This window comes from Ptiloglossa arizonensis, chromosome 5 (assembly GCF_051014685.1).
Source record: "Ptiloglossa arizonensis isolate GNS036 chromosome 5, iyPtiAriz1_principal, whole genome shotgun sequence".
Taxonomy (NCBI): Eukaryota; Metazoa; Arthropoda; class Insecta; order Hymenoptera; family Colletidae; genus Ptiloglossa; species Ptiloglossa arizonensis.
In genome coordinates this window covers 368,850-945,565 of record NC_135052.1, presented here as the reverse complement: position 1 = coordinate 945,565, position 576,716 = coordinate 368,850, and the positions used below count along the sequence as shown (strand labels likewise).

Below are 576,716 nucleotides of genomic sequence, written 5' to 3'. Positions count from 1 at the left end.
AAAGAAAACGAAATGACTTTCCGAACAACCCAATACAACGAAAGAATCGATTACTCCAGCTCCCAGAAGATGACTCCTGATGGTTAGATACCACAATTCTACTTACTTAAGACTTACTTCCAGACTTACTAAGAAACTTACTTCCAGACTTACCCGCGAAAGCAATAAACGATACCAACGCTACCGACGAAAAGCAACAAACGATGCAACAATTGGTAACGAATCCTCCGCTAATGTTTACGAATCGTCGTTGAACAATCTCGACACGGTCCCGTTCGGTGAATTGGCCCCGAATTATCCATCGATATCGCGTCCCGAGTTACTTCGTCCTGAATCACGATTTCTCCAAACAGTGAACGCTTATCGGTTTCACGCGTCGAGTCTCGAGTGTCGAAGGGCGAGTTCCTTTCAAAGACCCAATTGTTTCAACCGGGCGAGGTTTCTCGGAAGTAGCTTCCGTGTGGTCGTAGCAGTACGCGCAGATCGATCGAGCTCGTTCCATTGTCCAGGTTCCTGGAGCCACCGGTTGTCTCGAATTGAAATCACCACGGCTTCTCGTGTTCTGGCGTCGAGCTCCGTCGTCCGCCACCGGCCATATTGAAACGAGTCTCGACCCACCTGGGGGCTCGATTTTCACTCTGTTATCCCGTCGAAACGTTTGCGTACGATTATTTCACAAGAGAGCGTAATCATCGTATTTCTTCCGTCCTTGAAACGAACGTCGATTGTAATATATCGGGCGAAGTAAAAAGTTCTGAGCGTTTCTTCTCTACATTTAGACGACGAAATTAACAAAGTTGGAACAGATATCGTGCTTGATTAAAAATATGTGGGACGTACGCCAATAACGAATATTGAATAAGGTATTATGGAAATGAGACGTTACGATCGTTACGGGAGGAGACAAGACGCATTAAATAGGGAATTGTGAGATGTTCGAGCGATTGAAATAACAATAAAGCGATAATACGCGACGTGTTTCCCGCTTTTTCTTCTTGGTCGTTGTGGTGCAAGAGAATGTTAGATTTTACCTCCATTTTGGAACGTTTTAACGTATAGCTGGATCCACTGAACGCAAAACTGTCAGAGAACTTTTTTTAAAGCGCTTTGTCGCTTTTAAGTCGCAGTATATAATGACAAGATGCAATGTATATGTACATCGTGAGATATGGGACACTAATGCTATTTAACGAAAAACGCACGAAACTTTTTACTTCGCCAATTATTAACAGTAGAAATACCGATAGATTTCGGTGTATCGAGGTGTTATTCGTACCTATCTCGGGGAAATGGCTGAAAGAAGAGGAATTTATGAAATCGATCGTATCTATATCTAAATTTCTTTGTAAGAGAAGTTGAAACCAGTCATCTCGACCGGTTGGTTAATCTGGTGTTAATTGCGCGATTGTAATTAGAATTCTGAGTATTCCAGTGAAACGAGTAGGGAGCAGAAACCGGCCTCGTATTGTTTCATCTTTGAAACGAACATAATTATATTAACCGCGTAATTGTAAACGAGTAGGAAGCAGAAACACTTAATTTTGAAATGAAAATGGAAATTGGAACAATAGTAAAGATAATGATAAAAATTGTTAAATGTAATTCGAATACGTGGATCGATAGTACCCGAATTCTACGAGTTTGTATAATTAACAGAATTATAAACGAATAGTGTACGCTTACAGCAATACGCCTTTAAGAATAGCGAGATGTCCGGAGTTATTCCAGAACCGCGTCTTATGGTTAATTTTATATTTTTTAACCGGATTTAGATTCTCACGTTGCGTAATTCTATTCGAAAAAAAACTTCGTTCGATTTCCTATTTCGGATCAACGCAAAAAAATACCAGACTGCACGCCCATCGATAAGAGGCTCCATGGGAGAATAATATTTATCGCTTCGCAAAAAGTGGATGAAGCGTGACGAGAAAAAAAAAATTTACATCTTGAGATGTCAAAGAACATATATGAAAAGTGACGAGAAGTTTCGCCGTGGTTTTACGTTACGAAAAAATTACCGAAAATCACTTTTTTTAAATCTTGTACCGAGTCTTCCTTTCGATACAGTACCTTATTTCTGCATTTGTTCGAACGATCTTTCACTCGAGTCTTCCTTTCGATACAGTATCTTATTTTTGCATTTGTTCGAACGATCTTTCACTCGAGTCTTCCTTTCGATACAGTATCTTATTTTTGCATTTGTTCGAACGATCTTTCACTCGAGTCTTCCTTTCGATAGAGTAACATATTTTTGCATTTGTTCGAACGATCTTTCACTCGAGTCTTCCTTTCGATACAATATCTTATTTTTGCATTTGTTCGAACGATCTTTCACTCGAGTCTTCCTTTCGATACAGTATCTTATTTTTGCATTTGTTCGAACGATCTTTCACTCGAGTCTTCCTTTCGATACAGTATCTTATTTTTGCATTTGTTCGAACGATCTTTCACTCGAGTCTTCCTTTCGATACAGTATCTTATTTTTGCATTTGTTCGAACGATCTTTCACTCGAGTCTTCCTTTCGATACAGTATCTTATGTTTGCATTTGTTCGAACGATCTTTCACTCGAGTCTTCCTTTCGATACAGTAACATATTTTTGCATTTGTTCGAGCGATCGCTCCGTATGCGCGTAACAAACGAGTTGTTCGACGGAACATCGTCTCTGAACATCGACGAACGAACGTTTCAGTGAGCAGTTTCGTGTCCGAGATGCAAAACGGCTGCATGGGACCAGCAACGAAGGAACTGGACGCCTCGGTTAGGCTCGCGAGGAATCTGACGTCTCATCACGCCCCTCGTAGCCATCATCACTCCCATCACAGCCTCCACAGTCCCAATTCCGGGGTGTCGATGCACACGACGAGCGCAGCTCATCATCACCTGGACGAGAAGGGATCGTCGCCCACCGGTGCCCTCCACAGCACCACAAATAGCAATCCTTCGACACCGTTGTCACCGTCTACGCCCACAGCAGCCGCGGAGAGGTCTGCCACGGGCTCCGGAACCGGAAACGACACCGCCAGCGCAAACGATTCCGCCATTAAGAAGCCACCGTTCAGTTACGTGGCCCTCATCACAATGGCGATCCAGGACAACGCACAGAAAAGAGCAACGCTCAGCGAGATCTACGCCTATATCACTGACAGGTTTCCATATTATCAAAGGAACAAGAAGGGCTGGCAGAACTCCATCAGGCATAATCTCTCGCTGAACGAGTGTTTCGTCAAGGTCCCTCGCGAAGGAGGCGGCGAAAGGAAGGGAAACTTCTGGACCCTCGGTTGGTGATATTGATTTTTCTACTTTTGAAAAATATTTGAAATTTACAGTAATTATTCCCTTGGTAAAATTCATTTTTCTACCCCGAGAAATATTTGAAATTTACAGTAATTATCCGGTTGGTGAAATTGATTTTTCTATTTTTGAAAAATATTTGAAATTTACAGTAATTATCCGGTTGGTGAAATTGATTTTTCTATTTTTGGAAAATATTTGAAATTTACAGTAATTATTCCTTTGGTAAAATTGATTTTTCTATTTTTGAAAAATATTTGAAATTTACAGTAATTATTCCCTTGGTAAAATTCATTTTTCTACCCCCGAGAAATATTTGAAATTTAGAGTAATTATTCGGTTGGTGAAATTGATTTTTCTACTTTTGAAAAATATTTGAAATTTACAGTAATTATTCCCTTGGTAAAATTCATTTTTCAACCACGAGAAATATTTGAAATTTACAGTAATTATCCGGTTGGTGAAATTGATTTTTCTATTTTTGAAAAATATTTGAAATTTACAGTAATTATCCGGTTGGTGAAATTGATTTTTCTATTTTTGAAAAATATTTGAAATTTACAGTAATTATCCGGTTGGTGAAATTGATTTTTCTATTTTTGGAAAATATTTGAAATTTACAGTAATTATTCCTTTGGTAAAATTGATTTTTCTATTTTTGAAAAATATTTGAAATTTACAGTAATTATTCCTTTGGTAAAATTGATTTTTCTATTTTTAAAAAATATTTGAAATTTACAGTAATTATCCGGTTGATGAAATTGATTTTTCTATTTTTGAAAAATATTTGAAATTTACAGTAATTATCCGGTTGGTGAAATTGATTTTTCTACTTTTGAAAAGTATTTCAAATTTACAGTAATTATCCGGTTGGTGAAATTGATTTTTTTACTTTTGAAAAATATTTGAAATTTACAGTAATTATTCCCTTGGTAAAATTCATTTTTCAACCCCCGAGAAATATTTGAAATTTAGAGTAATTATCCGGTTGGTGAAATTGATTTTTCTACTTTTGAAAAATATTTAAAATTTACAGTAATTATCCGGTTGGTGAAATTGATTTTTCTATTTTTGAAAAATATTTGAAATTTACAGTAATTATCCGGTTGATAAAATTTTTCTACCCTCGAGAGACATTTGAAATGTATAGTAATTATTCGGTTGATAAAATTCATTTTTCCTATCCTCGAGAGACATTTGAAATTTACAGTAATTATTCCGTTGGTAAAATTGTCGTTCGTAATCAATAGGTTGAGGATCTCGTGCCTTCGTGGTAGTTATATTGCGTGAATAATCGTGTACGAGAGTATTTGGATACGATAGGCATCACTGTACGGTATATTATCCGTATCTATGAGTGATCCGTATTATCTACTTACAGATCCTCAGTCCGCGAACATGTTCGAGAACGGCAACTACAGGAGGCGTAGGCGCATGAAACGACCATACAGGAATGCCCCGTACCAGAAACCTCTGTTTGGCGATCCCTTCTCCACTACGCACGTTCACTTGAGCCCTAGGAACTTGTTTGCTCATTCGCCACCGTCCTACGCCCCGCCTCCGTACACGAGATACGACACCAGGTACGTTCGTGCGACAATTTTCCCTTTCCAGTGACAATTTTTCACAATTGTACAAACAGCGTCTCTCAAAGTACTGTGCGTGAGTGGAAAGATCTTTAACGGAACGTCACAGAGGCAAGAGGGGTACCTCGTTGACTCCGCCCAACCCCCACCTTTTACTTTCCCGTAGCCCCTATTCTCGCACCTCTTTCTTCGTAATAGATTGCTCGATAAGTTTTGTCGTTCGATAAGAAATGAAACTATCAAGTTCGTCGTTTTATTTTTCTAAAGACGGTACTACTGTTTTATGAACGTGTGTGAAGTTTCGCATAGATCTGTCGACTCGTTCGTATATTTACAGTTATTCAAAGTTGTAGTATCATAGTATTCTTTTACAATGGAAAAAAACGACAAAACTTATCGAACAACCTAGTATTATTTCGCTTCGTCGCGACAAATTGCTGCAACAAAATTCGAAACGATGATCTTTTTCAAAAAAGATTATAATTTATTCGAAATAAAGAAATTATTAAAAATAATCCAATAATGCCCGAGACATCAATCGTCTCGCGAAGAAGCTACCGTTACCCTTGCTGTCGTCAATGGGTTAAGAATACCTACAGGTCTGGCTAGTCCACTTGGACCAATCGTACCCGGATTCCTTTCGTGTAAAACGATTGTCGCTAAATAATTTTAATTCTCGAATCGTCTCGCTCACCCATCGCGGTTAGATTTTACCGAGTTATTTCGATCCAATCATCCCTGATAAATTCGCCAGCAAAACTTAAGAGATCGTTGATCGTCTTCGATTCCAGTCCCTGGAGTATCCAGCAGTCCCAGCTATCGTACGGTCACTGTCAATCGGTAAGTTCATCGACCACTCGCGTCTGTAAAATAGAAACTAACCGACTTTCTAGAAGGTGTGATCATCGACTGTCTATTGCAGCTTCAACCGCAGTTGCAACCGATGCAGTCAATGCAGATTCCAACCATGAACGGATACGGTCAGTTGGGCACCTCCTTAAGTGAGTCTCCATTCTAACACGATCCTTCTTTGATCCATGCTCTTTTGACATGCTCGACGACCCGGCAAAGCGTTTCAAGGCAATTACCTGGATGTTCCAGGTGGAACGACGAGTTCACCGAGTTCCATGGGCAGTGGCTCTTTCGGTAGCAGCTTCACCGCATGTGCCAGGAGACACGACACCGCGATGTCCACGGAGACCATGCCCGCTAGATGCTATTGGCCCGAAAGTGAGTCTTATTTCTAATCGGTTCCCGAAAACTACGCAAGATAGATCGTGAACGTAATAAATTCAACTGCCTTTTCCGAACTTCTTTCATCGAATCGAACTTAATTCTCCATTTTCGTAACTTAATTCTAAGCGACTTAATTCTCCATTTTCGTAACTTAATTCTAAGCAACATAATTCTACCATTTTCAAACTGTCAGCATTGTTGCATTGGACGAAACACGAACTCACTTTGAGAGAAAGGGTTCGAAACAGTTTGCATTTGCGTTTACGTTTAAAGAGATCCGTAGTGCATTGTAAAACAGAGTTTGGATAGTATTGAGGGTACTCTGATAATCGGTGACGATAAACGTGATACCGTGAGTATCCTTTGGGAAAGTTCGAAAGGAACGATGGTTCTGCTAACTCGGTTTACCGAAACATCTGACTCTGTCTAAAGCGATCTCAGCTCGGAAACACAAGTCAATTATTTGTCCAGCTTGTTTCCAAACTGGTAACTATAACCAATAGTGTTTACAAAGTACGAAGAGTACTTCGATGGTCAGAGATGACGCGATATAGCGAGTATCCATTGCAAAGTATCGAACGTAGCTATAGTTCTACCGACTAGCTTTACCAGAAAGATCTCTAACAACTCTCTCCAAAGTCTTCCGTTATCGTTTTCAAACTGGTAACTGTAACCACTGATTTCAAGATCGTGTAAATGTCACCACTTGTTCTCGAGCTCTCGAGAGCTAAGAATCGACGAGTAAAGCTGGATATCGGTTTTTTACGCCTTAGTGGTGACCGTGAAGGAGGAACCAGGTACCGTGGCGGTGTCGAGCACCGGTGTGGGTGTCTCCTCTGGCATGATGGGGTCCACCGGGTCGGCAGGTGTCTCTACAACAGGCTTCGCTCCCATGGAGTTCCAGCCGCGGTCCAAATGTTTCATGTGAATTGGTCCACCGTCCATGTGACTGCCAACCCGCAACAGTCTCGTCAAAAGCCACCGGGCGTCGTTTCTCGTCCAATCCGGCTGATCCACGAGCGGTAAGCCTCAGCTCGAAATCCAGAACAGCTTCCAGCGGAAACTGAATTCGAAAGAGTCTCACGCGCGTACCTTGCTTGTTGGTCGTCTTCTCTTCGTTTGAGAGCTCTCAGGCACCGGCAGTTAAGACTCTCGAAGAGTTTCGAACAGGCGTGATCAACGAGAACTGTACCGCGGTCTCCGCCATTTATGATAACAGACGGCCGCGCCTCTGTCTTCGCGTGTTTTCGACTGCTACACAGTATTTATGCGAGATGCAAGGGACGAATTCGTTCCCCCGAGGGAACGGGTCACGAGAACACTTCACGAGTTAGTTACGAGTTAGCGATAGTATCTAGTTTAAGATGCATTTGTGAGATAGGAAGACCCGATCCTCCCTTTTATATGCAGGGTCGATCGCTGATGCTCGGAACCTCGAACTACCTCTTTCTGTTTTATATTGCGAGGTAACGCGAAGCTTCAAGGATCGTGTCGTCGAATATTTGGAAATAATTATTTCGTAAAGTTAAATTCGAAATTTTAAGTAACCTCGAGACTAATCGACGGAACAGTTCTCGAGAGACGTCCTCGAACCTCCGTGTTCACGAAAATACGATGACTCCTCGTTAAAGGTTTAACTTTTTACCTCGATAAAAGTTTCGAGCTTCCCCATCTCTCGTACCGATCGTTATTCTCGTCGTGCGCGAAGGAATTTCATTCGATCGTGAATTTTACAATGTTTACACCCGTTGTTGTATCTTTGTGAGAGGGTTATCAATGAACTCGCTCGCTGTTGCTCTCTCTTTATCATTCTTGGTTAACGTTTGCTCCCCTTGAGTAATACACGTGATGTTCAACGCGGCCTAAAGTGAAATCGTCTACCGTACCTCGTTAGAAGTCTTTGTGCGGTCTCGAGCTTGTTACTTTTATCGAGGAGTTGCGGTATACGGTTTCACGAATTCCTATTCGCAGATGGAAAATAGAAATGTTTGACCGCGTGTACACTTTCGACGTTTATACCGAGGTTCAAGGACATACGATGACTCACAGTCATTGTTTCATAATCGTTTGAATTCATCTTTGCAGAAAATGTAACGCTGCGCGATAATTTCGTTTAAAAATAACACAATCGTACTCTTTCCTCGTTATTTTCTTGCAATAACAAAAATAGAAGAGTGATTCGAGATGTCGAGCTGCAGTGGCTCACCCTGTATACATATCTAGGTCTATAGAAGCGAACACATCAATGTATATCTAAACGTATTTTTAAGATCTGTTTCGAAGACTCGATGTACATAATCTAACCGACGGTCCAAGTGCACCGGCACTTCGATTATGCCAGAGGTTAAACTTCAAGTTAATCTGTAAACCAATTACTAATTGCCTACCGAAATTCTCACCGTTTAAAGAACTCCGAAAACGCGGCAGCTAATGCTCCTGTAATTACACCAGAAAAGCAAATAAATCTCAATTATTTATCGTCTATTGAAACAAGAGTAGCATCATTTACCTTCCATCGCGATGCAACGATCGTTTTGTCTTTCTTCCAAGAGAACACTACTACCGTATGATCTTTTTATAATTTTTGCACGATTTTTTATAAGTTACTTACAGATTCATCGTGCCTTGGTGGTTATATTTTTTAGTATAATTTTCGTATACTACAGTGTCCATTTTAAATTGTAAATATATTTCTTTCGTACAATGCCAATCCTAGATGACAATCTTCGTTCAGCCGAATCTGACGAACTAAAAAATTCTGCTCTTCAAGTTTTTTTATCGACTCGACTACAAAATCGGTACACTTTCGGATTGAAAATTCCTGAACGTTTCAGGAGGCAAGAAAAAAATAAAATTCTGAGACCCAGTTTCTCGTTGGCAGGCTGACAAACTGAACAATTCTGCTCTCCAAGTTTTTCATCGGCTCGACTATAAAATCGGTACAGTTTCGATCGGATTGAAAATTCCTGAACACTCTACGAGGCAAGAAAAAAAGAAAATTCTGAGACCCAGTTTCTCGTTGGCAGGCTGACAAACTGAACAATTCTGCTCTCCAAGTTTTTCATCGGCTCGACTCACAAAATCGGTACACTTTCGATCGGATTGAAAATTCCTGAACGTTTCACGAGGTAAGAAAAAAAAGAAAATTCTGAGACCCACTAGGCTGGTTAACCGTAGAGGAGACTCTGACTCAGAGAGTATCCGGTGAAAAAAGACGGTGTAGAGCGACGTGCAGAGGGAAAAGTGGCCATTGGCTCGGCCAACCGGCCAGCAACGGCAATGTTTGCGAAAACGTCGATGTTTTACAAACACGTTCCGCGCCAGCGAGCTTTAATATTCCCCGTAAAAGAGAGGCAGACCGTGCACCGCGTCAACACCGTACGTGCATCGGTGCAAGAACAGCACGTGCACTTTATTTTTCGCCTGGAAATCGATCGCGCGAGCACGTCCCTTCCCGTCGGGCTCGAAATAAATGTTGCGTCGTCGATAGGCCTGGAAAAGAGTTTACCGGGCACCAGACGAAATGGACAACTGCGATTAAAGGGCTCTTCTGATTTTTGAGACGAAAAAGGGATCTCTGAATTTGGAAGTTCACTTCTTTAATCATTTCTGTTGAAATTCTGAAGTTCCGAGAGTACTGGACATTTTTTTCTGATAAAAATAACAACTGTAAAAATTACCGAAACACATCTACCCTAATGATTCTTTCTTTTGCCTTTGTTTTAATGAATTTTCAACGGCCTTGAATATCAGTTATTCAAAATAATTCCATTTTTTCTTTAATATTTCCTTACCCTAATTATCGATTAATAAAGCGTAAAAGTGTAAATGTTCGAGTTTTATAACCACTGTATATTAGACTACTCTGCGTAGATCGTACACCTTTTCAATCGATTTAATTTGGACACAATTTTCAAAAGTTTTATCCAAGTCGTTTTTTGAGCATTTTAATATCCTCTTTTCTTCCGTCGTATTGTTACGAAGGACACCATAGTCGATCAGTAGAATTTTCCGTACACCTAACCGTGGAGAGAGTCGTCGTTTTGTAATGGTAGTATCACCGTATTCTCATTGGTCGTTGGAGGTAGGTGAAAGTAACGGCTTCCCCTTGAAGATGAACGTCCGTAGCGACAGATAGCCAGGAGAACCTCGTGTCGTCATTGGTCGAGCGGTACAGGTGAGACTGCCATTCGTGGGGAAAGAAGGGAGGATTCGACTCCTATAGGACGGTTCTTCGCGACCCTTCTTTTTATCGATACCACCACCAGCGACTATTCCACAACCTGGAACCTATCGAGCTCTTTGTTCATGAACATTGATCTACAAAAAAGAAGAGCATCGTGACTTCGAAGATATAAAACTGTCCATCTCTATGGATCGATAGATGTACAATATAAAGGGTGCAACTCGATTGGCAGGATAAAATACTCGTTACACGATTAACAAAACGCAGTCAATTAACCCTTGTGTGCACACTCAAGTGTAAAAATTTGTATATTTTGTTCTAATTATTAACCGTGTTCTTGTCAAAGTATCGCAAAATCGTCCCAGATTACTATTTTTGGACATTTTTACGTTGATCGATATTTTGGAAAAAAAAACACTATGTTCATGACTTCGAGGGATATTGTACCACGTCTCTTCTGAAAAAATCAAACTTGGAAAATTGTTATCTCACTTTGTGGTCAAGAATCCCAATGATTCGCAAATAAAATCAGGTTTGAGGTTAGGTTCTGAAACAACGTCTCAACTGCGCCATGTTTCTTTTCAAACAATCGAATTTGGTAAATTGTTACCTTCCTCCGTGGTCAGGAATCCCGATGATTCGCAAATGCGATCAAGTTTGAGGTTAGGTTCTGAAACAACATCTCAGTTGCACTACGTCTCTTTTCAAAATCTCGAACTTGGATTATTGGTATCTCATTTTGCGATCAAGAATCCCGATAATTCGCAAATGAGATCAAGTTTGAAGTTAAGTTCGGCACCAGCGTCTCGGCTGCACTACATCTCTTTTAAAAGAATCGAAATTGGACCATTCTTATCTCACTTTGCGGTAAAGAGATCCCAATGATTCGCAAATTAGATCAAATTTGAGGTTAAGTTCGGCACCAGCATCTCAGCTACGCCACGCCTTTTTGCATATTTATCTTTACCGTGTCTCGCCTCTCACGGTAAACGAACCTTTACCCCCCTTGTGTACCGCGTGTTTGCGCAATATAGACGTTAAATAAATAAATAAAGCAGATAAATCGAGAGAAGAGTGCATCATTCGTTCTTCGAGGGTTCGCGCTAGAAACTTGCAACGCGAAGTGGCGCGAGCCGATACTCCAAACATAAACGTCAGATACTGGTCGTTTTATGCAAACAGCCTCGATAGGCAAACACGGGCGTTAATCATCGGGTGCGGGACCCTCTTTGTGGAACGAATTCACTGAAAGTCAGGTAAATCATTCGGCGTTTCGCCTCGCAGCGTTACGTGGCTCGAGTTACAAAGATGTAGATGCAATATTTTACAACGTAACCCGACCGTTATCCCACTATTGTTGTGTTACGTTTTTTGGTAAACAGAGCTGCTCCCACTGTCACGTGGACCTAACAATAAGAGAATCCGAGTCGTTTGATTGGGCTCGATTTTAAATTTAAACAATTTTTGTACCATGGAAAAATAATACAAAAAAAGTTGCCGATATCTTTATTGTTCTCGGGAGATGCTGAGAATCTTGGGTCTTTTCATAATTTACACTCCGAATACATTTATTTTGAGCAATTAAATTAAAAGTTACGCGTTCGAATGTGGTATCTTAAGTGAACATTTTTGGAATTTTACAACACGAAATCTATTCGAGACGTTACTTTTAAACATTGCACCGTTGTTTATACATGTCTCATAAAATTACATAATTTTTTTCCATACGAAAATACACAATCGTTTCAAAGATACACATCGTCTGTGCAATTATCCTACGAAGAAACTATCCTCGACACCACCTTTTTCATTCTTACCTGTGCACCGATGAGAAATATTCCAATCTTTAAATTTCCTTCCGAGAATATATTATTGATACTTCGAACAACCTCCCTATAAAAATTCCACTCTTCCAGAAAAAAAAAGAACTATGTTTTCGAGTCTCGAAAATGCAAATAACCTTTCAAGATACGACAATTATCGTATTTCAAGCATCGAATTCGAATCCAATGAAAACAAAACGGGTCTCGAGTGACCCCAAGGATTCAATTCGGCGTAAGTCGATACAAGGTCTAAGCCCGAAATTCTAACTAAGAAAACAAGGTCAAACCGGTCGCTGTTTATACGTTTATACTCGTTTCATTGTTCTCGAGTCTCTGGGATCACCGAAACGTTGTCCACATATTAAGTTACACCCCGTATAGATGAGATGGTTCGTCATTTCCCACCTTCTTGCCACTCGGTGGCGGGAAGACAACGGATTTAGAACAAGAGGAGTGTTGAACGACGCGCGACAGCTGTCCACGATCGCTTTACGATTGATAGAACGTTTTATCTTATTGTCGGTACTTTTAGCAAGTTTATTTCATTTTTAGCAACTCGTCTTGGTCCCTCTCCTCCCATTGGCTTCGTCCCTCGAGTGTTTCGTATTTTTCCGTTACCGTTGTTCTCCACGACTCGATAAGTGTGAACTCGTTGTACGATAATTGTCGCCGATAACGAATTCACGAAGGGTGGAGAACGTAAGTATTTCCTCTCCTATCACAAGCTTCGTCCATCGAGTGTTTCGTATCTTTTCATTACCGTTGTTCTCCACGACTCGATAAGTGTGAACTCGTTGTACGATAATTGTCGCCGATAACGAATTCACGAAGGGTGGAGAACGTAAGTATTTCCTCTCCTCTCACTGGCTTCGTCCATCGAGTGTTTCGTATCTTTTCATTACCGTTGTTCTCGACGACTCGTTAAGTGTGAAATCATTGTATGATAATTGTCGCCGAATTCACAAAGAGTGGAGAAAGTAAGTATTTCTTCTCCCACTAGCTTCGTCCTTCGAGTGTTTCGTATCTTTTCATTACCGCTGTTCTCGACTACTCGATAAGTGTGAACTCGTTGTACGATAATTGTCGCCGATAACAAATTCACGAAGGGTGGAAAACGTAAGTATTTCCTCTCCTATCACAGGCTTCGTCCCTCGAGTATTTCGTATCTTTCCGTTACCGTTGTTCTCGACGACTCGATAAGTGTGAACTCATTGTACGATAATTGTCACCGATATCGAATTCACGAAGAGTGGAGAACGTAAGTGTTTCTTCTCCCACTAGCTTCGTCCTTCGAGTGTTTCGTATCTTTTCATTACCGTCGTTCTCGACGACTCGATAAATGTGAACTCGTACGATAATTGTCACCGATATCGAATTCACGAAGAGTGGAAAACGTAAGTATTTCTTCGGTTGTTGCATATTTCGAGGTGTCGGCTCGAAAGTAACGTACGTGGCGGCTGGAGACGCCGGGGAATTCCTTCGTTTCCGTCGCGACGAGATTCACACGCACGTGCATCGTCCGTGGCGTGTAAATAGAGGGCGGAGGTGACATATAGCGACAGCCAGAGCAAGCGTGTCGACCATTTAGGCGACTATTAGCAGCTTCACGGGGTCTTCCACGCACGTGCGTCTTGGGGACGCCTCTCGCGGTGACTGAATTGCTCGATTCACTAGCGTTTTTCTAATACTCGTCAGCTATTGAGTAACAAGCAGTATGTGGGTAATCTGTACAGTTGAAACGATCAAACTCGTCGAGGTGGTGTAACGAAACACCGAAGTAATAGAAAGTGACGATTTCGATTTTTGTTACAAACGAATGAAAAAAAGAAGGAGCTCAACGCTCGAGAAAATTACCAAAAGTGTTGCTATATTTGGAACGGAGTTGGGACAACTTTCTATTTGAAGAGAAAATAAGAAATAACTATTTGAAAAACGTTTTAGTTTTTCATTTTCAATAGTTATACTATTTCTTGTTCCCATCGTATTGTAATGCGTATATTCTAACGACGCGAGACAAATATTCGTTATTTCTGAAAGTATTTTATTATCTCGAATACGCAATTATTATTTTTAAAATTAGTTTCTACGATTAAATAACAAGATTATATTTAAAGAATGAAACAATCGATGTCAACCAGACATCATTCTGTTTCATAGTTAATAAAATTTGAAATGGTACTCTAAATAACGTTATTTCAAAAAGAATTCTTGTAATCCGAACACGACCTTCAAAACTGATTCAAAGTGAAATTCATCTAAAATTCCCTAGAGAATTCCCTTCTTTCCTTTTAGAAACGAATGAATCTTATAAAATTTGGATCAGCCAAACCTAACTTGTTCAAAAACGTAATAGAAAACTCAACTAAGTAGCTACTATATTTGCAAGAGTCGATGATATCACTTTAGGTTAGAACACCACTATCAAAAGAAATTAAGTATTGAGGAATCCCTTTCTTCTTTTTAGAAACGAATGAATCTTATAAAATTTGGGTCATCCAAACCTAACTTGTTCAAAAACGTAATAGAAAACTCAACTAAGTAGCTACTATATTTGCAAGTGTCGATGACATCACTTTAGGTTAGAACACCATCATCAAAAGAAGTAAAGTATTGAGGAATCCCTTTCTTCTTTTTAGAAAGGAATGAATCTTCTAAAATTTGGGTCATCCAAACCTAACTTGTTCAAAAACGTAATAGAAAACTCAACTAAGTAGCTACTATATTTGCAAGTGTCGATGACATCACTTTAGGTTAGAACACCATCATCAAAAGAAGTAAGGTATTGAGGAATCCCTTTCTTCTTTTTAGAAAGGAATGAATCTTATAGAATTTGGGTCATCCAAACCTAACTTGTTCAAAAACGTAATAGAAAACTCAACTAAGTAACTACTATATTTGCAAGTGTCGATGACATCACTTTAGGTTAGAACACCACTATCAAAAGGAGTAAGGTATTAAGGAATCCCTTTCCTTCCAAAACCGAACGAATTTTATGAAATTCGGATTATTCAAAGCCAACTTGCTCGAAAATGAATAGATTCGAAAAGAATCTCAATAGAGATAGGTACGTAGGCTACCCAGCCACTGTATTAACAAATGTCGATGATACTCTCGTTTAAAGTCCGGAAATGTTGCAACTCGGGAGGAAATATCCAATAGGACGAACGACTCGAATCGCATTGGAATCACTTTTGTCGTCTAAATTTGGCCCCGCCTTAAAAATTACTCGGCTCGTTTGCGCGGTCGTTAGAGTGGATTTAACTGGACGAAACGAGGGAGAGTGTGTCAGATATCGTTCGACCGAGTTCTGGTAATCCTCACGCGGAACGGACGGCAATAAATTCTCAGAGACGCTGTGTCGAGAGGAACCAGTGTTACGTTGCCCGCCTCGGTCCATTTACTTCTGGGGACGTCACCTAAAATCGGTTAATTATACTCTAGACCCGACCAGTTGGCTCAGCTGGATATTGATTCGAAGATATCGGTTCAACCTTTTATGCTGGAAATTAAAGAAAAAAAAAAATCAACTGCCTTGATTTTTTTATTTTCAATCGTTCGGTTGTTCTCTTCGCTGAAACTTACAGTTGTGGATGAACGGCCCTTTACAGAGATCTATTCGATAATTTCGAAGCAATATTAGTGGAAAGAACATTCGTTGTGTATTTTTCTCGCAAGTGGTTACCCATTTTTCATTGGTAATTTTTTCCGAGCAATCTATGCACACGTAAGAAAAAGATACGAGTTTGTAAGAGAACTACTCCACTTTTGGGGTACACCCTCAGGAGATGATAAATCAGGAAAATCACTCTGTTGATAGTATTTCCCCCAAACATTTGTACAGGAGAGTCTATAGTTTACAAAACCGTAAACGTTTCTTCTCTGTGTTTTGAACTCTTCTTTGAGTCTTCGGTTTCAATATCCCCGCACTCTATCCTATCTTTTCCAACGTTTTCGCGCATACAGATTTTCTCTTTTCGTAATTTATTCATTCATTTACCAAGTATACGATAAATACGTTAGGTACGGATTACACGTAATAAATCAAAATTACATTGTCGAACACGTGGACGGAAAATGATATTAAATCTTAATTAAAGGATTTTAATGTAAATTTAAATAGATAAACCTGCAGAGGAATCTACACACGAGCAGTGTGTTGCACCGATTATTGGTATAAAAGAGAGGCACAGAATTCTGTCCCGTGTAGATTCTCCGAAGAAATATATACAAAAAAAGAAACACAATTAAGGTGAACAAACCATAGCCGATAATCGTTTACAGAAACATCGGAAATCCGACATAGACTATCGAAGTACAATTTACATTCGCTCTCAGAAATTTCTGTCGAGTTCCCTTACCGTAGATCCGATAATTCTTTCAACAAAGATAACAAATAATCGCGCGTGTTCCAGGTACAAATAATTATTCCTCGAAGGAACAATGCACCTATTCGTTTGTACGTTGATCCAGAACGGAAATACGTTTTTTCTCGCTAGTGCATCGTGTCTCGAAAATTCCACACCGTCCATCTTCTACGAGTTGGAGCTTGTGCGTAACGCGGGCACGCATCTCGTAATTATCAATGAGAAAAGCTGATGGTCTTCGATCTACGTTGGTCGTACCAGAGCGTGAAAATCGCAAAGTATTCGCGGCGGCTCCTCCCCGGCGGGAATAAAGAGCGTTGGCTTTTACAAAGAGCATAACGACGCGGACAATTTGTAGCGGAGTGTCAACGAAACCGTTTCTATTTTCGAGACGACACGCACGGCTATCTTTTCACCTCCTCCCTCGTCGCCTCCCTCGGCTGTCTTTCTCTGTCTCCACCTACTCCTCCCGTTCCGTCGTTTTTCAGCCGACGGACGCGCGGGTGCACCGATTCCACCGACGTAAATTTACACGCGATTAATCCGTCCTCGTCCCCCGTTGTCTCTTGTTATCGTGGCACGCGATTCCTCAATCTGTTCCGCACGGCTCCTTCTTGATGTACTGCGAAAAGAGAGGAAAATTGAGAGACGAGTCGATGCGACGGACGGCGTACAGGCCGATTCAGAAATATTGGGTCGCTCGGAAAGTCGTTTCGTTTTTTTTTTTTTTTTTTTTTTTTTTCGGTGAGAATGAAACACGACTTTTTTCAGAGTGTGTGAACGTTTTATTAAATTATGTGTTCTCCATTTTGGAAAACGAATTGACTTTCCGAGCAACCAGATGTGTGTTCGTACTTCGGGAGAGGGTGAATCTATGCACCGAGACGAGTGAAAACACGTCGTATGTACGCGTATACGTTCCGTAGAGGGTGATTCGAAAGTACGCGTTCATAATTCGGGGCTCGTGCCGTATCTAGGCGATACGATGAGTAAACGATGCGAACTAACGTGGTTTAACGATTGAAATCAGTAAGAAACGATTTATCTACAGATTGCACTTTGTAATGCAATCTGCAGATAATCTACAGATTGAGGTAAGTAAAAAACGTAATCTAGGATCTCTGTAGTAAGATGAGTAAGATATGTAATCGATCCATTACGATGAGTAAAATATGTAATCTACGCAGTAAGATGAGTAAAATATGTAATCTGAAGTGATCTACGCGCTAAAGAAAATGTAATGTAGAGTAATCTACGCACTGAGGTGGGTAAGAAATGTAATCTAGAGTAATATACGCACTAAGGTGAGTATGAAATGTAATGTAGAGTAATATAAGCACTAAAATGAGTAAGATATGTAATCTACGCACAAAGATGAGTAAGATATGTAAATCTACGCACTAAGATGAGTAAAATATGTAATCTAAAGTGATCCACGTACTAAAAGAAATGTAACGTAGAGTAATCTACGCACTAAGGTGAGTAAGAAAATGTAATCTAGCGTAATCTGCGCACTATGTAACGCGAGTAAAAAATGTCCTACGAACGTATCTCCTAAATACCTTAACTTTCGAATTTTGGTCGTTCGAAAAAAATGTACAAAGAGTCCCCCTAATCCTTCAACATTTTCATCTCGGGCCCGTTTAACGTCTATCGTGTATTCAACAATTGTACAGCGCGTGGTTGAAAAGTTGACGTCTGAAAGAAATCGAGAATCGTGTCTCAAAAGTGTGAAACATTTCGGTTGGCCCTCGAAGATCTACAACGAGAAAAATTGCTCGACGATGTTCATATTGCTCTACAACACGTTGCTACGTTCACCGGTAATTCAAGAGTCATCTTTCCAGTTCCCAACTGTATACGCGGAGTACGTGGTACACGGTGTACGTTTCTTCGATCGTTCGTAACTCGAAAACCAAGGTATGTAGAACGTATACACTCGTAGGACACATTTTACTCATCTTACTGGGTAGATACGTCCCCTGAACTACGAACGTGTATCTCCGAATCTCTCCGTATAAATATAACAATCGCACCGAGAAGATACCTTCTTCGAGACACTAACTGGTGAACCTTCCAGATTCTTCAGGGACAGATATGATGTTTCTTGCTCCGGCGGTGATATCGTTCGCGTTCTGGATCTGCAAACGGTGCGTTTCTATTAATGAAGCATCAGCAAGGTCAAAGTACCCTGTATGTCGAAAACAGAGACGGAAACGAAGGAACTCGATAGTTCGCGCCTCCATCGAGCGTATTTCGCTCGGGGGGACCAACGATCACGTACCAGGCGTGCTAACTGCACGTATTTCTCTTTCTAGGTTTTGGTTCCCAATGACACGTACGCGCGCAGGGAAATCGAGGACTATTCGGGTTTCAAACGACCAAAGAGCTCGATGTGTAAGCGGCTTATCAAGCGTTTTGGTTATTTCGAGATCCTCGAGAGACGTTTCTTTTTTCTTTTCTTTTTTGTCTTTATAGTTTATAACAGTTTCCACGATTCCGTTACGAAAAAATGTTTCTCGGAAATCGAGACAATGAGACTTTCTTATTCCTTGTGATTTTAAAAGTTCGAGTAACCAGCGATTAATAATTATTGATACCGATACATTCGGAAGTAACGTAATATTTGTTGCAGGATATTCGTATTCTTGTTTTTTTTCGATACCAATTGTTGAACAAGAGTAACTCGGTAGAGTTGTATTTAGGTCGATTCATTGAAATTTTAAATTTTGTATTTAATCCTTTGTATTATTAATCCAAGACTTGTATTTAGATCCATTGAAACGAAAAATTTTGTATTTAATTCTTCGACTATTATCGGTGACCATAAGCAATGGATCGATGTATATGTACATATACTCAATATACAAAAAGATTTTAAAGATTTAAAAGATTTTGTGGTCAAAGAATCAATAAGGAATTTTTCCATTCGAGAAGTTTCTATTCAAAATAAGTAAAAACTATTTACAATTCATCGGTACTTCACTTTGACCGTCATTTTTCTTTTTTTTTTTTTCGTTTCACATAAACGTAACTAAAATTTAAAAAATTCCTCACTGTACGATTACAGTGACCAGGGAATTATCTATTCAACCGAGTACATCGGTTATTCGGAAAATCGATAATTTAACTCATTTGCATCATTAGCGTATATATGCGCACAATTTACCTGGCAATTACCACCAGAGGGTACATATACGCGCATTTGCAAAAAATTGAGAAAATTGTTAAATTTACTTTTTTTAATTTTCCATTCGGTATTTCAAAAATTACCCTAATTTCTTGTTGAAATACACTGACCGTACGCGTTAATCGTATTTTCTAATCAAAAAGGAAAACATATTCCGTTTGTTCGACAACCGGTAGCACAAGTGGCAATATGGTCGTTCTAAGTTAGAAAATGAATCGAAATTGTAGAACCGAATTTCTTTTGTTTCGAGTTATGGTTTTCGAAAATAAATGACAATCAAGATTCAATGGATCGGTTACTTGTTCAACGTCTGTCCATTTCTGGTTATTTCTACTTGCGTTGGTGTTTGTAATTTATAAACATCGACGATGATACGGTATTATCCGTCTCAACTGGTTCTATCTAGTTAGAAAACAGCAAGGTCACCGCAAAATAGATAATACCGTACCACGATCAACGTTTAAGAACATCAACACAAATAGAAATAATAAGCAACAGATAGACGCATCGGCCAAGTCGTACGTAATCGCACGCGTGCCCGATGAATTTTCAAAATCGATTTTCTGCTAAACAAAGCCTCGTTTGAAACAACTTTAGTCGATATTTTCGATATACTTTCTCACGTACTATTACCATATTGCCATTTATACTAGTCACCGTGTATATATATAATACATATGTACATACGAACGTTCTTTACCGTAATCCTTCAAAAATCACTAGAATATCGAATTTTTATTAATTCCCCAAATATTTCTACTTAGATTTAATGTGAAAAAAATAGTTTGTTAAGAAAACTTCTCATTCTTTCGTACGATGCAAATGAATCGAAGATTCTCAATATCCTGTACATACATATATATTTCTTTTTCTTTGTCATCATCTTTCAAAAATCACTCGAATGTTAAATTTGTAATAATTTTTAAAATATTTGAACTTGAATTTGATAAAAAAAAAAAAAAATGATCGATAAGCACGTATCTTTCATTCTTTCGTACGATGCAAATGAGTTTAAGAGTTCCAAGAGTGCCATGTAAGATGAACGTTTGCACGATCTGTACTTATATTAGTATATAAGTACTATTTAAGTACTATTTAAGTACTATAAGTACTATTTAAGTACTATTTAAGTACTATTTAAGTACTATTTAAGTACTATTCAAGTACTATTTAAGTACTATTCAAGTACTATAAGTACTATTCAAGTACTATAAGTACTATTCAAGTACTATAAGTACTATTCAAGTACTATAAGTACTATTCAAGTACTATAAGTACTATTCAAGTACTATAAGTACTATTTAAGTACTATAAGTACTATTTAAGTACTATAAGTACTATATGAGTACTAATATGTATACAATTTTGTATCATATTTTAACACCGATATACCTCTTCCTTATCTTCTCCACTGTCGTGATGTGTGGCGAATGTATGCGGCGGTTATATCGTCGTTGCGTTTCGTTCTAAAATAGAAAAAGGAGGTTCAGGTACGGGCCAAAGAAGACTAGTTCAGTTCAGTGCAGAGGATTCGTTGTTCTCGTTAAAACCAGATCGGTGAAGGATAAGGATGGAATTCTGAAAAAGGAACAAGTAGAGATTTAAGAAACGTCTCTGTTCTCTTATGCAAATAATCTATTCAACAATCGTGGACGAGTTCCGCGTGTACAAGTTATATTAATATTTTGTTCGAATGACAGTGTTTTTACCAAACACTGATGTAAGAGTCCTTTTGGCTCAGGATCTGGATTGGAAAAATATAATACTTGTACCGTTCTGTTGTGTCGATATTATACTACATCGAATCCTCGATACAAGAATCAGCTGCACGTATTCAAATTGCATTCCATTCGTGGTTAAACAACTCCGTAATCTCGACACCAGAGAACTGAACTTTAACAAAGGATCTGGCTGTAGAAGGAATTGATAACGATTAAAACTTGTTCTCGTCGCTTCTATTGTATCAACAATATATTTCCTTTGACTCAGAAACTGGATACAAAGAATATCAAAATTTGCACCGTTCTGTTCTCTCAATATTTACAATACATCGAATCCTCGATAACACTAATCGGTTGTGTGTGTATTCAAATTGTGTTTCCTTTCGTGATTGAACTCCGTAATCTTGATACTAGGAACTGAATCTTAACAGAGGATCTGGCTGTAGAAGGATGTGAGTAATTAAAACTTGTTCTCGTCGCTTCTATTATATTAACAATATATTTAACCTTCATCGTAAGAGTAAACTCCGCGTGTACATGTTGTGTTACTTTCATAGTCAGACGTGTTCGTGAAAATCCTAACGCGGATACGTTGGTGTCCACTGACGCAGGATCTGGCTGTGAAAGGGATTGTCGGAGATTAAAACTTGCCGTACCGTTCTGTTATATTAACAATATATTTAATCTTCGGTACACGGGTAAAGTCCGCGTGTACAGGTTGCGCAATAATTCTTAATTGGATGATGCGTTGATAAAAACACTCGCGCACAAAAATGTCCTTCAGCGGTAATACTTGATTCTAAACGACTCCGATCGACTCGCGGGGAATGACTGACGGAAGGAGAATGGAAATTGCACGTCCGACGGACACACTGCTCGCCTTCCAATCAAAGGGCTAATCTTCCTCGAGGAGGTCGTCGTCGAGATTCACACCCTGGAACAGGAATTATTCCAACGCTTGATAATCGTTCCGACAACAAACAATTCTTACCGAATCCCCGCCACGGACGTTCTTCGCCGTTGTACGATAATACAACCCTAACGGCGATCACTGCGATCTCGTGTTCGAAAACACGTTTGCAGCCTGAAAACGGAAAGCGTGATGTAACCTGGAGAAATGATGGAAAATACATAGAGGTTCGAGCTCGGGTGTTACGGCAATGAGATTATAAAGAAAACGAACCGTGACCGGTGCGAAGTCAACGTGCCTTAATGGGGTTAGGTCGCGATAAATGTGAAACCGAGGTTCACGATAAATGTGAAAACTGGGTACACGATAAATGTGGGAAAAAACCAGGGGTACACGATAAATGTGAAAGAAAAAAAACTAGGGATACACGATAAATGTGAAAAGCCGAGGTGCACGATAAATGTGAAAATCAAAATTTTATCCTCTTTGCGAAGAGGTTCTCCCTTGGAATCGTTCGAGTGATTAATGTGAAACGATACTCTTCGATTGACCACAATGTTACCACTAACCAATAAGTGAATTTCGATACCCAAGGCTTTCACATTTATCGCGATAATATCGTATTCTCATTCGGAGCTGTTTTTGGAGCAATCTTTCGTACAAAATATTTGTTTACAATTATAGAGCGATAGTCTTAAAATTTTGCACGCGAGTTTGATCGTATTTCAAGGTAACGCGATTAAATTTTTGTACTAGTATCTTTATTATTACACCGCGGAAGGGTACTTCAAACAGATACCACTATTTGCGTCGTTGTGATTCATCCGAAATAAGAAATTTGAAAACAGTTTCGATCGGTAACTATCGCCTGAAACAATTCACCGATCCATTATTGAGGCATCGCGGCAGACAATTTGAAAAACAAAGTTTTGAGAAAAATGCATTTATATGTTCGATCGAACCGACGAATTGCAACGTCGTTAGGTCTGGGTTAGGTCGAATATAAAATTCTGGGAATAGATACTCGGAATGTACTTTAAACATATGCAAACAAAATTTAATTTTTCAACCCTTCAGAATGGAGATACCCCTTTAAAGATCCTTAACCCTCGCATAGTGTTATTTCGATAACCGACGACTCTCGAAAGAATAATATTATATTTGCAAAAATTCGCTCCGAACGAAACAAATATCAAGTACCTGCCTCCAAACCTAACGCTACCGGAAAGATTCTTTACACGAGATACTCGAAAGAATTGAAAATCTACGAGTGATCGGAAAAATACAAATTTTTCAATTAAATTTCTTTTATCGTCGTTTATGGTGCACGAATCGTTCCACTATCGTTCGATAAATCGGGTCACTATTTTCTAGTTCCCGAAACTTAATATTCCCAATTCGAGAATATTGTAAAAATTTTTTTTTTGATAGTATCGATCGCTGTCGCAAAACAAACAGCCTCAGCGCTTGAAATTCTTCAGCTCGCGTACCTGCCACTGTTTCTTTCTTTGTTTTATTTCCGCTGGAGTGTTTCACCTTTCTCCGGTTTATTTAACGGACCGTTTGTTCTGCTCGATAGGTGAAACGTGTTCACATACATCGGTCAGGATCGATACACGTCGTGCACACGCGCGACGGACACGCGTGTGCGTGATACACTCTGCTTCAGACTGTTTTGGTAATGTAATACCCTTCTAGAGTTACGCGTCCGTATTTAAGGGTATTAAGCCATCGTCTAGTTACGCTCCTCTTACTTGCTCCCCTTCTCTTTCCCTTCCGTTTGACCTTGATTCATTTATCTCGTAATTTCGATATTATCCCAATAGACGTAGAACAGAACTGCTAAAGAGAAATAGCGACAAAAGTAAACGAATTAAATTTTTTTTCATAATTAAGCAATAAATAAATATTACGTGCCGAAACACGCGAGGAAATTTTATCTCGCGATTTCGATATTACCCCGATAGATAAACGTAGACTAGAACTACTAAATAGCGACAAATGTAGACGATAAAAATTTTGTTCGTAATTGAACAATAAATAAATATTACGTGCCAATACACGCGAGGAAATTTTATCTCGCGATTTCGATATTACCCCGATAGATAAACGTAGACTAGAATTACTAAATAGCGACAAAAGTAGACGAATGAAATTTTTGTTCATAATTAAACAATAAATATATATTACGGTCTGTGCGCCTAAATCTATCTCTGCTGTTTCGAACAATACACGAAAATGTTAGTTACGAATATTGTAGGGTGTAAAGAAGTACGTAATATAGTATAAAAATGTTTGTTTAAAAATAGAGGCGTAGAGAGGATACAGAGGTCAATTTTGTTTTTTCTAAATGGAACGTCCAATTTTTACGCTCAATTTCGATCAGACGACGTGTTTCGAGTATAAATCAGTAGGATATATGTTGCCTGAAACTTACCGTTTTCGAGATATTTTACTTTGTTTATGTTTAAACACGCTTCGTGGACAAAGTCGAATATCTCGAAAACTAATCGTTTTAGGCCAAATGTACCTTTTATAAATCATATTAAATACGTCATTCTATCGAAATCGAGTATAAGAAATAGGATATTCCATTAAAATTAAAAAAAAAAAAAAAAAAAAATAAACCTCTGTATCTTTTCTGCGCCACCGCTTATAAAAAGTAAACTATTCATACCATATTGTGTACTTTCTTAAACCCTACAATTTTTGTATATTACATTTTCGCGCATTGTTTGAAACAACGAAGACAGATACGGATAAACAAGTTACGTGTGATACATTGTGTGAATAATATCGCAAGAAAATTCTCGACACATTGCTTTTCTTCACGATTATCGACAATGGCACCTAGTACTCGTACGAGAAAAGAATCATAATTTATCTAATCTTGGCAGTTGTGTACAATTGTGATTCCCGAAATTATTATCAGACGCTACCTCGAGTGGTGCAATTCGATCTTTTGTAATTCTAGAAGGTGACGTAGAACTTGTTCGTTTTCCACATCATTTCGTTACGTACTGTGATACTTCGCATAATATCCGAAACGGAGACCGTAATGGAGATAGTGTTCCAGGAATTGACCGCTGTTATCAATCTCCGACTCGTTCGCCTTTGTATACATAGGGGAAGAGGGTAAGGACGTTGAGAGAGTGATACACGGTTAAAGAGTAAGAACAACGAGAGCGAGTGAGATACAGTTACAGAGTAAGAACAACGAGAACGAGTGAGATACAGTTGCAGAGTAAGAACAACAAGAGCGAGTGAGATACACACTTAAGCGGTGGGGATAACTAAGGGACAATATGCGAGGTATTGTTACCGTATCTGCTAGCTTTTCAATCACATTTTCATAAAAATCCTTTTCTTTTGTCCGAATACTATTAGCTTTCGTTTTTCTACCATTTAAATAACAGTGCATACTTCTAAAATAAGTATAATGATAATGATATCTTTGCAATCTTTCGATACAACGTCCAACGTGTATTCCAGTCAAATTCTTGCAGTTTCTACAATGTCAGTTTTGCCGCTCATGGTTATGTATTGTCATAGTGAAACTCGTTTTATAGAATAAAGCTGCTTTGTATCGAATCCAAACAATATAATTACGTGTAACGATAATTAGTTTGGATCCTGGTAGCTCTCTTTGTGTTCCATCATCATCTTGCAGGATTTTTTATTTTTTTTTGGCTGCAATTTTGATTCTTGCAATGTGTGGTTCTTCCAAATTTGACGACTTTTTTCTACGTTTGATGTTACCTATCTTCCAATTTACACACTGTTTCAAAGTTCGTTAGTTCCCAATAAATGATGGAGCTACTTGAATCGAATGCTGTATCTGTAAGATGATCCAATAATCTCATTATCAATATGAAGTAAAAGATGGGTCCTGCTACAAGACGAAGCAATTGATCGCAAACTGATTGTTCAATGGGTCTTCGTGATACAAACAATAATGATACCTATGTTATACTTTTTGAGCGTCAGAGGAAAAATTTCGGATCGGTTATGGTATTATTTCGTTAGAATTTCTGTGCAAGTAGCTACTTCTGGCGTTCTTACTTACAACCATTATTTACCTTCTCGTGAATCACACGAATAAGATGTTCAAGGTTCACGATCTGATCTGTGTAGAAGAAATTTTCGAACGAATGAATTTCACCCAACTTTTTCGTTTACATGCTAAACAAACTTTCACTGCTAGACACCATGCACACGCGCACACTTACTTTGTTAATCAGAAGTACTTATGGGTAACGTCGGCATGCACAAAAAATGGTTACATTAAGAAACAAAATATGATCCCAGACAAGGTGGCCAAAACATTGCAAATACAATGATTTAAATATAAGAGACACGTTAACGATAAAAGTACCGATATAATAAGACTTACAGTGGTGTCAATGGTATCGTCAATTTCGAGATCGAGGTCCAAATCATCATCGTCCAACGTGAGCGGTCTAGAGCTGCTGACGGTGGACTTTGTTGTTTTTTCAGGAGCGGTCGGATTTTCGGCCGATGGGGGAATTGTCTTACCGATGTAGAGATCTAGTAACCTGTTTGTCACGACTTCGGTAGATGCTGTCGGCACTTCCGGCTCGCTCTTACTGCTCTCGCCTTTGTAAGTGAATTGATTCGCCTGCTCAGCTGCCAACATTTCTTCCAATGGCTTCCGGTCTGTGTTAGGCTGCAACGAATAAAAAAGTTTATGTTATATATTACACTCAAAGAAATACTCGACTCTTACTAGATTAATCCATAGAAAATGTTATCTTTTCGCAGTTTAAACATTACAATATTCTTGGCCTACTACTTAAAAGTTTATTTACGTTCTATTAGTAACACGAACGAACAACAATTGGATCGTTTTTGTATGTTAGAAATGTTATGTGGCCTTGAAGATTGTAACTTACTTGCACCGTTGGGAATGCTGATGCAAGAATCTTCTTGTTGCCTGTTTCTCTCAGGAACTGTTCGATTATCAAAGCTTCGCTGTAGCCAGGGAAAAGGTTTTCGTATTGTTCAGGATCGGCCAGACTTTGTCCAGCCTTCTCGCTTACTGTCGAAAGTTTTTCTTTCCATAATTTGACGATCGATGAAATTTTACTAGGCGCGTACGTTCTCGCGAAGAATGCAGCCTCAGGAATTCTGTCCGTCTTAATGAGAATGTCTAAGCATTTATCGAGATCTCCGAGAATGAAGTACGACAAGAACGAAATGTTGTTTTTGCCGGTATCGTCCGCGTCTGTGCCGAGTTTCTCGATCATATTCGCGTTTCCTGTGCTGGTGGCGAGCAACAAAAGTCCACCGAAGTCTTGTGCTTGATGCAAGCACTCCTGTGCAAGACACAGTTTACCCTTCTGTGTCGCGAGAGACGCCAATTGCCGCCATTTTAGCTGACTATTGGCTTCTTTGGCAAGTGTATGCGCTGTGACGAGATCCCCTAATGCTAAAGCCAATTCAAACCTGTGCTCCGGATCCGTTGAAACTGCTAACGCTTGTTCTTTGAAACCCTGCAACGTTTCGAGTCAAGTATCGATCTTTTTGAGTAATAGATAGTTATGAATCGTTTGAAGATACAAACCTGTTTTTCTAGAAAATGTGCGACTCTGGTTCGATGTTCCTTTGGAACTGTAGGCAGAACTCTGTCTGCTGTTTCAAAATCCTTTCTCATAACAGCTGTTTGATATTCCAGTATGGACAGTAATAAAGAATAAGATACAACCGAAAGTTCCTTGTCGCATAAGTACAATCTGTTATCCCTGGGTACATATCCAAGCAGATACATCGGTCTGTCCAAATGTGATACAGTTACCACTTCTCCACCGACAAAGTAGTTCACTCGATTAACACTGTTTGTGTAAATGAAACAGTCACCGACCCAAAGGCCAGTTTTCACCACTTCACTCATTTCGGCCACCATCTGCAATATTGAAAACGTATTGTAAAAACTTATTTTCATTATGGCACTAGCAATGTAAATAACGTGCCTCAAACGCGTCTTCGATGTCTTCTGAATTTTCAGCAACATTCGCGACAGCATCAGCGTGATACTTCAAAATAAAATATTGATCGGATGTGGTTAACGCTACGAGAGATGCGTTTTCCGCCCAATAAACGTGCGTTGGTTGAATATCTATGCGACGAATTAGCTTTAACGTGTCCCAATCGAAGAAAGATAGGCCAGATATGGAAGATACTCCCAATAAAAAGCCGCCAAAAATACCTGTAAAGGATGATGTAATACAGAAAGAGGACATTTAGGATTTAAGAATATATTTACAATCCCTATACTAACCGTCAGCGCCAAACTCCGGTTTAAAACTTTTCTTCTCTTTGAAATTCTTGAAAACTTTTACAGTGGTATTACTTTCTCTAACAGCATATTGACTTGAATCAGCAGCCCACGCAAATTCCGATGCCTGACCAAAGGCTTTATTTCTTAGTGCCATGGATGTATAAATTATATATTCTCCATCTCCACAAACCACTAAAAATCTTCCATTCGGATTGTGCTGGATAGTTTGTGGATAAATTTCACAGGCACCCATATCTTTTACTGCCAATGGCAGCCGTTCTCCATCTTGTGCTTCCTCTCCTAGAGCCTTCAAATTTACTTGCTGTATTTCACTATGCTTGGCCCATACAATCTTGCCACCCAATGAATCCATTGAAACTGCTGGCTCCTCTCTGCCAACTTTTACCATGACACTACCCTCGTCGTAACCAATCGCAACATTATTTGAACCACGCATACAGGCAATTGTCCATACTCTTTCAAAACCATAGTTCAGTGAAGATTCTAATCTATATGTTCCAGCATGCCATATTCTAACAGTTCCATCTTCCGAGCCAGTAAGAATGATAGGTAATTCTGGATGGAAACAGACAGCTGAAATATTCTGTGTGTGCCCTTCCAGTGTCTGTACACAAGTTTTATTTTGATAATCCCATATTTTAACGTATTTATCATCAGCACCAGATATCAAATATGGTTTATCACCACCATGGTAATAATCGACACAATTAACACCTTTTTCGTGACCCTCTAACGTGAAATTGGCAGTGGAAGATCCAAGTTGCCATACCTTTACCGTTCTGTCCAACGAAGCACTAGCAAATGTATTGTTATCTTTTGGATTAAAAACAATCTGCATGACATAGTGAGTGTGCCCTTCAAAAACTTGTTGCCCTATCCAAGACTTCTCCCAATTCCACAATTTGATAAACATGTCATCTGAGCAAAAAGTTTAAAGAATTAAAAATTCTAGTAGAATAACAGAAAGGCAACAATGTGTGTACTACATACCGCTACTAGTTAATATAAATGGTTGTGTTGGATGTACTGCTATACATCTGACATAATCACTGTGTGCTTCGAAAGAATGCACACGCTCGAGAGTATTATAATTGAATACTCTGATCTGCATGTCATCGGAACCAGTGACAACCCAATTTTTACGTGGTACAAACTTGGCTGTACGAACTGGTAGATCACACACTTCAAACGACTTGACCAACAATTGAGTTTCATGATTCCAAATGTTAACATTTCCCTGATACAGCGAACACAGCATCCATGCTTCTGTCGGGTGAAGGTCAACACTCTTCACTCTGTCCGACCGAGCAGTCAGCTTTCGCTTGATGTCTAACCTGAGTGGCTAGAAGAAAGTAATATATAAAATGATAGATATTTATAACAAAACTGTTGTCATTCTATGATCTATTAAGTATGCAAAAACCCAGTTTTTAATTTGTATATTTTAATATATATTATCATTTTATTCAAAGATTTAGTCATGATAAAAAATGTAATAAACTTTTTAAAAATAATGTCGGCGTTGAAAGCAAAGCAAAAAGTTTTTTTTGGCAACTGCAAGAGGAGATTATCATATTGCAAAGAATATGTATTTTAATGCATGAAAATGGATATTTTGATGTGTCAAACGAAACAGGCGGAGATACAATGTCAATACAAAGTGTCCACAGGTGTTTACCGGTGACATAGATTTTAAGTGTGTATCAGCGTCATCTTCGAAATACATACCATTTTTCACTGTTCAGCTTGGTTTTCTTTCAGGTGGTATTCAATAACTTAGAGCTCGATGATGGCAATACATAAACGAATCCAAATCTCCTGCCATCAAGTTAGGACGTGGCCGATGCCAGCAGCAAAAATGGCGTCCGCATGAACCAGATGCTTATTGCTGAAGTACTAATAAATAAACACTTTTCCAGTAACCTCCCATTGATATTATTAAAGATTAAGTTAATAGAGTTCTAATCTATATAATAACTTGATCACTAAATTGTAAAATGTATGCGTACGTATTTACATCAAATTGGTTAGGACTGTTTTGTCGATAATATCGATAACGTAATGTATATCGGAGATCGTGGCGGCCTTTTTAAATTAATATCCTTATGTCAATTCAAATTGAACATTATGTAATGCCAACTGACTTTTTTACATTAAAGTGTACATAGCAGATCAATATACGTTTCTTTGTCCTTTAATATTGTACAGTGTTTAATAATGTATGATGTTAAAAATTAAGTCAGTAACAAACTGCTGCATAGACAAACTACGAAATAAACCTAACATTACAGGTCGCAGAATGTACAGTTGACTCATAGTACTAAATCCGGCATTGACTATGCAGCGAATCATAGATTTCCCTCCCATTACACGCTCTATACAAGAGTTGTGGTTCGTGAGCTCAGTCTATCAGTTTCAAAGATACAGCTTTCAACTAGGCAAATTATGAAAGAAATGTGAGGTTTTCTCTCTCGTTCTCGAAAGATCTGAATCCGTAAATAGAACATTAGCCTTGTTCATATAACCAAAAGTATTGTAATGAAGATAAATTCTTTTTTCAGGTTTTGGCCATTAAACAAAAATTTGTTTGAATGTGTTGACACGATTGTATCTAAACGATGTTTCTTCACTGCCCTCTGTCCCATTCCCATGGTACCACAATTACAGACAAGATAAAGAATAGATATTTCATGTGTAAAAGTGGTGTCCCAGGAACTAAAATACCGACCTCGTAAAAATTAATGGTTTTCAAGCGACATCTTTCTTTTCGAATGGCGATTCTAGGAACTATATTTAATTGAACCATCAAAGTCGGTAATGGTAGTGAATGTAGAAAACTCGTCCCTGCATATCATATGAAATTTTATCAAACCTGTCAGGTTCAGAAACTATTCTAACAATAAGTTCCATTGATTTCCATAAATGGATAAAACATTGAAATATTTTAATAACATTAAACTAAGAATGTTTTAAAAATTTTAGCTAGCCTTACAGCATAATAAAATTTTCCAAGTCTTATCTATTCTCAAATCCTATCTTGAATACTAATAAATATTCTAAGGAAGAAATAATCGAACACATGAAACATTCATATCCTTTTCAATTGCTTATAATTTAAGATTACATAAAGGAAGTGGAAACAAAACAGGCACAGAAAGAACGCTACTCGTGTTAAACGAAATAAAATTGTTGAAATGTATTAGTTACATCGATGTTCTTACGTTTCATTAGAATACTCAATCAATTATAAGTGTAACAGAAGTTCTATATCGGAATTACTAAAAACCTACAAATGGTGATCACTATTATATAGACTAATAATACGAGCGAATTGATTACGATTTTCTTCTTAGGGTTTATCATAACTCCAACTTGATTGTAAGGCGTACAGAGTAGGTTAGGTTTAATCACCCTGTTGACTCTATAAGCAAAATCACTACCGGACATAATAAAAGCACGGGCGTTCACGTATATAATCTTAGGTAGGTAATCTTATCGTTAAACTAACAAATAAATATTTTTTTGACCATGTAAGAAATTCATACAAGATTATTATCACCATCTGTACATTGCAACAACGAGCGGAAAAATTGAATTATTATTGCGTTGCCAGAATACATTGTTAATTAATATCACAAAAACAGCAATACTTCTGTTTCTCTTCTAATTTTGTTATTATTTAATTTAAAGCAACATTTAACGTGTAGAAATTCAAACATATCGTAACACAATATCGATAAAAATCAATGCGTCTTGGACCTTTAAAATTTTTTATTTTTTCGTCCAGAAGAGAAATAAATTCAAATTCAATGATCTATACTTAAACGATAGAGTAATAAATAATTTTCGTAGCAATATTTAATGTTTATTAAACCAGAAAGTATTTTGTTCTTTTTTTAATCATCAGAGGGGAAAATAAAAGAATACAAATTTGACATTTCGCGTATCGTGCAAGGTAAATTATAAACTCGTTTCGTTAAAAGTGGAGTAATAACTCGTCTCTCTATTCAATAGAGTATTAATAAAATTGCGGCAATCCGTATTTCGCGCGAATTAAATGATTCAGTTTATTATACATATCGGGCTCGTTACGCACCGTTTAACGTAATTTCATTCACTTTTTTCCGGAACTGAAAAAAAAAGTCACCGCGCTCAGATTTCAATCTTTTACGGTTCTCGAGCGAATGATATACATATATGATATATATGTGTATATATATCATCATATCATGTATCATTTGTAACCTCGTGTTTTACATACACTTCCTAGAATTATACACGACACAAACAAACAACATCCTGTCCTCAAGCAAAAGAAATCACACGAAGAACCGGTTGAAATCATCGATTCCTCGTTGACAGTCATTACGCGATAATGAACGCAGAAAAAGATAATAAGGCACTGCTTTAAGGAATCCGTGGGGAGAAGCGTTCTCTCGCACGCATCCACGTAACGTTACAAGTTCTCGATAAATTGTACACGTTTTTCGAACGTAAATATCGTCGTTCGTTTCCCAATTCGTGTGCTTAATGTTCGTTACGAGCCACGTCTTGCACGTAGGTGTCCCATTTCTTCTCCCAAAGAGCGATCGCGGCCTTCTTCTCGGGATCGTTCAAGCTACTGTAAAGAAGGGAATTCATGGCCAATTGTTTGAGTCCTTTGAGGTCCGAGTGCTTCGACATCAGCGCCATGAAAGCTTCGTAGAAGTCATAACTGAGGGCTCTCGCGTTCCAAAATCCAGGATCGTCGTTCGAAACAACCACCGGATAACCCTCGGCGAATAATCGTCTCGCGGAGTGATTTCTCAAATCACCGACGAGCTTCAACACCTGATTGGAGATCGGGTTCACCTCTATAGCGATGTTCATTTTTTTTGTCATTTCCATGAGAAATGGATGATACATCAGTGCGTACCTGTGGGACAATTTTTTGAACAAATACGAAAATTATCGTTAACCACAAATTTTATCGTCAACTTTGAAGTCTTGTATCTTTTAAACAAACTAAAAATCAGTAAAATGGTGACTTGTAACCTCTTTTCCTCTAATGTCATATGGACTTACATCGTATTATAATTTGATCAAACATCTTGACACCGGATGACAAGATGCCATTCTTTTAATTATTTTATTTCTTTCTTTTTTTTTTTAATACACGCGCTTAATAGTTTCGTTAAAGTTATTTAACAATTTCGTTTTGCTTACCCGTGACCAATGCGTCGTGTATTCAACAAAATAGCATCGACAAGGTTCTCGTCTGTCAAGGTGCCGTACCAATTCGTTTCTCCCGCGTGAAAGAAGAACTTCGTGTTCGATTCCATGTTCATTAATATGTCCGCGAAATGTTTCAGAATGTAACCTTTGTCTTCTTGGCCGACTAGATCGAATCCAAGTATCGAGTTCGGAAACAGTCGTTGCACCTCCTTGAAGATCTTCACGTGGTCTTTGAACAGCATGTTATTGAAGATGCGATGAGTCGCGTAAATCAGTTTAACGCCAATGAAGTCCGGATGGTTCTTCTTGAATCTGCACACGTGTTTCGTTAGTTCGATAGATTTATCGGCCGCTCTCACGTCCGCGTGAGGTCACCTAATCCAGTCGCGATCGATCTTTTTGCGTCCGAAGAGTCGAAGATAAGAATTCGAAGCACCTTCGTTATCGTTTCCTCGAGATATCACTCGTTACAAACAATGTGGGTTCAGAGTTCCACAGGGTGAACTTTGAAGCGACACGAGCTATTATTTTCTCTGGAAGTATCGAAAATAGTAAACTAATTTCTTTTATCGGTAGCACGTGGAGATACGTTTTACATGACGCGAAAAGAACTGTTGTCGAGCTCACCCCTCTCTCTTCCCAAGGAGCAAGAAAGGAATGGAAGGGTCCCCTTTAATTTATTCAATGGAACGATATTCTATGTGCAGTTTGAAATAGTTCTTATTGTTTCTAAAATCATTTAACCAAAATAGTTATTCTACTAATAATATTAGTAATTGGTTGTTCTACTAATAATATTAGTAGTTAGTTATTCTATTAGTAATATTAATAGAATAACTAACTTTTGTCGACTATTATGTTTGCCAAGTGTACATCGATTAGCTTTGTCGAAGCGTAAATTGAACGGTGCAACGAAAAGTGTTAAAAGACAAAGAGTAATTGCACATCAGAACTGCACGTATATCAGTTCGTAATAGGAATACAGGATCTGAGGACATTTAATTTTGTCGTACGACTGTTTACTTTGTTGCTAATTGTGCTAACGGTACAGTCTGACCTAGTTCCCCGGAACAACTTCTGGAATGCAGAGAATTCACCTTGATAAAGAACGAATAGTACAAAGTTCGACGTTTAAAAAAAGAAAAAGAAAAAAAAAGACAGTTCTGTCAAGTGTTCTTTATTGCGAATTTTCGATCGACCTGGTTCGTTATACTCTGAAATAGAACGCGAAATGCTGATTAACATTTCTCAAACCCGTTCGCGATTATGTATCGGGGACAAATGAATGTATCGATTGAAAATTTTACACACATACACAATAAATATCCCTCGATCGCCCGAAGCAAACTTAACCAGTGTCTTGATATTTCTTCTCCATTGACAAAAGTCACGAAATTTTATGTAAAACTCGAACTTTTTGGGGCACTGCCATATCTTTGAATTTCATGTTTTTTATTTACATTGAAACAGACGACAGTTTGTCACTTTTTCAATACAACTTTTTCTCCGACTTTCTTCAGAGTAGAACGATAGGTGGCTAAAAACTGAACAATTTTTGCAAGTAAATTTTCACTCCACCGAAATTACAAGGAAAATGAAGGTCGTTGCAGGCTATTTAATCGTATAAACGCTACATTTGCAGCGTGTATTTACAGTGCTATTTTCCCTTCTAGTTTTCAAGTGCAACTTCGTAATGGTGGTCAAAATAGATCGAAACGTTTCATACGAAAATTATTTAGCTCCTAGTACTTTATCATTCTCTTGTAAACAGGGCCCTAAGAAAAGTTGCATTAAAAAAAAACAAAAAAAAAAAAAAAGATTGAAACCTTCGAGACACGATTTCACCTTTTTAAAGAAAATTTTCTACGCACGAAAAGAATTCTCCATATATACCTCCACTATTATGCTTTACACGCGCGCAAACTTTCGTTAACATCAGACTTACAAATTAAAAAAATTTCCTTGTAATAGAGCGTGCGAATACTTTCGCGACTAATTGCATTAGGTTATACGGAGAGTCATTTCGTTTTTTTTTTTTGATTAAACATTTGATTAAATTATATATTCTTCATTTTGGAGAACGAACAACCGATTAAAATTAACGATTAAAATCTATTAATATTGCCAGTAGAATAACCGACTACTAATATTATTAGCAGAATAACTAATTACTAATATTATTAGTAGAATAACTGTTTCGACTTTCCAAACAACCCAATACCTATAAGCAGAGCTCTGCAAATAAATACTAGCCTTTCGGTGAGATTCTTGTAAATGGCGACCACGTCTCGCGGTTTGTACTGGGTACCGTTGAAATCGTACAGAATCGGCAACCCGGTTCGTAACTCCAGATACATCACGTTGTCCTCGTACAGTTCCTCGAGTGTCTTCAAGAAATGGTCCTCCCACACCGGCCTGTAAGTGATTATCGGGGAGACAAAGTCGAAAATCGAGGCGAATTTCATCCACGCTTTATCGATGTCCGTGTAAACCTCGTTGGGATCGTTGCAGTACATCGACAATTTCTCCAGAATCCTCTCGTTGACCTTCGATGCTCTCGTTGGATCCTGGCGCACGGTCCTCAGTAGCTCCCAACCGCATTTCTCGTCCGGCTCCTGGAAGAAGCGCAGCTGGATGTCGTCTTCGCGGTGACAAATGTACAGATCATCGCGAAACGTGATGTTGCGATACATGTAGTCGACAGTGACTGTCGCCGAGTCGTGAGCGTGGAGCACAGCACCTTTTGGCATACGTCGTAGCAGCTTGAAGACATCCGAACGCTCGATGTCGTTCTTCGCGGTGAGAAAGTTTCGACTCGGGGGGAACATCAAGGGGTTCTCGAAGGCTGCAAAATTCGTGAAAAGCTACGTGTAACAAAAAGAAACGACCCCCCCCCCCCCCAACACACACCTCCCCCCGATGTTTCGGTGAATCGAGTAGTAACACTGTCCGACACGAATTTTGCCCACGTTTTTTTTTACTTGGAGCAATATGAATCTTTCTTGAGACTGTTTTGCACTTCATCGCGTGGACGAACGTATTATCTGGACGGTATTAATGTTTGAACGAGTAATTATTAGCTAGTATATTATTGAACGAGTAAACGGCACTACAGATCCTTTCTGTGGATTTACAAAGTGACTGTACGACGTTGTACGCCAATGGGAGGCAATCAGGTCTGTTTGTGTAATTTCCCAACGAGGGTGGTTCTTTGTTTTTTAAATAAGGGGCTTTGTCACGATACATGGTCTCTTGTATTCACGTTGGTATTAATTAGGTTCGTTTTTATGCCTATTCGAGCGAGAGAGAAGAGAAGATTGTAACGGCCCGATCTACATTTAGAATTTTGCTTTTCGAGAAACATTCTACCACCTTTGTAGAACCTCGCTCCCCGAGCAATTATCCGGGAACAGAATCGTTGCATCGCTCCCAATTTACGAAAACACGAGTTTTCGCGAATATCCAAGATTTTCAGCGAAAATGAGGTATTGCACGAAAAGTAAAAATATTGGAAGGTTCCGGTTGATCTTAAAAGATAGAGAGTCTAAAGAGGCTTAATTATTAGCTACTGATTTATTTTACGTAATTTTCAACAGTAGTTTGGTTGCTTTTAAAAACTTGCCGAGGTTTTCTATCTTTTCTTCGTGGAAATTTTCTTTCGATACTGATACAATTTTGAAGAGGTTTTGATGAATCGTGTACTTCCGGCATTATTTTCTATTTCAGATGTTATTACGTCCTATCGATACGGTCCATGCGGTGAACGCCTATGGGCGTTACACAACACGTTCAACACACGCCACTCGGTGATTTCCGCATGCGACGTGTATCGGGCGTTCAAATCTTTTCGCTGTACGGAGTATACGGTATCGAAGCAGCGGTGACAGATTCCACTACTCTGCGTACTAATTATTCATTTCGGACGACCACGGAGATTCGAGAACGAAAAAGAATTCCTTTTCTCTCGTTTTTGAAACAACCGAGAACTCGTCGCGTCGACGATTGTCCAGATACGTTCAGTACTGCGACGAAGACGAATTATTAAAGAATTTCGTTCACGAAAGAACACGTTTCAAGCATACACGTTCTATCTAAAATGCGAAATATCAGTTCCAAGGTGCGTACGCGGTACTTGGCACGCGAACGATGCAGTCGGGTAAGCCTCTCGCTGATAAATCGGACCTCGGCTCTTTCGGGAGCGAGAGAGAAAACTTCTGGTTCGCTTACTTTTTCGATTACCCGAAGTCCTCCGAAGCAATGTCGAATCTATATACCGAAGGGGTCAATGGGAACAAAGAAAGACAAAAGGAAGTATCGCTCTAGTTAACGGAGGGGCGTTCGTAAACAATGCCGAACAAGGCAAAATTCACGCGGTCGTGAGAAAGAAACGGTCATTATCTCGAGCGTGTGTCGTTTAATTGTAATCGTTTTGTTATATCCGACGACTCGCTTAGGCGCGACCGTATATAAAGTGTCGAACAGGTTTTTCCGTTTACGTAAAATTATGTGCCGCGTGGATTGTTGTGTTTGCGGTGAGATTGCCGAATTAAAACGAACCAGCGTCCAGTTCTTTCCTCTTCGCGTTCATCAGGATCTCGTTGGCGGCTAATTCGACATCGTTCAAGGTTAAATTGGCGCCTATAGCCAGTTGTTGTTCGTACCTCAGTATCTGATCCCGAAGGGACGAGTAATTTATTCGCGGCAACGCGACATTTACAGTCGCCTGGTCGATTATTATTATTAGTAAAAAAATGAATTCCTTCATGGTCGATGATCGGTATCACACCGTCCGATGTTATCGTTTACTCTGTCAGGCCGAATCGCGGCGCTATTTATAAGTCTGTGATCCGATCGTCTTGACAGTCCGCGCTAAACTGAACGAACGTTTCTGCCAAGCAATCGTGTAGCTTCTCGTAGATACGCCGAACAAATAAGAGTAATGCTTATTCGGCTATGAACGTTTCGTCGGTGGTGAAGGTTCTTTCGTCGTCTTGGTTTCTTCCGTACCGAAACGGGGATGAATCAACTGGTCAGATAGAGATCGTGAATCAATTTTTGTGTAAACAGAGGAAGCGAACTCGTAACACTGAACGGTCTAGCATCGTGCTTCTCGGGCATCAACGTTTCAAGAGTGGCAGGGGCTTTTTTGTCTTCTTGGTTTCCTCTGTTCCGAACGTGAATTCGTCAAATCGAACTCGGAACTGAAACACAGGTGAAGCAAACTTTGAGTCCTGATCGAGTTAACTTACCTTGTTCTTCGACTATAGTATTCCACGATATTTCTCTTTTATTGTTGCGAGAATCTAACGGTTTTCCAATAAAATAGCTGGTTTTAATCTATTTTGAACAAATATGGAACTTATTATGGGTACGTTGCTGAATGTTAGTGCCTTTTTTATCAATTTTAGCAGTCAAATCTTACATTCTTTGGTTCAACGTTGGAACAATACAAAAGCAATCGATCTGTGTTAAATTACATATGCACAAATTGTTAAGTACAAGTTTGAGAGAAATCTTATAAACAAATCGTCGCTTATTTTTTTTTTTTTTTGCATCATTGAAAACTGACTTTCAAATGTATGCAGCAATTTACAAAGAATGCATAATTAATTCTTCATAAATCTGCGATCAGAATGGTTAATTTATACGTACATGATTATTACGAGTAACTATTGCGTTTATTTTGTATTCACCGTCATTCCGGATATGCATAATCGTGACATTCGTTTAACCGCGCTAATACGCCAATAAAACTGTTGAGAACTGAATCTTTTAAAAATAGAATTTTTGATTAACTTTCGAATATCGTAAGGGATATAACTATAAAACGTGCTCAATATTACCCGAATTGACTGTATTTTCACAAAGCCCTAGTGATCGACCGGTGTCAAATTTTGTAAAGGAGAGTAGGAGGAGTAGATTCTAAATATTATATAAAATTTTAACTGCAGATATGTCACAGTTTTCGTCTTTGTGTCAAATATCGAATAACCGATAACGCAAAGCGATATTGAATAAAAAAAATTTACACAAGCACTCTACAGATACTAGTACTCGGCTGTCCAACAGTTAACGATACTAGACAGAGAATGACAGTTATTTAGTGACACCTGTGTAACGTATGTATAGGTACAATACAATGTATTGTATGAAATGTTTTTAATTAATATTTTGAAAACTATTAAATATCCGAAGTTAAAATTTTGTATTTAGGATTTACTCTTCCTCTCCTCTCCTCTCCCTCTCTCAAATTTGGTACCAATTGGCCACTGAGGCTTTTCGAAAGGACACCCGGTGAATGTTCTAATAAATAGAGAGTATAATCATAATTGAACGTTGTAAGGCCACAGTTTGACCAGTAAAAATAAAACAGTATGAAACAAATTGAATAACAACGAAATAACCGATTGCTTTTGAGGTAAATAATTAACGAATAAGATTTACAGAATTCATGAAAAAAATTTATTTTCGGTGCAGACAAAATTATTTGTTACAAAATGAAATTACTCGGAAGTAACAAATTTCGATTGATCAGACGGAATACAAAACGCCCCTGACGATCCTATTAAATTATTTAAACAGACAATCTCTATAGTTAATCTATTGATAAGTTATAATGTGTTAATTTAACGGAAAGTATTCTTGGTAGATCTTATCGAAACTTTTGCGATTTGTATGCCGAAGAGGAAACTTTGCAAACACAACTGCTCGATTTCAAGCAAAATTATGTTGGCAGAACTTAACCTAAGGCACTTTTTGTAATAAGCACCTCGTGTTTCTATAACTGTGTACTGTCAGTTTTCGAATACACGTAAATGCGATCACTTAGTCGCTGATTAATACTTATTCAATGCTCGATTATTTAGAGACATTAAAGCAATCTACCGATCAATAGCACAGTATCTATAATGATCAGCATAATAATGAGCATGTCTCGTACTACTTAAGCGTACATATTAATTAAAATCGTGAGAGTATGACAAATAAATTATAATATTTCAATGAATTACCTAAATTCACGACTGTGCGCGTGTATTCAATTCTGCGGTTGATCGCAATAATTTTTTTTATCTTATTTATTCCTTAACACTTTACGGTCCAGTTTCGCGCAGAAACGGTCTGCAATAGTGGATTAATGGTGAAATTTGCGTAACCTAATCTACGTTCCAAATTGTACTTACAGTATGCTAGTATCGGTTCATCGACGAACATATACCGATACATTTGATCATATTTTATGTTAGAGAGGTTTTGCTGATAATTCATTAACGTGATCCTATCCTGCGCTGAAGCTTTCGGTCCTTAATATGTTAAGCCATACATATCACAAGTATCTCAAAGTACCACGCATACAATTTCTGTGACTTTATGGGTATTAATATACACAATGATGAATATAGCTTCAAAATTATAATTCACATACATATTGATAATATTAAGTGTTAGCATTAACTAATAAAATTAAGTTGTTAAGATTTAACAATTATTAGCTGCACCCATTGCATTAACGCTAAGAATAAATAATTTAAACTCAGAAATTATCTTTAACATACTTAAGTAATTGTGTACTTATCTTTTTGCTGCGCAAAGGTCTGTCTGTAATATTATTGTCTTATGTTATTTTATGAAGATGATCATGTGTACCATGAGTGATATTTGTAGAAAGTCGGAGAATATTAAACGATTTCTGATATTTTTTGATATTGCAATGCTTTGCTTAGTATCAAAGTTTAAGTTACATTGATCATTTGTAAGACCGATGAATGTTTTTTATTTGCTTAATAGTATTATAATTGGACCATGATTTTCTGTATGAAATTAAAGTCTTAGTTCTTATTTTCGAAAATATGAACAATTTTTCCAGTCTACATTTACATGAATAATTTATTTAAATCAATTATTGAATATATTTTACATTACTCAATGAAACACCCCTTAAGTCGGTTTAAAAAGAAAACACTTTTAAAGAAAAGTAAAGTGTTGAAGTTCTACGAAAAAAATATTTTCTTTTCAATTATAAATACGATGCTTCGTGTAAAATTTGTTGTACATTACATTTGACATATGAACTTCATTAACAGGAAAATATAGTGAATTAATACTTTGTTGAAACTAACAAATGAAAAACTGTGAACATCTTATTAGATAAGTGAACTACTTCACTAAGGATACACAGTCATAGAAAAAATATACTTTTTAACATATTTTCCATATTAACAAAGTTGATAATCTGTCGGTATAATACGTTACATACAAATTAGCGTTTGTTCCATATTATTGAACACAGGATATGTAAACATAACTTTTGTGGAGTGAACGAGACCGATAGTTTCTGGCTTTCGTTACTCTTACGTTAAATCTGACACATATTCAACGATTATGTATTTTTGCGTGATTCGCACAAAACTATACAAACTATTTTTTACTTAAAATATATATTTTACTAATTCCAGAAATTTCATAGCTATGATCATAATGGTCTTTATCAAATATAATCAAACTTGTAATTTTTTTTTTGAGTTTATAGAAAATGGATTTACTATTTTGCATGGGCCTCATAAACTTAGTTTGATATAGACATCGGGGTTTCTACTTTTCGCATTGAACTATTATATTAATTCTCCTCACGTGATGATACTCGCGTTCGAGCACTTCTACAATCAATCTTTTCTACCGTACCATTTTCATTAACATTTCCTTATCAAGTCGCCCTGTCAAAGATCCCTGAGTATGAAGCGTCAATGATTAAGACACCGAGAAAAACATAAATCACTATCTAGAGTGTTGTGCTACAGTTTTAGAAAGTTCGTGCATAAAATCCACTCCGATGAAAACAATGAATTTCTTAAGGCGACTTTCCTCAGAAATACAATATACATACACCGTTTGTCTCTTAACCAAATTTCATCGCTTAAACCCGCGATTACAAAAAATAATATCTCATAAACAATGAGACCGTATTATTCTCGATATTTCATGTTTAGCGTCTAGCCAGTTCCTCCATTTGAGCTCCAAGCAAGGTCGAACACGAGATCATCGAGCAAAGTTCACGAGTATGAGCTGCATCAGTTCACGGCATGATGGTTTACTTACAAAACGATCGCGACAATGATATTAAATTAGGTTAAGAGGTTTTTAGAGATCTGTCCGCATGTGCTAATGTAAGGGAACCTACGAGGGATACCAGTGTACGATCCAACCATGTTATTGGATTTGGATATAGAAGACCGCCTTCGTAGAATCCCAAATGACCACCGTGAGCCAGCTCTATGTACAAGGTGTTGGGGTGCTTTTCTGAAACGAAAAAATGATATTCAAAATACAAAATAATTAAAAAAAAACAATTGAATACTTTTAACAATTTATTGCTTACGAGTGATCTTTGGAGAGAACCGGGTATAAAATACAGAGAATGACGCGTATAAACAAATCTTAGTTTATACGCGTAAGTTTAGATAAAAAAAACATTAAACATTCAAATTTTAGTGTTATTCTTTTTATAAATTGTCGATTTGGATGATAAGAGTAAAAAATATGTTACGTATTGTTGCTTTGGCATTAATAGTTTAGCTAAAAAATTTGATTTTGTTGCCGTGTGTATAAGCTGCCATACAAGTTTTCACAGCAGATAAAAATCATTTAAAATTTAAATTTTGTCAACATCAAGTATATATATTACAACGAAAAATTCTATTTTTTAGCTAAACTATTAATTTTACAATAACGATAAGTAAAACATTTTTACTTTTTTTATCGCAATCTACAGTTTAAAGAAAAAACGACCTTTCAAACTTTAGCGTTAAAAGCCATTTTTTGTAGAAATTTGTAACCAATATTCCAAAATTTATTTACCCTCGTTCTCCGCTACATTTTGTATCCGGTTCCATAATACTCTTTATTTCGAACATCGACTCTTTCCGCTATTCAGCAATCGTATTCATTATGGAGTTTAATAGTCCAGAGAACTAATCGAAATCAGATTTTTCACAAATTGGTTTAGTCTATGTTTTCATATAAAACGTGATTAATGAATAATGAATTTCTGAAGATATTTAATTTTGTTTTCGATTGTGTGCATAAATGTTTAACATTTTAAATTGAATATAAATGCCGGAGTATACGATTTTAATCGATCCGTGTAAATATCACCGCAATTATTAGTCGTATCGAAAAATGTTTTGCACGAAAGTAATTTTATTTTGCGAGGCACATTAAACGGACAACGTGATTCGCTTATAAAGTTTAAAGGTGTTCCCTTATTGTAGCTTCTGGAAACTGAACGACAATGACCTGGTTTAATACAGGTTATTCAAGGTTGTTTTGGCAATTAATGTAATGGACACCGAATATATTGTTGTTAACATTGCTGCTCAATGAAATGTCTTACAGCTCCGATAAAGATTCGCTCGTATCACTTTAATTTCAGTGTTAAACACTTTCCTACTAAGACTAGGTTTCGTGACAGTAATTAATGCTGAACCTAGCCCACTTTTCCATCTTGGCCAGTGTTTCTCATCAGGTGGTACACGTGCCATTGGTGACACTTGAAAGAAGACCTAGTGATACCTGAATGACAGATGGATGATTTTTTTAATTTATGAAATTACGAAAAATAGAAACATGAAAATTTCCATATTCAAATGGAAATTGTTTTACTGATCTTATTGCATCGATTATTCGACTGAAGACTATACAAAATCACAAGGTGTATTCTTCTATGTTATTTATTTAAAAAACAAATATAGAGTTCAATTTGAAATTATGTAACAGAGACATTGAGCAACTAATTTCTGTCAAATAAGTCCAGGTTACAGATAAAATAACCATGTTCGTAAGGTATTTTATAGTTAATTTTATTTAATATTTTCAACACAAATACGTATTAGTGAATAATCGACATTGACATTTTTGAATTTCAGTTTTGCGAATAGTATCTTTTGAATGGTTGAGAATTCCTAGTCAAGGTCACTTCTCCATGGATATTATTACTGTGTAATTGATATTAATTCGATCGTAATGTAAGAACACGTCGGCATTGCACGGAAGAAATTTACGATTTTATTTAAACAAGGTACAACGCGAAATCTTCGCTCGCAAAGATTCACTTCGTTTGTGTCCTTTATACGATAGCGCTTGCAAAAGTTTGCACCTCTTATCTCGGTCATTTTTTTATACGACTGATAGTATCAATGATATTTGTTCGAATCGATTGAAGTGTAGCACATTGTGTATAGACATGTTGCATTCATAATCGCAGAAAAATGTTATCGAGTTGTCGTACGATACTCGGATCAAGGCTTACAACAGTTTCAATTAATTTTCGTCTACCGTGACAATTCCCTATTAGTATTAATTTCATGAAATTGAATCCAGTGATATTACAATACAATCCACAACGACAATACACCGAAAGTGTTGGTAATCGTGCATTAAAAAAAAAAACAAAAAAAAAAACGAAACTATTTATACTTACTAGCATGTTCCTTGATGGGATCCAGTAACATGTCAGGTACAATGGGATCATCTAGTGCATTGATAAATACCATAGGTGTTGTAATGTTGTCAAGGTAAAACATAGAACTACTCCATTTGTACATCTCCTTTACAGATCTAAAGTTGTGCACCTAAACGATCGATAAATATTTAGAATTCTACACACGTACTTCCAACATTCAAATTTAAATTAAAATCTTCGGGTCTCTTTCGACCCGTTGCGTCCCCACAATACATATACATTTCTTTTCCACGAGAAAACCTATTACGATAGATCGAACCGGTTGCTCTTATATGTTCTCGGTTCTCTCGCATTATAAAATCAAACACGCGAGTTCTATAAATACGGGACATTTTTTATCCAAATAACTTGAAGATACAATCGAACGGAAGAACGTATCAAGGTTAAGGTGTATCTATCCAAGGTATATCTCACCTTTCTCGTGTACGCCTCGTCGAGTTCCGGCAACGTTGCTGCGGAAATGATGTCCCGTTCGTTTAAATTATGCCTCTGCTTAATTTCCTCGGATAGTAATATACTCTTATGCTGTAGAATAAGATTCTTCACCGACTCCGACATTATGTAGAGGTAGAAACGTCGGAAATTTTGCCAGTTAAGTAGGAACTTCGTACCTCTGAAGCGTAACGGCGACAAATGGGACTTAAATAAACACTATCCACCAGAGATGGCCGAAAACTATGTTAAAATGATGTCTACTTACTCGAGTGCATTGTATCCTTGACAAATCGATATACCACCGATAATATTGGATAATTTATTCGAGCCTCGTTCACCCAAATACTTGGTCACTAAGTTACCACCTAAGCTAAACCCGATGCAAATGATTTTTGTACTGGGATGCTTCTCTATCAGGCTCTGTAGCATCACGTTATAGTCGTCGGTGTGCCCTGTGAAGTTTAGGTCAGACAGGAAATTAATCACAAATTCAATTAACGCTTCGCCTACAAAGCTGGCACGAGATCCTTGAGATTTTAATGCCATTCAAGGTTTCTAGATGTAAACTGTGCTTTTTGTTCAGAAATTATTCCTGGCTACTAATTAACGGGGCCATTGATTTGTTTATTCGAGCTCAAAGATATTCCGGATAAAACGTAAATTAGTCTGATAAGTTACTCATGACCGTTTCGTAACATCAGATACGATCCAAGTGTACTAGGTATAGTTGAATAGTCATAATATTCGAGGTGTGTTCTACAATCGTAATTCTTTTAAATGGTGAGTCTCACAAGCGAATAATATATCTCTTAACCGAACCAAATGAGATATCTGATACCACCGCACAATATCGGGTTCTCGAGTACTTTCGTATCGTGAATGTAGATAATACGTACGGGAAAAAAATTAGTCTAAGGGAATTAAATTCTTTTCGTAGATGTCTAGAATTACCTTAATCACGATCAATCGTAATTTATGGAACGCGAGATCATTTGTTTCGTACGCGATGGAATTCTAAATAAAATTCGTTCTACGTTAAAAATGTACAAAACACCCAAGCATCGCAATGCGTTTTATCGAATTTCAGAAATACTTTTTTCGAAAATTTCAAGACGTAAACATGGTATTGAAGATGTTTAAAAAGAGTTTTTTTTTTTTTTCTTTAACGAAAATCTTTTCTCTCGATCGATCTCGATACCAGATATCTAATGGCAAAAAATGTTTAACCAAGGTTTCAAAATTAAAAGAAACTATTCTCAGCCAAAGTTGGATATTATTCGAGTAACATTTCGAGTAAATTCTTCGAATAAATTTTGATTCGATTAACACTTGAAATTTCGAAGAAAATCGTTATTCGTTGTTCAATGAAACAAATCCTTCAAATTATTCGTTATCCGGGTAAAATATACTCAACCCTGTTCTCAACGGACCACGCTACTGCACGTAGCAGTTCAAAGAAAATCAACTGGTCGCTCAGGGTCACTGAGAAGCTATCTTGGTCGTATCGAGGGTACCAGGCTTGGTCGCCGAATATATTAATCGAACGGTCAATTAAATATTATCCAACTGTAATCTGCATTCACGTACCGTAAGTAAATATTCTCGGTGCAGTGACTTTTACGCTGGAAAGAACGCCGACATGATTAAGTACAGCACACCGATACCCATGGCACTGCACAAAGTGCACAAAAGTTCTGATATAAACGCTCTCGGAACTGTTGCAGATCCCGGGACAAATGGCAATCGTGACGTCATCTGTGATGAAATAAGAAAAGAAAAAAAAAAGAAAAGAAAAATGAAAACATTGTACGCAAAACCTGATTATTTCTAAAATGTTCGTGAATGTACCTAAACAGTCTCGCCGTAAATTTTATCGATACACTCGAAACGCTCGTTAACGGGTGAATTTCGCGCTCAAGTACGTGGCTTCGGTACACACGTGCAGTTGCATCGATGCAGCAGTGCAACTATAGTGCAATTTTGGAGAATCAGCTGGTCACGGACAGAAAAAGAAACGAAAAGAAAGAAAATCTCAAAATAACGTTAATGATTCGATGAATGGTTGAAATTTCACTTTACAATATATTCTGCGGGATAATTAATTTAAAGATGTAAGAGTCCCTCGATTGTTCGACCGCGTAATTATAAAACGAGGAACGTTATCGCGAAACTTCGACGATGAAAGTGTCTTCGTTATCGAAGTAACTTTCAATAAACAAAATAATCGTGTCAACCAAGTTCTCCGTAAGCGTAGACTATATAAACTCTGGATTCGTTTTAGAGCAGATGGTGTGCGAGAAATGTCATCTAAGCTGAGACTCGCTCGAACAGTCAGCCTATTGTGTCATCGGAGACGGAGATTAGCATTTGGAACGAACAAGATAAAGTTGTGTTGCGTTTTTTTTTCGCGTTCGACATAAACGTATAGAGGGTGTCTCGTTATAATCGATTCACGCATTATCTTTGAAACCAATGATGCTTAAAAAAAAAAAGAAAACGTTTCGTTCGAAAAGTTCATTCGAATCACCTAAATATTTTTCTTATGAATACGTATCAACTGTGAAACTATCTGGTCCCGTTAGAAGGAACTGAGAAGATAGAATGTAAAAGCTCCGTTCAATTACGTATCAGAACGTATCAAAAACGTCACTTTGTAACTTAGACCTCGTAACTTCTTGTGTAAAAATATATATTACATTACGTTCATCGTAACATGTGCCCCTGGAAACAGAGTAACTTTCATACTGTTATACCGCAAACTCGATCTCGATCACGAGTCAAGGATGAACGCGATGAGAATAATTGAAAATTTCAAGGTGCATAAAGATATTATGTTTGAAATATATGTGTATATATATTATACACGTGTATATATATATATTTGTTCGTTCTTAACTCTCGATCGAGATCGAGCTTGCGCGACAACAGTACGAAAGTTACCAAGTTTCTAGGGACACATCTTACGACGAACGTGTAACTTTGTTTCAGGCGAAGGAGGCTCTTCAAGAATTTCTAGGTCACCTTTGCGTTTTCGAACGGAACCAATTATTTTTTCTTTTTTTCATTGAGCACGTAGCTTCCGGAAAATATCTATAATAAACGTTTCACACATAATCGCATGGATCGATTCGAATCGAGCAACTTGTACATTGTGACGGGTCTGTCTATTCATTTTTCTTGTATGCGATAGAACGACCGACAGAATTTATGGCGAAACTACGTATTATGGTAAACGAATGTAAATTAGAGACTGTCTTGTTATTTATAATTTTACTGGCAATCGTTTCTCTTCTATATCAACGAACCATCAGTCTCGGTATTATTATACTTATAAGCAATATTCGTTTAACAAAGTTTCAGATGTATAGTAACGTATAAATTATTCATTATATCGTACAAAGCATCTGCGGTTTGGAAGTCTCGGTATATTTCCATGCTACGGAATACATTCATCAACGCTTCTTTAACTTTCTACAGATAGGACGTGACGATACTGTTCTTTCAATGCATCGCATCTGATCGATTATAGAATTTTAATCCGTTCTTCCCTCGTAATTTGCTCACAGGCGATAAGGAAAGTATTCGAGCGTTTCCAAACCAAATGCCTAAAAGAACAATGAAATTACATTACGATTTTCAGAACACCGTTACGGTAGCATTAACGCACAAGCGACGGAATCGTGCGATTAAATTTTCGTTGTTAAGTTTTTCATTCTTATGATCGACAATACTGATTTTTTATTGTAAAAAAGTACTGTTATCGTAACATCGACACACGAGTGGTGGAATTATACGATCGAGTTTCGAAGTTTTCAGTTGTTGCCATTAAGAATAATGATTTTCAGAAATTATGCGGTCAAGTTTAAAGCTTTTAATTCTTATAATTGACAATACTAATTTTCCGAACGCTGTTATCGTAACATCACACACGAGTGATAAAGTCATACGGTCGAGTTTGAAGTTTTCAATTTCTTATAATTAACAATAATAATTATCAGAATGCTGTTATCGTAGCATTAACATACTAGTGACGGAATCGTGCGATTAAATATAAAGTTAAGTTTTTAATTGAAGTTAGTTTTAACTTTCAGAAACAATACTAATTTTCGGAATACTGTTATCGTATTAATTGTGCAGTTAAATTTGAAATGTATTCGTCTACGTGCACCGTAAATCTCGAAAATAGAAAAACTCGAGCGGATGAGAATGGACCCTAAGCTTACCCGTTATGCAAGAAGCAATTTGTGCTAACAGTCGAGGGTTAATTGTGACGAGGAAATAAACCGGGAGAACCGAAGATTACATCGTTTCTTTTTTTTTTTTTTTCCAGTACCTAACTCTGTAATTACGCATGAAAAAACTAACCCGATTAACATGATTATCCTCGTGATCATTGATCGGAGATTTGCGAGGATCGCGAGGAAACGAAGACAGGAAAGCGAGCATCCTTTTCCGTATTTCTTTCGTAACGAATCGTTCTAACGTTACAGTTATGAACGAAAGAACTGACCTTCGTAATCGTTGGACAGTGGTTGATAAAGATCGTAGGTTAGAGTTGTATCATCCGGAAGTCCGATGTATACTCGTTCCCCAATCGGCCAAGGGCAACGGACGCGCCCAATAATACTATGAATGATGGTCTGTACATGACCACTGAAACCCCATAACCTTGTCGGTTTGTATCTGAAATACGTAAACAATACGATGTAATATTCGAATAATTTATCGACGGTACACAATCCGAGCTAACAATTTGTATTATCATCCGAACGATTACGTCCTGTACGTGTTACTATATTATTATTTATTTTATTAATTTATTTATAAATAGTCGCTATTTTTTCTTACAACTAACGAATGAAATATACAGTGAAGTGAAATAAGATTTCTTTCTCGAAATTTTGTAATACATTTCAAGACGTGCGAACAATTCGAATTCTTCGTTGGTAAAAAGCTGCATAAATATTCATAAAGTTGCTACCAAGGTTCGACACGAGTTACAAACGATAAAGATAATTTATAAAACTTTATCAACGTTGTATTTACCATTAATAACGATTGTATTGCAATTAATAACGACCGAAAGCTGTTCAAAGTGTTCGCCACGAGTTTGATTTTTAAGAAAATATTATTTAGTCTTTACAATTACATTCCTACGAGTATATAAAATTTTTCCTTTAAATTATGTTCGTTTCTCGAAATTGAAATCCAAATACTCCGTAAAAAATGCACCTTGCCTTTCACTGCTTATTGAAACATTGTATAATATAATGATATTATACAATGCCTTCTAATAGCACAATTATCGCGTGACTTTCTCTAAGAGTGTAGTAGTATCTATTTCCAAGGCAAACAAACAGTGAATAAGGTGAACAATCAGTTTCTATACTTTCCACACCAACATAGAGTGAGTCATATTGAACACTATATCCTTATCTATTATAAACGGCGTTCCTTTCGTGCCTGACCTTGTGTGACCTCGAATATTATCGTATAGTATCTCACTGAACCGACACTGTATGTTTCGGAAAAAGAAGGAAAAAGAAAAGAAACACTTAAAGTCACCTTCATAGTTTGAAATACAAGACGAGTGTTACGAATCGATTCGATCCATTGTATTGCAAATGACTTCTTTTCATTTCGAGTAAACATCCTGTACAAATCTGTATGCACGAATTCCTAGAGCATTTTCCTGAACTTTTAATTCCACAACACCAACTTACATTCTTGTTTTACCATATACTTTATCCCGAATGAAACTACAATGTTCCAACAGCTTTTTCATAGTACACGATTATCTCAATGGGAATTAACCCTTTGATTTCTACAATAAAAAGCAAACACACATTTACACATTCAGAATTGGAGAAATAAAATATCCGAGTAAAAATTTTGTCATTTCTCTTCTATTTTTACGACGTTACAGCAATGAAATAGAAAGTAAACGATAAATTCAATTTTTCTAAATCTTTTATTCAGACCATACTTATAATTCCCATTACAGATGTTACTTCCTGTTGGTTTTGTAGAAACTACGCCAAAGTATGTTTTCATACGCGGTGAGAAACTCGACAAAACAGAATGCATTTTTATCGGTCGTTTAGATCCCGTTACGGTTAAAAAAAATGACACACGAAGGTAGATATTTTTCAAAGAAATGTACTAAACATTGGCACGTGTTTTCCAGAGAAAAAGAATATGGCGTTCGAAAGCCACGGTCGCGAAACGATCTTAAATTTTTGGCTCGTGAACTAGTTTAACGGTTATGTGTAGATTTCGCCTGCATCGGGTTAACGCATTGTATCGAGAAACAGTTGTTAACCGCGTGAAAGTGTGTCTCTTCTTTTACGGAAACCCCATGATTTACGCAGCACTAAAATATCCCCATTTGTGAAAAGCAACATCGAACGCCGACAACAGATTATTAAACCTCTGTTTATTGCAGTGCGCAGAATCAGGAGTGGATCAGTGGAGCATACGAAATGACGACGAATCACTGGTATTAAATTCGCGGGAAACGCACTTTTACGTCAGCCAAACGCTTCGACGGTTCAGCTTCTACGTGAAAAGATTTCTTTGGTGCGTGTGGATCGGTTCTACTCTCCTTTTTACGACCGTTAAATAAACTGTGTTAGGAGACTGTGCTAAAACGAGAACAATGAATTTCAAGAAAGGGCAATATTCTATTTTGCCACACGCAAAGTAGACCGGCTGTAAAATTTTACGATTTCTAGCCGGTGCAGCGTGCCTCGTTCAGTAACAGACGCCACGTAATTTGCGAGTTTTCTCTGCGCATCGAGCTATCACTGTTCCCGCGCATTTTATGCGTCGCAATCCCTTCTCTTCGCGTTCCACACACGAAACGAATAAGTAATCGCTGCACGAGTCGATCGAGTATAAACTGTCGTTCGAAATAATTTCTTGTTCCATTGATCATAAGAATAAAATGTTTCGGACGAAATACAATTTATCCGATCGAATATGTCTCGAAACAAAAATAAAACATCTGTTGGAAACATTCACACCCGATTAAAATCCCCCGTATAAATGTTAATTGGCCCTTATTTTTAACAAATATTCTAGTCTTGTTATTTTATCAGAAAAAAAAAAACACAATTATCATACCGTAGTAGTTATTTTCGTAGTAAATATTTCTCCTCGTGTAAAATGTCAGTAGGAAAGAAAGCTAAGTAAAATCAATGAAGATTTAAAGAAATTGAACCCAAAAAAAAATTCTTGCGTCAAAGATTCTCTCGTTCTTGAAAGCATAAGCTTACTGCAGTTTATTATGAAAGCGTAAGCTTACAGCAGAGATGAGAAAAATTTTGATCTAGATAAACATATAAAACAACGAATAAAAGATGAACAATTTCAAATGTAACTTTAAAGGCAAAAATAAATAAATGTTTTGCTTGGAAAAACTCGTTGAATTTTCATGGCATGGTATTCTACAATATTTATATCGGAGATGAGAAAAATTTTATTCAGACAATATACAACGTTTTTACTCGATTAGATACATAAATTTTCTTACGTTATAAAATATTTCATTCGAATTCTAATTTTTCTTCAACAAGTAACGAATAAAAAGTTACTTATCTTTTGCACGTTGCACAACATTTTTATGTAAAATTATTTAATAAAAATTGTTCCTATACATGCGTTTAATATGATATTTTAGTCGATGAATAGACGAACTCAACGATACTCTACAATGCAATCTGGACGTGATCTTCCGAGCATAGAAAACATTTAACACGTCCGACACCGTTGTATTGTATAACGGTACGATTGATCGTCCGGAAATTTCCTCGCGTACAAAATTTGCGCTTTACATTGCATATCTTCTGATACTCGTTGCACAGTGATAATCATGTCAAGTTTCTCCTATGCTTGCGTATCGTATTTCATACAACTGTGATCAATCCGGGTTCAAAGATGCGAAAAATTCCCCGTCGAAATGAAATATACATACATCATTCGTTCAACACTCGTGACGCGTGGAGGTACGATGAAAGACAGATCGATGGCGATCGTAAATCGTTTCCTACTTAACTACGTAAGAAAGTAAACAATAAATCGATACGAAACGTTCACAGTGTCCTCTGACCTTTGAATATATATAACAAAACACATTTGTTACGAGCGATATTGTTTCTCTCTTGTAATTTTCAATTTTCGTTATTTAATAAAAAAAAAAAAATTAATTTTTAACTTATAAAAAAGTCCACCGGAACGATGTGTAGAATTAAACGCTGCACTAAGTTCACGGCGTACGAGGAACAAATGGTCATAATTAAGGTTACGTCAATGTCACATTTCCGATAAGAGAAATGAATACGAAAAACTCGAAAGGGAAACGAAAATCTACCGAAGTCTTATTTGTTACACGAATTTACCGTACTTTATTTTAATATTGTAATGTTAATTTTCGTTCGATTATTATCGATCAAAAAGAATTGTACAGTTTAGACTAAAAGTAATTACCTTTTGCTTTCCTGACAAACTCAAAGAATACTAGTGATAAGAATACAAGTACCAACAATCGTACAAGTATCGATAAAAATTAATTAGTAAAATTTTGTTCTAGAAACACTGCTGCGTTAATACTGAAAATGAGCAAGAACCCACGGTGAAAAGCATTAAATAAAATACTTATCTCGACCAACGAAGATTGTTTATATTCGTCCGTTTATGAAATCGATGTATAGTATACGATGTCTTTTGGAAAAGTTCATGGTCAGTTTGGTATCTCGATAAACACGAGGCATGCAAAAAATAAATGCTTGCTTCCAAACGAAATCTTTGGAAAAATCCACGAGGCAGGATGTTATTTTTAATAACGCGGTATTCCCGCGCATAGAAAGTACGCGATAAAAGAAAAAGTAGTACATAACACAAAACATTTGTTCACTTAGAAATCTAAAATTACTTATAACGTGGAAGAAGCGAGGTTGAATTATATAAAATTTATAAAGTCGCGCACCCAGTGAAATTCGACATTGTGCGCGGCTAATTGCATAAAAAGGGTAACATTTGGTGACATTGTTCGTTACAAATTGACAATTTACGATGGGTTTGTCAAGCTTTTGGAGATGCTCAAAAATTAATGGAAAAATTAGTTACGATAGGTTCCTGTGCAGTTTAACGAATTTGCCATTAAGAAATTCTTCTACGTACACGTGATTGCTTCGTGAAATAATTGTTACAGTTATTCCGAGAGGAAAAATCGTGGCGCATACGTAATCAGATCGGTCATGGTAGTCTTTAATTATGAATCGTATCGACATTATCGATCTGGGCAAGGTTCTTTCGCTTGATTCAAGCTCGATGCAAACGTAGAGTTTTATGTTTTTCATATGTTCTTACGGAACCTATTGTCATCCACAGTCATGGCCAGGGCATAATCAATCAAATATGAACATTTAGCTCGGTTTTCCTTTTGAGGTGTATTAAGGTAAAATAAATCGTGTAATGTTTCCATTACATTTCATAACTGCAGGCTGGAAAAACTGTTGAATAGAATTCTAAGAAAAATGAATAACGACACCAGAAATAATTATTACGTTTTTATTGTACCGAAATGATTTACATCGAAAAGAAAGAAATAATACATTTTCGAGTCGGAAAAGAAAAGAAGAGAATGAAAATAAAAAGGCTGGTGTATGAAAGTGAAATTAAGTATACGTTCAGTGAAAAAAAAAGACACGCTTGAAAATACTACACTGAAAATATAATAAAACAGTAAAAAACGAGAGAAAAAAAGTTCAAAAAGAAAGAAAAATAGAAAATAAGAATGAATATATAAGGCGATAATTATGTTGCTAAGAAAAAGAAACAAGGAAAAATAAAATAAAATAAACAACAAAATAACGTGATATTGAAAATTAAATGCAAATAACATTTTTGTTTTTAATGTAAATAAAAAAGTACTAAAAGAACGTGGACTTTATTCTACTATACGGACTGAGTGCATAATCGTAAAAATAAACAATTTGTATGCTTGAAAAAAATAAAAATAAAATACCAGATTACTACGATTGTTTGAAATTCTTGTATCACGTTTGTTTGATAAAGTTTTTTTTTATCTTCGCAATGGTTCTCCATGGTCGCAAGATGGTAAGATGCGCGATAACGACTGGCTCAATGGTTTTACTGCAACACGTGCAATTACGAAAAGGGATTTCATTCTTCGTGCGGAAGTAAAAGCGAAAGTATCGAGATTGCTAGGAAACACGGTCACTCGATAAAGTTCAGGAAGTCTCTTAATGGAAAAGCACTAACTCAATAGTATACATCAGTATACCGATTCGCAAACCATAAACAAAAGCGTGAAATAAGTATGCACTAAAAAAATCCTGAACACGTGCTGAAATAAAAATTTCGAGCGATCTCGATGAGGGAACAACGAATCTAAAATTTTAAGTTTTTAAATGAAATTCTTCAAAGAATCACTCGGGAAAAATATTAAAAAGACTCGAGAGTCGGTGCAAACTCATCGAAATAAAATTTTCAACGTAACCTAATGATTATACACGAAACAACGTATTTTTAATTATACACTTCGAGACACCTACCAGTAGGAAATAATATATTGAATAATTCATGAAAACTTTTTACATGCATTACCGAGTAGAGTTTTTCTTGTAATTTCTAAAATTAAATTTTTTTAGACGAGCAAATTCACTTTAATAAGTATAGTTAGGAAACTTCCAATCGTGTAACTGCTGGCAATATTGCACGATTACTGGGTTAGCGTCAAACGAATGAAAACGAGTGATGTTCAAGCTTATGTTTACGAACCGCTTTTGTTTATTTTGCTCAGCACTTGTGTCTATGAAGTCTGTCAATCCTGATTTTTTCACGCCTCGTGTGAACTAAACATTCCGATAAAAATATTGCCTTATTAGATTCGCAGCATTTCTGTAACCGCAAGTTGTGCAAGCATAGTGTTCTAATTGTTTTGAATAACTGACAAACTCTTTGAGAATTAGTATTAACCTATAAGTGACTCAGACGCTTTACGATACATTTGCCACGTTGAAAGATACTAACTGTCGAATTAGTCACTATCTTCCGATAACTGTGATGCAGGCTTGTTCAGTGAGATCATAGCCAAGAACAGGATAAGTTATTATGCAATACCCGAAATGGAAGAACAATGCCAATGATTACACTGTCTCCATTCTCCAGACTGTATCATCTGTTGATTGCGCAAGATGATACGAAAAATATGTCTTTTTAAACCAGAACCATTCGGAATGAAAATATAATCCATCGAATAATAAAATTGTAATCGGCAAGCGAGTGTGATTGTGAACCAACTTAAACTAGTACGAACGAGTGCGACTAATTAAGTTCTACCTTAATCACAGAAGCCTATTTTTAAGTCACGATTTTTCTCGAAGGAACGCGCTAATTTAAACTTGAAAAAGAGACCAATGTGAATTGTTTTTATTTTCTATTTCACAATAAAAATTCTTTGAAAATTGTTTAAAAAATTTTGTTTACGAATTATCTACCATTAACATTCTTAAAAGTAACTCATTACTTACAAAATCCGAAAGAGATATGTTATAATTTACGTTACATTTACAATACATTTTAAATACACAGAGTATAAATATTCTCGGTAAGAGAAAGAATATGTAAATAAATTTATAATCGTAATGAGTTCAAGTCAACGTAAACATTACGTTTGCATTATAATTTTCGTTGTACGGTATATCGCGTTCACAATTACATTTTTCCTGACGCGTATCTCGTGATAGAATTACAAAGATTGATAGGGTCACTGTCTATTAGTGAAAACTAGATCACACCCATGCCGAACGATCATTATACGCCGTTACTTTTTGATCGTTCCTGACAGCTTTCGCGAATTTTCGATACTATCAATTGACGAAACATTTTACAAAACAGTTCTTTCATAGAAAACAAAATTACACGATATACACGAGTTATTTGTCAATGAAATTCTACTGCGTTTACATGCTGTAAAAAAAAGGATCTATCTATACGTACAAAAAATATCCGGCGTCCTACAGTGACCTAACCTCACTTTCGTTCTCTCGATATAACGCGAAGAAAAGCGAATTTACGCGTGGCTACCAGACGTTGTACATTTCAGCAAATTAATCAGAAACAAGCGGAAAACTTACGGTTCTACGATGACTGGTGCAATCTTAAGAATTGTTGTCAGAAATGTCTGATCCTGACACACAATTAACGGCTTCTGTGGTGCACTGTTTACGTTCAATATCCTGAACAGGATACATAGGATCACGGCAAACACGGCGAGAAGCGCCGTGGACATTTTTCCTTACGCCACGTGTGTCGCGACAAATTCTATTCTACTAGTATGTCTTTCACGTCCCAAGATCTCAATATCGATGTGCAAAAGGAAGCACAGAACTACACGGAGTGCACTCGAGAATCACGAAGGGGCCCGGTTACCTCTCGCCGAGACTCGGAAACACGATACTCGTGACTAGAACAGTGCGCGACTGTTTCGCGTTTGTTTTACCGGCACTTCTTGACGGTCGATTTGCGCGTGCCTATCAATAGTTAAGTTTGCGGAACCTCCATCTGGCCGTGCCGCTCGAAATTTCAATACAAATGGAGAGAGAGAAAAAGACAGTGAGTGTAATGTGTGAGAAAGAGAGGACAAAGACGTGAGCACACTATTAGAGGTGAAATTTTTAGATGACTCTGTTGAATATAGGCTCTTCGCCAACGGCCGAGTCTCGAATGCAGGCCATGAAACAGCCCCTAGGGCAATAGACACGTTACTCGCACTTACTAGTATTCAGAATCCTCTAATATTCTTCGAGTGCATATAGCTTTTCTTTCTTTCGCACACATTCTTTCTCCCATTCTCTCTCCTTTTTTATCCCTCGCCTGTCACTTATAATATGTAATGCCGTATGTTCACCTTATTTCGAGAGTACCGATTCCGCTATTACATACAGTCGAAAAAATGGTTAATGAGTAAACGACTTCTTATTTATATTTGTTCCATTTCTTAATACCTTCTTTCTTATTTAGGTTATTAAGTGAAACGAAGGACGGAAATGTGGTTTGACGGAAATCGATCGTAATTTCGAGGTGAAGGTATTTGTACGCGATTTTCGAATTCTGATTATTCGAAGCTGCGGCCGTTTCGAGAAAGAAATCAAAAATATGTACATCGTGTCCTCGTGTCAGCAACCTGCATTTCCACGCGAGTATTCGAAGAGAATTTTAAGGACACTGTTAAGATCAAGGTCATACGATCTATTTACGCGATCGATATTTCGATAATTGTATAATACGAGAGATTTAAAAAATTACAGAATTATATGTACGTCAATGTCGTTAGCCACGTTATGTTTATATTTTATAATCAAAAACACGATACATGTATTTTATAGTACTACACAAAAATAAGATTGTTTTTACAGTTTCCTACACATTTATAAACGATTACAATACAACAAACGATTCGTGTTTCCATTTATGACACGTATAGTATTTTCAGTGAAATCGATGTTTGATCGTTTCAATCAACAACGAACACTTTATCGTAATTGAATTACGCCCTAGTAATGGAAGGGTTCGTAGGAAAACCGGGACTTCGAACTTTAATTTAATTCCAACGAAAGTATACCATGTATCGTAGAAACAATTGCGTGTATATTTATTTCCTAATATCCTATTACTTAATTTCCTTTATTTCTTGCGAAGAATGAAATTGAAATTATCGACGTAACTTCAAAACATGGCAACCATTATTGAAATAACCGACTATGGTAACAACCGTTTGAATATAAGTGGGATGATGTAAGAATTTTGTCATTCTTCTCATTCTGAGACGATATTTAATAAATCGTAAACTATACGTTTGTGTATCACAAAATTAAAGCACGTAATAATTGATTTTCTTTAAAAATCAATTCGTGATAATCTTATTGTAATTAATAACAAAAGAATGCGGGGAAAGAGTAAAAAGAAATATACAAAAAATAACGGTAAAAATAGTAAAAATGGAAAAAATAATAACAATGGTAAAAGCAAAAGTTCAAAGAGATCAAGAAAAAGTGGTGGTAGGACAAAATTTTCTATGGACATATTCAATGAAGAAGTCATGGAAAATGCTTACTATACTTGTCACAACATCATGGATGTATTGAAGTGCAGAGGTTTTCCTTGGCCAGAAGCTCAAAAAAAGAAAAAAAAGAAGGGAAGAAAATGAATCAATTGCTTAAAATAATCCAGGTACTACTGTAACAAGGTAGAGGTAAAATATATATTTTCATGAAACTAGTTGCATTTCAAACATCTTATAAAACTAAATGAACTATATTCTGCATAACTGTGTAACTTTGCAGTACACATTTCAGCATTGTGTAATATTTAGATATAATAAACGTCTTTAACAGTTAATCGTCATCTACATTTTCCTTTTCCTTCGTTTTGATAACATGCTGACAGTATTCTTCCATATCAAATGCATTATGGCTAATCATAAATGGGCCGTTAAATACACAATGCACTGTTACAGTTTCAGAATATTGTAGGCCAGGTAGCAGCTAAATAAAAATAAATTTGATTTATTAATTGTAATTATATCTACATAAAAAAAGTATTAATTATATACTAACTTTGGGTGTAAGCAAGAAATATTGAGGGCTGTTTGATTTTCCAGTCATTTGTACAAGTAAATTAAATACACGTCTTTCATTCACTGCATCCATACCCTGAAAAAGAATAAGTTATTGAAAAAGAGCAATTGTAATTACTTACGGTACAAACTACCTGATTAATTTCATCAACACATCGAAAAGGTACTCTTGATAGTTCTTGCAGCGAAATCATGTAAATTGCAGTGGTTACAGCTCTTTCTCCACCACTTTGATGATGCCGCGTTAGTTCTTGTAATTGATCAGTATCTCTGAATTTCACCCTGATTTTTAGGCCATATTGATCAAAGTCCATCTACAAATATGCATTAATATCTATGCAACTTCTTAAATAATGAGAATGTCACCCAGTTTTATTTAAAAGTAACTCACATTATTTTCTGCTTGGTTTAATATAACTTCACCAGCACAACCCATTGCCGCAAAGTACAAGCTAAAATTTGAATTTATTTTTTCAACGATTTCCGATAAAGATTTTAACCATTCTTCTCGCAACGCTTCTATATGTTGCGACGTTGTTTCTACTTCGTATGTCTTTTTCTGAATAAATTCTTTAGAATGACGAATTTCTCTTTCCAATTCTTCATATTTGCTCAATATCTGGAATAAAAGTACATAATTAATCATCTAATTAGCTATTTATTAAATTCATATTTAACTCAAATATTTATAATACTAACATTTTCACCGTCTATATTATTACCCATACAAAAAACTTTTGCTTGTGCAATGTTCAATTCGTTATTAATTTCTTCGATAGTTGGTGGTAATTTATTAAAAGCTTTGTTTATTGGCGCAAACGCTTTCTCGGATGGGTTAATGCCATTGGTAGTTTCTAATGCTTCATTGTACATTTTCTGCACTTCATTTTTCATAGATTGCAATTCTGAGGTAAGTTGCTTTACTGTGTCTTCTGCTTCTTTAAGTTTGTCTCTTAAATCTTGAGATTGATTTATTTTTCTTCTTAAAAATCGGTTATGCAATTTTAATGCCAAATCGGTTTGTTCATTAGCTATAATATGTTTAAAATATTCCTCTTGTTCAGTATTATATGTTTCATAAACTTTTAATTGTTTATTTAAAATTACCTGAAAAATTTATATCTAATTATTACTATCTTTAAAAGAAATCAAACATATGTTTAATATTTTATTTTACATAACAAAGTAAATAAAACCTTTATTTCATTAGTACTAGTTTCTCTTATTTTATTAATACTGGTTCGTTCATTTTGTAAATTAACGATTTTTTTCTCAATCATAGATATTCTAGACTTTAAAGCTTGTACTTGTTGGAGATTCTGATGATCTTTATTCCTATTAGCCCTATATTTATCTAATTCCTTGTTATGTTCACGTATCTGCTCTTGAATTTGTTCTATATTCTTAAAAATGCTATTATTTGTTTCTCGTAATATTTTCAACCTGAAAATACGATTATATTATATTATGAGTTTCTTGTCAATGTAACACTATTGTGTAGAAATATTAACAAACTTTTCTTCAATCTTTAATAGTTTGGATTTATCTAACACAATAGATAACATTCCTGTACTTGATACTGGTTGCATTTTAATTGACTTCTGTCCTGTGTATTTAGACTTACTGACTACATATTTATTCGTACCTAAAAAAATAATGAAAAAACATGCTAGTAAATTTAATTAATTAGTAAATTAATATATGAATATATATTTATTTTACTTACGACTAAAATAGTAATGAATATTGGAAGGTACATGATCAATATTGTCATCGACAAGATTAGTTCCTATTGGTATGTGATTTAATTTATACATTGTTACTAAATATTTTATAATAGTAGTTGGTGCTTCGATAAGAGACACTAAATAATGAGTAAAACCGAGGTCTTTAATATTTTCCAAAGGAATAGTTGGTGCCATGGAAACGAGTTGTGTAGGATCAGTATGCACAGCATTTACTTGTAGTTTCTGTTGATCTCTTAAATAATGTAATAATAAGTTCATGTCTTGCTTGTTTTCACAAACAAAGGCAATTAAATCACGAAACGCGAGAATATTTTCCAAATATTTCGCGTATGAAACATCTTTTACATTTATGTTAAGTAATATTGGTTCGTGCACTATTCCAGAGAATTTACCATGGTTTTCTCTTAACCATTGTACTGCTTTATATGTATCAAAACTTTTTTCTCGTAGAAGTTGTAATCGCTTAGCTTCGATATTAACAACTTTTCGTTCTGTTTCCTGAGCTAAAAATTTAGTATTATTATGTAATTTAGACTTTTTAACATTTTACGGGTCGATTCCACGCGAGATTGATCAGTATTAATTAATTAGCGACGAAACTTTTTTAATTTAATCCTTAAACAACATTGTAATCACAATATACTATCAATTTGTTCATAGGTATGTACAGATACATTTTATAATAGTTTATATATTAGGAAGGTTTTGTTAATAAACTAATAAGATTCAATTCTGTATTAACGTGAACCAGTCCATGTAATGTTAATATTAATTATATGTTGCATTAAAAGTAAAAAATATACCTCTGATTTCAAGATTTATGCACTCCTCTTCTTGTTTTAATGCAGAGTTTTTATTTGTTAATGTACTAATAATACTTCTCTCTTTTTCTATGTTGGTTAACATTTCTTGTTGTTTTCTTTTTAAAGTTTCCTCTATAAAATATATTTTTTTCAAAAAGTTCCATATAATTTTAAAGTACTACAATGAAAATGAAAAGTAAAACTAACCACATCCAATATCTTTCAGCGTTAAAGACAAATCATTTTCAAGTTTGTGTTTTTGTTGTTCAGCAACATCAATATCATGGTCTCGGGCTTCTTCCGTTTGAATCCTCTGTTTGCATGTGTTTTCACAATCTCTAATAATGTTTTCACAATCCAAAATTTCATCTAATATCCTTTTGAGTCTTATAGTTTTTGCGTTAACTTTATTATTCTAAAATTATACAGCATTTTAGGATACTTATTGATAAGTTATAATTTTTTAATCTAAAAAATGAAAACTCACATTATCTGTTGTAGAGTTTGTCAGTACTTTAATTTTTGAATTTGTTTTTTCTATTAAGTCATTAGTAGGTTTCATTTCTGCTTCTAAGGATATACTTTTTTCTTTCGCAGTTTGCTTTTTTTCTTTTAGCTATAAGTATATGTGATTATGGGAAGATTGTATACTTAAGAATAGTATGTAAGTTTTTAAAATTTGTATTAACTTTGTACTTTTACCTTAAGTAACTCTCTGCGTTTCTGATCGTACAGTATCCATGCTTTTTTCTGTTTCAAAGCCACAATTTTCTTTTTTATTAAATTTGTTTCTTTTATACTGCTAACACTTTCTTTTAATCCTTCGTATATTTGAGTTTTCGATTCTAATAATTTTTGTGTGTTTGCTATCTGCACCTCTAACTCTTTATGTTCTACTCTGTATTTTATTAATTGTTTGTGATGTTCAATAATTATAGGATCACCGACTGATCTTTCTGTATTTTGTAACAACTCTTGTGCATTCATTTTTGCAAAGTCTTGCACTTTGTCTTGAGGAAGAAATTGACAAAGATTATCTACCTAACAATAAAAATAAATTATAACAAACTTAAACCAAGATTGATATAAATTAAGTTTAAATACCTGAATATCAAAACTTTTTGTTATTTCTTGAATTTCTTTAATACTTGAGTAATTTTCATTGAGCAACCACGATGATTTTCCATGATTATTAAATATTCTAGTAATAGCAATATCTTGGTTTTTGCCATTCTTAAGATGAATTTTAATTTTTGCCTCCCGACAACCAGCTTTTACGTAATCCCCGATTTGAGTTGCACGTCCAATGGTAGTAGGTTTACCTCCCAATCCAAGAATGATTGCACAAACAATTGTTGATTTTCCAGTGCCATTGGGTCCAATAATTACATTTAAATTTCTCCCAGGTTTCACAACAACTTCGCTGAATGTTCTGAAATAAAGTATACATATTTGGTATGATCAATTATTTATCAATTATTTTAATGTTGTTACAGAAATTAATAAAAATACTACAATGTAATACTAACACAAAATTTTCTAAAAAAATATAAGTAATTATTCCTTTGTCTATCAAGCAATTGCTCATATTGCAGTTTCATACAATGACTTTGAATGCAATGTATTGTTTCTAAAACAAACATATGTTTTATACAAATGGTATTCGAAATAACATAATTACTACATTGGCCCACTGTCACTTCATTGCTTTCTTTTCACTTCAGATTATACGAAAACTTGGTGGCGGCATGTTAACATAACCTGTGTGAACAAGTATATATCAATAAATCGATTTATTCTGAATTGGTTATAATTATTACACAATTATTAATTTATTACCATGTTTTAAGTGCTTCTGGCCTATGTATTAAAACTATGGAAATATGCGATTTCCTGTGAAAAATAAAAAATCTCAATGACAAACTATGATATCGCGGGGAAAAAAACGTTATATCTAGTAATAACACAGTAAGCAACAGGAAGTTGATAAAATAACTTACGCATGGTGTACACTGACGTCATATTCAACGATCTTAATTGAGAACATAACAGCAATGTATTAAAGCTTAGATATGAATGTTTTGTAACACTGTAGGATTTTTTGTAAACAGAGATTATTGTTACTAAATTCGTAGACGCGATTTGTTCGTTGGTAATAAAGAATTTTTATAACAAGATACGAAAATACTACCGTATTCGATACAAACCGAACGATAACCGAAATAATTATTCTGGATTATTTAATAGTGATCCGTATTACATAGGCGTGATACCAGATTTTAAAACATAATGTTCAGCGCGGTGCCCGTTGATGCGAACACGAGATAAGTATAGATAAAATCGATAAAATAGTTTACGTACTTGGAATTAACACCACCGATTAATTTTAATCGAGTTAATGTAGTCATTATCGGATCGTCTGTCAATTTTTAATAATACGTTCGTTGCAACAACCGCACAAGATCTTTACAATCAAATTATGTTAACGGAGAAATGCTTTTTCATCATCGGGCGGTGTTTTTCCTCGTTTTAGATAATCAAATTAGATCACGTAAAAACGATTAAATATCATTACTTTCCATTCTAGAACGCTAAAACGATCGTACTTCGTCGCCGATAAGTTATTCCGCGTTCCATGTTCAATTTCTTCACAGTCTTGAACTTTCGGTCCTCGGAACCATTCAGTGCGACAGGAAGTCCCTACATGGAACACAAACTTTTCGTATAAAATCGAGTTCCTTCCGCATCGAAATTACAAATTTTCATTTGCGAATAATATCTCAAATTTGCGTGACATTATTCCGAAGAAAATAATCTTCAGATGTCCGGTTCGTCGAGGAAACCAAAAATCTATAGATTATTTGCGATCAAAGATTTCAAATCATTGATACACATCAGTATCGTCGTTACTCGTATCCTTGGATACTTACCTTACAAGATCCAGTCGTCCAAGTATGTATTCTCCAGAATACAGTTCGTTTGGTCCACGTTCGTCGTCTTTCTGCACGCGATTCTGATGTTCTTGAGCATTTATCAGATCAATTTCTCCGACGAGAAAATCGAGTTCATGTCCACGACGATGCATTGCAACATCATCCTAGGTCTGGGTCTCATGAACATATGTTCGAGTTACATTTCAAGTCCAACGAAAATCCAAGTGCTCCAAAGGGTCTCGGATCTGTCACGAAAATTACCATTGGGAATGTTCCGCTCTACGATTAAATGGGCACTGATAAACGACTTGCTGAAATTTTGCCCGCTGATCACTTGCTTACCGAACATTTTCAAAGGGAAAGTCGTGTCCAATTGTATTCTCTGGTACACGTTCTTCCTGACCGTGTTATTGAATTTATTGTACCAGAACGTCGTACGCGTGCTGTACGCGCGTTTTTGGAAGATAAACGAGTCGCTGGTCAATGTGAGAGAGACTCTGATGAACGACGAGCCCCATCTTCTGAGGAGGGTGTACCACACGCAGAACAATCCCGTGTTACTCACGGAACTGAGAACGCTGAAGAGGCATCACTTAGAGATCAGCGACGTTGTCCAGTTATTGAACGACAAGTTCAGTAACGAGGTCATCGGCATGATAGCGTTGACGTTGGTCGATATCACGTTCAATCTGTATTTCTACATAGCGACCTATACCGACAAGGGTGGAGTCGAAATGTGGTTGTCCTTCCAGTTAGCGTGTGGGTTTCTTTATTCGTGGAACTTGGTTTCGATGGTCTGGGCCTGCGAGTGCGTCACGGACCAAGCGAAAGATATCGGTTCCAATATTCACCGAATCGTCGTGATCACCACCGACGAACAAATAATCGCGGAAGTAAGGGTGAATACAAACTTTACACTCTGGATGTGCATCGTATCAAATGATTCGTCTACGGTGAACGCAAAAGGTGGTAGTTAGAGCGTACAATTTTCGCTTTCGATTGCTTTTCTTTTTCTTTTTTTTTTTTTGATAAAAACAATATTTACACTTTTCATTGCGGACAAATCATCCGCGATACGCATCCAAAATGTAAAGTCTGACTTCGATTTAATCCTTCGACGATCGAATTTGGGTCAGTTTTGACCCACGCTTGCAAAAACCTCGTCGATCCTTTCGACTCGCAATTCGAGTCGAGAATCGTTTATTTGAGAATCGATAAGGCAATCGATAGAACGGTGAAATAGAAAAGAAATGATTGGGCTGGGTCTGTACTGACCCAGATACGGTTAAGAAATCGAAATGAAAATCGGTTGGCAGTTTAATATTGTCCGCGTGCGGTAGTTATTTCTTCCACTGTTCGTTCGTTCGTGAATGAAAATTAAAATTTTTGCACTCGACATTCTATCTTCGTAAGAATATTATCAATGGATCGTCGAGGGTATCCCGTTGAAAATAAGTCGAAACACAACTTTATTCGGATTATTTTTAATTGCGCGCGATCGAATGTTCTTCAATGATGATTTGCATAACGTGTAAGTAAACAGAGTCCGAATATGGTCGTGTTTACTCTTATTTTCATCGAGCAAATCTGTCAATCCATTGATAGTACTCTCAATGGAGCATTTAGATTGCATCAGTGCCTGTAACGCGAGACTCGCGTCGCAGTTGCGTTCATTCTTTTTACGTCTCGTTCGTTCTGTTCGTTGGACGGTTCAAACTTGTTTGGATTTCGGTTCGAGATTAGAGAAGATCGATTCCGGGAATAAAATCGCTACTGTCTCTCGTTAACGCGTTAAATGCCACGATGAACTTGCGTTTCTTTAACCTTCGTTGGTAGCGCGATGAACTTACGTTTCTTTAACCTTCGTTGTGCCAAGCGTGGGTCTTCTCTGACCCAGAGAGACCCTTTCATCGTACAATTGCATCGCTGGAACAACTTCTCTTATAAATTGAAACGGGTACGATAAAATGATATTTTATATCGAAAGTATAAATATAAGTTTAAGTTATTACATTTATATTTATATTTATAAATATAAGTATAAATATTTATTAATACTTATACTTATACTTAAGTGTAAGTATAAGTATATTTTAATTTAATAAATATAATACTTAAAATCTGCTGCAGATTTTAAGTAATATTTTTATTAATAACTATTTATTTATATTTATACTTATAAGTATATATATAACTTTTATTAATAATAATTTATTTATATTTATACTTATAAGTATAAATATCGGAAAGTCATTTCGTTTTCGAAAAATGGAGAATATATAATTTAATAAAATGTTTGTACACTCTAAAAAAATCGTGTTTCATTTTCACCAAAAAAAAAAAAAACCAAATGACTTTCCGAACACCCCAATAGAATCTTTGTTCGAAAATATTTCTGCGAGCAAAGTCAAGTTACGGGTCCGTTTGGACCCAGGGAGTGGTCTCATAAGTGGTTAAAGCGGAATCGACCCCTAACGTTTGTAATCTTTTAAAGAACGTTACTGTCGTTGTTGTAAAAAAACAAGTACAACTGACAAACTATTGAATATTTTCACTCATCGTGTTACAGCTCAAAATACAGCAGTTCTTAATTACGTTATCGTGGCATTTAACGTGCTACAAGAGATCATACGGTGAAAGTAGCAGCCAATCGACTCTGATCCGATTACAGAGCGTTTGAAAAGAGTAGGTTATTTATTTCATAGTCAATTACAGCGCAATTATTAGAAATGGTGAAAAGTATAAATAGGATTCTCTCAGAGATTACAGAAATTAAAAAATACATTAAGTAGGAATTTTTCACATTATCATCTAGTTTGACTATGGACCGTACAATTACGATTGTCATAATTTCTATTATAAATTATTGCTCAATAACGTAAACAAGTGAAACGTTGTTCAATCGTTTTAAAATAAACTTTCTTCTATCCTCGAATTACTTAGCTGGAATTGTTCTCCGTGCAAGTTTTGCAACAGGACAACACGTTCTCGGCGAAGGGGCTCGCGATAGACGCAACCCTTCTCACGAAGGTAAATCATTCACTCGACTGTTCAAGATGTAAGGTCGTTATCGCATTATTTTCGTATGGTAACTTTGTTTCCAGGTAGCTGGCACGATCACGACCTACCTGTTAATATTGATACAGTTTCTGCTCGTGAAATCTTGTTGAAGAAGAAGTAGCGATCACCGTACCGGAAAACGTATCATTTGGTCTCGATAATTGTCGACTCTGTTGTCACGAGAAATTGATCAACGACTCGGTAAGTGTACCTATACGAAATAAATTACAAACGAGTAACCTGGTGGAATTTTCATCGCGGTTAAAAGCACTCTCATCGTTTTCACATCGCGGTTCTTCCTCCAATGTGACGCGTGTTTTCCTATTATTTATTCAACGTACATTCTCGAATTGCATTTTCCTCCTAGACTCGTAGATCATCGCGACGATCGCTCCAACTGCACCGTATCGATGCTAGGTCATCATTACGTTAAGTGGTACGTTGAAGAAACACCAGCTGCCCGCGAATAAACGAAAACACGATCGGTTGATACGGACATTCGTTAACGAGTTGTATCGCGGTTAAATTGCGTAAGCAGTCGGTGGAGATCAGTCTAGATCCTCGATGGTAACACGATTTTCGTAGACAGAACAATGATCAGGGATTCGAGGAGGATCGAAAATTCGCGAAAACGTAAAAAATGGATCCCGTGGCGCGCCACGGACCTCGAGTCGCTCATGTATCCTAATTTCTTCATCGGTCTGGTGTACGGATGTTATCCGTACAAGTTCGAATCGAACAAGTACGTATTCTCGGGGACACGATTCGTTTACTGCACGTTCGTGATGATCAATTGTATGTGTTTCATATTCGTTGAAATTTACAAAATAAATGCCGAGGACGTAAACAATTACTACCTGACCGGTAAGATACATTCGTATCTCTTTCTGCTATCGGGCGGATGTACCATCGTGGCTATGTACGTTCTCAGTCGGTCGAGGCTGCGTCTTCTTCAGAGTCTCTCGGAGATGTCCCGGATGTTGTCGCCGAAGGATTTCAACGATCTAGCGAAATTCATTCACACGACGGACATTTTCAGTTTCCTAGTTTTGGTCGTTCATTTACCGAACTGCTTCGAGAAGGACCACATCATGCAACACCTCGTTGTATTCTATATCACGCAGGTGTCGCTTTCGTTGGACATGTTCTACATGAATTGCGTCTGTATACTGAAAGCTTGCTTCAGAAAACTAAGGAAGAACCTCGAGCAATTGAAAGAAACACCGAGAAACGACCAATGGTTTACGAAAACACCATGGAGGGAGAAGTCTCAGTTCAACGGGCAAAGAAGCATCCTGTCGGTGATGAGATTGAAACGTTTCGAGGAGGAACACCTGAGGATCAGTAACGTTGTTCAATTGTTGAATAAAACGTTTCTGGTGCACATCGCCACCTTGACGATTATGACCTTCGTCAACGACACCTTCAACCTATACTTCTACTTGATATGGTTCAACGGGGGGGAATTTTTGTACGCGTCCGGTCAATTCTGGTACACGAAATTCCTACCGAGCGTGATCTATCAAATGGCGAAATTCTCGATAATAATTTGGGCCTGTCAAACAGCGAAAACCGAGGTGTTGAAAATCGATATGACCGTTCACGATGTTCTCAGCAGCACTACTGACGCTTCGTTGAAACACGAGGTAACTATTTCACTCGCGAAACGAGACAGATGTTACGTATATATGCGTTGGAAATGATAATAAATAGAAACGTGAACGCGCCAAAAGCACGTATGCACGGTATATTATGTATTTGAGACTCGTTTTATGGTGCGTGCATTGCAGTAAGTATATTTTATTTTTCGCGTTTTACATGAAAATTTTATTTTATTTTCATTTTCTTCCAAATTAATGGAGATGAGTATTCTGTTAGATTTAGTCGAATGAAAAAGAATATTATTAAAATAAAAGAAGAAGAAAGGCGTTAACTTATCGGGTTAACAGCTTTTACCGTAACAAGTTGACAAATTTTTTATAAGTTTGTATTTTATTCGTGTATTGTATTTTTTTTTTTTTTTGGATTGTAAGAAGCATAATAGAAATTTCAATGTTGTAATTTTAAAATAACAAAAGAATTACGAGTGATAAAAATAGAAGAAAGAGCCGGGTCTATACTGACCCACACGTAGCGGCTGGCGGCTACCAGAAGCGTCGCTCGACGGAGATCTACAACAATAACAATAGAGATCGGAATGTTAGTGCCGCTAGGACCGATTGATACATTTACAATTTATTATATTTATAATCTATTTACGAAATTGCAGTTGATGCTATTTGCTCTGCAATTGCTGCACCGAGAGAACACATTCTCTGCGAGAGTAGTCACGATGAACGCAACACTTCTTATGGAGGTAAGGGAAACACGTTTCTAAAGTAGCTGGAAATCGTTTACGAGGGAACCACATGTACGTACCGAAGCGTTCGAAATTTAACGAGACTACCTATGTAGACGAATAAAGAATCGAGAAATATTTAATTATAATCGATTATAAGCGTGGATGGTCGAAAGTCTATGAGAAAGTAAATAGAAATAGAGGTATAACAACGAATATTGTAATCGTCCGCTGGTACGAGAAGAACGTTTGGTTCAACCCGTTCTTTCATGCCAGATGGCAGTCTAGTGGCTACGGTTGTAGTTTCGTGAGCGTGTAACTTAGGATTCGAGTCCTTGGAATTTCTTTTCTTTCCACTTTGTTTCAATTCGTACGAAGAATAAGAATTCATAATTATTTCTTGCGCGTTAAGATTCATTCCTCGTCTACGAAATTTAGTTAAATATCGAACGTTACGTTTCGTGTGATTCCTTCGTTAGTATCGTGAAGATTGATCGTAACCACTGAAATGACATTTGTTTGTAGATATTAGGAGGCGTTGTGATGTACCTCTTGATATTGATCCAATTTTTGTTGAACAACGTAGTCTGTTTGATAAAAAGTATGTTGAAAGTTGAATGACTTTTTGCGACGACTGTGCGTGTGGTTCGTTTTTTTGTCAATTTACGAAAGGCAACGCGATACGCAGATACTTGTAATAAGTCTTAGGCACATTTACGAGACTACATGTAAGCAACGCGTGTGTGCAAGTGTGATCAATAAACAGTAAGAGTTAAACGACATTAGCAATTGTATTACCTTAAACCAGCTACATGTTGCAGGTTATCGAAGCATCGGTACCTCCTTGCCTCCTCGTTGCGTTCGAGGATTCGGCTTTTCGAGCGACATCTCGTGTTGCTCGATAATATTCGATCTGTCGAGCAATATATGTAGCTGGAACAGTTCGATAACTTCGTTCGAAACTAGTGACGAATTATCGCACAAGCGGCGAGGGCGTATACCTTGGATTTTCCCGACACGGGTCTCAAAATAAATAAAAAAGTATTATTCCATTTCAAACCATTAACTCGTTGAAAGTAGTGATATCATGGTTTTGAACGCGTATTAAAAAGACACGTGTACGTCTGTACTAAAAGTATTTCTACTTTAATCCGTGTCATCTTTAGTACACGTGTACTAAATATACATTTCACGTATGTGTATTTAAATACACGTGTTTTATTTCACACGAGTATTGGAATATTTTTGTATCGATAGATGTTAATTATACTTTAAGGTTTTCACAGAAAATTCGACATAATTGCACATCGCAGACCTGGTAAATTTTTAACCAGGTAAGATGATAAGTAGACAATGTGTTATAAATTTAATACGATCGTTCCATAAGTATTAAAAAAGACAAGTTTCCGTAACATTTTTCTCTTACGCGGTCAACAACCGGTACATTTAACTTGTACAAAATATAGTACAGCTAAAACAAGAAAAATGAATTGGCTTCGCTGAGGATGAGCGAGATAGAACAACAACGAGCGAGTCTCGGATTACCTGTGTTCGGTGTCTCTCAACCGACAGTGATAACGCACGCATTTGGGATGATACGTCTACCGACGAGCAATTAAAATTTTTATATTTTTATCAAACGTATCCGGACGCAAACAACGAAGATAACTTCGTTTCAGTTTTATTTATTTTATTATTATCTATTCTCCCAATCCACATCTTTCGGTATAGAATGACTTCCGGTATACAGATTTTGTACGCTTTAACCACCAACTATAACCTACTTAACAAGTTCATTCGATATACATACATAGTGATTGACTTTCTGTCAATTTTTGTAACAAATCAATTATCGCTTTCATTGCACTTTTCTTTGTTACTTACTCGATTTCGTTTCAGTCGTTCGAAGAAAAATCCTTTCAGTTATCCGGAGAAATATCGTTTCGGTCGTTCGGTGAAAAATCATTTCAGTTATCCGGTAAAAAATTGTTTCAGTTATCCGAAGAAAGATCGTTTCAGTTATCCGGAGAAAGATCGTTTCAGTTATCCGGAGAAATATTGTTTCGGTCGTTCGGTGAAAAATCGTTTCAGTTATCCGGGTGCGAAATCGTTTCAGTAATCCGGTGAAAAGTCGTTTCAGTTATCCGGGTGCTCGGTTCGTTTTCTCGGTGTCTTCGTCCATCTCGACAGCGACGATCGGCGGCCCGATCGGACGAGTTTCGAGAATGCAATTTCGGCGCGTAATCTGACCGAAAATGATAAACACTTTTCGGAATATTAAAGTGTCAAAGATAGCCGGCGAAACGCTTAGCGATAAACGGGCTCAATCTAAATGCTATATATATTTATCTTTGACGGTGCGTTCTTCGACAACGAGCTATTTTAACGGACGATATCCCCGGGTTCTCGAGCGAGCGCGGGCTCCAAGCCATTCAAAACTGCGACGCAATTTTTAGACACGATGCCCGTTATCACTGCAATAGCAAGACGTCGCGATAAAGGAGCACATGACCCTTGTGAACGACGACGTCTTTTAATTTTCCTTGGCGGACGCCGCAGTTGTCGCGACGTCTCACGTAATAAATTATTGCTACGTGCCCGCGTTGTTTTTCAATGGTGGATCGACCATAATAACCGTGGCACACGTACGTGGCCACCACGTCGTAAAATATCTTGTTTTCGTGACCGGGGTTCACGCACTCGAAGAGATGAATTGAATTTTAATCTAGTTTTATTATACCCTAGGAGAGCAACCCGAGGTGATCTTCGAACAGAATTGTCGGTTTCATTCGGTATGTGGCGCATTTACACGAGGTGGAGCCGAGTCGATCCATTCACCTCAAGGTTAATGTCGCGAACAGAGATAATGCGTAGATGTAGCGTTATTTTCAGCCTTCGGCTAAATACTATCACGCGTCGGGAGCGTTAATACCGTAACACGCGCGAACGATCCGCGGCGACAATTCAGTGTTGTTGTTATTCTGTACTTACTGTCACTCCGTAGGATTGGTCATCAGGAATGGGATATCAAATTATCTCGTTCGCGAGAGATACGAGCAAATACTTGACTTAAACGTCGATTTCTCGCACAGGGTGAAAGTCTTTCTTTTTTTTTTTTCGAAACGGTCAAAGGTCGTGTTTTTTTTTTCTTTTTCTTTTTTTTCGAACGAAATAAAGGATCGAGGATTTTTATTCGGCTACCTTGGTTAAGCTACAGCGGTGTTCGTACGCGAATGGGTGTCTGGCTTATAATTTTTGAACGTACCAAATTCCAAAGTGTGAAATCATTGATCTAAAATATCGTACGCGGTGTCAAAGTGGGGACAATTGTGACAAAACATGATACTTCGGAGAAATTTTTCTAACATTAGTCAACGTGTTAAATAATTGATTGGATGTTATTATGTTTCAATGATAATGTACACGCGGTCCGAGCGAAGGAAGTCCATCGAATATCGGCAGTTTGGACAGTGATTCTAAAATACGATAAAGTTGAATAATAAGTCGCAAACGAACGATACGAACAATTTGTGTAAACTTTCGCGTACCTGTGATATTTGTACGTACATTTATAAGAGCGTTGAACGTTTCTCGCGAATGAGTTTAATAAATGGCTATTATCTCAATGTACACGTGTATTTCTCACTTTAACCAGTTATTGTGTTCATAATGTTTAGATTGGAATATTATATATGAAAATTTACGAAAATTTTGTTAGGTAGAGAGTGATAAAAGAATTCGAGAGATATACTCGAATTATTTCTTATTTTTATTTTTAATAATAGAGTTAGCGGAGTATTTAAAACATAAATTCGTGTTGAAAAATAGAAGATACGATTGTAAAATGAAAACCTGCACGAAATAAATAAATATCATCTCTGTCTTTGTTTAGACATAAAGCGACATAAATGTACGTACATTACATTTATTAGTCACCCGAGTAACTTGTTTACTTTTAGCGATAAACAAAAATGTTTGAGATATATTTTACTCTGTTTCACGAAGGATTTGAGTTTACGACAGTAGTCTTTTCGTATGCGAAGGTGCAAAGAAGATACGAAGGTCAATTTCGTTTGTTTAAATCAAGCTTGTCCAACGTAAATGTTCTCACGAACCTCTTTTGGTAATCAAAACCTTGCAAGGGCAATTCGTAAATTGAAAAAAAAAGAACGAAACGGAGCAATCGAAGAGAAAAGAAAAGTTAAACTGTGCGAACAAAATTGGACAGCTGTTTTTTGAATATTCGTAATAAGCACGGAACATGTACAATTTAAAAAACTGATTGGGAAAGCAGAAATAAGATTTAAACATAGAATGTTTTATTATTTACCAGTTGTATTTACGTTTAGCGTATTTTACATGAAATTCAAGTTTACTCGACAAAACTTTGTCGCGAGTCGCAGGATTACTTGTATAAATCCTTTGGTTTATGAGCAGTACGGAAATAGTTTATTTAAATTCTTAAGTTGAACGTTCGTTTCTTTTTTATTCCTCCTCGAAGAATTTTTTTGCTGGATTTATGTCATCCATGATTTCTGTGGGTTACAACTTATGAATGATCAAATAATACTACATACTTCTACATCGATATGGTTTCTGAATAACTAAAGAGTTTATGTTATCCTCCCATCCTATTATCCTTAATTTGTAAATGTGTGTTATGGTTTTGAGTTATTCTATGTAACTGCTCCTTAGTCTGATTATCCTGTACATCTTACCATTTGTGTATACGATGGTAGTATTAATTTGTCTTAATAATTTTCAATTTTATTTACCACATGTAAGAAATCTTTTCAGAGAATTTAAATACTATCTGCTTCGGAGGACCTTCAACGTAAGTCGAAACGATAAAAATTTGAATAAATGCTTTCGTTACTGTTGAAAATAAGAAACTAAAAAAATCTATATTCTCCAATTTCTTCAAAATGTGCACAATAGGGAACTCAGCTCCAATGATCTCGGTCTTCCTACATGTTGTGAAGAAAGTAAGTATATAATGGAATTTTATTACATACACATTGTCGAACAATTACGTTCAATTCGTTAAATTAGTTTCGGTTCGTAACAATTTAATAAATAACGAGCGACAATTTAAAACCTTATCGATTTTTACTCGAGACTACCATTTTTATGGAAAAATACAAATATTTACCAAAATTCTTCACTAGAATTATCTAAACATTCATATTTTCTATAATGCGGCTAACGTACAGAGTAAACACACTCTTACAACCGACCGTACCTCGATAATCATTGAGAATCGGATGTACGTTGATGCCTCACATTTCACGTAAAATTACCACCGGTGTGCAAAGTACTTGTATCCTCGTCCGTTTTAAGTTAACAAAAAAAAAAAAAAAAAACACCGAACCGTCCCTTTTGATTTATCTGCGCGCGAAACTGTCTTCCGGGAACAATCGATCATCTTCCGTGGACAACCGATCGCATCTATGTCGCGGTCGGTGGAAAAAAGAAAAGAAACAAAATTCGGCACACGTCGAACGACGGTTAATATGCAACGGGGACGACGAGATGCACGACCCCACGAAATTGAACCTTTGTTAACGTAATCACGTTTTTAAATGACGGGAGCTCGTCTCTTTTGTCTAATTCTGGCGGTAAACAGGCGGCCGATCCGCCGTGTAGGCGATCACGCGACTGCGCCGAGTCATCGCGCGCGCCGGGGCGCCGTTAGTTATGACCGATACGCAGTCCGACAGTGTTGCGCCAACAGCCGCGCTGTGAACGTGTATATGGTTGGTGGGTCGTCTCGGCGATTCACGGCGGTATTGTTGCTGTTTATCACTTAACCGTGCAGTCGAAATTGGTCGCGAGGTTGGCGGTAAAGCGGTACGGATCTGTGCGATCGATCGACGGTCGAATAATCGTCGTGAACTATCGTATATCGAGAGAGAATCGTTTCGCGCGAGAATCGAACGCTTCTAGCCTTCCACTGGTAAGACGAAAACATTTCGCGCGTCGACACCAGTGTGAACAAGGGGGAGTTTCAACCAGTAACGGTCTCACGAGTTTTCGTCGAGTGTATCGGCTCAAAAGTAAAAGTGACCGATCGTTCGGAAGCGCTGGAGCGATTATATAAACAGGTTGGCGAATCCTGGAAGCCGGTGGCGCGTAAAATTTCGTGGAAGAACGATGCGTGGAAATCGAACGTTTCACCGATGCTCGGCCGGCCATTGGTGATGCTTCTGTTTGCACGACGCGGACAAAGCCACACACGTATGACTATATACGTACAGTGAATCGCGGTATGCCGCGCGGGCTGTTCTCAACTTATCGATGGGCTTCCTAGTTCGAGAATAAACGTGGTGGATGCATCGGCAGATCAAGAGGTTCAGTTACACGTGATGAAGTAAGTAAACTCTTGAATTACACATTGACGAAAATAACGATTTTCGGACGCGAGTCGGGCGATAGGTTAGCTTTATTTTTTCGTGCAACGATACGTTACAAAAGTGTCGTCGTTCGAGCGAAGAGCACGTTGCGAGGAGAATTTATGCGACGGTGTCCTTAAACCGATCGAACGGACGGATATCGTTCGTTTGTTTCGGCCAGTGTGTCGATTTATAAACAGCGGTTCCGCGAGCTCGGCGTATAATGCAAAACAATCGTGTTATCGAGCTGGTTTCGCCGATGATCGATAAGATTCCGCGTTTTGAACGAATGCCGCGGGGTAAATAAGCCGCAGAACACAGATGTTTTGAAAGCTAGCCGGCTGTATCTCCCGCGCGAACAAATATTTTCGTCTGATAGCCGTGACGCGTGGCGCGTTCCGCGACATGCCTTTCGAAACGTTTTGTTCACCGAGATCAGTTTCTGTCTACGCGCACGGATTTGTGCGCATCGGAAGCACTGTTTTCGCGAAACGCGGACACTGGAATTTATCTCCGGGGAGCGGGCAACGTGATTCCTGACTCCTGCGGAATGTATCGAAAAAACGCAGCGGGAGCGTCAAAATAAATAATGATTGAACCGGTGAAGAAAACGTCGCGGCGAGATGTTTGTTTGTTTGTTTTTCGTACATTTCTTCCTCTCTCGGTATATTTCGTTACTTGCAGCCTTGTCTAGCCCCACGAGGAATCGTGTTGTCCAATCGAAACGATATTTCAGAACTCTAACTAAAATAAAAGCCTAGTTGGTGCGAAAAGATCACGGGGGTTAGGAGCGCTTCGATCTTCGGTTAACTCGTTAGCGCGTTAATTTATTCCGTTTGTGAAATATTTTTAGCGAAGCTGTCCAAGTCGTTCCTGTTCGTGGGTTTTGTTCGTTTTTAAATATGTCGTAGAAATCAATATTTCGGACAACTTTTTCCTACATATTATAGGCGGTCGGCCTTAGTTTCCGAGATATTTGCAAAAAAAAAACTTTCGATAGTATTGCATTGAACTCTGTATACACGTACACGTCCGTGTCGTGCGCGTAGGAACGTAGGACCGTCTCTGGTCTAGTGTTTCTACAAACACATGGCGGTGGCTGGCGGTCAAAATGTAGATATAACGGGTGAACTTCAAAACTTCGATTTCCATGGCCGGGGAAAATTACAATATTTTCAAGTACAGGTTTTTAAAAATATAGTTTTAAAAAAATATCAGAGAAACAGAAAAGTCCGTAGGTGCAACGATAATGTTATTGCGTATGTAGAGTTAAAATTTCAAACCGATCGTATAAATGGTTTCTAAGAAATGCACGTGGTTAGTTTGATAAAAATCTATTTAAAATGAATCACGTTTCAAATGTAAGAATCGATTATCTACGAATAATTATAAAATTTACGAATACATATCGTGTCTCACCTGCTCCAGAATTATTCGATAAATTTTCCGCCAATATGTACAACTTCGTTACTTGTAATTCACATTATTTCAACAATCTTCAAGCACGTATCGATATTTCCACCTTGAGGTCAGCCAAAGTAACAAGGTGGGGATCCTCAATCTCGTATTATTGTGCAGCGATTCGACCAATTTTAATATCTAATGTTTGCATAATAAATAGCAATGGCCTTCCTTCATTAATAAATATGCAAGTAGCGAGATAAGTCGCGGTTTCTGTCACGAGGGCACTGCTTGATGTTGTTTTCGGAGTGGATTTTTATAGAAGACCGTTAAAATTTTCATTGTTATTCCGCGCGAGACAGTCTAAACAACGATTCGGTAACATCTCCTCGATCAAATCGTCGTAAATTGGGGTTACTGCATCAATGATCGCTAAAGAGCTCGCTCGTGTTTACAGTACGCTAAATTCTCCAGCAACAAATTCTCTTTATCGAATCCACCGCAAATTTTCAAAGGATGCGAAAATCATTTTGGTACTTGGAATGTAATTGATATTTCCACGAATTGTAAATTCGAAAATTCGTACGTGAATTATCGATTAATTTTTCCAGCGAATCGAACCGTTTTCGAACATTCTTGGAGCATTTGTTTTTTACTCCATACATTTTCCCTACATGGCATCGATTCAATGACCATGATCTCGTTCCACGGGAAACGTTACACGATCGTTATTACTTCGAATTTCGTCTGGAATATTTTGGGAAGGTATTTTCGAAACGTTAAGTTTTCAGAAAATGCACGAAAAGAGAATTCAATTATACAGAAACGAGATGGTGTTCTCGCTTAAGATTACCAGATGATGTTTTGTTCGAATTTACTATATCGTCCCGGTTCGAGATGAAATCTATTATACTTTAATTATAAAGTCACGCTTTATCTAGACCCTTGCGACTATTATTTTACGTAATTCTTTTCGATCGACTGGTTTTATTTATTTCAACATTACTTCGTTTCTCTCCATACTTCAACATAAGTTTAACAATTATTTTGTATATTAACACTGCGAGTCTTAGAGCCTTTCGTCCATTAACTTTGCAGTAGATACACATGTATTTGGGTGTACGATAACACGATATAAATATTATTATTTCTTTACGATTAAAACTATTAAAGACACTATTGTATATAGAGATCAGTCCTCTCATTGTACTAGAAACTTGAAAACACGAGTTTCACGCCCAAGGAAACCTTTACGAGTGAAAAACAAAAATTAATTCACAGTAACGTAATACAGATATATTATTTCTCCATAATTACGAGCACGATGTATAACTTTCATCTGTCCTTTATCGCGTTGATGTTTTCTCGGTGTAATAATTGTATCGTGTACACCGGGTCGTTCCGCGTTAAAAATTCGTTATTTAAATTTATTTCGGGATCGTTCCGCGATTATACTTTCTCGCGGGTCGTGATTTTCCCAAAGGAGAATGCGAATTCTTCGTGCTCGGAATAATGTTCAACAGTTGTGAAAGAATCGGTTACTTTTTCCTGCTCCATCGGCCTTGTCGTGGCCTCTTTTCTCGCGTCCTCTCTCTCTCTCTCTTTCCCTCACCCGGTCTCTCGTTCTGTCTCTCCGCTTCAATCGGCCGACCTTGACTACGATAGTCACTGTCATGGCACTGCGCTAGATAGGAGTGAATTGCGACCGTGCAGTCAATGATTTGCGTTTGGAAAAAAAGAAAAAAAAAAGAAAAAAGGAACTTGTTTGCCGGTGAACTGGTCTTGACTCGCGACGCCAGGTCTTGTTTGCGATTTCCATGGAAACCTGGTCTGTCGTTGACATAGCGTCTCTCGTTTTTTCGAGCGTAAAATTTTTTTTGAATTTCTATCTCGGTGGAACCGGCCGTGCGTCGCTCTCTTCGAGCGTCTCGGTCGATCCATTATCATTAGTGCACAGCGTCTGGGAATTTTCAATTTTGTGGGGAAGTTTTTTTTAATTTTTTTCTTTTTGAATACGTTAGAACCATTTCGTGTTCTTGAAAGACCGGAGAACACTTCGGAAAGTACACTTTGTATGTTTTTCTTTTAATCGGGCCGAAAATGGGTAATTGTAATTTTTAGAGAGAAATACAAAATATTTTAATCGATCATTTTTCTCGTATATTTACAAGATAAATATAACCTGTAAGGATGTTTACACATCTTTGTGGAAGATGTAGGCATTTTTGTGTGAAACAAATATCAATGTTTACAATGTTATTGTAAGTCCTATTGAGTCAGCGACCTTGCAATTTGTACTCTTTTGTTTATCGTGGGGAAATTGATAAAACAGTAAGTACAAATTGCAAGGTCGTTGATAGGGTTCAGGTTTCAGCTTGTAACTTTGTAAATAGCAATTTGTACTTAGCATACATTGATAAATAACTTTTTTTCTCCGATACCGTTTTCACGTTTCAAAGCGAGCGTACCGGGTGCTATATTTATTTAAAACAAATCGTGAAACACGTGGAAAAAAAATTTATGCATTAATAGGTCAAGGTGTGCTACTTTTCTTTATCGATTCTTAACCCTTTCTCTCGTGGTGTATTTAATTTAGATAACACTTGGAGCAATGGCTGGTTTGTAAACAGTTATGCAAACTCATTGTAGTTTAGACAAGCTTGAATTTTATTGAAACGTTTTCAACCATGGTTTAGTTCCTCTTTGGGAAATTAATAGACTATAAAACATAAATGTCAAGAATTGTAAGAGGAATTATAAAAAGAAGATAAATTTTTGTGTTCATTTACCGAAATAGCTCCGTAATAACTAATAACATAGATCGTACATATTCAAGAAAAGAAAATCATTTAATTTATAGACATAATTGTATCTTCATATTTCGTAATTACTTTTATAATTTAAATAATTTTCTTTTTTTTTTTGTACCTTCTTTCTCTGCAACCCGCGACAAGTCATCACCGACACTTACAAGTAACGATAAATATTCTCAAACGTGTATTTTTCTCAATTAGAACTTTTCTTACTTGTTTTTACAGTTTCTCGAGAAAGTGCACAATTTGGATCCATTAACCGTAGTATGTGTGTGCATACACCGCCATAATTCTGAGCTCTGTGAAAATTCTATTCACAGAGGCACCGCTACTCCTCTGTTCGTTATCGAGTTAATTTAATCTCCTAACGGTTAGTTAGATAAGATTTGTTTTACAGTTGTGTAACCAGTTTTGTGTATTTACAAACAGGTCGTCGGTATCATTGTTTCGCTACGAACGTTCCTGCAGGTGGTTCGTGTGTCCACCTGTGCTCGTGCTCGAGGATTATTTCGTTGCGAACGAGCTCGAATAGAACCTGCGTTCGAGATCCTTGAAGATCTTGCGTGACCCAGATTTTTGCACTTGAGACTGTTTTAAAGGCATCCAACGTGGATTCTTCGCGGGGAACTATACCGACGTTGTGTCAATTGTACCGATTATGGTATAAGTCTTTAAACCGACGAAGATGATCCAATTTAGACAATCAACGATGTTACCTCTAATATTGGCGAGTTCGTTCGTAACAATCTTGATCGAATATTGAAATCGTTTTTGGAAGGTACGCAAAATACGTGGCTGAAAATCTTCTAATGGTTTTCTTGTCTGTGAAAATGTTGCTTTTCCGAATTTTTCAACGAGGGTTGTGCAGCTTGCCGAGCGATAACATACTACGCAGACCGTGAGGTATAATGGTCTGCAAAAGTTTCCAAACGGTTACCTAATTTATACTAATAACTTCGTATTACAAATACGTCGAGTCATGTGCAAGACAATTAACGATATTTGTCGATTTTTCGTCAATTTTTCAGACATAACATAAAGTATATTTCTCCAATTATCGGTATTGTTCGCGACAACCGTCATTTTCAGCGATAGTAGAAAATTATGGATATTATTTTCTGCGTTCTAATATGAGAAAAAAAGAATTTTACGAGATACAAACAGTACTGTTTACTTTTTCGCGATAACAATTATTTATTTTATATTTTAATTCTTGGTTATCCATGATCGAGGATTCGAAGGAAACTATAGTAACCGCTTTCTCTGCATTTATTTACGAAATTAAAATAGGAATTGTTATAACTTTTCGAAAATTCGATCACTGGGACCTCTACGTTGATTTCGCGTCTAAATTTTTCATTTTCGTCGCGAACACTACCGTCATTTGTTTGCAACTTTATTGCATCGTCATTCTTCAAAAGATTAGTTATATTGATAAAATAAATTAAAAGTATCAATGGTTGGGCTATTGTTGAAATTAGATACATGCTCTGCAATGAGAATCGATATTTGTTTAATTTACAAATTCTCGAAGAATTAAACACAATTCTTTGCAGCGTGTTTTTTTGTATTTTTAGCGTCATTTTTTAAGCAACAGAAGATCATAAAAAATCTGAAAAATTACGCACGATGGATAAAGTATAGCGAAGAAGACCAAACGTACAAGAGAAATTTATTTTATTTTTCAATGGAATATTTTTCTCGACACAATGTGGCTGAAAAAGCAATTTTCGCAGGCGGGAAACTTTTGCACGTTACTGTATATCCAGATGTATTACGACAGGGAAAATTTGAAACGTTCCAAGAATTATCTAGGGGTTGGGAAACAGCCTGCGAACGTTTAGGGTAAGGATTCTCAATGGGGGCCAGCTGAACTACATAAGTATACGTGCCAAGAATCCTCACTTTTGTGATGGTGTTTCGTAACGAAGCAGTTTCCGGCGGTCAAGGTCCCTCGATACCTCGAATCGGGGAAATATACTTCAGCAAATAGAAATACGATGAAATTAAAAAAATTCAAACGTTACTTCGGCGAATAGAAGTGAAGTAATGTTTAAAAAATTCAAATATACATTAGCGAACAGAAGTGAAGTAAAATTAAAAAAATTCAAATGTACTTTAGCAAACAGAAGCGAAGTAAAATTTAAACAATTCAAATGTACTTTAGCGAATAGAAGTGGAGTAAAATATTAAAAATTCAAGCGTGCGTTAGCAAATAGAAGTGAAGTAAAATTAAAACAATTCAAATGTACTTTAGCAAATAAAAGTGGAGTAAAATATTAAAAATTCAAACGTGCGTTAGCAAATAGAAGTGAAGTAAAATTTAAAAAATTCAAATGTACTTTAGCAAACAGAAGGAAAATAAAATTTAAACAATTCAAATGTACTTTAGCAAATAAAAGTGGAGTCAAATATTAAAAATTCAAACGTGCGTTAGCAAATAGAAGTGAAGTAAAATTAAAAAAATTCAAATGTACTTTAGCAAACAGAAGAGAAGTAAAATTTAAACAATTCAAATGCACTTTAGCAAATAGAAGTCGAGTAAAATATTAAAAATTCAAACGTATGTTAGCAAATAGTAGTGAAGTAAAATTTAAAAAATTCAAATGTACTTTAGCAAACAGAAGCGAAGTAAAATTTAAACAATTCAAATGTACTTTAACGAATAGAAGTGAAGTAAAATTTCAGAAATTGCACACAGAATGGTTAACGTTTAGCGAAGAAAACGACCGAGAGATATTTCTTTTATTTTAAACCTATTCAGTCCTAACTACGATTTGAATGCATATACTCGATCATATTCTCATCTTCAACGACAAATGGACGTTCTGGACACGGCTCGTTGTCTAACGATTCATTTCCTTTCTTGAACCGTTTAAACCATTTTTGTGTCGTCCTTTTGTTAACAGTACCTTCTCCACAGACGTTACAAATGCGTCTATCTGCATTTGATTCTCTACTTCCAAGTTTAAACTCGTAAAGTACGAATAACTCTCAGTGTAGTCTCAAACACCTCTTCTTTATATAAAAGTACAGTTTTAGTACAAGTACATACTTGTCTTTCAATTAAAAGTACAGTTCTGGTACAAGACGTATAATAGATTGTTCAATAAGTTTCGTCGTTTGATAAAACTTGTTAAGCAACTTAGTACTCTACCGTTCGATAAGTTTTGTCGTTCGATAAAACTTATCGTACAACCTAGTATGTACTTTCAATGTTCACTCGCAAAATTGGGTGCGTAAGGACACGTAACGTCTTCAACAATTGCGTATTGCACCGATATGCATCGAGCGGAAAATATTACCATCAGGATTGTAATATTGTTCTCATCTTGCGAACATTAAAGTAAAAAATCGCCGATACCGTGCAATTCGTCCACGCGAAGCCCGGAATACCTGAATAAATGAAAGAAAAGATTTATTTTATCACGGTGTGGCTGACAAAACAATTTCTGTTGGCGAAAAACTTTTGCCCGCTACTGTATGTTCAGATGTGTTACGACAGGGAAAATTTGAACGGTTCTAAGAATTATCTAGGGGTTGGGAGCCAGCCTGCGACCACTTGGGGATTAAGGACCCCCGATCGAACCCAACCGAACTGTGCAAATATACAAGGTGGTGCGAAAATCGTGTTACAGCCGGCCAGGATGTAATTCTACGCGAGAAAACGCAAAACACATTTGGTACAACATTTTTTCACCCGGGTCTTTGTTCTCGAGAAAATCGATTTTGAAGTTTGTTCAACAACCCAAGCGATTGAACACGATTCGCTTATCATGTATTCTATTACCTGTTGCCTCGTGGTTTTCTGTGTATAAACATGGATAACGGTTGAACGAAAAAAAACGTCGAAGAATTGGAAAAGTTAAAACACATACTCCGATTACACATTACTCCGTTTGGACATTATCGACTCGACAAGCAGTTATCTCGAGGCAACGAGGACACTTCTAGGAATACAATGTTGCCGCGATAAATGTGAAATCGATGTCCACGATAAATGTGAAAAGTTTATCCTCGTTACTGAAGGGATTCTTGAAACCTGTTAAACGATTAATACGATACTTCACGGTACTCGTTTGTTGATTGCAATGTAACATTAACTGATAAAAGAAATATTCGTGTTGGGAAAACAATATCTTAATGCAAAGACGAACTTTCTTAATTATTGGTTTTTCTTTTTTTTTTTTTTTTTTTTTTTAATGAAAATGTTATAGTTGTAATTGTCAAATGTTTTCGATTAAACTGAGAACAAACACGATATAATTTAGATCATTTTTACGTATTTATTAAACGACAATTGCGAAAGAAATCAGGTTTTCCGATTCTGTAATAATATCGAGCCACGATAAGTGTAAATAGAACTTCGATGACTGTCCCAAAGCTCAGTCCCTTTTTTTTTCGCTTCCTGTTCTTTTCTATGGCCGTTGCTGTCGACGAAATGCCAACAGGGGTGTAGAGTTTCATGGATGGTACTCTATAAATGTGAATTTCGGTCCCGAAACTTTCACATTTATCGAGAAAATACTCTACCAGTAAATTAAAAAGAAACAAAGAGCGAACAATCGGTAGAAACACTTCGTCTTTATAAATGTAAATTTCGGTTTCGAGACTTTCACATTTATCGAGAAAACACTATACCAGTAAATTAAAAAGAAACAAAGAGCGAACAATCGGTAGAAACACTTCGTCTTTATAAATGTGAATTTCGGTTTCGAGACTTTCACATTTATCGAGAAAATACTCTACCAGTAAATTAAAAAGAAACAAAGAGCGAACAATCGGTAGAAACACTTCGTCTTTATAAATGTGAATTTCGGTTCCGAGACTTTCACATTTATCGAGAAAATACTCTCCCAGTAAATTAAAAAGAAACAAAGAGCGAACAATCGGTAGAAACACTTCGTCTTTATAAATGTGAATTTCGGTTTCGAGACTTTCACATTTATCGAGAAAATACTCTACCAGTAAATTAAAAAGAAACAAAGAGCGAACAATCGGTAGAAACACTTCGTCTTTATAAATGTGAATTTCGGTTTCGAGACTTTCACATTTATCGAGAAAATACTCTACCAGTAAATTAAAAAGAAACAAAGAGCGAACAATCGGTAGAAACACTTCGTCTTTATAAATGTGAATTTCGGTTCCGAGACTTTCACATTTATCGAGAAAATACTCTCCCAGTAAATTAAAAAGAAACAAAGAGCGAACAATCGGTAGAAACACTTCGTTTTACTTCAACCACACCGTCATCGATGTTTGTAAATGGAAATAGACGGACGCGTAGATGAATAAACTTCGAAGACTCTTCTCTCGAAAAGGAAACCTCGGACGAGAAAATATTCGATCAGTATTTGCTCTTATTTCTTCGCGTGGAATCACACCACGCACGGGTGTATTACTATTATTTCCGCTACACCCTGTATATGTCAGGAATTCCGACTTTTGCAGCGGAGCTTCGTAACAAAGCAGTTTCCGGCGGTCAAGGTCCTAGATTCCTCGAATCGGGGGAGTACCCGTATTCGTCCGCAAACAGCGCGACAAATGGTTTCCCACGATGCAGGATCCGGCTGCTTTTGGTTTTCCCCGCTGCGGAAACTGGCGTCTGGTAGCTTCGTTTCGTCGTCGCTCCATTGCACCGCGAAGATAAAATCGGATCTGGGTTGAGAGATGCTGGATGACTCAGACCATCGCGACTGGAAGCGTTTTCCCGCTTTCGAGTCGCAGCGTCACGGTTCCATTCTAGGAAATCGGCCGTTTCGTTCAATGCGAGGTTCCGTTTAAGTGTCGGCACGTATCGCGGCTGGATTTTCCAGAGTGACAGTTATTTTTATTCGCGCGTTCCGTGGGAAGTGGATACTGTAATGACAAACATATTCGGACAGATGCTTCGTGACATTCGCAACTGTTATTCGATTTGCATCGAATCGATGAAACTGTGTACAGAAAAGGTAACGATTCGAATCGAAGGTAACAGTACGAATGATAAATAAATACGTTGCTCTTGTAGATTTCGATCTGAATGCAGATTTTTCTATCGATAGAAAATTTTTTTGATTCGCAAAAATTGTATAATTCACAAAAGGTTTATATTTCGTACAAATTTTGTAAGTTATCCAAATTTTATACTTTACAAAAATTTGATAATTCGCAAAAATTGTACGCTTTACAAAAATTCGATGTGTCGCCAAAATTTTTATGCTTCGCAAAAATTTGATAACTTATCAAAATTTTATACTTTAGAAGAATTTTATACTTCTTCAAAATTTTGATAATTCGCAAAAATTGTACGCTTTACAAAAATTCGATGCGTCGCCAAAATTTTTATGCTTCGCAAAAATTTGATAACTTATCAAAATTTTATACTTTAGAAGAATTTTATACTTCTTCAAAATTTTGATAATTCGCAAAAATTGTACGCTTTACAAAAATTCGATGCGTCGCCAAAATTTTTATGCTTCGCAAAAATTTGATAACTTATCAAAATTTTATACTTTGGAAAAATTTTATTCTTCTTCAAAATTTTGTAATTCGAAAATATACTCTTTTATCGAAGACATTTGTCCGGTACTGTACATGTACCGAGGTGCAGTACCGCCCTTAGCATCGGGCAAACTTGTCCCGGTCATTTAAAGGACCTCGTACTTATTGTTAGTTACTTCCATATTTTATAAAAAATTTCTAAAATAACGTAATTCTACCAGTCGAGGCATCCGATTTCTTTTAACGTTAAATTGTCGAACAACGCGGGTATTACATTCAATTAACCGTGTAATTGAACATTCTAACCGATTAATTCTCCAACTAATGTAAATACGTATCGATATTAATATTCTCTGAAAAGATTTTCAACGTGTACATTTTTTCATTGGAATTCCTTATAGATTCCATTACGTACTTCGCGTAGAAAAAAATCATGCGGTCGTTCAAGGATTAAATTCGACATGGTCGATTTCGCAGGTATTTCCTCGAACCACAAACTGCGTAAAAAAATACGACAGCCTCGCGGTATAAACGTTTCGTTGGATCTTACATCGGAGAACAAGATAGGAAGTAAACATTGTATTTGGCTTGTGAAAAGTAATCGGTTGCTCGTTTGTAAATATTTCCACGCCGTGGTGCAATTACGAAATTTATTCCACGCTTTCGTCCAACCGAAAGTGTTTTCACAGTCATTGAAGTATCGAGGTTACGTGTTTCGACCGACCTACTGTGGATACTTTGGTTTCGTCAACTTCAATAACAGCCGAGTGGCACGATTGAGAAAGTTCTCCGAACATTGACGTCGTTTCCATTTCTACGAATACGTTAGCTTTTTGCACTATGGATGATCAAAGCCTTGTCGAGAATTTGAATAGGATTTACGAGACGAGGCAGGAATTGTTTTCGATGAAATTCTTACATAAATGTTCCATCGGTCTAACCCTAAAAACTATATCCTACTTGATCGCTGCTAGGTTTCACTTAACGCGTCACCTATTTTATTTACATTTATGTAATTACAACAGATATTGAAAAATTTTTCGTATAAAAGTTGCACTATTTTTGGAGATTTGGTAAATGAGTAGCAAAGAAATATTTAACGACGTTTCAATGTATCGATAGAAATCGATGTTTCGGTTATCCATATTTTTCGATGAAATTCTTACATAAATGTTCCATCTGTCCAACCCTAAAAACTATATCCTACTTGATCGCTGCTAGGTTTCACTTAACGCGTCACCTATTTTATTTACATTTATGTAATTACAACAGATATTGAAAAATTTGTCCTATAAAAGTTGCACTATTTTTGGAGATTTGGTAAATGAATAGCAAAGAAATATATAACCACGTTTCAATGTATCGATAGAAATCGATGTTTCGGTTATCCATATTTTTCGATGAAATTCTTACATAAATGTTCCATCTGTCCAACCCTAAAAACTATATCCTACTTGATCGCTGCTAGGTTTCACTTAACGCGTCACCTATTTTATTTACATTTATGTAATTACAACAGATATTGAAAAATGTTTCGTATAAAAGTTGCACTATTTTTGGAGATTTGGTAAATGAATAGCAAAGAAATATATAACCACGTTTCAATGTATCGATAGAAATCGATGTTTCGGTTATCCATACTTTTCTACGTCAATCGTTCTCTTTTACACTCTTCTATCTTAGAAAAGTCTCCAGTAGCAACGAACCTTGAAAAAGAAGAGATATTTACAAGTGTTCGAATCGTATCTAAAGTGGAAAACAAAACATTTACGAGTCCTCGAATCGTATCTAAAGTTTGGCGATTTGATCCGGGAACACCCTAAAATATAGATACATATTCAACCTATGAATTTTGATTCTTTCAACCCACCCTTATTACATCGTCCTACTGGACTTTTATTCCCTCGTGATCCTCTCGAATCGTATGCTCCGTATAAAGTTCCAAGCGTCTTTCGCTTGGAAGAGCTCCGATGCAGAAGCATCTGGCTTTCTCACACCGATCTGGTGCATTACCTACACCTTATCTACATCGAGTGTACGTTACTTTCGATCGTTGTTCGAACGAGTTGTAGATTTTCCGCAACAGTGGGTGGTTCTGTGCAACACGCACGAACGCGCGTGATTATTGCGGAATCGTAGTGACGTCGGTGCCTATACCGCCTACTGCATTTATCTAGGCTGGTAAACAAGCCGGAAGCTGCAAGTCATTCTTCCCGAGGAGCTGATCCGTTTCTCGGGAAGTCGGTTTCGCGCGTTCGAAATTTCAAAGTGAACGAACGTGTTGGTAAAATGCAAACAATCTGACGCAAGGGCACCGTGGAAAAACGAAAAATCATCCGGCAAACAAGTCGCACGCTTGGAAAACATCACGAGTCTCGGAAAAATACGTAGAAACGTACACGATGCCGGAGATAATTTACGAAGCCCGTTGTCAAAGTTATGGTCGCGGTCGGTAACGAAAATAAAAGAATGAAAAGAAACCACGGAACGAGTTTCTTTTTTTTTTTTTTTTTTCTCGCGTTTCTTTTTCATCGACGATGTAACGCTAAGATAACTGTTGTACGGCCCGATAACGCTTTTATCTCTGGTCTGAAGTTGGTCTAGGTCCTTATCGTTTCGGGTTTTTTTCGCGAAAGATCATCATTGTTGCACGATGTAGCGTAAGAACGCGAAATTTTGCGAAGCAACAACAACAGCACATTTGTCAGCGACTATTCGCGCCCACTGGCACGCATTCAAAATCATACGGTATCCTTGTCTTTCTAGTGTTACTCGTAAAATATAATAATACCATTGGGATGCTTAAATGTAGAAATTGACATATAGTATATTTGGTAAATTATTAACGAAGTGGGTGTATCTAATAGCGCGTAGAAGAATAATTTCCCCGTTGAAATGCATCAATTTGTAAACCCTGTAAATCTCGGGAACCAAAGTATCGTTACCGTTATTAAATTATTTTCGACAATTGTTTCGAACACCGTTCCACGATATCAGAAGTAAAGAAATTTAATTAAAATTAACCCTGAGTCACGTTTCGAGACCGTACAAACGCGATAAATGGCGCCTCTTCTCTCTCTCTCCCCAGAAAGCATCGATTGTAATTTATATCCAAAAATTTGTCACTATTTTCCAAACGACGACTTTCGAAATAATTCTACAAACTCAACTTGACTCGACTGATGTAAAATGCGTATAAATAAGTATTAATCCGTCGTTATAAATTTTCGTAAAATAATTCGCAAAAAAAAAAAAATAATAATCAAACCCTACGGAAATTACAAAATTAAAAGAATTTTCAATACGAGACGCGTTCAAATCTCGCGAAACTCGTATTGAAATTTTACTTAAATTCCGAACCGTTATACCGAGAAAATGTCCGATTTTGGCAACGAAATGACCCAATTCCGCGATAAACGCTGTCACCCGCACGCGTCAAACAGCGTCGTCATTCCGATTAGATTAGAGAGACGCGAGAGAATTTACGGATTGTTGGTGCGCATCGGTAGCAGTTCGCAGCAGCATCGTGCCGAGGTCAACTTGGTTTCCGCCAACCCCTAAACTTATCTCGAAAAGAGAGCAGAGTGAGCGACGATGACACGAAGTTCAATCGCCGCGCGCGTCGTCGTTTCGGGACGACGAAATCGCAAGCCGTTGCCTCGATGATGCAACGCGAACGACTGTGGGTCGTTTACACGGCATCTAACTCCGACGTAGTAACGGTGATGTTATAACTCCTACACAACCGAGTACGCGCTTACGTCGCTCGGGCCTATCTCGTTCCCGGCGAGTTGCAAACGTCGTGCAACTTTCGAGCAACTGACCTCCTCGGAACACTCGAGAGGTAACTTCTGCCTTACTCGCACCCGCAATTCTACGTTACTTGTGGTTTTCGGTAACGCGGATTCGGTTCCACGCGATTTTCTCGCGGACTGTTGTTCGCGACGATGTACAATAACGTTTCAAATTAATCACATTCGTTTAAAAACAACGTTAACATTCGGTTTTGAACGACGACTGTTCTATCTTTTGTTTAAATTTTTAAACTTACTTTAGCGTAATTCGAATCTCAACGATTTTACGAGACGTATGTATTTTACAACGTTCGTGACTGGTTAAAGAATATATCTATGGGTAAAGTATGCGATTTCTCTTTTCTTTTGTATTTCTTTTAGGGTTCTGTTAGAATTTGACAAAAGTTACAATTAAAAATAATTATTGCTCTCGTTAACCATTCTTTCCGGTTAGATAATTCAAGTATCGTTCGCGTTCGTTCACATTTCTTAACAATAGTTAGTTAACGCCACGTTTTGTAAAGAATAAATTAAGGTAACTACTTTTGTTAGTTTCTTTCACATTTTGTAAGAAATAAACGAATGCAATTATACGTTGGTTAGTTACTTCCACGTTTAATAAAAAATAAACGAACGTAACTACTTTTGTTAGTTACTTTCACATTTTGTAAGAAATAAACGAATGTGATTATACGTTAGTTAGTTACTTCCACGTTTAATAAAGAATATACGAACATAACTACTTTTGTTAGTTACTTCCACATTTTGTCAAAAATAAACGAATGCAATTATAAATTAATTAGTTACTTCCACATTTAATCAAGAATAAACGAACGTAACTACTTTTGTTGGTTACTTCCACATTTTGTCAGAAATAAACGAATGCAATTATAAATTAGTTAGTTACTTTTACGTTTAATAAAGAATAAACTAAGGTAACTACTTTTCTCAGTTAATTTCACATTTTGTAAGAAATAAACGAATGCAATTATACGTCGGTTACTTACTTCCACGTTTAATAAAAAGAAAAAAAAAAATGAAAAAAGCGTAACTGTACTCTTGTAACGCCGGAAATGTTCGTTTTCGTTGTTGTTTGTTCGCGTTCGTGTTCTTTCACATTCGTTCGTCTTCGTATTCAGTCCGATCAAAGATTAATGCGAACGCGACGCCACTTTTCGTCGTTGATCGTCGGCTCGCGTGTCAGGGACAACGCGCACGTTTTCGCTGGCTGATTACAACCACGCCGAAGAAATACGCAACTTTTTATAGCCACGCGTCGTTACTATAGTTGGCACGGACGCACGCCGTAATTATTCGTTAACACGAGGCGACCAGCCGCAAGACGACGATCGTTAAATTACCGCGACCGTAACATTTTTCTCTCGTTCGCGATAATATAGTAGTCGTCGTTTGGCACTCGGTTTCAAGCTCGATCGTGATTAAGTATCGAAAGTCATTTCGTTCTCCAAAACGGAGAATATATAATTCAATAAAATGTTCATACGCTCTAAAAGAAATCGTGTTTCATTTTCACCAAAAAAAAAAAAAAAAAAAAAAAAAAAAAAAAAAAAAAAAAAAAAAACGAAATGACTCTCCGAACAACCCGATACATCGAGACGAGATTAATCGTGTCCTAAGGGCTTCTTCGTTCGAAAACGATCGATCGAAAAATCGAAGGAGAGGAACCGAGAAGGTAACGAGTTTCGTATTCCTCGTTGTCAATTGAAACAGTTTGGACCAAACGTTAGTTGCGTAATTCATTACAAGAGGGTGAAATACAATCACGTGGAATTGTATAACAATTTATCCCTCTATTGATTCGAGAATTACGAAAAAGTTTCTAACTTTAAGGGAGAAACTACTCTTTATATCGGAGCCACTCGTATTATTTATGCTTGTGTGACTGAGACTTAAATTATAAAAAATATTGAAAATAAAAGTGACGATTAAGTTGTTCATATTTTTCTACGTTAACAATTTTTGTTTGAGTACCCCTTGGATCGCAAGGTGCCCTCTATGGAGAACAAGTCTTCCATTTTAGGAAAGTATTCAGAAGTAACGGTCTTTTAAAGAGAAGAAAGGAAAAACAAGAATCTTAACCTTTTTATTTAGAATTTTACGCATACCACTCTCTGCTTGGATCGTAAGACGCCCTATATAGGGGTCGTAACCTTTATTTTAGAATATTCCGATTTACCTTGGAAAAAAAATCCGAGAAATGTACAAAAATATTCGTTCTATCTAGACTTTTGTCGGTTATCACTGTACTTGGGTGAACTTTCGTTCTTCCGTGTTCTTTTCTTCTTAGATTATAAGACGTCACAAATAAGAATCGTGTCCTGTACTTTAGAAAAATCTACAAAAGTAATCGTATTTTAAAAAAAAATATCAAAAATTGCCACCCTTCGAAAACGGTGCGTCTCAAACTGTTCTATTTACGGTTATCGTCGCTTCGATGGACTCGCGTTCCCTCGTGAGCCTCAACCCTTCGATTATAAGAGGTTACAAACAAGGATTGCGTTCTCCATTTTAGAAAAATCTACAAAAGTAACTTGTTTAAAATTTCCAAGAAAGAAAAATTTCTTTTAAAAAGAAATATCAAAAATTGCCACCCTTCGAAAACGGTGCGTTTCAAAGTGCTGTGTTTGCGGTTATTACCGCTCCGATAGACTCGCGTTCCCTCGTGAGCCTCGACCCTTCGATTACAAGACGTTACGAACAAAGATTGCGTTCTCCATTTTAGAAAAGATATCCAGAGGCAAGCGTCTTTTGAAACGAAATATCAAAAAATGCCACCTTTCGAAAACAATCCACTTGAAATCGCTCTGTATAAATTTTAATAGTTATCACTGTCCCCGGATGGACATTCGTTGGCCAGCGCGAGCGTCACCGCCGCGCCGGGAGAGAGACGTCCACGGCCTTCGTTCCACCGATCTCTTCGACGCAAATGTCTCGGCGCGTGCAGTCGCGGTGGCGCGGCGCGACGACGCGCGCTCTTTGTATCTATTCCGTTGCCGCTCCGCGTCGGTGCGACGCCGTGCGCAGAGGTTGTTTCCACGTCGTGTGCCAAATATTTCTTCTGGCCGGGCGATTGCGTCACACCGGTTTCGAGTGCGGTCGATTCGCCATAATCGTGCACGCAGCGCGTGGAACGGACGTTTACCTCGTTCGGCGACGTGGTCGCTGGCTCCTCGATCGTGCGACGATACTAACGCAGCACCGAGACGTCGACGGCAACACAACCCGATGCGCGACGCGAACGACATTCCACGCGCCGCGGTCGCACGTACAATGCAGGTCGATGACACCCACCCACCTGCACCGCGAGAATCGTGCGCAGCGCTGATTGGCCTTGACACCCCGCGAACGGCCACGCGTGTGCGCGCGCATCTCAATTTACGCGGCGTGACACGGTTCTGGTCCTGCTACGATGGTAATTCGGTGAGATCGTGAAACGAATCTCGTAACCACCGCTCTCGTGAATAGAGTGGCGGCGCACGTTACGCGCCGGAGAAGAATGCCGCTGGTGTTTCATTAATTCTTTCCGCGTGAGTAAAAAGTCTAGCTCTGGCGCCAGGCAAGGTGACCGCCCTGGAAGGCTCTCTTCGTTCGATTCAGAGAAAGGATCAATGGGACTCGGCGACATTCTTCTCGCGAGTCAACGATACCCCGGGAAGCTCGTTAACCGTGGCTTCTCAACCCTTTACCGACCACCTCTGTTTCCAGAGTCGCCCGGGGTTCGCATAAGGATCTAATGTTTCTTTGTTTATACAGGGTGGCCATTGAAAGATCGAAGGGTATAAGAAGTCGTAACTTGTTCGTTTTCAAGAAATCAACGATGGTAAATAGTTTTTCTCGCAAATTTAACGAGAATTGAAAATCTTACGGAATGCGAGACAATTTAGTTACCGAGAGATCGGGTTAATTTGTCGGTTGACGTTCTCGAGAGGAGAAACGTTGCTCGAAATTCGATAAAGAACGAGAATATTTAGTCTCTCGGTGGCTATCCCGTATAAACAACGATTTCGTAATGGGAACTCAGCTCGTGAGGATATACATGCGCGATACGTACGCGATAATACATAAAATATCGCATTTTGGTAAAATTATTATTTCGGAGATTACCGAATGCAGCGTCGAACAGTTTTGTTATTTATCGCTGTAATGTGTAGGAATATCCGTAAGAAAATCGCAATTTAGAATTACGTTAACGGAAGAAACATTCCTCGAGTTTTGTGAAACAAATACCAAGCAAAGAACCAGTGATACGTATCCGTGTAATAACTCGTTCGACGGAACGAGATTTTATTCGAAAAATTCGTCCGATGGGGAAAAAATCAAACAGCGAAAAGAAAGACTCGAGATGTTGATTGTGAAAAGCGTGACGTTCGACCGTGTATAGACGACTGCTTTAAAACTTATCGTACACTAACGCAACTGCGAAAACTATGACACGAGAGTGAATCTTCGAACAATTGGAAGCTGTATTCAAGGATCCATCGTGCTCGTTCTCGATGATTCGAACGTGATAACGTTAATAATATCGGTGACCTTTGAGAAAGATGTCTCCGTCTCGGCAACGAGACCCATTAATTTGTTTCGATCGAGCAGCAAATCACCGGTTACGGTGTTAACCGTGACTTCTTCTCTCGATTCGGAGAAAGAATCACGCCATTCTTCTCGGTGGTCAACAGTATTATTAACATCGACGACTAAGAAGAACGTGTCGTCATCGTAACTGGTTAATTCTTTCCGTTTGAGTAAGAGTCATGCGTCCGATGGAATTGCGTTAAATTCCAGCAGGAAAAATGACTCATTGGTAAACATCTTCGCGACTACTGAAGGCATTGGGGTCCTGAGATCGTAGGATTCTCTGTAACCGTCGATGTCTCGATCACGACGAGGAGATTTGTTCTTTAAAGTGAAACCCTCTTGGTCGGTTACTTAGGGGTTGGATACATTTAGTTGGCGATCATCGGTCGATGAAGTTACAGGCTGAGTAGCCTAGGTATTCGCGAGTTCAATAACGTGGAACTCGCACGCGTAAACAAAATACGTTTTGTTGGAATACAACGACTTGGACCGATGCAGCCCTTGAGAAGTCAAGGCACGGGGGAGGGGGTTGTTACCGACTTTGGTATTTTTCGGTCGGTGTCCTAACGTGACCGTTACGTCAGTCGTTCATCGCCATGTCCTGCCGCACGACTGTGTTACCTTCTACTATAATATTTAAATAAACGTTCTATTTATCTTTTTTCTCGTGTTTAACTATTCCATTATTCCACACGTTTAATTTACCAAGTTTCGTTACTATTGTATCTACAGTTTAACGTTGCTTGATATTGTTATTTAACCCTTTGCGGTCGTATTAAATTTGAACATGGGTGTCGTGATTAATTTCCCTTGAAAAATCAGTGACAGACGACACGTAAGATTACGAAGAGTAAACAAGATTTATCGATTGTTTCGCGATCTTTGGATGTATATTCGTACAACAGTGTGTTTTAACGTAACGTTTTTATGTAAAAATTAAATTTTATAATTCTCCATCGTGCGGTATCTCTCAAAACAGTCTCCAATACCCAATCTTGTTTTTCGAGTACACGTATCGCAGCGATAATTAGTTTGGTGTCTTCCGTCCTTAATCTTTCCCTTTAAACATATAGAACGATCTTTACTTTTTACATCTTCGTAGTGCCCCAATATATGCAGTTTTCCATTAAGCCTTTCCTCTTTACTGGATTCCGTTATCTCTTAGGAGCACCGTGTTGGTTCGTGAACAGATTCTTTAGACATTCAGGTTCGTTCGGAGAAAGTGTAAACTGATACATAATTGAATAAAGTACGAGATTGGTATGCTTCCTTGCCGTGGTGGCCGAGAGCAGACATACGACCGTGAAGGGTTGATATTGTTATTTAATAATATCGCGTTTGGAATCCAAGGGCGAAATATTAGCCGGAAAATCGAGTATCGTCGCACCGGAGCATCCATAGTAACCGCTCGTGTCTTGAATCCGGGGAAAATGATTCATCTCGAAACCGACTGTCCGCGCACCGTGTCGTTTGCTCGTTTACTCGCGGTAAGAACAACGCACGGGGAAATTGCGTACACCGGGGACGAGTTTAGAATAAGTCAAGTGTCGCGGTGCTTCGCAATAATCTTTCTAATTTTATTTACACACTTGAAATTAGCGACGCGGCGGTCCGGTGGAAGTCAAGGACGCTACTTTTCGCGAACGATCGGAAATACACCCCACGTATACCAGGCGTCGCGTTTGGCGAGGTTGCGTGGAACCATTGTGCCACGCCGCCGTGATTTTCGTTTGTTTATCACCGTGCACGAAGCGAGAACCGCTCGTGTTTTCGCCGTTCCTGGCAACCGTGTGGGCAAAAACGAGCTATGCGCGCAACGTAGATACGTACGTCGCGTAGGGGACAACCACGTGACCAGGGCATGAGTATGAAACTTGTTTACAGGAACGGCTCGCGATCGTTGTTGTAATTCCGTAGCACAAGTTGCAGTTATTCGAGAGGACCTTGACTTCGTTACCGCGGTCACTAGCACGCACGGTGTTTTCCACTCGTGTGTTCGTGATTGCGGACATCGAGCGCACGAGAATTCGCTAATTGGCGGGAGAATTCAACGGACTTGATTTTTCATCGCACCTCGTTGTTTGCTGCCGGTCGCGCGAAATCGAGAATGGAATTTTATCGGCACTTGGGCCAAAGTGCACCACGTTGCGCAATTCTCTCGGCTTACGTGGCTTATGGCAAAAACAAAAAAAAAAAAAAAATAAATAAGTATACAAGTAAATAACAAACGGTTCGTTAAGATATCAGATCGTAAGCGACGTGTTTTTTTCTCGTTTCGAAAAGAGTGAAATAAAACGATCTATTCGAGATAATTGAGCCTCGATTTGTATATTTTTCTTCGGTTAATGCGACAATTTTCCGGCTTGGGCTTCCGACATCTTGGAATGGTTTATTACATTCGTAAACGGAGAATAAAATATTCTGTCTTTGTTTGTAAATTGTTCGAATTTACCGGTTATGGGTGTAATTAAATCAAATTTTAATATTTCGTTTCTATCGAGTTGTTGGCCAACAAGCGACGAACTTGATAATGGGAACAAATAATTGTTCTTATGGTTCGGATACGATTTCAGCGGTTTATTTGGGTGTCAAAGTTTAACTATTTTGTTATTTAGTATTAAGCTTTCTTCCTAGAAAGTAACGATTATTGCCTTGGAAGTTATTTATTCGTTTTCTCTTGACCAACATTATCCACCCAACCGTTACATTCATCCACGCGATTTGATTTTATCGTTACGAGGTAAACAATAACCCAGAAAATATAATATTGGATCGCTCGGAAAGTGATTTCATTTTCCAAAATGAAGAATATATAATTTAATTAAATGTTTATACACTCGAAAAAATCGTGTTTCATTTTCACCAAAAAAAAAAAACGAAATTACTTTCCGAACAACCTAATACGATTTTGCATGCACGGTTTGTCGTCGCTATCGAAGTTACGGTGAGAAAGTATTATTGTCAAAGTCAATCGTGTCTTTGAAAAATTTGTCGAGTGCACTTGAGTGTATTCTATTCATCTGAATGAACGCGAATCTGATTGGTCAGGATCGTTTACTTCATCTTCGTGATATACACGCCCATGCGAGTCCAACAAAAAGAGTCATTCATTGACCCGTGTCGAGAGTGGGATCGATTCGAAAGAAAAACGACTACTTACCCCGCTTTCTAGCAAAGTGGCCATTTTGTTTCTTAAAAGCGGGAATTACTGTATCAACAAAGGGAACCTACGACCCGGAGAAACGATTTTTGAACGGTACCTAACTCAAATTGTAACAACCGATTGGTACGAACAAATTATAGAACATTAACTGCGTCGGAGTCAGTGATTTTTATAAAACATGTTTACGATTTAACCAATCGAAAATTCTTAGCGATAAACGATCGATAGTTCTCTAAACTGTTCGTATAAATAGTATTTAATTTTTATCAGATAACGGAATTTCTGGTTCGTGAATTCTGTTGTAAAGAAAAACACGATTAAAGTAACAATATAAATTGTAACGTTACACGAATGGTAACAGTTTACCCCGCAAAAAAAACAAGCAAACTGTAACCATACGCGATCGAATTGCACGAAGGGATACCGATAATTAAATGTGATAGAAATAATATTTGTAAACATCTATTCAATTATACCGCGCGAGGCGAAAAAAGAGAAAAACGGGTACGAAAGGGTTAATGGCAATGTCATAATAACATATTATTCGCCGCAGATATTTACGATTCGGAGAGCAACAAGATAAAGTCGCAAAACGTACAAAACACCGTTTCCAACTTGATTCTACGCGTCTTATCTATCGCGTGGGTGGCGCAGATCAATACGTTGGAGCACAAATATTAACGTACCGGTGTATTTTGCAACAGTGTCCCTTTGCAAACAGCAATCTACAGATAAAGGGCACGCGCGCACGGATGTATGAGGTCAGATGGGACTCGTTTATCGCGGGAACGCTTCGGAGAAATAATCGCGTCACCGATAGACCGTCGCCTCGTTCGTTTCTACATTATAAATCGAAGTACGTGCCTCTGAAACGAAATAATAAACCACAGAGGAGAAGCGTGGGTAATTATTTCAATTATCGAGACAGCTCGTCGATTTCGATGATTTGAAAATATATTACGGATAATGAGATTTTAAAGCATTATTGGGGGTGTTTCCCTAATCTCGATAATCCTCGCGTAATCGATCTCGATGATTTCGAAATATATTACACAGAACGAGATTTTAAATCATTTTCGAGGCACCTTTCCAATCTAAATAATTGCTCAAATTCGTATCCCGGATTTATGATCGTAATCATAAATATGTAAATTTTCTTCTTAACTTGGTACGGGTAGATTTTCGTTGTACGGCCCACTTACACTGACAGTTTGAATTTTGCGACGCGATTAAACGAAATCTTGATTTTTCCATATTGGAGAATCCCTCGTTAAAAGGTCGCGTTTCCCCCTCGAAAAAATGTACCGAATCATCGTCGATGCTGTTTACGTTTTTCGACTCGAACGACCGACGACTTGTCGGGTTAGCCTTGCTCATTGATGTAGATTAAATTGTTTATATTTCTCATTGTATCTTCGCGAGTGTATTATCAAAATTGATTGGCGAGGTTGGCTTGTCGAAAATAATTCCAAACGCGTCCATATTCGGACTATTTTTAATTACACGCGATAAAAAGAAATTGATCGCCGGTACTCTCGCGAAGGCAAATACGAGAATTATACAAATTTTTATTAGACTCTTCTCGCCCTCTTCGAACAGTTAACACGTGTTCGGATCGAAGATACGAAAATTCGCTACCGTTCCTCTTTGAAGCGTTTCGAGCTAACCCGAAACTGTACGTTTCAACGTGTTTGTACTCGATAAGAGTAGATTTGTTTTTCGCGGTATAACTTTCACGAACAGTTTGAATTTTGCAACACGATTGAACGAAATCTTGATTTTTCCATATTGGAGAATCCCTCGTTAAAAGGTCGCGTTTACCCCTCGATAAAATGTACCGAATCATCGTCGATACTGTTTACGTTTTTCGATTACCGGTATTCCACCAACGAGTACGTAATTCGTCAAAACGAATGTTTTCGCCCGAACGAAAGATTATCTCGATAACGAACATTTGGTTGTACGTTTGCGTTACTCGTTACCGACAAATTAAACCACCGTTCCTCTTTGAAACGTTTCGAGCAGACCCGAAAGTTTACCTTTCAACGTATGGTTACCGGTATTCCACCAACGAGTACGTAATTCGTCAAAACGAATGTTTTCGCCCGTACGGAAGATTATCTCGATAACGAACATTCGCTCGTTCGTTTGTGTGACTCGTTAACGACGAATAAAACTAACGACGCATTTCTCGTTCGTTGTTCGAATAAAATGATAGCCAACGGTCCATAATACGCATTTTCACGTGGAAGTCTGTCTAGAGACCTAAGAAACAGTCGTAAATGAAACGTACACAAATAGCTTTCTAGCCTTTTGTTTTTCACCTAATACACATATCTATCGTGCTAACCGCGCACTGAATGTGCAATCTATTTTTACATACGTAACTTCGTTCAGGAGTATCGCACACGATCAACAGAATACGAGCGTGTCCTTCGATTTTTTTCCGCTCCTTACCGATACAGTATACACACGTCTGATACGTTTTTTCTTTCTTTTTTTTTTTTTCCTTTTTCACGAAAACGTCGTAAACTGTAGTCTAGACATATACCGGTAAGACATACGCCGGTAAAAGCACGCTGTCGTAAATACGTCGTTCGTCCGGGAAGCGTTAAGTTGTATTCAAACATCGTACGATGCCAATTGTAGAAACAGAAACTCGTGTGCGAGAAGTTGAGAAACAATTACGTCGATTCACAGAACGGAGAAGGTTTCGTTTAACCCACGGATTGGTTAACTTTTTCCGGGAATGGGATACACGGGCTTGAGAGTTTATAAAAAGAAAGACAATTATCCGTGTACTCGTGTCGAACACGGTGAACGGAATTTGTGAGAATTTTTTATAAATAACGCGCGGTGTGTACGCGCGTATAAGACTCTTGGGAAATCAACGAGGTGTATTGAATTCTCCAAGGAGACATCGTGGCGCTTTATCGAAGTTCAAAGTCAATGTTCTCGTAATTAAAGTCGGATGCGAATGCTCGTTAAGAACGACGAGTGCACTCGAGAGAACGTTTCTCGCATGGTGGTCGGAGTTAACGAATCGAATTTTCTTAAGAGATTTTTTTTCCATTGGTCAGGGTTTCGAGAGAGCGTAAACTAACGACCAATGACATCCTTATCGCGGAGACACAATTTATGGGCGAAAATACGGATTTCTCTCGCGTTGTAAACATTCTTTATAGCTGCTCGCAGTAGTGCTAAGTGTTTCGCGTTGATACACAATCGAACGGATACGAGCGTGTCGCATTAATACCGCTCTATAAATATCGAAACAAACATTTCGTGCGATTCTGTCATGAAATTTGTTTAACGCGTTCGCCACCACACGTCACATAATGTGTGACGCACCGATTCTCGTGAGAGATCGACGTCACGCATGGATGACAACGATAATTATTTTATATTCGTATAAACGAATGAAGTGTGAACTGTAGCGTGTCACATTACGCGTGACAGATTACTTTAAATATTCAATCGATGTATTCGATCAAGTTTATTCGTATATGGTTGGAAAATGGTTAATATTATTACAAATGCAGTGGACATGTAGCATCGACTAAAAATTAAACGTCATTCTTAGGGAGGATATTATCCTGACGGCTAATTCTTGGGATTTTTCTTGAACCAAATTTATAATTAGTTAATTAAAGATGAATTATAATTTATCGTTTCTTTTTCCGTTGTACCTCTGACAACTGTAACCAATGGGATCGCATCGACGCGACAAGATAGCATGTCTTGGTAATATTATATAGTATATACAGATATATAAAAATTCATACAGCTACTTGAACCGTGTACAAATGTACCTGCAAAGTTTTATATTTATAGCTCGACTCGTTTTCTCAGAAAAAATTCTTGAAGATTCCACGATGTTCAGCGCTCCGTGACGCAATGCCCGTGTTATGGGGGGCGGTTTGCCCGCGGGCTTGATCATCGTTCTCGCGTGTCATCTCTGCCCGTGGCTGTTATTTGCCGACCCCCCGGTTCATCTTGTATGCGTCGACCTTCCAACGTGGTTCACGCGATCAACGACCGGGAATTTATTGAGCGACTCCGTTACTCGCGTGATTCGTAGCTTTCTCGATTCGCAGGGACGGTCGAGATTAAGCGAACTGGTCGACGAGGTCGCGGGCGATTCTCCAACCTCGTACACGGCCATTCTTTAAACGGTATCGTTCTGTGGGCCGTCCGTTATCGCAGACAGAAACGGAGAGGATGATTCCCTCGTGCGACGTCCCGACGCCCGCGAATCGATTTGTCGTTCTTAACCTTGGACACTCCCGAAGTCGTGTTTTCGAAGTGGATTGGAGCACGAACCACCAGCCGCGGAAATCCAAGATTATTGACAGTCTCGTCTCGTCCGGGTCGAAAACAGATTGAGCAAACTGACGCGTGCGTCGCGCCTTCGAGATCTCGTTGTATCGAATCGATCGACGTAAAATCGTTGGGCGCGTTCGAAAAAGCTCGCGACGTAAAGCCACGGAGAAAACGTAGGAGGGAGGAATCCGTGATCCGCGATGAAAAGAAGAAACGCCACGCAAGCGTATCGGGTCGGACATTGTGGTCAGATTTAGCGATGAGAAATGCCCGGGCGCTGTTCACATTTTATTTACACGCATGTCACTTTATCATTTTCGATGCCACGAGCGTGTATAATCGTGTACGTGTATCGAATTGAGCTCTACGAGCGCTGTGGACGATTATACACGTCTATCGAATTGAGCGCTAGGAACGTTGTGGACGATTATACACGGCTATCGAATTGAACGCTATGAGCGTTGTGGACGTGTATATTCATTTATTGAATTGAGCATTACGAGCGTTGTGGACGATTATACACGTCTATCGAATTGAGCGCTAGGAACGTTGTGGACGATTATACACGTCTATCGAATTGAGCGCTAGGAACGTTGTGGACGATTATACACGGCTATCGAATTAAACGCTATGAGCGTTGTAAACGATTATACGCGTCTATCGAATTGAGCGCTGCGAGCATTGTGGACGTGTATATTCGTTTATTGAATTGAGCATTACGAGCGTTGTGGACGATTATACACATATATCGAATTGAGCGCTAGGAACGTTGTAGACGATTATACACGGCTATCGAATTCAACGCTATGAGCGTTGTAAACGATTATACACGTCTATCGAATTGAGCGCTACGAGCGCTGCGGACGTGTATATACGTTTATTAAATTGAGCATTACGAATGTTGTGGACCATTATACACGTCTATCGAATTGAGCACTACGAGCGCTGTGGACGTGTATCTACGTTTATTAAATTGAGCATTACGAACGTTGTGGACGATTATACACGTCTATCGAATTGAGCGCTAGGAACGTTGTAAACGATTATACACGGCTATCGAATTCAACGCTATGAGCCTTGTAAATGATTATACACGTCTATCGAATTGAGCGCTACGAGCGCTGTAGACGTGAATATACGTTTATTAAATTGAGCATTACGAATGTTGTGGACGATTATACACGTCTATCGAATTGAGCGCTAGGAACGTTGTAAACGATTAAATACGTCTATCAAATTGAGCGTTACGAGCGTTGTAAACGATTATATACGTATACCGAATTGAGCGCTACGAGTGCTGTGGACGTGTATATACGTTCACTGAATTGAGCATTACGAGCGTTGTGGACGTGTTTACACAAAATGTAAAGTATTCAGAACTTATGAAAAAAGAAACGAGAAGACAATTATTAAAATCGAAACTGTTGGCAAAGTATCGCTTTACATTGAAAAAAGAGAACTGCTTTTCTTTTTCTCAGAAAGAAAAGTACCTGAAAACTTTTTGATGTTTCGATCGGAAATTGTATACTATATGTTGTGGACATACTGTATTTGTTTCAAGGCGATTCGAATCTTTAAACTTTTTAAATCACCGCTCGACCTTGTCGACTGCCAAATCCACAATTTTACGATCTTTTTACTGCTCAGTCCCCTCAATCCGAGATCGTTTTTTTCTTTTTCCTCGTGATATATACAATACATACATTGAACGACGCCAGGGAAGGTCTGGGTCAAAATGTTCGTTTTTCTATCAGTCTTCATAATCTATATTCTATCTTCAATCTTACCATTCGTTAATATTAATTCTAGTCCATTGTTATTCAGCTTTTCTCGATAGAGATGGATAAAATTTACTTCAAATAAAAGTGATGTTTATTCGATTCGAGGGATAATTGTTATTTAAAAATTTATGTGTATGTGGAATAGTTCGATTTAGAATACGAGTCGATTCTCCTTCATTTCGAGTGTTAAGTTGCCCAAGCATAATCAATATGATTGAAACACTGAAATGGATGTTTCGCATAGACGACTCGATATTATTGAGTGAATATTTTCAATTTGTTCCCTCGATTCCCTACGAACATTCAGGGAGTAATTGATCTTGCATAATGTCTTCTACTTATTATTTTGACGGTATTTTATCGAAAAAATGGTCGTGTAGTATCCTTTTTATCGCGGTTCGTATAATCTTCGTTCTTAACTTTCCACAGCACGAGCAAGTTTCTGTATAACTTTGTAAACTCGATAAGGAACTTTCTTTCATCTTGTTTTGTACTTTATGATTAAGCCATGTTGTAAAGCCATGTTGTCTGTGATCAGTACAAAAATACACGAGGGATTCAGCTAATATTGCGCAATAAAGCAGGGTTTTGATGATATCAAACGCTTTTTGATTATTTCGGTATATTTCATCAATTTACAATACTGTCCCAAACTGTTGCATCGGTTTACAATATTTTGTTCAAAATGGTATGTGTGTAAAAAGACACGAATTTAATTCTTTCAAATCATAAAATCATGGACTGTTTAAAAAGTTACACTACTTTTTTGGAAATTAAATATTTGGAACGTTTGAAATTTTTTTCACTAGTTTTATTCCAGGAATCGTTCTGTGCCAATACTTACATTCGGTATTGTAGGTGTTATCGCGTCTTGGCAGAATAGGTTGAACGGGTCTAATCGCAGGTCGAAATCGGTAGCCTCGTGCCAGCCTCGAAGTATTAGACATGAAGCTTGAACCGAGACTGAGTGTAGGCCATAGCAGACATATTTGAAATATTTAAATTCGTCGTCTGTTAAGTATCATATTTGAAATACTTCGATCCACCGTCTATCGATTATCATATTTGAATTATTTCAAACTGTTATTTAACATCTATCAACTCTCATATTTGAAATATTTCAACACACACCCACCGTCTCTCAACTATCATATTTGAAATACTTCAACACACACTCGCCATCTCTCAACAATCACATTTGAAATATTTCAATGCACACCCAGCATCTATCGAATTATCATATTTGAAATGTTTCAATACACACCCACCGTCTATCGACTATCATATTGGAAATATTTCATTCCAGCACTCACCACCTATCGATTATCGTACATGAAATATTTCAATCCACCGTCTATCGCTCCTCGCTCCCGCTCCCCGAGTCTAATCGAAAATACAAGCAAAAATGGTGGCTCGAGAATTTCGACGCGGGGGCGTGAAACACGTATCGAGACACCGGTCCGCTGTTGTTTTTTCATTGAGAAATCGTCGTCGGTTATTTTCAGACCGATTCGCTGTTTATCGCTATCGATTCGTGTGGACACTGCTGCCGAAGCAAACAAGTGTCATCGTGACGTCAATCCACGAATGTATGACAACAGGAGCGCCGTTCCGTGCGTACTTTTGTCGACGCGATTGAATGTACTCTGCACACACGTAATGCACATATGCATAGACACACGTGCGCGTGTACGCCACGCGAGCCTTTTCACGGCGGCTACGTCACGCGACGCGATGCGTTTTAACGGTTCGCGGGACTTTGAAATTATCCAGTTAATGCACTGTTGCACGATCGAGGCGACCTGCATCCGGTGCGTTGACTGCGCTCCCGAATCGATCGTAAGTAAAAGACAGACACTCACGGTGATCGATTCTCGTCGATCGTTTCATCCGATTCGCTTGTTTCTCAATCGCGACCGATTTATACGGCTCGAGATATTTGAATACGAAATTGGATCATAAATAATCGCGCGAACGACATGTGTAATTGAAACAAAACGACATCGTGGTATCTCGCGATCGTAATTTATTCGTGTATTAATAAGTTCCTCTGTCTCTGTCTCTCTCTTGTTTTTACATTACGACCAATTAGGAAGGAAATTACGTATTGTAACGAAGAAAAATTACGAAAAACCTTTTTTTTCCGCGCGGAAAAACATGTTTTAAGACTATCCTCGTCAGGTTTTATTTTTTGCAATATTACGCTCGTACGTATGCACGTGTGAATGTTTGTTATCGACAATTGTGTCTAAACGGCTGGATGGATTTTCATAAAATTTTATATTCGAACTCGATTTTCTCTTCTTAAGATCCGATACGATTTGAAGCAAAATCGGTCCATGGACGATCTTGTAGATTTTTTGATTTTCCGATATAAATGCGTTGTTTGTAAAAATGTTTAGAAATTCGCTCAATACCTTTTAAAAAGAATCGAGTTTCGCATAGAAAAAGGTAAATAAACTTCTCCCCTGGTCTCTCTACTGAAGAAAAAATTAAACGAAATTTCATTCGTTGTTTCACTCGAATCACATTTTCATAGATTAAAATATCGGGTATTCGTCCCTGTTAATTTCATTTCAATAGTAGTGTTTGTCCGTACAGGCCGTTCTGCAAAAAATGGGACAATTTCACGCGCAAAAGTAACTCGAAAATGTGGAACACCGGTTTCTTAGAATGTTTACAAGTAACGTCTCCCAAACGTATCGAACTGTAAAAATTCTTTCGGCATCTGCACCCTCGTTCCACAATCTCTGTCCTGTTTGTGCTTACGCCATTGTACGGAACTATATAAAGAACGTCTCTAAACGATGTTCACGGTGCGAGAGAAGTTCGTCTATTTCGTTCATAAAATTGCCTTTACACGATAGCAATGCCGTTTATCGTTTCGTTTGCTCAATGGAAAATCTCGAGCAACGGTTAAGAAACCATTTCGAATAATTCCGAACACGGAATGCGAAGTTCAGCCAGGTGCAGATCGCGGTTAAATTAATCTAAAGTTCATGATCGAAGAAAGCGGAACAAGGTATGAATAATGCATCAATGGGTGGGGTCGATCAAGATCCGAGAAGTCTCCTCGTAGGGTTAAAGTATGCGAGGTATGAGCGAATTAAACCATCCCGTACGAAGACCACGGGGCGATCGTTAATTGGCCGTCCCGGTGGCGTGCAGCACAACTGACGTGACGAAAACCATCTAGTAACGGTCAGACGTAATTGAATTACCGATTAAATGGAAACAGGCTCGTTCCCATGGAAAAGATTGCCATTATCGTGTCATTGTGTCCGACTCGATATCTTCGGTCAATAGAGCGAAATGAGCCGGTGATCTAAACATTTGCGACACTGTACAGAGTGTTCCTGAAAGTACAAACGGACATCTGGTGATTCCTTGTGAAAAATATTAAAAAGATGCAAAATAACTTGTTTTCGCTCAGGGCTCGGGTTACGAGAAAATCGAGGTTGAAAATTGTCTCGCTTGGGACACCAAGGTCGACAATTTCAACGATTTTGTAATTGAGACACTAAAGTATCTTTGGTTAAATATTTTTCTTGTGTTTACTAGCTCGTTAATGTTGCGTAAACATCGTTTACGAACACGATAGGCGATACACTCACGAAAGTGATCGTTTGCTATATTACAAGGAGATTCTCCTAATTTGTATGTCTGATTTTAACGAAAGTTTGCGTAGATGTAGAGCATAATAGTGAGTGTACAGAGCAATTTTGTGTCCAGAGGAAATTTCTTTAAGAAGATGAAATTACTTTTACGTTTTTAAATGTAATTTTACATTTTTAAGTGTAATTTTTCTTGAAACATTTTTCCAGCAGAATGACGGAGCACTGAAGTTAAACATTTTTCGTACGAAAAGTTTTGCTCTATTTTCCGCAAATGCGAAGTTGTGTTTGAAAAATTTGGTTTGTACGATTGAAGAGCTTGCAATTTTCGTTTTCTTTCTGATTTCGCGCAATCGTGCGAGACGAAGCAAAAATTTTCTTACAGAAACGTTCAGTTTTTAGTGCTCTGTCGCTCTACCGTGAAAAAAGGTCTGGAAAAATTGAAAGTACGAAAAAAACGTTGAATATTTGTCACTAGATTTCAACCCCTCGGGAAGTTGAGTTAAACTCGAGTTTTCGAACTGAATTTTCGCGAAAGCTACACCCGCGAAACGAAACAAAATTATTCTGAATTTTCATTCATATTTTTTCACGAGGAATCAACTGATACTCGCTCGTACGTATCTATCAGGGACACTATGTACACGCCGCAGGATAAAAATGGGCCGTCCAATCGAGAATCTCGAAAGTGACGAGCCCCGTCGTCATTGGAATTGTACGCGTACCCTCTCACGTATTCTCGAAACAATTTCGTCACCGATATCGCGCGGTTTATCGGCTGCAACAAACACGCTACGCGCGAGGCGTTGCATTTCCGTGCCGCTCCGGGGAAAAACAATTGATAAGAAGTTCGTTTCGCGCTAACTTTCCCCCGTCCCCCCACCCCTCCTCGTACTCACAGCCCCGCCCACGGTTTCTCGTTTCGCGATACCTACATTTTCCATTTGGCTTATTTCGCTTCTACGCTATTTCGCCGCGATTAGGTGTTTCGAACAACGAGAGCGCGCGCATCGGGTGATAACGAGCACGTTGGATCGCGAATCTGGAAATATTAACGTTCAAGGATTTTTTGCAGCAATAACATGTTTATTTATGGGATCGAGTTTGGTGTATAATGTATCTGTAACAATAATATGTATATCTATGAGATTGAATTTGACGTATAGTGTATCTGTAACAATAATATGTTTATTAATCGGATTCAGTTTGGTGTATAGTATATATTTAATAATAATATGTTTATTTATGGGATTGAATTTTATGTATAGTATATCTGCAACAATAATATGTTTATTAATCGGATTCAGTTTGGTGTATAGTATATATTTAATAATAATATGTTTATTTATGGGATTGAATTTGATGTATAGTATATCTGTAACAGTAATATGTTTATTTATGGGATTGAGTTTGACGTACAATATATCTATTGAAACGAACGCAACGATGTCAGGCGTGTCAGACTTCGTTAGCCAATGGCTGATGCTTGTTTTAAGGACTGCTATTGTATTGATGCCAAAGGATCGATTGTTGCACGGTTTGCCTATTTTCTACTCTGTTTCTTCACTTCCAATATAATACTGAGTTGTGTCTGTTGTACAGTACACACGAGATGGAATATTAAGAGTCTGAAGTTGAATATGAAGTTGTTTTAATTTTTCATGGTGGATTGAAAAATATCTTACCATTTATATTAAAAAAATGAGATATTTCTTAACCCACTATGCCAAAAAAAGTTAATGCAAGGTTCATGCAATTACCTATTCGATAAGACTTGCACTATATAGTCGAACTTGAAATATAAATTTAAAACTTTCGAATAAAAATAATTTTCTTTTAGAAGTATGTACTCAAACCCTTTGTTCGAGAGATATCGACTTCTAAAATTATAATAAAAGAACGAGTAACATCGAAATAATTCATGTTTATCTCCTTTATTGCTTCACAAAAAGAAAAATGTAATTGTTGAATATTTTGTACAAAATGATGTCAAAGGATCCACTTACCTTCGTTGAAACGTTCGAGTACCGATTCATTTGACAATCTTCTCCTTGGAAATTATCGAATAAGTCTATTCACCAACATTTTCATCGTCAAATTCATACAAATATATCATATCGGCTTATTCGCTAATAGAACACACACGAGACGCGATTACGACTAGTTTATTCTATAAAAGTATTTAACGAACTAACAAATATTTCGTACGAATGGAAGGAGTTTTGTGTACACTGGAAAGAAAAACATATCGGTAACCTTCGATCTTCCAAACAAACGAGATATTTCGATGTTATTCGTTCCTATAGTCTTATAATTTTAAAAGTCAATATCTCTCAGACGAAACGTTCGCGAGTATGCTTCCAGAGGGAGATTCTTTTTTTTTTTTTTCTTATTTCGAGATCCTGAATTCATACTTGAAGTTTCCCCATTTAACTCGAGCACAGTATTCCCAATGTGTTTCGAGATAAGTGCCGTTTGAAATAACGCCAAAAGTACCGATTTTGTAGAGTCGTCGGTTCTCGAGTGGCCATTAAATTGAACAGCTTCTTTTGACGCTTAAAAAACTTTTACAAAGCGTGTTTTCGAGAGGAACGTTGAGTAATTTTTGTCCGGGCACTGACCTGACCGAAACGTCCGACCTAATACGATTTTTAATTTTCTCTAGAGATCAATTTTTCAATACCTATTTTTTTCGGAACGAAAATGCGCACCAGTTTGTTCCGAGTCGCTCAAGCACGTTCACGTTCGTTCACGGTGGGATAAAAATAATATTTTTTCCTCCAAGATTATTTCAAGGTCATTTAAATGACTGAAAATACGAATGTTGTATACATTTTTGTTGACATTATCTTACGTAAAAAAAGATTAATTGAACCATACGTGACGCGACATAGATCAAGGTCACGTGACCTTGCCCAAATAACCTCTCGTCTAATCGTCGGTCGTTTACCAACGATTTACTTTTCTCCCAAATGGAAGACATTTGTTGCTAGGCGATCATTCTCTCCATTGGTCGATACGGTACAACTCCATTTTACTACTATGGGGAGCTGGAAAGATGTCGTCTGGCAGGAATTAGGAATCGTATTGGTTTAGACGTTCTGGTCGACCATCGACTAAGCAAAAATTGTCCAACATTGTCCACATTACCTTTGTGCACAGTACTATATCCCATTCGATCCAAGTGACATCTTTCCAGTCCCTCACGGTACAGTAGTCCTCGAAATTCGACTCGATAAATATTTACGTCTGGATATTCTTGAAATTTGCTACTTGAATGTGCAACGTAATAAGTCGCGTATTATACCCTAAAAATAGAACGTGTTTTGCCAATGTATGTATCTACCTATCAGATCTAAGAGAAAAAAATCTCCTCCTGTTAAATTGAATAATTGGGGCACCATCGTAACCCGGGACTTTAATTCGTGAAACTCCCTTTTTGTTTCGCGTTACCAAGGGAACCTCGGCTTCTTTATCGTTGAACGCTACGCTCCGGTTACGGGTTGCTTCGTCCTCGAGAACAAAGCGACGAAGCGCGCGATGTATACGTTTCTTTGCTTCTGAACGTTCTAGTTCATTCCGGGGCCAGTCGATCGCGTTTACGCTCGAGGTGCTGTGTTTAACGGGCTATCGGCGGCGCAGGAAGGCCGAGCGCGATCGCTTTGACCGATGGTTGGCGCTCATTGAAAAACAGAAGGCCAATGGCATCGCGCGCGGTACGTGCGTTTCCACATTCGAGCCTGGCTCGTGGCGGTTCGTGCCACGGCGCAGAAGAATTTCGTGCGCGCGAATCGTTAACCGTTGCTCCGATTTATTGCGCCGTAACGGTTTCTTTTTCTTCGGTTCGCCGGTTTCTCGGTAATCGTCGCAAGGGCAGAGCGCGGCACCGATGCTTTCCGAGAACACACCTCGCTCTCGAAACGGAGTTGCCGCGACCACGCGTACGGTTTCACCGCTTTTTTCCCGGAGTTGTTTTCGAGCGGAGATTCCACGCGCGTCTGCGAACGCGTTATCCCCACCCCTCGTCCGTGCGCATCGTTCGCGCGCAGCAGAAACAGACACCGGTGCGCGTGTTTCGTTTCGACGTGAAACCGTGTGGGTTCGGCTCTTCGCGTTTCTATCTCTCCTTCCCTTCTTTTCTTTGTTCAATTAACACCGCGTATCGGCGTACAGTTGTGCGCTAATCTTAATGAACGCATTTATCTGTTTGCTTGCGTACGCGCGCGTGTCTTTGCACAGCCAGTGGCGCCGGAATGTTTTTCTCTTCCTCTCGGATGTTTTTCACCGCGTAGGAATAGATGGACGACCTCGAGTCGCGAGATTTAACGGATCCCGATGAACGCGTCGGTTCACGCGTGAGGCAGAGATTAGCAGAAATAAAAATATCGTGTTCCAGGAGAGATTCGCGAGACTCGTGGACTCCTTCGTGTGGCCTGTTTACGATGTCCGTTGCTCGGTGAAGTACATATTATCGCGAAATATTTCATAATAAACGTGCGATTTTTCGTATACGATTATTTTTTTTTCGTAGCGAACTTTTCTTCTGGGTAATAATAACAATGTTCGCGCGCCGCGATAATTATTTATAAATTATAAATGGTTAAAGTTCGACCGCGTGGACTATCGATTGTACGCGTATGTGGTATAGTTGATAATTTTAATTATTTACACGCACACACACACAACACAACACACACACACACACACACACGACAAAGTAATAATATGAAGATAACGAAATTAGTATTTTGTTCGTCGACATTTTAGAAAACGAAATAAAAGGAGTATGCACATGGTTTAATAGGCTACTTGGTTACTGGTACGGTCGATATACGATATAGAGGGCAGATATAATATAATAGTATGTGTTTTTTTTTGTAGTTAACTTAAATATTTTGTCCATAATTAAACATTTTCGCACATCGAGTCTTTTTCAACTGCTCGAGAGAGTTGCGGAGACTATTCAAAATGCCATTGTGGATTTTGGTAAATGTTGAAGTTTCACAATATCTTAACTTCTTCAAGGGCTGGTCGGTTTGTACGAAATAAATACAAATTTCATAGACGAATGTGCCAGTATCCCTGAAAAGGGGAATTTATTACAGATAAAGTTACATAGATTGTTAATTTGTTAGAAAAATTTGTCCGAAGATCAATGTTTGATATATTGGACCAGCAAAATATTAATACAACTATAGTAATACTTTTTGTAAGTCTTAATGTATATATATATGTATCTGTGATATTTCTGTTTACATTTTTGTGACGTGTTATACGTTACAAATATTATTAATTTTTCAAAACGATTCGAACTTCGACCGACAAATAATTTAATATTTATAAGATTATTGTACCCTCGTATTGTCAACGATCTTGCAAGTGTCTCGAATGTACGTAAACTTTTGCGATCGGCTGTACCTTCGGCAGAAGATCATGCAATAGCTTCTTGTGATTCTTGAAAGCTTCCGAAGGTCTCACAGTGACTGTAGATTCTTCAATGTAAAGAGAAAGAATCAATCAATCGGTGAACCAGGATGTTCAGACCCGGATCTTTCATTTCCTGAATGAACGTTCCAGCCTATTGAGCCATTTAGGTCGTTAATTCAATCTTCTTAATTCTTCCTAAGTTCGATATCTGAATAGTAGCTGTTACCTGCGATATAAACAATGTATCGCGATATGAAATTCGTAAATTCCTTCGTATAGGTTCTCGATTTATTTCTAGCGATAATAACGTTCAAGTACCTTTGAATTTACCCACGAATCTCATTCGAGTATCGTTTCCAGATAATTGGAAACTCTGGTAAACCATCTTGAAAATTCGAGTTAAATTTGTGTAACGTGTACTGATTTAAAAAAAAAAACTTTAAATTTGGTCGCTGATAAAATTGTTATACTTGAATTCGGTGACCTTAGTAATCTGCTATTCCGAACAGATCAATATTTACTCAATAGACTGCTGATAATTAGATTTAACAACACCACAAAAGTAGCGAGTGTCGCGTCAGGTGTGTCGCTCGTGTCTCGTGTTATTTAACCGATTTATAAACGACGTTTGTAATACTTGCAACAATTGTAAGTTTTTATTGTACACGGCCGATTTAACGTTTTGTTTCGAAAGAAATTGATGCGTGTAACATTCAACGAGACTTGGCGATTTGTTGCAACGCGAGTTACATTATACTCGATGCATCGAAATGCTTCACAACGAATTGCACGTGCGAACATATTTTAATAATTATACACCGGAGTTATTTTCTCATTTAAATTAACATTTGCCGAGCATACAAAGTACAAATTTAACGATGTTTTCGTATTGTCGGGTTTGCTTACGCGTTCAGCTATTCATTTCCGCAATCCAGACATTCCGAAAATGTTATACAATGCTTTTGTGTTACTGCACCTTCAGCGTACCTGATTTATCTGCTATACATGTATTGTTAAATATCAAACGCAACTCGAAGGAATTCGACGTCAGTTTTTAAGATTTGCGTCTTCGTTCTAATAGTCTTCATTCTAAAAATATTCATTCAAATATTCTAATAGTTTTATTCTGATAGTGTTCGTTCTAGTAATCTTTATTTTAGTAGTCTTCATTCTAGAAATCTTCATTCTAGAAATCTTCATTCTAGAAATCTTCATTCTAGAAATTTTCATTCTAGAAATCTTCATTTTAGAAATCTTCATTCTAGTAATTTTCATTATAGTAGTCCTTATTTCAATAATTTTATTTTAATGGCCTTCATTCTATTAGTCTTCATTTTAGTAGTTTTAATTCTAGTAATTTTCATTCTGGAAATCTTCATTCTAATAATCCTTATTCCAATAGTCTTATTTTAGCAGTCTTCTTTCTAGTAGTCTTCCTTTTAGTAGTCTTCATTCTAGTAATTTTTGTTCTGGAAATCTCCATTCTAATAATTCTTATTCCAATAGTTTTATTTTGGCAATCTTCTTTCTAGTAGCTTTCGTTTTAGTAGTCTTCATTCTAATAGTTTCCAATTCTGATGATATTCGTTCCATTGTACTAGTTTTTATTCTAGTAGTCCATTTCAGAAGTTTTCAATTCTGATGGTATTCGTTCCATTCTAATAGTTTTCATTCCAGTAGTCCATTTCAGTAGCCTTTATTCTAGTAGTACCCGTTTCGGTAACACTGTCACGAAGCATCTTGCAATTAGCGAGAAAGAGATACGCATCTCGGATCAAGGGGAGCGCGATGCAGCCAGCCAGTAGAATGTGGCCAGCGACAGACAGACTAAACCGTCTGACCCAATACGACTTGCAATTACTTCCAGGGCTGATCCATTCTTTCTCACTGCACTTCGTAGCTGTCGATGACTCGTGTCCAGTGTATACGAACGGTGGCTGAGATCATTCAACGGTTTCTTGAATCCGGAATAAGAGAATCGATATTTTTCCTTCGATCTCTCGAATATACCAACATTCGTCCCGTTTTGGAACACCCTGTGCGAAAGTTCTACCGGTTTGCAACAACGAGCGAATTGCAGTTGCGTGCGTCTGCTGTACGCGAGTTGTTTGCACGCGTCCATAGGTCTCAATGGAAAATCTAGAGCAAACGTGTTTACGTTTGAAATTACGCGAGCGAGAGATAAGCGCGTGGTATTGCGTTGCGTGACTCGTCGATAGAGGAGCTGTTTCGATAGTTCCTTTTTCCTTGGCGAGTGAACATCGCGCGTGGAAGGGGTGAAAAGTAAAAGAGACGTAAGAAAGAGAGAAGAGAAAAGAGAACAGAAACAAAAGAGGAGCAAGACGCGACCATGAAGGTTGATCGAATTATTATTTCGCACCGAACGACCGACCGCCCGTAATGTATCGTTCGATCAAGATAAAACGTGTCGTAGGTCGGGTCGGTTTAATTCCTCGATGGTAATAAATTGCAACGATTCTACCACGCGTGGAATTCTCATGCGTCATTTGTCGCCCACCTCGGAACACTGAGTCGATACCGTCGGTATTCTTCGTTCGTTCCTTCTTGATGGGTCACGGTCTGGCGCAACATCGATGAAAATATCTGCGCTAGTTCCGATAAATTGCGGTATCGCTGTCAAGTACGTTGAACGGCGCGTAACGTCGAGTATTCGGTGTACTCGCTCGTTCCGGGACGATGTGTCATTCATGGGACGAATCGAGAGACGGCGTAACAGAGTTCGTAAAATTAAATCACCTTGCGAGTTCGGCTCGCATTCCGCGTATCGGGGATTCGTTCCTGAAAGCGAGGTGAACGCGACGCACGCCACCACCGTATTGATTAATAACCCGCGGTCTATAAATATGTGTATGCAATTAAAACTAGGACGCCTCGGATAAAAATATTTAATAATATCGTTAACCTCGAGTTACACGCGTGTCGTGGCTGTGCCGCGGATGCGTACAATGACGGTGGTAATAAAAATAATTGTTCGTTTACGTAGAACGTATAAATAGGGTGCCGATGTGGAAACCTCGAAATAGAAAATCAAAAGGAACAAGTTTATTAATAATTGCACAATTTTTACCCGTGGACCGTTTCTTTTCCATCGACGCGTTTATTTATTTATTTATTTATTTATTTATTTATTGAACGGGTAAACATCCGTCGATACGCAAAATATTTACAAATAATCCCATTTGAGTCGAGAAGGTGAAGTAAGTGTTTCGCGAAGTCTTCGTACGAAGTTAAAGAATTTAAATGGATGCAATAATTATTCGCAATGAATTGCTTTGAATATCGAACAAATTTTCGATAATGCAACTACTGGAATGAAAACTATCACAATGGAACGAATACAATCAGAATTGAAAACTACTAAAATGGACTATTTCGTTTATTGCTTTACGAGCGAAAGAAAGGTCCATTTGGACTCTACGAGGTTACAATGGCACGAGTTTAAGTTTCTGTCGTAATTGTCAGTAACTGAGCTTCAAAATTGTCAATGGAGTGCACGTATGGAGTGCAGCGATCCTTAAGAATTTGTTTTGCATTTTTTCGCTGTGGTGATCAATTCGTAACGATCAATTTTTCATCGATTCCTTTTACAGCGATCATTTTCTCGTTAATCGCGTTTTACGACGATCACTTGCGAAAACTCAGGCTGCTACAAACACTACAATTTTTAGTATGCACGTCAATAACGACCGGTGAATTAATTAAACGAGTTTACCACGGTTTCGTAAAGTGTTCCCGAAGCTTAATGTTGTCTTGCACGTTCACTTCGTGGAATTGGAAGATTTCAATGGGCGCATTGTTGTAATTAGAACGAAATCGTGCGATCGTTCGGAAGAAAGCGACACGTACATCTTGTCACACGAGTGCAAAGCATTCCAAGTACCCGTAAATTAATTCGTTCACTTCAACGAATGCACCATCAATTATTCAAGACGCGTAAACGATTCGATCACCTGAACGATAACGCCGATGAATGACGCACAAAGTGGAATAACCAGCGTCATTCGTGTTTTCGAGTTTACCGTACTACGATAGCATGCTAAACGCCTAAAACAGCTGCGACTCATTTGCTCGTGAGAGATATGCGACTTTATCGGTGCGTTCACGCAACACGTATGTCGCGTTAACAGCGCCCAAAAATAGGACGGGTACCGTTCGTTTCTGTTTTAGTATCTACGCGTTAAAAGTATCGTTGTCGCCAGCTCGAAAAACTTATTTATCGAACAAATTCTTTTCAATACGGTTGAATTAGGATCAGTAGGATCAGTAATTTCCAGTGCGACCGAAACGGGAGCGATCTCTCGATCAAAAATACCACGAAAATGTAAAATACAATTTTATCGTACGAGGCTCCGTTCTTGAGATAATTAATTTTCAAAATTCGCGCGCGCGCGGCAAATTTCAAACAGTGACATCGCGCTTATGTGTTCTCTCTTGTACAGATTCAGGTATACTTTGAATTCTTCGAATTATATCGCTCGATGCGATTAACAATATATAGCTTTCGTTTTCTATCGAGATTACGCAAAATGACAAAAAACCGCACAAACAAATTATGCGAAAAAAGAAGTCGACCTAATTTTCCGTCGCGAGATTCGATCCTTGATCGTTTGACTCGTAGTTCACATTACCCATCGATTATTCTAAGGAGAAATATCGATCCTGAAAAAAATTACGAGTCGTGTTGAAACTGCTCACCGTGGTGCACGTTCAACTTACCAATGGTACTGGTCTTTCTCCAAACAGTACAACAGTAGTTGAAAATCAGTTTCATTCCAACAGTGTGAAACACTTGGAAATTTGGAGTACTTAAAAGTCATTTTTAGACAAATTTCTATGCACCGACATTTATCGTTCTACAAATTATTTATACTCACCGTCCCTTACAATTTGTCCAAATGCAAGTACGTAAGCTACCGAGTATACGAAAATTCGAATATGTTTCAATAACATTCGTTTATCGTATTATTCTCCAAGTATTTCGTTTAGTATTTTCTTCGTTCGACCCTTACGTACACCTCTTCGAATATAGGCGAAGAACACTCTCCTTTCGCAACGTTGTAAAACAAACACGCAATTAAAGCATCGAATGTATCCAATTCTTGCACGTATACGAATACCGAGAACTGCTACGACGTTTGGCGCCGAATGAAACAGCGTGCTAAAATTGACGATCGATAAAACGTACCAAATATCGAAAAGCATCGACGCCCAAGTAGTACGGGAAAACCGGTCGCTTCCAGGAACGACTTGTTCCGGGCGGCCGGTACGCGCAAGATTCCGTTCTCCGTACGAACGCGTTAGTCATGATCGCCGCGGCGTTCACGGGAATCCGCGCGTTTGTCCCAGTTACCGGAACAGCTCGACGAACGCGCGCGTTTCGATCGAAAATAAAAGTGACTCGGAGTCGGCACGACGACGCGTGACCAGCGAGAACAGAAACGGCGCAGTTCATTCGCCCACGTTCGTGCACGGGTTGAAAAGTCAAAGCGCCGCCCGTCGTGTCGTCGTCTCTCGATGCCGCCGCCCATGGCTAATAATAGCACGTGGCGATCGTTGCTTCTTGTCACCTTCGTCGTCGCTGCGTTCGTCGTCGCGGCTCGTGCTCTCCTGTTCGTCGGTGTAAACAAACGTCGTAGCGCGCAGCCATCTACGCGCTTACCGCCTTCCCCCACTCCCTCGCCTCGCTTCGCGGCGACACGCGCCCCACCTGTGCGAGTTGTCGCGCGACCAGTTTCGAGAGCTTCTTTCTTCTCTCTCTCCATCGAGCAAGTTTCTCCGTTTCGCTGTTAAATTTACCAATCGCTGTTTAGCCGCGGATTACCTACGGGGACATTGTTGCTATTTATACACGCGCGCGCATTATTAGCTGGACCGTAACTAGCTAGACCGAGAGGCTCGCCAACCTTAGGATTCTCTGTATTTTTATTTCGAAAGAGTTTCTATCCGGGCGTTCATTGAATCGCGGATCTTCCCTGAAAACCAGCGAGCCCGGTTTGCCAGCCTGTTGGAATTTCCATATTTTTCTCGAGAGTTTACACCCGAGCGTTTATTACTGTTTACTTAACGGGAATGAAACTTTCGAAATATGAACAGAAAAATGGAAATCAATCGTAGCAATTCAATGAACGAAACACCCGATTTCGTTGAATCGAAAAGGTATCGGATCGATTTCATCGTCTTGAACAACAAGTGAACCGCTCGCGAACCTCTTAGGATTCTTTACTTTGTTTCTCTTTGTCGAGAGTTCATATCAGTTGTTCATTGAATCGCAATGATATCGGTACCGATTTCGTCATGCTCCACGACAAGTGGGCTCCTTTCACCAGTCGGAAGCGATATCCGCGAGATGAGTATCAGGATTGTGATGTTGATTTCAATTCGAAGAGTTTGCGGGAGGGCCACGAGGCGACGCGCGATCCTGTGTTTTGATATCGAATCTAAGGTCGTGTGCCTGGACGCTGTTTTTGCATCGTGCGCGCACGCGCGCGTACGTAGAGGGTACGATATCTCCGACGGATTGTTTGGATCATCGAAGCGACGTGACTGGACGCACCGAGTTATATTTCACGTGTTTACTCGGTTCTGTGTTTCATTCGAAACGTGGTCACTGGTGCTCGACGCGACGAATTATTGTTCGTCGATGGTTTTCGTATTCGGTACATTTTTCGGAATACCTCGTAACGTCGTTGTTAATAACAATATTTTAATAATATCGTCGATCAAATAATTCGACAATTTGGTGCCGTGGTTTGGAAATTTTTTACCACGATTGGGATAGCAAAATAATACACATTTCACCGTACACGGTATCATCGAAATCAGTTTTTCTAATAAGGTGCCCCATTAAAATTCATCAGCAGTATTATTTCGGAATTAACACTGTGGCTTCGTGTATTCCTTGCAGGAGAAGAAGATCACGATGTTGAAAGTCGAGTCTATACTGGGCCTTTTGGTCCTGTTAACCATCGCGAGGAACGTTGTTTCTAATCGCTGCCTAACGATGCTCGAAGGTAAAACATTATTATTGTAACCACTTAATCATTTCCTGTGTATACAAAACGCGAGAGGGGAATAATTCCCATTTTCAAGTGACAATTTTTACAACGGATTCGAACAAAGAAACCGTCATCACCGTTATCTACGAGTTAAAGAAAATTAAAATTTTTGTCTTTCGTCGCATTTTCGTGATAATATTAACAATCGATTAGTGAAATTTATTCGGTTTGTTTTGTATTACTTGTTGAACAAATCGCTTTTGAATTTCTTAAATACGTACACCTTCGAGTAAGATTGCGCTTCGACTTCATTTCAATATTCTCATCAATATATAATTAAAGTTATAATTTTGTAATTTTAAGTTATATTAGTTTGTTCGGAAAGTCATTTCGTTTTTTTTTTTTGGTGAAAATGAAACACGATTTTTTTAGAGTGTATAAAAATTTTATTAAATTATGTATTCTCCATTTTGGAAAACGAAATGACTTTCCGAACAACCCAATAATTTTTAATTACAAACTATAATTTTGTATTAACGATCGACAAATCGATTATGGAGCACATGTAATGCGAGACTCGCCCACTGGTATTCTATCTCGCTCACTCTTAGGCACTGTGTAAGTGTCGTTTGAGATAAAAATCGTTACTTATTTCGCGAACTGACGGTCACTATTTTGTCACCTGAAAGCAAGTATTACAACAGTTCCAAAGATATTGTAATAGTACCTAATAACTCCAGAAACGTTATTAGGTACACTCGAAAGGCAGACATTTTCCTCTATTGTAAACATACATATTTAAAAATATACATGTACGTTACAGAAAGTGAAATACAATGTTGATGTCTCCTTGAAGTTTATACGCGCAGTAAAATAAATTTTATTCGAAAAGTGTGCCTTCTAGAAAGATATTTTTGGAAATATTCTTCTGTTATGCTTTACGCATTTCACTGTACGAATAAAAATAACCTGGGAAGTGTATCTAGAATCTAATGAAAAATTGATTTCTTTCGTTTCAACAGAGGTTACTCCAAAGAGAGTGATACATATGGACAATAAGGTGTTGAACATTAACTTCGAGGTCTCCCGTAGAGTCACTCAGAGGTTAGCATCGATGGTTATGAAGATTTTCTTGACAGAGGTGCTAGGATACTCGGGTGTCTCTATCATTGAGAAGGACGATAAGTTCGGGTTGCACGAGACCTTCGAGAGGCTAAACAACGCAACGTATGCTGTCCTGACGCACAACAGTGACAAAATGTACTTCATCGAAGACTACATATTAATTGTACACGGTGTTCCTGAAGTGTTTGGCCAAAGTTTAAAATAACATCTTACAAGCTTAGGTGCAGAAATATATGCAGACATACAGGGCAGATAAACATCCGCAATGAAGTCCATTGAACCGTCTTTTGAACTCGAAACTGACTTAAGTAGACCGCTATATTTGTTCCGCTAACTATACTCCACGCGTCTTCGAAGTCGATTTTCTGGTAGTCGAAGACTGATACGAAGATTCTGTTCCACAACTTCGATCGACTTTCCACACGCTATTCCGACTTTCCGGTTAGAATCCCTTCGAGTTGCAACTTGGCCATTTATTTTAGGACACCCAGTACACAACAACCCTTTGCGCTTGTACAACTAGGTAGATTAGACTCTCTGTAATTTATCACGCCTGTCAAACGTTCGAGTCTTGTAAAACCAGTAGAAAGATGAATGGATTTGAAATTGGCAAACCTTCTATGCTTTTCAACCGATCCTGTTGACAACTTGCGCAAACGGTGAGTGAGTACCGAAGTACACTTTACTCACCGAGTACGATCGTGTTCAACAGAGTTACCCAGCCTATGGTGAACATGGAAGCTTGGATACCGCCTCAACAAGACACAATGCCTCTGTTGAGTACGCACGATGTGAAAGAATGCGGATCGGTAGCTCCGCCAGGTCATTTCGGCTGGTTCGTTCCTCAAGCATTGTTCAGGCTTAGCGACAGCTGGGTAACGTTCTCTAACCAAGAAACAGCGGCTCGTTTTGACGTGGATGAGGTCACGTTACTCAGGATACAGGAATTTACCATAGATCCGAACACCAAGATGTACTACTGTGAGGAGAAGTACTGTCAGCAGGGTATGTACATTCCTGAGCAGTGCCAGGATCAAGAGTACAAGGAGCAACCTTGTGCTCTGTTGCTGACCAGTTATCCAGATGTCACCGACTTCGTGATACCCGACATCATCGAAATGAAGCTCTACGTGAAGGTAGCCTGGGTCGGGCCCAACTTGAAACACCTGACGGATGCTCTGACCAAGCAATACACTCAGCTTGAGAGCAACTCGACCTCACCGGCTGATAACAGGTACAGAGAATATTTTTCAATACATGAATGTTACGTGCAGCTTGAACGAGCGATTCGTATGTAAACTTATGAAATATCGAGGAACAAGTTGCGTAACCTTTGTATTTCGAATAAGAGGCATTCATAGCTTTTGGTTTTGTATTCGTTACAGCTTTTACGGGCGAAAGGTACGTATCTGGATTGCTAGAGATAAACCACACTGATCTTCGTAATTTAAGATTAGATTCTTCTCGTTCCTAGATATTTCACTTGTTGGGAGGATACGATGCTCAGAAGGAACCGCGAACCAATCGTTTTTAATCAAAACTTTGTTAGAGTTCCAACCAATTGCGCGGGACAGCAACCAAAGAGCGATTTCCTCTCATTCGATCTCTGTTATTAGATATATAATTTAATAGTTAATGGTTAGATGGATAACGGTTAATCTATGCAAAGAGCAATCATAATTTTCTTCGATATAGTGCCAGGAGTGCAAGAAAGTTAAAAGAAAGTTTTAACGTAAAAAATAGAGACGTAGAAATAACGTAACGTATTAATGGTGTTCTTCCGTTGTGTGAGGAATCATTGACTTGAAGCTGAGAAATAAATAAGAAAGATTAAGATTTTATATAAAAACAAGTAAACACTCACTTTAATGTAGATTATTACAATGTTGGATAGTAGGGGGTCCAACTGCACGGGTCACGGACGATAAAAACGAGGTCCCCTTCGATGACTAAGTGACTCAAACTTAGACAGATAAAAAAGATTAGAGTATAATTAGCGAATAAAAGTTTCCAAAAATAAAAGTAATGAGAAAAAGCGAAATTAAAAGAAAGTTTCGTTGTCGAAAAAGAACAAATTCTACTGTATAAATTAAATTTTTGCAATTAATCTATTCAAATTTTTAATATTGTGTTCGTTATGACTTATATAGAATAATAGGTTTTTAATTTTGGCACACAGAGCAAAGGTTGTACATCACTGGTGTGAACCATTTGACACCTGGTCTCCGTTACGCGCTATATTGCGTTCGAATCGCGATATCGATGCGCGCGCAGCGACAGGTGACAAAGTGGGGGGAGCGAGTGACACCCGAGAACAACATCGCGTGATGCGATTGGTGGAGTTTTCTCGATCTTTTGTCAGGAAACGGTTCGTTTGCCATAAATGGTTCCTTTTGAATTTCGTATCCTCTTGCTCGACAGAATACGAAGATCCAAAAATTCAATTTGGAGAAAAATTTTGCAGTCATCGCGATACGCGCCAGTTGGTTTCTTTTTTTTTCACAATAAACCTTGACCGTTCCAAATGCGTAGTTTCCACCGTGAAAACTGTGAAAAATATTTACTCGATCAATCGGGCTTGGTAGATTCAAAAATTGACACGTAGGAACTGTCGATTTCATTTTGCTCCCGTTGTTCCACGTTCAGCTCCTCCGTTATTTTTTCTGCACCTTTTTTTTTTTCTTTCTTAACAATAATTACACGACTCTATAAACGTTCGCGGCGAAAACATTCCAGGGCCGTCAAATATTTCACCGGTTATTGCGCTTTTATTATCGTCTCTGCAGCCGTGGCTTCGTGTTTTTCCAGCCTGGACCGAGAAACGGTACGACGTCATTTCTTATTTTCGATCTCGGCAATAAACCTCACGCGTGTCTCCTGATGTGTTCCCCAGGTCACTGGTGATCATGCATTGGACCCCGAGCAGCGTGGTGCCGAACGGGCAGGAGTTCGCGACGATCGATTTCCCGCGATGCAGTACAAGAATAGTCGAAGTCGGTTGCAACTATGAGTCCAACAGATTGACCAAGTTGGTCTGGTCGAGGCTAGAGTTCATCGCTAAACTGGCATTCGAGGCGATCAATCGGGCAACGTTCACCGATGACATGTACGAGGATTTGATCAACCGTTACAACCGATACTCTGGGATAACAGACGAGGAGGATATCGCTTGCGGTTGGCTCAAGGACAACCTGAACTATACTCTCACCAGTTGGATGCCGAACTACTCGAACAAGAATCTTCTCTACGTGGGCGGTATATTCCCCATGAGTGCGAGTTTCTATTCGGGTAAATCGATCGTGGTCGCCGCTACCATGGCTAAGGAGGCTATCAACGTGAACAGCACATTACTGAGGGACTACAATCTGACGATAGTGGTCAGCGACGGCCAGTGCAAGTCGGACATGGTGATGAAGTCGTTCATCGACTACATCGTTCAGAACTTTTATGAGAAGATGGTCGGTGTACTGGGACCGGCTTGCTCGGAAACTGTGGAGCCTTTGGTCGATGTCTCGAAGCACTACAAAACGGTGGTGATCAGCTACAGCGCCGAGGGGTCCAGTTTCAACGATCGCAAGAGATACCCGTACTTCTTCCGCACCATTGGCGAGAACAAGCAGTACAAGCACGTTTATCTGCAACTGCTGAAGAAACTGGGTTGGCGGCGGGTGGCGTCGTTGACGGAGGATGGACAGAAGTACACGGAGTACATATCTTACATGCAGGACATGCTCAGGGATAACGGAATCGTGTTCGTCGCGAACGCCAAGTTCCCGAGGGAACGGGAAGCTGACGTAATGACCAAGGTAAATGTTCCTGAGCAACTGTAAACGTATTTTCAGGACCCCTGACCGTCACAAACGATTGGTAACGTTTCGAAACGCCTCGAGAACCAAGGGTCCCGAACCGTGGTTCTCAAACGGAGGATTTAGATGGTTCATTTTTCTGTGGTTGTTTCGACACTCGTGGAGAAGATCAGAATTCACGGTTCGGCACTCTCCGAAGATACCGGGACTCTTAACGCCTGGTAGACTGGTATTACTCAAGAAAGGTAACTGGTCTAGGTGTTTCGAACACCTCGATGATCGGTAGAGGGTAACGCGAAAGTAGTCCCGACTATTAAGTATTCATCTCGTGTGGCATGTGACACGTGTTGAAATGTTTTACATTGTGAAGTGGAATACGTGGAAATTAGAATACCCGGTCATGTATATTGATAAGTGTATACTGTTAGGGTAATATCGGATGACGTAGGTTTACGTTTCACACGAGTTTAGACGTAACCCAGTCAACCGAATCGTTAAATGTATTAATTCTTTTTTACAAGGAGGGGAGGTATTCTTTTTCTCAGGGTCAATTTTTTAAGATACTCCTTGTAGATAAAAATAGGGGAAATGACCATAGCGGACGTCATGTTTACACGTTTGTGGCCAATTTTTTCTCCCCCGAGGATACTACTCGTGTAAACAGTTTTGCATTTAACCCGAGCCTCGATATTAATGACTTTCAGTATTCTGACGTACGATGTATGCCTTGAAAATAAGTCTCCTACTTTCTAACACGCTATTTATGTACACGCGAGATAATTTGCTGTTTCTACTTGCAGTATCTGCAAGATCTGAAGCAGAAGAAGGCGAAGATCATCATCGCCGACGTTTACGACCAAGTAGCACGGCAAGTGATGTGCGAGGCGTACAGGCTGGAAATGACAGCTGTCCAGGTACTTGTATAAAAAAATACAACGTATCTTTCAAATATCAATTAAACTAATTAGATCCAAGTCTCGTTTCATTGAAAAAATTAACTTTCTCTTTGATCTAGTATTCGATAAATGGCATCGACGGTCTAATATCTGCAACAATTGTCCTCATACGCATACACATGCATACACACTCTTTTCACACTCCACCAACGATCGACAGCGGACAGTCGAATACCTGCAACAATCGTCCTCATACGCGCACACACTCCTTTCACAATCCACCTGTGATCGCAGTGGACAGTCGTATACCTGCAATAATTGTTCTCATACACATACACACGCATACACACTCCTTTCACACTCCACTAGCGATCGACAGCGGACAGTCGAATACCTGCAACAATCGTCTTCATACGTACACACACTCCTTACACAATCCATCTCTGATAGCAGTGGACAGTCGAATACCTGAAACAATTGTCTTCATACGCATACACGTGCAAACACACTTCTTACACAATCCACCTGCGATCGCAGTGGACAGTCGTATACCTGCAATAATTGTTCTCATACACATACACACGCATACACACTCCTTTCACACTCCACTAGCGATCGACAGCGGACAGTCGAATACCTGCAACAATCGTCTTCATACGTACACACATTCCTTACACAATCCATCTCTGATCGCAGTGGACAGTAGAATACCTGAAACAATTGTCCTCGTACTCATACACACACGTACATACTCTATTTACACTCCACATTCATTCTTTGTGTTCAAAGGGTTACGTATGGTTCCTGCCCCTGTGGCTCCGACCTCAATGGTATGACACCGACCGTTACAACCGGGAGGGCGAAAAGGTGCCTTGCACCACCTTGGAGATGAGCAAATCCATAAACGGTCATCTCGGTCTGTCTCACGCGTATTTCGCACCGGACGACGACATCATGCAGGAGGGAATAACGGTGCGACAATGGCGCAATCGTTACGAAGCGAGTTGCAGAAACCACGGCGAACCACCCTCCAATTACGCTGGTTTCGCCTACGACGCGATGTGGACGTACGCTTACGCGATGGATCGACTACTGCGAGAGAACCAGAGCTACGTTTTCGACCTCCACAGCATCCAGACTATCAATCGCTTGACCGACATCATCGGTGAGACAGACTTCTACGGGGTACGTAGAAAACGGAGAGCGAAAAATAAATAAGAATTTAACTGTTCCTGGTCGTGATCTTTATAACAACCATCCTTGAGTTTTAGATCATGTTTGAAGTGTTGACGAATTCTACGCAATCTATCGCTTCGATATCAACCTCCTCTTTTCTAATGGGTCTCCCAATTCCCAGAGGTGACACTGCTCTAGAGTAACATCTATGTTGAACGATGTGTCGCTCCGATTACTGCACTTCGACTTAACGGAGTGTAGTCGAGTTGAGAAGAAGCTTGAATCACGACCAAGTGTTTAACGTAAACTCGGATTTATTTACACGGGGTGCGAGGAAGAGAGTTTTCTTAATGATTCGGTGATTTTGTCGTGACTGTTCGTCTAACGTCGGACTCGATGAAAGTCGGTTCAGTGTTTGTCTATGATTGGTCAATTCTGTCGTTGTCGAGGGCGGATATTTTTTGGTGGATTCGCCAATTGGGAATTATGCAACTTTTCTACAGTGGTGGTTTGCAATATTTAAGTAATAAACTCGGAAATACTACGCGGATGATCGGTTTATGACGTGACCTGCCTCGATTGGCAGGCAAGGTGCCTCCTGTATGCCTCTAAATTTTTGTAATCGAAGGTTTTTCCTTTACGAGGATTAATGGTAATTTGTCCCTCGATATTTACAATGCAACAACCTGTTGTGTACGTATTATCGACGTACCAGGAGTTGACCACTGTCCTACAAACTGATGTCGTAGCCCTTAGGCAGATACATTACCGCTATTGGCCAAGTTGGGCACGTGTAGTTCACCGTGTAACGAGTAACGCGAACGAAACGAAACACGACCAAGTGAGACGCGAAACGTATGCGAGATCCGTTCGCGAACTCTATCGTTTCGTCTCACTTCGTCGCGTTTCATTTCGTTCGCGTTCCTCGTCACGCGATGGACTTCACACTTGCCCAATGTAACCAATAGAAACGGTGTATGCCATCGAGACATCGCTGTCGCGTCAGAAGTGTCACGAGTCACAACTTATGCGAGTGAACGACTCCCCTCTCCCCTGTGACTGTTTAACTTATAGGACCGAGGCGGTATCGCCCCTGGAAAGTGTGGGACCTATCGGTAAAGAAGTGGCTAATATCATAGCGACAGATTGCGTAAAATTTGTTGCTTTCTGCCACGTTGCAATATCCCGAAGATGAGTCACTCAAGGATCGTTATTATACAAATTTTAAATTACAATAATTGTATTTTTTTACCTATGTCTCTCAGGAAACTATTGGGTTGTTCGAAAAGTCATTTCGTTCTTTTTGGTGAAAATGAAACATGACTTTTTTAGAGTGTATAAACATTTCATTAAATTATATATTCTCCATTTTGGAAAACGAAATGACGGTACATTTAAATTCTGTCAATATAGTTTCTAATTTAAATTTACTACAAGAATAATATACTTTTAAAAGTACGTTAAAAAAATTGATTGCCTTAGTCAGTGTACGAAGAGGGTATAACGATAGGAAAAATTGACAGGAAAATCAACGAGAAAGTTTCCGAGTTAGTGGGTGATGACGTGATTATAGTTTCTTTGACTTCTACCCAAGGAAAGATGACGTGCTTTCATTGCTGAAAGGATGCCAATGGAACTATGGCCTGTGTATGTACACAGGCAATAGTTAATCTGGTTAACTATTGGCTGTGTACATACATAGCACAGACGAGATATAAAATTGATATCTTACATTGGTGTCGTAGACACGACACACAATAGATGCAAACAATCGGTGTTATTAAATGAATCGAGTTTCTCTCGTGCATGCGCGACGATGAAACTAATAACATTCGTATCCATCGTGGAGTTCAATTTCGGCAGATTCCATACGAATAAAATTTTTCTTTCGAGTTACATAAAAGTGACGTTCTATTTAACACTCGAATGATGAACCTCGGGTTCGTTCGGATCCCATTTTAGACGCAAAACGTTCGCTTCTTTCGTACTTGATACCAAGCACTCCTTAAAAGATACATTTTTCGACGATATTCGTTGCGACTTTTGAGAGAGAAAAAATTCATCGTGTAGAAAAATTCGTAGAAAGATTCATCGTGTTACAGATTTAGAAAATCGTCACTCGAAAGTTCCGTAACATTTTGCTGTACAGTTTCTAATTATTTCCAATCACAACTTAGCTTTTCACGAGCCAATAGACAATGAAAATAACCGCGAGTAGTTGAAGTCTCGCGCCATGATGTTCACATTGTAAACCGACATTGAGGTAGAATTACATATACTTATTTTATCTTCTATTCTTATTATCGATTATTATCCACGTTATGATTTGTAGAAATAAACAAAAACGAGTAATACGATGCTTACATTAGGGACCGAACGGACCCAACATCGCCGTTTGCGTAATCTCTTAATATTCCAGCATTGAACAGTTATTTCAACATCCTTTCAATCTTTAGCTTCTCTCTCGTGTTCAATATTTTATGCTCAACTTTTCTTTGGTGTTCGAGGACCTGGTCCAGGTCCAATAGTCCGTGCTCTCAAATCGCGAATATTGTTCATCGAACATCGTCTGTTTCAGGTGTCCGGGAGGATCAAATTCTTGGGTGGACCATCGAGGTACTCGGTGGTCAACGTTCTTCAATACGTCAACAACGAGACTCGTTTGATCGGTAACTTCTACCCGAACGTCTCGGAAACGAAGCACGAGGTGGTGGGTGGTAAACTGGACCTAAATATTTCTGCTTTCGTATGGTTGTCGCGCACAATGCCGGACGATGGCTCCGAACCACCCCAACGATGCGTAATAGCCGGTTTTGCCGATTTTTTGAACGTGTCCTGCGAGGTTGCCTTCGTCATAGTCAACTTCCTTGGCATCGGTTTCCTGGGCGTGATACTCATCATCGGGTTCATCATCATCAAGAGAAAGTGAGCAATACTCGTGATCAAATATTTTCTTCGACATTGTATATAATTGTGTTGATGCGAGAGAATGAAACAGATTGCACGTTGTCCGGAGAGAATCCGAAATGTTTGGGACGCACGAGCGAGCGAAGCGTGAAAGAAGAGACGTGTTGAGTGAGAGTGTACCTAATAACGTTTCTCAATATTTTGTAAGCTGTTGTAATACTTGCTTTCGGGTGACAAAATAGTGACCGTCAGTTCGCGAAATAAGTAACGATTTTTATCTCAAACAACACCTACATGGTGCCTGAGAGTGAGCGAGATAGAACACCAGCGAGCGAGTCTCGCATTACACGCGCTCCGTAATCGATTCGTCGATCGTTAATACAAGATTATAGTTCGTAATTAAAAATTATTGAGTTGTTCGGAAAGTCATTTCGTTTTCCAAAATGGAGAATACATAATTTAATAAAATTTGTATACACTCTAAAAAAATCGTGTTTCGGTTTCACCAAAAAAAAAAAAAAAAAAACGAAATGACTTTCCGAACAACCTAATAGAATGAAAGAGAATGAATGCGTGTGAGGATATAAGGTGCGGAAGAAGAGCGTTTGGGGCAGTCAGCGGCAGTCATTGGCAGTCATTGAGAGTCCTTGTTGGAAAATTGTCGAAAAGTGTCGCGTAAAGAAGGAATAGCGTAGTCAGCGTAGTTAGCGTAGTTATTAATTGTGTGATTTGTTAATGTTTTGTTCCTACCACTACATCATTCGATATACGTATATCCTAGAACTTTATTCACCCTTATTTTATAACCACCGTCGGTAATTGAATAAATTCCTACAATATTACTCAATTATTCTGTTCAGGTACGAGGAGAAGGTGAGGCTCCACGAGAAGTACATCAAATCTCTAGGTCTGGACTTCACCCAGACGGACACCTCCGACTTGGACAAATGGGAAATACCACGTGACAGGGTGGTGATCAATCGAAAGTTAGGCGAGGGAGCTTTTGGGACAGTTTACGGTGGCGAGGCGTTCTTCTCTGAGAAAGGTTGGCTGGCCGTTGCCGTGAAAACCTTGAAGGTGGGGAGCACTACCGACGAGAAACTGGACTTCCTCAGCGAAGTGGAAGTGATGAAGAGATTCGAGCACAAGAACATCATCAAACTGTTGGGCGTGTGCATAAAGGGCGAGCCAGTGTTGACGGTGATGGAGTTCATGCTTTACGGCGACCTGAAAACTTATTTACTCGCAAGGAGACACCTGGTGAACGATCGCAACTACGAGGACTCTGACGAGATATCCAATAAAAAGTTGACTGCGATGGCGCTGGACGTGGCTAGGGCGCTCAGCTATTTGGCGCAGTTGAAGTACGTTCACAGGTGAGTATCGCGAGAAGCTACCCTTACAAAGAAGACAGACGAGTGTTTGTATCCCCACTCCGGTCCACTAACTCCCTTAACATCACGGACGTTGCTCGCTATTGGCCTAAGACGGTAACGAGGATCGACGTCGGCTAATAGTGAGCAACGTCTCTGATACTAGGGGAGCTAGTGGACCCAAGTGGGGATACAGATACTCGTTTGCCTTCTTCTCGCGGACGGACGTTACCTTTGCCTCGGTTCCGTCTCGCATGTCCTCGGAGTTTACTTCTGACGTGCATTGATTCTCGTGTTTCTTCTTTTTCAGAGACGTTGCCTCTCGAAACTGCTTAGTGAACGCGCAACGCGTTGTGAAGCTCGGGGACTTTGGTATGACCAGGCCCATGTACGAAAACGATTATTATAAATTTAATCGAAAAGGTATGCATCCAAGCTGGTACGATAACGGACGCAAGTGATCGCTCGTGGCTAGAGAAGTTTACCCTCCTTTAGTCTGTTCTATTTCTCGTCTTTGTGCAAACCTGCAAACAAATTTTGTCCTATAAACTTGGAAGCACGTGTCAATTACCGGTAGAGGATAGTTTTCATGCGTTTCACGGTTGGAAAATTATCATCGAGCGGCCAATTGAGTCCTTGTTCACTGTAAAATCGATCGATTTCTGAAGTAAAAGTCTTCGTTCCAGGAATGTTACCTGTAAGATGGATGGCACCAGAATCCTTGGGTCTCGGAATATTCACTCCAGCCTCGGATGTCTGGTCTTACGGGGTTTTACTTTACGAGATTATCACGTTCGGCAGTTTTCCTTTCCAGGGGATGAGCAACAACGAGGTGTTGACCCACGTCAAAACTGGAAACACACTAATCGTTCCTAAAGGCGTGAAATTACAATTGTAAGCGTTCGTTGGGAGCAAAGACCCCTTTGTCTACTTTCGATTCATCGTTTTGCTGTCGATGTGCTCAAGAATTTGTTTCGTTCGCAGAGAAAATATGATGTACTCCTGTTGGTGTACGGACCATACGAAGAGACCAACTGCTCCGGACATCGTTGACTTCCTGGCGACGAATCCGAGAATTTTGTCGCCCTGCCTGGATGTTCCTTTAGCCAGCGTGCAGATAGAGCACACGGGTCAGATCGAGATGCAGCTCACGGAGAATAACAGAAAGTTCTCCCTTTCCTGGCCGTCTCAGCATCTGACCACCCAATCCTCGACGTCGACGTCGAGCCCGTTGGAGATTCCGAGTCCTCCTCTGCTCGACATCAACTGCCAGGACGATAAGCAGAACGAGGAATCGTTGCTGGGCGATATGGTTTGCGACCTGGAGAGCTCCAGGCCTCTGTTGCTGAACACCGAGGTGTCGCCTTTGGGACCAGTGGTAGATTTTCGAAGCTTTAAACAAAACGAGGAACAAACGCTCAGGTACATGAACATTCGACCAGGAATGGCGACGGAGTATGCTACTAAGAGGAATCACAACGTTGGGACCATTCAGATGGAGGAGAGAACTGCCATGCTGCCGGAGAACAGGAACTCAGAAGACGTCTCGATTCTTTGACAGTATAGGCAGCAGAAGCTTTCGAGGCAAAAATCGATGGTGCATTTCCGTTGGCGCGCCGAAGGCATATTTGGAAAATATGCGAGGAGCTCGTATAGGAAAACCAGCGTTTAGTTGGTCAGCAATCTTAGTAGCTAATGCAAAGGGAGAGAGGGAGAGAGGGAGGGAGGAGAGCGAGAGGGAGAATAGACAAAACACCGAAAATGTATAATTTGATCGAAAACGGAGACATTTTCCTTGTCTCGCTCGTGATGTAAAGACGAATGGAGGTGCACAAGGTGTAGAAAAAATATTTGTCGCGGCTCTCACAAACGACTTTACGTATTTATCCAAGTTGAAGGATTTTCATTTACATTGTAATTATTACTCGCGTTTAAATTCGTTTTGTTTCCACGTACTCGAAACGATAAGAGAGAAAAGAGTTAAAAGAGAACTAAAGAGTTAATTTCGACCAATTAGATCGCGTGACGTAATTTCTGAGAGCAAGATGCTTCTTTCTTCACTTTATCTTCAGTCAATCTGTACTGTCTACAGATGGTGATACAGAGACGTTAATAATGGAAAAGATACGATTAGATATTAACGATATTCAAGCAATACGATACCAAAGTACTCGACGGAAAGTATTTAAATGTCTCGAAATCTCGGATACTTGATACCAATTTCCGATTTCCTTAGAACAAATACTTGATCGGTACCAATATCGTATACAGAGTTGGCAAGACAAAGAGGTACAACTTTGAGTAATTACAAAATTTAATCAATATAAGTAATTACTGGAAATTGGGTTTGTTTTCAATTCTATACAGCGATTAGGGTTTGTTTCTTATTTTGTCGATCAATACTCATTGGAAAAGAATTCGTGAAATTGGTATATGTATATACAAGTATCTATATACACATATAAGTACACATGTACATATTTAAGTACACAGTGGCCTATGATGTTCAAAGCAGTATCGACGAGAAGAATCTGCACCATTGAAACATGAAACAGTGCGATCCTCGAAAATATTATTATAACCCAATACCACATTCTTTGACAACCGTACGCCTTAGTCCTTACATAGTCGTAATGATACTTTTAAGGAAGCACCGAACAAGCAATAGTACTTACTTTTACGAAGCATCAAATATGTACCCATACAATTTGTAGAAGTATCGTATCAAACGTTGTGTTTGTACAGTAGGTCTTTATATAACACGACATCAACGCGAATATAGCAGTGGGTGACAAAGTGGGAGGAGCATTTCGCTCTCAACGACTACTCTGCGCAATCTAATTGGCCAAAACTTAAACAACTCTTCTCGAGAGAACAATTCATTCGACGGATGTGGTTTCTTTCGAATTGCTTATTCTCTTGTCGAGTAACGTATACAGGAAGATAAAAAATTATCTCGAGTTTCAATCTCTATCGATTCAGTTGTTTGGATTCATTTACATACGACGTGACAAATGTTTTTTTTCACACACTGCACAATTAGACCGTTTGTCCACGAGGAGATTAATATCCTGCTGATTTACCGAACGAGGAATAAACCTAGGATAAAATATACACATACCAGCGAAGAGAACGAAATAATATCTGTTGCAATAAGCCAAAACAGTGCGATTTTCCTTAGAAAAGATGAAAATGGAAGAACTGATTTCGTACATTTTCGCTCAATGTACTTTTGAGACTGATACACGTAGGGAAATTAAGTTTTGGATATTTTTATGCGTTGTTGCAAACACAGGTAACTGACTTATCGACGCGACAACGATGGAAATTTCTTGGGAAAATACTAAGCTTCATAATCGATCGGACACTTGGGAAATTTTTGTTGGTTCTAAACAGCGAAAATCTTGTAACCTGTCAAATTATAAAGATCGTGAAAGATTGAGCACATACAAGATGGAGCATTTTGTTTCTTACTATAGAAATGTCTGTATTCGTATCAAGAAGAAAGATAATGGCTGCTTCGGTTAATTCGTGTCCTGTATTTAACAATAACCGACAGGAGAACGACTGATAAACGGATATAATTCTCTGCAAAATTTTCACAAATGGCCCATTTCTGTTCAATACGATTTTGACACATTCTCTGAACGCGTGGAAACAGCAGACAAGACTTTTTCCAGAGAAGCCCGTCGTTTTGAGGAATTTACGCATTTTAAGGCTACACGAAATGTAACAGAGCAATATTATAAGCAAAGGAATAATCGAGCACCGAAGTTCACGTAACCATGACATTTATTAGAAACGTATTTTATGCGAACATTTGGGTCCTCGAGAGTACACCTCGTGAACGTTAAGGTGAAGTCCAAGGGGTCTAACTTGTCGTGAAAACCCCTTCAGTTCCAAATATATTTTTTCTCGCGTCTTTTATGCAATATTTAGTGACTCGATGCAGAAACAGAGCTATAATTGCAGTTTATAGTTGAAACAAAAGCAATTGTTTCTTAAATACGACAGAAGAAGCGAACGCGGAGAGAAGAAACGGGAAACAGAGCGGCAGGATAGCTAAAGAACGTGGTGGGGGTAGCAGCTCGGTGACCTTGAACGGCCAATTGATTTTGTTCCGACTATAGCCACTCGCTAGTTTCGATGAAACTTGATCCTCGCTAGAGTTATGATTAATATCAACAAAACGGTTACTATTATTACATGTGATCACACCTAGCGGCTATTTATTAACTTAATAGAACGAAACTCCGATCGAAACTGTTTTCGTGAAATATTTATACGTATTGCATCTCTCCCGCCACGCGGTCCATCCTCTGGAAACAATTTATTTTTATTTATAGCAAAAGAAAGAAGGAAAAAAGAAAAAAAAATTCATGGCCCGTGGCGGGAGAAATGTTATTTAAGTGCAATAACATTCTACGTCCTGTACAAATAAACTACTGAAAATATATATTAATAAATGTGTGTCGGGGTAGCCAAACAATTTCCAAACGAGTTGAAATTTTAATGTAACTTGTTGGTAGAACGATTATTAGGTAAATCTTATTACAATTATCGTAATTGAGATATTTATATTTTTTAGCTAATGTCTAGAGAAAAAGAAACGTTGAAAAGATCAGCTTAGAAAATTTGTTGATAGTATAGCAGGTGTGTCTAAAAATATCGACATATATGTGTGTGTGTATATATTTTTAACGTATTTCACAAAGTATTAGAATAATTACGCGCAGCGGAGATGATGTTCATAAAAAATTTGTTATATTCGTTGGGAGCTGTTACAGTTTATTGGCACCCCTAGAGCGCACACGTGTCCCACAGATTGCCTGAATTTTAATAACAGTGGCCAAAAGAATGACTGTTTTCCTTCCATTACAATGTATACTGTACTCAGAAGATAATTTTTGTTTGTAATATTTATTGCAATCGTAAACATATTCGATGATACGTCAATCGTATCGTTTCACTCGTTCGATTTTCATATACGTTTATAATTGTAACGAAAGCATTTTTTTTACTCGCTCGAAGTGTAAAGTTCTCCGTCTAAAGTTTGGCCAGATAAAATTTAGCCATCTTGTGTTCCGTATACAGTAAATTATAAATGAAACTGTTATCGTTAAATCGACTCTGTTTGTTATACGAGATGACTGATGAGCACAATTAATTTACCTGTAAGGGGGCAACCGACAGGAAATATTTTTAATTCTCGTATTAATTCCAGATTGTGGTTGCTTCGCGGTCATTCGACCAAATTGCGACAAAATCATGAATCGTTCGTTCATTTTTCTTTCTTACCGATCCAAAACGGAAAGAAAAACCAAAAATCGACCATATTCTGTATATTACATCGCATCGACCAGCGACACGCTTATCGTAGTACTTAGTGGTAAATCCTTTTTTTTTCTACGCCGGGTATAATTAAATAATAACAATCGCTCGAATGACCGTCTAAATACATCGTTTTACATCTTCTATAATTTATGTAAAACGTTAGAAGTATACATTGTATTCGTATAGCGTTGCACCAGTCGCTACAGTACAATCCTTCCTAATAGCTTTAAATACGTGAAACTTTACTATAACAAAATATATCGCGATGTTATTTATTCTCGAATTGTACAGTTGTAATTTTATATTCGTTACGGATGAGACCGATATAATAATGTTACGCGCTGTTCTGTACAGATACTGTTATTCCTTGATAACAATATTTATTATGCTTTCCCCGATTAAATTACATAAAAGAAATCATTTCTCAGCGTTTAATACCTCGTCAATTCACCCATGTAAATTCTTTTATAAAATCAACGAAATTCGATTTAGTCATCGTTTACTTTGTACTTTCGTGTAAACCACGAAAACTTATCTAACGAGTCACCAAAATTTTCGTCGTCGAATGTTGGTCAATTGTATCGCTTGTCTAATTTATTTCGATTAATGTTGTTCATATATTGTTCGATTAATACGATCTCCTTAAATATTTAATACGTTTAAGACAATAATTGTAACCTTTCGGATGAGTATCATGATCCTGTTTAATCTTGTGGAATCGAATTCCTCGTACAACACGAATCTCTATAATTGTATATAGTTAGCTAAGGAGTTATATGAATTCAAGAAATAATTGAAAATTAATCATAGCGAGTAATCGAATAAAATATTTTATTTTAATATGACTAGTTAAACGGTCATTAAATTTCAAGGAATAATTAGGAAATAAAAGTAGCAGACGATTAAATAAAATATGTTGTTATATTGCTATAAATTTTCTTCGTTTGATGTAATACCTAGCTAAGGAGAGAAAAAAACATATATAATTTATAAAATTAAAACGATAACCGATTAAATACTGTTAACATAATGTCTATTGGTTTTTGAAGTGTTCCAAGGTGTACAGATTATGCCAGAATTATCAGAAAATGGATTCAAAATTGAAAGATCCGTCCATCTTGGAAAACTCCATGGAAATTAAATATTTTCGAGTACGGGGAGTTGGTATCTACTGTCAAGAATGTGTAACGTCACAGATTTGCAGTTACTTCGACTGTTTGTTCGATCCAGATGAAAAATTATTTCGCGAATAATTAATATTTCGATAAAATAATAATATCAACCATTATTTACGTAATGGGTGTTGTTTGTAATTACTTCAACCATTGTTTGATGATAGTTGTTAACAATTATTATTAATAGAATTCAAAGTACATAGAGAAATTTATAGAAATTGAAGGTTTAACTCAATTCGTGATTGTTATCAATGTTTACGTATATTCTAAAAATGTCATTATAAGATATGCATGTTATTTATGCATTAGAAATCATTAATTAGTCTATAGAAATAAATTTTGATTGAATTTCAAAGTAAAAGAGATTGTTACTCAAATGTTTTTTTTTAATAATTGAGGTTTCAAAATAAGGAGTACATTAATTATTTGTACATTTATGAAATATTTGTTTAAGTTTTATAATTTGTAGAGTACCCGTAAAAGTTATATTTTTCACAACAAATTTTGTTTTGTTCGTAGAAGTGTCTTCTTTAGATTGATAAATAAATTTCAAGGACTATAAATTTTCTACCCAGAAGGGAGATGAATGAAATTTTCGCTCCAATAGAAGGAATAATTTTTCGTTCAATTTTCGATTTTTATTTATCACTCTATAAGAAAAACGATAGAACGAAATGAAATTCTATGCAAAACGAATGTAAATTTTACGCGTACCATAGAAAACTTTTGTAACGCATAATAATATATAAAAATTTGTATATTTAATATTTGTATGTTTTAATGAAATGTAAGAATCAAATTTTTCAATACTACTCGAAATAGTTAAGAATACCTTTAAGAGAAAAATAATAAAATAAATTTCGAGAGCCGAATAGTCATCGTACCTATGTATTATATTTAAATAAATCGGAGTTGGGCATTAGTCAAATAACATAGAATAAATCTTTATTCGGATAATTTATATGCATAATTATTACTCGTTGCTCGTAGTATTTGTTTGTAGCGAATAAAAAAAACTATCTATATAAAAATTTATTCGAATGACATACATAGGCGAAAAAATATTTATTTATGATATGGTCGTGATTCGCATTGCTTACAATACAATTTTTGTCGTGTTTAGTTTTAATTCCTACACCTAATAGCGCTGAAATTTAATTCTAGTTCGAATCTGATTGAAGTTACACGGAAATGATAAAAGACCCCCTCAATTCTTGTCTTTTTTAATTGTTTTCATTAGAAGACCATAATGATCATCATAGATGATGAACTATAGTTTTGTACAATTTATATACATTTTCTATTCCATTAATATCTCTCAACTCGAAGAGGGCTCGAAGAATGGAACCGAAGCGTTATACTAACACCATTTTTAAACACTGTCAAAATTCATTTTACTTTTGTATAATACTTTGCTCTTCGTGAAAAGACGTTGCGACACCATTTTGTTCGTACAAAAAAAAATACGTACATATACGTGTACTTCTTGTTTTCAATTTCTGGAAGACACTTCATCGAATATATTCCTCTTACACGCGATTCATTTACTTTGTTCGGTATTTAATACTGTGCGAGTAAACGGTACCAAGCGCGAAAACGTTTACGTTTGGATCTACGCGATTCATCCTAATCATCCTAAATCTCTAACGCCATAACGGAGACGATATTGTGCGGAGGAGTATCCTGAAAAATAGCTCGTCCTTCGGGGTCCCTGTACGTCAGGAGATCGACGTCCATGACGCTTTTCAAGCCCAATTTCTCGGCCGACTTTCTCGAGTACAGAGACGTGTACACTCCGAATACGAATCCAACATCCTGGAGATTATTTTTCGCGAACGATATTCCTTTGGCCATTAGTGACCTCGAGATACCCATTCTTCGGTAATTCTTATCCACAGCGACCGCATAAAACTCCACAGCCGCTTTAGAGTTTGGAAACTTACTGTACAGGTCGGCCCTCTCGCTGATCTCGGACAAATAATCGAAATATCGTTTCATTAATCTCGTCGTGGGTGGATTATTGGCGAACGCGGCCGAAACTCCGTCCGCTCTATCGTCGAATTTCGAGTTTCTGCTGACGATCATTAGGTTTGCACCGATTATTTTTCCGGACGATTTCTCCAAGGCCACAAAACAAGGCGAGAATTCGAATATCGCCCGTATCAGTCGTTCGTGATCGATTCTCATCGATTCCACTTCCTCTGTCGTTAACGAGCTATTATCTCGCATACTCTTTAACATAGTCTCCTCCTTATCGAAATTTTCGTGTAGAAACGATAATATCTCGGATAGGTTTGACTGATCCGCCCACACGATAGTATATAAATCGTCGTTTAACTCCATCGTTGAACTAATTTTACGCGTGTGTATTTCGGTTGATCTATTCCGAGTAAACAGAATTTTACTTCGTTATCATTTCTTCCTGCTTCGTCGAGTGGAACGGTCTTTTATCCGAAAGAGAATTACTCATGTACGAATGTATCGCCTCCTTATGTTTTACCACGTGTCACGGTTGATTGGTAACGTCTTTGAGTGTTTAACTTGTTTCGTAGAGACAACGAAAACGTATTGTATCTTCTGCTTGTTACGTTCCATTCAATGGACCCATACTACTCGTGTGTAAACTCTTGGAATCTGGCCTAAGTAGTAGAGCCTTACGCTTGGTCCGTGATTGGTCGACCGCATGTGCGCACGCGACCACGGCACGTTCATTGATGGCCGATGCGATTCATCGGGACGATTCACTCGACGCGTGACCTGCGCTGCAATTGCAACGTAATTCCTTATCGTGGGAGCGCAACGATGGTTTTCTAACCATTACCGTATCCCAAAGTTTAAAAAAAAGAACGAGTTACTCGTTCGAGAATTTCCGAAGCATCGTCCAATATTCCGAGTACCAGAGGAAGGAAAAGTCATCGCGGATATTCCAATGATCAAATGGAAACGAAAAATAGTGTTCCAAAATTACTTGGAGGGATTGTTTTTTGGAATCGCGATTACATTGGTTAAATTTTAATCGCATTTCCAGCAGCCGCATTTCCGAACACGCTTTCTCGGTTTCGCGGCAGAGCGCGCGGCAGCGCGTGCGCAGATCGGCCGCGACAACAAAAATAAGATGGCCGACCAGCGAAACAAATAGAGCGCCGTTGTAAATAACAAACCGTCCAAGCACGTTCCGTGGAGAAGTTTTCGACGCGACATACGCGATGCACGGCGCCTTGTGATCACCTCTCGGTGCTGTCAATTCGTGTATCCACGACGCGAACCGTTCACGCGGCGAGGAACTCACGACCGCGGTCACAGCCACGATTCACCACCGTTGAATGCGTCACGCGCGTGTACGGGTATCGAGGAACGCGGCCAGAGAGGCAACCGAACCGAGGACCACCGTCGCCAGGATGCAATTGCGAAAGCGAGGCTACCTCGCGCCACGTCCTCACTTACGGCTCGCCTAGCTCCTCATGCTAGTCTCGTCTTCCGAACTGCTTGGAGCACAGCATGAAGGAGATGCTTGGAGGGTGCTGCGTGTGTTCTGACGAGAGGGGTTGGACTGAAAATCCGCTGGTGTACTGCGATGGTCAAGGCTGCACCGTTGCCGTACATCAAGGTTTGTTCCCACAAATGTTATACTACTCTCTGTAGAGTAGAATCCCTCTACAAACAAAGTGTGTTTCAATCAGCTGTGCGATACTATGTACAAATTGTTTTTACAGCTTGCTATGGTATCGTTACGGTACCGACTGGACCATGGTATTGTAGAAAATGTGAATCACAGGAAAGAAGTGCACGTGTGGTGAGTTAAATGTTGATCTTACAATCGTCTGTGTTTACATTTATATTTGTAAACACGTGGGTTGAAACATGTACATGCGTAAGCAATCGTTGTAGCATTTGATATTGCGTTAATGTTTGTGTGTATATTGTGATAAATATACGAATGAGAATGTTCTTTTTATGAAAAAAAAGATCTATTAAATGTTAGTACAATATGTAGGTTCAGTTTTTTATAATTGCTTATTATATTCTTACTTAACAGCGTTGCGAGTTGTGTCCAAGTCGAGATGGAGCTCTTAAGAGAACAGATCAGGCTGGATGGGCACATGTCGTTTGTGCGCTCTATATACCAGAGGTACGATTTGGAAACGTGACGACAATGGAGCCAATTATTTTGCAACTCATACCAACGGAAAGATTCAGTAAAGTAAGGAAATTACCGATATAATATTGTTTTACAGTGTATAGCGACTGTAATGAATATTTGGTATTTATTTATGATATTCGCTGTTTCAGACGTGTTATATTTGTGAGGAACAAGGAAGAGGTAGTAGAGCAAATGTAGGAGCCTGTATGCAGTGCAACAAGACAGGCTGCAGGCAGCAATTTCATGTCACGTGTGCTCAGGCTCTTGGCTTGCTCTGTGAAGAAGCTGGCAACTATCTTGATAACGTTAAGTACTGTGGATATTGTCAGCATCACTACTCAAAATTGGTGAGTTTTGTAACTGTTTGATAAATCTTTATTCATCCGCTTTATAGACTTAAGTAACAATTTCATTATCCAATATTCAGAAAAAGGGTGGTAATGTAAAAACTATACCACCTTACAAGCCAATACCTGCTGATAATGGCTCATCAGACTCGTCTCCTGAAAAGGAAGCAGAAACACCAATAAAGTCTTCGTCAAGTGGTAAACGAAAGAGTTCAAGTTCCAAATCCGCTACCAATTCTAAAAACAAATCCAATACTAGTCCAAGTCTAGAAATAAATGGCGTTGCTGACGACAAAAGCAGCAGCGGCCGTAATACACCCAAAGACAACACCACAAATTCCAGTAAATTCACAACTTCCAACTTCGTAGAGACAATCGTCACCCAATCGGAGAGTGTGTTTGGACATGACGGCACTACTTCCACTACTACCGCAGTAGCCGCTGCGACGATTAAATCAGGATCGAACGTGAACTCGGGCCACAAAAACAGTGGCCAAACGAAATCGAATTCGTCATCGTCGAACAAGACCTCGAGCCACAGTAAAAAGAGAAAAACCGGAGCACGTACGCCAACAGTGATAGGGAACGAAAACTCGAACCAATCGGTCAGCTCAGAAGCCAGCGGTTCTGTCGTGGTTGCTGTCAGTTCTATTGTACAGCAAGCGGTTTCAAGCAACAATGTACAGACAACCATAACAGAAGCCACGAGCCTAAGCACAACCACCGAACCAGAAAAATCGAAAAAGGTAAATAAACTTTAAAAAGTTTCACTCTGTAGATCATTATACGAAAATACTTGTAAAATCTGTGTTATTTTTATGTTTCTATAGCTGAAAGTTGAGAGCCCTATTCAGTCACTAGCGAATACCCCAATTAGTACCGAAGCAACTACTACACCTGTGATAATGGCTGTAACACAGTCTCAGTCGTTGGTTGTTACCCAGTCACCAACGACTACGTCGAACAGCATAGTCGTGTCCGTTCCATTGACCGCAACATCACTTCCTAATGCGGTGCAGAGCGTAGTAACAAGCGCTCCTACCCTGTATCAACAACTACAACAGAGCATTATCACCACAGCGGCTACCACTGAACTAAGGACGAGTGCTATCTCAAATTCTGAGAGGTTTACGCCGGAAGAAGCTCCTATTAAGAGATCTCGGTAAGCACGACATACAACTAAACTTCATATCTAAATACTTCCACTTGTATACAAGTATAGTAACGCATTTTTTCAATCATAAATAAAATTTTGCTTTTTATAATATTCGTTACATAATAACATACAACTTTAATTTGATCTGCTTTTCTTTTGAAACAATAATATTGATGTAAATCAAGGTGGTAATTTTAAGCGTTTCACGCTGTATTTCTATCGTAAATAATGCACGCATTTTTCTATAATATAGAGTGAATCTTATTTTACATGGAAACTTAATGAACGAAAAAATTATACTTTCTATTTTATAAACCTTTTTTTTTAAATCTATTTGCAATTCCAAAATCGATAACTAAATTACTGAGATCCACACGAGTATATTCTATTTCAAATACGCGCCAAAACTGAATGCATCAAAATGGCTGACCGTTGGATAAACAAGCCACTTTGTTTCTAACCTCTTCGCGCGTATCGTAAAAATTGTTCAGGTAGAAAAATTTTATGGTCTATGAATTTACGGTACCGTGGTAAATATCGTTCCATCGAGGTGCGACTGTTTTCTTTGAAAATATTGAAATCCATCGTGACAAATGGAAGGTGTTTACGACGACGTCGTGCTACATGAACACGAGAAATAATCTGAAACAATTTTTTTAATTAGTTCATTTTTCTAAGACTTAAGTCGTAAGAAATCTTCGGCCACATGAAATTTTGTGAATGACTAGTGATTCTGTTAGCGTACCTGTGATTCGTCTGTAGCTTTAAGGACACTTTGAGGTTATGTTTGTTTTTTCTACCTCAAGGGGCCTCAAGGGCAACGAACGAAGGAAAGGAGTAACGTGATGTTATAAATGGCACTGCGCAACGGTCCGTTTATATTGGTTCTTATACAGCAATGAATTTCGTAAATGTTTGCATAATCTATTTATATTACCATAAATGTGTAATTAGTTATATAAATTAGAGTCTAAAGTGTATCTTTGTGTAAATCTTTACTATTTTATTATTGTGGTCTGTTATGAACAGTAAAATTTACTTTATGTCTTTTAACTAATACAATAAAGACTTAATTCATAACCATACGTGTGAATGCATGTTTTTGTTGCTATTGTAGCTCTCAATCATCGGATAAACAGGAAAAGACCCGCAAACCAAAGCGAGGATCATCCAATAGTCAACCAGCACTGCCGCAGTCACAATCACAGCAGCAGCAGCAGCAACAACAACAACAGCAGCAGCAACAACAACAACAACAACAACAACAGCAACAACAACCACCTCATCCAACAGCTTCTTCTGTAGTAACATCAGTGTCTAGTAGTGCAGTGGTAACAACATCTAGACGAGGAGGAAGAAATAATCATCAGACTCCTCCACCTGCTGTAACTGTAGCACCTATACCATCCATTATTCAAGGACCCACGTTAAGTAGTGGGCACTTTAGCAGCGTTAATTCTGGTACTGCAAATACAATGGGTCCTACTGTCAAAGAGTCTCCTCCAAGCAGTCCTGGATCTGAGAGTATGAGTAGTAATGGGCCAGGAAGGCGGAAGAGGAAAAGTGCTAGTGCAGCCTCTACAACGCCTACACCTTCTGCATCCAGTACTCCAACACTTACAAACCCTAAAGAAGAGAAAGATGTCAAATTGTAATAATTATTATTAATTGTTGAAATGACACGAGTTTTTCTTTAACACATGTTTTAACTTCAATTATGTAATAGGTTTCAGAATGGAGTCAGTGCACCACATATGTTAGGAAATCAGTTGAATCCAACTTCAACAATGGCGCAAAAGATGTCTGACACCCTGTCACAAGAGCTGGAAGCACATTCTATTTTTACCGAAGCGAATAATTCTACAACGAATTTAGTCGGCCCACAGCTACACAGTCGGGTGATTGCGTCTGTATGTATTTTCAAAAACTCGCGAACATTGAGTTACTTTCCTAAAATAGAACGATAATAAAAACTGCTTTAAGCTTTCTCTGTCTCAATCATGCTTCATTGTTTTACAAGCAGATACGATCCACTCAGACAGGTGCACCACCTACATCATTTTCTTCAGTTTTTAATACAACAAGCAATACCAATCCTAATACTAGCACCAGTGCTATTGGTGCTGGTTCTATCACTGGTTCATTGGGAGGTGGAGCAATACCTCAAACACTGGATCAACTTCTAGAGAGGCAATGGGAACAAGGAAGTCAATTTTTGATGGAGCAAGCCCAGCACTTTGACAGTGAGTGTACGGCAAGGAAAAACACGCTTTTAGTCGCATGGGTTGTGGAAAAAAAATTGGGATCCTCTTTCTTTATTAATTTTGTTTATAAGTGACTTTGCATGAACTTACTTCAAACCATTACACAATTACTTTCTATTATTATTTTGCATTCTTAAATATGATAAAATGCAAAGTAAAGTGCTTTATGGCTAGTTAGGCTTAACAGTTATCCTATGTGTGTAAGAAATAAGATTAATCACACTCTAAAACACTCTTTACAGTCGCTTCCCTACTTTCGTGTCTTCATCAATTAAGAGCAGAAAACCTTAGGCTAGAGGAACATGTAAATAGTCTTTTGCAAAGGAGAGATCACTTATTGGCTGTGAATGCTAGACTTGCTATCCCACTGACAACTCAGCCCAGTACGCACCCAGGTAATTTCTTTTTCCTTATTCAGTTGCTACTTAAATCCTTTGCTATTTAATTTCAAACTTGATATGAGAAATGTTTCAGCAGCGATACCCATGTAAATTTAACGTGTCGGCCCAAATAAAGGTTCAATTCAACAATATCTGTATTTTATTCGAAACGTTTCTTGTATCAAGTTTAGAATTATACTGCTGGATAAAATTGATAATTATTTTTGTTCTTTATTTACTTTTATGAATCAATTGTAGCGAATAATATACATCCGACTGTCAATCCGTCTCATCCCAACGTTCCACACCCTGATGTTCCACCAGGAGCTGCGGCTCCCGTTCCGAGAGTGAACCGAGAACCCCGAGTAAACAACACGTACATGCCTCATTCGAGTTCCAGTAATCATTCGACGACGTTGGAGAACGGTTTACCGCCGGATCCTTCCCCCCCAGCCGCGGCGTCTTTGTCTCAATATCAACATCGGACTTCATTGGTTGCACCTCAACCAAGTCCAACGATCAGGTAAAGTGTCTGTCTTTTGAACAACATCGCAAATAGAGGTATTTTAAAATTCATTTTTTGTTGTGTTTATTACGAACAGACATAGCCCGGCAGGAAGTGCGTATCATCAAGGGCAACCGAGTAACATAGTGTCCCCGGCACCTGCTAGCAATTCTGGAGTTGTCAGAAACTCTTCCGTTACACCGGATCCACTGCGTGGGGTGCCAAGGTGATAAGTTAAAATTTTCTAGCTATGCTTTTTATTGTTATTTCGTTTTTTTCTGTTCTGATTCGTTTTCGATCCCGTTAAAGCTTTATCGATAGCCTATTATCTTTCAGGTCGGTTCCACAATCGTTGAGCAGTTACATGCCTTCAATGTATCAAACCACTATGTCCAGTTTGACAAGTAATCAAGTAGGTAATGTTCATAATCTTCACTCTCATGGACCTTCTCCACCCAGTCATGGGCCACCAGGGAAACCCAGCTGAAGATAGATGCAAACATCAAGTAAACAGAAGCGTGCTGCATCCGTTGACAGACGTGGGAGTGATGGAACTTAATCATCAACCGAGAGACGTATTCTATTATCCGTAAAAGTGGACTGAAAATTTGTCACCTTATTTTCAAAAAACCAATCCGACCCGTGCTTCGTCATTTAAAATTGACTTTGTTTAATCTCGACTTCTGGGGTCTCTGCTCGATTAAACGCGATTGATCAGTAGCCTTACGTTTTTTTAAGACGTTTAGACGAAAGGTAATATTATCGATCGGAAAGAATCTGTTGCATTTATCGTTCGATCGCTGTATAATTCATGACTTTATTAATTTATAAAGGGACGATACCGTAGCTGATTCTAAGTAGACGCATTTCTGTCAATATATAGACACAAATTTTGACAAAGTATCGATTCGAATAATTTGATTACGAATTATAATGATCGAAACGCATGCGAAATGACAAGCACGGCATATAGGGGTAAATTACAAACGAAAAAGGCAGGCATTTTAGAAGTTTGTTTTCTTATTTCGTTTCTCCTTGGTTGTGCGTCGTCGAGCACGTCTGAGACAATCTTTCCATCGTCGGCATCATGATGAAAGAAAAGAATAACGGCAAATCCGGAGATGTACAAATCTTAGATTGTAAGTTAATCTATCGCGACGAGAATAGCAATAATATTTACATGTAGGTGTACATTTTAACGAAAGGTAACCGCGTGTAAGTCTGGTGGTACGACAAAGTTCACCCATCGTTTTATACAGAGGCATTTTTTGCAAAACGTTTCACCACCTACGTACGGCTTCTTTTGTTACGCGGCCCACGATATACAAAGAAAAGTATACAGAACTTAGAGAACGTACAGTATTCGCCAAACTGAGTACAAAATGTTTGATCAACAGGTTGAATAATTCACTCTGTCGGAGCTAGAACCAATTATATACTCGGAAAGGTTGAATAATTCACTCTGTCGGAGCTAGAACCAATTATATACTCGGAAGTGACTGCCCCCGTTACGTCGACTTTTTCCTTTTACTCGGTTTAGTGAATACCAGATACTCTCTAGACTCTGAACTTATTTCTTTTATTTTTAACATCCTGCAAATTCAAATGCCATGCTGTTCACTTTTCTTTTTCGAGGGATCTCTTTAGAGCACCACTGTCGACAAAGGGTACACTTTTAATACGTAGATTGTAATGCAGAATCGATCTGTCTCACAGTTGGACGATGTATATTCTAATCTTATACATAAAACATACTACTTAGACGTACAACACGAGCACTGCCTTCCACCAATAAAATGTCACCGTGAGACAGAACGATCGGGAAGCTCCTCTTCGTAGCAAACGTATAATTGTTTCTACATTAATTTGGTTCTCGATTGACTGATTGAGCTGAACCGTAAGTTGTGGAAACCATATCGGCTCGGAACCTTAACGTTTCATAGGTTTATTCTCGAGCATGCTTGAGAAGTGTTTTGCGATTGTACATTGTAGGTTTCACACGCTTCGTTCGTGAACAGCGGGTTCATTTGCGATTCATCTTTCTTCGTTGCTAGTACCTTACCTTTCTCGATGGCACCGCACATTTCACTCGGATCGAAAGCGACAGTCGCGACCTTTGTCGATCACTGTAACGATAAAATCGTATACTAGACGCGTAATCAAAACTTGTTAGAAGAGTACACGAAGCTGTTGGGAGAGTTAATGGTAGGACTTTTCGCTCAAGAGACTAAGGGCTATTTGTACGATGAAATTCGGCTCGATCGTTTTTAACAATTGTGACGGAGCGGTCGTTTAAAATGAACAGCGTTGTACGTGTGAGAGTATTTGTAAATGGTACGACTAGTTTTTCTCTTTTATCGGTTGGTTCGCGTGCTGTCAAATGGCAGATAACTCTACTGAAAATCCATGGAGTATAAACGGTATGATCATGATGGAAAGGAAACATCGGCAGAAATTCATTTTTCTGATTTTTTTTTTTTTTCGTTTGAGAAGTATTTGAATTTTAAAAGTTAGAGTGTGCAACACGTTCCACACAAATGTGTGAATAATTTCTCTCCTCTTTCTTTTTATATTACTGCCAGGCTATTAGGCCCATTAGGGTCAGGTTTCGTTTCGTTACGGACGATATTGTTTTAACGAAAACGTTTACCGTATTGTGTTCTTTGTTTTAATTAGTACTTTACGGAAAGACGATTTTAGATTGGTGCGTACTGTGTTTGAGGATTACCTGAGAAATCGATTTGCTCTCGGTAAAACGTGTAAATTTTTTAAAACAGCACCGAGAATTTTTAGGCTTATATTGTACGATAACGATAACGCGTATGCAATGATAAGATTGTAGTAGTGGTAGAACACGAGGACACCAAATCTTCAGGATAGCTCGTCACCACTCAGGGAAAATCAATTTATTATACAAAATTCTGTCGAGTTTTCTTCGTGTACGTCGATTGTGTCGAGCACAAAATTCTGGCCCAATTATTGTACATATTTGACAAACAACAAGTAACACTAATGTGAAATATACATTTTATATTGCATACTTGACACGTTCACTGTTCGAGACCTCCGAACCAATCGTACATCGAGTACCTATGAACGTCCCATGGTAATAAGCACACTGCCTTATTTTTTAAACGCTATTTAATTATAACTTTTGTAAATATATTTTTAATTATAAAAACAAAACAAAAAAACTGCGGATCGAGTGGATGATATTTTTATGCATGTGTTCAGAGTTGTGATTTCAGTTTAGGAATTTTATTGTAACGTATTGCAAACACCCGAAATAGAAACCTGCGTAGGATGTTTGAAATCTATTGTTTTTTTTTTTTTTTTTTTTTTTTTTTTTTAATTATAATTTATTATATACAGTCTAGGACAGTGAACACGTAAAGTACTTGCGAGGAGGTAACCAAACTGATGGTCTCGAAGGCAGTAATTTTGTATAAAACTCGTCGAAGTTCTAAGAAACAGTATTAGAATGTTCTACGTGTAAAACATTAATTCGATAATATCCGTATAGGTAAAATGCTCGAAATGATTCTTATCGTACAAATATTGCGTCTTATGAGAAACAATTGTAAAAATTAAAACTTTTTTTTCGATCGATGTTAAACCCGAAACTTCTAAATTGTACGATAAAGGGTGCAGAATTTTAAAGCACGACTCGATGGAGATCAATAATCTAAGATCTTGTAGAAAGTTCGAAAGGGTTTCCAACAAAAAAGAAAAACGAAAAAAAAAAAAAAAGAAAATAAGAAGTGATCGTTGAAAACAACAGTGCGTTTATACCAATGAAGAGTATTTTATGCATTATCAGTGTAGTATTGCTGTACGTTTAAGGTAATATACGGTACGAGAGAAGGATGCGAGAGAGAACGAAGCATGCACGACAGAAAAGTATGAGCGAAGTTACAAAGAACAGTACGATAATATTTTTACACAGCAGACCGTGCCAAATTTTTGCAATCGAATCATTGAACATCTCAATCTCTTAAACGACCGTCCAGGTTGTTTAAGATTTTGAGACTGAAATCGCCTTCGTTCACCTGAGAATAGAATGTGTGATTCAGGGTAAAAGAGGAAACGTGACTCAACGTCGCCCTTAATTTTCTTCATTATCGTTTCAATGGATATGTTCACGCTGCAGTGAGAAAAACACCGACTCTCGTTCTTGTGTTCACTTTCAGTTCGTGTACAAATAAATTATTGTGTTCCTAATCCGCCGTGGATCGACTATCGAAGCTTGTCGCTTAAAAATTTGACTTTTAGTTTCACCAAAGTCTTCTCTAATCGTAGGGAACATTGGGTTTATACGCAACGAACAAGAATAATGCTAACAAGTGTTTTCGAGGCACCAAAAACTAAGTTGCAAACAAACGTTCGAGAGAGAGAGAGACTATTATAAGAAACCGTGGTACGTTATACGAAAAAAAATAAATAAATAAAAATAATAATAATAATAATAATAAAATTCATTAACGGAGGCAAAATTGTATCGTTCTTCGAGAGTAAAGCATATTTCTGTACTTAATCGACTTCCGTTGTAAATTTTGTATAAACCCAGTGACCTCTGTTTATTAGAATGTTCTATTCGTAGATTTATTGTAACTTTTAAATGTTTCGTACGTATATTTATGTACACAGAAATCATGCGTTTACCATAGACGTAGATCGTGTTAAGTACGTAGTAATTCGCGAGAAATATTGAACAAAATACTTGTTCCGAAATCGAGCTATCGGAGTTCGACGCATCATTCGTTCAAATTGTATCGACAATTACAAACTGTTAGAGAATGCATTAAGAGCAGACAAAGTTCCATTTAACATTTTCTCTTGGATGAAACTCGAGCATTTCGGAAGTTCGAACGTTCTTCAACGTATTTAAACCAGGGACTTAGACCGAAATAGAAAACACCGACATTATAACGATATTTTTCGTTCGCATCTGGGAAATTCCTTATAGAAATAGAAGTATGGAACTACACAATTGTTTCTTACGACCCATTTCTTCTGTATGATTTTTATAAATATTATATACGTTGTACTCATAAGCGTATGTATCCGTAATGTTACATCTGTATCGTGTATACAATAATCCCTGTATAATTGAAGCGAAATTATTCCCATCACTGTTTGTATTTCTTCGACGCGAACGACTAGGGCAAGAGTGATAAGATGTGCAAGTTAGGGTTAAATTTAACCCACTAATGAGAATTAAAATTGTTATATTTGTCAACAAGTACGTTTACATTCTAATTTTGACGTGGTACCGTTAATTTTGTAACTCCTACTCGAGCGACCAAGCTTATCTTATTCCCGCCAAAACTGAAATAGTTAAAGGAATTATTTTAGTAGAAGTATAAAATGAATAATTAGACGAATGTTTCTGGTAGGATGTGGTCTGAAATAATATACTAAATAAGACATCAAACGAAATGAACTTATAGGTTATTTTACGAATTTAGAAATTATTTTCTTGTTACGATATTCTTAACAAATGTAAAAAACACGATCTTGCAATTTACATTATACGTTCGAAATATTTGGTTAACCAAGGTCTCTCACAGAAATTATATCACGATACATACGTTTTTAAAAAACTTCCAATTAGATATACTATTGAACTTGGTTATAATGAGCACTAGGGGATTAACAAACTTTCTCGACATAATACATCACAAGCTGTATCAGCGACGAGTTAAATTTATCGTCTACTTTCAAAAATTTTCAAAAACTTGATAAAAAAATAGCTTTAAAAAAGAAGAAAAATGTTTAAAAGAGAATACAGTATATTTATACATTTATATATTATTTGTATTGACATAATTGAACGATTGTAGTTATATAATTACAGCATAGTTTTTCAAATTATTCACAAATAAATTGTGTTTAATATTATTTGTTCGTAATTGAAAACTATGCCGGTTAATAAACACGATTATTGAAGTTGTTAATCTTTTTCTCAATAATTTAATTTTCATATTATTTTAATCTTTCAAAATTTGTATTTACAAAAGTGAGCGATCGTATTGGGATACGATTAAATTAAAATTATGAAATTTTGTTCGTTAGAACCGTGATTTTGTTGTACCTAATCTCGTTATAACCAAATTCGATCGCAGTTGAAACTGATCTGAATAAATTTATATCTGGGTACATTTTTGTCACGAAATCCTCGTATTGGTAATATTCATATGAAGATACAAAAAATAGTAAAATTTTAATTTTCATTAGTGGGTGATACATTCCGCGTCTCACAGTTTTCGATCGCTAGCTGTTGAGTTCAAGTAACGCGAGACTCGCTCGCACATGCTCCATCTCGCTCACTCTTGGTGTATCCGCGTCACACTTTTCGTCGAATACAATCTCCGTGGCCCGATTTGGGTCCGAGATAAAAGGTTTCCCGAAACTTTATCTTCCCTGAATAATTAAATTACCGTGAACTCAATGTTGTTTCAATTATCCGAGGATTACTGTTCTACGAACACGTTTCAGACAGTTACACAAACACAATTTCGTATAAACGATAATTAGAAAAATACCGTTATACTGACCTCGGTACGATTACCAAGACACCTTCGATTTTAATAAGTCCCTGGTTCGAACCAAGACTCTGATTTCTGTAAAAAATCCAGAAAGTCAAAATGCGATTCGCGAATCATTCAATCCGATGCTAGAGAAAGGAACAAAATTTTGTCCAAACTGACCAGCGTCCAGGCGGGGCAGCAATGCTTTGATTGGCCGAAATATTGGCACAGACGTACCCGTAGCATTTTGATACTCGAGTGGTCGCTAAAAGTAGTCACCGTTCACGAAAACAAGTGTGTGTGCAAACGGGACCAAACACGGCACCGTTTGCGAAGCGTGTTTTCATTTTTCTACGAGAAAGCGAGAGTTAGCTTGTCTCTGCGAGAAATCCGCGTCTCTGGACAAAACGAGCATAAAAATTAAGCGGCTCGCTCTAATATAGTCGTGCGAAAGAAAAGGTGGCCTCTGGGAGTTATCGAAGAAAGACGAGCACAGCGGTTTTGTTGTAGGTTGTAGGTTCTTCCGAGTGTCGCGACAACCAGGGTGGGATTTCGTTGCATCGAGTATTGCAAAAAGATCGAACCCGGGTCCCCGTGAACGTTTACCGGGACAGCCTGCAACGCGTCAATCCTTTCGGTGTTGATACGAAACCGAGTCGAACCGGGCGGCGCGCCACGTGCGGTGAACGCCTGTGCGGCGTTCGGTGAATACGCTTAACGAATGTGACTACCGGATTTCCGCACGGGGCATGCGCTCGAGTCAGCACCGAAGAGGTTATGGCGCCAGCAACGCCACGTAGCGAAATGAGAAGCGAAACGAAATGGTGTACCGTCGAAGACGAAGCACAGGACACTTCGAAGATCGCCGATGGTCTTTTGTACATTTTCGAAACGAGCAGCTGACCATCTTCCCGCCGAGCTGCCCGACAAATGTCATCTTCGAACTGCCCTGGCAACGTGTATCTACGATTGTACCCGTTAAGCGAGGAGGGAAAATCACACTATGAGCGAAATACTCTACGTATTCTCGCTCGGGGGAAGATTTTCTAACGAAAAAAGGCTGATTGTTTTTTTATCGCGCCAATGCGACGGTTCATCGACGACCTCGTCCGCCCTTTGGGGAAGATAACCTCGAGCTTTATCGGGGTTGGTGGTTCCCGAAATCTTTGACAACGCGTTCCCTGGTCGAGCTTTTTTTTGAGCGCGTCGCCGAACAGAGCTTCCAAAATTTCCCACTTTTGGATCGAATTTTAATCTTCGAACGAAACCGTTGACTTTTCGGTTGTCAAAGTTTGATCCTATATCTTGTTTATTAACACGTTGATATTAACACGTACAAAGTTTATTTAAAGCGTTTACAAGGAACGAACCCTAATATTTGTAAACTTTTAAAATGACGATACCGTCGTTAGCTGTGCTATAAAATAATAAGTACACTAACAAACTATCGAACAGTTTTACTTTTTACGTTACAGTTGGTATAAATTTCAACGACATCCCTAATCTGGTCTTTAGGCTTTCAAAATACATAGATCTTTCGTATACAAGCCTACCACGGACTCGACGAACACGTGTTACTATCACCGCTAGAGCGCAGCACCGTGGACCCTTATTCATCGTACGTTTTCTAACCTATTTCGAACCCGAGGAATATTCTCGATTTGCTGGAAAATTAACGAACAAACACGTTTTACCCTTACCGCTCGAATGTAGCACCGTGGATCCTTATTTATCGTAGGTTTTCAACTTATGGATAAAAATTGGGAAAATTGTCACTATCGAGTTGACGCGCTCCACGAAGCGAGGGGAATCACCGACCGAACGCAGGGAAACTATTAGAGATTCGTCGAAGCGGGTTGATTGTCTCGATCGGAATGTTTCGTTTTTATATTTACATCCGATAGGATTTACGCGAAAAGAATTGTAGCCGTGTGGGACAGGGGACGGACGAGGGTGAACGTTCACCACTGAACAAAGACGACGCTTCTGACGCAATGCAGTTGAACAACCGCGCGCTGCGAATTCTTCCGAGCTGCTCGGCCCCCACTCCGGGTGGATCAGAACGGAGGAACCGTTATTTGCGCGCGATGGTCTCGGAAACGTTGTCCCGGAGTCGCGCGGATAAGTTTCGGATCCAGGGATGTAAATCACTGTGCGATACGATTTTGTAATGTAACTGTGCATACGGAAGCATGTAATAAAAGAAGACTAAACGACGCCACCGTCGCAAAGGTCCCTCGACCTTTCAGATCCTTTTTTCATCCGTACAAATTCCCGCCATCTTTGACAGTGAATTTATTTCATCTCCTCCACGCAATGGAAAATTGCTCCACGGATTACTCTAAATGTCGAATAACCGCGAGAAACGATGTACGAAGATACGATTATGGATGATCAGATGACGGTGAAAGTCACGATTGTCATGACACTGTACGACGGTATAGCGAACAGTCTTGTCGCGATGGTGATCTGAGAATTTGGATTTCTTTTGGTAACGAACTTTATCGTTTCAAGAATGATTCGAACAGGTGGTAAAATTAATTTTTTATGAAACATTCCAAAGGTAGGATCTCGTATAGTCGAAAAACCATTGCACAGTCGTGACGGTTCTCTGCTACGTGAGAATGTACCTTAACTGTTGCTTATCCCCCGAGTTTCAACGTAAGATAATAATTTACAATGAAACTGATCGAAAGATAATCTAAGAGAACAAACGAAGTTGCAAATAGTTTGGAATCGCATGGCACGATGGTCGATTTTTATTTCTAGATTTATTCGTCTTGGTTAATTCTTACAATGTTGCACAAAACCGTTGAACATCGAGTTGAGTAAATTGTCGATTCAGTTATCGTTGAGTTCTTCTCACGTTAACGAGTTACGATTCTTTACAGGTTCACTATTTTTATTTTCAATATTAAATATTACTAAACACGAACAACTGGTTGTGTTCGCCTGGAAGTTCCACGAAATAAAATATACGAAGCAAAGGATTGTTTTCCTCGATTCGTGGATTACGTATCGGAGAACATTTCTTTCGAGACGGAAGTAGAAAGAGTACTTCCTTGTCTATAGAAGTATGAGTATTTCTAAGAGTGCAGACGAATCCCTGGCGTTTGCCTCAGTAACGGCCAACGATCGTGGGAAGTCTCACCTGCGACCTCGTCTCCAACGAATCAATATTACACGAGAGTGTACGAATACACTGTGTTTCGTGGATAACGCTGAAAAACTCCTATCAAAAAGATACAATTGTTACTTTGTCGCGTGTTTGTAGACCGATCTATGAGAAACGTCACACGGAATTTCTTCAATTTCGATTTTAGAATATACACCTCGAGAAGGAATATGCAAAGTTTCAAGAACCAAAATTGTCCAAAGTTCGGATAACTTTAAACGAAACTGTATTCGTAGAAGAATACAATACAGTGTTTTTTAATTATTATAAGTATTATAATTTCAGAAACCAAATTCGGGCATCGTTCGAATAATTTCAAATGAAACTATATTTTTGCAGAAGAATACAACATATAATTTTTCTGATTGTTATAAACTGTACATCGAAGTTACAATATTAAGTGGAGATCAATTGTGCTGAAAAATGAAAATTTGATTTCAGAATCGATTTTAACGTAATCGAGACTCACACACGTGTCTCTCCTGGCGATTATAGATCCTCCCTCGGGGGAAGAAACTTCACTGTTGCATACAGCTGAACAATGCCCGTTATAAAGCACGAAGTAATAGGATTTCATCGAGCACCTCGAATTTTCATGCTGGATTTCATCGCGGATTTTAGATCCTTATCTACGTTTGCGTCTCGTTTCCCCTAAGATTGATACCATTGATCCACTGTAATTTGCTTATTTAATTACAGTGCCAAGTATGGACATTTAATCAAGTAGGAATAACTCTTTGATAGTTTCAAAAAATTAATTTCTCGCTACTTACTTAAAATTTAACGCTAAAAAAAAGTTATTTCCTAAGATATTGACATTTTCAAGACCGTTGTCGTGATACTCTTCTTTCGATCCTTGGGTCACCATCTACTCTACGTGAGTCCTACGCGATATATTCATTTTGTCGTCCATACAATAAGTAGTTTCTTGTAACAATATTTCTACCGTCCTCTTGTTTCTTATACCGGTCTGTAAATGTTGAATAAATAAAGAAAACATTGGACTGGTAATAATTGATTCGTCTTCTTCAATTAACAGGTTGCGTAGAACGATTGAGGAAAATTTCTAATTGTCCTCCAACGACAATTGAATCAAGCGCTGTTATTGTCTCCCCTGACAGAGCATATTCGGAGTAAATTACAAGCGTAAAAGTGATTCGTCTGGGTCCAGTGGGGGTCGATGATGTCGCTGGAGCTTCAGAAAACATTCTGAGGAAGCAGCTGCCCAGGTATTTGCGTGCCCCAATTTTCACCCTGTGGGGATCGGGCCTAGAGGGGACTGAAGGGTGGCTGAATGCTCTCTTTTGCTCGTAGCACCCCTCAAAATGTAGCCACTGCGGTGTAACGGAGCCCTAAGTTTCTGCCTTTGAATGTAACACCATTAATTCGATTCTCAGGTTTCCACCATGGAACTGTTGTCTACAAATTTTTCTTACCATCAATTAACCACGAGCGTTTTTTATCGAACTTACATCGCGCTGCTACTTTTATCCTCAGATACTGAGAACAAATTGTTTACTTTCTTTCAGGAAGAAGCTACGAGGATTTTTTTAACTACTCGATAGCAAGATTGTACAAGTATCGAGGTTTTCAAACTAGTTAGCAAACTATAGATAGACCTGGTATCTCTGACTAATCAGTCAGTAATTTAAACGTTCACTTTTACTTATCAAACTGTCCAGCTTCAACCAGTGAATTGGAGATGTAATCTCAAGGGACCGATAGTGCTTAATTTTCAGATATCGACCTGAACATCCACTGTTCGGTCATAAATTGGATATACTTGGCAAACTGGATGACTCTGACTTCTAGTTACCAGTCTGAATGATTTGCTCTCAATGGAATATGTACTTTCAAACTGAACATCTTGCTTCGACTAGGAAACCGAAAGTCTACTCTCCAGTCAGAAGACTCTCTCCCAATCAGAAGAGTTAACTCTCTCTACAGTTAACCCTTGACAGGTTGGACGTATCCAATTTTTAACCAGCAACCTGGAAATCTCTTGTCCAATATAAACTGCATGGATCCTAGCTAAAAGTAGTTAAGCTAGAGCTGTCTATTTTTAACTAGCAACCTGAAGACCTATCATTCACAAGCTACGCAGATCGTAGCTAAGAGTGTTCTACATTGCAAAAACTAAATTCTGAACCCTCGTGTTCGAGTTGAACCGATCTCCGCGTACGATCGAACCATCCTCGATTAAGATGAGCTTGCTGAACGCAACGTTCGGGACAGTGCTGCTATTACGACACGAATCGAGAATTAATACTTTATTTGTGCGTCACTCCAGCTGCGAGGATCAACACAAGTGCGACCCTCGTGACAAGAGGGTGCTCTTAATGCGTCTCTGATACGCGAAAGGGGCTCTGTAGGCGCGATTCTATGGTTTGCTAATTTTCACGGGATCACGGTACCGTGACGTTCGAGCCGATTAGGTTCAACATGGGGTACTGAACTTTCGCGCCTCCACCCCTTAACCGCTGGATTTCTCGATAGAGACGAGTACGAAAGGTGAATGGTGATTTGTGCAGACTTCGCGAATTGACGAAATTCAATTTGGACCGTTTTAGGGGTAGGTGTTTTCATTCGAGTTAATTTACGAGAAAGTATGCGACTCAGATATTTGAAATTTGGGGCACGGATAGATTCGTGTGAAAGAAAGTATTCGTCACGAAAGTGTATTTATTGTATCGTTAATTATTTTCCGTAGCCATTTTTTCACAGTGTGCAATTTTTTAAAATTGTAAAAGAAAACTATTGCAGATATCGACCTGTTTCTGGTACGGACGATGGGTAGGTGTCTCTTCGAATATTCATTCCCCGTCGAGACGAATGGACGCTAGGTTTAATTCGTTTTGAAAGTTACGAAAGTAGATAAACTTTGACTACCTTTTTACAGAAATTTCAAGTTAATAAGTCACTCGACGACAGTTACGGAGATTAAAGACTACAATGCAAAGTGTAACACGAGAAGCGATGAGGTGTACATTTTTTCTGGAAAATTCTGTATTAAAAGAGATGCAACGATTATTGATAGTAAAAATGGTCCAAGTGGTAAATATTAGTTGAAATAATCGCGAGAGGATATTGCTGCGATACAATATTCCCGGGTTTAAATCGCCACTCTGATACAAGTGCTGGAAAAACGATACGACACGAAACAGTGGACGAATATGATAAGAGCAGGTGTATAGACACACCTGCGTCAATCGTAGATAAAGTTTGAACCATTTTCGATGACACGATAAGGGCGAATCCCCGTTGATCGCTGAACACTAATCTTATTTACATATTATGTCTCTCTTGTCTCTCTAGTATATATATATATATATATAGTAATATATATAATAACAAAACTCTAAATTAAAACTTTAATTCAATAGTTTTATTAATATCGATATAAATTATTTGGTAGTAAATTACCATTCGTACAAAAATATTTACGTATGTGTATATGTTAATATATAAAAAACACGATTAATAATTAAATTTATTATATTGTATTAAACGAAAGGAGCATGATATTGCAAAGGAATATAATTGCTTTTAAGTCGACGCAAAACGATCATACATACACATATAGTTTGTTTCATTCGATAATTAATCTTTGAGGCTTAATGAACGGTTGTGTAGTTTTTATAATTAGCATGGCTAAATTACCGTTGTTAAAGTACTCTAATGAACTTTCTCGGTGCCAATGGTGACAATAGTACGCAAGATGGTACATTCGAGTATCTCGATTATCACGAAGGAAATATCAGTATCAATCCTCATCGATTTTGGTATTACTCGATAAATTAAAAGTTCGATATATGTAATATTTGTCTCGACTAATAATTACCCCTAGAAATTACCAATTCCAAAGAAACGATCCTCACCAATTTTAACGATATTTGACAAGCCTATACCTCTACCGACTCTATACGTAAGATCATAATGCTCGACATTACTGTTTATCGTAGTTACCGTTAAACGAATTAAAATATATTATGCAATACATGCATGCTAGATATTATTGTTTATCGTACTTACCGTCGAACGAATTGAAATATATTATGTAATACTTTCCGCGACACAGTGACAATTATCAACATCGAAGAAACGATGCAAGAGGAGCGAGATCTAGTGGAAAAGTGGAACTAAGGGAAAAAGATGGATATCGTTCAGAGAAGGCTCGATTCGGTACGAAGGCCACCGTATATCGTCCCTAATTGTCCACAAATCGACGGCCACCCTCGATTTCCGAACCGTTAAGTACAACCACCCCCCTCACGGCACCAGGGGCGTTCCGCTAGCTCCATCGAAAGGGTCCGGATACAACAGGGTAGAATATGGATTCAATTACACATCATTGTGTCGCGGTGTCTATAAACAATGCTGTTTTCACAGCTGATAGCGGCCCCACGTTGCGCTACGGGTCGACGACGTCAGAGGTACACCCGATGGATGTGTTTCTTGCCCAGGGGATGAAGCGATACTTCTTCTCTGTGGAAACGCTGTCCGCGTTGTTTTAATCACTGTTGTTCGTTACAAGTGTTTCGGTACTTCGATAAAATTATTTCAGATTGTTTCGTTTGGAACCGATTCGATGATATTGTTTCAGATTGTTTCGCTTGGAACCAATTCCATGAAATTGTCTCAGATTATTTCGCTTGGAACTGATTCGATGAAATTATCTCAGATTGTTTCGCTTGGAACCGATTCGATGAAATTGTCTCAGATTGTTTCGCTTGGAACCGATTCCATGATATTGCCTCAGATTATTTCGCTTGGAACCGATTTGATGAAATTGTTTCAGATTGTTTCGCTTCGAACCAATTCCATGATATTGTTTTAGATTGTTTCGCTTGGAACCAATTCTATGAAATTGTCTCAGATTATTTCGCTTGGAACCGATTCGATGAAATTGTTTCAGATTGTTTCGCTTCGAACCAATTCCATGATATTGTTTCAGATTATTTCGCTTGGAACCAATTCCATAATATTGTCTCAGATTGTTTCGCTTGGAACCGATTCGATGAAATTGTCTCAGATTGTTTCGTGTGGAACCGATTCGATGCAATTGTTTCAGATTGTTTCGCTTCGAACCAATTCCATGATATTGTTTCAGATTATTTCGCTTGGAACCAATTCCATGATATTGTTTCAGATTATTTCGCTTGGAACCGATTTGATGAAATTGTTTCAGATTGTTTCGCTTCGAACCAATTCCATGATATTGTTTCAGATTGTTTCGCTTCGAACCAATTCCATGATATTGTCTCAAATTATTTCGCTTGGAACCGATTCCATGATATTATTTCAGATTATTTCGCTTGGAACCGATTCGATGAAATTGTTTCAGATTGTTTCGCTTCGAACCAATTCCATGATATTGTTTCAGATTATTTTGCTTGGAACCGATTTGATGAAATTGTTTCAGATTGTTTCGCTTCGAACCGATTCCATGATATTATTTCAGATTATTTCGCTTGGAACCGATTCGATGAAATTGTTTCAGATTGTTTCGCTTCGAACCAATTCCATGATATTGTTTCAGATTATTTCGCTTGGAACCGATTTGATGAAATTGTTTCAGATTGTTTCGCTTCGAACCAATTCCATGATATTGTTTTAGATTGTTTCGCTTGGAACCAATTCCATGAAATTGTCTCATATTATTTCGCTTGGAACCGATTCGATGAAATTGTCTCAGATTGTTTCGCTTGGAACCAATTCCATGAAATTGTCTCAGATTATTTCGCTTGGAACTGATTCGATGAAATTGTCTCAGATCGTTTCGCTTGGAACCGATTCCATGATATTGTTTGAGATTGTTTCGCTTGGAACCGATTCCATGATATTGTTTCAGATTGTTTCGCTTGAAACCGATTCGATGAAATTGTCTCAGATTGTTTCGCTTGGAATCGATTCCATGCAAACATCGATAAAGGAAAAAAGTTGAATTTTCCGAATGGAAAATACACCTTTCGATGGTGTATCGTTTACGTTAGGGTGGGAAATACAGTAGACTCTCGGAGGACACTTTTTTGAAGGCAAACGTGTAGTTTTATCGATACCAGAACTACCAAAGTTGAATTTTCTAACGAGGTCAAACTTTCAATGATGTATCGTTTCGAATGTTCACGTTAGGATGAGAAATAAGGTTGAATTATCAAAGTTGAACGTTGTAACGAGGTTCATCTGTCGATGAAGGGTCGAGGACACTTTTTTGAAGGCAAACAAGTAATTTTATTACTTGTATACGTTTACCGTGTTGGTAGTTCTAGTGTTAATCGTTTTTTCTCCATTAGCCAAATCTATACCCTTAAGCTACATTAGTATTTACATCTACGAACGTACACCTACTAAATTTTTTATGACCGAAAGTTATGGTCAATTACGTGGAATCATTTTGGTCAGACTGGAAAGGAATGTACCCAATCGTTAAATCGTCCGAAATAAAAATAAATTTGCGAGTTTTATAATCCACATCGAGGTCGTTGACATTGAGGGTACAGTTTCTATTTTATCGAAAATCTCGTCGAACGATGGTCGAGAAAATGCCAACGACATGGTGTAAAAAACTTTGCAAATATAAAATATACTACTACATTTAAGAAATACCGTATTACCATCACCGCGAAAGAGAATTCTAAATGTTACCAACCTTCCGTTAATTAATAATTGCGTTTTGCAGTTTCGTACAAAGTACTATATACTAAAATACAGCGTAATTATTCATTGATAGATTACGGATCTCGCGAAAAAATATCAAAAAAGAAGAAAAGGGAAAATTCCACTCGAATCTCCGAAAAGATGTACAAATATTGTATAGCTCGATTCAAAGTATTTCGATGTAAGGTATTCAAACTGAAGGAAAGTATTACACGGACTATATACGGGAGTATTTAACCAACCATAAAATATCGTTAGACTACTACAATATATTACATAAAATATACTACTATATTTAAGAAATACCGTATTACCATCACCGCGAAAGAGAATTCTAAATGTTACCAACCTTCCGTTAATTAATAATTGCATTTTGCAGTTTCGTACAAAGTACTATAGACTAAAATACAGCGTAATTATTCATTGATAAATTACAGATCTCGAGAAAAAATATCAAAAAAAAAGAAACGGGAAAATTCCACTCGAATCTCCGAAAAGATGTACAAATATTGTACAGCTTGATTCAAAGTATTTCGATGTAAGGTATTCAAACTGAAAGAAAGTATTACACGGACTATATACGGGAGTATTTAACCAACCATAAAATATCGTTAGACGTATGCATCTCTAACGAGTACTTAACTGAAAAATCGAAGTTTAAGTGGCTAAGAACTACTAGAAGGTACTCGATTTAAACCAGACAATATTATACCATCGTATTGTAATTTCGGAGCGATAGAGTGTCGCGGGAAACGGGCTCTCCCCATTAACGTAACAACGTGGAGAACCGTGAAAGGTTGAGCGAAGGAAACTCGGGTCGTTCATGTTGGAAAGTAACGAAGAGGGAACGGAGGATCGTGCCGTGGGAAGAGTACCAGCCGTCGCCGCCATTATTCCCGCGTCCCAGAGCGTCGCGACGCCGCAATATCGACGTACCGCCCACGATTCTCTCCCTCTCTCTCTCTGTCTCTCTCTCTCTCTTTCTCTTCCACACTGCTCCCCTTTCCGACGAATTGAACGCTAGAATTTAGCAGAGTTTCTACCCTCTGCTCTTTTTCGGCGATCCGTCCGCCATTTCGTGTTCGTGGACTCTGTACGCGATCTCTGACGAAGTTGAATCGTTTTCGAATCTTCGAACTGGAACTTGGGAAATTCTTGACGTCGGAATATCGAGAAATTTTGCAAATTTTTAAGACGAACGAAATACAGGAGAATTGAAAATTGACGAAATTTTGTACAGTTTGGAAATTCACGAGTTAAGAAAATGTGGACAATGTAGAGATTAAGATCGTGGATAATTTTGGATCGAAAATTGTTAAAAAAACGGAAAGTAGAAGAAAGAGAACGAAAGTCGGGAGAAGCGCGAAACTCGTACAATTTTAATTTTTAAAAGAAGTTTTCGCGTACTATTTAACGTAACGAGTGAAGAATTCGAATCTTCGACTTTCACGGTTTTGTAAATTTGATTTCCATCCAGTATTTATTCGTTCGATGGGCAAGGTCATCCTTGAAATGAATTATTACTCTCCGAATGCAAAAACCTTTGACTTAAACTTCAATAATTACAAAGTAGGTCTTATCGATCCTTGGAGGAACAAACTATGACCAACAGCACGTAATATCGTATTCGACTTGAGAGTTGTCCAATAGAACTGCGTTGCAACAAATTCTTCGATAAGAGGGATCGAAATAAAGAAGCAGGGAAATTACGGTGGAAAATAGAACAAGGATAGCGAAAATTGAAGACAGTAAACTCGAAGAACCTCTTAGTTTATTTGGCTTCAATGGCAATGGTGTTAACAGTCGTTTCGATTCTTCTTCTTCTTCGCTTTTTCACGTACAAACGATATCTACTTACATTATTTACTCGTAACCGTGTTCTATATTTACAAATGTAACACGCATTTTCACGAATTCCGACGGAGAACAATTTCTTCGCGAAAACAAAAAAAAAAAGAAAAAAAAAATTACAAAGAAGAAAAAGCACAATATTTATCGTTGAAAAATGAACGAATATTCCGACAGAATTTCCGTACGTTGTTCTCTTTTTACACAAGCGTAGAATCGCCAGATTTTTGAGGGCTCGTTTCTGGCTCGTCTTTCGTTAAGATACGATAATTAAATAGCATTAACAATAATAATACTGTCGACGTTACCAGGGCTTGACTAGACGTAAAATAATCTGCCCGATTTTCTCGATCGAGAGACAGTCGTGTTTTACATTGATTGCACGCGCAGTACTGATCGATAAGTTAGGTAGACTTTTCGTTCAACTTACTCGATACTGATCGGTAAGATTTGAAGTTTCACAGCACTCCCTGTGCGGGAATTCCGTAGTCACGTTTATCGAGTGTACTCTTCGAACGCCCGATAGGCGTTCAACGCACAGGGAGTACCGATCGAACTTGAGCACCCAAAGAGTTCATTTATTATCAAAGCAATTCGAACTGCGAACGGCGAGAAAAGAAGTGGATATAAATAATCGATCGACGACTAGAGCTATCTGTCCTTAAATACTAAATAACACGGAGCTCGCTGGGACTTAACGTTTTTTATGATCTGACCAGTTTACTCGAACGTCGCGCCATTCTTCGATGCCCGCGGATCTTCCGGCGTCCAGACTTTCGCGTACATCGTCCCATTCGGAGAGATGTCCGACTTCCTGGACCAGGATAGGGAATGGAAAATAAAGGGGTTCCCTTCGCTGCCTGAAATTTGAACGTTAGGAATAATTAGCGCCTCGAGTAGCTCCGTTTTTGTAAGTTCTAGGTAAACAGTCGATACGGTACGTGATTCCAGATTTCGAGTAACAAAATCAAGGACGATCAAATTCGCTAGAAAGGCGAGTCAAATAACGATTTTTACTCCGAGACGAGACCGAGCTTCGCGTGTACCGTTCGACAAGGGAAGCGAGAGAGATGGAGCAACAGCGAGCGAGACTCGCATTACATATCACACGCGTATCAACGTGTCGATCATTTGTACGAAATAACATTTTTACAAATACGAAATACTTTACGAGAATATTATCGATGGATCGATCAGTTTTTCTCGATGGAAATCTGTCCAAATATAAATTTCTTCAAAGTTGTTAATTACGTTCACGATTGAACATATTTCGAATAAGATCGTGTCTGGACTCATTTTTATCGAGAAAACATTACCAGTCTATTAGAGATATTGTCGAGAGAATGTAATGAAAAATATAAAAAATTTAATTTTCATTCATGAATGAAATACTACCTAAATATAGACAAAGATTGAAGAAGGGAGAGGGGGTTATTTTATAACTGAAATAATTTCAGTAATTGAATATTATTGCAGCTAACTTGTTTCAAATTCAATCGGAACTTATACTTTTTGTTAATAAGAATCCATCGAGGGAAAGTAGGTGAATGTTTTTAGAAAAGTTTCGTTTAAAGCGTTTAACTGAAATCAATCGGAAAAGTTTCATAAATGTTTCGTCTCCGGTTCAATCATTGACTCGTCGATACCGAGACTATTCGGTCGAGTAAATTCACCGGGTGCATACCATTAATTTGCTTCTTACCGAGAATCGTTTGGAATTATAGTTTCTGAACTACTAATTTCCTTCCTGGTCAACGTTACTGACCAACGACTTCGATTTCTTTCGCGGAAAGAAAGCGATAGGAAATATTCACTATTGATTCCATCGTATCTTCCAATTCTGCACTTTGAATATTTCTGGAACTTTTGAAAGCTCTCAAGATGTGAACATCGAAATCGATCGATTCTACATTACCACGATCGATCGACGACGCGTTCGTCTTTGATTTTAAATTTCAACCACACTTCGAGAGCTTTCGCAAAGAGAGTGTCAGTATTGATCCTCAGCGATTTTAATGAAATTTTGCAGGCTTATAAATCTACGTGTACAATAATTCATAACCAGAATCATAACTACAAATGACTAACCAATCATGGAAAAAGAAATGTTCGGTGTAAGGGTAAGAGATTGGTAAAGTTTGATCCAAAATGTTCGTTATGTAATATTTTCATTGCTTCTACTACTTTATTAAATAGTTCTCTCAAACTTTACGCTTATTTTCTCCATAACTGTTCACCTGCAGCTATAATTCCGGTTATGATTATTGTACAGTATGCAAATTTTGCAGGCTTATAAATCTACGTGTACAATAATTCATAACCAGAATCATAACCACAGATGACCAACCAATTATAGAAAAAAAAAAGTTCGGTGTAAGAGTAAGAGATTGGTAAAGTTTGACCCAAAATGTTCGTTATGTAACATTTTCATTGCTTCTACTACTTTATTAAATAGTTCTCTCAAACTTTACGCTTATTTTCTCCATAACTGTTCACCTGCAGCTATAATTCCGGTTATGATTATTGTACACGTGGGCCTACAATCGAACCTAAGAAATTTTCTGAAAATCGGTGAGGATCGGTACTCTGTCGGAGTTGTCGAGATCTGGGTTAGGGTTATTCGGTGGAAAAAAGAAGAAAGAAGACGCGAGTGCGATCGGTATTGGCCTCACCACGAACTATGACCTTCTTTGCGTCCTCTCGACCGGAACACCTCGAGTGACCACCGTTTCCCGTCAACGGATCGTTGCCCGTGTCCGCTCTGACCAGTTCGTTCAAGAACTTTATGTAACCGATCGCCAGCTTCAACGTATCCACTTTGGAGAGCCTCTTCTCGTAAGGGAGGGTCGGTATATGTGCCCTCAATCCCTCGAAAGCGTCGTTTATGTTTTGCATACGCCGCCTCTCCCTCATGTTCGCGGCCTGCCTCTGTTGCACCGCCTGTCTCGGGCTCTTCCCCGATGTCCCGTTGCGTCTGTGGCTTTGACTTCTTCTGGAAACGATTATTATACCTTTTTTTTTTTCATCTCCAAGATCTTCTACTACTCGATTACACGACGAGAGGTATTTTCAAACATTTCTGCAGAGAAAATGTATATTCACCGGTATCACGATTAATTTTAACTGTCTCACTGGACTAATTTTAACCCTTTGGACTCGAGAGGAGATCTTCGGTCACCGGTCAATTCACTGCACTTTTTCCGATCTGGGAAAACTTTGTGACTTGGAATTCAAATTGGAATTTAAATATTACGCTCTCGTGAGATGTAAACGTATGCATGTCAGGTATTGAAATGAAAATGTTCCGTTACGGATTAATTTTACGATTTGAAAGATTTTATCGAGGCGCCAGTTTCTTGTAGCAAGAAAGCTTCGAGCGCAAAGGGTTAAAGCTTGTAGAAAACATGGAGGAGATACATTCAGTGGGCTTTGATATTATTGTTTAACGAATATCCTTACTGAACAAATATTGCGAAGTTTGTAGAAAACATATATGTGATAATAGATTGTTCAATAAGTTTCGTCGTTCGATAAAACTTATCGAGCAACCTAGCACTATATTGTTCAATAAGTTTCATCGAACGACAAAAGTTATTGAACAATCTAGTGTATCCACCGGACCACGACGTCACAGTTAACTGGATGCCTTTATTGGACTAATTTTAAAGCTTGTGTTGGAGGAACTCTATCTCAATGTGCATTATCTACTAACGTGATTACAACGCAACGTTTAGGCAATCGATTGATTGTGCCAATTGCTTCGCGATAGTAACTTTATTAGTTGTCTGAGAATTGTGGCGTTAGGTGAGAACAAGTGATAAGATATAAGGGCAAAGAGGAATTATCATTCATGTTGCTATACACGAATGAAACTCGTAAACATTTTTCTTAATATAAATCAAATAAGCAGTATCGTTCTTAATATAAATAAAACATTATTCTTAATAAAAAAATACGACATGTTACTCGGCAACACACTTTCTGTATTTTATGCGTTGTTTGCCAATATATGGTCTCACTTATTCGAGAAACTTAAAGAAAAGCTCTTACACTCTGAGCAAAGATTAAAATTTTAACGAGGTTCTCAATAGCAGCAAAGAATCTATTCACCATTTCCTCTTTTTCGTTTTCTCTTCCCTTATGCATAAATACGTAACTAGCACGACACATCGTAAAGCATAAGAAACATTAACCTCATAAATCTACATATTTTACTACACTAATTAATCGATAACGACAAAATTGAACCAAAAGCTTTGAATTTGTGCACAGAATATTGCAAAAAAATAAAAGTGTCTCTAATAAGAAGACTTCTTCCACGCCGTGCATATATTAGGTTGTTCGAAAAGTCATTTCGTTTTTTTTTGGTGAAAATGAAACACGATTTTTTCAAAGTGTATAAACATTTTATTGAATTATATATTCTCCATTTTGGAAAACGAAATCACTTTCTGAACAACCCAATAGATAAATAGGAAAACATCTATTTACACATAATAGATATTTTCATCCCGAAGAAACGAATTGTGGCCAATGGTAAAAATAGTAGCTTAGAATTTTTAAAGTTCTCAACGAACCTACACAGTTTAAAAAAAAAAAGATGAAAATTATCGTGTTACCGAGCTTATCTTAATATTTCTCAGATATTTGGGACGTTTTTAAAAACGTGGTCAATCTCTCTCAGAATTACTCTACAACGAGTTTCTCTCTCTCTCTCTCTCTCTCTCTCTCTCTCTCTCAGAATTACTCTACAACGTGTTTCTCTCTCTCTCTCTCAGAATTACTCTACAATGTGTTTCTCTCTTTCTCTCTCTCTCTCTCTCACTCAGAATAACTCTACAAAGTGTTTCTCTCTCTCTCTTTCTCTTAGAATTACTCTACAACGTGTTTCTCTCTCTCTCTCAGAATTACTCTACAATGTGTTTCTCTCTTTCTCTCTCTCTCTCACTCAGAATAACTCTACAAAGTGTTTCTCTCTCTCTCTTTCTCTTAGAATTACTCTACAACGTGTTTCTCTCTCTCTCTCTCTCTCTCTCTTAGAATTACTCTACAACGTGTTTCTCTCTCTCTCTTTCTCTTAGAATTACTCTACAACGTGTTTCTCTCTCTCTCTCTCTCTCTCTCTCTCTTTCTCTCTCTCTTAGAATTACTCTACGACGTGTTTTTCTCTCTCTCTCTCTCAGAATTACTCTACAACGTGTTTTTCTCTCTCTCTCTCTTAGAATTACTCTACAACGTGTTTTCTCTCTCTCTTTCTCTCTCTCTCTCTCTCAGAATTACTCTACAGCGTGTTTCTCTCTCTCTCTCAGAATTACTCTACAATGTGTTTCTCTCTCTCTCCCGTTTTAACGCAAAACATTGAAAGATGATACTCACTCTCTGGAGTGATTCTCCTGGTCGCTGCTGTAAGCACTCTCATTATCGCTGCTATTTTCGTCGTATAAATAAATCTCGCTACCGCTGGTGCTCCCGGTGCTACCGGGAGGATGCGAAGCCAACTGCGACGGGATCGGCGGAAGCGTGGCCGCGGTCGGTGGGCCGCAATGCGGCGGCAAAGCGGGAATCGCCGGATTACCCAGGAAACTGTGAGCCTCGTACATGTACTGCCGGTTCATCATGTCCAGCTCGATATTGTCCATGGAATACATCTTCGCGACTTTATTCTCTTACGTTCCTTAACACGAATATATTTACCTACGATATCGTCCCGAACACCCGAAGCTCTGTGACTAGAACAGTTGACTAGACGAAGTACGATGGGAGAAAACACTCTCACGTCATCCCTGTAAAGTTCTACGTTCGATCGTCTCTAATTCGTACATTCCAACAGGCGACGGAACTCGAAACTCGAACTGGCAAAGTCTCTTGGATGGACCTTCGAAAATTGCCAATTTTTTAAAACTACTTCTTCGGGTATAGTCCCACTCCGTATTTCCTTCTTCGAGAGTATCCTCGATCCTTGTCTATTTTTCCGGGAGTTTTTCACTCCTCACTTACTTCGGAGTATCGTCACTCTCTTCTTCGGGAGGATTTTCACTCCCTATTTATATCTCCGGGAGGATTTTCACTCCCTATTTGTATCATCGGGAGGATTTTCGTTCCCTATTCGTATCATCAGGAGTGTATTCACTCCCTGTCTATTTCTACGGGACAATGATCACTCTCTACCTACTTTTTCAGAAATATTCTCACTTCGTACACTCCTTCGATATTCTCACTTCCTATTTCTCAAGTAGTATTCTCGCACCCTATATTCTTCAATATTCTCGCTTCCTATCTTTCTTTAGAAGAATTCTCACTTCCTGTATATTCCTTCGGCAGAATTCTCATTCCTTGTTTACTTCTCCAGAAACGTTCCCAACCCCGTATTTACTTCTCGAAAGTACTCTCGCTCCCCAGCTGCTCCTTCGAGAATGTTCTCACTCCCTATTCATCAATCTCGATCCTTCCCAATCGCTCCTCCGCGTAGATCTCCAGAGCGCTTCGAGACACCGTGTCGTCGGATCGAGTCCCCCAAACTCTCCTCGAAGGTTCAATATTTGTTCGAGCCCCGTACAAATCGGTTCCTTGGGTACAGGTCGATTGAATCGCGCTCGGATTAGCGAACCGTTACCACCGGAATTCCTGTCCGTGCACCCTCGATCACGTCCCGAGGATCTACCGATCGTATCGTCGCCACGTGTCCCCCGATGTGGCGCGTGCCACGAAATACTTCTAAACAGTGACACGTGTCGGCAGGAGGCCAGGACACGTGTACAGATTTATCGAAACACTTAACGGCGCGTACCCGAACCGAGGTGATCCTGGATCCTTCGGGGGAACGACACCAGGTCCAAAGGATTCGGTGTGGCTCGTCCTCATCCTCGATTGTCGTCGCGAACGTTCAACGCCAGGATTCGAGGATTCGTCGACCGGTATCCATTTCGTTTCATCGTCATCCTCGTCGTCGATGAACGAACGCACCGATACGCATCGTTGAACGTTAATTTCGCGGATGAGATTCAATATGGAAGTTGTCCTCTCCGCGAAGACGACCCTCGGAGCGTTTATCTTCGATGGAAAATTGACTCTCGTGGCAGAGAATCGACCATTGAAATCGAATTATCGAAGCACTGTGCAGCTCGGTTGGAATTATCCGAGGAAACTGATCACCGAATCACGATCGTAGTTCGCGCCGAGAGGAGACCCAGGACGAACACTTTGCCTCAGGTGACCTCGCGCAACTGAAAGGGAAAAGCGGGTGGAAGGCGGAAGCCATTCCCGGGGTTGAAAACCCAGCCACCAACCCCATTCGTCGAGCTGCCCGCTGGCGGAGCCTGCCTACCCCCTTGGTTGCCGGGCTGCTGGTTCCGCCTCTTCATCGATCTGATAAGGAAGCCTCGGAGGCTCTCGTTACCGGATAACCGGCGGAAAAGTCGTTGGTAGGTAAATTTCGGTGATTCGAATTTGCACACCGATACCGGTTTCATGGAATCGTCAAAAATCGTGATCGTAGCCTTTGACAAAGTGACGGTAGATTTTTTCACCGTTTTATCTTTCGTCCTTTGACTATAGAATTTTTACTCCTTGCTACTTCTTTCTTGCTCGATTGTCTTTCTTGACTATTTTATTGTTTTTTTTTTATATCATGGGTTAAGTTCGGTTTCTAATTTTATAATTCTGTTTTTCGTCTCGGGGTTATTCAAGTGCCACGATGAAACCTACTCGACGAAGTCCCGTGCCACGTGGAGAAGCGTACCCTACTTCTTCGAGACGAGTAACCTTTGATTTTCTTTCTCCGTTTGTCCAATCCTTTCGCATTTCCCATTCAGCGTTCTCTTTGTTATACATTTCTTTCCTGTATTTATCTTCCTTTTTATCTTCGTTGAACTCATTTTTAGCAAAGTAACGACCACCCTCGAAACTCGTACACGATATTTAGGTGAAATAGTAGCATCTGTGGTACCACATGAACAATACAATAGTAAGATTACGTTTAAAGAATTATTGGGTTGTTCGGAAAGTGATTTCGTTTTCCAAAATGGAGAATATATAATACAATCAAATATTTATACACTCTAAAAAAATCGTGTTTCATTTTCACCAAAAAGAAAACTAAACGACTTTCCGAACAACCTAATACTATATCGTTCGATAAATCTCATCGAACGACAAAACTTATCGAGCAACCTAGTACTATACTGTTCGATAAGTTTTATCGAACGACAAAATTTATCGAACAACCAAGTACTATACTGTTCGATAAGTTTTATCGAACAACAAAGCTCATCGAGCAACCTAGTATTGGGTTGTTAGGAAAGTGATTTTGTTTTCCAAAATGGAGAATGTATAATACAATAAAATATTTATACACTCTAAAAAAGTCGTGCTTCATTTTCACCAAAAAAAAAAAACGAAACGACTTTCCCAACAATTTAATACTATATCGTTCGACCAGTACGATATCGTTCGTTTATTTTTTGTAAAATGTAAAAGTGACTTAAGAACAAGTGCGGAGCCCGTGGCAAGTGTTTCGTTTGGCGGTGTTGCAGGTTCCCATGGTGGTCTCGCTTAATTTCAGCCTCGTGGAGGGCAACTGTATTACAAAGAAATTGTACAGTGCTCGCATTTACAATTGCTGTCCACGTGACGCGCGGTTCCGGTGAACATACTGTCGCGACAGGCCGCGCTATTAAATAATAGAACTCTGCAACACGTAATAACACACCAGAAATCAGATGGAACCTGTTACGTAGCGCATAATTACACGTTACCGCGGTAGGGCCAAATGTCGTCGAAGCGGTTAACCCTCGATGAACCCTTGCGTACCCTGTTTCTGTTGCACGTGCACGGCGCGTGCCCCTAATTTCCTTTTCCGTTGCACCTTTGATTCAAGGATGCTCTTTTCAGACAGTCCCGGCTGGTCGTGAAATCGAAACCGACTTAGAGTTCGTTTTACCTTTGGTTAGAACTTGTAAAAATTACCAAACAAGCTCGGAATTTTTCCAAGCAAGGTTTACTTTTCATCTTTTATGAGAAGTAAAAAGAATTGAACAAAATTTCACGCGAGTTTGAGTAAATGATTTCGTTTCACATAAGTCCTGGTAGACGATCGATACTAAACTATTTAAACTACTCCCAAAGGAATTTCGGTAACTCCTAAAAAAAGTAATTTTTAAATGCAATTTAAATGTTACGAACGAACTAATACTCTGGTAATGAAAATGAACGAACATTTGTATTTAGAGTTAGAAAATATACGAATCTATTTCTTTGACGACTCTCTTTTTAATTTTACAAGTTTGTACGCCTCGTGAAAAATAACGGATAATTTTGTTCGCGGTGTTTTCTTTTTAATCTTCGGGATGAAAATACACGTTAAAATTTAATACGTATTTCCCTGTGTATTTTGATAACCATGGTAAATATAAAAAAATATTCAAAGTACGAATTCAACGACGATTTTATTCTCTTTGAAAGTACGCAACGAAATTGTTAAAGACGAATAATATTCGTATCAATTACGAATATAAAAATGCTTTCTTTGGGGGAGGGGAGGGGCGGTTTCGGAAAGTTCCTTTGAAGCGCCGACCGGACATAAAGTATGGCCCATTATCTATTTCCCATAAAATTTACTAAACGCTTCCGCCGAGTTCGGATAATTAACAGTGGCAATTAAGAGGGTTCCGTGCACCGGGGTGAATTATTCGCTCCATCTGGTGCGCTGTTTCAGAGGAAATCAAGGAAACCGATTTATCTATTTCCCACGCATGTAATATAGGGTGTATTCCGATCTGAAACTCTATTAAAAATTGAACAATCGACTGAAACGTTTCACGGTTACACTTTTACCAATTTACAATGCGCACAATATTGTTACTCAACCGTAGTGCGTAGTTAGACTCTTTCTCGAACTATCGCTTCCTCGTAATATATTCTTTTTCCACGCGAAACGCTATTACGATAAATTGATCCAGACGCATTTGCATTTTCTTAGTTCTCTCATTGTATCATTGAAGTACAAATTCCATACATTCGAATCTTTTTTACATAAACACAAGTTCCATACATTCCAGTCTTTTTTACTTAAACACAAGTTCCATACATTCCAGTCTTTTTTACATAAACACAAGTTCCATACATTCGAGTCTTTTTTACATAAACACAAGTTCCATACATTCGAGTCTTTTTTACTCTTACAAAGTTAAACATTTGAGTTTCATACATTGGGCCCTTTTTTTCAACCTTGAGAGTAAGAAGGTATCAAGGTCGGTTGTTTGTTCGATTTACCACGTCTCGTACAAATGTTAGTTCTTTTGTACCATTATAATGTAAAAAGTTTGAAATCCACACATTCAATGGTACATTTGTACCATTATAATGTAAAAAGTTTGAAATCCACACATTCGGGCCCTTTTTCATCTTTGAAATTATAATCGTGCGAAAGAACGTATTAAGGTTAATCGTTCGTTCGATTCGCAACGTTTCGTATAAATGTCGGTCAAATTTTTTAACTTTATCGAACAAACATATTTATTTAACGAGAATCGGCTCGAACAGAAGATTCTTTAATGTATTCGTAATCCTTCGACGCGCAGGTGCAGAAGTTGCGCGACGTGTCCAGCGCGCAGGCATCGATTCGCGGATCGTAAACCGCAGGCCTGTACGGATCTAATCCGAAACGAAAATACCGGGTCTGGACAGGTCCATTGTACCGTAGGATTTTCGATCCTCGAGATCGAGAGATAACCGAAGGGGATCTGATTTAAATGGTAAATCCCCTCCCTTCGGGGGCACGTGTGCGCGTTTCGACTCAATACAAGAGTGTTAAATGCGGTAAGACTAAAAAAAACTTGTATCGCTGATCTCCATTAAAAAACACTTCACTCCTTTTGCTGAATATTATTTTTTGCTCGTTCTGACGTCACTTTGCAAAGGAAACGCACGTTCGAGTTGGTCTTACGTACAGAATTCTTTCGCTTCGATTATTGATCAATAACGCTGTCCGACAAATTGAAACTTTTTTGTTTGCCTTTCAATTACAAGTGGGTGATACTTGTGGAGCCACACACCTCCAAACTAGAATCCGAATGTCGAATTGTTGCATCAACCACGGTTTACGGAAAACACGAATTTTTATAAAAACCAAGAATTTTCGACAATAATGAGGTCAGTTTGAAGAATCCACGGAATAAAGATACTTTCTTGAGTATCGTGTTCTCCTCGTAACAAAGTCTGAAAATCGAGCGACAATTCTAGAAAATGGCCGATATCGGTACTTTGGTATCGGGAGCACACGATAGCCGAGGAGGTACTCTTATTTCGTCATTCTTCGAAATGACGTCAGTCAATTATTGTTGAAGTAATTCATACAATGCAAGAGAGAGAGAGGAAAGATGTAATTGAAAAGCTCGAGATACATTGCATACGTTTGGTTTATTGAGAATATGATACTCAAGAAGGTATTCTTATTCTGCGGGTTTTTGGAAATGACGTCAAATTTCAAGAATTTCCACGATTGAGATTTTGTAGGATTTTCGAATGAATTTCCATACTTTTGCTAGAATTTTTCGTCGATTTTGGGCTTTGGTAACAGGAGAACACGATAGTCGAGGAGATATTCTTATCCTGTGGATTTTTGGAAATGACGTCAAATTCCAAGAATTTCCGGAAATTGAGATTTTCGAACGAATTTCTGAACATTTGATACAATTTATCATCGATTTCAACACTTTGGTATCAGGAGCACATGATATACAAGGAAGTGGCACGATTTCGCGGATTCTTAGAATTGACGTCAAATTCCAAGAATTTCCGCGAATTGAGACTTTGCAGGATTTTCGAATGAATTTCCGTACTTTTGCTAGAATTTTTCGTCCATTTTGGCCTTTGGTAACAGGAGAACATGATTCTCGAGGACGTATAGTTTTACGCTGTTTTAACAGTCTGATAGGACCGGGTTAAGGTAATGGATACAAATAATGGGCAAAAATAAAGTTCCTTTTGTCAGTCAAATTAATTTTATTTCAATACATCAATTCATCGGAGATACAATGGCATTCCTGCGATCCATTAACATATTCGTACTTTCATACTCGTTACAAAAATATTGTTCTTCAAGGTACTCTACTTGTTCTAATACCGTAAAAATTATTATTCTAACTTCGCAGCCAATTAGCTCGGTACTACCCACGACGAATAATTATTATTCGTCGCAAGTAATACCGATTACCAGGTCTCACCACGTGGAGGTTGCTGCGAGCGCAGAGCCGGAGGGAGATAGATGGAATCAAAGTTCCATCGATCTCCCCCGATACACAATACAAACGAAGTTACTAAACCGAGAAGATGGAAAGAATCGAAATTCTTTCGATCTACTCGTTCAGTCCTGCCAAGGAATTACATCGTCGAACAAAACGAGGCAAAATTGGGAAGAACGCGACGCAAACCGTGGAGTTGGGACTACCAGGTCGGTCCCGTTTCCCCTCTGTGGGCCCGATTGAAGAGGAAATGCGGGACGCCTCCACTCCTCCAGAGGAGGAGTGCCCCGTTTCTTCCAACTCTGCGTCAGGAACACACGCTGAGCGTGGACCTGACTCACGAAGGATGACGAAGAGAGGGTCTTATCCTGGAGACTTCCGCAGAGACCGGCAAGGATACCTACCCCTGTGTTCGCAACACGTTCTCCCTGGAAGCGGACGCATCGAAAGAGACAGCGACTGACCGTTCGGACCAACTACACGGCCGGTCACTTGCTTATGCAACAAGCAGAGGTGGCCGGACTGTGGGACGAGGAAGCGAGCTAAAATAAGCTAAAGATTGGATAATTGCTCGACAAAGCACAGATGTTCGTACATGGCGGCCTTAAAGCTAACTTAGTCTAGGCTTAAAACTAAACTGAAGGTCCCACGGCGGCTGCGATGACGGAGTCCTCTTCATTCTTCATTCTTCGACATTCCTCGATCCCTCGATGTTCCTCGGTTCTGACGTACCTAGCTAAGAGAAACAAATCGAAAAACGATGAGGATTAATTAAGTCAAGACCCGATAGAAAATTTGGATCTGAAAACAATGAAGTACGTGACAAAAATTAGATGACATGCAGTAACAACGAAAATAAACGAGTCAGTGATAAAGACAAATAAACATCGAGAAACAAGTACAAGTAACAATTGAGGAATAAATAGAGATATGTCGGAACAATTGATATAAGATGGAACAAAGAAAAAAGGTGAAAAGAAAAATTAGGGAGTGGTCGCTAGTACTGACCACCGCTTATCAGCGGTCAGTACCGGTTACCAAGAGTCCATGGTCGTCCGCAGAGGGTTCAGGTACCTAAAATGGAGACGTCCATCCACCTCGCAGGCTCCCGGGAGAATGAAATTTTCGGCAACCCGGGGGCTCCTTGTATGCCCATCACAAGGTCACTTACCGTTACTTCGATTGTCTTGGTTCGATCTAATCAAATATTTCAAGAAATTGATGTCTTTTTAGCCATTTTGTATACTAGAACATTGTAAATAATTGTTTAAACTACGGTCCTACGACGGTTCTTAATAACTATGGTAAATAAACATCAAGATATTGCGGAATTTGCGAAGGCAAACGATTTCGGTGAATGTTTGTTCATTTCCGGGATTGTTACTAACATTTATGCATGTTCTCAATATTAATCGGAGAGAGTGCATCTTATTTATGCACTACAAATGATTAAGTAACTTATAGAATTTTCTTTTGATCGAGATTCGAAGTCAAAACGTGTTTCGTAAAGTTTTAAAGCATGGAAAGTAATAATTGTCTATTTGATACATTCATTTAACATTTGTTTAATTCTTATAATTTACACAATAGGCATAGAAGTTCTATTTTTTACTTAAGAGCGCCGAAATTCAATTAATCCCTTTTCTAGATAGAAAAATCATCGCGATGAACACTTGTGAATCGATGATCGATATGTGTAGCCTTGAAAATGTCGGTTGAACCTCAATGACAACAATTCCATCGCGAACGAAGAATACTACAACGAAATGATGTTTTAATCCATTATTTATACTAGGACATTGTTAATAATTGTTTAAACTACGGTTCTACGACGGTTGTTAACAATTATGATAAATAAACGTCAAGATATCTCGAAATTTGCGAAGGTGAAGGGTTTCGACGAATGTTTGTTCATTTACGCGATTATTATTAACATTTTTGCATGTTCCGAATATTAACATTACAACGTACATCTTCTTTCTGCATGATAAATCCTTACTTACTTTGCAAATATTAATTTCGATCGAAAATCAAGAAATATATGAATATTAATTCATATTAAATATATGAATATAGTTTTATTTTAATTTTCGATCACATTTAATTTCTATAGGCAAATCAATCATTTGCAATGCATAAATAAGATGCATTCTGTAACATAAATGTTCGGAATATGAGTAAATGTTAATAACAATCGCAAAAATGAATACACATTCGCCGAAATCGTTCGTCTTCGCAGATTTCGCGATATCTTGATGTTTATTTATCATAATTGTTAACAACCGTCGTAGAACCGTAGTTTAAACAATTATTAACAATGTCCTAGTATAAAGAATGGCTTAAAATGCATCAGTTTCTCGGAATATTCGATTAGATCGAACAAAAACAATCAAAGTAACCGGTATTGACCGCCGATAGGCGGTGGTCAGTACTGGCGACCCCACTCTAATACTTTCTTCTTTCTTTTTTTTCATTTTTCCTTTTTCGTTCAATTTATTTTATTTGTTCTCTGATTTTAATTTGTACTTGTGTTTCCATGTTTATCTTTTTGCCACTGCATCGTTTATTTTCTTTGTCACTGCACGACAGTATTTGATCACTAATCAACTTCATTTCTATTTTTTTTCATGACATGACTTTAAGTCTGGTTCAGGTAGGCACATCCAAACACGAAGAGACTCTCTCGTCGCAACCACCGTGGGATCGTTAGTTGTGCTTAGAATAAGTTAGTTTCAAGATTACCGTGTACAAATATCTGTGATCTGCCAAGTAATTATCCAATCTTTGACTTATTTTAGCTCGCTTCCTCGTCCCACAGTCCGGCCACCTCTGCTTGTTGCATAAGCAAGTGACCGGCCGTGTAGCTGGTCCGAACGGTCAATCGCTGTCTCTTCCGGTGCGTCCGCTTCCAGGGAGAACGTGTTGCGAACACAGGGGCAGGTATCCTTGCCGGTCTCTGCGGAAGTCTCCAGGATAAGACCCTCTCTTCGTCATCCTTCGTGAGTCAGGTCCACGCTCAGCGTGTGCTCCTAACGCGGAGTTGGAAGAAACGGGGCACTCCTCCTCTGGAGGAGTGGAGGCGTTGCGCATTTCTTCTTCAATCGGGCCCACAGAGGGGAAACGGGACCGACCTGGTAGGCCCAACTCCACGGTTCGCGTCGCGTTCTTCCCAATTTTGCCTCGTTTTGTTCGACGATGTGATTCCTTGACAGGACTGAACGAGTAGATCGAAAGAATTTCGATTCTTTCCATCTTCTCGGTTTAGTAACTTCGTTTGTATTGTGTATCGGGGGAGATCGATGGAACTTTGATTCCATCTATCTCCCTCCGGGTCTGCGCTCGCAGCAACCTCCACATGGTGAGACCTGGTAATCGGTATTACTTGCGACGAATAATAATTATTCGTCGTGGGTAGTACCGAGCTAATTGGCTGCAAATTGTTCTCCTCAATTGCGTTCATTTTTATTCGCAGATTGGATAGAACTTCCTTACTTTCAATTCTCTATAAATTTTCACTTATTCTCGCTTTTGCACTCAATTTTTCGATTATTTCCTCTCGTATAATACAATTGATCGAGTATACAGTAAAAGAAAAATCCTCTGCAAAATGTGTCGAGGAAATTTCAGTTGTTATTTAATTCGAGTATTAATCGAATAAGATATTCCGATCTGAATATCCATGAAACGATTTCTATTTGTTATTTTTGAACGCAAAAATGAAATTCATGAAACAGGGGATTACAAGCAGAAAAATGAGCTCGAGAGTCTGTTTATCGATACTCATCCCTCCTGTAAGGGTACCATGGACAGCCCGTGCGTAACCGATTTTTCATGGCACATCCTTGCACCCAGGAACCCGTGTTCAACACCTGGTAGTCGGCACAGCCCCGAGAACATCCTGGTACCCATTCGAAAACGTGGCTCAGCCCCTAAATGTCTATTAATTTATACTCAGCGGGAGTGTGAAATCGATTTACGCCCGGTCTCGATTTCTTTTTAGGTTTCAATGACCCTTACGGAAAACGTTGTCCTTGTAACAGTTGCATCGATCTATGCAGTTCTCAGGAAAATTTCGTATAGATTAAATCGGGTAAAACTGACCGTAAAATGTGCCTAAAAGTTTAAAAATTATAGTCGATCGAAGATTTGAGCAATAGTGCCACTAAACCGAATTGGTCTTTACTATACTTTAATTGTTAGTTCTTTGAAAACACATTTTTTATCTTTAAATTTTTTTATTTTTTATCTTCATTTAGTTCCAATATCTTTATTACACGGTTACCGACAGATAATAACGTGAACAGGAGGTTCGAAATATGGATTTATAATTTTATTTGGTAGTATGTCGGAAAGATCTGAAATGAAATAAAGTTCTTAGATAAAATTTACTAAAAATCATTGCATTAAACAAAATTACTACAGACTATTACCTACGTTAAATACAATGTCCAGAAATAACTTCGCGAAACAAAATCACTACAGGCTATTACTTGGGTTAAATAAAATTACTACAATCCATTGCGTTAAATAAAATTACCACAAATTACTACGTTAAACAAAATTACTACAAATCACTACATTGAATAAAATTTCTACAAACATGGTCGATAGTTTTCCAAACGTGTTCCAGTTCAATTCGATTTAGGAGTATTTTCCACGCGTTGACTATAACCGTTCTCGTGGTTTTCCGTAAACTATAACGGTACACGTCACGCAGCGAAAAATGATACGGTGCAATATTGTGAGCACACCTTGCGCAATGTTTGTTCCAAAACATCCGGTCGGTTATACGATCGAGTAGAGCAGTCCGAATCGTCGGCTAATTTAACCATCAGCCGACGAAATTCCAAGCCACCTGTCTAATATCCACTCCTGCATCCGTTTCCGGTACGCCGGGGATGTTTCGCCCCCTGTGGTGGCCCCGTGGCCAAACCCTCTGCCAGAAGGGCACGATCCCCTGAACGTTCCATGCTTGGGTGCACCACCTTTACCCTTCGATTTGCCGTGTCCGCAGAATCGATTCGTTATCGGTGAACGTCCCACCGACAGCGTATATTCCAGGACAAAGGACAGTCTCCATGGAATCGATTAGGCCAAGAGCATTCGTTCGAGGAGCGAAGATACAGATCGATTTTTATCAGAAGAAAGAAATAATTTTGAGAGAGTCAAAAATATGACACTTCGACAAATATATTGGGTCGATAAATCTACATGAAATTTCACACATGTTCATCGAACAGTAATGTTTTAATTTTGAAACGTTTTTTAAGAACTTGATTCTGGTAAAAAAAAGAAATTTTGAGAAAAGAAATACCAGAGTTCGATAAGTTTTGTCGTTTTTTACATTGTACAAAATATGACACTTTAACAAATATATTGGGTCGATAAATCTACATGAAATTTCACACATGTTCATCGAACAGTAACGTTTCAATTTTGAAACGTTTTTTAAGAACTTGATTCTGGTAAAAAAAGCAATTTTGAGAAAAGAAATACTAGAGTTCGATAAGTTTTGTCGTTTTTTCCATTGTACAAAATATGACACTTCGACAAATATATTTGGTCGATAAATCTACATGAAATTTCACACATGTTCATCGAACAGTAACGTTTCAATTTCGAAACGTTTTTTAAGAACTTGATTCTGGTAAAAAAAAGGAATTTTGAGAAAAGAAACACTAGAGTTCGATAATCGTTTTTTCCATTGTAAAAGGAATACTAGGACACTTCAACTTTGAACAACTGTAAATATACGAACGAGTCGACAGATCTACATGAAATTTCACACATGTTCATCGAACAGTAACGTTTCAATTTTGAAACGTTTTTTAAGAACTTAATTCTGGTAAAAAAAAGAAATTTTGAGAAAAGAAATACCAGAGTTCGATAAGTTTTGTCGTTTTTTCCATTGTACAAAATATGACACTTCGACAAATATATTTGGTCGATAAATCTACATGAAATTTCACACATGTTCATCGAACAGTAACGTTTCAATTTCGAAACGTTTTTTAAGAACTTGATTCTGGTAAAAAAAAGGAATTTTGAGAAAAGAAACACTAGAGTTCGATAATCGTTTTTTCCATTGTAAAAGGAATACTAGGACACTTCAACTTTGAATAACTGTAAATACACGAACGAGTCGACAGATCTACATGAAATTTCACACATGTTCATCGAACAGTAGTACCATCTATAGAGAAATAAAACGACGAACTTACTAGGTTTAGATCTTATCAATTTTGAGAAAAGAAATACTAGGGTTCGATAAGTTTTGTCGTTTGTTTCATTGTACAAATATACTATGACATTTCGACTTTGAACAACTGTAAATATTCGAATAGTTGATAAATCTGCACGAAACTTGACACGTGTTCATCGAATAGTAGTACCATCTTTAGAGAAATAAAACGACGAACTTACTAGGTTTAGATCTTATCAATTTTGAGAGAAGAAATACTAGGGTTCGATAAGTTTTGTCGTTTGTTTCATTGTACAAATATACTATGACATTTCGACTTTGAACAACTGTAAATATTCGAATAGTTGATAAATCTGCACGAAACTTGACACGTGTTCATCGAATAGTAGTACCATCTTTAGAGAAATAAAACGACGAACTTACTAGGTTTAGATCTTATCAATTTTGAGAGAAGAAATACTAGGGTTCGATAAGTTTTGTCGTTTGTTTCATTGTACAAATATACTATGACATTTCGACTTTGAACAACTGTAAATATTCGAATAGTTGATAAATCTGCATGAATCTTGACACGTGTTCATCGAACAGTAGTACCATCTTTAGAGAAATAAAACGACGAACTTACTAGGTTTAGATCTTATCAATTTTGAGAAAAGAAATACTAGGGTTCAATAGGTTTTGTCGTTTTTTCCATTGTACAAATATACTATGACACTTCAACTTTGAACAAATGTAAATACACGAACGAGTCGACAGATCTACATGAAATTTCACACATGTTCATCGAACAGTAGTACCATCTTTAGAGAAATAAAACGACGAACTTACTAGGTTTAGATCTTATCAATTTTGAGAAAAGAAATACTAGGGTTCGATAAGTTTTGTCGTTTGTTTCATTGTACAAATATATTATGACATTTCGACTTTGAACAACTGTAAATATTCGAATAGTTGATAAATCTGCACGAAACTTGACACGTGTTCATCGAACAGTAGTACCATCTTTAGAGAAATAAAACGACAAACCTAATACCTCTATTTCTTCTCGAACGACAAAAATGTATCGACCAACCTATTATTGTACCAAGGGGAACGAATAAGGTTTTGTTTATAGTATTCAATATCGAAACGTTTTTTAAGAACTTGATTCTGGTAGAAAGAAGAAAGCAATTTTGAGAAAAGAAGTACCATACCAAAGGGTATTAACGATAAGTTTTTATTTCTAATATTTGACTTTGTGTAATTTGCAAAAAAATTGTCTTTTCCGCTCGAATATCCGCCGAACAAGATTTCCGATAAAAGTCGGTAGACAAACATTCATGATTTCCTGGAGCCAGTATAAATGCATCGCAATAAGCTGAAAATTATCAACGACACGTGCTAGCTCCAATGCTTCGAATAATCGAGATATTTCTATTGGCCGAGGGAGATAAAGGTATCTCACCGTTGATCGGTGAGTTTTGAATGGAACGTTTAATTCCTAAGTTCTGCGCGCATAGGGTTCCAGTGATCGCTAATCTATAATTCTATAAATTATTCTCCCCTGTATTGCGATCTAATAAGATTTCCGCCTCCATCGAGCTGTTCTTTTCGCATTGTACGAGTATTTCAACATCTGTGAACGTGTTTGCGGATTTTGCGGAAGTTGTATTCGACATTTCGAATTGTTTCATTAATCAGCGAAATTAAAGAGAATTTTTCAAGTAAATACCATTTTTTTTAAATATTTTTTTGTAAACGAAACCTATTTTAAAAATAACTTACAGTTTATTAAGTAGAGCCTACACTAAAAATGACTTACAGTGTTGTAAGTAAAATCTACTTTGAAAACGACTTAAATAATAAGACTTGAAAATAATATTTCTGGAAGATTTACTGTCTTTTTTATCACGAGAATGGATAATACGATTCTAAATTATCTACATAATAAAAGTACTTAAAAATTACCTATAATTCGTTTCTACGTTATTTTCATTTCAACTTAAATCTTACGAGTTGACATTATGGTAATATTTGCTGTCGAATTTAGCGGTGTAAAAATAAATTTGGAACACATGTGATACAAACATTTTAAATGATCGTAAAACCTGTGTGCTTGTCTATCGGGTACAATTACTTTTATTTCGATTGCATATCCGACCAGTTTATCGATCTATCGATTTGAAATGATATACGTCTGCCTTGTTATGACGTTCGATCGCTTTAAAGTACCAATTAATCCTTGATATTAGATTTTATTTAAAATAAATTTATTTACAGACGATTTAAGGGTACAGGAAACGCCAGCGATGGCAAATCGTTCGAGTCTTTAGTGAAATAGTTCCAGTTTATACCGCTAGATTATACATTGCTCGATAAACTAACTTTACGATACTAATCTGTTATGTACATATATTTTCGAAGAAGATTGTGTAGCCATCTGGCGAAAAATGGAGTAAACTAATCTTAACTTTCGATCCATGTCCTCGACCCTAAAAGGCCAAGATTATCTCGAAATACTTCATAGTTCGTGCTTGCAAGGCATAAAATGACCATAAGAAAAGAAAGAAAATAATTCGATTCCTTTATAGGGAGATTAACAAATTTCAAAGACGGTAAAATTCCAAGAAGTGATTAATCCGTGGCACCATCTACTCGCAGAAAACAAATTAACCATTTTACCATCGACAGCGCTGATCAAACTTGATGATTAATTCTATCGGTTCTCTGTTAGATGGAGCCACAAATTTCTGTATACCAACGTTGCAAAGTACACACTTTCGCAGCAATCATCAATCCTGGTATAAGAACAGACTATAAATATACTGGTTAGACGTTTCATTTTACGAGAGTCGTGTCACATCTTTTAAAATACTGAGTTTTGTTAGTTCTAATGCGGCCTCTTTGTTTGGAAACGGTGATTCTGGGAACTATATTCAATTGTACTACCAAAGTCGATAAAAGTAGTAAACGTAGAGAACTCGTATTTCGATCGAATTTACAAAGCTTGGTACATATTGTAAGATTAATTATTCCTTCTCATATATATGGAACTTGAAACATTTTAATAAGAAATTAAGAATACTTTCATAAATTCAACTATCCCAAAACCTTACAAAAATTTTCAAAGTCCCCTATTCTCTGGTACGTATAGAATATTCTACGAGAAAATTTCGAGGAATCGTATAGGTTAAAGAATTAAGCAAAGAAAGAAACAAGGAGAGCTTGGAATGGTTTCTTAAGATATAAAAGTAAATGTAATGCTACTACGTAGAAAATGTTTGTAACGTCTAAGAATCTAGAAAAGTTTACATATTGTAACGGCATATAAAAATCTAATCTTTAATATCCCGAATGAATGTGAATAAATCGTAGAAATAATTTCTCTTATCCAGTTGCGGGTAGAAGTTAATAACTGCTTGTGCAAATACGTGACAATAAATACATAAAAATTTGTTTGCACTTTCTTGGAATATATACGTCTCGTCATTTTTTTTTTTTTATATATTTCATATTGTAAATATTATCCAGAATACGGCTTAGACTTTAATAAATAAAAAACGACACGAGTTATTCTTTCGAACAACGTGGAACAACTCTCGAAAAGAGGATTGGTCTTCGAAATAACAATGCTTCAATTAATGGGGATCTAATTTAAACATTTACGCTTACGTGCGAAAGTACAATAACGTAAGGGTGGTAACGGAGGACGAGTATGCGATTATTGTCTCTTTTGACATATTAATTACCAACGGAGATAATAACGAACATATTTACAAATATCTTCCGTGGCGTAGATACGTAGAAAGATAAGGAGACGAGATAAGAAAATTTACCAGCAACCGATTATTTGTTGAAAGATTTATTCTAGTATTGGAACATATCATCCATACATAGCACGGTCAATACCGGTCTCGCTTTTGTTTTATTTGTAAAAAAGGTGGAAATAAAAATAATATACAACAGACAGAGGGCTCTCCCTTTCTCTCTTTCTTTCGCTTCCGCTCTGCGTACTTCATTGCAAAATATCTTAATCAGTAACGCGCCGATTCGCCTCTAACATTTACACGAAATGATAAATTAACTAAAAGTCTGTACATACTGCACAATTCGTTATAAAGTCGTCCATAATAACATCAATAATAATTACATTAATTGTGATAATAAAAACGAACGCTTAAAAAATAATAATTAATAATTAACATAACCATTACCGCTATCGGTAAATAATCGTCGATAAATCATTATTTAATAACAATTACAGCTAATCTTAAGGAAAGTTAAATCTAACAATTTCTATCTGAAGCAAGAAATATGCAATTACAATTAACAATCGAAGGGGGAAATAAAGCAATTTACAAAATGAGGAAATTTCACAATTTGCATACGAAATGCTGTCTCTGTTCAGCGAGAGAAAGGAAAGGAGAGAAAGGACATCAGTCGACTCGACAAAGTCATCCTATTAATCGCGAATAACAATATGGCTACCAGCGGTCTTCCGGTCTATGTACATACAGCGAGTGATTTTTAATTCTTTCGTGGAATGATCGACTTGGGAAGAGAACTGAAAACGTTCGTTCTGTTTTTCTTTTTTTTTTTTTTTTCATCGATTTGCGATCAATTTTTTCCCAAAAAAAAAAGAGAAACTTTTCATCACCTCAGAAGCGAAAGAATCGTTCGATTCTTTTGAAATAAAATTACTTGAGATCGAGCAGTCCCATTAAGAGAAAAAATAATATTAATATTTCCAATTTACGTTTTCGTTGGTGTTACTTTCCCAACGATAAGATCGACCGTTTTTTTTTTCAATTTTTATTTTTTTTTTTACTTTTGACTTTCACGATTTTGTGGAAATTATCTTTCATGGGACACAATTGTTGAAAATTATCTGAGAAATTTTGTCGTATCGTTCTATAATATTCTCATGAATTATATTGACCCATAATAAATATTACATACAGTTGATACAATCATTACTATGTCGTTAATTTAATATAAATAATTATGAATTTAATTTCGTATATAATTCATGAAGATTTACTTTTTTCTACGAGAAAACTTTCATATACGTACTTCGACGCGCGGGCAGAGTAATGTAATAAATTTAATAAATAAAAAATAAAAAAAAAAAACAACGGATAAGGTTGAATAAATTCGACCTGGACCAAAAATCAAAATCAATTCACTTTTCATCGGATGTTTCGAAAGAAAGAAGCTCCCGTTCTTGCTCCACCATCGTGTTTTGTTTAAAAAAAATAGTCATCTCTTTATAATGTCTCTCACTCTCTCTATTACACTACACCCTGATGCCCATTGCATAATCGATTATATGAATTTTTATTGCGTCCACGAGGTCGGATACGTCATTGTAGTTACTTTTTATCCCAGAAAAATATATGTTTATATATGTATGTATATACGTATATGTATATTTATTTATATACATAACAGAGCCTCAAAATGGAAACATCGACGATAGATAAAATTTTGTTTAAAAGTCTGTAAAAATGTTAAATAAAATGTTTAAAAGCTTTGTAAATCTAATATCCTCTTTAATAATTTTATAGAAAAGTATTCTGCGAGCGATGGAACGTGTTTAAAAAGGAAAAAAATTGAACAAACTCGTTTAGAATTTTCAACAATTTTCGTTCATAAACTGTGACACGATAAGAATATCTTTAAAACGATCTACGAATATTCGAATTTACGAAATAAAAAATTCAAGATGAAACCTGGACAACGAAATTAAAATATTCGGTGCCCCATTCTTTTTTTTCTTTTTTTTTTTACAAAACTCTACTTTCTCGAAAGCTTCGACGGCGAATCAGTAGAAAATAAAAATCTTCAAGTGTTCGTTTCACATTCGCCTGATTATCCTTTATTAAAATTATTTTTCCTCTGCCCACGAGTTCTCAATTTGTAATAATAATTTTCGTTGAAAGCTTCGAACGGTAAGCAACGCGCACAGACCTCTTCCCTGGTCCATCGAGCAACAATATAACGGAAAAAAGAAAAAGAAAAAAAAAAAAACAGGAGGGATAATGTACAAAGCTAATTTACAAAGGTGTCGTTCGGTTACCCTCTGTATTTCACGGTTTTCTATTACGTTTCTTCGTCCCTGCTCCCTTTTCCCTGCGTTATTATGTACACAATGCACTCTCTTTGAACTGTTTGCTTTTGTGTTTTTCTCCGTTTCACTCCTTCCAGCGCACGCACCACTCGCATTCCGCGTTCTCTGCTCAATATCCCTACACACTTATACCAGGGACCAGATTTATCGCATTCAAGGTCACTACCCCCTCCAATCTTCCCGGAAGCGCGTGGCCAGCCCCCAGTCAGTTACCGCCTCTCAATCAGAAGAGGAATATTGAGATCAAAAGACTGTGAGATGGCACCATAGGAAAGAGTGTAGCTAATGGTGGGATAACGCGGTTGACCTTGGAGACAATATTTCTGCTGTCTAGTACAATGTATATCTATGTCTACCCGTTTCCTCGAATCTTATTTTCCCTCGAACTTATCTCGTATTTCGGCATACAGTGAATCTTTGTCACTCGCCACTCCTACCATCTGCAATCCCCTCCCACCAAATCCTTAATCAAAAGGCTTGCAATACTGTGTAAGAAAAATAAATACTCTTTTCGTTTGGTTGTTATTAATATAAACTTTGAACGTCTCTTGGATTCTCAGGAAAATAAATTCTTTAACGATTCTTCTTAGACTTTGCTGGTGCACTTTAAGTTGAAATTATTTAACACACCCACGTTTCTTGTTTCTTATGTTTTTTTTTTTTTTTTTTGTTTAACTTGTACTTGATAGCAGGGTTCCGATCACCTTCGATCTCATCAAGGGCGATTTCGAATAATGTTCAGCTTTTATTATGAAATAATCGAAATACGTATTTGAAATTTCCATGATTCGTGAATCATAGCGTATTTTTTTTTCTTTTTTTTTTTGTCAATAATTTTCGAATTTTTCGATTTGGCTACAACTTTAAGAAAAATGCATTGCAATCGCCCTGGAAGAGTTGTTTAATTTTCCCCAAAACACAGAGCGAAGGGGCGAAGGATACCTCCCTCGTTCATCATGGTTCACAGTATTGCATTTACTCAACGAAAGACGATAAATTACATTTAGAATAAAATGGACTCAATTTTCGATTCTTTGGAAACAGTGAATTTGCACAAATTTATATCAATTTTGAACACTAAAATGGAAAATTGAGCTTGAGAATCGTTTCTTTATCTTAAATAATTTGCACAAATTTTGGATAACAGAGCAATCCCCTAAAGTAACCTTGAAAATGTTTGATCTTTTCGAAATGTTCGACAGAAATCATTCTTCTACGTATCGAAACATTTAAAAAGAAAAAAAAAAAAAAAAGAAAAAAAAAATAAGATTGTTTTCAAAGTAATTACAATTTTAAAGGATCAAAATTCTTTGCAATCTAAACTTCAAAGAATTTCGATTGAATATCGCAAATTAAAATTGCACAGAAAATTTTCGAAAGACTCCAAGATGTAAAACTACGAACGAATTGTTAATCGAAAGACTAACCTAAAGAGTTTCGCAAACTCGACTCGCTAAAAGTTCTTTCGATCGTTGAAAAAAAAAAAGAAAGAAAAAACTAACGTAAAGGGTTCCAAAGAACTCGACGTGAATTATTCGCAATTCGCGAAAAAGGAGTCAGCCCCGTGAAACACAAACCGGCAACAACGATCTTCGTCCTTTCCCCAATATATTTCTCGCCTCGTTTCTCCGCAAAAAATACACATTGATTTTAAAAGACAAATACATATCTCGTAGCTTCCGTCCGGTTTAGCTCTCTATCTTCGTTTAACTGTACATTCAGGATTCGTTTCGTCGCTATCTCACTCTCTCCCACTCTCTCACACCGTCTCGCACATCTTCCTCCTTCTATCGTGCAACACTGTTATATGCATAAAGACTTCATCGTCCAGCAATCGTTAAAATTATTGTACATTATTAATTAGTAATCGTTAGAATATAATATTGTTGATGTATATATGGCTCCTCGCATGCCCATTGCGGAGAACACGTGAGTTACTAGGCACGCGTGAATACATGGGAATCCCCCCACATTCGTCGCTTCTAGCGAGCAAAGAACACCCGAATTAGCTTTCCAAGAATCTGTTCGTTTCCTGAGATTCCCGGAAGATCCGCCGACTTGTTTCAGCTAGCAGATTTTCAGCAACTCGTTGCTTTTTTTTTTCTTTTTTTTTTATTTTATTAGCGTAGTTTTGTTCTTTCGTTCTTTTTACTTATAAATTTATTGGGTATGTATTTTTCGGGCATTCGAGGAGGTTTCTTGGCGCCACAGTCGACGTATAAATTCACAGTTACGTTGATTGGGGAGGTTTTGGTTAGGAATCCATTTTAGCATCGACACGGCGGGATCGCAAAATCGTTTCGACGGGATTCAATAATTTACCAATGAATCGAGATGCGCGAACCAGACGCTCGTTAAATCTACGAAATCTCGTTTACGAGTACGTGATTCGTGAATTTTCGAATTTTGAAACGCCGCGAGTTTCAAAATTATTCAACTATCACCGATGATAATCGGGGCACAGCTTCTTTCACCGTGGTTGCCGTCACGTGCGAGATTTTACGATTTGAATGTTTATCGAATTTTGAATTTCGTATGTCGCGAAAATTTCTCTCTGGTATACCTTCAATTTTTCATACCCTCGATCGCGATTTTGCAATTCCGCGTGTCATCGGCTATACTACTCGTAAGAAGTACACCATCGAAGGCGTTCACAAATTTCCGATATTCCCGATTTTGCGAATGTTCTGGGTCGCCAATTTTTGCAGCTTTTGAAACCGAATCGACTGGGACACTATTCGCGCGTGCCTAACGAATATCTACGTCATGTAACTTCTATTAAACGCACACAGGCGAATTAAGTCGAAACGCACCGCCGCATTGCCAATTTGCAAAAGTCTCCCTGCACCTGCGCGACGAAGTTTTCACCTTTTTTTCCCCCACATTCTGGGCGGAGTGCACGCCGAGTCTTTCTCTCTCTCTCACCCACACGTTCAGTCACACGCACACGCACACGCCCACGCACACACTACACACGCACACACACAGACACAAAACACTCTCGCTCTCAGTTTCGTTCAAACAGAACCACTAATTGTTGTACATACAAAGTATCTGTTGCCATCGTTAAAATTCGCGCGCTTGCGCGTTTATGTTTGTATACACACGTGTGAATTTAGTGTTGGGAATCGCAACGCGACTTATCCCTCCCCAAAAAATTTCATATTTCTTTTCCCCCTCGTGTTCTTCAGCTACGAACGAATGAATAATCGAAATTCTATTAAATTCGCAAACAAATCGTTAATGCTAACGTCGCCGTGATTGTTGCAAATTTTTTATGCACTTTCCGAACGCTCGATCGTAACGTTCCTTTCTTTCTTTCTTTCTTTTTTTTTCTCTCTCTCTCTCTTTCTCGAGCTACGCGAATAGCACGTAGAATATTGCAACGATACGAAAATTTCGAAATAGAAGTCTTCGTGACATTTATCTAATAAACCAGTGGTTCTCACTGATAATCTGCAAAATTTTTTGCGAACACATGTTTACGGAAATGTGTTCCGAATATATATATATATATATATATATATATATATATATATATATATATAGGAAGGTTTTGCGACAACTGACCCGCTAAAAGTTTACACGATCGAACTTGCCGTTTATTTCCACAGAGAGTTGAGAACCACTGGCACAATTAATCTTCCCGCATTAATTATTCAAATATTCGAGACCAAGTCAGAAAAACGACTCTCGAGCGATAACAAAGAGAAACAACGCCACGAGTAGTTGAATCGAATTCAACGAATACCCCTAAAGAATTTAATTTTGAGTATCGAAATACAATCGAATTTAACAAATCTAATTTACTAGAATCACAAGTGTTACCGCAGAATTTTTGAGAATTCGAACGACCCTAATTTTGCTTATCGATGCGAAGGTGTCCGTTGTTTTCGTTTTTCTTTTTCTTTTTCTTTTTATCGAAAAAAAACGAACGCCCTCGGAACCTCGTTGTCCGCAAATGTCTTATTATCGGTCGGTTCGGAATAAATTGACCGCTCAAGGTCATTCGGGAGTTACGACCACCGTACAGTTTGTATTCTTTCCTCTCTCTCTCTCTCTCTCTCTCTCTCTCTCTCTCTCTCTCTCTCTCTCTCTCTCTCTCTCTCTCTCTCTCTCTCTCTCCCCCTCCCGCCTCTTCGCGCAATATGGCGTGTACACGCGTTCTCTTTTATCTCCAACTCGATCGCAAACCGAGATGGCGTAAAAATAGACTGGTTAAACATGATTCATAGCGAGAGGAGTGTCCGCGAGGGATCAATTGATTCCTATCCGACCGTTCGGGCAACGAGTTATCGATAACTTCTTAAAACAACTTTCTTAGAAATAACATTCCGATCACAAAGGCGATTTGATTCCCATCACTGTACGCAAAATACCGTGTACGTGTACGTGTACATGTGTATGTGTAAGTGTGCAACCTAGCGAATATAGTATAATATATTGTATATATAAAACGCTCCAAATAGAAATAATATTTACCAATTATTAATCGAATGCGGGGCAAAAACTCCCAAGTTTGTTTTACGATTTCTTCGTATTTGTTTTCTTTTTCGTTTTCGTCTAAAACGTACAACAATAATTCAGTCTAATACATTCCAAAGCACCAATTCGTTATAGTTCATCCTTCCAATACGGTCGAGTCTTGGGCTCGACGTTAATTTTACGAGAAATTCTTATGTTTCGTGATGAAAAATCCAATTCACGCGCTTACGCCTAAAAAAAGAGCCGAAATTCTACGCCCGTTTCATCTAATTTTCACACCGACTTCTTGTTTAACAATAATTTCGAATATTTTACAATTAATATGTATAGTATTATGTATATAGATTCTAGTAGAAGATACAAGACGCATTTTAGGTTTGCTTTTCATGTTCTTCGAACAAACGTACGCTATGTATATACCGTGCGCGAGCGATCGGAAGAGTGTGGGGCGGTATAGTTGTGCTCACGTGAGAGGTTCTCGGTTCGTTTTCTTTAATTCTTGGCTCTAGTCTTTGAAAAATGTAATTTGTCTTCCTTCGTTGGTCGACAACCATTCGTTTTCGTAGAACGGTTGTTCCTACGAACGTCGATACAGGTATTGATTCTAGTTAATCGCAAACGACGAGTTAAATTAGAAGCTATTGACTTCAATTAATTCTACATTGTTGTTGGGAGACGACCTACTGTTAATATCAAACAGTGTTTATATAAAAAATAATCAATTAAAGTTTCAGTTCAATTGAAGTTCAACGACGATTAATTTTAAATTCCAGTTAACTATACTATGTTCTACGTTATTAGCGTAAAGATAATTAGTTATAGTTAACGCTACACTTCGATTCGGAATCCACTGTAGACAAACTTGACTCAACTATAGTCCGACTATATTTAAAAATTGAACATCGGTTACCATCGATCACCAAAATTACAAACCGTATAACGCAATGCAACAACTACTGTATCCTCTCTCGACCGATCGCACAAGTGTGTTTATGTTTGCGCGTGTGTGTATGTGTGTACGCGTGTCAACGATTTACACCAGTGTGTCGTCGGTTTCTTTTTCCGTGTGTGTCTCTGTGTGCGTACGTGCGTTCCCTGTGTGGCAAGTACAAACGTGTGTGTTATGTATTAGTAGTAGTAATAGCAGCAGTAACAGTAGCAGTAATAGTAATAATAGTAGTAATAGTAGTAGTAGTAGTAAGTCGACCGGGTGCACATCCGACGAGGGCAGGTCCTAAAGTGACAAACAACGACGGTCGCATTTCTTCTCCTGGTTAAAAACCAAGGGGACAATTTGTACGATTATCGGTACTATAGTATAGCAATTCTAGCTTTTCGCTTCTTACTTTGCCACTTCTTTCTCTCCTCTTCTCGTCCATTCTCAGCATTTTTTCGTTAGCATTAGATTTATCGTTTTTCTTCAGACTTATTCGTATGCCTAGCAGCGACGTTAAGTTTTAATATTTTACGTTGGTATAATAAATCAACATTCAATGTTTCATCCGTTAAAAATTTTGTACGTTTTGTTCACGAACGTTGTAGTACTTTGGTGTGTTAGTATTAGCAGCCCCGAAAATTTTATTAGTTCGTTAGGTTAGTAACGCTCTCTCCCGGCGTTGTTGGCATTTCAATAAATTAATACACTTTTACTCGAATAGTCATTTCAATAAATGGAAACGGTACTTAATAATGATTGCACAATTTTTTAACGATCGAGTACCGCTATAACTTATTGCTGTGTTTCACTTCCTCTATAATTTTACATTTTACTTCTAAAATCTAACGTTAACAAATGTAGAAAAATCAAACGAATCCCCCCCCCCAACAATTTAAAATAAGGTAAATACTGGCAATTGAAATCGTGCCCTCTTAACATACTAAACATTAGTACGGTAACTATGACCAGAAGGTGCCAACAAAAAAAAATTGCTCAGGGTTTTGCTCGTAAGGTGTTCGTATTATTATACTCATAGCCCGAACGAAACAAGTACCGAATTTTTAATGAAATTGTTAACCAGAGATTAATAAATAGACCAGTCTCGCGAAGAATCTTAATCCGTTCGAACAATGATACACGTTGGAATTCGACTTTGTTAAAATGCCTCGCGACGCTGGCCCAAAGAGAAAGTCAGCTTCTATATTCGCAAGAATGATCCGGACAGGGGGGGCAAGAACACCAGTTATTAATTTCGCGTCGATAAAAAATTCTCAGGGCTCCTTACATTTTTCTCGTTACAAATATTATATACAATATAATTTTGATCCGCGGACGAGAAAAAAGCAAAAGATGAAATAACCGTTCCGTTCGTGTATAACCCAGAAAAATAACATATAAACTACTATAACAAAGTATAATCATTTAACTTTATTTATAATAATCTTCAGCTTATAAGCTTCCTCCGTTTTTTTTCTTTTTCTACAGCTTCCAATAAATTAAACGACTTCCTCCATCTCGTGATTAATAACAAGAACCTTCCTCTCACTCACTCACTCACTCTTTCTTTCTTTCTTTCTTTCTTCCTTTCTCTTGCTCTCTCTCTCTCTCTCTCTCTCTCTTGCTCACTCGCTCTCGCAGGGCCGACGTTGCCTCCAATAAGAAAATATCGTATCTCAACCGTCTATCGGCTAATTACGAACACGGACCGAATAATTGTTTTCCTTCTCGTTTCTACGCACGACAAAAGTATCGGGTTGCGTTCACGGTGACCGACTGCTGCATCGAACACTCGCAAGCCTACAACGTCCAGGGTTTACAATAAAAGCGAGAAGAGGACGCAAGAATATTTCACCAGACACCGTCCTTTCGACTGTCCCTGATGGGACTCTGTTTATATTTACGATACGCTGACTGTCGAGGTACGAACGCTCGAGAAGCTTTGGAACAATAAAAAGCTATCTATACGAACCGTAAAAAAATTTTCTTCATCGAACTCCTTTCAAGGATTTTCTTTTGCTCCGTTTTAATTCCCCGGAGGAAATTCTATTCCGAGAGATTTAATTCCCCAAGTTCGAATACACAAACCGCGAAAAAACGAATCAGAGGCAATCATTTTTGAAATCTTTGGAAGTGAAATTTTCATCGAGAGCTGTTCAAATTGCACGTACACGTCTCTCGAAAATGGTGGACGATTAATCGAGAAGGATCGGTGAAAATACATCCCGAGAACTACGTCGTGATTCGACGATCGTTCAATTTCGTCGGTTTCGTACGACATCGTCTTCTTGTCCACTTTTTATCGCATATTTCGAAACGAGCAATCGTCACCGTGATCGTGCAAACCCGATCCCAAATATTTACACATACATCTGCGTGTCTAGTAGTTTTTTTTTTTTTGTGTACATACAGGCAAAGGAGACACCTAGGAGAAACGGACAGATCAGGGTACCTGGGCGGACAAACAGACAGACAAGAGAGATTGCGGCACGATGCGCATATGTATGATACATAATCAGCGTGCGTACGTGTATGATGAGTTAGATCGAGTGTACGGTGTCCGTTTACGTATGTGTGTATGCATGTATGTGTGTGCGTGTATGTACGATGTGTGTGTGCGCGCGCGTGTGATTGTGTATAACGTGTGGCTCGACACATTTAAAAGGAGTATTATAGTTGTTCCTTAAAAAACACAGAAACTCGAGTCTACGCTTGGCAGTATCATGAACAAATCGCTCGCTCGTCCTTGTCAAACGACAAATCGAAATCGAGCGGGCGCACGTGTGTGTAAATATATGTATGTATATACACGCGCATATGTATGCGCGTGTGTGTGTATACATACATATATATATATTTATTTTTTTTACTCTTTTATATTTCGTTTTCGTTATTCTTAATATCTCTATGTCGTCTGTGACGCGCATGGTAGTGTCTTCTTTTGTATATAATCGTTTGCGGTAGCTTCGCTCATCGGCTTGAATCACGAGGAAAAACGACTACGACATTTAGACAATGAGAAATCGACGGTTAACGCCATTGGCAGTGATCGTAGAATTGCATGTTTTATTATTATTTTTTTTTTTGTTTGTTTCATTTCGTGTACTCTGCGTGTCGCGGTATGTATGCATGCGTGTGCGTATGAGTGTGTATCCGTGAGTGTGCACCGTGTCCGTGTACAGCTTCCCCTTTCCCCTATTGGTTCACTCAACCCTACCTCGCTCCTTCCACTCCCCCACCCATTTGTTCCTCTCTTTCTCCCACTCGCGCAGTTCTCTGCTCTTTGTGTCTTTTTTTTTAAATTATTTTTTCTTTCTTTTATTTTTTACTTTTTCTCTCCCGATCTCTCGCGGAGTAACGTATGACCGGTTTCTGATTTGCCGAAGGATGCGGTTCACCTTGATTCCCGAGCGTCTCCCGAAGAATCTCTCTCGACGTGAAACCTGCCGGGGGAGAAAACGTTGCTTCGGGCGGTTCGGCCATGGCGCGCGATTCCGCTTTTTCAGCGGTCTCGTCGCCGCCGATGCATTCAGGTAAATCGTCGCCAGCATCGGGAATCACGGTGGCCGACGACGATTCGCTCGTCCTTCGTTCAACGGGGAAGCTTGCCCCCTTTCCTCCCAATAGACGAGGGAGAACGGTTCTAAACTCTACGAAACGAAACAGTGTCGATGATGACCTGCCGTCGACGGTCCGTGCCGATTTTTTCTGCGTTTGATGATAAGGGGGAGTGGGGAGAGGGGAGAGTAATCCCTCCCCTTTCGGGAGTGTCGTTTCTCGCCGACCCGTTTCGGGCTGCTCTCATGCCCGCGTGCGAGCGCGACCGACGTTTCCAGAACCGTATTCGTATCCACGCTGGAACTCTATTGCACAAACGTTTTCGTTTCGAAAGCATCGAAAAATGATAACCGTTCCCTTCGTTCGAAAGAGTCGAACCCTGTAAAAAGAATCTCATTCCCGTTCATCGATCGTTCTCCGATTCAATTTCAACGAAATAATTTCCTCGATCGAAAAATCTCGTCAAATATCCGGTCGAAACCGAAGTTACGCTAGACGCGTGTCCAAGATGACCACCGAATACAAGCAGCGTGCAGCTCCGGTCCGAACGAAGTCGTAGAGGGAGAAAGCACGCTAGCCGTGCCGGTTGGAGGGGTCGATCGAACGATCCGACGCGTCGCGACACGCTTCCGAGAAAGAACGAAGGAGCTCGTCGGCTGGAACCGAAGACCGAGTCGAATCTCGACGAAACGTCGGCCGCCGTCTCGGCGGGAACAATTCTACGAGGTGTCGACGAACTCGCGACGATTGTATCCCCCTTAAACGAATCAACGTATCTAGACAGTGATTTTTGTCTAAAGCGAATCGAAAGGAAGTTTCGTGCGCGATTGGACGATTTTGCAAGCTGTCCTCGCGCGCGGTACCCTTAAACGTTACTCGTTAAGAATTACAGTGTCCCGAACGAACGTGTTTCTTTTTTTTTTCTTTTTTCTTTTTCTTCGATGTCGCTGATCCGCGAAGCCCGACCGACGCCTGCCGTCGCGGATCGACGACACGCGCAACTACTTCAGAGGTGTATATAATAGGCAATGTCGTCACAGTGCGTGCTGTGTCTTTAAGAAAACTTCTTCCCTGCTCCTCTTGCATTCACATTTCCATTCTCTCATTCTCTCTTTTTCTCACTGTTTCTCTCGCAAAAAATGGCGATGTCTGAAAGCACTCAATGTGGTGGATGCACGAGTGTGTGGTACAACAATGCGGAGTACAGGTGCGTGCAAGTGTTTTTTTGTGTGTTGTTTCTGCTGTACAGGTTCCCTCCCTCTGTCTCGATGCGTTGCCGACGAGCCAGGAATTCTCCGCGTTATCGAGAGACCCTGGGATCATCGCGTCGGTGTCTCTTTGCCCGTTTGAACAGTTGACTATCTATATAATTTCGCGTCTACCGGTTTTGTTCCGTTCGGGTGTCGTTTTTTGAATTTTGCCGATAGCGAGGCGCGAGGAGGAATACGTTTTCAACATATCGACCCGTACCGGACGATTACTTCGCGAGAAACGGTGGTATCATTGTTACCGGGATTTCGGTTGCTTCGGTCGCGAAGCTTCCAGACGTTATTGAAAATCAACGGCAAAATGGTACCTCGAGGACTCGGCTCGACGATCCTCGCACTCCGGAAAACGTGCGATGGAATATCGTCCACAGCTGCCAGCAACGCTTCGAGACTGTGTCCGAGTCCCTAAAGAGTATCTTCTTCTCGTCGAGTCCGGAGAACAATGGCGCGTCGCGTTGAAATGGAAGCGACGCGCGGGTATCGATGGGAGATGGCGGTAATGGTTCGCGCGTGACGTTTTGTTTTGTTTTCTTTTCTTTTCTTTTCTTTCTTTCCTCGTGCGTCCCCTCTCTCTCCTCCCGCGGTTCTCTTTCCGTTGTAGCTCCGCTCCGTGCTTCTTGCAACGTTCGTTTCACGGTGTTTTACGCGTACACTCTGCGGTGTGGCAGTGTCTGCCTTGCGGCGTTTTACCTAGTGTACAGTTCTTTTAATCTTGTTCGTCGGTCTTCCGCGCGGGGCGTATTATTACATCGTTTGTCCCCGGCTCGAGCCAGGTCGCTCCGAGGGCGTCGAAGGTGCGTTTCAAAATGATTGTTCTTCTGCTTTTCGCGCATTCGAACGACGCGAAACACGCGGGGGAGGGGCATATCCCTTCGCGACCTCGGACCGACGCGACCGAAGAGAAACGTTTCTTTTTTTTTTTTATACGGGTGTATAGTGACGTGCTGCGACGCGTGCATGGTTTAATATTCGCTTGCTTTTTTTTTTTTGCTTCGTTTAACGCGTGACAGGTATAACGTTACAATGGTAGAACACGATACGTATATATGTATTATATACGATGTTTTCTAGTCGTCCTAGGCGAAGTATTAGTTAGTCGCTCCCGTCTCGTTCACCGTTCTATGTATGGAACTGTCGCTCTTATCTGACTGTTCGCTTGCTTTAGTTGATTATTCCCTCTAAGTTATTACGCCCGAAACTTCTCGTCGTTGAAAAAAATAAATTGTCCGCGCACCTTTTTTTTTCTTTTTCTTCACACACGCGTTGACGAAACTCTTCATTCTCTCTAATTTTCTCTCTCTCTCGCTCGGTTTCTCCCGTTCGCACGCGTTATACACACGTTTACACGAATTACTTTTTTTTGTTTTTGCTTAACTTGCGTTTTTGGTATTTACTACGGAATACAACTGCGTACAATCAGTTAATAGCATAGAGTTACAGTGTTACAACATCGAGAATTTTAGTGTACATGCATCTGTAGCGACGCGTGCGCAGTATTCCACGTGTATGTTGCGTTTGTACGTGTTTGTCTATCAATTGCGTTCGGATCATGATTCTTTTTTTTCCGCTTGGTTGTTCCATTCTGCGAGCGTCTAGGCGTGTCTAACGTTGTGTTTGTGTTTGTGTACGTGTATGTGTATGTGTGCGCGCGTTTGTATGGTGTGTGTATCTCTTTGCGTGTATGTGTATGTTTGTAGTCTCTGTTCGTATACGAGTCTCTATCTCATGTAGCGGCGGGCTGAAAATCAGTCCCAGAAGCTGCTTGCTGGGCGTCTGCTGTTCTCAATTTTCAGCGCCCCTTTTTGTTTGTTTTCGACGGTCGAGTGTTTTTATGCTAGCATATTACGTCGCAGGGTCTGGCGAGTCTCAGAATCCCAAGTCGTCGAGCAAATAAATAGTCCTCTGAATCCGTGACACTATCTAATTCACCACCCACCCCTGCGTTTCTTTCCTCACATCTTTCGCGACCCTGTTCCGTGTTTCTCCTTAGAAAAGATCTTTGTTCTTGTTTACCGCACGCATCCAGTTCTCGTAAATTTCTCGCGAAACCCATTCTTTTTTCTTCCCTCCTCGATTTTCATTCACTCTTTCTCTTTCTTCCTCTTTTTCACCCTCTACTCTCACCGTCTAAATAATTAACAAACGTTTTCCACGTTTGCTCACCTCTTTCTCTCTCTTTCTCTCTCTGACTCTCACGCTCTCGTTCTCGCTCTCGCTCTGCACAGATTTACGATATTTTACTTGATTTTGTTGATTTTTTTTTTATTAAAAAATTAAAACGGACGGTTAAATTTCTTGGTTTCGTTTGTCGGTGAGCCGATGTCCGCTGCTGAAGGCACAAGGCTTTGCACTTGAACTCGGTCACCTAGCCTAGCTTCACTGACTTACTACGACCTACTACCAACTAGCCTCGCTTACTTACTTTACTTACTTCCTACGTTTCTACTACGTTATTCTCACGTTCCCGCTCTCTTGTCCACGTTCTTTTGCCAGTTCGCAAAAAAGAAAATCCCGGACGCGCGCAAATGCCAAGCCTCGTCTTCGACCTTTTCATCGCGGAAAACTGTTCCCTTTAACATCATTCTCAAACAAACGCAACCTTTCCCTCGAAACCTCTTTCTCTCTCTCTTTCGTTCTCTCACTCTCCCGCTATCTCGCTCTCTCACACTCGCTCTCGCTCTCGCTGCCTCGCTCCCCGTTTCCCTTTCTCGTATAAACAATGTACATGCTAGCAATATATTATTATGCTATGTGTGTGATATAGACTCTATGTATCATTATGTATAATCGTATCATTTGTTATTCTTCTTTTTGTTTGTTACTTCGCACTCGATTCGTGGGTGGCCGGATCCGCTGCTCAACAGCTGTCCCGGCCTTTGTTTCGACCCCTCTCCAACACGCTCCCAGTGCGATAATCTTTTATCATCTTTCGTCTTTCCGTTTCTCATCCGAATTGCACGCATACGGTACACACTCATTCTCTCTCTCCCAATCTCTCCCACGTTTTCTCTTTCTTTCTCTCTCTCTCTCCCACGCTATCTCACGTTCTCTCTCTCTCTCTCTCTCTCTCTCTCTCTCTCTCTCTCTCTCTCTCTCTCTTTTTCTCTTCTCTTTCTCTCTCGTTTCCCAACTCTGCGTCTTAGCTTTTAGTTAGATTCGTACTGCTTAAATCTGCTCGTACAACGCGCCTGCCTTAACCGTACCTTACACATTAGACATTTACATATCGATTCCGGGGGTAGCCAGGTAGAGGATATAGTAATAACATAACTGTAGGTAGCTCCTTATTACAGTCTCTGTACTGTCTCTACGTATCACAGCCTGGGTGCCTCGCCACTGCCTTCGTTTCTTTTTTTTTCTTTTCTGCTTCCTTTTTTTTTCTTTTAATCCCTGTTCCTCGAGCTCGTCCCCCCCTTCCCTGTACCCTGCGTCAGGCTCGATCGCGACGCCGGCTCACCGCCCACTCGTCGTACCTAGCGTCGGAGGGTCTGGCGTAGCCTCGGGAGAAAAGAAGGAGAGAAGCGACGACTCGGGACGACCTGGTGCTTCCTGGGACACGCGGTCGACTCGCGACGCCGAGGCAGTGGCATGGTGGTGCACTAGTACAAGGTCGTCGCGCACGCCGTTTCTCACGTCCACGTTTCGCTCGTCGTCTCTTGCTGCGCTCCAGCGTCGTCTTCGACGTCGCGCGGACTGATAAACACTTGTTAGCCGATCGGCGCGGGCGCCGGTGACCGGCTACGGGGAAACTAGGGCGCCACGTCCCAGATCTCGGCGAGGAAAAGTGGCAGCTTTCTGTTCTTGACCTTCAGACTGAAGCACATCTCGCTGTTCTGGTTGCCGAGGGTCCGTAGCTCCGTCAACACGGACAACAGCTTCGCATATATCGGGCCGCACTTCGGCCTGCGTCGGTTGTCCACGTACGCCTTCAACGCCTCCAAGTAGATCTCCTGGATCTTCTCCACCTTCCAGCCTTCCAGCAGGTTTGGCCTCTCTGAAATCAAACGCGAGGTGTCGTTGAGTCGTTGCTCGCGCCACGTACGATAACGGTGGTAGGTGATCTTTGAAAAAGAAAAATCACCCGAGATCACCGCCTGTGTTTCTCTGACGCGTTCGCGTACAGCATTGTCTCGTTATTGCGAGTAATCTCTCCATCTCCGCCATTGCTTTTCTAGTTGCCGCGACAACTGACAGACTGCGCGTGAGCGAGAGGGCACACGAAAACCGTAAAGTTTGCTCGAGTCTTTCACGGCTCTGACAACTAATCTTATATTCTGACGATCTTTAAATTTCGTTAACAGATCCTTACTGACATTGAACGAAGATGGTATACCAATTTTTCATTTTCAATGCCTTATCCTGCAATAATAAATCCATGAACGAATTTCTCATTGTTCGCTGTTCTAAAAACCATATTTGAAGGCGGTTTTCCAAATCCTTAAGACTGCATGTTCTTTTTTTTTTTTTTTAAACTGCGGACTCCTCACAGATTCTTAATGATCGCTTCGAACTGTTTCTATACAGATTTGATACTGCTCTGCTAAACGGGGGATAGTTCCGTCATGTTTAACTTGTTAACAAGTTGAGACTCTCAATCTTCCTTTCTATCGTTAATGAGCTTCTTTTCCGGCCCATGATAATTTAACAATAATTTAACTATAACGATACATCCAATTGCATGTAATAATTATAATAGCACAATTTATTACAATGTTTTTAAATGTAAATAACCTTTCTTTAAAAGAGAACGATATTTCTTTTTCTGTATCCCTATACACAGTCGAAGCCGCTGAAACTCAAGTGACCCTTTATGGTTTGCCGCCATAATGTATCGCCTCGCTCAATCGCAGTCTGTTGCACTCACCGCGGCAAAGAACAGAAGAACTACAAAATAGAGGATTGTTTCTTTGTAAGTCGTGCCCCTTCCCCAAGTGGACGACCTATAACGAGATATCACTATAGGTACACGCGAGCTGTACGTAAACCATCGACCCTTTGTTACTCGCTCGGAAGATATCTCTCGTAATTAAGCGCGTGATCTCTCGAACAGTGTTTTCCAAAATGGAAGTTACTTTTCTCTATGAAAATATTTGTAAAAATATTATGCATTCCTTTTTGTCAATACATTGGTTCATCGTGGTTCAACTACAGAATTGTTCTGTACCATTTTAAATACACTTCTTATCTGATTCAACGAATGCCCCAATTCTTAAATTTTAGTTCGACAATTGATTTCTCCTTTGTATCGCATTATTTACGATACACGATACAGTAAACATTTATCGGTTTTACAAGCATTTTACCGAAGTGTACGAGCAATTTTTGATACTCGGTGAATAAAAAATTCAATGAATCGCGATCGATAAGAACTTAATTTTGAATCGATTACAAAATGTTGCCGTCTGTACATCTTGAATGATAGAAATTTTCTATTTTGTTCTGGGATGCGCCTTTCGACGAGTTTTGTCGACTATTCTACTATTAGAATAGTTCTACCATTAGAATAGTTTTGTCGACTATTCTAAACCTACTATTCTAGAGAGACCGATGTTTCCAATCCGATCGAGAATTACACAGCTGGGAATGTCGATTGGTCTTTTCCACGCTATGAAAAAAAAAACTTTTAACCTTTCAGCTACTTCGTACGCTACTATAGTGGCTTCTCGTCCGTGCCATCTTTTTAAACGATACGTCACTATAGTGGCATTTTCCCACTTGGTCCTCTTTTTGACAAATTTCGACTACAGCAAATTTCTGTAGTTTCTCTACAACCGAATTTCTGTAGAAAGAAAGTTCGTTTCTTCGCATCGAAGTCTTCGTTCGTTTCGAATCGCAATTATTCAATCCTAGACGCTTTAGCCAACAATATTGAAACATTCAGCCGTGTCGTTAACGCACAGTCCACGGACGAGCCTCTCGGTACAGGTGTACAGATACACGGTAAATCCCTTCGTAGCTAAGACATTAAGAAATTCACCCGGAGCAGGTCCGAGCAGCTGTCCTTGGGATTTTTGCTTTTTCGTACCTGAGAATATGACAATGGCCGTTAACAACGCGTACTCCGCGTTGCTGACTTTCATGGCATACATCTGCCGGCAGAAGTGCAGCAGATCTTCGATCGTTTCGCCCATGCCTGCTACGTTATAGCTGTCTCTCGTGTACGGCTGGTTATTGGCGAATATTATGCTGTCCGTTTGCACGTCGTACTTCCTCGCCATTCGGAGCATCATCACCTCGCTGGAACAGGCTTTCAGCAGAGCGATCTGATCCTCGCGCAGCAGCTCGTCGAAGCCAGGTAACCTCTTCGAGAACTCGACGATCAACTGCACCGTCAGTATCGTGATTTCGGTGATGTGCCTGAACTTGTAATCACTGATATCCTCTCCTTCCGATGGCTGATTCTGGAAAAGGTACGCTACGTTTACCATCCACGATCGCTGCTGGTCCCTCGGGTCTCTTTCGACCCATCGCGAAAAACACATCGTTTCTCTACAATTTGCCTTGAAATGTTTCTTTCGTTCGACCGTGCACTATGGATCTTTTGCAAGGGATGTTCTAAATATATAGAATTTGGGTTTTTAACTTTGCGATGCAATGGAAGGTACGAAGAAATACAAGAGCGTTCAGTTGTTTCTGTAAGCTTCCAGAATCGATAGCTTCGACTCTGATAGAAATATATATTACCAGAACCCAAGGAACACGATAGGGTCGGAACACTATTGTATTGGGTTGTTCGGAAAGTCATTTCATTTTTTTTTTTTGGTGAAAATGAAACACGATATTTTTAGAGTGTATAAACATTTTATTAAATTATATATTCTTCGTTTTGGAAAACGAAATGACTCTCCGAACAAACCAATAATTTCTTACAAAATATTAAACGAAAGTTAATCTCCAACTGAACGATCTTGTATTTTCTTCTCTCGTTGCACCACGATGTTAAAAACACGAGTTCCATACACCTGTGCCAAATTTGAACTTTAAGTCGAACAAAAACACTCTTTGACACTAGCATTACCAGTGGATTCGGTGTACTAGGTTGTTCGATAAGTTTTGTCGTTTCTTCCATTGTAAAGAAAAACTATAACACTTCAACATCGAACGACTGTATATACGAACGAGTCTCGACAGATCTACGTGAAACTTCACACATGTTCATCAAACGGTAGAAACCATCTTTGGAAAAATAAAACGACGAACCTAATAGCTCCACTTCTTACCGAACGACAAAACCTATCGAGCAAAACCCATTATTAAAGTGTTCCTCGTACGTGTCTCGGGAAACTCGATGATCGAGGAAAAGGAGAAACTTACAAAATTGATCGTGTCTATAGTATATTTTCAAAAGTCACATGTTTCGAAAATATTCTATGGAATTTCAAATAAATTTCTTAATAAAAGCAGTTGAAACCAGTCGTTTTGACTATTCGATGAATCTAGTGTTAAATCGCTATCTGAATACACTGATATCGAGCAACGTGCACGTTTCGAGGAAGCTCGGATTTCCACCGAGTAAAAATATGTAACCTGGTGTGTAAAACTCTCCTGTAGGGTAACTTTGCATCGCGCGAAACTGAGATTGGGATCTAACATTGGGGAGGACACTTTCGAAAATTCTCCGCGTGTACTTACTGTGATCCTCTTGAGATCCTCTTCACTGGGTTGCTCGTATTCGTTTTGAAAATATACGAGCCTGTGTATCAGCTCCTCCTGTTCGGGGCTGATCGGCTTCACGTAGCCGTAAGGGCTGACGGGGGTTAAAATACCACTGCTTCCGGACGTGGACAAGGATTCGGCTTCCGCTGGTTCGATCTTCACACCCATTTGATCGCTGCGTATTCCGCTGCCCGGTGAACCGTTCATCGTTGTACTGTTCGGTTTGTCCTTCTCCTGCAATGGAACACGAGACTTGGTAACACGGTCGTCGATGTAAAAAGGCTGACAAGGTACGCGCGCCACTACTACTACTTCGAATGATCGGAGACTCGAGCAGAGACGAGCAACATTTTATTCGAATAGAAGCCAACGAACGAACACAACTCGTTCGCGACGTTCGTGTTCGATTGGACGATTCGATTCTTTAAATATTTTTTTTTTTGCGAAATGTTAGATTCTTTCTAATTTGTATTCAACGAGTAACGGATAGAAGATCGTTTATCTAATACGAATCGGATAGAAATTTTGGCCATTTTTGAAAAGGGAACTTTAACATTAGAAATCTTGGGACAGATTTCGTTGGGAACACCGGTCGAGGAAGTTTTAAAATATGTATTGTTTCTTGCGTGTAGAGTACTCCCCAAGATGTTATTCATCGTTGTTTGCGTCTTTAAGATCGATATTTAACAGGAGGTTTCGATTCAGCGAGAATAGTAATGAAAGATTCCGATCGAGTACGAAGTAAACGATTGAAATGAAATTGCAATGTTTAAATTTTGTACGATATCGTTTCGTAAAATGTATTCGATATGATTGCAAGTTGTCGATGAGTTTGCTAAGAAATATTATTTCGTTCCTACCGTACGGAATTGTTGTCCCTTGTAAGGGGATTTTCGAGAGAAACGATCAAAATGCTCTGATTTTCAAATACTCGAACTTGTCTAAAAATGTCGAACAAAGTATTCGATTTTAACGATCCCGTACTGTGGTTATGCCCCTTTGATTCTTCGAAGCACGGTTGTTAAAACATGTAAAACGATAAAAATGATCGAGACTAAAAAACAGATTAATTAAATACTTAACGAAAAAGTAGGATATTAACTGCCATTTGCGTCATTTTAATTTCTTACCGTAGCTTGAAAAATATCCCCTCGTACGTTCTTCAACTCATTATATTAAAAAAAAAAAAAAAAAACGCACCGTCTCTATGCATACCAAAGTATTCAAAAAGTGGCACTTTAACCTACTATGCTTCGAAGAACGACTCGGTGCATATCAGGGTATTAAAAAGCTGATACATTCCTTAACCCATTTCTCAAAGAATTAACGCGACGACTTCGTGTATATCGGGTTATTAAAACAATGAAGCAATATTTTACCCTAGTACGCCTCAAAGCGTGAACGCGACGGTTAGAGCGCATTAGGGTATCACAAAGTGCAACTCTTTCGACCCACCAGCCGTGCCTATCGCGATATTGAAAAAGTGTCACGTTCTTTGACCCCGTACGCCTCAAAGGGCGACGATTTCGAGCGATGAAAAATATGATTTTTAAACACGTTTCGACTGAACATTATCCCAATGTGTGAACGCTCGGTCTCGACGCTTCGAGGGTTGAATCGTTCGCGGTCGAGTAAACGCGTAAAATCCCTTAAACTCTCTACCTTCTGCGCCTTCTTCTCCTTGCGCTTCACGGCGCACTGATACTCCGGCACAACGCACTCCGGCCTCATGCCGACGGTCAGACACTTCTTCAGCCTGCACTCCTGGCACTTGCGCCGCATGTACATGTCAATCTCGCAATTGTTCCCGTATTTACACTGATAGACCGCGTTCTTCGTGATGCTGCGCCGGAAGAAACCCTTGCAGCCTTCGCAGGTCAGGGCGTTGTAGTGATACCCGGAGGCACGGTCCCCGCAGACCAAGCAGAGCTCTTCCTGCTGCCGTGGCGTGGGTCCTTTCTTCTTCCTGGCGTCGCAGCCGTCGGCGCCGCCGCCACCGCCGCCGCCTCCTCCACCTCCTCCACCTCCGCTTCCATAGCCGTTCAAAGAGCCAGGCTGCGACAGCTCGTCCCTACCTGCGAACACACGGGTTCAAAATCACGTTAGCCAACGATTTGCTTCGGAAATCTGACGCGCGTTAGGCGTCACGGTGATGCATCGTTAACACCGTGTCGCGCGCGATTTAACGCACACGCGACTATTCGACTCGATCGTAACTCCGTGCGCGGGAATTATCGCGAACGAAAATAGAACGGTGTTCAATTCGTTTAAGAGAGGGCGCAAAACATGATGTTTTTTATCGGGTGGATTCGCAAAGGGACGGTGTAAATAAAAAAAAGAATGAAATTCATACTCGTCGATAAACGACAATGTATAGAATAATTTGTAATGGTAAAATTGGATTTGGCACGGTGAAACGAAACCAGATCGTTCGTTTGCAATCGCAGCGATCTCTTTCGTTGTGTCATTTACCAAATGTGGAAAATATTTTGTTCTCGATGGGGTAAATTTACAAAGGGACCGTGTAAATAAACAAAAAATGGAAATTATCCTTGTCGATAAATGACAATGTATAGAATAATTTGTAATGGTAAAATTGAGTTTGGCATGGAAACCCAAACGGATTCGTTCGTTTACAATTACAGCGATTTCTTCCATTGTGTCAATCATTTACCAATATGAAAAATATGTTGTTTTCGATGGGGTAGATTTACAAAGGTACTGTGTAAATAAAAAAACAAAAAAAATGAAAATTATCCTTGTCGATAAATGACAATGTATAGAATAATTTGTAATGGTAAAATTGAGTTTGGCATGGAAACCCAAACGGATTCGTTCGTTTACAATTACAGCGATTTCTTCCATTGTGTCAATCATTTACCAATATGAAAAATATGTTGTTTTCGATGGGGTAGATTTACAAAGGTACTGTGTAAATAAAAAAACAAAAAAAATGAAAATTATCCTTGTCGATAAATGACAATGTATAGAATAATTTGTAATGGTAAAATTGAGTTTGGCATGGAAACCCAAACGGATTCGTTCGTTTACAATTACAGCGATCTCTCATTGTGTCACTGGCTCGTGACATAACCAAAGGGTGGTACACGAAATTTAATCGCTCTTGTCTTCCATTGAAGCGAGTGTACACTGTGTGTACACTAGGAAAAATAACGCGAAACGGTAAGAGCAACCGAGAAAAAGCAAGAGCGAGCGCGAAACTGTCGAGGAGAGCGAGATAGCGATAGAGCGAGTGAGGAACGATCCGAGCGAGTAGGAAACGTTGAGAACGAGTAGGATACAGTTACAGTTGATCATTGGGCGCCTTCTTCCTTGTCCTTTGCCAGTTACATATTTTCTCGTCTAACTTGAAATCGTTCCAATACGTTCGTCTTTGGTATCGTTTTCATCGTAAGAACCTCGTGGATTCGATTACAGCTATTTTACAACGATCGAAGAATAAATACAAAAACTTTTACTTTTCTGCATCGGTAACTCATTAAGTAACTCTAAACTGTTGGTCACGAGTCGGAGATAACGTTGAAGAACTGTGTGAACCGATATATTTCGATACGACGAACGAGAGGAATTATGTACAATTGCAAATGTACAGTATGTAATAAAAAAAAAAATTAGCGTATTCGGTGAACGTATCACGTTCTTGTCTCGAATTGGGACCGAGACTCGCGTGAAATATACTCGGTCAACGTGAAATAAAATTCAACATATTTCTCATTGTGTCTTTGTTAAAGGCCAGTATCCACCGATCGGCGAGATTTATTCAATGAGAACGAGTCCAAACACGATCACGCTCGAAGGCGGTCGTAATTTACGGAATTCAGAAACGATGCGCGTTATGGTTAAAAATAGTCCGGACGAGATCCTATCTGGACTGATTTTCGCTGCAAAAGTTCACCAATCGATCGGTAACCTTATCGCGAAGATTTAACAACAAATATGATAATTTTCGTTAATCTTCTCGGGCACGTACGCGTGCACTTCGCGAAGCTTTAACAACAAATACGATAATTTTCGTTAATCTTCTCGGGGACATGCGCGTGCACTTCGCGAAGCTTTAACAACAAATACGATAATTTTCGTTAATCTTCTCGGGCGTATACGCGTGCACTTAGTTTTCGAGCTATTTTAAATGTTGCAATATCGAAATCCCAACAGCGCGGCAACATAGTTGCAACGACGACAAGATGGATTCGAGCGTGTCATTTTTGCCCCGAGTGTAAATTTGCGCTCTGCTACCGTGTCGTGCTGTGGACGTACAATTGTTCCACAACGGCCAAAAATAATTCCAGACCACTTTTCGACCATTTTTCACCATTATCCGTCATTTCACTGGCGTACTGTGAGCGTAGGGTCGAGAATAATTTTCACAGAAACTCTGCGAGCAAAAGATTACATTTATGTAGTTACGTATATTTGTGTAGTCAATTCGTTGCAAAACTCTTCGTGTGAGTCGATTTTGCGCAAATATATCGCACGGAGAAAGAAAGATCGGTTCAGGGTTAAAAATAATGCGTTACCACGTGTAAAGAGAAACGTGGCCAGTGTTAATGTTTGCTTTGTCACAGATCTTACAAAATCGTCTAAAACGTCCGATCGAATACGATTCCTTCCACGATCGATCTTTCGTTCCATTTGTAATACATTCGTCATTGAATTTCAATTTCAAAAGTCGATGAAGCTCGAGTAAATCCATACGAAGTCCCTCGCGGAAAGAAAAATCGAAGAAATGAAAACTTCGTTTAATATGTAAATATATACACACATACAAAATATGTACAAGGACACAAGTGGGGATATAACCGCGTATGTACGAATCCGCGTAACTCGAGATTGCGTAACTCGAGACCGCGTAACTCGAGGACTTATTGTATTTATAAAAAGGCGTATTTGCGTTAAACAAATAGCTTTTCCTTAAATAACATTATTCCATTTGTTCGAAGAATCGTTTCCATTGTAAATAAATATGTTTTTCTTTATTCTTATCACCTGTGTGCGTTAAAAACTGTGTTCGTTTAATTTTCCTTGTGTCCTGTATCATTGAAACTTTATTACGCCGAGTAAATAATAATCATTATCGGGACGAAGTGGTTCGATATCGGTTATAATTTTGTTCGTTTAAAATGATGTTTTTTTATCGAATGTATTTCAATTTCACGCGCGTTTTTACAGTTATCCGGGTGGTACTATAATTTATAGTTTTACTTGGGGATGATCGTGAAAATTCTAGTTTCATTCGACAAAGAGCTATTCAATTACAGTTACAAGATTCTCTCTCAGTTTCGTCCAAGTATCATCGGTAATTTAATCTTCCAAATATTAGTATATTCGTCAGTTTTGGATTTTTAAAGTCCCGGTTAGAACCTCGACCTATAGGAAGACCTACCCGAAAGTTTCTATTTGTACAATTATCCAAGTAACCGATTCGATAAAAAGAAATCTCTGACAATAATCGTCCACTAACAATCTCGTTTGTTACCGAGCAAACGTGGATCGACGCAACACAAGCGCAATTAGAGATTCCCGCGCAAGTATCGAGGTTCCGTCACGCATAAGCGGATACACTTGTATCGCACGAAGAACCAATCGTTATCAAACCCAGACCAGATACGAGCGATCTATCCGCTTTACATTCGATACGATGTACACTCGGTGTGTCCCTGAAAAATATGCATAACCGAACCACGGCCGATTCCTCGTGGAAAAATATAAAAAAGAAAACTCGAAATAACTTTTCCTCACATTCCGAGCAAATCGAGCGTGAAAATTCTCCGTACACAACAGCATGAAAAATTTCACCAATTCAGCGATCGAAGAGATCGAATATTCCCGACGAAATATTATTTTATATACTACCTCGAATCCATTAACTCGTCAATTTCGCGTAAACATTGTTCACAGACACGATAGACGGTACAATTTTCAAACTCGATTTTCTCGAAACCCAAGCCCCGAATGAAAAACAATTATTCCGCATTTGTTTCGTACATTTTCACGAGGAATACCACCCGATACTCTCTTACGAGTATCTCTTACAAGATACGTACCTTACAAGAACACCTTGTATATTAAATAAATCTGGACGAGCAAAGAGTCAATTACTTCTAGAAGCGCATCTTACCATAACTATACCGCCTCGAGTTTCCTTTGTTCTTCGCGAAATCCGTAAAATCAAAAAAAAAAGAGAGAGAAAGAAAAAAGAAGAAAAGATAATAAGAAAAAAGAACCTCCCTTGAAACCGGAAAAGCTTCTCGATTCACGCGAACGCGCGTCGCGGACGGAACAACACCGCGGCCAAGCGCCGCACAATTTGTCCGCGCGAGTTCCTCGCGGAGTTTCCGGTGATTACGAGACGCGTTACGCCGCGGTGTGCGCGCGCGTGTAACGCCCGTGACTCGTTCGGCCGCGAGGAAACGGGTTCCAGTAACCTACGTGGCGACATCGTCTCTATTACCCTCTTTACCTGTGAAACTCGTCGAAAGGAACGCCGCGCGGTGGAAGTCACGGTCGGTGAAAGTACGCCGCGCTGCACGCGCCTTCTTTCAGCGAAGCGGAATCGAGGAACTCCTCGCGGACGAACGAACGAACGAATCGTGGAACAACGCCAGAGGACGCGACACGACCAGTCGATGAACCATCGCGAAACAACCCTTTAACCCTTTTAAGGACCATTCAATACTTTCACCCTTTAAAGAACCAAGAAGATGACCATTCGTATACGAAGAGCGTGTATATGCGGTCTGGAAAAGTGATCGCTGAGGTACGAAGAGTGGATATACACGCTTTGGAAAAGTGGTCGCTGAGGTACGAAGAGCGTATATACACGCTTTGGAAAAGTGGTCGCTGAGGTACGAAGAGCGTATATACACGCTTTGGAAAAATGGTCGCTGAGGTACCAAGAGCGTATATACACGCTTTGGAAAAGTGGTCGCTGAGGTACTAAGAGCGTATATACACGTTTTGGAAAAGTGGTCGCTAAGGTACTAAGAGCATATATACACGCTCTGGAAAAGTGGTCGCTGAGGTACGAAGAGTAAATATACACTCTTTGGAAAAGTGGTCGCTGAGGTACGAAGAGCGTATATACACGCTTTGGAAAAGTGGTCGCTGAGGTACTAAGAGCGTATATACACGTTTTGGAAAAGTGGTCGCTAAGGTACGAAGAGCGTATATACATGCTTTGGAAAAGTGGTCGCTGAAGTACTAAGAGCGTATATACACGCTTTGGAAAAGTGGTCGCTGAGGTACTAAGAGTATATATATACGCTTTGGAAAAGTGGTCGCTGAGGTACGAACAGCGTATATACACGCTTTGGAAAAGTGGTCACTGAGGTACTAAGAGTGTATATATACGCTTTGGAAAAGTGGTCACTGAGGTACTAAGAGTGTATATATACGCTTTGGAAAAGTGGTCGCTGAGGTACTAAGAGCGTCTATACACGCTTTGGAAAAGTGGTCGCTGAGGTACGAAGAGTGGATATATACGCTTTGGAAAAGTAGTCGCTGAGGTACTAAGAGCGTATATACACTCTTTGGAAAAGTGGTCGCTGAGGTACTAAGAGTGTATATACACGCTTTGGAAAAGTGGTCGCTGAGGTACTAAGAGCGTATACACACGCTTTGGAAAAGTATTCGCTGAGGAGCGTATATACACGCTTTGGAAAAGTGTTCGCTGAGGAGCGTATATACATGCTTTGGAAAAGTGGTCGCTGAGGTACGAAGAGCGTATATACACGCTTTGGAAAAGTGGTCGCTGAGGTACCAAGAGCGTATATACACGCTCTGGAAAAATGGTCGCTGAGGTACCAAGAGCGTATATACACGCTCTGGAAAAATGGTCGCTGAGGTACGAAATGCGTATATATACGTTCATACAATATATACTTTTTTTTCATACTTCACACGAGAAACTTTTGTTAATCGAGTATCTGGCAACTCTGCGCGCCTCAAACAGTTAACTATCGTGAAATAAAACATCACCGACAAGACGAAAAATACTTTTTCCACGTGCTAGACACGGTCGCGTGGAATGCATATTGTTTACACCAATCAGCAAATGCAACAAAATTACCGTTTGCTAATTTCATTTAACTCTTATAAAACAATTATAGCAAAAATATGGGAAACAAAAATCAGATATGAGATGTTTAGTTGCACGAAATAGTAACAATCCTGGAAGTGTTACCGAAAGACATTTTTCCGTCCATATATTCAAACACGAGGCATCGAAAAATAAAAAAAAAAATAAAAAAATCAAGTTCGAAAATGTATCGTCTGTGGTAAATGCGGAAAAAGACGCGAGTCGAGGTACTATTGTTTACAATGTGACGTTGGCTTATGCGTGGTTTCGTCCTTTGAACTTTATCGTACCAAACTTGATTATTAATATTGCAGTTGGCTTTAAATACTTTAGTAATTTCGTTGTATCGTATCAAAAAATATTATACGAGCGTTATAATATAATATATAAGAAAATAAATTATGATTATAAAGTTTTATATTTTATAAAGTAAAACGATATTACCAAATATAATAAATATCGTTGTGAAATTTCGAGAACAAGAAACGACTTCTGCTTACTTCGTAGCATTCCGTAGCTCAGTGTCAACTACTCGGTAATGCGCTCCGTTCACAGCTATCACATTTTCTCACAAGCGCTCCGTAGCGAAAGGGTTAACCCTTTCCACTCGTTAACTTTTTCTTTACCTACCATCGAGTCCTCGATCGATTTAAAGAATGAATGAAAAAAGAGGATCTCGATGTATCGTTGAATCGCAGCGATGCGGACGACGCGACGAGTATATTTTTCATTCGTATTTCATTTTCAAATTGCGTTGTAGATCGTCGAGTCTAGCTCGACACTTTGAAGCGACTCGAGAGACGATCGAGTCCTCGATTGACTTAAAGAATGGATTAAAAAAGAGGGTCTCGATGTAATGTTGCATCCCAGCAATGCAGAGGGCGATGACGAGTATATTTTTCATTCGTATTTCATTTCAGATCGGTCGCCAATTAATGCACCGGAATTTTTCTAATTTTGTTCATTTCCAAGGAAAAGTTTGTAAATCGTGGTGAAAAAAAATGCTTCGTATAATACAGAATGATACAAGAATTGATTAAATCTTCTCAATTTGAAAGATCTCTTCGAGGTGTTCAGTTTCCCGCGTAAAAGAACGAATCGAGCGCAAAGTGTTATTTCGGGCGCGTCGTCTCGGGTCTTTCGTGACCCGTCGCGTCCTTACATTTTCTTTTTCCTTCTTTACAATTGAGGGTATGCGAAAATTCGAGTACAAGTTCGATTAATGTGCGCAAAGCGTGGGTGAAACGCGGGAGAAATAATGTCAGAGAGATTCCACGATTCGAAACAATAGAATACGGAATAACAAAATGGTACCGGTGATTTCGTTCCGAAGATAAGATTCCATTGTTCGGAACAAGAGGAAAATATGAAATAACAAAATTGCATCGGAGATTTAGTTCCAGAGATTCCGTGGTTCGAAGAAAGACGAAATTGTGGAATAGCAAAATTGCATCGGGGATCTCGTTTTTTTTTTTTTTTTTTTTTTTTTTGAGTAAAATGGATTTGGAAATCGATTTGGTACGCGCGCATCTAACTGCATGTGTGTATGTGTATGTGTTTTCATCGTGGACAAAAATTCGTGGTAGAAATTGAATCGGGAAGATTCCACGGTTCGAAGTAAGACAAAATTATGAACATAACGAAATTGCATCGGGGATCTCGTTTTCGAGAAAAATGCGTTTGGAAATCGATCTAGTACGCGCTCACCTAACTGTATATCTGTACACCGTGGACTAAAATTCGTGATGGAAATGGGGCCAGAAAGATTCCACGACTCGATGCGAGACAAAATTATAGAATAACGAAATTGTGTCGGAGATTTTGTTTTGGAGAAAAATGCATTCGAAAATCAATTATTGGGCACACTACAATAGTGCACTATTTTATGTATTAATAATCGATCGACAAAAAGTATCGTAATAGATATAGTATTACAATTGATGCTTCCCTATTTCCTTAATCTTCTTCTTCGACCCTCTTAGAACACGATTTCGATGCAACTCGATACAACAATTACAACAGTTCTCCTGTAACACGGTTTTCGTGCAGTTAGCTTAATAAACTTGGACAACCCTCTGTCACACTATCTGGGTTCCTCTTAACACGATTTCGATACAACACGGAACGAATTAGAATATAGAAGAGTTTAGTGTACTTTTAAGTTAAAAAGACGTGTCCCATATATTCAGGATATTTTTTTATCCAAAGACTTTGAACGTGTAATCTAATGGAAGAACGTATAAAATTCAAAGGTCCATTCCAATGTGAGAGATTCAAAAATCGATTTTCTCCTTTTTTGTTTAATTTTAGGCCCTAATTCTTGGAAACCATGCTCTGGTAAGCCCGATGGGATTCCAAAAGTTATTTGAAAACTATTAAAGGTATCGTCTTGAAACTTTAACGCAGTATCGAGTAGACTTGTCTCCGTAAAGTTGACTGTAATCGATCAGATATAAAAAATAGTTTTCGTTTAATTCGCAGTGACTGAAAAAAATCGTAAGCTTTCTTTACAAGTCCGCCATTTTGTACACACTATAAATAAATTAATGATTGTAGTCTACGCTCTGCGCATGCTCCTGAAGAACATAATCGTTTTATTTTTAACATTTTCCGACCACCATGAAACCAAGAAGGGCTTGCGCAAAGGACCTGTGTTTCCCTGTGACCCAAACTTTGCGACAAAAAATGATACGTTTATAACAATGTTCAAAAATAGGATCAACATAATTTTATACAGCAAAAAATAGTAAATATTTGGCAATAAAAACCATTGCAAAATCTTAAATACGAGCCTGTCTCCCGATCGGCATTACACGAATTTATTTATGCAATTTGCTCGAATAATACGCGAGTTATTAATAATGACCAGATGCTATACCGAAAATGTCATCGTAATCCATAACGATGATTGCAGCTCAACCAGTAATTGCAAACGAATAATACGAACGAATTATTATTCTCTACGAGGCTTTTGTTTGGACTACAACTTGAAAAACGTCAAAACTGAATAACTTACGGCGATTTTTCCTGGATAAATTTTTGCTATTCGATTTTGCATTTTGCATCCAATTGATTTTAATCCGGATACAAACAGAATGCTTATTTTCAATGCAAAATTACGAGTCGATCGATCAATTAATTTTCGAGATATCGTAATCGCTGGTTTAAAAAATATTAATTCGAGAAAAACGCATTTAAAGGTTTGCTTAAACGCAAAAACGCGTATCTTTGTCAATTCTTTCAATGTTGGTTCACTGTCAATGACATACTACTTTAAAGAGATACTTTCAAACCCCTAATCATCAGGAGAACACGATTGGTTGATCTGTTTACCACGAATTAAGGGATGTGCTTAGTTTGGCACGTTATTTGAGATGTTTTGTTGAAAAAATTATTGGACACGTCAGTTTCAAACTTTGTACATCTACTTCGTCAAGTTACCGGAATTTTGTCAAATATAGGTAATTAATTTTGTCAAGATACATAGTGTTTACAAAAAGAACTTATCTCCAACGCACAGTGCGTACAAGACTTTAATACAGATATTCAATCAAAATTCTTAATCAATAAGAGAAACGATAATCAAACACTCCAGTCTCATCATTTCTTTACTAATTTGCTATTTTAAATAATTCTCTCTTTTAATCTACCCAATCCCTTGCTGCAGTTACATGTTTCCAACTTATTTAAAACTCACCGAAATTAAACGATCTAGGTTTGTAGAAATACTCAACATAGTACATATTTAACACATTCTACAATAGCTCGAATAAGCAAAAATATGAATTATATTTTTAAAGAATAAAACAACTACGTTTGGATACTTTTTGATTACTTCTGAACGAAACGCACAAGAATTTACATATTTATTACCTTTAGAAACATTCCTAATCGAATGCGTCTGTAATATTCCATTGTCCAATAAACGATATTGATCGATTAATAGACACATCGACATTAATATCCCCCCCTCTCCAAAAAAAAAAAAAAAAAAAAACTCAGTACCTTTTTCGATGACGTTTAGATCTTACCGCGAAGAACAATCACACGGTCGTTCAGGGTTTGATTCGAAGATAAGTTTCGCGGAGGATTTTATTTTCGAACTTTCCATTGAAAATAATTTTGAGGAAAGAAATTTTCCTCGACGGTGTTCTCCCGCTGCGAAAAGCGAAGGTACTTTCTCGATGATTCCGCGAAGAGAGAAGCTCGAGGACGGGTTCCCTGGATCATCCGGAAGTACTGATCGCTGTGAAAACATCCGCCTGGAACACTGAGACACTGACCGGGCTAGGTGGTCACTCGGTTATTACCCCTTCTGCGTCGTCCATGCGATCCAACTGCTGATCTTTTCGCGTTCGATAGCTTAATTTCCCTCGTTTGTTAATTTCCCTCTGATGGGAATCTCGTAACGTCGTTCTTCGATTCGACAAATTTTTCCAACTTTCGATTTACGACGTTCCTACGTACGGGAAGAAAGTCAGAGAATCTCTCGAGGCATAATTCATTTTAATTCGAAACAAAACGTTTCGATTAAACAGTACGTTTGTTCACTCACACTTCCGGATTCGTTTTTTTGTCAGATCAACGCGTAAATATACATATAAAATTGAACGATCGATGTTTGCAATTTGGAAAATCAATAAACTACGAAAATCGTCAGAGGCATATTATTGTTCATAGTAATAAACGTTTCGATACTGGATTCAAGTCTTCTTCGGTGTCTTGTTATAAATTGAAGGGAGAAGGGAATTATACATTAAGACGAATCATTGAATAAACGTTAATTTTCATTGAAATTGTGGAGGCAAACATTGTATCGAAGAATACCTAAGTACAATGTCGAAACGTTTATTATTGTGAGTCTTAATATGCTCGTACTGACTATTTAAGTGCTTTGTGTAAATGTATATCTTTAGCTTATTTATTTTATAATGAGCGCTATATCGCGTTAAGTATTTTTATTGTTTCGATGTACTTTTAATTCTATTTGTTTCAAAGAATGTTCAAAAAAAAGTTTGATACGTTTGTTATTTCGTTCGGATACTTGTTCTCTTCAAACTTATTTATTTTCACTTTCACTTATCCATGCTACGTATTTTCCCATTACTTTATATTACCTTATCTTTTGCATAACACGTACAAACAATTTCGGGTTCTTTCCTGATATGAAAATCTTAGTTTAGGTGTAACTTCCTTTCATCGTAAAATACCAAATTATATCGCAATATTATTTATTCTTATCGAAGAGAACGGTCACAAAATCATACTAGATCGTATACGTATACCCTGAGCTTCAGTAGAACAACTATGACAAGCAAACAATCGATTACAACCATCTAAACAATGATGGTTCGCTAGACGCATCTTACGTTACTCGCTTACTTGCTTATCTAATACCCACTCTCTCGACATTTAAAAAAAACAGGGTCAAACAAGTATCGTTAAATTACCCGTATTTCATCTATCTTCTCGATGCTTCTTCGGTGTCCAAAATTTCACTTCTCCGAGTAGCCTAATGCCTGTAAAGTTCAAGCAACAGATCCACCATCGAGAGAAGCGTCGATCATCAATCACGAGTCGCTAGCGTTCATCTCTGGAACTTCATTCGGTCATTAACCTACTCCTATCTACGACTTTAGACCGGCGAAAACTTTTAACGATGACAAATCGCTTGGAAATTAATTATTCAAGCAACGTCGAGTTTCTCCCAAAGAAAATTGCCGATCGTTGTTCGTGGAATCGGTGGTGTTCATCTCTGATTCTCTTTGCACTTTCACGAGTGGGCAAGAGAATATTTCGCTACAAACATTGGTTCGGTCGATAAATTTTAACGGAATGACCAGCATGGGTACAATTCGTTGGTAGTACACAATATTTAGGGAACGATATACGCCACAGTTTGATTGAACAAACTAGCGCCATCTACTGGGTAAACTTGGTTCTCAGAAAAGATTTTTTTTTTCCCCGTAAATAATTGTAACACGTACATTTTTTTAATTGTTTGGAGTTAAAGGAATTTTGTGGAAAAACAAATCAAAATTTGACGTAGAGAGAATAATTGCTTACACCCTAAATCAAATACAATAATTTTTGTCGCGTCGTTAAAGCTACGTGTGGCTTGGCATTGCCTCGGTGAAACACTACACCCCTTCTGTCGACCGATTCTGAGAATAGTATTTCTCCGAATTCATGGTCTGATTATGTGGCAAAACCACGTAATAAATAATATCCTTCCAATCTCACCGCACACATAACATAACCTTTCTTGGGTATAAATTCGCGTTTAGGGTGAGTAATGGAGCTTTGTCGCTTTCTTGTGTAATTTTCGTTGAACAATGCTATAAATTATACATTTTTTAATTGTTTGTAACTTAAGAAAGTTCTTGAGAAAGAAACTTGAGAAACTTAAAGAAAGTTCGTTGTTATTTCTTTTCAATAAGAAATCGAAAGTCAAAACTCGATCGATTAAATTTTTCTCGCTCAAATTCTAAAGAAGTCAAAAATATCGCTTTAATCGTGTTAAGATTCTCCAAAATGTGCAACAACCGTTGCTTGTGTACTTTTTAATATTTCTGAAATTTTCCATGTTACGTAATTCGGATTATTTTCCATTAATGACGTTATTCAGTACAGTTCGTTATTCATTAAGTTTGAAATTTTAATAATAGTCGTTAGATTCTTACGCTAAATGAATTTTCTTTAAAAGATTTATTTAACACAATTTTTAACATTTTTACAGACAACGATACAAAAACTACGAAAGATAATCACACGATTATTCGTGGATCAATTTTTCTAAAAATCAGGTCTTGAGACGAGAATATAAAAGCTGAATGTAAAGTTTTTCCCGTTTTAATGATCAAAACGTGACCGGTGGATTGTAAAACGAAGAAAATTTCTTTAAAATTGTTCTCGATCACGGTATCGCTTTTACTCGTGAAACGAAAAGTAACAGATTATCGACGGAGTATCGCCTTTCAGAATACGTCGATAAGTGAAATATAGGTTAAGTAGACATTAATCTAAAGCAATAAAAGTGACATCTAACGATAAATCCGGAAAGACTTATCCGATCGACCCAATAAATCGCTAAAACTTCGCTCTCAGCTCCGAGCAATGGAAGCCGAAACTTGGAACCAAGAGTTCGCGAACGAACTTACCCAGAAGATCTCGCCACACGGGAGAAACTAAAGCCCGATAAATCAGTGGCACGACTCAACGCACCGGCTCGGCATCGATGCCATAACGAGTTTGTGTACATATTAGTAAGTAGCACATAACGATTCTATGTAGAGCCGAACGAACGTATAGTCTTGTCTTCTCGTTACTGTGCTCCAGAGAGGTTACCTCACGGCAGGTAACCTCGACGATTCCTTATCGTAAAATTAAAACACCGCGCTGAATCTTCGTGTCTGCACAATTCCACGTGAATTGTCCAATTAACGGTGAAACCGATTGTCCGCGTCCAACGTCACGAATAATCGTCACCTAACTTTCGCGGGGTCCTAGATACCCGGTGAACCTTCTAACCCAAGACCAGTAATCCCGAGAATCTCTTAACGGACCATAAAACAAAATCTCCTAGAAATCATTCCGATTTAACCTGCACGCAGATCAGAAATCTCTGGAATTTTTTCTTATATAATAGAATATCGATCGACGGTGAATCTATAAATTAAAAGATGATCGTCGAAAAGAAATAGCGACAACGAAATACACGATCTCAGATTTACTCAAAGATCCGGCGAAATTTTCACTCGAAAACGATGCCCGCCATTTCGTGGATTTCTCCAGTCGATCGGAAATTCGGTGTATGTACAGTTCGGTCCAAGTACGGATTCGAGTTTCGGTGTCTCGTGGTCGGTTCGGTTAACTGACAATTCGTTCCCAAGCCGATGTTCCGTAATGTTCTAAAATTCCCGAAGGCGAGTATTTCGAGGCCACCGAAGCTCCAAAACACCCAAGAAACCCGATCTGGTCGGGTCGATACCAGTTCATCCAGAATCCGGGGAACACCTAGCAAGTGTAATCCTCTGGAGCTCTCGACGTGGCTCGGTCGTTTCTATACTCTACGCGAGCAAGGTTTCCGTGCTAGTTAGTAGCTCTCTCACGGCGGAGCAGTGAGCGGCCTTGACTCTGGCTCGCTCGGCGGATGCTTGTGTAGCCACAGGTACCAACCTATACACGCCGTGCCTCTGCACGTGTCCTTCTCGTTCGCCCTGCTTGCTCAACAGACAGCGAGTCTTCGCCTCTCTCTTCGCCCGATCGTCGTCTCCTCTCCCCACCCACCCTCTCGCCACCGTCGCGTCGCCTACCGCCTGGTTGCGTCTCCGTTGTTCGCTCGCGTCTTTTTCCGTCCCGATCTGCGCTGTCGCTCTTGCCAAGAGAGGAAAGCTAAAACGGGCCAGCGAGCGAGTGCTGTTTCTCGCCGATCGGGCGAGCCTCGCTTCCTCCCGACGACCGACGACCAACGGACCGACGACCGACGACCGACGACCGACGACCGACGATAGACGACCAACGACGAACGACGAACGACGCGCCGGAGTGGGGAGAGGAGCGCGGCGACGTGTCCTGAGATAGAGTTCTACGGTGGCTGCCGCGAGTTTGGTCGCCAGGATAGCTACGCTCCAGCTCGCTTTTTCGATCCTTGGTTTTAGCGCGCCACTGGAAACTCGACCGTATCGAACGCGCGATCTTCTCTTGTGGGAAATTAACGCGTTGAAAACCACGATATGCTCGCTGAGAGCGGAACGATTTTCGTTCAGGGGAAAATAATACACGGCGGTGTTTCGACTCCCGTGATGCTCAAATTCGACGCGTACCGTAGAGGGCGACCTTGTAGCACACGGAGAGACGTTTGTATTTACTTTCGTGCGAGCGCAAAGACGACGCACAAGACCCCAGCCACCACGTTCCGTGATGATCTCCTAGGTTTAACGACAAGAGGAAAAATAATGGGAAGTGGATTAAATGGATCAATTTTTAAATTGTAAAATTTCAGAGCTTCGTAAATCGTTCGAGTAATTTCGTGTTTTTAAGAGTAGAAATCTGATCGGAATGCAAACGGAAAAGGCGACTTTTTTTTAGATAGAATTTTGCATCGCGAAGACTCGATTATCGACGAATATATGAACGATGATCGTTCCCACAGACTGTACAACGATTTAATAATTTAAACTGCAACGAACGAGAGCAATGGAAACGTCTGAAGTTTGCGATAGAGATACAGATATAAGCGTACATATTATTATATATAGATGTGTATTCTAAGAATCATCGATCTCGCTCACTGCACGGCTCATCCGTATGCGTGACCCGATATTCGGTCAATGACAAGATGTACTAATTAAATACACTAATATCTACTTAGCCCAGACCTAATCTAGACACTGTCAATATCCGCATTATTCAAATAGTACGATCGTACGAATACATTCTTAATTGGATAAGAATATTCGAATATTGTCACAAAATGTAGTCAGCAACCTTACTTTGAACTGCTATGTCGCCTGACGTGTAACTATATACTCAAGAAACCGTTGACGCGCTATTAATGCTGCTTTAGAAGCTAATTATACCGCGAAAATTAAGTTTTGTACACTTATCATTGCACCATCGTGAGAATATTGTCAAAGGATTGGCGAGGTTTACCCGATGGAAGTAAATTCAAATACGAACTTATTCGAAGTATTTTTAATTACACATAATTGAATGTTTTCCAGAAAATAATTCAAATTATATGTAATGAAAAATATTTCGAATAAGGTAATGTTTGAAGTTATTTTCATCGAGAAAGTCTCGACAAATTACTGGTAATATTTTCAGAAAGATACAACGAAGAATATAAATACTTTAATTTTTTACAGTGAATAACTCGTTAAAAGTAAATAATCTAAGACTTGCTCGCTGTTGATCTATCCCGCTCACTCTCGATGTATTCTCATCACTTTCCTCGTCGAACGATACGTGCGTGGCTTAGCTTGGGCTAGAGGTTATATGACCAAAACTCGATCTTCCCCGGATAAGTGAAACGCTGAGGGCCTGATTTTATTTCAGTTATCCAGAGAGTCCACTACATTCTTACGCACGGCGTAAAAAATAGTGAGAAAAGTATTTTTGTGAAATGACACGATAACTGTCGTTTCGGTTATAGATTATCAATTTTTTCATAAAATTTTATAATTTTTCCCAGCGGCAAAAGAAACTATTAACAGCTATTAACTATTCGCACCGAAGCGAGTCTGATACAAAAATATTGGTGTATAATATTTATTATTTTTCATTTGCAGTTTCTTGCGATAGCATTCGTATATAACTGTTAAAATAGTACGAACAAAGAGAACTAAATTTTCAAATAATTTTACTTACGAAATCGTTTAAAAAAAAATTGTAACATAAATACGGTATGTATCGGTTATCGATTATTTACGATATTTAAAACTGGAAACACAAAACTGGGTATAAAAATGATTACCCGTGGTAACAAAACTCGTTGAAAATAAAATTTATAACGCACACCCCTCTTCTAGACACCCATTCGGTTATTAATTATTTACGATATTCAAAGCTGGTAACTCAAAACTGGGTAGAAAAATGATCGTTCGTGGTAACAAAACTCGTTTAAAAAAATGTATAACATACGCCCCTTTTCTAGACACCCGTTCGATTATTGATTATTTATGACATTTAAAACCGAAAATACAAAATTGGATATACAAATTTTTATTTGTGGTAGTAAAATTAGTTTGAAAAAAAATCGATAACGTATGTATGCCTCTGGTCTAGACACCCGTTCAATTATTGATTATTGTTAATATTTAAAACTGAAAGTACAAAATCGGATATACAAATTTTTATTTATAGCAGTAAAATATGTTTGAAAAAAAGGAAAAGAAGGTACGCTTCTCTTCTAAACACCCGTTCGATTATTGATTATTTATGATATTTAAAACCGAAAATACAAAATTGGATATACAAATTTTTATTCGTGGCAGTAAAATTCGTTTGAAAAAAATAAAAAGAACGTACGCCTCTCTTCTAAACACCCGTTCGATTATTGATTATCAATGATATTTAAAACCGAAAATACAAAATTGGATATACAAATTTTTATTCGTGGTAGTAAAATTCGTTTGAAAAAAAAATCGATAACGTATGTATGCCTCTGGTCTAGACACCCGTTCAATTATTGATTATTGTTAATATTTAAAACTGAAAGTACAAAATGGGATATACAAATTTTTATTTGTGGTAGTAAAATTAGTTTGAAAAAAAAAAATGAATAACGTAGGCCTCTCTTCTAGACACCCATTCGATTATTGATTATTTATGATATTTAAAACCGAAAATACAAAATAGGATATACAAATTTTTATTTATAGCAGTAAAATACGTTTGAAAAAAAAAGAAAAAGAACATACGCCTCTTTTCTAAACACCCGTTCGATTATTGATTATTTATGACATTTAAAACCGAAAATACAAAATTTTATTTGTGGCCGTAAAATACGTTTGTAAAAAAGAAAAAGAACGTACGCCTCTCTTCTCGACACCCGTTCGATTATTGATTATTTATGATATTTAAAATCGTTACGATTGCATCGTACCAAGGCGACGGTACTGTAGGGTTAATGATGGAGGTTTGCGCGCGAGAACGTCAGAAGGATCGCGAAGTGACTAAGACGCCGGGACAAGATGGACGACTAGCGGCACATCGCTCTAATGCCGCTGACTAACGTTGAAGTCTCTGGAAATCTCCGCGAAATCCGCGCGTAACTCGCGAAATATTGCGATCCGCGTCGCTTCCCCTGCCTCTCTATTTCATTCCCGTCACATTTCACCAGCACTGTGCACGTCTTTCTGAAATTAAAATTCTCCGCTGATCGCCGGGAAACACGATTTCAGCATCGACAGCCGGCAAACGATTTCGACGTATCGGGAGACGTAACAACGGACACGATCAATCTTTCCGTCTCTCGATTGGCTTTCACAAGAGAATTACATAAAGCGTAAAGGTATCCATACACGGTCCGATAACATCGCACTATCGAATATTGGTAATAATATCGACCGTTTACCAACGATTCCGAATCGATGCGATACAATAACGAAACAATTAAAAAGCGATATAATCGAAGCTCTGTGAACATACTGGGACGCTTGTGGACACTATTGCGCAAATATAGCAAAAGAGAATAATTGGAAATATTATTTCGATGATATCGCTTCGTTAATTCTGACCGTGCGTGGGTAGCTCGACTTCATCGATCATTTGTGAAGTTTCTCCGAGAATTAAGAAACGATGACGAAAACACCGGATTAATAAATACAGGAATTTCTGAAAGTAATCGATCGAAACGTTAATTAAGAACAAACGAGACTTCAATTACGTATAACCGCTTCAAAACACTTTTATTCGATAACGTAAGTACCGTTATTATCTATGATTTCTGCCCATCGTTTGCGCGAGTATAATTGTTCGTTAATTTAGATCGTCTTCGAGCTTGGATGGTATCCCAGAAAAACATTTCACGCGACCACGGACATTTGATAAATGCTACAACTCGATGATGTTCCTTACAAATGTCATAAAGCGCAATTTGGCTATTCCACGATTTCCCTTCGGCGAGAAAACGTTTCGTAATTTATCGAAGCTTCGATGTATCATATTGTGGTACACGTATCCAGTTACATCATCAAAATTTCGGGAAACCACAAAAATATATTTACCGCCCGCTTTTGGATAATATTATGAAACTGTAGCTCTTGGCCGAATTAAAAGTTCCAGTTAATTTACATAATTTGAAATCTCGTGAAACGAATATGAAAGGTCGATTCTTGGACCAAACCCAAATCTATAGACAAACCACATCGAAAAACAATACATCGAATTCTTTAAGAATATCAATTATTAAATAAACTCAGACTTAACCCAGACCAATCGCATCGAAAAGAATAAGACAGTTATTGGATTCTATAAGAATTACTAAATAGGCTTTGACAAAAATCGAACAAATTTCTGGTAATCTGTTAGTTCGTTCGGAAAGTGATTTCGTTTTCCAAAATGGAGAATATATAATTTGATAAAATGTTTACACGCTTTTAAAAAATCGTGTTTCATTTTCACGAAAAAAAAAAACGAAATGACTTTTCGAACAATTGAATAGTTGCGACTGTAAATGTAGACGTACGATAGTAAAATTTGAACATTGGTTACAAGAAAGCTAACGACGTTTACCAAGCCCAACGCTTAGCAAGTATCGAACACGTTGAGAATTACGGAGCGACAAGGACACACGACCTTGCCCTACCCTGGTGTCCCTTTAAATGGCGGCACCCATTTCTGTTCCCAGTCTGCGCGATATATGGATGCATACGTAACTAATGGATGTCATATCCGGTCACGGTATGCGATCTGATAAGATCTGAAAACAAAAGGAAAAGAAGAGAACACGACGACGAACACGCGACGACCATACTCGCAATCGAAAGATAAAGATGGGCGCAGTTGTGTGAAAAAAAATTCCATTCTCTCCGTACTGTAAAGGAGAAGTGTTCGTTTCTCGTATTATTTGTACAAATACGTACATTTTCAAACGATACGAACTACGTCCGATTATTTCCAAAAAGGTATTGAAAATTGATTCGCCGTTTCAATTTTCCTGCGATAGAATTATCACCGGACAGAGTTTTTAATTTCGTTCCGTTACCGCGAACAAATTTTAATCCGCGATAATACCCATTTCATCGTCGACAAGAATTTCTACGCGGCTACCGAAAGATCGAATTACCGTACGGTAAAAATATGCGTAAATGAAAAATGATAAATAAGAACAATATACGCAAACAAGAAAAATGATTCTGCGCGTATAAAATGTAATACTTGAAAGTATATCGAGCCGATACGTATGCATGTTTCTTTCGATCGAAATCGCAGTAAGGAGCAATCGATTTTCGGCAAACGAATCAATCGAAAATACAAAATGCACTTTTTTCGCGTGTGGTTTTGCTCGCGAAAAAGTGTTTCAAAATTGTGTTCGATGCACGAGCAGTTCGCGCGTCACGCCTCGCATACTCGGACTTTTACAAGTAATTTTCGCGAGAACGAGGTTTCGTAGAGGGAAAAGTTGTTACACGGTATTTGTTTATTCTTTCACGGTGTATACAACTCGAAGAGAATACTTGGAAGTTATATTCGTCCTGATAACGAATAAACGCGAATGAATAAAATGAAACGCGAGACTAAAAAAGGTCCACGATGATCTTGAGAAATCGATCTGTTTATTAAAAAATCGAAGCACACGAAACGACGAGACACGATCGAAGAAGAAGAAGAATTTTGAAGACGAAAAACGACAACTGGAAGGTTATCCATGGTTTTTCTTCATTTTTTCACGGAGTATACAACTCGAAGAGAATACTTGGAAGTTATATTCGTCCTGATAACGAATAAACGCGAATAAATCAAATGAAACGCGAGACTAAAAAAGGTCCACGATGATCTTTCTTGAGAAATCGATCTATTAAAAAATCGAAGCACACGAAACGACGAGACACGATCGAAGAAGAAGAAGAATTTTGAAGACGAAAAACGACAACTGGAAGGTTATCCATGGTTTTTCTTCATTTTTTCACCGAGTATACAACTCGAAGAGAATACTTGGAAGTTATATTCGTCCTGATAACGAATAAACGCGAATAAATCAAATGAAACACTGGTCTAAAAAAAAGAAGAGGTCCACGATGATCTCCCTTGAGAAATCGAGTCACGATCGATTTCTTCTCCGACGTCTATTAAAAAATCGAAGCACACAGAACGACGAGACACAATCGAAGAAGAAGAAGAAGGAGGAAAAGAAGAAGAAGAAGAAGAAGAAGAAGAAGAAGAAGAATTAGAAGACGACGAAGAAGGCCAAAAACGAGGACAGGAAATCCATGAATCACCGTCGACGAATTTATTTTCGTTGGAACGATCCTACGCAACGTGGACGACTTCGAAGACCTCGAAAACTCATTTCGTATTCCCTGTGGGCCGCTCGTATGTTGAAACTTCACCGCGGGACTGTAATCCACCTCGTCTTCCCAGATTCTGTCGAAAATACCTGTCCAAGTGGCCGGTGACCGGCTCTGGTTTCCGCTTTCGAAACTTCACCTATTTTCCGCCGGTGTCGGCGCGGTTACGTCTCGAAACTAATTCCAGAGGACAGTGGCTAGACTAATTCAATCGTCGTTTGAAAATTTTCGACCGACGGGAGTTTCTAGTTCGGTCGTGTGTAATACGCGTTGAATCGGGACGGTATTCGTCGCGACAACGCGAATAAATTGCATTCAACGAACCAACAAGTCGCGAGAATAATTCGGGAACCGGAACACGACCGTACGGGACGATTCTGTGCGAAAAATTGAATCGATTATTTTTTCTTTTTGCTACGAATCTTCGTTTCTGAGAAAATTCATTTTACTGGACGAGTTTCGCTCGCCAACTTCTCGAGAGGTCAAGTTCTGCAAAAAAAAAAAAAAATATGGAAGAAAAAGTGCGTTCGATGTTTTTCGATGATTTTCTCACGGAAACTCGTCACCATCCGATGGGTGAAACGAAAGATTTCGGTGAGAGGCACAATTTGGCCGCTCGATACGATTCAGAACGATCGATCGATTCGAATTCCCCAGGAGGCAACCATTCGTGGCACGTTACCGACAAAAACGATCATTTTCCCAGGAGCACTCATCGACTCCGAACGATGGGAGTTAATGGAACAAGATGATTCCTGACGTTTCCTTGGCAAGGAGCAACCAACTGATCCAGCTGAGCGTGACATTGGCCAGCTGTAACGGATAGGATTTATCCTTGAACCGGCCACTGTGGCTGCAGGTCTAGCTAGCAAAGATCAACCGGGAGAAACGTTTCAGGAAGAGAACGAAGGTTAAATAATTAACGTAAATGCGTGCGAAACGAGAATCCTTGAGGCGTGAGGGCGACCAGATATACAAATAATTTAAAGGCGTTCGAAATGGTTCCCAAACCGTCTCTTATTCCATCGTTTTTAATGTTGTTCTAACCAGAGACTGACAACGGATGCGTTTTACAAGTCTGTGAATTTTTCTTCGACTAAATTGTACTCGAGGAAGGTGTAACTGTGGAAAATATTGGGTCGTTTGAAAAGTCATTTCGTTTTCCAAAATGCAGCATATATAATTCAATAAAATGTTTATACACTCTTAAAAAATCGTGTTCCATTTTCACCAAAAAAAAACGAAATAACTTTCCGAACAACCCAATATATATTAACTGTCCACAGAGAGGTCATCTTCTTGCAAGATTCTTCCTATTACTGAGCATATCTTGTCGTTATCAGTTTACTTTCAAAGACTCGTCCAAGATCAATTTCACCGAGTTCAAGACGTTAAATATTTCCACGTTAAAAAAGTCGTTTCAACTTTGAATTAAATGCTTGCACAAGAGTACAACTGCCTATGTATTTTTCTCTTTTTGACAAATTTGTCAATTTTTCTCCGACTAAATTGTATCCGAGAAAAGTACATCCTTACAAAACGCATTAATTCTGTACAAAGAGTCTTCATTGTAAAGTCATCTTCTTGCAGAATTTTTCCTAGCGCCAAATACATGAAAAGTACAACTGCCTATGTATTTTTCTCTATTTGATAAATCTGTAAATTTTTCTCCGACTAAATTGTATCCGAGCAAAGTACATCCTTACAAAACGCATTAATTCTTTACAAAGAGTCTTCTTTGTAAAGTCATCTTCTTGCAGAATTTTTCCTAGTGCCAAATACATGAAAAGTACAACTGCCTATGTATTTTTCTCTCTTTGATAAATCTGTAAATTTTTCTCCGACTAAATTGTATCCGAGAAAAATACATCCGCATAAAATGCATTAATTCTTTACAAAGAAGTCATTTTCTCGCACAATTTTTCCTAATGCCAAACACATCTTACAGTTATTAGTTTACTTTCAAAGCCTCGTCCAAGATCAATTTCACCAAATCCAAAACGTAAAAAATTTCCTCGTTAAAAAAGTCACGCGAACTTTAAAATCGACCGTTAAATTCGAATAGCAGACCGCTCCCAATGAATTTTCCTCGCGCTCGTCCGAAGCGGAAAAATATTAACGATGAAAATCGTTTGAATACCCGTTGTGAAACAGCGATGGCGGTGGTACGATTTGAACCGGTAGGACGTGTGCTCGCATCGGGCCGAATGCTCGCATAGTTAAACGCTCGGAGACCGATGAAATGGCCCGATAGCAGAAAAAGACTTGGCCTCGATCGTTACCTTATTAAGCAAGAAAATGGCGTGCGCGACAATGCAACTTCGTTTTCACCGCACTTTCGCGATTCGTGATGGCCGCGGCGCCGGTGGCCCCGGTGGGCACTTTCTTGCGAATTTTCCGATTTACTCCGATTTGCGAGTCGTTGTCGCAGATCGTCGGAACTCTGTTACGCGAAAGTCACCACGCGGACGTACCGGATACGGTACTTTTACCGGAGGGAATGCCACCTTCTTCGTACCAACACAGAGAAAACGCGCGCGAACCGTCCTCCGTGTCAGGGTTTCCCAACCTGATGGTCGTCGAACCGTTTCTTTCTCGAAAAGAAGAGAGAGAGCCACCACGAATCGAAGCCAACGTATCGGCGTTACGTTATCTCTGTGAACGATATCACGTTGTAACGTAATCGACAGAACCGAACATTTCTAGGTACGTTCATCGCGAAACGGTTGGTAGCAACGTACGCACGCGCGAGTGATTCCCCTAATTCTACGCGGCTCGTTCGAACGTAAACGAGACCTCTTCGATCAATTTATCTAGCGAATATTTGAACAAAGTACCAAAGGATTGTTTCTTTTAGACAACGTTCGAGAGATTTATCCAGCGAATATTTGAACAAAGTACGAAAGGATTATTTCTTTTTCACGCGCAACGTTCGATAAATTCACCTAGCGAATATTTTAACAATGTTACGAACGGATTATTTTCTTTCGATAAATTTACCTGGCTACCTCACCAATTTTAACAAAGCGCGAAAGAATTGTTCTTTAACGCAACGTTCCACGACTAACGTACACCTTTGTCGCAGAATCGACGGATTACGAACGGTTTCTTTCTTTTTTATCGCGATTAAGGAAAAGTTCAGTTTCCTTCGGTGCAGGTGCAACGATGCGTATGCATTTTACAGGCGCATCGTTTTCTTAGAATAGGTAAGCTTCTTTTTCTTTTTTTTGTTTCCGTTTTCTTTAGATCGGAAGAAGCAGTCGAGGAACGATCGGTTAATGAAATATTCGAAATAAATGTGCCCGTTGGCGCGCCAGAAACGTGCATTCCATTTTGAATTGCGTTTTCGCCAGTAAACGCAACGTTCACCGCACCGTGCGTTGTCTCGGGCGTTCTAGCTGCATTTCGAGCATAGGTGCTACCTCTGGCGTAATTTTTCTCAATTACTCGGGACTGTTGATAATCAACGAGCGTCGATAATGGAATCGTGGAAAACTCGCGACGCGAGCGAATGCTGCTGCGACAGAAGCATAGGTCGGATAGAAACGTGTCTCGAAACCCTGGTGTTGAACATAGCGGAAGAATCTCGGCTATGAAATTGTTAATGCAGAGACTAAATTTTAACGAAGTTGACGCGGAAGATATTTAGACATTATTGGATAGCTACGGCCGTCAAGAGTCTAGCGAACCAACAACTATACGTGTATCGAGCGGAGAAAATTTCGAACGACGTTACCAACTAACTCCGATGTAAATGCGCAGAGGTTGGAGTTTCATTAATATTTGATTAAAAAATTCTCTCGGTGAAGTGTCCCGTTCGTTCGAAGTTTTATCGGGAAATGATCCGGATATCGAGTGGAGGAACTGTGTGGTAAAAAAAAAAAAAAAAGGTAACGTATCGAATGCTTCAACTTGTCGGAGTAAAAGTTTCTTATCGAGAGATTAGAAACGTCGTTTCTTCTCAGAAATTTCGATTCGTTCAGATTGTTCTAAACCTCTTAGATTATTCGAACTTCGTTTGGATTATTCGGAAACTTTTACGAGCAACTTGTCCGCGCACACTGGTAAAATTTCAATTCCATTTGTATTTTTTCGAGCACACTTCCTCGAACGAAGTGTTATGCGTGCTGGTAACATTCTAACGGGTGAACAGATTATGAACAAAAAAAAGAAGAAATTACCGCGCAACCGAGGTTGAGTCTTCGTCTCTTCGGATCTCGTTGGTCGTTCTGGGACTACTTTCAGCTTTCAACGATGAAAAGAAAAGATAGTTCGGCAAGTCTGGATATTATTTGGAAAAATTCGAAACGTTTCGATACAAGCCCTCTAATTTGTCGCGGATTGTTTCAAACGCGTTCGTTCTTCGATAATTCGTCTCCGGAAACGATACGATGATCCGATCGACGTAGAACGACATTCTAAAGGTACTGTAACCACGTTCTGAATATAGACCAGTGTATTTTAACCCTCGGTACTCTAATTACTCCTCGCTTGATAGCCAGCCAATTTCAATTTATTTTCACCTTCGATTTGTTGCGAGTCGCTTCGAAGCGATCGCGTCGGGATTCTTCTCACGATTGTATACCTCCTGACCACTGTCTTAGGAAATTAATGTAAAATGAACGTCTGGATCGTTTCTAATCGCGAGACCGGGTCTTCTATTTTTAACGAAATTTCGAACGATGCGTTCGAATTGTTCCCAGTCGCGATAGCTACGATTCACTTTCAATTACGGCACGATGCGACAACCTCGGTAATTCGAGGCGAACCTCGTTACCGTTACGTTGTCGGGTTACTCGAAAATGTAAATTATGTTTGAAAATAAAAATTTTTCAACGACCCGGTTGCACCGTGGAACTTGGAGATGCACGCGACCCCGATAATTGCGCGCGAGCCACTACGTCGTTTCATTGGGTCGACCAGTTATTAGAAAGTGTAAGTTACGTTGTAAAATAAAAATTTCCAAGTGATCAATATGCGGTAGTAGCTCGATACGCGCGACCTCGATAATTGTGCGCGAACCTCGTCGTCGTTGGATCGCGTCGATAAGTTACTTAAAAATGTGCGTTACGTCGAAGAATAAAAATCGCTAAGGAATCAATATATTGTGGAACACCGATACACGCAATCTCGACAATTGCACAACCTCGTCGGTTGCGTTCTGTTGACAAGTTACTTGAGAATATAACTTACGTTGGAAAACAATTTTTCGTGGAATCGATACAGGCTGGAACACTTCATAAATCGGTTCAGCCTCTGTTCTTGCGCGTGAACCACGTTCGTTCTTACTGGCGAGTTACTCGAAAATGCAAGTGCAATCGATATGCGATAGAATCTCGACAGACCTGGGGGGAATGTTCGCTTAGCAACAGGTGAAACCATGATTAGAAACCTTTCGTTCGAGGTAAAAGAAAATTTGTAAGAAATTGACAATTACGCACGAGGTCCAGTACGGTGGTAGCTACATATTTTATGCAAGTGGGAACCTTATTCATCGATGTCCATTTTTATAAAAATAACTAGTGTCCAATTGCACCAATCTCAAAGATCCCTAATCCTGTTTCCCTTTGACCATCGAAATTCTATCTTGATCGAAGTTACATCGAGTAAATTCAAATCTTTCGTTCGAGGTAAAAGAAAATTGGTAAAAAATTGACAATTACGCACGAGGTCCAGTACGACGACAGGTACATATTTTATGCAAGTGGGAACCTTATTCATCGGTGTCCATTTTTATAAAAATAACTAGTGTCCAATTGCACCAATATCAAAGATCCCTAATCCTGCTTCCCTTTGACCATCGAAATTCTATCTTGATCGAAGTTACATCGAGTAAATTCAAATCTTTCGTTCGAGGTAAAAGAAAATTGGTAAAAAATTGACAATTACGCACGAGGTCCAGTACAGTGGTAGCTACATATTTTATGCAAGTGGGAACCTTGTTCATCGGTGTCCATTTTTATAAAAATAACTAGTGTCCAATTGCACCAATATCAAAGATCCCTAATCCTGTTTCCCTTTGACCATCGAAATTCTGTCTTAATCGAAGTTACATCGAGTAAATTGAACGCGAGAGCGATTCGACGAGTCGTTCGAAAATATATTCCTCAAGATTTTGTTCACGATCGAAATGAAACACTTTCCACCGTACAGTTTCCGCCAACACCGTACAGAACGAGTGGTTTTTCCAAGACAACATTGTACAGAGCTACTCGATCGCATCCACACCGCGTCACGTTAACACGTAAGTGACTGTACTCGTTCGTCTCATCGTGCTACGTGTTCTGCTTAATATATTGATGGATAAGTACTACTCGAAACGAAGAACGTTTTACAGCTTCGTTCCTCGCACTAGACACTCGTCGAGTAAGTTCTCTATTGCTATCTCTGACGCCACCCTCCCGCCTAGTAACCCCGGTTGATATTCGTAAAACGAGGATAGGTATCGTTACGGAACATTTTACAGAAAAAATAACAGCGTTCTACGTTGTAAATCTAACTCGAGTAATTTCGCTGAAAACTTTCCGATAAATCGCCCCCGCAGAAACGTACTGTCCGTTGCACGAAGCTTTTCCTTCCCTTGCTTCGAACTGGACAGGTATTTACGTAAAATTGTAAGGTATGTATTCGAAATACAATCACGCGCGACTATTTAAATAATGCGCTTCGAACGCAAAACAAACGATCATGAACGTTCGAAGAGACGCCGACAGTTCGAAAACGATGAGAAAACACTATGGTGTCACTGATAAACACGTCTAGTAGCGAGATAGGATAAGATAAACAAATCTAGAAGAAAATTAAGATAAGTGGCAGAACTCGTAGCCCGAGCGAAGGAGTGTACGATTTCAGCGGCTAGGAGCGACCTCTTACGACCGCTTACCACTGATCCGTTTCAAGCGCGAAAGCGCAACGTCGCGTTCAACCGACGTGCACCGTGTTCGGGTTGAGAGGCACTGTTTCCACAGGTTTCCGATATCGCGCTCTGTGTATACGTGGCTCGTTACCATTCCACGCACGGCTCACCAACACACACCGCGCGCCACTCGACGACCACCGACGACCCACTTCTCCTGTTTGGCCGGTCGTTTTGTTGGTCGACGCTTAATCCCAAGCAATTTTCCCGTGGCGGGGAAAACTCGCGACGGATTTAACGTATACGATTGATCGTGGATTATCGATCAGTCTTCGAAATTCCGTAGTCTTCCGACCAGTCGGATTTAAGACTCTACGATACCGGCTGAAAGCTACGAGACCGAGTCCAGAGACGGGGTAATCTTGCAACGAAACAGCGGTAAGTAACGTTTTCTTTTTTTTTTTCCTTTTTATTTTTTTTTTGCTGGATACTTGTTCGATAGAATTTCGACAACGATTGAAAATTAATCGACAGTAACTGCACAACGTGAATTGTATTTTAAGAACGAGTGTAACGTTTGGATATTAGTCTCTGGAATTAGACTTTTGCGAGAGTGAATATTTGCTTTCGGATTGGAACAGTGATTAATTTTGTAATCGATTAATGAATTACTCGTGACGATCTTGGTATTAATGAAAATGATCGAAGCGATGGGTCGAAGAACAAGTCGAAAATTAACCATTTTCAAGTTATCCTGTGTAAAATGTACCGAACGTTGGAATCGAGAACGGTGTAAAAGAAATTTATTCGTATTGAATTTAATATGTGCAGAAAACTGTTTTTTTCAAATATCTTTAAATATATTTTTGAGCTTGTACTGTTCTACTTAGCTCGCGATATACCACGGTTATTTTAAAAGTATTTCAGAAGTAATATCATTGATAAAAGTATTATTCAAAGAAGACGTATTTTTGTGAAATTTATTTTTCAAATACTTTCTCCCGATATTCTACATAAATAACTTGAATATTCGAAGAAATTGATCGTGGTATGCGACATCACGCCATGTTTAACACGTTGCATTTTCTCGGTGCACCGTCGCGGGATTAAACTCACGAAGGTGTGCCACAAAATTGGTAAGTAAATTATTTGGTTGCATCTTACGTTGGAAAATATAATACGAAATGGTCGACCATCCTAGGAAGCTTGTATAAAAAAATTAGATCCATACTTAAAGTAAGATAGAGATGAGAAATTTCTTTTTTCGATTAATTAATTTTTCATCCGTAACAAAGACAGGTATCCCTGAAACTCATTTTGCAATGCACTTTGAATCCGTAATAACGAAACGCTTCACAGATAAAGAATTATTTTGTGCACTGCGTCATAGAGGAGGAGGGAATTCTGTACCTGGTCAGTTGTAGGCTCGAGGTTAGGTTTACTTCGATGATTTGACTTGTTACACTTACAAAGAATTTTAAACGAAAGACAACGACTATCTCCAGAGCTCAAAAGTTTATTCGGTGTATTAGAAACTGGATAAACAAGTCGATTTTCGTCACCGTCTTTGACCAAAGTAGCCAACGTCTCTAATGGTGGGGGATTCAGAGGACTAGAATTAGAGTGGGGATGTCAACGCGCTGTGCCTTCTTTTCGTGGACGAATAATACTTGTATCAAAAATATTGCTATTGTTTATGTAGCATTTTGAATCAAACAAAATTCTCAATCTCTCGGATCTTTGGTAAAAGTTATCACGTGAAACGAATCGTAGAAGTTTTTTTATTTCCTTCAATGACTGAACTACTCTCTTACGATCAGAGACGAGTCAAATTTCATTCGAATGAGATCAATGCACGATTGGTCACTTATATACTCGGTCATTGCAGTACATTCAATTCTATAATCGTAATTATAATTCCTAAAGGGTTATTTATCTTTTCCTCGTTATTCGAAACTTTGATGGAAATGAAAATTTGTCCAGCTTCCGATTGTAAATTCAACCGAGCCAACTGGCCCAACTTCTGTCTTCCATTGGGCTCTTTATGCGTGCGAGATCGAATTGGGTTAGTTTCTATTATATCTACGTGATCGTTCGAAAATATAGAAGTATCTTAAAGTATTTAACCTACATCGGAGGGATACGTTCGATAATCTCGGGGATCGTTCGAAAAATATAAAAGTATCGCAATCAACCGTGCGGAGTCTTCGAATCTACACCAGAGATCGTATCGGGGTATTTTTAATGATCTCTAATCTCGAAAATGAAAGAAACATCACAATCGAGTATGCAAAGCTCTGAACCTGCACGATAGACCGAACCAGGCCTCCACGTGGACGCAACGATAGAAGTCCTAGAAGCCTCGATTTTGAACAAACTCGATCACCTTATACGGATCAACCTGATACACCAGATTATCGTTACTAGACGTTCCTTCCACGCGATTGAGTCTCTTCTTTCTCGAGTGAGAGTGACCTACTGACCTCTTCTTGCCTTTCCCCCCCCTCTCTCTCTTCTCTTTCATATTTTTCCACTCTCCTGGCCCTTTTCCTTCTCCTCACCTCACGCGATTTACCACGAAACACTTCGAGGAAGCTATATACGTGGAAAAACAAACGAGGTGACTGAACAATCGTCTCGAGTATTTTCCATCTTGGAACAGGCAGACGAAACCTGATTTTTAATTGCAACGACAATTCAACGACGAAGTTCGAGAAACCTTCCTTTATTTGATTAAAAGCACCGGACGATAGCTCGTGTTTGAGAAATAAAAGCTCAATTTGGAAATTATTATCGGTAAGGTGAAAATACCTCTGGACGAAATTGTGTAATTATTTTATCTTGTTTAATTATTATTATCCATCTTGAAATTGTTACTAAGATTTCAGCGAAGTTGTTTTTCACAAGTTTCTTTTTGTGCTATTGTTTCTTTTTTAAAGAAAATCAATTATTGCAACGGGTATAATTATTGGAACGATTCCTTGATTGTTAATTTTAATTGTACGAAAATAACCCGAATGAAAATTTCGGGTATCTCGACACTTCGATCGATGTTTTGTAACGATATCGAATTTGTGGAACGGAAAAACGTTGTTGTTTCTTCGCTCGATTACAGGATATCGTTCGTGCCAAAATGTGTCCCAATGTTTCCCGAATTTTTTCTTAAAAAACCACGTAGATAGCGGCGCGATGGTAATAACCGACGCAGTAATGCCAACAGTGGCTTCAATGATGTTAATTGCACGTAAATTGCACCCTGGTGTACGATAATTGCACGGGCTCGTAATGCAACGTCGTGTTGCCACTGAATTTATTTCACTTCCACTGCAACCGCCATTTATTACGAAGCAACGTAAGAGAAATATTTTGATTTCATTTCCACGGTGTTCCTTTTCTACGGTTTACTTTTCCCTTCGTCGTTGCGTCCTCTGGGTAAATTAGCAGAAAGCGAATTAATTACAAAAGTATGACTAATCAAGGACAAAAGGTTTCAACTTACATTCGAAATACATATATAAGAAATAATCTCGGCTGAACGATTTAGAAAGAAATTAATTTTGGAAAGAGAGTTCGTTAAACTGTACACACGTAAGTACGTCAATCTTTTTAAAATACAAAAAAAAAAAAAGAAATCAATTACTAAATTTGTTAAATATAAAACGCATTCCACCGTTACAATAATCGAGAATTTTATTTGCGAATAAGAGAGACACGAGTTTAGAAATTTAATTCCCGCCAGGGAAATAAAATTTCGAAGAATGTTGGACGAGGTAAAAGTTGTAAAATTTATTTCAAACGTTTAGAAAACAGAGTCGAAATGTTTAGTGATTAAATTATATTTTATTACGTGTATTGAAAGTTACCAATGGATTATTTCTGAAGAGTTTCGCCCGTAACGAGCAACACGTTTAATACATTTCTTTGTAGTTTAAATTGACTATCAATTTTGAAGTGAATCGAATAGGCAATAAAAAAAAGGGAAGAATGGATCATAGAGCGAGCAGTTTCGTAATTTACAATCATTACTCGGGATTTTTTTGCGCGAACTATTCGCGATCGTGCGGCGGAATGTGAAAGGTTGTACAAATTTTTGCACGTTTTACGCGGTTTTGTAGTCGGGTTCCATTAATTTCTGATGTTTGCTCGTCTAATTCGCGCGTCTACGACGCTCGAGGGGAATGAACCTCGACAATGTTTCAGCAACTCGTCGAAATATATTTATCGTCGATGCTGCAGCGTCGTAAAATTCGCAGACTGTTTCTAAGTAAAAAAAAGATTCGACCGATAACACGTCTCGTTGCAAAATCTGCACCTCGCGATCACAGAATCGGCGAAAGAAACAACTTTATCTCCGATTTGTACCGTGTAAAATAAAATTGTTTTTGATTATTGTTTCGTAGACAGGATTAAAAAGTCCATTTCCCAATTACAAACACCAACTCTCTTCATTACACATCGTTTCGAAAATTTCAAATTGCATTTCGATGACTTTCCATCGCGTCGAAACATAAATAAGATCACTTTACAATCTATTATTTACTATCTTTCACTATCAACCGCGCTACAAACACTCGTAAAACTAAATTATAAAATGTTCTCAGCAATAAAGCTTGCTATACCGAAACCTGTAACATTGGGTGTAATGGTAACACAATCCATTCATTATTTCTGTTTAGTCTACGCATAAAGTATTACTTGTAATAACATACGAATTTTGTTTTTATGTTTCGTACTCTAAACTTTACCAAACCTTGTACATTTTAAATTTACATTTCATCTTACCTGAAAAAGCTTGTTCGATCGGTAGTTCCTCGTTGTATAATTTATTATTATTCTTTTTTATTCGAATATAACGTTAACTACCGCATCCACTGTTATTAAACTTCAACAATTTGTTCAAACTCCTGTAAACGATCTATAACAAGGTACAGCTATTGGATAACGTTAAACGTTGAACAAAAATAATAAATTAAATATTGCCACGTCCACTGTTATTAAACTTCAACAATTTGTTCAAACTCCTGTAAACGATCTATAACAAGGTACAGCTATTGGATAACGTTGAACGTTGAACAAAAATAATAAATTAAATATTGCCACGTCCACTGTTATTAAACTTCAAAAATTTGTTCAAACTCCTGTAAACGATCTATAACAAGGTACAGCTATTGGATAACGTTAAACATTGAACAAAAATAATAAATTAAATATTGCCACGTCCACTGTTATTAAACTTCAACAATTTGTTCAAACTCCTGTAAACGATCTATAACAAGGTACAGCTATTGGATAACGTTAAACGTTGAACAAAAATAATAAATTAAATATTGCCACGTCCACTGTTATTAAACTTCAACAATTTGTTCAAACTCCTGTAAACGATCTATAACAAGGTACAGCTATTGGATAACGTTAAACGTTGAACAAAAATAATAAATTAAATATTGCCACGTCCACTGTTATTAAACCTCAAAAATTTGTCCAAACTCCTGTAAATAATCTGTAACAAGATACGTTCATTCGATGCGCCGTTTGTGAATTGGAAAAAAAAGATAAAAATGAAAATAATACAAGAAAGTTTTCGAGCACGAAGAACGTTGATACCGAATTCTTTCCCGGCAAGATTTTACAAGGCCTGGAGGAACGAGTTCTCGAGTAGTTTCTTTTTCGACATGTCCGGCCAGGTCTACACGGATGCCCGTCTAACGGTTCCACGTCGCCGAAACCGTGTGTCCTGGCAGCGGAATATTTACGAATCACGTATCTAGCACGTTCGAGGCCCCTCCAACGCGGCCATATTATCATCCGGTTGGAATTCGATGACCCATTTCGAGAGGAACGAACCACGTGTACTCCAGAGGCCGACTATTGGCATCTCGATTACGGTGCCGAGAAGCGAGGACCACGTGCAGCCGATTGCATTCACAAACGGGGGGAGGGGGTGGCCTCCTGGGGTGGAACGCCCGCTTCGATTATTGTCGATTAAATGGAGGGAGGGACCACCATCTTTGGTCCTGTTAATGCACGACTATTAATGCTCGGACGTCTCGGTTGGTTGATATCAGAGAAGCGCGATGGTGATCGACAGAAGCGAATATCGTTTGAAATAATTTAACCAATTGTTGCAAATCGGCTCTTTTTGTCCAGTATTCGACAATTTTACTCAAGTATTTCTCAATCTACGCGGAATAGCGGAACCGTACTCGAGGGAATGTAACTTTTAAGATTTGAAAAATTTTAGACGATATTGCAAAAACGGGAAGTGAAAATTGTAATATCGAATAATTTTATACTTGTAAAAATTGTTCCGTGATATTTAAGAACTTTACCTAAATATTTCCCAATCTGTATGAAATATAGATATACAGTGGGACCATGCTCGAGGGACTGTAATTTTTAATATATGAAAAATGTTAAACGATATTGCAAAAAAACATTAATACTACCGAGAACAGTCAAAATTGTAATATAGAATAACTTTGAATAGTTTTATAGTTTCTTTCGAATAACTTTCAAGTGGAATTTCGTCGCTCAAGGCCACCAAAGTTCTTTATCCCCACTATTCTATTTATCACCTCTTCGTACGAATTTGCAAACACACGTTCTCTGACTCATACAGCAGACGTTACAACGTAAAAGTAGAAGTCGCGTATAGTATAATTCACGGTAGCGGGAGACCTTGAAAATCTCGAAAAACCTCGCAAAAAAAAAAATGCGAAACCGACGGGAAACAGTGGAATTTGAAAATCACCGAAACGATTGAAAAATCTTGAAAAATGCTTCACCTTTTACCTTGCATTTAGAAACATTAACCATCTGTGCACACTCGACAAATTTCAACCGCGTCTAAATAATTATATACTTCCCTTCTTCACCTACGTAAATTAATAAATTCGTAATATCAATTTTCCAACGAATAATATTACAAAAATTCGTCACGTTCTATCGCCATCGACAATTGAACGAAAACCGACATACCTGAGCGCAAAACGACACAGTTAAGACTACGAGATTAAACAAACCGAAATTCAACGAGACGGTGAACGTTGCATCGGAGAAATTGATAAAAGAAGATTTTCCACCGGTAGCTGTTCAATTTCCGCTCTTGTTATTCGCGTTTCCATCGGCGTCGACGGAAAACCGTTCGACAAGGTGTTTTCGATAAGACGAAAATATTACACAGGAAGCGCGTGGTCGTTGTTTGCTTCGTCGTGTAACACGCTTCTTTATTTACTTTGAAAACTCGTGAAGCGGGACCGTGTCGATTGGCGGGAGCACAGTTTGAGAAACACTGGACCGGTCCATTAGATACCCGCGACGTAGCCCGATACGTACATACATAGCTCATCCCCTAGCTGAAAATATTGTCCCTGGATGTACCACCGAGCGGTGCACGTTCACGGGCCTGTGACGCTATTTTCATCTTACGCTTCTCGGGTTTATTGCATCGTGTGACGTTCGTCGTGTGCAGGTACGCGTACATCGGCTTTAAATAACGCGATGCGTCACGTACGTGTCGGTGGCGATGCACGCGGTGAACCATTGTGTTTTCGTTTGCTGCAGCCGCCGTCGCACCACGGTACCGATGACCCGGAAACTGGGTCACGGTCCTCCGCGGCTTTTTCCACACGAATGATTCATACCTTTACCGGGAAGCTAGACGACGTCTTATCTCGCGACATTCCTCCCTCCCGTTCGACGCGATCGCACGCCCCGACCAATTCGATCGCGAATCGTACATTTTTTCACTCTGGTACCGAAACACCCTCGCGACTCGAACACCGCGAAACTTTCGTACGCGTTAACGAGACACCGGCTAGAATTCAATTCGAATCGTATCTTCCGTACGGATCAACGTCCCTCGAACCACGATCCATCAGCTTCTAGAACAAACGAAACGTATTGCAGCAACGCCTCGGATATTGATAAATCGCTTGCTCGGATTCGCGATCAGGGGTCATCCCCCACCACTGTGTTTCTTCCACTCGAGCTTAACGCTATTCCGTTCTATTCGTTAACCTCCTTCGTTGCTTTAACGGATAAAAATATTCTCCGCTCGGATTTTGTTTACAGACGGGCCGGTACGTGATTTTTCGTACATCGAGCGAGGTATTGTTACGCACGGTGGAATAAAAAGTTAAAAAAAAAAAAAATAGTTTCACCTGTTGAGCTTAATTCGGACTAAAAATTACCATTAAACACGGAACGCGTCACTTCGGTGTACCTTGGTAAATATTGTTACACGGTTGTGACACGTATATCGATTTTTGCATTTTACCAAGTCTCGTTCGCATATTTCGTTTGCAACGAGACGGTTCGCACACGGTCGAGCTGGAAACATTGTCGTCGCGTTTATTTTAATTAATTCAAAAATAAGTTGTTTACGTTGATCCCGATAGATTGAGTATGTTGCTCGTCGGGTACAAAAATTAGGAGAGTATCGCGGCAATAAATATACGACATTTACTGCTCTTTACGTGCTGAGAATAACGCGATACGGAAGAACAATCGTAAAAATTTGAGCAACGTGATCTTCGTGAGATAAAATTTAGAAACGGTGGGATTTATTAACGAGAGCGATTGGTGTATTCAAAGCGATACACAAAGAGTGTAATTTAACAGTTGTTAATTAAAATTCTACGATAAACGAATCGATGGAAAGAGATATTTAAATCGTTCATATTTTTCTACGTTACGAATTTCAAGACGTTTCGTCTACTAAAAAAAAGAAAATAATGTGCACGGGAACGTAGGGTCATTAGTGACCCATTTCTCAGGACCGTTTTGTCTCGTAGTTAGGTTACGTGTTTAAATTGTAGTAGAGTCACAGCACTCCCCTATATTCCCAACACTATTGATTTTAGGGCGACCCGACTATGCTTCTGCATCGAAGAATACATACAGTCGGCAGATCACGCCATAGGCATCAATTAACACTAAACGTACCGGCATTTTTCTATACCTAATCTTACCATAGGGGGTCATTTGACCCCTTATGAAATAAACGTAGATTTTTCGTAAAAAATTCTTTATTTATTAAAGGAAATAATTTGCAACATCGTTTCTGATTTCGTACAAAATGAAACACGTATTTTTATCGTTACAAACAAAACAATCGACCAATTACATTTTTTACACAGGATGGGTTTCTCCTTCGTACATTTCCCGCGAACAAATTTTTTTACAAATTATGCAAGTTTGTGTTGTTTTATCGCCCGCGCACAATCTTATTTGACATTTTTTCCTGGATTGAGAATTATTATTGGAGCTGCTCGATACTCCTTCTCGTTCATTTTCCTTTTCTTTTTCGCAAAATTCGAGGTACTCTGTAACAAGCTCGTCTGCTAATTGTAACAGGAAAGATTGCCTCGATAGCTCCAATCCAGTTGTTTCCTGATAGAGTATCCACGAATTGATTCCAGCCAGATAGAAAATATTGAAAAATACCTGTACAGGCCATCTATTGCACTTCGATTTTACGCTATACTTTCGCGCCATTTGGTCAACTATATCGACGCCAAATTTGCTTTTATTATAGTAACTGATCGTCTCGGGTGTCTTCTTTCCATTGTTCTTGATTTTTACGGTTTTACGTTTGGTACTCGATATCGCTACTTTTTTTCTTGGTTTTCATTTATAAATCGTTAGCGTACAGTCGTTCGATTTGTACGTCATTGTTGAAAGAAGTTTCGAATCATCTTTCGTTGTTTTTGCAAGTGCGGGCAATTCCCTCCTGTTCGCACGCATTGTTCCCATTAACGTTGTCCTTTTCGCCAATAATTTTCCAGCCAAAGATGAAGTCGTAAAAAAATTCTCGGTTGTAATATTTCTTCCACAGTTGGTGAAAGGTTCGACTAATTTCATCGCGACAAATTCGCTGAGCGGTATTGACGTCAGTCTGGTTTCATCGCGTCCCAAGTACGAATTCAGAACTAAGGTTCCAGTTGGAAAACTGCTAAAAAATACGTAAACTTCGTACGGGGTCAAATGACCCCCCGTGGCACGTAAGGTAGATAAAGAATTTTTGTCGGTAAAAAATAAGCTACGAGAAAAACAGAAAGTGGGAAATTGAATAATCGGATGATATAAGAATTTACAGAAAGTCAAATGACCGACAGGAATAACGATAAATGTACGAATTTAAAGTAAATTTTCAAAAGGGGTCATTTGACCCCGCTTGGTACGTTTAGTGTTAAGTAAGACAAATTCGTACGATGTCTCGGTCAAAATGTCCATAACCTTTAATCCAACGTCACGGTATTCGACAATCAAGTTCAATGTTTCTATACATACTGTAAACGCCGGCGTATAGATAGATGATAAATTACAAAGAACAAAAATAACTTTGGTATCCCAAAAGTGTTCAAGGTGAGAAGATATATGCACTGAAATTGATAAGAAGCGATAAATGTGTGTAACACATTCGTAATTCTCGCGAAAAAAAATAAACAAAAGTATTGTACGATTATTAGAATAAGCGTTGTCCGTTTTCACATTGCAAATATATCATTTTCGCTCGTAATCGTTATTTGTTATCGCGTACTTGAAATAAAATAATTATTTGAGAAAGAAATCGTAAAACGAAACAAAAAAGAAAAAAAGTAGTTTAGAAACGGGAATCGTGTAAATATCGTGCGAACATTCGACCTAAAACTTTCCACTGGGATGCGTATAAATTAATAATTTCGCTACCAGTACTTCGAGAGTTAAACATTATCTACATCTGACTCATCGCACATGTACATCTTTGAATATTCCATTCGTTAATATGCAACCTCAATTCTTGAAAAAAAAAAAAAAAAAAAAAAAAGAAAATCTTTTATTTATGTTTCGTTTTTATACACTTTTTCATAATTTTCTTTTTGCAGTTGTTCCCGATACGATGTACATATCCTTCTATTGAAAAGAAATAACAGTGAAACAAACCAAAAGTAACAATGTTTGAGTTAGAATCAAAATTCGGTGCACTCGCTATCGTACTATTAGATCTTCGACGGTTATTATTTTTGGTAAAACCAAAATCTCATTTAGAGCTTTCAGTTACCCGTAATTGCAGAACCCAGAAACCCTTTAACGAAAGTCATTGATGCGTAGATTACTGCAGGGCACAGGTGCGTTACGTCACTGTAATCACACGAAGAGATTCAACGTGTTCTCTAATCTCCTTGCAAATACCACGAGGCAGTTGTCGCCAGCCTTTAATTGCAAACGAACGCGTAATTATAATTCCTAACCGTTGCGAAATGTAATCAACGAGAATAACAGACCGGTGTTTTGGTAATAAACTTTTGGGATAAACTTACATCGATGTTTCTAGATCTTCTCGAGAAGAATTTTTCGATTAAGAGATCAAAGAAAGAATAAAAAAAAAACACGAGGTTTCTAAGGTTATCGAAAATAATTTTCCACAAAGTTCGTATCGATTCTACCCTACTGATTTTCAATCTTCTCGGATCAATTTTCCAGAATCTTCTAGATCTGATCTTAAAAGACATAATTATCCGCGGGATTGGTTAGGATATTTTCGAAGATTTTAATTATTTTTGTTTATTGGGTTGTTCGGAAAGTCCTTTCGTTTTCCAAAATGGAGAATATATCATTGAATAAAATGTTTATACACTCTAAAAAATTCGTGTTTCATTTCCACGAAAAAACAAACAAAATGACTTTCCCGAACAAACCAATGATTTGTTTCACGTCTTTATTGCACCGCGACGAAATTTTAAAAGAGAGAGAGAGAGAGAAAAAAAAGAAAGGAAACAATTAGTACAAAATATACTGGTTATGTCACGACGAACGGGTGGATTTAGTTGTTATTCAACCAAACCCTCGAGCGTTACATATACCTTTACGAATAAAATCGACCGAGTACCGAGAATTTGAAATAGGGGCCGATTAAAGCGGAGATGGAAATTTAAAATTGAACCCATTGACTCGCAGGTCAGGAATTTAAAATAGAAAAACGATCGTGATTCGAAGCGAAAGGAAGCTAAAGTTTAGAGTTTTCTTTGAAGCGGAAAGAAATCAGAATTTAAAATAGAACCGATTAATAATCAAACACCGCAAGCATGTAAAACAGCAAGGGGTTAGAAACCAAAGAGATCGGAATTTTGAATTTTCTTCAAGATCAGAATTTAAAGCGAGACCCGGTTGAAGCGATCCTTGGAATTTCAAACGGGTTGGTTGGTATTTAGGATAAAAGCAGATGAAAAGTCGGAGCATGAAAATTTAACATTGTGCAATAAACGTTAATCCTTTGAATCCAAATTAATCTTTCGGATGAACTTTAGCAGTAACGCAGAATAAGCACACACTCTTGACTTTTCTGTCGCACGACAGTTTAATCTAGGGGATGTTGAACTTTCGTCGCTTATTTTTCAAAAGACGAAATTATTAACTCTCTTCATTTGAATAAAATTTGTAGACATTACGAACTCAACCTTTGTACACATCGTTATTTGAAAATAATTGTTTTGGACCAGAGTAGGCATGATGCAATGCCGGATCATACGATTGAAATTCTTAACGAGAAGGATAATAGATGAGATCATCCTATCAATAATGCGAGTTCGACGAAGACATATTAAATGAAATCCAATCGTTAGAGAGCCAACATACAAAAATCACTCGAAATGTGTTCCGAATGGGAAGTGGAGTACTCTGTGAGCTATTTGAAATATTTTTATAAAACAGTTGGGTTCACTATTCTGTTTTTTGTTTCGTACCATGTACCATTTTTACCAAGAACTATGACGAGAAATAAAAAAATCGGTGTTGCGTCATAATATTGGGAAACAGTTGACGAATCCAGGATACAATCCACTATGTCATCGAGTTGTTCTCTGAAATAACTTTGTGCCCCAAAAAGACATTAATAGGAAAGAAAAAATTAGTTATACGTATTGACCTGCTGGAACGATGGCTATGGAAGTCTGTTGCGACAACTGGACAAGATTGGAATCAACAACGGAAACAAAAAAGCTTTGGACGACAGCAGGGGAATCCTCGACCAGCGCGAGAATGCAACCACGTGTGGCAACATGAACATTCCAGAAGCTAGAGAAACCTGGTTGGGAAAGGATGATTCACACCTAGTCTATACCCTGGATATTCAACTGACAGGCCATCATCCTTTCCAAAGTGTCCAATACTATATGAATATCGAGAGGTTCTAATACATCTTTCATAATTTCTGCCATCTAAATGAAAGAGAGGACTGGTAGGTCGATAGACACATGACAAACTGTCGTGGAAAATCATTTACGAGGTAGCATAACGAACATCTGTCTATTCATAAATTTCAACGTCGCTTTTCTGCCGTTTGAATGAAAGTTAAACATATTCTCAGAAGTATCGTCAGTGATTCCTTTCATCGATCGAAGGAGTGAGATTTTTGTAACGGATTGAAAACTTGGTGGATAAATTGCAAAATGTTGCACAAAATGAAGAAAAACGGATACGGTGATCGATGAAGGGAAACGGTTACGTTCCATCCGCTTGGAAAGAAAATTTACATTTTTGAACGACATTTTTTTTCTCCCTCGTCCCCAGTTTGAAAAAACACTGCTTCGCGCGGTTTCTTTAAATTCAGAATCACCTTGCAGAGTTAGGTAAGAAGCGAACGTAAGTTCAGACTTGAGAATCGATCGCTATTGTTTAAGCCCAGGCCACAAAGGGACAAAAGAAGAATAATAAGCTCTTTTGTTTTAATGACGATGTAGCGGCAAAGTTTCGAGTCAAAATCGTCGCGATGCACGTCATAACTCGGACGCAGTGGTCCGCGGTAATTAAATAACAGGGCCACGAAGGTTGACAATTAAATATCGCGAGAAATAACTCGCTAGAGCGTAATTGTCCGATTTTGTCCCTGCGCGAGGACAAGGGCAATCTTCCTTTGCTCAAAAATCGTCTTTATAGACACACCTCGATCATCGACAATCGATTCGATCGATCGATAATTAAGTATTTTATGCAATCGGGAAAATTATTGAAAGTACATACTGGTTTAACAATTTATCTATCTACACCATTTGGTACAATTTTTCTAGAGAAACACGTTCTTCGTAATCGAAGAAGGGTAACTGCAGTTAGATACTATGGAAATTGGAAAAGATATGTACTACAATTGTACAAAAAAAAAAAAAAAATTAAATAACCTTGAAGAGACCTTTGCGTTCCCTAGCAGTGACTTTAATTATCCCCTATTGCTTCAATCTCTTGAAAATATTGGGTTGTTTGGAAATTCGTTTTTTAAAATGGAGATAATTTGATAAAATTTTTATACACTCTAAAAAAATCGTATTTCATTTTCACCAAAAAAAAAAAGAACGAAATGACTTTCCGAACAACCTAGTTCACTTCAATTCGACACAATTTTGAAAATGAGTACACTTACGGATGAAAATCCGTAAAAGATCGCTCGTGTACGCGGTGCGGTTTTAATCGCACAAGACTTCCAGAACACGAAAAGTCGCGAGAAAGAAAAAAAGACGAGAAGAACTGGAAAACTCTTCGAGAAAATCGAGCAAGTTTTCAGAAAACGGAGGATCCTTGAGGCCGATAAAAAATCACGATAAGTCTCGAGTAAGCAAGGTGGTTAACTCCCTACGAGCCAATAAACGACCTTTAAAGGTGATCGACCCACTCGTCGGCCGATATTTCGTCGTTCGTAGCGGTGAAATATCTTTCTCGAAATGCCTTGTTCCCTTTTTCGCGAGGAAATCGGGTCGAGGCCACACGAGCCGGAGAGAATCGTCCAGTCTCATAGGACCCCGTAAAGGCGTCATCGATTGCGCCACGTTGCACCATACCTGCCACCCATTGCGCAATTCCACCATTTTCAACGCGTACCCGCCGGCTTTGCAGTCCATCCTTATTGTTCGTTCGCGTGCTTTTAATCTGTATCGACGTTTCGTTGTTATCGCGATTATTTGCGCTGCAACGCTGCGAACGATTACCCGTCATCTCCCGGGACATTCGATTCATCGGCTTTCAACGATTTTTCCGTCTCGCGATCGTCGATTCTTTTTTCTTTTCGTTTCTTTTCTTCCCCGCTCGTTCGGCGAGGTATTTCGTGAATCGAGCGCCTTAAATGCCGGAGCGTAATATCCGTCGCGTAACTGGTACCGTGGAACCAGTTTTACGGGAACGAAAAAGAAATAGGTGGAACGAATGCACGGCCGTATTTGCATCGATGCTAAGAATGACTTACTTGTTACGAAACTTCGAACCGACGCGAAATGTTCAACTCGTTTGAACCTCGAAGTTTTTGACGTACTCGGTGTAAAACACGCGAAACTTTTAGACGGGTAAGTATACTCGTAACTTTCTGGGTCGTTACAACCTACGACTCGAACGGTCGAGACTGTTAAGTGGGTCAGTTTAAATATTTCTTCTGTTCGACCTTAAACTACTCGCGCAATCAATCGGGTCTAGTGTTAAACGCGATCGATCGTGCGAAAGCGTCCGAACGAGATACCTACGTTACGTGAATTACGAAAACAAGTTCCTCGGAACGTTCTAACCCTTTGCGCTCGAGGCTTCTTTGCTACCAGAAACCGACGCCTCGAGAAAATTCTTTGAGTCGTAAAATTCATCTGGAACGAAACATTTTTACATAGTTCGCATACGTGCGGGTTTACACTCCGCGAGAACGTAACGTTTAAATTCCAATTTGAATTCCAAACCGTGAAGTTTTCCCGGATCGGAAATAGTACACCGAATTAGGTGGCGAGCGAAGATCTGCTCTCGAGTCGAAAGGGTTGAATATGAAACGTTCGGCTGTTGTCGTCTTCGAACGTTCGTCACGAATAGAACGGATCGACCAGCAGAACCGTCGTAGTCTCGAATGTGGACACTGACCGATCCAAGTCGAGATAAAAACCCGCGAAACGCAACGTCCGACGATCGGTCCCGATTTCTATCGCGCAAGAGACAACGGCGCCCTCTGGAACAACTTTCCGCGGCAAACGGTCCGAACGACTCTCGCTTCGCGCGACACACAAATTCTACGGAACGATAAAAGTCACAAGACGAACCTTCGACGGGGGTGGTAAACGGCGACGCGGGATCGTTGACCGTTGGCAACACTGTTGTGGTGGTGGTGGCAGTGACGGTAGCTCGATAATGATCCCCGTTCGTCTGCAGTCCCCTATGGAGATCCAGATCCCAAAGTTGAAGCTCGTCGTTCCTGACTGCGGCACTCTCCGGCGTGGAGGGTTGAAAATTCGGCGGTGGTGATAGTACACCGCTGCTCGACACTTCCGGGCTGGAGTCCTGTAGATTCCCGGTGTGCCTGTTGCCCCATCGTCGGCGGACACCCGCGACGGGCACACGGGGCACCGTCTGCAGCATCTCGCCAGCCTGCTCCGCCTTCTGGACCAGCGTGTGCTGTTCCTTCGGCTCCACCGTATCAATTTTCTCGGCCACTTCCGGTGAAAAAATCTACCACGGGCACCGTGAACGAGCGAACGCGTCCGTCCCGTCCACCGGGGCTCCGCGCGATAGTAGTCCGCGGGACGGCAGGCCTGTCACGGACTTTGCACGCTGTAACACGCGCGAGAAAGAGACTCCACCGACGGTGCACTGTTTACAGTACGAGAGAGTGGCACTACACTAGTCGTTGACCTCGATAATTCGTTCGTCGACCGAAATTGCGGCAAGGAAATAATACGAGGTCAGGGCAGCCGAGGAGGATCGATTCACTGTCAAGAGTCCATGGTCCCCCGAGGTCTCACGCGTCGTCCGTCTCGCTTGGCCGCGTTGCTTTTCCTCGTTGCCCCTCTTCCTCTTCGCAACAGCGTCGTGCCCGTGTGCAGACGGGAGCTCTCGACGGGAGACTACGATCGTCTTCGTTTCGCCTCGGTTGCTCTCGTTTCTCTGTCTCTCTCCCCTGCTCTCTCAGCTCCACTAATGGCGGCCAAGCAGCCGCGACGGAGTGTCGGTCATCGAAGAAACGGGGTCACGATCGCGCAAAAGGGAACGCAGCAGCGGGTGCAGGCGGGCGGGACGGAGAGAGAGACAGAAAGAGAGACGCGCAGCCAGCCAGCAGCCGGTCAGTCTCTCTCTCGGACGCGGCGCGTTGTTCGAGAACGTCAACCAGCCGAGTAGCCGTGGTAGAAATGCATGATTTTCACTGGCGAAATTCCCGTGTCTGAGGCTGCGCACGATCGACGAGAACGGATGGCCAGCAGTACGTGTATTGAGGTCACAACGGAACGTGTGTACGTTCGTTCGAGCGACTCTCTTTCTTGTTCGCTCCACTTTTCCGTTCCGCTGATATGTCCACGTCTTTTCTCTCTCCTTCTGTTTTCCACGCTTCCAACCTTCCCGGTCTCTCTTTCTCCTCGGCCGAGTTTCTCGTGTCCTTTTCTCTTTCTACTTTCTCGTTTTCTCGCCGCCTCTGTCCGTCCTTGTTCCGCGCACCCAGTCACACACACACATACACATAGGCGTGAACACACACCCACATACACAGACACGTGCCCGCCGAATATCAGTTGTCGCTGCAGAACAAACGAAACTGCGTCGTTGTTGTTTTACGCGCTTCACTCGGCTCCATCGTACGAAGCGATCGTTCGCATGCACGTGCGCATCGTCGGAAAACGTAAGAGCTAATACGATGCACGAACTGAACACGATAATATCCGACGCGTTGGATCACCACTCGGAGCACACTAACACCGAATTCTTCCAAGAGTCCAGCTCGAAAACAGCCCTCTACGTAAATCCACGAATCCACGGTCCATTGACTGTTCTTCTCTTCTCCTTTGCGTCGATTGAACGCCGAACGTTATCCACGCGCGCGCGCACCACTAAACGATGCTACAGCGTCGACGGTCCGCCACTGACTGAAGGCGTACGAGCTTGCCGTGCAGGCACGAGGGTGCCAGGCTGCAATGTACCTCGGCCGCCGATCGACCAATCAGCGCTCGACTACGCGCTACTTTCACTGTCGCGCGTACCCTGCACCGTAGGGTGCCTAATACCTGTGCTGCGCAAACGCAGTATATATCTGTACTCCGCTCAGCCTCCAGTTTTTCCACCCACGATTTTGTTTCAGAAAACTATAAAGTAGCAGTCATCGAGTGCTGCAGCATTATTCTATTTTTCTGATCGCATAGCCACCGTTTACTTCTCAGTGTTCTTGGTAATTTGCTACGTTTAACCTTTGTTTTGTCTACAAATTATAACGATTATAAAACGTTCGTACAACGAGAAATTTGCCTCATAGAAATCCAAGAGCATATTCGCGTGTCTTGGAAATTTGTAGGATCTTTTCTCCTTATACGCTTCCTTGTTAAATTTCGTTACGTTCGATTTTAATATCGTCTACGAATTATAGAATTGCTGACTGTTTCTCTGGCTGCTTCGAATGTTTGTATATCGGAATCAAATTCAATTGGCTTTCTGTTCGATGAACAGAGAAAACGTGCGCTTGTAGGTTTGCACTGTAAGTTGGAACAGTGCGGAGAATACTATAAGTGGCCTTGAGCAGTTGGAATAATTTTATTCAAAGCTTAATTTCTTTTAGAAGAATCTTTTGCAACGATACTTGAATATAAATAAATACACTTTGTCTTAACGTCTCTATAGAATATTACGTTGATGAAAAATTTTTAATTCAATATATTGTTCCTTTCCTACCTCTACGAGTTCTCTCTACGTTACATATACCACTCTCCAAGTTCAGGAATCATAAATAATAACAAAATTACTAATTAGAATGCCGAACACGTTCGGCGGCTAAATTTTCTATCACAAGAAATCATTCGTGCCAAATGTAGTTATTCGTGTACGGAAGAGAACATTAGTTTCTCGAAATACAGCATTTTCAGCGTCCAAAAAATGTATCGATTACCAAAAATAACGTTACTCGAAACGAATGACATCTTCAGAAGTAATACACGTACGCATCGATATCTAAGAACATTTTTTTCTAAGCGAAATGATTTTCTCCCTTCGCGATTCTCGATGTTTCCCATCGAATTATCGTTGCAGATTCTTAGTCATCGTCTGACCTTTGACGCGGGCTTTTGTTGTTCGCATTTTTATCGCGAACTCGGTCGTGTCTCGTCAAACGGAACGATAAAAAAAAAAGAAAAAGTACCGCGGAATGCGCATCTCGGCCGTTGTGACTAGTCGCCATCGATAATTCGGAAAAACACGATAATCGGTTATACGTTTCGTACGACGACCGCGGTTCGTTACGTCGCGAAAAAGTCGTCAGTTCCAGCCCCTCGAAAATCGATATCACAAGCTGGAGGGCGTTCGTTTTTAATTGGTCGCGATTTCCATGCGTTTATTCAACCTGGATCCTCGAAATGCGTTCCTGGAAACCGCGTTCGATGAAACCGCGTTGCGGCGAGATTTCATCGAATACAGAATAGAAAATTGGAGATCGAGCTAAAAATACTACCATTTAAACAACATTTTTTTTTTTTTTTTTTTTTTATTTCAGTTTTCATGCGATATCGTAGAGTACGCGATACCGTAAATTGTGGGAGAAAGATATTGCATAGACGGTATGAATTTAATCGCGATAGCGATCTAGAAATCATGCAGAATTTAATACAAAGTTTGCTAAGGAGGTTGTCAGCGGTAGCGAATACCGTTTGGTTCGAGACGTTAATGTAAGGTAATTTATCGACATGTAAATACGAACTTGAATTCACGTCGGAGAAAGTAACTTTAATAACGAAACGATATAATCAAAAATGAAAATCAGAAACGGAAAAATTCCTAAATAGTGTTTGTTTCGAGCACGCACAAAAGTAAACGTCTGAAATGAACTTCCAGCTTACATCTTTACCATTTACTTCGTTCAAGGCTGACTATACTGAGAACAATGCTAAGCAGGAGACAATACTGGAAAGCATAAAAAAAAGATTCATACTTTTACACAACTGGATAAATTTAAAGAGAAACGTCCTTGCAGGTTCAATTCTTGCAATAATGTTGTCACGCTTCTAAATAATAACTTACATTCACTTCAACCGGAAATCGAACTGTGTATAAACGGTCTTTAAGAAATTTTTCGAAGAAAAATCGTCAATGTTACAAAACTTGAAACTGAACTCTGTACACACTCTAACGAGTGCACATCCTCTCGATATTTTAAAGAATTTTTCCTCCAAACGATATTTTTCAACGTAGTATGCACATTTACAAAAATTATATACTTCTGTATTACGCACAATTATTTCTTCGCGAAAAAATACGAAAGAACCCACAATTTTCAGGTGGAAGAAAAGCTTGCGATACACCGTTTGGGAATTGGTCGCCCCTCGTGCTTTTAACGAGGTTGTCGTAGGTGCGGTGAGCGAAACTGCAAGGGAACGTGCATATACGCGTGCAGCGAAAATTGACAGCTGTACTACGCGTTACCCGATGCAGATCGAGTTCTGCGACGAAGTCGAAACTCGCGGAGCTTGGGACAGGAGTCGATCGGAGGGGCACCCTTCTAGCTGGCCGGGGGGTGCGCTATCCTGGTCGTGACGTCATCCACCTGTTACACCCTGAATAAATACACACCGACGCATGCGCCGGGCACATCTACACACCTGCGCGCGCGTACCCTCGCTTACACGTTTACCCTGGGAAACACGGTGAATGTCGCGGATCAGTGATGCGCAACCTGTGGCCCGTAACCTCATTTCCAATGGAGCCGCCTTCAACCGATTCAGAAATTTTGCGATACGGGGGATGAATGAGAATGGTGCCTGTTTTCCCTCGTAACGAGCATTTTCACGATTTAACGCGTTGCGCGAACATAAACGCGTACCAATTAGTACACGAACTTTGCGGACCGACTCTGCGCGTACGATCTGATTTTCTGGTGTTCGATGCGTTGGATTCGGTTGAAAATAACTGGATATCGCAAGAGCGTAGACATTATTGACAGAATGCGACGCTATACGGGTTCGTGAAGCCTTCGAGGTCTCGAGAATTCGAATCTGAGCTCTGCGCGCTTCTACCAAAAATTATTATTCGCTCTGATCGCTTCGAAAAGACCGGGTACGATACAGCGATCCAATTTTTTAGGTAAAAAATCATTTTCCATACCCGTATCGGACATCCCTCTGGAGGACAATTTGCGAGACCCCCATCGATGAATAATTTAATGTTCGATGTTATTTTATAGATTTTTCGCACGCTGCGGGTAAGGCTAAGAATGTTCGAGCCCTTGAATATCACGGTTCGAGTGCTCTGTATAATTAAAAATAAGAAATCGTCCGTGTGGAATTATAAATTATTTTAAATTGCAAAAGTTGCTGAAAAGTATCAGAGTACAAGTAATCGAAACGCGTATTGAATACATTGAACTATGCTCGTGTAACTATGTTTGTTTGAATTAATTATCGCTATTGTTATTTCTCGAAGCTCTTAAAATGGTGAACATTAAACGAGAATGCGTCTCGTTCTGTAGTAAAATTAACGAAATGGTTTTTATAGATTTTTGCTACATCTTTCAAAATATCTTAGGTCGAAATAAAAATTCAGAAAAAAAAAACGAATCGCTTAAAGAATTTGATTTACAGTCCACATCGTACTATTCAAATACATAACTTCTTCTATCCAGATATTCGATCAATGCACAAAATTGTACTTACGTATTCAGACATTCGGATTATATTCACGGAATATTCGAATATAGAAATATTCAAGTAGTCCCCAGCACTGATACTTATACGAGATTGGTCTCCCACGAGAATCGGCGTGGTAGTGAACGTGTTAACCTTTACTCGATGAAATTAAATACTGTAGTTCTATAAGACCTCAAAATCGATAAGAGATGAAATAAAATTTGTTAAAAATTGTCATTTACTTAATAAAAGACAAAGGAAATAGAAAGTTTTTCCGCTTTGAATTACTGGCGGATCAAATATCAAAGGACACGAACATTCGAGTGCGATCATTTCATAGAAAATGATTTGATAAAAGTGATAAAAAAAAATGGTCATCAAAACTGAGGGAAACATATACTTTCTTCGACGATCAAACGTTAAACATTGCATCGTCGAAACGCTAGTGCAAACGTTAATAAAAAAGATTTGATAAAAGTGGAAAGAGATAGTAATAAAAAATGGGGGAAAAAAAAAAAATGTATATATACATACTTTTTTTCAGCGAACAAACGTTAAACGTTGCATCGTCGAAACGCTAGTGCATTCGTTTAATAAAATATTTGATAAAGGTGAATAAAAAAGAAATAGTCACGAAAAATGAGAGATATATATACTTTTTTTCAGCGAACAAATGTTAAACGTTGCATTGTCGTATCGCCAGTACAATCGTTTAATAAAATATTTGATAAAGGTGAATGAAAAAGAAATAGTCACAAAAAATGAGGGATACATGTACTTTTGCAGCGATCGAACGTTAAACGTTGCATTGTCGTAACGCTACTGCAATCGTTTAATAAAGGATTTGATAAAAGTGATAAAAAAAAATAGTCACAAAAAATGAGAAATGTATATGAATTTTTCAGCGACGAAACGTTAAACGTTGTATTGTCGCAACATTAGTGCAATAGTTTAATAAAGGATTTGATAAAAGTGACCAAAAAAAAAAATAGTCATACAAAATGGGAGATGTTTATACATTTTTCAGCGACCAAACGTTAGACATTGCATTGTCGTAACGCTAGTGTAATCGTTTAATAAAGGATTTGATAAAAGTGACAAAAAAAAATAGTCACAAAAAATGAGAGATGTATATGAATTTTTCAGCGACGAAACGTTAAACATTGCATTGTCGTAACATTAGTGCAATAGTTTAATAAAGGATTTGATAAAAGTGACAAAAAAAAAAAAAAAATAGTCATTCAAAATTGAGACGTTTATACATATTTCAGCGAGGAAACGTTAAACGTTGGATTATCGAAACGCTAAGGACGAGCTCTTGAAGAACCGTGCGGAAGAAAGAAGTTTGCGCGCCACTGACGCAGTTCACAGGGTGTCGAGGATGTGTGGGTGTCGCTTCACCCAGCCAGGGCTATCGGGGTGGGTCATGGCCGGAGAAACGGGGACAACCCTCGGCTTACCCCGGCGAGCATCGAAGAGCGGCTGAATTTCTAAGCCGCCTCCGCGCCTGATACGCTCTCCCGAAACACCCTGGTCAGCTGTGTCGGCTGCCGTATCCGCCAGGATTTCTCTTTCTAAAAATAGGATCCAAAAGGCCGGGGTCTGGCGGCCGGGGAGCGCGGGTTCAATGACAGAAATCCTTCGGAAGCTGAGACGTTAATGAGAGAGTATCGACCGAACGAACCGAACCGTTCCGACGCGGGTTTTCCGTGAAACGAGACTTCTGCAAAATCTAACGGGTGTCTTCCGCACGTACACTTTTCGATAAGCTTCGTTTCCCCTTTTGGTGCAGCGAGAATCAACCTTTGGAATTTTTGGTTCGGTTCGTGTTCGAGTCAGCGAGCTCATTCACGAGCTCGGTATACTCTCGATGGATTGACCCGGAACGATCGAACACTTTTACAATTCGGAAAATAACTCGTTGGATTACGACCAACGAGATCGATCGATTACAATCGTGACGTGTTACTTATTACTTCTGTTCGACGAAAGAGGATCTCCCAGAATTTGTAATACGTGTGCACGCTTCGATTATTTTTCTTGGAAAACGTCGTAAAATGTTTCACAATTTCTACAATTTTCTAGATATTTCCCTTCACGAGCCAGCTTATGTACGAGTTATCGGACATTAATACGTATCGACTGAATTTTGTATGCAACGTACTTTGACACTTTAGTGTATTATTTTACTTACTAAGTACTTTTCGTTCTTCGTTTCGATGCACGCGTTACGCGCGACCTGTGCCCACCGATAATCCCGAGTGGTGCGCTGCGCGCGCAGCAGACGCGCGCCCCGCGCATATTCGAAGTCGCTAACGAGACCTCGCACGGAACAATTTCGTTCCATCCTTTTGTGTTATTTGTTTTTTTTTGGCTCGCGTCAATAAGTCGCGCCGTTCGCCGCGGGACACAATGTAGATCGTGGCATTGGCTTCGGATTCCTGCGTACGGTTTCTCCGATCACCGATATCGCAGCAGGTCTGTGCCACGAAAATTCCATAACGTGGTGGTTCACTCGGCGATTGTTAATTCGCGAGACGAGCACGAGGTACTTGTACTCGGAGGAACGGAAGACGCCGAAGCGAATGCCTATTATAGGTAGTACGTGATGCGTGACTAATGGCGGTAGCCGTAAAAAGAATCGTGCGAGATGCTTGGAATTCATTCACAGAAGTCGGACGCATTAAGGCTGCGCTTTAATAACAGCCGATTCCAAGGTCGATAGCTTGCACCGTGAAATGTTGAACGATTTCACTTCGCATGGGTCTCGGAATGGGCTCGTTGCGTGGATTCCTTTTAAAACGTAATACATAGTTCGTACAAATCGATTTAAGTAATCGCTTAGTTATCGAACGTTCGTTCGAAACATTTTCGTCGTTTTCGGTGACACGAGACATCTACAACGATTCAACGTGTTATTAAACAACCATTAAGGAACAGGTGGAATATACAGCGAGAGTTTATACGATATCGTCGATATCTTATATACGGAAAAACAGTTTTATGGAAAATACTACGTGTATATAAAATGTTCCAATTTGTTCGTTAATAACCAGAAAGAAAACAAAAATTATAATTATAATTATATCAATAATTTCAAAAAAAAATTCTGTTTACGTGTCGTTAACAATGTGTCTTAATCGATTATTAAAAATTTATATTTCGTTGATTTCTCTCTTTCTTTCTCTCATCCGTATGCGAGCTTGCTGCTCGTTGAATTCCGCAGTGTAGCACTGCAAATGCAACTTTCCGGTTATATATACGTGTCAAGGAATGCATAAATTTTTTTTTAAATTAATTTTTCAAACCTCAGAATTTTTCTCCGAATTAATTTCAAAGAATATCCCGTACACTTTTTCGAAGAGAGGAAGTATGTAATTTCGTTTTTTTTAAAACAAATGTAAGTATTTTGTATTGTCAAAAATGAGCACAATACGATAGAAAACGTTTCGAATAAATATTCGATAACCAATCGATTTTAATCAATTTTAAAACGCTGAACGCGAATTGAGATTTTATCCAGTACTCGAGAAATACGGCTAACTATGCTGAGCTAACCGGGCGACTGTATTAATAAGGCCTATCTGGCGATATTAAATATTATAGATTATATTGGATCGAATAAATCGAAAAGTTATGGATCTGCGGAAACTTAACCAGAAATTAAGATAAATTTCATGTACATTAATGCATTTATGTGAAAGATTCTATATACCGTATTAATATTTAAAGACGACGGTTCGAGAGACTCATAATTGCCGGCGGATAATTTCAGAAAATAATTTTGCAATGCTTTCACGAGTTCTGCGCTTTTCTCCTGCGCAAATGACCGGGAAATGTGAAACGCGTTTAATGAAAATACTAAACGAGGAGCATACGAAATGGAATTTCCGCGGGTTGGTGCGCGAGAGAAAATAAATACGAAATTATACGCGATATTAAAGTCTTTGATGATGTAAATAGGTTAAAAGAAAGATATCTGGTTGCTTAGGAAATTTTAGAAAATACTTCCGTCGAGGAGCTTTATCGTTTAATATGCTCGTAACGCCGTTACTTTTAATAAGAATTTTCATGAAAATGATACGAATAAAAGAGTAAAATATTCATGGAAAGTTTACTTTCGCAGAAAATGGATCATTACTATCCGCATGCGCGTTAACAGGTTGACCGCCATGTGTATCCAATTGGATACGCATCTACGTGGGTCCAGAACACCTCGTGTATCTATATATTTAAATAACCGCACTTCCTATCACTCCTACGACCGAAAACACCGTACTATTTTCACACAGTATATTACAAACCGCAGAGAAGATCTTTATCGAAAAATATATTTTAACACGAAAAATTCGTTAAAATTCGCATCGTCTACGAAAATTTACCAAATTTCGTATCACGATAATAATACAAGATTAAATTTACATTGTGTTCCACCGCGCGCAGAGAATGATAAATGTCCATGAGAAATTCAACTTGCACCGCGTCCTGCTGCGAACAAATTATATCCCAAGAGTACCTAATAATAATAAATACCACCGATAGTGCTCGATATGAAAAACGTCGTACGAGAAAATATTTAAGTATATTTATCTTCTCCATTGGGCGTGAATGTTACGCGCAGAGCTTTGAGAAACCTGCAAATTTAATATTTCGAAAATATTGAACTCTCCGAGTACCGATTAACACTTTGGAAAAGTTAACAGAATAAAAGTGCCGGGGAGATTTTACGGAAGTCTGCGTTGTTCGGAGAAAAAAGAAAAAAGGAGAAAAAAAGAGATATACGTACTCGCGAAACGTATTCGTTGAAAAGATTCTCGTTAAATCCGGTGGGGAAAAATCCATAAATCGCGGGAGCCGGAGCGAATTGTTTCGCGTGACGCTAAAATAAGAGCGTGCATTTTTCCTCGACTTCGGTGGTCACGTGGCCCACTTGCTGGAGAAGAACAGAGGTCGGTGATACGCGCGCTGCTGGTCAAAGATCTTTGCGTTTGCGGCGAGCTACGAGGAAACAGGCACCGCAACGATTCCGCGACCTCGTCGGATCGTTTAGCGTCGTTCACGAGCGAGCCTTAATCACAGTGACCTCGTGCCACTGTTTACGAGCTGCAAGCCGTCACAGCGCTGATTTTACGTCATCGATTTTACCTTTCGTCGGCCAAGGCTCGCTCGCTCGCTCGCTCGGTCGCTCGTTCGCCGCGCGCGCACCGACGCCGGCCGACCGTGTTTGTTATTAATACCGTGCACCGTAATACGCTGTGCTTTTCTCGCCGTACACTCGACACTTCGCAAAGTGTAAAATTCTCGGTAGAGACTGGAATATAGGTCAAGAATCTGGACAGTTGCAACAACACCTTTGGACGTCGCCCTATTTCCACAGACGATAATATACGAATTCGAATTCAACCGAAGCGAGAACCGATTCCGTGCCGAGTAACAAAGACCCGTGTTTTAACAGTATTATTAATTTTACCATTACGCTCTTGAACTTGTCCCGTTAAGTTCTAACTTAAAATTTCAATTTTATCAGTGTCTTGAAAATCTGACGAATTTCTACCTAAAAAGAAACCTTTAACTTATTCTGTTAAATTTCAAAAGCTAGCATTGAAATTTGAATTGTTATCAGTGTCTCGGAAATCTGACGAATTTCTATTTAAAAAGAAATCTTGAATCTCTTTCGTTAAATTCCAAAAGCTAGCATCGAAATTTGAATTGTTATCAGTGTGTCGGAAATCTGACGAATTTCTACCTAAAAAGAAACCTTTAACTTATTCTGTTAAATTTCAAAAGCTAGCATCGAAATTTGAATTGTTATCAGTGTCTCGGAAATCTGACAAATTTCAACCTAAAAAGAAACCTTGAACCTATTCTGTTAAATTTTAAAAGCTAGCATCGAAATTTGAATTGTTATCACTTTCTCGAAAATCTAACGAATTTCTATCTAACTCGAAAAAAATCGTTGAATCTTTCGCAATAACGGAAGCTATTTTATTACAAAAAACTGAATCACCTCGACGAAATATTTCGTACCGAAAGTAAAAAGAAATTACCTCGGAATGTTATTATTTCGTTCCAATGTTCTTCGTTTGATCGCATAGCGATATTTTAGTACCCGGAAAAATTCACTCGAATTAGATATCGATTGAGAACCGCTTCTCGAGTGTGTAAGGTTGAGTGTGTCGTGTTCGGTATCGTTTTCGTCGCGAGAACTTCGCGAATCCAATAAAGCGATACTTTCGTCGAAAAATTGAATACTGTAAGAAATTTCACTTTTCCGGTTCGGTAAGTCACCGGTACCCTGTGTCACGGTTGGTCGCGTGTCGTAGATAACACCGCTGCTTCGAGCCAGCAGTTCCTGGAAGTAGCTGGGTGATAACTTGGTAGCATTGCGTTGAGACGTAGATCGCGAAACTCTCAAAAGATTCAACCGAGAAATCGGTGTTGTCGATCGAACGTAAAACCGACGGAATAAAATCGGTCCGTTCGACGCAGATCGAACGAAGATCGAATCAACGGAGGGAGACAGAGAGACAACGGTCAACCGTTGATGCATAGTCCGAGTAGAAGGCGTAGTCCTTGGCGATCGTAATCCTTAGTCACCGATAATGTCGCTAACGAGACCTCCGACTCTATTATTCATACATCCGTCGCAGCAAAAAGCCGTCTCTCGTGCTCTTGACACTCGGTCACCCCTTTGCTGTTGCACAATCACCGTCTCTGCGCCGTGTTTTCACCTCGCCTTAGTCCTTCCGTTCGGTTTCCAGAGCGTGGGAATGCGCCATTTTTTTTTTTTCTTCTACTTCTTCTACGCCGTCGCTGCTGGTAATTACCGCCGAACGAGATCCGATCGTTCCAACGATTTGCATAAGGTTCGTAGATCGCGAACCGAGGATCCGTTCGCGTTGATTTCTCAATCGTTTACACCGGGAACGATTCACCTGAATTTCGGCAAGATGACGGATCTCCATGTTGGAGATTCGAAAGCGAATTTCTATCTAAAAAGAAATCTTAAAAACTTATTCCGTTCAATTTCAAAATCTAGCATCGAAATTTGAATTGTTATCAGTGTCTCAGAAATCTGATGAATTTCTAGCTAAAAAGAACCTTGAACTTATTCCGTTCAATTTCAAAAGCTAGCATTGAAATTTGAATTGTTATCACTTTCTCAAAAATCTAACGAATTTCTACCTAAAAAGAAACCTTGAACTTATTTTGTAAAATTTCAAAATCTAGCATCGAAATTTGAATTGTTATCAGTGTCTCGGAAATGTGACGAATTTCTACCTAAAAAGAAACTTGAACTTATTTTGTAAAATTTCAAAATTTAGCATCGAAATTTGAATTGTTATCAGTGTGTCGGAAATCTAACGAATTTCTACTTAAAAGGAAACCTTGAACTTATTCCGTTCAATTTCAAAAGCTAGTATCGAAATTTGAATTGTTATCAGTGTCTCGGAAATCTGATGAATTTCTACCTAAAAAGAAACCTTGAGCTTATTCCGTTCAATTTCAAAAGCTAGCATTGAAATTTGAATTGTTATCAGTGTCTCAGAAATCTAACGAATTTCTACCTAAAAAGAAACCTTGAACTTATTTTGTAAAATTTCAAAATCTAGCATCGAAATTTGAATTGTTATCAGTGTCTCGGAAATGTGACGAATTTCTACCTAAAAAGAAACTTGAACTTATTTTGTAAAATTTCAAAATTTAGCATCGAAATTTGAATTGTTATCAGTGTGTCGGAAATCTAACAAATTTCTAGCAAAAAAGAAACCTTGAACTTATTCTGTTAAATTTCAAAAGCTAGTATCGAAATTTGAATTGTTATCAGTGTCTCGGAAATCTAACGAATTTCTACCTAAAAAGAAACCTTGAACTTATTTTGTAAAATTTCAAAATCTAGCATCGAAATTTGAATTGTTATCAGTGTCTCGGAAATCTGATGAATTTCTACCTAAAAAGAAACTTGAACTTATTTTGTTAAATTTCAAAATTTAGCATCGAAATTTGAATTGTTATCAGTGTGTCGGAAATCTGACGAATTTCTGACTCACTGTTGGGCTTACCGGGACCTACTGCTTCTGTGACGGTACTTAAGAGCGGTAAAATAAGTTCGTACAAACGTGTGTCCTATTTGACCTTGTTTCCAAGTTATATCGAGCTTCGCGTTCCAGCAATCTATATCTGCATTTGTTCGCAAGCGGTGCTCAAAACGACTCGCGGTGATCCCGTGTTTCAAGATCGAATTTTTACCGCGTATTATAAAGCAGGAATCACCCCTCGAGCGTTGTTTATGTTTCTTCGAAGGGGTATCGAGGGTGCATCCGTGTGACCGAGATCGAATTAAAAAGTTTTATATTTTTTTATCGCACGTTCGCGCGGATGTTTCTCAACGAGTATAAAGTGACTCTGGATTATTTTTAATTATATGTGGTTGATATTTTCCTTTTTTTTTGGTACGTTTCGAACAATGAATAATTAAAAATATGTTTATCGAATAGTCGATAAAGGCGTACGAGAATTGTTCGTAAGTAGTTAAATGGAATCAATTATATTATTTTATTAAGGTTAAACAGGACGCATGCTTATATCAATTTATTTAATTGTTTTCAAGTACTAAATTAATTTCTGAAATGGGCACCACATGGATATGTCGGGATACTGGCTAATGGTAGACAAGCATGATAGGATTAAACCACTGTGACACCATGTGTTCGCATTGAAAGTGACCCTGAACGCTGCACAACCATTTAATTAGTGACTAATATTTGTTTCGCGATGACATACCACTGACGGCCCAGTTTCTAGTGCGTGGAAAGTAATTACTAGGGTATAGAGGTAGTCTGTACTGTATGGTATGTTTGTTATCATTCGGAACGATCAGTGTTGCACTTTACAAAGAATTTTTGATGTATATACATAGGTGTCTGACGCAGCGGAATCGGTTTCGTTCTAAGCTAGAATTAACTAGAAAAATATTCAAAAGACACACTTCCATCTCCCGTGAAGTTTTAAGTAATCCTTTCGGATTGATCATAATTTTATAAATACGTAACGCGATCGATATTATATAAAATTGTCCGGTGAATCGAAAACGTTTTGCTGCTTTATTCGCGAATTAAAATTAATAACGGTAAAAAACACCGGTCTCCCTTGTGCTAACTTTTCTAAGCCACCCTGAAAAGTGTTTAAAAAAAGTAAAACTTTGGATAATCGTATTACCAGACAGCGACCACCTTGTTAGAAAATAAGGAAGAGAAGTAACTCGATAGCAAAATAATCTTTGAGCTTTGGAAAAAGATTTCAGAAAAAGCTAATTAGAAAAAGACAAATGTCAATTTGTATAATAAGAGAATTTATTAATAATAATTTTTATTCTTCGGATTAGCCTCGTGTAAAGATGTTAATTAATTCACCGATCTTCGAAGTACGTGTAGATTATCCACGTTAGAACTAATCCACTACAATTATCACTAATCGATTTGAATGTCACCCTATGTTGATTAGCCACCCTTGTGCCGCGAAAAACCTGCACACCTGCACGAGACGATTCTGTAAATAATTGTATATGTGTTAATTTATGGAGCAATAATCTAATTGTTATCAAGCGTATTTTCAAATGTTTTAACGACTCTTCGTGCCACGCGTTATAATAGCGGGAACGTGTTTTCGACAGAAAATAAACGTTGGTCTTCGAACACTGTTTGTCGGTGAGCACAGAGGCGCCGCGCGCAGGTGTGCAGGTTATTCACCGACAAAGCTGACTATTAGACAGGACGACATTGTTGAGGATCGATCGGTTACATGTTACAATTTTATTCTTAATCTACAAATTTCGTAACTCGAGAAATCTTCTCGGTGTTCAAAATATATAAAAACTATTTAAAATTCACCGTCTCGCGGAAAAATTCAACACATTTATATATACCGTATACGAAAAATAACACGAAAAATTTAAAAATCAGCTTACAAAGACTTTTGCGATAGAAAAAGCACAAAGGTTGCAAATTACGATACCGTACGATTGAATTTTGTTATTACGCAAACTGACGTTTATTCGCGAAGAATTTTTGTAATGTTCGACAATTATTTTACCGATTAATTTTCTTCCTTTATTTCATACCAAGTCGTACTCAAGGTACCGTGTTCTTACTATAATAAATACTTTTTAACCATTTTCTACTTTCGTTATTATACGAACGAACCATGTAAAATTACAAAAAGAAAGAAACCATAAGGCATTTTACACCAAATCGTACTCAATGTATTCTATTCTTACTGTAATAAATACTTTTTAACCATTTTCTACTTTCGTTACTGTACGAACGAACCATGTAAAATTACAAAAAGAAAGAAACCATAAGGCATTTTACACCAAATCGTACTCAATGTATCCTATTCTTACTACAATAAATACTTTTTAACCATTGTCTAGTTTCATTACTATACAAACGAACCATGTAAAATTACAAAAAGAAAGAAACCATAAGACATTTTACACCAAATCGTACTCAATGTACCGTGATCTTACTATAATAAATACTTTTTAACCATTGTCTAGTTTCGTTACTCTACGATCGAAGCATGTAAAATTACAAAAAGAAAGAGACCGTAAGACACGGATCCTGAATGTTCGATCATTGTATCTTGCAACGCATTCAAGTTCAATTTTGGACAGGGTTACACCGTTCACAGGTATTTAACCAGTTTCTCTCGCGCGTTGGTCTGTTCCAGAGGCAACTTTTGCCAAGCAAAACCGCGTATTTCTGGAAAGAAGCTGCCAGTGAGTCACTTTCAACAAACCGTGCGCTCGGCTTAAGGTTCATTCGCATTTCCTTCGTTTGCACACGTGCGCGCCGATAGACGATCCAGGTCGACTATCTGCAAAAATGCAAGTTCTCGTCTCTTACCCGCCCCCGGCCCCCGGAGCCCCTCTCTCGTCGTCGAACCGCTCCGACAACGTGACATCGAATGAATGTAAATTAATAACGCGTCACGTTTACGTTCGGGCGTTGAATGCATGCATACCTTCGATTTTGCATGCTAACGTACTCCTCGTATCTCATTTTTTTCCACAGACGTAATTAGCATTGTACGCTATTCGCTCGGACAATTTTTAATGCACACTGGATGACAAACAATACGTTGTACGCCGAATTCAAATGCACGAGAATTCGATACAGAGGTCGATTCTTATCGTTATAGTTACCAATGGGACTAATTCAATGACACACTCATTAGCACCGATGCGTAGCCATCCCATGCATTGTGTTCAGGTGTCACAAACAGGAACTGAAATAACTTGGTATTGGTAAGACGCACTTGGGTAGTATTTTTTTTTAAATATCGATACAATGAAACGATCAAGCATCGTGGAGATCTTGACAAAATAACGACGAAGATTAGTATACATGGGAGTTACGAATTTTCGATTAATTACGAACGAGTCTTTGTCCATGATACAGAACCGTTTGAATATTTTTAATTATTTTTCACGGGGTTTATTCGTGCGATTGACTTTTGAAAACGAATCTCCTGTATTTGTACCAATTCGATGCTTCGATCGAAGCTGGTATCATTTTTTTGTAAAAAAAGAAAAAAATGAAAGAGACCTGGTGATAAAACGGTGGGAAAAATGAATTTTTTTAATAATCGCTAAAAACTTCGAGACCGAATATGATGCAAATGGTAATGTATGTAAGTGTGTTATTATTTAGTACACGAACGTGCGTAAACTCGTACAAATTCTATATGTGTACAGAAAAATTATCGTTCATTCCTATCGAAAACCAAACAGATATTTTTATCTCTTTCTTGATTATTATTAACACATAACCGACCGATGTTTTGCAAGTTTGCGCGAGAAGACAAGAAGAGCTAATATCATGGCGTGATTGTAACGTATTGAAATTCTACACCGTAGACCGGGGTTCAATTCCATGTAGATAGGCAGTTTTCTTTCGATTTATCTATTCGAATGATGCACACTGAATACCACGTCGATTTAAAATAAAATATCTTCACTTACCGAAAAGCTTCTCACTTTATTTACCGCGCAAAGAAAATAAAAATGGTGTTTATCTCTATACATTACACACAAAAACGATATCTATCGCTATACGTTACATACGAAAACGGTATTTATCAAAATTTCAGGTTTTTGACCCGCGTTCTCAACAATTTCGCCGAACTTCACTGTTCACCGTTTATGTTTTATAACTGTTTACGTTGGTATTTAATGCGTTACGATAAGGTAACCTGCGTAGGTCAAAATATATTCTCCGAGATGCTTTTCAGTAACTAAAGTCACTTTATTTAAAATTCGATATATACGTTTTCACGTGTAACATCGAATTAATTTGAATAAGAAAAATCGAAAAAAAAAAGAAAAAAAAAAGAAATTGTTCCGATCAAAATGTACGACCAAATCTACCAATACGTTGTCATTATTTACGAAATAAAGTACCACAAAATTAACAAGCTCGACCGTTCGAAGTGTTACAGTGCCTCTAGAATTTACAACGGCCACAGACGTAACAATTTTTCGTACAATAATTTCTATTGTACAATTATCGTTGATACGACTGTTCGGACGCTAATCGTGAAGTATGTGAGATTGTTGTACAACCTGTCTCGTGATATGGTCATGTTAAACGATAACGCGACGCTGCCATACTCTATCATCGCTACTCGAGGTACGATACATCGTTGAATAAATCGTTACGCCTATGGACTTTATTAACCGTTCTCACGTATTACGATGGTACGACGAAGTTGCACGATCTTTCCCCTGTACAAGTGGTTTTGGAATATGTGCAAACGGGTTAATCCTTTCGCTCGTGGTATGCTTTTAGCGCATTAAAATTCGTACGTTTCGAAACAGAGTGGAAAACAATTTACTCGATATTTCACGTTTCCATTCTACACGCGCATACTGTACGAAACCCGTGGAAAAAAATTGAAACCAATCGAGAGTTTCACGTTGCACCGATAAAGCCAATCGGCTAATGTATCGCCTCCAGAATAGGGTACAATTGAATATGCAGTTAACGCGTTCACGTTCAACGCCATTTTCTGCGCGTTACAAAGTTCACTTATCAATTGCTCGACACCCGGTATTTCGAGTACCGCGCGAGATTTCTTACCTCGAAGTGAGTGCAGAAAATTTAGTGCATCGCAAGATAGTGATAATAACAAGCACGGTAAATACAGCTTCGCTTCTTTAAAAAAACAACTTTTTTTCTCTTTCACCAATACAGAACGGATGTGTTAATACCGATCGGGTACGTACCAAGAAAAACACGAGGACATTCGTCTTTGAAGGTGCAATTACGAAGTCCGAAAAAAAAAGGTACGATAAAAAACCAAGTGCAAGTTTTTTGTATAAAATGTAAAGCGGATTTACGCTTAGGCAGAGAAACATTACCTTCTTCCTCTACCGTGAACCGCGAGAGTTGTTTCTAATCGATTCCTTCGGTCGACCACATCAATATTTATCATATCTATAGGAAAATGAACGTATTGCAAAAGTTTCCGATACAACGTCAATTTGACTACGCAGAACGGCGAGATACTATCTCGAAAGTATTCGATCTCGGTTTTCGAACACCTGGTTCGTCTTTCCCAGAATTGTCCTGCGTGACGCAGGTCTCTCGCGAGAATCGTCATGTGTATCTGTGACGCGTGGTAATCGAAACGTTAACGCGTTCAATGCCATGGTGATCACTGCTGACCGGCGTTCCAAAGCGTGTCTTTAAAGCGATTACATGGAATGAACTCTGATACTTGTAAACTTTTAAATAACGTCTCTGCCGTTAGCGGTGTTACACAATACCGAGCGCAACACCAAACTATCGAATAGTCGTGTCTTTTACGCTATAGTTTGAACAAACGTCAAGGACGTTTTCGTGTATGGAAAACTGACGATGTATAGTCAACGCGTTAATAACCACCTCGTGGTTAATGTTAACGAAATAAAAGAATGTGCGTGCGAGCGTTAAAAGGGTGTCGTATATTTTTAAAAGTGCAGATAATATCGGACGATATAAGAATTGTATTCATAAATTGAACGAAAGAAACAATTATTGCAGAATTTGAAATCAAATTTTTGAACGATCGCTTAACCGGGCATGGTACGATTAGTGTTGACGAAACAAAACGGAATCTGTCATATTTTTCTGAAAGAGGTGCAGATAATATCGGGCGATATAAGAATTGTATTTATAAATTGAAGGAAAGAAATAAAAAATTATTGAAGAATTTTAAATCAAAATTTTGAACGATCACTTAACCGGGAATGGTACGGTTAGTGTTTACAAAACAAAATATAACGCGTTACTTTTTTGAAAGAAGTGCAGATAATATTGGAAGGCATAAGAATTGTATTCATAAATTGAACAAAACAAACAAACAATTCTTCAGAATTTTAAATCAAAATTTAGAACGATCACTTAACCGGGCATGGTACGGTTAGTGATTACGAAACAAAATATAACGCGTTACTTTTCTGAAAGAAGTGCAGATAATATCGGACGACATAAGAATTGTATTCATAAATTAAATAAAACAAACAAACAATTCTTCAGAATTTTAAATCAAAATTTTGAACGATCACTTAACCGGGCATGGTACGTTTAGTCTTAACGAAACAAAACCAAACGTGTTACATTTGTCTGAAAAAAATGCAGATAATATCGGACGACATAAGAATTGTATTCATAAATTGAACAAAACAAACAAACAATTCTTCAGAATTTTAAATCAAAATTTAGAACGATCACTTAACCGGGCATGGTACGATTAGTGTTTACGAAACAAAATATAACACGTTACTTTTCTGAAAGAAATGCAGATAATATTGGAAGGCATAAGAATTGTATTCATAAATTGAACAAAACAAACAAACAATTCTTCAGAACTTTAAATGAAAATTTAGAACGATCACTTAACCGGGCATGGTACGGTTAGTATTAACGAAACAAAACCGAACGTGTTATATTTTTCTGAAAAAAATGCAGATAATATCGGACGACATACGAATTGTATTCATAAATTGAACAACAAACAAACAATTCTTCAGAATTTTAAATAAAAATTTAGAACGATCACTTAACCGGGCATGGTACGATTAGTGTTTACGAAACAAAATATAACGCGTTACTTTTCTGAAAGAAATGCAGATAATATCGGACGACATAAGAATTGTATTCATAAATTGAACAACAAACAAACAATTCTTCAGAATTTTAAATGAAAATTTAGAACGATCACTTAACCGGGCATAGTACGGTTCGTGTTAACGAAACGAAAGCATAGGTGCGTGCAAGCGCTAGAAGGGTGCCGCCCACAGCGCGAAATCCCTGTCCCCGAAAAGAGCGAGGTCCCGTCGTCCCGGATTCCCCCATATAAAAGCGTTGGTCTCGCTTTCTCCTTTACGATTTTCCAGTACCGAACGAGAGCCACCTGAAGACGGGCCAAGGTCGTCGCGGGGTGAGAAGCTGGACGACAGGAAGGAAACACGGGACGAAGAGCGGGTGGTAGGGCGAGGGGGCGTGAAATAAAGGGAGAAGGAAGCGGAACAGCAGCTGTCCCGTTTCCAGAACTGCAAGGGGCGCGTGCGCGCGCACCCTCGCTGGGGGTCGTCCGTGCGAATTGTCCAAGGATCGAAGGTAGGACCGGGTCGAGCGGAGAGAGGATTCCAGCCCTAACCTCAATTCGAAGGCCCGTGGCGAGGCACACCTGACCCGGATCAACCTAGAAACCGAGCCGGGGATGACCGCCGTGCGGCTTCTGCCTCGTTTCAGGTTCAAGTTCAAGGTCTCCGCTTGCCTATGCAGTCCTCGCCTTCCATCTTTTTTCGCGGTACGCGCCCTCCTTCCCTCCCCTCAAGGAAACTCGAGCCTCCTGATCGGGGCACTGGGGAAATTAGGCGGTTTTCGTCGGTCGTTCGAGGGACTCGTGAAAGAAAGAACGTTCCAGGGGGTAGCCGTATCTCCGGGTGAATCGATGTTGACGGGTACCTATGGTTTTGGGTCCGATTCGATGACAATAACGATACCTGCGTATCGATTCACAAACAGGTGTCGAGGTATCGAAATGGGCGGTAAATTTTCATTGGGAATGTTTCTTTTTTGTTCGATTTTTATGGAGATGTACAATTGTCAATAAAATGGAACATAAGAGGAGTATGTGTATTAAATTTGGCTTTATTTTTGAGGAAACTTTGTATTTACGAAGAACACCGTAGTAATTACTTTTTTTTACTAAGTTTTTATAATAAGGTACAGATGATACTCGTCGACTTTTTATCTAGTAGAGATTCAAGTATCGGGTATCGTCGAGACCTCGACAAAACGATTTATCCAGTCTACTGTAGGAGTTGTGTATTATTTGAATAAACTTGAATTTAATCTATGTTTAGATACTCCGATATTTTTCGTTATTTCCCGCGAGTTTTCATTTTCTGACACACAATTCTCTAATTTTGTATCGATTGAAGCTTCGTTACAAGATTGAACGTTATACGAAACGAAACTGACTGTACGATCGTAGTAATTATAATTACGTGTAACGGTGAAGTGATGAGATAATAAGAGTAAATAATCAATTATGCAACTGTTTTGAAACCATTGGCCTATAAAGAAGTTCTACAGTTATACTTTTCCGTTTCCCGATTCATTGCGAACGCGAAGCAAGAATTGAAACTCCACGAGAGTACGAGGCGACGCGTCGGCCAAAACGGAACGTTCCACGAAAAGGAAATCCAAGAAGGATGACATCTGTTCGCTCGTAACGCTCGAGTCCCTGACCGCTGAGGCTGCCACATCCTCGTGTCTCCGCAATTACGCATTGTGTTTCTCGACACAAAAGGATACCGTCCTCAAGACGTTCATTACCCAAAGTCACGCCAAATCGTACGATTCTAATTTCATAAAAACTTACAACAGACTGTACCGTACGACTATCGCCAGCGAACACTGTACCTACACCAGACACGAACTTAATAAAAAATAATGGTTAAAAAATACATACAAAAATTGGTCCATTTAATGGATGGTAATTCTGTATAGGAAAATCCCAAAATGGTCGGTGTACTCGAGAAATTCTAAAATACCCAAATTATAAGAAATGGTTTTTAATTCATATTCCAATCAGTATCGAAATACATCCGACACAATAGTAATAATTTATATCGCATTGTAATTACATTCGTACAATTAACCAATTACGTATAATTTGATAACAATGGTAAACATTAATATAAATCGATGAAATTCGATTTCAAAATTTGACATCGTCCAAAAGTACGCGCAAATTATCGGAAGAATTTAGTTGATAGCTAAAATACGATAGAAATATAAATAATAATTCAAAATCTATTGATAGCTAAAATACGATGGAAATACAAATAATAATTCAAATTCTATCGATGGCTAAAATACGATAGAAACTTAATAATAATAATTCAAATTCTATCGATGGCTAAAATACGATAGAAACTTAATAATAATAATTCAAATTCTATTAGGATTAGATATACGCGTTAAATGGGTTGTAGGAAAGGGCCCTCGGTTAACTGTAGTTTGACACCAATACCGGACATTAATAGACGCGAACGTGGATGAAATTTAAACTTTCACGAAGTTGGAGGCAAAACAAGCCGAAGAACGTTCATAGTTGGTCGAGTATGCTGTACAGTGGATGTGGAACAGAACACGCGAGCCAGAGCCGCGGATCGCGGCGAAGCCGGCAATGACTGGTAAAAAATACCGGTCGTGTGAGTAATTCCATGGAAGAGCCGCGGGCTCGAGAAACAGGGAACACGGTGACAAAAGGAAACGTGAGTCGATCGGTTGCACATGCACCGAACGGCCTTGAACAATCGCCACGCAGTGAAACCGACCGCTCCGCTCCTCTTCTTGCGTGCGAACCGAGAGATACTCGGAGTATCTTCGACAACGAAACCTCTTTCCTTTGATACGTAAAACTCCTTTTCTCTGTTACAGCACCGAATGACGCACATTGCGTGACAAAAACCGGCCGATTTCAATGATCAATTTTGCCTTTTAAAAAACTTGTCGCTTTCGAGTTGCACTCACTCGACGTCAACGACACGTGGACGATACTTTTTACCCAACCCCTCTGTCCGCGTACAGAATTTACCAACGACCCCTGGAGGCTAAAATGAAACGATTCGTTGGTAAGAATATTTCGAGAAAGAAAAGTGTCGCATCATCGTTTGAGTTACGCGCGCGCTGCGTAAGTGCCGCGTTCTCGTGATGCGCGCGCACCCAACTTTCACTACGAATAACTGAAAAGTTTCTTTTCGAAAATACGTTTATCTTTCGCGCGTGTTATCGTCGAGCGAAAATTCTACGAATGATTCGTCCAATCTTGGCGAATTTTCACGAGCCTCGTAAAACGAGTATTGAATTCTCTAATATTTTTGCAACGATTAAATATCGTTTCCTTCGCCTGTTCCTTGGAACGTAACAATCGCATCGAACGGGAATTGGATTATTTGTCTCGATACAACGGCATCGTTATTATTCCTGTCCGTTTCCACGCAAAATCACCGTTTTATCGATGCACGTATCGAACGGTGATAAAATTCGACATATTCAATTCGCGTGTACCTGTGGCGCAAAGGAGGTATATTTTTTTTTTTTTCTGTAGGAACGCGCTCCGCTATCGCGTAAAATGGTTCTGGCTTGTTATTATTTCTTCCTTTTATTCTCTAATAATCTACGCTCCTAATCGCGCTCCGTCGGTGTCTCTGATGTCTGCTGGCAATGCAGAGGAAACCGGACATGATTACAGAGTCGCGTGAAGCTTCGTTGAGCACCGCGAGGTCTCCGCCACGCATCAAGGCTTCTCTTTTTCTGTTTTCGTCACTCTTTATCGCCACCCTCGCTCTACCGAGTTCCTCTTTTTTTCTTTCCTACCATTATTATTATTCCTTTTTGGTGTGTTATTCGCTCACCCATTTCTGCGTTGCTCTATCAACGAAACTGGTGCACGAACACGGTTTCGTCTGTTTATTCGTTGGTGCCAGCGCTGGACGATTGATCGTTCGAAGAAAACAAAAAGAGTGAAAATCTTTGGCAAAGGAGACTCGAATTTCGAAATTACGCGGGACTAAATTGCGCGTATTTTGCGGCTAATTTCAACAATTTTGTCCTCGTTGATGTCAGGTTAACGAATACCGTGGTAGTTCCATCGAGAAAATATGTCAGTCGTACGAAATGAAATACTATGGCGTATTGTTCGATGGTGGGTTGGTTAATCGAAAGGTAAAAATATTGAAACTGTCGCGGTAAAACGTGGAACAATGAATCTGTAACGTTGCGGGGCAAAATTTTCGAACGAAAACGCGAAAGAAACGGAATTAGAAAATCACGAAACCGAGTTCTCGTTATTGGAGATTTTCGAGAAGGAATATAAAGAATGTGTTAAAAACTACCACTTACCCATTTCAAGATGTCGAATTATCATTGGCAAAATATCGAAGATGGCACTCACCTGAAACAAAAAATATCAAAACACGTTTATAACTTCGAACAAGAAAAAAGGAATTTTCAAAATCCTATACAAATAACCGAATTCGTATTAAATTCGTAGTTTGATTTCTTTCTGCAATTTTCGATTTCTGAAAATTGAATGAAAAAGTAATAACGACAATTTATATTTTGAACATCGTTTCGAAATTTTAAGGTCGAAGAGGTAGGTCAACGGTTACAATTAATTAAAACGCTATTAAGAACGTATCGATTTTATTTTTACTTAACGAATAATAAGCTTCAAGATCGATCATTTGCCATTTAGAATGTTTAATACACGGTCGACAATTGGGAATTTTTTTAATTAGAATTCCCAACCTCGTTCGCTCAAAATAGAACGAACGAAATTATGTTCCCTCCAGTGAAAAGAGTCGTAGAAACCGATGCACATGGTTGTCCTTCACTTATCTCGTTTTGTATCGGGCCACGGTATATTCAATTTGATAATCGATCGAAATAGTGTTATTCTATCTCAATTAAGGTAACCGTTTCGAGTGGCCGTTAATTAAACATCTAAACGAATAGCGGCATTTATTTAGTTGGATTTGTATTAACGAATGGAATATATTTTCATTGGGCTTTCGAGGGTTATGTGTTCAGCCACCTGTTGTTCCTTTCCCACGCCAGTGTACACATAATTGTCACAGTCACAGAAGCTGGAAAATCTCTAATTCACGTCGGAGTGGAATTCTACGTTCTCACACACCAGAGCCAACTCGCGCTAAAAGCTTTGTTCAATCGCTCAACACCGTGGAACGACAACAACGCTGCTCGTACACGTTATCTCGTTAAAATCTCAACGATGGCCGACGAATTTTCGAACGATTTCCGAATCGAGAGAATCCTCGCGCTCGGTGTTCGATTCTAGACTTTTGTCCTCTTTTTTCTTTTTTTTTTTGCTCTGGATTATTTCACGCGAAATAATAAATCGAAAACGTGGAACGATATTTTGTCGCGCGAGGTCCCGTTTTCGAGAAAAACGTGTTTGTAAATTTGTGGGGCTGCGCGCGCACCCGATTGGCGAGTCTCGGTATCGAGGACCTCCGCGCGCGCTCCTGATTGGCGAGTCTCGGTATCGAGGACCTCCGCGCGCGCTTCTGATTGGCGCGTTTCGGCATCGAGGACCTATGCGCGCGCTGCACGCACGTGTACCTCGAATAGTTTCAAAGCCGACGTACTCGAAAACGACGCCTTGTGCGCAACAACTGTACCTAACGCGCGAGATGAATTGTTTCGCGCGTTTTGTACGATTTTGTGAAAAAAATTCTAACCTAAAAAAAATTCCGCATTCGTAAGATGGACGCGGAACGAACGAAAATTTCTCACGGAGTGTTCTCTCACGTGTCGTTCGCGAAAAACTGCGAATGGCCGAGCCGATACGTCTTTTGTGAAACGGTTCTGTCGGTCGTCTCGAAATTACCATAACAAAATGTTCTGATTGCCGCAACGAGTCGAACGAACGGGCAAGGAGAGCGAGCAAGAGGTTTGACAAAACGTTTCTCTTGCTCGTTCCCTTGCATTTCGCTCTGAAAAGCCACAGCTGCACGTGGAAAAGGTACACTCGATTCGGCGAATCGAACTAACCGCTTCGCCGAACAGAATAATCGATTAACGACGACAACTCTTTGACGTTCGTCGATTATTTTTGATCCCGAACGACGAGTCGAATATGTAATATTCGTATTCCCTAGATGGGGGAGGAGGGGGAAACCGGATTATTTTTTTTTTATTTCGTCGATGGGTGCTGGGGAATTTTTTTCGAAAATAAAAACGATTGAAATCTTTTCGACGATTTTCACGAATGCGATATAATTCACAATGCATCGTTTTTTATTGCACTACGTAGAAGAGGGAAAATATCTATTTAATTATTGTTTCTGTACAATATACTCTTAGTAATATTTTTGTAGTAAATGGAAAAGTATCCTATTTAATTATTCTTTCCATATACTCTTAACAATATTTTTGTAGTAAATGGAAAAGTATCATATTTAATTATCGTTACCGTATACTCTTAATAATAATTTAATAACAATTTATTAGATACTAAAGACACTAATAGTGGCACTGTACGTAGAAACAACGATGATAGAATAGCAGAAAATTGAAACGTTGATAAAACATTTCGATGATAAATTATACAAAATTTTTTCGATCGAATATCCGTGCGAAAAAGCAAATGAAATGCACACGTGTCCTTAATCCGGTTTTCGTTTACAACCACGAATAAAGTAATTCACGTACATGTATAGTGTTGTCACTTCGGTTGAAATAATTCATTCACGGAATAATTGTATACAGATTATCGGAAGATCACCTACTCGCGTTGGACGATTAATAGTTGGCAGACAGTACACGATGTACTAAATAAACATCCATCAGAGAGAGAGAGAGAGAGAGAGAGAGAAAACTAACAAGTTTTTGCCTATTTCATTCTATTCTGGAATATTTTATTCATTGTTCAGACATGATAGTCATCCAATTATTTCGAACAGTGTATAAATTTCCAGCGTATAAAGCGAACGTGTATGTTTCCTCTGCGCTTAGGCGCGCAACGTGTCCATAAAAAATACAGCTTTTAATTGGCCGTTACGGAAGGTTAATTGGTAATTTCTCTCACGCTCGTGAAGCGTCTCACGCGGATTTCTGCTTTGTCAGTCATCCCCCTTTTGCAGTCTGCCGCTCAGCCAGAAAAGAGCCTATTTCTAGACGTGACCAGGAAACAGAGAGGGCCTATTCTCTCCTTGGGAGAGGAGAGGGACTAAATTCGACGAACCACAATTCCATGAGAGCCGTTCTGCATTCTGTGCGTTATTGGCACAAAAGGAAATTTGTCGGGTCCTTCGAAATAAACGAACAACAACGTTACAATGGTAACTTTCAACGTGATTTTTGATCGTGCGGAGAATGGTACCGGATGTTAGTTGAGCACTACCAGGCGAGTCGAGCAAGCGAGGTCGAGTAAATCGAGTCGAGTCGAGTAAACGCGAGCAACGAGAGTAAGTCGAACGAGTAAAGTGGACATAATCGATCTAGGTGGGCGAGTGAGTCGAGTCACGCGTGTTAAGTCGAGTAAAAAATCAAGTTAATCGAAGATAAGGTCAAATTGAAACCACGTGCAGTTGAGTCGAGTGAGTAAAACAAACGTGAAATAATTCGTGCAGGTGATATAAAACTGCACCGAAGCCTTGGAACGATTAATCGCCAAGAATTGACGTTACGGATCATTATTTCGCACAGCAAGTGTAAGAAAGCAAACGTTGCAATGTTTAGACTTTCGAAAAGAAATGTATTCCATCGTTTCGTTCTTCTTCCTGCGGTTTCGCGTCAACAATGAACGAAAATTCTATTTTTGTAAAATTCGTGCCCGCAGCGGCACAGAATAGCCTAAAACTACCCGTATACCTGTGAGAAGACGAACAACTGTGACATTCCACAGGAGATTAGATTACTCGCCACCCTTTCAGGAGAAAACTGCGAGCAGTTCCACGAAGAAGTTGAATCCGGGCAGGGAGTCCTTTCGATTCAAAACGTTTCACGTTTTAAAACTATTGTCCGCTTCGAGGAAGAAAATCTTTTCTCTCTTACATACCGTATACAATTTCACTTTCGATAAGTTCACTACTTGTTCAACGTACAACTTTTATCTCGACATTTCGTTCAATTTTACACGGTACGGGAAATGTGAAATTAATTACGTTACGAGGCATTAACCTTTGAATATTATTATTCGGGAAGTCGGACATTAACACCACGAGGTTAATGTTAATATCGTTATGAAAATTAATTAAAAATTACGTCTTACTTGAATGGCCAGTTGAGAGCTGCGTGTAATTTTATTTCAAACCGTGTATTTTATTACCAGAACGAATATTTTAACAAACGCTTCTTTCATTCGAACGAAAAATATTACGACCGAATTGAATTTTGTAGCGCTCTTTAAAAAATTTTACATTTTTTACACTGTATACTGGCTAACTGGGATAAACGACGCGAAACTTATGGCCTGTCGAAAAAATGCATCTCAGCAAAATATTCTGTGCCATGCGTAACTCAAATCCGGGCCACAGTAGCCGTATATTTCTAAAGTGAAAAATGTTTAAACTTCGTTCGCGGAAAAATTGGTAAAAAAACCCCTCGAAGCCAAAAAAAAAAGACGACAAAATTACCGTATCTTGAAAAACTGAATTTTTTACAATATACCACTACTACTGAAATATTCATCGAAAAAAAAAAGGAAAAAACACCGATAAAGCATTTGGCTCGAAAAACATTTGACATTCGTTGTTTTTTCACGTTGTCGAAAAAGAGGATTAAACACCACTTTCTCACGATATACAAACGTTACGTTCAACGCGTGTTATTCAACTTCGCTTTTCCGGTATTGTCGTAATACAATTGCACAAATTTCCATTTAAATCTCTGTTTCTCTCATTTTCCCCAATGAAATCTCCACCATAATTAGCCACCGAATGGAGACTCCTAATTCGATTCGGAATATGGGACGTCGTCTTTTCAGTGGAAAAAGTCAACGAAAGTGAATAGAAGACATCGCGCCGCGGGTCAACATCCTGCGCATGATCCGGCACACGTGTTCGTAGCGGTGAACAAAAAATCTCGACCCGATGCAGGTGGAAATAGTTCTCGAAAGGGAAAAACCGAGGCGAAATCGAAGAAAGGAAGAATCGACCTAACGGTACCACGAGTGGCGATGCACGCGCATGACAGAGTAGGCTTAACTTCGACTAAATAATTTCTCGAATAAATACCGAGAAAGCCTCGGGAACGTTCTTCTTGTAAATTTACTTACTTCGCCTCGTTTACTTTTAACCCTTTGCATTAACGCGTTGACACACGTTATTTGAAAATGGCAATATAAAATGATGTTTACACAACTGCGGTTACCGAACTGTAGAACTAGGACTGTTGGCCTGTAGCATTAGGACTATCGGATTATTCAACCGCCGAAGTGTGGCGCTGGGTACCTACATTGCAGTATTTGCGCCATTAGACTGTAGAATTAGGAATATCGGGCTGGAAGGATTATCTGACTATGAAACTGGAGCCATTACGATTATTATGATCACAGGATTACGAGTGGTGGAACTTGGATAGATCCTGGAGAACGTCACATATAATTGGAATCTTTGCAAACATCGAACCAGTCGAGGAATTATGTTCGCGTTCTGTCTATCTGAACGAAACCGTAGAGACTTAGAGGATTATCGGACAGAATCGTAGTCTGTTTCAATACGACCGATTACAAGTTTTAGGAAATTATGCTCTGATGGTTATATACCTAAAATTCGATCAAACGGTATTACGATTCTAGTCCTGTAATCCTACAGTCTGATAGTTCTAGCCAAACCGTTCTAGGTTCTTCGTAGTGGATGATCCGATAGCTGCATACTTAAAATTCGATCGAATGGTATTACGATTCTGGTCCTGTAATCTTACAGTCTGATAATTCTAGCCAAACAGTTCTAGATTCTTTGTAATTGATACTTCTAACCTAGTGCTTAAGTACAGTTTGTTCAATTTTACCGAAAGCTTCGCTAGAGGTACACTCTTCGATCACTCTTTGGATTTCTACATGTTATTCGTACTCGAACGATGCACAGTGGGGTTTCAAACAACGTGGATTTAATTATACACGAATTTTAGTTCTCGACATTTCTCTCCCATTTATCGAACCATGATCTTTAATCTTCACCAAAGTAGCTTCCAATCCTTTTTCGTTAACTCGTCGATTATAATTATAATTATTTATCAGAGAGTGTACATAATATGTATATTCGACATGCATAGTGTACTTTTGCGTACGTTCTTTACATACATGTGAAAAAACAAATGTCTTTCTCAATCGTTGAAATTTTAGAATTGATCTTTCGTACCACACTCTACACTAGGAATGTACATATAGAATACGTACACAGTATGTACAATTCAAAATAATCTTCTAACGAAACTTCTGGTCAACGACAGATTACATAACGCCTACGCATATTACACCTAAGATTCGAAGAGAGAGAGAGAGAGAGAGGAAGGTGAACAATTTCACACAGATCTGCAACTACGCGGGAAATCGGTTTACCTCAACGCGTCGTTGTAGGTTCGACTTTACATTAAAAGTGTTCTAACGACACCTGTTATCGGAATCTTCGCAAGCATCGGACCACCGATGGAACTATGATCGCATTCTGTCGTTCTATGACTTCACTCGCGCGTTACAACTACGAACGTGGTCAAGTTTCCCAATGAACGAGTCCCCGTGGGCCTTGCGCGATCGTGCTGGTGACGATAATATCGAGCACGTGGCCGTAGCAAGAAAGATTCACGCAGTGCGACCTGCATTCCGCGTTTAGCATTCCTTCCTTGACATCTTGTCGTTCCTCCTGATCCCCCTGTTTCTCACGAAGAACTCTCAAGGCCGGGAGTGGGCGCGGAAGGCACACCCGAGCATGCTAATATACGACCCTGATCGCCGATCGACGCGATGACGTTGCTCGTTAAGCCGAGTATAGTTGGCGGAACGAATATAGTGAGGAGCTCGAGGCACACTCGAGAGGTTTGTTAACTGATACCATTCCTGGTTACAAATCGTCAAATGTGTTTTTCCCCGGCAAGGAGGTGTCCGTTGGCCAAAGGACCGTACCGAATCGATCTGCGACTGCGTCGAACGAAATCCATACTTTTTGGCCAAACCTGAACAAGCACGGTTCAATGTCTTGATCGAGTCCGGACCATTTGTGTTTTGGTCCGCCTCGAATGTACGAAGTTCGGTATAAGAGAATTAGAAATAATGTAAGAGTGCACGAATGAGAATAAGAAATGAAAATAAGAAATCATGTAAGAGTACATAAACGAGAATAAGAAATAGTGTAAGAGTACACGAAGAATTAATATAACGAAATTGTCGATAAGAAACGAAATTAAGCGTAGTTGGATTTCGTAGTGAATAGTAAAAAGAACACGAACGTTCAAACGATCTCCTGCCGCGTGGATTAAGATCGTTGGATTGCAACGATCGTACGAATCTCAGCACCGAAAGGGTTAAAATGCTACCAAGAATTAGCTACCAAGTCTAACAAGAATTGGTACATTTCTTAACTGCTAACAGTCTATACTCGGACACACTGCGGTCTTTGTTTCCTATAGTTGTTACGACCGCGTTATATTCCCTCCAGCAAGTATACATAGCGCTGCAGAGGTGTTAATCCAGTTAGAAAGAAGCCGCGCGAGGACTCGCTGCATGCGTGTACGGAGAACGGAAGGAAAGGCGGAAATTGTTTTAAGGAACAAGAAGGACGGAAGCGTGTGAACGATTGAAACGAGAAAACGAAGAAGCACGTTGCTTCGAAGATTAGAAATAAAACGTAGTCGGAGCTACGCGACGTGGAATTACGTGTCGTTGAAAAGGAACGTTAGTTTCCAAAGCTTTCGAAGGAATGATAGTTTTATGAAAAAGGAATACAATGTTCGAACGAATCGCAAAATTGCAATTTCCCGATACGTAATACGAAGACTAAACGAATTTTCTGAAATTTTACCCAATTCGAGCTTAATTGATTAATCAAATGCAGCCCGCGATATACGTACGATTATTTATTATGCAATATTTACGAATTTCGGTACACATTCGCTTGATAATGTAATTTTATCGCTTGTAATAAAAATAATCATTTACATTGGAGGCTACAATTATTATCAACAATCGTAATTTATTTGCTCTCGGCAGGTTTTACGCACAATTATATCATGCAATACCAAAGTCTGTTAATTATACGTGACCGTTCATTAATTACCGGTAAGTGCAGAAATGTCTGTTGACGCCAATGGATGCACAACGAGAGAATAAATTCTGCACCGTTGGCTCGAAGGTCGAATGTGGGCGCTAAGGATGACGGTGCCACGACTATATGGGATGACGAATTTATTCGATCTTAGAGCGGAGTTCAGCCTATGCAACGCTCAACTTACGTAGGCCTCCAAAAATACTATAGCTCGCCGTAATTGCAATGGAAAATTGAGAAAACGATCGTTACCGCTAAAATTACGTAATCTCGATTTCGTTGCGCAGCTACGCTCTGCGATTGTATTTCAGGTTCGTAAAACGCGCGAATGCGTTATTTGTTTCGAATTGGGGGAAAAATATATTTTATCACGTTATTTAATTCGAGACGCGTTCCCCGTAAAAGGTCCCCAGCGAGAAATTTCTATTTCGAAATCTTCCGTTAGAAAATTTTAAACTTAATTTTAGACTTAATTTTCCCCCGTCAATTTCCATGATCTGCAATTTTAAGTATTTCAATTCCAACAGACTCGATAACGAGTTAGAAACGAGACATTTTACATTAGAGACCAATCTAGGTTTTTTCGTTTAAAAAAGTATATTAAACTAGCGCGAAAAAAACATTTTCGACTGAAATTACTCGAAGGGATTTAAAAATCGTGAATTTCTTTGTTCCATTGCAATTAATGTCAAAGGGTGCCAGCTTCGTGGCAATTGACGCAAAAAAAAAAAAAAAAAATTCAAAGCCTGTCACACGATGACGTTGTTAAACTCCGATTTTTTTTTTTTACTCCTTTCCCAACGACATTTTTCCTACCCATTTTTATCGTGCTTAATAACAGGCTTGCGAGACGACTCTGACCACGGTATTTTTAGCTAAGTATCCTTTCGCGATTATTATATCACACCCGATAAATAATTATCGTTGAACAAGACATTATTATACTCGCTGCGACCATAACAAGGGTTCTCATAGTTTCAAATAAAATAATGATATCAATCGCGACGGATTACCGAAGATTGTTTACACGGGCTCGTTAATGAAGGAATAATAATGCTGTTTATTATATTGTTTCCTGGAAAATTTTTTCTTTTTTCAAGAGAGAAAAACCGCATTTACTTTCTAACAACCACTCTCGGTAGCAATTTCACCAATTGCTTCCTTATGAGACCCGTTTTTACTCGTTTCTCTTCGAGGAAAATTATTTATTTGGATAATTTTCGCAAATTCGAGTTCACTTTAACTTAACGATTGTTTTCCTTTCCTTGGATTTCACTCGAACACCGATTTCTTTGGAATTTTGCTAAATCGTAAGGAATTAACTCGATTATAATTACTTTCTAATTAACTCGCAACAGCCCGTTTGCGAACCGAAGGAAAAATATTATAAACAATTATCGGTAATTTTTTCCGTGCACTTGGAGCACTTTCGTTATTTCGAATATTCGAGCAAAAATAACACCGACTTCTTTCGATCGGTTTATCTAGTTTTCTGACCCAGAAAAGTAATTTCAGTTATTTCTATGGTCACAGAAATATCTTAGTTTTATGGAAAAATATTCAAAATGATTTTAACCTATTTTCAACATCCAATATCCATGAACTGCTTCCATAAATTTCTCGAAGTATCTTGAAACGTAAAATATGTGTTTTCGGAACGAAGGGCCATAATTTTCCTGAAACTTAATTTCGATTGTTCGCGCAAAGAAATACGTCTTTGGTTGTGCTTCCAGTCGGGCAGAAAACTTTGCGAGAAAGGTTACGATGCCGGAAGTGTAGAAACGAAACGAGTCGATCGTAGAAAAGCAACGCTGACCTGCGCAATGAACGCAAGCCGCAGAGAATGGCGGTCAGGAGTGATCAGGTCAGGTTAGGTCATGGTCATTGGCCCTACGAGCGCCACTTCGAGACCGAGAAAAGCGACATTTCGATGACGCGAGAATGGAAATCCTTTCTTTCGTCGTAGATCGATTAAAAAAAATGGCTTCGAAGCTTCGAACGCTATCGAAATTCTCTACGGCGTACAATCGATCCAAAAGTCGCGTTAGATGAATTCCTCCGATTGAAATTTATCGCCTCGAGAAAAGGCAATTCCTTTTCTTCGATTCTTCGCGAACGTTTTATCCTTGGACGCATACGCGAATCAATTTCCGTTCGAGAACGATGGAAAGATTGAACACCTTTTTACATTTTTCTCGATAGATGAACAGAACGTTTACGCGGTATGTAAACAAATTGCGCACTGTAGGGTTAAAAAGCAACATCCGCGAGTAAAGTGGCAACCCCGTTAAGAATAACCTTATTAAAAATAAACCGGGAGCCCTCGTCGACCCATTTCGAATCGTTGACCGTGGTCGAGTCGTTCATTCGAATCGAACGACTTCTGTTCCAAACGAACCATCGATTCGTATCGAACGAGTCGTCGCAGCAACGGTATTCCGTGTAAACGTTCAACGAATCGAAACGACGATTTCGCGTCGATTTTCCACGGTTTGTTTCACGCGAGCCGGTTTATAAAGATTGGGTGGTTTATCGTTTGCGAGCACACGCGAAAGGGATGCGAAACGGGGCGAAGAAAGGGGAGATGCTGGGGCATTAGAAGCATCACTGACCTAACACGTCACGCGTAAAGGCCAGCCGTGACGCGTGCTGGAGATCGCGCGGATCGGGTCAAGGTTGCATACTTTACGACAGTTCGCAGTTTCCACGGAGAGAAATGGGGGAAAATAGGGCAACGGTGACGACAGCAACACGTTAACCTCTTCAGGGATACTGGCGCGTATCTACGTATCTACGTATCTACGTATCTACGTGTACGGTTTTCGTTTTCGAGTTATTCGAAATATCACGTTACGTTGCATTGATTGCACAAAGCTACGACGTAAATTGTTATTACCCGGTGCACGGTGCGACGCCGTGACGAATATACGAAATAATCGAGTAACGAAATATAAAGACGAAATATTTACTAACGATGTTCCGTTATATTTCGCGAGCGGTGCGAATATTTGAAAATATCGGGCACGTTCAATATCGTTTCTAACCGTATCGAAAATTGGATATTTTGTTTGTAAATATCCTCTTAATGATTCGGTATAGATAATTATTAATTCATTGTGCTTGTGTGGTAATACCTGTTACACGTTCAGAAATTCCATAGATAAATTGTTCATTTACAAGCTCTCTGAACTACTTCATAGATAATTGTTGATTCTTAGTATTGAAATTTTTAACATGTGCGCGAATTTCGGTCTTATCGATTGTGTAACTTTCGAAACGGCAACAATGCAGTTTTATTCGACACTGAAAGTTACGATTCTTAAATTTTGCTTCTATAGTTGACTATAAAATATATTATCCAATAATAATTAACGTACATTTTTTCATTGATAAAATAGGTATTAGTTAAATAATTTCACTTCGTAACTATACCGTATATTATTCACATTCACAAATTCACTACTTTCAAAGTAGACAAGATGTTGAAAACACACTTTTTTTACTACGTTATAAAATGCTTCGCAACGAATTAATTAATTCTTGGAAAAGAGAGTTCAATGTGTAAAAATATCTTAAAAATCAGATCACAATATTAATTTGTAAATTGATGCGATTTAAAAAATTCTATTGACCATTTCCTCGAGAACTATTGGTTATAGATGAATGATATTTTTTTTACACAACGCTAACATATCGCAAAGAATGTACAAATTTTTCACTCCGTTGGATAAATTTAGGTACTCCAACCTGAATAATCGTAATCACTCGTAATTAAATTTCTCAATGATCTGATGCGCCAACATCGTCGCAAGAGTGATAGACATCACGGTTTCGGTATCAATTCGAATTTCTGTCTATTTCAAACGAAATAATTCATCCTTGAAGACGTTTGTGCCAACGGTAATGGCATCGAGAAGACCTCGCTTTGCTAGAGCTTTCAGCGTGTCTAATGATGCTCAACGACAATTTCCAAAGACGCTTTCTGATTCCACCATTCGGTATTCCAGCTCGAATCGTGTCTCCTTTCTCATAATCTGTTAACGATTGGCCTGGTTTTCGGCTTCGTTTATATTTTAATGGTAAAAGGAAAATTGGAACATTCGACGTTACCACTCGCGGTTCCAATTCTGATCATCGCGATACAAGTTGATACAAAATTGAGTTTCGAAAAAATACTCATCGATACTTCTTTCTCAAAAGTGTTCAATTCGATCCCAATTCTGATCATCGGGATACAGGTTGATTCGAAATTGAGTTTCGAAAAAATACTCATCGATACTTCTTTCTCAAAAGTGTTCAATTCGATCCCAATTCTGATCGTCGCGATACAGGTTGATTCGAAATTGAGTTTCGAAAAAATACTCATCGATACTTCTTTCTCAAAAGTGTTCAATTCGATCCCAATTCTGATCATCGGGATACAAGTTGATACAAAATTGAGTTTCGAAAAAATACTCATCGATACTTCTTTCTCAAAAGTGTTCAATTCGATCCCAATTCTGATCATCGGGATACAGGTTGATTCGAAATTGAGTTTCGAAAAAATACTCATCGATACTTCTTTCTCAAAAGTGTTCAATTCGATCCCAATTCTGATCATCGGGATACAGGTTGATTCGAAATTGAGTTTCGAAAAAATACTCATCGATACTTCTTTCTCAAAAGTGTTCAATTCGATCCCAATTTTGATCATCGCGATACAGGTTGATTCGAAATTGAGTTTCGAAAAAATACTCATCGATACTTCTTTCTCAAAAGTGTTCAATTCGATCCCAATTCTGATCGTCGCGATACAGGTTGATTCGAAATTGAGTTTCGAAAAAATACTCATCGATACTTCTTTCTCAAAAGTGTTCAATTCGATCCCAATTCTGATCATCGGGATACAGGTTGATTCGAAATTGAGTTTCGAAAAAATACTCATCGATACTTCTTTCTCAAAAGTGTTCAATTCGATCCCAATTTTGATCATCGCGATACAGGTTGATTCGAAATTGAGTTTCGAAAAAATACTCATCGATACTTCTTTCTCAAAAGTGTTCAATTCGATCCCAATTCTGATCGTCGCGATACAGGTTGATTCGAAATTGAGTTTCGAAAAAATACTCATCGATACTTCTTTCTCAAAAGTGTTCAATTCGATCCCAATTCTGATCGTCGCGATACAGGTTGATTCGAAATTGAGTTTCGAAAAAATACTCATCGATACTTCTTTCTCAAAAGTGTTCAATTCGATCCCAATTCTGATCGTCGCGATACAGGTTGATTCGAAATTGAGTTTCGAAAAAATACTCATCGATACTTCTTTCTCAAAAGTGTTCAATTTCTATCGAGTATATTTCTACGCTTCGTACTTCGTACAATTTCTATACTTAATTATCGAACGATATACAATCCCGGACAAATGTATTCGGACCGATGCTTTCTAACATTCCGAATTGTCATTGGCACCGAATCGATAGAATAACATACAGAGAATGGAACGATGAATAAATAAACCAGTCCCAGGCGGTTTCGATCGAAGCGCAGATTTTGTAACAATACACGTAACCGCGAACAACGAAAACACTCTTTGTCCGAAGATATTTGTCCGTGCATTTCGTTCGTTTACTGTAAACGAATGTGTGATTTGCCCGCGGAACTGTATTACACGGTTACCGCTGCGAAACGAATTTTTTCATTAGCAATAAAAAAAAAAAGAGAGAGAGAGAGAGACGAGTGTGCATCGAACGGCTTACACGCTCGAAATCCATTAATTTTTGTAAAAGTGTAGTGCAGCAACAACACTGACGAAAAAAAAAAAAAAAAAAAAACGAGGATATCGTCAATTTGCAACGTTCAGCATCGACGTCCAGGTGATCGAATCAACGATGAAGGGGAAGCGGGGCGCATGGGGATAGAATTGAATCAAAACAGAGAACAGAGGCAGAATTGTAAAATCGTTCGCGGATGCTCGCGTTTTTTACCCTCGAGAGGATCTCGTCGTTCTGCCAATAGCATTTCGAAGCATCCTTTCGTAAGACGTGCACTCTATCTACGATCCATCGAGGTGTGCGTCATTTTGCCTGGCGTAAATTATACAACCTTTGCGGAAAACGCGTGTCTGGCAAGCGTGACGCGCGTCACGATTGTCCTTTACACGTGACCGATCAGGACGGTGACACGATCGACACGATGTCAAAATACGTCATCATAAACATTTAAATGCGCGTGTATCGGCAGGTACCGATTGACCGTGTGCCAATGAAAGTGTAAGAGTGACCTATACTGCAGGGGCAGAAAATACTGATCGTTCAGCGTCACCGGGCTCTCACGCCCGAAAGATCATACGGTTAGGTTTAGCAATAGGCGATTCAGCCCCGTCTCGCTTCTACGCGTTTCAAAATACGTTAAATACGCATAGACGTGATTATTCTTCGTCGATGTTACTCGAGCGAGTATTATTATTCGCGTTTTCTAACCGTGATTTTCAATCGTCTTTCGTACACGGAAAATAAATCTAACGAAAGATATCAGAAACGAACGAAAACGTACGTAACAAAAATTCCACACCGTGAGAAGAATTTCTTTTTCTTTTTCTTTTCGCGAATTTATTTTCATAAAGGTACGATCGAACGAAACATGGAAATTGGTATCAGATTTCGATCGAGAATTTCTCTCCATTTAATTTTCCACGGTGTAGACTTACAAGAGACACGGTGTGCGGCAAGAACTATTGCAATATCGGTAAAGTATATTTCCACGAGAAGAGCTTGCATTTTATATACGCGTACTGGCAAACAGGCTCGACGCGTTAGCTACTAGTTATGTATACATATGTATGTATATGGGACGCGTCGATCTCATCGGAGGCCAATGTCACGTACATGTGACAACGATGATTTTTTATTCGATATACGGACAAACGAATGTGCATCAACATTGGATATACCTTACGTATCGTGAATATTCTTGTAACTTAAATTACTCTTTAGCTTGATACAGTTTTGTGAGAGAATATTTCGAAAACACTGTTAGGTGAACGGTGATGCTACTGTGCGTATTGCAAACTCAATGTGCAAACTAAATGTTAATTTAATATATACTCCATTGATACGAAGATGCGTCGGTTCGAAATCATCATCGATCCGTGGTCGTAAATTTGGAAGATTCGTCTTCGAAAATTTCGGTTATTTAATCCCAGCGTGCAAACTAAATGTTAATTCAATGCATACTCCCTTGACACGAAGATGCGTTCGGTTCGAAATCATCATCGATCCGTGATCGTAAATTCGGAAGATTCATATTCGAAAATTTAGGTTATTTAATCCTTAACCGATTCCGGTGGTTATTTCGTTAGCGATTGGTAACACTCGATATCGTAATTTACGAGACAAAGTACGTATTATCAAAAGATGGAAGACCACTTCACGACCTCCATTCGTTCTCAATTATCCTAATCCACGGTCCATCGAGTTACATCGTTCAAACGAGGGATCTACTCAGAGCCACGACCTTCGACGAAAGATCGTTTCGAGTTTGAAAAACGTGAGCCGATATTCGTGGATGGATCGTCGTTCGTCAATTTCGAATGCTCGCGGACGATTAATTCTCTATACTTGACGCTGAGAAACGAGGTTGTACCTTTCGTGGAAAATTCGTGGATGGTACGGACCCATTGAAGGATCGGGGGTAACCACAGGCGTGGTGGGGAGGCCGAAAGGCGCGGGAAAGGGAAATATGTCGATATCTGGCTATGACCCAGTTATCCTAGTTTCCCGGGAAGTAGTAGCGTGCCAATGGAATCGCCCTGATAATGGAAGGGCACAGTCTGGCTGTATGTTCGATTCCTGGGTCGAGAACCCTGTGCGGTTTCTACGCTGGAACGAGGCTTCTCGCTTCTTTCCACCGACTTGACATTGCGTGACTGTTTGCCACGAAGCTCAACAAGTGCACCTTACTGGCAATTAGCAACCCTCTAGGGTTACTTATGATTCGAGATAACGACTGAAAAATATTGCCCGTTTCGAAAACCGTGATTCACCGAGTCGTAATTGGAACGAAAGATCGTTTTAAAATTGACGATACTTTCCTTTTTTCTTGGTCTTCTGTCCACTTTTTGCGAGCTACCGAACAAATGTGCAATATCTGGTACTGTTCTTTTTTCATCGAGATAGCTCTTTTCGAGCTATCGAAAAGATGTGCAATATCTAGTACTGTTCGATAAGTTTCGTTGTTCGATGAGAAATAACGCTATTAGGTTCGTTGTTTTATTTTTCGAAAGATGGTAATGCTGTTTGGTGAACGTGTGTGAAGTTTTATGCAGATCTGTCGTGTATTTACAGTTGTACAAAGTTGAAGTGTCATAGTATTTTTTTTTGGAATGGAAAGATTGAATATCCAGCAATGATAAAATTTTTATTTTTGGAAGGTGTAGCAACTAAATAAATTCACGAACGATTGTTAACTAGTACTGTTCGATAAGTTCGTTGTTCGATGAGAAATAACGCTATTAGGTTCGTTGTTTTATTTTTCGAAAGATGGTAATGCTGTTTCGTGAACGTGTGTGAAGTTTTATGTAGATCTGTCGTGTATTTACAATTGTACAAAGTTGAACTGTCATAGTATTTTTTTTTTTGGAATGGAAAGATTGAATAACCAGGAGTGATAAAATTTTTATTTTTGGAAGGAGTAGCACCAAAATAAATTCAGAAACGATTGTTAACTAGTACTGTTCGATAAGTTTCGTTGTTCGATGAGAAATAACGCTATTAGGTTCGTTGTTTTATTTTTCGAAAGATGGTAATGCTGTTTGGTGAACGTGTGTGAAGTTTTATGGAGATCTGTCGTGTATTTACAGTTGTACAAAGTTGAAGTGTCATAGTATTTTTTTTTGGAATGGAAAGATTGAATATCCAGCAGTGATAAAATTTTTATTTTTGGAAGGTGTTGCAACTAAATAAATTCACGAACGATTGTTAACTAGTACTGTTCGATAAGTTTCGTCGTGCGACAAAACTCTACACGACGTTGTAGAGTAGTAGGAATATTTAAACGGGAGAGCGGGAAAGCTTTTTCTTAAAATCTGATTCGTGATTAAAAATGTTTTAAATCTTTGTTGAAAATGTAGGTAAGCTAATACGGATACCTCTGACGAAAAGTGGAAACGATAGATAAAAAGGTTCAATTGAAAATAATTCGTTTTAGACATTTTTACGAAAGCGAGGGAACATAAATTGCTAATAGTAATGATAAAAAAATAATTCTTCGGTAAGATCGGAGATGAAAATCGTTGTTTTATTGTTGGTAAAGAAAACTCGTGCACATATTCCTCATCTATTGCACGACGTGCACTCGCGATTGGCCCGTAATTCACAAATGAGGCGTTTAATTTATATTTTACTACGGTGGTTCATGGAATAACGTCCGCTGCAAAATATGTATATTGCATCGGTGTTATCGGGAACTTCATGAAGAACCACCGGTGTCCGTAATATCAGAAGATGAGTTTCGACGCTCGTACTTTTCACTTTTCGCTCATAATTCTCATCACTCCTTTACAAAAGGGCGGATATATCGACGTGTATACTTTCGGAAACTGTGAGTTTATATTATAAAGCTATAAAGTGAATTTATTTAATCGTTTATCAAATACGTTCCAATACGCAGCTCTTTAACTTTCTTAATTTACGAGAAACAAAATTTCTCGCCAGGACGAAAAATTTTCGTTTAGCCAATTTATATTTACCACTAACAACAATCGTTCTCCATCTGGTGTGAATATGTTTCTTTATTCGTGTAACCAATAGACGAAAGATGTGAGACGAGTGTGAAAATCACGAGGGGTCATAATATCTACCATTTCTCTCTTTACAATATATTTAAATACTCGAGTATATTTCGAGTAAATGACGTATATATAGCAAAATTCCTCCGATTCTGTGCTGTCGTTGAAATTTTAATCGTTAAAGAGACATATTTGATAAAAAATGCTTGGTTAGATACGGTCGATGTTCTACAATTTATTTGTAGTAAATATGTTTCTTTATTCGTGTAGCCAATAGACGAAAGATGTGAGACGAGTGTGAAAATCACGAGGGGTCATAATATCTACCATTTCTCTCTTTACAATATATTTAAATACTCGAGTATATTTCGAGTAAATGACGTATATATAGCAAAATTCCTCCGATTCTGTGCTGTCGTTGAAATTTTAATCGTTAAAGAGACATATTTGATAAAAAATGCTTGGTTAGATACGGTCGATGTTCTAAAATTTATTTGTAGTAAATACGTTTCTTTATTCGTGTAGCCAATAGACGAAAGATATGACATAAGTGTGAAAATCACGAGTGGGTCATAATACCTACCATTTCTCTCTTTACAATATATTTAAATACTCGAGTATATTTCGAGTAAATGACGTATATATAGCAAAATTCCTCCGATTCTGTGCTGTCGTTGAAATTTTAATCGTTAAAGAGACATATTTGATAAAAAATGCTCGGTTAGATACGGTCGATGTTCTAAAATTTATTTATGTTCAGTTTAAATTCCGTCGTGTTTAAAAAGCGTTCGCCCGGATCGTAAATTGTACGCGTAAGTGGGCCTGAATCGTTCGCGGTGCACTCGAAAGTCGACGAGCGTAAAGATAAGGCGACGAAAGAGCCCGAAAGATGAATTAGCGGAAAGCACCGGATGGAAATAATCCTAACGCAGAAGCTACGCGTCCTTCGACGAGGAAATACGAAGACTTCGAGTGCCTGTGCATCCAGATGCAACCCACCCTCTTTGCGTTCGCGTACCGCTTCGAGGACATTGCATCTTTGGATAAAGTTAGAGCAACCTGTGTCGATGCGTACAATACACGGTTCGATGTACAGTGTGCGGACATACTTTCCACACTCAAGAACTACAAGATAAACTAATAATATCATTGTAGGTTTAACGCTAGATTTACCAAGTCGAAACGATTGGTTTCAACTGCATCGATAAAGAAATTTACTTTAAAGTCCATAGCACACTTTCGAAAGACTTTATAACTTTTTCTATTCTATTAGGTATAATCAATTTCGTAGGTTCCTCTTTTCTCTCAATCATCGATTTTCCTGAGACACGTACGAGGAATTTTAACAAACGACACGAGCATTTCGTTTATTATCAGTCATCTGATAACTTTGCTCGTTAATCGTTAGTATTCTATGTTTTGAACAAATTTTTACCCTGAATGAAGTTGACAGTGGTTATACAATGTTAACGTTGTTACGTTCGTTCTTTTCTTATCGAAATATTCTTCTACAATATTGTATCAAGATCAAGAGTAATTATTCCAAGACTTTACTACGAATGATAACGACACCGAAACGATATAACCATATTAACGATGATTCGATAATAATCAAATTACGATTGCTGATAACGTCTTCGTTAGGAATTTTTCGAGCATGGTATTGAAGAAAAAAGGCGCAAAATTAATGTAATTCTACGTACAGTTAAGTACGTTAAAAACCCGTAGAGTCTAGCTGACAAAAAAATATAACATTCGCAAACTTTTAAGAAAACTGTATATTTTTCTTTCGATGTAACGCGATCTATGTTAGAAAAGGAAGTGTTCCATTATCCGAGACAATCCTCGATCAAAAGTAGTGTCTTCGTTTCGAATAAGACAACAGATGTTCCGCGAAATGATGAAAAATCGATGAAAAACACCGAACAGAGTCGTTCCAATTTTTGGTAAATTATAAATAACGAACACTTTCCGCGAGAGCGTCGTTTACCTGAAACATCGACGGAAAATTCGTTAAATGTTCGCGGAGTGTCGAGCTTGAAATTAATTTTTCGCGAATATTTCACGCGATCGAGCTCTCCGTTCGAATCTCGGGCGTGAAATTTCATTTTATCCCGTTGGAAAGCACGCGGTGCGAGACCGAGGGTCCTTTTCTTTACAAGGGAGGCGGTAAATCGGCGTCCTTTCGAGCGAGAAACAGTGGACCGTTTCCGTGGACCGTGTGTGCCGCACTCGAGTCTCGTTTCGAAGATTTTCACATTTCAAATCCGTTTCATGGAAATACGTCGACGCGAGGCGTTGGGTCAGGGTCGCGTAACTGGAAACGGACGTGCAGTTTCCATCGCGACCGAATAAAATTAGGTTACAGACGCACCTTCCCTCGCGAAATGATCGTTGGACGATTTCAATGGGGAGAACTGTTTAACACTTTGCCAGTTTCGCTCGATATCGCCGCATCGACTAGCTCGCGACAATCGCGGACGTATCGTTTTTACCGTACTTATTTTCTGGTACGATAAGAGCGTTTAAATGATCGCTTTCGTGCAGTCTTTCGGGAAAGAGAACGATAAAAAATAGTTCTTTTCATTTGTCGCGACGAGAAAAACTTTTTTACCACTTGAAATCTACGAGAATTACCTAACCGTTCGATTTGTGAAAAACAATAGGTAGACATTTTGTGGAGCGATTTCAAAATTGAGAGTGGAAGCATTTATGGCAAAGGGTTAATAAATGCATAACACTTAGGAAAACAATGGTTACGTATTTCTTAAAAAAAAAAAAAGAAAATGAAATTTCACGAACAAAAGGGGAGGAGTACACATACGTGTGTTACTTTACGTCTCCAAAAATATACATACAGTTACGTAAAATAATTTTCAATCAATTATCTACAAGATGAAGAACGTAAGCGTAAAAATACCGAAAGAAGAGTAAATAAAAAAAATGAATACCGCTCGAAAAAGCTTACGTGTAACGGCACGAATATTGTATAAATGAACCGTGTTAATACGTAACGATATAAATTACGATAAATGTTAAAAAGGGAGATTTAATCGCCGGATGACTTTCTGTGAGACTTGTTCGAGCCCCGGTAGACAAATTGGTCCAATTTCTCGAATAGTAACGATTCGAATTAATTTACTCGCATTGTCGATATCGTTTCTTTGTCGCGGTTGCATTCGGTGAGTATTCGATCGTTGTTAACAACGCTTCTCCGTGGTAAACTGAAAATTAACAGGACGGGTAGGGGTAGGGGGGATGGGGGGGATTCCTGTTCTCGCGAGTACGAGCAAAAACTCACGGCTAACGCAGAACGTCTCGGAACATCTGGAATTAAGGGGAATACAGGATAACTCTTTCCAAGCTCGTCGCGACTTACTTATGCGCATCCATTTGTTCGGGGTAAGGCAAGAAACCGGCGTTACTGGATACCAAGATAATGGTCATCTTAAATCAAGCCGATTCCAGAAATACCTCATTACGAAGAGAATTACCGTAGATCGTTCTGCAACCCTTCCCGATATAATTTACGCGGCGGCGCGAAGATAAATGAAGAACTCGCGAGAGAGCCGCTTAATGATTCGACCGCGATAAATTTCTCGTAATCTTCCTACTTTCGTTTCATCCTGTACATTACGTTTATTTTTAACGGTAAGTGGTACACGCCGGGGATGCAAATTGCAAGTTTCGAGTTCGTAAACTGACGAAGAATCGGCCTTAGGATCACGGGACGTAAATAATCCGACCGAAAGTCCCCAACGATAAACCTATCGTCCAACGATCAACGATCGTTGCAAAAAGTCTCATAGTTGCGGAGAATTAAGCGTTAAGCGACCGATGGACGATCATCGGGGCCTTCGATCTTCTTTGCAGCACCGGTGTGGGTTAGGTGTACCTAACGATCGAGGATCTTCTCGGAAAGTCTCATAATTACGGAGAAGCAACGAAATATCGATTGTATCTTTCACAGCTACAGCTTATCGAATCAGTATCTCGCGCAGGGAGACGAAAATATTCCACGAAACGTTTTCGTTTCTATTGCACGTACAATAATGGTTGTTAATGCACCTGTGTAAAGGTACGTTTCCACGCGACAGTACGCGTCACGACTTTGGCTATCGCGACAGCGACAACACGACAGTCTTGCTCTCGCGTCGAGATTGTCGTGACTTTTATCGGTGTCATGGCAATAAGTCCGAAAATGTCGATTTTCTGGCAATAAGTCCGAAAATGTCGATTTTCTGGCAACAAGTTCGATTTTTTCGAGAACGATACGTACCGACGCTGAAATTAATTTGTTATAAACTATTCTGGAAGCAACGAATGTCGTGTAACGCGCCATTGCGTAGAAATAGTCGAAAAGTCACACTCGAGTCTGAAAAGGTTCGTGCTTGGAATTATTTCGCGCGGAAGAAAGCATATCGATACTTTGGGTAAATTTATTCGAACATCGTTTTACGATTCGTTTGTACGTTGATGTATTGCGATCAATGTCGGGTTAGTGGGAAAGTTTTGTCGCATTTTGAAGAAAAAATGAATATCGAGTAACCGACGAAGAGTATCAAAAGTAGGTATTTTGAAAGTAACCAATGCGTAACGTGCAATTGCATAGAAATAGTCGAGAAAGGATATATCAATAAATATCGTGTTACTGGGAAAGATTGCTGAAAATAATCGTTTCTATCTGTATCTTTACTTTTTTAACATCTTTTCAACGATCCTTTAAGATTTTACCGAAAGTAAAATTCGTTTATATCGTACGCTGAGTAAAATATTAATACATATTAATAATAATTCTTAAACGACACGTTCTATTAATTTTCAACCTCGCGACACGCATTGGAACACCAAAACTAATCGTAAGTATTAAAACACGACGAAACATTCACGCCGATTTAACGCTAGAACGACCGACAAATTTCGTAATATTAAGATATACCTTATATATATATATATATATATATATATAAAAGAAAATCAATCGACGAGAGGAAAAAGAAGAATTTGTAAAATTGATCGCACGCGTGGAATAGAAAAATCGTAACGTGTTCGGAAAACATGCCATGGAATTTAAAGTAAATTTTTATTACGAAAGCAGTTGGAAGCAGCCATTTCGACTGGTTGGTAAATCTAGCGTTAATACGTACGTACGTACATCGAGTATCGAAAAGTGTCACGGTTAAACCGTTGGACGCGATGGCGCAGAATCTCGAAGATATCGCGCTGGGAACATTAAACAGATCTCGAGTTACGAGATACCGCGTCCGTCGAAGCAACGACGCACGAATCGCGAGATATCGCGTCTAAGAAGGTTCGAGGTGGTTAACGATTGCTCCGAGGAGTCCACCGTGGTCGCGGAAGATCCGTGACCGAATATTCGACGATCTTCCCGGTACGTCGCGCGAGTGTCGGTGAACAGAAGGGGTTAACGATGTCTCCAAAGGGGTCTCGTGATCGTGGATAATTTGTTGTCCACCCAACGGACGATCCACCTCCCTTCCAGGATGTCTCCGCGGAGACACGGAACGAGCGGACACGAGCGGTGAAATCGTTTGCACTCGACACAGACCGTGCGTGTGGGGCAACTGCGTGAGACTGGTGCACAAACGATGCCACGTAACTACGAGAGGGTAGACAGTTCTGCTTGGTAACTCGAAAGGAGAAGGCCTGGCAGGCCAGTTAGACCGGCGGAAAAGGAGGAACGAGGTTGCAGCTAGAAGAGAAGGTTGAGGTCTGAGTTCGAGGCCAGCTTCCTCACTTTCCCACACTCGCGGCTCTGTTACGTGGCTCGCGTAACGCGCTCGTTGTACTCGCAGGCTCACCTACATTCCTTGCTCCGACGCGACACACACGCCGCCCTACACCTGCTGCGACTGTTGTTGCACACGACAGGGGGGCGGACGGGATGGAGAAATATAAACCATTTCTTTTCTAGCCGCGTTCTGCTCGAGAGTATGCCCTCGAGGCGCAACCTTGGTCCTCGAATCCGATTCACCGCGCGACGCACGAAGATTCGGTTACCACGGCGAAAAGTTAGGCCAACTCTGGCACCAAGCTGACGTTCGTCATCTTTATTTTCATTGGTCGTTGATGATCGTCGATACCGGTGTGCAAATAATACAATTTGAATCGATTTTAAAGTACTGGGCCGAAGCGGATACAGGAAAACCTCGATACTTGTACAAGAACCTCGTACTCGTTTTAATGGTCGACTCAACTGCATTCGTTTCGACGAACGTTCTACTCGCGAATATGCCCTTGGTCTTCGAATCCGATTCACCGCGCGACGCACGAAGATTCGGTTACCACGGCGAAAAGTTAGGCCAACTCTGGCACCAAGCTGACGTTCGTCATCTTTATTTTCATTGGTCGTTGATGATCGTCGATACCGGTGTGCAAATAATACAATTTGAATCGATTTTATAGTACTTGGCCGAAGTGGATACAGGAAAACCTCGATACTTGTACAAGAACCTCGTACTCGTTTCAACGGCCGGCTCAACTGGATTTGTTTCGACAGCGTTACACGACAGGGGGATATTCGAAGTATTTCTTTCTAGCCACGTTCTGCTCGAGAATATACCCTCGAGGCGCAACCTTGGTCCTCGAATCCAATTCTTCTCCACGAAGCACGAAGATTCGGTTACCGTGACGAAAACTCGCAGTCTCGAGTCGGGCTAGCTCTGGCACCGTGCCCTCCGATTCGTGAACTTGGCGTTCGTCATTTTTGTTTTCAGTGTCGTTAACGCTGAGCGAAAAAAAACGAGAGCAAGAATCGAACGCGAGGAAATACGAACCGACGCAACCTCGATACTTGTACGCGAAACTTCGTCCGTTGTAGTTTATAGACCAGTTCGAAGAATGGACTGCGAGCGAAATCGAAAGTGGAAGTGTTGTATTTCAGACAACAGAGCGGTGGTACGAGATTAACGATTACACGAAAGGTCAAGCAACCGCTATAGTTAGCGGTGGTATACATTATTCTCGATCGGATTGTCACGATTTCTCTCGGTCAAGTTGTTACAAAGTTATCTCGATCGTTTTATCTCCGGTGCACTTGCTCCCACTGATGTATGTAGGAACTCCTCGTTAAAAATTCCAAGTATCACCTCGATACGAGTTTCGAAATAATCCTCGGTATTGTTTGTTTCTAGAACGAGAGCGACGAGGATAAATAGATGCATATTTCTCCAACCGGGACGATAATATCCTTTAAGAATATGAAAAATATCACCGATGTTTTCGTTTTATTTGAACGATCATCGAAAGGTTTTCGAACCAGTTTTCGGTATTCTTTCAGCGATATTTTTAATTCTGTAAATATTATCAAAAAATACTTGTCACGATACAACTGTAACAGGAGAAAGGTGAACCGAAAGAAGTTTCTTTTGATACAGTAACGATTATTTTTACCTGCTGGTTGTTAAAAATTCTCGTGACGTATTTCTTTTGCAAGAAAGCCGGTCGATCGAATCCCTGTCAATCGGAATCGTACACCAAATCTTAAACGTTAAATATCTCGCGATCTATTAACCGTGTGCCATTCAAAACATCCTTGTCCAAATCCCATTAAAGAGTTAACGGTACATTCCGGGACCACTCCTTGTTAGTCCCAAAGCTGTGACAAATTGACAGACCGTACCGTAACCGTGTGAACAACGATCCTTCGTATTCGATGGAAGGAAATCTTTTTTTTCTTCTTCTTCTTCCAACGTTTTTATCGTGCAACTTGCGACATTACACGTGCAAAGCAAACATTCGTTTATCGTGGAAGACGAGATACGAGAAAATGCGTTCAACAAAGGTGGATCCGTGTGTGATGTTTTGAAAACCTAACCTCGATTTTCCGTTTCGTTTTTGTGCAATTATCGAGGCTCTAACGAACGGGCCTCCATTTTCACCTGTCACTCTCTAACAAAGCAACGAGGCACCTTCTCGCGGACTATTTTTATCCAGAGACCCCGGACAGAAACAAACGTTATACGCCATTTTGCCATTGTGTAACGGCGGGCAACGCGTGAGAAAACACGCAGGCTGAATTCAGCGAATTCCAAAGATTCGCACGATAAGTGTCGTAGCACCGTGATACCGTACCGCAGAGGATCGACTCTGCCATTTTCTTGGCAGAGTTGAACGCCGCATTCCGGCGTGGTCGTGTGAAAATCCGCGATTTCTCGCCTCCGGCTATTACGCCGGGGATGGAAAGAACGAGATCGAATCGCTCGAAAACGGCGAAGTTTAAGGGTAATCCTACCGAAAATACGTTTCCTCCGCTGATCTAGGTGCCGGGAAGAACTCCGCTTGAACGCGGCAAGATTACGCGCTTTCCAGGAATTTATTTCCTTTCTCTAAAATTAACGGAACAGACCACCGTATCTTTCCGTTTAACTCGTTATTACCTATTTCGTCCTTTCGTGAAGTTTATTTCTCCATCTCAAAAATTCACGGAATAGACCACCTTATCTTTCCGTTTAACTCGTTATTTTCTATTTTGTGCTTTCGCGAAATTTATCACTCCCACTCAAAATTAACGGAATGGACAATCTTTTTGATTGTTCCATTGTAACTGATCACGCCCTTTCGAGACATTTTTTTTGGTATTTAAAGTCTACGGAATAGACGATTTTTTGGTTTATCTCGTTATTATGGATTATGCGTTTTCGAGATATGTGTGTATATATATATATTTCTTTTGAACAAGCGAAGTATACAAGCCTTTTCTATTTAAGATTAACGGGATGGATTCTTATTTATCCATTATTACCGATTGCAAGCTTTTGGGAAATATATTTCTTCTGTTTATAATTTGTGGAATTCCCGACCGTTTTATTCATACTACCGATGTTCTAATCATACGAGAGTGAAATCTTTTCTTTTTTGGTATTTAAAGTCAACGGAATAGACGATTTTTTTGGTTTATCTCGTTATTATAGATTAGGCGTTTTCGAGATATGTGTATATATATATTTTTTTTGAACAAGCGAAGTACAAGAGTCTTTTCTATTTAAGATTAACGGGATGGACGATCTTCTTATTTATCCATTATTACCGATTGCAAGCTTCTGGGAAATATATTTCTTCTGTTTACAATTTGTGGAATTCTCGATCGTTTTATTCATAATACCGATGTTCTAATCATACGAGAGTGAAATCCTTTCTTTCTTGGTAATCAGTGCATAGATTCTAGTAAAAAAGAATTATCTCGACATTGGAAATGTGCAAGAAAATTGTTTCAATTCTTGAACCTCGAGTGTGTGCCCCTTTTGGAACGAAGAATATTACAAATAAAAGAGGATGAACGGAAATAACAATATGTTACTTCTATCTATTATAATTCTAAATTACCTCGCTCTGCTTTTAGTTACAATATTATCGAGTTCGAAACGTCGAAGAAATTCTGTTGTAATAAATTTCCAATATCGAGATACTTCTCCCTGTGTATTTATTTATTTATTTATTTTGTTCATAAACGGGACGAACCTCGTACTACCGCAAGATTGGTAAAGTAATTCTCGGTTTCAAGGCAGGATCTTGTCCTCGGATTCATGGCGCGGAGTCACCCCCACCATTGTTTATGTATCATTGTGCTATACGCGAGAGACTCGTCGTGTTGAACAGCTCCTTTGAGTTCAATCAGTTCCAAGAACCGACTCAATCGACCTCGAGTTCAAGACAGCCAGATGGAACCCATTATTCGCCTTGAAACCGAGGATTATCACATACCCAAAATTATTACAATATGTAATATTGTATGTAGTTTAATCAGTGTCTCGTCGACTTCAGATTTTGACCAAGACTGTTTGACAGATTGCAGATTCTATTAACGAGGTCAGTGCGAGTTTGCTTAATTCCGTGTATTGTCGTCCCGAACAATAGATCGGATCTATTAATCTCGGTGTTGCGTTTACAGGAATAATCTTGAGCAGCTCGGGGCAAACGATCTTGTAATTAAGAATATTGAACGAAACGACGAGATTCGAGATCTTTTTTGCCCGAGCGAGCACGTTGAACAAATGTTAATACCCGTTTCTTGAAAGGTTTATTTTCTAAAAAAAATGTCCTTACCCTCTACTGAAAATTTCTCATTATTCCAACGGTCGAGCGGTTGTAGAATGAAATTACTTTTAACAACGAGGGGTTTATTTTCTAAAAAAAAAAAAATTTCGTTATCTTCCTTTTTCTCTGTGCGAAATTTTTCATTGTTCCAATGATCGAACGACGATTGGTGAAAATTGATTTTAACGAACAACCAAGTCGAAGAGATCACCGCGAGCGCGATAATCGCGTTAATTGTCGGTACAATGGAACCAAACAATAGAATGTACATTTCGAAGTACGATCGGAAGGTGAGCATTTCGTCTCGGTTTGGAACACGTCCGAGACTTCGGAAACACCTATTGTTGAAACGGAACGATAAAACCTCTCCCATAAATAACATTTCCAGTTTCTATCTATCAAACGGAATATCCCATTTCGAGTGCGCGTGAGATAATCGTATATCGAGCGTGTAAAAAATTTCGTAGCTCTTTACTGTTGCCATTCAATTTGCACTGGAATGATTTATCTACTCGTTTGAAAGGGTACAAGAAACGAATCACCGATCGAACCCGAACCCACCGTTGGTAATAAATATCTATCGTTCTGTAGGCGCGTTACGAGACACTCCCTTAATAGGTGAGCCGGTGCTTCTATTATCGAGTTTGGGACAAAATCCTGTTGGTCAACGGTCAATGTCAGAAAACGTGTTTGAGTATCGCGGAAAGAGCAAGAAATGGCCGGGGACAATGTTCCATTTCAAGGATATCTACTCTCCGTTCGGGTGACGGAGACAGAAAAATAAGGAGAAATAGTCGCTGTCACGTTCCAGCCAGACGCACCGAGAAGAAACGAATACAAAAGTGAGAGATCAATTTCTCGCGTACCTCGTCTCGGATAGATTCGCTTCTAAATATATTTGGCAATAACTAGCGACCGAATACCGATACGTCTGGCTTCCTTGTGATCTTGAACCGATAGATTCGTACCTTCCGAGTCGCGACTTCCCAACGGAATCTAAATTAACGTTTCTCGGAATACGTAATCATTCGTACAAGTTTACGATCCGAACGAGCGTTTTTTTTTTCTTTTCTCGAACAGGACTCGGCCGCAAATTACATAGTTAACGACGAGTGTAAAGAAACTGTAAAAATTCGTTTGGTCGTTTTTACAAAACTTCGCATCGAACGTTACGATTTAAACGACTTCTACGAGATGCGAGAAATTCAGATCGATCGTTGCTGCAAGCTCGTAATCGGTGATGCTACCAGATCTTTTCGTAGGTTGTCATTTCGTTTTTAAATTTGTCACTTGTTTCTCGATCGTTTTCTCTCGACGATGCAATCTGTGAAAGTTACAAATCGGTACTGCGTTCACGGTATTTAATTTTCATTATTTATTAAAACTTCTTACTCGCAACGTTCACCGCTAGGAAAACCGTGATCGAATATCGCGCGCGTTTCGTTTGAAACGTGCTCTTGAAATTGTGAAACGAAACCTGACTCAATTTATCATTTCATCTATCCTTTGATCGAATTTTTGCGACGATGGTAATCGAAGCTTCTGGTCAAGCCCTCGAAATCCTATATCTACGCGAATGAAAATTATATTTCAGAAATATTTCCATTCGGTCGAGTATCTATTATATTTTACACGGATTGTTTTCTTTCGAAGGATATCTCGCGTACTCTTTCCCTACGTTCCGGTCATGGTAACTTTAATTTTTTCCGTTGTTATACAACGCAGAAAACACACCCTCGTACTTGCGCAAGACTACGAATAAAACGAAAGATATAATAGATTGTTTAATAAGTTCTCATTGAACAGTTCAATGTACTGTTCAATGTAGTACCGTTCGATAAGTTTTATCGAACGACAAAATTTATCGAGCAACCTAGTGCTATACTGTTCAATACGTTTTATCGAACGACAAAAATTATCGAGCAACCTAGTGTTATACTGTTCGATAAGTTTTATCGAACGACAAAACTTATCGAGCAACCTAGTGCTATACTGTTCGATAACTTTTATCGAACGACAAAATTTATCGAATAACCCATTATATACAACTGCTTTTCTTCGAGTTGAATCATCGAACAATATTCGTGTCGCAAGCAACCATCGAAAATGGGAAGACACGAAGATTCGAGGGAGGACGACAGTTTCGCGTTACACCTATATTCGCATAAGTTGTTTGAGTATCGAGGTAAATATTTCTTAAGCAAAAGACTGCGAAGTAAGCGAGTAACTCTAACGCCACGTCCACGAGTAATTCCTCGTTCCCTGGACGTGTTTACAAGTAATTGTAAACTCGAAGGGAACTGCTGCTTGCTGAGAGCTGAAGAAAAACTCAATTAGCTGCTCTTGTACCGCGACTGGTGCCCGTTGTTACGCCAACTTCGTCCGCCATAGTAAAGTGTTTCGTGAGAATACAAGCGGAGCCTTCTTTAAAAGGTTTTCTCTTTGCGAAAGGAAAATGTTTTGTTTCCGCGAGGAACATCGCCGAAAAATTTCACCGGGAGCCACTAGCGTCCACGATTATACGAAACTGTCATTTTACCAAGTTGTCTACAGTGTCACGAGTGTACACTGTCGCTCGAAAGTTTACAACACACTTCTATCTTTATGCAAAACTTTTTTATACACGTACTTCCGTTTCACCGAAAATGTCACTCTTTTCGGTGGAAACGTGTGGTGGTTGAAACTGTAATACAACGAAGCGAAACTTTGATATAATATTGTAATACGAATAAAGTGAAACTTTAATATAATAAAGTAATATAAATAAAGTGAAAGTTTCAAATAATAAAGTAACGTAAATGAAGCGAAACTTTAATGTAATAGAGTAATATGAACGAAGCGAATCTTTCATATAATAAAGTACACTTTTTGGTAGAAACGTGTGGTGGTTGAAACTGTAATACAATGAAGCGAAACTTTGATATAATATTGTAATATGAATAAAGTGAAACTTTAATATAATAAAGTAATATAAATAAAGTGAAAGTTTCAAATAATAAAGTAACGTAAATGAAGCGAAACTTTAATGTAATAAAGTAATATGAACGAAGCGAATCTTTTATATAATAAAGTACTCTTTTCGGTAGAAACGTGTGGTGGTTGAGACTGTAATACAATGAAGCGAAACTTTGATATAATATTATAATATAAATAAAGAGAAACTTTAATGTAACGAAGTAATGTAAAAGAAGTGAAACTTTCATACAATAAAGTAATATAAATAAAGTGAAACTATAATATAATAAAATAATATAAATAAATTATTGTGTTCAAAATCGGACCGAATTGGACTGTTCCGAGTACTTTACGTACACATGTAGATATAATATTATAATAGTCGACATCGGTAACAAGTTTCTGTAAGGATAACGATGGTTAATCATACCGTTTCATTAAAACACAACGGAGTATTTACTTTATGTAAAACTTGTACCGTTGAAAATAAAAATGATTAACTGCGTAACTTTAAAACCGCAAGTAGAAGTAATATTTCATTCGTAATATCGATTCGTACGAAACAGAGCAATACGTTTATTCAAATTTCTACAAATGATTAATCGTTAAATAGAGCAATTTTTACTTAACATTGCTATTTAACCGTTTACGTCGATTCGAATGTTGCACTCGATAGAATATATTATATATATTTAACCACTGTACTCTAGACTTTTTTATCAACGAGAAACTGGAACAATTGTACGAAGTATTTTATACGAAACCTAAAAATAGATCGTACAATTTGAAACGTCGCCCATTTTTATTTTAATATTCCGTGTACCCTTATATTTTATCTAAACACGGTATTTCGATCTCTGGAAAAATTAAATAAAATTACATAACAATCGAGAGTCGTTTCTCAAACACGATTTCTATAGTGGCGGTCACAGGTGATCACCGTCGCGACGTCACCAAAGGGGTCACATCACGTCACACGAGTCAATGCATATAGAATTCTGCGCGCCTCGATTTTACTCCGCAAAGTTTACTCGATTTTAAGATTCTCGTTCAAGCTTTCAGTGTTCCCCGAAATATTATTGCAAGAAGCTTTTCCTACCCTTATATTTTATCCAAACACGGTATTTCGATTTCTGGAAAAATTAAATTAAATTACACGACAACCGAGTGTCGTCTTTCGAACACAATGGATTAAACGGTTTCCATAGCGGCGGTCACAGGTGACCATCGTCACGACGTCACCAAAGAGGTCACATCGCGTCACGTATGACCGTCACGCATCAAAAAATTCCGCGCGCCTCGATTTCGCTCCGCAAATTTTACTCAATTTTAAGATTCTCGTTCTAGCTTGCAGGATTTCCCGAAAAATTATTTCAAGAAGCTTTCCGTACCCTTATATTTTATCGAAACACGGTATTTCGATCTCTGGAAAAATTAAATTAAATTACATGACAACCGAGAGTCGTTTCTCGAACACGGTTTCCATAGCGGCGGTCACAGTTGACCTCAGTCACGACGTCATCAAAGAGGTCACATCAAGTCACGGATGACCGTCACGCGAGTCAACGCATTAAAGAATTCCGAGTCTCGATTTCACTCCGCAAATTTTACTTAATTTTAAGATTTTCGTTCAAGCTTTCAGTGCTCCTCGAAAAATTATTCCAAGAAGCTTTTCCTACCCTAATATTTTATCCAAACACGGTATTTCGATCTCTGGAAAAATGAAATAAAATTACACAACAATCGAGAGTCGTCTCTCGAACACAATGGATTAAACGGTTTCCATAGCGGCGGTCACAGGTGACCATCGGTACGACGTCACCAAAGAGGTCACACACGTCACGTATGACCGGCACGTATCAAAGAATTCCGCACGTTTCGATTTCGCTTCGCAAATTTTACTCAACTTTAAGATTTTCGTTCAAGCTTTCACTGTTTCCCGAAAAATGATTCCAAGAAGTTTCTCGTACCCTTATATTTTATCCAAACACGGTATTTCGATCTCTGGAAAAATTAAATTAAATTACATGACAACCGAGAGTCGTTTCTTGAACACGGTTTCCATAGCGGCGGTCACAGATGACCTCAGTCGCGACGTCACCAAAGAGGTCACATCGCGTCACGTATCAAAAAATACCGCGCGCCTCGACTTCGTTCCGCAAATTTTACTCAACTTTAAGATTCTCGTTCAAGCTTTCAATGTTCCCGAAAAATTGTTCCAAGGAGCTCCTCGTTCCCAAATAAGCCTCTATTAACCACGAGCAGCAAAAAGAATCACGCTAGGCCACGTTGGTCGCGGATTTCGCAGCCAAGCGAATTCGCAACGGTGAATGTCGGAGGGACGAAGCCGGAGAAAAAAAAAGAAGGAAAAAAAAAGCGAGGAGGCGGAAGTGCTCAAGGACTCCGGTGATCGTTGAGTGGCTCCCGTGTCGTCGAACACTGGGTACCACGCATCCAGAGTGCGCGCGCCGCGCGACGATAACCGACGCGCGATCGTCGCGTCCGGATTCGTGGATCGATTTCGCGATCGCGTTCGAATTTCGTAACGATTATCCGGTCACGTGCTACGCAATACAACTTGTGGCTCATTGTTCAAGCCATGGGTGTCCCTTCTACTGGCAAGGTCGCGTCAGTCGGTTACACTTCTCGGGTTACGAACAATCGTTTCTTTTTTTCTATCTTTTTTTTTTGTCGATTGTTCAAAAGTTTGGTGTTTCTTCCCGTCACTCTTTTTTACGTACAACAGCCCCGATCGTGCGACGAAATTGTTGCACGAGGTTGTCGTTCGAATCGTTTTATTGTATTTAAGAATATATATATGATTCTTTTATTGGTGTAGGACAAGGATTGCAAGAGTATAGATAGAATTTACCATGTGTTTTGTTTCCTTGATTTTCCAAAAACTTTGGACGTGTCGTTGGAGGACGTTTTTTGTCGTCACTTTTTTTATTTTACTTTAGTCCTGACTGCACTGGAAATAATGCAGCAATGTTGTACAGATGGAATTTTCGAGGTGACTTGTTCTTTTCTCGAAAATTCGGAGAAATTCTGTTGCGTGGTTTTTTCATGTAGCTCTAAAACGTACCGTTGGATAATGATCGTTACAGGGGGTTGTCGAATGAAAATCGTTTCATGATTTGGTATAGAATTTACGATGCAGCTTGTAACAACAGTAGATTTAAAAAAGTTTGAAAAAGTACACCACGAAGAGACAAACACCGGGGAGATAACATTTGTAAAAGTATGAAAACATAAACCAACCTTCCGGATGGAAAGGTTTTTTCTTCCGAAACGGTAATGCAAAATATAAAAAAAAAAAGAAAAAAAAAAGAAAAGGAAAAATCGCAACGACGCCTATAAAATCGTGATTAAAACTGCGATTTGTAAAAAGATAAACTATAAACTTGTTGGCGTTAAATATATTAGGTTGTAAATATTAAGTTGTTCGTAAAGTCATTTTGTTTTTTCGTCGGTGAAAATGAAACACAATTTGTTTTAGCGTATAAACGTTTTATTAAATTATTAAATATATCTTCTATTTTGGAAAACGAAATGACTTTACGAACAACCTAATATTTACGCATATATTATTGTGTAATCTACGTCCGAGTATTCGGAACACTTGCCAATCGCAATAATTCCAGAAGAATGGAATTTCTTCTATAAACGTACTTTTGTTAATTTGTTCATCGTCGTCGATTCTTTCACGGTGAATTCGGTTAATCGATCTTCGTCCGATTCGTACGAATGTATACTCGTAACGAGTGAATTATGTACCATTTGTTTCAAATATTTGTTTGTTTCGAACGTTTCGTTATCACACTTCCGATGAACACGTATATTTATTTGCAGCGACGATCGGTGTCCCACTTCCCGCAAACGTTTGAATATCAAGCTGTACAAGTTCGAGGAAAATCGTTTCGGTCGACGCCTACCGCAACTTTTTCCACGATCCTTAATGTAGCGGAAAATCATTTCGCCTGGGAAGAATACGTTACGGCGAGTAAAGATTAGCGTTAAACATAGTTTCGAAGTTTTACGCCGGTCGAGAGGAAAAGTAGGCGCTTTACGACCTCTCAGACAATACGCCGATCGGTTTTTACCGCGACCCAACGTTTCTTCCGTCGATTTTTATTGTAGAAAAGAGAAACTGTTTCTTAACGTTACGTAATACCCGCGAATGCTGTTCCACGGCAATAAGAATCGTAAGGTAACCCGCCACAATAGTGGGGATACCATTTGTAAGTGTACACGACGATCACGACCGGTATTTGCACATGCATCTGAAAGGCAATGGAACACGCTCGCAACACGGTACAACAAAAGGTAGAACTCGCGAGCAATGGACAATGGCAGTCAACACTCGCTAGCGCGTACAAAAAAAACACGCTCGGTATTTCTAAACGCATCTAAATGCAACTACACTACCGAGCACGGTGCAACAGAGTTGACAGCGGTGGCGAGCAACGCGCAGAAAGTTCAGAGCGTCGACGAGCAACGCGCGAACAAAATTGAGAAAGTGACGGTTAACGCGCGACAATGTCGGTCGAGAATATTGACGGGCGACGAGGGAAAAGTTGAGATCGTTGACGAGCGGTGCGCAACCAAGTTGAAATCGTTGACGATGGTGCGCAACCAAGTTGAGAACGTTGGCGAGTTACGCGCAACAAAATCGAGAACGTTGACGAGCAGCGCGCAACGTACAGCAGTGTACTTTTGTCACTGTGCACGATTTACACGAATATATCGTTCACGCAAAGATCTACGAATGGAAGATTAATCGTGCGTTTCGTTCTTTACCGCGTCGCGCTTTACGAGTAAACGATTTCTATCGTTTTCAATCTCACGACCGAATTATGAAAAAATTGTACTTCGAGATATCCTTAAATTGGTAAAGGGGATGGCGTCGCGCCATCTGTTGGTCGCACGAATTGCAATACGCTACGCTTGTTGCAATAAACGAGATGCTTCTGTCACGCGACGAAGAAATATTACGAATAAAATGTACAATTATTCGTCCGTCTAAAAATCGATCTTTCATATTTCCAGTACGGCTTATTGTTAGTCCAACTACCGCTGAATCTGCGAGGCGGTCCATCGTGGACGGTAAAAACTGGTCGTGCAAGTGCGCCAAGTATAAACGCCATTCCTTCCTAGCGTTCTCGTGTCCTCGTAAAGCGAGGACGCCTCTTCCCGTTCCTAACCATTAGAGCTGTTCGTCTACACTCGGCGCAGAAATATCGTTCCACCGCCACAGACGTACGAAACGTATGCGTGCGCATCGCGAATCTAGGAAAGACCGCTTCCCTCACGGACAGGTTTCGTGTGTTTGTAATCACCGCGAAACGATAATTTCTACACCGGGTTTACTCGGAAAAAGCGCGTCATACGAAACGAGTATTCGTTCGTTTCTAATAACTCGATCAAATTTCGACGATTCGAATTGCGCTCGAAACCATCATTTCCTATATACGAATGTCCGTAGTCCTACGTTCGTACGAGAGTGAATTTTGTTTCGTTAACGGATGGACAAATTTCGTTGTCTCGCGACAAACGATATTCTGCGATATTTGTTATTTCATCGAACAAAGAATATGCTCGAGGTAAAAGCTGTGTATCGAGCATTGCTCAAGAACGATTTCGGTTTACAGAAATTGATACGATACGATACGATAAACCATCTGAAAAACGTACGATGTCGATAACCTCACTTTTACCACGAAATACTTTCCTAATTGTACCAGCCGTTTCTTACGTTCGATTGCCCTTCGTTGTTCTTCGAACTTTTTCATTACACGGATTATTATTACTGTACGTTATTTTCAATTTGTTCGAGATCAACGATCACGTTTCTGGTTCCCGATTATTCTTAATAATCTTACCTGTCATCGCATAGTAAATCTGCGCGAAAGCATTGTAATCTTATTAGGTTAGAAAATTTCGTCGCGATACGATAGGTCGTTGATCGTTATTCGAAATTACACGCGTATACTGTGTAAACTAAGGATTTACCTTGTTTCGTAGTTGGATTGTGCTTTGCAAACGGCGGGTGTCTTGTCGTTGCACTTTAGCAACAATGAATTCACGGTTTCGCACTCTTCGCGAATTTATAGCGCTACTTTGCAATTTTTCAACCGCGTAAACTGAGATCGTGGCGCCATCTCCCGTGAATGCTCGATACTGCGAACGGTTACCGAGAACGCTCACAGATGGCACCACTGACCCGTAGGGAATTCGGGCGGCAATTACGAGAGGACGAAACAGAAGAACTGGAATATTTCGTTTCAAATTGGTCGCGTAATTGTTCTAATTGGAGAATACGAGACATTTCGAAAGCAAACGAATAATAAATTACCCGAGCAGGAGTTTCGAGGATCGATACGATTCGCGCGCGTATAGTTTCTGCTCGTAACTAATTTCGCATTGTAAATTCGTCGAAACGATTTTCGTACAGTCGAGGTTCACGCGAGAATTACTTCTACCGTAATTCTAAAATCGATGAACTTGATTCAGCAACGTTAATTAACCGTCCGAATCGCGTTAATGCACGCGAACTGCACGTGTAATTCTTTAAACTACGAAACGAGTTCACGTTTGCTTCGTTTCGTATGAATTCGGAATTTGCATACCGAGCTATCGCGCAAACCTTTGGGTCGTAAAAAATCACATTTTCTAGAAATATGCTTCCAGAGAGAGAGAGAAAGAGAGAGAGAGACGCGTGTAACGAAAAGAGGAATGAAAAGAACGGAGAGAAGTAGCTTTGTATTTGCATCGAAAGTGGCACACGAGAGGAGAAACGAAAATATGGTAACCCTCGATCAAAGCAATCGTTTCACTTACGAGCGTCATCGTCGATAAACAACCGGGAAATTGGTGGCGGTATCTCGCATAAAATATCTATTTTCGCCGGACCGAGTAGTCACTGTATTCTTAATAAACATTTTTATTCTCGCGTTCGCGAGTTCTTTTCGTTCACGAGGGCAAGTATAACGGAAACACACCGAACTCGTGGGAAATAATAAAAGGTCACGTTTATCGAGAACTCCAGTCAACGATTCGGATCCAACTACAGAAATTCAATTAACGATTTTCTCTCTTAAACGGTTGCGCGATACCCGGATTATTATTTAATTGCGTGTATCAACGAGATACAATTTCGTCTTATTTTTTCCTACGTAACCATATATTTACGGTTTACTTTACGCGTTACGACATTTTATTACGTTCTATTAATATTCTAACCGGTGTTGTTCGGTGTTTGTTAATTTATATGCCGACAATGAGACCGAAGTGACACACGTTTTTCGATTACAATTTTCTTTTCAACTCTCAATAAAAAATCTTATCACGAATAAATAATCGTTACTGGCAAACTATCTTTTCATTCAACTTTTCCTCTTTTTTTCCGTTTCTAAACCAGATACAATTAAGCTTCCTGTATGTTCAGCATGCTATTTTCAACATTGCACAGATTATTCGCTCCGAGCGATATTTTTAGTAAAATTTCGAGAATCTCGATCACACTTTTGTCCGTAACTTTTTCTACCTTGAAACTGGACTCTGTGTTGAGACACCAACAGATACGTACGCATCGACGTCGATGTTATTTATCATTTTTATTTCCAACGTTCTTGTCATAGTCGCGCGTAAATTCGTCTACGGTGACGGTCATAATTGTCGCTGTAATTCAATGTCGGATAATGAATCGATAAACTGGCCGGTAACTAAACGATCCTTTACTTCGGAACTGCAATCCGGAAATGCACCGCGAGACGAACTTCCCGTTTTCTTCGTTGCTTTTTTCCAATCGTGCGTTTCAATATTTGTCCACAATTTTGGAATTTCGTAGAACTCGAATTTGTGCAACGTTCTCGTGTGAATCGAACGCATCTCGCGATCCGATGAAATTAAATCGCCTAAAAACTAATCAAAACTGTAATTGCAGCTCGAACAATTAATTAATGCTACCGTGTCGCAATTATCAATTCGATTGTTAAATTTTGCGATTACCGTGTTTCGAATTCGTTCCAATTTATACTATTAAATTTTGTCTCTTTAACCACGGACTTGAATTATCACTTATTAACGTTCGGTTTGTATTTGCAACAAAAGCGGTATCTTCGTTCGCGAACAAAGATAGAATCACCGTTGTCGGTACTTGTGCAATTTATTCGTTGTTTAAAGCCCGAGAATTTAAATCAACAATGTCGAAATAATCGTCCACAACGAAGATGCAACGCAACCTTGTTATTGCATACTTTCGTCTTATTACGAATCATAGAATCTCTCTATCTACATTTCTATCACCAATTTTGGTTCACAGTGTATAAATATATAATCAAGTGCACATGCACTAGATTGCTTTCCAAATGTATTTTTCTGTAAAACGAAGCTCGTTATTCTTCTAAAGAAATTTTGTTATTTTTTATTCTCGTCTTGGAGCTATAGAATTTCCCTAAACTCCATTACTACTACGAGTTTTGATCCACGGTGTACAAAATGTTTGTAAAATTAGGTGCAAGAATATTGAATTAATTTTCCTTAAAAACGAAACCGTCAATGCAATTTTTTTATTCTATACTTCCATCTTATTGGCACAGTGTATATATATATATATATATTTTTTTCATTACACAAATATATATATATTGTTTTATTACACAGATATATATATATATATATTCCTTTTTTATCACACACACACACACACACACACACACACACACACACACACACACACACACACACACACACACACACACACACACACACACACACACACACACACACACACACACACACACACACACACACACACACACACACACACACACACACACACACACACACACACACTTTATTACAGAAATTGGTTTTCATCGTCGATTTTGGTTAGAAAAACCAACAAGGTACCGAGATCGTGTAACGAACGGTTCGCGAGATACTCCGAATACGGTGTTGGCTCTCTGAACTGCATCATTTGCGCACGACAAACACCGTCGAAGCTGCAACGTGCAATTAGCTACCTGGCGGCCAGCTCGCGAACACGAGGTGCGCTTATCTGACCGTGATAAGACGAATCGCGATAAGGGGCGGCGAGGTAAGGTGAAGCACGTCCTGGCACCCGCACCACGAAACCAGCGTGCTTGATTATCGCGTGACCTAAATTCGCGAGCCTCGCGTTTGGTCATCGACTTCGTCGAACTTGTTCTCCCCTTACAACGCCACTGTATTTAACGAAAAGGATAGATAAGATCGCGCGTTCGTATAGAATTTCGCATTTGATCGTACATCGGTCGAGACGAAGTAAATTAGCCGCTCAAGGTCATCTTCGTCGCACCGTAATCGCGTTCTTATTTTCTTGCACCGACGCGCCGAATGGAAAATTCCAAAATTCAATATTGAACCAATCGCAATGAGAACCGATCTCGCGTCGACGGAATTCGACTGATTCTACATTTTTACAATATTTAATATCAATTCCTCGAAACGAAGGATCACCCGGTCTGTTGCGACAGCTTCGGTACTGGTGCCGTTTCTCGGGTCTTTTTCGACCCATAGTGTCCTTGCAACGTATTTCATAATTTTTTACAATTAAATTTATTCTAATATTTACGACTAGATGTTTCGTACTTTCTCGGATCGTTTTATTGTATCATAAAGTTCGAAAGTGTTCGGTATATTTCTGGGATTTTTTAACCAATATTCTTGAGTGTATAGTCAAATGGAAGAATGTTTTAAGGTTAAAGTCGTTCGTTTGTATATATCTTCGACTATATTTTGCTCCAATTTTGCCTAGAAAGATTTCGTTCTTGTAGACATTCACTGCGAAGAGAGAGTGTTCACTCGTAGAATTTGCTAGAAGAAACACGAAAGGAAGTGGTGGGGGTAGTTCAGCCTGGCGGCCTTGAGCGGCCAATCCTCGCATCGTTTCGCTTTAAGGGGCGTGTTCTGCGTCTCAGAACTGAGAAATAGGTTCCGATAAACATGGACTCTAAACTTTTGTTCCCGAGTTACAACTCTGTTTCGAAGGTTTACAACTGGACGACGAGTGGAAAAATAAAATGGCCTTTGGAAATTTTCTTACGAAGACGAACACGTAATCGCGCAAATGTTTATCGATTACCCGAAACTGTACGCTACATTGAGCTAAAAATCAACTAAATTTTATTGCACAATTTTAATTCGGTCGAGAGTAACAGTCTCTTCCTTTCAACTGTCCCACCCGAGAGATCGGCAAAGCTATCTAATCGTTGAATCGTTCTAAATGAAAAATCAAGCAAGTTTTATAATCCGCGTTAGTATCTTTATCTTTCAACGTACCGATTTCTCCTCGATTTTTCATTTACAATCTCTCGTATCGGTTCGAAGTTTCCACACTCGCGAACTTAAACGCGATACATTCCATCGAAAATTTTTACCGTTATTTCGATCGTAACGCGACGAGTTCCTCGAAAAGGAAAGAATCCACGATAGAAACAACAAACGTAGACAATAAAGCTCTTTTATCTCTTTATTTCGAACGCTTCGATAATTAGATACCGTTTCGTACCGAGTCGGACAGAGTTGCTCCACGCGATCGGTTATAACTTTTGCGGGAGTGAAATTTTTTAAACGAACTTTGGTAAATTTATAGTTCAATGTATGCACTTTCGAACAACGGAGAAACATTCGATAAAATTACATACCCGTCCCGGAAATAAATTTCCAAAGGCTACCTGTGTACGTTTCGGTCCGTCAACCCTGTCGTAACCCCTTGAGTTATAGCCTAGCGACGATACATACTGTATTACACGTGACCTTGTCGGACATCGGACTCGAAACTAATTTCTGTTCACGTGGTCGTGTACAGCGAGCCGATGTCCGCTTCTGCGCGGATTCTTCTCGAATTTCGGGCACGCGTACGTAGTCAAATGAAAGAATGCTTTAAGGTTAAAGTCGTTCGTTTGTATATATCTTTAACTATATTTTGCTCCAATTTTGCCCAGAAAGATTTCGTTCTCGTAGACGTTCACTGCGAAAGAGAGAGAGTGTTCACTCGTAGATTAGCTAGAAGAAACACGTCCGTTCGCTCGCGCTTCGTAAAGTTTCGTTTTCATCGAGCGCGATCGAATCTTCGAGTCTCGTCGGCCACGAAGGAGGCACCGTTTTCGTTTCGAATCACGGCTGCGGCCCGATCGATATCTCGAAGAACGGGACACGAGATTCCCGCCCCGTTGGTTCGTCAATAAACTCGACTCGAGGAGGATCGCCCTATTTCCTAGCGTATTTACGTGGAAACACGCGAGGCCCGGCATTTACGGAAGTGAGCACTTCGGAGGCGGCGATAGACCAAGTTCCTGCTGCGAACTGGTTCCCCAGACCCGTATCGCTTTGGGAGAGAACAGTGGCGAAAAGCGGAGAGTGGATCTCGCGTGGTTAAGGTTGCAGACCATCGAACGATTTATCCTGGCGTAGGTTCTAAAACGGTGGAAGAAACCTTGGAAATAACCGAGATACTGGACCGCGAGGACTTTTTTTTACGGAGAAGACGAACCAGGGGTAGATGTCTCTACTTGGAGTAATGCTGTCGTGTTTTCTACCGCCAAGAAATCCGAAATTGGAGAAAAACCACGACAGGAGGCTACAACGGTGACGATTGTTCGAACGTATTCGTCAATCTGCTACGCGAAGCTTATCTATGGATCGGTTAGGTATCTAATCTACTTAGGTCTTTGTATGGTCGAGGCTCGATCTAGTCAAGACTCGGACTAGCTGAGGTTTAAACTGGTCAGGAATTACTCCAGGACTTACTCAGTTCGTGCATGGATTCGATCTAGGGCTTGGTTCAATTAGGATTCAATCGTGGACTCGATCCAGGACTCGATCCAGTTAGGGCATAATCCATGTATGGATCTTATCTTCTCGAGTCTCGGATGAAGCTAAGACAGTCCAGCTAGGATTCAAGTTAGCTATGGTCCAATCTAGCCAGAGTTTCGTCCGTGCACGGACCTAATCTTCTCGAGTCTCGGTGTAGTTAAGACTTAGGCTGGGATTAATTCCAGCTAGGGTTTAACGTAGTTAAGAATTACTTTAGGACACAGTTCGATTAAAACTTGGTCTATACGGGAACTCAGTCTTCTTAGGTCTCGGTGTAGATCAGATTAGTCAGAAGTTGGTCCAGCTAGGGTTTAATCTAGTCAAGACTTAGCCTAACCGGTACACTGATCTGTAATTTAAGAAGAGGTCCGCAATGGTTTCTACTCGATGTCCAAGGTCTCTCCTGAGCTTAACACGCGCGAGTGACTATTGCGAACCAAGAACAATCTTCGAGAATCCGGTGTTGATTAGAATCTGGACATCTTCTTGTCGTAAATAACTTGATCGAAGTGTGCCAAGACTCGTACGAAGTCACGAAAATAGGAAATAAGTCCACGATCGTGTCGTAAATACGGATCATGTCGCAAACGTTTAAACAGGTTAATGAGTCCTTTAAAACGGACACGGCAACACGGCTAACGCGAGTCGTTATCCAAATTCGTGCGACGACTCGCAATTTCGAACGGTTGCAAGAACCTTGCGATGTGGGTCAGGCATATTCCGTACAGATGATACGCCGATAGCGTTTCTGATAAGCGAAGCCACTGACTGATTACGTACCGACGACCTGCATCAACGCCTCTCCCACCTACTCTCGTTTTTCTTTCGCTCTTGTGCAACAACACCAAGTACTTTTTCCTTCGAACGTTTCTGCGAAACACTTCGTCACACGAGGGAACAACACCGAAGCTTCGATTTCTCGCGAACATAAATACCAATTTATGATACCCTATTCGTTCCTAATAGTTCCACGTAGAGCGAACGATAGCTCTCTGTGTAATTTCGAACGTTTCAAAACGATGTCCATCTCGATTAGTGTTATTGTGCTCGCGAACCTTCGAAAATATTCTCTTTTACATTTTATTTATTCATTGCACGGGTAAACACCCATTGGTGTACGATACAAAAGTATTTCTTCGGTTGAGAACGGAGCATGCATAGAAAAATAATAAATTTGTATACGGGATAACAAATATCGTGTTTAAGTCTCGATTAGTGTTACGATGCTCGCGAACCTTCGAAAATATTCTCTATTATCATTTTTTCATTTTATTTATTCATTGTACGGGTAAACACCCATTAGTGTACGATACAAAAGTATTTCTTCGGTTGAGAACGGAGCATGCATAGAAAAATAATAAATTTGTATACGGGATAACGAATATCGTGTTTAAGTCTCGATTAGTGTTACGGTGCTCGCGAACCTTCGAAAATATTCTCTATTATCTTTTTTTCATTTTATTTATTCATTGCACGGGTAAACACCCATTAGTGTACGATACAAAAGTATTTCTTCGGTTGAGAACGGAGCATGCATAGAAAAATAATAAATTTGTATACGGAATAACGAATATCGTATTTAAGTCGTATACTTGGGTTTTAAGTAAGAACGGTCGATGGTGACGAGTCGAGAGGCGATATGCAAATCTGGAAGGGAAATGTGGAAAGTTTCTCGAATATCTCGACGAAGCGTGAAAATTAACGTGGAAAATTACATTGCAACACCTGTGTACCACGTACATCGATGTTAATAATTTTACAGAGGAACCTGATCAGCCTCGAGTGTTCCATTGGTTCGTTCGGAAAGTGACTTCGTTTTCCAAAATGGAGAATGTACAATTCAATAAAATGTTTCTACGCTCTAAAAAAATCGTGTTTCGTTTCCACAAAAACAAAAACGAAAAAACGAAACGACTTTCCGAACGAGCCGATAGATTCGAGCGGTTTGTATCCGTATAGTTTCCAAAAGAAAAAACCTTGTCGTAGGTAACCGAACGAGTCTGGAATCGCAGTCGAGCAACGTTTTCGTCGTTGCTCGTTATCTAAACTCGCGAGGATCGTTTTACCGGGTCAATCGTCAACAATAGTACACAAGGCTTGGGAGGAGATAACGATCGATAATACCTTCGAGGAAGAGGTGAAAAGAAAGTTGCTCTTGGGATGGAAACTTCTTCGAATCGCGAAACCGTGATCTCGACCAGTACGTGGAACAACGTGCCTCGGGGGCTTTGAGAAAAACCGAAAAACGGACACCCGACGAGCGAATTTCGCTTTCGTTGCCGGAGAAAAGGAAGAAAAAGAAAAAAAGAAGAGAAAAAAAATGGGAAAGAGTGGATCTGTGCGCTAGACGGATTCGAGGTTACGTAAGAGAACGAAGGAGAGAAAGATAAAAATAAGCGTACGAAAGGCGAAGGGGGGTGAAGAGGGAAAGCGGAGCGAGGCGCAGTGTTTGCCAACCGAAGCACAGAGGAGGCGACTCCTCCGCCTGTCTCGCTGATAAGCGGCTGATAAGTGAACCGTGGTAAATATAGAACGTCCCGGTCCTCTCCTCGGTCACGTTGCACATCGACGCGATGTCTGGTCGCCGGTGTACGGATATGCCGACGATACGTTCCTCCATGTTCCCGTACGAACAATTGAAATTGCGTTGCATCGATGCGTTCAACTACGAAAATAGGCGGTACCGGTATTATTTATAACGAGAAACGTTTCGACCTTGGGATTGGACATTCGTCGATGTAATTCCGTTTTGTAAACCCGAGTAAGAATTTAGTACGAACACCGAACGAAGCAAGATCGAGTTACGAATCGATGACAAAAATCAACGATCGAACCGACCGTTTACTTCGAAATTACGAGATCGATTGTAAGAGAGATCGAGACGAGTCTGAATATTAATTGTAGAAAAATTGAATATCTAAATAGACGAAAAATTGAAATGTTAATAGACGCGGACAAGAATTGTAGATAAATTGAATAATCCAAATTTTTAGTTCGAATCGAAAACAGGAGGCATTGATCGAATCTCGACTTGGATAGAAATTACGAAATCGAAAATAAAATAGTAATTTATGCAAAAAATGCCGCCGTTTCGCTCACCCGGTAACTGCTGCACTCCGCCAGCGTGCTGTAAAAATCAATATTTGGCTCCGTCGGTTCCTGACTGCACAAGGTACGCGATATCGGTCGTTAAGTATTCGCGGAGATCTTAATAAGCATGTATCGTAACAATCGGGTAATTAAATTGTAGAGAAATTCTGCAGAAAATTGAAAAATAATACGTGTTACAGTAGCGCTCTACTATAAGCGAAAAATTGGGAGATTCGCATATAGTCGAGATCGGTGGCGAGATCGTTCTAAAAATCGACCTTGACGAATTAAGAATTTTAACATTTCCCCTTGTATCTTCGCGAGATTATCATCAATGGATCGACGAGATTTTCCCAATGAAAATGAGTCCAAACACGACCGTATTCGAACTATTTTTACTTGTACACTATAGGAACCCATTTTTGAAACATTTTTTATGTAATTAAAAACAGTCCGCATAAACTCGTGTTTGGACTTATTTTCGGCGGGAGGACCTTGGCGATTCATAGATAATATTTTCACGACGGTACAATGTCAAATAAAAACTGTTTATTTTTCGGTTTATCTTATCGTTCATCTTCGAACCGTGCAATAATTCATTTACACGTATCCGGTCAAAATCCGTACACGTTGTAGGTGTTCACTGTATCTCGTACTTATAATTAATACGTCACCGTATCGATTTACTGCAACTATTTCTCAATTTGTACGTGGACACGCGTCACGTGCAACCGCGAACGATGCATCAAAAGCAGAGGTCGCGCCGTGTTCGAGACACGGCCATTGGAGCTCAACGAACCAGTCACCGCCTCCAGCGTGGCTTCCGGTTGTCCTCATCGAAGACGATCACCGATCGAAAATATTGGCGAAAGATCGCCACGAGACTCGTCGAATGACGCTACACAATCGTTGCTCGCGAGAACGAGAATTACGAGTCGAAGTCAAAGATCTCGTCATCCAGGAGACAAGATCTCCAGGATCAAAGTCACGTAACAAGGGTCCACTTGTTCTCTGCGAAAAGAATGGTATTCCGGGTCTGAGCGAACCAAGGATAAACGGTTCTCAAGGGGAATAGCTGTCAGATCGAAAACTAAGCTACTTTTGCAATTTACTTAAGAGATAACAGTTTCGTTACTTCGATCTGTTACAGCGCTAAAGATTAATTTCCCGGAGAATTATTCAGGAGAGGAAAGATTAAAATGTGTTAATACAAAGTATCGTTCGTGTGAAATATTATAAAATATTATACTTTACACAATACTGTATTATTGCTTCTAGAAGAGAATCGATACGAGGAATAATAACTCTGCCCAATTAATTACAATTTGATTCGACAAGTCGAGAACTAAGTTAATTTTTGTAATTTATATATCGGCTAATGTCATCGTTACCACGACTATTGTCACACTGAACATTTCTCGAAGAGTGATATAGAAGGAGATCGAAAACTGTTGATGCAAAATATTATCTAAATATTGTACTCGCGCAATATTATTGTTTCTAATAGGAAATTAATATCAATATTACCAACTCCCTTAGTAATTTCAGGTTTGGTGCGAGCATAGAGCATCGATATCGAAGTAATTTCGGTTTTCAGTTTCTGCTCTTCGACGACAGGCTCGACAATCACGAGGAAAGAAACTGCGACGTAGAAACGACCCGCACGAAATTACCGGATACCGGGAGCAAACCTTTCCGCGCAAAAACGGCCGCGTCTAACGATGGAAAATTAAATGGTCCTGCGCGTGTATGCGTGCCCGCGCCAGTCAGAATAATAATTATATGGGCCAGCGCGGTCGGCGCGTGGGAGGAACCTGACATATTGTCATTAACCTCGTCCTATCATCTCTGTTTCACGCGGCGAGCACACACCCGACGAGTTCGTGCAAGTGCATTTTACGTAACTGTCGCGTTGATCCGTTGTGCGAATCGATATCGCGGGACGGTTAATTCTTGCGCGGTCGAGCACTGATGCATCAAAGGTTCTACACGCGCGACAACCGTGTCCGCTCGGCCAAATTTTATTAACCTCTTAACAGTAGAGTTTTTTTTCTCCCGGATGTTGGAAATAAAATTGAAAAAATTCTTTAACTCGTTGCAATAAGTGGATATTAGCCAGGAAATGAATTAAAATCGACAAAACGTACACACATGAACGAAACATACACTCTCGCTAAAAAATTGTGGTATATTTATTTGTTTTCATAAAAATTTTCATCATATTTGCGATGGATGTTTTAGTTCCGTGTTCCGATCGAAAATGTTAGTCTGTTCAAATATTTCGTTCGAGCAAAGACGATATTACAATTCATGGTTCGAATGATGGATGAAATTTTGCGTTATTAATTTTTCATTCGAGTAATTTATATATGAAAATTCTTTATTCGAAGCTCACATTCTTACCACCGTTACGTAGAGATAATTACGTTCGTATCGCTTTCAAAATATTCTAAAATATTTATGGTTGAGCCCTTCTCTGGAAAAAGTTTACCGACCCTCGCTTTATAGTCACCCTCTATAATCGCTACTATTTCTCAACTCGCGAAGCTGCTCGAACCAATTCCGAACCGTACTAGATGAAAATGGTTAAAACAATATTAAAATCCGTGGTTCGAATAACCGACGAAATTTGCGTTATCAATTTTTCACTCGAGTAATTTATATATGAAAATTCTTTATTCGAAGCTCACATTCTTACCACCGTTATGTAGAGATAATTACGTTCGTATCGCTTTCAAAATATTCTAAAATATTTATGGTTGAGCCCTTCTCTGGAAAAAGTTTACCGACCCTCGCTTTATAGTCACCCTCTATAATCGCTACTATTTCTCAACTCGCGAAGCTGCTCGAACCAATTCCGAACCGTACTAGATGAAAATGGTTAAAACAATATTAAAATCCGTGGTTCGAATAACCGACGAAATTTGCGTTATCAATTTTTCACTCGAGTAATTTATATATGAAAATTCTTTATTCGAAGCTCACATTCTTACCACCGTTATGTAGAGATAATTACGTCCGTATCGCTTTCAAAATATTCTAAAATATTCATGGTTGAGCCCTTCTCTGGAAAAAGTTTACCGACCCTCGCTTTAGAGTCACCCTATACAATTACTACTATTTGTCAACTCATGGAGCTGCTCGAACCAATTCCGTACTAGACGAAAATGGTTAAAACAATATTAAAATCCGTGGTTCGAATAACCGACGAAATTTGCGTTATCAATTTTTCACTCGAGTAATTTATATATGAAAATTCTTTATTCGAAGCTCACATTGTTACCACCGTTACGTAGAGATAATTACGTTCGTATCGCTTTCAAAATATTCTAAAATATTCATGGTTGAGCCCTTCTCTGGAAAAAGTTTACCGACCCTCGCTTTAGAGTCATCCTATACAATTACTACTATTTGTCAACTCATGGAGCTGCTCGAACCAATTCCGTACTAGACGAAAATGGTTAAAACAATATTAAAATCCGTGGTTCGAATAACCGACGAAATTTGCGTTATCAATTTTTCACTCGAGTAATTTATATATGAAAATTCTTTATTCGAAGCTCACATTCTCACCACCGTTACGTAGAGATAATTACGTTCGTATCGCTTTCAAAATATTCTAAAATATTCATGGTTGAGCCCTTCTCTGGAAAAAGTTTACCGACCCTCGCTTTAGAGTCATCCTATACAATTACTACTATTTGTCAACTCATGGAGCTGCTCGAACCAATTCCGTACTAGACGAAAATGGTTAAAACAATATTAAAATCCGTGATTCGAATAACCGACGAAATTTTGCGTTATCAATTTTTCACTCGAGTAATTTATATATGAAAATTCTTTATTCGAAGCTCACATTCTCACCACCGTTACGTAGAGATAATTACGTTCGTATCGCTTTCAAAATATTCTAAAATATTCATGGCTGATCCCTTCTCCGGAAAAAGTTTACCGACCCTCGCTTTAGAGTCACCCTCTATAATCGCTACTATTTCTCAACTCGCGAAGCTGCTCGAACCAATTCCGAACCGTACTAGATGAAAATGGTTAAAACAATATTAAAATCCGTGGTTCGAATAACCGACGAAATTTTGCGTTATCAATTTTTCATTCGAGTAATTTATATATGAAAATTCTTTATTCGAAGCTCACATTGTTACCAGCGTTACATAGAGATAATTACGTTCGTATCGCTTTCAAAATATTCTAAAATATTCATGGTTGAGCCCTTCTCTGGAAAAAGTTTACCGACCCTCGCTTTATAGTCACCCTGTACAATCGCTACTACTTCCCGACTTCACGGAGCTGCTCGAACAATTCTGAACCGTACTGTACGCGTTAGTCTATCTGGGTAGTACTAACCTCGTGTGCACAAGCAGCGTGTGTGGCGTACTGGCGTGGCTCGCAACACACCACACACGTGCCGTTGGTTTCTCGTTGCGCGTGCGAGCTGGCCGCTCACGCGAACCGTGTGCATTGTGCACGCACACGTTCGTGCATCGCCACTCAAGGCCGTATCTGCATCCTGCCGCAATTCACAGCACCACCCGCTATTAGCGTTGGAAAATCTACGATGGGTTCTCAGACGCGTCGGGGCCGTGGAAAAAAGGGGAAAACGCTTTAAACCTTGACTGGGTTTGCGCGCGGTTGATTCGCGAGGGCGTACATTCACCGAAACAGCTTTTCCAGGAAGCGGTGTTTCGCTCCGTTTTGGCAACCGTTACCAATTTTTCTCGTTTTTTCTCTGCCTCGGTACACGAAACCGGGAAGAATCGAGTATCGGTTATCTTGAGATAGGTCTGGGAGGGATCGAATAACTTAATATACGAATATTTGATTGCTACATGGAAGCAGGAAGATTGTGATATCGGTTATTTCGAGGTAGGTCTAGAAGCGATCGAATAATTTAATATTTAAATATTTTTTACATAGTCAAATGTCACGAATAGACTTTTAATATTCAGGTATTTAAATATCGTTGTTCAAATATGTTTCCAGCTGCGGATAATATTCTTCCAACGTAAAATGACAGGAGTTAAAACGTCATTCGAATTCTCAAATAATCGAATAACGATACCCGGATACACTTACGAAGTTCGTATTAAATTATTCGTAGAGCGATAAAATTTTGAGAAATCTAATGATGCAAAAAGAAACCTTGAAACGAGAACTCTCGAACATCGTGGATAGTTATAAAAAAAAAAAATTGATGCTCGATACGGACTAACGCGGTGTACAACGATACGAACCACGATCCATCCGTAAGATTCCTTTTCGTTGTTCTTGGTTGAAATAAAATTGAAACTAGAGTTCTAAAAATGTGCGTTCCGTGTCGAAACACGACCGTAATGCTAATAGGTTCAAATTCTTCGTAGGTCTGGCTGCTCGCTATCTACCCGTGCACGTTACCGACATGCGGGTTCAATCACCAGCTCGCGACTAGTCGCAAACAAAATACCCATATCGCGCCAAAAACCGCTTAGAACCCCACCAATTGTGGACTCTGTTGCGCAATTAACGACGTAGCCCACATAAACAGCGCCACGAAGCGCGGTTCGTGGAAAATTTATAAGAGACACGTCAGCTATTTCTGTTCACGAGTACACTCTAGGATAGGGCGCGTACGATCGTTGATGACGAGATCGGCGGGAATTGGATCGACCGTGATTTATTTCGCTCGGGTTAGAGAACGTTACGCATAATTCTGAACCTGTCTGGAAATGCCTTGAGCGGAAAAGTTCTCGCGCGGGAAAGAACGAAGGTGATCCACCAGAGACCGACCGACTCAGCGAGATTGAATTTTTTCACGAGAACGAAAATGTAATCGAGATATAAACACGACACCGATACGCGTCATCGTTTAAATAGTGGTCGAAGGTACGGATCCTGATGTAATTTGAACAGAAACAATTCGAATAGTAATATTCGAGTAGCCTAATTTGATTGGTAATATTCGAATAATGTAATTTGAATAGTAATATTCGAATGGTGTAATTTGAATAGGAATATTCGAATAATGTTATTTGAATAGGAATATTTGAGTAGCACTAATCGAGTAACGATACTCGAACGGTCAAATAGTTGAAATTTATTTTTAATATTCCAATATCTATAAAATATTCGAACAGTCCCAAGTGTGGTTCAGAACTTCGAAGAATATGATTTTACGGTTTATCTTTCTAAAGTTTTAAATACAGAGGTATGGATAAACTGGAAAAAGCTTGGTTTTTGATAAACAATACTTTCGTCCCTTTTGTATTCCAGTGACTATTTATCTTCGAGTGTTTCGTTCGTTCGCGAATAAAAAAGCAGAGCCACGGTTAACCCAGTCTTATTGAGACCCCATTTGGTGCAACAAACATCTCGATGCGGAAAAATCGCGGTTGAATTTTTCCTCGATGAACCGCATCTCGCATTCATCTTGATTTTTCCTATCGGCGAGATGTCTGGGCGCCTCCTTGTTCTAAAGCCGCATTTATACGAACGGTTCGATTTGAGATCGAACTCGAATTAAAATATTTGAGAAAAGCGATACTAGAATCCTTTTTGTTCTCTAGACTGTTGGAAATTGTTCAAAATAGCCAACGAAGCTCTTATTACAAGAGGAAAAAAGATATTTCCCATTACATCGTTTACTAAGCTTACGTTTGTTTTTTTTTTTTCGTTCCATATCCGTAATAATCGTCTCGGACCATTTCATTCAAACGATTATACTCGTGGATTAGGGTAAAACACCCATTTACTTACACATTCGCCGTTGCTCTAAGCTCTTTTACTCGAAATACCAAATAAACTTTAGAAAATTATACGAGCGAAATCAATATGGGAAAAAGAATAGTACTTAATTCTTTTCCCATTAATTTTATATTAAATATTTTAAATTTTATTAGAATAGAAATACTCGCGAAATTCTTTTTGCACCATGATGCAAAAAGCAGTCATGAAATTCTTTTCGAATCGCGATCTACTCGTGAAATTCTTTTCGAATCGCTATATACTCGCGAAAATCATTTTGCACCATGATATAGTCACGAAATTCCGCGATCTACTCGCGAAAGTCTTTTGAAATCGCGATATATTCGCGACATTCTTTTTGCCCCATGATATAATTGTGAAATTCTTTTTGCACCATGATATAGTCATGAAATTCTTTTCGAATCGCGATCTACTCGTGAAATTCTTTTCGAATCGTAATATATTCGAGACATTCTTTTTGCACCATGATATAGCCATGAAATTCTTTTCGAATCGCGATATATTCGCGACATTCTTTTTGCACCATGATATAGTCATGAAATTCTTTTCAAATCGCGATATACTCGCGAAATTCTTTTCAAATCGCGATATATTCGCGACATTCTTTTTGCACCATGATATTGTCGTAAAATTCTTTTTGCACTACGTTATAGTCGTAAAATTCTTTTTGCACTACGTTATAGTCGTGAAATTCTTTTTGCACCGTGATATAGTCGTGGAATTCTTTTCGAATCGCAATCTCCTCGCGAAATTCTTTTCAAATCGCGATATTCTCGCGAAATTCTTTTCAAATCGCGATATACTCGCGAAATTCTTTTCAAATCGCGATATTCTCTTTGCACCGTGATATAGTCGAGAAATTCTTTTCGAATCGCGATTTCCTCGCTAAATTCTTTTCAAATTGCGATATACTCGCGAAATTCTTTTCAAATCGCGATATATTCGCGAAATTCTTTTCAAATCGCGATATATTCGCGTCATTCTTTTTGCACTACGATATAGTCGTGAAATTCTCTTTGCGCCGTGATATAGTCGAGAAATTCTTTTCGAATCGCGATATACTCGTGACATTCTTTTTGCACCATGATATTGTCGTAAAATTCTTTTCGCACTACGATATAGTCGTGAAATTCTTTTCGCACCGTGATATAGTTGTGAAATTCTATTCGAATCTCGATTTACTTGCGAGGAATACTGGTCGAATCGAGAGGCGCGCGTGCGCGAATCGGCGCAGCACGCGAGAACGGCGCAGTATGGCAGTAGTGCAAGCAATCACTTGGATTGACGGAAGTGGACACGAGAGACAAAGGGGGCGGGCAGGGTGGGCGGGAGGGAGGGAGGGAGGAAGAGAGGGAGAGGGAGGTGGTGCATGTGAGAGGAGAACGTGGCCGATGACGTCACATCCGGTTACTCGTCGACGTTTCACTCTCTTTTTCTCGCCGACGACGACACGACCGGGAGAAAGAAATGCGAACGCGCGCTGAATTTCCGATTGCGTGCCGTTTTTACGCGTCTTGCTAGGTGTCGCGGTTGGGATCGAATTCGAGAGAACGTTACATTTTGTCATAGGATCCACGTTGAAGCGTTTCCTACGGGACTGCGTTGGATTACAGAAACCGGTGAAACGCTATATACAGTAGACCGGGGGAAGATTGCTCCGTGACGAAGAAAACTCTATCGTTTTTCAAGGACTTGCATCGTCCCAGGGACTATTGAAAGATACAAAGAAAAAATCGATTCCTAAGATTCGTGGAACTAGCTTTCAAGATGCGGGTCTGCGGAAGTATCTCGTTCTTTTGACGTATTAGGTGGCTAAATGAATTCTGCGGATCTCTTAGATAGTACTGTGTATCGAATTTATGCATCTTGCCGACTTCCTTTCGTTTTTTTGAAAATGGAAAATTGTCGTCGCAACCGAACGTATCGGGAAAGGTTAATTCTTCGGAGAAAAAGGTGTTTGTATTTTTATTCAAAAAGAACCCGGGTGAGATCGAAGTGAACCGGAAGTTACCTCGAGTAGCGTCGAAGCGAACAAAAGTGAGTACCGTTGAAGCTAACCGATAACAATCGTTGAAACGATAACAAAGTTAGAATAAAAAGTTCTACCCTACCGTGTCTACTCCTCGATGCAACACGGTTTAAAAAAAACCGTGCAATTCCTCCTGTTCACAATGAAGCGAAGAAATTGGTCGACAATTAGACATTTCAAGAAGCTTGAATTTTTCCCGCGAAATTCATCCGTTGTCGTAGAAACGAGCAAAATTCGTAATAGCTGAAGAACAGTGTCTCAAATACGAAAACATATTGCAATGGCGATATCTGAGGTTCGAACTACCGTCAGCTTCCGGTACATTGAAGTGTATCCGTACCTCGGAAGAACCAATGGACGAGGAAAAAGAGAAACGTACAGAATTGATCGCGCGTATGGAACAGAAAGAGACGCAACGTTTCTTTTGGCTCTTGTAGAGCAAATGAGACTCGAAGTACGAGACTCGAAGTAAATTTCTTCGCAAAAGCAGTTCGAACGTCGTTCTGACCGGTCTCTGAATCTAGTGTCGAATGTTTCCGAGCGAAAGATCAGCGAACGATTAACTTCTGTCTCTGTTCTCCGCGAAGTGACACGACGAACGAGCGTGAAGACGACGAACGTTCGTATTTGATTCCTTCATCTCCGGTTAAGAAAAGAATCGACGCATCGAAACGTTCGTCGCATGTTAAATCCTACCTTTAGAGAGCACGTGGAAGCGATCCGGTCCACGTCGCGTCTCGAGCACTCGTATTACGGTCGTCCTGGTTGAGAAACGATACGAGCACCGTGTTCGACACACGGTATCCGTAGACGCGGCTGTAAACATCGAAAATCCTCTCCACTTACCTATCTTACTGTTGGGACTGTAAGGATCGTAGCTACTGGTGCTCATAGGGCTGGCGTATCCATTGTTGCTGGCCGGTTGCTGCTGTTGGTGCGCCAGGGGGCTAGAGTGCGCCAAGGGTGGTTGTTGTTGCTGGGATTCGGTGAGCTGTTGCTGGGGCGTCGTGTACACCACGTGCTGGTTCTGTAGCGTGGCGGACGGTGATCCGGGACTGTTGGTGGACAACCAATCGTCCGGTCGCGAGCTTTTATTGCCGGTGGCGATGGCTGCGAAGAGGCCGGTGGCCGCTGTAACCGGTCCAGTAACCGACGAGGGCGTCGTCGATGTTCCAGCCAGGTGTTCCGGCGTCTCGGCCTTGACCAACGTCAAGGACGCTGCTCCGGCCACCACGCTGGCGATCGTACCGACGGCCGTTACCCCGGTCGTCGAGCCACCGTTCGTCGTGTCCATGCTGGAGTCGCTGGTGTCCATGCTGGACGCGGCTGGATCGGCTCCGGCTAACCTGGAAGTGGCTGCCAACACGACACCCCCCGTGCCAACCACTCCCGTCGCCTCATCGTAACGCACTGCTACGTTGCCGCTCACTAAGCTGGCCACCGTGACGGGTCCTCTGCTCACCTCTGTTCACGTCCCTGCTCGGTGGCTCGGCTTCCGGTACGCTCTGTCGGTCTGTTCTCGCTCTATGGTGTCCCTACCGAAGCGATGGCTCTGGGTCCCGATCGAAAACCCTCCGAGTTGCTCGACGAAACGACGCGATATCCCTCTCCTTTGCTCTTATCCTTCTTCCGTACCTCTTCGTCGACAAGGGAAGCCACTGGTTTCTATCGACCCGTTGGCTAGGTACTCCGACGCGTTCTCGGACCGACCCTGAACCCCGTGTTGTCGTTTCGCGCGATCACGCACTCGCGAACCGATACAACCGGTACTACTCCCTTTCTCTCAGCGCGTTACTCGTCACGACCGTGAATCCTCCGATCGTTGACGAAACGAACCACGAGCAACCCCCGGGTATACTCTCGCGGTTATCTGGTTATCTATCCCGTAGATTCTCGACGGCAGGGTATCCCTCCCGGTTTACCGCTACACTCGTTTCTTTCGTACCGGTCGTTCCTACCGCCCGCTTATACTTTTTCTCTATCACGAACGAACGAACACGACCGACCGTGGCTCTAGAACCAACCGTTCCTCTTCCTTCGACTTTCCTCCGGCGCTTGTTTCGTCGCGGTTCAAGGGACTTCCTCTACCGCATCTTGACGCGCGCCTCGAACCTCGGCTGCAGGTGCATACTGCTCGAATCGAATTGTCGCCCGTAGCTGTCTCGAGGTATCTGTAACAGAGAAACGATCGTCGTTAGACCATTCGACTCGATGCTTCCCGATAGAGAGAGAGAGAGAGAGAGAGAGAGAACGGTTTCTCGAGAGTCTCGAGCGTTCGTGTCGCACGAGGGGTTAATCCCGCGGAACGGAGTCCTGCTTTCGATTTCAACAGCCACGACTGACCCACTGAACGAACGGTTTCTCCACGAGCATCGCGACGCGGATTGGTATTTTCAGGCGTTCCGCGACCGAGTCATCTCTGCGTTTCTTCCGTTCGAAGGCTAGCGAACGACCAAGTGCCCGGTTACACTCGCACAGAATACCAGACCGATCTCGATACGTTTGTCGTCTTTAATTCCTCGAGAAACTTATGTTTGGTCTACGTTTCACGCGTTAGAGCTTCTTTAAGGGGACACGTATCTTTAAGGGGGCACGTATCTTTACGAGGATACCTTTCTTCCCCGAGGGAGCAGGAAGCACGGGTAAGGTACCGGTTATGGCGCAGGAATAAGTGGTTAAACGTAACTGAAACTTTAAACACGCTTCGTTCGAAACTCACTTTCCGGAGTCTGCGCGATAAGTTCACTTAACGGATTCGTTGTTGCGGGAAAAAGCATTGGAAATAGAAGCAATGGGGACCGCTTAAAGAAACTTAAAGATTTGTTCTTCTTACCGAAGAACAAGATCAAACTGTACAACAATTTCGTAAAATAGTCTACAATGTGTGCCCCTTCTGATAAAACGAAAATAAAATTGATTCGCGGAATAGTTTTTCTCGAATATTTTTTTAAAACAGTACCTTCTTTCATCGAAGATACTCTCTTAACTCTTCTATATACCGATGATTTGGTAGATCACGGGAGAGACCACGCTTGGGTCCAAACAGACCCGTAACTTAACCTCCCGTAGATATTTTAAACAAAGATTCCATCATTTTACTGGAATATTCCTTCATTTCTAAGGAAAGTTGTATCAACGGTATCGTTCAACGATACGAAAGTCACACCGGGTCGGAGAAGACCCAAACGTGGCGAGTATTATTCGACAAACTCGAACAGCACATCGAATAGTCCAAAGTCGAATAACATCGATGTTTTTCTCTTTCAGAAATTCACCGTTTTTTTCGATGGCTCGAAGATCATTATTCCACTTGTTTTCATTTTTCCTTTATTTTTTGTATTTACCATTTGCACGATGACCGATAAGATTATCTTATTAAGAATTCTCGTAACTGTCGGGCAAGATAGGCTACTTCGCGCGTCAGGGTTCAGTGTACCCGAAAACCGGCACCGTAATCGTGCCACATCGATCGATAGGAAAGATTGCAAACCTTATCGAGCGGATCTCGATAAACTATCGTTAAGGCCGTGTTATCTCTAACCCTATATGCTCCGATACGACGTATAAGTAGAATGAATGCAGTTGTTGAACCGCGGCGGTTAAATTTAGCGATGACACGCTCGTGCAAACCGAGTTCGCGAAACTTGTCATCGGGCGCATCTCGCTGGAATTAACGACTGTTTATGAATTCGATCAAAGCCAACGACATCTTGGTGTTTCGATCGTGCCACGAGGAATCTTTTCAAGAAGCGAAGAGGAGCTTTCGAGACGCGTATGATCTGATTCGCGAAATAACCAGATCATTTTATCGATCGTATCGAAAATTGAACCGGTCGATGTCAAATAAAATGAATAAACGACAATCCGATCTGTCTTGTCCAAGTTGTTCGACGAAGTAAAAATTGAATAATATAAAAAGTAAATAATACGAATGCTCGATCGAGGACTGTTCGGTTCGGTAAATTTATCGTTAACGTTTATATTTATTATTTTTCTTTCGAACTTTGTTTCGTTCTTAGATTTGTGTATCGTTCGTTTTTGGAAAATGCTCGAAAATTGAAGGGTCGAGCGTTATAATAAACGGCTTGTTCGGAGATCGAGTTATCCGATAGACGAACAGAAACGCAATATTTATTCGCGAGTGGAGTTCTCGAGATGATTCGTTGAACGAAACTCGCGCAGCGTCGTGTTTTCAGCGGTGATACGCCATTATTTCCAACGGAAATGTTCGAAACGACAACTACAGGCCGATATGCTACGCAATTTCCTTCTGCGTGGAGAAATCTCGAGTAATGACACGCTTCAACGATCGAACGAACATCGCCCGATGAAACGGGAGGCTTCCCTGGACGTTCGCGTTGCCACGATCGAAACTTTCAGTCGTCTAAAACGCGAGACGCGGCCAATAAACTTGCCCGAGCTCGCGAGAACGGGAAACATGGCGAGGGTGACTTAATTCACGACCAAAAGTCCAAACAACCGAGGCGTCGCGATGCCGGACATTGATTTTCTTCTCTTCGAAACTGGGCCAATTTCCATCGAAACGAAAATAAATAATACCGATCTGGAATAATGCTATGTTTCAGCGATTTACGCCGATTCGCGGAGAAAAGCGGACATTTTTCGAACAACTGAATCGTTTCGTTGTCTTTCATTTCGTGTACAGATGGAAGAAACAACGGTTTACTTTAACGGTTTAAATTTATTTCAATTTAACGGTGAACGGGTCTTTTCGTTTGCTCGGAAGACGTGAACGATAAGGAGGAAAGTTTGGAAAATAGTTTGATCGCTTTCGTTTATTTCTAGACTTATCATTCTTAAAATTATTTCTGAAAATAAAGAGAAAAGAAACACGCGTCTCGCTTTACGAACTAAATTACCCCGGGGAATAAAAGAATTCGATAAACAAATGTTACGTAAACGTAGATCCGCGGAGACTTTCGAAGTTTTGCGGTCGAGGAAAAGTTCAAAATGGCTACCGTGGGCAAGAATACAAGCTCCGTAGCCTGAAGTGGGCATCTTGAACACGGAGGAAAGCTTCACAACGTTCTCTCATTAATTATCAAACCTGTTTGAAAATTCTTGACATATTCCGAATCACGTGATAACCCCTCACAACGCAATGGCGGAGATGTTATAGATTAGTAACCGGACTAGGTTATGGCGGGAGTAGATCAGCGGTTTTTCTTTTTTTTTTTTTTACCGTTTCAAAGACCAGAATTAATTTTTATTCAAAGAATCTTAATCGTTGGAGTTTAAATAAAAATTCATAAATCGGAGGTACCATTTATCGAACAAATTAATAAGACACTCGCTTTTTACAATCTGCAATTGAATACTCGAAATACGCGAAGAAACAAATAAAGAAGAAAATAAATCTTAAAACTACTTATTTTTTTATTACGCTTCACTTTCTTTCTGCTCGTTAGTCGTTTCAATATTTTACTCTCCTTTTTTTTCTTGCAGAAGACGTAGTTACATATTTGAAATAACGGCTTGGTTCGTACGACGTAAGTTTATCGTTACGGGTACAGTGAGCGCTTAAAGTTGTGTCCCTAAGAAATTGACGTTTCCTCGCGTTACTTGATGCAACCTAATGGCGTCGGGCCGACACGATGTTTCGAGCCTGTACGCGTTCGGTACAATGAAGTCACGTGCAAATTCAGTAGTCGAGGAAGATCAGGTTTAGGACAACGTGGCAGTTGGGTTTAAGATGTGACACGTCGCACGGGACAATGCAATCGTAAATTGATAGGATGCTCGGCCATTGTAGGACGTATTTTTATCAACGAGGAGGAGTGAAAGTGACTGTTAGTTACGTAAAAGATGAGTGTCAATTCTCTCGTCGTTCGCGACTTGTCAAAGGGGGTCGAGAGCTGCGTACGAAAGGAGTTTCATTTCCACGAGAATTTGTTTCAATTTACCGATATTAACATCACGCGCTCGGCACGCGAGAAATCTATTCCATTCTTCTATTTCGTTTCAGGATTCCATTCCTGTTCCTGTAGGATTTCTGTTTCCCTTTCAATCTCGAGGCAACTGAAGACAACCCGCTCTTCAACGACGCACGATCGAAAATTCGAAAACACTCGAAAAGTCTCGAGCCGAACGATTCGCCGAACGTTCAAACTTATTTCTCAATTACACCCGTACAATTAATACTTCCCGTTTATTCGCGAGGTAACCGAAGACAATCAACGTTTCGATCATCCGCGATGAAAAATTCAAATAATTCAAGAGCGTACGCGAAAATAATCGCGCGAACTCTCCTTCGAAGTCGAGCATTCGGTGACACGTCCCGAATTCTACGAACTCTACTTTCACACCGTGCGAATAATGCCACTTAGCGCGAAACGAGTACCTACGAAAATAAGAAAAAGTTAACAACCTTGCGAAAGAGATGACAGCACCCTTAACGATCCCGGGAATCTTCATAGAGCACGTGACCCGCGCATAAACACCCCTCGTTGTGTCATCGCTCGAACAAATACCTCCTTCGAGTCCACAAACTCAAAAGTACACTTTTCAAAAATCCAAATAGTTCCACCGTTACGAAACAGTAAACACTCGAGAACACTACGATGCACTCGCGAAGCACCTCGGTACTCGATCGATTCGGAAGATCCTAATCCTCGGGTAGATCACCGTGAGAAACGTGCAAAGTCTCACCTCGCCGCCAAACGCTTTGCAATTGGATCGAGGCGATCTTCGATACTCCGGGGGTTCGAGATCTTGCGTTTGATATTTATCTCGCGCGATCGACGTTCGTTAATATCGGATCTTAGAATCTTGGAAGTCCATAGGGACCGAAAGTGATGCCGCGGGAATCCACCGTGATTGAAAAACCGTATTCGCCGGGAGAAAGAGCGTTCGTTCGTTCGTTCGTTCGTTCGTTCGTTCGTTCGCGGGTTGACGATTCGAAGAGACGAGTCGCGATGCGTGACGCAGTTACCGAAACTGCGGCACGGACCTCCCTCCATCAGTCACGGCGGGCCTTGAGACGGTCCCTCGTGGTGGGACAACGAAGGTGGATCGACTGGGTCCGCGACTTTCTACGCAGCTCCGGGCCGAGTCGGCCCCAAAAAGAACACGGGGAAGGTCGACGTCGGCGCGCGCTTTTGCTCCGACCCCTTCCAACCCCACTGGCGTCGAGCCTTTTGTTTGTTCGCTATTTCTCTCCCTCTTCCTGTGTTTACGAACTTGGTCGTGGGCTGCTCTTTAACGCGAGGGACCTTTCGACAACCGTCTTCGAGATTATCGAAACGGTCTGAACTTTCAAACGATCGTTAACACGACGCACGCGAATTTTCGATAGGAGTTGCTCGATACTTTTGCAGATTTTCAAATGTAAAAATATTCATCGATGAAGTATTAGTCTAATTGGTATTCCGTAGCTTTGTTGAGGATTGTTACGCGAAAGTTTACGGTGTGTCAAGTGTAAAAATACTCGTCGATAAAGTATTAGTGTAATTGGTATTCCGTAGCTTCGTTGAGGATTGTTAGGCGAAAGTTTACCGTGTGTCAAGTGTAGTTTCTTGTTAACACGACGCACGCGAATTTTCGTTAGGAGTTGCTCGATACTTTTGCAGATTTTCAAAAGTAAACATATCCGTCGATGAAGTATTAGTGTAATTGGTATTCCGTAGCTTCGTTGAGGATTGTTACGCGAAAGTTTACGGTGTGTCAAGTGTAAAAATACTCGTCGATAAAGTATTAGTGTAATTGGTATTCCGTAGCTTCGTTGAGGATTGTTAGGCGAAAGTTTACCGCGTGTTAAGTGTAGTTTCTTGTTAACGTTTCAAAGAAACGTATATACGGGGCACCGGTCATCGATCATCATCGTGGTATTTAATGTAGTGAGGGATTTTGGGTTAGAGTTTTTTGGGGAACTTCGAAAGACATCGATCGCGAGACTCGAGACTTTGGACAAAATCGATACGATCGAAGTCGGTATCGACGAAGAAAATAATTTCCTGGGATTTTTCGACGGCCGATAACCTTGGAAATCTCGAAACTCGAGACTTTGGACAAAATTGATAAAGTTGAAGACGCTTGGTGTCGATTGATTCAAGTAATAACAGACGTGCTCGGTGGAAGTGTGTTTGCTGAGTAATCTATCAATGATCGAGAAGGAAAGAAATCTGTAGAGAAATATCTTTTTAGCTTCTTTTGTACCAAGTTTGTATACATTTTTGAGACTGTCATAAGTTTCGGGACACTTTATGTATCGTGCTCTCTAACGACTGTTTTAAGAGTCGGATTGATTTTTGTAATTCTACAGAGATTCGATATTCCCATTTTTGTCGAGATAAATTATTGGGTTGTTCGGAAAGTGATTTCGTTTTTCAAAACGGAGAATGTATAATTTAATAGAATGTGTGTACACTCTAAAAAAATCGTGTTTCATTTTCACCAAAAAAAACGAAACGACTTCCCGAACAACCTAATAATTACGATTGGTTACCTGGGAACCGTGCAAAAGGATTACGATACGCGTGTATTTTTCTGATACGGATCGTCACGCGTCCGTAAGAATAATGTTTAATATCGAAACGGTCGATAAAGTAATTTGGTAGAGCGAAGCACGCGAGAAGCGACAAACGTTAAAACGTCGATTGGAAAATAGTTAAAACGTTATTAGCGTTCGAATCGGTGACGGATTATATCGTACAAGCGGAATGGAGGTGTACGCCTCGGGCAGCCAAACCGACCAGAAAGCTTATTTTGTTGTTAAAGGTTATTACTTCATTTTGAAGTTGCATTTCAACACGCGTGAAAACGCGAAACTTCACACGAATTTATTTAAGAGATAGCGCCGACCAGATCCGTTTAAATAAATCACCAATAATGTTTATTGCGAACGACGATAACGGGCAATCGAATTACGGAAATATTATCGATACATCGACTGTTTCGAAAAGCAGAAAACCATCGCCGCAAAGATAATTCTTTTATATACATATGTATTTTTGCATCGTTGATCGATACTCGTAACTTTGTTCTACTTCTCTTATCGTGGAGGCAAGAAGTTTAGATAAAAATTCGTGTTTTGTTTAAATTTCAATATTTAACAATGTTGGAGCACCAACATTTTCCTCGCGTTTCAGAGGCTTCGAATGCATAATTTCTCATTGATTCGTCCCTCGTATTCGTTCGCTTGTATTTCAATGTTAAAAAGTATCCGGGCCCCGAAATTTCATTTCCACTTCAAATTCCTCAAATGCATAATTAACCATTGGTTCGGTTGATTCACACCTGGTCTTCGTTCTTTTTCCACAATATTTAAAGCTTTTTTTAAAAATGTTAGAACCTCGTATCCGTTCACTTGTATTTCAATGTTAAAAAATATCCGGGCCCCGAATTCTCATTCGCACTTCAAACTCCTCAAACTGCATACACATATATAAAATCCACCACTGATTCTATCGATTCGTATTCGCCCGTTTGAATTTCAAAATTTCAAAATTTCAAAATGTCAAAATATCCGGACCCCAAAATTTTATTCGCGTCTCAAACTTCTCAAATACATAATTAACCATTGGCTCGGTTGATTTACACCTGATCTTCGTTCTGTTTCCACAATATTTAAAACTTTCTTTAAAAATGTTAGAACCTCGTATCCGTTCACTTGTGTTTCAACGTTAAAAAATATCCGGGCCCCAAAATTTTATTCGCACTTCAAACTCCTCAAACTGCATACACATATACAAAATCCACCACTGATTCTATCGATTCGTATTCGCCCGTCTGAATTTCAAAATTTCAAAATTTCAAAATTTCAAAATTTCAAAATGTCAAAATATCCGGGCCCCAAAATTTTATTCGCGTCTCAAACTTCTCAAATACATAATTAACCATTGGCTCGGTTAATTTACACTTGGTATTCGTTCTGTTTCCACAATATTTAAAACTTTCTTTAAAAATATTAGAGCTTCGTATCTGTTCACTTGTATTTCAACGTTAAAAAATATCCGGGCCCCAAAATTTTATTCGCACTTCAAACTCCTCAAACTGCATACACATATATAAAATCCACCACTGATTCTATCGATTCGTATTCGTCCGTTTGAATTTCAAAATTTCAAAATTTCAAAATTTTACAATGTCAAAATATCCGGGCCCCAAAATTTTATTCGCGTCTCAAACTTCTCAAATACATAATTAACCATTGGCTCGGTTAATTTACACTTGGTATTCGTTCTGTTTCCACAATATTTAAAACTTTCTTTAAAAATATTAGAGCTTCGTATCTGTTCACTTGTATTTCAACGTTAAAAAATATCCGGGCCCCAAAATTTTATTCGCACCTCAAACTCCTCAAACTGCATACACATATATCAAATCCACCACTGATTCTATCGATTCGTATTCGTCCGTTTGAATTTCAAAATTTCAAAATTTCAAAATTTTACAATGTCAAAATATCCGGGCCCCAAAATTTTATTCGCGTCTCAAACTTCTCAAATACATAATTAACCATTGGCTCGGTTAATTTACACTTGGTATTCGTTCTGTTTCCACAATATTTAAAACTTTCTTTAAAAATATTAGAGCTTCGTATCTGTTCACTTGTATTTCAACGTTAAAAAATATCCGGGCCCCAAAATTTTATTCGCACCTCAAACTCCTCAAATACATAATTAACCATTGGTTCGGTTGATTGACACCTGGTCTTCGTTCTTTTTCCACAATATTTAAAGCTTTTTTTAAAAATGTTAGAACCTCGTATCCGTTCACTTGTATTTCAATGTTAAAAAATATCCGGGCCCCGAAATCTCATTCGCACCTCAAACTCCTCAAACTGCATACACATATACAAAATCCACCACTGATTCTATCGATTCGTATTCGCCCGTCTGAATTTCAAAATTTCAAAATTTCAAAATTTCAAAAGGTCGAAACATCCGGGCCCTAAAATTTTGTTTACACCTGGGGCTTCACGAACGCATAATTGACCATCGGTTCGAGCGATTCTCGGCTCGAGTCGGATCGACCGTGGAAAACGAACGGTTGCATCGAGTTATCGAAGCGAAGCTTCCTCGCGCGAAAGGGGACCGGAGAATCCGGGGTCTACGGGGCCCATTAGAGCGCGCCAGAAAAAGGACATCGTCGATGGAGCTATTCTCGAGTCGTTAAGGTGTACGTGGATCGGAATTGCAAGCACTGTTCGAAGTCGGTGCCCTCGACCGAGGTGTGTGTGTGTGTATGTGTGTAGAGGAGGGGGGCGGGTTACGTGTATCGCGCAACACCTCCTCGCGATACGCGTTATCCTGGCGCTTCTGCGAGCAAAAAGGTACCGCCGGAAGAAAGCTACGCGAAATCTCGCTGGTGGATTCTTTCACCGGCTCGGTGACTGGCCATCGAGGTATCGAGCCGGAGAGAAAGAGGATCGCGGACGGGGAACGAGGGAAAATTACCGTGTGGCTTGGACTGCCACTCGCCGAGCTAATGCACGGGAGAAAACGAATAAAAGGCGATGTGGGATTTGAGTACAATGTAATTGAAGGCTTGCATGGGAAATGAAAATGGAGAAACGACGCGGCTGACAGTCCGCCGAGGGAAATGCGATGACGTGGCGCGACGTCGATTGTTCGAACAGGTGTTGTTCAAGTGGGGAAAATAAAGAGATTCTTTATTTAATTGAACGAACGTGAAATTTATAACGTGTAGCGGCGATGGTACGGTAGTGGCACAGGAGTGATGTAGTAGTGGTATAGTAGCGACATGGCGTTATAGCAGTGATGTAGCAGCGATATAGTAGTGTTATAGCAGTGATATAGCAGCGATATAGCAGCGATATAGCAGCGATATAGTAGTGTTATAGCAATGATATAGCAGCGATATAGTAGTGTTATAGCAGTGATATAGCAGCGATGTAGTAGTGTTATAGCAATGATATAGCAGCGATATAGCAGTGTTATAGCAGTGATATAGCAGCAACATAGTAGCGATATATTAGTGATTATAGTAGCGGTATTGTAGTGATATATTGGTGATATAATAGTGGTGTAGTAATGGCATAGTGGTGGTGTAATAGTGGACGGAATGGTCGGAATATCGTTCGTACGATTATCGAAAAATATCCGGAATTCAGTTTCCGGCGAGGAGATTGAACCAAACGCTCCGTTCTCCCTGTATTAAAATTCTTCGATGATGAATCGAGTACACGGAAATTTAAATATGACATTCTCGTCCGTGAGATTCGTCGGTTGTGCAATGGTTGCCTTCTTTCTGGTATTCTCTGCGAACATTTATAGTGTTTCGGTTTTAAATACAGTGGCGCGAAAGTAACCGCTAGAATCGTGTATAAATATTCATTATCAAATTTCCGAACGATAAGCACAACTAGACCGAGGATTTTATGCATTTATGGCGTATATCGGGCACATGTACGCTAAGCGTATGCAGAGGATATGCACTTATGCAAAATAAAGAAAAAAGAAAAATTAATGTTATTATATTAATTTATGAAACGTGTTACGCTCGCGTTTTGCATATGTTTTCCATATTAGCGTAGCTATCTCGCGAGTGCATAAAATCTAAAATGTAACACTTCGTGGCACGATTGATGTATGTATGTTCACGTTGCGAATGGATCGAAATAATTGTGCCGTGGTTTGCATTCGTGGGAAGTGATAATAAATGGCTGGTTAAAAACGGGCACAATGATCTCGTGAAATGATCGAGAAATTGAAATTTTTGTTTACGCGCAACAAAATATTACCAATCGTCCTCGAAGGGGAATCGTTTGAAAATCGACACTACACTTGACAAATAGATAAAAATACGATACTTATTAGAAAAGTTCGATCTCGTAGGAACGAGTAACGAATGACTTATCAAGTTTTTCAATGTCAACGTTAAGTTCGATAATGACTATTAAGTTTGTGTGCGATTGTCTCACGAGAGCTCAAATTTTTGTTTACTTCCAACGAAATCATTGTAGTTCGAACGCTAGAAAAATCAACCGTACACGTGGCAAATAGATCGAAATACGCAATATATATTTATCGGATTTAATCTCCGGAGAATGAATAACAAATGGCTTATGAAACTTGCATGCGATCATCTCGTAAAAACTCGAACCGTCGTTCACTTCCAACGGATCGATTGGTCCCCGAAACGGTTCAAAAATCGCACCCTGTAGCTCGCGCGTGTCAGTAACCCTTGAGAAATTGAAAAACCAAACTGGCGAGTTCCTCGAGATTCGTATTTTGCTTAAATAGCAAATTCCAAGAATCGCAACGAGTCCATTTAGGAAACGAAACGATGGAAACACGACAAGAGAGCTTCTCGAACGTCGTCGTCGGGGTTCTCGTTGAAAACAAGCTAGAGATTATGGACAAATTTATCGGAGATCATCGCGGTTAATTGCGAGAGAACCAGTTCCGTGAACGTTCGACGAAGAGAGATGAAGAGAGAGAGAGAGAAAAAAAAGGTGGACCTTGAAAACAACGGAGCGAAAATTTCGAGCCCCTTCTCGCGAAAGCTCGCTGCGTCAGCGTGGTGGCCGCGATTCCCTTATCCTCGACATCGATCTATCGATCGTTGGCTCCTCGACTCTTCCCCCCGGTAGGTTCAATCAAGAGACCGGTCGTCCCGCTGAAAACGGCGATTTATTAATCATCGCCGGCTCTGTTGTCATCTCGAACACGCACGGCCGACTTCTGACAATAGCAGCCTGGTAGGCCGTGTGTCACCGACAGAACCGCTTGCTCGCCGCCTTGTTCCCGGCTCGACTAATCGATTATTAAACTCAACCATCGCGAGTTCGACGATACCGCCTCGCAACGCGTAATCTTAATATTTGGATGTCGTGCGACCGGAGCGATACCCGCCGATTCGTGTCCAATCGTTAACAATCCTGCTAGCTATCGCGGGCTACGTAACGATAAAATGTCGCGTAACACGATTGAACGGACATTGCAATATCAGCCGAGATAACCGACCTCGTGTAACCCAACTTCTGTTTCGATTATTCCGGGGGAAGGTAGCGATTTCATTTCACGAACTTTTTTTTTTTCTTTTTCTTTTCTCTTTACACCGAGACCCAAGCCTCGAGTAGCTCGACAGCTTCGAGGAGATCCCTGCGATGGGAGAACGCTGATCCAGCATCTTCCACCGGTGAGCGTTTTTATACTGTGCTTCGGTTCCAGTCGGATCAAGTTTGTGTCCTCTTTGTTTTTCACTTTGTGAAAATCAAAGACCGATCGTTCGAGATGTTGGATCGCACCGGATGGTTCGAGTATCGTTACTGTTATTTGTTTTAAACGGGGTTACGAAGAATCGTTCGCGGAATGACAAAGCACAGGATGGTACCTGGGAATAATAAGTTGTATTGCACGTTCATGTTTGAAGATCTTGAAACAATAAATTCGAAACGCGCGACAGTTTTGTCAATTTTCAATATTTCTATCGCGAAATTTTGTACACAGTCGATAAGTTTATCTTTTACCTATTGTTCCAGTTTCTAATTTTTCAGGTTTTCATTTATCAATAGAGGAGCATATTTTTAGACGAAGTGTCCCTTTTTTAGTGTAAAGTTGCGTAATATTTTTTGACGGTTTTTAAATTTCAAAATTGGCCTGCGACAGGTCTTATTTGTTTTAAACGGGTTATGAAGAATTGTTCGCGGAATGACAAAGCACAGGATGGTACCTGGGGATAATAAGTTGTATTGCACGTTCATGTTTGAAGATCTTGAAACAATAAATTTGAAACGCGCGACAGTTTTGTCAATTTTCAATATTTCTATCGCGAAATTTTGTACACAGCCGATAAGTTTATCTTTTACCTATTGTTCCAGTTTCTAATTTTTCAGGTTTTTATTTATCAATAGAGGAGCATATTTTTAGACGAAGTGTCCCTTTTTTAGTGTAAAGTTGCGTAATATTTTTTGACGGTTTTTAAATTTCAAAATTGGCCTGCGACAGGTCACAGTCGACACGATAAAATTTGATAAAATTCCATCCATTTTCAGACTGGGTCATCGGGGAAATTCAAATCTTGCGAACAGTTGAGCTGATCGTACGGCACGCATGTGTGGAAATTAATTCGTCAGCCATGTTTGCTTACGTACAATTACAATAATCTTTTAAAATAATCTACGATGTATCTCCCTTCTAATAAAATAAAAATGAAATTAATTCTCGTAATAGTTTTTCTCGAATATTTTCTCGAAGCAGAACCTTTATTCACCGATACAAATGTATATAACCCCTTAATAGATTGTACGATTTAACTATCGTTTTGACTTCGAACACTGAAGCTGTTACTATATGGTTTAGGTCAATAGTTTCGGAGTTACTATTCGATATTAAAGTTTCGAGGGACTGTATCCACGATGAGCATTGTAGATAGGTGTGGTTGGTATAATTTAATTTTTGTTACTGGGTGATTCGTTTTATCCTAAACATTTTACAGTGTCTGTTAAAATTTGGAATAATTAATCGTTGCAACGTACGAAACGGTCAATCGATACGCGTAAGTTACATTTTGGAAGCATAAATTAGATTCGTTAAAATTTGCGGCGATAAGATCACTTTAATCCGGTTACGAAAATGGAAAATAAAAATTTGTATTGTATTTTCGAAAGTTCAACGTTAACGTGGAACGAAATCGCATCCAGGACGGAAATATTACTGGCACGAATGCGTTCAATCGATATTACAGCGCTCTGTTTATCAGACTTGTTCATTTTTGAAATAATAAATGAAATAATATTTCGAGTAACGCGAATCGCGAATCTCCACGTCGCTGGAATAAACGTATTACGGTGAAAAAAAAGAGGGATAGCGTAACAAACGTACAATATTTCGTTAATAATATTTCGCGTGTGCGGTAATTTATACGAATCGCAAATTGTACAGTGTGTTTTTAAAAAAGATGGACTAAAAATTCAACGAAAATGTTACAAGCTTCGTTGAAAAATTACTATCGTTCTATTGGTGAATTGCGATGAAACTTTTCGTTCGAAGAAACGTTTCTTCGGGTGAATGTTTACTTTAATAAAGGTTTGCTCGAGCAACGTAGATAGAAAGCGTTAATTTTATAGCAACAGTTGTGCACGAGCTTATCAAACGAAACGATGACTATTTCTGGCGTCAGAAACTCGTATGGGCGTCGACGATGAACGAAATAGCGTTTTTGCGATAACCACTTCCGGTGAGGAAGGTCGAACATCGCGTTGTACTACTTCCGGATCGTGCGTATCAAATGACCGTTTCATTGATGAATTCACTCGTGAACTCCAAGACAATGAACATTGATCGAGTAATCGTTACGAAGGTTCGAAAAATTCACGCCCACCGCGATTATTATAAATATTCGATCGTTGCCACGAACCACGGTTGAAACCCGGATGGTTATTACCGAACTCGATTCGGAGCAACAACTTTAAAATTTAACGAGTTTCGAACATAATTAAAGTGGATAATTGCCCACGATAAATTCTCAAAATAAATTCTTTTATCGACTCGACGATAACGATCGTAATTACATCGATAATGAACATTTGTAATGTTAAAATTCGTCCGAGCTGAAGATCGTAAAAAGAAACGAATATTCTACACATATATTGTTCGATAATAAACAATATTTCTAAAGTTAACATTTATCCGAGCTGAAGATCGTAAAAAGAAACGAATATTCTACACATATATTGTTCGATAATAAACAACATTTCTAAAGTTAACATTTATCCGAGCTGAAGATCGTAAAAAGAAATGAATATTTTACATATATATTGTTCCCGGTAATGACCAACATTTGTAAAATTAAAATTGGCGACGAAAACCGAGCCAAAGATCGTAAAAAGGGCATATATTTAACACATCGGTCGATAACGATCAAGTACCATTTGTAAAGTCAAAGTTCAGCAAAAATTGAGCCGAAGAGTGTAAAAGAACAAAAAAAATAAATAAAACCTCCACCTCTTGTTACTATACGTTATTTTATTTTGCGTCTATCCTACGGTCCCGGTAGAATAAAAAAATGTCACCGTGTAATGTTACTAACAGTGAGACGAATATTCGAACGTAAACTGCTCGAAGAGTGTAAAAGAAGAAAAAAAATAAATAGAACCTCCACCTCTTGTTACTATACGTTATTTTATTTTGCGTCTATCCTAAGGTCCCGGTAGAATAAAAAAGTGTCACCGTGTAATGTTACTAACAGTGAGACGAATATTCGAACGCAAACTACTCGAAGAGTGTAAAAGAACAAAAAAAATAAATAGAACCCCACTTCTTGTTAATATACATTATTTTATTTTGTGTCGAATCGTGGGGTCCCGGTAGAATAAAAATGTTTCACCATGGAATGTTACTAACAGTGAGACGAATATTCGAACGCAAACTGCTCGAAGAGTGTAAAAGAAGAAAAAAAATAAATAGAACCTCCACCTCTTGTTACTATACGTTATTTTGCGTCTATCCTACGGTCCCGGTAGAATAAAAAAGTGTCACCGTGTAATGTTACTAACAGTGAGACGAATATTCGAAGGCAAACTGCTCGAACCGGCCACGAGTTTTGTCAGCATCCCTTAAACTTGGTTTACACCCCTTTGCGGGGTTGGTGGAGACCCCGTTCGAACGACTGCGTTTCAAAGTAGTCTTGTATAATGCAAATTCGATCGAATTGTAGGCAAGACTCGCGGGACAACACCGAGAACGGGGCTAGAAAGTTGTGAAACTTCGGGGTGAAAACGAGCAAGGGGATGAAAGCCATACGAGTAGCCGCGCGGCTAGCGGGAATATCGATCCGAGCGGCGTCTGCATCCCTCCTCCCTTGTCCCTGCCTACCGAGTAATGGGATCCTGGGTAGGGAGGCTAACCTTCGACACTAACCCTGACCCACCCCACTGTAGCCGCCTGCCAATTTCTCCTTTCCTTTCGCGGTGCTCTTTCTCGTTTCTATCCCCGTCGATCGTACCGACCCACGCTCTATTCCATTTTCTTTTCTTCCGCAGTCACTTTCCCTCTGTCTCGACGATCCACACCGAAATTGACGAAGGTGAGATTTGGATTTTCGAATTGATTCGATCCTCTCAAGGATCTCGGGCTCCTCGACGCGTGTAATCGAAAAAGTGTTTCCTGAATCGTCACGCGTAAACGTTCCGTGAATGTTCGTAATCGATGACGATGAAAGATACAAATCCAATGGAAAGTATTGCGAACATTTAACCGTCTATGGATCTCCTTGCGGCGTTGTAACATCGTACGGTTATTTTACCGGTGAGATCGTTTTGAGAAGAATCTGTGAAAATTCACAGCGTACATTAGTCTTCTATCGCGGTCTTTTTTAATATCAACGTCGCTACAATTTTGTCATATTATTTTACCGTTACTACGCGCGATCGATTTAATATAATAGGAAAAATATTATGAATATTTGCGGAATTTACCACTTCTTTGACACTGTCATTTTTAACATTATATTACCGATGCTACCTGCGATCGATATAACGAGAAAAATGAGGAATTATACAATATTTTTGTATACAATTTCTAACATTATTTTATCGTGGCTGTGCGCAATCACGAAAGCATAATTTCTTCAATTCCGAGACGAAAGGTAAAGATCGTCGTTGCGATTTATTTTCAAACTTTATCTCTTATTTTCACTCATCGATGTACCAAAACGAGTAATTTAAAGAAACGATAAAAATTCGAGGAAGATCGTCGAAAGCGGTCTAATTATAAGCAAACTTCCACCAAGTATGATTTCGTAATTTGAAATATTTGAAACGCGTAGCAAGAAAAGATTGCAATTTTTATACCGACCGTTGGAAAAAAAAATGCATACGACAGGAAAGGGGATTCGGTTAATATCGCGAGTTGATCGACTTCGAGTTCGACACGTACGATTCGAGAATTCGTTCGCGTTGCGATTTCAATCGTTGACGTTGTCAGTCATCGAACCCGCGTGTACCGAGACGAGGAAATTCACCGACGCTGTTTACACTGGCACGTTCACGTCCGATTCGGTGTCGCTAATGCGACAAAAACCATACCCCGACTACCTGTTGATGTATAATTTTGCGTCGCGCAACATCGTGTACCGGTTGTTATCCGCGCTCGCGCGGGGAAATTCGACAGGTAATTCTAGCCACGTTCAATTTGCGATTCGACTCGCACGTCCAGCCAGACATGAATTCAATATCCGTAATAATATCCGGACGTGTTTCCATGTTGTTCCCGATGTTTCTCCGCTTTCTCGCTCGGTGCCTTTCGCATCGTCTCGACGAAAATGAAAGAAGAGAGGACCGTTTTTCGGAGCGTTATTCGGCGTCAATGATTGCTACCTATGGAACCGATCCCTTATCGATGATACACGAGCAATTCGGTGCCGAAGCGCTCAACTCTGGAAAGAATACACGAAGCGTATCGGTGTTTCTCAAATTTTACCGTGACAGTGAATTTTACCGCGAAAGAAACACGTTTGGTGGAGAAAAAGTCCAACGAAATTTGTCTAATATATTTTAGATTTATATATTTTATATATATATATAAATCTATATTTATTATATTTATATATTTTTTATATATTTTAAGATTGTTTTGGAAATATTGTATTTACGTGTCGAAGCTCGTTATTTAATTTCAATTTTGTCGATGTTATTTGCCAAAGATGTACACCGAAATAAGACGTTTATTATATCGATTCAATATCAGTGACGATATCATCCTATGATCTTTCAAATTTCAGTTTTATTTCGAGAATAATTAAAAAAATGTTATTATCCAGACTTTTATCCGGATTCAAATTTTGTATGTTCCTGGGTTTAGAAAAATTGCGGGAACAAATTTTTTATCGCGTCGAGCAAGTTTTTCGTTTAACGATAAATGTAATAATTTTTTACAGACATTACGTTTTGTTACGATCTGTAATAAAATAAAATAAAATACGTTAAATGACGCACGACTTCTATCGAAAATCGTTAGGGTGAAAGGTTACCTGATACGCGTATAATAAAATATAAATTATGATAGAAATATAAATAAAGTTGCCTACTACTTGTGTGTTTTTAAGGATCGATAAAAAGCATCGATATTTCCAGTATATATGTACTTTGGCGAGCCAGACTTATCCCAAATTGCATTCAATAAATGGCAATCCACTTTTACATAGTCTTTACACGTACAAAAATTAGTATGACGTTTCACGAAATTAATTTTTTACGCTTGTACGCGGATAAAAGTGTGAACGTTGAAAACTTCTTGTCCATTTCATTTGTTCTTGTACCGTCTCGGTCTTGAAACCGTTCAAATTTTAATTATTTTATCGATATTAAATACGTAAGTAAATATAATATCCTTTATTACCATTGTATATTTAAACGGACAGGAAATGACATTTAGCCGGAGAATGCTATTGCAAAAGTAATCGAAAACACTCTTTGTGTATATAACCAATGAGCATTTATTTGCACTCGGACGGTTTTCAATCCCGAATGTGAGCGGTCTTTGGTAAAATACATTTTACAAATTAATAATAAACACAACGTAATGAAATGATAATGTATTTTGTCGACAATATATTTTATCGAAGAGAATATCCGGGTTTGAAAACGTTCTGAATATAAATAAATGAATAACGAATATATACACAAGCAGCTTTGTTTTTAATTATGAAAGAACGATTGGAAGTGTCGTGCGATCAAACTTATCGAACCTTTACTAGGTTGCTCAATATATTTTGTCGAACGACGAAAAAAATACTATAACGCTTAAAAAAATAAGTGTTCAAAAATACTATGGCACTTATCGAACAGTACTTAGTTAACAATCGTTCGTGAATTTATTTTGGTGTTACACCTTTCAAAAATATAAATTTTATCACTGCTCGGTATTCAATTTTTTCCATTGTAGACAAAATACTATACAACTTCAACTTTGAACAACTGTGAATCTAGGAACGAGTCGATAAATCTGCATGAAACTTCACACGTGTTCATCGAACAGTAGTACCATCTTTAGAGAAATAAAACGACGAACTTACTAGGTTTAGATCTTATCAATTTTGAGAAAAGAAATACTAGGGTTCGATAAGTTTTGTCGTTTTTCCATTGTAGAAATATACTATGACATTTCGACTTTGAACAACTGTAAATATTCGAATAGTTGATAAATCTGCATGAAACTTGACACATGTTCATCGAACAGTAGTACCATCTTTAGAGAAATAAAACGACGAACTTACTAGGTTTAGATCTTATCAATTTTGAGAAAAGAAATACTAGGGTTCAATAAGTTTTGTCGTTTCTTCCATTGTACAAATATACTATGACATTTCGACTTTGAACAACTGTAAATATTCGAATAGTCGATAAATCTGCATGAAACTTCACACGTGTTCATCGAACAGTAGTACCATCTTTAGAGAAATAAAACGACGAACTTACTAGGTTTAGATCTTATCAATTTTGAGAAAAGAAATACTAGGGTTCGATAAGTTTTGTCGTTTTTCCATTGTAGAAATATACTATGACATTTCGACTTTGAACAACTGTAAATATTCGAATAGTTGATAAATCTGCATGAAACTTCACACATGTTCATCGAACAGCAGTACCATCTTTAGAGAAATAAAACGACGAATCTAATAGCGCCATTTCTTATCGAACGACGAAACTTATGAACAGTGCTATACTTATGTACGTTTCGTGAGTCGAAGCGTGAACGATGCACGTGCCACGCCACTCTACAAATGAATCTACAGGGTGTGCCCGAATCAAACCATCGGACAGTACCTGCAGGTTGCAGATTCTAAAACGCTTTGTTAACAAGTCGCAGCGGAAATATCCAACGCGAAGAAAGCAAGAAAAGGCTCGAGTTGTCGATACGTTACAATGTCAGGTCAGGTGAGGAATGTTTATCTAATCTGTTCATTGAAATGCGTGGACGATATTTCCAAACGAACGATTAACTCGACTCATTCATTAGGTATCTGTGTCCTACTTAAAGGGCATCAGAAATACATTTTCTTCACCGTTGGTGAATTTATTCGAACGTGATGAAATTTTTCAAATACAAAGTTCAAACCCGAAGAAAGTTCAATGCAAGTCTTCTGCAATCTCTTTTATAGTATATCACGAATAAAGGAAATACATCGAAGGACAATTTGTTCGATTTTTCTAATCTGTATCTCGTCCCTGATGTTTCTTAATTAATGTAAACATTTGCGGAAGCTTTCTTCCTTTACACTGTGTTTCCTTGCTGTGCAAATGTCTCAATGTTATCGAAGACTTGCATTATTCTTTTCCACTCGATGAAATAGCATATACGAAATAAATATCAATAAAAAGAAAAAAATTAGAATAAACCGTAAGAAATTAAGTACTACCACGTATCAATGGTAGATAACATTGCATAATAATAAATATAAAACGGTAATCAAAAATTTCGCACGAAGATGTTGCTCGAAACATCAATACGTATTTGGTTGTAACATTTGAAGAAAACATTTTTGGAGCTACGTTTCTATAATATTACACTGCTTCTCTTGTTTCAGGTCGCGCGATATATCGGCCCGATTCGACGATTCGGTTTGGAAACACCCTGTATAATTCCCGTTGGCCAGTGCGTGACTTTCTCGTCAACGTTTCCAACGATAAGGTCCTTATCAGCGGCCGAATTCGCGCGTTAAACACTCCCTATCGCAAAGATGCATGGAAGGTTGAAACGATCGACGATCGTGGCTCGAAACCAGAAGAGGAACGGTATCGTGACACGCGTTCACGAACACCGAAACAATGGATAAGATTACTTTCCAGGTTGCTCCGAAAGCCACGAAATTCAACGCGTTAAATAACCCACGAGTTAATTTGAAAACGACGGTTGTAACGAACGAGCGGAAATTGAAGAAATCGCTGATGACCAGGGTCGATCGATGAAGGTTCCCTGGCAACGGACCAATCCTCTCTCTTTCCCTAACCTCAGGATCTCAGGTTTCCCGAGGAACGAGCACATTCTCCGCGGGAAAACCGTGAAATCGTTCCTTCGTTTCTGGTTCCCTAGCTCGACACAGACGTCCTTGCCCAACATTGTTATCCCTTCTTTCAAGGTGAGCCGACCAGGAGCGAATCTCAACAGGAGGAGCTCGAGACGTACACCCTACCGTAAGATGTCCACCCCTCTGTAACGAGATGAACTCTGGACGCTTCGAATCGCGCCTAATCGCTTCGAATAAGCGTGAGAACACTGGACAGTTGAGCGTTATTCGAAAGTGGACCGTCATGAGAGTCTCGATGGTCTCGAGACACGTAAATGGTCCGATAAGTTGGCTGTCGTGAGGAATTATTAAGTTCGTACTAGATATCCACAAGGGTTATGGTTTTCTACTTGGATCTCGACGGTCACTGGTCGAATCTCTAGCGAATCTGGGGCCTTTGGATCATTACCTCTCTAATTGGAGCTCCAGAGGATCCTGGAGCAGGGGAACTTGGAATTACGAATAGGAAGGATCGACTAGGATGGATCAAAGCGATCCACTACGAAGGATCTGTAGTTGGTCTGGATCTGGGGTCTTTAGTCACTAGTGTATCAAAGGTACCTTACTGAACTACTAGGGGGATTTATGTCGGTTGGTTCGAGTTAGATATAGGTCTAAGGTCTCTGTTTGTACCATTAAGGAGTCATAGGTCCTATATATTAAGATTTGAGTTAGCTACGATTAATCGTGAGATTCCTAGTCGAACCACTATGCTGTGATGGGCCTCCAGGTGTACCATAGTGACGTGTAATCAAAAAATTAAACAATATTCAAGATTTGTACAATTTCAAAGGCCCTTGCACGACTACCTAGGTTTACTTCTGCGTAGATGTGATTCTGCAGAGAGTCGTAAACAATTGCACTTGAAATTATTTTTTGTTTTACGACTTGATAAGTAAATTAAAGTTTTGAAGTGTGAAATATTTTCTACGGTACACCGTGCCGGATCCACGAATGAGAATAAAAATTTTCAAGGAAATTCTCCAAGGAAAATGCAAAATTCGGAACTCGGCAATTGTAACAAAGGTAGAAAAAAGGATATAGAAACGATGTCAAAGGGGCACATTGTACGTTTGTAAAAGAAAGTGTTTTACGATTTAATAAATAAATTAAACTTTTGAAGTGTCAAATATTTTCTACGGTACACCGTGCCAGATCCTCGAATTAGAATTTTATTCTATTACTTTTTCCAAGGAAAATGCAAAATTTGGAACTCGGTAATTGTACAATTGTACAAAGATAGAAAAAAGGGTACAGAAACGATGCCAAAGGGAAATGTACGTTTGAAAAAAGAAAGTGTTTTACGACTTAATAAATAAATTAAAGTTTTTAAGTGTCAAATATTTATTATATATAGAATAAAGATTCTATTACTTTCTCCAAGGAGAATGCAAAATTCGGAACTCGGTAATTGTAACAAAAATAGAAAAAAAGATACAGAAACGATGTCAAAGGGGTACATTGTACGTTTGAAAAAAGAAAGTGTTTAAAATGAAAGGCAGATCAACGAACAGACGGGAATAAATTCGTATAAGATGGAAGAAGAAAGAACGAAGTGTTCGTAAAAGCTGGAGCGAAGAGGAGTCGAGTAGATCGAGAGAGAAAATAACGTCAGAGGTGCAAACAGGACATCTAGGTCAATGCCTGGCCTAGCTCTAGGATGCGAATCCCGGCTGCGACCTCCGAGCAACAAATCCCTCCTTCCTGCAACCCCCCTCTCCCAACGACGTCCAGACGCGCCATGAACCCGCCAGGAGCTGCTCGAGGATGCAGGAGGTCGCAGCCAAGCCTGTTACTCGCGGGAGAGGTGAACGACGCCCTTGAAGCCCGTTATGTTTCAGATAGGACCTTCGAGTCGAAGGAAGAAAATGTACCAACGACTTTGTTCCAAACAACCGCCAATTCGAATGTGACGAATATATTTCAAACGTTTTCACTTTGCACGATACGGATCCTCTTCGATAAAAGAACCGTACAGATGGAAATAAATCTTCGATTCGAAACAAAAAGTGGGGATGAATGGAGATACGAAAATTCGTGGACGAGGAAAGAGAGAACATTAATTTAAAGATCAATGGGAGAAAGAAAGCATGGAATTATAGACCGAATCGTTTGTACCTTCTTTGATGAGACAGTGGAGAACGAAATCGATCTTCGATTCGAAGCGAAGAATAGAAGAAAGGAGATACGAAAATACGTGGGTGAGGGCAAAAGACACAATTCTCTCAAAGGTCAACGAGAGAGGGATAATGTGAAATTGTAAATCGATTGGGAAACAGAATCGATCTTCGATTTAAAACAAGAAACAGAGGAAAGATAATACGAGAATGTATCGATCGGATAGAAAGACACTTTTGTTAAGAATCAATGAAAGTGAAAGGAAACGTGAAACTGTGTATCGAATGTTTAGATAAAAAAATGTTCTTTTTCCTTCTCGCAGACTCATTTCCACATCTCTTTACTTCTCCTTTTATTCTTTTCCACGTTTCGCAGAATATGACTCGTATGATACACTGTCGATACTGTAATAAATTAAACCGTGTTGGGAAATAGTCGAAGTCGTTGGTACAACGTCATTTATCATCCCCTTTTTTCACTGCACGATCTACCAAATACAGAACGATAAACGATAAAAATATTGGTGTCTTGTTTCTCAGAAATGCGGTTAAAATTTACGAAAATGTCCAAAATGGTCCAATTCCGGGATTCCTATCCCCGTTTGTATATAAACTCGTCTTTACATCTGACAAAATTATTCCATTGTTTATACCCTCGAAGGATTTATTCTAAAATCCCAGTATAAAACGACGAGGGCGAGTTGTCGTGGTGAAACAGAGTTAAGAGGAAATCGTTAGAAACAAAAGGAGAAAAATATCTCAGAAAACCGCCAGCAAAGGGGTGGAACCGTCACGGATGGAGACATCGAGCGATAAGAGGGAGAACGATGAGAATAATGTCAGGACTGTTGATGTTGGCTAACGGAGGCTAGATATACGGTCTATTTTTGATCGAGCAAACAGCTATTTCCGATTCACGGGTGGGGGTAGGGGGAAGCGCAAAGATAAAAGCTGCTAAAAAATATTAGGGGGACCGGAAAGTAATGTCGTTTCCCGACATTAAATTCAAATACATAAATTTTTAACGAGTTTTTATTTTTAATCAATGATATAATCACCCTCATTATCAACAACCTTTTACCATCTAGTGTGCAAATTTTCAATGCCGGATCGATAAAAATCAATTGGTTTTTGAGCAAAATATACAGAGATGGCATTTTGAATATCATCCAAATTTGCAAATCTTTTGCCACTTAGAAAGTGTTGAAGCGATCGGAATAAATGGAAATCCGATGGTGCAACATCGGGCGAGTATGGTGGGTGAGGCAGTACCTCCCACCCCAATTCATTAATTTTTGCCAAGGTTCGTCTTGCGCAGTGCGGTCTTGCATTATCGTCTTGCAGAATAACGCCTTTTCTGTTGACAATCGCTGGCCACTTTTCAATTAAAGATTTATTTACACGATCTAATTGTTCACAGTAAAGGTCTGCATTCACAGTCTGTCCAGGTTTCAGCACTTCAAAATGAACAACGCCGCGAATACTCCACCAAACACACAAAAGGGCCTTTTTGGGGTGTAAACCTGGCTTAGCAGTACTTTGTGGCGATTCATTTGGAGAGAGCCACTGCCTTTTGCGTTTTGGATTATCATAAAGAACCCACTTTTCATCTCCGGTGATCAAGCGATCAAAAAACGCTTCTGTATTGTGCCGTTGAAGCAATAAGTTGCATGTGGTGGATCGGTTAGCCTTGTTCTCTTCGGACAGATTATGCGGGACCCAAACACCTGCTCTGCTTACTTTCCCAATCTGCTGCAAATGTTCTTGGTTGGTCGACCAAGGTTGGTTAAGACTGTTTGACAATTCCTCGATTGTCTGACACGGATTTGCTTCCACTTCCGCACTTAACACGTCATTGTCTAACGTTGTTGGTCTTCCTGATCGATACGAGTCGGAAAGATCAAAATTACCGGATTTGAACTTGGAAAACCACCTTTGGCATTTACGAACGTCTAATGCATTTGGATAAACATCGCAAATGTTTTTGGTAGCAACTGTTGCGTTACTACCCTTGCGAAACTCAAAAAGCATGCAATGCCGGATATGTACCTCTTCTGGTATTTGGCTGGCCATTTCACCCAAAATTGTAAAGAAAAATTTTTAATTTAATTATTTACAACTAAACAAGTCACTATAACCTCAGAATGTCTTTGCTACGACTTTAATGTACACAATGAGCTGACAAATGACAATCAAATAGTGACATGCGCAGAAACGACATTACTTTCCGGTCCACCTAATATATCGGTTGGTCGTCGACGACTCGTTTCTTGCCAAAGGCGAAGGAGGATCCATCGACTCAATCCGGGTGCAATTAAACCCGGTTCGCGGTCGACCTTCTCACTTTTGTCAAAGTGGATGAAAGAAAAAAGAAATCCTGCGGATGACCAGTGTCTGGAATTAAACGAGGAGCGAGAAGGGAGACGGAGAGCTTGCAGGAGTACAGCCACCCGACGAGGATGGAGAAAGCGGAGAGGACATCTAGGTCAATGCCTGTCCTCGCTCCAGGGTTCGTATCCCGGCTACAACCTCCGATCAACACCACCCACCCTGCAACCCTCTCTGCGACGAGACTGTGTCCAACCACCACGCCTCCGGCAGCGTGTACCGTATCCACGAAGGCCGCCATAGTCGGATCTGTACAGGGTGGACCGGAAATTGTGGTATCGTCGACTCGAGAGGACATTTCGCGACAAAATGGACGAACTTGTACACACATACCCCGCTGAAGCAACTTTCCAACGTTATCGCGCATGTGTCTCGAATATCGAAACGAGGATGATTACTTTGCGAATTAACGAGTTCCTTTACGTATATTATTTTTCTGTAAAAATGACAGAATTACATCACGGAAACTAGTGTAACGTAACAGACGCAAGTGGATACTTGTATATTTCCTTGGACTTTCCTGGACTTACATCGTAAAGTTGGGTAAAGGATTTCGTAGGCTATGGACTACGTTTCGAAGCTAAAGTCTTCGAGCGTATAGTCGAACGTAGGAACGCTTTAAGCTTAAGGTTACCGTGTACAGTTTCAACGACATTATTCTTTCAGTGGAGTTCGATCTATGAATCATCTTGAGAAGTTAACGATCCAAGCGAAGCAGTTTCGGACCACTTTGAGAGCAAATATATTTACGAGTTACCATGGTTATCAATGTTGCGGGAAAATCGAATCGAAATGCTCGAAAGGAGCAGTCGCAGGGCTATCCGCACCAGAGGTACGAGATTTTGTTCAACATCGACTCGTTAGACCCATCGAAAGGTTTCCGAAGTCGATCGCGAACAACGCGAAAACGGGATAAAAAAAATATTGTCTCGCTGTACGAACAGTTTACGATCACCTAGTCGTCGTCGATGGGAAAGAAATCGGTGCAAGATATCCGGCTGAAAATTTCGAAGCGTCTCTGAACCGTGATTAACAACCCGGGACATTTCAGGTCGAGCCCTCTCGAGGCAACGAGCGAAACTCTAGCTTCGACAACGATTAAATTACGCTTTAATTAATCAGATGTATCGTTCCGCAACGAATCAACCCCTTTTCCAGTCTACAACATTCGCCCCACCCTGTATGCACGTCTGTCTAGGTTTCTCCCTCTCGTTCCGTCCTGTCTCGCTCTCTCCTGGTAACTAGGCCATCAGATCGATCCTGCAGCGGCACCAACACCGCTGCAAGCACTGCCACCACCACGGCGACCCGTCGTCTCAAGTTCCATCGGCTTGGTCTGGGTTAGGTCTGGGTTAGATCCTCTCGGAGGCCACTCCAGACTTCGGATTCCGGGCACGGAAGACTACGAAAGAGAGTCGCTGGGCCCGGGGAAACGGTGTACCTCTGATCATCTGCACCGTGCGTAACGATGGAATTGGAAGAGTCAACGTGTAGCTCGTATTTTAGGTATTTTTTTGCCTTCCACGTTGCTTTCCCTACGGTCGACGCTTATTCGTTATTGTTGTTCAATCGAAAGTAAGAAACGTTGCTCCGATTATGGAGTGAATTGATCCTTGTGAGGGACGCGGTTTTTATAGAGGTCGTATAGAGTACTTGTTGTATAGAGAGAGTAATGTTTACTGTAAAATATTATAGTAGTGTAGTAATATTATTGTAATGCTATAAAATATTATAGTAATACAGCAATGCTATAAAATATTATAGTAATACAGTGATATTATAGTAATGCTATAAAATATTATAGCAATATAGTAATGCTATAAAATATTATAGTAATATAGTAATGCTATAAAATATTATAGTAATATAGTAATATGGTAATGTTATAGCAATGCTCTAAAATATTATAGCAATATGGTAATGTTATAGCAATACTATAAAATATTACGGTAATCACGAAATCCGAAAAAAGATTTTATTATTATACAATACAAACCGTGACGAATGATCCAATATATTCGTATTGATACGCTGGAATCCGGAAATATCCCAGATCGGGGAAACCGCGTATTAAACTCGTTTCGTAAATTATTAACAGAGCTGTATATTATACTCTAGAAACGGTACAATCGATAGGAAACTATAACCGATCGTATTAATTCGACCGAGTCTATAAATAATGTGGGTACGTGTTACAATATAAAGAATACTTAAGATAATAGCGACGTGGAGTCGGAGGATGCTTTTGAACTTAATCTCGATGGTACTGTGCAAACAAACACGAGTGACTGAACATAAGACGAGCAAAACCAATCGGGGATACAGATCGAACTAGGGCAGAAGAGTTATATTAAAACGTCGATGGACGAAAGATCCGATGGCACGTTTGAAAGCAGAGTAGGTTGTTGGGAGAGATCGTGCAATTTCGTAGGGAAGGGAGTCGCACAATTAACAGATATGTAGGAAAATGATGCTTGGAATTCAGAACTACGCCGGAGCGGAATTGAAATAGATGACTGGGAACGGCTGGGACGAGAATTAACCGAATGGTATACGAGATTGAAAAGACCAGTGTTAAGAGGCTTGTAGATAAGGCATCTCTGCTTCGTGTCGAGCCAACCACACTTTCCAAAGAGGGGAGTGAGGCGATCGGAGTTACGACCATTGCACACGGATTGGAGACAAGAATTTTCGACTGGTTGTACACAGAAGGCAAGAGATAGGGAAGACAAGAACCGTGTACAATGTCGCGATAATCGAAACGAGAGATTACGCGAAACCGAAACAAGAACAGTTTCCCGTGGAATGGACGGAAGATAACGACCACACGGATAAATCGATACATACTGTTCGCGGTGCATTGTATCGTGTAACTGGAGACAAACTTACGAATGCTATTTTTTATTTAAAAAAATTGAATCTTCTCTCGATAGAAGGTTCAATAACTTATGAATGCCATCCTTGTTAAAATGTTTCTCGTTTTATCGAGGAAAAAGCTTCACACTTCCATTATCGGATCGCTTTCATTTTTGAATCGCTTTTCGAAAGGTTATCGAAAGGAACAAGTGCAAATCTGTTGGTAAGAGGTCAGGCGAATATGGTGGATAGCTCATAATCTCTCATCCAAGTTCCATTATCTTGGCCCGAGTCGTTTTTGCCCCGCAAGGTCGAGCGTTATCCCGAAGAAACGAAACTTTCTTCCTGTTTACCAATGCTGGCTTGTTTCTGTAATTCCTCCCAAACTCGTTCCAATTGATTACGGTAAATGTCAACGATGATAATTTTTCTTTTCATTTTCTTCTCCACTTTTTCGAAACTCGTAACGAACGATTCTACAGAAGTCTACCAAACGTAGCAAAATCGTCGAAGTTACTTTCGACTTTGGTGTTCACGGCAGAGTCGTTCGTAGATCGATGACGAGATCTTGTAATTCGTGTAGAAAATCGATTTTTCACCGTGTGATAAAATTCTATCCGATTGATGTTTACGATAAAGTTACGAGACCATCGACGACGAGATCTTTCGTAATTCGAGTACAAGATCTGTTTATCATCGCTCGTAAAATTCGATTTCTTACCAAGAGAGACGACAAGGGTATATTGTCGTTGTAATTTGTTCTTAAGTAACGAACTATTAGACATCGATTCGCTCGATTTTCGTTTCTTTCTTACCTGACGAGATTTTACTGTTTCTTCGTTAACTTTAAAATAGCGAGTTACGTATCGCGTATACGCGTTGGTTTGCGTTCGCGAAGGTCCCTAATTGTGATCAACTTCAAATCGGCAAAAACTGTTCCGGTTACTCGATAATAACTACGATATTTTACACGCCTCGATGATCGTGGCATCCAACGAAGAACCTGTTTCATTAGACCAACCAGCGTCTCGGTTAGTCAAGATTCATCGACGATCTGACCTGGATGCAAGATTCATCGACGCTCGAACTCAGACAGCCCGGTCAATTTTTCCATTGCATCCGTGGAGAAACCGATGATCCTGACTATCGTTGACCCCGATCCCCGCATCGAGGCCGAGATTATCGCTCCGGCACGCGATACCAGTCTTTTCGTGACCGTTACGTCGGCCATTATGTAATTGTTACGTCGGTTGGGCGTTTAAAAGGAACCCCTCTATCTTGGGTCGCGAGCTACGAAATTCAAATTCGACGAATGGGACTTTTATTATCCAGAGTTCGACAACACTTGATCAATGTCGTTTCTATTTCCAGTTTTCAGCTTTAGACGCACTCGAGAAAAACGTACAATTGCATTGTAAGATACACGTTTGATAAACCTAGAGAAGGTTGCTAAACATCGAGCACTTGATCAGCTTTTTAGAATTTTGCTAGCTTTTGTTGTCCAGAGTTTGACAACACTTGATCAATATCGTTTCTATTCCTTCTTTTTTGTTTTAAATGAACTTGAGAGAAATGTACAATTGCATTGTAAGATACACGTTTGATAAACCTAGAGAAGGTTGCTAAACATTGGACACCTGGTCAGCTTTTTAGAATTTTGCTAGCTTTTGTTGTCCAGAGTTTGATAACACTTGATCAATGTCGTTTCTATTCCTTTTTTTTAGTTTTAGATGAACTTGAGAGAAATGTACAATTGCATTGTAAGATACACGTTTGATAAATTTAGAGAAGGTTGTTAAACATCGAGCACTTGATCAGTTTTTTATAATCTTGCAAGCTTTTGATGTCCAGAGTTTGACAACACTTGATCAATGTCGTTTCTATTTCCAGTTTTTAGCTTTGGACGAACTCGAGAAGAGTTCATTGCAGTTGCATTGTAAGATACACGTTTGATAAACCTAGAGAAGGTTGCTAAACATCGAGCACTTGATCAGTTTTTTATAATCTTGCAAGCTTTTGATGTCCACAGTTCGACAACACTTGATCAATGTTATTTCTATTCCTTCTTTTTAGTTTTAGATGAATTTCAGAGAAATGTATAATTGTTGCCAAATGTTGAGCGAGTGCTTGGTCGGTCTTTTAGGATTCCTAGATAAACCAAAGCCTTAGAAATTTACAAGCTTTACAACTTTTAGAATTTCACAAGCTTTTATTATTCACAGTTCGATAACACTTGATCAATGTCGTTTCTATTCCTTCTTTTCAGCTGTAGATGAACTCGAGAGAAGTGTACGATTACGTTGTAAGATACACGTTTGATAAACGGAGACAAGGTTGCCCAATATCGAGTACTTGGTCAGCCTTTTAAGATTCCTGGATAAACTCGCCGAACTTCATCGTTTCATCTTGTATATTGTGTCATGTTTCCGTGCACTCGAACTTGTATTTTTTTCTTTTCATCACAGGGAACAAAGCTGTCCGGTCAAATTATAAACGGATCGTAGAACATTTAAAAAGTGTTGAAATTTTGATGAATCTTTCAACGTCGAAACGCTGAGCGCTTTATCACGATTTTAAGATTCTTAGACGAAATAAGATTACAGACTGCAGAGGATTTGGTCGCTTTCTGAGATTCCTGGCTGGATTATGAAAATGTCTGAAAACGTTCAGCGCTTGGTCAGCTTCTCGAGATTACCGGATGAGCCCGAACGAGGTTGCGAAGCGTTCGAGATTTAGTCGATTATTTAAGAATGGATCCGGAGATTAGTTCCTGGGCTAGTTCGAATAATTCTACCGAGTATTCCAGGTTTAATCGATTTTAAAAAATTTCAAGGTCCATTCGGAATTTAGTCTTTCGGTCGTTTGGTACGAATTCGTCGTTATGGAAGACAAGGTCGAACGGTGTGAACAATCAGGTCGATCGTTTAAAATTCCTAGCTAGACTTCAGAATATTTGACATTTGAAATCTTCCGAAATCGTCCACGTATCCCAGAGACGGTTCCCGAAGAAACTCAGGGACGAAAAGAGTGTCATCAAACGTGAAACAAACCGTAATGTATCTTCTGTTCAACCTTCGATCGAGAAAGTGGAATTGTGCATATCGGTGAAGATGTTAATATCCATATCTGGGACGCAGCTACGTTCTTCTTTCACACCGATGATACACTTCGGAGGAATCGATAGGGATCGACATTGATCCGAATGAGCAACCTGGTGCTTTCAACAATCGAAGTCAACGTGTACTTGCTCGAGTGTACCCGCGTGTCCAGTGATAATCCATTTGGATTTTATCCCGCCGTACGATAAATAAGGAAATAAACAGAATCGTCCTCGAACGTTAACCAGTTGTCCCAAACGCTCTCCGTTTGCTCTGTTTGCGTTTACGTTGATCGATACGGAACAATCGTCGAGAGGAACGAAGATGGCGGTGTGTTTTTGCGAGTGCTCGTTATCGGTCGGTGAGAATGCTCGTGCGAAAAAAGTAACGCGAAACGAGAACCTGGCAATGCGGTGTAAAATTTTAATTGAAAGGAAAATAATTTTTTAGAGACGTCTGTCTTCCATTCAAGACGGTCGTTCGTGCTTCCTACTGGAATGGTTCTTTAATTAACGGCGGTGTTCGACTTGCAAAATTGAGATCTGGAACGAACGTGGGAGCCCGTACTGGAAGATTACGTTTAGAATTTCAAATTCACCGGCCGTTTTATTTGTGTACACGGTAACCGTAACAGACTCGTAAATATTATCAGATCGATTTTAGGTTTCTGGACGTTCTATTTCTGGATTCGTTAATGGTTTCAAAGTCGCGCAAGACTTTGCTACTCGCGGAATAATTGCCACGGGGGAATACACCAAGCCTAATTCATCTTAGGTAGATACCGGATCGGATCGTTCGGAGTGGTTATTATTACGGAAGGTTCTCAAATTCCGTGACTCCGGTAGCGAATTAATTCCAATGGATTCTAGTCTAGTTTCTTTTCGAATCAATTAACCGCAAATTAGTCCCGCGAACGAGCGTTCTTACCGCGGACACTTTACAACGGAATCGAGGGATCGGTGTCTGCGAGGTATCGACCCTGTTGTTTCGTAGATCGATGTTTTTCCACCGCGATCCGTTCGAATTATTTATAAAACGACTCCGATACCTAATTGCCGAGCGAGAATCGCTCGGTGAATCGTTTGAGAAGAATCTCTCGGACTTTAGACATCGCTCGTACTCGCGTACAGCTCCACTCCTCGTACACGTGGACATTGAACATTATCGCATTCGTAATTTATAATTAACCCCGCTTTTGTTATCTGAATTCAATTCTACCGTAATAACCTCACGGTTTTATGTAATCGAGGTTGCGAGTTCGCTTGTTTTCGTTGTTCGCGTTCCCGTCTATTTCGATCGTTGAAAAATCGGATACTGGATCCGGGTATCGTTAGAAAGAACGCGCAATAAGGACAATAATAAACGCGTAAATTTAGTCGCGTCTCATTTTCGCGACGAGTACTTTGAACGGGGACCTCGTTACGCTGCGTAGACGATTATTAATTCGTCTGTAAACTCGTTCGTCTATACGGGAAAACTTTCCATCGCGATACATCGAACGCCTAGCAGAGTTACGGCTATCGAAACGTACCGCGAAGATTCGAACTCGAAATCCTCGAGGAAAGGAGGAAGCGAGAAGAATTCGTGAGAAACTGCTGAATTATGTTCCTACGCTATCGACGAGAGTGACTCGCGACTTCGTCTCTGCTGACTCGGGACTTTTTACTTTGTCTCTGGACGAGTCTCTCTCTCTCTCTCTCTCTCTCTCTCTCTCTCTCTCTCTTGAGGCTGGCTTGTAACACGGTTTCTTTGAAACGCGAGAGAGCCCCGATCGATGTCTCGTGAACGGAAGTTCGTAACTGTGACCTTAACTCTCCGTCGACTACGGCGAATTAAAAGCGGCCGCGCGAGACGACATTTTCCAAGCTGATTTTTCTCGTCGACCATTTAAAAAATTCCCCTTCGACGGCGGCGGCGTCGTGACACCTCGTCGTTCGTCACCCGGCGATGAATTTCGAACGAAAATTGATATTTATCGAACGAACGAGCTATTTTATTCCCGACAGTTTTGCAATATTTGTCTTTTTTTCATTCAACGTTCCGTTCACCGTCGATACGTTCATCGAACTTGTGATTTCGACTATGTAATTTTTCTAGGGAAGATCCAAGCTTATGGAATACGTATAGAGTGTTTACAAATAATTACCGAACGGTGGGAGATGCAACGCGATTGTTTTTTTTTTTTTTTTTTTTAGTTATTGTTAATAGTTGTTTAAACACTTGTTTCTTGTTTTTAATTTTTCAAGGTCGTGTCAAGGTCGCCACAAAGTGGTCGAATTGTTCTCTTTCCGATCTTCCCGCGATGTCGAAACGAAAACGTAGTGCTCCGATTGAGTAAACGGAAAGTGACCTTGACACGACTTTGAGAAATTGAAAAAGAAACATCTGTTTCGAAGTATTGTACTCCACGCGACAAAACGACCACGAGAGTCCTGTCACGTTTCCCTCGTACCGTCTGTGATTTAGGAACGATATTTACGAACGTTTCTTAAGCGATAAAAACACAGATGAAACTGAACAAAGATTTATACAATTCGTTCGCCCGCGTAAATCTTACGATTTCAATGGATATTTCACCGGATGAACGTGTGCTGCGATAATAATAATAAATCCTGAGAATTGTTCGTACTCTTAAACACGTGTGCATTGTTTGTGTGCAAAGGGGAGAAGAATTGTGCGCGTCGATCGAAAAGAATAAATAGGTTAACGACACGTGTTTACGATCGGATGAAATTAGAATATCGAGGTGGAATAGCTGCGATATCAACGTCACTGCGTATAAATTTAGCAAAAATCGTAGCATTAGCAGGATTACGCAATACGCGTATCGCGATACTACGAAGGACAGTACAATGACTGTCTTTGATAGATGAAACAGACCGCACGTATGAAGTAGCGGCCTGTGACGTCACTCTTGGCGGAAATCTTCGCGAAGGCAGGGTTCAGTTTTTGTGTATCGGTACGTAGATTCGGTCTGACTTTTTCAATCGATCTCGTACGTGTCGATTCTTGTGATTTATTATTACCGTCACGACGTATATTCATCTATACGTGCATTTCGATTCAAAGTTTTTCAACGACGAAGAGATTGTAATTACTCGCACCTTCGATTGTACGTGTGCACGTGTACTTATAATTTTAAGATCGTTTAACAATTCATTCCCCGAGAGTGTCCACATCGATCGAAACGTTGGCACGTTGCATCAACGTTCAGGTCGAGCTGTGACGTAATTGCAGCTGAGTTCGTTCCTAGAATCGTACAGATAAATTGTACTTTAATCCTTGATCGTCTTTGTTATCGTCGAGAACAATATTCGTCTGATTTTCGATCGATTTGGAAAGTATAACCGTTACCTTCCTCCATTGATGCGAACTATAAAAGGTAATATTTCTTTAAAAAGAAGTTAGAAACAATAGTGCAACTATTCTTAAAGATTCGTTAAGGTGGATTCGGTGCAAATATTTAAAAAATGGTAATTTTGTACAGGGGGTGTATATTTGCCCCTCCTTTGGTCAGGTTACTGGTTCGAACGAAGAATCATAGAAGATCCGGGCAACTGCGGTAAACATAAGTTTCACCATTATCGGATGATAATGTTTTGTGTATAACTTGTCGCTGACTAAGAGTTTTATTCGGTCGGTGTTTTACGAAGATTACTCGGTACGAATACGCTTGATATTCGCGAAAAAAAACAGTTCTTTCAATAATTTCACGAAGCACTTTAAATATTTACATTATGTCAAACGTATCGTCTTTTATTGTTTATTTTTACCCTTTTAATGTACGGTATTTCCTAAAACAGTTTCATGTAAATACACGGTGAAGACCTTGGAAAAATAATCTTCCGTGTGAGTATGAGTATATAAAATCACTTAAAAGAAAACCACTCGTTTTATCGTACGAAACATTTTTCCAACGTTGCCATACTGTTCTGGATGTTAACCTTTTATCTTCAATGTTGTCATTGGCATATAAATTCGCTTGCGCTGCAATTTCTGCGATACAAGTTCATTAGCAAAGGAGATTGAAATTCAAACGTTTCTACAAAATTCTAGACACTATTTATAAACGTAAATGTTTACAAATAAATTTCCACGTACATAAACAACGATTTAAATCCAATCTTCGACCTGGTCGTTGTCAACATTTTCGCAGTTCCACGTCACTTTCCTCTTCGTTCGACAATTTTCTTCTTTCAGCACGAACAATATTGCCAACTGTTGCGAGGTCGAAACAATTGGAAGCACTTTCAGAATTGCCCAAGTCTTGGAAAACCTCACTGTCGTTATCACTGTTGCACTCCGGCGCTGTTGTAATTTTCTTTATTCGAGAGTTAAATGTTCGAACGAACGTGAAACGATAACTCAAACAACACTGGACGTGTTGGCTGTTGCCCCGTAATTACTCAAATGCGAGAGCAAATATTCGTGCGTGCGACAATCGGTATGTTTCGAACTCGTTCACTTTTGACACCTACCATGGTGACGTACCACTGCTATAAAATTACAACGTGACGCTAGAGGCTATATACGAGTCTTGGGAAACAGGAAGCGAACAAGAAAGAGTGAAAATATTATTCCAAGGTGTCGCTCCATCGTGGTTCGATATAGCAAAATTACAACGTAACGTTAGAGGCTATACACGAGTCTTGAGAAACAATAAGCAAAGAAGAAAGAGTGAAAATATTAAATTTTTCCAATGTGTTGCTCCATCGTGGTTCAATATAGCAAAATTATAACGTGACGTTAGAGGCTATACACGAGTCTTGAGAAACAATAAGCAAAGAAGAAAGAGTGAAAAATATTAAATTCCTTCCAATTTGTTGCCCCATCGTGGTTCGATATAGCAAAATTACAACGTGACATTAGAGGCTATATACGAGAAACAGAAAGTAAACGAAAAAGAGTGAAAATATTAAATTCTTTTCAACGTGTCGCTCCATCGAGGTTCGGTATAGCAAAATTACACCGTGACGTTAGAGGCTATATACGATACTTGAGAAACAGAAAGTAAACGAAAAAGAGTGAAAATATTAAATTCTTTCCAATGTGTTGCTCCATCGTGGTTCGATATAGCAAAATTACAACGTGACGTTAGAGGGGACATACAAGTTTTAAGAAATAGGAAGTAAACAGGAGTGAAAATATTAAATTTTGTTCAATGTCTCGCTCCATCGTGGTTCGGTGTAGCACAATTACAACGTGACGTTAGAGGCTATACACGAGTCTTGAGAAACAATAAGCAAAGAAGAAAGAGTGAAAAATATTAAATTCCTTCCAATGTGTTGCTCCATCGTGGTTCGATATAGCAAAATTACAACGTGACATTAGAGGCTATATACGAGAAACAGAAAGTAAACGAAAAAGAGTGAAAATATTAAATTCTTTCATCGTGGTTCGATATAGCACAATTACAACGTGACGTTAGAGGCTATACACGAGTCTTGAGAAACAATAAGCAAAGGAGAAAGAGTGAAAATATTAAATTTCTTCTAATGTGTTGCTCCATCGTGGTTCGATATAGCAAAATTACAACGTGGCATTAGAGGCTATATACGAGAAACAGAAAGTATACGAAAAAGAGTGGAAATATTAAATTCTTTCCAACGTGTCGCTCCATCGAGGTTCGGTATAGTAAAATTACAACGTGACGTTAGAGGCTATATACGAGTCTTGAGAAACAGAAAGCAAAGAAGAAAGAGTGAAAATATTAAATTTCTTCCAACGTGTCGCTCCATCGTGGTTCGATATAGCAAAATTACAACGTGACGTTAGAGGGGAGATACAAGTTTTAAGAAATAGGAAGTAAACATGAGTGAAAATATTAAATTTTGTTCAATGTCTCGCTCCATCGTGGTTCGGTGTAGCACAATTACAACGTGACGTTAGAGGCTATACACGAGTCTTGAGAAACAATAAGCAAAGAAGAAAGAGTGAAAATATAAAATATTTTCCAATGTGTTGCTCCATCGTAGTTCGATATAGCAAAATTACAACGTGACATTAGAGGCTATATATGAGAAACAGAAAGTAAACGAAAAAGAGTGAAAATATTAAATTCTTTCCAACGTGTCGCTCCATCGTGGTTCGATATAGCAAAATTACAACGTGGCGTTAGAGGGGACATACAAGTTTTAAGAAATAGGCAGTAAACAGGAGTGAAAATATTAAATTTTGTTCAATGTCTCGCTCCATCGTGGTTCGATATAGCAAAATTACAACGTGACATTAGAGGCTATATACGAGAAACAGAAAGTATACGAAAAAGAGTGAAAATATTAAATTCTTTCCAACTTGTCGCTCCAACGAGGTTCGGTATAGCAAAATTACAACGTGACGTTAGAGGCTATATACGAGTCTTGAGAAACAGAAAGCAAAGAAGAAAGAGTGAAAATATTAAATTTCTTCCAACGTGTCGCTCCATCGTGGTTCGATATAGCAAAATTACAACGTGACGTTAGAGGGGAGATACAAGTTTTAAGAAATAGGAAGTAAACATGAGTGAAAATATTAAATTTTGTTCAATGTCTCGCTCCATCGTGGTTCGGTGTAGCACAATTACAACGTGACGTTAGAGGCTATACACGAGTCTTGAGAAACAATAAGCAAAGAAGAAAGAGTGAAAAATATTAAATTCCTTCCAATGTGTTGCTCCATCGTGGTTCGATATAGCAAAATTACAACGTGACATTAGAGGCTATATACGAGAAACAGAAAGTAAACGAAAAAGAGTGAAAATATTAAATTCTTTCATCGTGGTTCGATATAGCACAATTACAACGTGACGTTAGAGGCTATACACGAGTCTTGAGAAACAATAAGCAAAGGAGAAAGAGTGAAAATATTAAATTTCTTCTAATGTGTTGCTCCATCGTGGTTCGATATAGCAAAATTACAACGTGGCATTAGAGGCTATATACGAGAAACAGAAAGTATACGAAAAAGAGTGGAAATATTAAATTCTTTCCAACGTGTCGCTCCATCGAGGTTCGGTATAGTAAAATTACAACGTGACGTTAGAGGCTATATACGAGTCTTGAGAAACAGAAAGCAAAGAAGAAAGAGTGAAAATATTAAATTTCTTCCAACGTGTCGCTCCATCGTGGTTCGATATAGCAAAATTACAACGTGACGTTAGAGGGGAGATACAAGTTTTAAGAAATAGGAAGTAAACATGAGTGAAAATATTAAATTTTGTTCAATGTCTCGCTCCATCGTGGTTCGGTGTAGCACAATTACAACGTGACGTTAGAGGCTATACACGAGTCTTGAGAAACAATAAGCAAAGAAGAAAGAGTGAAAATATAAAATATTTTCCAATGTGTTGCTCCATCGTAGTTCGATATAGCAAAATTACAACGTGACGTTAGAGGCTATATACGAGAAACAGAAAGTAAACGAAAAAGAGTGAAAATATTAAATTCTTTCCAACGTGTCGCTCCATCGTGGTTCGATATAGCAAAATTACAACGTGGCGTTAGAGGGGACATACAAGTTTTAAGAAATAGGCAGTAAACAGGAGTGAAAATATTAAATTTTGTTCAATGTCTCGCTCCATCGTGGTTCGATATAGCAAAATTACAACGTGACATTAGAGGCTATATACGAGAAACAGAAAGTATACGAAAAAGAGTGAAAATATTAAATTCTTTCCAACGTGTCGCTCCAACGAGGTTCGGTATAGCAAAATTACAACGTGACGTTAGAGGCTATATACGAGTCTTGAGAAACAGAAAGCAAAGAAGAAAGAGTGAAAATATGAAACTTCTTCCAACGTGTAGCTCCATCGTGGTTCGAGTTCGTCCATTGGATCGGAGTCACGTGACAGACAAGGGTATTTGCAGCACGATGGCCGCCCAGAAAAGGGGGACGATTTTCCAGTGGTAACCCTCTCCGGGTCATACGCGTAGAAATGGCTGAAAATCGTACGCCAAGAAGCGTGTCCCTGGTTGATTTTTTAAGCGGAAAATCGACGAGTGGGCCGGCCATAGAAGCGTGGTCGCTTACTCGGAAGGAGTCTAGGCTCGCGAAGAAGGGGTCGAAATCGATTTCTCGCTTATTCCGTGGCTGCACGCGGCGTGCATGCGCGTTGCAAGTAGGGCAGAGACGATGTCGACGCCGACGTCGACGCCGTCAACGAATGCGTCTGCGGCGATGAAAAGACGAGCTCGACGCTACGGTGAGCCTCTATCGAAAAATGCGTGCGCGAAAATGAGATGGAGCCCGGGTCGGAGAATGATGAAAAATCCTTGCTTGGAAGGATCCGAGAAGAATGGAAATAATTAACGAACGGGTCGAAAGAGTCGAAGAAAGGGGGACGATAGCGGGGGGAAATGGTTGTTTGACAGAGCGATGGAAAATTAAGAAAGATGTTTGAGAATCGAGAAAAACGATCGACCATTGGACAAGTTCGTCGAGGGTGTTGAATTATGCTCACGGAACAGCGAATCCTTTTTTCGTCGAAATTGGTGGAAATCTTAACGGAGAATCGAACGGAGAACCGATGAGATATCCTTGAGTCTTTTATCAGCTTTTTGGAGAAATACGCGGAAATCGCGAGAAAGGCGCCGGTTCTCGTTTCAACGAGTTTCAAAACGTTGACGATTAATATTAATCGCGAGGAAGCGCGACAGAAATTATCAGCGACTGTTGTCTCGGGCATTTCAGGTGTTTATTCGTAGCTTTCCGTTTCTATACCACGTTCTTCTCGTTGTGAATTTACCTACGATTTCCTGCAAGTTGACGTTCTTCAAAATGCACTGTTCCGTTTCGGTTTTAATTGCAACAACACTTTGCTCTTATGGATTACACTTTTCTGTACGAAATTGTGGTTACGGGGACAAGATTTATCGTCCAGGGAATTTGGACTCGTTGGAATGTTAGTTATCGGTTACAATTTAGGTATAATTATTTGCAGACGTCTGTTCAATATGTACCAGTTATAGTCCGGAAAGTTCGTGCCGTTTTTTTTAGTAAAATAAGAAGTTTCCTTTCTAATGTATTAAAAGATAACATTACTCATTTTTTTCACGTAAAAAGATAACTTACAGAATATACACATACGAACACTAAATACTCGACTTTCATTCGCGTTAACGCATCGTAGCTTTGCATATATTCTTTTGTTTTTCATTACCTTCCTCGTATAATACTAAGATGATATTACTCGGTGCAAATTGTTCGCTGCACTCTGAAATAATTGAAATTTCAGTTAAACGATAGTGTCTTTGGTATCGTATATAAAAATCACTCGCTGCAAATTTTTGGTTGCATTCTTTGGAATCATAGAATCATACGAATGAATAGTTTTTTAATCCTCGATCGTCTTTGTTATCGTCAAGAACAATATTCGTCTGATTTTCGATCGATTTGGAAAGTATAACCGTTACCTTCGTCCATCGATGCAAACTATAAAAGGTAATATTTGTTTTAAAAAGAAGTTCGAAGCAACAGTGTTCCAAATTCTTCGGAATTAATAACGTATTTGGTATCATATATAGAAATTACTGCGAATTCCTTTCTACGTTCATTGGAACAATGGACAGATAATAATAATAATGTCTTTGTTACATCGTAGGAACGAAAAGCACGCGAAGCGATTTGAAAGCAAATTTTCGCGCTGCTGTGATCAAGCCTAACGTATAACAGCGATAGCGGTACCAAACGTTGAAAGGTACTGGAATTTTATAATACGGTTTAAAGAAAGAACATTGGGGTGGGGAAACGGGGATAAACAAACTGAGGCGTGCGTGCAATATACAGCTTCAATTTATCGCCTATGCTCGGTGTACAATAATAAATTTTTCCCCTCGAGCGTATCTCGCTCAGATTGAACAGTGTACACGCCCCTATTGCTGGCGAGCGTCTCCTCGATGCGCTAAACTGTTAAAGGGTTAAACCGTAGCCTGCGCGTAATTTCTCGATCATAAACGCCCATCTGTGTGTAGTTACAAACGAATAAAGACGATTTAACGTCTTGCGCCGCGTGTTGCAGCACGTGGCACCCGCTGCAAAGTAAAATTTCAGTATTGCGTAACGCGCTTTCTAAATTGATACGTTCGTATTGGTTACGTTACGAGCAACCGACGATACCATTTTATTAACTTGGGATTCACCGACACGGTAATCCATCGATAACGCGTAAATTGAACGAAAATGACAAAATTCGATCACGTTCGATCGAACGATCCGGAAAAATGACATTTATTTCACCGATTGTAAGATTCAGTCGTCACGGTGTACGACACGTATCGAAGCTTGAAACGCTTAGACGTCGTATTTATTATTGGTCTCGTCGTAACGAAAATAACGATAAGGAAGAAAAAGGCGTTCAAACGCGTCCCTATTTCTTTACGACTCTCTCGTATTCAAATCCCAGCACCGATACAAAGATTTACAAGGCTTTTATTTAACGAGGACGTAGTTTACGATCGACGATAATAGCCCAACTATCGGTCACGCGCGGATACTTAAGAAGTTGCCGCTAGACCCGGGTCGTGTTGTCGTGAACCGCGTTGAGGTCGTTGAATTTTAATTCGACGGAATAACGTTTGAGAAAGAAGGCGAACGAGAAACACCAGACTGGACTCGCTTTAACAAAAGTACAATTTCCTCCCCGCGGGGGATTATCGAAAGCGACAATTTTTATTCAAAAAAGCTACAGGGAAGAGAGATTAATCGAGAGAGTCAAATAGGAAAGAAAAATTACCGGGCAATTTCAAACGGCGGAATGAAAAGAAGGGGTGGGGGAGGGGGCCATGATAAACCCGAGGCTACGAATACAATTAACGAAACGAAAAGAAAGAAAAAGAAAAAAAAGAAAGAATTGAAGATTATTGAGAGCAAAAAGCCGCGAGGGATCGGGAACGATGATCAAAGGATACGAAGGAGGGGGTGTCGATAAAAATTACAGGGGCGAAGAAGAAACGATGATGGTTAAAACGGATGCTCGAGAAAACGAAGACGAGACCGCGGAAAGATGAGGAAAATTACAACGTGCCGACAAAAGGTAAACGCGAGAAACGGGGGCAAATGTAAACGAAGCGGGAAAACTACGAGCAAAGTCAAACAACGGAACTAAAAAGAAGGAGAGAGAGAGAGAGAGGGAGGGAGGGAGAGAGAAGAAGAAAAAGGAAGAAGAACGAATCAATAGAACGTGGAACTAGTGTACGACACGTGCCAACGGGTCGAAAGAAAAAAAAAAAAAAAAACACTGGAGGGCAGCGAAGAGCGTGGAGAGCGGAACCTCCCAAAGCCAAGTGCAAAGAACAGGGAGCGGATGAGGAGCAGGAGGAGGAGGAGGAAAAAAATAAAAAAAAAAAACGTCACGACCGAAGAGAAAAGGAACAGTCGAAACGGGCGTCGTAACAAGATCGGGACACCGCGCAAAAAACCATAGCGCGGATAAGAGTACATCGTGACTTGTGATAAAACGGTGCACGTTGAATGGAAGAGGGACAGAGGATCCGCAACAACAAAAAAAGGGTGTTTCGCGAACGGTGGAGAAGAATCTGCTCGGTCTATAGAGAGAGAGAGAGAGAGAGAGAGAGAAAAAAAAATCGAAGAAAGAAACGCGATGTTAGCGGAAAAAGGAGAAAAAATTAAAGAAAAAAAGAAAACACGAAGAGGGGGGTGGGTGGGTGAAGAGAGAACTGGTGGAACTGGTACAGTCCGCGACAGAGATAGGAACGATGGAGAAATCGGGAGACAGGCAAAGCGGAAGGAAGAACGGAGATAAACGGTCGCGAACACTCTCTCTGTCAATGCACCGCACATGTCGACCTAGTTCATAGAACAAGGCTGAATGCCAAGTCGCGCGAGCACGTCTCTACTCGTGATACGGGGAGGGATCTGGCTGGAATTGCCGCGTACGTAGCCCGAGATAAGAACAAATGTCACGCAGCGTAATCTTTCGAACTGTGTCGGAGTCACCGAGACGGTAGAAGGGAAACGATCGGCGGTGATTCGTGCGCGATTTTCTTCGGCTTCGACACCTTTATTCCATCCGCATTTCCTCGATCGGCCGGGCTAGCGGGATTCCTCGATTCTCGTTCGGTCTTCACCGCGGTGGTTTAACAAATTTGTTTCTTTTCTGTTTTTTTTTTTTTTTTTTTTTTTTTTGCCAAATGCCGCGTAACGAAAAAAGAATTCCTGCAGCTGAGATTTATGGGCAGAAATCTTCCGTTTATTTTAAATCAACCTCTTCAAGGTTACACGTATACCTGTCTTTCATTCTTAAATTATTTTAAATATTGCGACACGGAATTATGTAAGTAACGAAATATCCGGAATTCTCGACGGTGTAGGTAATACGGTATGTAAAATTGACAAACCTCCCGGATCGGTATCGCTTTTAATCTTTGTTTATTTCGAACGATATAATTTCTACCGAATCAGGTCAACGCGAAATTAATAAATTGCTTTCGATGGATTGAATTTCATTGTTCATTGTACACGGGAAAGTATTTGAGGAAAATTTCTGGTTGAATCGAGTGTTTGCGATACGTACAGTATTGTGATAAATAAATGGTACTTGGAAAATTTGAGTAACGTGTTTGAATAATTTTCTTGAATTCGAATTTAGAAATGATGTTTTTTTTACATTTATCGAACGATGTGAATAGTAAAATGATAATAAAAAAACATTTCTACAATTGTTAAACTCCGATGATCTACGCATTGGTAGAAATGTGAGTAAAATGTTATCCATATTTTTTTTTTATATTCTTCGATTGTGTAAGGCGCCCCTCTGCTTTGAAAAAATACTGCTTTAGGGTGTAGTCATAAATTTCGTTATTCGAACTATCAGGGCGACACGAGTGGTCGGAAATGCGAATTGTCTGGCAATAAAACGACAGCTGTTCTGGCGTTGATCTGTATAATAGGGAGAAAGATCAATCCTGAAAGGAATTACGAGTCGTATTGGATCAGACGTTTAAGGTCAGCCTTCGTAAGGCTTGCCACTAATCAAAAATTACGCGACACTGTCCACATTCTACTTACTCGTAGTATCATATTCTCCTTAACCCGCGATTGATCTCTCTTTCCATCTGGAATACATGCAGAGCATACCTGAACACTATTGAGATAACGTTACTTAAATTATCATTATTTGAAATAACGTTGCTCATGTCATTAAGTATTTGAAACAACGTTGCTTATGTTATTAAGTATTTGAAGTAACGTTGCTTATGTTACTAAGTATTTGAAATAACATTGCTCATGTTATTAAGTATTTGAAACAACGTTGCTCATGTTACTAAGTATTTGAAACAACGTTGCTCATGTTACTAAGTATTTGAAATAACGTTGCTCATGTTACTAAGTATTTTAAGTAACGTTGCTCATGTTACTAAGTATTTGAAATAACATTGCTCATGTTATTAAGTATTTTAAGTAACGTTGCTCATGTTACTAAGTATTTGAAATAACATTGCTCATGTTATTAAGTATTTTAAATAACGTTGCTCATGTTACTAAGTATTTGAAATAATGTTGCTCAAGTTATTAAGTATTTGAAGTAACGTTGCTCATGTTACTAAGTATTTTAAATAACGTTGCTCATGTTACTAAGTATTTTAAGTAATGTTGCTCATGTTACTAAGTATTTGAAACAACGTTGTTCATGATACTAAGTATTTTAAATAACGTTGCTCATGTTACTAAGTATTTGAAATAATGTTGCTCAAGTTATTAAGTATTTGAAACAACGTTGCTCATGTTACTAAGTATTTGAAACAACGTTGTTCATGATACTAAGTATTTTAAATAACGTTGCTTATGTTACTGAGTATTTGAAACAACGTTGCTTATGTCATTAAATATTTGAAGTAATATTGTTCATGTTACTAAGTATTTGAAATAACGTTGCTTGTTACTAAGTATTTGAAATAACGTTGCTCATGTTACTAAGTACTTGAAATAACGTTGTTTATGTTACTAAGTATTTGAAATAACGTTGCTTATGTCATTAAGTATTTGAAATAACGTTGCTCATGTTACTAAGTATTCGAAATAACGTTACTTGTAGAACTATTTAAAAAAATATGTTATCTTGTTTAGAGGTCATTTTATCATTTAGATACAATAGAAGAACTGCATTCTGTTCGTACGATTAAATTTTTATTCCAAATAATCTTACTCCATCGATAGTTTTCGCGCGTATCGTCCGTCATACGTATTTATAACTTTGCATACACTATATGATAATGATTTATGAAAATCATAAATATACAGGATGTTTATCAGATAACCGTACAAACTTCGCTACCATATTCTACGGTTCTATAAGTTCAACGAAAATGTTACATGCTTCGTTAAAAATTATTAGCTTTCTATTTGCAAATGGCAAATAAATGTCCAAACAGGCAAATAAATATTTATTCGTTGTACGAACGATAACGCACATTATTTCGAAGTTTCTTTCAAATAAGTACTTCTTACTTCGAAGTTTATTTGAAATACCTGTTATTTCAAACAAATCGAAGATTCGGTTATTTCCAAATAACGTTGCGCGAAATAAAAGAGCGAAACGTTGTTTCAAACAGTTACTCTTTATTTTCATTTCAAATAAAGTTTGTCCAGCTCCGAGGCAGGGTACGTTGCGCAATTGGGACGGGTCGTGTCTCATTTCTCGTCGAAGATAGAAAAAGATGTTAGAAAAAAAAAAGAAGTTGAATACTATAACAAGGTCTATCTTCCCATGACCTCATTTTTTGTTATAAGTGCAACGACGTACCTGCAAAGTGCAACCGCACGTTTCTTTAAATGGAATTATTTATTTTCTTTCCGGAGTAAATAAATCGCGAAATATTTCTTCTTCGAATATTCTCTCTCGGTATTTCTGCACGGTTCCATTCGCAAAAAAAGTGTAATCGTCCCTCGAAACTGTCGGAAAACTAGATATCGATAAAATGGAATAACTAAACAATAATATTAGACTAACTTTTTCATTTTCGAAATAAATAATTTTAACGAAATTTATTTTGATAAACCTCGATACAAAAAGTAGAGAAATTAATTAGAACAGCGTTCTTTGTATTGTTATTTCTCTGTATTATCAATGTTTTTTCTATTCTATCCGAAATGTATAGAATACCGAAGATCGAGTGTTTTGTTATCCAACAGTTTCCTTATTCGTGTCGTGTCTTTCTGTTATTTCGAACAGTGAAATTTTCAAGGTAATTGTTTCGATGAAATAGGAAATGCAGCAGTCTACGTGCACGTACTCGTTGCATTCTGTGTGCATTTGTGGTATCTCGAATCGGTGAAGAGACAGCACAAATTTCTCTGTTTCGTTTCTGACAATTTTCGTTGTCGTTAACGACAGTACGACGAAGTAACAGGAATATTTTAACGATTAGCTTCCATTTACAATATCACTTCTGCTCTTATTTTTTTCCACGACTATTTATCCGTTACCGATGGATCTGCAATTTAAATTTCGAATTTGTATTCGAAATATTGAGAAACATCGCCTGTCGGATAATCGAGTAATCGATTTTTAATTAAAGACATTTTACGTATCAAAATTAAAAGTTCGAAAGAGACGGTTAACTTTTGTTTCTTTAAATTCTTACAAAACCTATATTTTGCCTTTAAAAGAATATCTATTCACGTGACACTTTTATGGAAGAAATGTCCACCGTTACGAACTTTTTGAAAAATTGTTCTCGCTGAACAGATATTTTAGAATTTGTATAATAAATGTTCCACGAAAGCAGTTCTTTCAGAACTTTTATCACGCGGACAATATACTACATCGTAATATGTACGTATCGTTCTAAACATTATGTTTACATCCGGCGACGTGATAAATCATTCAACGTTATCGAGTGTTCGTTACAATGTAAAAATGACCGATCGAGAGTCTCTTTAAAATTGACCAACCGAATATTCGTTAGGCGAGAATATTCATTTTTATTTTCCATGCATTCCGTTCGAACGAAAGCTTCCATTATCGAGAATTATTATTTCTTCGTTTCTCGGTCAGACGAACGAAACGTTTGCACAGATTTTCAAAAAGGTACCCTTTAAAATATTTCAATGGTATTTGTTTGTAAAAGAGTTCCGTAACCGTTTAAGCGATACTTATAAAAAAAATATTTCACAACCGTTTCGTGTCATGATTTGAATAATTGGTAGAACAAGTCGTGCTCCAGCGACGTATGTACTTCGCTGACCTGCAAAGAGCATTCTTCTACGAGCGAGTCTATCGGGTCACGCGCTAATAATAGCGTCTTTGATATTAAAATAACTCCGTGACACGACATCATTGGTCCATTCGTAGATCACGGCCAAGGATACTCGGTGGTATCTCGTGAGAATTCTTTTCCTTTTCGTCTGGAACATCGAGGAGGAGGTCAGACAATGATGGACCCGTTCGCGGGCTGAAAATTGTTCGAGCGGACTGTTACAACATTCATCGAAGGAAATGAACGCGCTGATGAATAAATGGAGGAGAATAAATGAATCTTTCCGAATCGTGTTCCCCGGAAAAGGGGAGGCCAGATTGTTACGAAATTCATCAACAGAGACGACCGGAGATTTTCACGAGTGAATATCAAACTCGTGAAAAATTGTAATAGCAGCCGAAAGCGAGATATAATTTAAAAAGGAATAGTCGACGAATTTTTTTTACCGAAACGATTCGATAAATCGACCGGGTGATACATTTCGTCGAAAGAAGCGACTCGAAAGTTAAAGATTGTCGCAAAATTTGCGAAAGGACACGAAATTTTAATTAATTTTGTAAAAAATTTCAATTCTCATTTTTTCTTATACTCGAATCGATTCGTAGAGTCGGATCAATTAAGGTTCGATCAATTGCAACGAAGTTTTTGGTTAAATAGTAGCGATAACCATTATATGTTGACGTTTTTTTTTTTTTGGAGTAAGATGGCTGAAATTATAACGGAAATGCGTGTGCAGTTACGAGAAAAATAGAAAATATTCGTGATCGATTTCAATTCCGTCTACGAGCATTTTTGATCGTTTCTGACCGATAACACGTGTCACGATGTTTTTGGGTCGACGCGAGAATCCTGGCAGGGACCCTTGAACTTGGCGGGAAATAACACTGAGCCGCGATCGCACCGATTCGCCCCAAATCATGAAACGCGGAATAAATTCGAAAGCGAAATTTATGGGTCGATAAAACGTTGTAGAGGATCGGCTCGCTCGGCGTCGAATTTCCTGATGGGACGCGAACGGTTCGCCGGGTTTCGTCGCAGCGGGTCGCAAAATGCAACTGGGTCTCTGCATCTCGAAATAGCGCGCGCAGCGTGCACTTCCCGATGCAACTGCGTTGCGAAACTACAGTTTCTGATTCTCGTTCGTCCACAAAAATTATTATCAAATTTCCTCGAGCACCGCGAAGACGTTTCAACTCGGTCGACGAATTCCTTTCGTTGTAAAAATTCAACGAAAAAGCCCACTTTGTGTAAAATCATTTGGTAGGAATATTTTCGACGTTGCAAAAATCCAGCAAAATTATTACAAAATACTATCGAGTACCGCGAAGACTCGAGTACCACTTTGAACTCGGTCGACGAACTCCTTTCGTTGAAAAAATTCAACGAAAAAGCCCACTTTGTGTAAAATCATTTAGTAGGAATATTTTCGACGTTGCAAAAATTCCGCAAAATTATTACAAAATATTATCGAGTACCGCGAAGACTCGAGTACCACTTTGAACTCGGTCGACGAACTCCTTTCGTTGAAAAAATTCAACGAAAAAGCCCACTTTGTGTAAAATGATTTTTGCAGCAAGATTTTCGACGTTGCAAAAATTCTCAATAAATATTACAAAATAATATCGAGTACCGCGAAGACATTGGAACTCGATCGACGAATTTCTTTCGTTGTAAAAATTCAACGAAAAAGCCCACTTTCTGTAAAATGATTTTTGCAGCAATATTCTCGACGTTGCAACAATCCCGTAAAATTATTACAAGATTTGATCGAGCACCGCAAAGACATTTGAACTCGGTCAACAAAATTCTTTCGTTGTTAAAATTTAACGAAAGAGTCCGTGTCGCTCGTAAAATGATTTTTCGAATAACATTTCGGACGTTGAGTTTCTTTTTTCGCATTTTCTTGCAAATAAGTCTCGAGAATCTTTCTTATAAATTCGATTTTCTAGAATATGTAAGCGAGTCGGTCACACGGGCTCGCTCGTTCTTTTTTCATCGTGTTAAAAAATCGTATGAAAATAAGGAAAGAATCGGATAAAAATACGAAAGTTGCATCGGAATTGCGGGGGTGGTCGGCGACGAAACGTTGAGACATTTTTAACGAACTTTATACGCTTCCGTTAACACGAATTGCGGATTTCGAAATAGTTTTGCCGGTCGAACGATGGGAATTAATTTACGAGACGCAGACGCGTCAGAACTGTGCACTCGCGGAATTGGTAACACGCCTGAAAATAGCACGCGTTCCGAAAACATTTAGAGTGGCTGCTACTCTTCTTCAACGTTCTTTTTGATCGTGGACGTGAACCGTTTCGCAAACCTGTCGCAACGAAAAAAGAAATTCTAACGAATTTACCGAAACTGCGTTTTTCACTGGTTCGCCACGCACGACTTTTACGAGCTTCATTTATTTTAACCTTTCAATTTGTATTCACGGCGCCTTTTACGCCGCGGTGTTATTAAATATTCGTATTATACAACTACGGGGCTCTCGAACGTTAGGAAAACGATATGAAAATATTTCGCGTGCGTTAAACCCGTTACGACGGGTAACAAAAAGAAAAAAATAAATAAATAAATTTTTCCAAGCCGGCTCGCTACGCGGCCCGATTTACGCAACGATAATTGTAACCGAACATTTAAAAAGATTCCAAACGAAGAATCGTTATCGTTACGAAACACCGTGATATTGAAATATATATTTTTTTTTCGATCCGTGAAAGAACACAAATAATTACAACGCTCGTGAGAAATCATCGCGAGTACATTCGATTCGTAACCGAAACGAATTTTTCTCGTCGTTGCGAATCGTATAAAAACGTTGCACAACGATCGAGAATAATATCGCGATAAAAACTATGAACTCTAATCGGTAAAAAAGAATGAATTTTCATATCGTGTACACGTAACCAAGACTTTCTTATCCCCGATTCAATTTCCGTCGCGGCTCTTGAAAATTTCGCACGTAACGAGGCGAATTAATCGTCGGATAAAAAAATCCACAGACGCGACTTAAATATTCATTCGGGTCAATATATCTTCGGCGATGAAAGCAAGGTCGCGCGAACGAATGCTGCAATTCTGATATGCAGCTGGTCAAACAAGTCGCGGATCTGTTCTCCAGTGTGCGAACCGCGTGCGTGAATTTCTGTTACAATAAAAATACGAAGAAGCTAATAATAAAATACAGGAGAAGTCGCAGCGTTTAAAGAAAAATATTTTAAGACCGTAATATAATATTTATCCCAACTATCGGAATAAATTGTCGTTAGGAATGTTCTTTTTCTGGCCAATCGGAGCAATAATATATGTTTATTTGGTTCAACGTTTCTCGGCGTGTAGCTATATCGTGCGAATACGGTCTTGTTTGGGAATGCAAAATTTCTTGAAAAATACAAATATAAAGAGCCAATAATAAAATACAGGAGAAATCACGGCGTTTAAAGAACAATATTTTAAGACCAGAATATATTTCTTGTCTCCGACTGTGAAAATAAATTTTCATTAGTAATATTCTTTTTCTGGTCAATTGGAGCAATAATATACGTTTCTCGGCCGTGTATATGCGGTCTTTTTCGGGAATGCGAAAGTTCTTTAAAAATAAAACTACGGGGAATCGAATAACACGATACAGGAGAAATCGCATTTAGAGAATAATATTTTGTCGAAAAATTGAACAGATCGAGACTATAGTGTACTATTAATTTCGACTGTAATCACGTAAGAATGTTGCATAATAAGTTATCGATAAATAATACTTTTATTTATCGATAACTTATTATTCTTAATTTTATATTAAAAATAAAACTACGGAGAACCGAATAATACGATACAGGAGAAATCGCATTTAGAGAATAATATTTCGTTGAATAATTAAACAGATCGAGACTATAATCTACTATTAATTTCGACTATAATCACGTAAGAATGTTACATAACTTATTATTTATAATTTTATATTAAAAATAAAACTACGGAGAATCGAATAATACGATACAGGAGAAATCGCATTTAGAGAATAATATTTCGTTGAATAATTAAACAGATCGAGACTATAATGTACCATTAATTTCGACTATAATCACGTGAGAATATTGCACAATAAGTTATCGATAAATACGAATACAAGAAGGTGAAATATAGATCGATAACTTTGAGCAACTATACTTTGATCGAAAAAAGTCACGTCAGTGCTCTACTAGGGTTAAATGGATCCATTGTCTCTTTACTTTTCGATACGTAGGACACGCTGACTCAGAGGACACTGGCAGTGTGTTGACTCGTGCACAGTGAATTACTCGGTGGGTATACAAAAGCTCGTACGTTAGACGCTATTCTTTTACCAGTTATAAAGCTATATTTGTTGACCGGGGTCTGTCAGATTTCACCGAATTACGCTAGGGTTAATGGAAACGTTTATGTTTGTTAAATAGATCGTTTCTTCCGACAAATCGAATCTTCGATATTGACACGTCTTCTAACAAATCTTATTTTCTTTTTACGAGTACTTTTTCAACTTATGTATATTGGCGTACATTCGTTGAATAAATCGTTTCATCTGACAAATCGAATCTTCGATATTGACTCGTCTTCTAACAAATCTTATTTTCTTTTTACCAGTACTTTTTCAGTTTATATATATTAGTGTATATTTATCGAATAAATCGTCTCTTCTGACAAAACGAATCTTCGATATTGACTCGTCTTCTAACAAATCTTATTTTCTTTTTACCAGTATTTTTTTTCAACTTATTCTTACTGCTAATAATTATAGCGCGATTAACAGCGACACGAGTAAATGTCCAATAATTTTTAACCGACCCGATAACTCAATAAACGGGCCGATCTAAAAACATGGGTCGACAGTTCGATAAATAACGACAACTCGAAAATATTGTGATCAATATCGTTATTTTCAGGATTCTTTTGGACACGTTTTTGCCCGATCGCTCGAAATTATACGAACAGAATGATTTACCGGGGACGATGAACAACAATTCGTTGCACTGTACCGAATAGTTGCATTTAAATTACTCTTTTACATTTGCAACGAAGGATAGTTGGGTTAACCGTTTGCCTGAAATTGATTATTTTTTTCTCGTTTCCGAAACGACGATGAGGACTCGTTTTAACTTAAGCCTCCGCGAAATCGATAAATTGTGCCTGACCGGTCGCAAATTCGCTTCTTTAATGCGGCTTTGCTCTAACGAGCTTAATAACTCTGCCGAAGTATCGTTGGTGAAGTTTATGCTTCCCGTTAAAACCTTAAAAACGGATGAGAAAGTTGCATTCTTAATATCGGACAGGTTATTCAGGCTCTAGAGCAAGCTCGAATCCTAGATTATCGAGCAAAAAGGAGACGAGCTCGATTTTGCCATCAATTTTTACGAGAAACTGTTACTAAATGAGCAACTATAACGTAGCGATAAGTAGTCCTAATAACCTGACAGGAGGAATATAAAATTAACGATATTTCGTAGCTGTACGGTATTAGCCTCATTAGGATCAATTATTTCCTTTAAAGTCCATCGATCTCGCGTCGATGTTCCTTTCTTCCGTCGTTTGAATATTTAATCTAAAAATATTTATTCGTAATTTTTACACAAACTTCTATAACAACCGTACCGAAATCGTTGAAGATGCTCCACGAACGTAGAAAAAAGATCTATAAAATTAACGAATTTTTATGGATAGTATTATTAAACCCTGAAAGTTCAATCCCTGGATTACCGAGTAAAAAGGGGACGAGTTAACGAGCTTATTTCGTAATTCAGCAACACGCGGGTTTCCCTTCCTGATCTCCGGTGAAAAAAGTTCAACGATGTTTACCGTGACATTCGACAATAATTACAATATTTTATTCGTCGAAATAATTTTTATCGCGCGGGAAACCTCGAGTTCCAATATCGACGCGTACTTTTCGAAATATCACGTTTCTTAGAAAAATTACAAACGAGTGCGCTATTTTTGTCATAAAATATGAAACTTTTGAAATTCTATATTCGATGATTCGACGTTTCTTCAACAATCATGGAAGAAAAATCGCACCAAATTGTGTCTCTGATCAAAATATTCTTTTCATTGCTTGAAACATTGTAACTACAAAATATTTTAAATCGAGAGTTGTAAATTACACGCGCAATTTTCCCTCCAAAAAGATGCAATTTTATAACACCCGGGTCATACGTACAAATAAAAAAGAAGTACGTTCCAACAAATACCAATTCATACGTTTACTCTACCGTACTCGTTTTAACAAATACTAATTCATACTTTCCCTCTATCGTACTCGTTTCCACGAATTTCGATCGAATTGTACGCCGAGCTGCTAGAAACGAAAAAAAAAAAAGAAAAAAAAAAGAAAATTGATTTTTTGAAAGCTCGGGACTAGAATAACCCCTCGACACGCGTGGATCGGGCTAGGTTCTTCTCCCGAGTGACACTAATCTATTCCAGTGTTCACTGTTTCGTGTCGACGTAACACGCATTGCGTCACGAAGACGCGACGAACTCGGCCAAGCCTGTTGGAAACGACACCGAGGACGCTAAATGATCGATTAAAGGCGGCGCGGCACGTGAAAAGGTTCCGTTTCATCGCGTATAATTGCGCCCGCCTTCGCGACTGTTCGAAACCGTGATAAAACCCGGCAGAGATACGTAACGTCGAGTCCCTCTCGTATTCGGGAAACAATCCGCGCAGAGCCACGGAACAAAGGGGAAATTGATCCGCGATCGCGAATAACCGCGAGAGAAAGAAACGAAACCGTTCCATCGGGCGGAGAACATTCGGTTGTTCGTCTTCGAGTCTCCTGGTAATTAGAAACGAGAAAGATTAGAAAAATTAGAACTACAGGGTGATTCGTAAATGTACGTACATCTGAGGGTGAGTCTGTACAGTGAAACAAGCAAGAAACGTCTTGGGCTTCTAAACGTTCTGACTAATTAATCCGAGCAATTGCTGATAGATAATAAAAGATTGGAGATTAAGAATCTTGTATCTATTGTAAAAGAAATAAGGGATGAAAATCGTTCGTAGATTCAACCGATTACGAAAAGGAAACAAAGGAGAGAAACGCATGTTGAATTTTGTCCGATTTGAACACGAGCACGAATTATCTTCGGTTTCTTTTTAGTAAGATTGTAAGATTTGTCGCTGCACGACGTTTAATTAGAACCCAACCTTGTGGATGTATGGTTAATATTTCTTAGTTTTCAAGCTGCGGAGAATTAAAGAAAACGTTATTCGAGGAATACAGTAGCGCCCGGTTTAGCGGTCGCGGAGAAAGTACTTACAACGAAGCACGAATGACGATCTATAACGAGGCAATACTGCACACGGCGTGTATGAATTTCCAAGAATTGGTGGGGACAACGACGGGTGATAAAGTGAGCAAAAGTTACCCGATGTAGTGTATCTGAAGTTACAACCAAAAGTTACCTAAGGTGTTGTTCCTGACATTTCTAAGCAACTGTGCGATTCAATGTTAGTGCATTAGCGTGTGTTAAGATACAACCAATAATTACAATCGAAAGTTACCTAATGTGTTTTACCTGAAGTTACAATTCAAAATTACCTAATGTGTTTTACCTGATGTTACAATCGAAAGTTACCTATTGTGTTTTACCTGAAGTTACAATCGAAAGTTACCTAATGTAATGTACACAAAGTTATAACCAAAAGTTACCTAATATATTGTACCTGAAGTTACAACCAAAAGTTACTTCATGTGGTGTACCTAAAGTTACAACCAATAATTACAACCAAAAATTAACTAATGTGTTGTACCTAAAGTTACAACAAAAAGTTACCTAATGTGCTGTACTTGAAATTACAACCAAAAGTTACCTAAGGTGTTATTCCTGACATTTTCAAGCAACTGTGCGACTTAATGTTAGTGCATTAGTGTGTGTTAAGGTACGACCAATAATTACAACCAAAAGTTAACTAATGTGTTTTACTTGAAGTTACAACCAAAAGTTACCTAATGTATTGTACTTGAAGTTACAACCAAAAGTTACCTAAGGTGTTGTTCCTGACAATTTTAAGCGATTGTGCGACTCAATGTTAGCGAATATTTTCTTTAATTCTTTATAATTCGAAAAGTAAAAAATACAAGACATTCGTACGATGTTTTTCAAATGTTTTGGTACGTAGATTACCTAAATTATGGATATTTGTGAACCATCTTTTATAATAATTATATATATATATCGAAAACTCGTGGCGTTTTCCTGGGTCGAAAGTACGGTGTATTTATTCCAAGAGAGCAAGGCAAAGAAATCCGACACCAGAAATCGGATTTCGATGTTGCCTCGAGTCCCGAGATCCTTATCGTCCATCGCGATCGCGTATACGTCGGTGATTAAGAACCAGTAAGGTGTCGGATACTATAAGTCGCGGGTTTCCGATGTTTCCCTCCGATGGATATCACAGAGATCTCGTCACGTCCCCTTTGAATGTTTAAGCAATCGAGAGCAGAGCAAACAAATTTCTGCTTGAAATCACAGTAAGTTTATCGCTGTTTATCTTCGAGGCTACCGGAGATTAAGGATAGACGCGATACACGGGCACGATTTACCGATGTTTTTTTCCGATCGAATTCCTCGATTACTCTCAGGATCTTTATATCGCATTGCGCGGATGTATCGAAACGTATTTCAGAATACTCGATTTTATGATCTCCTTGTAAAATTTTGGAAGCTTATTAGAAACAGAAATCTAGTGCTACGACTCAGAATTTTTGATAATTTCTATGGTCGAAATTTGAGTCTCTTTTATTCGTCGAATGTAATACACTTTGTGGATGGAAAATAAATTTAAATTATCAAGAAAGGTGAATCTGGGGCTTGAGAAGGAAATATGATTCGATGAGAAATATTTTATATTTCAAATGCGTATCGGGGATTATTCAACGAAAATGTTGAAAAGTATCTTTAACTTTGGACAAAAATTAATTTATGGAACTGAGATTCCACGAAAGAGATAGTGTTTATGAAAGGACCAGATAAGAGTTTGGGAGATTTGCATCGTTCAACCTCTTCGACATTTGTGTCGATTCAGTCTGCATAGAGATTTTCTAAAAACAAGGTACACGTTCCTTGCAATCAAAAGTTAAAAACGTATAAAATCGTTGTCAAGATTACTTAAATAATGCAAATCATAATCCCAATAGAAAATATTCCAAATCGAATGTGCTGCGAAACTCTTGCCCTGATAAAATGATTTTTGAAGCAGTATACTCTGCATCTCTACTTGGAGGATAATAAAGAAGAAAAAATAAGAATCACGTTTTTGTTCAATATCTTCTACCCTATAGCACGAACAATTACGGGAAAAAGCAGAAGCATTTCAATTACGAAACCACATATTAGATTACCTTAGAATTTTTATTAAATGTTACATTTCGACGCACCGTAGTTAAAAAAAAAAAAAATAATAAAAAAATAACCTTTTCGTCGCTGTCTACGTGTAACGCATAATTGTTTCGTGTAATCTTCATCAAATGTACGTTTCGTCTCATTTTCGATGTATTTTTCAGCACTGTTGTTCTTTCTCTATTTTTTACAAACTCCCTTCTTAACAGATCCAAAAAACTACCCTAATACGTTTCGCGATGCCTGTGCGTTTTTCAATATTTTTCTCAAAATATTCGTGCAACAGAACTAGAAATAGAACAAAAACACAATGTTCAATTTTCGTCGCTTATTACCCTCATTTCCAAGTGTAGATACAAAGTAACGTCTTGCCACGGTTATGTATTTTTGGAACGAGTTGTCGAGTCGAATTCGGTCTCGGGACACGCTCGAGCCTCCGTGTTCGAAGAACTGGAGAAGATACGTGAAGTTTCCTCTTAAATGACCAACTACTGGTACGTATAGCTCGTCGGCGGTGAAAATACGCGGTCGCGGAAAAGGGAGAAAAGGTAACCGGGTACGGCTGGAGAACACGGCGACGTCGGGACAACGCGAGTCCGTGTAAACGCACCGTAAACAAGTGCGCGTAACGCGCGCGTTTGATGTTCTTACTCGGCGTTCGTCGCCGGCATAATAAACGTTGTCGTAGCGACGCGAGTAAACTCGAAAGATTACACGCGGTCCGCGCGAACTACTCCCTACCCCCACCCCGCAACACTCTACTAGCCAGCCCCTCCCCTCCTTTCGCCCTTCGCGAGTTTTCGTGCTCGCCGGTTTATTCCGGGGCTGTTTCGTAACGCGCATGCGCCGTCAAATTATTTCCCTACCGTCCCGAATCCCTGCGTCGTCATGGCGAGTCGCGTAAATCCTGCTTGCTGTACCCCCACCCCTCTCCTCTTTCTCTCTCTCTCTCTTTCTCTTTCTCTTTCTCTCTCTCGACCCCCCTGCAATTCTTTTCCACGGAACAGACTCGCGGACAGGTTTCGGAGATACCGTGATCTTGAAACCGGTGCTCGGAACAACGGACCTCGGGTAGGTTGCCGCGTGCAATTAAAGGGATGATTCGTAGCCAGGGTTGTCGCATCTTGAACAATGAAAAGTAGGACGTTTCGAAACGGAAACGAACGAGCATTCTTGTGTTTCGATTCGACCACCCTTGGGTATTTTTCGAACGTATTGTTATTACACAGCCGGGGAAACACTCGATTGTGCAACGTTGTCTCTACCCTTCTTTCTCCTATCGAACTGTAAACACGTGCCGTGGAATACTCGTGCAATTTATTATAAAAATTACACCGAGTAAATTAGAAGAGTCTCATCTGTATCGAATTGTAAACACGTGCCGTAGAATACTCGTGCGATTTATTATAAAAATTACACCGAGTAAATTGGAAGAGTCTCACCTGTATCGAATTGTAAACACGTGTCGTGGAAGACTCGTGCAATTTATTCTAAAAATGACATCGAGTAAATTAGAAGAGTCTCGACCGAGTTTTGGCTCGAAGCTTCGTCAGAGATTTGTAAATTCTTTGCACTCAACGACCATAACGAGCACGAGATGTGGACGAGTTTCTCGTTTCGTGGGTCATCGTCCGGGTCAGAACGGACCCGGGCGGTGAGAATCAAAGTCGCTGTTCGGCTACGGCGAGACGAAAGACAAAAGTGAAAAGAAAAAATCGTTCTTTTCGCGTTTACGTACATTCTCGCGGGTCGCGATAAAGACGTTTTTCTTATCGTCGTCGTGGTCGTCCAGCTGTACGTTACCCGTTAGAGAAATATCGTTGCCCGCGGCCCAGTTTCTGGAATCGCTCCGTGTACGCGGAATCGATCGACGCGAGGCAAAAGAATGAAATCTTGGGAACGAACGAGGCGACGAGACGCGAGGCGTACCGGCAATTAAGGATCGAAAGAAAAGCTCGCGGGAATCGGTGTAGAAAATCACGTATGAAAAGGGACCGGTGGGAGGTGGAGAGAAAAAAAGGACACCGAGAGAAGGAACACGATCGTCCTATCGGCGTCTCGCGGGGCATAGTCGCAAACAGAGGCGCGCCACGGTTTTGATCCCGCAGGAATGTCGTCGGCCGTGAGAGAAACGAGAGCCAGAGCCAAGGGGCCAGATAAGAAAAATCAGCGACGCCGCGCAGGTATAGGTATCTATGCTGGTGGCGCGGCAGGGGCGAAAGTGAGGAGGTGCCTTCGTAAATCGGCCTTGAACCCGCCGGTGCTGCCAGGATCGGTGATCTCAGCCGTGAATGCATCCTGATAAAGGATGTGGGCGTTCGTGAAAAAACGAAGAGGACGGTCGTCACATGGACGGGTTCTCCGATTGCCGGCGCCGTTCTGGGAACTTCGGGCCTGTACCCTTTCGGGGTCTACTCTGTGGCTCTTTTGTTGCCGACGATACGGATGGTTGCTTTTCTCGCGCGGACCACGGCAGAGGGTGGATCGAAATGATCGAACGCTTTTGGGAACCGTTCGCCCGGCGAAAGGTCAACCGTGAATCGGGCTTAATTCTACCAACGAGTTATGCTTCAGAATTGCGAGAAATCTCTCTCGATTGTGTATCCGTGGGATATGCCTGACATTTTTCGCGTAAAACGGGAACCGAACGAGACTCGCGAGCAAGTTTCGGAAATGAAAATTTAAGCGCGAATCGGGCTCCATTCTTCGAACGACGAATTATACTTTCGAATTGCGAGCAACTTGGAGAAAAATTTAAGCGCCAATGAGGCTTCATTCTCCGATCCAGGAGTTATGCTTTCGAAATGAGAGAAATTTCTTACGATTGTGTATCTGTCATTTTCGCGAAGAAAAGGAACCGAACGAGACACGTGAGAAATTTTAGAGACGAAAATTTAAGTGCGAATCGGGTTTAATTCTCCGATTGACGAATTATGCTTTCGAATTGCGAGAAATTTCTTTCGATTGTGTAGCTGTAATTTTCGCGAAAAAAAGAAACTGAACCAGACATGTGAGAAAATTTTAGAGACAAAAATCTAAGTGCGAATCGGGCTTAATTCTCCGATTGACGAATTATGCTTTCGAATTGCGAGAAATTTCTTTCGATTGTGTAGTTGTAATTTTCGCGAAAAAAAAGGAACTGAACAAGACTCGTGAAAAAGTTTTGGAGACGAAAAATTAAATGCGAATCGGACTTAATTCTCCGATTGATGAATTATGCTTTCGATTGTGTACCTGTAGGTTCCTGTTTTTGCAAAAAAAAGAAACCCAATGAGACTCGTGAGGAAGTTTAGGAGACAAAAAATTAAATGCGAATCAGACTTAATTCTCCGATTGACGAATTATGCTTCCGAATTGCGAGAAATTTCTTTCGATTGTGTACCTGTGGGTTCCTCTTTTTGCAAAAAAAAGAAACCCAATGAGACTCGTGAGGAAGTTTTGGAGATGAAAATTTAAGTGCGAATCGGGCTTAATTCTTTGAACGACGAATTACACTTTCGAATTGCAAGAAATTTCTTTCGATTCGGTTTTGTAGCTTTTCTTTCGTTTCTCGAAACGTTTGATAGAAAGAAACGAATATCGCAATGTGTATGCAGCGAAAGGTCAAGTGCAAATGGTGCTTAATTCTCTAAATACAAAAGTATCGTATTTTTCGCTATTACCAATACGACAGTCCTACCGTCCCCCTTTTTAATTTCTTGTTGATTAACGAAAAATTCGAACGAAATTTCTACTTAACGAGAAATGCTACGTTTCAAGAAATATCGTTCGCATAAATATGCTCGTGCAACTTACAAGGATGTCCGAGTTTGACGCCAAATAATCGAACGTTAGACAGTGGATGGGCGATCGTCGTTGATTCGAACTCACCTGAAACAATAAATATACAAAGTTATCAAACCGTTTATACGGAGGACCACCATAAATAACGTAGAACTAGCGTAAAAAAAACAAATCACAATTTATGGCAAACATTCTCTCTCGTCTGGAACACCTAACTTATCGCCAGCTGGTGTTCCGATTTAGGGATGCAAATTCGTTCCCAATCTTTCGAACATATTGTAAAATAATCGTTGCAATTCGATTTCTAACAACCGATAATTCATACGTTCCCCTAACAATGCCCCGTTCCGTTGCCGAAGATGAACAAATAAATTCTCCGAAACGTTCGCGATTAAAAAAACGAAACACTCGAATCAACGTTTGTTTCCATCGAATGAAACAAACACTTTCGTCGCGTGAAACATCGTCTCGTGGTGCTACTTTCTTTTTCTAAAAAAAAAAAGAACAAAACCCGCGCGTACACTTTCGTCGATTTTCGTTCGTTATGTTTCACCGTACAGCTTTCGCTCGAGTTCTCGAAGAACGACTCCAGCCCTTCGATGAAACGTCTCGTTACGCTTGAAAGGTTCGAAACAACGCTGCCTAAAATTATTTCGCGCAGCGTCGAAATTGCAGCCGGCGAAAAGTGATCAAGGGTTCGCAAAAACCGAGACAACCCGGGGCCTACTTCTCGCTTGTTGTTCCGCGGCGTGTCTGAATGTCCGCATTATACTCAGGGAGTCAAGGCAGACACTCTGTATCTCATCGAGATATCATACAAGGTTCTCCTTTCGTTCTTCTTCTCGCTCGGTCTCTCGGTGGCTCTTTCTCGCGCGTGTCTGAAACTGTCGAGGGGACAATGGTGAGGTTATATCCGAGCAGACGGGAGTGCATTGTTGGACGACATCGGTGAGAACCAAGGAGAAAAGCTACGTCAGACGAGGGGAGGAGAGGGGCAACAGCGACGCAACGAGGACGCAGCTCGCCGTGACGCGCTGATAACGCAACCGTGGCTGGACGCACTTTACACGAATAAAAGAACGTTGTTACGAGTGTGTTCCATGTTACGTGACCGCGCCTCTTTCGTGTATGTCCCGCGACGATAATTAACGAGAAACGGAAAATCAAGAAACCTCGATTTTGCGTCATTCGGTAGCCGTGATCGTTCGTCGATCCGTTAGCGACACCTGGTGTCGAGGAACGAGCCAATTGGGACGCCTGTAACGATGGATCGAAAATTTACGCGAAACTTGAGCCAACGTTTGATAAGTGTAACTCGTTCGACCCGATTATTGAATAATTAAAGCTCGAGCGAACACACGGAAGTAATTTTCGCGACTGGGGCGTCGTACGGAGGAGATTACGAAAATAAACAAAATTGGAACCTGCTCCAACGATTTGTGCGAAATACCAATTTTTGATTTTGGGTTTCAAGTTTCCAAATTTACCGTTTTACCGTTAATCGTTGTCATTAACGGTCGTTTCAGAGGCGGTTGGAACAATTAAATTCGTTGATTGACGATCGTCTCTCGAACGGTTGGTACATCGTTGTTTCTTCGTTAATTTTACGCGTTAATTTTTATCGAGCGTTTAACGTTCTCTGTAATTCATTCACTTGTATCCAATAATAATCTACTCATATGTAAGCACCAGTAATTTACTCATCCGTAACCATTAATAATATACTCATTTCTAACCAATAGTAATTTACTCATTTCTAACCAATAGTAATTTACTCATTTCTAACCAACGGTAATTGACTCATTTCTAACCGAGGGTAATTTATTCACCTGTAATCAATAATGATATACTCATTTGTAGCCAACGGTAATTTACTCATACGTGATCAATAATAATGTATTCGTTTGTAACCAATAGTAATTTTACTCATCCGTAATCAATAATAAAGAAGATTTGGGGGACAATAAATAACAAAATTTGATACATAAATTTGATCTTGAAACTCCTATCGAATAATTTCTAAACTGTAGTAAAAATGCTCCGAACCGTATTTCCACGTATTCAAATCATCCCAAACGTTGCGTTGTCGCATCAAGATGACAATTGGAATGCTCGTGGCAACGTTTGTGCGCACAATGTCACCACTTAATTCCAAATAAAATTTCCTTCGAATAAACAGGAACGAAGATACTGGGACACCTATGGCGCATCAACATCCCCCGAAGAACCCCTTAAGAAGTATCGTCGAGCGAAAAATCAAAATACAACGTTCCCGGGAACGTATCGTCCAATTCCGTGCAACAAACAGCGCATAACTTAGATCACTGCCCGACGACACAATGCCTCGGGTCGAACAATGTTTTGGACGACGCGGCGAACCGTTGGCGAAATTTCAACGGTACGAACGCGAAACAGAGACTCTTTCCGTTGCGCGCGAGAGGAAATATTTTTGTTGTATTTCACGTCCTCCCGTCGTAAAGTGGAGACGATGCAACGTGAACTTTGAAAACGTTGGAGCGTTCGCGATTTTTGGCACGGGACCATCGCCGCTTCCTGAATTCGTCACGACCTATATTTCTCGTTCTAAGATTGAACGAAAGGAAAAAGGAAGCGGTCGGTCCATTTGTTCTCGCAGACGCTGAATTAACGAGGGAACAGAGAAAGAGGAGAATTGGACCAACGTCTCGCCGCGCTCTAAGCAAAGAAGCCCGGGAGTTTATCCGCCATTACTTCGGGCGAAGATTTATCGGTGTCGCGTTTTACTTTTCAGACTAAACGAGGGGAGAACCCATCCCCTTCTGCTTTTCTTCGCGAATCGAACTGTTCGCCCTTCTCGAAATAAACGTTTCGAATCCGCTTTAAAACCTCCGCGGGACCGTTACAATTCGCAACGTTAACAGGAGGAAATTCATCGACACGGGCCTGTTACAGGGATCGGGAACCTTTGTATTTTTCCAAGAACCGATCTATCGGGTAACGATCGATTTTTCAAAAACATTCGTCGACCATTCCGGTGGCAAGCTTTCGAAACAATATTAGAAAGAAATGATCGTAACGAGTCGTGTGTTCGTGGCCTTGCTCGGAACACGAAACGTATAATACTTCGCGATAATAGAAAAGGATATCGAGCTTTCTCTGCTTTTCTTTTTTTCAAGCTTCTATACTTCGATTTGTTTAAAATATGTACTACCATTCCCGAAGGGCGATTTTTTCACTCTACTCACTCCTTTCACTCTACTCGCTCACTCCACTCACTCACTCACTCTACTTACTTACTCTACTCTCTCACTCTATTCACTCACTTTACTTACTTTACTCACTCTACTCTCTCACTCACTTTACTCACTCTACTCACTCTACTCACTCACTTTACTAATTTTACTCACTCTACTCACTTTACTAACTCTACCCGCTCTACTCACTCTACTCACTCTACTCACTCTACTCACTCTACTCACTCTACTCACTCTACTCACTCTACTCCCTCACTCTACTCACTGCACTTCGAGTGTCGCCCATCCGTTATTTTCCATAATTCACGAACCCTATTGAATACTTCCGATACCACCATAGACGTTCGTCGCAAGAATCTCGTTGCTGGCTCGCAAGGGTTACTTTTATCCCGAGACTGTGTTTCCACGAGTATTTGGTGCAAAGACCGCGCGGTTGATACGGAATATTGACCAACTGTATTTCTCCTGGCTATTGTTCCCAACGAGCTCGGCCTTGCGTTATCTTCGTCAACTCTGGCCAAGCCTATTTATAGGGGAAGCTTTGAAAGTCGACGTCCAGGTTACGCCGGACCCTGAACGCTGAAATACTCGCCGCGAGTGCATTGGACAGTGTCTTCGCCCTCTTCGGGATCGAATCATCGCCAAGAAATGCTTGACGTAATCGTCGCCAGGGTCGGACTACACGATCAGGTGTTCGTGAAAGTCTACGATCGAACTGTACACATCGAGGCTAAAGGGTATTGAGTTTATTCGCAAACTTTCCTCTTATCCGATGTTTCGATCGAGATCCGTGGATTAACTTCGTCGTTCCATCGGTGTCCATTTGAATCTGATTTTCATTCGTTCGTGGATAGGACGAATAAATTACTATCGGTTACGAAGTTACTTCGCCGATCGTACACACGAGAAATATATTCGCGAATCTGCTAACTAATTTAGCGACGAATTAGAAACTCTAGAAAGTTGCCCCATTGGCGCAACGTTTCTTCGTTTCTGCGGACCCCGTGCACTTCTACCGTATTACTGTCGTCTTCTCGGTTGACGATTGACGTATAAATTCACAGCACGATGCTAGAAATCGGTGACACAACATCGGTGTTACGGTAGGACAAAGATAAAGGGAAGTAGCACGTTTCGTTCTAGGCCAGTCGGAGTAAGCCTACTGAATAAATTTAAAAAATTCGAGAACTCCAAGACGGTGCGTTATTTTTCACCGGAATCCTTCGATTCGTATACTCGTTTCACAAATCGATATTTACTTCCGGAAAAGAATATACATTTGCTTTCGAAATACATGTCGACGATGTTCGAGAGAAAATTCAAAATTTATCTTTTTTTGGCGATAAATTGATATTTTGTTACACTCGACGATGTTCGAGAGAAAATTCAAAATTTATCTCCCCTTAGCGATAAATCGATACTTTGTTACACTCGACGATGTTCGAGAGAAAAATTCACGAAGAAATGCCTCTTTTCGGTGTTCCAAACCGTACGACCCCCTTTTCTCCACATTCTCAACCGTACGACCCCCTTGAATAAATATTTATCTCCCCTTAGCGATAAATTGACATTTTGTTACACTCGACGATGTCCGAGAGAAAAATTCACGCCTTCTTTTCGGTGTTCCAAACCGAAAGACACCATTTTCTCGACGTTTCAAATCGTAAGGCCCCTCTCAAATAAAAATTGATCTCCTTTTAGCGATAAATCGATATTTTATTACAGTCAACGATATTCATGAGAAAAATTCACTAAGAAACGCCTCTTTTCGGTGTTCCAAACCGAAAGACCCCATTTTCTCGACGTTTCAAATCGTAAGGCCCCCTAGAATAAGAATTTACCTCCCCTCAACGATTAATTGGTATTTTGTTACAATCGATAATGTTCGAGAGAAAAATTCACTAAGAAATGCCTCCTTTCGGTGTTCCAAACCGAAAGACCCCCTTTTCTCGACGTTTCAAATCGTAAGGCCCCCTAGAATAAGAATTTACCTCCCCTTAACGATAAATTGATATCTTGTCACGATCGATAATGTTCGAGAGAAAAATTCACTAAGAAATGCCTCCTTTCGGTGTTCCAAACCGAAAGACCCTCTTTTCTCGACGTTTCAAATCGTAAGGCCCCTCTCAAATAAAAATTGATCTCCTTTTAGCGATAAATCGATATTTTATTACAGTCAACGATATTCATGAGAAAAATTCACTAAGAAACGCCTCTTTTCGGTGTTCCAAACCGAAAGACCCCATTTTCTCGACGTTTCAAATCGTAAGGCCCCCTAGAATAAGAATTTACCTCCCCTCAACGATTAATTGGTATTTTGTTACAATCGATAATGTTCGAGAGAAAAATTCACTAAGAAATGCCTCCTTTCGGTGTTCCAAACCGAAAGACCCCATTTTCTCGACGTTTCAAATCGTAAGGCCCCCTAGAATAAGAATTTACCTCCCCTTAACGATAAATTGATATCTTGTCACGATCGATAATGTTCGAGAGAAAAATTCACTAAGAAATGCCTCCTTTCGGTGTTCCAAACCGAAAGACCCCCTTTTCTCGACGTTTCAAATCGTAAGGTCCCTCTCAAATAAAAATTGATCTCCTTTTAGCGATAAATCGATATTTTATTACAATCAACGATGTTCGCGAGAAAAATTCACGAAGAACCACCTCCTTTCGTTGTTCCAAACCGTACGACCCCCTTTTCTCCACATTCTAAACCGTAAGACCCCCCTCGAACCAGAGTTCACCTCCCCCCAGTAACCAAAGACCCGAATCGATATTTAATCGCGGCGTCTACCTCGAAAGGACAACCCAGTCGCGAAAGAGACATCGAACAATTTCCTCCGGCTCGTCGCGGAGGAACGACTTCGTGCCAATTTAAATACACAGGTGGGGGGCTCGCGAATTTATCTCGGTTACACGTGCGCGGGGAGGACAGCCCGAGTGTCGCAATCATTGGTTAACGACTACCGTAGCCAGGGGTACCGTGCCAAGTCGAGGGATCATTGGACACGTCAGACTGGAACCCATGACCGGCTGTGCCAGATACAGTAAACGATACACCTCGATAATAAAGACGAAAATAATCCAACTGGCTGTTCGACCTATTAAAATGGTAATTTACGAGCAACCGTTTAACGCGCGATTCGTACCAATGCGCAAAGGACACCACGTATTTGCGATATTTACACCGGGGAGGACTCTTTGACACTTCGTTAACGTTCAATGCGTCTTGAACTTGGCACGAGTGTCCCTCGTGCGACAACGTGAATCGAGATTAATCCTCCGGCACTGTTACCCGATTTGGAACACGCGTTATATCCGATATTTCTTAACAAATTGAATCGGACCCCTCGAACGTGTACACCCCCCGAAAGTCATGGAAGATTTATTAAAATAACAGAAACGAACACTTGGAAAAGTAACGGAGAAAGAAAACAATGTTTACATTAGCTACGGGTAGACTGAGACACACGTGAGATAATTTGAATAGAATTTCGTTGATGTCGTTGATAATATTTGGTTCGTTATTTGAAAAGTTTCGACGGTTAAATAATTTTTGTCGTACTTGGCTAATATTGAACACACGTCTGTAAATACAGATCGCGAGAGTACAGTAAAATAATTTGTATAATTTATACCTCGCGATCAAAATTTGTCGAAGCAGATGAGTATCCTATAACTTCCGAGCGGGGGCGTACATAATGACCTACATATGTTCCTTCTAACCATTCGTTAAAAATATTTCTTTTGCCACGTACGATTTTCCTTTACTCCATTTCGATAGACTGTTTAAAAATAACACGATGCAAGTCTGAGCGACCGAAACCGCACAATATTTTTTGAAACTCGCTAATAATAGAACTTACTTTCCGTATTTAAAAATAATTCTAACAGTGTTCCAATAAAATTGTAAAATAATCCTACATTCTAATAAAATTGTAAAATAATCCTATGTTCTAATAAAATTGTAATGTAATCCTATATTCTAATAATATTGTAAAATAATTTTATATTCCAATAAAATTGTAAAATCATCCTATAATCTGATAATATATATCTTAAAAAAATTGTAAAATAATCCTATATTCTAATAAAATTGTAATAAATCCTATATTCTAATAATATTGTAAAATAATCCTATATTTTAATAAAATTGTAGAATAATCCTACATTCTAATAAAATTGTAAAGTAATTCTACATTCTAATAAAATTGTAATGTAATCCTATATTCTAATAATATTGTAAAATAATTTTATATTCCAATAAAATTGTAAAATCATCCTACATTCTAATAAAATTGTAAAATAATCCTACATTCTAATAAAATTGTAAAGTAATTCCACATTCTAGTAAAATTGTAAAATAATCCTATATTCTAATAATAGTGTAAAATAATCCTATATTTTAATAAAATTGTAAAATAATCCTATATCCTAATAAAATTGTAAAATAATCCTACATTCTAACAATATTGTAAAATAATCCTATATTTTAACAAAATTGTAAAGTAATCCTATACTCTGATAATATTGTAAAATAATCCTATATTCTAATAACATTGTCAAATAATTCCAATGATATTAATATTTCATTTGGCGGGAGTAGATTATATTCTTGTTCGGCACGTGTTTCTCATAGACGCGCGAAACCCGCGGTCTATTCGCATCGATAAATAAAACAAAATTTCCTAATGAATTTCGTGCAACGAGATTGTCGAGCGAGGCGTCGATCGGGGAATATCATAACCGGGCTACCTGCATTTCTATACCCAATTCCTCCGTTGGAATGCAGCGAAGAAGCCGAGGAACGTGACCGGGAAGTTTGCGGGAAATTCCCGGCCGTGGAAGCGGTTCGAGCAGAAGAAGAAGACGGAGAAGAAGGAGATGGCGTGGAAGGAGGAGAATCGAGAGTGACCTGGTTACCCTTAAAAGGACCTTGCCACGTCGCGCAGGAGTTAGCTATCCGATTACCGGAGCAACGCGCGACATCTTTTCCTCTCGGGACCACGATTTCCTTGATTTTTACCGAGACGAGCTCCCAACCGATGGGAAACGAACGGATTATGCGATCGCGTGTCAAATGCGACGACGAAGTTTGTGAAATTTTCCAAACGAAATTTTTATTCATTTCTAAAGCGTTTCAATCTACTTTCGTACACTAAAGGATTCCCGCCGTTCGTCGATCAAAATAAACACGAAGAAAGTGTAGAGTTCGTAGTTTTGTTTCTCATCGCTGAAACGAAAATACATAAATCACGATGTTTTTGCGATACGATCCGTGACTTTATTCGGTCGAGGATCCTTTTCGTCCCATGGTTTCAGATATTTAAGAGCGTTCTTGCCACGATCATGGGAACCACCATGCGAGGGGGATGCAAGACGTTGGGAAAAACTGACTCCTTTTTTTCATAGAGAACAGTTACCCCCGTGACCGCAACGAATACTTGTACGTTCGAAAAATGTCCGTTTCTTTCGACAGAAAGGAAATATTCGAGAAAGAAATTGTTCGATAGGAAGAAAATTTGGAATTTTTCACAGGACGCGTGTACGAAATTCGGCGCAATTCGCAAGAAGATCGAGCAGAGTTCGGTTCCTCGTTGAAAAACAAGGAAAAACCGTGAAGCATAATTTTCTCGTGGAATCTCTTCTTTTCGAGCAAAATTCACTCGAAACGCATCGGTGAGGCGCGCCAACAGCGCACGCGACTCGCGATCTTTGAAACCGTGTATCTCGAAAACGACAGATCGGGCGGAAAAATTGTATACCACGTTTTCGACTTGTTTTCAAACGACGAACCACCGGTGAAAGTGTACCGCAACGTTACATCGGCTACAAACGTGTTTTTCATTCTGGATTCGTTCGCAAAAATTGTAGATTCAACGAACGGTGAACGAAACGATTTATTACTTTTTATCCGTGACACCTTGCCCCCAGAATTCGAGTAAAAATTGTGGAAAGCTCGCCGCACCCGGTATTCTCACCGAAAGCCCAACGTCACCGATGAGCACGTTCTAAAACCGTCCCTCGTAATTTATTCGTCGAAAGATCATCCGTCTCCGATGTTGCGTCACTCTTACCGAGTAATAAATCATCGAGTCGATCTGATTTTCGGTTAATTGGATACACACAGTCCGTTCCCCAAATACGGGTATTGCTAATTATTTAGAGCGACGTATTCGCGCGTACGCTGCCTCGTATTTTATTCCCGTTTCGACGAACGCGCGTTATTTTCCCGATTCTCGGCCGCGAACTACACCGATCGATAAATCATTCGTCGCGATCGCTTCATAAATCAACAAACTGTCACGGGACTGATCTTTAGCCTCTTTGTTCTCCCTCTGTCCGTTATTTCGAGTAGCTCGTTCCGAACCGGGCGCCACGAATCACCAGCTTTCGCTTTCGTTTCAATTTTATTCGTACCGTCGCGCATTTATTTGCAATTTTATACCGATCGTGAGCGTCACCGCGATCCTGATCTCCTTCGTGTTTGTATCGTTCGCGAGCTCTATCGTACCGGATTTCAATATTCAATATCGGCCATTCGATAATTGCCACTCGCCTTTCAGCGAAATAATTTCGATCGAATTTTAATTAATTACCGAAAAGGGGGCACAAAGAGAGAAAGAGAAAGAGAGAAAGAGAGAGAGAGAGAAAATTTCCATAGAACATTGTACATTAACGCAAAATCGCAAGATCGCGGTAGTAATTTAATCGATTCGAAAAGCGGCGATAAATTAAGTAACGAGTAATCGCCGGTGTCTGTATATTCGACGATAAAAAATTAATTATACACAGGGAACGCGAGGCAATTATTACCATCGACTCGTTTGTATTAAATTTGACCGTGGACCGTTCATTTTGAGATTGTCTCGACAAACTGGAACTTTAACGAACGATTTTCGAGGACCAATTGAATATCGCTCGTTAAATCTGCCGCTGCGACCAGTCGGCATGCGAATGCCTCGCGAAAATTTATCGACGGTTCAATTAACCTTGTTTCGTTCCGGTATTAACGCCGACATTCGTGCGCGTTCCGAAAATGAAAAAAAATATTTATCGCGACTACTTTCCTCCGGAGGTGTACGCGCTGGAATTCGTCTTATTTGGAAAAGTATTCGTCTCGAATCGTAGGTTCCGGTTTGAGCGACACGTTGCCTCGCACAGAGTACTCTTATCGGAAGAGTGGAGCGCTCTGGAATTGTTTTTCCTTTCTTTTCGTTACGCGACCGCATCCTTTGGAAACAAAAGCACAATTTCTTAGCGCGATATCGGTTCTTCGCTTTTCATACTTCGACGTTTCCTGAACAATATCAACCGACAGCCAATCGACTACGTGATTCCAAATCATCGGTGATCGTTAAGCACCCGCTCACGAGGATGCGTGGCTCGTGTATTCAGCCCTTGACCTAGCACGACTCCATAAACCATTAGAAAGCGAAATAGCGCGGGTCTCTCTGCCTTCGAAATATCCTCGAAATATGTGTACAGAAATTTAAGGACCGTTGTAACACTGTATTTCCGCTCGAAAGAAATTATTCAAAATACAAAGGGATACTCGAAGAAAATCTTTTCGTAGAACAGAATAGATTTGGAAGATCTACTTTCGTTGGTGGAATATTTGAATAACTAAGAAATAGGATTTCGATGAAAAATTGAATTTCATCCATTATTAGGAAATTTGGGAAATAATTGTTCGGCTAGAAATTAATTTCTCGTAGAAATTTTACTAAAAGGAATATTTTCACCCAAGATGAAATTACTTGGGATATTCAACTAATGGAGCGAAAATTGCAGTCGATTTTTTCAATAGAAAATCAAAGTTTTTCTATCGCGATAATCGGGAGGTATAATTATTTGCATTGAAATTGATCTTGAAATTACATGCAAATCGAAGTTCATCCATTACGAATGATGTTCAAGGAAGTAATTGTTCGGCTAGAAATTAATTTCTCGTAGAAATTTTACTAAAAGGAATATTTTCACCCAAGATGAAATTACTTGGGATATTCAACTAATGGAGCGAAAATTGCAGTCGATTTTTTCGATAGAAAATCAAAGTTTTTCTATCGCGATAATCGGGAGGTATAATTATTTGCATTGAAATTGATCTTGAAATTACATGCAAATCGAAGTTCATCCATTACGAATGATGTTCAAGGAAGTAATTGTTCGGCTAGAAATTAATTTCTCGAAGAAATTTCACTAAAAGGAATATGTTCACCCAAGATGAAATTACTTGGGATATTGAACTAATGGAGCCAAAAATTGGAGTCGATTTTTTCAATAGAAAATCAAAGTTTTTCTATCGCGATAATCGGGAGGTATAATTATTTGCATTGAAATTGATCTTGAAATTACATGCAAATCGAAGTTCATCCATTACGAATGATGTTCAAGGAAGTAATTGTTCGGCTAGAAATTAATTTCTCGAAGAAATTTCACTAAAAGGAATATTTTCTCATAAAGTGAAATTTACTGGAATAACGGACGCTCGCAGAACCTGGGCCACAAGGAAAATGTCAGCCTGGACTGACGTAACTAAAAGATAAGGAACCGTGTAATTACACGGTGAGTGTCCGTACAACGAACGAGTGTCTTTGAAATTTACGCCCGGCAAATCGTGGTTTGCTACCTTGGCCCGTATTCGATGTCCTCGAACGCACATTCGACGCTTATCGACGGCTCGCGAATATCGTCTATATTAATTAGACCCATTGGCATATTACATCAGTTCGCCTGCGAAAATTACACGCTCCAACAAATGGGGAACAAATGGAAAAATTCCGTCGGTATGGTACAGTACGAAGCGTTACTATGATGTACACACGAGAAACGTATTATAGTGGTACAGTAACACGTACTTGCGTAATATATTGGGTAGCAGTCGAGCTATACCACTGACGTGATTTACGTGATGTACTTCAGTGTCACGGTATCATAATAATAATAAAAATATACCGGTAGTATGCGATACTATTATATTAATATACTATATCGATATAGGATACTGTTATATTTAGCGATACATTATCGTGCAATACTTTGTTGATGAATTACTAAATTATTATATTACACTACATTGCATTGGTATTAAAATACTGGATTGTTATACGTATAATCCTAAGTAAGTATAGGATTCATAAGTTGGTGTAATGTAATAACTGTATCGTATACTAGTGAAGTGTAGCACAGTAGTAACATCCTATAAGCTACACGATATATATATCACTGTATACAGTATAATATATTGATGTACGTGTATTGTTGTATCTAGTATCTACATAGTTATAAATTGGTGTATCTACACGAGTATATGTCGTTGTATCTTGTATCTACGCTGGTATATATCAACTTATCTAGTATCTACTCTGATGTATATCAACGTGTTTAGTATCTACACTGGTACATATTACTCTACCTGTATCTACAGTACATCGATGAGCTTTCTCTATCTGTTATTTTCACCGATGCGCGTTACTCTATTCAATACTCGCACTACTTCTACATTTTCTGACAAATAAACGAACGCAATTACACCAGTCGAAGCATCCAATTTCTTCGACCGCAGAATTATATTATTCTTCTAACGAAGTTGCAAATTACAAGAAAACTAAGATGTAAAATCATTACCTTTGCCACGTTACAATTCCCACACTTTCTACTTACATTGGTTGCATTTTTCATTCTTAAACGGCACATTCACCTCCCGGTATTTACCTTCGAGTATCAAGTATAAACAAATACGCAATATTTATGCAATGTTACGCAAAAACAAAATCCAAACTCGGTAACCTCGATTATCCGAGATACTGTGGACCGAAACGATCTTAGATAATTGAAAACTCGTATAAGGACAAGTACAGATGGTGCATGAATTGTGAAACAATTAGTAACAGGGCTTGCGTAACCGAGGTTCCACCGTATTAAAATTATTCTATTTACGATTCAGCGTAAACATTGTTATTACATAAAATAAGGACACCGACAGTTATCGGGACATCTATATGCTGTACTATCTGCTATACTCTCATCCTATATCATATCGCGGTAGAATTAATAAAATAGCACGTTGAAATACAGTAATAGTGTCAATCAATGTTACAGAGTCTGCCCGGTTTCGAGAACGAAAAAGATATAAATTAGGCACGTAAGACACGTGTTTGGTAACAGCTCGTTTCGGCTACACAGTTCCTGAACCCGAGTGTTCGACGAGGTACTTGGGGCAACAATTGTACCGTACAGAATGACGTGTTCACGGGTCAGCGACGCAGCATTTCCTTTCGTTTTTCTTGATAATGTTCGTTGCGAGGATCGTTCGCGACGGTGTCCAGGGGGAACAATGGCGGATCGAGGTATATGGGGGTGCGAAATCCAGGCTATGGCGGCCTCGTTAAGTGGTGACTGCTGGGGCGAGTTTTGCTCCGGTCGACCGAACTCGGCTAGAGGGCGGATCCGTTGTTAGCCTAACGGGAGCAGGTAGCACCGATAGGTATTATATATTTCGGGGACAAGTGTCCAGTACTGGGTTTTTTTTTTCGACCACCACATCACGCCCCTTTTCGAATAGAATTGGAGTTTTGGAAACATTGGTCACAAATTTGGAAAAAGCATCAAAATCTCGAGTTCGTCTTCTCTAGCTAGAGTTTTAGTTCTTCTTTGAATTAAGAATAACGAATATCGCGAAAAGTTTGAAAAATTTTGGTACTTTTCACGTAGAAATACACGTGGGACGTGTATCTTTGGGCCCGAGTTGTTATGTAAAATAATAAATATTAATTATTTCTACCGTGCACAGTCGTGTTCGTTCTTTCCTAATCGTTGGTAAGAGTGATTTTTGTTGTGTCGAGAATTGTAATTTCAATAACGTGATACGAATCTTTTGCTTGGAATCTCGATCGAAATTTATTTCTGTAAGCTGTTCGATCGTTTGTAATGGGTGAATAAAATGCATTTTGTAACAATAATATTGGAAACATGGGTGTAGTAACGCTCGTGTTTACAAGCAAACATGCGCTGAAATCGTTGAGTCGAAATGATCGATAAGAAATACACAAGGTACTACGTTTCATACACCGACGTGTACGTTCAATGTTATCGTAATTTTGTAACGATAATAACGAAGGAGAGAATTTAGAAACAGTACGTCGCGATTAGGTTCTAAGACAACCTTTGGGCCTAGACTCGAGTCGACATCTGTGAGTACAATTGGTTAAGCGTTTAATCGATCAGGGATAATTGACGACGATATTTGCATTTCGTTTCGAGGACTTCAGAACAGATCTTCCGATTGCGTCACGGATTGCGTTTCGTTTGCATCGCGGTAGTGGGGGGGTGGTGCATTTTGTGCAACTGCAGTAGATACGGTTGGCCCGGATGTTATAATAAATGATAAAAAGATCCAATTATTATCAACACTAGAACTACCGATAGATTTTGATACATTAAAGTATTCCTCGTACGTGTCTCGGGAAAATCGATGATCGAGGAAAAAGAGGGACTTACGAGACTGATAATACGCATAGAATAAAATAAGTCGTAACGTCTTTTGAAAATATGCTACGGAATTTAAAATAAATTTCTTTGTAAAAACAGTCGTGATCGATCAAAATGACTGGTTGGTAAATCTAGCGTTAACGATATTGAGATTCTGTGTAAATTATTGCGCATATTTTTATTCTAAACGTAGCTAATAGTGTAAAATTTAAGAAGAGCAGAAATATTCCGTGGTGAATATTTCAACAATATCCGTTAATTTATTAGGTCTTTGCGACAGTTTCGTAAGTGTTCTTTCAGTTACCCGCTTTACACTATTAGCTACGTCTAGAATAAAAAATATACGCAGTAATTTACACAGAATCTCACCAACATTGCTAATAATTAATTAGATCTTTTTTTCATCTATAAATCCTCCATGTTTTTGTAACTTCTCGATCGATACTGTTCCATTCGTCTCGTAAAATTCTCATTAGATTCCATTCAGCTTCGTTTCACGTTTCAAATACGTTTCTAATTATTTCAAACATTTAAACGACTAAATACTTTCTTTTCACCTAGCCAACGCTGAACGTATTTTCATAAATATACCCAAGAGTAAAGGAAAATAATTTGAACAATTTACGTTAAAAATTCGTTAAAATGAATAAATATCCTGGGACTTTCGAATGTGTATACTGGGGGAACGTAGAAATAGGGGAGATTTAATACTAGTGCGAAGCATCGTTATCGTAGCAGTATCCTGTGCCAGTGCGTATTATTGTTTCACTATTCTATAGCAACCTAGTGTAGTACAATAGAAACGTTCTGTAATAGTGCACCGTAGTGGCGTGCTACACAAATGGTGTAAAATAAAGAATGCACGATAGAATGATCGTGAGGAAAATGCCAACGAGTGGATTGCACGCTAATTACTCGATCGCAAATGTTACAAGTCTCGATGCGTTCAAGACGACCCGTTCCGAGCAATATCTCCGCAATTATTGCAACGAATATTCTCGACGCGCAATTACTGAAACGACGTTTAACGACAGGTAACGGTTCGAGGCGATCACCGCGATAAAAAGCCAGCACCGTGTGCTGCACCCGAAATTGCAAGATTCTGAATGCACCGTGACCTTTGAAGTTGGATTATGGCAAACATTCTGGTCTACGGTCGTCACGAACTGGCAAGAACCTCGAGGGCGAGTATCGATCTCGCCAGCACGCGATGCACCTTCCACTGGACTGCTGTTTCTCGAGGAATGTACACGTGGATTGAAAACGGAGACCTACTTTTGCTACCGTGTCGTTACCTTTCATTTTAGACGGACTAACGAAAATGATCCCCGGTGCCGATTATCGCAAATTTAACGTCTTTTTCAATTACCGTTCTCCGTGCGGTGAAATTCACGTTATTTTCAAGTCTCGAACGGATCTATCGAAAGTATTCGAAGAGAGGGAAGAAAAAGGAAAACCCTGGTAAATACGAACAACGAACCGAGTATCGCGAGAGAAACGTGTAAACGAATGAAATTTGATTCCGAATACAAACGCGATACGAAATGAAATAAATTCAATCGAGATCAACGCTTTCGAAAACGAGAACGAGTTTCAATTTATCGGACTATTCTGAGAGAAATAAGCGAAAAATATAACTCGTCGAGATCGTGAATGCGTATTCAACGCGATTCAATTTTTGCACGAGTAACCCGGTCGGGTTTAGCGTAACATTTTCCGGAATCTTCGTTTCGAAGATTCCACGCGTGTCGAGTGGTTATTGGGAAACAACCGAATACAATCTGCGCGTAATTCTTTTATTTTTTTCTTCCATAAGACACGTGAATTTCGTCTCGCCGACTTGTACCAGATTCTTCGGTTTCTTTAGCGTTGGAGTCGGTTCTCCATAGGATATCTCAGGTTTCTCGACAATATTCTTACCTTCGATTTCTCGCAGTACACCACCAACACAAACCGAGTAATGGATTCGGTGACTAGACATCGAGTATCGTGTGTAAAGTTGTACGCGTAGGCACAATTATTATACGTGACTCGTCAGATGTGTATTCACGGAAGGAGTGTACTTTACGTAATTCCTTGGAATAAAATTCTTAATACGCACGTTCCACGATAATATCCCGAATTGTTCGTAAAAAGTGGCCAACCATCGGTGAACGTTTTCAAAGAGGTTTCGTCGTTTATTGCGATCCCTACTCATCGCAACGATGAAGACGAAATTAAGTAACACGCATTCTTTTTAACTGAACAAGTTTCGTGGCAACTACTTCGCGAAGTTTCAACCGTCCGAAGCTGTCCTGGGAACTGTTCCAGATACGGTGAAACTTCGTAGACAAGTTCGCGATGTAATTTATAAAATAATCAAGCACCCGGTGATTCCGCGTTTAAAAATTTCTGGAAATTGTGAAAAACATTTCTTTCGAACGCTACGTTTTCTAACAAGTCCGCTTAAAATTCTCCCAAGTTTGCGATTCAGATGCCCTGCGTAACGTTTCCAGTTGTTTCTTTCTTTTCGAACAAAAGATCGAGCGCGAAATCTTTACTCTTCCTTTTTCTACGCATAATCGTGAATTTTCGTTCCCTCTCTGCGTTACAATTTTCATTTTCATTGCATTTAGTTCTCCAAATTTACGCAAAACCGTCTACCTAGCGTTAGTTTGCATTCTCGTTTGCTCTTAAATGTATTAAAATTCAACCTGTTTTTTTATACCAAGCTTTTAAATCAATTCTAGAACACACACTATATATATTATATAATACAAACAGTAGCAAATAGTATCGATTCGAGTAGTTGTAGAAAATGAAAAAGAACGTATAAAATATAATATATAATATATTCTGTAATGAAACGAATTTTCTGTATTCTATAAATTGCATTAGAATCGCCGAGTGCAATTAGTCGATGGGATTTCGGGGACGAGTTTCATCCCCCGAGATACTCGTGACGCTGCCGGAGCGGAAGTGCTTGAAAAACGCTCTCGAAGGTAGGCTTGTTAAGGGGCGATCGATAACACGGTCTCGCAGCCTCGATCCACTCGCGCTTTCACGAGACGAAAGAGAAAGAGAGACTGGTTTTCCACGTTGCCCGTAACGGGCGCGTTACGTCGCGACGCGAGCTGTATGCCAGCAGGTTCCACGGGCACAGGAGCAAGAATCCCACGCGCGTCCCATCGGATCGATAGATCGAACGAAGACGCAGCACACCGGACGCGATCGTATGGAAAATAACATTTCAACGAACAACGACGGATCCTCGTTCGTTAGAAATAAATTACGTCTTCCCGGGGAAATTGTTTATCAAGCGGACCGTTGCTTCCAAGCGCTCGGTATCGTAACGAGAACAAGTTTTCCGTTAAACGTTACTGGAACGACGTATCGTGATGTTTTTTTTTTTTTTTTTTGTTCAGTCTCGTACGTCTCGTCGTTCCAAGCTTTACGCTCAGAAACGTTCGTTTCTGTTCGTGAATCGCGTACTTCCATTCACTGATTTACTATTTCACTGATTGACTTCTCGCGTCAGCTTTCACCAATTCTGTGTCTGACACGTTACGAACGATTCTACTGGCGCCAGGCGTGAACCAGGCGTCTGCCTACGACACTCCATATTCTACTAGTCGAGGACAGTTTCGACGGTTTAACTTCTCGACTGTTTTAAAAATCACAGTTATTTTATCCGATCTAACATTCTAGTGTTTAATGTTCCTTGCATATACAGTTGTGAATATATGTCACTGATTTGAAATAATTCAATCTCTGTGTAAAACATTCTCTGTAAAATTGCCATGAGATTTGTTGCAAATAGTATTGCAGATTTTGACAGGCGTGAACCAGGCGTCTGTCTACGACGATCCCTATTCTACTAGTAGAGGACAGTTTCGACGGTTTAACTTCTCGACTGTTTTAAAAATCACAGTTATTTTATCCGATCTAACATTCTAGTGTTTAATGTTCCTTGCATATACAGTTGTGAATATATGTCACTGATTTGAAATAATTCAATCTCTGTGTAAAACATTCTCTGTAAAATTGCCATGAGATTTGTTGCAAATAGTATTGCAGATTTTGCCAGGCGTGAACCAGGCGTCTGTCTACGACGATCCCTATTCTACTAGTAGAGGACAGTTTCGACGGTTTAACTTCTCGACTGTTTTAAAAATCACAGTTATTTTATCCGATCTAACATTCTAGTGTTTAATGTTCCTTGCATATACAGTTGTGAATATATGTCACTGATTTGAAATAATTCAATCTCTGTGTAAAACATTCTCTGTAAAATTGCCATGAGATTTGTTGCAAATAGTATTGCAGATTTTGCCAGGCGTGAACCAGACGTCTGTCTACGACGATCCCTATTCTACTAGTCGAGGACCAGTAGTTTTAAAAATCACAGTTATTTTATCCAAGCTAACATTGTGGTTTTTTAATGTTCCTTGAATATACAATTGGAACAATTTTTAAATTACCTTCTGTTTTATGTACGAACTGGATCATTTTTGCGAGAAATATATGTCACTGCTTTGAAATAATTCAAGCTCTGTGTAAAATATTCTCTGTAAAATTACCATGAGATTTGTTGCAAATAATATTGCAGATTTTGGCGCAGATTTAGCGACGCGACAACAAATGCGAAATCCAAGTAGACCTTCCGAGTAATCGATAACCCTGGCCGATTGTATCGTAGCAATGGCGAGGGACGTTGATGCAATAATTATACCGCAAAATAAATTACCACCATTATCAAACGTATTAATACAGTTACATAACGGCCGCTATCGTTCGCCAGTCAAACGAGCAATCAACTCTCGGCCACGATATTCCCCGTTCCAATAGGTTACACGAATAATATTTTCAGCATCCCTGATAACTGTAAAATGTAAATTAAACAAAACCGAATCGACGCTCGCAAGAAATTCCCCGTTGGCGTGACACGGAAATCGAAACGAAAAAAAAAAAACAAAAAAAAATTTAGAAGGAAATAAACGAATCGGTTTAATTACAGTGGGGATCCGTGGTGTAAACGACGTTTATAACGATTGTATTACCACGTTTTCGTTCGAGAGTAACGAAAAAGCAAAATTCGAACTCTTTCGAACGATTCACCATTTTGAAATAATTTTCATCGACGAAAGAATTTTGTTTAACCGTCGTCTATATAATCTCCATGAGAACAGAAACCGAAGAAATCACGCGTTAAGTTTTAACGTTATATCATTCAACAAAATCTCACTAAGGAGGAAATAATATTCTCTTCCTTGTTCGAAACAACATTTGTCAAAAGTTTTCTCTTCGTTTTTACATCCGAATCGATAATTCAATTAGTAGCTAATTTCTGTTGTTAGGTAGGATCAACCTTCCCAAACATTGTAAGAAATAGTTGTTTCGTTCGTTTTATCACAATGGTTGAATCAATGTTGATATAAATTTTACTTAACGGTTGTTTCCATACTCGCAGTACAACACTCGAGAAGTAATAACACACTTATCTCTTGTAAATTCAATTTCAAATTCTCTTCTTGCATCGTTACAACCGATATAATTTATAAGACAGTATAAATTATACAGATTAATTTTTACTCCCTAAATTTACACACGTTAAACTTTTTTTAGGTCACGCCAATATATCAAAGTATGCACGTAAGATTAATTTTCACTACATTTTTCATTCAGTAACTAAACCATTTTTCTTTTCGTTTAGTAACTACTTGGAAAAAGAATTCGCAAAATTTACTCATTTTTTGACGTCTCAGAATGGCGTCCCCCGTTAATTCGTTCACCTAATGCATACCGACCGATAACGTCCAAATGTAATATTGTTCAATAACTTTAGTCACTCCATAAAACTTATCGAACAGTACTGTTCAATGTAGTGCTGTTCAATTTATTTTATTTTCTTTTATCGAACGACAAAACTTATCGGACAACCTAGTACTATACTGTTCAATAAGTTTATTGAACGACAAAATGTATCGAACAACTTATTATTGTTCACAGTTACAAATATTAAAAGAAACGATCGATGGAAAAAGACCAGAGTTGGTGAACAGAAAGGGTGTTGCATTCTTGGACGATAACGTAAAACCACATGCTTCGATGACTTTGTTCCCGATTCGGTTGGAATCGAGCATAATCGGTTGTTCGATAAGTTTTGTCGTTCGATAAAATTTATTGAACAGTACTGTTCAATGTAGTATTGTCCGATAAGTTTCATCGAACGACGAAACTCATTGAGCAACCTAGTACTGTTCAATAAGTTTTATCAAACAATAGTTTTATCAAATGAGTTTTATCAAACAACAAAACTCATTGAGCAACTTAGTACTATATTGTTCGATAAGTTTCATTGAACGACAAAATTTATCGAACAACCAAGTACTATACTGTTCAATACGTTTTATCAAACAACAAAACTCATTGAGCAACTTGGTACTATATTGTTCAATAAGTTTCATCGAACGACAAAATTTATCGAACAACCACGTACTATACTGTTCGATACGTTTTATCAAACAACAAAACTCATTGAGCAACTTAGTACTATATTGTTCAATAAGTTTCATCGAACGACAAAATTTATCGAACAACCAAGTACTATACTGTTCAATACGTTTTATCAAACAACAAAACTCATTGAGCAACTTAGTGCTATACTGTTCAATAAGTTTTATCGAACGACAAAAATTATCGAACAACCTAGTACTATACTGTTCGATAAGTTTTATCCAACAACAAAGCTCATTGAGCAACCTAGTATTGGGTTGTTCGGAAAGTGATTTCGTTTTCCAAAATGGAGAATATATGATACAATAAAATATTTATACACTCTAAAAAAATCGTGCTTTATTTTCACCAAAAAAAAAAAAAAAAAAAACGAAACGACCTCCGAACAACCTAATACTATACCGTTCGATAAGTCTCATCGAACGACAAAACTGATCGAGCAATCTGATACTATACTATTCGATAAGTTTCATCGAACGATAAAATTGATCGAACAATCTAGTACTACACTGTTCGATAAGTTTCATCGAACGACAAAATTGATCGAACAACCTGGTAAACGAATACTTAACCGTTACTCGTTGTTTCACCTACGAACATTTCGTTGCAGAATGTTCGAAGGGGAAAAAGTCCAGCTGGAAAACAATCGGATTTATTTAACCGCATTCCGTATCCGAACCTGTCTACCGTGTGCATGCACGCCAATGCGTTCGAACGCACGTGAGACGCGGCGCGAGTCTGCGGTCGGCGCGCGGTGAATTTCTTCGTTACAGACTCGTACCTGCTATTACGGTGCACAACACCGTAACGCGTTGCTTGAGAGTTTACGGTGCTCAATAGCGTAATTACGATAGAGTATCGTACGTGCGCGTTACCACGTACGCGATATTAGCATAATATTCCATAAAGCACTTTCAACGAGGTAGGGGTGCGGTGCAATGGCGGGGACGGATGGTTGCAACACAGGGTGGAGTGGGGGGGGGGGGGGGGTAGCGAACTCGATACATCGCGAGTTTAATGGCAATTATTAGCACGGTGCTAATCATAGGCGGAAGCAAAAAGCCAACAAGGCAATAATTCGCTTTGGAATTTCGTTATGGGCAACGAACGGCTCGCGAAAGCGTTCGTACAAGGTGTTCCGTAGCGAGTTGCGCAACAAGAGAACCATCGGTCGATTCAGCGCGAAAAATCGAATCGAAAACGTGCAGTGAAATTTTTCCCTACGCGGCCTCGTTTCCGAGAGAATCGAGTTTGTAATTCGAGTTTCGTCGGGGCAACGCGCGACGAGCCCCGCGCCGGCTCGTTCTTTAACCTCGCGTAACTCGCGAACGGTGCCTCGAACGAAAAATTTTCTTTCGACGATTTCGATTCGATTTTTCAGCAGAAATCGAACGGTGGTCGTTCGATCCTCGACGTAATTGCGCAACGATTGTAACAATGTTCGAGACCTTTCTTGGAGAATATAATCGGGTGAATTTACAACGTTTAGTAGTTTCGCACGGTGTAATAGGTCGACACGAGGAACGTGTTCAAGGAAATGGGGGAAAGGCAAAGAACATAATTGCCGGTATGCTCGTAACTCCCGCCTCTAATCGGTAATATCGGTGTAACCGAACGTATTTAACGCAACTTTGGTTACACGCCGAGGCTTATCCGCCATGTCGATCGGTAAACGAACGAACCGAGTCCCGGTTCGTGTCGTTGCTTCGTAAACGATAAACAACGCAAAATAGTCGGACGGTTGCATCGTGTACAGTTTGTTTCTCCGTAAACATTTCGATTGTAGATTTAGGTTCTCGATGGTACGATGGAATTCAGAGCGAACGTCAATTTCGAAACGTTCGCGAGGAAAGAAATTGTGTCAACTGGAGCCATTTTTCGTTTTGAATGCAAACATTGTACAAGGTGTCCCAGAATTTAACGACCGATCGGTGCCAGTACATTCTACGAGTAGAAACAAGAAACTATAACTACAATATAAAGAAACAATTGAAGAAACTTCGTTACGATTTCATATTTTGTTACAACTTTTTGTCCAAATATCCAATTACGTTTACACGTCTTTTTCCTTACTTTTACTCACAGAACATCCCGATATCGACCGTTAAATCCTAGCAGCCTTTGTACGCTATCTCTTCGTTAAATAATCGATCGGTTCGAATGTTCGTTGAACGTTCTCCGAATTGAATTTTCATTTATAATTTCGCAAGTTCGAATTGTTCGCAAACAATCGTTCTCGAATCGATGGCGATGCGTTCCCGCGCTTTTTGCGGGTGTACGTCGCTGCTCACCGACTTCAAACGACATCGGTTCTTTCGAATCCCCTCGGTCGTCTTTGAACCGTCCATGGTATTCAGATGCTGGTGATGCACAGAACGCGCAATTATCGCGGGAAATTTCCCTCGACGTTTCGTGCGTTCTGCTGGCTATTTCCTCGGTTTCGAAACGCGCTTTAATATCACCGGTGTGCTCCATTACGCGCCGCGACGGAACGCGGCCCGAACGAGTGCCACTAAAATGTTAATAACTCGCGTACGGGTGTTCGGTTCGCGTTGAAATTTTCACAGTCGATACCTCGAACGTACGACCGTCGATGAAAATAATACCAGCGACAGATGGCGTTTACAGTGTCGGTAACGGATGTTCGTTCGAAGAGTCGCGATCTTTCCGAACGCGATTCGATTTCGTTTCGAACGCGGTCTGGTTGCGCGTCGTCGAGAAAGCTTCGTTGAAAATGAAAGGAAAAAAAGGGAAACGAGACAAAGACAGAGAGAGAGAGAGAGTGGAGTGAAACAAAAAAGAGCAGAAGCTCGTTCGATCGAGTTTATCGTTCGTGCTCCGTGCGCTCTGTTTCGAGGAAACAATGGATCCGAGCGATCGATGACGATATTTTATCAGTCGCTCTCGAACGGTCGGTCGGAAGAATCCCGGGCAACAATAAAGGCCACGGGATGGCGAATAACAATCGCGTGTTCACCGTCTGAAATCCGAAGCCGCCGGTTCGGAATTAACGATTAGGAAACGAACGACAGGAAGTCGCGGAAATTCGAAATGCTCGAAACGGTTGGGTTGGGTCTGGAGGAGGCGATTGTGTTTCAAGGATCGTTGTAACGCTGCAACGAACGCGAGAGGACGCGAGAGGACGCGAGAGGACGCGAGAGGACGGGACAAGACACCGCTTGGCGAAAGGTGGGAGTGGCAAGGGTCGTGTAAAAGCCAAGGTAAAACGGAGTTAAATTAATCTTGAGCCCACACTCCCCGATCTCTAGTACACGCGGACGAGCGTGGTCTTCGTCCAGGGACTTGACCCTGATTCTTTACCAGAACTTCTTCGAATCGATTTCGAATTTCAATTTTCTTTCTCCGTAGTTTCTTTGTTTGCTTCGCGTTCGCGCAGAGTCGTTGAATCATCGGCAATAATATTTCAGGAACGATTTACTTCAATGCAATGAACGTTACGTTGCCTAAAATTTGAAATCTTTATCCAGAGAGCTCGAGAGGAACTTTTATAGTCGCAAACTTTCAAATAGTATTCGTGTCGTTGACGATATCGCGGAATAACGAGTTCGTCGACAAATTGTCGAGTTTTTTTACTTTTTACGCTACGGTTCGAACAAATTTCGAGAACACGGTGTTCGTTAACCTTTTATGGTGGAAACAACTCCGTTCACTTCTACCTTGCTTTAAATAATTGCAGGTAGACGGTTATATGCAAAACACGAACGAGAATATACGGTTGTTCGAAGGGTTGCACAATGACTGGTGATCGATGCAACGAGTAGAATGCATTCTTGCGAGATGCATTTCGAGATTTTGGAAATTCGCGTTCCAAATCATCGTGAACACTCTACCGAAACAAGGAACCGTGAAAATCGCTTTATTCGACCGCCATGGAATTTAATATCACTGAAGGATGGTCGTTGCAACGATTAAAATTGTTTACTTTCGTCGAGTCGCTTTGCTTCGTATTTACGAACCGGGGAGAAACTTTTAAATAATGCTTAATCTTTCGAACGAAGAATCTATGGAAGTGTTACGACCGTGAAACGATTGTTAAGCTCCTCTTTCGACGAAAACAAACTGCTCGGGCTTTTAGCACGGCGATCGAAAGAAATATAACCGTGAACAGCAATGCCGGTCGAACCAGATCGAGGAAAAAACAGAAACTTTATAAATGTATATCGATATACCCGAAAGGATAGCCGTCAAAACAAGTAGAAACTGCACGAGGTGGACTTAATCACAGGGAAAGAGAAAAATAAAGACAAATGTTCGTTAATGTAGCTCGAATATCGGTTAAAGAATTCGGGAACAGTCGAAAGAGAATCTTTAGAACCACTTGGGAAAGAACTATCGCAAATATTTTACAGATCGGAAAGTTCAAATATTTGGAAGAGTCGCGTAACGATCGTTCTGCTCTGAAAAATAACCCATAGAAGTGGAAACAGCAACAGAAATTATATCGAGTCGGAGATCGAAATCTAGAGATACTTCTAAACGTAAATCGTGGAAAGTTAAGACATCCAGACACGAAGAATCGCATAACGATCGCTCTGCTCTGAAAATTAACCCATAGAAGTGGAAATAGTAACGAAGGTTATACAAAATTGAAAATCGAAACCCAGAAATACTCGCAAACTTAAACCAGGGAAAATTAAGACATTCGGACACGAAGAATCGCATAACGATCGCTCTGCTCTGAAAATTAACCCATAGAAGTGGAAACAGTAACGAAATATATACAAAATTGAAAATCGAAACCCAGAAATACTCGCAAACTTAAACCAGGGAAAATTAAGACATTCGGACACGAAGAATCGCACAACGATCGCTCTGCTCTGAAAATTAACCCATAGAAGTGGAATCAGCAACAGAAATTATATCAATTCGGAGATCGAAGTCTAGAGATACTTATAAACGTAAATCGTGCAAAGTTAAGACATCCAGACACGAAGAATCGCACAACGATCGCTCTGCTCTGAAAAATAACCCATAGAAGTGGAAACAGCAAGAGAAGTTACAACATATCGAAAATCCTAGCCCAGAAATATATGTAAACATACTTCCAGGAAGTACTCGAACGATCGAAATCGCAAAATCGCGTGAAAATCGATCGTTGTAAGAAAAATAGCTTTGGTAAGTAGAATCGGTCACAATGGTCGGACGACATTACGGTGAAGAGCAAAATGAAACCTTCTTGAGGTCCTTTGTTACGAATAAATGACAACGATAAATTCTGCGCATAAGGGGAAAGTTCAACGAGAACGTGTCGACTTTGAAACATTTTCGTTCTCGATACAAAGCTACATCGCGTTCTGCTCGTAGTTTCAGCAGTCAATTTCAACGTTATTGGTATCAACTTCATTTTCCAATGGACGTTTTATCTTTTGTCGTTTACAATATACATTACACTATACTCGACCGTCTTGTTCACCTTTTTAAGATTCAACGCTTACGACTCATGGTAGTGTCGCGAACGTTCCACAGAACCGAATGTGCAAAGAAAATATGCAACGCGAAACATCCAACGGTTACTTTGCGACCATTTTTCTCTGGACTTAACCAACGAGACGAGTAAGAAAACAGAAAAGGAACGTTCGCGGTGTATCGACGCGATCGATGCTACAAACAAATTAGATTCGAATTATTTATTCCGAAAACTACGAAACGACCCTATTCTGTCCATTCGTCGATCACGTGCATTTTTCCAGATCTATTCGTCTCATTGGAGATCGATTGTAAAGACATTTTTAATTTCAAATCCCAGAATACGTATCGAAAATCGATAAAAATTGTCAAAATACCTAGAACCGAAAAATGAAGTAATGTAGTAAAATAAGTAATAATATACGCGCGTGTAATAATGTACAATTGCAATCGAATGAAATAAGTATGATATATATTCGCGCGTGTACAGTTACAAAGTCGTGCGATGATCTTTCACAGTGCACACTTTATTCTCGAACGTTAACAAACTGTCCAAAACTGTACCAAAAGAACAAAGAAACGTCTAAATGTCAGGTTGGTTGGAACTTACGTATCCTCGATTGGAACAATTGAAACTGACCGAACAATCGAATCGAAACAATCGTAAACGAATCCAAAGCTACATTCGAAACAAACAAAAAACACGCGCAATTAACGAAACACAATCGAACACAATCACACCGCGTACATAAATATCGAGTTTCGAAAAGTTCGCGCCACCCCTGCAGGTAGAGATTCGAATCGCTCGAAATCGAGAAATAATCGAACAAATTTGAAACATCCGATTGAAAAAAATCCGATTCTAAAGAATCTCTCGCAAACGAAAAAATATCGATTGCTCGGCAAAAGCCCGAGAAAAACGGGCGTGAAAAATTCAAATCGGAAAGAATTTTCTCAGCGAGGAGTCGCGGGAAAATCAATCGTCCCCGTAGAACCGTTTAAATAAGTAGAAAGGACAGGAGTTGGACCGGATCGGGATAAAGAGGAACAGTAAAAATAAAGGATCTCGCGGAAACGTTGCCACCGCTATTATTTTCCGAGTGGAGGATGGCGTTGTCGGACGGCCAGGGGTAGAAGTACATTTTGAATAATAGAGACCACGGTCTATTTATGCCCTGAAATCAATACCCCCGCGTCTATATCGCCGCTGGAACACGCCGGCACGCCGCGCGCGCTGGATCGTTCAGTGTCGTTCCTTCGTCGTTCGCATGCATTCACTCCACTTATAAACGCGTCTCATTGTGCACGATGGAGGCGCTTCTATCGTGGATCATAAATGGGGAACCAGCTGGTGTTGTTCGGGTCTCTTTCAACCGGTGGTTCGTTCGCGAAACCCTCCCTCCCTACGTCTCCTTTCGTTTACTCCTCCAGCTCGTTCTTCTCTTTCTCGCGTTTATCAGACCTTTCCAGATTACGAAACAACATGGACGTCTTTTGGGCACTTTCTTTACCGCTGGCTTTTGTCCTCGGGGGGCCACGTGCTCGCATTCAACGTTTCCTCGCGCGGAGACGATCTCCTTTGCCGAAGGGAGATTGAAACTGTCTTTTGATCGTGGACGTTGCAGTTTCTTTCGAAAATCTTTCTTCCACCTTGAATAACCCCTCGATGAAACAACGCGGGCAATACTGATCGCGGATCGAGCGAGAACCGACACGATTTAACCGAGGATCGGTAAAATGGGATTCGAAAAGTCCTCGTTAGTCTTAAACGGTCTCCTATTGTTCGTTTATCGTCGAGAAGGTTTTATTCGACTATGGGAGAGCTCGAATGTCAAGCTCAAGTTCGCTCGAACGTTTACACGATACGGATGAAACTTTCAAACTCGATGGAACTTTTTCAAAATTATCGAAATGTTCTCGTTAGAGGTTCACGATTGTATGAAATTTTCGAGAACATTTTATTCGTACACCTTGATCCGGAGAACTCGAGTGTCGAGCTCCAGTTCGCTCGAACGTTTATATAAACGATCGTCAGGGTTTATTAAATTGAATTTAACAATACATTGACAATTTCAAAATCAAAAGAACTAATTAAATATATTTCTTTTGGTTGAGAAACGATTAGAGGTTCACGATTATATGAAATTGTGGAGAATATTTTATTCGTACACCTTGGTTCGAAGAGCTCGAGTGTCGAGCTCCAGTTCGCTCGAACGTTTACATAAATCGATCGTCAGGGTTTATTAAATTTAATCTAATAATACATTGACAATTTCAAAATCAAAGGAGCTAATTAAATATAATTCTTTTCGTTGAGAAACGACTACGAATGTTTAATTGGAGATTGGATACCGATTTACCTCCTTTTGTAGGTTTCACTTGCATCGTAACGCGTTAAGTTCGAATAAACCGTGTCAGTGTACAGTGCGTTCAATTTTATACCTCGTTCAATTCGATTATTACATTGGACAAGAAACGACTCCTCGAAAGTCCCACAGTCTTCATATTTTCCTCAATATCCAATTCTGTAGCGATCTCACCACCTATTACAAGACAGGTTCCTCGTTAACCATCCATCTTCGCAGATCTTCGAATCTAATTCATTCGTTCGATAGTCATCTAACCTTCGTCGTTCCTTTTACAATCGTGTTAAATTTCAATGAACCGTGTTCTTGCACACTGCCTGAAATTTCATACCAGCTCGTTTATCGGTTACACGAGTTCAATTTAGCACGCGTCAATCGTAACGTTCAACGACAAACGACGTTCCTCGTCTCTATATTTTTCCGAACGTTCGATACCGTACCAATTACGAATCGATTCTCGTTCCTTCTCCAGCGATTAGAAGCTACGAGAGTTCAAGCTTGCGAACGAAGACGCAAAATCTTCTACGCGTTCGTCTTGAAAATTTTACTCCGAAAGTTCCTCGTCGAGCACCGATCTCCGTAAACCGTTCGATCGTACTCACTTGTTCGACGATCGTCTAGTTTCGTTCTTTCTTACGCTGGTGTCGCTCGCATATCGAATCGTGTCGCGTTTAAATAAACTTTAATTCGACACGTGTCAATTATTCCTCCTGACAAGAAACATCCGATCGGCTCGAGTCGAATTAAACCGAGATACGTTCGATCGAGCAGACCCAATTCCCAGGGAGAGAGAGATCCGTAGTTACAGGTGGGTTTTAAACCACCTGTGTCTTCTGCGTGCAGTGTTCTTAAACCGTCGCGACGTTGAAACTCCGAACACGATCAACGGGGCACGATCGAGCCCGATCCGACGAGAACCAGTATCCTTCCACACGATGGCTCGACTAATTCTAATTCTAGCGTCGATTACGATTCCCCTCCCCGCAATATTCTTGGACTGCGGATGTTGGATCACCGATTAGGATTAACTTTGCCTCGAACCGACCGTGCAACCAACTTACGCGTCTCGACATCGGTGAGGTCTTCCGCGCGCTATCTCCGCCGACGTTAATACTGTTATTAACCGGAATTGTTATCGTTATCGATAAATTGCACACGCGTCCGCAAATATTTATGTTAACCGCCGAGTAACCAGTCCCACGACCTCTGCGAGAGCCCACGCGGAATCGTCGATCGGTTTTTTCTGTCTACACGGGTGTACGAACGATCGTCTCTTAAACGGAGTAACCGTTCGTCGGTTACGAAAATAACGAACGATGTCGATTTGAAAAATACCTTTAAATATATTTGTGAGAACCAAAGTATCGTTTCATGTCCATTTTCGATTTCCAAATGTTTCTTTCACCAAAGTGTTTCTTCGAACAAGCACTACTTTCAAAGTGTTCGTAGCATCGTAACTTCGAATGAAAGTGTTCTTTTATGACATAAAACTTCGATGAATCTTCTCGTCACTTTCCGTACACGTGTGTTCTTTAACGTTTCAGAATATGACTATTTTTTTTATAACATTTAGCGACGTTTAGTCGAGTAACAAACGTTATTCTTCGTGGAGGTTTCTATCTATGGTGCGCAATCAGGTATTGTTTCTTTTTCTTTCTTTTTCGTTCATCTAGAATGGACAGCTCAACGAAGTATTTCTCGTAATAGAATTACCTATCGTACGAACCTAAATCTTGTTTAAAAAGTACAATACCTCTGGAGATTTGAGAGAAATCTTGTTTTTTTTTTTAAGATTTATATACCGTCTCTAACGTCACATCGCACAAAATTCACCATAGTGGATGATCGAATATTACAAACACAATTCTATTATTCATTTGAATCTATTATTCACTTGAAACTATTATTCGTTTGGTCGAGAATGGAATCGAAAATGCAGATAATTCGTAGCACCGTTTTACGACTATTGTAAAGCTTTTACACTAAAAGTTGTAACATATCGTTACGAGTATAAAAGTACCTTTGAAATTATTTTTGAAAACCAAAGTATCATTATTTCATGTCCATTTTCAATTTCCAAATGTTTCTTGGACCAAACTTCGAACAAGTACCACTTTCAAAGTGTTCGTAACATCGTTCACTGTAAATACCAGGCAAGGAACCAACCTCGTTACAATACCTCGTTCAACGCGATATTATCTCCGAAAAATTGCACCGAAGTGGAATTAAATGAGATCTGCAAAGACGTTGCGTATTTTGTGGGGAAAAAGAGGAAAAAGAAAGACTGGAGACACTACTGTGAAAAGTGTGACGTGGGATTGTGTACGAATGACTGATTCGAAATCTATCATCGCGTTGCATCGTTCGTAAGGTGAACTGTTCACACGGGGCCTCGTAGGACAGTTTTCGTTCCGTAACTTCGTTCGCTAAGGGGTTAATTACGAGGGCTTACTCAGCAGTAAACGTTTGAAAGCGAGGAGGAACCGGTCGTCCGCGAAATCAGAATTCGCGCGTAACGTGGATGCAACGCGAGCGACGAGGACCAGCGTGGATGAAAAAAAAAAAAGAAAATAATAACCACCGAGGAAGCGATATATGTTGCTTTCACCGTGACGCAATTGGGGACGCGATCCTGGATCGCAATTAGAGACGGTCAATTACGAAGCGAAAACCTATTTTCCATCCCTTACGATGTGCTCTTCGGTCTCTCTGTATCGGTGCTTTGATATTTTGCGTTTAGTCGGTGCTGTTCCGTGAAATAAAGATCGAGACAAGTTCGAAAGTGTCACGGAGTAATTACGAGCCTGTGTGACCGATATCGATCGAATAGAAATCGATCGAGACGATGTGGAATTACATCTGTCGATTGTAGTGTATCCAGATTAGGTTCGAAGGTTCCTCTTATTGGTAAAAGAATGTTTATGGAGACGATATGTGATTTGGTATTGTTGTTAACGTTATTGTGAATTTTATAAATCGTTTAAGAAATTTTTTGAACTCTTTGTTAAAACTTGACGAAAAGTCTACGATTTCTCGAAACGATTCAGGACAATGTATTACAGAAGAAAGTCGATACTTTGTTGTACTCAGAATTGTTGTACGACTTTTTTTATATAATTACGCAATGGAGAAGGGAATGATGAATAAATAAATCGTCTAAGTAAATTTCGACGGATAGATTTTGTAATCAAACATTTTGTGAATGGAAAAAGGATTTATCCATATATTTATCCATATTCGTGCAGCACGTGTACCAAGGGGCAGTATTGCCCTAAGCGCTGGGCAAACGGGGCATTTCCTCCGGGCCCCGAATCTAAGAGGGACTTATTAGTCAGTTACCATCACCTTTTATAAAAAAGAAATACGTAATTGTCGTTCAATTTTTTTCCAATTCACTTTCAGAATTATATTTTTGCGATCCGATTTGTTTCGTTCGCAGTTCCAACCGACCGATTTAACAACACTTTATAAAAATACGATATCCAACTCCGATGATACTTGCATTCACGAGCTAGGTATTCCAGATGCGAATAAAAACAAAACCAGGAAGCAGACAAGAGATTCTCTAACGAAAAAAGGAGACATAATCCAATGCTGGTAGTTTCTTCTGTAAGGTCTATCGGTGTAACTTAGCAGCGACGAACTTTTTGCACGAGAAAAATGTGAATATACTCCTATAACATGGAAGCGGTCGTTGGAAAATTTGTGGTCGTCCACCAAACATTAAATCGATATTGCACGAAGATGAGAACAGTGATGATACATACCAAAGAAAAAGATACATATATATATATATATATAATATTTAATCGAGAATAAATGGGAAAAATACAAATCGTATTATTACAATGTACTGACTTTTAAATAATTGTCGCCGACAATACTATAAAATAATGTTACTTCGAACTATCCGATACTTTTACTTTCCATGCTAGAGCTTGAAGAAAAGTCGAAAACATCCTCAAACTCTCCGACGCGTATTTTCACCGTTCTCATGCTTGCGCTACACCGATACAATTTTTTCTGAACTTGGCTCAACGTTCATAAATTTTCCAAGGACTGCTTCCACACAATCTGATTACATTTATATTCTTTTCGCGGAAAAACTTCGTCGCTTCCAACTTACACCGACAGAGCTTATAAAAGAAACTATCGACATTATGCTTGCTATTTTCGTTGGAGAATCTCTCCCCAGGTTTGTTAATTTGGGCCCCCCTCCGTCGACTTCCAAGAAGACACGATATCCCTTATTTTCGTTAAAGAATCATTTACATTTACATCTTCTCGTGGAAAAACTTCATCCCCTCTAACCTACACCGATGAACCATACAAAAAAAAAAAAAACTACCGATATCGTGCCCCCTACTTTCGTTCGAGAATCATTTACATTTACATCTTCTCGTGGAAAACTTGCGTCCCTTCCAACTTACACCTACAGACCCTACAAAAGAAACTACCAACATCGTGCCCCCTATTTTCGTTAGAGAATCTCTCCCCAGGTTTGTTAATTTGGCCTCCTCTCTGTCGACTCCCAAGTAGACATCATATCTCTCATTTTCGTTAAAGAATCATTTACATTAACATTTTCTCGCAGAAAACTTGCCTAACTTCCTACTTACACCGATATACCTTTCGAAAGAAAGTACCAACATCGTACCCCCTATTTTCGTTAGAGAATCTTTCTCCAGGTTTGTTAGCTTGGCCTCCTCTCTGTCGACTCCCAAGAAGACATCATATCTCTCATTTTCGTTAAAGAATCATTTACATTTACATTTTCTCGCGGAAAACTTGCCTAACTTCCTACTTACACCGATATACCTTTCGAAAGAAACTACCAACATCATACCCCCTATTTTTGTTAGAGAATCTTTCTCCAAGTTTGTTAACTTGGCCTCCTCTCTGTCGACTCCCAAGTAGACATCATATCTCTCATTTTCGTTAAAGAATCGTTTACATTTACATTTAAATCTTCTCGTGGAAAAACTTCGTTTCCTCTAACCTACACCGATAAACCTTACGAAAGAAACTACCGATATTATATCCCCTACTTTCGTTAAAGAATCATTTACATTTACATCTTCTCGTGGAAAACTTGCCTAACTTCCAACTTACACCTACACACCCTACAAAAGAAACTACCAACATCGTGCCCCCTATTTTCGTTAGAGAATCTCTCCCCAGGTTTGTTAATTTGGCCTCCTCTCTGTCGACTCCCAAGAAGACATCATATCTCTCATTTTCGTTAAAGAATCATTTACATTAACATTTTCTCGCGGAAAACTTGCGTGACTTCCTACTTACACCGATATACCTTTCGAAAGAAACTACCAACATCATACCCCCTATTTTTGTTAGAGAATCTCTCCCCAGGTTTGTTAATTTGGCCTCCTCTCTGTCGACTTCCAAGAAGACATCATATCTCTCATTTTCGTTAAAGAATCGTTTACATTTACATTTAAATCTTCTCGTGGAAAAACTTCGTTTCCTCTAACCTACACCGATAAACCTTACGAAAGAAACTACCGATATTATATCCCCTACTTTCGTTAAAGAATCATTTACATTTACATCTTCTCGTGGAAAACTTGCCTAACTTCCAACTTACACCTACACACCCTACAAAAGAAACTACCGACCTCGTATCCTCTACTTTCGTTAGAAAATCATTTACATTTACATCTTCTGGTATAAAACTTGCGTGACTTCCTACTTACACCGATATACCTTTCGAAAGAAACTACCGACATCTTGTCCCCTACTTTCGTCGGAGAATCATTTACATTTACATCTTCCCGTGGAAATCTTGCGTCCCTTCCTACTTACACCTACAAACTCTACAAAAGAAACTACCGATATCGTATCCCCTACTTTCGTTCGAGAATCATTTACATTTACATCTTCCCGTAAAAAACTTACGTCCCTTGCAACTTACACCGATATACCTTTGAAAGGAACCTAGCGACACAATGCCCCCCATTTTCGTCCGAGAATCATCCTTCCCGGTTTGGTTAATTTCCGTGGACTCGTAACGAGACGACAAGCTGCTGTACGAAACGATATCGCGTAAAGGTTAAGAACCACTGCGTGGAGGGTAGCACCGTGATTTCCGGTAACGTTTGCGCGCAGATGGTCCCATCGTTGAACGTTCCGAGGCACCTTTCCTCTCCTCGAATCGTCTTCTCGTTCGGACCGTCTCAGCCTACATTTCCAACGATTCCCGGACCACCGTGGACGCGTCGAATTGTGCGTGTGCACGCGCGTCGCGACGCGAGAGAACGAAGAACACCGGATATGGACTAGACTACAGCCAGACGGCCCGGAATGGAAATCAATACAGTCTCAACACTCGTCGGCTTCTCCCGCCCTCCACCCCCTCGTTTCCCAACCTACCTCATTCTCGGTCCGTCTCTGTCGTTCCCCGGGCTTTTTATCATCCACTCCCCACCCAACGATCCCTACCTCCTCTTTCTCTCCTTCTCACCCCCTCCTCGTCCTCCCACCTGCTCCCTTGTCTTTCTTTCTGGTGGCATCATTGGCTGCCGGAGTAGTTTCCAAGCCTAACGCAGATTACACGCCGTTCGCACAATGGATCTTACAAAACTCCACCGCACCGAACCCCTCGCGTACCCCATACCAAACCCCGCCCATACACCCTTTAACGGCGCGAGTTTCTCCGTCTCTGTTCGAGCTTTTAAATCTCCGCTGAAAGAGACGGAAAAGGGTTTCTCTCTGTGGTCGCAAACCGGTGCGCGGACTCATCTCTGCGACGTGCGCGTTTCAGGATCGACCGGAAAACGGCGAATCGATCGCCTCACTGGGTCAGCCGGAAATTCGGCGGGAAAATTCCGGGAACGATGATTCAAACACGGGAGACGTTTTAGGGTAAATTTTGAAGGCAAGATACGCGGAGAGTAACATTCGATAGGCTGCTAGATAAGTTTTCTCTGTTAGAGTAGAGAATACGAGAAAATTTTTATTCTCGAAAAAATGATACCACTGTTCGATGAACGTGTGCGAAGTTTCACGTCGATCTGTCGACTCGTTCGTATATTTACAGTTGTTCAAAATCGAAGTGTCATAGTAGTTTTTTTTTTTTTTATAGTGGAAAGAACGACGAAACTCATCGAACAACTTGGTGTTTACACCATGAGACATTTGGACAGGGAGTCCTCGTTGGAAAAGTTACAAAGAGGGAATTTTTGTTAAAAAAAAAGATGGAGGAAAGATACGGTGGGTGACTAGCGAGAACGAACCACGAGTGTAATTATGCAACGGAACGTTTAATAAAGCGTATTTGAGTCTTCGACGTTGGAATGTCATTGATTTTCAGTTTCGTTTCGTAATAACAATTCGATCGTACTCTACTCGGTGAATAACAGGTGAAAGCGTACGAATAACTTTAAGGTTGTGGTTATCGGTAATGTTACCTTTGGTATTCAAAGTTATCGAAACGTTACCAATTTTCAGTTTCGTTTCGCAATAACAATTCGATCTTGTAGTACATATAAGCAATCGGTGACGAAAGTATACTTTGTACCTTTTCTTTGCAATTTGTTCGAGATATTATCATACTGGGTCGTTCGAAAAGTCATTTCGTCTTTCTTTAGTGAAAATGAAACACAATTTTTTTCAAGTGTACAAACATTTTACCAAATTATACATTCGTAGTAGTTTTTCTCAAATGATATATTCTCCATTTTTGGAAAACGAAATAACTTTTCGAACAACCCAATAATTAAGTAATGGCTACCATTGTGAATACGTGTTCGTAAGTAAATTCCCCGACGATGCAACGTCAATTTTGATGCACTTCGAACGTAACGATTCGTCCCTGAAGGGGTTAACGATTTTCACAGAAGGCTGCGTTAAATGATGCACAGATACGAATCCAAATTGCGGAAGTGCATCGAATCGTAATTTGAACGATACGCGGTTCGTTTTGAATCGAGGCTCGCTCATGGGCGAAGCCATTCGTCTATTCGTGGCAAGTGGAGCACGGGTCGAAAGAAAGTCGTGCGCGCACCGCTTCGAGTTACCATTCACAACGTAAACACTTCTCCGAGGAAAACGAGAGTAGATTCTTACGACGCGGGTCAGACATCGGGATGAATTCCATCGCGAACGTAATCTTTCCGTGTTTGCCGAGTCAAAGTCACGGTAAGCGCGAGTAACCGCTCGAGGGGAACGTGTATCGTTCTCGAATCGTTCGTGAGATATTTACTCGTCGTATTCGGAGTCGATGGAACAGACAATACACGACGAATCAGTCGGGTGGAAATGTTGCACTTGAATGTTTCGGTCCCGATTCGAATCTCTCTTCGATATCATCGGTGAATATAAAAATATTCTCAAGAATAAGAAAAATGTAACAGCACGAGGGAAGAATCGATTGTTTGAAAATAAAAATTATCGACGGACAAAATCTCCGATCTGTTAAAAAAAAACACGTCTGGTCCCAATTTAGGTCCCCTTCGGTGCAATTGATAAATACAAAAATATTCTCAAATGGAAGAAAAATATATAAAATATAAAATATTACAATACTAAATTTAATTTATAAGTATCCCTTTAACGACGTACGTTCGAAGAAAAGGTTCGAAATTTTTAGTTAGAAGCCCATTTTCTCGACCAAATAAGATTATCGATGTTCAATAAGTAATAATTTCCAAGTGTTGGTAATAATTCGATCATTCGTTGTATTTATGTATCTATTCGCCCGAATGAAATCGAACGAGGAGTAGCCAACCGAACGCGAGATGCTCGAGACGAACGCGGAGAAAAAACTTCGGCTCCGGATGACGAATCATTGTTCCAGAAATTCGTCATGGGAGAGTTATGCAAAGGTAAAGAAAAAGGGAGAACGAGAGAAAGATAAGCCGGTTCGTGACGAGGAGCGAGGGAGATACACGATAGGTGAAACGATTCAAAGGTTTCCGTTGTTAAAACGAGATAACGACGACCAAACATGGACTTGGCGGCGATTTCAGATGGCGACCGATTCCCGATCCTTTTACGGCGTGGTTACATTCTGACGCTTGTGCAAGGTTTGCGCGCGTGTCGTGTTCGCGCGTAGCGAAACTGAACCTTAAAACGTTCGATTCTGTGCCATACCACGGATTCGCTTTTCTCGCGGCAAGAATCTCGTTAGGTTACCTCGACAAACAACGTTACGATACACCGTTCGATAAATTAATAACCTCCTACCTGCGAACGCGCTTAAATTAACACTTCCACGCCGCAAACACGACCACAGCCAGCTCTCGCGACAATTTTAACGCGATCGGAACCTCCGAACCTTTCCCGCGGGAAATTTGAAAATTATTTCAAAGATATTCAAATACTACGCTCTGTACTTTGTTCGTTAAATGGAACGTTACACGTGTATCGTTCTAATCGAGATTCGTACGAAAATTACGATCGAAGCGCGTAATCGAGGAAAACGTGCGTTAAGAAAAATGACCGATTTTTACATCGCCTTGGAAACGAAACATTTATACGAAAGCTTCAGGATCGTTCCCCGTGAAACAAAAAATATAATTTTTCGACGACTTTCCCCTCGTTTTTGGAAAAGTTATCGTTCCTTTGAAGAACACTCCGAAAGATCTTGCATAAATTCTTCGTTCCGAGGCGATGCCAAAAATGGACAATTTTTAACATCCTCCTTTACCTGGAGAAACTAAAAGAACGTTTTCGAGAATATATTGGGTTGTTCGGAAAGTCGTTTCGTTTTTCCGGTGAAAATGAAACACGATTTTTTATACTGTACAAACATTCCATCAAATCGTGTATTCTCCATTTTGGAAAACGAAACGACTCTCCGAGAGATAACAGCTCGAAACGATCGATTCGAGAGAAACTTCGTCCACGAGACCGACGCACGAAGACGTTACGGGCGTCCTTACGAGGAACCATAAACGCGGACACCGTTACGAACGCGCACGATTCGAACCAATACACTTTCGAGCGAGCGTACCGGAATCCCGGAGTTTCCTCGTCGAATTCCGCGCCGAGCGTGTGTCTCTTCCCGTGGCGAAACTCGAAATTGATCGAAAGCTTCGGCCCGGTTCGGTTTCTCGCCCTCGGTTCTCCGCTCCGGTTCGTCGTGGCTCGAAGCGTGGCAAAAAAAAAAAGTCAAGGACGAGGTCAGAGGGGTTCGTGTAAGAATTGATGAGGTGACGCGGGGGGATGAAGTCGAGGGGTGACACGCAGTGGTCGCGCGGCATGTGGTCAAGAGGCACGGTGAACCAGATATTCGAATGGCATCGACGCGGGTCGGGCAGTCCGCCGGCAGCGGGAGCAGGGGTGATACACACGGCCCCGGGGGGATAAGGGGAAAGGGACACCAGGGGGCAACGGTGGTAGTGGGTATAGAGCGGAGCAACGGAGATATCCAGGTCACAAAACAAGTGTCGCAACCGTGCACGCTGGCACGCTCCTGTGAATACACTTGCGTCTCCGCGCGCCACCGATTTCGACTCTCCCGTTCGCCTCTGGTTTCCCGCGCGTTGCCCGACGCGGGCGTGCCCGCCCGTGTGCCCGCCCGGCGCGCCGCAACGGCCCGCGCCGCCATCGATCGAACCGTTACGCCCGCGAAACCTACGGCCGGCTCGAGCTATCGGAATCCTGTTCGGGATCGCGCGGTTTCGCTCGACGAGGGTCGCTTCGATGACCGCGATCGATCGTTCGATGAGCGCCGCGCCACGCCGCGCCGCGGTCTTGCATCGCGTTGCGTTGCGTTCCGTTGCGTTCCGTTGCGTTGCGTTGCAACGGGTAGGATTGATAAAGCCAGCCGGATGCGAGCAGCTCGACATTGCGTCGCAACGATAGATTCATACGGTCGGCCGGATGTAGCTATTCATTCGTTTAGCGGATAATTCCCGCTTTCGAGCCACGAAATCGGGACCGTTGCATCTTCTCGGAGACTCGAAATCGGGCTACGCGGTGAAATACTTTCAGAACGATTTTTTAGCGCTACCGTGTCGGATTGCGGTGCTAGGGAACTTTTGAGAGAGTCTCGTCGTTGATTTGGTAACGTCGGTCGTCGATGAATCGGTAGATATTCTATTTGATAATTATGTCGTTTAACGTAGTATCGTACTTCGAGGGAGTTTCGAAGGTGTTCCATGCGAGATAGTTTACGAGGAAAGTGTGTTTCGTTGGGGATCGTTGCGCGGAGTTTCACTCTGTGCAGTATTGGGGGAAATGAGAAGTTTGTTTAAGGTTACTGGGAAAAGTAGCCCAGTTTGTCGAGAATCTTCAACGAAAGGTACTTTTTGTAGAAAGACGTTCATTTTGATTTACGTAACAAACGTTGAGACACGTTAAACGATATTTCTAGCAAACGTTAGATACGATTTTATTTCTACGTTATGGGATTGAGTAATGTATTGGGTCGTTCAAAGAGTCATTTCGTTTTTTGTTTTTTCGGTGAAAATGAAACACGATTGTTTTTTAGAGTGTACGAACATTCGATTAAATGATATATTCTCCGTTTTGGGAAACGAAACGACTTTCCGAGCAATTCGATATTTCGAGTCCACTGGAAAGTCGATGCATCGATTTGGATAAACAAATTTCGTACTGTTCTCGAAGTATCGCAATCCGGTTCCGAGTCAGCGATACTTCGAGAGGACTCGATGCAGCGAATTGTTATCTCGAGCTGGTACTCAGCCACGCGCGTACCGTTCGACGAGGAAAACGCGACGTAACGAGAGCGAGAGAGACAGAGCAACGACCAGCGAGCCTCGCATTACGTACGCTCCGTTAATGCGAAATGAGAATTAGTACATGTTTCGTTGTACGTTTATCGGGAGAACATCACCTGTGGATTTTTGCGTTACCGTTGCAAACAATGGGAAATATACAAAATTTTCTTCCGTCTCGGGGGATGAAATTTAATCCACTGTAACAAGTCATATTTTGTTCGCGCAACTGTCGGCCGTACGGTGAGTCGTAAACATAAACGATTAAGGGAGGAGTAAAATTATCAATTTTATAATTCGAATTGTTCAGGGCTACCGATTAACGATCGATTCGTTTGTTCTATGTGTCCTTCGGATCGAGATTCGTTCACATCGCGAGTTTACAATCTGCGAGACCAACCGTGAAAGAACATGCGGAATTTCCGCGTGCGGAACAGAAACGATCGATCCTGTGCCCGAAAGTTGCCATTAGTCGAGGGCGGTGGTCGCTTTGCGCGAAATCGAACACACGACTCGAACTAATTAAGCGAAATAACAGCTTCTCCCTCCGTGTTGATCAATTTCTAATATTAACCAATCCCCGTGCTCCGTTCCATCATCGCAATTATGAACAAACATACTAGGCACGAGTTGAAATTATCGTCGTCTACAGAAACCAAAATATCAATGTTCCACGTTTTATTCTGTCTATTAAAAAAAAAAAAAAAAGGAAAAAAAAACAGTCTAACGCGTTCGAAAAATGCACGATTCGGTAATTGAAATTTTTCAATTATACGAATACTCGTCGATCGCCGCAGGTGCGGTAAACGTGATTGAAAATTTCAAAATGTCTGACAAAATACTGATTTTTCGAGCGTCTTTCTCTATAATTTCTATTGCATAGAGTATCGTGGAGTACTAAATTGGTGCGACCGGTTGCACTTCGCTGATGCAACATTGCACTCGCAGAAAAAGTAACGTCATAGGAAGTTAGATATTATTAAACAGTTCAGCTTCTTCCTGTGCCACTTGCTTCTATTGTCAATTATAAGATATACGACCGGATCAAATTGCGTGACTCACCCCCTGTATCGTTTTGTGCATTACGTGTCAACCTGCGTGCGTAGTTGATAGCTTTTGTTGAAAAGAAGATAGCATCGTTTATATTGCACGTCGGGGTATCGATGTACCCCATTTTCCTGAAAAAATTTACATTTTAGGACAAATTTAGCAGAACTTACGGAACACTCGTGAAACAAATTGTTTACCGATATTAAATTTATTCCAACGTCGTGTAATTTTCGAGGTACGAATTGAAATCTCGAACAAAGTGTAAGATGAATTTTCTAACTCTTCCTGTAATATATTATGCGTAAAGAAAGGAACATTCAGCAACAATTTACTTGGATTCTCAAGTTCAGAACATTCCCAATTTTTGTCAACAATGTTAATCGTTACTTTACGTTATTACGATTTATCGAATACTTCTGGATACCAGTGTCTTGATTATAAAACACGATGCACCTTTAAACAAAATTTTGTCTTTCGCGAATAAATTCTTTTTTTTTTTCATTCGTACAGTATTTTTGAATGCAACGCGTGAAACGTGGACGTCGATTTTGAGATACGAATAATTTGGTACTTAATGGATTAAGATATCGATAAGTTAAGGAAGATTATTCGTTCGTCCAATGAATCGACCGACACGTGGATTATTGAAAATTTGTGTTTCATCGCATTATGTTCCAACGTGTATTTTAAGCTGCCGACCTAGAAAGTTAATTATCCGTGTGTTTACCGTTTGAAATTGATATTTCATTCAAATATAATCGCCGTCTCGAGCATAAGACGGAGAATTGACCGAAGACTTGGCGCAAAATCACGAGCGAGCTTCGTGAGACGCAGAAGGAGTAATCGAAGCACGTGTGAGCCGATACGGTCGAGAATTTCAACGAGCTTTCGCTAACTGTAAAACTAAACACTTTTTTTTCGTCGTATTGTTTCTCGAGCCGCGATTTTTTTTTTTTTTTTGCCGTTGATATCTAACTGCGATTTCCAACTTACTCCTCGTAGGAAAAGAATCGAGAACAATTGACCGAATGGTGAAATTTTACCAACGATGAACAAAGAAGGTCGTACGTTGGCAAAAACGTGCACCTTTACGTAACGTTTCATTTCTCACTTTGTACAAATTACTCGGTTCGAGAAGTTTCAAAAAAAAGAGCATTTTCTTCTCGAAGATACGATCTAGCTCGTAAACAAACTTTCACAGAAAAAAGATAGCGAACTATTTAAACCAGTGGTTCTCAAACTCGTTGGAAGGCGTTCCCATAAAAAGTGGATTTCTACGCACAGGTTGTACGAACGAACGAATTTCGTTCGAAGCTCAAGTCGTCGGATATAAACAATTATTTAAAGAATCTCCCGTATTCCGAGCGAAAGTGCAAAAAATGATTATTTCGAATTAAATAAACGGACACTCGAGGCATAAAATGCACGAGAATTCGGTATAAAATCAACCGTTCCGAAATAATGCACGGTTCGTAAATCGAAACTTCGAGAATGTTCGCAAAATGATGCATTATCGTTCTCGATGAAAATCCAAAATTGTTCGCAAGATGGTTAAAGAATCAACAATTTACGACTGTTCGTAAATTCTCGAGCGCTCGATCGACGATTCGCGTTCGTTCGAAATCGATTTCCCAAGTATTCGTGATAAACAAGCCACGTCCATTCACCGTGGTTCAAGAATCGACTATGGTCGTTCAATGGCCAAAGAAAAAAAGAGTCTCGTGAATCAACGAAAAAGGAAGTAAAAATGGAAACGACTCCGTTCAAAGAAGAACCCAACCCGACAACAAAGTTGAAAGGCAGAGTTTATCGACGCCAGCAGCTAGCTTGCCCAGGCTTCTTAGAAAGCTCTTAAAATGCGAATAGCGTGGCCATGAACGACAGAACGATACTCGCGAAGACGACGAGCACGGGAAATTCGTCACGTAAATGCCGGACAATGACTCTATGCTACCAGTGAGCCAAACGACCGGCCGAGGTGTCCGTTAGCTTCCTACGATGAAAAACCATCGTATCACCTACCGCAGTGCGAGTGACGTTGATGCACTTGCTGCACTTCGATACCTAATAACGCTGTAAATTCCCCGACTTCTTTTTTTTTTCACCCAAGAAACAGATTACTCCACGGAAACACCTGAATCTGACTGCTCTTACAATTTGCTCGGTACACGGAACCGCAAGAAATAAATTGCAACTGCATTTTTCCCCGATCTGAATCTTACATCGCGGGGCATTCGTATTTTTCTGAAATTTTCTACTCGTTCTGGATCGTTCCTGTCATTTTGTTATCGCGATTTGCGGTAAAGAAGTGAGATCGATGCGTTGCACTCGAATCAACTCCGAAGATTGGAGAGATTTTCGAGAAAAAAAAAAGAAGAAAAAAAGAAAGAAAGAAAAACGACGAAACAATTCGAGAAATTCGTGCATACAGCCAAACGTGCGTAACTATCTTCCGCGATTTATCCTCTGTGATCGTTGTTGCGAGCTATGTTAACATTTCTGTCGAACAAATTACCAATGTTTAATTTCGTACGTTCGATGTATAATATTTCCTCGGAGGAACGTTCGACGTTGAATTCTTTTTTTTCTTTTTTTTTTTCGTTTCATTCGTGCAGCGTGCAGAGTAATTCGTGACGCGATGGACGTGTCCGATTCTTTGCGCAAAAGTCTGCAAATAATGCGGAGTAAACTTTATTCGTGGTAGTTATCTTTTCGGAGAAAAACCAGTGTAAAGATCGCGAAACGCGCGGGTTCTTGGCAATGGGCAGTAATGGCGGATGGCAACCTATTTAAACGCAATTTTCTCGAAAGCCAAGAATCGTACAAAGAAAATGGATTCCACAATTTCGACGCATTTTTCGACGAGGAATCTTCTACAACTTCGTGGCGCTACTAATTGCTCCGGATTCAGTACAATTCGTATTTAAACAAATTCTAGAAATGACTGTAACACCGTACCAAAACCGCTGCTAAAACTCGTAAATGAAAAAGTTCCAGGTGACTTTCAAATCTCGAGGAGACACACCAAAGTTGTTCAAGAAGCTAATTTACAGCTATTCGTTCGCTACGAAACGTTCCTACCCCGTTCCGTTATTTAACTTGAAAACATTCTAAGAGTTACCGTAACATCGTACGAAAACCCGGATGATTTTAAAATCTCGAAAAGATCCACGCCATAGTTACTCGAGGAGTTAGTTTACCAGCGATTCGCGCGCTCGAGAACGCTGCTCCTAACCTCCGTTCGACGTATAATTCGAGTGTCATTTGAAAAAAAATTCCAAGAGTTATCGTAACATCGTACGAGAACCGGATCGCAAATTTCCGGATGATTTTGAAATGGTCTTTCCTCTTTCCACGGCGAGGCGAGCCGAGGAGTTAATTTATCAGCGATTCACGCGCACGAAAACGCTCCTAACCTTCTACGTTCGGCGTTGGTAATCCGAATCTCCGACGGTGGCTCGCCATTGGGTCGATGGCTGAAAGGAAGGCCACGAGGATTACGAACCGTGCCTCGAACGTGAATTTCGTACGTGAGCCCGAGTAGGGCCGAATGATCGTGAAACGAAACGAGAGACATCGACGCGACGCGCGCTGCTGCGTTCGCGCGAGTGAAAGTGAACGGCTGAGAGACCGAGCGTCGAATGTCGAGCAACGATCGTAAAAGAATTCCGTTGGATAATTTGCACCGAACGGGGAACGAAGATCGACGCAGAAGATAAATACCGCGAGAAGGTATCGGCCACCTTTCACTCGCTAGCGTGCGACTCTCCCTCTGTTCTACGTAGCGGCGCGCGTGCGCAGGAGCGAGCTAACGAACGAACGAACGGACGGACGGACGGATGGACGAGTGGTGCGCGTAACGCCGACGCAACTACTTTTCGTCCACCCGAGGGTGCTAATTATCGTGCAAGAATGAAGATTCGCGCGGCCAGATATCCAGGTAAAAGTTTCCTCTTTCCGGATCGCGGATCAAACGCTCGCTAATGAAACGCCTATCGGGACGCCGAGAAAGCAACCCGATAGGATCTCCCAGCGTGAGAAAAATTTCCGCAACGCGTGCGCCGATCGGTTGCCGCGCGAATACGCCGAACACCGTGAGACGAACAGGAACAAAAAAACAATCCTACCAATGGGGAACCAAGATCTCCCGTGCTCGGGTTCCGGTAATGGACGTCGAATCGTAGAGGGGATTAAGACATTTTTTTAGTTCTTTTGTAAATGGGTCTAATCTAAGATTTTGGTCACTAGTAACCTCTTTAAAAGTAGATTAAGTGTTTTTCGAGAGATGGTACGAACGGAACACTTTTGAGATAAGTAAATTTTGTTTCAGGTAAAATAATGGACACTGAATCGTACACGAGGCGGGATTAAGAAATTTTTTTAGTCGTTTTGTGGAAGAGTCTAATCTGCGATTTTGGTCACTAGTAACCCACTTGAAAGTAGGTTAAGTATTTTTGGAGGGATGGTACGAATGGAACACTTTTGAGACAAATTTTGTTTGAGATAAAATACCAAGGAAACTAAAGGACCGTTCTAGTTGTAATTTATACCATTAGAAAGATTAGATATTTTAGTATGATAATGTATAGTATGAATAAGTATCTGTCTGTATTTACTGGCTTTATTTCTTATGTTTCTAAGAAGAGAATTTTGTCGTGGGTATATAGGTATTTATGAATCGAAGGATGTTTCCTCAGACGTGAAAATTGTAATATTATTGATTTTTCTATCGAATTGCATAAATATCACAATTTTGGTGCACTGAATTTTATATGAAATTTATGTGTTTTTAGAAAATGTACAATTGTAACGTTCAAAAGATCAGAAGGTAATCTTTTTGATGGTAAATGGAGAAACGTACTAATAATGTGACTAAAAAGTAGTTCAGTTTGTGTAAGAATGTCTTAATAACTATTATATTATCTACTGAGATAACGAACAAAAAATAAAAACGGTTATGCCAGCGGTGAATGGGAACGTTGTTCGTGTCTGCTAACGTATCACGTGACCGTTCGTAGATGGAAGGGATGTCTCATTCATAAACACGACAACGTTGCAAATGTAACTTGTTTAATTACTGCGTTAAACGAAAGGCACCTGATACTTTATGTTGTTCATTCTTGCGGAAATATCGGACCGAATGTGACGATTAGAAAATGAATCGAAGGTAATAGTACTTCCCAAAACGTTTCGAGAAATTAAGAAAAATTATAGTTCATAGAAACTTAATCATTTGTCTCTATTATTAATGTACCGGAGTGAAATTATGCGATACACGAATATGTCGTAATGTAACATTGAAACAACTATAATTTCATCGTAGAAAGATTTAACATTTTTTAAATAATTATACGTAACTCTTTCACTGACACCAGTATTCTTTCCGTCCGTGGAAAGAACGATAACGAGATTCTCGACATCTTAAATTTCCTTCCGTGGAAAGAACGATAACGAGATATTGTTAACTTATAGATATATTGATTTACATTTATTTCTTCAAACATAGTGAAATCATCAGTCGGTCAAATGCCGGTGAGACTCGAGACAATAAACAATTCTAACGAAAGGCGAGACCGAGGTCATAAGAAATGAGATCGGGGTCATAAGAGGTAAGATCGGGGTCATAAGAGGTGAGATCGGGGTCATAAGAGGCGAGATCGGTGTCATAAGAGATGAGACCGACGTCATAAGAAGTGAGATCGGGGTCATAAGAGGCGAGATCGGTGTCATAAGAAATGAGACCGACGTCATAAGAGGTGAAATCGAGGTCATAAGAAGTGAGACCGACAAATTTCTAAAGAAGCAACTTTAGAAAAAATATCTGACCGAACAAAAATTCTAACGCTCGAGTCTCGAGGAAATCGTAAAAAAAAATAAAGGAAGGAGACTCGAGTTTCCGTTCCGAAAATGACCAGAGTGTCTCCCAAAATCTTCGAAATGGCGACGCGAGGAACACTTCTTCGGATCAATCGCAGTGTCAAGGACATCCCCGTGGATTGGATCTCGAACGCGGACCCGAGTTCTTCCATGGCCTCGAGATGACAAGTTTCTGTATCCGTTCCTCACTTGGTCGGTTTTAATTCGATCATTTGTAGCCGCGGAGAACTCGAAATTCTAATTGAGATTCGAAGGACTCGGAGTTTCACCGTGTTACGTAATCCATTCTAAATAGAGATCGACGTATCGTAAACTCGGTGCTCCAAGCTTAAACAGAATCGCGAGCTACGGGATTTCTGGACCGGTTTCCTCGAGATTCGAACCCAAGAGGTTGCTCGAAAATCTCTGTCGTGGATTACAATACTCGTATCTACACATCCGCCAGCCGAGTACCTCGGTGGGAGTATGTTAGTTTACGTTATACGTCACTATTGGCAGTAAAATTAGATTACCACGGAAGTTGGAGCACCGAAGGTACAGGAACACGGGATAATAATACGAACAATTGATTCCGATCGTAGAATCGTGAGAAACGTAATGGAATCCGGTGTGTACCAGAAAGGGAGGACGAGTTGCGTCGAATTAGGCGAGCACTTGGAGTATTTCTTCGAACTTCACGAGCGTGCAACGACAGTCGGTGTTTACTGCTTGTTACATAACCGATAGGATGATATCGGTCCGACGCTCGATGGAACGTGTCCATTGAAATCTGCGACCGTGTTCACGTTTATACTGGGTCGACGGATTAGGAATCCTTAAAGAGCGAAACGAATGTAAAATTATCAATGAACAAGTGTAATTTGGTGTTCGCGTGCACCTCCAGTCTCGTGAGACTGTGTTCACTTCGATGCTAAATCGGTCAAGAAACCGTAGACTGCAAAACCTAGATAAAATTGTCGATAAATAAGTACAACTTGGTATTCGTATGCCCGTAAACTAACCTGGCTGTTTCTAGGGGTCAAGATGGAGATTGAAGATGGATCACCCGAAATTTTGAACGAGCGATAGTACCAATCTGATAGGATGCTTCGATCTTGATTTCTTGGGTCTTTCTGGACCCAAGGAAAGGGATCGCGTCATCGCGATACTCTTTTTCTATAATAAAAGCTATTACGATAGATTGGATTGGACGATTCTGTACTTCCTTGATCCTCTTGCTACACAATACAGTTGAAAACACGAATTCTGTATATTCGAGACATTGTTCACCTAATTACATTAAGGATACAATAGAATGGAAGAATATTAAAATTGAAAACACAATACAGTCAGTATTTTGATTTAACCCTATCAGCCGAGCGAATCGCCTAGAAACTCCCGATTGGGAATCAATTTTCCAAAGAATCGATCTTTCAGAGATAAATCTTGATTTTTTAAACAACGATCGGTTCACTACTGCTACTCTGACTTTTCGTTAATTCTTTCCTTCCTGAAACGTAAAAGTGTAGACCTGAAAAATCTCAAAGTACACACGAGACGTTGACAGCAACCGAACAAACGATCTTTGGAATTTTTCATCGAGTAGATCCCGGTCGTTCGATTGAAAATCGATTTTTGTTTCGTTCGCGAGAAAAAAAATCCCAAAGATCGATCGACGAGGAACGATTTACGATGATTTTGCAACACGCGTTCAGGATTTCCAATGGAAACCCTCTGTTGCAAGGAGCAGCAGACCTCTTTTCCCCCATCGAGGGCAAAACTACGAACGAAAAATAAAACGGCACGTACCTTGATCGTATATGTAGAGCAGGACCCCCGCAATCGTTGAGTGGATCAACCGCAAAGTAGAAGTACTCTAACCGTAGCGCGTATAGAATTATTAAGCGTTCACACTCTGTTGTACGATCCTCCGTTTGTCTCCTTCGTCCTCTTCTCTTCACTTATTACGTAGCGATCTATCTATTATTTAATATTATTATTCTCTTTGCTCTTAGTCGTTATCACTAACGTCGTGTTTATTACTAGTTCGGTATCGCTATTATTATATAAATTATTATTATAAATATATCTGTGTCTGCAGGTACTTCGCTGTCCTGGTTCGTAGAATCGATTAAACGGGGCGGTTATAGATTGCGGTTTGCGATAGTTTGGGTGGGTGGATTTTTACGGATGAAGAGGGTGTTGGGGCGGGGTATGGTGGATACCGTTATCAACGAGAATTCCTGATAAAATCTCACGACGACACCCGGATGGAATCCTTGCGGTGTGCCCGAATGCCGAGTGTGATCGCAGGTCGCTGCTTTCTTTATCCAAAGAGACCTGTATGTATAGTGTTCTCCGGATACGTACACACGTATAATATATACATATACGTGTGCGTATAGAGAACGAGAGCGATATAGAGCGACAGTCACACAGAGTGGGTGCACGTGACTTGTTCCTGGCCGAACATACAATAACGTTTAAACTCTTCTCTCGTGACTATATAGATCACTTAAATCGTATCCAATAAATTTGTCTCGCGCGTGTCTCTGTACGTAATGTGTGTGTGTATATATATATATATATAATATTTATATATATATATATATAACGTCGTTATCGTTAATAATATTATTTGTATTATTATTTATTTATTTATTTATTTATTTATTTATTTATTATTTGTAGTTCTTCGGAGGGGCCTAGGCACTATTGCGCTGCGAAAGAGGTTTAAGTTTGAAGGTACTTGTTCGTACGAGGTATATGTTCTCAAGGTAGAAGTTTTAAAACGTAGGAGCGATACACACACGCAGCGATCCCGCTGGGGAGAAATGTCTTGTCTGGCGAACGCCACGGGGAAGGGACTAACTTTTTTTCAAGGTTCTCCTCGCCTTTTTTCCACCCTTTTTCTCTCCCCACCCTTTCTCCCAGCTAGTGCGTGTTTCTTGATCCCCTAGAGCTCGCCTCTCTTCCTCCTTCGTCGTCTCACTGCTTTTCTCCGTCGTCGCCTCTTCTTCTTCGTCTTCTGCTGCTTCTTCCGCCTTCTCTTCTTCGTTTTCTTCTGAATGGTGAGCCTTTTACTTGACGATCGATGGCAAGGCCCTCTCCGCCACGGTAGGGTCTCTCACGTAAGGTCAGAAGTCGTTATCACCTCCTCGAGCTTTCCCGCTTACAAGCCACATTGCCCTGGGCCTTGCTGCCGCCCTCCTCCCCCGGACGTTCAACTACCACCACCATCTGGAACACAGAGGAACACGGACCATTTTAGGACTCGCTCTAAAAGAGATACTTGTTTCTCCGTTTTTTTTTTCAGATTAGCAAAATGCTTGGAATCGTGTCAGCCGTGAGGACTCTTTTTTCTTAAAGCTACTTTTTTCGTACACTTTTCGTTATTTTTACTCGGAGAACGATCTCGCGGATTTCTCGGCCTAGCTTCGCGTTACTACGTCTCGTTGCGATCGAGCTCGATGATTCGTTGACACGAGGGGTTATTCCGATCTAGAATTTCGAATAAAATTGAACTTTTTTTTTTACATGTGTTGCAATGCAACAATGATCCAAAGAGCGTCTCACGTCGACGGTTCGTGTCAAGTTTTAAGGATTGTACATCATATTGGTGCAGAAATATGAATTTTTGGTTCTTTCGATCAGTTCCAAGTCGAGAAGCACACACGACACTGTCCTCGTTACCGCCAAATTATATTGCTGTATATCTCTTCGTCCTGATTTTATATTTTCATATGTACAATAGTTACTGAATATGCGAGGTCTCTGTATATTATAATAAACAATGTATTATAATCCGAAGTTTGGAATATGCTTTCGAAAATGTCCGTGCACAAGGAATTCGTAAAATTAACGAAGTTACTAAGGTTTAGAGTGCGCGACGAAAATTTTCAACGCGTTCTCCAATCCGCATTTTTTCATTGGCTGACACAGAATATCTCAGGATCTAGCGAGCCGATCGATGTGAAATTTGGAGGGAATCTTCGGTTTTTATCTTCTGAATTGAAGATTTTTTAAAAATATTCATTTTTACTATTTTTTTTTTTTTAATCTACTAAAGATGAGAAAACGCTTAAAATCGAATCTTTGACTTTCAGAGGTTGTAGCAATTTTTATCAGGATTTTAAATTCTTCCTAGTTTATGGCATAAGTACTCACTCTCTAAGAGAGATACTTGTTTCTCCGTTCTTTTTTCAGATTAGCAAGATGGTTGGAATCGTGTCAGCCATGAGGACTCTTTTTTCTTAAAGGTACTTTCTTCGTACACTTTTCGTTATTTTTACTCGGAGAAAATACCGTGAGTGCTCAAAACATTAGTAAACACGGGCGCGGAATACCAATGCGAAACAGTCCACTGTTTCTTTTTTAATCCCCTTATGGGAGTAAATTCGGAAAAAAGGTCGATTTTTCTTTTCTTTTTATATTTTCTCAAAGATTCGAGCCTTAAAAGTGTCTATCAGAAATGATTCTATCGGAATTCTGCAAATTAACGATATCACGGGATTGTGAATTCTCCGTATGCTCCGATAGTGTACGTAAATGTAAATTTTATCCAATTCGAACCGGGCTAATAAATAGCGAAAATGACATTTTTAAAGAAAATACAAAACGAATCGAATTGCTACCGAACTTCGTGAAATGCTTTCTTTTCGTTAACTTTTACGACAAATAATCTCCGATAATGTATACAATTATTTGTAATACGTTGCAAGAGATTGTTTCTTTCGCTTTCGGATGAAAATACGCAAGAGAAAATATTTACGAAACCGATTGAACCGTTTAAGTACTAATTATATCTTGGTCTAATGCTAACCTCTGATATATTTTTTTTTTTTTTTTTTGTCATTCCGCAATACTCGTATCGTGTTAATTAGAGGTGTGTTTCAAAATCACGGTTAAACGTGATCTCGTAACCGTGATCGATGAAACGTATACAACCGGCTCTAAATAAATTTTCGCAACTTTCGGCGCACGGTTCCTCGCCAGTTGGGTTGAAAACGAGGCAGGAACGTAATATCTTTCGAAATGGAATGGTACGTGTTTGCCCGAGGATCGCAAGGCACGCTGCTCTTAACATTCATGCATTTCTCTTAGGAGGCAGAAAATTAATTTCCACGAATACGCGAGCAAACTGGCACGCGGCGACCGTCTGAGACTCTTGAGCGATCCGCGCGCGAAAACACGGCGAAGTTTATGAATTTATAACAGTTGCAGTTGCTCGTTTAAACAACCGAATTCCTGGTCTCGTTCTCTTCTTGGTACGGAGCTCGTTAAACGACGAGAGTTCGAACGGTATGTACTCGTAAACGAACACTGTTGCGTTCGCGAGTCGTTATCAAAATATTTAAATCGATAATAATCGGAACGAATTACTTTGAAACATTTTGATCTTTGGATGTTCGTCCGGTACATTTATTTCCAAACGATCCGAAGTTGTTTGATACAATTAGGAAATGAGAATAATTTCCTAATTTCTTAAAGAACGATTTTGAAACATTTTGATTTTTTTTATGTTCGTCCGATACATTTATTTCCAAACGATCCGAAGCTATTTGATACAATTAGGAAATGAGAATAATTTCCTAATTTTCTAAAAAACGATTTTGAAACATTTTGATTTTTTTTATGTTCGTCCGGTACATTTATTTCCAAACGATCCGAAGCTATTTGATACAATTAGGAAATGAGAATAATTTCCTAATTTCTTAAAGAACGATTTTGAAACATTTTGATTTTTTTTATGTTCGTCCGATACATTTATTTCCAAACGATCCGAAGCTATTTGATACAATTAGGAAATGAGAATAATTTCCTAATTTCCTAAAGAACGATTTTGAAATATTTTGATTTTTGAATGTTCGTCCGGTACATTTATTTCCAAACGATCCGAAGCTATTTGATACAATTAGGAAATGAGAATAATTTCCTAATTTTCTAAAAAACGATTTTGAAACATTTTGATTTTTTTTATGTTCGTCCGGTACATTTATTTCCAAACGATCCGAAGCTATTTGATACAATTAGGAAATGAGAATAATTTCCTAATTTTCTAAAAAACGATTTTGAAACATTTTGATTTTTTTTATGTTCGTCCGGTACATTTATTTCCAAACGATCCGAAGCTATTTGATACAATTAGGAAATGAGAATAATTTTCCTAATTTCCTAAAGAACGATTTTGAAACATTTTGATTTTTTTTATGTTCGTCCGGTACATTTATTTCCAAACGAATCCGAAGCTATTTGATACAATTAGGAAATGAGAATAATTTTCCTAATTTCATAAAGAACGATTTTGAAACATTTTGATTTTTGAATGTTCGTCCGGTACATTTATTTCCAAACGATCCGAAGTTGTTTGATGCAATTAGGAAATAAGAATAATTTTCCTACGCAATGGTCCCAATACAACGATCGATTTATTCCGTAAACAATCTTTGAACGAATCGCTCGTTAAAACCAACGCGCGTTCGAAAATTACTTTTGTATTCGCAAAACAAGCTGAACGAACAATTGAAATAAACGACGAGACGGGAGATTTCTCACTTCGTTGAATCAACAATACAAAACCGTGTTCACGAATTTCACCGAATACGAAAGAATTATTCTTAAAATTAATTCTTAGAACCAAAGTCCTGTAAATTTGATAAAGTGTCGAACAGAAAAATCGCATTATGGTATTTTGCGAACGAAAGTGTGCTAAACGAACGTGACAGAGAAGAAATTTCGAGAATTGCGTTGTTAATTTTCCTTTGTCCTTTATTAAGAAACGGAAAGATTTTTTACACCGATATTAGATTAGCAAATTGTGTACATTTTTAATTGGGAATAGTAAGTAGGCACCTTCGAAATTCAGTAATTTGAAAATTGTTCCGAAACTGCAATATTTTTTATATTCGTGGATCTGTCAAACTTTCACAATATCTAAAAGTGCACCGCCGATACGATGTCTTATATAATCATATTATTCAACAGCATTCAATGCAGAATCATAGATACAAAAACTTGTTAGACAACTTTTACCATGCTTGGCAATAACATCACCAGCGTAAACTACTATTCTATAAATACACAAAATACACGATAATATTCAGCAAGAAAATTAAAACGAATAATTCTATTATTAAAATACTCGACAGAGGTACTTTTGTAAAAAAGGTGAAAAAGAAAATATTTGTTTCAAAGATCGTATTTACCGTGCTCATTATTATCATTATCTCACGATGTACCTTCGAGTACTCGCTCCAAGGCAGAAAAAAAGCCTCACACGATACTCAAAAAACTGGATATCGACGAATACTATCATAAAAGTGGACTTTTTGTCGCAGAAAGAAAATTTTCCATGTGCGTTAGATTATACGTGACGTAAAACGGTAATTTAATTTTTATTTTTTTTTTTGACTGAGAATCTGAACGAAAGAACACGTTCAACGTAGTTGGTACATATGTACCAGCTGTAGGAAAATGCAAAATAACGGTTAAAATCGCTTTCCACTTTGTTTTAAAATATATGAAACTCAATGTGCTAAATTTAACGCGCCTTGAGCGAAAGGGTTAACAGATGACGATCGCCTTATGAACGGATCAATAACGAAGACTGTAGGTATCCCGCCGCGCTTTGAACGAGGAAGTCGCGTTCCACGAGTAACAGTAGAGAAAAATTAATTCTCGCGATAGTACAACTTTCCTGTTATTTTTAACAAATTCTGCTGTACAGATTCACCATGTTCGATCGTCTGTAGCTCAAGATGACACGAATCGTAATTTTGATATTTGAAAATAGTCAAACTTTGAATAAATATCGCGCAAAGATCGTCGATTTTTTCCATTCAACAATTATCGTTCTTATTGTACGATTGTTCAGTACCTCAAAATAACAGCGACAGTATCGATAATCAAGTAATTTTGAATAAAAGTAATTTTGATATTTGAAAATAGTCAAACTTTGAATAAATAACGCGCAAAGATTGTCGATTTTTTCCATTCAACGATTATTATTCTTTCTTTTGTACGATCGTTTTTACCTCAAAATAACAGCGACAGTATCGATAATCAAGTAATTTTGAATAAAAGTAATTTTGATATTTGAAAATAGTCAAACTTTGAATAAACATCGCGCAAAGATTGTCGATTTTTTCCATTCAACGATTATTATTCTTTCTTTTGTACGATCGTTTTTACCTCAAAATAACAGCGACAGTATCGATAATCAAGTAATTTTGAATAAAAGTAATTTTGATATTTGAAAATAGTCAAACTTTGAATAAATAACGCGCAAAGATTGTCGATTTTTTCCATTCAACAATTATTATTCTTTCTCTCGTACAATCGTTTTTACTTCAAAATAACAGCGACAGTATCGATAATCAAGTAATTTTGAATAAAAGTAATTTTGATATTTGAAAATAGTCAAACTTTGAATAAATAACGCGCAAAGATCGTCGATTTTTTCCATTCAACGATTATTATTCTTTCTTTTGTACGATCGTTTTTACCTCAAAATAATAGCGACAGTATCGATAATCAAGTAATTTTGAATAAAAGTAATTTTGATATTTGAAACTAGTCAAATTTGAATAAACATCGCGCAAAGACCGTCGATTTGTTCCATTCAACGTGGATATCCCCGTTCCTTTAACGATCGTCCGTATCGATCTCAAGATGGCGGTGTTAGTATCAATAATCGTCGTCCTCTGGAAGCACCATTGGAACGATCCAGTCGGGCCATAAATAGAAGGGTAAATACCCTATAAATCAGCGGCGTGGCCCCGATCGAACCGACAAAAGGGAAACGGGGCTCCGTTTTCGTGCTCGACGGCCCTGAACGCGTCAGAGGAAAACAGAGAGACGAGCGTGGCACGACAACGCCAAGGGAGGGTTTCACGGTATTTTTAATTTCACCCTCTGATCGCCGAGCGACGCGCGCGTTTGTGCGTGGCCACTTCACGTGAGGATGGAGCCCGGGCAACAAAGAACGTATACGCGCGAAGACTGGTTCGCAACGCGACCTGCTACGCATGCGAGCACACCGTGAAACGGGAGACAATGCAGAACCCTGGACCTACGTCAACGCGAAATTAAACCGCCAAGCCGGACGACGCGACGCGTGGAATGGGATCTCCGGGAGAACTCGAGGGTCACCCTTTTCGGACACCGTAATTAGTATCGTAGACACGAGTCATATACATTTTTACAACCCGTTTCTTATTCCTCGCACGTCGAACACAGAATCCCCGAAACGTGGCCGAAATCTACGATTTTTTTTAAATAAATCAAACTACAACCGACGAACCGTCCTAGAAGACAGTTTCTCATCTATCCCCATTTGCAACGCGTTTCGAGTAAAACGTATGCCAATGATCGATTGTATTTCATCTCTTCCGATATTGCACAGTTGGTGTATGTACAACGAGTGCAAATATGGATTGAATTCTATTCGTTTAACGGGTGACATCGTTTCGGCTTTATTCAAGAATGCAATGTTACTTTGGTGAATTGAGAGAAGTTGAGAATTATTATCTGACTCGTTAGGGTAAGTTGATATTGGATGGGGTATGAATGAAATTTGAGAAAATTATCAGAAAAATAGGCACACGTCGACAGTACGCGATAATATCTTTGTAAAATAAATATTTTGCGGTTTTGCAACCGTATGAATTTAAAGATTACCTATTAGCACGATCAAGATTAGACTAATATCGTCTCGAGGTACTCCCTTATGGCTTGGCACGAAGAAACGTCTGCATAAACGACCGTAGATACTAGTTTCTTTCGAATTGCATCGTGTAGTTTGCGAAGCTTCACAATGTCGAAATTGAAACAAAGTATACACTTTACTCGTACACTAATAATATTCGGTTAAGTCAGTTTCTAGTCCGTAATGGGATTAAATATTTAAAACGGTGCAGCAGGTATGACCTTAACTTAACCAAGGCTTCAATTTATAATAGTTGGTAGCAACGTTCATTATTGGGTAACTTTGATTTTCCAACGTTCTTTCACCGTGTTATTTTCACGGAAAGTTGCCTCACGGCCCAACTTCGAAATCCTGGAAAATTCAACCGTCTCGTGTTGCAACTCATAAACTGAATCCAAAATAAAAATAGTCCTCTGTAGCGTCTTTTAAAAAATATTGACAACAAAGATGGTAAAATCACTTTTAGACTTTTCCATTAATTCTTTCGTACCGACGCATATTATTTTCCATCGTTCATCGAACATTCGACGAAAATGTTCCAAAAGTGTTAATAATGTGGATGGTAAAATCAATTATCGATTTTTTTATCAATTCTTTCCATACCAATGCATTCGTATTATTTTCCATCACTCATCGGGCATTCGTTGAAAATGTTCTAAAAATGTTGATAACGAAGGTGGAAGTCCATCAATTTTGGACATTTCTACTGAATAAAATTCTTTTCAATTTTGGACTTTTCTACTGAATTAAATTCTTTTCAATTTTGGACTTTTCTACTGAATTAAATTCTTTTCAATTTTGGACTTTTCTATTAATTCTTATCAATTTTGGACTTTTCTATTAATTCTTATCAATTTTGAATTTTTCTATTAATTCTTTCCATACCGACGCATTCGTATTATTTTCCATCACTCATCGGGCATTCGTTGAAAATGTTCTAAAAATGTTGATAACGAAGGTGGAAGTCCATCAATTTTGGACATTTCTATTGAATAAAATTCTTTTCAATTTTGGACTTTTCTGCTGAATAAAATTCTTTTCAATTTTGGACATTTCTGCTGAATTAAATTCTTTTCAATTTTGCACTTTTCTATTAATTCTTATGAATTTTGAATTGTTCTATTAATTCTTTCCATACCAATGCATTCGTATTATTTTCCATCACTCATCGGGCATTCGTTGAAAATATTTAAAAATGTTGATAACGAAGGTGGAAGTCCATCAATTTTGGACATTTCTATTGAATAAAATTCTTTTCAATTTGGAACATTTCTACTGAATAAAATTCTTTTCAATTTTGGACTTTTCTGCTGAATCAAAGTCTTTTCAATTTTGGACTTTTCTATCGATTCTTTTCAATTTTGAACTTTTCCATTAATTCCTCTCGTAGCGACGTATACGTGGTATTTTCCATCGCTCGTGAAACATACGTCGAAAAGAATATTCGACACCCGCAATAGCTTGAAAACTAACGCGAAGGGTCGAAACTGTGCAAGACAGTTGGAGGGTAGTTGGGAGCCGGTCCGTGCTCTGGTAGTGGCCTATGTTTAGTCCTTGGATTCGTGGGCGTTCGTTTACCGAGTCTAGTCCCGCCCAAAGCTACTCCTTGAGCGATAGCAGCTTTCCCCGGTGTTCCTTTGTTGCTACGGTAGAGGAATGCTTTACAGTCGATGCTGCATTACACATGTGAGATCAATAGACACCCAATACGGCACGTAGACAGTACCTCGTAAAGGACTCCGTACATGGTCGGGACTGATTTAGATACGACTCTTACCCATTTGCTTGGTCCAGTTCGTGGCTGCGCTACGGGTCTAGTTCAATGTCTAGTTTATAGATCCAGTTTGTATGTATTTACGTAGTGAGCTCGGTTCATCATTAGTCGAATGACACGAACCTCGTAAACCGATACTCATTTGCTCGACTCGGGACACGTTTGATCCCCGGACCCGGTTCACGTGTGCACGATACTTGGCGAGTCCGGTTACAATAGTGCACCCCTTTATTATGATTCATTACGCATACATATTAGAACACCCAACTATCGCCCGTGCGCAAGGTCCAGTTCGTACCTGCGAGAACTGTTCGACGTTTGCTTTATGGATCCAGTTTATTATTATTTACCATGCGTGGCCGGTTCACCATTAGCCGCGCAACTGAGACTTCACGAGTCGATATTCGTTTGTTCGGCCTAGGTCCACGTAACCTTTACTCATTTGCTTTCAGTTCAGTTCCTGCTCGGTGTCCATTTTATGAGTTCGGTTTGTATTTACCGCGCGTGTCTGAATCACCATTGGTCGAACGATTTGAACCCGGCACGTTGATATTCGTTTCATCCGGATCGTGATCGTTCCGTGGACCTGTTTTGCGTAATCGAGGAATTCGGTCAGCTTTCGTTGTTCGAAAGATCCTAAGGTCTATCGATGTGTTTGGGTCAGGTTCGCGTTTACGGTTCGCGTTTGATCCCGCGTCTATTTTATGGATTCGGTTTACGATTCGTAAAATGGTTAAAGTGTACTCGGTTTCGCGAGTCCAGGTCACCGCGATTCGAGCACGCATAATTGTACGTTCGTTATTGGTTCGCGTTTGTACCGTAAGTCCGGTTCGGTTTCCATTCGAGTAACGCGTTCAGCGAGTCTGGTCGCGTTAAGGAAACCATCGACGGGAAAAAGTTATATTCTATTGATGCAAGTGAACTGGGCACGAGTAACCGTTAGCACGGTGGACATTGTTATTCTTCCACGCGGACAATGGGAGAAGGAGATGGTTGAAAGGAAAGCAAGAAAGCAGGAAGGAGAGCAATAGGCGCGAGGAGAGGAACGCACAATGTGCACGAGGTCTAACATCTGTCCGGAAGTGCGTAGACGCCTTCCATTTTCGTTCTCAATTTGCATACGTTGTCCACTGTGCGTCGTAATACGTTACGATTGCGTTAAGAAACGTGCAGACGAGACCGTTGGAAACGCGTCCCGATTCGTTCTAACGGGCCAAAATGGCCGTAGAATCGGGAAAATAGAGTATTGGGAATAGAAAATGGTGGCTCGTAGATTTTCTCACGTTCAATTCGCTCGATACGAGCGATTCGAACTGTTCCCTACCCTCGAATACGAGAATCGTAGGTGGTGCCTTTTTTATAATTTTTGAACGTTTCGCTCGACGAAGGTTCACTCGATAAAAGAACCATATTAATGATCTTTTTGCTCTCTTTGTTTCCGTGTCACGGGAAATCGTGTACAGTATCGAGGTAGAATTTTCTTTTCCTCGTCGCGTTTCGAATCGATGCAAATAAAGACAGAATATCGTCGCGAAAAAATAACATACAGAGTCAATAATAATTGTTATCCGAAATATCCGGTTATGTATCAGTTTCGTCAAAAAACGCCACCATCGAACGAATGCCTTTTGAATTTTTCACGTCTTATATTTTCAGAGGTACCAACTTGAGTTCACGTTTTTTAAACATTACCGCGTATATTATTAAGGTCATCTCAAGGTTACTTGGTTATCAATCATTGGGAGCAAAAAAGTATGCACTATCGTTAAAGAAAAAAAACAATTAAGGTTATCTCGATGTCTGAAAATATAAGAGATAAAATATTAAAAAGACATTCGCTCGACGAGTGTTTTTCTTGTCGAATTCGTAAATAACGAAATGTCTCAGATAATCATTTTTATTCGCTCGTTCTGCATAACCCGTTCATTTGTTCATTTTTACGATCGTTTGTAAGGATATCTTTGTTAATTTTTACCCCGACTCGATCACTCCTCCGCGGTGGTAGAAAATCATAAACAAACCTCGAAACACGATCTACTCTTCGTTAGTTTTCCTCGAACGGGGAAAGACGTTCCGTAAACAGAGTCGTAAACCTCGAACTCCCTCGAACTCCTCGGAATTCGACGCAGAAACGTTCCACTGTTTTATAATCTTCGCGGGACGAGTAAATTTATTTCCGAAAAACAGAGGAACCTTTGTACTTCGCCATCTGACAACGATATCCTCGTCCAAATTCAGGAAATGTACCACGAAATCGCCGAAAAAGGGGAAAAAATGTAATGGATTCCGGTGGTCGTAAGCAGTCCACGAAACGAAAAAACCGACCAGATTACAAAACAAATACCCAACTCGTCGATTATCTATCGAAACATCTCTCCGAAAAAAGAATATAAGAAGACGAAGAAATCGGAACCAAATCGAAACACCGGTGGAACTTGGAGGATTTCTTTCTTCACAGAAAATAAAAGAACCACTTCAAGTGGAAAAGAACAAACTGCCGTAATCCGTATAAAAATTGAACACTCGAAAATTTCTCACCCTCGTCTATTGTCAAAAGGAACCACCTAATTCTCGACTGTCCAAAATATAATATTCTTCGCTGTGAACACGAACTGGAACCACAACTTAAAGAAAACCTCGCAAAAGTTATTCAATCTACCGAAATTCATGAGAGAAACAAAATTAGTCAAAATACTAGGTTGTTCGATAAGTTTCGTCGTTTTTTCCATTGTAAAAAAGATACCACGACGCATCGACTTTGAACAACTGTAAATATACGAACGAGTCGACAGATGTACATGGAACTTCGCACACGTTCGTCGAACAGTAGTCCCATCTTTCGAAAATTGAAACGACGAACCTAACATCTCCGTTTCTTATCGAAAGACAACACTCATCGAGCAATCCATCGTAACCAGAAATCACCCGATAAACACCCTTTAGTAACAATTCACAGTGGATACGGTGAATGAAAACTATCGAATGAAAAATTAAAAAGAGGAACTCTTGTACTTTCGGCTCCACGATACGCGAGTAACCGAATCAACGACACCGTTCGTTGGAGGACAATAGGGAAATAATTCGTAATGTTTACGCGGATACGGGAACCATGAATTCATCATTTCTCGACGCTATCGATCGTATCGATGCCAGAGCGATTCCATCGTGTTTTAATAAAGCGTTGGTCATTTATCCGGCATTGGCGCGCGAGCTTTTACGCTCGCGATCACCGGCGACGATCTTTACCAATAATTTTATAAGCCCGGTTATCCGGATTCGGTCTGTGCCGTAGATTCACGAAGATTCGATCTAAATGCACGCGAACACTGGAGGAACCATGGGGTACACGGAGGCGAGACTACTCCGGGAGCCGACTAGCGCGGGAAAGATACGTGACATTTTTGCGAAACGTCACCCCCTCTGGGACGTTTCGAGAGTTTATCTACGAAACGTATCCGAGACATTGGAATTTAACGAAATTCATGGTCGCGTGGTTCGGGGTTGAGGAAGAACATCCGAGGAACGTCCCCGTTCCTCTTCGAGATACGAGAGACGGTACAAAGGTTAACTACGTCCCTCGAGTTGTCATTCTTTTAACACTGGTGCGCTCTTCGGGTCTTTCTCGACTCAGATACTCGTAATATTGGACAGGGAGTGATCGAATCGTTACGAATCCTTCGAAACTAGTGGTTGTGTGAATTTTGGTCGAGAATGGATTGAAAATATACTTGAAACGATACTTTCGCTTTTAAAGAAATTTATTATATTCTCGGTGACATATTCCAACTGTTTGAAAACTCTTGATGCCTAGTCCTAGTAATATTCTACAGTGGTTGATCAAATTATTACAAACCCTTCGAAACTAGTGGTTATGTGAATTTTGGTCGAGAATGGATTGAAAATATACTTGAAACGATACTTTCGCTTTTAAAGAAATTTTTTATATTCTCGGTGACATATTCCAACTGTTTGAAAACTCTTGATGCCTAGTCCTAGTAATATTCTACACTGGTTGATCAAATTATTACAAACCCTTCGAAACTGGTAATTATTTGAATTTTGATCGAGAATGGAATTGAAAATATACTAGAAACGGTACTTTCGTTTTTAACACCAGAACTACCGATAGATTTTGGTATATTAAGTTATTCCTCATACGTGTCTCAGGAAAATCAATAATTGAGGTAATAGAGGAACTTATGAGATTGATTGTATGTATAGAATAAGATAAGTCGTAACGTCTTTTGAAAATACGCTATGGAATTTAAAATAAATTTCTTTGTCAAAAAAGGTGAAACATGTCAAAATCACCGGTTGGTAAATCTAGTGTTAAAGGAACGTATCGTTATATTCTCAGTGACATATTCCAACTATTTGAAAACTCTTGAAGCCCAGTCCTAGTAATATTCTACAGTGGTTGATCAAATTATTACAAACCCTTCGTACCTAGTAATTATTTGAATTTCGATCGAGAATGGAATTGAAAATATACTTGAAACGATCCTTTCGTTTTTAAAGAAACGTACTACATTCTCGGTGACATATTCCAACTGTTTGAAAACTCTTGAAGCCCAGTCCTAGTAATATTCTACAGTGGTTGATCAAATTATTACAAACCCTTCGTACCTAGTAATTATTTGAATTTCGATCGAGAATGGAATTGAAAATATACTTGAAACGATCCTTTCGTTTTTAAAGAAACGTACTACATTCTCGGTGACATATTCCAATTGTTTGAAAACTCTTGAAGCCCAGTCCTAGTAATATTGTACAGTGGTTGATCAAATTATTACAAACCCTTTGAAACTAGTAATTATTTGAATTTTGATCGAGAATGGAATTAAAAATATACTTGAAACGATCCTTTCGTTTTTAAAGAAACGTACTACATTCTCGTTGACATATTCCAATTGTTTGAAAACTCTTGAAGCTCACTCCTAGTAATATTGTACAACGAGTGACTTCGAAACCGGTGATTACTCGAAGCTTGGTTCATCGAACGAGAAAAAACATTCTCACGGATGTTTCATCGACGAATTTCGCCGATTCTTCGAGATTCGAGATTACGGTAGACGCAACGGTCACGAAAATCGATGAGCGACGACCAAACAATAATTAATTAACATGCCCGATCGCCAGGCATTGTTCGCTCGTGTGAACGCAACGAGTATCGCAAGTGGGAGGGGGACGGAGCGACACGGGAAGGTCGTAAGAGAGAGAAGGAAAAAGGAAGAGGGCCGTAGGTATCGTAATACAATACTATTAGTTGAACTTGAGCTACTTATGAATGACCTTGTCTGGTTCAGGCACACCGACAGACCGTCGCCATGGTATCAGCGTGTCCTTTGCCGCTCGTGTGCGTGAATGCACGTCCTGTTGTGGCTGCGCTCATTGTTTTTTCACGCGCCGTCTCGGACGTGTATCAGAACTCAGGGCTGGGTATCACAACACCAGACCAGGCCTGTTTCGTCTGGATGGAAACGCTGCCAGTGTTGCAAAATAGGCGTGTTGCGTTTCGCTTGCCCCTTATAGCGGTTTCTAGGTACTTGGCGACGACGAAGGAATCGCTGCCTCGACTCGTGTCACTTTTCAGACCTTACCGGCTCGTTTCGCTCCAACGACGATGTCGATTTCGATTCTGTTGCCCGTTTCGATACTATCGAGTAAATAAATTGTTCGAACAGCTTTAACAGAGGATCGTGCGGTCCTTTCCGAACAGTTCTCGTCGAGAACGACCATTTCGACTCTGTTGATTCTCTCGATACTCTTTTCTACATATTTCATCGAACTGTGTTTTTAGAGTTCCGTGCAACTCTTTCTGAACATTTTTCTTGCAGAGGACGACAATTTCGACTCTTTTCATTCTCTCTGTACTGTTTTGTAAATATTTGATCGAACTGTATTTCTAGAGTTCCATGCAACTCTTTCTGAACATTTTTTTCTAGAGGACGACGATTTCGACTCTCTCGATTGTTTCGGTACCGTTTTGTAAATATTTGATCGAACTGTGTTTCTAGAGTTTCGTGCAACATTTTGTGAATATTTTTTCTTTCCAATGTTAATGTCCAACAACGATTTCGACTCTATTGGTTGTGTTGGTTCTATTTTTTAAATATTTGCTCGAACTGTTTTTAGAGTTCCATGCAACTCTTTCTGAACATTTTTTTCTAGAGCACGACGATTTCGACTCTCTTGATTGTTTCGGTACTGTTTTGTAAATATTTGATCGAACTGTGTTTCTAGAGTTTCGTGCAACATTTTGTGAATATTTTTTCTTTCCAATGTTAATGTCCAACAACGATTTCGACTCTATTGGTTGTGTCGGTGCCATTTTGTAAATATTTGCTCGAACCGTTTTAAGAGTTCCATGCAACTCTTTCCGAATATTTTTTCTTCTCAATGTTAATGTCCAACGATGACGTCGACTTTGTTCGTCGTTTAGCTACTATTCTGCAAATATTAGGTCGAATTGCATCCCCAGATTTCCTTGCGATCCTTTCTGATCATATTTCCTCTTCAAGGACGTCGATTTCAAGGCTAGCGATATCCTTGGAGAAGTTATTATCCCATTTAATAAATGCCCCATTCCTAAATTTGAATTCAAGAAAATGTTTCTTTCTTTCGTATGTTTCTTCCAATTTATCTCTCTTAAGCACTCGATTCGGTGAGAGATTTTGCGTTAAACGAGTAAATAATTCGATCGATCGACGTCGCTGAAAATAATTGAATCGTGTACCCAGCGATTGAATTAAACGGAGCAGAAATTCTTTCTTGCTTCACCGTGCGCAAAAAGAGTTGAAAAACCATCGGTTTGAACATCGAGAGCTAAACTACACTTTCGATACGTAAATTCAGGAACTTATCGACGTCGAAGCTTATTAATTTCTTAACGAAAACAATAGATTCGACGAATCGTTTTTCGGGGCTAAGAACCGTATCGATAGCGTAGTTCGTTCTCGAGGAAATTCAATCATCCGAGAATTCGTCTCCGGATCGAAAGCATCGTGTCGGTCGTTCCTTCTGTATTCCCACGGCGTGTCAATGATTGTCTCGAGTCCGACAGAGTTCCCTCGAAGTCTCGTTTTATCGAGGTTACATAAGCCTCACGGTTTTGCCGAGGTTTCCACGCGAACAGATATCCGTTTCTGACAACGTCATCTAACCAATCGATTTCTTCCTCGTCGAACTGTTACCATTGGAACCTTGTAGCACGGGACGTTAAGAAATTTAAAAACGACGATAACCGACAGCCTCGAACCGTGCACCCGTTTTATCGAATTTGTTTCTCGAATAGAACCTTCCCTCCAAAAATGAAAAAAAAAAAATGAAAAACTTCCACGAAAAGACGAGTTTCCATATTTGTTTACATAAACCGGATAATTTCCACGACATACGCGATCGCGAATTCGCGAAACTGGAGTATCGCGGTATTTAACGAACTTTGAGATCTCCTGGGAGCATAATTTGCAAATCTTTCGCGAGGATAATCAAAATTGCGCGCGAAAGGGTGGAAGCTTTGATCGCTCGTGCGAAGAGAAAACGAGCGATTCGAGTTAATTTCCAGCGTTGCAAATAACGATGCCAGAGGACGTGAATACAAACGAAATGGAAATCGGGCGGATGTGGATTACGGATACTTCTTTTTTCTTTTTTCTTTTTTTTTTTTTGCAGCAGCAGCTCTCCTCTGTTCTCGAACGAAAACGAAGAGCTGGAAAGTTTATCAGGGATTTTCTAGAGCAAGTAAACAGGTTCGCTTTCATGCGACCAGCCATGGTCAAGGCTGAGCGCTATTACGCTCTCGTTCGCTGGCTGCAAATTACTATTTTCTTCTTTTAGAACGATTCTTTGCTGCCGTGTCATTGGCATGCCGACTGTTTTACGTCCCCGTAATCGTGCACGCTCCCATTGTCCACGTAAAATGATGTTTCATGCTCGGCCGACACTTCTGCGTTCGGTTTAAATCGACGAGCGAGTTTCTTCGTGGAAAGAAAACGGAATGGTGAAAATAAATGTGCCACTTTTGGCCAGCAAAAATTAGCACAATAAACAGAGAGGACGTGTTTCACGTTTTTTCAACGCATCTTTCGTCAACTTCCGCTTTCCGTGTGCTCGTGAAAACGGTTCACGTTTCGAAACTCAATATCGGTCAAATTATTGTCCACGGTGTACAATTTACTGGCTCGGATAAAAAAGGGTCGAGTTTCTTTTACGAAATTGTTTAAATTTCTCGCAGACCTTTCTCTTGAGAACTTTCCTCCGTGTAAGATTGCGCACGTATAATTTTTCACCCTTTGGTAACGTTTCTATACCAGGTTTCTCCCTTTGCTACTCTATAGATTTTTTTCCCTTTTATCACTGCCTTTGTACATTTTTCCTCGCTCAACTACCATTTCTCTCTCTACAGTATCGTTTTCATAGCTGGACAGTACACCCAGCGTGGCACCAATCGACGGATACGTGTATTTTACTATTATTATTTATCCACAAACGAACGAAAGCCCTTTACGTACATTGTAACGCCTAAAGAAAGAAAAAGAAACAAATAGAAAAGCGAAAGAGAGAGAAAAGAAACTTGTGAAAAGAAAAACACACAAGGTGTTGAGAAAGTTACAAATTGTATCGTACGGCGCTATAAACAAAGTGAAAAGTTACCAAACGTACATCTCCTCGTTTGACTTTCGAAGACGCGTAACGAAGCTGGAAAACTATTGTGTTGTTCGGGAAGTAATTTCATTTTTTCGGTGAAATTGAAACACGATTTTTTTTAAATGTACAAACATTCCATTTAATTATATATTCTCCATTTTGAAAAATGAAATGACTTTCCCAACAACCTAATAATGTTCATGGTAACGTTCGTAGATACGTTTCGAGCGAAAAACTTTCCGATAGATTGAAATCCACCGTTGAATCTTATCGAGAGAAGAAACATTCGATTGTGAAAAAAGTACTCGAGTTTCTCTGCTGTTCGATCGAGTTCCACGATCGATCGAATCGAATCGTTCGAATCGGTGATAACTCGAAGCATCTCTCGGTGGAACAGTCCTAGAGAGATTTACGCTACGAGTTTCATCGGAATTATTCCATTATTCAAGAGAGCGGAGGAATCGTAGCACCGGTGACGTATCGATCGGGAACGACGATAAGTAAGCGCGACCGTTTGGTGGTTAGTTTGGTCTCGTTGCGAGGACTATTTTTTTTCGCGCCATGACACGGGATGGAAAAAGAAACAAGATGAACGACGCACGGAGCGCGCGGCCGGCCGACCGGCCGGTCGGTCCACTTGTGCGTCTACATCGCATATACATACGATTAACGGCACGATCGATAATATATTCCGCTCGAAAATAAACTGACCTATACCAACACCGATGTTACCACTTCCGCCGAGTGACCCCTCGTGTCTCGATAAATATTTACGCGACTGCGAACTCGGGCTGCAGTCGAACGACTTTCGATCGACGGATCGATTCTGCCTACGATCGTGAAAATTCTGCTCAGCCGGCCAACGGAGACGCGGACATCGAGAATCCGATCTCGTCGAAGATCACATTAACAAGGTTAATCGATCTTACGTGCTCGATACCGGACGTCGAAAATAACGCGAGCTGATTTTCGAGGCACGGCGCGCGAGGAAACCGAGAACGGGGGTTAACATCGAATATCGTTGGACGATCACTATTTCGTCAGCCCCGAGTATCACTGAACGTCAGCGATAACCTTAGACAGTTACCGAAAGTGATTTAATTAATTAATCGCTTTTACTTACGAAACTATGAAAAAAGTAGCGTGTTCTGTTCGAAAAGGCAGAGGTGATCTCGAAATCTTTTCCAAATTAATTTATAAACGAATCCTTCCCGGAATGTCTCGTCATCTCCCGTATCTGAACCTGCGTAATTCATTTTTCGAATTAATAATTATTTACTTTCGCTATAAAGTTTTACATTCGTATCTTCTCTTTTGTACAATTGTTGCACGTTTCATTTCTACCTATAGGTGTACAATATTAAACGGAAGATGAGATGACATTTACTCTCTAATTATTATCAATTATATTTGAAACGTTCGCGGTACACCTACGAACCATCCTGTGAAAGTGTACGCATGTCTTGTTCGATCGAGTGCGTCTCTCGGTGGTTGCGTCTATCGCGAAGGTTACACGCGTTTCGTCTTGTATTCTAAACTCTGTATTTTTGTATGTACATACCATTTAAAGAACTACGCATTCGGTTCGAGAAGTGTCCTCGTGGTTTCGAGCACGATCGCGAGATTCGACAACTCGCGCGAGCTGCGTTCCAGCGAACCAGCCACGCACGTGTATCGTTCGTTGCACACGCGTGCGCACTTGCCGCGCGCATATTCGTGCAACGACATGGCTTCTTCTCCTCCGCGCGCTCACAGGCGGTTGCAGCTCGCCCGCAATTGCATTACACGCGCGCTTTTATGCAACGCGTAGGGCACTGATGCACTCGTCCCTCTGTCTTTTCAAGGGTGACTCCCCGAGGGCGAGAACGTCGTGTTTTAACGCGTTAACTGCCTTTCCAAAATTTATAAAATATTTCTACAGGCTGTGTTACTTCAACCCTTTGCGCTCGGAGATATCTTTTACAAACACCGATATCTCGGACACAATTTTTCACCAAATATTGGAAACCGCTTTCAGTTGAACGGTAGATTAATTACATATATTTATTATGAAATAAATATATCGAGTTTTCAGATATTATATTTTTCTAACGTGCGATCACTTTTGAAACAATCGTGCTGCTTGTTTAAACTTTGATTTTTGTTCCTCCCCTGTTTTCAACACCCAATCAAATATTTCTAGAGGCTATATAAGTTCAACCCTTTGCACTCGGAGGTATCTTTTACAAACACCGATATCTCGGACACAATTTTTCACCAAATATTGGAAACCGCTTTCAGTTGAACGGTAGATTAATTACATATATTTATTATGAAATAAATATATCGAGTTTTCAGATATTATATTTTTCTAACGTACGATCACTTTTGAAACAATCGTGCTTGTTTAAACTTTGATTTTTGTTCCTCCCCTGTTTTCAACACCCAATAAAATATTTCTAGAGGCTGTATAAGTTCAACCCTTTGCACTCGGAGATATCTTTTACAAACACCGATATCTCGGACATAATTTTTCACCAAATATTGGAAACCGCTTTCAGTCGAACGGTAGATCAATTATAGTGTGTTAATCTTACAAAATTTATTTATGCAATAAATAATGGCGGTACCTGCCTTGTAGCTTTACAGAATTCATTTATGAAATAAATATATCGAGTTTTCAGATATTATATTTTTCTAACGTGCGATCACTTTTGAAACAATCGTGCTGCTTGTTTAAACTTTGATTTTTGTTCCTCCCCTGTTTTCAATACCCAATAAAATATTTCTAGAGGCTATACAAGTTCAACCCTTTGCACTCGGAGGTATCTTTTACGAACACCAATATCTCGGACACAATTTTTTAAAAATTGTGAAATATTGGAAATTGCTTTCGGTTAAATTGTAGATTAATTACAGAGTGTTAATCTTATGAAATTTATTTATGAAATAAATAATCGCGATACCTGCCTTGTGGCCTTACAGAACTCCTTTATGAAAAAATTTATCAAATTTTCAGATATATTTTTCTAACGCGCTATCACTTTTGAAACAATCACCGACATGTTTGTTTAAGCTTCGATTTTTTTCCTCCTCTTTTCCCAATACCCGATGAAAGTGTTAATAGCGCCAACTTCAAAGAAAATTGAGAAAAAAAAAACTAGTTGCAAAGAGGTCCATACTGGAAGAAAGGTTCTGTATTGCATCGGTTATTTTCTCTCTATGGATCGGTAGTACCGCTACTATCGATGCAAATTTTCACATCGTAAAGGCAAAAGCAAATTTTTTTTATCACGTGTAAAATTGATAAAAACATTTACGTTTGTACAGAAAGAAAACAGTTTTTTGTGTAGCACAAGCCGCGGTAATTGAATTACGTTCCTTCGAATACATTACTTTCATTGATTCTATTAGTGTTTATTATTTCCAGGGAAAAATTAGTAAATTTCAAAAGTTTTTTACCAAGTCACCACTGAATCATTTACGTGTAATGTGCTAAATTTTGCACAACTCGTAGCTATTGAACGAGTCGATGAAAAACCTTGAACGTTCGGTCAAAATATTTGAAACGATTCAACACGAATTATTTGTGTTTGAAATAATTTTGATCTCGAGAAAACGAAGAGTCACAAAGGGTTAGGCTAGCACGGTAGTTTTTCCTTTTATTTGAAGTATTGTTGGAATCCACTCGTGAGATACTCAGACAGAGCTATATCGTAACAATAGAATATATTTCGGTAACAGATTCTCGCAATAACGCAGAGTTATAACACGGTTTAAAGACTGACGGTAATTGAAGTTAATTGCGAATGTTGAATGGCACGAGTAGTAACTGAATCTGTACGGGCTTCTAGCGATTCGTCAGTAGGAAAGATTTAGGACTAAAATACCATTGAGTTATGACCGAGCTGTGACTAAACCATTACCAATTGCGAGTTAACGATGAACTCGAATTTAATTAATTTAAAACAGAGACGATCTTAAGACCATTGCGATCTGTTGTGCGTTTGAGAGAATGTACTGACTGCAACATTTTCAACCACTTACCAAACTGAGTAGAGTAAGTTTGCTTCGTCACCTTGTCAATATCGATTTATTACCTTAGATTTAATTGTTCGACTCCAAGATCGTTTTAAAATCGTATTCAACTGTACTAAAAATGCGTCGCCTCGTACACAAAAGGCAAGTAAACCTTCGAAACTTAAAAATTCTAAGAATCCCTTTGTAATGTTCTTTTCTCTTTGTTTTGAAAATAAGGAAAGTTATTCGAATGTTTTATTTCAAGTGGACAGTCCTGCATAAAAGATGTCTCGAGGTAAGTGCTGTTTTAAATTAACGTCTAAATGACTAATTCTACGAGATAAGGGTACAGAAATCATTTTTATTTATCGTCTCATTAAAGGGACCGATATATGCATATTTATGAATATTTTATCGGACAAAGGGAAAAAAAGAATTCGATGATAATCTTTGCAATGCAATGTTCCACAAGGTCACGTGACATCGGAAGAGAAATACACACCTACATTTTATATCAGAGAAAACGAATAAGAGCGTAGAGTTTCCGGTAGCTTCTTTTCTGTTCAAAAAATTGTAACTTCGTGATTAATTTGTAAATAATTTACGGGACTATTTATAGACACGATATTCTCAATTTTCGATGGTCAGACGCGAAGCACGTGCAATATTCGGGGAGTGGGAATTTTTTTGGTAGAATCGAAAGTAAAACCGTGAGGCGTTCACGGTTTCTGATGGCGGTAGCCGGAATGTGCATCGCTAGCACGGAGTAAGAACGAGCTGAGGACAATAGCTGAGGATGCATTTTTATTCATCGGACGCTCGGTGAATCCCTAATAGCTATGGGAGTGGTTTCGTTCACCGTGATATCGCTATAAACGCACGCTGTATTGATGCTTTCTCCAGACTCGTTTCGAAAACACCTGTTACATCGAACGTCGAACGAAACACCCTCGATTACGAAAAGGAAGAGAGAGAGAAAAAAAACATTTTCGTCGATTTTTCTTTATTTCGACAGCGCGTAGCGCGAGGAAAAAGTCGCGCGACAAAATCGGAGTAGAAAGTTGAACACGCTAGCAACACTGGACACTTACAAAGTCGGTATTTGCGGACGTGAGTTAAATGGATTCTATTTTTAATCGCCCCGTGTATTTGCGTTGGAAAAATATCCCAGAGTAATTCTACCGAATCTAATCGACTAATGTGTAGACGTTCCAGTTTCAGAGAGGCTTCGTCCGGCTGAAAAAAAATCGATAAATCCAACTATCTCGACGTTTGTCTGTACAACCGTTTCTTATTCTACTTGCGCTGATTCTGTTAGTCGGGCAAACTAAATACGGGTTTAACCCATTGGTGCACAGCGATAGATCGGACGCAGGGAATTGAACAAATTTTCACGAACAATTTATTCGCGTTTCCTGTGCTTTCGAGAATACTAGAGATTGTTTCGTACGGTAAATTTTTCATACTAACCACGCTGCAACTCCGATAATCGATTCGAAGAAACGAATAATTGTTTCTCGGATACTCTTCGCGTATCGAAACAAGCGTTGCAGTGTTATTTTTATTCGTAAAGAAAAAAAAAAAATAAAAAGGCACGCGCAAACTTTGTACACTAATTGGTCGACAAGGTCGGAATCAAGTATACTGGAACGAGATTCGAACCGAAGTGCATTGAAAGAAAATAGAAAAGGGGAGACATTTAATATGTATTTGTTACCATAAAAATGACCACGTCGAGTTCTCATCGAACGAGCAGACAGGTGTAGATCAATATTGGAAATAGTCCGAGCTGGATGTTCGCCACCGCGATCGGCGGGCTCGCGATTCTATAGGTTAGGTTTGCTTATCTCACGCGAGAAACGCGTTAATAATCCACGGCTCGCGGTTGCGCGTTGTTTAACTGGAACAACCGAGTCGGTTTTAGGATTCCTGATGGGAATCTGACTCACCGAATCGCGGTAATTTAACGATCGGACCTGGCGATAGTCCACCAATCTCCGACGCGGTTATTATTTTCTGTTTCGAACGATCGGTCCCGAGAATCTCGGTTTCGTGGAAACGAAACGCGCAGTTTCGTGTCCGATCCGATATGTCTTCAACCGAATCGTTAACGAACGAGTCTTCCCTCTTTCAGGGAGACGATTGAACGAGGGAATGTCATTAGTTGAAGTGGAACCGGCTCATATTCCCGATAAAATGCATACCTTCTTTAATTCAAATTAGAGAAAACTTATTAAAATTTTCTCCATTCGAGATCGATCGAATACGCGTACACACACACTAGGTGCACGTTATACGATATCACGAGCGTAACGTTCGCGAAACTAGTTCCTCGATTACAATTTTTTCCCCGTTGCTACTTTAAATATCAACTTTTCCAACTTTGCTTCGTACCGGTTATCGTCACTTTTTTCCTCGATGCTAAGGAGGATTTCTTTCAAATTCTCCGCAAGAGGACTCGGTACGAACGGTTAATCGCATCCGAGATAAGGTTTCTACGAGTGCGTAAACCTACCGACGTCCATTCATTTTGAATAATGCACTTTTCGCACATACTTTTTAATTCGGGTTTCTTTGCTATTTAACGTCGAGTTTTACCGCTCATTGTTCCCTGTAGACTGTAATCGAATATTTTCAATTGAGAATTCGTTCAATTCGAGCGCGAAGAAGTGTCGAGTTTTCCGTTTGAAGAAATTGTGGAGCACCGAGAAGTTCCGGTTGAGAACCGCTGACGTAGTCAGAGTCTGTCGTCCTCAAGAACTCTCGGTATGAGCGAGCAATGTTTTCACCTCGGTCAGTAGTGCCAAGGGAAAGCGCCCACAATGCAATCGTGGGACATACTATCGCCTACAAAAACATGGGCTGGATACCACGCTTGCATGTAGCGATGTATTCGAGCGGCTCGCGAACCAGAGTGCAAACTTTTTACGAAACGAAACACTAAGCCGGTGTACGATCTTCAATCTTCAATCACAGATCGCGATTGTGACGTTTTCCTTGCTCATTTCGTGTTTTTGATACTCTGGCACGCGTAAGCGATCCGATCGTCCACATCCGTTTCTAAAATCACCGTTTTAATCGCATTCGAGTGGAATACGGTAGAAATTCAGATCGCGCGAACTTCGTGCCATATGCAACCAACGTCGCGATCCTTAAACGATCAAACATCCCAAGTGGCTCGGTTCGATCCAGTGCATCGAGTACGACCTCCCTAATAGCTCGGCAACACGAGCAAGTTTCAGTCGTTCGCGGCGAGCCTAAATGAATTCCTCTATGTCGAAGTTTCAGAAATTTGCTTATAAATTTCTCATAACCTCTCTTCGCCCGTATCTCTTCCATCATCGTAAACTCATGAAGACACTATGTATCCGTACCACCGGCGAATTATTCCACGGAACGTGTCCACATCTCTCGCCGGAGCCAAGTGTAAAATTTTAGGGATGTTCGTACGTTTGGAATAATGAATTTGTAAATTTCACGCGTGCCCCGAAATACACAAGAAGTTTTCGTTACGCTTGTTTCAGTTAAATAGTTACTTTAATTCAAAATTAAATAGTCACTATCGATATTCGTTCGTTGAATTCTTTACTCGGAGTAATCTATTAAACGAGACGAGTGGTACATTTAAAGCGACAAAAGAAATTAAAAACCGTAAGAAACCGTTGTTGTTCCTCGTCGAGCAAAAATATTGAAAAGTATTTCTCCTCGAGACGAAAAAACAATTTCAGCGACACGATCGTACAATCGGTGTTAAAGCTTCTAAAAATCCCTTAAATTCTCCAAATTTTCCACGCGAGAATGTACATCGATGTACGAACAGAAATATTTCGTTGCATTTTTCAAGGTTAAAAATTTCCTTTCGCAGTCTCCTCGGATCGCGAGGTCGCTCTTCGCGAAACACCGCTACAAAATTTTCGTATCGAATGAAAATCGAGTTGCGTTCGCTCGGATGCTCGAAAGTAGCTCGGTCGGGATTGTTCGGTCGAAGTCGGTGGTTCCGAAGGAATTTGTTCCAACGAGAACGAGTCGCGAAGCGGTCGAAACCATCGCTACGAGCTGCACAGTTTGGCCTATACCGCGCACTCGGTCACTCGCACTGTCCAGAGTGTGTCGGCCGTGTGTGCAGTCACGAGCGCGCGTCTGTGTACACACGAGTCGACGAGGAGGAACAGAAGAGGCGAAGGAGGGGGGGAGACGAGCGCGCGGCGCGGCTGTATATGTGGGCTAAAAATGATACGCTGCCTGAGGTGACGTCATGCGAAGTTAGCCCGTCTGCCGACGATTGCACTGGCTGCAGCTTCGCAGTTGTTACTCCCGGCAACGATGCTCGCCGTCAAAGTCGCCGCGAATCGTCGTTCTCGCGCTTCTTTATGCGAGCCGCGCGCCTTCGAATCCGGTTCTTCGCTACAGCTACCAAGATCAATTACCAAGGCAATTTCAGAGAGCTCTGTCTCGTTCGGTAGAATCGATCGAGGTGTATTCATATACATATACATATACATATACATATACATATACATATACATATACATATACATATACATATACATATACATATACATATACATATGTACATATATATATATATACACATATATGTGTGTATATATATACATATATATATATAGGTTCTCGGGTGACAAGATTCGACTACTTGCAAGGTCGAATTCTTTAGCGTTCGTGTACGAATAGCTTTTTTACACGTACATTCTACATTTAAACGGAACTCGTAGACGTATCTAACCTGTTTCGACCAAGTTTTTTCTTTAGGGGCACCGGTAACATCGGTCCGGTCGTGTCGGTTCTCGGCCGATCGAGCCCCGGACTACTCCGAAACTCGAATTCTGTAGCTTCGACGTTCGAATACTTTTTTCGCGCGTATTTTCTCACGATGCCGATCTAATGGATCGAGTCGACCCGTTTTTTCTTTTTATCAACTGTTACTTCGTTACCCGGTCGCGTCGGTTCTCGATCGAACTGTAACTACTTCGAAACTCGAGTTCCATATAGTTCGTACTATGGACGCGTTTTTCACGCGTGTATTCTCATTTGTGCCGATCTTGTCGATCGATTCAACGCGTTTCTTCGTTTCAACAAGCTTTTCTCTTATTACGAGCCCCAGTCGTGTCGGTTCTATGCCAATCGAACTATTCCAAAACTCGAGTTCCGTGGTTTAAACGCTCAGAAGCTTCTTTTACGCATATATTTTCCTTTACATCGACTTCGTAGATCGATACGTGTAACCTATTTCTTAATTTCAATAACGTTTTTCCTATCCAAACTCCGGTAACATCGGTCCGGTCGTGTCGGTTCTCTGCCGATCGAGCTATTCCAAAACTCGAGTTCCGTGGTTTAAACGCTCAAAAGCTTTTTTTACGCATATATTTTCCTTCACATCGACTTCGTAGATCGATACGTGTAACCTATTTCTTAATTTCAATAACGTTTTTCCTATCAAAACTCCGGTAACATCGGTCCGGTCGTGTCGGTTCTCTTCCAATCGAACTATTCCAAAACTCGAGTTCCGTGGTTTAAACGCTCAGAAGCTTCTTTTACGCATACATTTTCCTTTACACCGACTTCGTTGATCGATACGTGTAACCTATTTCTTAATTTCAATAACGTTCAACTCCGGTAACATCGGTCCGGTCGTGTCGGTTCTCGGCCGATCGAGCCACCGACTATTTAAAAACTCGAATTCCGTAGCTTAAACTCACGAACACTCTTTCGTACGGTATGTATTCACCTATTGCGAACTCGCGGCTACATCCGCGTCGTTTTCACGTCTCGAAGTTCTTTTTTTCTCGCTCTGATCTTGCTCCTAACCTCGATTCGACGAACACTTTCGGTAAACGTTCGTTCTCGTTTGTACCGAGATCGAAGCTTACTTCGTACGATAACGCGAACTCGTTTGCGTATCCACGGTTGGACTTTCCGGGTTAATAAAAAATTCACTTCCACTTCCATAGGTTTGCGCGAAGTATCGCGTTGTAAATGTCCGAGCGTGCACGGTCGCGCGTAACATTATTATCAGACGCGTATTAAAAATGAACCGAGATGTGTTATGCAGCTGGCTGAAAGGGGTACATTATTCATTTGATCTCTCCGGCAGCCTTGACGCGGCGCGTAGTCAGCTGATGCGGCGATCAACTGATATTCATGGTGCCACTGGAGCAGAATTTATATTCTTCCGACAGATCTAGCGAGACGTTCGTGTTGAATGAAAAAGGGAACGACGCGTTATGCGATTTCGATCGGCGGAAAGACTCGGTTCGATAGATGAATCCCAAGACGAGACCTTACGCAAAACGAAACCAAGAAGAAGATAAATAGCGATAGAAGACGTTCCAGATGCACGTATCGTGATTTCAAAGTTCTCGGTTCAGCTGCGAATGATCGATCGCAAACTGAAGATTCGTCGATTATTTTTCAACACGGTTTCCTTTTACGCGCGGTAGTTTATTACTGTCTTCGAAACGATCCAACACGCCCGATTTCACCTGTTCGTCGTCTCGAAATTTTCAGCCCCGAAGGCTGAATTTCAATTTCGAAAATAGGTAACTGTCGCACGGTGCTAAATCTAGGCTTCAAGGCGGGTAACTCGGTTCGATAAATCCGCATTCTTTCATCGATGTCTTCGCAGCCGCAAACCGTACGAACTGACGTTAGTTTTCCTCGTTTCTTTTTTTTTCTTCGAGGAACCAAACGCTGTTGTTGCAGTAAACCGACATTGTATTCAACGTTTATCGTTTTCCTTAAAATCGATCGAAAGTATACTTTCGCTCGTTAAAAAGAATTGTAAACGTTACTATCTGCATGGTTCTTCGAGAAAGAAAAGAAGAAAATTCATTTGATTCTTCGAGAAAAAGAAATTTCTCATCTTTTTTCTTCGAAGAATCGAACAAAATTGTTGCAGCAAATCGACATTGTATTCAAAATTTATTACTCTCCTTAAAATACACCGAAATTGTGCTCTCGTCGGTTTTCAAAATCGGGGTCGTTACTATTAGGTTGTTCGGAAAGTAGTTTCGTTTTTTTCTGGTGAAAATGAAACACGATTTTTTCAGAGTGTACAAACATTTTACTAAATTGTACATTCTCCATTTTGGAAAACGAAAAGACTTTCCGAACAGCCCGATATTTTCATAAATTGACCGATTTTTAATTTCTCGTTGTAGCCCTCGCGTCAACGTTACTTCCGTGGACTCAGTTTTGAAAGAAAACCGCGACAAAGGACCAAGGTTTTCGTCCACGGTCACAATCGACTTTAAACAATCGATCTACCAGTTTGTACAGAGTTGCAGAAACTCCTTAGCGCGATGGACTGGTTGCGTCTTTTTAACCGAAGAAAGAATTCTCGCTCGCGGCATTGTCGTCGCGTCGCAATTACTCGAATACAACGAATGGCATGAATATGGAACTCGAGCCTCTTGTACCTCAAGTGTGGAGTGAATATAACACACTATTTGTCGGCAGTTGCGTCTACGCGCCGTAGGTCCGGTACTTTGGAACTTCGTTCGTCGTGTGGATGCTTGCTTAAAAAATTATGCCCCAAGGAATACACCTAATAGGAAAACCGTGTCGCAAAGTAGGAACAGTCTCTAGAAATGAAACGAATGCAATTACGTTCGTAAGTTCGTCGAAGACTTCTCCTATTGGTAATCGTTCAGGGACTGTACACTGGTAAATAAAACTGTCCCGAAGCCTGGTTTAGCGCCAAGCCGGTAACTCGATGAAGACATTCACGCTGACCGAGAAACTCGACACGCTTTGACTATGGAGCATCAATTCTCCTGCAAACACCGCTGAATCCTGCCCAATGAATATCCCATTGAATTCATCAACAGCCATAAATCCTCGAAACTTATCACCGCCCCTTTAACGCAACCAGTCGCAAAAAGATAGGTAACAATGTCGTCGATAAATCTCATTAATGTCTGGAAGACGTCAAGTTTAGGTGTCTTATTTCTAATCTCGAGCGTAACGATACCATCGGTCTCTGTCATCAACAACGCATTCGTCTACCCGACTACTCGAGATTCGTAACAACTTTGATCAATTACGCGTAGCCTATTTTGCGTATACTTTTTTTCAACGCGTATCACCGATACGTTCGTTCTACGCACGATCGTTGCAACACGATCACCTTGCGATAATTTTTATAATTTCATCCGTCCGATTCTACATTAACATCGTGTGCAACAAAGTGGAGGGATCTAAAATAAATCGACCAACGCGCAACGAAATGCTCGAAAGTGCACAATTAATAATTATTCAAGATTTGTATCCGTGTCTCCGAAGCAATTTTCTCGTCGATGACAGAGCAACGCTGTACCGTTTCAAAATCAAGTAACATTCTTCATCGATGTTTCTTTCGACCTGGCTATTTTTAGAACCAACGATTAATTATTATTGTCTACGATTAGAACCGATTGATAAAATATACGACCCGGTAACACCTGTGGGAATCGACGCCACGGATCGTGAATCGTTATGCAAATAAATGGCTTAAACGAAAATTCTACGATCATCGTGTGCTTGACATCTGTTAACACGCTGCTCGAAACTGATTAGGCGAGCAGGTCTCCGAGTCTGATAATACCGGAGAACAATTCGGACACCGGAGACGAAAGAAACAGTATATTTTACTCAATGTCTAACTCGTGTAGTATGTGGGAACCTTGCTGAGCAATAAAGTCAATTAACCGGACGATCGGCTAATTATTTTGACCCGTGTATACTCTTTCTCTTGTCTTCTTTGAACGTCGGAGGATGTTACATTGCTCCCAGTCCTTTTGGCGAAAAGTTAATTGAATAGAGGAGGGTAGGGATGACTTTTGTCGAGAAAAGAAGGAAACCGATGCTAATTCCTGCCAATTCGGCTAATCTAGTGACCCCCAGCGAACGTGTCAGCCAGAAATACCTGGCAGCTAGCCGACACTTGCATAAGCAGCCCGTCGGGCAAATAGTTATTGACCTTTATTACAACTAGGGTCTCGCGACAGTGACGATCACAGCGAACTGCTTTTTCACGTCGGACGTTTTTCAACAGCCAGTTTCGATCGTTTCGATCTCGTCCCCGAACTACGAAGGATCTCTTCCAAATACGAAACTGTCTTCAATCATTTTTACCACGTGAATGTACCTAATTGTAACATAGGTCGATAACTATTTATTTTTTCACGCCGGATGTTTTTCAACAGCCAACTTGGATCGTTTCGATTTTGTCCTCGAAGTACGAAGGATGTCTTCCAATAACAAAAGGATCTTGGATCATTTTTACCACGTGAATGTGCCTAATTGTAACAAAGGTCGATAACTATTTACTTTTTCACGTCGGACGTTTTTCAACAGCTAAATTGGATCGTTTCGATCTCGTCCTCGAAGTACGGAGGATGTCTTCCAATAACAGAAGGATCTTGGATAATTTTTACCACGTGAATGTGCCTAATTGTAACAAAGGTCAATAACTATTTGCTTTTTCACGTCGGACGTTTTACAACAGCCAACTTGGATCGTTTCGATCTTGTCCTCGAAGTACGAAAGATGTCTTCCAATAACAGAAGGATCTTGGATAATTTTTACCACGTGAATGTGCCTAATTGTAACAAAGGTCAATAACTATTTGCTTTTTCACGTCGGACGTTTTACAACAGCCAACTTGGATCGTTTCGATCTTGTCCTCGAAGTACGAAAGATGTCTTCCAATAACAGAAGGATCTTGGATAATTTTTACCACGTGAATGTGCCTAATTGTAACAAACGTCAATAACTATTTGCTTTTTCACGTCGGACGTTTTTCAACAGCCAACTTGGATCGTTTCGATCTCGTCCTCGAAGTACGAAAGATGTCTTCCAAATACGGAACGGTCTTGAATAATTTTTACCGCGCGAATATACCTAGTTCGTGAATATCCATTCAGGCTTCCGGTTGCCAAGTATCCGCCAAATTTCGATAAATTTAGCCCGCTTCAAGTTCTCGATCCCCGACTGTCCCTTGAATTTCTATTCCTGGCTACACGAAATATCTTCTAAATTCTGAATGCTCGTTCGAACTGTTGACCCCGAGCGTTCCTCCTCGAGTTTTCGATCCCGAAGTGTCCAACGAAGAAAGAATCATCGTAACTGTGAACCGCGTAACACCGGGACGCGTCTCGCCTATGAAATTCATATACGAGAATTCGTTCCTTTCCCCTGAAAACTCTTCACGCTAGAGAGAGTTTAATCCTCGGTATCTGAAAGCGGACTCGTTCTACCACTTTTCCCATATTTCCCCCCTCATTTACGAGCTCTTTCGAAGCATCCTTTCATCATACTTCGCTCGACGCATCCTTCTCATTCTCGCCGCAAACGTTCTCGAATACGGTGCACTTGCCGTGTTGCAGCGCCGCTCCAACTTGAATCTCGGAAAATTCGATCCCGCGGCCACCGAGTGTTTCTGCAATCTCCATTGCATCGTGCCGGTGCAGCCCTTGCACCGTTTCCTCTTTCGTGTAAATCCACGTGATCGTTGTCACGATCCACTTTCGAGTTCGTTCGCTCAGGTTACTCGAGCCGATCGACCCTCGCCTTGCAACGTCTGGGTCTTCTCGGACCCAGAGGAACTTTTTTTTTCGATCATTAATTTATCCACTACTTTCCTTGGAAATTGAGACAGATACGACGAAATAAATAATCCGATGTAGTTCAGTTTGTAAAGTTTGTAAGCGTAGGTTTGAAGGTAGAAACAAAGTTCTTGCACGAGAATAAAAATGTATAAAAACAGGATTTTTGTATCGTTAATTTATCCACTACTTTCCTTGGAAATTGAGATAGACACGACGAAATAAATAATCCGATGTAGTTCGGTTTGTAAAGTTTGTAAGCGTAGGTTTGAAGGTAGAAACAAAGTTCTTGCACGAGAATAAAAATGTATAAAAACAGGATTTTTGTATCGTTAATTTATCCACTACTTTCCTTGGAAATTGAGACAGATACGAGGAAATAAATAATCCGATGTAGTTCAGTTTGTAAAGTTTGTAAGCGTAGGTTTGAAGGTAGAAACAAAGTTCTTTCACGAGAATACAAATGTATAAAAACAGGATTTTTGTATCGTTAATTTATCCACTACTTTCCTTGGAAATTGAGATAGACACGACGAAATAAATAATCCGATGTAGTTCAGTTTGTAAAGTTTGTAAGCGTAGGTTTGAAGGTAGAAACAAAGTTTTTTCACGAGAATACAAATGTACAAAAACAGGATTTTTGTATCGTTAATTTATCCACTACTTTCCTTGGAAATTGAGATAGACACGACGAAATAAATAATCCGATGTAGTTCAGTTTGTAAAGTTTGTAAGCGTAGGTTTGAAGGTAGAAACAAAGTTTTTTCACGAGAATACAAATGTACAAAAACAGGATTTTTGTATCGTTAATTTATCCACTACTTTCCTTGGAAATTGAGACAGATACGAGGAAATAAATAATCCGATGTGGTTCAGTTTGTAAAGTTTGTAAGTGTAGGTTTGAAGGTAGAAACAAAGTTCTTGCACGAGAATACAAATGTACAAAAACAGGATTTTTGTATCGCTAATTTATCCACGACTTTTCTTAGAAATTAATCCATAACGTAAGGCGAATTTTCTTATTGTCGAAAACTCGATACATTCAGTTTCTTAATAAATTAATACGAGTAATTCGCAGCATCAGATGTTTCTTTTTAAATGTCGATATGTATTTAAACAATTATACAGGCCTTACCATACCGTGTACGCGACAATATAACCAACATACGAAAGGTACGATGAAATGAATCTTTGTTCGAAATATTCGTGGAAGCCAGGTCAAATTACGGGTCCGTTTGGACCCAGACGTGGTCGTTCGAACCTCTGGTATTGCGATGGTTGATCCGAATTAGGTTTGTTTTTCTTTTACTTGTGTTCGATAACCAATCATTTACCACTCGCGAACGGTTTGTTTACTGTTCCTTCACAACTCCCTGACTATTCCTTTACCGACCATTTGCTATTAAATTACAATTCACATTTACTGGTCATTTATCATTCGTTCGCTATTTATGTACTACTCCTTTCCTACTTATTTACTACTCAATTACTGCTCATTGCCTGCTCATTTACGACTCGTTCACCACTCGCTTGCTCGTTTATTAATTTATTTATTTATAAACAAAGGAACCCTTCGCATACACGAGGTTAACGACACATTTAATTCGACCTAGCATTCGTTATACGGTTTAGAAGCAACGCGCGATCATTCTTGTTACACGAACCGAGAACTCGAACAAAACGATCGATCTTCGAACGAAATTTAGTTTATCGGCATTTTAATAATCGTTAAACCGCACTATCTGGCGATTGGATCCGTATGATCGCACCCCGAAGTATGGATCTTTGATTCGAACGGAACAAAAAATATCCCGTTCTCAATTTTGGTGAATTTATGTCAATTTGGCCGTGAAAGCGCGTATTCGCTGTATCATGTTCTATTAAAATCACGTTACGCGTCATCCAAAGAGTTAACTTCACGAGATAATTTCGCGTTTAACACACAGGAGTTAATACTCATCGTGCTTAGCGCTAATTAAAATCAACCTAGAGCTTCCACTGCCTACCGACACCTAAAGAGTATCGTTTGATATTATTTGACACTGTCTGCGTTTCGTTGACTAACCGCAAAATATTCACTTTGAACGACCTATTGAATTGTACCGCACGAAATTGCCGGTTGAATGTCGACCGCGATTAATCAAGTAGACGTAAAGTATGTTCGTTGCGCTGTTCAGTATTCATAAAGATATTGCGCGCTTTTCATTGGATTACTCGAAATTGTTTTCGTTGTTATTTATATTTTCCACGGAAGAAAACAATACGGTACCGACGAAGGAATTGCAAATACGTTTTCCCATCAATTTAAAAGCAAGACACGGTGCAGTCGATGCATTGCATCGATGCAATGCATATTTCGATCGAGTAGAATTCATTTCTTCGAAAATCCAGTTATTTTCATTCTGACCTACGCGAACGACGATACAATTCGATACGGTCTAAGAATATTGTTACTCGTCGAAATTAGAAGGAAAAGAGACGAATTAATTTATAAATACAATTAATTCTCCGTCTGGATATTTCTCACCGGCCATCGCGAGCGAGGGGACCGTTAATGATTAAGTAATTTTGAAAATAAGTTCTAAAAAGAAATTAAAATTGATCCCTCTGGTAATTTTGATGTTAGTGTGAGGACCACCTAGCACGCCGATAAGACCGCCACGAAACCCAAACACCAAGATCACCGATAACCAAAAATCATGTATATAAGCCGCTGCCCTCTGAATAAATTAGCATTGATTGTTCAACCTTACTCGAGTGTGAATCTTTGACCGTCACCCGCTACGCACCTTTTCATTATTACGCTGGTTCGCCATTATACGTTTCTACGGAACTATCACGTTAAACAGTCACTTTCGTTAGTCGCATACTCTACGGAGATATTCAGCTAAAACCGTGAATTTCGCTATCTATTAAATTACTTTACGAAGTAAAGACTTAGTTAAGCTGCTTCACCTAAGTGATTCTGTTGCGATCCCGTGCATTTTAGTGCGTGAGTGAAAGAGTTTCTTGTGTTTATATTTTTATTCGTCGCTCCGATACGGTCCCGTGACATTAGCGTGTGCGCGATCGAGACCTCGTTAAAAGTGCTCGTCCGTCGAATCGTCACTGCTTCTACCAGTCGCTGTTTCGCGGCGAAATCCTGTTCTTTGTCGCTCGACGATAAAACCGATCGAGAGACACTGTTTCGTTTAAGCCCGACAGACGTCGTAACGCGGAGAAATTTAATGCTCGAGCCACGGGATCGCTTTTTCGAAACACACTCGGGGCCACCTTCGAACGTTTCGTTTCATCGTTACGCAAACAACGACGAAAATTACAGCGCGCACACGACCGGCAAACTTATTCGCGTCGTTCGCCGGAATTTCGCGCGATCTACCAACGAAACTTGCCGCTTCATTTCGCAGAGTGATCGCTCGTCGAAAAGAAAAATCAATTCGATCGATATACGCGAATAATCACAAACGCGTGACACAAATTCGGTAATTGTATCGTTCGGTGTCGGAGTTCGAAATGTGAAAATATTAGGTGGACCGGAAAGTAATGTCGTTTCTGCGCATGTCACTATTTGATTGTCATTTGTCAGCTCATTGTGTACATTAAAGTCGTAGCAAAGACATTCTGAGGTTATAGTGACTTGTTTAGTTGTAAATAATTAAATTTAAAATTTTTCTTTACAATTTTGGATGAAATGGCCAGCCAAATACCAGAAGAGGTACATATCCGGCATTGAATGCTTTTTGAGTTTCGCAAGGGTAGTAACGCAACAGTTGCTACCAAAAACATTTGCGATGTTTATCCAAATGCATTAGACGTTCGTAAATGCCAAAGGTGGTTTTCCAAGTTCAAATCCGGTAATTTTGATCTTTCCGACTCGTATCGATCAGGAAGACCAACAACGTTAGACAATGACGTGTTAAGTGCGGAAGTGGAAGCAAATCCGTGTCAGACAATCGAGGAATTGTCAAACAGTCTTAACGAACCTTGGTCGACCATCCAAGAACATTTGCAGCAGATTGGGAAAGTAAGCAGAGCAGGTATTTGGGTCCCGCATAATCTGTCCGAAGAGAACAAGGCTAACCGATCCACCACATGCAACTTATTGCTTCAACGGCACAATACAGAAGCGTTTTTTGATCGCTTGATCACCGGAGATGAAAAGTGGGTTCTTTATGATAATCCAAAACGCAAAAGGCAGTGGCTCTCTCCAAATGAATCGCCACAAAGTACTGCTAAGCCAGGTTTACACCCCAAAAAGGCCCTTTTGTGTGTTTGGTGGAGTATTCGCGGCGTTGTTCATTTTGAAGTGCTGAAACCTGGACAGACTGTGAATGCAGACCTTTACTGTGAACAATTAGATCGTGTAAATAAATCTTTAATTGAAAAGTGGCCAGCGATTGTCAACAGAAAAGGCGTTATTCTGCAACACGATAATGCAAGACCGCACTGCGCAAGACGAACCTTGGCAAAAATTAATGAATTGGGGTGGGAGGTACTGCCTCACCCACCATACTCGCCCGATGTTGCACCATCGGATTTCCATTTATTCCGATCGCTTCAACACTTTCTAAGTGGCAAAAGATTTGCAAATTTGGATGATATTCAAAATGCCATCTCTGTATATTTTGCTCAAAAACCAATTGATTCTTATCGATCCGGCATTGAAAATTTGCACACTAGATGGCAAAAGGTTGTTGATAATGAGGGTGATTATATCATTGATTAAAAATAAAAACTCGTTAAAAATTTATGTGTTTGAATTTAATGTAAGGAAACGACATTACTTTCCGGTCCCCCTAATAATATAGTTTTCCAAGCGTAAGTGTAATTGACAAACTTATTCGCGTCGTTCGCCGGAATTTCGCGCGATCTACCAACGAAACTTGCCGCTTCATTTCGCAGAGTGATCGCTCGTCGAAAAGAAAAATCAATTCGATCGAAATACGCGAATAATCACAAACGCGTGACACAAATTCGGTAATTGTATCGTTCGGTGTCGGAGTTCGAAATGTGAAAATAATATAGTTTTCCAAGCGTAAGTGTAATTGAAAACTACGGAATCGATAGCGAACGTGAAACTTAATGCAGTAGTAAAATACGACGTAGAATAGTTTACGTCGATGCAATTGACAAGGAATTCATAAAGGGTTGTTCTATGAAATGGAAATGGTGTTTGTAGGTTGCAGTTCACGGGAAAACTTTGTACAATGTTCAGTGTATTTCGATTACCTTGTATCCGAGTATTCGGATTATCTCGGTGTTAAATTTTCTTGCATTTAACGAAGAAGGAACATTTTTCTTAAATAACAGTTTCGGGTAGTGAAAACCATGGACGAAAATAAAAGGTGTTTTAAAATAATATTGGTAGTTGGACGCATCGTTGAAATTTTACTTTACGGTATATCGGGTGCAGTAAACAACCCACGATATCTTGAAATATGTATTTTATATATTTTGTTAAACTCCATTTTATTGTTTTACAATGGAAATCGACTTAAGTCGTTTCTTGTGATAAAAAATGGCAGAATTATCGACCGATATTATCTCGTGCGACGGAATAGCGCGAATTTGAAATATATTTACCAAAATTAAACGAGGCAATATATTAGCCCAATACCTCGGGGGTTAAACTTAACCGCATCAATTTTGCAATCCTCGTCACTTTATATTGAACACCGTTGCGCTGTCCGACGTAGATTAAATATATCGCTATCGATCGATTGTCCACTAGCGTTGACAAAGTACGTGACAGATTGTAAATTTCGAAAATGAAACATTACCGAACTACATTGCACGTGTATCAGTAATCAAGAAATATTTAATAATTATAACGTACCAGATTCATGTAAGACGAAATAAACGATAAATCCATTATTTATCCAAATTTTTTACTTCGACTGTTTTCACACATCGAAATTAATTTGAACAGAATAACAATACGTTCGTCGAACAATCTAACTCGCGGATGTATTAATTTTCAATTTCATATATATATATCTTGTTTATAAATATTACCAATCGTGATAACACATTGATTGTACCGTCTGTTGTTAATCGATTCGTTTAAATAACATCGAGAAAATATTTTAATTCCCCTTCAAGTTTCGTAATATTAATTTATACGTAACGATTTCGGTATCACAATCGGCGAAGCTTTCGTCGCGAATATTTGTTCGCTAACAGTATTTCAATATTGATATTGCGAGTATACATTAGCTTTGGGAATTTTTTAAGCGTTCATATGAATACGAAGAGGATCGTCTGTATCGTTCGAAACGATAAGTACCGGTTACGACCAACTTGTTCTTACGATCAAACGAAACAACGAATTGTACTTTTTTGTTCGCACGAGTGTTCGGAACAAAAAAAAAAATACACACTCCGGTTGGTTTATTTGAGTTCGAACAGAGCGTAGACCGAGACGGGTACGGTGATCGTTTAAACGAAAAATTGTTTAAGAGTCGATCCGATTCGTCGAGTCAGTGGGTTAAACGTCAAAGAAACACGGCCTGAATTCGCGATCGGTTTTAGAGAGCGCAATAAAAGAAAGTTTGTTTGTGCCACGGCGTACGGAATAATTAAGCTTGCACACTGCCCGTGGATCTCGAATATTATCGAACGCTCGCTTTCGTAGCTTTCCACGCGCGGAAACACGCTCGAAGTAAATGCACCGTGACGATAAAATTGCTCCTTATCGGTTCGATGGCCCGACGCTGTGAAAAATTCTACGTTCCAGGGAATTCCTCCGATGAAATTTTCAATCGGGAAATTTCTGTTGCGTTTACGCTCGTACCGCGAATTTTTCATCAGAACGAAAATTAATTCTTATCGCTGCGAAATATTTACACCGATCGTGCAACGTCGCGTTCAATTCTTACAAATTACAGACACGGTACGACCGTATTTCGATTTTTTAATCAACCTCGGGAAAAGAAACAATTTACCTGACGAAAAATAGCGCAAACGTTCCGGAGAAAAATTCATCTTTTTCCCATAAATAAGTAGCGATCGTGGTTCAAGGTCGTTTGAAAATTAATACATCCGCGAGTTAGATCGTTCGATGAACGTATCGTTATTCCGTTCAAATTAATTTCGATGACCTTGAAAACTCGTAACGCACGACCTTGGACGAATTTTCGATCAGATAAAGACCGTACAAACGTTATTTTCGACAGACGTTAATTCCGAAATTAATTGATAAAATTCTAATTCAATGAGACGAGAGAATCATTCGAGTTAGAGATCTCTGAATAAATGTAAGTGGAAATTAAATTATGAAGAAAACTACCCAATAATATCTATCAAAGCTTCGAACATGAAATCAATTTTCCACGAGTTTTCATATCTTTCAAACATCTAAAATTCTCTCGATTATGTAGCCAAATTCACCGAGAAACATTTTCCAAATTTTTCGATCCAGTTTTATTTGACTCCGACTTTCGTTCGGCCATAAACTTATCGTTCTTTCGCACATCTTTTTTTCCGGCTGGCATAAAATCCGAGCAGTTTTATTACACGGTTGTAAACGAAGCTAACACACCGAGTGTCCGAGAACTAAACATAAAACAACGAGATAATTAACATAGCCTATTTCGATTGAAATGCCTTGTCTAATAAAATATCCGAATGGCATAATTTCGACAATTTTCACGCACTTTAACCGATTTATTTAGATAGGTTTCTTTTTACACACACCTTTCTGTGATAATTATACCGAATATTTTAGTATTCTACTAGTTTCTCCTTAATTAAAGCTCAATTAAGTTTAAATTGTAATTTACGCTTTTCCCGCGCTTCATTTACACGTATTACTTTATACGCGTAATGCATTACTTTTCTCGGTAATTTTACTCGTGTTCGAAATATCCATTGTTAATAAACCAAATATCGAATAGTACCTCTGTGTATTACCGAGCTAACATAATCAAAAAATGTTCAGTTATTGGCCACTATACGATCAACGTACTATAAAAACCTATATTTTTTACGAAACTGCATTTTACGACTGAATTGCATCGATATAGTGTCTAATTTTAACTAACTGCACGAATACTTCAAAAAGGTACGTTAAACAAAAAATGGATACCTCGACTGGTGTAATATAATTATATTTAATTATTCGTTATAAAATAAATACGTGCACGAATACTTTTAAAAGTTCGTTAAACAAAAAATGGATACCTCGATTGATGTAATATAATTATGTTTAATTATTTTGTGTAAAATAAAAGCGTGCACGAATACTTTTAAAAGTACATTAAACAAAAAATGGATACCTCGACTGGTGTAATATAATTATATTTAATTATTCGTTATAAAATAAATACGTGCACGAATACTTTTAAAAGTACGTTAAACAAAAAATAGATACCTCGATTGATGTAACATAATTATATTTAATTATTTTGTATAAAATAAAAGCGTGCACGAATACTTTTAAAAGTTCGTTAAACAAAAAATGGATACCTTGATTGATATAACATAATTATGTTTAATTATTTGTTATAAAATAAATACGTGCACGAATACTTTTAAAAGTTCGTTAAACAAAAGATGGATACCTCGACTGGTGTAACATAATTGTGTTTAATCATTTTTATAAAATAAACGCGTGCACGAATATTTTTAAAAGTATTGGATTGTTCGGAAAGTAGTTTCGTTTTTTTTTTGCTGAAAATAAAACATGATTTTTTTAGAGCGTATAAACATTTCATTAAATTATATATTCTCCATTTTGGGAAACGAAATGACTTTCCGAACAACCCAATACGTTGAACGAAAAGTGAACGCCTCGACTGGTGTAACATAATTGTGTTTAATTATTTTTGATAAAATACGAAAGGAAAAATAACGAGCAAGTAACCAGGGTCAAGCATGCCGGTTTGCTCGGTGGTACTGGGCCCGTTACTGGTTTCGGGAAGTATGACCCAGTGCGCGTTGTTTCGTACATCAGAATTCGCGTCAGAGGGGATGCCCCGTCTCGAATTTGGCGCGAGCATCGTCGCTCGAGCGTTCCCCGAGCGGCTGGTGGAACTCGCGCTGAAAACGGTCGAACGACCGTGCAACCTGTCGTGGAATATCGTAATCTCTCGTAACCGGGAGACTGGACGTTTCACCGAGAAGCTGTCGGTCAAAACACTCGTGAAATTGGGACGCGCGCCTATTTTTCGTGGGTGACGCAATCGGTATGCGCCGCGGGTGCATCTCGGGCGAGCCGATGCTTTCCGTTCGCTCAGTACACCGAGCACCGGGTCAGGCCGCCGAACATTCAATTTTATCGTGTCGCGCGTTCATCCCGATAAGCCTCGACGAAAACAATGGGCCGCGCGGATCGAGAGGGAAATCGGACGGACTCGCGACATTTCGCTGCGTTTCGCCTGCGAAATGAGTGTACCGTTGACCCGGCCGTGAGAGACGATGTTGCAACCGACGATTTAAATTTACACGAGCGTGCGCGAGCGCGAGCGCGAACGCGTCCGCGCTGGCTACGCGGACAGTAAAAACAATCAGTTGGCTCTGTTCAAACAAGCCCCGGAGACTTCTTGCGGAAACGAGAAATTTTCTTTCCGCCCCGTACACGCTGTGAATATTTTCACGAGCGAGTTTTAACTTTCCGGGGTTTTCGTACGCGTTTTGAAACGGGACGTGAAAACAGTAGGGCGTAAAAGCATCGATGCACGGCACGAGTCGCAGTGTTCTTTTTCCTTATCAGAAACCGATATCCACGGTCTATTACTCGCTCGTTCGAAAGATAATTATAATTATAAGATTACACCGTAACGACGGTTCGACCATGGATGCGTTAACCTTCCACGGGTATAGAAGTAACGTCATCGTAAGTTCGATGAAAGTCTGAAAGAGAGAACGAGCAGCTGCGTATTGTTACGAACCTAACCTATAACTTTTACCGTATCGCGCGTCCGCGATCGTCTAACCTTGTCCCGCGAGAGTAAATAACTCGCGGTAGGTCCGTACCGCTCGACGCAATTAACCCGCGAAGTAGCCCATGAATCTTTCTTCGGCTTCGATATTTTCCATCTAGAATTCACCGGGTCCGTGAAACCGTGATTTAACGGGCGATGTTTCCGACGCTGTATGCGGGAGCAAGACGAACGTCGCGTTTTAAAAGGATCCCGACGAACGAGGTGTAATCCCTTCGGCAAAGATCTGCTCGCAAATGCCTCGGTGGCCTGGTTAAAAATGCATTCTGTACGAGAAGGGTTTCCTCGTCCCGGAAGGGGAATAAGGAATACCATGCACGGATTCAGCCAATAAGCAGCGGGGTCGGTAACATAGGGAACCTGACGACTCCGGTCGGTCAAGCAGCGTGAATCGCGCGACGAACTCGAAATCGAGGCGGCTATCGATTCCAGCGGAAAAGTAAAAACACGAAAGAAAAGTCCCGCTGTCGGTTAGATAATGACGGGTCACCGGGTCATCGTTGTCTTCCGACAACGGCCCTCTCGTTTTACTCCATGGAATAACGGGCGTACATCGTGGTTCGCTCGTATATTCCTGGAGATGGGTCGTTGCTTCTGTTATTTAACATGATTGCCGCTGCACTGTAATCCGATTCCACTGCGCACGCGCGGGCGCATGCGCAGCGAGCAGAACCGGTTTCGATGCATAGAACGAGGAACGACGATACTTCTTTGACAAATGTCACATTCTCCATTACAGTATTTCTTTTTTTTTTTTCCTTCCTTTTTTTCCTCTCTCTTTCCTCCTTTCTACGTTAAGAACAAATACCGTCGATTGAATGTTTTCCGTGTTTGTATACTCAGTTGCGTGCCGCGAAAGAGAAAAAGAAACGAGCGTTAATAGGTGGAGACGCGAATGCTGATAATTCGAAAAAATATGGACGAATAAGAGCACTCGTCGCTTGACGTGCTCCTCGGTTGGATTCTCTTTGAAATTAACGAAGCGTATTGTTTATTCGCGTCGATGCACCAAGACGAAATGAGTTTCAAAGGCTATATAATATCAGAGACGAATAATTACGAAGGAATAATTCGTTTGCGATGGTCGTTGGGATTTAACATGAAACGACGATCGTACGATTAATGTAACCTCGGAAGGTTGCGCGTTACAAATATTAAACGATCGATAAGTAATTCATTGACCTACAATTATCATTGAAAAGGTAAAGATTGTTTCTCAGAATGCGGAATACGATTAAGTACGAAAAAAAAAAAAACAAAATTAGGTTTCCAGTGCTCCAGATACATAAAACGTAATAAGACGACGGCCTTTCCACTTCGTGGACGATTATTCCGATTTCATTTACATTTACGATTTCGCGTTTCGTGAAACCGCATTGAGCCAGACCTGACCTAGTTACGAGTTGAACAAACATTGCTCGACTTTGAAATATCGCCGCGCAACCTTCCGACTTGCTACTTTTTTCCGAGAAAATGGCCCGAGAAATTCTTTCGTTGTTACAAATCTTCATCGTACAATTACTGCGTTGTCGATCGAATTACTTTATCGGATGCTAGTCGATCCTGAACCGCGTCACTTTGGAAACGACCGCCTCCACGATCATCGCCAAACGAAGAACAAACTTTTTTACCTCGTGGAATCTCTTGGCCTCGGTCGAGACACGGTTACGAGGAACAGTAACGATATTTTAGAAAGTGAAACAAGCGAAAATCCTTTCGTTACAAGTTTCTCAACCTTGCGACAAACTCCGTCGAGTCGATTGTAAAAAGATCCTGAATAACGATCGTGTACCCGAATTCCAAGAAGAAGATTTCCCTAACGAGTATTTCTAAAAAAAAAAAAAAAAATCGAAAACAAAAAAAAACGATAATAAATAATTCAATTTGATAAATAAATTTAAAAAGTCGCGGCGAGTTGTTGGAAATTTTTGTAAAAAAAAAAAAAAAAAAATTCCATCCGCGCGTCGACGAAGCGCGTGAGTTTTAATACGGGAAGACATCTGCGGCCGATCGACATCAATAATCGAGGATACTGTCTGTGTCTGCTCGGTGAAAAAAGCCTTTGAATATTCGCCGACGAAAGAAACGAAGAGAAGAAAAGGAATAAAAGTTGCAACGGTCACGGTGTCGAAATTGGGAACGCTAAAGGCAGTTTTTTAAGACGGCGTCGGGACTTACGTAACCGCGGCTCTGTTCTTGTACCCAAAGGCAGCCACCGCGGGTAAAACGCGAGCGACAGGTGCTTATCTTCGGCCCATTCTCGTAGCGCGACGACGACATTGGAGGCCGTGGATGTGCACCGTGATAATGCACGCTCTTATCGGTCTCCGAAGAATCGTACGCTCTCCGTGGCCGTGCCTCCTTATCGAGCGCTATCGACGTTACATCGGATAAAACTGCGACGGCGGCTCGACCGACGCCACAACTCACTCGAACGTTTAAAAAGAAATACGCAAAGAGAGAGAGAGAGAGAGAGAGAAAAGAAAAAAAAAACTCGTAGCTCGCTATATCCGCGAGACGCCAGAGACCCCACGAGTGCAGTGGAAACAATCGTTTCCCTCGCTTTTTTTCCCGCCCGAAACCTTCTATTCGACGATCGGATTTAACGGATAGAACAATCGAACCTTTAACGACGACTTATCGAACAATCGTCTTCGTAAAAAATCATACTTCGTTCCGTACGCACCGTAAAAACTCGATTCGAGAGTACTCGTGCGTCGGAGGAGGTTAGGTTCGGTAGTTGGTAACGTTAATTCGTGCCTCTACTATCGGTTCTAAAAACAGCGGTCCGTAGAAAATGGTATTTAATTTTTCTCGGACGAGAAAAGGGTTCGCTTCGTTGCGAAAGGTCAGTTTCGCGTATTTCCTATCGATGCTGATATCTTGTAACGGTAAACGGTGTAACCGTGTAACGCTTTTTGTTAACGATAAATATCTCGAAATGTCGCGACCGAACGTCGTAAACGCGAACGAAACCGCCGAACGTTGAATAATCCAACGAAACTTGAACGATTCAAATCCCCCCGCTCTTTCCGTAAACTCGTAAAAAAAAAGAAAATAAGGAAAATATCAACTCGGCAAAATTTTCCTCGGCGGTACACTTCGATCCAACCGGGAGATTTATCCGGGCAAACGTCAAACCACCGTTTTCAATCTCGAACTTGGTTGGATTCGTTTCAATCAGCAACGATATCTAAAGATTTAAATTTCCAAGTGGCTGCGGCCAATCGTTAAATTTGAATTTGTAATAAGAACAGACTCGTTGCGAGGGACACTTCCACGGCGACAAGTCGTCACGTAGCCCCAACGACGACGAGCTCATTGTACGAATACCGCTGTTTTTGTGCCCGTTATCACTCCCTTTCTCTCCGAGTCTCCGGAGAGATTGGTTTCGAATGAAAAAAAAGAAGGAAATCGCTACGAAACATCGGGACCGCGACACGAGCAAAGGCTACTCGTGGCTCGAGGCTCGAATCTCGTCTTGTTTACACTCCAACTACCTCCGAGTAAACACGAAGGCACTGACCACGGCAAAAAAACACGCCAGGGTGACTCGAGTTCAAATATGTGACACACTGTCGACCGAGAGTTTCGATCACGAAACCGAGTAACGGCCGTTCGAAACTACGCTGCGAGGAATTTACATTGTTTATGGACGTTGTCATGGTCACTCGCGAACCTATCGCGCGTCTAATTTGGACGAAACAGATATTTTTAGAACGTATTCTATTCCTGATTCGTTTCCCGCTATTAATGGTAGACGAGATAGGCTTCCGATATATTTACTCGACGAATATTTATCAAGTTTACGACTCATTATGAAAGTGTACGAAAGTATGGCGATACAGAACTCACACCGACTCGAACCTCCGATAGAAATCTACACCGAATATTTACGTTCGATTGATAAAACGTCGAAAATACGACGTCGAATGTTCGTAAATTTTGACCCAGAGCACAACACGTACGTCACTATATACTTTCGATCGGATACGAATAACGCGAGACATCTTCGCGTACGTTGCATTGAAATTATTTCGTCTATGGTCGTTGTCATAGTCGCTTGCGAACCAATCGCGGGCCTAGATTGGACGGAACGGATATTTTTAGAACGTATTCTATTTCCAACACGTTTTCCGCTATTAATCGTGGTCCGAGGTAGGCTCGTGATAGTTTTACGCGAGTAATATTTATCACGTTTACGGTTTATTACGAAAGTGAATCGGAATCTGGATTTTACTGTTACATTTCCGTAACTGCTAAGTCGACTCCGATACCATTGACTAGCGTTGTATATTGACCAAGTCAGTGTCGCGAGTCACTGTACTGCGTTACATCTATTCGACGAAAAGAATTATCGGAAACTATGAAAACGTAATATTCGAAGTTCGCCGTATAAATTCAACGGGAACACCGTGGAAGCGTGTGTACTTCATCGAACTGTACAAAATATTCCTTTAGAATACAAAACGATAAATAGGTTATGTTACTCGCGAGTCTGACCCATTACGATCCGAGTGAAACATTATTTCGTTTACATCGCTGTATATGTACACGAGTGTAATTATTATTCGAAATAAATGCATGAAAAATGCAAATAAAATAGTACGTAGAATACAATATGAAAATCTGAAAAAAAGGTCTCGCTCGGTTGGCCGGAATATTTTACTTCGGTTTGCGTATACCGCGTATCGCAAACTCGAACAATGTGTTGTTCCACGTTACGAACCAAAGAAGACGTCAAGGACCCGAGCCGAAATCCCGCTTTGTCGCATTTCGAGGCAACGTGCTCCGAGAATACGTGAAAAAATGCAAAACACTCTTCAGCTTCCGAAAATGATCCCGAAGAATCGGTGAAATGTAAACAAAAAATGATCCGACCGCGTCGTTATTTCCCTCTCGTATTTTACCCGCGTTATTTTCATCGTCGTAAAAAGTGTCAAAACGTTCCAAGTACCCGAGATTCCAAACAGACTATTTTCGTTGCACCTGTTCGCCACTCGAATAACACTATTTCACGTCCTAGACGTTATTCTATTTGCATTCGCGCGAGCGTCGCCGCGTAAAGTAGCATTTCGAAATTGCTTTTCCCTCGAAATTTTATCCAGCTCCATGGTCGACCCACTCCCGGATCTCGATCCGACCTCGCGCGCACATTCGTTCACGAACCTACCTCACACTTTGCCCCGCGACAGATGTAAACAAAACTGTGTCCCATAAAGCGGGCGATCAGCGGTCGTTCCGCGGGAAAACAACACGATGGGAAAAGGCCCGCGGTCGAACGAAAACCGTCACCGCGGAGAAAGAAAAAGAGAAATGCTTGTACTCACATAACGACGAGGTATACACCGTGAAATCCCGGTGGTCTGCGAGTGACACGGCGGTCCTTTCTAACGCGGCAGGCCCGATCGAAACACTTGCACAAGGTATACACGTGTAGCACACGTCACTGCTTTTTCAATCAAATCTCTGTAACGTCGTCGCTTTTCCACGGCCGCTGCTCCGACTGTATCTCGAACATGCACCACGCAATGCGATGGAGAACGATCACGGATTCTCGCACCGGTTCGGCCGGCCTCGCCTCGCGAAACCACGGCGACCCGTCGTTGTCGTCGTCGTCGTCGTCGTCGTCGTCGTCGTCGTTGTCGTCGTCGTCGATGTCGATGTCGTTGTCGTCGTCGTCGTCGTCGTCGTCGTCGTCGTTGTCGTCGTCGTCTGCGTCGTCTGCGTCGTTTTCGTAGTTCTCGTTCCCCTCGTCACCGTCGATTCCCTCTTTCCTCCGTGTCTTTCTCTCTCGCACACTCTCCTCCTCTCTTTCTCTCTCTCTCTCTTTCGCTCTCTTCGTCGATGATAGACGCACCGTGTCGGTGAAAGGGGAACAACGTCGAAGTTTCGCGTGCACGATTTTTTACGGTACGCTCTGTCCGACCGACACGACCACGAGAATCGATGACGGGAGCCAGCGGGGCCGACGTGTTGCGGCGGCAGACAAACGGCCAAACAAAACAGACCAAAAGACGTTTTGGAGCTATTACGCACAGTTACAAACTCCGCTCACCGCTGAGAGTGCAAGCGCGCGACTGCGGCGCTCGACGCCGCTTATGCGCCGGCCGCCTGTTTCCTGACTCGGCCGCCGTCCTCGACAGTGGCGCCACCAGCGAGCCACTGCCCTATCGCTCGACGCGCACGAAATTCGGCCCTCGGAGCCGCGCGCACGAGCCTCCTCCGTCTTCGCGCGACTTTCTTTTCCGTCTGCAACAAAATCGCCCGCGACGTATATCTTTTTCGCGACGAGCGAGCTCGTCTCGCGCGAAACGATTCGACGACGATCGAACGTTAACCCACGACGAACGCCGTACGAGCCCGTTCGCTGTTTCGAGCGACGAACGTTATCTACGATTCGACATCGAACACAATTGCGCGTCCGTTCGAGTATTATATTTGTTCTAATATAAAACTCGAGATCGATTATCGACACTCCTCCTTGGACGTTTGTATCGCGTTCGCTGCTTAGTCAGCACCAAAAGTGTCGACAAAAGCGAACGACCGTCGTCGTTCGAAAGAAACAAATATTCCTAAAGAGAGGTGACGATAAGGTTTCAGAAATTGCGCGACACACCGTCGCGTCTGAGTTCATTGCTTTGCTGGTCAATAACCATTGCGTCTCACCGTCAAAACAAGCGGAGCCTTTATTAATTTATAGCGAGTGACTCAATAGCTCGAGCGAAGCTACCGAAGCTGACTGAATATCATGAGACGTAACGAGTTATGTTGCACGCGTTCCGCGTTGAACACGTTTTCTGTGTAGATACAAAACCGTCGCGCTCCCGAAAGTGTAACTCGATCGGCGCATCGGTATCGTTCGCTCGAACGAATTTAACCGATTTCTGCGTACGATCGATTTTACACGAACGTTACAAAAAAAAAAAAAATTTAACTTCGAACTCACTCGAACGTTCACATACGTTCGATAATAACGTCAACCCGATCCTCGATTTTTTGCACCGTTTCTGTACAAATTTCTTTTCAACGCGATCCAATAAAAACGTTATTAACGTTCTTGCGTTGAACTCTAAGTTGAATCGTCCTCTGTTTTAAAGTCTCGTGAACTTACTCCCCGCACGGTGGATTTCACGCGCAAAATATAAGTCCACCGTGTCCACGATTCGCGGTTCGCATAAAATTTACCATCGAGAACGCGATCTTTCGTAAAGTGGCTTCCACTTAACGCGGTTCGCATCCTCCGAAACGATCGACGCGTTCGGCTCAACGAAAATAAATACATACCTCGGGAAGCAATCATCCCGTTTGGTGAATCAATGACATTCGTACGGTGGTACAGGTACGACACGTGTGTTCGTATATTCCCGGTACAGCCGCGGCCCACGTGACCGACCTACCTTGAAAATTGGGCCACTGGAGCACGGGTTGCTGCTTGATAAAAACGTAGCTACGTTTTTCTCACGGATAACGCGTACGATCGGTCGATCCGGCCGTGAGCGATACGTTGTTTAGTTAACGCAAAATTTCGTCGAGCGACAGCGTCGTTAGAAGGGTCTAAACAAGCGGTGGCGCGAGGAGGAGACGCGAACGAGAGGAAGAGGAGACGAGCACGAGAAGCTGTAGAAGGTTGGTTGCATTCTCTTGGCAATCTGTGGTAGGAGGCATGTAGGACGAACGGATGGAGAACACCAGCGCAAGTTGCCGCGATGTTGAAGCACGCTGGAGAGGAATCGAGCGCAGAGAGTGGGGATTGGAGTGCACGGCAGAAAGAATGGCGAGCCAAGAGGAACGAGGAAAGAACGAGCGGTCGGTACGGGCTGTGGGGGGGAGAAGGGGAGGGACGAAGGAGGGAAGAGAAGAGATTGTTAGGTGAACGAGGATAAAAAGAGCGGTGAGACGCGAAAGGAGGGGAGGGGAGAGAAAGAGACAGGAGCGAGACTGGCGAGTCTTGGACAAGCAAAAAACAAAAGTGCATCTCGGCAAGATGGCCGTCGCTTGAACGACTCTCAAGGTTACGCGAAGCATAGGGGAGAACGGAGGTAGCGAATCAGCGCCTATGGTGTATGTGTGCCAGCCGACTGGCTTTAAACTTTAATGTGGACCCCGTTATTTATTTTGACAACTTCAGCAGGAAGAACCGGACTCGTTTCGCACAAAGGATTACGACATCCAGCGAACGAAAACTGGAGACTTGGGTGTCCCCACGAATAATTAGCGTAGTTCCCCTCTCGATCGTAAAACGTAGACGTCTAGTTCATTTATTACCGCGCCGTTTCCACCTGTTCCAGCCCGTTCGTTCGAAACTGTGTCGAGAGACTCGTTCGCGTTCCACGGAACGGCACGAGCAACGTGGACGTGTTCCTACGTTCCGCGTCGGGGTTACTGTTCATCGAGGGGAGAGAAAAAATGACGAAAAAGAAAAAAAAAAAAAAATTTTTTTAAAGTATTGCATAAACCGTGCTCCGTCCTTTTCGGCTCGGCAACACGTCGGTTTCACCTATCCTCTCGCCTTATGTTACCCCTATTCTCGTCTATGCTCTAACCAAGGTTACCACCGCCTCCTCCTCCTCATCCTTGAGCCCGCCACATACAAGAGTACAGTCCAGTGAGAAATGGCACAGGAATGCGCGGGCATAAACGCGAACGCGTCGCGTGGAATCGGTGCACTTGCCTCTCGCGAACCTCCGACGCGTAATCGTAACGTCGAACGATGAAATTTACGATCGGCAGAAACGTTGGACCGAAGACGACGCGTCGAATCGCAACGCCGACGTGTACGTTTCGCGACACCGATGGAAATATTTCACGACGTTCATCGTATTCCCGGCCGTGACTTTCGTCCACGCGAACGAACGAATTTCTACACGATTTCGTGACATTTATTCGTACACGATACGAAACGATCGTATCCGCGTTTGCTTCTACGCGGTAATCTCGAGCGTTACGTAATTTTTGATTCAGCTAATTGTTGGTTACGAAGGTACACTCTGGTCGAAAAAAAAAGAGAATTCAGAGTTCGTTTATCGGCGAGAACGATTAGGTCGTGCCGGCGGAGATAACGCGAACGAAGCGTCGGTGTACGGGAGAAGAAATTCGACGATGCGAAAAAAAAAAAAAAGTGATTTTGTCAGAAGTGGGATTCGAACCCACGCCCACAGAGTGGACTGCGACCTGAACGCAGCGCCTTAGACCGCTCGGCCATCCTGACGTGTCGTTTCGCATGGCTTAAAGAAGAAAAATCAACCAGACTCGCTGCACTATGTCGAGAAACTGGTCTGCCGTACTAAATTTACCTACGAGCTAGGCGAAAATAGCTCCCTAAGAAGCAGCTACGGAAGCTTTCAAGCAATGCACCGACAAACGAGTTTTTTGCCTATTTATTATTTCGGCCACGCCGAACGCGCACTTGAGAATTATTTCCTCGGATACGAAGTACGTCGAGATCCTCGGTAAAAAAATTAGCACTAATAGGTCCCTAATGGTCCAACAGGTGCGAATTTTGGTAGACTTACGTTTACGAGGTTATACGTGTAATCTCTACCGTATTTAAAAATATTTCATTTCGCTTCGTTCGACGAATCGTTGAAATATTTTTGTTCTTTTGGTAAATAAATGACTGATACGAATCGAATCATTTATCAAGAACCAAACTTATCAAACGTTCAACTCTCAACTGAATTTATCTACAGTGACAAATAAACGTGTAAGCGCGTAATCGTGTGGCCAACTTAACCTCTATTTATTTCTTTCGGTGGGTGGTAAAAAAGTACGGTTGTAAATTTTCTGCAGCTTTACAAGAACATATTTAAATTACAACAATTTGTAGTCGTATTGTCTACATAAAAAGGCACACGCTCGGCTTAAAGCGCGTTCAATTCTTCGACACGAAATTTCTTATCCGGTATCCAAGTTTGATTTCAAATTACATCCTTTTCGAAGGATATTTCGTGACAAAAATTACGCAATGTTGCACATTTATGTACATATATACAACTTGGAATATATAATATATATTAGGTTGTTCGGAAAGCGATTTCGTTTTCCAAAATGGAGAATATATAATTTAAGAAAATGTTTATACGCTCTGAAAAAATCATGTTTCATTTTCAACAAAAAAAAAAACGAACCGACTTTCCGAACAACACAATAATTATAATACAAAACTTCAACGCTCTTCCTGGATACGCACTTAACGTTTTCCTTCTTTCTTTTCTTTGCGTCCATCTTAATTTTCGTTATTTGGTTCAATTGGTCGCGTTTCTTTCTCTTCTTAGGCAAGAAGAGCGTTTATTTTAAATTAGCTACAATGTAACCATTGATACAACGTTATACATATTTAAGGTATCATCGATCCACCATATTGCACAAAAGAAAAGTTTTCGAACGCTCGAAAGTTCGAAAAATATTATATCGTTTCGTCGTAAAATCATACCAATTGACGATTCACCGATGAGTTTTCATACTTCACCTTCATCGCGTACCAACCCGTAACGCGTCAAAAAGTAACACCAATGCACGAAAGCGAATTTAGGTAGAAAGAACTTTTTGACGCGTTACGAGTTGATACGTAACGAAGGCAAACTATAAAAACTCATAACGCGTCGAAAAGTTTTCTCTACCTAAATACGGCTTTCGTGCATCGAGTTTGAGCAACGATCGTCTTTTTATACCATCGCACCAACAAAGGATATCCAACTATACGTTTGTGACGTTTATAAAGAGACAAACCATGCTCGTCGAAGCCACCCAAGTACTCGATCGTTCAACGATGGTAGATATTCCCGAATTGGTAAAAAATCGGTCGTCCTGGTTCACCAAGTCCGAGCAACGATTCGCTGCATATCAGAAGGGCGGTCTCTTCGAACAAATAATGCCCTCTGCAGCGAATTCGTGTTCGTACGATTCGTAATGATGGCTGGCCGAGTGCCATCGGACGTCGATCGCGCGAGCAATGCACCGACCCAGACCTATTTTTAATTTCGATTCGCATCAATCCCGGAACACTGCTCGAGGAACCGACAACATCGTCCCTCCTCTCGTGCAGCCGAATCCCCCTCGTCGACGAGCCACCACTCGCCCTTTACCGGCGCGTATGCCCTTCAAACGTTGAGCAACCTTCGATTCGACGTGCCAACACCTGTTCGAGTGGATGCGGGCCTCGTGAACGTCCGAAAAAAAAGTCAGTTTTCGAGGGATCCACGCGACACGATTCCCCCGGGCTGGCCTAGGTTCGGGGAATTGCAGTTTCCGGTGCAGGAGGCGACGTTGTATTCGCATTGAGCGTCGCTGCGTCTCAAGGCCGGACCGTCCGAGAGCTAAGGACGACGTTAGGCCTCCCCTTCGTCCCCCAGCCCGTTCCCTCGGTCCTCACACGGCCGTGCTGCTCGGTTGTATGCATCTCTGTGTTCGCCTCCGTGATCCCTCCTTTTGCTCTCCTCTCGTTCTCCTCCCTCCGTTGGCTCGTTGCGTTCTACTCGTCCCTCCTGCACCTTCTTTCTCTCCTGTCTGGTGTTACCCCTCTCCTTCTCTAGCTCGTTCGACGGTCTTGAACACGGTTCGGCTCGAACGAAACTGCTCCACTGCGCGACTCTCGCCTCTCCTCGTGGCGTGCATTATAAAAGCTGGACGCAGCGTTTCCTCCGGCAGGAAACGATTTACCTGGTTCTACTATCCCGTCGGGCACGGAGACGCTTGTTGCGCGCGCGGGCGAGAAACAGGGACAGAGGGAGCCACGTTGCCCACGGGAGTGGGTATATTTACATCCCGTGGACGTGGACCTGTTTTTTAGCGAACGACCGTGACACCGCGGCTCGCTGTGATTTCTGCCACGTTGAGAAATTTATGCGAACTTCGGACCGATCGCGGCACCTTTCTCGCGATCGATTTCTCGACGTTTCAACTATCGGCTTCTTCGGAAACTCATTTCGTTTTTTCTTCTTTTCGAAACACGATCTTTTTCGAGTGTATAAACATTTATACCGTTCGGAAAGTCGTTTCGTTTGTACACTCAAATGTTTATACATGTTTCTACACAAAAGTTTATACATGTTTACACACTATTGTTCGGAAAGTCATTTCGTTTTTTTGAAACACGATCTTTTTGGAACGCTCTTATACGCATAAATGTTTATTTCTACACTTATTTCTCACGTTGAGAAATTTATGCGAACTTGGGACCAATCGCGGCACCTTTTCCGCGATCAATTTCTCGACGTTTCAACTATCGGCTTCTTCGGAAAGTCATTTCGTTTTTATTTAAACACGATGTTTATAGAGTGTACAAACATTTATATCGTTCGGAAAGTCGTTTCGTTTGTACACTCAAATGTTTATACATCTTTGTACACATTATACATAAACGTTTGTACACTAAAAAGATCGTGTTTCGAAAAAACGAAACGACTTTCCGAACAACCCGATAATTTCCGACGGCGAGCCGCTTTCTTTTCGATACTCCGTGTATCGATACCTTGTTCTCGAAGTGTGCACCGATTCTCCGATATTGGCGTTTACCGTGACGTTTATCGACACCGAACCCCATCTTACGACCCAATTTTGAAATACGAGTGTCTTCGATCCCTCGTACATACTCCTGCGCATTCCTTTTCGGCCGAGACGTATCAATCGACGGAATTACCACGTTGCAATTTCTAACTCGGTTTGCACTTTCTCGGTCGAAATAGAATTTTTCTAACGCTACGATATTTAAGCGCAGATTATACTTCCTCACACGTTCGTAATTTTTTCCCTAATTTTTCACTTTATTTCTCTTCTCCGATTTTTTCAGACAAGAAACATTTTTAAGAACGAATCGTTCAAAGTGTTGCACAATTTACTCTTCCATTTTGACTCATTGGTCAAACTATTGGGTTGTTCGGAAAGTCGTTTCGTTTCTTTGAAACGCGATTTTTTTAGAGTGTATAAATGTTTATATACAAACTTTTATACATGTTTCGGTGAAAATGAAACACGATTTGTTTAGAGTGTATAAACATTCTATTAAATCACATATTCTCCGTTTTGGAAAACAAAATGACTTTCCCAACAACCTAACAATGTTCATAGTAACGTTCGTAGAACACTTTCGATACGTTTCGAGCGAAAAAGTTCCCGATAGATTGAAATCCACCATTGAATCTTATCGAGAAAAATATTCGATTGTGAAAAACGTGCTCCAGTTTCTCTGCCATTCGATCGAATTCCACGACTTTCCGAGCAACCCGATACATCGATTCGCTACCGATTCTAATCGAATTCGTTTGCTCAACTTTATCCTCTTGTTCTTTCTCTACAATTTCTTTGCTCGTGTATCTCCAAGTATTACCAATCAATCGTTATACACCGAGAGGCGGATCAAGGGCCGGTTTACATTTCCAACGAAAATGTAAACAGTGCCCGTCGATACTATACAATTCGTGATATTTGTTTCGAGTATCGCGAGACAAATAAGCATACACTTGCACGTTTCTCGAGTATTTCTTGCGCTCGGTTGAACGCCAGTTAGAATCTGTTCTTTCGCTCGGAATAATGGAAGTGCGCATCGTTTTCGCGCGGCTCGACTGAGTCATCGGTGTGTAGGAAGTAAGGGCATCACTTCGTTAGGATTCCTTACATGTCACTGGGTTACTATACTCGCATTCCGCGCATAGAACGGAAGTCTTTAGTATGAAAGAAACTACTTCAGAATCCCGACCGTCGTCCATCGCATCGCAGCAGCTGGGTGAAGGGCTTCTCTCCATTGTGAATTAATTTCCTGGTCGCGTTTACGGTCTCCGTTTAGATCCCGGTGCACCGTACAGTTACATTTCGCGAAATCGATCGCGCGACGCGGATCGATTCCAAAGGGAAAATTAAAAGATTCGCGCGGGTGGACGCGATCGTGATCGATCTGTTACGATTCATGGAACGGGAGGACCCGGTGATCACTTCCTGGAAGAGGGCGCGATATTCGTTAAGGATAATTGAGGAGGAACAACTGTGGTCGGATTAACTTTCAAGGTCACTTTCGTTTTTTGGGGGAAACAGGTGGACGGCGAACCGTGCACGTCCAAGGCCGTGTAATAGCTCGACTTTGAATGCCGGAATAGGTCAGTCAGATGCAGTAGATTTTTCTTTCTTTTTTTTATGTTTTTCTTTTTTCTTTTTCTTTTTTTCTTTTGCAAGGCACCTGGAGTCGCCTCTGGACAAAATATCCGGTACACCTTGTTCCCTTTTAATCAACGGGCCCCCTGTTCTCGGTTGCGCTTTCACGACGGGCCAGCGTGAGAAGAATTCGCAAATTTGTCTCGAGCGAGCGCGAACGTCTTTTGAAATTGAAATCGGAAGGCCACCGGTACGGGGCAACAATGTTACAAAGATTTGTTGCATCGCGGAGCGCATAAAGGGAGAAAAGAATTCGTCTTGCGCACGGTTTAGGTTCGGTATAGAGACTCGTCGACGATTTCTGCGATCAATTGCTGCGAATATTTTTCGCACACGCACACACGCACGATCCGAAAGTATGCACGGAGTGTTGGTATTGGAAACGTTGAATATATTTCAATTTTAAATAATGTTATGTGAGCCTTGCACGATCAAAGAAACGTTTCCATTACCGATTGCAGCTTATAGAGTACTGGAAATTACAATTTCTACGTGCATACTGTTTCAAAGGAGTTAGAGAGTTACGCGAACGTATCACTCGAAGGAACACATTCCGGTTTCCGTGTGCACAGAAATCTCTGTTTGTTTATGAAAACACGGATACGTTTGGTACTATTCATCTGTCGTAGTTCTTCTCGATAGGTATTAGGTTTATCGTTACAAAATTATATCGATTTATTACTATTGTATTAATTATAGCGGTCTAGGCGAGTTTAGACGAGTAATTCTTTTTTAAAATATCTCGCGTAAAAGAAAAGTGTCGTGGCGGACGAAACGCAAAGATTTCTATGTTATATTATATTGATTATAACAGTTTAGACTCGTCTAGACGAGTAAACCTTTTCTGGAATATCTCGCGTAAAAGAAAAGTGTCCATTTCGTGGTGGACGAAACGCAAAGATTTCTATGTTATATTATATTAATTATAACAGTTTAGACTCGTCTGGACGAGTAAACCTTTTCTGGAATATCTCGCGTAGAAGAAGTGTCCATCTCGTGGCAGACGAAACGCAAAGATTTCTATGTTATATTATATTAATTATAACAGTTTAGACTCGTCTGGACGAGTAAACCTTTTCTGGAATATCTCGCGTAAAAGAAAAGTGTCCATCTCGTGGCGGACGAAACGCAAAGATTTCTATGTTATATTATATTGATTATAACAGTTTAGATTCGTCTGGACGTGTAAACCTTTTTTAAAGTATCTCGCGTAAAAGAAAAGTGTCCATCTCGTGGCGGACGAAATGCAAAGATTTCTATGGAAGAAAAAAATAAAAAGATTTTCTCGTCTTGACCGCGACGGCAAATTCTTTTATCGAGGCTGGGTAACCTATACGTGTCCGGTATCAGAATTATCACGAGCATTCTGCAACGAATCAGAACTCCGAACGTTCTACTTAAAAGGTTAACTGCCTCGGATCGTCTGGCCAAGGAAACGAGAAAAATCCGAAGCACGTGGCGCGGCACGTTTCTCAATATTTCTTTTTTAAGGAGACCCGAATCATCCCCATCGACTCTGTTTGTCAAGTTCGGATCACGGCTCCCCTCTCCCCCCCTCCTCGATCGGTTTACATTCTCCTTGATGCGACGTTACCTCGATACACGCTCGTTGCCGCGATATACGTACAATCGCATCGATGATCGAAAATTTCGTTCGTTTATTCTCGACGATTTCACCGAACGGATTGTTTCCATACCATTGGTGAAATACCATTGGGAAAGAATGACATTAATGGCAACTTTGGGCAACCGCCCGTTAACCAAAACCGAGCTGTTCGACCGACGCGAATAACGAATCGATACTCTCCATAGTGAAATCCTTTCGCGATTAACAACACGATACGTATACAGTCCGGTGCAAAGGGTAAGCACACTCGGATGATTCTTAAAATTTTTCCAAATTCGTGGAAATGTAACGTCTATCGTATCGCGCGAACACTGTGGAAAAAGCCTTGCAAATTCGTTCCGAATGCTTAGCGGTATGAACGTACTTTTGCGTTATTTAACGTAACGTAAATATTGTTGGTTACCGAGGGGAGAAAATGATAACGCAACTATCTAATAGAATTGCGTTTCAGTTTGCAAACGAGCAACCGATACGATGGAATTACAGTAATTATTATTAATGATTATTATCAATTACGGTTCGTTTATCGCGACAGAATTAGCGAGAAGTGGGTCGCGGGAAGAAATTAACGAACAACGGGATGGGAATTTTTTTCGAAAGAAATTCATTCGGTCGTAGTGACGAGTAGAAGAAAAATTGTACAAGAGAAATCGTATAAAATCTACTTCTACGTAATTCAATAATTAAACATTTTCCAGCCGTGTCGCTTTTCCTGCAACGGCGCGATGTTTCGAGTCTCATCAAGATACTCTCGTATTACCAATGGGTTAACGAGGTTTTTCCGACGAAAATAAGTCCAAACGCGACTCCGTTCCGACTGTTTTTAATTATACGTGTTACCAGAGGTGCCCAGTCTGCCGTTTTCATTCAGTTTATTCGGCGCGCGAAATAAAATTAGACGCAAGTACGAGAACCTGCGAGAAAACTAAGAATGCTACAATTGTTTCCTACAATTGTAATCCAATCCCTCTCGTTCGAAATTTCACCGTAACAATATCGCGCAAAATGATGTCAGCCAACTCCGATCCAAGTTTTTCGAACGATGCACTTTTTTCGCGAATGATACGTTCGGTAGCGCCGAAATTTGCAAAACAGGCTTTCTCAATTATAAATACGAATAAAAACAAATACCAGAGATCTTATTATGCAACTGGTTACAACGTTATCGAGGTTGAATGTTAAAAAGTTTGCGTTTGATGTCCAAACTCGATCTTCGCGTGTTTCTTCTGCCTCGAGAGACCAACGGAATCGATCGTTGTCGCTGATTATTCCTATTATACGGAAGATAGATGTAAGGATAAATAAATAAACGACAAATAGGAAACACTTTATTCGCATTATCGAATGGAAGTCGATCCCGCGCGCGATAGGGATCGCTTCTGTCTGCGGTCAGCCGGTTTTTGTTTACAGGAACGCCGGGCGCGTGAGTAGGTGGGGGAACAAGTGGGCGGGGACGACACTGGAACTTTTATCGAAGCGCAAATTCAGACTTTTATCGAGGAGTTACTGTTTCGCGTTTCCCGACGTGGAAAAATTGTTATCAATCGACGCGGTACCACGTTCTCCATAAATTCTCCCTTCGAGTACTCGTCGCGGTGTGCGTTACGGTGTCCACGATGTTGCGTGTACGTTGTTAATTGCGCGGCGATAAGAATGTTTCGTCGAAACAGGACGTTGCGCAATCGCAATGATTTTATTAACTTCGCGAGTGACGTCGCTAACCGGTAGCGTGGCAGGACGAATCGAAAACAGAAATAGACGAACAAACTCGCAGACGGCTTGGCGAAGTCACGGACATTTACATAATTTTCCCATTCTTCGTGAGGAATGGTAATGCTTCGCGAGAAATTGCGCTGTTAAGAAAGAAAGTGAAATTTATGGGGTACTCGCAAACACCTTAAACCTGCTTTTATGCGTAACACATTGCCCGATTCGCGAATTTTTATGGTGGTCCCTTGCACGTTCGCGTTGCCCCCGTTTGTTACTCGTGCTTCGCGAAACGGAGTAGCCGAAATAAAAAATTCTTGGGAAAACTCGTTGCGTTCCGATGAAACGGGCTCGCGCCTCGGGTGTCGCGATTCGAGCGAATTTTTAACAACGAATATTAGACGCGTGACTTTACGTTAAAAAAAAAAAGGAAGAAATTCTTCTCCGAGAGCTTTTGTTCTCGAAGAGCTGTAAAAAAGAAAAGTTAATCGATGCTTCGTGCTAGATTCGTTCGTTCTCGATAATCGTTTACACCGGTTCGCATAAATTACGTTAAACGAAAAACTAAATTACGCTCTGTTCGGCCACGATGATATTCAACCGCAGCTTCCATGTAAACGCGATAAAGTCCGGCGTTCCGGTGCTTTGTACACGCGCCTCGCGCATCCTCAAGCCCGATTCTCATTAGAACGAAACCTCGAACGCGTCGTTCTCCTTTTCTCGAAACCCGCAGCCCGAGACTGAATACGTGCGCGCGCGCGAGTACGCGTATTCGGGTTACGCGCGATTAACCCGTTTGTGCTTTGCGTTTAAAAAATAACCTTCGAGAAGTATTCTTTCGTAAAAACCGACTCGGTAACGCGCTCGGGTATACTTTTATCGCGATCGTGTACGATCTGGTCGTTGATGGCTCCGTTTCTACGTCGTCGTCGAACTTTCAATTACACCGAACGCGTGACGAATCTCGACGCGCATAGGTGTGAGTTTCGTCGAGCGTGACGGAGACCGTGTATCCAGGAAATTATTTATCAAGTGGTACATTTCGGCCACATGCTGGGTCCCTCCTCCTCGGTCGCTGTCGCGAATCAACTCCGGACGCGACGTCGCTAAACCGAAACCAGATGATCGTCTCTCGCGAACCTGGACGAACGAAAAGAAATTCCACGATGGAATCGTTCCTCCGTGCCCGCGTTGAATCAGAATCGCGCGGCAAGGTGAACTCTTTTACGCAACACCATTGACCGCAAGAATATTTTTCGCCGAGTCAACAGATCGTGCGACAGTGTGGATGTATTCCGGCGCGAACCGGTCTTCGTGGCGAGCTGCATCTCGCTTCTTTCCACGATTTCGATGGACTTACCGGCGAACGCGACTTATTTATAATCGCGACCCGATGGAGCGCCGAAAAAGAGACGTTGAAGGATACGGTGGGAATCGTGGAGTGAGCGCCGCGCGTCGCGTCGCGTCGCGTCGCGTCGGTGGGAACGGGTGAGAACTATACGCCGCGGTGGGTTACGGAGGGAGGGTGGGGGAAGGGGCTCACGACGACGCGATGGTGGGGAAGAGCGGACCGAGTGGGGGGAGGGAAGAGAGTGAAAGAAGAACGAAGAAGAAGGGGGACGATATGTGCAACTGCAGTCCAAGGCCAAGCGATCGTGACTGGTTTAATGGCATTCGAGTTCCAGCCTCGAGTGCAATTATAATACGCTCGGGGAATGTGCATCCACCTTTGGTCCTCTGACACACACACGGGCCTACACACGCGAATACGCGCGCACGTACACACACGCTCGTTTAAGTTTCTCCTCTTCCATCACCGGTTCTAGTTTTCTCTTTCCCTTTCTCCTTTCCTCGGTGATACGAGTTTAGACGGACGCGTTCGCTCGCGCGCGTGCTCGTTCGCTTGCTAGCTCGCTCGCTCGCTCGCTCGCTCGCGAGTTATTCACGGTAAAATTGTACGGTTTGTTGAGTAACACCGGTCATTTTGCTTCTTGCTAGTAGCGAGTTAGGTGAACGACGACTCTCGAGCGAGTCTCACGATGCGCGTATTTTGTAACGCTTTTTACGGAGCGTGTAACGTCTCCTTTTCTGTTTACTCGTCCGTCGGTGACGGGAGCACAGGTATGACTTAACTGCAAGAAATTCGTCGGGGTGCATTGACATGCTTGTTTCTCAACGATTTTAGGCCAGACCACGTGGTGTCTCACTTCGTCCTATTTCGACCACGTAAATCATCGAAGCGACTCGACCGGGGCTTTCCACGCGTACGGGGTGGAAGAAATCGATTCTTTTTTTTCAGTTTTTTTTTTTCTTTTTTTTAATACAGGCTTTCGAAAATTGCACAGCAATATTTCACCGTGAACAAAACTTCCGATACGTTTTATCTCGACTTGACGTTTCTCGCGACTAAAAATTTGGATCACGCTTCAAATAAACATTCAATTCTCGTCCGAATTAGAATCACCTCGATACGTTAAACAGTTTCTCTTACAATGCAAACCATTGGCGCAAATCTCGTGGTAAAGTTCATCTTACACCTTCAAAGTCCCAACATTTGATTTATTTTTGAGTTTTTCACGAAATTTGGAAAATTTTTAAAGTCCATCTTACACCATCGAAGTCCCTGTATTTTATTTATTTTCGAATTTTTCACCAAATCTGGAAAATTGTTAAAATTCATCTTGCACCTTCGAAGTCCCTGTATTTTATTTATTTTCGAATTTTTCACCAAATCTGGAAAATTTTGAAAGTCCATCTTACACCATCGAAGTCCCTGTATTTTATTTATTTTCGAATTTTTCACCAAAGCTGGAAAATTTTGAAAGTCCATCTTACACCATCGAAGTCCCTGTATTTTATTTATTTTCGAATTTTTCACCAAAGCTGGAAAATTGTTAAAATTCATCTTACACCTTCGAAGTCCCTGTATTTGATTTATTTTCGAGTTTTTCGCCAAATCTGGAAAACTTTCAATATTTGGCAAATAAAATTCTAGAGTACGAAAGCGCGGTTAACGAATTTGTGAAACTCTGTCGTTTCCGGTATTCCTTCTGTATCGTTTCGTTACCGCGCATTACCAGCGGTAGAAACCAATAAACGACTAGCCTCGATTAATATAGTAGACCGATTAAACGTCGTTTACCCTGTGAATTTCTGCGCGTTCGGATCTTGCTTCGAGAGTCAGGCTAGATAAGCGTGAGATAAGATTAACCCTTCTGAATGTATCTGTAACTTTCTCAAAACCGGCGGGTATTCCAGAAGATTTCTATTTGCCGACAAACAAGCGTTATTTTTTAATAGATAACGCTACGGGAACAAGAGCAGGTTCCAATCGGAATCGCTTTCATCGCGAACTCCTCGATAAATGTACGGAACTGTCGCTTAACGATCCTCGTCCCCGATCCTGATCTCTGTCTGCGAAAACAACCAACGGTTGACAGTTTTATCGCGTACATTAACGATTCGGGTGAATGTTTTTCGCGCGGAATAAGTTTCTATCTTGCGCCGACGACTTCGAACCGCCTGAGAAAAAAAATTCCAACTGTACCGGATACAAGAGGACCGAACGGATCGGGTATATCGGTAGCGGTGTCATCGTGAAATCGTCAAACGCGTTCCAACTTGCACGGCAAACTTCCTCGCACCTTGTCCTTCGCAGTATTTGAGATTCGTGTTTCGAGTTTCGTGTCACAGTTTCCTTCGTGCGTTCTCCGTTCGTTTTTACGACGCCAATAAGGATAACAGAAATCCGTAGATGTTTTCGCGGAGATTTTCAAGTATAATTATATTCAAGAAAGCCGTTGAACCTCGAGATTACGGAACGTTTAGAACGAACATTTATGTTTTCGGTCACCGCGATCGATTATTTCTCGGAACAGTTTTTACATCAACTTTGAAGATTTTCTGTCCACCGTAGTGTGCGGCTCGTAAGCTTGGTACAGCACGGCCATATTTATTTTGCCACTATCGCTGAAACTTGACATACCAGCTCGAAGTTTCAGTAGAATGTTCGCTGATTCATTGTTTCTTTTCAAAGTGATTAATGGAGTAGCGAAACGCCAACAAATCCTGGTACTTATCAACCTTAAAGTATCGCAAAGAACCCGTAGGACATCATCAATATTTCACATGTCGCTGTGCGAGACAAACCGCGTATGCAGCGATCCAATTAGAGGGATATATCAGGAAGCAAAACGTGCGTACGGATTTCTTTGATTATTCTCGCGGTGTGTCGACTCATTTTGCCCCGAGGCAAATTAGGCGCGTGACGTAATTCAACCGACGTCTTCTACGGCTGATCGCTTTTCGGGGCTGGGATCGTTCGCATAATTTAATATTCGAATATTTTACGGACATTCGAACGCTACGAGTAAATTTTGTATATTATTATCGCAATAAGAAAGTGTTTCTACACTTTCGTTAGGCCCGGGACCGCGTGTCATAGTCCACATCGTATATTACTCGTGTACAGTACCGGGTAAATACATTCGGACAGATGCTTTGTGATATTCTGAATTGTTTATCGGTCGGTACTGAATCGATTAAATTATTGTACGCAGAGAGGAGGGAATGATAAATGAATAAATCGCCTTTGTGGATAACCTAAACTGTCATTTGTGAATGACAGCGATTCTCTTTGTATTTATTCGATACTGCACTGCGACTATTCGAATTCTCGTGCATAAAATGTTCGAGTTACGAATTCGTTGAATACGGAAAATTCGACGCGTAGTCCATGATCATTTTATACATTACGTTGTAACTAGTAATTTATGGAACGAACCGCATAACTCGAGCACCCTGATTGTTTTCGTTGTTATCGAATCGATGCAAATTTTATTGTTACGTCGGATAGTTGATTCTAAAAGTAGCTATAGGCTAATCGTAGTATATTTTTTACGAGTTGGTTAATTCTCAAAGGCTTCACGGTTACTGTCGGTTTTTTTTTAAACAAAACGGTGCATTTTGGATAGAAAAAAGTTACCTTTCGAAACAATTTTCATTCTTTCGTATCGCAATATCTTTAATCGTAGAAAAGCAATGTATCTCGAGGAGGCAATGGGTCCAGAAAGACCCGAGGAACTCACCAGGGTTAACGCGAAAGAGTATTTTTCAAAACGGGACCATGAACCTTCCTGAACGTTCAATGTTCATTTGTTGCGTTGTAGTCTCTTCAACCATAGGAAAATAATATATCTTGAGGACGCCATGGGTCAAGAAAGACCCGAGAAACGCGTCTATTTTGACATAAAAAGGTGTTTTTCGAAACGAGACAAGCACGCGAGTATAAAAACGAATAATACGTTCCTAAACGTTCAATGTTCATTTTTTGCGTTGTAGTCTCTTTAACCACAGAAAAACAATATATCTCGAGAACACAATGGGTCAAGAAAGACCCGAGAAACGCGTCTATTTTGACATAAAAGAGTATTTTTCGAAACGAGACAAGCACGCGAGTATAAAAACGAATAATACGTTCCTAAACGTTCAATGTTCATTTTTTGCGTTGTAGTCTCTTTAACCACAGAAAAACAATATATCTTGAGAACACAATGGGTCAAGAAAGACCCGAGAAACGCGTCTATTTTGACATAAAAAGGTGTTTTTCGAAACGAGACAAGCACGCGAGTATAAAAACGAATAATACGTTCCTAAACGTTCAATGTTCATTTTTTGCGTTGTAGTCTCTTTAACCATATGAAAATAATATATCTTGAGAACGCCATGGGTCGAGAAAGACCCGAGGAACGCGTCTATTTTGACATAAAAGAGTATTTTTCGAAACGAGACAAGCACGCGAGTATAAAAACGAATAATACGTTCCTAAACGTTCAATGTTCATTTTTTGCGTTGTAGTCTCTTTAACCACAGAAAAACAATATATATGTCGAGAACACAATGGGTCAAGAAAGACCCGAGAAACGCGTCTATTTTGACATAAAAGAGTATTTTTCGAAACGAGACAAGCACGCGAGTATAAAAACGAATAATACGTTCCTAAACGTTCAATGTTCATTTTTTGCGTTGTAGTCTCTTTAACCATATGAAAATAATATATCTTGAGAACGCCATGGGTCGAGAAAGACCCGAGGAACGCGTCTATTTTGACATAAAAGAGTATTTTTTGAAACGAGACAAGCACGCGAGTATAAAAACGAATAATACGTTCCTAAACGTTCAATGTTCATTTTTTGCGTTGTAGTCTCTTTAACCACAGAAAAACAATATATCTCGAGAACACAATGGGTCAAGAAAGACCCGAGAAACGCGTCTATTTTGACATAAAAGAGTATTTTTCGAAACGAGACAAGCACGCGAGTATAAAAACGAATAATACGTTCCTAAACGTTCAATGTTCATTTTTTGCGTTGTAGTCTCTTTAACCACAGAAAAACAATATATCTTGAGAACACAATGGGTCAAGAAAGACCCGAGAAACGCGTCTATTTTGACATAAAAAGGTGTTTTTCGAAACGAGACAAGCACGCGAGTATAAAAACGAATAATACGTTCCTAAACGTTCAATGTTCATTTTTTGCGTTGTAGTCTCTTTAACCATATGAAAATAATATATCTTGAGAACGCCATGGGTCGAGAAAGACCCGAGGAACGCGTCTATTTTGACATAAAAGAGTATTTTTCGAAACGAGACAAGCACGCGAGTATAAAAACGAATAATACGTTCCTAAACGTTCAATGTTCATTTTTTGCGTTGTAGTCTCTTTAACCACAGAAAAACAATATATATGTCGAGAACACAATGGGTCAAGAAAGACCCGAGAAACGCGTCTATTTTGACATAAAAGAGTATTTTTCGAAACGAGACAAGCACGCGAGTATAAAAACGAATAATACGTTCCTAAACGTTCAATGTTCATTTTTTGCGTTGTAGTCTCTTTAACCATATGAAAATAATATATCTTGAGAACGCCATGGGTCGAGAAAGACCCGAGGAACGCGTCTATTTTGACATAAAAGAGTATTTTTTGAAACGAGACAAGCACGCGAGTATAAAAACGAATAATACGTTCCTAAACGTTCAATGTTCATTTTTTGCGTTGTAGTCTCTTTAACCACAGAAAAACAATATATCTCGAGAACACAATGGGTCAAGAAAGACCCGAGAAACGCGTCTATTTTGACATAAAAGAGTATTTTTCGAAACGAGACAAGCACGCGAGTATAAAAACGAATAATACGTTCCTAAACGTTCAATGTTCATTTTTTGCGTTGTAGTCTCTTTAACCACAGAAAAACAATATATCTTGAGAACACAATGGGTCAAGAAAGACCCGAGAAACGCGTCTATTTTGACATAAAAAGGTGTTTTTCGAAACGAGACAAGCACGCGAGTATAAAAACGAATAATACGTTCCTAAACGTTCAATGTTCATTTTTTGCGTTGTAGTCTCTTTAACCATATGAAAATAATATATCTTGAGAACGCCATGGGTCGAGAAAGACCCGAGGAACGCGTCTATTTTGACATAAAAGAGTATTTTTCGAAACGAGACAAGCACGCGAGTATAAAAACGAATAATACGTTCCTAAACGTTCAATGTTCATTTTTTGCGTTGTAGTCTCTTTAACCACAGAAAAACAATATATATGTCGAGAACACAATGGGTCAAGAAAGACCCGAGAAACGCGTCTATTTTGACATAAAAGAGTATTTTTCGAAACGAGACAAGCACGCGAGTATAAAAACGAATAATACGTTCCTAAACGTTCAATGTTCATTTTTTGCGTTGTAGTCTCTTTAACCATATGAAAATAATATATCTTGAGAACGCCATGGGTCGAGAAAGACCCGAGGAACGCGTCTATTTTGACATAAAAGAGTATTTTTTGAAACGAGACAAGCACGCGAGTATAAAAACGAATAATACGTTCCTAAACGTTCAATGTTCATTTTTTGCGTTGTAGTCTCTTTAACCACAGAAAAACAATATATCTCGAGAACACAATGGGTCAAGAAAGACCCGAGAAACGCGTCTATTTTGACATAAAAGAGTATTTTTCGAAACGAGACAAGCACGCGAGTATAAAAACGAATAATACGTTCCTAAACGTTCAATGTTCATTTTTTGCGTTGTAGTCTCTTTAACCATATGAAAATAATATATCTTGAGAACGCCATGGGTCGAGAAAGACCCGAGGAACGCGTCTATTTTGACATAAAAGACTATTTTTCGAAACGAGACAAGCACGCGAGTATAAAAAAGAATAACACCTTCCTGAACGTTCAATGTTCATTTTTTGCGTTGTTGTCTCTTTAACCACAGAAAAACAATGTATCTTGAGAACACAATGGGTCAAGAAAGACCCGAGGAACGCGTCTATTTTGACAAAAAAAGGTGTTTTTCGAAACGAGACAAGCACACGAGTATAAAAAAGAATAACACCTTCCTGAACGTTCAATGTTCATTTTTTGCGTTGTAGTCTCTTTAACCACAGAAAAACAATGTATCTTGAGAACGCCATGGGTCGAGAAAGACCCGAGAAACGCGTCTATTTTGACATAAAAAGGTGTTTTTCGAAACGAGACAAGCACACGAGTATAAAAAAGAATAACACCTTTCTGAACGTTCAATGTTCATTTTTTTGCGTTGTAGTCTCTTTAACCACAGAAAAACAATGTATCTTGAGAACAGAATGGGTCAAGAAAGACCCGAGGAACGCGTCCACTTTAAGAGTACCTTTTAAAACGAGACGAGTACACGCTTTAAAAGAAAGAAAGAAAGAAAGAAAGAAAAAGAGAAAAAAGTCGTGTTTCCGGAAAGTTGGCAGGTTGCTCGTAACTTTTGAGCGGCAGTGTATATACACATCGAACTTCATCCCGTCAATACTTATCGCCGCGCGAAGAGTCCCGTGGCGCTGCAAGCGTCGTCGTGGCAAGACTCGAGCGGTCGAAATTCGCCAAAAGGAACCTGTTTCCGTGTCCGAGGCGGCCGGCCGGGCTGCTTAGAATTCTACGCCACGGCAATATGTTATTCCGGTTTCTCTTTCGCCAAACTGCACGCGAGCCGCCGCCGTTTCTGCGAACTTACCTACTGGCGGGAACGTGGAGCAATCAGCGAACCACGATCTGCGCGCGGTCCTCCTCCTTTTTTTCTTTTTTCCCTCTTTTTTCTTCTTTCTTCTCTCCCGCAGATTAAAAAGGATTTAAATGCACATTTGCATTGCAAATACACGCGTCAAAGAGTTTCGTTGTTGCCCGTGCGCCACGGTGGGCCAGTTACTTTTATTATTCGCTTCGTTGATCGGCGAGGCGAACGTTGAGAAAGAACCGCTTTGACGCAACGATCGTTAAGTTGTTTCGAATGGCTATTTTTTCTTCATCTTTTTTTTTTCTTTTTTATATCGTTCCTCGTAACATCTTACTCCGTGATCTTCCCCGGGTGTACCGGACTTAATTATTTACCACCGTTTCGCTCTACCGAGCGATGAATTTTCTAAGGGACCCGACGAATTTGCATTCAGCTTCCCGGAGATTTGTTTGCACGGTGAACGACAGTGTCCTTTCAACCAACAAGAGTGTTTGCATTCAAAAGCGTGCTCGGATACGGCTACCTTCGAAGAAACGACGAACTCTGGTGAACGTCTACGTCCGTTCGAGCGACGCATTTTCTTATTCGCGACGGAGGAGTTCTGTACCGTATACGTGCTATTACCTACCGATCTATCGATCATTCAGGATTGCCGGGATCTTTGATTCCCATCGGACGATTCTATCGTAACCACCCACGGAAACCAACGATACCAGAAACGTTGCTCGAAAAGGCTGCACGGATATTGAAAACTCTAGCCGCGAACTTTTACCAAACTCGCGAGGAAATTCATTCTGTACGGCTCTTAAATTGCCAAAGATATTGAAAATTGTGTCGAATAAAAGTTGCACCGTTTTTGAAGACCCGTAAACAAGTTTTTTCTTATTCAGCGGTCGAAACTTGTCCGGATCGAGTACCTTTCAGATTCGATAAATTCCGGTGCAAAACAATTTCCAATAGGTACAACTCCTGAGAGTAGTACTCGAACTCTGCGGAGTGGACTTTAGGTATTGAATTTTTTCTAGATATTAAAGGAACATTTTTCTCGCAAAGTTGGATATCGAGCTTGCAAAATGTGTCTGCAGATCGTATTTATTCGAACCTTTATCACCGTTCGTCCAAACGAGACGATTCCACGTTTCAATCTCTACTTCGAGTTCTCTTCAGAAATCGGAAGAATCGATTTAGGTTAGAACCGCCACATGTTCCTCGGTCTATGTATAGCTCGACGAGTTTAACGAGATCCCCAAGCTAGTGGCTTGAGCGCGAAGAAACGATCGTCGAGGATGAGATCGACCGATTAAACTATCGTCTAGGTCTACCGGTACGGCCGGACTAACGGATGTCGTCCGATACTATTTAAAAGGTGCAAGTCCATGGAAAGATGACGAGAACCGACCTCGAGTCGCGTCTAAAAAATGTCACTCGACCGATCAACATCCGAGAACGCGAACGAGAATCGAAGAAAGTAAATACGTAAAGGTGAAACAACCAAATCGGTTATTTTCTTCACATTCGAGGCAAACGATGCTTCGATTATTATTTCAACGTACGAAATAGAAGCTGTGGTTGTAAATTGGCTTGGTTTACCACGAGTAGACTCGATTCCATCGCTGGCCGTAGGATCTCGGTATTCGATAAGAATCGAAGACTCCCGGCTGGCAGCGATCGAATCGTCTCGATGTTGTACGTACCGATTGTCGATCTACGGATCCCCCGGGCGGAAAAGTTTCGAGATCCGAACAAACCGCTGCTGCGGAATACATTAAAAGACAAGTGCGTGCATGCATCGTTTCCCAAGGTACGAATTAATTCGAGAACAAGGTGGCTCGTTACACGGTCGTGTTTCACGGCCACAGCTACAGCGAGATCGGCGTGTACACGGGTCTTTCGCGGCGACGCCGAGCGTCGGGCTGCGTGCGTGTACCGCAGTGCGTTTCGAACTCGCGGTAGGACGTAGAATATCCCGCTGGTATTGATCAAGGAGTGGTAGCGGGTGTTCTTGAACCCTGGTGCTCTTGCTCCCACTTTACGATGCTCGCCAAACCACCGCGCTCGACCATTACCTGTACACTTCTCTCGTGTGTACAGTGTGCACCTACAGGCCACGGATACGTACACCGCCGAATGGAAGACGACGAATGGACACGAAACGCGTCCGTGCTAACGTCCCCGTTTTTATCCGCCCGGAATAGAGTTATTCGACGACTTCGGCTACGGTCAGGATGTCTGCTCGCTTCTACCGTGGCGCGTATCAAAAGGCTCGATTCGGTACTGAATTTTCTTCAATTTTATTGCCCGGTATTTTGTATACCGAGAGACACCGTACACGCTACGAGTCTTCATGATTTCCTGGTGCGCGCTTCGACGCTGGTGAATCGACGAAAATGTTCACCGGTTCGAGATCGTTCTCGATGCCCCTGTACCGGTGTTTTATGTAAATTGTGAACCGTACAGGACGTTTCAAAGTGGGGGTCGCGAACTTTTAGGGACGATACGGGAACCGGATGGAAAAATTTTACGAAAAGTATGTTCTAAACTAATAGTCAAAGGGATATAAAGGACGTTGGAGAGAGGATTCCGTTTGATTCGCTATTCATGCGTTTACGAAGGATATCACGGTTATCCCCGCTTTCAAGCGATATACTCGGAACTGCCAGATCACTTGTACTTCGGCGCGGGTAAATTGAACAAAATGTTCACCGTTTGAAGATCGTTCTCGATGCAACCCGTGTAGACGGTGCTTTCTGTAAATTGTAAACATTACGGCTGCTCGAAAGATGGAGTTGCAAAGTTTCACGACTAAAGTAGTATGCCTGCAATCTCTTGTAGAACGTATGTTCTAAACTAATAGTCGAAGAGATGTAAACCGTGGTTGGAGATAGGATCTCGAGTATTTGATTCACTTTCGATGCGTTTGCGAAACATGGTACGGTAATTCCCGCTTTCAAGTAACAAACTCGGAACCATTGGTCCACTTGGACGTCGACGTAGGTAAATCGACGAAAATGTTCACCGTTCGAAGATTTAACCGGTTCACGATGCCCTGTACCGATGTTTTATGTAAATTGTGAACCGTACAGGACGTTTCAAAGTGGGAGTTGCGAACTTTTAGGGACGATACGGGAACAGGGCGGAAAAATTTTACGAAAAGTATGTTCTAAACTAATAGTCAAAGGGATATAAAGGACGTTGGAGAGAGGATTCCGTTTGATTCGCTATTCATGCGTTTACGAAGGATATCACGGTAATCCCCGCTTTCAAGCGATATACTCGGAACTGCCAGATCACTTGTACTTCGACGCGGGTAAATTGAACAAAATGTTCACCGTTTGAAGATCGTTCTCGATGCAACCCGTGTAGACGGTGCTTTCTGTAAATTGTAAACATTACGGCTGCTCGAAAGATGGAGTTGCAAAGTTTCACGACTAAAATAGTATGCCTGCAATCTCTTGTAGAACGTATGTTCTAAACTAATAGTCGAAGAGATGTAAACCGTGGTTGGAGATAGGATCTCGAGTATTTGATTCACTTTCGATGCGTTTGCGAAACATGGTACGGTAATTCCCGCTTTCAAGTAACAAACTCGGAACCATTGGTCCACTTGGACGTCGACGTAGGTAAATCGACGAAAATGTTCAGCGTTCGAAGATTTAACCGGTTCACGATGCCCTGTACCGGTGTTTTATGTAAATTGTGAACCGTACAGGACGTTTCAAAGTGGGGGTCGCGAACTTTTAGGGACGATACGGGAACAGGGCGGAAAAATTTTACGAAAAGTATGTTCTAAACTAATAGTCAAAGGGATATAAAGGACGTTGGAGAGAAGATTCCGTTTGATTCGCTATTCATGCGTTTACGAAGGATATCACGGTTATCCCCGCTTTCAAGCGATATACTCGGAACTGCCAGATCACTTGTACTTCGGCGCGGGTAAATTGAACAAAATGTTCACCGTTTGAAGATCGTTCTCGATGCAACGTGTAGACGGTGCTTTCCGTAAATTGTAAACATTACGGCTGCTCGAAAGATGGAGTTGCAAAGTTTCACGACTAAAATAGTATGCCTGCAATCTCTTGTAGAACGTATGTTCTAAACTAATAGTCGAAGAGATGTAAACCGTGGTTGGAGATAGGATCTCGAGTATTTGATTCACTTTCGATGCGTTTGCGAAACATGGTACGGTAATTCCCGCTTTCAAGTAACAAACTCGGAACCATTGGTCCACTTGGACGTCGACGTAGGTAAATCGACGAAAATGTTCAGCGTTCGAAGATTTAACCGGTTCACGATGCCCTGTACCGGTGTTTTATGTAAATTGTGAACCGTACAGGACGTTTCAAAGTGGGGGTCGCGAACTTTTAGGGACGATACGGGAACAGGGCGGAAAAATTTTACGAAAAGTATGTTCTAAACTAATAGTCAAAGGGATATAAAGGACGTTGGAGAGAAGATTCCGTTTGATTCGCTATTCATGCGTTTACGAAGGATATCACGGTTATCCCCGCTTTCAAGCGATATACTCGGAACTGCCAGATCACTTGTACTTCGGCGCGGGTAAATTGAACAAAATGTTCACCGTTTGAAGATCGTTCTCGATGCAACGTGTAGACGGTGCTTTCCGTAAATTGTAAACCGGTGGTTGAAAGACGGAGTATCAATGTTTTGGAAAAAGTTTCCAGAAACTTACGTTTTAAAACTAACAGTCAAGTAGATGTATGGGACTTTGGAGATATCTAGGATTCCAAGTATTCGCGCTAGGATCACGAGCAATTGTTACTTTCGAGCGACAAACTCGAGACCATCGGATTGTTCAAAAGCGGGATGGGTGGTGATTTTTAGCTCGAGTCGAAACTCAACCTCGCGTGTACGGTATTTCGCGTTACGTGCTCTCGGTGGTTGAAACTTCGAAACGACATCGCACGCGCATCAGCGTGTCAACCGTTAATCGATCATTTTTAGACAGACCGTTTATTCAATTCATTTGTAACCCAACCTGAAACCAACCACGATCCTTTTTTTAAAATACTCTGTGTTGTTTTCAGATTATAATATCTAGTTTATTATAATATGCAGGGATCTCGCGTATCTAGTAGTATAGTTATTGTATATATAAGAATATAAAGTTCGAACAAATGCGTATACAGTGATACGTCTTGATGCGAACGATGACAGTGTCGTGTGGTCTTTCTGACTCTGGACTTGGATCTCGACTGAAAAAAAAAGCCAAAAATAGAAAACGGCCAAACCATTGACCGCGTGGTGGACGACCCTTCCGCGCCAATACGGAGACAGTTCTTAAAACTGACATCGACATCTGGCACCCTTAAGATCATTGTTGCATTCGCTCCAACGCTCTGTATAATCGGCTACATTGTTAAAATGTTAGTCCGTAACGAATGAAAGCTTCCGCCAAGAGAATCAAGAATCAACAGGAGAATTCAAAGCTCGTTGTAAATAATTATTCACGGAGAAAACATTGTAACAAAAGTGTAAAATAGTTTTAACCTAACTTTGGAAACATCTATCGCGAAAGGTTGCTCGAAGTTGCCAAGTACCTTACACGTGCCGAATTATAGATCTATGAACATTCGGTTCACGCGTAATAAATTTCGATATTCGGAAACAATAATTTCGACGTGACTATTTATTTCGAAACTACGACAAACCAGTCTTTACAGGTAAAAGTAATTTTCGCAAGACCTCGATCGACTAAATTGTTAATATATGCTTCTTCGAATTCTGGTTCTCGTTACAACGGGGGAAGTAAAAAATTGGAAAATCCATTAGAAAATGGTAACGAACCCTTTCCCTCGGAACAAAAAGGTACAGGTTACGTACGGAACGACGTCGTTACCGAGCTCTCCGCTCGAATGTCTCGAAAATCCAATTAAAAGCATCCACTCGTGCAGATTTCCGTGGCTGGCGTCAACCGAATAAGCAGCGCGTTTCTGCGACGTCGTCGTTTATCTGTGCTACGATGCACGTCTATAGGCAGCACACGCTAAAAGCATTTACGAGCGAACGATCATGTGTGACCTTGCTGAGACATTGCACCGACATAAACAGTCCGCGCGTGCGCTCGTAGGCGTATTTTATAAATCTGCTCTATTGGTGCCCTTTAAAGCGGCCCGGACTCTCGTTAAATCAACGTGACACGACGCGATCGTTACGAACGTGCACGAACAATGAGCGTTCACGATTAAATGTACCGATCGCGACGGTTTCGTTCCCTTGGTTTTCACGAATTTATTTACGTATCGTGCGACACTGTAACGCGTCGTCTCTTGACCCGCGGCGCGGAAATACGCTCCTCTTTACGACCGGGGTGAAAGTAAACAATTTTATCCAGTTAATATCCGCCATGGAAATATCGAAGAAGCGAGTTTTATGATTCGTTCGTCGTGTTTTGCTCTCGTGAGCGACCATTTCATCCGTGTTCGCCACGAAATTAATACGGAACGTTACAGACACGGGTGCTGGGTACCGAGAGAGGGAGTATTCTATACACGGTGCAATAATAGACGAGTTGTAAAGCATGATAAAGTGTCCAGTTTCTTACCAAGATACGGGTAAAAGCGGTAGGAGACAAATTTCTAAGGAATTATTAGATAAGCACGGTTACGTAAGTTGAGCTACTAGCTGTAAAACGTCGAGAAGTTCTGCGTTGAATGATTTCTTTTCTTTTTTTTTTTTGCCACCGTGTACGAGAATTTTCGGTCGTTGCGAGATTTGTTCAAAAACGGTGTATTCGAGTAAAAAATGTTCCTGGACGAATCGAATGCGATCTTTTCTCCCAGATGTATAGCAATTCTTGCTTTTCGGCGACGAACTCGGCTCCACGGGATACGAGAGGTTGAAAAATTAGTCTAAATTGAATGTAACAAGTGGTAATCGGTTGAGAGGTTTATCTCGTTTGGAACTCTAAATATCGAATGGTATTTGAGATTTTTTTCTATTTAGAAAATTGTATTTCCTCTTATTTGGTGGAAGAACTTTTTCGGATATCAAGTCTGGACGATAGAGCGTTTACTTTATATGCGTGTCAAATTTCGAGTCAATGGTAGTATGCCAACCAGCTTGCAAGCTCTCGTTCCGAGGGAAACGACTTCGAAATTTCGACGCGAAGCTTTACAGTGTATCGCGTGGTTCAAAGTCCCGTAACGTTGATAAATTTTCAAATGTCACCGTCGTCGTTCGTTTGGCGGAAACATTGAAAAAATGTAAACCGAAAAATGAAAATTCCACTCTACGATTTTCAACGCGCTCTTTTCTCCATTTAAAATCTCTAGAATTACTTTTCATACCTGAAAATACCGAGATAAGAATCAAGTTTGGACGATAAAAACGTGGTTAACGAACACAATTTCTTCCATTCGGTTTAACAGGCAGATATCTCTGTTTAAAAACGCATTTTTCTTCGACCAATGAAAGAAGGCGTGCCTTTTGAATATCACCGCTCGTTCGTGTTCGCGACTAGTGTTTCTTTGCCACATACTTGCATCTCTTGAAATTCTTGCTGCTGGAATGCAAATGAAATTTAAATCACTCTTATTTTTCAGGACACCCATCACTTATGCAACGAGAGCCAACCGTACAAGACCGCGAAACGTGTCTTTTTATTTTACTAGATAATATTTTCATTCTCGCGTACTTGAAGATCGTCCTCCGTGTTTCTGTGAGTTTCTTGTTCGTATTGTCGTCGAGATTCCGCGCATACACTTTGGAACACCTTGTATTTTGCATCATCGGGTGCAAGGTCAAGAATGTAACCGCGTTGCGAAAACGCCTTAAGCTCGACTAACAACGCGACGTGATCTTTTCTGAAATTTCATTTCGTTGCTATGCGCAACGAACGTTACTTCGAAATTCGAAAAATGTACCCGCGGGGGATCGTCGTCGGTTATTATGCAAGAATTCTCATCGATTGCGTAGCTTTTATTTTACATTGTTCAGTGATAATTCTCGAGGTTGGAAAATCCAAGCTGAAACGTAAGGGACCAATGTTCCACGTTGTTGGAAAGCTAACAATTCAATCGCCTCCCCGTACACGGATCGCTCGTTTCGTAATAACAGTTTATCCCGAGCCACGAAAAGAAAATCGTAGACCAATAATCAATGTCGATGGTGAAAAATCTCGATGCAACGAGCTATCCGCTGACACGCAACGTGCACTCTTCGATAATCTCGTGCCGAAAGTGTACTTACGTACGCTCGCGGTTTCTTTCAAACGCAACAACGTAACAATTTAAGCCAAGCCAGGGGTTAAGTCAAGGCACCGGTTGATTAGAGGTTAACTTAGAAATTGCGATGCGACCACTTAGCGTAACACAGCGGGTCGTCGTAAAAATGCTTCGTAGACACAATGATTCGTCGATGAGAGCTGCCATTAAAGGATTACACCGCCAAGGGTGAACGATGGAATCGATTTCTTTCTTAAACTTTCTTCTCTCGAGTTTAACAGACAAACTCCCACCTAGTCCCACGTAGAGTCTCGAGGAGAAAAAATCGGAAGATGACGCGAGTTTTTTTAACAAGCTGTAATTTTCTCAATTTTCGAATTTCAAGAGGAATGGAACGGGAATATCTTTCCAATTCTTTAAGCCGTCCGGAACAAAAATTACCGTATCTAACTTGCAATTTTGAGCACGCATCGTGCACGATTAATAATTATTTACATTGCAAAATTTGAATCGTACGGAAAGATATAGCTAAATGTACGCGCAAAGTTTGAAATCGATCCGGTGAATCGTTTTGTGACGAAAAGAAAACCAAACGGGCCCTTTAAGTGCACGATCAATAATTATTTACGTAACAAAATTTGAATCGTACGGAAAGATATAGCTAAATGTACGCGCAAAGTTTGAAATTGATCCGGTGAATCGTTTTGTGACGAAAAGAAAAAAAATAAATAATCAGACAGGCCCTTTAAGTTAACGAAACGATTCTCCGCTATTTAATAACGGCGTTTAAATACCGATGTCGTTATCAATGCATCGTTCAGAGGGAACACCGTCGTTGGTCTCGCCAACGCGGTTTGTCAGGGTATAACGTCCTCGTGCTAAAAACGACGCAATGTCACCGCGCGCGAAAATACGCGGCAGGTGATGCACGCCATTCGCGGAAATCGGTCGCACTAAAAATACGCTGAACCGAGAGGCAAATATACGCAGCTGTCGGAACGATTGTCACCGGTGTTTCCAACTTTCTCCGAATTTCTGCTCCATTAAATCATCTCACTGCTCTCACAAAGAAATAATTTTTGATTTTCGCCGAGCAAAGTCGAACGGTCGAGAAAATTTGTACAATTCGTCTCCTGAATGTTGATACGCGTCGAAAGAAAGCTACAGTGGTTTCGATTTCGCGTGAAAATCCGAATAAAATATGTTGAACAGTATTTCTTCCACGCGACGTATTTTCGTATTTTGAGAAAATACGATTTGAATATTCGCGGGACATGCGCGCGCTTCAGTGGCGGCTCAGATCACGTGACACTTCCGCGTACGCGCAGCTCGGTTCGATGTTTCCGGTCTCACCTCGAATATCTTTGTTTTAAATAATCGAACGCGACAAATAGAGCTGTGTGAGTCTTTTACTCTCGGTATACACGATAATGGAGGAAACGTGATTCGATCGTTGGTAATAACGATAGGAAAATTTAGTTTGTCGAGTAAAAAAAGGTTTCGACCGTACGTGTTTGAAACTTGGAATTTCACGTAGAAAAATAATTTCTACGTATTTCCTCTGCGTTTTCCCCCGTGTTAGTTTCTAGCTATTTTTTTAAGTTCATACTCTTTGGATATTCTAACCTATTGATTTTTGTAAAATTTCATTATAATTTTGTGGAATTCTTTCAATTGTTAATTATATTTTTATTTTTGTTTCGTTCGAGTTTTGTTTACACGAAGAGAGCTACGTAGGACTGTTCAGAAATGTTACGATACTTATCGAAAGTGAATCTAAAACAATTGGAAGCTCATCGAAGGACTCGAAGAACTCTCATTAGATAGTTTACATCGTGAAAGAAGTAACATAGAAAATTTGAAGAAGTTACATCACCTTTGCGATGGGAAACGAATTGATATTCTTCTTGTACAAAATAATAATTTGAATCCTTAAAAGTACTATTAAAAATGGTCACCATTAATAATAAGTTTAATCAAATATCGTTAACGTTGAAATTTTTTGCAATTAATTACGTTTCTTCGGCTCTTATTATCAACGATTAAATCACCTTTCCCCCGACAATAAGGAAGATATATTGCTCGTTAAAGCTGTACGTCTTCGAGGGAGATATAATATGGCAGCAATATATTTCTAGATTTGAAGGTCACCTTCGCTGTTTTCTTTTTACAGAATATCCAGTGTTTTATGGCTAAATTCGATCGGGCAACGAAACATCGGGGAATAAAAGTATCGAGTTACGACTGTCCCAAGATCGTTAGTTCCCGATGTATTTAAAATGTTCGTAATTAATAATTGAAATCTCGCAGAGAGAGGACGAAAGAGCACCGAAACTGGCGTTGCATCAGGATCGAATGTGCAACAGATTGCATTCGAAGTGAAGCGAATCTCCGCGCTGTTATTTGCCGAAGCGAACGAGCAAAATACCGATTTCTAATCTGTGTTGACTCTCCTCTTGAGCCCCGCGACGACATTTGCCGTGATAAGGCTTACGCTTCTTCGCGATTTCGATTGTTCCAATAAAACCGCACGGGAAACAAGGGAAGGATGCATCGATCTATCGGAAAAAAGTGACGCGACGACGAAACACGAGACTCGAGACGAAACGATTCGAGGACAGAGGAAATCGAGAGAAATAGCCGAAAAAGTTGATACATCGATGTGAAAAATTAATTGCAACGTAACTTGAGACAACGCGTTCTACGAAACACCGAGTACGCGATAATAGTTCGTGCAAGCATCGAGTAATTATCTTCCACGTACGATCGGTACGTAGCTAACTGTACCGTTCGTCGAATAAACTCGATTTAAATAAATTGGAAAAAAAGTGCGTGCTTCGAAACGTGAAACTTTTCGAAATAATTTTTTACTTCGTACGCAAGAGGATCTCCAGGTACGAAACGTTTTTATGATAGAATTTATACAGAATATTGTCGCGATCTTGTTGGAAAGAATAAACGTTTAAAGTGCGAGAAAATGCGAACACATGGAACAGGGAAACGACGAATCTTGCCGCGATGAAAATAAAATGGAAAAGTAATAAGAATGTTCCACCGTGATGGAAGAACTCGTAGACCTTGAGAGAGGCTACGGGAAGTTACAGGGAAATAATAGTAGGCATTATCGAGAAGTAAAGGAAAAAGGAAGTAAACCGATAAGAGAAGAAAACTTAAAGCGATGATGTAATGTACAAATGAAGCGAACGAAAATTAACGATGGAATTGCGATAATAAACGGGAGAAGAAACTGGATTATCGGAGAAGATATGTCTGAAAACCGATCGAATTGGTGAGAAAAGTAAAAACGTAACGCATAAAAATGTATAATTGGAATGTAACGTGATTAACGATGAAGTGTGGCAACTTTGCGCGGAGAATAAAATTAATCTATGATATCTGTACATATCTATATACATAATTGTCGTTGTACAAAAGACATCGAGTGAAATACGGAGTACTTTAATATTTAATGGTATATTGTATATTAATGCGTGTAACTCTGATATTGTATCAAATTTAATATACGTTATTTTACACTCGTCTTTACCCGATACTCGACCCTGCAGAAAGTATTATTTTATTTTAGAACAAGGAAGATTGTACAGCACCAAACTATGCCGTTTTCTCTTAATATCAACAATGAAACTCTCGTATTTCCTCCTCGAGTTTCTTCCATTTAACGAACGGAAAGTACGGGAAAAGAAGAGAAGAATATTGTTTCGAAAAATTGACCAAAAGTGAGAACTCCTCGAACGAATTGATACTTCGTTCGTAGGAAAAAGAAACGAGAAAAGAAAGATGATCGAACGAGCCAGGAAACAAATTATAAACTCTGAAATTACGTTAAATTGAAATAGAATATTCTACGTTCGTTTTTGCTCGTTACTCCACCCAGCAATATTAATTTATTCTCAATGGCAAAAAATATTCTACAACCCTGAATTATAACTCGTTGTTTAATACCGATACCAAAACCTCCGCAATCCCTGCTCGAGTTTCTCTTTTTATCAAAAAGGAGCGTTACGATAATAAACAAAAATAGAGAATACTGTTTGAAAATTATACAACACTGAATTATAACTCGTTGTTCAATACTAATACCAAAACCTCCGCAATCCCTGCTCGAGTTTCTCTTTTTATCAAAAAGGAGCGTTACGATAATAAACAAAAATAGAGAATACTGTTTGAAAATTATACAACACTGAATTATAACTCGTTGTTGAATACTAATACCAAAACCTCCGCAATTCCTGCTCGAGTTTCTCTTTTTATGAAAAAGGAGCGTTACGATAATAAACAAAAATAGAGAATACTGTTTGAAAATTATACAACACTGAATTATAACACGTTGTTTAATACTAATACCAAAACCTCTGCAATCCCTGCTCGAATTTCTCTTTTTATGAAAAAGGAGCGTTACGATAATAAACAAAAATAGAGAATACTGTTTGAAAATTATACAACACTGAATTATAACACGTTGTTTAATACTAATACCGAAACCTCCGCAATCCCTGCTCGAGTTTCTCTTTTTATCAAAAAGGAGCGTTACGATAATAAACAAAAGTAGAGAATACTGTTTGAAAATTATACAACATTGAATTACAACTCGTTGTTTAATACCAATACCGAAACCTCCGCAATCCCTGCTCGAATTTCTCTTTTTATGAAAAAGGAGCGTTACGATAATAAACAAAAATAGAGAATACTGTTAGAAAAAATCAACCGCAACTCCTCGAATCGAAATTTCGCTCGAGACGAAAAGGGACGAGAAAAAAATGACGAAACGAGCAGAAGAAAAAAAAAAAAGAAAAAGAAAAAGAAAAAGCGAAACGAGAGGAAGGAATGTCAAGAGGACACGGAACAGGAACGCACAGGGGGCAGAGTGGGAGGGGGGCTGATGGCGGAGGAAAAAAAGGAAGGACGCATTCGGGAATGCAAAAAACGCAGAAGAAAGAGACGGGCATTAAAGAGAAGACGAACGCCGCGGGAAATATCGAAAGGTGATAGGGAACAAGGGGGATAGATAAGAGGAAGAAAAAGAGCTCGAAGACGTCCGGGAGTAGGCGCTTCGTTTTATCGCACCGACCGAGTTTACTATCCGAGGGTAAAGCGGCGCGGAATCGCCTTCGAAATGCCGGCAGTCGATCGACTCTGCTCGGTGAAAATTGCGCAAGAAAATTGCTGTTGCTTCTCCGTTCGATATAATCAATTTTCATCGACGTTCCGGGCGATCCACGTTGAATTTATCCCAACGATCTACGTTCGTACGATCGCGTGCCTCGATCTCGCGCGTTATTGGCCCTTTGTTGAGAAATTAACGACCGCGACGGATATTTGTTTCTTCGTAGCGAGAAACGTAACAATTCGATCCGCTCGTTATCGGTGCACGGCCGTGTTTTTCCAAGCAAGGTGAACGACCTTCAGGGGAGGGCCGACGTGCACCGTAATGTCGAAAAATGTGAATAATTTGAGAGAATCGAAGGGTTAAAGGTAAGATTGTTCTCGAACGTTTCCTTTCTTTTTTTGGAGTATGTAATTTTGTCGAGGGTTCGTTATTCGAATAAAATACAGTATACGGACGAGAGGGGTTCTCCTGTGTCTTGGATCGAGGAATAAACCATCTCGTTGGTTTTCTTGTAACGAGAATTAGCGTTCGATTGAAACTTTGGCGGCGCTATTTTAAAGTATGTGAGGAAGGGAAAACGGAAATATAAGGAAGTGGGGATAAGCGTTTCATCCCGGGCCTGCTAGTGGACTCGTCAGTAAGGCATCCTAGCAGGCCCTGCCTTATACGCCGGGACATTGGAAGATCGGTAAGAGGTCGTATATATAGCGATCGGAGCAGGTACGGGAACTTGCGGGAAACGGTTGGTGGTGAGTTTCCCTCTGGTGGCAAGCGTGGGTAGTGCCGCCACAAAACCTTTGGTGTTTCTTGATACAATTGCGTGGAATTTTTGTACGTATCGGTAATGTCTCGATGGTGCATCGATAGTAGCGACGCGAATGTTTGGAAACGAAGAATAAAAACGATTTTCTAAACAGTGACTCCGAGTGAAAAATTGCGTTGAAGTTCTTTCGTAAAGAGTTTTGTACAGTTTCGAACTATCGGAATATTTTATCCGTACGTAATTTACATACGTCCCTCCACGGCGATTACGTCATTGAGTCAAGAATGATATATTAGTTTCTAAAATGATCGTTGCGTTGCATGCGATGGTTGAATTCGTAGTATTTACAGATTCGATAAAATCGAGGATCGATGATATAATATCGTTGAATGAAAATGGGAGCGAAACGAGTTCAAGAAACGCCAGGTTCGTTCTCGAAGATTTTTCAATTTATCCGGTTCGTTCGATGAATAATTGTTACCAATCGTGGTTAAAAAATCGTAGTCGAAACCGAATTCTCAAACACCCTGTGTGCACGATTCAGACGAAAGAAAATTATGGACAGGACTGTATACTTTCGCGGGCCAATTGAAGCCGTCGAAAGGGTCCAAGAACTATAACGCGATCCGGAGAGTCAGTCCTTTTCCAGAAGGTTAAATCCATTACGGGTGAGCACAATTTGTTTCTTCTGCGACGTCGGTAGAATTAAGAAGAACGGAACTCGAGGAACGCTGTCGCTACCTTGCTCGAGAAATAGAACACGCGTTCCTTTACGAGCGGTGGAAAAGATCTCGTTCGAGTCGATCTAGGAGAGCAAGGACACCGACTCTGCTATCGATGCCACGGTGTATCGAATCATCGATGCACGCTGATCTCCGTTCGTGTAGCCGAACGCGTTAACACGTTGACTTTCCAATGTAATCTCCGTAAGGCCACGGAGTGCCGCTGCACCAAGCGTGAGAATTTTCATCGACGAAACACACGATTCCGGAAAAAGCATTAGACGCGCGTGCAAACTTTCTTACGCAAATAAAAGACCTCGAACGGACCGATCAAACGCTCGAGGCGATTTAACTCTTTGCACTCGATGCTTCTTCGCTACCAGAAACCGACGCCTCGAAAAAATTCTTCGAGCGGTAGAATTAATCTGGAATGGAACATTTTTATATACTTCGCGTACGTGCGTTTACAATCTACAAGAATGTAATATTTCAATTCTAATTTGAATTTCAAACCTTGAAGTAGTACAGTGAATTCAGGTGGCGACCGAGGATCTCTCGAATCCAAAGGGTCAAGTCGTAAAATTAATCTGGAATGGAACATTTTTATATATTTTGCGTACATGCGTTTACAATCTACAAGAATGTAATATTTCAATTCTAATTTGAATTTCAAACCTTCAAGTAGTACAGTGAATTCAGGTGGCGACCGAGGATCTCTCGAATCCAAAGGGTTAAGTCGTAAAATTAATCTGGAATGGAACATTTTTATATATTTTGCATACATGCGTTTACACTCTACAAGAACGTAATATTTCAATTCCAATTTGAATTCCAAATCACGAAGTTTCTCCGGATTGAAAATAGTACAGTGAATTAGGTGGCGACCGAGAATCTCCTCTCGAGTTCAAAGGGTTAAAGAAAACAACAACTTATTGTCCAAATTGTCCTGACCAATCTCGACTTTGTATAGAATGCTTTCAAGTTTTACATTCTAAATAATTTTCTTAATAAATTATTTTCATATTACTTTTTTCACAATTCGATAGTTTTATTACATCCTACGGAGTATCTTTTCAAATACTTGTGACGTCGATCCTTTGTACACGAGTCGCATTTTGCGACTTTGAAAATGATTGTTCGTTGATCTGCGTGTCCACTTGAGAGTAAAACTGTCGCGAGTTGCTCTCGAGAATGTTTGTTGCTAGTGGAAACTACGTTTGAGAACAACCGAGCTTATCCGTTCCGATAAGAAATTACCTCGAAGTGGGTGTAAGATGGTTTATTTATATTTTCTATAAATGGACGCGTATAGGATATACGAAGATCGATTCTAGTTTTTTAAATGGCCAGCTACTTCTTAATGCACTATTAAATTTATTTTTCTTATAAGATAAATTCCTATAAGATGCGAATCTATTTCCTATAATTGCTACGAAGATCAACGTTGGTTTCTTAAATAGAAATACACTTCTCGATCCACCATTCGATTCGATATAAAAAAAAAAACCGCTAACGCATTCGTGTCGATATTATTCGAATTGTTCTATAAAATCGAAAAGATACTCTCCAATATTTGAAGAATTTTTTTGCCCGTTGGTATTTTTAGATCGGTAATAATCTTCACCGAGGAAGATCGAAACGTTCGGCAACGTAAACAACGACAGACTCGTAACGAAGCTTTTCGTATTTCAACAGAGTTATCAACCCCTCAAATATTTACACGATCGAAGTGAGGTTAGAATGTTCCAACGTTCGAGTAATCGCGCACGGTACTGTACGGTATGTCGTTGCCGCGACATCGATAAATTGTCTTCGGTAACGTGCAGGATTCCGTAGTCCCGCAAGGACACCGTACGATGAAAAACGATGGAAAGCTCGCTGTCTACGGGCCTCTGTTGCCGGTGTACGCACAGGGATTTCCCCTTTCGAGGTCCACGTGGCATCGAGCCGGTATTCGGGGATGGTTCGAGTCGCTCGACAGGGTAGGCACACCCGTTTCTATGACAACAGACGCGCAAAAACCCCATTGATGCGAGGAGATGTACGGGCAGGAACTCGCTCGTTCCTTCTGTCGCTTGCACGCATACGTTTCCCCAGAAAAATGCCTCCCTCTCGAGCATGATAAAACACTGAATACTCGGGATCGAGACGCGACTCGGGGAACGGTGAATCCTTCGTTTCGGAACGGTGAATCCTGGCGATCGTGCATCGTTGCGCCTCGAAATCGTTCGTTTCGTCACCGAATTAGATCACGGGGCTCCGTATCGGTGAATTCGACAACCGAAGTGTTCTGTTCGTCGACCGCAGCTCGCGAAAGAACGATCCGTGGATACGGTGAAACGATATCGAAACCGAGCAAGTAGTTCCCGATCGAAAGAATCGTATTGTCACCGTACTGCGTTGTTTCGACTAGGGTGCGACGTTATCGTATCGTTATCGAATATAAGGGGTGTGGTTGAGTCGGCGGTACAAACGGTGAATCTACGCGAGAAAATAAGTCGAAAACGTAGAGTGATATTTTTTCCTACGGAGCTTCGTTCTTAAGCGGATCGATGTTGAATATTTTTCGAGCGCGCGTGTAATTGCAGACCATTCGTGTCTACGTCTGAAAGAAATCACTCTATTATTCGAATTGCTGTTACGATTTTTTAATATAGGGATAAATATCGAAATGAGATCGTATTTCAAATCGATTTTGTTAACTAGAACTTACCGAAGATTAGTTTCCAATATATTCCGCGAATATTTAACATTTATTTATCTAAGCGTACCACCAGTTTGATAACATTTTATTGAAATGATCGAACAAGGAATAAAATGTCTCTGTGAAATCTCGAGGGCACAATTCGTCAATTGTCTCGTCAACGATCAATAGTTGTTTATCGATATACTCGGTGGAACATTGTTAGAACATAATAAGTATTACACGGTTGTATAATAAGTATTAGAACAGTGTTATACGTGGTAATTCGATTTAAGCTTCTTAAACCTTCGATACTCTGGGCGTGTCACGTCCATGGGAATTTTAAATGTCGATAATTCATCGATTCGCGATTCCTTTAACGCTCTATATTTAGTAGCTATATTTTATAAAATTGCCAAGCGTTTATCGCGACTGTATTATTTATTCGATTCCCGTGCCGTTTATATCGAAACTTTTGTCAACAGTTTGGACGTGTTACACTGTGTTTGCGTAACGGTCATTATCGTACATAAAATTATTGGAAAATGTATCATTTTCCTCTCGAGTTATTTATACGATACAAATGTCGTTTCTTATACACGCGTTATATTCTATCGCAAGAAACAGCAACTATAAAGTATAATAAAAATACTTGTATTATATTTACTGAGATGTTCGGAAAGTAATTTCGTCTTCCAAAATGGAGAATACATAATTTAATAAAATATTTATACGCTCTAAAAAAATCCTGCTTCATTTTCACCAAAAAAAACGAAACGACTTTCCGAACAACCTAATAATATCGATATCGAATATAATAGAAATATTTGAACTACAGTGAATATTTCTGTTACATTTTCAATCAAAGTATCTCGTCACAGAAAATAGTACGTGCACAAGTAACAGCATTCGTATCGCGCGAATAACTTGAGAAAAAAATCTGCACGTTTTTCAATAATTTGATATACAATAACCGTTACGCAATTTCTATATGGAATCTTTCTACGTAGAAATATCTCTGTGATCGCAAAATGGCGGAAGCTTGATAAAATATACTGTTTGTCATAAAATTGTAACATCTCTTTCTAGGACATTTTCAACGAAACACGCGCCTAACGACTCTACCTTACGTACAAACGGTACAATCGGCGAGAGGATTCGTGGAGTCTAATGATAAAAAAGAAAAAATAAAAAACTGTCGATTCCCAGAACGTTCGTTGCAGTTTTACGAGTGCAAACTAGTTTATTCTCGTGATCGAAATTACGAGATGCAAGACGACGTGCCTCGATCCGGACGAATTTTATTGCCTTTGTATCGAACGAACGTGTTCTTTACGCGGTGATTCTCGATTTCGAGGGACAATTTCTGAGCGACCTATACGCGATTGATCGAACGTAAGAATGACTCGCGAGTAAGACGATCGAGGTCCGCTCTGCACCGGATTCGTGTAACGGAATCGCCCACTGTTTACGTTTCTTCGTTCCACGACGAATACTTAAATTTCTACAATCGTGGTCGTATCTTTGCGCAACCCGTGACACGAAGTCCCCGTGTTGGTTCGCGTGAAATTGCACGCGAACGTGGCATTAGCGAAAGCAGTGCACTCCGCGTTATCCGGCGTCATCGTCTCCAAGTCCTCCATCTCAGTCAGCACCAAGAATTAATCGACACGCCACGAATCGGGTCGAACTTGGTGGTTGTGCTCGACGCGTGCTTCGAAATCATAATACATTTCGTATTATTTCTACACCGAGCATCGTTTACGAATTGTAAAAATATCAACTTGGTTGACATTCGTCTTTGGAGGGTAAAAAAATAGTAGGTTGTTCGGAAAGTAATTTCGTTTCCTTTGGTGAAAATGAAACACGATTTTCTCAAAGGGTACAAACATCTTACTAAATTGTATATTCTCCGTTTTGGAAAACGAAACGACTTTCCGAACAACCCAGTATATTTAGTCACCTTGTATCCTTTTCTCAAGAATCGTCGTTTATCGATCCCCGGAATGTTGAGTCGTAACATCGATCCTCGGTTGGTGAAAAATAATAATATATTTTTCCCAAGGAAGCGCCGTTAACAAATCTCTGGAGTATCGAGCCGCGCGACGTTTATCCGTGCTCGTTGAAAGAAAAAAATCCAGATCGATGGATTCGAAACCCGAGACTACGTTCAACGAATAGAAAAACGCGCCACCTACCCCGCTTTCAAGGGCATCCGGCTTCGGATCTCGGTTCCAGTCGCTCGAAAGCGGGAATTACCCTCGTACAATTATACTTCTATCGTGGTTATCCCAGCCTTCCTGGAAGTCTTTTCACCTAATTGCCGAGTTTCGATCGGGGTGTAACGTTTCGACCGCTTCTCGATGTCCTCGCGCTGATGTGTTTATCACCCCGTTCGCGTCAGCGCGGAACTACATAATGCTGCGCAACATCGCGGAACTCGATACGACGACGTTTCGTGTAACAGCCTCTTCGTAATTACCGAATGTCCATGCGACGAAGCGACGTACATTAACCAACTACGTTCCACCTTTTGTCCGTAGGAACGACGCAGCTTTCGGTTCCCCCGCTGTTAAATGGTTTTGGGTACTCTTCCTACTATTCAGCCCGCGCCTCGTTACGCGCGTACCCTCCACGGTCACGGGAAGAACCCTATTGCGTCGTTTCGCTGTTTCGCAGCCCCGGGCGAAAGAGAGTCGATGCAAATAATCCTCTTGCCAATTGCACGGAGCCACGCTCGGCCCGTTATCATCGGGAGAGCGTTCGATCGATAAGGAGGCGAGTTTCGCTACGTTTCAGGGTGTACACCCGTTTGGGCAATCGGTGGATGCTGTACAGGGTGTCCCGATCATCGCCGGTCGATTTGAATTTCCCGCTATTTTTCAAACGTCGAACCGATTTACCCGAAACTCGACGTACGTAGATTGGACAGATGGGAAATTAATCGTGGAAAAGTACACGGTGAAAAAACGCGTGCAAATTATTCAGGTATATTACGAAAAATTACAATCTTTAATGTTCATGATTCGGGAACTTTGTAATCATTCTTCTCGAAATTATGTATCGGTGACAGGCATTGTGCAAAGTTTGATTGCTAGATTTGTTGAAACCGGTGTAGTTGGAGATCTGAAAAAGTCATCGTGTCCCTGTATCGCTTCTTCGAGTGAAAATGTCGCTGTTGTTGTTGAAAGTACGAGATGCTGTACAGGGTGTCCCGATCATCGCCGGTCGATTTGAATTTCCCGCTATTTTTGAAACGTCGAACCGATTTACCCGGAATTCGACGTACGTAGATTAGACAGATGGGAAATTAATCGTGGAAAAGTACACGATTCGACATCGTTCTCGGGAACTGAACATTTCGAGGACCAGTTCGCAAAGAATTTTGACAAAATATTTTCTATTTGCACGTAAATCGACCTGTGACGATTGGGACATCCGCTATTATTTTTCGTGCATGGTTCGGCGAAGAAAAGGAACGTATCGCGGTATTAATAGAACTTGGACGAATTAGGTACGATCCTAATTTTGAACTTTTATCGACCTTAGAACGAACTATCTACAGTCTGCTCCGTAAAAGCCCGGATATCTCTGAAAAAAGTAATTTTTTTTGTAAAAATCTAAGAATACTTAAAAAACTTCTTTGTCACCGTTCTCGGGCAATAGTAACAAAGCGTGAAGATATACTCGGTCATTTTCTCGTGGATGAACAGCAGAGACCTCTATATTTTTCAAAATCTTCGAATTAGCAATTATGCGTGTCAAAATACTCTTGGTTTATATTTTATTATCGACTAAATATTTTCGCGAGTTTCAATGTTACGATATCAATATTTCCATCCTCCTTTGACAAAAGAATTTTCCCTTTACCCAAAAAAGAATCGTTTGAATCACGATCAGGGAGGTTATCGACACATTTAGCGGTTTCAGAGGCACTTGTTAACAAATTCGTGAGATTTGCGCAGATATTTCGCTGGAATTTCCAACGCTCGTTTTCGAGTCGCCTTTCGAGCGACATTGGAAAAAGAATCGCTTCGAAACATTTAGCGTAGGCTCCATCGTCTCGAAAAGAACTATACATCTCGATGACACGGACTACGAGACTTTAGGGCAACCCGTACCGTAGAACGTAATACCACTTACGTTATCACGGTCTCTCGTTCGTCGGATATTGGATTTCAAAGATATCGCACTCTCGCGAAACAGACCGTAGGTTCGCACGGAACGTGGACAAAAAGAGCGATACTCGGCTAAAAGTTTCGTCCTTCGAAATGTCATGGAAATGCACCTTTCGCGCGTCGCGTCGCGTCGCGTGTCCCGCGCGAGTAATTCACGTGTGTCGCGTACATTTGTATCGCATTTATCGCGTTTGTTTCGCGGACGGTTCGTTAAAATTCTCGAACGGCTCGCGCAATCTCTTGTGAACTCGGGGACGATAATACGCAGAAATATCGCTCGGCACGTTCGGTCAGCCCGTTTCTCACCTGTGTATCTGGAATATCTCCGGCGCTAACGGAGCTACAAAGAGGTTCGCAGATGTCGCGGCGATCCGCCACGGTGTAACGCGACAGCGGCGGGAAAATTGTCTCCCCAAGGTCGTTCGAAAGTCACCAGCGCGTACACTCTCGCTGGTCGTATCGCGCGATGTTTTCGATCGGGTTCGAGAACCGAGATGGCGGGGACTGGTTCGACGACCTATGACAACGCGACCTTGGAACGACCTTGAGCCCGAGGAGGACGCAATTGCGTTCTCTAACTCGAACGGCAGGACGTTGGCGATACCGTTTCGGAACGCGAACGACGCGAACGGTGGGAGAATCACCAACGGTGGATGGTACGTCGCTTGCTTGGAATCTCCGGGAATCCCCCGGGGGAAGAACCGATAACCGAAACTTCCTTTCCTTTTCGAAACCGTATCCGTGGAGCGTCGTTGGGCGCAGGACCGATAAAATTCCCCGGCCGAGTACCGTAAGAAAGAGCGTAGCAGGTGTAGGTGGAACGGTAGGAGTGGTCGGTAGGTGGGGGTGGGTGTTGGGGGAGTGGAAGAGACCGGGGGGTTGAAGTCCTTAAGAGGAGACGGGGTTGTTAGCCGACGATTCGAACGTCGTCGTGGCGCGGCCCACGCGTCAGACCTCCCGCGAGGTTCTCAACCTTGTTTACATAAATCATCAGAAACGGTCTGGTTCGGCGTGTCGGTTTCTCCCGCGGACGCCGCTTGTTCGTTCGGCCGTCCTTCGGCCGATCCAACGACCCCGCCTCGAATAAACCCGACCGCGAATAAAGCGTGCCGACGGTGCTCCGCTCGCGCTCCTAAGGACACGCGCGAGCCTACGTACCAGGGGCGACGGACGACGGAGTTCACCGAGACTAACGGGGCAACGTTGCCAATAATTTCGTACTTTATCGCACGAAACCGAGGCTGCGAGGCGTCGTACGGTGTACGGGGTCGCGAGAACTCTCCAACTGTTGGGACCGGCCGAGAACCGTCCTGACGGGAATGCAGACCCCATTTGTCCGGGCGTTTGACCCCTTGAAATGTACACTTCGACAAAGGAATGGAACACCGTCTATTCCACGGTATCGAATTTACAGAAATTTTTACCAACGACGATTTTTACCGCCATTTCTCTCTTCAAGGCTCGTTTCGATCGCGACTCGTACGGAAATTAACGATCTTTCGATTCAAGTTACAGGGAAGTTTCCTGCAGGAAAACGAATCTGTGTTTCGAAAAATTCGAGGATCAACTTTGGAAAATTGGGTCTTTTAGGATTTTTCTGCGAGCGTTGTTTTTCATTGGAGCGTCGATGTTCGTATTGTACGAGTAAGGGAATTTTTTCAGGAACGAAATTACAAATTTTTTGATTCGGTAGTTTCGCGTGTATCGAAAGAATCGGAAACACGATTGTAATCCGTTAAGAATCGAATTTAAAAAGTTGCGTAGTTTGTAATGTTTCAACAGCTTTGAAACCGTGGCTCATAAACGTCTACCAACCAAGTAAATTTTCACCACGGATTTGATCGTCGACGATAGGTGCTCGACGAAGTTACGAAGTTTCGAAGTTTTAATCGTGCAAAGCGAGACTCGCTGATTGTTGCTCCGTCTCGCTCGCTCCGGTGCATTCCGTTCGCTTTCCTCGGTGCACGATACGCGCGAGGCTGAGTCTCGAGATAAACATCGTTACAATGAATTCTGTCTAAGGGTCAGTGGTTCAGAACTGTAACAAACCACGACTGTACCAAAATCATTCGAATATAGTCTTCGAACAAAGAGTATCTTTGTCGTTCACATTTCTGTACGTTACAATGTAAGTTTCTAAATAAACCAACCGGTACGTTTTATTTATTTATCATTCCCTCCTCTGTGCGTAATTTTATCGATTCGATGTCAGTCGAGTATCAAAGCGAAATATCATGTTTACAAAGCATCTATTCAAATACGCCGGTCCGCTACCGTACGTTCTTACTCGATATCGTTTTCTTTCGCAAGAATACGAATCTCGTTGAAACGGTCTTGCAACGACAAAGTAAATTAAAAACTGAAAAATACAAATCACCGTTGATCGAAATCTCTGAAAGAACATCGAGTTTCCAAACCGATAATTTCAAAAAGCTTCAACTTCCGTAACACGAGACTCGCAAAGTGATTCTCCACCTACCCCGTTTAGAAGCCACCCAGTCCCAATTTTTCGCTTGGAAACGATAATTACCGTACCGAACCCAAACACGAGCAAATGCGAAAATGCGTATTCCTTGTTATAAATTTCGAACTGAAATCTTCTCAATTCCCAACAGTAGCTATCAGTTGCTCCAAACCGAGGATAAGTGTCCAAATATTCGAAGAACGCAAACGCGAAGATGCGTATTCCTCGTTATAAATTTCGAACTGAAATCTTCTCAATTCCCAACAGTAGCTATCACTTGCTCCAAACCGAGATAAGTGTCCAAACATTCGAAGAAAGCAAACGCGAAGATACGTATTCCTCGTTATAGCTTTCGAGCTGCAATCTTCTCGATTCCCAACAGTAGCTATCACTTGCTCCAAACCGAGATAAGTGTCCAAACATTCGAAGAAAGCAAACGCGAACATGCGTTTTCCTCGTTATAACTTTCAAGCTGCAATCTTCTCGATTTCCAACAGTAGCTATTAGTTGCTCCAAACCGAGATAAGTGTCCAAACATTCGAAGAAAGTAAACGCGAAGATGCGTATTCCTTGTTATAAATTTCGAACTGAAATCTTCTCAATTCCCAACAGTAGCTATCAGTTGCTCCAAACCGAGATAAGTGTCCAAACATTCGAAGAAAGCAAACGCGAAGATGCGTATTTCTCGTTATAACTTTCGAGCTGCAATCTTCTCGATTCCCAACAGTAGCTATCAGTTGCTCCAAACCGAGATAAGTGTCCAAACATTCGAACAACGTTTTCTTCGCATTTAAGATACATCTCCGAAAACGAACTCGGGACAAGGTACGCGCGAAGTGGTCTCCGAACACGGCGCGTAACAACGCCACGTGTTGGCCGTTTCGTCGTGCGCGTAAAATATTATTCGCGATGCGAAGTGTCTCAGCGATGCAGTCACCGCGCGCGAAACGTGCCGCGACGCAAAAAACCCCCGGAGGGTGGCGTGGGGTGGGGTGGGGTGGGGAGAGACGAGCGTCGGTGAGGGTAAAGGATGCCCGGGGCGTGACGGACGAGGATCGTGTCCGAAAAGAGAACGAGAAACGGAGGAGCCAAACGCGATAAAGAACGAAGAGAGGCCGCGCTATCGCGAACGGAACGAGACGGGACGCCGCTTGTGTACGCTTCTTCTTGCTCCGCTTGTGTGCTCCGGGCTCGCCGACTCGACACGAGGAGGACACGAATAACTGGATTTTTCGTGGGAACGGGGCCTAAAAATACCCGCGCGACGCACGGGGGTGAGTTATTTTCGACGCGGCGATTCCGCGCGCGGAACACGCCGCGTCTTCGTCTTGGTCGCGGGTGACGCGAACGCATCGAAGGTCTCCTCGAGTGATCGACGATCCCAACGAGAAAGAATCTACGATTCTCGCGACCTACTTGCGATCGGTTATCGAAAATACGAAAGCGACGTCGGTAGGGGGTGTTCCCTCGGATCGAAGACAACCGGACCTCGGCGGTGTACACCGTTCCACGGAGGTCCGTGTCGATCGATCGATAACCGAGGAAACTGTTGCTTTCGTCGCGTCGAAGTACGGAGAGCTCCGCGAATTCCGGTGCGCGAGCGAGCGAGCGTCCGTTCACGGAGACGTTGTTGGAGCCTTGTTTCCGATGAATCGCCGATCGCCGGATCCGTGGGAATCCCAGCGGCTCCGTGGGTGGCGTGTTGCGACGCGGTGGAGAGAAAAGTCCGCGAGAAAAACCGTGCGAGGGAGAGAGAGAACGTCGGGGAGGGGAGCGGTGACGATAAGGAAGAACCAAACTCGAGCGGCGACGGGACCCGGGGAATCGGGCGGAGTGCAGAAGGGGGCGGGGAGGGGAGGGTAGGGTAGGGAGGAGGCCGCGACGGGAGGAAGGAGGACGGGGAGGGCGCGGTCTCTCCTAGCGAGGGCAGTGGAGGGAAATCGAGGAACGCGAGAAGGAAGGGGCGTCTGCGTCTGCGACCTTGGTTGGGGTCGCTCCAAGGTCGCCAGTGTTGCCTCCTACCCCGTGGTTCCCCCCTCACGGTCTCTACGCCGCGCCGAGACGAGGTTCGCTCTCTTCCCTCGTCGCCCGATCGCCGGGCCTTCGGTTGAAACGGGACCGCAACTGCGTACGCACCGCCAGCGGGCTCGTATGTAGGAGTCTCCGTGGTGTCGCAAGATCAATGCCAGGGTCAATGTCACGGCTGCGAGTGCCACCGTGTGCCGAGGCCGGGTCGCCCGGGTTTCGTCGAACGAAGCCCCGACACCGCCAATTTCCGACACCCTTCCGCGAACGTCCAGACCAGACCACGCCAATGAAACTTCGCGGTTCTTCTCGGTCGCCCTTGCAGTATCACCGGCTCGTTAATTTTTGCAATAATTCGCTCGGTATCGCCGCTGGAAACCGTTCGTAGTCGTCTCGCGGTTTTGTCTCGCGGATTCGTTTCACGGGTTCGACCGAAATCACCGCCCGTGTACGCCGAGACCGTTTTCTATATTTTTGTGACAAAATGGCGGATCGACCTTGGACGAAACGCCGCTTGCAATAACATTCGATAGAGCGCGCTGCGATCGATAGACGCTAAACGCAGTATGCCAAAGCGTAACTGGATCGTTCGCTCGAAAATCGATCGGTCGTCCGTATTGAACATTTTCTTCTAGCGGGAGTACCACGAGGGGATTAGTAATGTACCGGAACACGGAATAGAAGATTAGAAAATTGAACGACTGGAGTTTCATAGGTTAGGCGCGGGTTATTTACACGCTGGATATTTGTAAATACGAGTAGCGAGAAAACAAAAGATTAGAAAATTCAACGATTGGATTTTTATAGGTTAGGTGCGGGTAATTTACCCGCTGGATATTTGTAAATACGAGTAGCGAGAAAAGAAAATTTTTGGTAGACGGAGAAAAAAAAAATTTTTTATAGACGGCAAATTATCGTGGAATCGAAGATTAGGAAATTGAACGACTGGATTTTCATAGGTTAGGTGCGGGTTATTTACACGCTGGATATTTGTAAATACGAGTAGCAAAAAAGAAAATTTTGTATAGGCGGTAAATTATCGTGGAATCGAAGATTAGAAAATTGAACGATTGGATTTTTATAGGTTAGGTGCGGGTTATTTACACGCTGGATATTTGTAAATACGAGTAGCGAGAAGAGAAAATTTTTTATAGGCGGTAAATTATCCTGAAAGCACTTTTCTCGAGAACAATTGGAAAGAAATAAGAAGGAAAGGGTTTTACATCGGGATGCTATAGGTAGTCAATTTGTTGCGAAAAGTTTGAACAATAAGACTTGATACACCGCGTTACCTAATTTTTATATCGATTTCCATTCATTCTGTAAAATTCTTTGCACTTGCGCGTACACTGTCTGCACTGTTTTGAAATGTACTCCAAGTGTCTTTTCAACCTCGAAATTGCAATGTTTGGATTATCGGTTATGTGACAAAGTGACGTGTATTTGATGGTCGTTTGTACATCCAGTGACTTTAGATTTATCAAGACTCGACCGCCATCTGGCAGACCAAAGGCAATTCGATTCTAACCGAAGGGATCGGTGGAACATACGCGTTCGATGTTTCCTATAATTCGTTCTGTCAGCTGTACCATCCGCGGAAATTGACGCGGGTTCTTTCCTCGTTGGATGAAAGTCTGGCGTAGTTACACCTGTTTATCAGCGTGGGCGATAAATCCTCTACGAGGATCTAGAAAGCCATTTCTATTTTTAACTCATTGCCAACCGATCGGGTGGGCCCAGATTTTTCCACCACGCCGCATTGTACGCTCACAAATATTTCGAGGTAATACGAACACTATTCTTTAAATTCTTAGAACATTGTGAATACGGAAAATTAATTAACCGGTGTTAAAAATAAATTAATTAATTAATCGGTGGAGTGGAAAATAAATTATTCCACTCCACCGATTCACACGGTTGACAAATTTACCTAACGCGATGAATTTTTATTCTTTCGTTAATCATTCTAGATCTATTTCTAACGGTTGGACAACGTCAAACGACGGATAATTTCTACGGTTTGTAAGAATCAATTTTGTCGATAAAAAAAAAATCACTTTTATTCGTTCCTCTGGCAACCGATAGTCAGACGTAAACATCCTCTCCAGATCCTACATTACACCGTTCCAAACACTCGTCGTTCGCGCTTACAATCGCTCAATTCGTTCGATCGAAGAGTTCGTTCACCCTCTCGTTCGCTCGAGATTGTCTCGATGCTGCAATAGCGATAATAATGAAATAATAATGGTCGTCGATCTTGGAAAAAAGCATCGTTCTTGTCGAATTTAAATTCCACTAATGTGTTCTTCGATGAAAGCGATAGAAACGTTATCGAATACAATAAATTCCCCCTTTCGAGTCACAATTTTCACCCCGGATTCGTGTACCATATTCATCATCGTTCGTGCTTCTCGAAACTCTCTCGCTCTCGATGAATTTCATTCAGTTTTCTCGTTGTACGATACACACGAAGTAGAGTCTCGCAACGGAGATAAAAATCGCTATCTACTTCGTTGTCGGGACGAGTAATGTTCTCGACTTTGTTGCTTGAAAGCGGGGAGGTTGTACACGACGCGAGTACACGATTGCGTGGATCGTAAATTGCATTCGCTATTCGTTGAATTTATTATTTGATAAACAGACGTTCACCAACTATGAATAGGGATTAGGATGGACATTGGACCTTAATTTATCGAACGAGAAGCATTGCTGTACTTTGTAAAGTTACTTCTTGGTAGAATAATTGTTGCAAAAGTGATTCGAAAATTTCGATACGTATTGTAGGGAGAAAGATAAATCACTTCCTTGTTAAAGAGAAAGTAGTACCACGAGTAAGGAGAATGAGGGTGGCTGACCAAAATGTCTGACCCGATACCACTTGCAATATATTGCATATGCTGCAATACCTGCACAAATCTTCGATCTTCTCCAACTATCGAGCTTCTATCGTGAACGCGATACGAATCGTTCTGTGTCGATCGAGGTATAAAAAATACCTACAAAAAGAAATTGTTTTCGAATTTTTCGGTTTCTTTTAGCACGTTGAATAATTTTCTTTCTTTTACTCGTGGTATAATTGTACCGCTCTAAGTACATATGTAAGGTGGATACGCGACAGTTTTAGTTAGAAGTACTAGCACGAAAAATTGTTACAACTAAAATGTAAAGTTACGAAACTGTAACACAGTATCATATTTGTTGAAATCTTGCGCTTTTTGTGTTTATTTGAACATACTCTCGAATAAAATACTAATCAATTATTTCTTGAATTTTAAAGGAACATCGATTACTTTTTATAGTTTCAAATGGGTACCAATTGTTTCTTAACGCTATAACTACCGACAAATTTCAGTATATTAACCTTATGTGTATTTCAGAAAAGAGAAAAAAGAAGGATTTATGAAATTGATCGTACGTATGGAATAGAAAAAATTATAATGCCTTTGGAAAACATGTTATGGAATATAAAGTAAATTTGATAAAAGAAGTTATTTTGACTGGTTGGTAAATGTAATGTTAAAAATTCTGACGTGTATCGATGCTTTCGTAAAGTGTCAAACGAGTGTCGATTCTGTTTGACACCCACATGTTTAATACTGTTGGACACCAGATTATAATTTACAAGCTTGTATTGGTACTATCTGTTCGATATCATTCCCATCGCTACCTAATACCTATACATACGTGCGTTATCAATCCAATACTTATGTACGGTTAGTTTCGCGAGTGGATTTTTTCAAACGTTAAACCGTATAACCAAATACCTAAAGAGAAATTGTATTTATCATTTTCTTCGCGTTTGTTCAACAAAAGAATGTATTAATTCGTTAAAATTTTACGAGTTCTGGAAATCGTGTCGCACAGTTATCCATGGGGAACTAATTGTCAACCAATTAAATTTCGCACGCGTATCTTCCAGTTTAGAGCTAATGCGAATATAATTACGGAGGAAAGACTTCGATGACTTCGCAGAACCGTGACATTGACACCTTATCGTTCCGGCAGCTCTTATCGTGTGGTCGATAACACGCACAGCGACTAGACACTCTCTCAAAGTCTCATTTAATTCCCGCGAATGAATTTTCGTCCCATTAGGTGACTATAATTTCTCATCTTGGAATGTAACGTCAACAAACACGTAAACAGTTCTACGGGAACACTTCCGTCTAGAGGCTAAGACACGCGGTACATTTCGAATAATTTATCACCGTAGATTATTAATTCGAGAAGGATGATTATTCGTCGCTGATACATCGAATTAAAATTAAAAACAGAATTTTCAAAAATGAACCATTCTACCGTCTGTACTGTTTGCGTACTCGTTCAAGAAATAACGATGAGATAATTATTCACTGTGTTTATTTCCATATTCGTTGTTCGTGTCTTCGATGCGAAAGAATGGAATTGATATATAAAAGAAAATTACGTTTGTTCGAAAACAAAATTATTTTTAACAAGATTCTAGCTTTTCTTCTTTTTTGTGTTTGTAAAATAAAAGGTTTGCGTAATGTTTCTTCCAAACAATTTTGGAACATTTGCGCAGAAATTCGGTACAGTTTCGAGCAACGAAGCGGACGGTACAAATATATTTGCGCCTTGAATGCAGAAGCGGTGTTTGATCTTCCAACAGCTGACGTCATCGTTCATCGATATACCTGCTGCTTATTCCTTAACGAGCCAAAAATAAAAAGCCCGTTCGCGCTTCATTGAACAATTAATGCGGTCGCGGTCGTACATCTGTCTGACGTAAGTATAGTCACGTTGACTTTTTCGAAAGATACGAGACGGTATGAAAATACGCGATCGATCGCGGTTCGTGACCTTTCGTTTAATATCCCATTTTTCCACGCGGTCTTAATGGGGTCTTCTACTCCATAAGTTCAACAAACTCGACTCATTTCTCTTTGCAGTTTCCTCGGGCAAACGTTAACAACACGATTCCAAATCGTTGGATCGAAATTCAAAGGAAATTGTCAATGTCAACGAAATCGGTAGATAATCGCACTCGAGTGACCCTCGGACTAATTGTTTAGTGGGTGTTTTTGTATATTTTTTCTTTCGAAGACAGATATGTCATTTTATCGAATGTTTATCTATTAAAGTACGTACATTAAACGACAAATCTACAGTATTTTGTCGAAAAATCTTGATTTGTTTAAAACGTATAAACCACCGAGTGATATTATCGCATTTATTTCGGTGAAGATTATATTTAATCGCCAAAATGAATAAATGTAGGAACGGATGAGTTATCCATCGTTGTTTAAACATTTAAAGACAGTACTCTCCTCGAAAAAAGACAAACTGATGGACTCGATTCGGTTGCCCATAAACGGGGATTATTGTGTCAGGTATACCTGCGGGATTTGTGCATTATTTTAAATATCGAAAATAATAAGTGAACGTTACTTGTACAGATCAGACAGTAATCGAGAACTGTCGTAAAATGAAACGAAAAACGATTGAAAACTCGACGATGGACATTTCATTAGAAAATGATTGCAGAGGAAGAAAGAAACTATAATACATTATTATTTGTACACATAAATAGTAACTTATCTAAAATCTATTTTTTCAACGCCTATTCGAGAAAGCACTCTGTCAATGCTTTTCTATTGAAGCTAGATGGTTCTGTTTATACCCACTCTATTTTTATATCGAACAGAATAAACGAATGGTCGATAACATCGAATGGATTAATCTCTCAAATTTACCAATGCTAACAATTAATTTCTATACTTCGCACAGCTAAAATTACTATATGTAATTGCAAAGTTAATTGCGATTACTCGTTTCATCGTAAATACGTTACTCAAAATAATTAGGGAATCGTGTTCAACGTTAATTAGGAAAATTGATCGAACATCGGGGTTTATTTAACACAGAGTGAGGAGAAGTATAACTCTATTTAAACGAACAATATAATTCCGTTGAGATAGATACAAATGATCTTGAAATTTCGAAAAAAGTAATATCTTCTATCGTTATGGATGCAATTTCTGACGGTTTCGTTTTGTCCTAAATATCGATTAACAACGAAAGTTTCGATTTAAACGGTCCACCCGGTAATTACAATTACACCGAGTCCCCGATGTAACGTATTGCAGTTTTCGAAGTCGGAGCGTAGCAACAACCACCTTACGAAGACCATACCGAATTCCATCGGCCGAAAGCGAACTACGCGCGCATTCCTCGGTTCCTGGAGTCTATGATTCTCCAAGTTCAGTCATCGCTCCCCGCGAATGACGAAAACAAGCGGCAAACACCGACGAGTGCTGACCTTTCCAGCAACATTGGCATTAGGACGTAAAGTTCGTGGGTCTTCCTATTAGTCGAAAACACGTTTGGTGGGGGAGCGGAACCAACGATCGCTAAACAGGCGCCACGATCGTCCTTCAACTCTCCAGCGAATGAACGAGTTCATGGTTCACCCCTTCTCTCCCATTTCTCTCCCACCTTGCGTCCAACAGCGTCCCCCTTTTTTCCTCCGTCTTTCTCCACGAGCGTATATTATGATCTTGTCCAGAGGCAGACGGCCTACAGACTTAACGATCGATAGAGCCTTCCTCTCGTTCCCTCTCCGCGTGGCCGGCCACCTCCTCTACCCTCTCCACGGCCCCCGTTCCGCGCCAGTTTCGCACGGCCCCCCACCACTGTTTACTCTCCCTCTCGGCCAATCCCTCAGCGCCAGGCCAACGTTGCTGCGAGCCACGCAACGCGGACGTACGCACCGCCAGTGGCGTAGACGCTTCTTTCAGAGAGCCTCGGTCAATGTTAACCCGTCCTATTCGTGCATCCACTCCAGAGAAAGAAACAACGAAACCCAAACGATCGATTCTACTCCAAGATGTCTTAACCGCGAAATCTTTCCACTAGGGTTCCATTTATTTCTCATCGATGTCTTGTTTGCGAACTCAAAACTATGAATCCAACAACGACTCGAGAACTCGAATATTACATAATTCGGTTATTTCACGAAATTTTATCCAACTGTCCACCGATTTGGTTCTCCTCTGAGATGTCTCGACTGCGAAATCTTACGAGCAGTGTTCCGTTTATTTTTCATCGACGTTCTTCGTGCCGATTTAAAAGGACGAATTCAACGCTTGAGAAACGAGATGTTATACAATTCGGGTATCTGGTAGAATTTTCTTGCGTCTAGATAAATTTATACGGGTACTGTAACAGAGTTTTCCATGTAGAAGAAGCTTGTAGAACATTGCGCAAAATAATCTAGTTGGCTTCATCCAAATTCACCCACCGTGTAGCGTGTAGCTGTTTCCGTCTACCGACAACGTCAGGGGGATATCGGTACTAATTATTCGGTCTCTTTTGTCGAAATTCGAATAAATTCCCGTTTGCATCGTTATCGTGATTCTACTAGCATTGCGTTCCACGTGGACAACAAACGACACCGTCGTAATACGTCTACGATCTTTATTTAACGATCGATTTAAGGATACCGAATGCAGTAACAATGTTTTTCCAACCGTAGGTTGAAATCAATTTTCCATGTGTTGTCCATATGTTGTTTCCTCGTCATATCGAGCCAGTCTCTCGGGTGGTATCTTCGACCGTTCCAGACCTTTTTCCCTTGCAAGATTAAGGCCTAGGTCGGGAATATCACAGTTGCGCGCACAGGAAACTTTTATTTTTCCTCAAACGCGGGTACGAAGGGAAAATAACAAACGTAGGTGGTTATTTCGTGTAATCCGGTCGTTTGCATCGTGTACATTCTACCGTATTAAAATATGATAAATTGCTATTCCCTATCGGATCGTTCTGGCTTCTGAAAAATGAGCGTTTGAAACTAGAGAGAATGGGATCGATATTTGTAATCAAATATACGATTTAAAAGTGGAAATATATTATTGTGCCTCGAAGTAGATTCAAATATCATTTAATCTTCATTGTTCGATTTAATGGGTGATCGAACACATAGCAATTCGAATAAGAATCCGTTCGTAGAATGGAAGACTCAATTTTTCAAAAAGTGCACTAATGCGTCAAAGATTAATTTTCTTAAAAATTTACCTTCTCAATTGCTCAATCGTTTTTTAATATAATTATCTACATTCTAGTTTTCAAAAACTGCACGAAGTATGCGTCAAAGATTAATTTTCTTAAAAATTTACCTTTTTCAATTGCTCAATCGCTTTTTAATATAATTATTTGCACGAAAATTACAATCTTCTTGATCCTCGATCTTCATATATTGAATAGCGTTACGAATGCGAAGAGAAATCTTCGAAGATTTTTAATGTAAACATTTTTAATATTACAGTCAAATGTAACTGCCGCTCAAGGCCACTGAGAAGTTATCCCCACCATACCGTTCGACTACCCACTCCCCTCTCTATCCCCTCACGGAATGTCGCAGATTCGCGGTCTCTATCTATCGAACAGAGACAGAAGCTGCCATGATGTAAATGGTACACCGTAGAACGTGAACAGAGCTTAAACGCGACGGACCCGTCGTTTTTGAAATTATTATGATTGCAAATCGATGCAAATGCATCGCCAATAGTTATAATTATTTTTCCACATACTATTTATGTCATCTATATTTAAACAATTAAATCTCGTCAGCCTTTCGTTTCTTACTCGCATCATCTTCACACGATATTTTGTTTTATTTCCAAGAATGGCTCAAAACCCAATGGTAAAAATATAAATTAATTCCGATTAAGACCAATAACAAAAATTGTCTTCCTTTATCGACTGTACAGGCAACCTTAACCTTCAACTATAAAGATTTCAACGCCTCGGTCAAACAATTCGGAACACTTGTAACGGTCGACAACCGATTATAGAATTCCAACTTAAAATTCGATCTACATCCAGAACCAAACCGAAAAGTAATTACAGATTCGTTTCGTTTTCTATCCTAAATCAACTTCGTAGGCGCCGCAAGTTCGTTGATTGTTTCTGATAATGATAATTTTGTAACCATTCCACCTGGAATGTTTTCACTGTTTTTTCGTGCTCGAAATAAAAAAAAAAAAAAAGAAAAATGTAATTGACGCGTTAGAGAAGGAAAATCACGCGAGTTGCGGACAGCTCGAGCTCGCGTCACGCGGACAGGATTCCGGGACGTTGGATCGCGGTGCAAAGTCGGTCGAGAGTGGCGTCGCGACGCGTCCAGGCACGAAAGCGCGTCCGGGTTTGTACGGCGTGCCAGAAAGGGAAAGAGGGAGAGAACGAGCAAAGCAAAAGCAGCAAGGCTGGCGACACAGTGGCACCGGTGCAGCAGCCGAAATTTAGACCGGGTTCGCGGCACGTCGCGACGCCTAGGACGCGGCCAACTGCTCTACCGTCGGCCGCGTTTATTGATCGACCCGATGCAAGCAAGCTGGGCCACAGCTGGCCGGGCTTACCAACCTCGTTGCAAGTTCGCCCCTGGACGGGTCGGTCGCTTCTACTGTGTTTCCATCGTCGTAAGCTCGCTGCGGCGGCGTCTGTTTATCCGCGGCCACCGACGCGGGACCTATTTCCGACGTACACCATGCCAATTATTGAAACAACCGATCGAACCGGCGTGCCTTTCGGAGAAAGTTGAGGTTATCTACGGGGACAAAAACCCCGATATATCGATGAAGTAAGCAGGTTTCTCCAAGTCGAGGGATGGAAATAGAAGAGAGACGAGAAGTGGAAGAGTGGAGGTATTACTAGAAGTTACACGGAATCAGGAGATTTGGTAAACGTAGAGGGGATAATTATTGAAGAAACTGATCGAATCGTTGAGGTTATTTACAAAAACTCCGATATATCGATGAAGTAAGCACGTTTCTCGAATTCGAGGGATGGAAATAGAAGAGAGACGAGAAGTGGAAGAGTGGAGGTATTACTAGAAGTTACACGGAATCAGGAGCGAGGGCAAACGTAGAGGGGATAATTATTGAAGCAACTGATCGAATCGGTGAGGTTTTCGGAGAAAGTTGAGGTTATCTACGGGGACAAAAACCCCGATATATCGATGAAGTAAGCAGGTTTCTCCAAGTCGAGGGATGGAAATAGAAGAGAGACGAGAAGTGGAAGAGTGGAGGTATTACTAGAAGTTACACGGAATCAGGAGCGAGGGCAAACGTAGAGGGGATAATTATTGAAGCAACTGATCGAATCGGTGAGGTTTTCGGAGAAAGTTGAGGTTATGTACAAAAAGTTCGATATATCGATGAAGTAAGCAGGTTTCTCCAAGTCGAGGGATGGAAATAGAAGAGAGACGAGAAGTGGAAGGATAAAAGGAAAGAGTAGAGGTATTAGTAGAAGTTACACGGAATCAGGAGTGAGGGTAAACGTAGAGGGGATAATTATTGAAACAACTGATCGAACCGACGTAGCTTCTGGAGAAAGTTGAGGTTATGTACAAAAAATTCGATATATCGATGAAGTAAGCACGTTTCTCAAAGTCGAGGAATGGAAATAGAAGACTGATGAGGATTTGAAGGGTGAAAGGAACTAAAGCAATATATCGATAAAGGAAGCGGAATGTAGAACGATGGCACGTTTCTTGAAATCGAGAAACGAATATCAGAAGGGTATACGTAATTAAACGAGGTTAGGGTTAGATTGTTTGCATTGTGCACCAAACGATTTCCACGGATGCTCGCCGAAGATGCCGAATTTAAGGAACCAATGCAAGGAATGGACGTAGAAATGGAACTGATCTTTGGAAAGCTGGACGGAATTAAACGAGAGCAGAGGTAGAACAGCAATTATCGAAACAACCGACCGGATCGGCGTAGCTCTCGGAGAAATTTCGGGGTGTCTGCGGAGACAAAAAAGAAAGCCGATATATCGATGAAGGGAGCGTAGCAGAGGCGCGTTTCTCGAAGTCGAGGGATGGAAATCGTTAAAAGGGTGAACGGAATTAAACGAAGTAAGGGTGGGAGGTTTGCATTGTGCACGTAAGGATTTCCAGGGATGCTTACCGGAGAGGCCGAATTTCAGGAACGAATGCAAGAAGTGGATGTAGAAGCGGGACCGATTCGATCTTCGAAAAGCTGGACCGAATTAAATGAGAGAAAAGGTAGACGGGTATGCGTTGTCGGTGAAAGGATTTTTAGGAAAGCTTTCGGAAAAAATTGCATTCGATAACGAAGAAAATGGCACGGGTAGAAATTTGTTAAAATGATCGATAGAAACGAGACTGTTCTTTAACGAAATGGAAATCGTTCACCCAAATACAGAACGGACGATTTTATTGTGCATCCAATGTTTTTTCGCGAACATGGCAACCGAACGAAAATATCAACGGAAGGTGTGGAAGATATTTTAGAAACTTTTAAGAACGATCGATGGTAACGGGAGTAATCTCTAAGTAGGAAAAATCGAAGGAGGGGTGAAACGAACGAGTGACAATTTTTCCGTGAGCTTAACCGGGGGACATCGTCGAGAAACGTTGAGACGTCAACGATAGGAGCGAGCCACGTTGTAGGAGTTTCTTTTACGTTGGCGATGGAAACGAGATTACGTTCCACTAACAAAGATATCGTACAGCTTCGTCGATGATGAGATCGTTCTGTGAAGTCCTCTGATCATAACGGAATTTCTAATTGCTCCCGAGGCGTGGCGCAGTAGACAGTTTTACGGAGTCCGGGACAGTCCCTTAACGACGCCGACAACGACGAGGGAAATGTAAGTCGACTGGCAAAGGCCAAAGCCAGTGTAAAGGGATGGTTATCGAGCGGTGTCTCCGCACAAAGCTCTCCTCGTACGCATACAGATCCGACTAAATCAATACGTACGACTGTCGACGTGCTTGCAAGGTATACGTCTGTATATTTAGACGCGCGAGCTTGTGAAATCATCGGATCACTCGATTCTACAAGCTGAAACGAATCGCGCTGCTACTTTCATTCGTTGGGGTTAGGATGCTTGTCTAGGATTCTCGGTTCTTCTCTCGATGCATATTTTTCCCATCGTACGTTACCTCGTCTCTCCGATTTTTTATTCCAATTTCAAAAATCTGAAACTCGAACGAATTTCGAACGAATAGTAGTCGAAACGTTCTATTTATTACTTAAACTATTTTTGGGTCTTGCGACAAAAAGCGAAGACGAGAAACAAGAAACGAAGGATTCCAGGGTTACTTACGTAAAACTAAATATCGTGCGAATCGTGTAAATGCAGGCAACAATAATTCGTTGAGAATAATGAATAATTGTAACGAAGATAAAAATTAACGACAATATTTGAGAAATGAGTAATTGGAACACATCGGTGATAAATATAAAAAGTTGCGTCAGTTATTAAAATTGTCAAATACTTTCCTTGAAAGTAACACTCGATCGAACTTTCCGTAAGATTTGTATAAGATAATATTTTCATAAAGATTTGTATCGATGTGTCGTGTAACTGATCAACTTCGTACGTCGAGATAGTTAAATATTATAAATTCTTTAATATTCAATATTTGAAAAAATCTATCCTCCCATTACTGGAATGTTGTAATGCGAGATCGATCGGTGCATAACTCACCTCGAGTTACGTATACTTATCGATATATTTTATAACACATAATATATCCTGAAAATGTGTTCAATTTTAGAATATATTTTCTTGTATTGTACTTTCAAAATGTATAATACAAGAAATTGTCCCGTATTACGAAAAGAAGTGCAACACTGATCTCTTAATTCGTCGATGCTCCTCCTCGCATGGAAAATGTAAAAGTAGAAACAGCCATTAGAGTCAGACATCGGTCATCCATGGTCTCGTAGTGGTGCCAAGCTAGCATTGTCGATTATTTTCTACTTCGCAGTAGGTTCTGAACTATGCAGTAGTATAATCACGTAGTCAGACAGTGCCGGCTTATACCACTAGGAAACTTTCCCACTGAAAGTTCTCTTTCTCTCTGCTTTACAATTGTCCCATCACCTGTCTGCACACGTGCAATCGTCCACAGAAAGTGCTTTAAATGGAATTAAACAGAGTCTAAAGAGAGCAATGCCTTTCAAGCGCAATTCTCTTCCCGACTTTTAAATTTAACGTTGGCTACGTTTACAAACCGCGAACACTTAACCATCCGTAAAATTTTATTTTATTAAAGATGTACTTTTAAACGCGTTTTAGCATTTTCAGAAATAACGAACGTGTATCAGAAAAAAATAAAAAGCCACAAGAGTCAAGCGTGCATCGCCTATTCTCAAACTATAATTAGGTCTCGAGATGAGAATATGAAACATAAACGTAAAATTTTATCGAAATTCACTCAACGGTTTAAACACACACGGACATACAAACTACGTAGATACGTAGATATGTACGTGCATACGCACGTTAAATAAAAATATTTTTTAATAGTCAAAACTCGAGCAGAAATTTTTTCATAAGAAACATTCGATCGACATTTTTATCGATTACATCAATTTGTTTTCTTATAAGCTGGAAAAATAAACAGATCGTACGTCTTCCAAACGTATGACCGTTTCGTATACCGAGTACCAACAAATTCTTTTGGATATTCAATATTAATTACTCGATGATATATAGTATTAATCCAGTATTCGGTGAACAAATATCTAAAGAAAAATCTACGACAAGGTAAGTATCAATCGCGGAGAACTTTCTCCAAAATGCGATACGGGAATTTGACACGAATCAATCTCGAGAAACATTTAGCAGAAACGTTTCTCGGAGAGCTCGCGAGACGTTCGAAGACGTCGAACGACGCTTCAACGTTGAATCGAGCCGTTCGAGATAGAGACGCGATGGAAAAAGTAAAAATAATTAAAAATTCCACGACCGATACGCATGCGTGCGCTTAATCACCTGAACCAACAGTTCTCTCCAACGCACGAGGAAAGAGGGATCATTGAATATGTAATCTGTTGCGTCTCTGCTGCCTCGTAACCTCCGTGAACCTTACATGCTTCGAGCGTACAAATATAGCCGCGATGTCTGATTAGGAGACGAGAGGAGAAAGGTGGAGTCGGGAGATAGACGGGCAAAGATAATGGAATGACGGCATAGAAAAGAGACGAAAACGGCCACGCAAGGAGACTCGGTCCGGTGTCGTGCATTAGCCAAAGTGAATGCATCGATCAAAATCGTCCGCGTGAATGAGGGACGCTTGTCACCTTGTGTCGTTCTTCGCGTTCGAGCGACCGAAAACACCGACCATTACGGTGGCACCGACCACCGAATTAATTTTCATATATTTATATCGGAAATTTTCAAGGAGATTAGAACGACGAAAGAGAGACGTTTCTTCGTGAATTATTTCCCCAAACATCGTTGATAATAGCTTCCTCTTGTACTATGGACGTCTATTTGTACACATTTGAAAAAAAAAAATAGATGTATATATACATATACTGAGTGTCTGTTCTATAGAAGAAAGAAGGTCTAAGAAAGGGGTTTTAGTTTATAACATTAAGAAGAGACGTTTCTTCGTAAATTTTTTCCCTTAAACACTGTTTCATGCGGCGTTCATTCATTTATATACACTGGTAAAAAAGTATTATCTTTATTCAACGCCCTGTAGAGAAGAAAGGAGATCTTCTCCAGTTTAGAACGCTAGGGAAAGATATTTATTTTTGCAAGCTTAAAGAAAAGATGTGTAGATATATATACTTTCCGCTCTATACGAAAGAAAAGTATAATCGAGAAAACATTCAGAATTAGAGACTAGAACTTTACTATTGTATAGCATAATGTAGTAATTAATGGAATTGTTATCGTGAAAATGAAATTTATGAGCGAAAAAACGGATTCCTTTTGTATACTTCTACATCGCTCAGAGTTATTTTTTATAGCTACGAGCAGCACTTGTACTTGTTAACACGATTGGAACTAAATGGCTGAATGTATTTCAATGAAACTTTAAAATTAAATTTTATATTCTTACCTCAAGATCCGATTCAATTTCGAGAAAATTGGTGCATGAATAATGACGTTTAATACGCGTAGATTTTTTTCTAATTTTCTGATATATATTTGTTATTTATAAAAATGTTAAGAAGCGTTTTAAATACATTTTGAAGAGAATTAAATACTGCATAGAAACTATGTTTGTAATCTTTTCCAATAAAGAAGAAATGAAACGAAACGAAATCTAAATCTAAAGAAGTTACTCAAGTGGCTTACCCTATATTCTGTAACAATGTTCGCTGTTGAAATTCAGTGATTAGTTTAATCGCATCATGATGCTTGATAAATGAAAATAAAGTTACAAAAAAGTAACTCGAGTCACGTTAGCGTTGAACTTTCGAGCAAATGCTTTGCGTGTGCCAACCGTTTCGATTTTTACCTTCGCGCGGTTACCATTCAATTCTCGTTACTATGCCGATTTTTCGACGTTCAATTTAATCATTTAAAAACATATTTTGAACACTTAATTCTGCAGAGAATGCAAAGGAAAGGAAATGTATTTTATCGAACATTTAAAGTAGAAGATAAATTTTACAGTCTTCTAATAATTATTCCTACAAATGTACGTAAAAGTAAAATAAAGAAGTACAAGTATTGTAGAATTGTCCACAAAAGCCAACAAGTTTATATAAGTGGTGTTTTCGTTAACTTTAACATCTGGAATAATATTGCTCGTAAATATACTCGAGCGGTATAAGACTCTAAAAATCGAAAATTTCTTTCTTTCGATGAATTTGTAGTAACATGGAAACGGTCCCGCATTAAAATTTGCATCTTTAAATAGTGCAATTATGAAATTCTAAACGAAGTTCCTTGGGAAAATTTTGCGTAAATTAATTTTAAAGAACAACGGCATCTATCGTTTCAGAAACCAATTCGGTTTCTCGATCCGTGGAATTCTTTTTATTTTTCTCTTCTGTATCTGCTTCCCAGAAATCACTAATCGCATTTATCGCTGTACAATGAGCTGAAGACAATTTGTTGCTTTAATTCGCGACTAATTTTCTTGCTAATTTCTCAGTGAACCGTAGCTTGAATAGTATCTCGACCTGTCTCGCCCAAACGTTGGAGTTACGAAAACAAAAAAATTCATCCGGCAGATTTGTGGTAATCTTTTACAAACGGAAAACAAAGGAGGCATTCTTCGATACTCGATTAACGTTGAATATGTAATTTAATGTTCGTTTAAATTTCCAGTCCTGGCAGCTATGCTCAACGCAGATTAAGTTACAACGAACCCACTTCCTATTGAAGGTTAAAAGAGAGATTGACCTTCTGAAACAACGGCGTCACCACGCGTGACATTAATCGACATCAACATTGCTTGAATGAAGCAACGACGCGACTTACCCTCCTCTAAGCTTTGCTCTTAGAATAGCGATTTCACCGCCATTAATCCATTGGACCGACTATAGCGGATATCGATACGATCGCTGATATACGGTCCTGGCTGATGCTGAAATATGTCGAGAGGAAACAGTCTCTCAAGGCAATTCTGAACTAAATTTAATTCTACGATTCAACGAGTTCACCGAATTCAAAAACAATGCCGAGATGCGGGTCGTACAATTCAATAATCACGAGCCTGCAGAAGTCTATAACAGACTAATAGAAGATGTATAGGGTGTCCCAATCGTCACCGGTCGATTTACTTTTTGAATAAAACTCAAACGGTTTAAGTAACCTCGATCTTGTTTCTTTCATTCAAAAGTACAAACTTGGGTGTTAATAACGGAAGAAAATATTGTTCCATTATTTAAAAAAAAATTCTTTTCATCGTTCTAGGCTAGAATCTCTCGCTGTCCCGGACCTCGTGGTGATTCAATGGTAATTGTCGTAGAGATTGAAAACGAACGATGAGTTTCGTCCTTAATTGGTCAGTTCACCGCACCCAATCCGCAATCCTCCACTGTTTTTCCCGTTTATTTTCGTTCGAGCACTTACACCTCCGCCGCCCCCATCGGAGAGAACCACTTTTCGAGCACGGGGCAACGTAAACGGCCTGTACGTGTAAGGCATTAGCGTCATCGTACGAAATGTCAGGGTTGAATCGCTGGTAATAACCCGGTTCTTTAACCGTGCTACTATGCAGATTCACGAGCACGTACGCGAACACGAGGCGACCCTGTTATCGACGTCGTTAACGACCACGTAGACTGTCGACTTCGACGTCTCACCATCTGATACAAGGGGGAAACGTATCGATCGTGAACCAACGTTCGATGTTCCGTCGCAAGAAACGTGAATAGCCGAACGACTCTACCGTGAGAAACGTTGCTAAGGACACCGATACGGATTGGTTCGATGATAAAGACGTTGCTCTCTCGTTGCACAAATTCATAAGGACCTGCACGCCCATTCGCACAGAGTCATCCACGATTTGACTCGCGATCGAGGGAACTTCGAATTCTGATCGGTGCGTCGTTTCACTTGGCATGCTCCCTACCGTCGTATTGGTGTTAAACTCTTGCACTTTTGTTCTTAAAATTGTAACGAAATTCTCGTTAGTATTCCAACATCCTCTCCTGTATCAGCGGCTAACCGACAGACACCCTTACGAGAATGTCCTGGAAACGATCGCGTCGATGACGATAGTTTACCCTAGAATTGGTCCGTGTGAGCCAAATCGAGGACGTGTGCAACGTTCCAGCATTGCGGACCGTCCGGAAAGTCCTCATTGGTGGCCTTTGACACCCACTGAACTTGCAGTGGGCTCAGATCCTCTAAGAATACAGCTCTTGCCTACAGCTCACTTAGGATATCAGCGTAGACGCATCGTTAACCCGTAAGGACAATCTTGAAATTCACCGTTTGGAAATTTCAATTCTGATCACACTTTAAGGCTAGCCTTCTTTAAAAATCCCACCCGCGCAATAGTTAAAACAATACGCAATCCATCGTAGAGGATATCCAATTCGCTATCGTTGGCTCCGTCGTAAAACATTACAGCCGAAACGATATCGTTGATTACGTTTCGCTTCGTTATTCGTATACCCGTTACTGTTTTTAATTCGTTCTTTCTGATCGAAGCCAAATGTACAGGGTGTACCGCTCGAACCAGAACGTGCAATTATTTTCTCCATTTTCGACGATACGAACAAATTTTCGAAACGCGTTACGATTTCGAAGGGAGAACACAGGGCGACAACAATTATTCGATCATCGCGGTACGATTTTTCAAATTTCTCAAGGTCATCGATATCTCGCGTCCTCGCGTGCTCGTTCTTCCTTCTCTTGCATCTTGCAACGGTCGTTACGTTGCGCGTCATCGTGTTTGAACGATGACCTTGAATTTCGACCAAACGACCAAGTTCTAAGACGACGATAGATCAGTAGTTGGTTGTTCAGTAATCTTTTAACGCGAGATATTCTTATTCCAATTCATGGTTTTTCTTTAGGTTAATACTGAAAATGATGTTTCTCCGTTGGTCAGATTTTGTATCAGCATATCGATTATCCGGCTCATCGTTTGCGGATAACGAATGTTGAACGAAAACTTTGCGAATGTTTCGATCGGACGTAACGAGCATACATTATGGTCAGTACGCCCGCCGGATCTGACACCGTTAGACTTCTTCCTGTGGGGCAAAGCTAAAAGAAGATGTTTATCGGTAGCAATCCACCACTCGGTAAGACACGCCGGATCGAATAATTAGAGTCTGTGTTGCTATTGCGTCAGAAACGATTGAAAGCGTATCCGTCATTGACCGTTTTAGACGTTGTATCTCTACCCAGGAATACCGTTTTAAGTATTCATGAACGTAAACGGTAAACTGGCGTACTATTCCAACACCGTCTTGATTTTCGAACCCTTTTCTGAACATCAAGGTCGCTTGAAAATTACAAATTGAACACCGCGATGCGTTTCAATATCCGCTCCGTGGCACGAAAAAAGGTATCTACCTCCGTGCAGAGAAAGAAAACTACATTAAACAATTCGAAAAGAAATAACCCTGAAAGTGTTCCAAATATAATTCGAACGATTTCGAAGGAAGAACACGGCGAGAATAATTTTTCTCTATGGTAAAATGTTTCGAGTTTCTCAAGGTCGTCGATAGAATTTTATTTTCGGTAGAGGAAAACCGAGAAAAATTTGCATCGCGTTATCGAAATCGTTTTAATCGCGTCTGAAACATTTTCCCGTGTCCTCGGAAAACAGAGGAGACGATCCGTGAATGTTCCGATTCTCGTGGAACACAGTGTAGAGGAGAAGCGGTAGACTGTTTCGAAATTTGTTTATAATCGAGATCGAGCGGATACAGCGTAAAAATATCTTAACCTCGAATAAAATCGAAGTGTTTGTCCAGTTTGTCTCGCCACCCCTTAATTCACCTCTTACGAAACGTTCCGCGAAATCAGTTGCGTCTCGAGGGGCACGAGACTATCGGGTCAACCTCTTTTAACGCGAGATATTCTTATTCCAACTCATCGTTGAACTTGAAATATTCCGTCGTAGGCAAAGGCTATCTGACTCACTTCGATTGTTCCTATCGAGACAGGCAGAGAGAAATGCCCCGAAGGAATATTACGACTTACGGTCTTTGGCAAAAGCTTTTGATAATAAGCCAACAATAGAAAGGATCACGGCAATCTGTGCAGCACGTGAACGTTGATACAGAACCGAGGCACGATCTCGGTCATAACAAACGAAAAATGTTGGCGCGAACAAATGTTTCGCCTTTTGAGTCACGACCGGATCTTTGTTCCTCCGTGGAACCTCTACGGTATTAACGGCTCGGTTGTTGCTTAGGGCAAAATGTGAGCTTACTTCCGTATCGAAACGATCGTTTTACACTTAATAAACTACGCAAACTAATTAGAGAATCGTTCTGGCTCCCATTCTCGACTAATTGCGCAGAAGGAGAAATTATTCGTTGTTTGATCGATAACGATGGATCGTATCGACGTTAAATATTGGACGACTTCTTTGGCGCACAAGGTGAGACAGTCGAGACACGTCGCTCGGGTAACTCGTTTATTGTTAAAAATAGAGAGAACGTTCGAGTTCGTGGAGAACACAGCGCGTGGTGACGAGTTTTTTTTTTTTATGCTTTATTTCAGGTAGAAACGCCAAGGACGTTACAAGACCATTAATATTTTTTCAAACGAAGAATATATCGTTTTATTTACGTTTCAACGGAATCCTGTAAGGCGAGTACAATGAACTATAGTTCAAGGGTACGAAGAAAAATTTATCGTTTCAAGCTACAGACGTAACGGTTTTGGAATTCGCATCTTTGCATACCGAGTTCTAATTCGGGTGTTGGGTGAACGGCGATACGTGCTCCGAAACGTTTTGATTTCGATGTTGATGCATTTCGGATTTTATTTTCGTCTATTGCGGCACAAGCTTCTCGTACACGAAACAACAAGCGTACAGTAGGATGTCAGCAACTGAGAAAGATACGAAGATTGGGAACTTTAGGAAACGTTAAGGGTACAGAATCTTCTCTAAAATAGAATCTTTTCCGATCCATTTGTTTACTTAATTATATAATTACAATGTTGAAAATTATAATAGTTACAAAATGAATATACGTCGCGAATACACAAAATTGATCCATTTTAGTAATTAATCACCATCTTTCACGAAACGTCCTCTGTTTTTCCGATTCTTCGCGAAACACAATTTACAAAATGCAATCTCTGCTAAAATTGAGCGTTTCGCGTTTCGTTTAAATACCTAAAAATTGTAATTGTTCGGTACGCTTCGCAAATACGTAATACGTAAAATCGATTCGTTTCGATCGTTGATTTACCGTTTCACGCGAAACTCTTCTTGCAATTGGGAAAACTCTGGTGCGCCGGTATCGTTATCGTATCGAGCAGCGGTAACGTGAAAACCACGTTGCGAGTTTGCGGTGGTTTCGAATTTGCCATTCAAAGGGTATACACCGTCGCGTGGTTGTTGTCGTTGTCGTCGTCGTCGTCTCGGTTGCAAATTCATCGTACGTCTGCGAACCGTTCAACGTTTCGTGGGAATACGTTTCGCTGAGTGGCGCACAGGGAACCGAAGAAAAAGTATCCGGTGTCGGAAAGATTATTTCTGTCCGCGGAGACTCGAATTCGCGCGCGGGGTCAGCGGGCACAAAATCGAGCGCAAGAAACTCCGACGCCCGGATCGTTGACTCAGAAACACGATTTTCGCGGGCGAAGCATTGTTTCCTGGTATTCGGTTACGCGTCCGCTTATGCAAACAATCCGGCGTGTTATTATCGCGGCTATTCGTGCACGTGATAAAAGTTCAAGGTGCCGGATCTCCTCCGGTGGCGCGCATGCGCGTACGCGACGCACACGCGCATGCGCACGCGCACGCGCACGCGCCACAGTGTGGTGACTCGCACGGTTGCCCGTGCATACACGGTTTGGTGCACGCATACCTGTTGAACTTGTCCGGCCTCGAAGCTCGTTTTTCACGCGTCGATCGAATCCGCAACGAAACCTCCTTCGTCATCGATTTCAGTCGATCGAAACGTAGGTAAATATCGATTATCGTAAAATATCGATCGTAGGACGATTAGCACGACGGTGGCTGAAAAAAGAACCCGGGACGAGTCTCTTCGAGGGGTTTTAACCGAATCGAGATTTGTCTCCGTGTTCGATTACATATTGCTTCAGTTCCGTTACTTTCTACCCCTGGTCGTCAACTTCGGAGAATACACAAGGTCTCTGTGAAGTATAAGAATGTTTCGAGGGAAATATGCAGGTTGAGGCGCCAATCATTTTCTTATGCAAAATTAAGGTGCTTCAAAGAGTCACAATAACGCGACCTTGAAGATGAATATATCCAATTTTAAAAAATCTCGCAATTAGAATCTTTTTCTTCCGCGCGTCTGTGGCTCTTTATGCGAGTTAAATAATATATATACATTTTGACCGTTAATCGCTTCTTTGTCCATTTAGTTTTTATGTAAATTTATTTACGCAAATGAGCAAGGCGTTGCTGACATCGCATCGTTTAGAACCTAATCCGTAAATATCGATCGACCCATCTCTACAATTGTGATAATTGTAATTTTACATATATCTTTGAAATAACTTCACGAACATGAAAAATTTACTGGCGTAAACATTAATTTTTAGATTCTCCGTAAAAAAAAAATCAAGCGATGTTATATCTAGTATATACGCGATCCAAGATTTATCGAGAAAAGTTTCTTCGAGATAATTCCTTGCGTGAAAACAAAGCGTTGATCTATCTTGTTGCAAATAAAACTTCTCGTTTTCGTACGATCCAAAAGCGTACATTTTATCGAGACACCTTGTAGATTCAAAAGCACCGGTAGATCGTTCAGCACTTCATCCAACAATTTCCTCGTCTTTCATCCGGTTTTACCGTGTTTTAAAATTTCATTTCTGCGCATCACTTAAAAGCTAGCAGTTCAACAGTAGCCGTATATACCTCGTCTTTTCGCGGTTAGATTATTACTCTGTTATGTACACTTTCTCTCGATGAACGTTAAATTAATACAAGTAGTTCTCGTACGGAGTTTACGTTTTGTTCGTAATTTTAATACAGAATCTTACATGTATGCGCTATCGCGTACACTTGGCATTGGCATTTATTTATAGACTACGCATGATCATAATGAGCAACATTTCGAGGATCTTTTACATTAAATACTATTCGATAAATATCTCGATGAGCGTTAGTATTTGGACTCATGCGCATATTCTTATAATATTTGTACTCGGTTGTTCGTGCTGGTTTCAATAGCAGAATCAAATTTCGTATACCACGATTGAAAAATTCAAAGTGACCTCTGTATCTCGATAAAAGAAGAAAGTGGAAAACCCCGGTACGCGCGTCGCTTCGTATGCTGCAACTTTTGTTTAAAACATTTTTCCACATAGCGAACCGTTTTCGAGTAATTTAATCGGCAGATCTTGGTGAACCATCCGGTACAACGCGGCATTTCCATGGAACGAAGTATCCGCGTTATACGAAGATTACTTACAACGATAAAAATATTAATAACAACAATAATACGTATAATAACAGTAATAAGACTTCCGGCCCCGGTAAACCGTACAGTGCCGAGCGTGACGAGCGCGCGAAACAATTACTCCGATCGGGGCGTACATTTCGGTGGTGGTAACGATGTAAACAAAGAACGAGGAGAGATAACCGTGATTCGGATCATCGATCGAAGAAAGAACGGGCGTCGCGGCGCACGAGTCTGCGAAGAGAAATGGAAGAGGAGAGATCCACGGAGCGGAAAGTTGCAATGCCGACCGCCGCGGCAGTTCAAGGCCTCCGGTTCCCCTCCCTTCGCCTCTCCTCGTCCAACCCCCACCCCGTAACACCGTCGCCTCTTTCCTGTCCCTGTTTGTTTCCTATATTCATTCTATTTTCTGCTCTCCCTTCTCCTCGTAACCCACTCGTTTTTCCGTGCTCCCGCTCTGTCTCCCTCGGTCCCGCGAATTTCGCATTTACATCCACCGAGTCGTTCCGACGTTGCTGTCTCGCTCCGTGACGGTCCTCCCCTCCTCGTTCCGCTCACGGTTACTCGCGACTAGCTCTGCCTCCGTCCGGCTTCTCTTTATCTTGGTCCCGCAAATTCTGCATCGACCCTCCGCTCTGACGCCGCGCGATCCCACCTCTCTCGTTCCCGTTAACGCGAACACATCGGTCCTCTCTCTCTCCCACCGCTTCGCAACGTTGTCTCTATTCGCTTTCGTGGCCTCTCTCGGTCCCACGGATTCCTCGGATCGTCCGTCCTTCTCCGACCGACGTACGCGTATCCCCGCGTTTTCTAATCCCCTCCTTATCTAGCCGTCGCGCGGCGAATCTCTCTCGGTCGTTCTCGGTCCGTTTCGGTCGTTCTCGGTCTCTCGGTCGCTGCATTCATTCCGCTACCTTCTCGCTCGCACCCGTGCGCTATCGCCTTGCGCCTTTATTTTCTATTCGCGCTCCCCCCTCCCCCACTCTCGTCGCGATTCTGTTTCTGCTTGGCACGCCCCGTCCCACCCCCCTCCCCAGTCCCTTTTACCCATCCGTTCCCTCTTACGTATTAAATTGTGCTGATTGATACATTCTCATCGCCGCGCGTTTCCTCCTTCCTCCCTGTTGGCTCGTTTTGTTCCAACGGCTCGATCGACGAAGGATTCGTCAATTATTTGCTCAACTGGTTCTTGATTCTACTCTCCTCGCGCTTATATAGCCCGGGCCGTCGTTTCCGTGGTTCTCGAGACGCCGATTCCGGGCGCTCGTGCTCGTACCGCTTCTTTCTGATCTTTCTGATCTCCCCTGAGCGCGCAGAGTCCGGTTCTTAATTGAATAGACTCTGGAATATTGCATTGACCCTCGACCGGTAGAGATTATTACGTAATTCTCGTAGACTGTGCACGCTGCGGTCGAAATCGTCCGAGGCTCGTCCAAAAGGTTGCAACGTAACCTCTAAAAGTCGCGCGTAAACGATCAATCGGTGCTTCCGTGCGAACGATGGATCTTGAAAGCTGTTCACGATCGGTCGTTAAAAGGATTCCAGAACCGCTACGGTAGCATCGATCGATGCAACATCGACGCGACTCTTAACCCTTTACGGTCCACGTTATATTCGTAGTTTCGTGCCAGCTCGGTATCGTTCACTTTGCAAAACATTCGTGAGCTTACCAATGCAACTGCATACTTGCTATTGGATATTCGTAAGTAGAATCTTAAGGTTTGAAAAAATTATTTTTTATTTTCCACGAAGTAGAATCTTAAGATTTGAAAAAATTATTATTTATTTTCCACGAAGTAGAATCTTAAGGTTTAAAAACATTATTTTTTATTTTTCACGAAGTAGAATCTTAAGGTTTGAAAAAATTATTTTTTATTTTCCACGACTTGTAATTTTTCACGGTATATATAATATCGTTTCGAATATTCTCCGATGTTCGATCGCGATTTTCTCTCCCAGAATTTTGCGCGTTATAAATAGTACGCAATTTTTGATTTTTCAGAAAAATAGTGTCGGGTACAGAGTTCTCGTCGCTTTGTCGTATTGTTTTGAAACCACTGCACGCTTTTTTTCGAGACCCATGACTGAATCGAAATATTGCAGCTCCTATCTTATCTCTGTTGGCATTAAATTACATAAATCTAGACACAGAATATACATAAAGTGTGTACAACTACGACCCTACCGAAAATACTCTTGGAGTAACTGCTATTGCGTTCGAAATGCGTCAAGGCAAACTGTCCCCCATTGAAATGTTTTTAACATTTTTATAATAAAAATATTCTTTTCAAACACGTTCGCACAGTAAACCTGTTACGCACAAATTCACATTGTTGATAATTATACATTAAATTTTATATACATATATATATCAATTATCGTGTACTTATTTTTTATGTAGCGATTAATTTTTATTTTATATTTAAAAATGAAACAGCAAGTGTACGTACGTCGATTCAATATATTTAAAAGACTTGATACATATACTATTAAAAAATGTGTTTATTTATCGTGCATTGCAGGCCTTGAGATCTGGTTACTTCGTATTAAGGGTAGCGTAACGAGTCACTTAGGTGCATCATTCAAGCCCTCTGTCATTCGAAACCTGCGTTGCCGAATACCCGTTCGATTCGTCTATCTCCTAAACCTTGTCCTACTAACCCTGATCGCTACTTTGGAATCCTCGAAGACTCAAGAATCTCCTGCAGAAGAATCGTTCTTTTTACCAGCTCGTGTCAATATCAGTGTTTCAACACTGGAAATCAGAGATTCTGTCTACGTAAAGGACCACCCGAGTCATTTTCACCTGGACCTGTTTTTTTATTATCTACCACTCGTTTAAAATTTTCTATGTCCATTATTACAATCTTTTTCCTTCTACGTACACTCCGAACGTTTAAAAATCCGAAAACAAAAATAATAATTATTGCGCGATAAATGTCTCATAATAACTGTCTTTTTACTTTTATTATAAACTTGTCAAAGAGTTATGCGCACCAATTAAGAAATATTTTTATCGGTTTAAGAATTTCGAATAATCTGCTATTTATCATCGTTTCGTTCTACTCGAAGAGTCGTTTCTTTCTGCGGGACTGTTTTTACGTTGTTGTAAAATGGGCGCATTAACGCGTGTGCCAGCATCCCCGAAGAGGTTAACTTTTGAGGGGCAACCATGTACCATTAACAAAAGTACATAATCGGTGACAAACTTATTTCTAGGTCTCAGTCAATCCTCCCGGTGCAGACGACTAATCCGCGATTATCTTGCCTATGTACAGGTTGTTTCAAACAATTGGGACGGGCCAATATATACGAATTTGCAATCCGAGATTTCTACTTGAAGTTACTGCGATACAATGACGGAATAGATTAGCAATATTTACCTCGAGTCAGTTTATATACGCTGTGTTTACCATCCGAGGTTGTCAAAGGTTTCGTTTGCAAAAAGTGTATCGAGCACGAATAAATTCGCTCATGGAATCGATGCAAAAAATTGCTAACGATACGTTCGATCGAGTAAAACAAAAGCGAAATGAAACTCGTGGAATTATGAATTCAATTTTTTGTACTCCCAATGACGTGGACATTTTGAAACAGAGTATTAATTAACACTGTTAATTCCACAATTGTCTCTCCGCGATCACAAGCCCGTTACTTGTATACCGCTAGTGTGTCGCATTATTTTTTTTTCCAACTCTTTAATAAAGCTTCGACCGACCCGTGTTTATGTCTGCAACATTTTTTATCTTATGTAGTCGCATAAAATGTACCGACAAAGTTTGAACATTAAAACCTGGTGCGCCCGGCGTACAATAAGCAGTAAAAGTTTTACGCGTGCGAACGCACGGGCACGTGTTCCACGTGTGTGAGTGCGTGTCCGTGCCACGCGCGATCAGCTGACCGTGTTATAAATAGCGCGCGCCGGGATTTGCACGGGTAAACTTGAACGGCTTGTATCTCGAAAACAAAGCCCTGGATCGCGAAACGGGTGAGCAGAACCGTTCGGTGTCGTCTCCCGCGAGTCATTTTTCGCCCGTTTCGTTTCGTCCCACCGTTTTGAAACCGCCGGTATAATTCATGGATCCAGTAGGGTCGGTTGCGTATAATGCAGTAGTTGACTGCACTATCGACCGTGTGCAACCGTTGCATCGCGTCGCGGTGTCGTGACGTCACAGTCACTAATGCCCGAGTTACATAAACCCCCATTGCGTGCACTGTCTCTCTTTCTCGTCTGCTAGGTTTCCCCCTCTCCTTACCACGTCGCTCGGCACTGCGTGCGCTTCGCGATCCTAACCGAGGTGCTTACTTTCGAAACGTCTCGCGTCCGCTTTACCGGCGAAACAGAGATCGTCTTTTTCGTACGGACGAGCCGCGAATCGTCCTCCGTCGATAAAGTTAGTTAGAGCTGTCGAAGGACGCGCGAACATCCAACTCTTGGACGCTAATGGATCCAGAAGATACCGTACAGATATTGACACCGGTAATGGGTGTTACCGGTCGAGACAAGGCGTTACGAATTTCTAGCGAATACCGACAGCCACGGAAAATCCGTGTTACCGCGTTAAGGCGGATTCGCACTATCGGTTCATCGTCGATTCGAACTTTCGCGCTGCCAGGACGACCGATGGTTGACTCACGATACCGTGTTTCAGATTCAATCATTTGTAAATAAATTATTTGACAAATAGTCAGGTTTAAATATAATATATTATTATTCGGCTACGTTTTATTCGAAACTATGTGTTAGTTTATTCGTACGTCCGAATGATTTTTCTTTAGGTTTTTTTGTTACTTCGAGTACAATAACTTCTAAAATGATTATTTGGTGTTTTTTAATACTCTCTATAATTCTATCGTGTCAATATTATTAACTACGTCAGGAACGTAGAATTACGTATTGTGTGTCACTCGTATAAGTTCATAATCGACTTCCTTTCGGATAGCAAAGTTAGTCACTCGGTACTAGTCACTAAGAGGAAACGAATATAGCGATCTACATTTAATAAAAGTCTGTGCTTTCTTTTTGCAGCAAATATATGGCAATTATTGTCCACTATCTCGCAGTTCTTTGATCAATTGTTCATTTGGTTATTTAACAATTATTTTAATTGCGTACGATGGACATGAAAAATAATTAGACGATATGATCAAATGTTAACTGTACTTCGGATGTTTAAATACCACGGTACGTGGTTTGCGTTAACATACGTTTCAGCCTTTAACCAAGTTATAGACTCGATGACAGCGATGCAACATCAGGGCTGTCATCGAAACAATCTTCAAGATCCTGTAGATGCGAACGAACTGATATTTTCTAGCTATACTCAAATCCTTAAAAAATATGTGCAAACAAGCGTCTCGCTAATGACATTCTCAAAAATAACACCGTTCCAAGCGTAGCGCAAATTCAGCGACCTAGCTCGTCGATTTTTTAATTTTTAAAAATAATTCGAAAATCTCTCTTCGTACCATCCGACAGGTATCATCACGGACCGTTGAAATATTCTCTCGATCAACATCGAACAGCTCTACGTGAAACGATGACAGACGACGCGAACAATAATTGAAGAGTATTTGCAGAGAAAAAATTACAAAATTTACAAATTTTGTTTCTTCTTTTTCTCGTAAAATGTTTCGTGTGTCAATGGGAATACCACACTATACGATATAAGTGCAATTTCACTTTATAATTAATTTCTAGTAATGCTAAAAGAAAACGTCTCTTCAGTAGAAAATATTGTGAACGTGTTATTCAATAATTATTGTGTCTAGACTATTGTCTATGTCATGCGATATATTCTACTGAAAAATAAGAAAAATATATTGAACAAAATATGTTTTTGATTTTTCGTGTTTTCTAAATTCCGATATTTCAAATAATTTGAAAACAAACAGGATTGGCGTTTAACAATACTCGCAGATCTAAACGAATGACGCATTCAGTTTCTTTCTGCAACCGAGATCTAGCGTATAGAAACATTTTACAAATACAATTTTCTTCGTCCCGAATTAACGCATTATTAACGTGAAAAATAGAAAATTTTATAGTGCATTCAGATTATTGCAATCTTAATAAAAGAAATCAGACTTTGAACGAGCAACCAAGATGTAACATATAGAAACATTTTGACAAATAAAATTTTCTTCGTCCCGAATTAACGCATTATTAACGTGAAAAATAGAAAATTTTATAGTACATTCAGATTATTGCAATCTTAATAAAAGAAATCAGACTTTGAACGAGCAACCAAGATGTAACATATAGAAACATTTTGACAAATACAATTCTCTTCGTCCCGAATTAACGCATTATTAACGTGAAAAATAGAAAATTTTATAGTACAGTGAGATTATTGCAATCTTAATAAAAAAAATCAGAGTTTGAACGAGCAACCAAGATGTAACATATAGAAACTTTTTACAAATACAATTTTCTTCGTCCCGAATTAACGCATTATTAACGTGAAAAATGGAAAATTTTATAGTACAGTGAGATTATTGCAATCTTAATAAAAGGAGTCAAATTTTGAACGAGCAACCAAGATGTAACATATAGAAACATTTTGACAAATACAATTCTCTTCGTCCCGAATTAACGCATTATTAACGTGAAAAATAGAAAATTTTATAGTACAGTGAGATTATTGCAATCTTAATAAAAGAAATCAGAGTTTGAACGAGCAACCAAGATGTAACATATAGAAACATTTTGACAAATACAATTCTCTTCGTCCCGAATTAACGCATTATTAACGTGAAAAATAGAAAATTTTATAGTACAGTGAGATTATTGCAATCTTAATAAAAGGAGTCAGATTTTGAACGAGTTGTTTCTTTCTCTTAAAAAATTAAATTTTTGACACTTGGATATACCGTTTTCATACAAAGATTGCATCTTCTCTTTACGCCTGTCTGTGATAGAAAAATATTGAAACGCGAGGATAATGCGAATCAACTTTTAAGGGTCAACCTGATGATTGCGAAAAGAGGCAAGTTCATCGTGTGCGATAAGAACGGTTGAAATGTAACGCGTTTCCGCACGGTATAGAACAGTGTCTCCGGCGCGAAGTAGAATAAACGTGGCATTCAAACCTCAAGATACGTGCTTTGTCGCTTCGAGCACCGGTCGACAACGTGGTCGTCGAGCTGTATGACATTCTCATTCATTAGGGCGAAACAGTGTCCTTCCTCGAGTCTCCTTCAAGCCTTCTACCAACCGGAGTAACTATCTTATAGACGTGTACTCTCTCTAATTAGATATACAGATACCGGTTCTTAACAGATTCTCAGCTTCGAGCGACAATATGAGTCAACGTTTGGAATTAATGTGGCTATAAGTATACGATGAAAATCGGGCTCCCAATTAGTCACCCGACGATAAGCATCTCTAGGTCTCGTGTTACTTTTGCTAATTACATATCAACTTGTTCGATTCGTTCGTATCGCTTTCGTTTACTCGAGAATATGGTATCCAGTGTTGATCTTTAATAAACAACGATGAAAATTTCAGTCGTCGCTCGCAACAGAACGCGTAAGAATGTAAATTCTGGCTATGGAGGAATACAGAAAAATAGAAAGAATAATGGACGCGAGTTGCTGTATTATTATTATTATTACGATGTTTTTTCGTAAATAAAGAAAGTATGTATATGGTGTGAAGAGTAAAACCATATTATCTAAAGACGAGACATCAACAGAAGTCGTTTCTAAAACTAATCATACTTTGGACCTTTCGTATAATATACGATACCGTACAAGTAATATTTTCTTTCGGATCACGGAAAGAAGAACATTAAAAATACAAATAATTTTCTTAAATTCTGAATGCAGTAATAGCTAATCGATTAATTCGAGACGCCTTCGAGTTTTAAAATAGGCACGGTGTATTAAAAAAACTTGACGATTCTGTATAAAAATGTTCATGCAGAAAAGATTAATTGTTGTGGCCTCCTCGAGCCAGTTGTTTCGCGATGTAATTCGAGATCCGATTTAAGACTGGCTCACAAGCCTCGTAAACTTGTACCGTAATTACGCACGCGGGCGATAAAGCAAGACTTAACATATACGATGGACCATGACAAACCGTTGTAGAGCACGAACTAGGACCAAGCGATAGAAATCGAACACAATATTGGGTCGATGTGACAATACTGTACGATATAACATTACGCAAACAAAAGTTGTGCAAACTGTATTTGTACACAGCGTTGATTATTCGTTCTTTATTTATTTTCTTATATTTTCACGATGAATATGTTTATCGTCTCATTCGGTTATAGATGCATATAGAACGTAACGAAAAATGGAATTTATCGCCATCTTACGGAGAACGAGTTAAGTTTACAGTGTACAATATGTGCAATATGCTATGTGCGAATTGTAAGCTATCGAGCAAGAGCAACTGATTAATATCCACGATACTCTATCGTATTCTAAATTATACTTAATTTAACGATAAACAAATTTTATTTCGCGTTGAGATAAAGCACATATATATAAGCATAAACAAATTACGGAATAGATCTGACATTGAAAGCAAAAATATATCATACGATTCGGGAGCAACTAGAGCAATTTTACCAATTCATGTCACTTGTCGTTTTATCGATTCAGACTGAACTAAGATCCTGGTGCTATTAGCGGCAAGAATTAAAATAAAAAATTTCGTGAAATACTCTACTTTCACAAATGAGGTGTGTGATCGTGTGAAGCACAATGTACATTAACGATGTACTTGAAATCGTTATGGATTAGTATTAGTTTAGATCTTCTTTTCTAAATAAAACAGAAGATACCTACCGTATCGAGAATGTTAACGCCACCTATAGACAAACGTTCAACGCAGTCGTTACATGGTAATGAGTTCCAAAATCGTTTTAAAGTGAATTTATAATGGTATTTCAAAGAACTGGAGATTATCGGTAGACTTGTGCATATTTATACAAAATTTTCGTTTAAAATACTCCTAAAAGATAAGAAATAGACATTTTGTCTTATGGCAAATGGTATTTCATGATCTGAAATACCGGCTTCTCCATTTAAGAACGGTGATTCTGGAAACTATATCCAGCTAAACTACCGTAGTGGGTAAAGGTACAGAAGGTAGAAAACTTGTTCCTGTGTATTCTTTATAGTTCTACAATAAATCGATCAGATGGTAACAGTACTTGTCATTTATCCAGTTAGGTAATATTTTGAATATTTGACAAATATGAAACTATGGATATTTTCATTGCTACAGTTACTTTTAATGAAATTTTTCCAGCATTATTTACTCTCAAATTACTATTAGGTATTGTGTACCTTATACACCAAGGAGTGACTTATCAAACATCTCTTGAAACTTTCGTATCTTTTTCTTTGTACGAGGCTCTGTACTATACATATGGAGATCGATGGAACTTCGATTCCATCACGTGGTGAAAGTAATCGGTATTACATGCGACGAAAAACAAATGTTTGTCACGGATAGTACTGAGCTAATTGTTTGCAAATTAGAATAATATTTTTCGTTTAAATGGTCAGTAGCTGGTAATCGGTATTACTTGCGACGAATAATAATTATTCGTCGTGGGTAGTACCGAGCTAATTGGCTGCGATTTAGAATAATTTTTACGGTATAAGAACAAGTAGAGTACCTCAAAGAACAAAATGTTTGTAATGAGTATGAGAGTGCGAATATGCTAATGGATCGAAGGAATGCGATTGTATCTCCGATGAGTTGATGTATTGAAATAAAATTAATTTGACTGACAAAAGAAACTTTATTTTTTGCCCATTATTTGTATCCATTTCCTTAACACGATCCTATAAGACTGCTAAAACAGCTTTAAACTATACGTCCTCGAATATCATGTTCTCCTGTTACCAAAGCCCAAAATCGACGAAAAATTCTAGTAAAAGTACGAAAATTCATTCGAAAATCCTGCAAAGTCTCAATTCGCGGATGTTCTTGGAATTTGACGTCAATTCTAAGAATCCGCGAAATCTCGTATATCGTATACTGACACCAGTAGTCCCAAAATCAAACATTTTCTAAAATTTATGCCTGAATTTCAACCTTTGGTATCAGGAAAATAACAAAAATTTTGATTCTTCAAGTATTAATCAAATGTTAAATTGATATATCTCATAGACAATTATTACTTTCCATGTTTTAAAACTTTAAGAAACATCTCTTTACTTTGAAGTTCGATCAAAATCAATAGCTATAGGCGAATCAATCATTTTTAATGCATAAATACGATGCACATTGTTCGATTAATACTGCGAACATGCGTAAATGTTAGTAACAATCGCGGAAATGAACAAACATTCACCGAAACCGTTCGCCTTCGCAGATTTCGCAATATCTTGATGTTTATTTATCATAGTTATTAACAACCGTCGTAGGACCGTAGATTAAAGAATTATTAACAATGTTCTAGTATAAATAATGGCTTGAAAGTCATCACTTTCTGGAAATATTTGTTCGATCGAACAAAGACAATCGAAGTAACCGTGCGATAAAATAAATGAATATTTCTCTACATATCGAAAAAATAGTTTGTATATATGCATATATATTCCGAACGCTCAGTGACACACATATGTCACACGGCGATGAACTGAGTTGCCATCTACTGGAGAATAGGCAAACTACACTTAAGGTATGAAAACACCTGGCGGAGAAACGCTCAAGTTTATTGAGGAATTGTTCTTATTTCCACCAATAGATAGCGCCACGAGCATAATTTACCGACATTACAGATAAGTAATTCTTTTTGTATGATATTCCCTTCCGTGCGATAGAATAAATAAATATTTCCGTACAAACTTTTGTATGAATCATCTTTCGAATAAATGTACAATTAAACGCAATCAGCATAATTTCTCTGCTTTCTGGCCTTCCTTTAAACATTAAAAAAAACCTTTGATACCTTGAAATCAAGGCTACACATATCGATTACCGACTCACAAGTGTTTATCACGATGATTTTTCTATATACAAAAGCGATTAATCGAATTTCAGCACCTTTGAGTACAAAATACAACTTCTACGCGTATTGTGTAAATTATGAGAATTAAATAAATGTTAAATTATTGCACTAAATAGACAATTATTACTTTTCATGCTTTGAAACTTTACTAAACGAGTTTTTAATTTGAATCTTGATGAAAATTAATTTCTATAAGTATAATCATTTATAATGCATAAATAAGATACAAATTTTTCGATTAATATTGGGAACAGGCATAAATGTTAGTAACAATCGCGAAAATTAACAAATATGTTCTCCAAGAGACGGCAACCCATATAATTACCACGTTACAAATGTTTGGAATTGCGCGT

General features: G+C 39.8%; 16 protein-coding genes, 1 long non-coding RNA gene and 1 other non-coding gene across 42 annotated transcripts in view; 7 read left to right on the top strand and 11 right to left on the bottom strand.

Moving 5' to 3' along the window:
- LOC143147155 (uncharacterized) overlaps window positions 1-8,603 on the top strand; it is a 44,998-nt gene extending 36,395 nt beyond the window's left edge. The window contains exons 3-8 of one of the 2 annotated variants that reach the window (XM_076312141.1): window positions 2,693-3,280; window positions 4,676-4,877; window positions 5,672-5,720; window positions 5,803-5,881; window positions 5,961-6,110; window positions 6,890-8,603. In XM_076312141.1, the coding sequence (XP_076168256.1) occupies window positions 2,693-3,280; window positions 4,676-4,877; window positions 5,672-5,720; window positions 5,803-5,881; window positions 5,961-6,110; window positions 6,890-7,044 (1,223 nt within the window). In that variant the 3' untranslated portion in view covers window positions 7,045-8,603. Of the gene's footprint in view, window positions 1-2,692; window positions 3,281-4,675; window positions 4,878-5,671; window positions 5,721-5,802; window positions 5,882-5,951; window positions 6,111-6,889 lie in introns of both variants that reach the window. The other variant, XM_076312140.1, reaches the window with a different exon arrangement.
- Window positions 8,604-22,058: 13,455 nt separating this feature from the next.
- Beta'cop (coatomer subunit beta') lies at window positions 22,059-30,744 on the bottom strand. 3 transcript variants are annotated; one of them, XM_076311656.1, is made up of 9 exons: window positions 30,647-30,744; window positions 30,358-30,525; window positions 29,620-29,971; window positions 28,609-29,547; window positions 28,301-28,536; window positions 27,895-28,233; window positions 27,224-27,823; window positions 26,704-26,997; window positions 22,342-26,148 (listed from the first exon to the last, which is right to left on the bottom strand). In XM_076311656.1, exons 2-9 carry the CDS (start codon window positions 30,358-30,360, stop codon window positions 26,104-26,106), a joined length of 2,808 nt encoding a protein of 935 aa, XP_076167771.1. In that variant the 5' UTR covers window positions 30,361-30,525; window positions 30,647-30,744; the 3' UTR covers window positions 22,342-26,103. The 3 variants fall into 3 exon arrangements, with proteins under 3 accessions (XP_076167772.1, XP_076167771.1, XP_076167770.1); XM_076311657.1 differs by lacking the exon at window positions 22,342-26,148 and adding an exon at window positions 22,059-22,334 and having other exon boundaries at window positions 30,358-30,657; XM_076311655.1 differs by having other exon boundaries at window positions 30,358-30,659.
- Window positions 30,745-31,722: 978 nt separating this feature from the next.
- On the bottom strand, window positions 31,723-38,757 carry LOC143147630 (adenosine deaminase). Its single transcript, XM_076313031.1, has 4 exons — window positions 38,401-38,757; window positions 36,097-36,688; window positions 33,835-34,155; window positions 31,723-33,544 (listed from the first exon to the last, which is right to left on the bottom strand). The coding sequence occupies exons 1-4, from the start codon at window positions 38,606-38,608 to the stop codon at window positions 33,157-33,159; spliced, it is 1,509 nt and encodes a 502-aa protein (XP_076169146.1). The 5' UTR covers window positions 38,609-38,757; the 3' UTR covers window positions 31,723-33,156.
- A 58-nt stretch (window positions 38,758-38,815) lies between these two features.
- On the bottom strand, window positions 38,816-58,363 carry Hydr2 (abhydrolase domain-containing protein 2). 2 transcript variants are annotated; one of them, XM_076313032.1, is made up of 8 exons: window positions 57,955-58,363; window positions 50,304-50,476; window positions 47,381-47,548; window positions 46,059-46,245; window positions 45,773-45,971; window positions 45,317-45,467; window positions 43,019-43,137; window positions 38,816-39,044 (listed from the first exon to the last, which is right to left on the bottom strand). In XM_076313032.1, exons 1-8 carry the CDS (start codon window positions 58,107-58,109, stop codon window positions 38,961-38,963), a joined length of 1,236 nt encoding a protein of 411 aa, XP_076169147.1. In that variant the 5' UTR covers window positions 58,110-58,363; the 3' UTR covers window positions 38,816-38,960. The 2 variants fall into 2 exon arrangements, with proteins under 2 accessions (XP_076169147.1, XP_076169148.1); XM_076313033.1 differs by lacking the exon at window positions 38,816-39,044 and having other exon boundaries at window positions 40,283-43,137; window positions 57,955-58,356.
- A 1,197-nt stretch (window positions 58,364-59,560) lies between these two features.
- Window positions 59,561-60,211, top strand: LOC143147634 (small lysine-rich protein 1). The gene has a single exon (XM_076313040.1). The coding sequence runs from the start codon at window positions 59,763-59,765 to the stop codon at window positions 60,024-60,026; it is 264 nt and encodes an 87-aa protein (XP_076169155.1). The 5' UTR covers window positions 59,561-59,762; the 3' UTR covers window positions 60,027-60,211.
- On the bottom strand, window positions 60,067-66,063 carry Smc5 (structural maintenance of chromosomes 5). Of its 3 annotated transcripts, XM_076313029.1 has the most exons (18): window positions 65,937-66,063; window positions 65,368-65,706; window positions 65,007-65,095; window positions 64,846-64,899; window positions 64,536-64,767; window positions 64,111-64,438; window positions 63,709-64,047; window positions 63,494-63,622; window positions 63,214-63,421; window positions 63,007-63,138; window positions 62,182-62,706; window positions 61,971-62,100; window positions 61,652-61,898; window positions 61,155-61,562; window positions 60,847-61,074; window positions 60,590-60,769; window positions 60,436-60,531; window positions 60,067-60,363 (listed from the first exon to the last, which is right to left on the bottom strand). In XM_076313029.1, the coding sequence occupies exons 5-18, from the start codon at window positions 64,592-64,594 to the stop codon at window positions 60,214-60,216; spliced, it is 3,159 nt and encodes a 1,052-aa protein (XP_076169144.1). In that variant the 5' UTR covers window positions 64,595-64,767; window positions 64,846-64,899; window positions 65,007-65,095; window positions 65,368-65,706; window positions 65,937-66,063; the 3' UTR covers window positions 60,067-60,213. The 3 variants fall into 3 exon arrangements, with proteins under 3 accessions (XP_076169144.1, XP_076169143.1, XP_076169145.1); XM_076313028.1 differs by having other exon boundaries at window positions 65,007-65,706; XM_076313030.1 differs by lacking the exons at window positions 64,536-64,767; window positions 64,846-64,899; window positions 65,007-65,095; window positions 65,368-65,706; window positions 65,937-66,063 and having other exon boundaries at window positions 63,709-64,043; window positions 64,111-64,235.
- On the top strand, window positions 65,828-69,174 carry LOC143147021 (uncharacterized). Its single transcript, XM_076311838.1, has 6 exons — window positions 65,828-66,908; window positions 67,353-67,470; window positions 67,522-67,721; window positions 67,763-67,896; window positions 68,883-68,969; window positions 69,044-69,174. The coding sequence occupies exons 1-6, from the start codon at window positions 65,828-65,830 to the stop codon at window positions 69,107-69,109; spliced, it is 1,686 nt and encodes a 561-aa protein (XP_076167953.1). The 3' UTR covers window positions 69,110-69,174.
- On the top strand, window positions 69,118-72,459 carry LOC143147633 (uncharacterized). Of its 6 annotated transcripts, none has more exons than XM_076313034.1 (4): window positions 69,118-69,200; window positions 69,585-70,645; window positions 71,269-71,355; window positions 71,863-72,459. In XM_076313034.1, exons 2-4 carry the CDS (start codon window positions 69,593-69,595, stop codon window positions 71,956-71,958), a joined length of 1,236 nt encoding a protein of 411 aa, XP_076169149.1. In that variant the 5' UTR covers window positions 69,118-69,200; window positions 69,585-69,592; the 3' UTR covers window positions 71,959-72,459. The 6 variants fall into 6 exon arrangements, 5 of the variants coding, with proteins under 5 accessions (XP_076169149.1, XP_076169154.1, XP_076169150.1 ...); XM_076313039.1 differs by having other exon boundaries at window positions 69,123-69,200; window positions 69,931-70,645; XR_012992306.1 differs by lacking the exon at window positions 69,118-69,200 and having other exon boundaries at window positions 69,369-70,645; window positions 71,863-72,065; window positions 72,159-72,459.
- A 4,611-nt stretch (window positions 72,460-77,070) lies between these two features.
- Window positions 77,071-137,342, top strand: LOC143147294 (uncharacterized). Of its 6 annotated transcripts, none has more exons than XM_076312414.1 (13): window positions 77,071-77,707; window positions 95,995-96,061; window positions 122,047-122,152; window positions 123,160-123,397; window positions 123,975-124,496; window positions 126,156-127,068; window positions 127,869-127,982; window positions 128,754-129,149; window positions 131,719-132,065; window positions 132,908-133,423; window positions 133,731-133,843; window positions 134,107-134,314; window positions 134,405-137,342. In XM_076312414.1, the coding sequence occupies exons 1-13, from the start codon at window positions 77,703-77,705 to the stop codon at window positions 134,976-134,978; spliced, it is 4,119 nt and encodes a 1,372-aa protein (XP_076168529.1). In that variant the 5' UTR covers window positions 77,071-77,702; the 3' UTR covers window positions 134,979-137,342. The 6 variants fall into 6 exon arrangements, with proteins under 6 accessions (XP_076168529.1, XP_076168531.1, XP_076168530.1 ...); XM_076312415.1 differs by lacking the exon at window positions 77,071-77,707 and adding an exon at window positions 93,776-95,653; XM_076312412.1 differs by lacking the exon at window positions 77,071-77,707 and adding an exon at window positions 93,776-95,661.
- On the top strand, window positions 82,142-86,082 carry LOC143146794 (uncharacterized). Its single transcript, XR_012992081.1, has 2 exons — window positions 82,142-82,721; window positions 83,521-86,082. It is a non-coding gene; the product is annotated as an uncharacterized LOC143146794 (long non-coding RNA).
- Window positions 94,660-95,511, bottom strand: LOC143147297 (uncharacterized). Its single transcript, XM_076312422.1, has 2 exons — window positions 94,833-95,511; window positions 94,660-94,759 (listed from the first exon to the last, which is right to left on the bottom strand). The coding sequence occupies exon 1, from the start codon at window positions 95,484-95,486 to the stop codon at window positions 95,067-95,069; it is 420 nt and encodes a 139-aa protein (XP_076168537.1). The 5' UTR covers window positions 95,487-95,511; the 3' UTR covers window positions 94,660-94,759; window positions 94,833-95,066.
- Window positions 114,588-120,788, bottom strand: LOC143146751 (uncharacterized). 4 transcript variants are annotated; one of them, XR_012992064.1, is made up of 2 exons: window positions 115,113-120,788; window positions 114,588-114,776 (listed from the first exon to the last, which is right to left on the bottom strand). XR_012992064.1 is itself a non-coding variant. In XM_076311352.1 (2 exons), exon 2 carries the CDS (start codon window positions 117,241-117,243, stop codon window positions 116,896-116,898), a length of 348 nt encoding a protein of 115 aa, XP_076167467.1. In that variant the 5' UTR covers window positions 117,244-117,260; window positions 117,640-120,788; the 3' UTR covers window positions 114,910-116,895. The 4 variants fall into 4 exon arrangements, 2 of the variants coding, with proteins under 2 accessions (XP_076167467.1, XP_076167466.1); XR_012992065.1 differs by lacking the exon at window positions 114,588-114,776 and having other exon boundaries at window positions 114,910-115,347; window positions 115,440-120,788; XM_076311352.1 differs by lacking the exon at window positions 114,588-114,776 and having other exon boundaries at window positions 114,910-117,260; window positions 117,640-120,788.
- A 3,416-nt stretch (window positions 137,343-140,758) lies between the features above and the next one.
- LOC143147296 (uncharacterized) lies at window positions 140,759-142,946 on the bottom strand. Its single transcript, XM_076312421.1, has one exon. The coding sequence runs from the start codon at window positions 142,270-142,272 to the stop codon at window positions 141,565-141,567; it is 708 nt and encodes a 235-aa protein (XP_076168536.1). The 5' UTR covers window positions 142,273-142,946; the 3' UTR covers window positions 140,759-141,564.
- Window positions 142,947-143,034: 88 nt separating this feature from the next.
- On the top strand, window positions 143,035-157,494 carry Alh (coiled coil domain containing protein Alhambra). Of its 4 annotated transcripts, XM_076312419.1 has the most exons (14): window positions 143,035-143,536; window positions 143,643-143,722; window positions 143,966-144,130; window positions 144,220-144,417; window positions 144,498-144,615; window positions 144,787-145,163; window positions 145,248-145,579; window positions 146,691-147,224; window positions 147,300-147,483; window positions 147,594-147,816; window positions 148,080-148,232; window positions 148,476-148,740; window positions 148,820-148,948; window positions 149,059-157,494. In XM_076312419.1, the coding sequence occupies exons 1-14, from the start codon at window positions 143,428-143,430 to the stop codon at window positions 149,207-149,209; spliced, it is 3,018 nt and encodes a 1,005-aa protein (XP_076168534.1). In that variant the 5' UTR covers window positions 143,035-143,427; the 3' UTR covers window positions 149,210-157,494. The 4 variants fall into 4 exon arrangements, with proteins under 4 accessions (XP_076168534.1, XP_076168533.1, XP_076168532.1 ...); XM_076312418.1 differs by having other exon boundaries at window positions 144,498-145,163; window positions 147,597-147,816; XM_076312417.1 differs by having other exon boundaries at window positions 144,498-145,163.
- Window positions 157,495-167,431: 9,937 nt separating this feature from the next.
- On the bottom strand, window positions 167,432-172,580 carry Fer1 (48 related 1). 2 transcript variants are annotated; one of them, XM_076312066.1, is made up of 3 exons: window positions 172,309-172,580; window positions 169,605-169,924; window positions 167,432-167,792 (listed from the first exon to the last, which is right to left on the bottom strand). In XM_076312066.1, exons 1-3 carry the CDS (start codon window positions 172,578-172,580, stop codon window positions 167,653-167,655), a joined length of 732 nt encoding a protein of 243 aa, XP_076168181.1. In that variant the 3' UTR covers window positions 167,432-167,652. The 2 variants fall into 2 exon arrangements, with proteins under 2 accessions (XP_076168181.1, XP_076168182.1); XM_076312067.1 differs by having other exon boundaries at window positions 169,608-169,924.
- A 30,101-nt stretch (window positions 172,581-202,681) lies between these two features.
- Window positions 202,682-447,761, bottom strand: Ecr (ecdysone receptor). Of its 2 annotated transcripts, XM_076311653.1 has the most exons (6): window positions 447,029-447,761; window positions 335,642-336,966; window positions 211,046-211,458; window positions 209,360-209,617; window positions 207,753-208,128; window positions 202,682-205,721 (listed from the first exon to the last, which is right to left on the bottom strand). In XM_076311653.1, exons 2-6 carry the CDS (start codon window positions 336,108-336,110, stop codon window positions 205,477-205,479), a joined length of 1,761 nt encoding a protein of 586 aa, XP_076167768.1. In that variant the 5' UTR covers window positions 336,111-336,966; window positions 447,029-447,761; the 3' UTR covers window positions 202,682-205,476. The 2 variants fall into 2 exon arrangements, with proteins under 2 accessions (XP_076167768.1, XP_076167769.1); XM_076311654.1 differs by lacking the exons at window positions 335,642-336,966; window positions 447,029-447,761 and adding an exon at window positions 255,389-257,218.
- An 81-nt stretch (window positions 447,762-447,842) lies between these two features.
- Window positions 447,843-493,211, bottom strand: LOC143146967 (uncharacterized). The gene is made up of 4 exons (XM_076311744.1): window positions 493,149-493,211; window positions 492,989-493,082; window positions 492,068-492,285; window positions 447,843-448,459 (listed from the first exon to the last, which is right to left on the bottom strand). Exons 1-4 carry the CDS (start codon window positions 493,209-493,211, stop codon window positions 448,370-448,372), a joined length of 465 nt encoding a protein of 154 aa, XP_076167859.1. The 3' UTR covers window positions 447,843-448,369.
- Window positions 493,212-499,017: 5,806 nt separating this feature from the next.
- Trnal-cag (transfer RNA leucine (anticodon CAG)) lies at window positions 499,018-499,100 on the bottom strand. The gene has a single exon. It is a non-coding gene; the product is annotated as a tRNA-Leu (tRNA).
- Between the last annotated feature and the right edge of the window lie 77,616 nt (window positions 499,101-576,716).

Bases quoted from the DNA above. Each gene is read 5' to 3' on its own strand.
- Beta'cop (XM_076311656.1), bottom strand. The intron at 28,537-28,608 runs GTTAGTATAGGG...CATCCTTTACAG, and splicing joins ACCGGAGTTTGGCGCTGACG to GTATTTTTGGCGGCTTTTTA. The intron at 28,234-28,300 runs GCACGTTATTTA...TCAATATTGCAG, and splicing joins ACATCGAAGACGCGTTTGAG to ATGGTGGCCGAAATGAGTGA.
- LOC143147630 (XM_076313031.1), bottom strand. From the start codon at position 38,608: ATGAAGGAATTCATTTTTTTACTAATAATAATAATCGACCAGGCGACT. The intron at 36,689-38,400 runs GTTCGTTTTAAT...CGAATTTTGCAG, and splicing joins GAGGAAAGAACTGGACGCTG to CCTTCGAGAACCCCTTGATG. The intron at 34,156-36,096 runs GCTAGTATTTAT...ACACGTGTGCAG, and splicing joins TACAAGAATCTCACCGAAAG to ATTCAAGAAGAACCATCCGG.
- Hydr2 (XM_076313032.1), bottom strand. From the start codon at position 58,109: ATGTCCACGGCGCTTCTCGCCGTGTTTGCCGTGATCCTATGTATCCTG. The intron at 47,549-50,303 runs GTCAGTTCTTTC...ATTTCATCACAG, and splicing joins ACTGTCCAACGATTACGAAG to ATGACGTCACGATTGCCATT. The intron at 46,246-47,380 runs GTACGTGAATGC...TAAACTTCACAG, and splicing joins ACCGAGAATATTTACTTACG to GGCACACCGACGACTATAAC.
- LOC143147634 (XM_076313040.1), top strand. From the start codon at position 59,763: ATGCGGGGAAAGAGTAAAAAGAAATATACAAAAAATAACGGTAAAAAT.
- Smc5 (XM_076313028.1), bottom strand. From the start codon at position 64,594: ATGAGCAATTGCTTGATAGACAAAGGAATAATTACTTATATTTTTTTA. The intron at 63,139-63,213 runs GTTAGTTTTACT...TATATTTTATAG, and splicing joins GCTGAAAGATATTGGATGTG to AGGAAACTTTAAAAAGAAAA. The intron at 60,532-60,589 runs GTAGTTTGTACC...ATTCTTTTTCAG, and splicing joins GTGTTGATGAAATTAATCAG to GGTATGGATGCAGTGAATGA.
- LOC143147021 (XM_076311838.1), top strand. From the start codon at position 65,828: ATGTCCGGTTCGTCGAGGAAACCAAAAATCTATAGATTATTTGCGATC. The intron at 67,722-67,762 runs GTTAACGCGTTA...GCGTTTCTTTAA, and splicing joins TAAAATCGCTACTGTCTCTC to CCTTCGTTGGTAGCGCGATG. The intron at 67,897-68,882 runs GTACGATAAAAT...CGAATTACTTAG, and splicing joins TCTCTTATAAATTGAAACGG to CTGGAATTGTTCTCCGTGCA.
- LOC143147633 (XM_076313034.1), top strand. From the start codon at position 69,593: ATGATCAGGGATTCGAGGAGGATCGAAAATTCGCGAAAACGTAAAAAA. The intron at 70,646-71,268 runs GTAACTATTTCA...ACGAAATTGCAG, and splicing joins ACGCTTCGTTGAAACACGAG to TTGATGCTATTTGCTCTGCA. The intron at 71,356-71,862 runs GTAAGGGAAACA...ATTTGTTTGTAG, and splicing joins ACGCAACACTTCTTATGGAG to ATATTAGGAGGCGTTGTGAT.
- LOC143147297 (XM_076312422.1), bottom strand. From the start codon at position 95,486: ATGTCGTTCGCGTCGCGCATCGGGTTGTGTTGCCGTCGACGTCTCGGT.
- LOC143147294 (XM_076312410.1), top strand. From the start codon at position 107,413: ATGAAATATTTCAATCCACCGTCTATCGCTCCTCGCTCCCGCTCCCCG. The intron at 122,153-123,159 runs GTAAAACATTAT...TCGTTTCAACAG, and splicing joins CTGCCTAACGATGCTCGAAG to AGGTTACTCCAAAGAGAGTG. The intron at 133,424-133,730 runs GTGAGTATCGCG...CTTCTTTTTCAG, and splicing joins CAGTTGAAGTACGTTCACAG to AGACGTTGCCTCTCGAAACT.
- LOC143146751 (XM_076311352.1), bottom strand. From the start codon at position 117,243: ATGGACGCGTGCAAACAACTCGCGTACAGCAGACGCACGCAACTGCAA.
- LOC143147296 (XM_076312421.1), bottom strand. From the start codon at position 142,272: ATGGAGTTAAACGACGATTTATATACTATCGTGTGGGCGGATCAGTCA.
- Alh (XM_076312417.1), top strand. From the start codon at position 143,428: ATGAAGGAGATGCTTGGAGGGTGCTGCGTGTGTTCTGACGAGAGGGGT. The intron at 143,537-143,642 runs GTTTGTTCCCAC...TTGTTTTTACAG, and splicing joins CACCGTTGCCGTACATCAAG to CTTGCTATGGTATCGTTACG. The intron at 148,949-149,058 runs GTGATAAGTTAA...ATTATCTTTCAG, and splicing joins CCACTGCGTGGGGTGCCAAG to GTCGGTTCCACAATCGTTGA.
- Fer1 (XM_076312066.1), bottom strand. From the start codon at position 172,580: ATGTATTCCATGGACAATATCGAGCTGGACATGATGAACCGGCAGTAC. The intron at 169,925-172,308 runs GTGAGTATCATC...AATCGTTTCCAG, and splicing joins CAGGAGAATCACTCCAGAGA to AAGAAGTCAAAGCCACAGAC. The intron at 167,793-169,604 runs GTGAGGCCAATA...TTCAAATTTCAG, and splicing joins AAAGAAGGTCATAGTTCGTG to GCAGCGAAGGGAACCCCTTT.
- Ecr (XM_076311653.1), bottom strand. From the start codon at position 336,110: ATGGACACCAGCGACTCCAGCATGGACACGACGAACGGTGGCTCGACG. The intron at 209,618-211,045 runs GTAGAGAGTTTA...GTTCCATTGCAG, and splicing joins AGGAGAAGAAGGCGCAGAAG to GAGAAGGACAAACCGAACAG. The intron at 205,722-207,752 runs GTACGAAAAAGC...GTTTGATTTCAG, and splicing joins GGCCATTGTCATATTCTCAG to AGAGGCCAAACCTGCTGGAA.
- LOC143146967 (XM_076311744.1), bottom strand. From the start codon at position 493,211: ATGAGCTCGTCGTCGTTGGGGCTACGTGACGACTTGTCGCCGTGGAAG. The intron at 493,083-493,148 runs GTCTGTTCTTAT...TTAAATCTTTAG, and splicing joins GGAAGTGTCCCTCGCAACGA to ATATCGTTGCTGATTGAAAC. The intron at 448,460-492,067 runs GTAAGTCCCGAC...TCTGTGTTCCAG, and splicing joins AAGAACAGAGCCGCGGTTAC to ATGGTGGTGGTAGTTGAACG.